Source organism: Rhinatrema bivittatum, chromosome 15 (genome assembly GCF_901001135.1).
Source record: "Rhinatrema bivittatum chromosome 15, aRhiBiv1.1, whole genome shotgun sequence".
NCBI classification, from domain to species: domain Eukaryota; kingdom Metazoa; phylum Chordata; class Amphibia; order Gymnophiona; family Rhinatrematidae; genus Rhinatrema; species Rhinatrema bivittatum.
The window spans coordinates 17,492,660-18,069,375 of NC_042629.1; positions in this window are offsets into that span (position 1 = coordinate 17,492,660).

The following is a 576,716-nucleotide window of genomic DNA, read 5'->3' on the forward strand; positions in this document are numbered from 1 at the left end:
AGCAATACAGAGGCATTATGACATTGTCTGTTTTATTCACCATTCCCTTCTTAATAATTCCTAACATTCTGTTTGCTTTTTTGACTGCTGCAGCACACTGAGTCAATGATTTTAAAGTATTATCTACTATGGGTGGTAGCTCCTAATATGGAACCTAACATTGTGTAACTACAGCAAGGGTTATTTTTCCCTATATGCATCACCTTGTACTTGTCCATATTAAATTTCATCTGCCATTTGGATGCCCAATCTTCCAGTCTTGCAAGGTCTTCTCAATCTTCGATTCCTCAATTTTCCTAAAGATTTTGGAGAGTCACCACTTACTGCATTAAATACATATTTTACAGATATATTGTTGTTTGACTCTGGGAATACTCCTTATCTTAATAAAGCTGTTTTTTTGTCCTCATGTTGAGGGAACGGTCAGAACCCTCAACAGGTTTCCTTTAACATTATAGATAATTTGCCACCATTTCTTGAAATCTCTGGAGTTGAGGGGACTGAGTGTTCAACTTTACTAGTTTCTTTCATTTATGAGCAAGATTTTTTAGGCATCTTTCTTCTCATTTTCTGGGTCAGTTGATCCGTATATTTCCTGATTTTGCAATTCTACCCAGGAATGGTGGAGAGGTTTTATTGCCTTATGTCCTCAAGTTACTTCATTGGATTATTCCTTTGTCTTATGTTATCCCTGTACATGTATTGTTAAGGATCTTAATGATTGTTTTGTATTTGTTGTTCTGGATCAGCTTAGGTCCTTCTTAGAGTCCAGGAGTGTACCACCATCATCTGATGGCTATTGGTAGGAAGTAACATATAGATCTATTAATTAGTGCTGTGCACACGTTATGTCAATTTCCTTTGGATTATTTCCTATATTCTCCCTTGTATTTGGGTTCTCCTCTCTTTTTTCTTAAAGGGTATCTTAGAATAATGTATATGGTTTTCCTTTCTTCTTGTATTGTTAAAGAATTATACATTCTATGTATCTATTTTCCATTTACAATGCTTTGGCTTTGTATATAATTTAAAATTCAATAAATATAAAATAAAATAAAAAAATCCTGCAAAAAATGTACTCAGATCCTATAGAAAAACTGCCATACCATAACATACAACTGCCAGACTCAAAGCAGTAAGTACCTTACCTATGTAAAGACAACACTGCAAATTTTACAATAGGCCCTAAAACACCATTACACTTCGTATTAGAGAAACAGAACAAGTCAAATATGCAAAAACTGAACTGGAAACCACAAGAAGCCAGACTCTGTATGCATTGCAACAATGGATAAACAGAAGCATCTCTGTTCCTCATAAAACATCAAATACAATCAAGAAATATAAAATATCAACAGTAAAACCATACTAACAAAAGGAATATTTCAAAACTGACATCCAATAATTTAAAACATATAAATTATTTTTAAATTTCCCCCCAAAATTAAATATTTCAAAACATTAGGCACATCAAAAAGCCAATAATTAAAACTAATAAGCATTTAATAGTTCCCCATTATCCATATCTGGAAACTTTTGATTTCCAGACAACCTGAGATTGTTGTGGATTAGTAACAGTGGGAAGGAGGGTTCACAAGCTTTCTCCTCACTCATATACACACACACACACATACACATATATAAACTCCCTCCTCTTTCACACATGCTCACACAAACACATGCCATCTCTCTCATTCACATGCTCCCTCTCTCTCACACAAACATGCTCCCTCACACACAAATGCTCCCTCTCTCATACACACATGATCTCTCATTCACACACATGCACACACGTATACAAGCTCTCTCTCATTCACAATAGGTTCTCTCTCTCACACACACACATACACCCTCTCCGCTACCAGGCCTCTCCATATCTTTTTCCTGGAGTCTGCAGAGGGCGAGAGGGTCCTGTGGCCTGCTGCTCACTCAGGCTGCTGGCAGCCCCACAGCCTCCTTTACACTTTGGTGAGATGGGGTGTACCAGTGGCTCTGCTGTCATCTTCATGCTACAGCCACCAGTGAGATGGAGTGCACTTGCAGCCCAGTGGCCTTTTTCAATCTTCAGCTGCAGATAGTATGGAGTGTGCGGTTGGCCTTTCACAGCTGCCATGGGATTGAGTCTGGCGGTGGCCTGTTGGGCCTCTTATTTGTGCAGGCTTTTTTTTTCTTCCTCCTTAGCTTGCAGACCCCTTGTTCTGTTCTGGCAAACCCCAGGTTAGGAACCACTTTAATAGACCAAGTAATAACAGGAATGCCGAGTACCACAACAGTTTGGAAAAAATTTCATTTTAATACACTTCAATTGAAATTTGTTTTATTGGTTCTTACCAAACAAAAAAAAAAGCTGCACAAATAAATAGGCAAGTAATACCAAATTTCACATATTCTCTCATCACTACATATAGGGGTAGATTTTAAAACATACGTACGGTCGTCCATGGGCGCGTGGTTCCTGGCGCACACACATGGATGTGGTGATTTTATAACATGAGTGCACCTGCAAGCACATGTTATAAAATCTGTTGGCCTCTCCCTCTCTCCTCCCCACCCCCTAAGCCTAACCTATCTTACCTCAATTTTTTTATTTTATTACTTGCTGCTCCTCGGGAGCAGAAGTCATTTATGCACGCCGGCTGGCTGCCAGCACGTGCTTCCTTGGGACAGCAGCTAATGGCCACTGTCCGGGCCAGCCTCTGACCCACCCTGCCCTGCCCCTCCCCACCCAGAACATGCCACCTGCCCACCCCTTTCTTAGGACCTGGCACTTGTGCGCATATTGTCACTTATGCGTGTGGCTGGGCTCTTTCGAAAATGTGCGTGGTGCGTGCAGGGCCCAGCCTTGCACATAAGTGGTGATTTTTATGTGTGTGACCATTTTTAAAATGTGGCCAATAATGTCTTCAAGCCACCTCTTGATTTCCTTCCATACTGAAGCCCAATGTAGACACTGGCAGAGGGAATGAGCATCATCTTTGTTATTCAACCATTATCATTGTGGACCCTTCCATCTGCCAAATGGAGTTTGAATAATAATGCTGAATTGTAATCGGATCTTCCAAATACAACCCCCCCCCCCAAAAAAAAAAAACCGTTGGTTGTAGCTGACCAGGGAGCACATTGTGAGCCCTGTTTAAAGATGACAATAGAGTACCTTGATTGGCTTGAGCAGTGGAGGACTGGCTTAGTCACCAAGCATCTACTGAATAAAATAAAATCAGTATATTGCTTGTTTCATGTTTGCCCTTGTTTGAATGTGACTTCAGTGAGAAGAAAAAGAGGCAAGCCAAACACAAAGGCCTAAATTTGGTGGTGTGAGCAGTTGAAAAAAAATAAATAAGAATGACTGAAAAATATGGATATAAAAATGTGAACCAATAATTTAAAAAATATATAAAAATATATAAAATAATGATAATTGTAATAAATAGATTGTTAAACTATCACTTCCCAAAATAATTTTAATGTAAAGATAAAATAAAATACAAAGCAGTGGACAAAAATAAAATGCTAGTATGCATGTAGCAAGGCCATGTTTCAGAAAATTGCCTGCATCAGGGGGTCATAACTAAGTAATTTTACTATATAAATAAAAGTGTGTGTAACAAACATAAAACATACATGTGCAAAAAATATATATAGGGAGTAGAAACATTAACAAAATGTATCAATCCTGAGAGTTTAACGTCCTCAATAAAAGCCTCATGAAATTTTGTCCAAACTGAAGCTGGTTGTTCATGGGAGAGGCAAGTTATTGTCCTCATTTTTTAATGTCAGCATCATGTAGAGGCTTTTTGTCTGCTATTGCAGCTATTCCAGAAGATGTTGGTTGAATATCAGAAAATGGACATCAAACAGAAAATCCCATGGTAATAGCATATAGAGAAATTGCAAATATAAATGTATGTGTATATATATATTATTATATGTATATATATCTAAATTCATAAATATAGAGAACAGCATAAACCTAGAATTTCTGGAAGTTTATCATTGTTATGCTCCTACTGCACTTTTTTGAAATGCAGTCCATGTCGGGGGAGGGACCACTAATCGCTCTTCACTGTTCAGTTGACTCATTACAAACCATTTTTGAACAGCATTAATTGGTGGGCATTAGGATTTGCTCCTTTACTGCTTGTATTCTACGTAGAAAATGTTAAAACATAACTATGTAGCCAAACTGTATTCACAGAAAGGCTCCCATTATTCCTTAAATTGTGATGGATGAGTTCTTAGAAACAAAAAGGGGCAATAGTGTGTATGTCACATAAACAAAATATTTCAAAGGACGAGTATGAGAAGTATATAGTGACCCTTATGAAAATGCAGTCTTAGGACAGCTGGCGATCAAGACCAGAGAGGAGGTCTGAAAGACATTTCTGGTTTTGTGCATTCTTTTATAGTGATCACCATGGGGCATAAAGGGACAGTGTTTCTTGGTTGGCCTTAGATCCCGGGAGGGGGATGATTCACGCAGGATAAGGATGTTATTAGGGCAGGGCTCTGATAAATTCAGATATCTGAAAAGAAAAAGAGTGATCCAGTGTGTCAATAGCAAAGCCAACAAAGAGACAAACAGCATAAAGATAATGTTCTGCCTCGAGACACACGCATGTTATATTCCTGTGTAAAGATGTCATCAAGCCAGATGGTGTGTGGAACACTGATCCACCACCTGCTTTAAGCTATCATTCACCTGCTTATGGATGTGAGAAAAAGTGTCCACTTTTTTAAATTTTTCAATTGCACTAAAAATTCCAACAAGCCTTAAAAGTAGGGAACCCCAACCTAAGCTGATGTTTTGTTGCTAACTGCCTCAGGGAGATAATTCAAGGACTTCTCTGCAGCACCATGTTCAGTCAGGACTAACTACAATCTCAATACGTCTGTGAGAAAAAGGAGCTGACCAGTCAGAACAACCCAAAGTTTAAAACACAAAAACACATCTTTTTCTGTTTCATTTTTCACATCTAAAATACAATATTCCCGTTAAGTCATGGTGTTTTTGTTAACTGCTTTAGAATAGGATTGGAACGGTGTTGCAAAACATGCAGTGCTTCTGATAGGCCCTTGTTGCTACAACCCCCATTTTCTAACTTGCTTTGATTTTGTTCCATTTCTTTTCTTCGGTTTTAAATAATTTCAGATTGCATTGTAAAGCCCTCCAGCGAGCTGCTGTTTGAAGGCTGTGTGTGTTTTATTAGAGAATGCTCTGGAAGTTTACAGAACCTGAATTAGCCGGTGACCTTTCTCTGGTTCCACCTCGTGATCTTTCTGCCGGCGGGTCTTATCTTCCAATTTCCTTTCTAAACACTATTCCCTCGTATTGCTTAGGTTGATGGAGCTCTGTGTTAATGCACTAAAGAGTCCTTGTTTGTCCTTTTTGCTCAGTTGCCAGTTGTTGCTCCTTAAGATGCCCTTTGCCTGAGGGTTTACTTAAGTAATGTATTTCCAATTTCTGTAGTAAAATCTCTGTCTGGCCTTCTTTATATCATCTAGGGTACATTAACAGGGTTTGCGGTATCAATGCAGAAAGCTGAAGGTGACAATTAGCCACAGTGGGGACCGGAAACTTATCAAGTAAAGATAATTTTGCAGTGACAAGTGGCAAAGTAACAAAGGGAAAGAAACAAGTGGATAGTCTTAATCTAAGAAAAGGCTTTTAAAAACAACATCTAATATTTATGCACTGAAGAATCTGAAATGTGTTGCTATGGAGATGACACAAAGAGGATCAGGCATTAATATACTACATGAAAATATTTTTTTTAATGTTATATAACTGTACCAGTTTTTTAAGCTACTAAGGTACGGAATATCAAGTTTCTATAAAACGACGTAATTAGACAGGCACAAAAATTATTGGGAGAAAAAGTGCATTAAAGTATAAATTTAAAAAAAAAACTAAAATTAGTAGTAGTTAACTGTAGATTAATGCATTTTGCAGATGGAATATTTTATCCATTTGAAATGGGTACAAGTGCTGCTCTTCATAGCTAGCACTAGATGATTTGATACACCTGGCAGGATGTTTGCTTCTTGGTTTTCTTTTATTCATGAGAGAAAAAAAAAACATCTCAGTGTATCTGCTAATGGGTGTTATACAGCCATTTGAAATGATAAGAAAAAGGGAGTGATTGAAATGCAGGTTTTTGGTAAAAGCAGTAAGAAAGGAAAGGGCAGTATTCGTTTCTAAAGAGAGCATCCTACAGTTCAAGGAGTTCTGCCGGGAAGATGTAGTGGCACTGATTCAGTGCACATGTAAGAACATTTTTAACAAAGTGTGTGCATGTGTGTGCGCGTATGTGTGTGTGTGTGTGTGCACGCATGCGTGCGTGTGTGCGCATGTGTGTGTGTGTGTGTGTGTGTGGACACAGGCCAGTATATAACAAAATATCCCAGGGCATGGGATAGAGGCACCAGAACGTTCTTCAGTGACCACAGGAATCCAGGTTATGGGACAGGCCGAGCATCCCTGTCTCACCTCATTAGACGCTGGATTGCATGGGAGCAAAACCCCTGACATGGGAGACGGGGGTTGCACACCTGCTAATTCTACCTTAATGAGCTGTCAAGCTATTTGTGATCTATAAAATGGACACTGATTAAACTGTAAAGAAAAGTTCTTGCATCAGTAAGTTAAAAGGCTTTATTTACAAAACAATGTTCGGTGTTCTCCATTTTACTAGTGCATTTTAATAATGTGATACTCCAAAAAATGAAAAGTTTCAAAGAACTGAAGGAAGTGCTGTAGAATAAGTGTGACTCTTACCTTTATTTCTTGAGATTTATCCTGCTTGAGATTTATCCCGGTAAATAGCCTTTCTGTTCCCTAGTCTTTAAGAGTCTGTAACGGACTTTCTGCTTTGTTCTAGCATTTTAAATATGTTCTAACAGGGAAGTGCTCAGTTTTGGCTATATGTCTTCTCACCAGCTGTACAATGGACTGTCATAAGAACATTCCTTGTGCTGCCTACAGCAAGCAGTCAGGTTTCTTTATCATTATTTTATTAGGCTTTTTAATCTGTCTCTTTCAATACTTTTTTGTATTTCCAGTCATTTTATCTTCCTTCCAGTCAGTATCACTTTCCTGATGTTGGGCCAAGAGAGCAGGGCAAACATCCTAATCCAAAACTGCCCCCTTGCTGATCCAAGGAGGAGTTGCAGGAAGTACTGCTGTGAATGCGACCAGCAAGGAGGTCTCCAGAGAGTAAATTAGTATTTATCAGATGCTAGGATGTGTCTAATCTCCAGCTCTCTGTGGGAAGAAGGGTCTTAAGTCAACTCCTCAACCTGAGCCTCCATTGTGACAACCCACAGCTGCCATATGTCTAGCCTGCCTTTACTAAGCAAAAAAAATTCCCTATTTGGTTCAGAATCTGCTTTTTTGTTGCCAGATCTCATATAAAAGGATAAAGAATTTATTTTCCTTGTTGTTTCTTTGCTCTGTTAATTGCTTTAAGCAATTAGACTATTTCCCCTTCTTGGGTGGGTTTTAAAATTGAAAATGTCAGTTTTGGATTTAACTATTTCATGTTACTAATCTCCCTTTCTCGATTGGATTTACTATATGTAACTATACAATGAGTTTCCACTGGTGCTTAGAATCACTCTTTTCTCAACAGCCATCACTAGTCAAGGAACTGATTCAGAATGGAGTAGTGATGAATGTTTATTGATGTATTGCTACATCTAACAGCCATATTGGTCTTGAGGAAAGTTGTATTCTTCAAAAGTTGTTATACATTTTGTTGTACCAACTTGAGCATGCAAATAGGATGTAGATGAGCTTTGAAGATTACTTGGTCAATTCTTCACATGTCACAGAGGCACACATGGTGATCCTGGAAGAAAATGCAGAATGGTTTTTCACATCGCATCGTCTAGTTCCTGGGAAAGCATTTGGAAAGCGGGTCAAAGTTGTGGTTTGTAGTTCGGCTTCAACTGTAATCATGCCTCCATAAGGACTATGAACAAAGATTGCGAGTGTGGTAATTGCCTTGCCAAGGCACCTGAAGCTCACATTCGCTAGGGCCTAAGACATTTCTGTGGCTAGAGACCATAGCGTAAATTCAATACCGATCATAGGACTAAAAATTCAGCTGTCTGAGAGATCAGTTGAGTGAAGAACCCATCTTGAGCTGTATAAGGAAAATGAATGTGTAAACGCATGTTGGACAAACAGTGTGAAAAAAATGAAAGGATATGCTATTTCAAGCACTGAACTGAAGATGTAGGAGAAGTCTTATAGCCCATCTAGGCAATCTGAAGGTTGCAATTTTTTGGCAAGTGTTTTAATTAGCACAATGATACTTCAAAAGTGGGTATATGTATGTAGTAGTGGCAATTAAGTCTTTCATATTACCAGAGTTCTATGGCCAGGAAGGGAATGCCATTATTCAACAGGTTGAAATGTTGATTTAGACAATGGTGCAATTATTGTGCTTGTCATTTCTGTACATCACTAAAGATTAACTCCCAGGCCCTTTATGAATTATACATTTTGAACTGCTATTAGGCCTACAGGAATATTAAGTTAGTACCCCTAGACTCCAGCTTAGACATGGAGTCTGGGAGAAAAATCAATTTGTCTTCTTGTGACTGTTGAACTCATTACTTTAAAAAAAAAAAAAAAAAGCCCAGGCAGAATATTTTATGTTCACATACATTTTCCCCTACCAATACAATTTCATAATTTTTAACTAAACATTGAATCCAATTTTGAATATATTGACTAAGGATATATGCAACTGGGTTTGTTTTCTTTTTTGTTAAACTGAAACTTGGGATCCCCTCACTATGAAAAGAAGGAAGGGGTCAGCCTGACATCAGGAGATTTCTCAGTTCTTTGTAGACTGACCTATTAATATTAGAAGTCATTAAACATACAAATCCTGTATATGATTAAGGAGAGGATTTCTGGTTTCATATTTTCAAAGGATAGTACTCCTGATTACACTAACAGCAGTTGGAAAGTCTTATATGAAATACTACGATCTGAAGGGGAGCTTCCATTCATCTGCACTTGTACACTCCTTTTGGTGGGCAGTCCAGAAGGTTGGGGGGGGGGGGGGGTGCAGCCCTTGCACTGGACTGTAGAAAAACTAATGATGCCAATAACTGGAGCTATATCTGCATATGAATGACCTAGTTAGCTTTGTTGTGAAAAATATCCATGTGTTATTCTTGTTGTAGGTGGTTTACTTCATGTCTGATCAGAAAGAATAACCATCATTCCGTCGTCTTTACATATTGTCTGCTGATCACTCTTCTAAAAATAAAGGGGCGGATTTTAAAACCCCTGTGCGCGTAAATCCGGAAGGGCCCTCGCGCGCCGGCGCGCCTATTTTGCATAGGCCGCCGGCACACGCAGAGCCCCGGGACGCGCGTAAGTCCCGGGGCTTTCTGTTGGGGCATGTCGGGGGGCGTGTCGGGATGACGCGGCGTTTCGGGGGCAGCGATGTGGGTGTGGTTTCGGCCCAGGGGCGTTCCGGGGGCATGGCAGCGGCCTCCGGAACAGCCCCTGGGTAGATCTTGAGGTAGATCTTCAAAAGTACGCGCTCGCTTATCTTTTGAAGATCTACCTCAAAGTGTGAGATCCCGTTCACGCAGTATCTCACATTCCATGAATTTAGCACATTTTGCACCAGATGCAATAAAGAGATTTTTACATTCTATATCTTTGGAAAAAGAGTGCTTAGTACATCTGGGGATTGCTCCGCCCCTCCCCTCAGGGGTGTGGACAGGGGGAAGGGGGAAGGCCCCCAGAGGAAGCATGTTTAACTGGGGGCAGGGTGCTGGTATGGGGTTTGTAAATAAAACAAAAAGTGAACACAATTCCATTCATTTTCTTAGAAAACGAAATTAAACAAGAAATGTCATTGGCATTTCCTATTTTGTTTCCAATGAAATCACATCTCAAAGTGATATCATTCATGCCATTGCAGGAAGAAGTGATTTGGAGTGATGAAACAGCACTGGGATCATTCAGTTTTCTTTTTCCTTCTGCGATGAATCATAAGCCAAACTGCTAAGTCACCAGTGAGTTTAGTAGTCAAGGTGCCAATGAGAATATATTCTTTCCCTGATGATTATTATTCTACTGTACAGAACAATAAAAAATAGTAAACAAGAGGTTTTGGTTTATAGAGTTGCCAGTTAAGTTCCAAAGGACAGGGAGGACAAATTTCAAAAGATTTAACCTGGATGAATAAGCAATTACCTGGGGAAACCCGATATTTGTCCCTTCCCTCTGCAGGTAAAAGCATCAATGCTCTTTCAAGTGCAGATGTGTTTGCTTCTTCCAGAAATGGGGTATGACCAGGGAGAGTAAAGCCAGCTGACAATGGGGCTTTCGGTTTTTAAAATCCCCAAGTGCCATTCATTGGGTGGATTCTGCACTGGGTTACAAAGCAGGTGCAACGTCTGTGGGTACTTATATACCTAGTGTGCCAACCAGCTCTAGATTTTCAAAAGCTTTGCAGGGAGTTTTCACGTGTGCAAAGTACCCATTGACCTGCACGTGCCATCACCGGGTTTAAAGATTGCCCATAAATGGTCTTTACATTCTCTCCCCAACCTTGTATTACACGTTTAAGGGGCAATTTTCAATATCTCTGGTTGCATGCAAAGTCCGCAGACAGTTTTAACTCATGTACATGCGCCAGTTATCAAAGGGGGAACACACTGCTTTGAAAATGAGCAAGTGGAAAGTGCATGTGCTACAAGAGTCTGTATACCCCTGGTGCCTGCTATTTGTGCAGGTGGTCAAGCAGGGGCAAGATAGCTTCCGTATTCTTGGAAATCCCAAGTGCATGCAGTGTTTCCCTCCCCTGACCAGTGCACATCCACTAGAATGGCTCTTTTTACTGTGGCAACAAGTATGCACTATGGAACCCATGCATTACTTGTAGCAACAGTCGAGCACTGCAATTTTCAGTCAGGCCATTTTACCTATGTAAACAGCAGTTTACGCTGATAAATGGCTTTGCAAATTGCCCTCTTCAGGTGTTACATTAATCAGGTTTTGATTGTCCTAATCCAGTCATTGGGGTAGATTTTATAATATGCACGCGTGGCGTACATGTGCGCGCGCTACCCGGCGCACACACATGTACACCCAATATTATAAATTGTGCGCACAGGCGTGCACAAGTTATAAATTCAGGGGTCGGCGCACGCAAGGGGGGGTGCACAATTGTACACCTTGCGTGTGCCGAGCCGTGCTGCCTTCCCCTGTTCCCCCTAACCTGACCTTCCCACCAATTCTCCTAACCTTCCCCCCCCCCCCCAGCCCTACTCTATCCCCCCTCAAGAAATTTGTTTTACCTTTTGCGCCTGCCTCCGGGCAGGTGCAAGTTGTGCGCGCACGCTGGCCGACTGCCGGCACGCGATCCCCAGCACAGCGGCCAATATGGCCGCTGTGCCGGAAGCCTGACCCCAGACCGCCCACGCCCCGGCCCTTTTGGCAAGCCCCGGGACTTACATGCATCCCGGGGCTTCACGCGCACCGCCGGGCCTGTTGAAAATCCAGCCCATTATGTGCAAACAGTGCGGCAGGACTTGCTGCAAGAATGGGCTGCCTTTATGGAATGTGGATTTTCCTGCCTTGCATTGCACTTGTGAAACTCTCTCAGAACGGACTTACACTCTCTGTTTTCTGAGTCTGTCCTGGAGTTATGAAGGGTCATAGCCTTCTGCAGCCGGTTGATGAGGAGGTCCTTCCCAGTATGTGTCTGTGTATGTTGACACTACATGTTAAGTTCTGCCTTTTTCATACGGAGAAGGCACTGAATCGCAATTTCTTATCTTTTTAGCACATTTTGCTGATTGCTCCAAACAATTTTTTGTCCTCTAACATACTCTGCCTTTAGTTTACAAGAGCATGCTGTATAACATGCCTTTCATTTAATTGCTGAGTAAATCAGCTCCTGTTGAAAGTGTGAAACCACATTTTGCAAAGTGTGTTGGAAAAACATGAAAAGAAGTAGCACGTGAATAATAAAAGAAAACATTGTGCAATTAAAGCTTAACTTGGAAATTTTATATTTAGGTGACTGTTGTACACAATATACCACTTCAAGTTTCAGGGATTAATGCAATGATTATAAAACGAATAATGAAAATTTAAACGTAATACAAAATTGCTTTATAATAGCAAAATAAAGGGGTAGATTTTAATAGGCGTGCGCATGTGTCCATGTGCGTGTGCTACCCAGCACGTGCACATGGACGTGCCGTTCGCACATGCGTGCTGGATTTTGTAATCCACGCATGGCGCGCGCAAGGGGGGTACAGTTTTGCAGATGTCGTGTGGCGACGCATCGCGGCCTTCCCCAGTTCCCTCCCAGTCTGCTCCAATTAAGGAGAGGACTGGGAGGGAACTTCCTTACCCCCTACCCTAACCTTCCTTACCCTTCCCTTCTCTCCTCCCCTCCCCCTAAACCCCTTTCCTTACCTTTTTTTGGTCTTATTTTGTTGCTTACTGCTCCAATGGAGCAGTAGCAACTTGCGCGCACCCTCACTCCCTTCCCCTGTACAGTGACAAATGGCCGCTGTACTGTCCACCTCCAGCCCCTCCCTGCTCCCCGGTCCGCCCCTTTTCTTTGGCCCAGCACTTCTGCACGTAAGTGGAGTTATGTGCGCGGCCGGGCCCCCATTTTTTACATGCGCCTGCCATTTAAAATCAGCCCGAAAGTGATTTGCTATTTAATGCTTGACCCAACTAGTGCTGTCTTCAATATCAGCATCTATGGCTTCTCATTTGATTCTTACTATTGACAAAAAATATATTTCTTGCTATTGGGGATCAGAAACTGGAATCGATCAGGAAACTTAAGTACAGCATGCAATAAATACTAGCATATGTGGAACGATAGATTACAGTAGATTTGTAATGTTAGTAATACCCATGCTTCAGGGTCATTAAGCCAGTGGTTCTCGACCCATTCCTTGGGAAACACTCAGTCAGTCCATTTTTTCAAAGTATCCACAATGAATATGTAACAGATCTGCATGCCCTGCCTCCATTGTATGCAAATCTATCTTATGGATATGAATTGTGGATGCCCTGAAAATCAGACTGGGTGTGTCCCAAGGATTGGGTTGAGCACTATTGAATTAAGCATCTATAGCGTGACAAACTCTAACTAGAAAAAAAAAAAAAGAAAAAAGAAAAACAAAATGAGAAACAAAAGGGATGGTGTACACCCCTTAGAAATAAAGATTAAACTTCCTCTCCTAAGGATGTAATTTTTTTTCTTTAAGCAATCCTGGGGTAGGGGAGGAGGTGTAGGGCAGCAGGAGGACACTGGACCAGAGCTGCATTCTGAAACAAAAACCAGAACCAACCAGTTTCATCAAGATCTTATTTTTGTTTTATTGAAATGACATGTCGAAATAAAGGGGTAGATTTTATAACATGTCCGCCCGATTTTATAACATGCGAGCGCAGATACGCGCATGTTATAAAATCTGGGGTCTGCGCGCACTAGGGGGTGCACAATTGTGCCTCCAGGCAGACGCAAGTTTTGTGAGCCGGCAGGCTGCCGGCACGCAATCCCTCGACACAGTGGCAATGGCCGCTGTCTTGCAGGCCTTTGGCTCCTCCCCCACCTCGGACCGCCCTGCCCCTCCCATTTTGTAAAGCCCTGGGACTTACACGCATCTCGGGGCTTTATGCGCGCCGCCGGGCCTTTTTAAAATTGGCCCAGCATGAGTAACCTTTTGAAAATCTGGCCCAAAGTGTTTTGTTTTCATGTCATTTCAAAACAAATGGATATCGCAGGATTTGCATATTCTGGCTTCACCACTATATACAAATACATTTTAGACAAATGCATGGAGGATATCCTAAAAATTCAATTTGCTTCAGGGTCAATAATACAGGATTTGGAAGTCTCAATACAGATATTTTTACTTTGCATTTTCCACCTATATTTTATTCAAAATTGTTTATGGCCTTTGCTTGGAAAAGCCCAGTTTCAATTCATAATTTAGTTTGTCAGTACACAGATCCCTCCAGTACCAAACTCAGAATTCACTTAGGCAGCTTTATTTCCCTGGATATATGACTTGGCTTTTTAGCAAAGTTTACCCGAGCCAAGCCTAAATAGGTTGTATGTTGTCGCACCTGATATTAGAATTTTATATGGCAGGACAACTACTGACTGTCTTAATATTTGTTTTAATCAATTGTATTTATGTTTTATTCATTAAGTTTAATATTAAGTGTTTTAGGATACAAGTTGAGTTATTTTTATGTTTTATGATTTCAGGATCCTATGTATTTTAAGCTAGGAAATATTTTTTGTTATGTTAATATGCAGATCTTAGGCTTTTATAATGTACATTAGCTACTAGGAACACTGTATTTTAAACTGTTGTGAACCGTTACGATGGACCCTGAGTGACGGTATATAAAAAATGTTAAATAAATAAATATAGCCAAGATTAAAATGGGATTAATATTTGCATTTGAAGGTAAAGTATGGTAACCTTTAGGAAACCTCTTTGCAGCTGGGTCTATGGTGACAGCATAGACCAATTTCACAATCCAAGGGAAGAAAAAGACCAAAACAACTTCATTTATTTAAAATACCGCTCCCAGTAGTGTATTCCTTTTCAGTAAGGGTAGTTAAATGCTTTTCTTTTTTCTAGGAGGGGCGAGATGGGAAGAGAGTTTGAAAGACTGATTTATTATGCTCATTCAGGCATCGATAGCTGCAGTGCCTTTCCGTGCCCCATCTCCCAGCGGTTTGCTTTGGCAATAGCAGCCAAGGATGTGATGCAGCTTATTAGGCATGAAATGGCAGGATCAGCAGCATTAATAGGGGCAAAATATTTTGATTCAATTTTTCCCACTCATGTCCATGGAAGCCAAGCAATTTTTCGGTGCATTGCACTGGAAGAAGCTTACTCTTCTCTTTGTGGTGAAGGATGCTGTGCATTGCATTTACTTTCCCATTGGATATGTATAAATGTATATATGCTTGGGTGCCTAGGATGAGGAATGGTCAGCAGAAAAAAAGATGATGATATGGCCCCTGTATAAGTCCCTGGTGAGACCTCATTTTGATTCTTTGTACAATTCTATAGACAGCATGTTCAAAAGGATATAAACCAGATGGAGTAGATCAGTGGTCTTCAATGTAAAGAGTATGGAGACAGGCTTCAATATCTAGACATGTATACACTAGAGGAAAGGTGGGATGCGGAGATGTGAAAGAGATTTAAATACCTTCAACACATCAAGGTATAGGAGGTGTGCTGGATCAAGGGGTCATGGGATGAGGGTTAAAAGGGATAGATTCAGGAGTAATCAGGAAATATTTTCAGAAAGTATGGTGGATGCATTGAACAGCCTTGTGCTGGTAGAGGAAAGAGTAGAGCTGAACAATTGGTGTAGGTAGGCAGAATAAATAGGCTGTATAGCCTTTTTTTTTTTTTTTTTTGCTGTCATGTTTCTATATTTCTGTGTTTCTATAAGGCTAATCTTCATTACCCACCCAGGGGTCAATTTTAAAAACAGTGCGCGGCTGTCCATGCGCGCGCGCACATGGACACGCCAATTTTATAACATGCGCGCGCATGTGCTGTGAATTTTCGCTAACTATGCACGACGATTCACTCGGATGTCCCCCAGTTCCCTACCCCCCTACCTAACCTTGCTTCCCTTTCCCCTTTCCCCTAACCCCTATATAGCTACCCCCAAATTTTTTTATTTTACCACTTACTTCTCTTCCGGAGCAGAAATAGTTTCTGCGTGCCAGCCGGCTGCCTGCAGGTGCTTACCCAGGACAGCGGTTAATGGCTGCTGTCCCGGCTGGCCTCTGTCTTGCTATACCCCTCCCTGCCCCGGCCCTTTTTCAGGGCCTGGCACTTGTGCGCATACTGAGGGTTACGTGCGTGGCTGGGCTCATTATAAAATGCTCACTGTGCCCACAAGGCCCAGCCACGCACTTAAACCCTGGTTTTTACACGCGTAGGCCTTTGAAAATTTGGCCTATAATGCATAAGTTTCCATCACATGGGACACTTTGCTGTAGCTCTTGGCCTGTCGGCTTTTCCAAGTGATGTCTGACATTGAGGATGGTATTACCATGATAGATTTGCCTTAATTCATCTGTCTGCCAACAATCCCAAAGCAGGTTAGGTTATAGATATCTGACATTTGAGTGGCAATATATCATTTACACATCTGTTCTATGGTATATAAAATCCACACAAATAAATAATGTATGCCAGTCTTTGATATAACAATTGCTTTATCCATGCAGAAACAGCGCATACAGAACAGTTAAATTACCTGGATGGAAGGGGGAGTTGCAGGGAAAATGCTGCCTTAATGGAAGAAAGAAAAATGAACAGGAAGTGGTTGTGGGATCATAAAGTCAAAATAAACACAAAGCAGAGGACTGCTGGGAGGTGTAGTTTGAAAAACCTTGGCAGAGAACCAATTAGGAGAAAGGTAATGGCCAAATAAGAGGGTGGTGGCAATTTGGGAGATTGCAACTGCTGCTAATTAGAGCGCTAGCACAAGGAATCAGTGAGAGCTGCTAGAGAGACATGGCAGGGACGCTGGGACAGGGGCTTACTCCTACCTGAGTTCAGAGATCCTTGGAGCCTTGGCTTAGGGGTTAGGAAATGGGAATACACTAAAGTAGAATTTGGTTTTAGGTATACACTATGGTCACGTTGGGTTGGGCTGATCTAGAAGGGAACAACTGCTGTGCATGACTATTATCCTGGTGCTTGGGACAGGAAGTGGAAGCTGTAGAAATGTGAAGTGAATGTTTGAAAATAGAATAGAAAAAGGTGCTGATTGCTGCAAGTGGCCGGCTCTGAGCTGTGTTTTCTTGGTAACAGACATAGATCAGCAGGGGCTCAGAGGGCATCCATCACACAGATATATAACTCCAAAGCTATCTATGGCTAACAGTGTCACCACAATATATCTCTTTATTTTTCAAATCTGGCATGCACTGCATATTAAGCATGGTAAAATGACATGGTTCAATGGTGTCTGTGTCTGAATATGTTTATATCTCATTACTGACATGTCTCAATAATGAACGCAAGGGTGAAAATGTGGAATAGATCCTGGAGACCCCAGTGGAGTTCCCCATCTACCACTTTCTGTGGGACCTTGAACAGGTCACTTGACTTCCTGGTGCTTAAAATGTGTGTTGGAATCTCTGAGATAGGAATACTGCAGCCATGTAAATGATTTTATATCTCACTGGGTACATTGATAGTATTATATAAATACTATTAGTTACTATTGTAAAAATTTGCAGCCCTGGAAGAAAACACCTTGATATAATGGATGAGCATAACTATACAAAAAAATATATTTTTAGATTTTAAAAAGGGAAGAAAGAAACATTCAATTTCTTCTATTTTTCTATCTTAGATCTGTTCTTATGGATGGCTATAAATACAGAAGCTCTTTTAATGCCTTTTTACAATCAATTACCCATTACTTAATTTGAACAAATTATTGCAAAGGTATAGAAAATTCAAATGGAAGAGCTTTAACTACAGCTTAATTCAGGATAGTTTGTAACAAGTACATCTAGATTTTAGATTTGCATAAGAAATAGAAGAGAGACTCTCAGATCTTCCAGCTGTGTTCCTCAGGCCAGGCCCTAGTGCATTGGGTTATACAATACAATGTGTATTTAGCACAGGGCCTTTACCAATAAAGGCGCAAGGCGAGAATATATTGCATTGGGTATTTCATTTTATGTCTGACATTCACATTTTGAAGGTGTCTGTGTCTGAATATGTTTGCCCGTGTGACGGGGTGATGCTGTCTGAGTGACTGAAGAGCAAATTATCTATTTCAACTGTAGAGCACTTTTCCTAATGAGCAGTAAAAAAAAAAAAAAAAGGCCAAAGCGGCTTCAGTTTATTAAAAAAAAACCAAATAAATCAAGGCTTTCTTTTAGACTGGAAGGGCCTATCACAGTGATGGTGAACTCCAGTCCTCGAGGGCCACAAACAGGCCAGGGGTTCAGGATATCCATGATGAATATGCATGAGATAGATTTGCATACGATGGAGGCAGTGCATGCAGACCTTTCTCACTTGCGGTGCAGAAATACACAGTTTATAAAGTACTGTGTGCCCCACAAGTATGTGCGTATGTTTCAGCTCACGCCTATATTTGTAATTCAAGAAAACACAGTCTTTCACCCTCATCCGACTGATAGAGAGAGGGCGCAATCTTAGGAAGTATTTCATTACCAAAATGGTGGTGGATGCATGGAACAGCCTCCTGTGGCGGTGGTAAAGGCCATGGGCAGTATCTGAATTCAAGAAAGGGTGGGATAAGCTCAGGGAATCTCTGAGCGAGTGGTAAAGAAGCTAGGGCCGAGCAGTTGCATGGATGGACAGATCAGATAGACCTTATGGTTTTTATAAACTGTCATGTTTTATGTTTCTTTTGTAGAAAATGACTTGTAGATTTTTTTACATAGGTAATTGAAACATGTGATATACAGGAAGCATTTATGTTGTAAAGCACTTTTCAAGATACTTAATTGTGCATGCGTTTGAAATCACCAGATCACCGATCCTTGCTACCATTTAACACAGCCTTCCCACTCAAAAACATCAGACAAAAGACAAGTACAATTTCACTTCCGTGTCTAAATTAGCAGATATAAAAGTGTCTGGACAAATTGTGTAATATATGTGCATACATTGTTTGCAAAATACTAACCTGGGTGTGTACTTCTGAACCAGAATACCCCGAAATAAGCCCTTTTTCTCCCTCTTAACATTCACATATAATACAGCAAAAAGTCTTAAATGTGCCACATGCTAACTTCATGGAGTGCCCCCTAGTCCTTCTATTATCTGAAAGTGTAAATAACCGATTCACATCTACTTGTTCAAGACCTCTCATGATTTCAAAGACCTCTATCATATCCCTTCTCAACCATCTCTTCTCCAAGCTGAACAGCCCCAACCTCTTCAGCCTTTCCTCATAGGGGAGCTGTTCCATCCCTTTTATCATTTTGGTTGCCCTTCTCTGTACCTTCTCCGCTGAAACTATTTCTTTTTTGAGATGCGGTGACCAGAATTGTAGACAGTATTCAAGTTGTGGTCTCACCAATGAGCGATACAGAGGCATTATGACATTTTCCGTTTTATTAACCATTCCCTTCCTAATAATTCCTAACATTCTGTTTACTTTTTTGACTGCCATAGCACACTGAACTGATGATTTCAATGTATTATGCGCTATGATGCCTAGATCTTTTTCCTGGGTGGTAGCTCCTGGTATGGAACTTAACATCATGTAACTACAGCAAGGGTTATTTTTCCCTATATGCAACAACTTGCACTTGTCCACATTAAATTTCATCTGCCATTTGGAGGCCCAATCTTCCAGTCTCACAAGATCCTTCTGTAATGTATCACAATCCGCTTGCGATTTAACTACTCTGAATAATTTTGTATCATCCGCACATTTGGTAACCTCACTTGTCGTATTCCTTTCCAGATCATTTATAAATATATTGAAAAACACCGGTCTAATTTCAGATCCCTGAGGCACTCCACTGTTTACCCTTTTCCACTGAGAAAACTGACTAATCCTACTTTCTGTTTCCTGTCTTTTAATCAGTTTGTAATCCAATAAAAATATAGTCTCCTATCCCATGACTTTTTAGTTTTCTTAGAAGCCTCTTTGAGGGAATTTGTCAAATGCATTCTGAAAATCCAAATACATTACATCTACTAGTTCAACTTTATCCTCATGTTTATTAACCCCTTCAAAAAAATGAAGCAGATTTGTTAGGCAAGACTTCCCTTGGGTTAATCCATGTTGACTAGCTTCCATTAAACCATGTCTTTCTATATGCTCTACGATTTTGATCTTTAGATAGCTTCTACTGTTTTTCCCGGCCCTGAATTCAGACTCACTGGTGAATAGTTTCCCGGATCACCCCGGAGCCCTTTTTGGGGTGATCCGGGAAACTATACATTGGCTACCCTCCAGTCTTCAGGTAAAATGGATGATTTTAATGATAGGTTACAAATTTTAACTAAAAATCATAAATTTCATTTTTAGTTCCTTCAGTACCCTGATTTGCTACTCTTTAGTTTGTCAAGCTGGCCTACTACATCTCCCAGGTTCACAGTGATTTAGTTCAGTTCATCTGACTTATCACCCTTGAAAACCATCTCGGTAACTGGTATCTCCCCAACATCCTCATTAGTAAACACGGAAGCAAAGAATTCATTTAGTCTTTCTGCAATGGCCTTATCTTCCTTAAGAGCCCCTTTAACCCCTCGGTCATCTAATGGTCCAACCGACTCCCTCACAGGTTTCTTGCTTCGGATATATTTTAAAATGTTTTTTGTGAGTTTTTTCCTTTACAGCTTAATTCATTTCAAATTCTCTCTTCACCTGTCTTATCAATGTTTTACACTTAACTTGACAATGCTTATGTTTTTTCCTATTTTCTTCAGATGGATCTTTCTTCCAATTTTTGAAGGGTTTTTTTTGGCTACAATAGCCTGTTTCACCTAACCTTTTAACCATGCCAGTAATCGTTTTGCCTTCCTTCCACCTTTCTTAATGTGTGCAATACAACTGGACTGCACATTTAGGATTGTATTTTTAAACAACGTCCATGCCTGTTGAACACTTTTAACTTTTGCAGCTGCACCTTTCAGTTTTTTTCTAACTATTTTCCTCATTTTATCAAAGTTTCCCTTTTGAAAATTTTATTGTTAGAGTTGTAGATTTACTTATTGTCCCCCTTCCAGTTATTAATTTAAATTTGATCATGTTATGATCACTATTGCCATGGCCCCACCACCGTTACCTCTCTCACCAAATCCTTCATTTCACTAAAATTTAAATCTAAAATAGCTCCCTCTCTCATTGGTAACTGAACCAATTGCTCCATGAAGGAGTCATTTATTACATCCAGGAACTTTATGTCTCTAGCAAGTCCTAATGTTACATTTACCCAGTCAATACTAGGGAAATTGAAATCTCCCTTTATTACTGTACTGCCAAATTGTTAGCTTCCCTGATTTCTCTTAGCATTTTATCATCTGTCTGACCATTTTGTCCAGGTGGATGGTAGTATTCTCCTCTTACCCAACACAAATGGGATTTCTACCCATATAGATTAGATTCTACTGAGCATTTAGTCTCTTGTATGATCTTTATCCTGTTGGACTCTAAACCCTCCTGAACATAAAGTGCCACACCCAAACCAAGTTGATCCTCCCTATCATTGTGATATAATTTGTACCCTACTGCCCAGGAGGGAAGGGTTAGGTCAGCCGTCATACTTGGTGATTCGATTATTAGGAATGTCGATAGCTGGGTGGCTGGTGGGCGTGAGGATTGCCTAGTAACATGCCTACCTGGTGCAAAGGTGGCGGACCTCACAAGTCACCTAGATAGGATTTTAGATAGTGCTGGAGAGGAGCGGCTGTTGTGATTCATGTGGGCACCAACGACATAGGAAAATGTGGGAGGGAGGTTCTGGAAGCCAAATTTAGGCTCTTAGATAGAAAGCTTAAATCCAGAACCTCCAGAGTAGCATTCTCTGAAATGCTCCCTGTTCCACGCACAGGTCACCAGAAGCAGGCAGAGCTTCGGAAATGCGTGGATGAGACGATGGTGCAAGGAAGAGGGATTCAGTTTTGTTAGGAACTGGGGAACCTTTTGGGGAAGGGGGAGTCTCTTCCGAAGGGATGGGCTCCACCTTAACCAGGGTGGAACCAGAGTGCTGGTGCTAACCTTTAAAAAGGAGATAGAGCAGCTTTTAAACTAGAACAAAGGGGAAAGCCAACAGTCGCTCAGCAGCGCATGGTTCGGAGAGAGGTATCTTCAAAGGATACTAATGATGCATTAGAATTAGGGCATCCCGACAGTGAGGTTCCAATAATTAGAAAAATAGTCCAAGTGCCTGTAACTAAAAACTCACCTGAGCTAAAAAATTCTAACTTATCCCTAACAATTAAAAAGCAGAATGAAAATACAAACAAAAAACAAACTTTGAAATGTTTATATGCTAATGCCAGAAGTCTAAGAAGTAAGATGGGAGAATTAGAATGGATAGCAGTGAATGATGACATAGACTTAATTGGCATCTCAGAGACATGGTGGAAAGAGGATAACCAATGGGACAGTGCTGTACCAGGATACAAATTATATCGCAATGACAGAGAGGAGCACCCGGGAGGAGGCGTGGCGCTTTATGTCAGGGATGGCATAGAGTCCAACAGGATAAACATCCTGCATGAAACTAAATACAAAATTGAATCTTTATGGATAGAAATCCCTTGTGTGTCGGGGAAAACTATAGTGATAGGGGTATACTACCGTCCACCTGGTCAAGATGGTGAGACGGACAGTGAAATGCTAAGAGAAATTAGGGAAGCTAACCAAATTGGTAGTGCAGTAATAATGGGAGACTTCAATTACCTCAATTTTGATTGGGTAAATGTATCATCGGGACACGCTAGAGAGTTAACTTTCCTGGATGAAATAAATGATAGCTTTATGGAGCAATTGGTTCAGGAACCGACGAGAGAGGGAGGAATTTTAGATCGAATTCTCAGTGGAGCACAGGACTTGGTGAGAGAGGTAATGGTGGTGGGGCCGCTTGGCAATAGTGATCATAATAGGGATGTGAATCGTTTTTCAACGATTAAAATTATCGTCCGATAATGTTTATATCGTCTTAAATCGTTATAGAACACGATACAATAGAAATTCTAACGATTTATCGTTAAAAATCGTTAAATCGTGTTAGTGCGCACTAACTCGAGTTAGTGCGCACTAACTCCCCGTTAGTGCGCACTAACTCGATTTAGTGCGCACTAACTGAAAATGATACAAATAAACACTTTCCAGGTCACTGAAGGTCAGTTAGGAATGAATATGTGTTCCTATTGGCTGGCTGCCCTCTTATCTATTGATGTTACCAAGGTTACCACTGAGGTGATGGTTGGGGGGATGGGAAATGGAACTGGAAACTAACGAACACCAACAGAAAATGAAACAAAGTGTTCACACTTCCCAGGTCAGTAAAGGTCACTTAGGAATGAATATGTATGTATGTATTCCTATTGGCTGGCTGTGCTCTTATCTATTGATGTTACCAATATGGTTGGGGGGATGTGAAATGGAAACAGTTGGAAGCTTGACAAAAAAAGTAATGTAATGATCAACACTCACGTGACTAGAACTTGTTTGTTTATTATTTTTGTTAGCAGGCACCTGAAATGCTAGTGCATGTTGAATTTGCCAATCACTGTGCATTTTAGAAAGGTGGTCCTGGCTGGAACTGTACACAGTTCAAATATATGTAATTGATTGTTGGTAAGTGTATTTTTTAAGTAGCCACACTGGCACCAGTATGTTTACTTTTCCTCCTACTTAACTCACTAGCTCAGCTTTGTAAGAAGGGCTTCTCTGCTTGTGTGTTGTTTTTGTTTGGTGTGAGAAGAGCAGAAACATCAGATCTTTATTCAATCTACTACAGTCATCTCTTACAGTGCCCTATCCCTATTAATACCAGGAGTGTTGTGATCTTCCTGCACACAGTGCCCTAACCCTGATACCAGTCTGAGACAGCTCCCTCCCTGCATTACTAGTGAGAGGCTGGCTTCGCAGACAGGGGGGAGCTGCCTGACCCTCACTCCTGACTTCCCCCATGTCCCAGCTAGTGAATGGTGTGTGGGTGAGGGGGGGGGGGAGGATGGTGAAGTCTGAGACAGCTCCCTCCCTGCATTACTAGTGAGAGGCTGGCTTCACAGACAGGGGGGAGCTGCCTGACCCTCACTCCTGACTTCCCCCATGTCCCAGCTAGTGAATGGTGTATGGGTGAGGGGGGGGGGAGGATGGTGAAGTCTGAGACAGCTCCCTCCCTGCATTACTAGTGAGAGGCTGGCTTCACAGACAGGGGGGAGCTGCCTGACCCTCACTCCTGACTTCTCCCATGTCCCAGCTAGTGAATGGTGTGTGGGTGAGGGGGGGGGGGAGGATGGTGAAGTCTGAGACAGCTCCCTCCCTGCATTACTAGTGAGAGGCTGGCTTCGCAGACAGGGGGGAGCTGCCTGACCCTCACTCCTGACTTCCCCCATGTCCCAGCTAGTGAATGGTGTGTGGGTGGGGGGGGGGGGGGGGGAGGATGGTGAAGTCTGAGACAGCTCCCTCCCTGCATTACTAGTGAGAGGCTGGCTTCACAGACAGGGGGGAGCTGCCTGACCCTCACTCCTGACTTCCCCCATGTCCCAGCTAGTGAATGGTGTGTGGGTGAGGGGGGGGGGGAGGATGGTGAAGTCTGAGACAGCTCCCTCCCTGCATTACTAGTGAGAGGCTGGCTTCACAGACAGGGGGGAGCTGCCTGACCCTCACTCCTGACTTCCCCCATGTCCCAGCTAGTGAATGGTGTGTGGGTGAGGGGGGGGGGAGGATGGTGAAGTCTGAGACAGCTCCCTCCCTGCATTACTAGTGAGAGGCTGGCTTCACAGACAGGGGGGAGCTGCCTGACCCTCACTCCTGACTTCCCCCATGTCCCAGCTAGTGAATGGTGTGTGGGTGAGGGGGGGGGGGGGAGGATGGTGAAGTCTGAGACAGCTCCCTCCCTGCATTACTAGTGAGAGGCTGGCTTCACAGACAGGGGGGAGCTGCCTGACCCTCACTCCTGACTTCCCCATGTCCCAGCTAGTGAATGGTGTGTGGGTGAGGGGGGGGGGGGAGGATGGTGAAGTCTGAGACAGCTCCCTCCCTGCATTACTAGTGAGAGGCTGGCTTCACAGACAGGGGGGAGCTGCCTGACCCTCACTCCTGACTTCCCCCATGTCCCAGCTAGTGAATGGTGTGTGGGTGAGGGGGGGGGGGGAGGATGGTGAAGTCTGAGACAGCTCCCTCCCTGCATTACTAGTGAGAGGCTGGCTTCACAGACAGGGGGGAGCTGCCTGACCCTCACTCCTGACTTCCCCCATGTCCCAGCTAGTGAATGGTGTGTGGGTGAGGGGGGGGGGGGGGAGGATGGTGAAGTCTGAGACAGCTCCCTCCCTGCATTACTAGTGAGAGGCTGGCTTCACAGACAGGGGGGAGCTGCCTGACCCTCACTCCTGACTTCTCCCATGTCCCAGCTAGTGAATGGTGTGTGGGTGAGGGGGGGGGGGAGGATGGTGAAGTCTGAGACAGCTCCCTCCCTGCATTACTAGTGAGAGGCTGGCTTCGTAGACAGGGGGGAGCTGCCTGACCCTCACTCCTGACTTCCCCCATGTCCCAGCTAGTGAATGGTATGTGGGTGAGGGGGGGGGGAGGATGGTGAAGTCTGAGACAGCTCCCTCCCTGCATTACTAGTGAGAGGCTGGCTTCACAGACAGGGGGGAGCTGCCTGACCCTCACTCCTGACTTCCCCCATGTCCCAGCTAGTGAATGGTGTGTGGGTGAGGGGGGGGGGGAGGATGGTGAAGTCTGAGACAGCTCCCTCCCTGCATTACTAGTGAGAGGCTGGCTTCACAGACAGGGGGGAGCTGCCTGACCCTCACTCCTGACTTCCCCCATGTCCCAGCTAGTGAATGGTGTGTGGGTGAGGGGGTGGGGAGGATGGTGAAGTCTGAGACAGCTCCCTCCCTGCATTACTAGTGAGAGGCTGGCTTCACAGACAGGGGGGAGCTGCCTGACCCTCACTCCTGACTTCCCCCATGTCCCAGCTAGTGAATGGTGTGTGGGTGAGGGGGGGGGGAGGATGGTTAAGTCTGAGACAGCTCCCTCCCTGCATTACTAGTGAGAGGCTGGCTTCACAGACAGGGGGGAGCTGCCTGACCCTCACTCCTGACTTCCCCCATGTCCCAGCTAGTGAATGGTGTGTGGGTAAGGGGGGGGGGGAGGATGGTGAAGTCTGAGACAGCTCCCTCCCTGCATTACTAGTGAGAGGCTGGCTTCACAGACAGGGGGGAGCTGCCTGACCCTCACTCCTCCGGGGTATTGTGATCTTCCTGCACACAGTGCCCTATCCCTGATACCAGGGGTGTTGTGATCTTCCTGCATGCAGTGCCCTATCCCTATTAATACCAGGAGTGTTGTGATCTTCCTGCATGCAGTGCCCTATCCCTATTAATACCAGGAGTGTTGTGATCTTCCTGCATGCAGTGCCCTATCCCTGATACCGGGATGTGTGCAAGAAGATCACAACACCCCCGGTATCAGGAATAGGGCACTGTGTGCAGGAAGATCACAACACCCCCAGTATCAGGAATAGGGCACTGTGTGCAGGAAGATCACAACACCCCTGGTATTAGGGATAGGGCACTGTGTGCAGGAAGATCACAACACTCCTGGTATTAATAGGGATAGGGCACTGTGTGCAGGAAGATCACAATACCCCTGGTATCAGGGTTAGGGCACAAGTTCTAGTCACATTGACTGATCACATTACTTGTTTTGTCAAGCTACCAACTGTTTCCATTTCCCATCCCCCATATACTGTCAGTAGGAAACTTGGTAACATGAATAAATAAGAGGGCAGCCAATAGGAATACATATTCATTCCTAAACTGACCTTAACTGACCTGAAAAGTGTCAAATTGTATCATTTTCAGTTAGTGCGCACTAACTCCCAGTTAGTGCGCACTAACTCCCGTTAGTGCGCACTAATCGGAAAAAACGATTTTTAACGATTTTTTAAACTAAAAAATCGTGCCTCAGACGATTTTCTTGCCCTGCCACACGATTTCTATCGTTAAGACGATATGGAAAACGATTCACATCCCTAGATCATAATATGATCAAATTTGATTTAATGACTGGAAGAGGAACAGTGTGCAAATCCAAGGCTCTCGTGCTAAACTTTCAAAAGGGAAACTTTGATAAAATGAGAAAGGAGCAGCTACAAAAGTAAAAAATGTCATTGCTAAAAAATACCATTCTAGAAACACAGTCTAGATGTATTCCACACATTAAGAAAGGTGGAAAGAAGGCAAAATGATTACCGGCATGGTTAAAAGGGGAGGTGAAAGAAGCTATTTTATCCAAAAGATCTTCATTCAAAAATTGGAAGAAGGATCCAACAGAAGAAAATAGGATAAAGAATAAACGTTGGCAAGTTAAATGTAAGACATTGATAAGACAGGCTAAGAGAGAATTTGAAAAGAAGTTGGCTGTAGAGGCAAAAACTCACAGAAAAAAATTTTTTTTGAATATATCCGAAGCAGAAAGCCTGTGAGGGAGTCAGTTGGACCATTAGATGATCGAGGGGTTAAAGGGGCACTTAGAGAAGATAAGGCCATCGCGGAAAGATTAAATGATTTCTTTGCTTCGGTGTTTACTGAAGAGGATGTTGGGGAGGTACCCGTAATGGAGAAGGTTTTCATGGGTAATGATTCAGATGGACTAAATCAAATCACGGTGAACCTAGAAGATGTGGTAGGCCTGATTGACAAACTGAAGAGTAGTAAATCACCTGGACCAGATGGTATACATTCCAGAGTTCTGAAGGAACTAAAAAATGAAATTTCAGACCTATTAGTAAAAATTTGTAACCTATCATTAAAATCATCCATTGTACCTGAAGACTGGAGGATAGCAAATGTGACCCCAATATTTAAAAAGGGCTCCAGGGGCGATCCGGGAAACTACAGACCGGTTAACCTGACTTCAGTGCCAGGAAAAATAGTGGAAAGTGTTCTAAACATCAAAATCACAGAACATATAGAAAGACATGGTTTAATGGAACAAAGTCAGCATGGCTTTACCCAGGGCAAGTCTTGCCTCACAAATCTGCTTCACTTTTTTGAAGGAGAATAAACACGTGGATAAAGGTGAACCAGTAGATGTAGTATACTTGGATTTCCAGAAGGCGTTTGACAAAGTTCCTCATGAGAGGCTTCTAGGAAAAGTAAAAAGTCATGGAATAGGTGGCGATGTCCTTTCGTGGATTGCAAACTAGCTAAAAGACAGGAAGAGAGTAGGATTAAATGGACAATTTTCTCAGTGGAAGAGAGTGGACAGTGGAGTGTCTCAGGGTTCTGTATTGGGACCCTTACTTTTCAATATATTTATAAATGATCTGGATTGAAATACGACGAGTGAGATAATCAAATTTGTAGATGACACAAAATTGTTCAGAGTAGTTAAATCACAAGCAGATTGTGATAAATTGCAGAAAGGCCTTGTGAGACTGGAAAATTGGTCATCCAAATGGCAGATGAAATTTAATGTGGATAAGTGCAAGGTGATGCATTTAGGGAAAAATAACCCATGCTATAATTATACAATGTTGGGTTCCATATTAGGTGCTACAACCCAAGAAAGAGATCGTCTGTTCACTGTGCTGTGGCAGTCAAAAAAGCAAACAGAATGTTGGGAATTATTGGAAAGGGAATGATGAATAAAACAGAAAATGTCATAATGCCTCTGTATCGCTCCTTGGTGAGACTGCACCTTGAATACTGTGTACATTTCTGGTCGCCGCATCTCAAAAAAGATATAATTGCGATGGAGAAGGTACAGAGAAGGGCTACCAAAATGATAAGGGGAATGGAACAGCTCCCCTGTGAGGAAAGGGGATGGAACAGCTCCCCTATGAGGAAAGACTAAAGAGGTTAGGACTTTTCAGCTTGGAGAAGAGACGGCTGAGGTGGGATATGATAGAGATGTTTAAAATTATGAGAGAACGGGTAGATGTGAATCGGTTATTTACTCTTTCGGATAGTAGAAAGACTAGGGGGCACTCCATGAAGTTAGCATGGGGCACATTTAAAACTAATCGGAGAAAGTTCTCTTTTACTCAACGCACAATTAAACTCTGGAATTTGTTGCCAGAGGATGTGGTTACTGCAGTTAGTATAGCGGTGTTTAAAAAAGGATTGGATAAGTTCTTGGAGGAGAAGTTTATTACCTGCTATTAAGTTCACTTAGAGAATAGTCACTGTCATTAGCAATGGTATCATGGAATATACTTAGTTTTTGGGTACTTGCCAGGTTCTTATGGCCTGGATTGGCCTCTGCTGGAAACAGGATGCTGGGCTTGATGGACCCTTGGTCTGACCCAGTATGGCATTTTCTTATGTTCTTATAGCACTGTCCCATTGGTTATCCTCCTTTCACCATGTCTCTCTGCTGCCTATTATGTCAATCTCATCATTTACTGCTATACACTCTAACTCTCCCATCTTAGACTTCTGGCACTGACATACAGACATTTCAAAGTGTGTTCTTTGTTTGTATTAACAACCTGCTTTTCAGTTGATAGGGATAATTTGGAAATCTTTAGCTCAGATGATTTTTTACATATAGTTACATGGACTACGTTTACTTTTATTGGAACCTCTCTTTTGGGATGCCCTAACTCTCATGTTTCATTAGTATCTTTTCAAGGACACATTCCTCCGGACCATGCACCGCTGAGTGATTTTCAGCTTTCCACCTTGTTCTAGTTTTAAAAAATTAGTTTAATTAAAATTCAACTTCTCTTAATCTTATCAAAACCATCTCAAAATCTATGAGAACGACACCTATACCATTGAAATGCAACAGACCTTTGATGTACAACAAACATAAATGACACAAAATAAACGGCCTACCCACAAAGGAACATAAAAATTAAGATAAAAGCTGGTATGGCCAAAGTACACTGCTCACTTCGGATTTGAAAAGAAACAGATCAATGCAATGTAAATACAGTTCTAAAAATATTTTGTTGATGAAAGTAAGAACATCCAAAAGCCAATTGCTTCAAGGTCTGATAGCTTCTGTAGGTAACGATCACATCACATAGTTGTACATTATGGGGCAGATTTTCAAAGGGTTACACACGTAACATACGCGTGTAACCTCCGAAAAGTTGCCCCAAGCTGCCCCTGCGCGCGCCGAGCGCTTGTATTTCTCGGGGCTTCGAAAAAGGGGCATTCCATGGGCGGGGCTGTGGGCGGGGTGCCAGCCTGGGGGCATTCCGGGGGCGGAACCGAGGCCTCCGGAACAGCTGCTGTGCCGGGGGATGGCACGCTGGCAGGCAGCCGGTGTGCGCAATTTACGCCTGTCCAGAGGCAGGCGTAACTTTCCCAATAAAGGTAAGGAGGGGGTTTTAGATAGGGATGGGGGCAGGTTAGATAGGGGAAGGAAGGAGGGGGCTGAAGGAAAGTTCCCTCAAAGGCCGTTCCGATTTCGGAGCGGCCTCAGAGGGAATGGAGGAAGACCGCGCAGGTTTAAAGATCTTCCCCTATTGGTGTTCTCACTGTAATAAGACTTAAAATGTCCAAAGATGACAATTTGATGTCCGAAGCTATCAGTTCTGCTTATGATGACAAATATTCTTGGCAAGAAACCTTTTTCATTTGTCAGTCTTTGTAGAAAGTATGGAAATATATCCGATAATGAGAAAAATAAAACAATCTAATCATAAATGATGCCAATATACGTGGAGATCTGCATGGTGGTACAATTGACCTCCCGTTCATCCAAGAGTGGCCCCAAGCCCACAGATCTGGCCAAAAATGCTTTAGACGAACTCAATTTTAATCCATTACATCAATGAATTTAGCGGGCCTCAGCTTAACGAGTCCCAATGCTGCAGTGGTTTGGCACAAAAAAACATGCCTGCATCAGGGGAACTCTCACATATCTCAGTAAACAGTGGAAGGCTCATGACCATCACTTAGGCTTCCAGACAGATTGATGGTTGTGAGCCTTCCAGTGCTTACTGAGATATATGAGTTCCTCTGATGCAGGCATGTTTTCTGTGCTGAAACGCTGCAGTGTCAGGACTCATTGAAGCTGTGATCCACTCTTTGAAGCCCTCTTCTTCGGCGGACGTCAAGGGTAGCGGTAACCTCGGGCCTGCGCGATTGGCGCTGAAAGCCCATCTGGGTAAGGCCTCTCTAACTCGCTCTTACCCCTCACGGGCTGCCCCGCTGACCACGTGGCTGGTCTTCTCGGCCCTCCGCTCCACCGGGCCCTACTCCACCTCACGATCCTTGCCACAGCAACCAATCAAGTCCCAGGCGCCGGTGTGGCATCATCAGCAGGCGTCCTCACTGGGCTTTAAATTACTTCTCTTCCTGTCGTCACGCGCCGGGCGTCGCATGCCAAAGGAGCGCGACTAAGGGGCCTGCCCCTTTGTGTGCCCCTTCGTGCACCCTCCAAAGTGCCCAGCATCATCTAAGTGCATCATCCTTTTCATATCATTGTTTGTCATAGTTTTTCCCTTACCTTCCCTTCCCCTTTTTGGCCCTTCCTATAGAAAAGCTATTACTGGTTCCCACTCTTCCTCCTCGTCTCTCGCCCTCTACCCTTCAACAATGCCACCCTTCATATGTAACTGTCCTATCTCCATCCAGCGAATATACCCCATAAAATTCCCCTCCCTTGTACCCAACCCTCCCACACACCTGCAAAGAAGACTTACTCCTATTCTGATTTCCCCCTTACTCAGTTTCTTGGCCTCTCTCTAATATCACTACTCCTTTTCAACGCCCAGACTCTCCAAAAAAAACCAAAAACATATATACTCCATGACCTCCTAACCGATTCCAACCCTGAAATCTGCGCTATAACCGAAACATGGTTGAAACCCCATGATACTCCCCTTATTAATCAGCTTCTCACTGATATATATGACTTTTTCTCTATACCCCGCAAAAAGAAGAGAGGAGGTGGCCTACTCCTTGCTGCAAAAAAGGATCTTAAACTTATATCCCAAAAATGCAATCTCCCCAACCAATACGAAATTGGCTTCTTTAAATCAAAAGCTCTCCAAATTTGCCTCATCTACACCCCCCCCCCCCCCCCGGTCTTCTAGGGAATGACTCCTCCCCGCTTATCAAATTCTTTGCCGATTCACTCTCTCCAGACCTACCCACTATCCTCCTTGGCGATTTTAACCTACATGCTGATTCTATCCCGCAATCCCCAGCTTGTGAAGCTTTCATTTCCTCTCTCGAAGCAATGGGCTTTACACAAATCATACATTCCCCCACCCATAAGGCCGGCCATACCTTGGACCTCATTTTCACTAACTCCCCCATCAAGACAATCAACTCCCCATCATGTCTTGTTGTACCATGGTCTGACCACTCCATCATTCAAACCACACTCGCACTACAACAGTCTACCCCTTCCCTCTCAACCCAGCCACAATCCTTCAAATACCGCAAAACTTGCACCTTAGATTCCCTCACAACAACATGCTCAGACATTTCTAACTGACTTGACCTCTCATCAGCCGACAATGCCTTCTCCTCCTGGATTGATATCACCTTTAACATAGCAAACAAACTCTGCCCCATTGCATCGAAAACCAATAAACCTGCCCTTCCAAATAAAAAACCATGGTTTTCACCTGAACTTAAGAATCTCAAAACCCTCCTCAGAACCTCAGAAAGGCGCTGGCGCAAACAGCCCTCCCCAGCAACTAAAGCTGCCTACTATCAACTCATGCACGAATACAGGAAAGCCATTCTTCTGACTAAACGAGAATATTATGCTAAAAAGATACATAACTTCCAATACAATCCCAAGGCTCTCTTTACTATGATCACTAGCCTCACCAGCTCCACCCCAACACAACCACAAACACCCACCTCAAAAAATTACTGCAATGAATTAGCACACTTCTTTCAAAACAAAGTCTCCTCTCTCACCGCACAATTCTCTCTAAAGACTAACAACGTGATACTTCCCACCTTCAACCTCTCACCTACTCTCTCATCTTTTGATTCATCCTCCTCCCTGGAAATAGAAAACATCTTAAGAAAGATGAAACCCTCCTCCCACCCCTCTGAAACTATCCCCACCAAACTTCTTCTATCTCTTCCCAAAGCAATTGCTAAACCTCTCTCTAACATTTTCAACCGTTCCTTGGAACAAGGCACAGTCCCCAACATACTAAAACAAGCTGTGGTTAAACGCTGGTAATTCTTATCTTCTTGCCATGTTGGACATTTCAGCAGCTTTCGATACTGTTAATCACATTATCCTTATCAACATCCTCAGCAGTATTGGAATTTCTGGAACTGCACTCTCCTGGATTAAATCTTACCTACAAAATCGTCATTTCACAGTCATCACTGATAACAATGAATCCGACCTGGTAAGTCTTGATCAGGGTGTACCCCAAGGTTCCTCTCTCTCCTCCACGCTATTTTAACATTTACATGGTTTCCCTCACTACTCTCCTCACCAACCTTGGTATCAAACACTTCATCTACGCCGATGATGTTCAAATTCTTTTCCCCTTTACCGACTCCCTCCAAACCGCTCTCCAAAACTGGGAATCATGCCTCACCTCTATCAACCAACTACTCACCGACATGCACCTTGCTCTCAACCCTCAAAAAACCGAACTCCTCATCTCCACCAAACGTCCATCACCCTCTATTCCCCTCTCTTACTCATCCACTACCTTCCCCTCCCACACCCACAGCCTGGGTGTTCTAATTGACAACCAACTCACCCTTAAACCCTTTATTAAATCTATCCTAAGTGACTGCTACTTCAAATTACAAACAATTAAAAAACTCAGACCCCCTATTGTTATGGGAGTTTCTGTTTAGTGGACCCTTGGGCCAACCTGCTGGAGACTGGGAAAGGTGGTCACAGTCTCTAATGAATAGCAGGCCGGGAGGCAGATGTTCAGGCAGGACGTAGATGCTCTTCACCCTGGAAGCTGGTATTCGCCGGGAGGAGCCCGAAGGAGCCCAACCGCTGGGACTTAGGTGGCTTCACCCTAGGAAGCCGAAGCCCCCCTGGGAGGAGCCTGTAGGGGCCTGGCCGCTGGGACTTAGGCAGGTTGTGGATCAGGACAGGTAACTGGAACCAGACTAGGACAGTAGCAATACTGTAAGTGGGCTCGGATTCTGGAACCAGACAGGAACTGTAGCAAGACTCGGGTACTGGAACCAGGCAAGAACTGTAGCAGGATTTGGATACTGGAATCAGGCAGGAGCTGTAGCAGGCAGGCTGGAACCAAGCAGATACTATAGCAGGCAGGCAGGAACCAAGCAGGTACTGTAGCAGGAACGGAGCGACGAAGCAGAACGAGTCACTCCGGGGCACAGCACAACAGGAAACCGGGAGGCTAACCCGTTGCAAGGCAAAGACTGGATGGCCATGGCCGGCTTATCAAGGCTGCGGCGTCTGACGTCAGGAGTTGGGCGGAGTCACCACTGGCGGGAAATAAGAACATAAGAAATTGCCATGCTGGGTCAGACCAAGGGTCCATCAAGCCCAGCATCCTGTTTCCAACAGAGGCCAAACCAGGCCACAAGAACCTGGCAATTACCCAAACACCTAGAAGATCCCATGCTACTGATGCAATTAATAGCAGTGACTATTCCCTAAGTAAACTTGATTAATAGCAGTTAATGGACTTCTCTTCCAAGAACTTATCCAAACCTTTTTTGAACCCAGCTACACTAACTGCACTAACCACATCCTCTGGCAACAAATTCCAGAGATTTATTGTGCGTTGAGTGAAAAAGAATTTTCTCCGATTAGTCTTAAATGTGCTACTTGCTAACTTCATGGAATGCCCCCTAGTCCTTCTATTATTCGAAAGTGTAAATAACCGAGTCACATCTACTCGTTCAAGACCTCTCATGATCTTAAAGACCTCTATGATATCCCCCCTCAGCCGTCTCTTCTCCAAGCTGAACAGCCCTAACCTCTTCAGCCTTTCCTCTTAGGGGAGCTGTTCCATCCCCTTTATCATTTTGGTTGCCCTTCTCTGTACCTTCTCCATTGCAACTATATCTTTTTTGAGATACGGCGACCAGAATTGTACACAGTATTCAAGGTGTGGTCTCACCATGGAGCGATATAGAGGCATTATGACATTTTCCGTTTTATTAACCATTCCCTTCCTAATAATTCCTAACATTTTATTTGCTTTTTTGACTGCTGCAGCACACTGAGCTGACGATTTCAATGTATTATCTACTATGACGCCTAGATCTCTTTCTTGGGTGGTAGCTCCTAATATGGAACCTAACATCGTGTAACTACAGCTAGGGTTATTTTTCCCTATATGCAACACCTTGCACTTGTCCACATTAAATTTCATCTGCCATTTGGATGCCCAATCTTCCAGCCTAGAAAAGCACCCAAATGGCACGTGTGTGCGCGCCTAGGAGCTGGGCATCCATGAGAGACCTCGCAGTGGCACAGCCCCAGCGGGGACGCCACCAAACAGGCCGCAAACCAGGCCTCTGGAAGCGGGAGCAGGTCCGGGAGCCAGGAGGTAAGGGTCTGACCGCAGTGCTCGCGGCCAGAACCGCAACACCTACTATATTTCACCGACTTTCGCACAATTCTACAGTCTATTATTTTCTCCAAAATAGACTTCTGTAATGCTCTCCTCCTTGGCCTCCCTGCTACCTATACTAAACCTTTACAACTCCTACAGAATGCCTCAGCACGTATCCTTACAAATTCTAAAAAAAAGAGATCACATTACACCAACTCTTATTGAGCTACATTGGCTACCAATACAATCGCGAATCTTATTCAAAGCATTATCCCTCATTCATAAAAGCATCATAAATGAAAACTCCCACTGGATCAGCCCTCCTCTCCTTCTGCGCACTTCCACAAGGCCAACTCGTCCCGCCCTTCAAGGAACACTCTGTACTCCCTCAATCAAATCTACTAAACTTATCTCCACAATGAACAGAGCTTTTTCTCTGGCCGGCCCTACCCTTTGGAACTCCATGCCTCCAGACTTACGCACCGAAACATCCACACCTAAATTTTAAAAAAAGCTAAAAACCTGGCTGTTCCTACAGGCCTATCCGTCTAACTCTTTCCACATTTGTGATGAATCCCTGAAATTTGTGTAGTATATTTACCGAATAACTTTGTATAATTTGCTGCAATTTTCTCACATGATCTGACACTCCTCAAGTCATGTATTCTTACTATATATTTTTGAACTCTGTGTAAATATCCCCCTTCCTACTCAGTATTTTAATCAGTGTATTTACTCTATGCCATTGAACTTTGTGATTTGTTAGGCTGTACCTATTTAATAGTTTTTGTTCCTTTTTTCATATAGCTTTTGTTCCATGTAAAGGCTATGCCTAAAAGTTCCAAGTTATTTGTAAACCGATATGATGTGCAAACGGATGCTGGTATAAAAAAAAAAAATTCTAAATAAATAAATAAATAGATAAATTCATTGATGTAATGGATTGAAATTGAGTTCTAAAGCAGTTTTGGATGGATCAGTGCTTGGGGCCACTCTTAGATGAATGGGAGTGTTGTGTTCTGCGGCTGTCCATGGGCGCAGCCCCCTACCTTGTTCCCCGACTGGACCCTCGACTGCGGCGAGGCCAACTGCCCTGCGCTGGGCCTGGCACCCCCCATGGCGCCACAGGTCCCTGGGCTGGCTGCCAGGACCAGAGCCGTCCCTGCTCCTCCCTCGCGGCCGCCACTGCTCTCCTCCATGGCCCGGATCCAAGATGGCCGCCACCATCCTTAGTCACGAGGCTGCGCCTCTTCGCTAGATTTCAAGGAACCTCGTCCCTTTAATTGGCCACAGCTGATTCCTATCTACAGGGTCAGAGGAAGTATAAAGGGAGACTTCCTCCGACCATTCCTTGACTTGGCAACGTCTTCAATCGCTGTCTAGTCTGCTTGCTTCGGTGAGTTCCTTGAGCTTGGCTTCTGGTTCCTGTTTCGTCTTGGTGTTCCTGGTTCCTGACTTCGGATTGGCTTACAGTGATTCTCTGGTTCCTGACTTCGGATTGGCAAGCGGTGATTCTCTGGCGTACGACTTGGACTGGTGAGCGACGACCCTCTGGCACCTGACCTAGGACTTCTTCAAGACTACTGTCTCCAAGGGCCCACCTAAGTCCCAGTGGCCCGGTCCCTACGGGCTCCTCCTGGGGGGACCGCGGGCTTCCAGGGTGAAGCTCCAGTCAGCCCTTGCACTGTCACATGACCTCTCAAAGGTCCATCTATGTCCCAGCAGCCCGGGTTCTTACGGGCTCCTCCCGGGGGGACCGCGGGCTTCCAGGGGTGAAGACACATCTCCTTGATGTCACGACTCTTCGTCCGCCTCCACTGTCACGCCTGTCTACAGTATCGAGGGTCCACCGGTCACATCTTCGGTTCCTGCCTTGCCACCCGACGGGAGAACCTTCGGGTCTCCCCCCAAGGTAGTCCATCCTCCCATCCGCCCAAGGGTCCACAAGCCTGAGCATAACAGGGAGGTCAACTGCATCAACATCACGCAGGTCTCCATGTATATTGGCATCATTGCCGATTGGATTGTTTTATTTTTTTCATTATTGGAGATATTTCCTTACTTTCTACATAAGACTGACAAATGCAAAAGGTTTCTTGTCATGTATATTTGTCATCATAAGAATTATGCAACAGAGTTGATATCTTTGGACATCAAATTTTGTCATCTTTGGACTTTTTAAGTTTTATTACAGTGAAACACCAATAATGTACAACTACGTGGTATGATTGTTACTTATAGAAGCTATCAGACCTTGAAGCAGTTGGCCTTTGGATGTTCTTAATTTCATCAAGGACTGTGTTTACATTAATTCCTTCATTCCTACATTAGTTCGTTCAGTACACTAGGTTGCATACCATCCGGTCCAAGAGTAGCAAATCACCTGGACCAGATGGTATGCATCCTAGGGTACTGAAGGAACTAAAAAATGAAATTTCTGATCTATTAGTTAAAATTTGTAACCTAACATTAAAAGCATATATTGTTTCTGAAGACTGGAGAGTTGACAATGTAACCCCAATATTTTAAAAGGGCTCCAGGGGCGATCCGGGAAACTATAGACCAGTGAGCCTGACTTCAGTGCCAGAAAAAATAGTAGAAAATATTCTAAAGATCAAAATAGTAGAGCATTTAGAAAGACATGGTTTAATGGAACTCAGTCAACATGGATTTATACATAGGAAGTCTTGTCTATCAAATCTGCTTCATTTTTTGAAGGGGTTAATAAATATGTGGCTAAAGGTGAACCAGTAGATGTAGTGTATTTGGATTTTCAGAAGGCGTTTGACAAAGTCCCTCATGAGAGGCTTCTAAGAAAACTAAAAAGTCATGGGATAGGAGACTATATCCTTTATAAGATTACAAACTGATTAAAAGACAGGAAACAGAAAGTAGGATTAGTCAATTTTCTCAGTGGAAAAGGGTAAACTGGAGTGCCTCAGGGATCTGTACTTGGACCGGTGCTTTTCAATATATATATAAATGATCTGGAAAGGAATACAAGGAGTGAGGTTATCAAATTTGCGGATGATACAAAATTATTCAGAGTAGATAAATCACAAGCAGACTGTGATACATTACATGAGGACCTTGCAAGACTGGAAGATTGGGCATCGAAATGACAGATGAAATTTAATATGGACAAGTGCAAGGTGTTGCATACAGGGAAAAATAACCCTTGCTGTAGTTACACGATGTTAGGTTCCATATTAGGAGCTACCACCCAGGAAAAAGATTTAGGCATCATAGTGGATAATACTTTGAAATCAACAGCTCAGTGTGCTGTAGCAGTAAAAAAAGAAAAATAGAATGTTAGGAATTAATAGGAAGGGAATGGTTAATAAAACGGAAAGTGTCATAATGCCTATTTATCGCTTCATGGTGAGATCACACCTTAAATACTGTGTACAATTCTGGTCACCGCATCTAAAAAAAAATATACTTGTCATGGAGAAAGTACAGAGAAGGGCAACCAAAATGATAAAGGGAATGGAACAGCTCCCCTATGAGGAAAGGCTGAAGAAGTTGGGGCTGTTCAGCTTGGAGAAGAGACGGCTGAGGGGGGATATGATAGAGGTGATATGATAGAGGTGTTTAAGATCATGAGTGGTCTTGAACGAGTAGATGTAATCGGTTATTTATTTATGGGGCATTCCATGAAATTAGCAAGTAGCACATTTAAGAATAATCGGAGAAACCTCTTTTTCACTCAATGCACAAATAAGCTCTGGAATTTGTTGCCAGAGGACATGGTTTGTGCAGTTAGTGTAGCTGGGTTCAAAAAAGATTTGGATAAGTTCTTTGAGGAGAAGTCCATTAACTGCTATTAATCAAGTTTACTTAGCTAATAGTCACTGCTATTCATTGCATCAGTAGCATGGGATCTTCTTGGTGTTTGGTTCTTGTTACCTGGTTTGGCCTCTGTTGGAAACAGGCTGCTGGGCTTGATGGACCCTTGGTCTGACCCAGCATGGCAATTTCTTATGTTCTTATGTTCTTAATTGATCTGATATTTTTAAGGTCCGGAGTACCCCAGTGTGCTTTGGCCATGCCGGCCTTTGTCTTAATTTTTATGTTTCTTTATGGGTTGGTCTTTGTTAGGGATGTGAATCGGGCTTCGGACGATTGAAAATATTGGACGATATTTTCAAAATCGTCAGAAATCGGGGGCTCCCCCAAAACGATAGGAAAACCCCACGATATTGATCGTGGGGTTTCTCTTATCATATTGGGGGAGGGTGGGAAAAACGGCACACAAAAATAACCCCTAAACCCACCCCAACCCTTTAAAACTAATACCTTAGCTTCCCCCACCCTCCCGACCCCGCAAAAAACTTTTTACAAGTACCTGGTGGTCCAGTGGGCGTCCCTGGAGTGATCTCCCGCTCCTGGGCCGTCGGCTGCCACTAATAAAAATGGCGCCGATGGCCCTTTGCCCTTACCATGTGACAGAGTATCTGTACCATTGGCCGGTCTCTGTCACATGGTAGGAGCACTGGATGGCCGGCGCCATCTTGTGCTCCTACCATGTGACAGGGGCTGACCAATGGCACTGGTAGCCCCTGTTACATATTAAGGGCAAAGGCTATCGGTGCCATTTTGAATTCTGGCAGCCGACGGTCCGAGTGCAGGAGGTCGCTCCTGGACCCCCGCTGGACTTTTGGCAAGTCTTGTGGGGGTCAGGAGGGTCACCCAAGAGTTGCCAAAAGCCCCTGGTGGTTCAGCGGGGGTCCGGGAGCGATCTCCTGCACTCGGGCCATCGGCTGCCAGTAATTAAACAAAACCGCGATCGGGCCCAATGAAAAAAAACCCACATGTGAATCGGAACTGGAATCCGAACCGATTCCGGTTCCGATTCACATCTCTAGTCTTTGTGTTTTGTTTCATTTATGTTTGTTGTACATCAAAGGTCAATGGTATAGGTGTCATTCTCGTAGTTTTTGAGGTGGTTTTGATATGATTAAGAGACAATGGGGTAGATTTTCAAAGGGTTGCGCGCGTAAGATACGCGTGCAACCCCCGAAAACCTACCCCTGTCTCCCTCTGCGCGCGTCGAGCCTATGCTGCATAGACTCGGTGGTGCGCGCAAGCCCCGGGATGCACATATGTCCCGGGGCTTGCAAAAAGGGGTGGGGTGTGGGTGGTCCAGGGGCGAAGCGAGTCGGGGCCTGAGCTTCCAGGCACAGCGGCCATTTGCCACTGTTCCTGGGATCGCGAGCCAGTCATCTGCCAGCGTGCGTATGTTACACCTGCCCAGAGGCAGGCGTAACTTCTTCAACAAAGGTAAGGGGAGGGGTTCTAGGTAGGGCTGGGGGGAGGTATAGGTAGGGGAATGGAGGGGAAGGTGCGGGGGGGGGGGGGGCGCGAAAGAAAGTTCCCTCCGAGGCCGCTCTGATTTTGGAGCGGCCTCAGAGGGAATGGAGTCAGGCTATGCGGCTCGGCGCGTGCAAGGTGCACAATTGTGCACCCCCATGTGCACGCCAATCCTGGATTTTATAACGTGTGCGGCTGCGCGCACACGTTATAAAATCGGGCGTAGATTTGTTCGCGCCAGGTTGCGCGAACAAATCTGCGCCCGCGCGCAGGTTTTAAAATCTGCCCCCAATGAATTTTTATTAGTCTTGGTGATTGAAAAAATAATAGATTTTGTTTGAAGTTTATTTTTTGATAAAATTAAAAATTGTGTAGCTAAAAAAATTGTTTACTGTTCTAAGAGAGTTTCTTTAGTTTTCCTTTTCTGTATGCTATGTGTTCCAAAATGGGGTAATGGATAATAGCATATCAGAAATGCTGTACACCAAAGCAAAAGAAAAAATTCATACCTTCTCAGTGAAAGAAAAACTGAGAAACACATTAAGACATGAATTACCACTACTACTATTTAACACTTCTATAACGCTACTCGACATACAAATTGCTCTACAAAAAACATAGAAGTGACAGCATGGTAGAGCATACCCTCTAATCAAGAAAAATATATAAGGCAAAAGAGACTTTGGAAATTTCTTTAAGACAATGGTTAAAAATTAAGGCTATAAGCGGGACAATCATGAGTTAAGATGTAAAGGCAGCCTCAAAAACATTGGCTTTTAGATGTAATTTAAATAAGGCAAGAGAAGCAGCAAGATGCAGCAGCTCAAGAAGTCTGTTTCAAGCACATGGTGCAGCCAGATGGAAAAGCACAGAGTTGGGAATTGGCAATAGAGGAGAAGGCATAGATAGGAGTGACTTGCTGATGAGTGGAGTGTATGAGGAAAGTTTTTGTAAGTGAGTAAGAGGAGCTTGAACTGTATGTGGGGATGGAGAGGGAGCCAATGTAATTTGAGACGGTGTAGTGACTTTGTTGAAAGATAAGCCATGCAGCTGAATTTTGGATGGATTGTAGTAGAGAGAGATGACTCACTGGGAGACCTATGAAGAACAGGTTGTAATAGTCTAAACAGGAGGTGATGAAAGAGTAGATAGGGGTTCTGAAAGGATTGCATGGAATTGGAAAAGGAAACCATAGATGAACAAGCAATGTTGCTAAGGCTTCTGAGTAGATTATTGTACCAAGACTAGATTCATACATATAGTACTATGACCACAGAATATGGGAATCTCTATAGAAAAGAAAGCAAAAGTAAGTGATATCCTGGATGTGGTCTGATTTTCTAAGAGAAACATTTGGCTAGTCCTAACCCTTGATCTCCCATCTCATTGCTAGATGGTATTTATAACTGATGATTCTCCCATTTTTAGTTGGAAGCACTGCAGGTACCACCATATACTAAGAGAGAATGTCAAAGTCTGTTTACAAAACTGGGTCATATCACATCCCTGCTATGGAAACGGGTTTACCTGCCTTTACTGGGGTAATGGGGGAGGTAGTTAAATTTGAGGTCTATGCAGTGTGGAATGGAATCTGTACATAATCTGGAGTAGAGTCAAGACATGAAAAACATTTTCAACTTTATCAGGGCTGTAGCACTATTCCTGTCTAAAAAGAGAGAAAATACTTCTTCCCAAAATCAGAATTAAATAGGGATGTGCAGCCAAAAAGTTTTCGTTGCATTCGTGATACGTATTCGTGGGGGGTCAATTCCGTTTCACGCGGAAGTATGGAGAATTCCATAAGTTGTTGATCTGTAAATATGTAACTACGGCGAGTTAAATTAGTGTCCCAGCTAAAATTAAAATTAACTACAACCCCCACCCTCCTGACCCCCCCAAGACTTACCAAAACTCCCTGGTGGTCCAGCGGGGAGTCAGGAAGCCATTCCTGCACTCGTTTGCCGGTTTCATCACGGCGTGTCACAGGGGCTACCGGTGCCATTGGTCAGCCCCTGTCACATGGTCACCGGCGCCATCTTGTGCTCCTACCATGTGACAGGGGCTGACCAATGGCACCGGTAGCCCCTGTGATATAGTATGGGCAAAGGCTATCGGCGCCATTTTAGGTCCTGGCATCGGATGGCAGGTCGCTCCGGGACCCCTGTTGGACCCACATGGACTTTTGGCCAGCTTGGGGGGGGCCTCCTGACCCCCACAAGACTTGCCAAAAGTCCAGTGGGGGTCCGGGAGTGACCTCCTTCACGCCGGCCATCCGATGCCAATACTCAAAATGGCGCCGATCGCCATCATAGTGAGGGCAAAGGCGATTGGCGCCATTTTGAGACTCAAAATCGCCATCCGATGCCAATACTCAAAATGGCGCCAATCGCCTTTGCCCTCACTATGACGGCGATCGGCGCCATTTTGAGTATTGGCATCGGACGGCCGGCTTGAAGGAGGTCGCTCCCGGACCTGCCGTCCGATTCCAGGACTCAAAATGGCGCCGATAGCCTTTGCCCATACTATGTCACAGGGGCTACCGGTGCCATTGGTCAGCCCCTGTCACATGGTAGGAGCACAAGATGGCGCCAGTGACCATGTGACAGGGGCTGACCAATGGCACCGGTAGCCCCTGTGACACAGGCTATCGGCGCCGTGATGAAACCGGCAAACGAGGCTCAGTGCAGCGATGGCTTCTGGACTCTCCGCTGGACCACCAGGGAGTTTTGGTAAGTCTTGGGAGGGTCAGGAGGGTGGGGGGTTTAAATTTTTATTTAGGAGGCTGAATAAAACAGATATCTGTTAAATACGTGGGGAGTCACGATGCGTTTCGCCTCCCCACGTATTTAACAGATAGGACAAAATAAGTTGTGGATTACAAATACGTGGAAAACGGATGCACATCCCTAGAATGAAACCTAAGTCACTAAAGGTTACACAATTCAATACATGGCTATTGTTTTCTGAATTACTTTGTTATAATATATTCTCCTCTGTGTTCATATGGCAAAAAAGCTTCTAGAGGGGAGAAAAAATATTACTGCTATTATTATCCAATTACAGTTGAGTAAACAGAGACAGGTAGATAAGGTAACTTTCCTAAGATCAGAGGGTCAGAAGTCGAGAGAAATTTGCACTTTCATGCCAGAATTTCTGTTGGCTTGTAGTTTTCTAACTACTGGAGCATGCATCTTTTCTAGTTTCTTAATACTGTGGGGCTCAATCTAAACAAATCCAAACCCTGGGCTTATTGAACATTTCAAGAAGCTTAGCACTGTTGATAACATAGTTATTATTCTGAGCAATGCGTGAAACAGCAAGCACAAAAATCAATCTCTGCATGCCTCTCCTTATGCTTGATTTTATGTTTGCTAAGTTAAAAACAAAAGTGGTAAAACATCTGTTTTCTTGTCTTGTGTCATAGAAATAAAAAAAATCCTGGTGTGGACCCATTTTGTTAACCAGGAGAGATTTTCACAAAGGCTGCTAAAATTCCTTATCAGGATGGACATGATACTTATCAAAACTCTTTCATATAGGCATTCATGCTATAACCTGTAGGTACACATACATATGAAGGAAAACCTTTATTCTCTCACATATATCAATGCCAATAAATGCTAAGACAGAACTCAATATTAGGACAATAATTTTATAAATCTATATAATATTACTTTAGCGGATATCTTATCAATATATCTACCCTTTTCAACATTTACATGCTTCCCCTCACCACCCTCCTCACCAACCTTGGTATCAAGCACTTCATCTACGCAGATGATGTGCAAATTCTCTTCCCCTTTTCTGACTCCCTCCAGTCTGCTCTCCAAAACTGGGACTCTTGCCTCTCTGCCATCAACCAACTCCTCACAGGCATGCACCTTGCCCTCAACCCTCAAAAAACCGAACTCCTCATCATTTCCACTAAACTCCCCTCACTCTCTGTCCCTCTCTCCCACTCCTCCACTAATTTCCACTCGCACACCCGAAACCTGGGTGTCCTTCTTGACAACCAACTCACTTTCAAACCCTTCATCAAATCTATCCTAAGTGACTGCTTTTTCAAATTACAAACCATCAAGAAACTCAGACCCCTACTGCATTTTTCAGACTTTCGCACTGTACTTCAGTCTATTATTCTTTCCAAAATCGACTACTGTAATGCTCTCTTCCTTGGCCTCCCCTCCACGCACACCAAACCCTTGCAACTCCTACAAAATGCCGCAGCACGTATACTGACAAACTCTAAGAAAAGAGACCACATCACACCAACTCTCATTGAGCTAAATTGGCTTCCAATACAATCTCGCATCCTCTTCAAAACACTAACCCTCATCCACAAAAGTATTATGAACGAAAACCTCAACTGGCTCTGCCCCCCTTTTCTTCCACACACCTCCACAAGACCCACTCGTCCAGCTCTTCAAGGAACTCTCCGCACCCACTCTATCAAACCCTACAAGCTTATCGCAACTTTGAACAGAGCTTTTTCCCTTGCTGGCCCTACGCTTTGGAACTCTCTCCCCCCAGATCTGCGCACTGAGACATCCACTCCTAAGTTCAAGAAAAAACTAAAAACATGGCTCTTCCTACAGGCCTACTCTCCTCTACCCCCACCATATAATTGTATTCTGGAATCCCCGAATCCCCATTTTTGCCATTGATTAGCTATGTAAGTCTGTAAATAAGCTCTTTCTTAGCGTTTAACTTATGTACTTTTGGTTGTTTTTGTTCTCTCAGTTTTTACCTACTGTTATGTAAAGGCCTAGTCTATAATTTCCAAGTTAATTGTAAACTGATACGATGTGCAAACGGTTATCGGTATATAAAAAATGCCAAATAAATAAATAAAATAAATAAATATCAAAACAACCTATATATATATATATATATATATATGCCAACAATCACACAAGTGAGAGACCTAGGAGTCCTAATTGATAATCGCCTGAATTTCAAAGCCACTATTAATAAAACCACCAAAGACTGTTTCTACCAACTACAAGTGCTGAAAAGAATTAGACCTCTTTTCCATGCCCAAGATTTCAGAACCATTCTGCAAGCAATCATTTTTTCAAAATTAGACTATTGTAACGCCATCCTACTTGGCCTTCCCGCTTCATACACCAAACCGCTTCAGATGGTGCAAAATGCAGCTGCACGAATTCTGACAAATACCAGGAGAAGGGACCACATAACCCCCATTTTAAAGAGCCTCCATTGGTTACCTATACACTTTAGAATTATATACAAAGCCATTCTTACCACATACAAAAACATCCACCAACTGGCTCCTATTGACCTACAGATCCCCCTCCGACTACACAACTCGTCAAGACCAACAAGAGATGCATACAAGGGTTCGCTACAGGTACCACCGCCCAAATCCACCAGACACAGCACACTAAGAGACCGAGCTTTCTCTACAGCCATCCCACCGTTATGGAACTCCATCCCCTCAAATCTCAGAATAGAACCATGCATCTCAACCTTCAAAAAAAGACTAAAGACCTGGATATTCATACAAGCCTTCCCGGACGCTAATTGATCTAACTCTTCCAAGCCACCCCCATTCTCCACCTACACCATGGTTAACCTTATCTTCTATCGTTACTCGTGTGAATAATAACCTGTCCTTTCTCTTCTAAGCCAAGTTCTTAACACCCTGTTATATGTAACTGCCTTTTCAGCACCATTGTTATAGTTATGTTTACTATGCACCCCTGTTCTATGTGAACCAGCATGATGTGACTGCTGTCTCGAATGCCGGTATATAAAAATTTGAAATAAATAAATAAATATATATATATATATATATATATATATATATATATATATATATATATATATATATATATATATATATATAAGTGTGTGTGTGTGTGAACCAAGTGATTACTATGTGCTGTACAGGTTATTTTGATATATTGATATGAGATGCATTAAAGTATTATCAAGATTTATAAAATTGACATCCTGTAGATATTCAGAAGAGTCAAGTAATTCACTTATGAAAATGTGTTGTAGTCTTCATACTCATGGGAAACACCTATGCTAAAGGAAACCTGCTTTGGCTTCTTAGATTCCACAAAGCCAGTATCACTTAGAAACTTTAAATTGGTTGTATTTGCCTACCCTATAAGCAGCAGTGTAATGGCTTGTTGCCAACCTATTTCACTCAAAAGGCACGGTCATCTCTAGTCCTTATTAATTGACTTGTTGAATCAGTATTCTGCTACAGTAGCCATTTGTTACCCTACAGCTATTTACTTGATAGCTGTAGGGTAACACATCCTATTTTTAAGAGGTTGCCTTGTTCATTTTCTTATAAGTAGTTGAGCATAGACTGATATTTGGACATAAATTTCGTTTGCATTTTTGTCATTTTGGGATTACAAAAATGTTAATGGTTATGATGAACTGTATATAGAGGCATCAGTCTAAACAGTATTATTCAAGTTAATCTATGCAGTTAGAATGTCTGTGAACCAAAGCGCTTTCAGATTGACTAGCATAGGAATGTTCAAGGTAATACAGGGATAACTGTGTTGCTGTCCCGACCGCGTCCCTTCTGTTCGGGCCCAAGCCCGCCTACCTCCGCTCCAGGGATCACCGCATTCCGCCCGCTCCGGACCCCGGGGACTTCTCTCACTCCACGTGGCGGCCGCCATTACGTGCCTGCTTCCCTTCAGTCTCACTCGCGAGGACGTCCGTCTTGAGCGCCCAGCTCCCGGAAGCCTGGCCCCGCCCGTGCTGCTGACGTCACGCCCAAGCCCCGATATAACCGGCGCTCAAACTCTCTCTCATCACCTTGCAACGAGGTTCACAACTCCGTAGTTGTTCTTAGTTGCGTTCCTGGTGATCTCCACGTTGCCTGCTTCTGACTCCGGTTTGCTTCTGACTTCCGCTTCAGCCTGCTGCCTGCCTCCGACTCCGGTTTGCCTCTGACTCCGCTTCAGCCTGCTGCCTGCCTTCGACTCCGGTTTGCTCCTGACTCCGCTTCAGCCTACAGCCAGCCTCCGACCCCGGCCTGCTTCCGACTCCGCTTCAGCCTGCTGCCTGCCTCCGACTCCGGTTTGCCTCTGACTCCGCTTCAGCCTGCTGCCTGCCTCCGACTCCGGTTTGCCTCTGACTCCGCTTCAGCCTGCTGCCTGCCTCTGACTCCGGTTTGCTCCTGACTCCGCTTCAGCCTACAGCCAGCCTCCGACCCCGGCCTGCTTCTGACTCCGCTTCAGCCTACAGCCAGCCTCGACTCCGGTTTGCTTCCGACTCCGCTTCAGCCTGCAGCCAGCCTCTGACTCCGGCCTGCTTCCGACTCCGCTTCAGCCTACAGCCTGCTTCAGACTCCGGTTTGCTACAGACTCCGCAGCCGCCCACTGCCCTGCCTTCAGCCGGCCCTCGGCCCTGTGCAGCTGGTCCCCTGCCTTCCGGGTACCTTGGACTTCCTATCCTTTCTGCTTGCTCTGGTCCCGGTCTATGCCTATCTCAGCCTCTGGACTTTCTGTCTCAGTTCCAAGTCCCGAGGACCCGGGGCCCTACGGGCTCCTCCCGGGGGGTCCCTGGTTCCTGGGTGAACTCCTCCAGCTTGTGGCTCCACCTCCCGGCCTACCCTGCCTCCCTAGGTAGGCCGGTCCAAGGGTCCACTATCTCTCCAGCAGTGTCCATCTGCAACAAACTGTACACATATATATTGAAAGACATATATATTGCTCTTACAATACATAAGGTAAACATAACATGCATATCCTCTGAAAGCTCAGCAAATCAATAAATTCAATCAGAGGTCCTAGGCAAATCTACATGCCATACTGTATTTTTATTTTATACAATCTGTGTACAATAATGTTTTCAAAAATACAATTTTTTTACACACATATGGACTACTATACATATGTTACCTAATAGGCTGAAATGTAAATATTGTGCTGTTCAATTTCTCCCCTTCCATCCCAAGTTTATTTTCCTTGTTTTTTGTAACTTTCCCTCTCCCTTTTTCTGATTCACTGTATTTAAAGTTCAAGGTTCTTATTGAAAATATTGTTTTTTACGTTACGTTATGCTTTACACTCCTTGTTATTTGTAAACCGGGTTGATGTGATGCCTATCATGAAACTCGGTATAACAAAAACAATAAATAAATAAATAAAAAATATTATAATACCAGCATATTACCTAAAATACCACATCACATACACCAATAATGCTTTACTCTTCAATCATTCCATACATACCATTCACCCAAAACTTACATAAAACCATATCCATACTAAAACATACTTTGCAAAGTACAACTACAGTTGTTTCAGTATAACCTTAATCAATGTGTAACACAATGTGTTTTGTATACTGTGATACTGGTTTTTTCATAATATTTTAATCATTATATCAGGCAATTCAAGTCTACTTTAAAACATAAATGTCTCCTGGTTATCAAATGCTTATGTCCTATACTACCACTGTTATTGCTATGCTATTGTGTCCCACTGAATACAACCATGATTATAATAGACACTTAAATGGTGGTATCATATCATACTGTCCTCGTATAATCCAGCCGTCCAACGAGAGCCTCGTTTCACCCGACCTCTAGGGCTTCCTCAGGACATCAACCTTTCAAATGCTGAACTGTGCCTTCACTTGTTGCCTTATTTGTTAAAACTAACATACTTATGTTTGTAAATGGTGGTCCAATGTGTCCAAACTATTTTATAGTTTGGACACATTGGACCACTATACATATGAGAAGCATATCCTCAACATGCTTTGTTGAGGATATGCTTCTCATATGTATAGTGGTCCATATGTGTGTAAAAAATTGTAATTTTGAAAGCATTATTGTACACAGATTGTATAAAATAAAAATACAGTATGGCATGTAGATTTGCCTAGGACCTCTGATTGAATTTATTGATTTCCTACAGTACATATACAGTACTGAACAAAGAAGGTCCTCATTAGGAATGTGCATTCATTTGAAATGAATGGGTAAATGCAATAAATGAGTCCATTTTTGTTTCATTTGTGGACCCCCCAAAAAGAATGGAGGGTGTATGAAATTTTTTATCTTAGTAGTTTGTGTTTCCCATTCAAGCCTTTAGTCATTCTGAACAAATAGGTGCAGACAAGTCTAACTGGAAACAGACAGGCAGGGTCTAGCTGCCGCTCTGCCTAGCTGGTATGCTTTAGATATACCACCCCTGTTTTGCTCTAACCTGCAGCCCTCAGCTATCTAATTGCCTAAACCCTTGGCTATCCCCAGCAGCCCCTTTTAAGCCTCCCAAGCACCAATTCAGATCTTTGGGTAGGCATGACTGTGCTCCAAGCTAACAACTTGTCTGAGGTTTCCTTATTTTAAACCATTCTGTTGCCTCATCAGCAAGGCACCATATCCCTTGAGTGATCTGATACTGAAGAAAGACTATATAGGCTGTAGCAAAACCCTCAATCAGAGGGAATAAATGCAGGTACAACAGAAAACATGCACAAGAGAAACTGTTTTCATGTTCTGAATGTGAGAAAGGTTTCAGTAGGAAAAGAGAACTAATTCAACACCAGAAAATCAACAAATGGAAGAGATTGTGTTCAGCTTATCAGGAGTGAGGTCCTTATTGATTCCCTTTTTGACTAATGTGGAATTTCTTCCAGGTCATGAGTGCAGTTCGGTGTTTTGCTTTTGGGCGGAGTGCGGGGTGCTGTTTGCGTTTCATCTGTACGACCCCGACTCCGGTACCTTACTGGACTTTGCAACAATGGCGCGCACCTTCCAGCTGCCCACTAAACATTTCTACGCTTTTCTTCAAGCCTGCCATTATTTGACTGCTTTTGCCTGGACACGCCCTATGGTGGAAGCTGAGAATAAGTTTGCCAATACCATCTTCGAAACTGCCTATTTGAGGAATACCATTACAGGCTGGAAAACACTTGGCCAGAAGCTGGGCGATGCTATTCCTATCAACCGTGAAGCTACCCAGTGGTCGGGAGTTCTGGGTTCCTCCATCACTGAGAGGCAGATGTCGAGCTGGTTTCAGGACCTTTATAAATTGCTGCCTGACCTGGGTCTACGGGAGCTTCAGTTTAAACTTTTACATTGCCTCTACTATGATGTTAGTCGGTTTAAGATGAAGCTGACGACATCTCCCAGTTGTATTAAATGTGGAACCGCAGAGTAGGGATGTGCAGAGCAAAATTTTATGTTCATATTTTTTATGTCCGAAAGGGGGTCCCACTTGCGGCCAATATGGACATAAAAAAAATCCAATGAGTTGGGTATATGTACATATGTGCAAAAAAAAAATTTAAACCCCCTCACCCTCCTTAATCCCCCCCCCAGACTTACCACAACTCCCTGGTGATCGAGCGAGGAGTGAGGACGTCATTTCTGCAATCCTTGGCGAGAAGCATGTGACGTCGGTGGCACGTCGAGTGACGCGGCGTCACGTGATTCCCGGCTCGTTCGCGCCGGACAGCTCGTTCGGCCCAAAAAGAACTTTTGGCCAGCTTGGGGGGGTCTCCTGACCCCCCCAAGCTGGCCAAAAGTTCTTTTTGGGCCGAACGAGCCGTCCGGCGCGAACGAGCCGGGAATCACGTGACGCCGACGTCACGTGATTCCCGGCAAGTTCGCGCCGGACGGCTCGTTCGGCCCAAAAAGAACTTTTGGCCAGCTTGGGGGGGCCTCCTGACCCCCTCAAGCTGGCCAAAAGTTCTTTTTGGGCCGAACGAGCCGTCCGGCGCGAACTTGCCGGGAATCACGTGACGTCGCGTCTGAGTGACGCGGCGCCACGTGATTCCCGGCGAGTTCGCGCCGGACGGCTCGTTCGGCCCAAAAAGAACTTTTGGCCAGCTTGGGGGGGTCAGGAGGCCCCCCCAAGCTGGCCAAAAGTTCTTTTTGGGCCGAACGAGCCGTCCGGCGCGAACGAGCCGGGAATCACGTGACGCCGGCGTCACTCGACGTGCCGCCGACGTCACATGCTTCTCGCCAAGGATTGCAGAAATGGCGTCCTCACTCCTCGCTCCATCACCAGGGAGTTGTGGTAAGTCGGGGGGGGGATTAAGGAGGGTGAGGGGGTTTATATTTTTATTTTGGCTCAACAATCGCGATTTCCCACATATCGAACATATCTATGTTCGATATGTGGGAAATCCGATCGTTTATGTCGAATCAATTTTTTAAGTAAAAAAAAAATATGAGTTGCGTTTTACTAATGCGGTCAATCCGAATGCACACCCCTACCGCAGAGGGCACGCTGCTTCATCGGATGATTGCCTGCCCGTTACTCCAACCCTTTTGGCAGGCAGTGCTGGCAGTGGTTGGAACTTGCATAGGTGTCTCTCTCCGGCTCACTGGGCTGATGTTACTTACTTGTGCCTCGCCTTGCCTTTTGCCAGGCAGTCGTTCTAAGGCTCGATTTGAGCGGGTGGCTGTTTTGATGGCGTGTCGCACCATTCTGGCAGGTTGGACGGAACCACTGACTGTGCCTACAATTGATACTTGGTTCAGCAGAATGGCCTCTCTCGCACAGTTGGAAAAACTGAATTTTTTGGCCGGCAAGAGGCGCCCAGACAAACTACTGTGACTGCTGGGACATTTGTTTCAATTTCTTCCCTAAGTCTTTACAAGATGAATTATGCCTCAATGGTTTTACAATACATTGGTCATCAAAAGAGGGGGGGAAGGGGAGGGGGGTTGTTAGGGTGTGAATGTGAATGTGCAGTGACTGTGGTGATGTGTGGATTGGGGCTACAGTACAGGGAGGGAGGTACTGGGGAGAAAATGGAAAATTAGGGGAGGACGGTATAGCGAGACTCTTGCTCAGCGCTGTTATCAATGCTGTTGAGGTTTTATCTGTGTTGTATGTTTCTTTTGATTGATTGGGAGCTGTTACCGCCCCCCTGTTAATAAAAAGTATTTTGACAAAAAAAAACCAACTTGTCACTAAACTGATACTGATGATAGGTAATTCTCTTGTACTAAATCTGACAAGTGGCAAATGCTTCAACAGGAAGATGGACATTTTCCATGCAGCTCTGCCTTGCTGCTATACCCTTTATCCTACACCTTAGGAGTCTTTTTTCACTCAGCATTGCTGCCATACCCAGACTTTGCTCTTTGAGGGTCTTGCTGTCACTCTGCTTTGCTATCATACCCTAGACTCTACACCTTAAGGTGATCTTGCACTGTAGGGGGCTGCTGTGCACTTATGATGCCTCGGTATGTTGATGCCACTCTTTGTGCTACTTTGTCCCCTTATCGGTACCTTGGGGTTTTTCCTGCCACCTTTTCATGGTGACTTAGGATGTGGATGACATTCTTGGTGCCACTTTGCCTCTCATGCTGCCTTCAAGAGTTCATACCACTCTTATCCTCTTTTGAAGCCTTACACGTGAATTTTTTAAGGAGTTACACATGTAAATCTATCATTAGCATAACAATTTTTAAAAACTATTTACCCACATTAAGTGCACGTAAAACAGATAAAACCTATTGATAATTTAATGTCATATATTGTAGCAACTTTCCAAAGCCCACTTACACTGGTAAGGTACATTTATTTGTAAAATCCAGTTTTAAGCATGTGATTATTTTTGAAAATCAGGCCCTAAACGTATTCTCTCCACTCTTGCTGTTTCTTTGCTCCTTTCACAGTGCCTTGGAGAACTCCTGCCCTTTGCATTAATAATGCCTAAATATATTTATGCCACTTTTGGTGCCATTTGGCCACAGTCTATGCCTTGCTTTTCCCTTTCTGATGTTTTCCCCCAAATTTCTTTAGAATTAATGTGAAAACCTACATTTTGGAACCCAAAATAGGCTACAGTGCTTCCCCCATTGATTTTAATGGTAAACAGATGAATGAATAAAATGAATAAACAAAAAAAATTGTTTGAAACAAACAAATGCAAAGAAGTGACCTACAAAACAAATTAAATAAATTTTGTCTCTGTACAACCCTAGTTTCCATTGTCCATCACTGATAGCAATATGTCCACTTGGTGATCCAATTTCCGATGACATCAGTGATATTCAGTTGTTATTTGATATCTAAAGATAAGAATGCAGAAAACTGTGATGCTGAATTAAATTGTCATAATGTAAATATACCAGAGGACAATAGGCTAAATCTCAAGCCCACCAATTATTTAATTTATTATGTGTACAAAAACATTTATAAATTTATACAATACAGTCATGTGTGAGGCATCTATACATTTAGAATGAATTCTAAAATATGATCAATACAATTTGTTGATCCACACTCATACTCCATACATACCATTCATCCATAAAAACCACAATGCATATATATCATCAATAATATTACATGTCTAAACAAACCTATGTAACATGTATTCAACTGTGCTGAGACCCATTAACAAATGTTCAAATGTTCCTACGAGATTTCTCGTTTCGCCTGCGTAACCAGGCTTCTTCAGGGAACCTCTGGATTTTACAATCACGGGTCAAGTTGTTGTTATTCGCAAAAATGAATTTACAGCAAATCCTTCAATTAAACATGTATAATATATTTTTATTTTCAAGTTTCCACTCCGTATAGTAATCTTCTCATGACGATATTCTGTAACTCTCCCCACTCTAAATGCAGTCCTCACACAGCTCTTGACCGCATTCACAAACTCATAGTTATTAAACAACTGCTCCTTCAACCAGACGCCGATAACCTCCTTGCCTCTTCCGGGCGGAACTGATGTATCATTTACATACACGGAGAATAACACCAACTGGCTTCAACTGGCTTAAACTCAATCTCCACATTTCTATTGCCGGGTATATCTTTGAAATCCATAATTAAACCTCCATAAACTCTCAATCTCGAGGTCATAAACTCACCGCCTTCATTTAACACAAAGTGCTTTCAAACATTGTTACCAACCCGGCCGGATACATTGTTGCTCCCTTCTTTCCAAACGCTAGGGAGCAACAATGTATCCGGCCGGGTTGGTAACAATGTTTGAAAGCACTTTGTGTTAAATGAAGGTGGTGAGTTTATGACCTCGAGATTGAGATTTTATGGAGGTTTAATTTTGGATTTCAAAGATATACCCGGCAATAGAAATGTGGAGATTGAGTTTAAGCCAGTTGAAGCCAGTTGGTGTTATTCTCCGTGTATGTAAATGATACATCAGTTCCGCCCGGAAGAGGCAAGGAGGTTATCGGCGTCTGGTTGAAGGAGCAGTTGTTTAATAACTATGAGTTTGTGAATGCGGTCAAGAGCTGTGTGAGGACTGCATTTAGAGTGGGGAGAGTTACAGAATATCGTCATGAGAAGATTACTATACGGAGTGGAAACTTGAAAATAAAAATATATTATACATGTTTAATTGAAGGATTTGCTGTAAATTCATTTTTGCGAATAATAACATCTTGACCCGTGATTGTAAAATCCAGAGGTTCCCTGAAGAAGCCTGGTTACGCAGGCGAAACGAGAAATCTCGTAGGAACATTTGAACATTTATCAAAACACATATCAGAAACTGTTAAAAAATCATTTTTCAAGATACACATGTTAAAAAAACTAAAACCACTTTTGCTATCATCAGATTTCCGAACTGTAGCACAAGCATTAATATTATCAAATTTGGACTACTGTAACACACTTTACATTGGTCTTCCACTATCATCTTTACACCCACTTCAGCTCATTCAGAATGTGACTGCCAGACTGATCTTCAACCTTCCTAAAAGAGAACATATCTCCCCAGTACTGCAACATTTACACTGGCTTCCCATTACTCACCGTATAAAATACAAAATTCTAACTACTATCCACAACCTACTCTACAATCCCAACTCTGTATGGCTTTGCTCTATTCTACACATATATAAACCAACAAGACAACTCCGATCTACAGACAAATGTCTACTGGAAATTCTGTCAGTTAGATCTACCAGCTTAGCTCTAACAAGAAGAGCCTTTTCAGTTTTCGGTCCATCTTTGTGGAACTCTATACCAGACAATATCCGAATGACACCTAACCGAAATGAATTTAAAAAGATGGTCAAAACCTTTTTATTTAATGATGCATACAATTACAGTACTATCACCTAAACGATTACCCTGATTTATCCATATCTGTTTGATACCTGCTAACCAAGAATTACTTTATTTTGTTTATTTTATTATGTATGTGAATAATGTTTTATGCTTTATATTGTGTATGTAAACCTGTAAACCGCCTAGACGGACACGTAAGTGACCCCACGTGCGGTATATAAAAAACTTTTAAATAAATAAAAATAAATAAACATTTGTTAATGGGTCTTAGCACAGTTGTATACATGTTATATAGGTTTGTTTGGAACATTTGAACATTTGTTAATGGGTCTCAGCACAGTTGTATACATGTTACATAGGTTTGTTTAGACATGTAATATTATTGATGATATATATGCATTGTGGTTTTTATGGATGAATGGTATGTATGGAGTATGAGTGTGGATCAACAAATTGTATTGATCATATTTTAGAATTAATTCTAAATGTATAGATGCCTCACACATGACTGTATTGTATAAATTTATAAATGTTTTTGTACACATAATAAATTAAATAATTGGTGGGCTTGAGATTTAGCCTATTGTCCTCTGGTATATTTACATTATTACATAATAGACAGAGGTATTGCACGTATATTTGTACTGAATTAAATTGTCAGTCAGACCTCTACTTACTTTATTTTGATAGATGTGAATGAAAATATGGCATCATGACTGAAGATTCTGAATACCCTACATTATGCCTGCACCCTAAAGATTTGGTGTAGCTGACAACTTGCAACAGTTTATTCTTAAATTGACAGTGTACTGAATTAGTTTAGAAACGATGTCCAATAGGACTATAAAAACCCATATTTCTACAAAGTAGATTTACTACTTTTGCTGATCTACTGGGCACAGAACTATAATTTCAGAAAACCTTCAAAGGAATTGTGCATGAAAAATACATATAACATACAAAAAGTTCTTATAAGCATTTTACTTGGAAACAACTATTAAATTATATTTATAATGATTCTTATGACATTTGTCCAACATGCCAGATAGAAAAGAATAAATAAACCAGGATTAATGCATTGTAGACTTTACCAACTTATGAAATGAAGATGACAGAGCATGTTTTTAGGCAGCTTCATGCATAACGTGAGAGCCATTCCTTAACCATTAGGTAGTTGGATGCATGGAACCAGCCTCCCAACAGAAATGGTGAGAGCATCAGTAGCAAATCTGTATTAGAAGCTCAAAAGAACATGGTACCAAATACTTAGCATGCTCAAAATAAAGGGTTACAGCAGTTGAAGGATTATCTGTACTTTAGAAATCATGTTGGCTTTTCCATGTGTATCCTGTTAATGATTGAAGGGATGGGCCAGGGTGAAATAGTCATAAAAAATGTCCTGATCAAATACAGATCAGTTGTAGGACTGATGAGCTTTCTGTTTTAATATAATTTGAGTTATGAATAGTAGGGGTGTTAGATGTTTTATGACATTGGCATTGAGGATAGTATCTGTCAACTAATAAGTTGAGACTTCTATGTTAGATTTTAAATGGGTATGTTTCAAAGTGATCTCTATGTTGGATATTTGTTTTAATATATTTTAATATTTATAAATCCCCTTGGGTTTATTTTAGAAAAGGTGACATATATATAAGTTGATGCAAATAATTACATTCAATAAATAAACTGGATGTTTTGTAATCTAACAAGGCAGAGAGCAAAAATGTATCTTGAATGTTGAAAAGATAAAAATGTTACTCCTAATGTATAACAGCCACAGAGCTCTCCAGCTAGTCTAGAATAAAGAACAGCATTGATGCTTCCATTAGTATCTGAATTATAATGATATAAACATGAGAAGCAAGAAAAATAGGAGAGAGACATCAGCAGTTGTGCTGTATCCTGGAATTTTAAGAATACCAAATGCATATCATGAACATTCAAGCAATATTCTTGTCATAAAAAATTACTTTCAGTCATAAACCCAGAGGGAAAGATTACTCATGGTGCACTGAAAGACTTGGCACCGCCTTGTATAGCAAATATCAAAATATTCTCCCTTTCAAAACCTTTGTGGCTTCTTGATTATTCACAAACTGAAATCTTCATAGTGGCAGTCAAGACATTTTTAATAAGATTCTATCAATAAAAAAATGTATTCATATAAAGAAGCTGCCTGGGACAACGTTATGATAACAATGTCATTCTTTTGTACAGTATTGACTATGGATATTTTACCATCCGATCGATATGTTAAACTCATCATATCAGCTTTAATTGTCATCTATGCTGCCTCCCTTTCTTTTCTTTTAATAGAATTGGAGTTGAACACCGTATATCAGAAAAAGATAAATATATACCCATTTTTCACTGATCAGCATTTGCAGGTTATATTAAAGTTCTCAGGTTTCCCACTGCTCAGATTGTAGGTTGGTAATACCCAAATATATCTTAAAGGAGAACTGTTGTATACTCAGATATTATAGTTATAAAATCAAAATATACTTTTCCAATTTTACAATTTCATCTTTAATTTCTTGATTGATAATGATTTTCAGCACATTCCCCTTCCTGTCAGCTCACCAAGCATAGCAATTCTTTTTTTATATTGCTTTCTTTAGAAATATTTAAAAACATTGATCTATAAAGATATTTCTACTGAAGTGAACAATAGATCATCAATGGGATTGCCAGTTAACAATGGATCTCTCCATGCTGACTAGATTATAAATTAAAATGCTACTTGAACTTTTCATTAAATGTGATTGCATTGAGGTATTGCTATGCTCTTCCTCAATCAATACAAGTAAAGCCTGTTTTTCAAAAATATTGGCCAACATTTTGAAAATCATTAACAAAAATATAGATAGAAGCATCTGTCATTCTATTTTAAATGCTAAAAATAAAACCAATTAGCATATATTAATTACTATATATATCCTTTATCTATACAAAAATCTCCTATTGTTGAAAACTGAATAGATATGTTTGTTTTCATCTTATGTCTATTTATTTTCCTAGTAAGCTAATGATACCATCTCATTATTTGTCATTAAACGCCTTCTCAGTGTATGCATTCTATTTCAGCATTTTATTATTACTGTGGATTGATAAGGTAATGTTCTTGTGCAATGCCCATTATATTACTACAGTTATATTCATGGCAGTAGCTGTGTCCTTCTTAACTCCTAAACAGAAGGCATGGAGTAACCTGCACAGTGTTTACAACCCTATACACCTTGCTGGGAAGACTGGATGGGCCATTTTGTTTTTTGTATTCTTTCATTTACTATGTTATTGCAGAGGTGAATGTTTCAGTGTCATAAAAAACCCCATTACAGGAGGACTTTGCAAGTCTGGAAGATTGGGCATCCAAATGGCAAATGAAATTTAATGTGGACAAGTGCAAGGTGTTGCATATAGGGAAAAATAACCCTTGCTGTAGTTACACGATGATAGGTTCCATATTAGGAGCTACCACCCAGGAAAAAGATCTAGGCATCATAGTGGATAATACTTTAAAATCGTTGGCTCAGTGTGCTGCAGCAGTCAAAAAAGCAGAATGTTATGAATTATTAGGAAGGGAATGGTTAATAAAACGGAAAATGTCATAATGCCTCTATATTGCTCCATGGTGAGACCGCACCTTGAATACTGTGTACAATTCTGGTCGCCACATCTCAAAAAAAGATATAGTTGTGATGGAGAAGGTACAGAGAAGGCAAACAAAATGATAAAGGGGATGGAACAGCTCCCCTATGAGGAAAGGCTGAAGAGGTTAGGGCTGTTCAGCTTGAAGAAGAGACAGCTGAGGAGGAATATGATAGAGGTCTTTATGATCATGAGAGGTCTTGAACGAGTATATGTGAATTGGTTATTTATACTTTCGAATAATAGAAGGACTAAGGGACATTCCATGAAGTTAGCAAATAGCTCATTTAAGACTAATCAAAGAAATTTTTTTTTCACTCAACGCACAATAAAGCTCTGGAATTTGTTTCCAGAGGATGTAGTTTGTGCATTTAGTGTAGCTGGGTTCAAAAAAGATTTGGATAAGTTCTTGGAGGAGAAGTCCATTAACTGCTATTAATCAAGTTTACTTAGGGAATAACCACTATTATTACATGCATCAGTAGCAAGGGATCTTCTTGGTGTTTGGGAATTGCCAGGTTCTTGTGGTCTGGTTTGGCATCTGTTGGAAACAAGATGCTGGGCTTGATGGACCCTTGGTCTGACCCAGCATGGCAATTTCTTATGTTCTTATGTTCCAACCCTATAGATATCCAGAAAATTTAGGATAGTTTATTGGCCATGGCAGTAGTAGTACAGTATACTCAAAAACTGTGGCTCTATGAATTAGATTGGAGAGGTAGTAGCCACTCAGAAAATTCCCAAGTTATGGTAATAACTAACACACCACATTTATGCCTCCTTTATTCAGAGAAAATGACCATCATACTGGGTATCGTCATTTTGTGTAGAGACACATTTCAATGTGTAATCATCGGTCATTGTTTTTTGTTTTACTTTTTGTGAATGCATCCATGCTTATTTATAATTCAATAAATGAAGTATTTATTGGTTAAATTTACTTTCTTGGATATGATACAGCTAAGTAGAAGATTGTGGTGAAATTGTGATGAAATTTACTGCACTGGTTAAATATCACATTTACTAAATACTGCATTTATTGAATTATAAATAAGCATGGACGCATTCAGAAAAAGTTAAAAAAAACAAAAACAAAAAAAAACCAATGACCGATGATTAGACATTGGCAGAGTTTGAAATGTGTCTCTACACAAAACGATGATACCCAGTATGATGGTCATTTTCTCTGAATAAGGGAGAAATAAATGTAGTATGTTAGTTATTACCCTTACTTGGGAGTAGTAGTACAGTGCCATGTTGAAGTGAAAGACAGATCTCCTGCCTTCTGCGCTTGCTGTTTCATTTCTAATTCATGAGTATCAATATTATTGTATTTTTTCTTGATGTCTTTTTTTTTGTTTTGTTTACTTGTATTTTAATTTCTGTAAACCGCCAAGATTGTCCACCATATTGATGGCATACAAATAAATAAATAATAATAATAACACACCGCCCCACTCCCCGGAGGAGAGGCCCACCCACTGGCCACATCATTGGTGCCTTGACATGCCCTAAAGGACGGGCGCAGTCCGCACTCACCACTTCGCTCCAGCTCTCCCTGGCCATACCACATGTTCTGTGCAGCCGGCGCTATTCCATCGGGGTACGGAGCCCTGCTGGACCCAGCGCTGCTTTTTTCAAGCCACAGGTAGCCCTCTGACTGGTGCCCCATGCCCTTCCTCCCCTTGGAGGAGAGGCCCACCCACCGTCCATGTCATCAGTGATGTGCCCTAAAGGGCAGGTGCAGGCTGCACTCACTGCCTCACTCTGGCTCTCCCCGGCCGCACCACACGCTCTGCGTGGCCGGCGCTAACCCATCAGGATCCGGAGCCCTGCTGGACCCCACTGCTTTTTTCAAGCCACCGGAAGCCCTCCAACCGGAGACTCACGCCCCTCCTCTTCTCAGAGGAGAGGCTGACCCACTGGCCACTTCATTGGTGCCTCAATGTGCCCTAAAGGGCAGGTGCAGGCTGCAGGTGCTGCGCGCCGGGTGTCAATCACCTAAGGAGCATGACAAAGGGGCCTGCCCCTTGGTGTGTCCCTTTGTGCGGCCCCACCATCTATTGCCCGATCAACCATGCCAGGAAACCAGCACAATCAATTCCAGCTGCACTAACATCCCACCGTCTTCCTCAGCACTCCAGATCCTAGTGTCACCATTTCCTGTAAGTACTCTATTCTTAACTTTACTTTGACCAACATCCTTACTAACTCATAAACCCCAACATGGAATTTGGATACGCAATCCCAACACTAAGGCAGAACAGGAATACTAATAGATGCAGAACAAAACGTATAAACAACCTACAGACTCTCACTCCTATCCCCATCAATCCCAATTCCCATATGATAGCCCTTACTGTCTTAACCCTGTTTCTACTTAATGTGTAGTCTATGACAAAAAAGATACTGATCCTTCACGACCTGCTCTTAGACAACCGCCCTGACTTATTTTGTGTGACTGAATCATGGCTCAAAAGCTCAGATGTGGCCCTAATCAATCAACTTCCCAAAACAATTTACAACATTTACTCCATACCCAAACCAAAAAGAAAAGGAGGCGGTCTATTGTTCATGGCCTTAAAGGAATGTAAATTTAAAATCCACCCCGTCAACCACCACTCCTTGAAATAAGTTTTGTCAAATCAAAAAACTTACAAATTATCTTGCTCTACACTCCACCAGGCCTACTCAAACTCAACCTGACCCCACTAATAGAAGCCATCACAACCAGCATCAACATGGATATCCCCGCAATTGTCCTGGATGATTTCAACCTCCACATTGATAAAATACCTCTTTTATCCACCTACGAACTCCTATTGCACACCATGACGGTGATCGGTTTTAAACAAATAATTAACACCCCCACCCAAAGGTCAGGTCACACACTTGACCTAATATTAATCAATGGGAAAATTTTGTACAATGTCCCACCCACAGCAACCACTATTCCCTGGTCAGATCATAAACTTCTACAAACCAAATTACACCTGGAAATCCCATACACGGAGACAAACAATCCTAATAAATACATTGAATTTACCAAACCGTGCACCGAGGACCTAATTGAAATTCTACCTGATACTTTGAAATCCCTAAACAAGAATGATGCAAACTCCGCTGTAAACTCCTGGATCACCATCAACTCTGAAGTAGCAAGAATTAAATGCCCACTTATCAGAAAAGAAATCAAGCCATCCACCAAATATAAAGCCCCATGGTATACCCCAGAGTTAAAAAATATCAAACACATACTAAGATAAACCAAGAGAAAATGGAGGAGAAACCCAACTCCCTACCTAAAAGACAAATACAGAAATATCCTATACATATACAGATCAGACATCAAGAAAGCCAAGCATGAGTTATACGCCAAGAAGATTCATAACTATCAATTTAATCCCAGATCCCTATTTGCATATGTAACAGACCTTACACAAGCAATTCACAACTCACCCACAAATGATAATCAAATGATAGCTTGCGAAAAACTAGCCCAATTTTTCTGTGACAAAATAACCTCAATCGCAAAAAACCCTTATGTGAACAAGGATACTACAAATCATCAACCAGACCTAATGCCACATGGACACAATTTGAGACCGTTGCATCATCTGAAATTGAAGCAATCATCCAAAAAACAAATCCCGCTGCACATCCCCTCGACCCCATCCCAATAAAAATCCTGAAACAAGTCAGCATCATTGCCAGACCCATAGCTGACATAGTCAACCTATCACTCGAAAAGGGTATCTTCCCAGATAACCTTAAATTTGCCATCATTAAGCCTATTCTTAAACCACAACTCAACAAATCCAACCTAACAAACTTCAGGCCCATCTCCAATCTTCCCTTCCTAGCCAAGATCCTAGAAAAAACTGTCAATCGCCAACTCTCCGAGCATCTGGAAAACAGAACATATTATTTCCAGCTCAACACAGCTTCAGAAAGTTCCTTAGCACTGAAATGGTACTACTCACCCTTGCTGACACTGTACTCAGAGGACTTGACGGTGGCTGCTCCTACCTATTAATTTTACTTGACATCTCTGCTGCATTCAACACCATTAACAATGAAATACTGTTAAATAGATTAAGAAAAATTGGCTTATGAGACACCACAATCAAATGGTTCAACTCTTACCTATCAGGCAGATCCTACAAAGTAAGACTAAACAACAGAATCCAAGCAAATTCCACATGACATCCCGCAAGGATCTTCCCTATCATCCACCCTCTTCAACATTTACATGCTGCCACTCTGTAAATTTATATCTGGACTAGGCCTATCCTTTTACATCTATGTGGATGACATTCAAATTCTGCTCCCCCTTAAAGAGACCCTCGAACACCCTAAAAGTCTGGGAGACCTATCTGTCAGAAATCACTCGGCTTCTCTCACAAATGTCTCTCTCACTCAACCATAGTAAAACTGAAATTTTATGTATAACAAACAAAACCACCACAGCTTTTTCCCACGATTGCACAGCCTCCCATATGAAGAATCAAATGTCTCAACAGTAAAAGACCTATGTGTTGTCCTAGATAGCGAGCTAAGCTTCAAAAAACACATTAACTCTGTGATAAAAGATGGATACTTCAAACTCCAAGTCCTAAAAAAAACTCAAACCGCTTCTTTATACCTGTTGCGACCATCGCTGCCTGACATCTCCACTCTGCCCACCTTACCTCTTTTGTGACTCCCTCTTTGGTTGATGGAAGTTTGGCTGCCGCGGCATCATCTTGCCAACCTCCTCCAGCGTTCCCGGACCGGCTAGATGCTGCCTTCCGCCATGTTCTCCTGAAGCCTAAGGGTGCGCGCACGGCCACGACTCAAGTACCAGCTGTGGTGAGAACCTCAGGGGTGTCCCCCTGAGATGACGTCATCCTCACCAGATATTTAAGGTCTTTGTTTTTGCTAGCTATTCGAGTTAGCAAGAGCTTTCTCCAGGTATCGCTGCGGATGGGATTCGCTATCCGCCTACATTGCTAGTCTGCCTCCTCGGACTTTACCAGGGGTACCCGCTCCTCGGGGGCCTCACTCTCTCTTTTGCTTTTCAGGTCGCAGTCTGGAACCGGTACTCGCTCCTCGAGGGCCCACGTTCCCGGACCTGCTACCGAATACAACTTCTGCCAGGAAGTCACTGCTGCCTACAACACCAGTGAGTTACCATCTCTCTCTCAGAGCTTTCCCTGGAACCAGGTACTCGCTCCTCGAGGGCCTACTTCATAGGGATGTGAATCGTTTTAGGACGATTAAAATTATCGTCCGATAATTTTAATATCGTCTTAAACCGTTATGGAACACAATACAATAGAGATTCTAACGATTTATCGTTATAAATCGTTAGAATCGTGAGCCGGCACACTAAAACCCCCTAAAACCCACCCCTGACCCTTTAAATTAAATCCCCCACCCTCCCGAACCCCCCCCAAATGAGTTAAATAACCTGCGGGTCCAGCGGCGGTCCGGAACGGCAGCGGTCCGGAACGGGCTCCTGCTCCTCAATCTTGTTGTCTTCAGCCGGCGCCATTTTCCAAAATGGCGGCGAAAAATGGCGGCGGCCATAGACGAACACGATTGGACGGCAGGAGGTCCTTCCGGACCCCCGCTGGACTTTTGGCAAGTCTCGTGGGGGTCAGGAGGCCCCCCACAAGCTGGCCAAAAGTTCCTGGAGGTCCAGCGGGGGTCAGGGAGCGATTTCCCGCCGCGAATCGTTTTCGTACGGAAAATGGCGCCGGCAGATCGACTGCAGGAGGTTGTTCAGCGAGGCGCCGGAACCCTCGCTGAACGACCTCCTGCAGTCGATCTCCTGCCGGCGCCATTTTCCGTACGAAAACGATTCGCGGCGGGAAATCGCTCCCTGACCCCCGCTGGACCTCCAGGAACTTTTGGCCAGCTTGTGGGGGGCCTCCTGACCCCCACGAGACTTGCCAAAAGTCCAGCGGGGGTCCGGAAGGACCTCCTGCCGTCCAATCGTGTTCGTCTATGGCCGCCGCCATTTTTCGCCGCCATTTTGGAAAATGGCGCCGGCTGAAGACAACAAGATTGAGGAGCAGGAGCCCGTTCCGGACCGCTGCCATTCCGGACCGCCGCTGGACCCGCAGGTTATTTAAGTCATTTGGGGGGGGTTCGGGAGGGTGGGGGATTTAATTTAAAGGGTCGGGGGTGGGTTTTAGGGGGTTTTAATGTGCCGGTTTTGCGATTTTTCGATTTTTCGATTTTTCACGATTTTTCACGATATTTTACCCCCCCAAACGGCAACAATACGATTCCCTCCCCCTCCCAGCCGAAATCAATCGTTAAGACGATCGAGGACACGATTCACATCCCTACTACTTCATTCCAGCCTCGGGGCTGCTTCAATAGACTATTGTGTGAGTGTTACCATCAAGGTTCTGTTCCTGAACTCTGCATATTCTGCCTACTCACTATATTCAGTTTCTGTACAGCTCAGCCATCCTGGGATTGCTGTTCCAGTGCCTGAGGGACTACAGCCCAGCCGGGCTCTTCCAGCTCACTACTGCCACTTCTGGTAGTTCACTATACAGTTTAATAAAAGATCTAGTGTGTGTCTGTCTCCCAACTCTGATCCTGACCAGTGGCCCCTCTCGGGATCTTCTCCCAGGGGCATGGCCATCTGCCAACGGCCCAAGGATCCACCCACAATTATCACAAATAATAATACTGAAGACTTTCAAACTGTTCTGCAGGAACTCCTTTTCTCAAAACTCTATTACTGCAATGCCCTCTTCCTGGACCTCCTGGCTGCCACCTCAGACCAATGCAGCTGTTACAGAATGCAGCAGCAAGATCGCTCACTAACAGTAAAAGATCGGATCACATTACACCAATCTTCAAAGACCTACAATGGCTACACATCCCATTTAGAATCCAATACAAAGCCCTAACTCTTATCCACAAAACTGTCAACAATGACAGGATTAACTGGCTAAATGCATCCCTACACTTTCACATCCCCCAAAGGAGCCTCCATTCCACTAACACTGGGCTGCTTCCAACCCCCCCTCCGAAAGTGGCGCACCTGAAAATGGTAAGAGAGTGCGCACTATCAGTGGCAGGCCCAGCTAAGAACAGAACCCACATCGCAGACTTTCAAAAAGAACCTGAAGACATGGCTCTTTCAAAAAGCCTTTTCATCAACCTCCTAATGCCAACCAACCTCCGTCACTATGAAAAAAGTAGCTGCCCACCCAAAGAATGCCCTGGAAGACATTCCATTGATACTCACTGATAATGCCCGAAGTAGCATCTTGTTACGTTAATTTCAATTATTGTTTACTCTAAGTTACTCTCTAAGAAAGTACCTGAAAACTAGGTCTTCCCTAGTACCTTTGACTCTCGTTGATTATGTTTATAGTAGCAAACAATGTTAACGTTTCATTAATCCAGTTAATGTTGATTCTAAGTTATACTGTAAGAAATACTAAGAGAGCTATGTCCTCTTAGTTCCAGTTTTACTGTAAACCGATGTGATATGTCAGATCAAATGTCGGTATATAAAAATATTATTTATTTACTTAAAAATTTTTATATACCGCAAACAATAAGACATTTACATGTCCATCTAGGCAGTTAACAAATATACATACATAAGTTAAAATAGTCTAAATAAATAAATAAATAATAATCCTTTCAATTATACGTTCAGAACAAATTTGCATCATCTTCAATGTTTTCAAAATTAGAAAAGCATCCAAATAAATGCATCCTCATCTGTTTACACAGCAGACCTTATATTCAGTGGCATCCGCTGAGCACTTACACAAGGGATACTAGAAATTAAGGTTACCCTCCTGCTAACAGGCATATCACATTTGTACTAAGAAAAATAACCCTAAAATACGAGTCAGTCCATATTCTTTCCAAAGTTATTTCTCAGACACTTCTCATTAGAAAAATGTAATTTTTTTTCCTGTTCTAATCTGCATCTCAGATTGTGTCTTCCTTAGTCTCTTCATTATGTACAACTGAATACAGCAACAACTTTTTTCTGTGTACTCTTTCTACAATACAGGATTTTTTCAGATGCAGCCACCACTAGCTCAGTTTTTGTCCACTCATGTATTTCATGGTAAATCTGATTTACAAAAATGGATATTAAGATTTTTATTGCAGAATATAGGGGGGAGGAGGGGGGGCAAAGTGTAGGGCACTAGCCGCCATCTGATTTGTTACTGATAGGAGAGGTTTACTAGTTCAATCTGGCTGCAGTTGTAATCAGCAATAGAGGAGAAAGATAAAAAATATCCCAAAAAGACTTCATTTTTCTAAAGTATGTTTGAAATATCAACTTTAACACTCTGGAACAGGTGTGTGTGTGTGTGTATGTGTGGTTCCCTCAAGCTTATCAAATTCCCATAGATGATAGTCACTAGCTACACAGGAGATGGCAGTGGTGTTAGTTAATTGGTTTCTGAGGAAGCAAGAGTAACCAGTTAGCTGCTAAGGGGGTCATTTTACAAGCGGATCGCACGTGATAAGGGATGTTTTGCACGCGAAAAGTCCCTTATTGCATGTGATACCAAGATCAGGGCGGTGTCAGCCCCGGAAGAGGAGGAGTCGGGGCGGCACCGGGGCTGATGCCATGAAGGCTTCGCCGACAGCGAAAGGTACGTGTCTTTTTCGCTGCCAGTTTCGTACTGAATAACTACACCCTTTTATGGTGTGTGTGTGTATGTGTGGTGTATGTGTGTATGTGTGGTGTGTGGTGTATGTGTGGTGTAGTTATGGTGTGTGTGTGTGTGTGTATGTGTGGTGTATGTGTGGTGTAGTTATTTGGTGCGATGCCGGCAGTGATCACACCGCGGAGGTGCGATTGCTGCTGGCTATCGCAGGACCGCCCCCGTTGCCACGGGATTCAAAGAGCCCGGCGGTATTAGTAAATCCAGCCCTAAGCAAGTTGATCCAGCTTCCCATTTATTCACTGGATCACTTGGAGAGGCAATGGCAGCAGTATCTGGCCCACAGATGTGGTGAAAAAGAACACACACCTGATGCTGAAAGAATGCTGGGGATCAGATGCAGACTCCAGTGAGAAACGCACATTGGCTAGTGTAAGATGCCCTGTGCAGGTACAGGAGAGAAAAAGCAGAGAAAGAAAAGAATGACAAAGTGCAATGAGTTTATTATATTTTCCTTGTTATACATCTTATATAAAAATGAATGGAAGTTGTGTAAACATTCTTTAAACTAGACCCATTGCTCTTAAGTGAAGAGCTGTGGCTTCTATTACTGCATAATTTAAAAGTAGGTGCCTTTTTCTTTGGTAGAGTACACTGTACTACACTTAAATAATAATCTCCCATGGATAGGTAGCTCCTGAAAGTTCATTCTCTGTCTGAAAGAGCTTAAGGTGAGGCTTTAAGGATTATTTTTTTGTAATATTGTTGAGCAAGAAACAAAAGGTACACATATTCCACAGAGTTTAGTGTGCAGAATGGGATATTTCTAGGGATTAAAGACTCATGTTCCATCTGATCAGATTGCCTGAAATCAAACCAAGCATTCTCCCTTTTCAATATGAAGTAAGCGGAGAGGTGCCGTGCTATAGCTGTAGGATATACTACAATAGGCTTTCACTTCTGGAGTCTGAGGCTGAAATCTGGTTTAGGTCACAAGTAAAAATGAGTTTGGTCATCTCATTCTGGTCTCCAGGGGGATTTATGTCCAATATCACAAAGCCACCTTACAATTTGACACAATTCGAACAATTGTCAGTCTTCTGCTCGGGAAATGCCAGAGTGTCCCTGCAGTTCTCCCTGCTGAGACGACGAGGATTATGCTTTGAAAAAGGTTGAAGCAGAAGCATTGGTTGACAGAATACTGTTAATTCCTGCAAGTGTATTTTATCTCCTGACATTTTGGAAAATTTGATATGAACGCCTTTGTGAAGCCCTCTTGTGCAACTTGCCTGCAACTGAAACACTGATGGCACAGCATCTCCTAGGGACTTTGAGCACTGGAGAAACTGGGTTGAGGTTAAGTAAGTTACCAAGAGACTTTTTTTTTTTTTTTTTTTTACTAGGTGGTTGATTTGGAAGCAAATTTCATGACATAGGAATGCCTGCTACTTTTGTCACCTATGGTAAACTGCAGTGAAAGGAGGGCAGGAAGCTCAACATCGAGCTTTGTGAGCAAAGCCCTTGATACATTCCCTAAATCTGAAATTGCTAAGAATTTCTTTGTGGCTCATGAGATAATTATAGACCCAGCATCCTTTGCTGCTGCCACAATGGAGGTCTAAACCAGGCACAGTTACATTGTAGCACTGTATTTTAATTTAGGCTCAATGCTCTAATTAGTACATTCTAATTTCAATCTTAAAAGAAAGCTGCCAGAAACATATGGCTTATTGCGTTTTCTTGGTAATAGTTAAGCAGTAAGTCTCAATGCTTAACAAAAGAAATTCCTTCTCTTTTTTTGCTCTTGTGTGCTGTGTTTCTTTTTCTGGCAGATAAATAAACCGCAACAAGATGAAATAGGCTACCTAATTTCTTTAGGATTAAGAGGTAGTTTCTGTTTGAGAAGCTGCTTTTCTGAGCATCAAGATGTTTTTCTAAGAGGTCAGTTAGTGTTGCTTGTACACTAATTTCATCTCCTTCTGCAGGATTTAAACCATTGATGTACTGTTGAAGGGAACAAATGTCTCATAACTGAGCAGCAGGATTTTTCATGTTTTTAATGGCCCAGCTTTAATCTTTGGTGGTGTCACGAGTGGCAAACCTGGAAATATCTTTCGCTTCTATAATCAGCCACTCTCTGTACAACTCAGAGAATTGTCACTTAACCTCTGGAAATCTTGCCTTTGAAGTTATTCCCCTACATTCATATATTGAACAACCTTTGACACAGAAATAGTGGAATTTTGCTTATACTACTACTGAAGGGCTCAAATCACCCAAAATTGTTTTGGTCACTGGAGGGTGAAATTGATCAGATTCGTCTGACAAGGGCTACCTCGTAAAAATGATGCTGCCTCTGATATTGTAATCCATTGACTTCCAGAAACTGTACTGTTCTGTTAGCAGCAATTCCATTAATTTGCTTACCACAAAGGTTAGACTAACCAGTCTGAAGTTCCCAGCCCCCTCCTTACTTCTGCTTTTATGAATAGGGACCACACCTGCCCATCTCCAGTCTTCTGGAACCTCTGACTCAAAAGAAGCATTGAAAAAGTCGGTCAGTGGAGTGTAGTTTTAATGGTCCTGCTTGGTGTTCCTTGAAAAAGGGCCAGGAGTAGGACTTTGACTGAAGAGATATCAAAAGATATATTTAGTAGAGACGTGAATCAGAACCGGAATCTGATCGGTTCTGGTTCCAATCCAAATCTTAAAATTTTTATCACCCAGCCCGATTTGAGTTCTGATTATCGGCTGCACCCGATCCGATAATCAAAACACCCTCCCGAACCCCCAAAAAAGGTTTTAAAATTACCTGGTGGTCCAGTGGGAGCGATCAACGGCTCTCAGGCCATCGGCTGCGTTAATAAAAATGGCGCCGATGGCCCTTTGCCCTTACCCTGTGACAGGGCAAAGGTAGCGCCGGCGCCATTTTGAATATTGGCAATACGGCCTGAGTGCAGGAGATCGCTCCCGGACCCCCGCTGGATCCCCAGGGACTTTTGGCCAGCTTGGGGGGGCCTCCTGACCCCCACAAGACTTGCCAAAAGTCCAGCGGGGGTCCGGGAGCGACCTCCTGCACTCGGGCTGTATTGCCAGTATTCCCGGACCCCCGCTGGACTTTTGGCAAGTCTTGTGGGGGTCAGGAGGCCCCCCCAAGCTGACCAAAAGTTCCTGGGGGTCCAGCGGGGTTCCGGGAGCGATCTCCTGCACTCAGGCCGTATTGCCAATATTCAAAATGGCGCCGGCGCTACCTTTGCCCTGTCACAGGGTAAGGGCAAAGGGCCATCGGCGCCATTTTTATTAACGCAGCCGATGGCTTGAGAGCCGTTGATGGCTCCCCGCGCTCCCGCTGGACTACCAGGTAATTTTAAAAGGTTTTGGGGGGGTCAAGGGGGTCATTTTAAAGGGTCAGGTGTTTTTTTTTTTTATCGGGCCATCGGCGCCATTTATATTAGTGGCAGCCAAAATGGCGCCGATGGCCCGAGAGTGGGAGATCACGCCGGGACCCCCCCACTGGACAACCAGGTAATTTAAAACATTTTGGGGGGGTTCGGGAGGGTGGGGGGATTTGTTTTAAAGGGTCGGGGTGGGTTTAGGGGTTGTTTTGGTGTGCCGGTTTTCCTGCCCTCCCCCCTCCCCCCTCCCCCGATTTATGATTTTTCACGATAAATCGGGGGAATTTCTATTGTATCGCGACTCTAACGATTTTTGACGATTTAAAAAATATCTGACAATTTTTTTAAATCGTCAAAAAATGATTCACATCCCTAATATTTAGTACTGCTTCATTGGCAAGTAAGACTTATTCATATTACCTATAGTACTAGATAGGATTACTATATGTATTTATTTTTCAGTCATAAAAGTCAATTAGGCACATGTAATATATCTCATATCCTTCCTTCATACTACATACACAACTGCTGATGATGTATTTGATATCTGTTTTCTCCATCTGCTATATATATATATACCGTGTTTCCCCGATAGTAAGACACCCCTGATAGTAAGACGTAGTGGGAATTTTAGGGGGGTCGGCTAATGTAACACATCCCCTGAAAGTAAGACGTGCCTGTCATTTCAAAAAAAAATTATTTTTAAATACCTGTCGGAGGGCCGCGTGGGTCCAGGCGGCTGGCGGCGGGAGCCGGGTAGTCGCGTGTTAAATCTAGGCCGCGGGCGGGTGGGCGCTTGTTCCAGGCGGCGGCGGCGGCGGGTGGACACGCGTTAGTTCGAGACGGCCGGCGGGCGGCGGGTGGTCGCGTGTTAAATCTAGGCCGGGTCGCACAGGCGCGCATTCATTCACTGCCGGTGGGGGCTGCCGAGGCAGCCCCCACCGGCAGTGAATGAATGCGCGCCTGTGCGACCCCTGCGATTCGGCGCTGGGGGCTGCCGGTGGGGGCTGCCGGTGGGGGCTGCGGCAGTGAATGAATTCATTCATCCAGGCGGAGGAGCCGGCTGCTTTCGCCGCTGCCGGCTGCTTTCAGCTGCCGCTGCCGGCTGCTTTCGGCGCTCAAGGCAGTCACATGCTGTGACGTCACGGCATGTGACTGCCTTGAGCGCCGAAAGCAGCCGGCAGCGGCAGCCAAAAGCAGCCAGCAGCGGCGAAAGCAGCCGGCTCCTCCGCCTGGATGAATGAATTCATTCACTGCCGCAGCCCCCACCGGCAGCCCCCACCGGCAGCCCCCAGCGCCGAATCGCAGGGGTCGCACAGGCGCTGTGGGCCTGTGCGCGCATTCATTCACTGCCGGTGGGGGCTGCCGAGGCAGCCCCCACCGGCAGTGAATGAATGCGCGCCTGTGCGACCCGGCCTAGATTTAACACGCGACCACCCGCCGCCCGCCGGCCGTCTCGAACTAACGCGCGTCCACCCACCCCCCCCCCCCCCCCCCCCCGCCGCCGCCGCCTGGAACAAGCGCCCACCCGCCCGCGGCCTAGATTTAATACGCGACCACCCGGCTCCCGCCGCCAGCCGCCTGGACCCACGCGGCCCTCCGACAGGTATTTAAAAATAATTTTTTTTTGAACACTCAGGTTTTTTTTCCAATATAAGACGTACCCTGAAAGTAAGACATAGTGGGACTTTTGGGGGTAAAAAGAAAGTAAGACGCTGTCTTATATTCGGGGAAACACGGTATATATATATATATATATATATATCAATGTTGTGCCCCTTTATGTGTGCAGTGGAACTTCAGAGTAGGCCAGATTCCCATTGGGAACCACATACGAAGGAGAGCCTGTAGTGCCACAATATTAGAAATGATTGAGGTCATTGAGACTATTACAATATGGGGTATAATATTATTGCTGATGCAAATATAGTAGGGATGAGGAGAAAGTATTTTATAAATTGACTATTAGTGTAATTGTAATCATTATTGGTTGTTTTATTATTTGTTGTTTTAAATATATGGATTGTTGTGAAAGTGAAGATTGTTTACATGCAGACTTGACCTATCTGGGAGCTATTCAGCAAGGCCCCAGATGGCATGAGTAGATGAGACCAGATGGGCAGATGTGGAATATGTGATAAGGAATTTATCAAGCTTCATTCCATAGGCCAAAAGGTCTCTGTCGTGCACTCCTGGAGTGGTAGTTTCAATGAGGTGCAGAAGAATTAAAAAGATCATTGTACAGTGACAGGCATGGGTTGGTATATATCTTCAGTAGCTCATTAGCTGCAACTTCACATCAGATATGAGGGGGAACAATGTTGCTTAGACCTGAAGTTCATGATAGAGGAGTTAGTTGGAGATGCTACACATCACTGAGTTGCAACTGCAAATCATCGAGTTAGATATATGTCAATTGATTCCAGACTAGTGCACAGTTTTCTGCTACAGGCTGCAAGATGGCAAGAACCGACATCTTTAGGGTGTTAGTTGGTATTATGGATGTATGTTAAAATAAGTCCATTTACATTTCTTGGAAATGTGAGGTATTAATTCTTGGCAGGGTTCTGCAGTTGTGACGTGCTATGGCCTGCAGCACTAAACAGGTAGGCAAGCCAGATAAGGAACATCAAGTTTTATTATACTCACTCATTGCTGCCTTCTCTCTCAACAATAAAAATATTTTCTTCTCTTATGCCTGGAGCATTTTATTATGGAGGCATGCATCTACTATTCAGAATGATATAATGTTAAGTACTCTAAACTAATATCAAGAAGTTAGACCAGCAGAGATCCTAAAAGTTTTATTACTTTTTTTTATTTTCTAATAGCCTGCTGTCTAAGATGTTTTGTGCATACTTAAATTGTTTGTTCAGTTAAAACATGACCTAGTAGGTAAACCTTTGAAGCCATCACAGGATAAACGGAGGTGGTAAAACAGAGTTATCTCCTTGTCTTTTCACTGGTTTCACTGCAGTATGTCATTCTTATCCCCCCCCCCCCCCCCAGTGGTTGACTGAGTGTCAATGCACTACTATTCCATGTGAAATCAATACAAAGGCTGGATTAATATAGATAATTCCAGATGTGTAAATGAGCAGTGCCAAACAGTTACAAGCAAAAAGGATTGTGCATGTTCCAAGTAGCCCCTGGATTGCTTTAGTCATTTGCATATCACAGAGCAAGCAACATGATTTGCTACTATACAAGAGTGAAGTGCATTGGCAAAACTGTATTTGGAAACCACGCACTATCCACACCTAAATTATAGGCATGGGGCTAGTTTTCAAATGATGCAGCCCCTAAATTTGAGTGCAATGTGGCTAGATCAGCCCTATTAAAACTGAGCAGGGCTGAGTGGCTACATTTACTTTCACTAGCTGACAATTGTAAATGCTGTAAAAAAAATGGATCAGTCCCAGGGGAGGGGTTAGGTTGGGCAGCACAATTTTCAGCAGCCACGTGTCCAGCTGAAAATTAGCCTTACCCTAGCTAGCCATCCACAAGAGAGCCACCTAAAGTGGGCACACAGCTGCAGCTGAAAATTGATTCCACAGAGGAAAGCATCTAAGAATAGAAGTTGGTGAAATCCAGTCTGCTCCAAAAATGTTGTTGACCAGTTAATAAGATTTCATGTCCTGAGGGGCACATCAGAGCAGAAATCTTTTTTCTAATTGGCTTGATGGCCGTTCGTCAGGCCGTCTGGTGCAAAACCATTGTTGGTCGGATGCACAGTACCTTACTTGCATATCTGGCATTGACTAACCTCAAGATACTTCAGAATGTTTTATAGTCATATAAGTAATTCTAAAATGGGCATTATGCAAATCTGCTGCCTGCCCCAGCTGCTTAAGACAGACTGCTGTTTCTCCTGACTGGTACATGACAGGAAAGCAGCAAATCTGTGAAACCACAGCCTTTTCCTCTTCTGCTCACCAATTGATTACTATTGCGGCAGAGTGGGGGGTCCCAGGTCTGGATTTCTCGGAAAGTCAAAAGTCATTTAGTTTTGCTGCACCATCACCATTTAATATAAAAGAAATAAAGTCTATTCAAAAATATGCTTTAATTAAACAAAGCAGTGCTCATTTCAGCAGCCCATATACTGAAAAAAAAAATATCGGTTCATTTTATTGCTTTATTGCAATGGTTGCTTTTCAAGCACCAGAGCCAAAGATTGCAAGGTGAGTTAGGTATTTTGGAGAAAGCACCCTTACAGTCAGGAGGGGAGGGGAGTGGGGGGGGCGGGGGATGCAAACTGGATACACCATACAGCATGAATAGACTGTGGCAGTACTGACCATTGCAATCCATTCAAACAATATCAGTGATCCCAATTAGACATAAGGCCTAGCACCCATCACCACTCATCATAGATATCTTTTATCAATTGTTAAAAAAACCCCCAGAGTTTAGACATGGCCTGATGCTCTAACACAGCGGTTCTCAACCGGTGTGTCGCGACACACTAGTGTGTCGCCAAGCACCGGCTGCTGTGTCGCATGCTCCCGGCCTCTCCCGCTGCTCTTTCTTCCCTGCTGCCATTGCCGCCGGGCTATCAACACATTCAAGCCCAGTAGGAACGGCAGCAGTGCTAAAAAAAAGCTGTGGCACTTGTGGCTGGGCCTTTTCTTCTTCCCGCACCTGCCCCCCCCCCCCCCCCCGTGACCCGGAACAGGAAGTGATACGCGGTGCGCGGGAAGGAGAAAGAGCCGGCCCGTGCCGCGTGATAAAGTAGCAGCGGCGCTGCAGCATCGGCCCCCGAGCAATTGAAGCAGCCGGTAATCGGGAAAGGAGAGAGCAGCTTGAGCCTCCCGCGGCCGATGGGATTCTTCTTTCTTGGCCTGCGGGGGCTGGAGGAGGAGGAGGCTGCTGCAGCTACCATTTGTGCTCGGGGAGGGGCGGGGAAGAGGAAATGAGTGAGAGAAAGAAGCAGCCAGCCTGCGTGTGATTGAGAGCCTGTGTGTGAGTGAGAGAAACTGGTCAGAGAGCTGATGTGTGTGTATATGTGAGAGACAATGAAAGTGACTGATCAAGGAGATGACTGATGTGTATGTGAGAGTGTGAGACATTAGTCAGGGAGGTGACTGATGTGTGTGTTTGTGTGTGTGTGTGTGTGTGTGTGTGAGAGAGAGAGAAAAAGCATTGAAGTGAGAAATCTGGGTATGTGAGAAAGCATGGGAGTAAGAAGCCTGCTGTTGGGGGGGGGGGGGGTGTGTGTGAAAGAAAGCATGGGAGTGAGAAGCCTGATTATGTGAGAGAGAGAGCATGGGAGTGGGAAGCCTGTGTGTGTGTGCATGCATGAGAGCGAGAGACTGGTTGGTAAGGTGACGGTGTGTATGAGAGAAAGAGACTGGTGTGTGTGAATGTGAGAGAAAGAATGTGATTCAGGGAATGAGAAGCCTGTGCAGTGGAGAGCGAGCATGGAAATGAGAGAGAGAGACTGGTGTGTGTGTGTATGTATGTGTGTGTAACAGAGAGAAAGTGATTATGGGAATGAGAAGCCTGTGCATGTGAAGAGAGTGAGCATGGGAGTGAGAAACCTGGGTGTGTGTGAGACACAGCATGTGAGGGAGAAGCCTGTATATGTAAGACAGAACATGGAAGTGGGAAGCCTGTGTGTGTATGCATGAGAGAGATCAGGTGACTGGTGTGTGTGTGTGTGTGAGAGAGAAAGAAAGTGATTATGGGAATGAGAAGCCTGTGCATGTGAAGAGTGAGCATGGGAGTGAGAAACCTGGGTGTGTGTGAGACACAGCATGGAAGTGAGAAGCCTGTATATCTGAAAGAACATGGGAGTGGGAAGCCTCTGTGTGTGTATGCATGAGAGAGATCAGGTGACTGGTGTGTGTTTGTGTGTGTGAGAGAAAGAAAGTGATTATGGGAATGAGAAGCCTGTGCATGTGAAGAGTGAGCATGGAAGTGAGAAAGCTGGGAGTGTGTGAGATACAGCATGTGAGTGGGAAGCCTGTGTGTGTATGCATGAGAGAGATCAGGTGACTGGTGTGTGTTTGTGTGTGTGAGAGAAAGAAAGTGATTATGGGAATGAGAAGCCTGTGCATGTGAAGAGTGAGCATGGAAGTGAGAAAGCTGGGAGTGTGTGAGATACAGCATGTGAGTGGGAAGCCTGTGTGTGTATGCATGAGAGAGATCAGATGACTGGTGTGTGTGTATATGTGTGTGTGTGACAGAAAGTGATTATGAGAGTGAGAAGCCCGTATATGTAAGTAGAACACGGGAGTGGGAAGCCTGTGTGTGTATATGGCATGAGAGAAATTGTTCAGGAAGGTGACTGGTGTGTGTGTCAAAGACTGTTTGGGAGATGATTGGTGTGTGAGAGACAGAAACTGGTCATGGGGGCATGACTGGTATGGTGTGTGTGTGTGTGAGAGACATGGGCATTAAGGAAGAGGACCATGAGTATAGAGCTTAGCCTCTACTGCTGCTTCTGCTGTGTGCTACGGCCTGCATGGAAGAGGAGTAGGAGAGCTGCTGGAGGGGGTAAGTAAAGGTGGCTTTTTTTTTTTTTTTTTTTAAATCTTTATTTTCAGTTTTCCAATATTAAATACACAATCAAAAATATTAACTTCCAATTTACATTTACAATTTCTGAAATCACATTCGATATACAATTTCTATACGGAAATAACTAATCCATAAATTGTCATAGCTGACATATTTAAACTTAAAATTTTTTGCATATTCAAATATAGAAAGGAAAAAGGACAAAAAAAAAAGTATCCTCTAATCTTTCTCTGTTAGAGGAAAACATTGAGGCTATATGAGGAATCTAAAATAGAGGAGATTAATAAGAAACAAAAAACATTATCGATAGCTATTCATATTTACCAGCTGATTTACTTATTACTCATGCCATTTCACACACTTAATTGTACCCCCAGATTTGGTGTCTCATTGGGCAATGGTGTAGATGCTATAGGCTGTTGTTGAGCTTCAAGAAAACTATGAAAGGTGGCTTTTTAAGTTTATTTTTCTTGATTGACTGCCATTTTATTTATTTAATATTATGTGATGTGTCTGCTTTTTTTGAAATATTTTATTGGTGTTTGGAGAATTTTTAATAGTTTTTATGAGTTTTTAATTGTTGGATGTTATTCTGTTCATAGCTGTTTAGAAACATTTATTCTGCTTATTAGAATAGTTATATAATTATTTCTGTGTGGGGATCTATAGCTGCTTGCTAGTTCTGTTTTCCTAATAAGAGGTGTATTGGTTTTTAGGGCCTGATTTAATATTTATAGTGTTGCCTTTTCATAGATAGGGTTGCTCCTGTTTGAGTGTATTCCATAATACAGGTGTAACTGTGTGCGGATTAGTTTATGTGCATTACTACAGATCTTGGGAGTACGTTAGGTTGGTTCTGTGTCTGTTACCGAGATGAGATATTTTATTAGCATGTAAGCGTTTTATCAGTCTTATTTGTTGTGTTTTCTCAAGAGGACATGCATTGGTGGTAAACTGCTGTCTTTTCATAAGTAGGGCTTTTGAGCCTGGTAGTTGAAGGAGTTTGAGTTGCTGTTACTGAGATGACACCAGAACCAGAATATCTTTTTTGTAGGGTGAGTTGTATGGGGAATGTCATAATTCTGCTTTACATCCATTATTATGGGTCAGGGGGGTTCCCGTGGATGCAAACTGTACTTTTACATCAAACCCCGTGACGATCATGGGTCAGTGTGTCACGCATGTGAGAACCATCTGTCAGGTGTGTCCCGACAGAAAAAAGGTTGAGAACCACTGCTCTAACACACTCGTAAGAGTGGCCAGTGAGATGGTACTTCTCACTGGAGACTGACAAAATGTAATCCAAGACAATGGAACTTGTCTTATAAATTCTGGTGAAACATGCAAGTTCTCGAAAACAGGACCTTAAACCTACACAGGATCGTGTCAAAACAAGGGCATATTTTATTGCCAAAACTGTGCAAACAGCCCTGGTTTTGTGACTTGTCACCCAGGCTTGCTAAGATTTGCTGCCTTCCAGCTCTGCTGACTCTCATTCTGCGAGAGAACCGTCTCTGCCACCCTGTTTTAGGGGGTGGGGGATAGTGAAAGCACCAAAAGTGCATAGGGATGGCAAAATCCGAAATCCATCCCTGTGTACTACTATTTCTTAAACAGATTTAGAATATATAGAGAGAGTAAAATAAATACCACAGATGGTATCTGAGCATTGCCATTTTGGCAGCTGACATTCTTAGCAGCTATTTTAATACTTCACTAATGTGTTTTTTTAACTAATTGATGCTGTAGTTACCATGAATTACTGCACTTTGGATACAGTACAATATAATATAATATATATTTTCACTTAGAAGGCCATTTTTAAATTCATTTGCCCAGGTAAACAGACATGTTTGAAAACAGCCCTCCCTCAATCCAGCTAAAAGTGCTCATAATTTTTCCAAAATACAGGTACTTTTAGCTGCATTTAGGGGAGCTGTTCCTGGGGGCATGTCTTGGGCAGGATGAGAAAACAACACAGGTAGAATGGATTTTGAAACCTGTGCGTGTTATTTTCCATTGGCGTTCTACCTGCTCAGAAAAGCAGGGGAAAACATCTGTGCTCCATCCAATCTGCCTAGCAAGTGGCTTACGGTAGTCACTGCCGCTCCATGTTCACTATCTCCGGGTCTTCTGTGGGTAAACTAAACAGAGCGGCAGTTGCTACCATAAGCCACTTGCTAGGCAGACTGGATGGGGATGGAGCATTTGGTCTTTATCTGTTGTCGTCATTACTATGTTACTATATTCGTAGTGAAATCATGCATGTACTTTCCCTTTGAAAGTTGGAGTAAAGTACATGGCTGAAAATATGCCTGCGGACGCCGTACCAGGAAGGGAAGTCTGAGAATCGCTCGCCTCTAGCTCTGGAATTGCATAAAGCTTTCTATTAATGGATTGGAATTCAGTAATTCCCCCTTGCAGGCTTCTGCTTGTAAATCATTCCATGGACATCAGTGATTGCACTTCTAGTTTAACAGGGAGCTCTCACCTGCTCTGCACTGCTGAGGCCCAAATGCACTCAGCATTCTTGTCACAGACACAGATTGGGAAGGAAAACTCTTTCATAGATCTGGCCCTCATTAAGGGTGCTCTTATTTTCTTAAAATAAATATAATAAAGGATATGTGGGAAGCTCGTGACAATATGGAGCACATACACAGATTTCCCTGTTCTCTTGGAAATGTGCAGAAGAACGGTAGAACACATTTTCTGAATCCAAGGAACTGTATCTTGAAACCTATAAAATCAAATGTAGATCAGAAAATGTTCATAATTTGTTTTACAAACTTGAACTTGAAGCACTCCAACACATAAGTTTGGTACTTTGCCTAGCAGCAATCATATCATATGGGCATTTCTCAGTTCCAGCAATCGGCAGCAAGCAGCTCCACAGATTTGCTGGCGTGCTCCCTGATCACCAACTACGGTGCCACTGATTTCCATGGAGGTGAGCAGAGGTCGTCATGGCAACCCTGGTGATTCCATGTTGGTGCTGCAGAATTTCAAGTTGGCTGGCACCCTAGAATGCCAGACTCCTAACTCCAGTCCTCAGGAGTCACTAACTGATCTCTCTCTCCAAATAATCAAAATATTCAAATTACCCCAGTTCCGAGATTAAATGTATGCAACTTTCGTCTCCTGAATATTCATTGCTCTAGCCTGGAAGCCAGACCTCTTGCTGGATCCTGACTAGAGCTCGGAATCACTATGTTAGAAGTAAAAAAAAAACCCCAGCAGACAGACTGTGCTGGGCTCTCACACACACTGTTGCTATGCTGCCTCTCATTTCAACAGGCAATTGTGTGGTTCCCACAGCCTGGTGCTCCAAATAGAGTAAATTGAAAAAAGATATAGAGAATTTCCAACTATTGGCTTAATGCAAATTTATTTTCATTAGCTCAGTTTATTTTCTATGTGGAGGAGATTCACAGCCAAATGACTAATCAATTGAAGCATTTTGGGACACTTGATTATCCATTAACATTTATCTTAAACTTTGAAAATTTAATGGCAATATATATATATATATATATATACATATATATATATATATATATTGCCATATATTTATTTATTTATTTATTTATTTATTTAATCAATCTATGATTTTTTGTGCTAGATCAGTAGGTGGAAATTCTATGCTTTACTCTCACTGATTCAAACAAAGTATGGCATCGTTTCTCACTTTGCGGACAGGGTTGGCATGTTACAGATATTTAATTCTTACCCAACCTTTATACAGCACACTGTTCATTAGCAAGCTCCAATTAATAGGCACATTATAGTTTGAGCAGTCATTCAATTATCTTGCATGAAGACATTGAATTCAGAGAGCACAGCACTTGTGATTGTTACAGGTAAAAGCGGGAATTGCAGTCATAACTACCGCTGGCTTCATGGTCGTTCTGCATATTATCCAGCATGCTTTGCATATTTTTTTTGTAAAAGGATTATCCTCCATTTATTTTGTGTGCCTCAGAATGCTGTATTCCAAGCAAGGCAGGTTGTTAATCTTGTTTGTGATGTTTTTTGTACAAAAGAAACTTTATTTTTTTTTAATGATTGGTGGCTCCTTTCCTACGCTGTCACACACTTACTTTATTTCCTCAGTCTGTAGAAAGTTGGAGATCTGCCTTAATCCAGTATTAAAAAAGCAATAGCTCCTGTGTTATATGACAGGATTGGGGCTTATTATGGAAAATGTGTGCTGGTGACTGTGAAGTGAACACTTAAAGATGCATTTTTAAGCCTGGTTTCACCTAATCTGGTGCTGACTGGCTGGGAAAGGGCATCTGAATAAATAATTTCTCCTAATGAGAGGTTGTCACATCTTGCAGCACTTTGTTTTACTTGCCACATTGGCAGTGGGGAACTTGTGTGCGACTGAGCGGAGTCTGGTGAGAAGCCATGGCATGCAAAATAGTTAATGGCAAGGATACCCAGACAAGGATAATAGTACAAGTAAGTCTCGCTATAGGCATTCATGACCCCAGGACTGGCTTATTTCTGTAGACTCTTGGGCTCTGTTTCCAGAACTCAGTAACATAATTACTTCAGCAAATGGCTGAGTTGCATACTTATCTCAGTCATTTACATACTTATTAATCAATAAGTGCACAATCTCCAAATTCAAACCAGCATATATATTTATATATATATATATATATATATATATATATATATATATATATTAATAAATCTGCACCCTCAGCCAAATGTAAGTGGGCAAACAGCCAAGATGAGCATGTTTAGCCATCTGCTTGTGCATTTGCTTTGCTTCCTTCTGAAAATAGAGCCCCTTGTACGAAGGTTCTACAGAAGTAAATGTATCATCTGTGCACACCACAAAATATCATGATTCAGCTGCTCAGAATACACTACCTTAACCTCAGAGCTCTAGGAGTTACAATGACTGATAGAGGTCCTGGACTGGGACCTCCATATCCTTTAGAATCCTTAGGAATCTTTAGATTCAACTAGTTGATTAAGGAATACATTTGAATTATGTGGGGATGAGGGCATTTGAGCTGCCATCAGATATTGAAATATATTTCTTCTTTCATGCTGTTTAAAAAGTTTCTTAAAGGCCATTCTATTCAGTTGCTGTTGTAATGCAGTACTGATGACTTCGGTTTTGAGCAATTTACATTGCTTTATAGATACCGAGATTACTGCTATATCCATTGTGTGTTCCACTGATAGTTGTACTCTGTTTTCTATAAGAATACTGGCATGAAATATTTGTACAATTATACATTGTATATGAATTTTCCCTCCCTGCACTTGTTTTTTCAGGTAGATTCAAGGCATTAAAAAATGAAAACAAGAAAATAGGAAAGGTTGTACAGCAAGATAGTCTAAACATTAATTATGCTATTTTATTATCAGTGAAGCAGCAACATTGACAGCATATCTTATGTATTCAACTGTTTTAATTAAGCCTCCCTTCATCCCTCCCACCCAGTCCTAAATATCACAATTCACTTTAGTCAGTCACTTCTATCTTTATCATTTAATCCCAAAGAGCAAAATTGCAAAGAGGAATCAAAATCACTTTAATCCTTATAACTATGTAAGCAGCTTCTTATACACATAACCAAATTTACTCTTCCGTGTGATTGCTGACTAGAAATCAGTCTTCATGCATCCAAACCAGAGTGTATTGCTGACTTTTCTAACCTGCATATAGGATAAGAAAAGTGAGCTTTAAAAAGCACAGAGAAAATACACCTCCATAGTAGTGAAGTCCTAATGAAAGCAAAGTCTTCCTATAATGACAGGGCAGCGAACAATGACTCATTGCTCATCACTGATCTAATAGGTAGAACTTGGCAAGGTAATTTCTGAAAATTGACAGTAGTTTAGGAGAATGGATCTGTCATGAGTAAAGTTACCCTTTGCAATTAAGTTGGGGTTTTTCCAGCAGTGTATACTCTTCCATCTTTCTCAAATTTGGTGATATTGTTCAGAGCTCCCGATAAGATAAGATCAATAAATCTGGATCTTTGAATGCTGATGTTCAGATCCTGCTGCTAAGAATAAGTAGGCTGCACATCCCAACCAATCAAGAAAATGATGGCGGCACTCCAACCCAATGTGGCAAAACAATGGACACTGCCATTTTATTACTAAATATAACCTCCAAAGTAAGTTTAATTTTGTTGGAAATAACATTTTTTATTTTATTGTAATCCATCTAGATATTCATGTGATAAACATGTAACTAAAATATAAATAAATAAATAAATAAATAAATAAATAAATGTACAATGTTCAGGTAATATGATTTAACCAGCTCTTAATTATTAATCCTAATCACATTCCTCTTTATAGATGGTATGGCGATAAACTATAACATAGTGGTTGAGATACTCCAGATATTGTGCTGCATTCAGCAGGAAATTACCCAATATTGAAATGCAGTTGAGAACCTTGTACAAAATTTAGAAGGATTCAGATTACAAACAGTTGGCTTCTTTTTTCTAAAACTGCCAGAGACCATGGAGGATCATCTTATTTTATTACTAACCAAATGTATATATGTTTTAAATACATCAGTTTTATAGCCATTATACAGCTTTATTTTCTACATTTATTATTACTAACCATATATATATATATATATGTGTGTGTGTGTGTGTGTGTGTGTGTGTGTTTTAAATGCATCAGTTTTAAAGCTGTTGATAATCTTCTATTTTCTACATGTCAAAGTTTCAAATCTATTATATTATTTGGTGCAGAAGTTTCCCTCAAAAAAAAAAAGATTAGGATACAGGTAGCATATACTGAAGCAGCAGTTCTCAACCACTGTGTCGCCAAGCACACGCAGGTATGTTGCCCTGCAGGCCCAGCTGCTCCCCCTGCCCCAGCGACTTGCAAACTCTTCCTCTTTTCGGCCTTGAAATGCTGATTGCCCAGGCGGAACGAGGCAAGAGAGTTGGAGCCAGTGGCACTGGTAGCATGCTCTCTTCTTTCTGCCCCTGTGACCCGGAAGAGGAAGTGGTATGCAGCAGCTGCGCATGTGGGAAGAGGACACCATGCTAAGGTACATATGTGTGCAGCATCAGCCACAGGAGAAGAGCAGTGCGGTCCAGAATAACATGAGCCCCCATGGCTGATGGGACTCCTTTCTCGAGGCTGCGAGGGTTGTAAGAAGAGGAAACTGCTGCTGCCACAAGTTGCTCTTCAGTGGGGGTAGAGAGAGTGAGCAAGCACGCGTGTTTGAGACCGTGTGTATGTGTGAGAGACAGCATGTAGGTAAGTGTTTGATTGAGAGCCTGTTTGTGTGAAAGAGAGCAAGTGTGTGACTGTGTGTGATTCAGAGCATGTTTGATTGAGATACTTTGGGCCGGATTTTAATATCTACGCGTGGGCGTAGATTTGCGCGCGCAACCCAGCGCACACAAATCTATGCCCAATTTTATAACATGCGTGCGTATGTTATAAAATCTGGGGTCGACACGCGCAAGGGGGTGCACACTTGAGCACCTTGTGCGGGCCGAGCCCTGGGGAGCCCCAAAGGCTTTTCCCGTTCCATCCGAGGCCGCTCTGAAATCGGAGCGGCCTCAGAGGGAACTTTCCTTCTGTCCCCCCCTGACCTTTGTTTCATATATTGCGCTTGCGCGTCCCGGGGCTTGTGTGTGTTGCCGGGCCTATGCAAAATAGGCTCAGCGCGCGCAGGAGCAGGTTTTCAGGGTTATGCACGTAATCCTTTAAAAATCCACCCCTCTGGGTGTGACAGAGATAGCATATATGTAAGTATGTGACTAAAAACCTGTGGGCCGGATTTTAAAAGGGTTACGCGCATAAGGTACGCACGTAACCCTTTTAAAAAACCCCTGCGCGCGCCGAGCCTATTTTGCATAGGCTCAGCGGCACGCGCAAGCCCCGGGACACACGTAAGTCCCGGGGCTTGCAAAAAGGGGCAGTCGGGGGCGTGGCCAGGGGGCGTGATTTTGGGTCGGGGCGTGTTCGGGGGCGTGTGGGCGGTCCAGGAGGGTGGCCGAGTTCCCCGACACAGCGGCCTGTGTCAGGGCCTGCCGCGCCGGCATGCGTAAGTTACTACTGCCCGGAGGCAGTAGTAACTTTTCAGATAAAGGTAGGGGAAGGGTCTAGATAGGGCCGGGAGGGTGGGTTAGGGAGGGGAAGGTGTGGGGGGGTGGAAGGAAAGGTCCTTCCGAGGCCGCTCCGATTTCGGAGGGAACAAGCAGCGCGCGCAGGGCTCGGCGGGCGTAAGTTGCACAAATGTGCACCCCCTTGCGCGCGCCAACCCCGGATTTTATAAGATACGCCTGATGCGCGAACAAAAGTACGCACGCGCGCTGTCTTTTAAAATGTACCCCTGAATGTGTAAGTGAGAGAGCATGTGTGTATGTGATTGAGAGTCTGTGTGTGTAAGTGAGTGAGAGAGTGCATGTGTGTCTGTGTGCCACTGAGAGCCTATGTAAGTGAGAGAGAAGCCTTGTGTGTGATAGAGAGGAGAAAACTGTCCCCTCTCCCCTTCTCTCCTCCTACTAATTCACAACAATCTCAGGGCACCTGCAAATCCAATGTTCCCAGATCTAGAGAGCAGAGCATTTTTTTAATCCTTATTATTTTTCATTATTGGGTCTTTGTGTCTGCTGTTTTGAAATATTTTATTGGTGTCTATAAATTTTTTCTATAAGTTTTTAACTATTGGGTATTCCATTCATCAGCTGTTTTGAAATCTGTTCTTTATATTATAGTTTTATTGATATTAATTTTATATTTCTTGATTTGTTTTATGAGGACTGGTGATGTTTCTCTTTTTCCTTTGTTGCACTGCATACAGAGTCTCTGGCTTGTTGTGATTTCTAGTTCAGTTTTTGTCTGCATGTTTCTAGTTATGCTTTATTGTCTCTTTATTCTTTGTTAGATGAGGGTCTGCACTGGAGATGTGAATCGGGTGCCGGAATCGGTTCTGGTTTCGGTATCGTGGACCTGCGAGAAATTCCATTTCCCATGGTCCTGAGCCAAAAAAAAAAACCCCACCCCAACCCTTTAAATCTAATTATTTACAATCCCCACACTCCCATCCCCCCAAAAACTTTCCTAAAGTACCTGGAGGTCCAATGGGGGTCCCGGGAGCCATCTCCCGCTCTCTGGCCATCGGTTGCCAGTAAACAAAATGTTGCCGGTGGCCCTTTGCCCTTACCATGTGACAGGGGCTATTGGTGCCATTGGCCGGCCCCTGTCACATGGTAGGAGCAATGGACGGCCGGCGTCCATCCTCCAGCGGGAGGTCAGGAGTCCACCCCAAGACTTGCCAAAAGTTCCTGGTGGTCCAGCAGGGGTCCTGGAGCGATCTCCTGCACTCGGGTCATTGGCTGCCGGTATTCAAAATGGCGCCGATAGCCTTTGCCCTTACTATGTCACAGGGGCTATCGGCGCCATTTTGAATACCGGCAGCCGTTGGCCCGAGTGCAGGAGATCGCTCTAGGACCACCGCTGGACCACCAGGGACTTTTGGCAAGTCTTGGGGGGGTCAGAAGGGTGGGGGTTTATTTGTTAGTGTTACATTGTATTCGTGGGGGTTCGCCATACGTTTCGTAACCCCCACGAATACAACGAATATAGCATATACATTGCAGATTGCTAATACGTTGCAAACGAAGGCACACCCCTACTGGCGTGTACTTTCTGTGTAGGGCTCTATAGTAGCCTGCCTTGTTCTGTTTTCCTAATAGGAGTACTGGAGTTTTAACGCCTGGTGTAATATTTTCAGTGCTGCCTTTTTTTTGTAAAGGTGGTTACTGTTCGAGTGCTGGAATTTGGTGCTGTTCTGATATGGGAGGTTTACTATTTATGTAATTTCTGCTCGGAGAGAGTACTCATCTTTCCTTTATTTCATTCTTAATAATAAAAGTAATAAGGGGGCCTTTTTTTTAAATTTCTGCTGTGGATTGTAATAAGCAGTGTGTCACACGTGAGCATTGTCTGTCAGGTGTGTCACGATGGGAAAAAGGTTGAGAACCAGTATACTGGAGTTTGAATTTCTGATGTGGTAAGACTTTCACAAGGTTTGTTTATTTATTTATTTATTTATTTATTTATTTGGGGTTTTTTATATACCGAAGTATAGCGTTTTGCCTTCACTCCGGTTTACAGGATAACAACGTAATACATACAAATATCTTATAACTATCTTTAACATTCAAAGAGTAGAACCTTATTTAACATATTAAATGGGAAAATTATATACAGGAGATAATCTATACGAAGATATAATATATGATATTCATTAGCTATTATGTGGAACAAATAGCAATCTGAGCAGGGGAGGGATAATGTATGAAATGGGTCTGGGAAGGAGCTCGGGGTATGTTAGGTGGTTTCAGGTAAAGACTTGATAAGGTTGCATGAGGAACGAGGGCGATGAAAGGGGAGGTGAGAGGGGAAGAGGCGGGGTAGGGGGGGAGGGGAGGGGAGAAAGTGTTTAATAGAGGGGATCGTCGAAGGAATGGGAGCGTCAATGTGTAATGGTTCGAAAGGGGGTGGATTTCTTAACCCACGCCATCTCTAAAAGTTTGGCTGAATAACCATGTTTTTAGTTCTTTTTTGAATGCTTTGATGTTATGAATTGAGCTTAAATGTTGTGGAATGTTGTTCCATAAGTTTGGGCCTGCTATGGAGAAAGCTCTGTTCCTGGTGTTGGTGAGTTTGGCTTGAGGAAGTGATGGAATTTCAAGTTGAAGTTTATTGGCAGATCTGGTCATTCTTTGAGGTTTGTGTGTTATGATAAGTTCATTGAGAGCTGTGTTGTCCGTTGAATGTATTGCATTGTGAACTATTGTTAATGCTTTGAATTTGATTCTCTGGTCTATTGGGAGCCAGTGAAGTGATTTAAGAACTGGGGTGATATGGTCAGACTTTTTTTTTCCAGTTAGTATTCTTGCTGCGGCGTTTTGTAATAGTTGCAGAGGTTTTAAGGTGGTTTTTGGTAGTCCAATCAGGAGGGAGTTACAGTAGTCGATGCTGTTGAAGATGAGTGATTGTAGAATTGTTCGGAAATCGTGCTGGTGAAGTAGCGGTTTAAGATGCTTGAGGACGTGCAGTTTGTGGAAACCTTCTTTGGTTTTAAAAGCAATGTTCTGTTTTAGGTTGAGTTTGTTGTCGATCCAGATTCCTAGGTCTCTTGTTGAATTTTTTAGTTGGATGTTGATGTTTTCTATTTGTAGGGAGAGGGAAGTGGAGGATTGTGTAGTGTTGTTTCTTCCTATTAGTATGCATTCTGTTTTTTTCATGTTGAGGTATAACTTTAGGTGGTTCAGCATGTCTCTGATGGTGCTTAGGTGTTTGGCTGCGGTGCTTAATGTTTCTTCTATTGTGGATGTTATTGGGAAGAGGAGTTGGATGTCATCGGCGTACATGTAGAAAGTAACTCCGATGGTTGATAGGAGGTGGCATAGAGGGAGTAGATATATATTAAAGAGGGTCGCCGAGAGTGCTGATCCCTGTGGTACGCCAGTTTCGAGTGGGAGAGGATTTGAAGATTGGTTATTAATGGTAACCTTGAAGAATCTGTCTTTCAGGAATGATTTGAACCAGTTGAGGGTTTTGCCTGTGAGTCCAATGCTGGCTAATCTCGACAGTAGGCATGTGTGGTCTACGGTATCGAAGGCTGCGGATAGATCAAGTAGGATGAGGATGTGGCTTAGGTTGTTGTCGAAGCCCCTGATTATCTTGTTTGTTAGGTTGACGAGGAGAGTTTCTGTGCTGCGGTTTTTCCTGAATCCATGTTGGGCGTCGTGGAGAATGTTGTTGTCCTCAAGGTGTTCGTTGAGTTGTGTGAGAGCTGCTTTCTCGGTCATTTTTGCGATTAGGGGGAGGTTTGAGATTGGTCTGTAGTTGTTTAGGTCTGTGGGATCTAGGTTCTTCTTTTTTAGAATGGGGGTGATAGTTGCGGTTTTTAGTTCTGCTGGTAGTTCTCCTTCTTCAAGGGATTTGTTAATGATGGCGGCGATTGTTGGAGCGATAATGTGTGCTATTTCTTTCATACTTCGTGTTGGGATAGTATCAAGGTCATGGCGAGCAGGGTTGGTTTTTTTTAGCATTTTTTCTGTTTCCAAGTTTGATATGGGCTTGAATTCTGACCACGGGGATATGGCATTTGTTCCGAGTTTGTCTTCTGTGGATGTGATGTTTTGAAAGTTGTTTGTTATTTTGCTTATTTTGTTTTTAAAGAATGTAGCTAGGTCGTGGCTTAGGTTGTTTGAGGAATTTGTGTTGGTGTTGCTGTTTTCTTCAGTGAGGTTTCTGACGATATTGAATAATGCATTAGAGTTATTTGTTGCGTTCTTTATCTTTTGGCTGTAGTAGTCGCGCTTGGTGTTTGATTTTTTGTATATGGCGAGTTGAGTGCGGTATCTTTGAAGGGTCGTTGAGCATTTTGTTTTCTTCCACTCTTTTTCCAGTCTTCTGAGGTTAGATTTCAGCGATTTGAGTTGTGTGTTTAACCAAGGGTTTTTCTTATCTCTGGTTTTTCTTAGTAGTTTTGTTTTTTTGGGGTTTATGTTATTAGCTGTTTGTTCTGTTAGGTGTATCCAGGATTGTATTGCTCTGTTGCTGGTGGAGAGGTCCAGGTTATTGAGTTGTTTTCCTAGCTCTTGTTTTAATAGGTTTAGTTGAAAGGGAGGTCTGTAAGTAAATGAGGTGATATTGTTATCATTTGACGGTGTGTTGTCTTGTATGGTTGTTCTGCATCGTAGTAGGAGGTGGTCTGACCATGGGATTGGGTTGGCTGAGACGGATGTGTCATAAAAGTGGTGACTGGTGAAGATTAGGTCCAAGGTGTGTCCTGCCTTGTGAGTGGGGAAGTTTACTTGTTGCATCATACGAAGGCTGGCAAGCATGTCTATTAGGTTTGCAGGTTTGCAGTTATGTACTGTATACTTGCTCCATATTGACTGCTACACTGCTTGGTGACTTGGGTATCTGTCTCACTGCATTGTTTCTAATGTGGGCATATTCTTGTACTATAAATAGTAACATAATTTTTATTTCTTGGGGGGGCAGGGGAAGAGGACCAAACCAGACATTTTCTGCTCCTAGGAACAGGCAGCATCGTTCAGTGTACATATGTAGTGCCAGCGGGAAAAGAATTGCATCACTGATTTTTTTTTTCATGTAGCCCAGTTGAAAAGCAGGAAGGATTCCATTCCAAACATAGATTCTGAGGTACAGACAAATCCATGCTCAACCACTGAAGAAAGTTAACCAAAAATGGTGGTTGCCAAGGAGCTGAAAGAAGATCATGAAGGCCAATTAATATCCTAGCCACTCTGATCACTTTACTGAAGTTTTTGCAGTGTTTCCTATTATGATGGCTAAAACAACCTTGTACTATGCTGTGACAAATGGGTGAGAAACATCTCAAGCTAACCGGGTAACCCTGCAACCCAAGGAGGAACTCTCAGGGGACAAGGCATGGAGGATAAGAAGCTCATGAGTCATGGAGAAGTGAAGATGGTATGGTCAACTGGCAACCAGCCCAAAGTGCCCAGACATAATCAGCCAAGGCCATTGCCAAAACATCAAGTGAAAAACTTCCCACTGACCTTTGAAACTCACACCAGAATCAGGTGAAATCTTGGAAAGCCATACAGAAGTGGCCATATTTGAGTCAGCCCAATTCAGATGGTGCAGTGAAGTCATAGTCTAAGGGTGAGCTAAAAGACAGGTCAGACACTAGTCTACTTGCTATCTTTTTTTCTGTGTGTTTACTGTTTTATTTCCTTACCAAATCATTTATCAGAGGGCTTCCCAAACCTGTCCTAAAGACCTCACAGTCAGGTTTTTAGGATACCCATATTGATTATGCATGAGATCAATCTACATGTGTTAAGTAGCCAATGTATGCAAATTGATCTCATGCTTATTTATTGTGGGTATCCTGAAACCCTGAATGGCTATGTGGTACCCAGAGCTCTGATTATCATATTGTAACCCTTCTTTATAATCCAGGAGTTATAATAAGGATTAATTGTAATAAAGTTTGATAGCGTTTAGTACTGTATTATGGAGGAACATGTTAATTATACACAAAGCCTGTTTTAAGGGGTGGGGGGCTTCTGCATACTCCAACTGTGTATGATAATTTATTTTCAACATGCTGTCCTTCAACAGTGAACTTTCTCCTTACAAATTTTGGCCTTTCAGAGTATTTTTCCCATTGTATGATAAGCCAAGCAGAAGCAAGACTGGAGTTGTCAAATTCAACTATCCAGTTTGGGCTATGATGTTATATTACATTACCTGAATCTCATGGGGATGTCTGTCAGCAGGTGAACATCTTTCAGGAACATCAAATATTGATAAGAAAAACCATTAGAGGGAACTGGCATTGTTATTTACATGAAGAAGCTTGGGTAAATAATTATAGTATTATGGATCTTCAATATTTTTCAAATGCCAAGCACAGTCCTTTAAAAATCTCTGGATTCAAGTAAAAGACTCAGATAAATTTAAAAAACAGTGTTTCATTTTAAGTTTATTATAAAAAAGATTCACAATTAAGCTCATATCAGTCAAAATGAGACTCCAAAAGAAATTCATCCTAATTAATTGAATAGAATTCCACAGACATTAGGATTTATTTCTGAAGAATCAATGTTTTCAGCATATTTTTCCCTAATGCCCCCTGTGCTATGTGCTTCATAAAAAGCTTGCATGTATGATCTTATTGTGACATTGTAACTGGGTATAGAGAGTTAAAGGTAACTTAGAAGGAAATCTGTTGTGTGGCAAACACTGTGTGCATCCAGTTTGACAACTACTTGCCAGTTTGGCATATGCCATCGGGGTCACCTCTGCAATCATCATAACCATGATCACATCTTTTGGAAACTCAATTTAAATCATACAGCCAGGGGCACAAAAAGCCATTACCAGATTCCTCTTGATTTTTAGTGGTTTGGGGAATGTGTGCATAATCTTTTTTTTAAGGTTGAAGAGGCCAATTTTCTAAATTATTTCCGTTGGTAAAAAGTGATGTGCACACATGACTTGGTTGTCTGAGAGAATTGCCCAGCCTCAATGCACCTAAAAGTCTACTCATTGCTCCATGGCACACAGGCCTTTACCACATTCAAGGAGGCATTCCTAATTCTGGGACATGTTTAGATTAGGAAAGGAAGAGTAGACATTAAGGGCCGGATTTTAAAAAGGTTACGCACGCCGGGCCTATTTTAAAAAGGCCCGGCGACACGTGTAAAGCCCCAGGACGCATGTAAGTCCCGGGACTTTACTAAAGGGGTGGTCTGGGGGCGGGGCCAGAGGCCTCCAACACAGCGGCCATTACTGCTGTGTCAAAGGATCGTGTGCTGGCAGCCTGCCGGCGCGTGCAACTTGCACCTGCCCAGAGGCAGGCTCAAAAGATAAAATAAAAATTTTGGAGGGGGTTAGAGTAGGGGAAGGGGTGGGAAGGTCAGGTTAGGGGGAAGGGAAGTTCTCTTCCAGGCCACTCTAATTTCGGAGCAGCCTGGGAGGGAACGGGGGAAGGCGGCGAGGCTCGGCGTGCGCAAGGTGCACAATTGTACACCCCCTTGCACGCGCCGACCCCTGATTTTATAACTTGCGCGCGCAAGTTATAAAATTGGGTGTACATGTGCACGCGCCGGGTAGCGTGCGCACATGTACGCCCGCGCACACCCTTTTAAAATCTACCCCTAAGTACTTGCATATTTTTCAAGCAAATTATACCCACATTTTGTGCAAATGACAATGTGCTCCTTATACTCAGCAATTTTCAAAGAGTACACAGGCAAAACTTCCTTGGCCAGTATGAGACTTAACCCCAATGAGCTGTCACTTTGAATCTGTAATTATTGGATGCAATTAACTGTATAGTTGACACGTATTTAAATCATTAATCCCATATGCTGGAAACTGAGTATTCTGATCCTGTATTTGATAACAGAAAATGTATATTCCATTCCATTTGCTTGTGTTACAATCTGTATTAGCAAGGTTCTTCCCATTTACATAAACAAACAAAACTTCAAGCATCTTCGCCTTTTGTGTGCTGCATTACATTGGAGATATTCTCCATAGGTATTGAAACTCCCTGATACATTGTTCTGTGCTTATGACTTCCTCACTCAAATCTATTTGAAGATGCGACTTCAGCTGTGCTACTGTTATATTTTTGTCAGCATCTGCCAGGGAATTTGCATTGGTGTAGGTGGATACAGGAGGCATCTGTCTGTACCATTCACATTTTCAAAGGCTTAAAAGAGCATCCACTGCTGATCCTCTCCATGGTGAAAAGCAGGCAAATTTAGGAAAGAATAAAAGGTGACTTGGGGTTCACTGATTCATTGTCTTCCTGACTCCTGCCTTATGCAAAATAGATAAGGCCCAGTAATAGGCAACACACCGGCACATTTCCTTTCTTTAACTTGTGTAATCAACTACCATATTATTTGTAATCATTTCAGTTCATTTAATCTGTAGCTTTTCGCAGTCCTATCTATAGCACTGCTCAATTACAAAAATTGTAATGCCCATGAAGCATTTAGAAGGGACAGTTTCATTGTTGTTAATATTCTACATGTGTTTTGGAATGATGGATCTATGACCTCTGTGCATAAATATTTGAAAAGGGCATTTCTATTTCTCCCCAGCAACAGAACTAACATCTTAAAATTTGACCAATATCTCATATATTTGCATTTAATTGAAATATGAAAGTACAATATAAGGTCAGTATGCACAGTACATCTCCTGCTTAAGCAACGTGCACATTATCCCTCAGTCCACAGCTAGGTCTGGCGTGTGATTGCCCATTTGCTTTTCCATGTATGCTTCATTTTATGGTAAGAATATCACTTGTCTATTCTTGGGCAGAGTTATCTACAATTTGTTCTTCAAAAATTGTTTAGCAGATTTTTAGATGAACTAAATGTTCACAAAATTGATTACTGAAAAGTAGAATCCTGACAAGTCCATTTTGGCTCATTAAAAAAAAAAAATCTTAGGTCTTATTCTATATTGCTCAATTTACTTGCATTAGGATTACAACTGCCAAATTCTGTCTAATGCTGAAAGACTGATGTCAAGTTGGCCATGCTTTGGCATTGCAACAGATTTGGGAAGAGATGCTAATGTGCTTTTTAGAGCGAACATATTGTCGTGCAAATTTTCTGAATTTTACTCAGGTGGGTGGAGGGGAGAGCACTAGAAAGCTTTAAAGTGGAACATTTGAAAATCTGCTTAGGCTTGTTTGTCTTATTACATAAAACAGGATTATCAGATGAACTCACAGTTCTATAGAAATGTTATTTTGGGGTTATCTCTACAAAGAAACTTTTAACAGCCTGTCCCACTCATCAGCGCTGATGACCTTATCAGGTGGTTTGCTGGGGGGAACGGGGGCTGTTTTCAGAATACATCCATGGACAAAAGGAAGGGTCTTAGGCTGAAAGTTGCCCAAGATTCCCAGCCTAGCTGTGTAATGACTAAGCCAGTTGAAGCATTCATCATCTTTTATAATAGGCATGCTTAGAGAGGAAATGAGCAGTCTTAAACAATGGGACATAAGCAGTATAAATCATGCTCTAACATATGATATGATTGATACGGCCCCGCACAAAAAAAAGAATAAATGTGAAACTGGAAAAGAAACCATAACAGATGATTCAAAATTCCTACAAGCACACATATTTGAGGTGCCTCCTGCCTCTTTATAATTAGTTTAACTCCTGCTGCCCAGGCAAATGGATACTGTTTTCTAGCACTATCAAATCTTACTCCTTCCCACCCTCAGGGGCTAGTCAGAGTTCTGTCAATTGTTTTATAAAACATGTTGCAACAAATCCATGATTTGAGCATTAAGATGAAATGTATTTTTTAAGATGTTGTGCCATATATTTCAATTTTTGTACTTAGAACATATTTCCTCATGATAAATCCTCCCTACTTTTTCTGCACGTACTATGGCACAGTCTCACGAAATGACAGAGTCTTTTGACAATACCTTCCTGGCGAAGGAATAGGATAAATTGTGTGTGCTTCTTAGGAAAATACAGCTTCCGATAAACAATAATTAAACAAACAATTTAACATGCACTAAAGGGCAAATACCATTCTATTAAGAAATTAATCCATTGTAATTCACACTGTATGAATGAGCACATTGCCTTCCCTAGCACAACCATGCTCTTCCTATTGTGACTGAGAATTATCTAACTCACCGAAAATAACCCATGTTTGACTCATTGAAGTAATATATTGCCAGTTGATAACCCATGAGAATACCCAGATTATATATTCATTTCTGATAAAAAAAATATATATATACCTACCTCAAGCAATAGTTTGTATAAAAAATATAATTAAATACATCAGTAATTAACTGCAGGGAATATTCTAGAATAGATCAAATTATTCTTTCTGCTGTCAAAACCAACTAGATGAGATCATACTTTAATCCTGCAATTTAAGAAACAACGATGAAAATTGTTTGGAATTGTCAGACTGACGTTTGCACACTTTCCTGTGATTTTTTTTTATACTTGCATCAGCCAAATCTTTATTCTGGATTAGGATAGCAGCATGATAATGAACTCAAAGACAACAATTGCTGGTAATGCTTGGTTTTGTCTCTGAATGGTGCTGTCTGTCCCAGATCGAGTCATTGTCTCAGCAATCCAGAAGGGTCTCATTCCTTTTTTAAAACTTATGGCCAAAGGAAGTGTATCTGCATCTGAAGATATTTCAGAAAGTTTGTCCTTTCTTGTAGAATGACAATTCTGAGTGTACATTTTGAAAGTGTAAGCAGAATATGAAAAGAAAATAATACAAGAAGACTTGAAAATTCAATATATGCATGTTTTCTGATCTCATCTAATGTACGCCTTTAGGAATGCTTCCTCCTTAATGCGGCTGAAAGTTTGTGCATTGTGCACATACTTTTAGCCAATCGAGGGAGGGTGATTTGTAGACAGCTAATTTCACCTAAATAAATCACTGTTTAGCCATGCAAATATCTGGGGATATGGAAGTACCTACAGTACCTGAATGCAATCTGCTTTGAAGGGCCTGAAAGGTGAAATATGAATCATAAATAAAATGTAATAAATGTTTGTGAAAATGTCCCTCCCATTCAGCCTACTTACTTTTCTTCATACCCAATTTTGCTTCCTTCTGCAATTCTCTTCAGGATGACTAACCAGGCAACACAAATACCCTTCTTGGCCAAGGACTAGAGGGAGCATTCTTTTTAAAATCAAACCATTTTTTGGTCAGTAGGAGTCCATCCCTACCTTCTGTGCACAAGTTGGAGCCCTATAACATTTTTTTGCATACTATAGTTTACTTTCTGTATGTTAGTAGTTCTGTTCATTATATCATGTTTTAGCTACCATTTGAAATCTGAATTTAGGATTTCAGTAAAGGAGGTGAAATAGTTAACTTTGAACATAAGAAGTGCCATTGCTGGATCAGACCAAGGTCCATGCAGCCTAGCATCCCATCTCTGACAGTGACCAGTCTGAGACACAAGTACCCAGCAGATACCCAATAGTTGATCTATTTCTTGTATCTCATTTCCAGGGATAAACACTGGCTTTCCCAAGTCTATCTGACTAATAACTGTTTTTGGACTTTTCTTTCAGGAACTTGTACAATCCACTTGAGAACCCCACTATGGGGCTGATGCAATATCAGGCATTCCACTTAGCGAGACGGTAAGTGCACAGTTAATTGCCTTGAGCACGTCCTCTGGCAATTGATTCCATAGCTTGATTGTGCGCTGAGTGATAAAATATTTCCTATGATTTGTTTTAAATTGCCAGTTGCTAGTTTCATAGAGTGTCCCTTAGTCAAAGTATTGTAATAACATGTCCCTATTTACCTGTTCCACCCTAATCATGATTTTATACATTTAAATCCTCTCCCTCTCAGTCATATCTTTTCCAAACTTAAAAATCCTAATCCGTTTAACCTTTCTCCATAAGAGAGTTTTTCCATCTCCTTTATCATTTTTGTCACCCTTCTCTGTACCTCTTCCTTGTTTTTTTATTGTAAGATGGAGTGATCAGAACTGCAAACAATACTCAGGATGTGGTTGCACCATGCATCTATACAAGGTCATAATGATATTCTCAGTTTGGTTCTCTATTCCTTTCCAAATTATTCCTAAATTCTATTTGCCTTTTTGACCACTGCCACAAACTTTCTTTTGACACAGGGGTGGATTTTAAAAGGGTTCCGCACGTAACCGCGAAAACCTGCTCCTGCATGCGCCGAGCCTATTTTGCATAGGCCCGGTGATGCGCGCAAGCCCCGGGACGCGCGTATGTCCTGGGGCTTGAAAAAAGGGGGTGGGGAGTGGGCGGGGCAGTCCAGGGCGGGGCGTGGCCGGAGCCTCAAGGCACAGCGGCCATTTGCGGCTGTGTCCAGGATCGCGGGCCGGCCAGCAGCAGCCGGCGCGCGCAACCTACGCCTGCCCGGAGGCAGGCGCAACTTATAAAATAAAGACGGGGGGGGGGATTTAGGTAGGGCTGGGGGGTGGGTTAGATAGGGGAAGGGAGGGGGGGCCGAAGGTAAGTTCCCTCTGAGGCCGCTCCGAAATCGGAGCGGCCTCGGAGGGAACTCGGCGCATGCAAGGTGCACATGCCAACCCGGATTTTATAACATGCGTGCGGCTGCGCACGCATGTTATAAAATCGTGCGTAGATTTGTGCGCACCGGGTTGCGCGCACAAATCTACGCCCGCGCATAGGTGTTAAAATCTAGCCCACGTGGTATAAAATTCATTCTTTGCAGAGAATGCAGAGAATAAGGTGATATCTCTCTTCTATGCTTTTTTGTAATGCAGCAATGTCTTCCATGGTGCTAATGTATTCATGGTAGGAAACTGAGGCTACATGAAAGGTTATGACTTCTCATCAAAAAACCCCAAAAAGCCTTATTCCAGCCTCTTTGGCTATACTCGGGTCTCCAGAGGTCTGCAGGAAGCTCTCGGCTGGGTTGGCCGCTGGTGGTCTCTCCCCTGGGGAGAGTGATGCTATAAGTTCTGGAATATCTAAGCGCTCCTCTTCTCCTATTCTAGAATATTCCCCTCTGTATCCCTCGAAACACATGCACATCCATTGGATCCACATTAGAGATGGCTTCAGTTACGTCTGAGGTCTGACGTTCTTTAGCCCTTCCCTTACATGCTGAATGTGGCATTTTAAAAGCTTAGTTGGGTGCGCTGTTGGTTAGCACAAACTCCTGGGTCCTTTTAATCAATGGTGGTTTGAAACAGCGGACTCAGTTATCTTAGTAGGGGACTTTTCAACTTGCTCACAAAACTGGGCAAAGCTGCACGCCCCTTTGGCAATGCACTGGTGGCGGTGTCGTGCCGCACTGGGGCTCTTTTTCAAGGCCCCTGTGTGTGCCCCAATGACGTCAGGCGCAGGCTCCCAGGTGGACCGCCATCGAGGCGATTGATCCGCACCTCTGGTAGGCTTCTGGGGCTTCTCTCTTTCACCGCTAGTTCTCCAGGAAGAAACCACGGCTCATCATGACACCTTGGGAGCCGAGCAAGTTTCCATCCGAGCGTGTGATATGGCTCCTGTTGTGAGTAAAGAGGGACTTTTAATATCTCAGTTCAAATCATTAGTGCGACCACAAGACTTTTCTTTAGAATATATATGGGAGGCTATAAATGAAGTAAACAAGAATATGGGTATTCAAATGGTAGTGAAATGTGATAAATGATACAAAAAGGAATGTCAATTTATTAGATCAGGGCAGTAGATATATGAAATCAGAATTGGTTAAGGTGAAAACTGAAGATGGTAAGGTAAATGATATTCAAATTGAAATAATAAAGGAAAATCAATAACTGCAATCTAAAGTTGAAAAATTGGAAAATGTTATAAGATCAAGAAATATACGATGTATCAATTTTCCCAAAATACCAACCTCTACAACAATACAACTATGGAGAAGATATTTAATGGAGGTATTTAATATTTCAGAGGCAACTTTGCCTATAATTTCCAAAATATTTTAGTTACCATGATTGAAAAAATCTTCAGGGGTTAGGGTATATGGGAATTTGCAGATATCAGAATTACAAGATAGGCAACCATTACCAGATAATATAATTAATCTGTCAGAGAATTTGGAGAAATTGGAAGAGAGTTTATCAACACCAACAACATTGATAGTATCATTCATGTTAGAGTTGGATAGAGATTGGATCTTTAAGAAATATTTCCTCAATAGATCTAAAGAAATTTTGGGTTATAGGGTCCAGTTATTTCCAGATCTGGCACCCTCAACCCAGAAGCGGAGGAAACAATTTCTAACATTAAAGACCCAAGTCCAGCAATTAGGAATGTACTTCATTCTAAAATTCCCATGTAAATGTATTTTGAAAAGTGAGGGTAACACTTATGTCTTTACTCAACCTAGTTGACTCAGTTTATTGAAAATAAACTGAAACCTGCTGAGACTTCTACACCAGGAGCCACAAAATAAAGCTCAATAAGATGAGAAATGTACTCTCTCATATAAATAAGAAATCCCTCTTGGTTAGCAAAAGGAAATTCTTGCAATAGTAGATGGTTTTGGAATTTGGTATCCTGTTTCCTCATAGTGGGCTAAAACAGGTTTCTTATGATTCAAAAGTTTTCAATGTCTTATACTTAAAGGCTTAATCGTCTAATGTTTATAAAGAATAGATATGATGTATAGAAATCTAGCTATGTTTAGAGATCTAGATTGGATATTATATGAGCAATGAGTGTTAGGAGAACTTCTGAAAGAGTTAAAAATAAGTGGTAAATAATAACCTGTATAATTTCAAGATGTACATTGCTTGAATTATTATATAAAATTTGAATAAATAAAAAATTTAAAAAACAAACCCCCAAAAGTAGACAAGGGATTGAGTTTCTTGAGCTTTCATCTGACTCTATCCCCTCACCCATCCATCCCACTTCCTGTTTTTCTTATGTAGACTGTAGGCACTGATTCAGATCTTACAGCTTTACCCAATTTGATAAAATAGTCCCTTTCTTCAATTAAACTGCACCTATTAACCCACCTTGTAACGTGTTGTCCCGAAATACTTATTTGTCTTGTCTATCTGTCTGTCTTGGCTAAACTATAAATTGCACAGACCAGGTTCTGTCTCCAATGTCTACCTGTACCGCATTATTGTACACCTTGTAGGGCTTTATAATTTTAAGTAGTAATATTATGATGCACTTATATACGTTCTGAAATGAATCTTTTATTCTCTTATACTAATAAAAGCCAATTACATTTTGCACAGTAAATAGCAATATTTCATTTACTGACATTTGATCTAGGCTATCATATCTCAGATCAAATGTTTACACTCAGGAACAACAGTGGGACTTGAACACTGGTCACCTGGTTTTTAAGCCCACTGCTCTAACCACTAGGCTATTCCTCCTCCCTTAATAGGGAAATGCACAAAAAGGTTTTAGTTTCTTTCATTTGTTTATGCGCAGAAATATTTTGGTTTGGTTCATTCATCTTGGCACTTTTTTTGTTTTTTGTTAATTTCTTTAGGTAGTTTATGCATATAAATACATTTTATGAACATAAAATTTAATTTTATGCATGTAAAAATTTACCCATATATACTATTGAAACAAATGAAAAGGAATTGTACATTTCTAACTTAAACCACATTTGTCACATAGCAGGATTAAAATTTCATTACCTCCCAAGCATAGTCTAAGCAGTGCTGTAATCAAGCCACAAATTAGAAAATTAATTTTTCCATTATAGTATTTTCAACACAACATTAAAGCATTAGCACTTTACTCACCAGTTTCTGGTGTCAGAGTGCAGCAAACATATATGTCATATTAAGTATAAATAGAGGCTTAGTATGAGGGTTCAAACCCTATGCTTGAGTCTGTCCTCACTAATAGTTTTCTCAATGGCCAGGAAATGGACCTGATTGAGACTTGCTTAAGGTCATTAACATATCAATAAACATGTGTCAGGACCTTATATTTATATTTCATTTATCAGGACCTTATTTAATATATCATTTGGGACGCCTTACATGGGCATATTGTTATATCATGGGTCCAATGCTGCTGTATTTGAATGTAAGAAACAATGGAGTGATTTTTCAAAGGAGTTATGTGCATAAAAGTAGCACACATCATAGCAATTTTCAGAAGCCCAATTATGCACATAAAGTCTATTTAGACGTGTAAAACCTTTTGAAAAGTCACTCCTATATACAAAAGTAATAATTTTCAAAAGCCCTTTAATACACATAGGAGTAGATTTTTAAAGGTTGCATGCCCAATTTTATAACATGTACGCAGGCGCGCACATGTTACAAAATCCTGGGTCGGCGCGCGCAAGGGGTGCACAATTGTGTACCTTGCACGTGCCGAGCCGCGCTGCCTTCCCCGTTCCCTCCCCCCCTAACCTGACTTCCCCCCCCCAGCTCTACTCTAACCCCCACCAAAATGTGTATCTTACCTTTTGCACCTGCCTCTGGGCAAGTTGCGAGTGCCGGCAGCCTGCCAGCACGCAATCCTCCGACACAGCAGCAATGGCCGCTCTGTCGGAGGCCTCTGGCACTGCCCCTCCCCTTTAGGAAAGCCCCAGGACTTACGCGCGTCCTGGGGCTTTACGCGCGTCACCGGGCTTTTTTAAAATAGACCCGGCACGCATAAGGCCGGTTACGCGCGTAACCTTTTTAAAATCCAGCCCATACAGTCCATTTAGATGTGTAAAAACATTTGCAGATCACCTCCTATGAGTGATTTCAGATGGGGTTAAGAGGTAGTAGTTCTTTTCCAGTAATCCTCTACTTCCAGGAATACACTGAATTGATTAAAAAAACTAACAGGTAAATTTTCAAAGGAATTACATGTGTAAATGTAATCTACGATTGTAGCAATTTTCAAAAGCCATTTTCCCACTTTAAGTAAATTTAATATGGGTAAAGCTTATTGACAATTCAATAGCATATATTATAGCAATTTTCAAAAGCCCACTTACATAGGTAAAGCATTTACACATGGAAAATCCAGTTTTAAGAATATACATGTTTTTGAAGAGTTAATTTTGGCTGGCACCAGGAAAGTGTACAGAAAAGCAGAAAAAAATGCTTTTCTGTACACCCTCCGACTTAATATATGATAGCGATATTAAGTCGGAGGCCCCCAAAATTAAAAAAATTAAAAATTAAAAAAAAAAAATTAAAAATCTGCCCGCAGCACGCGGATTGGAAGACAGACGCTCAATTTTGCTGGTGTCCATTTTCCGAACCTGTGCCTGTCAGCGGGTTCGATAACCAACACCGGTAAAATTGAGCATCGGCTGTCAAATCCGCTGACAGCCGCCACTTCTGTCAAAAAGGAGGTGCTAAGGACACGCTAGTGTCCCTAGCGCCTCCTTTTACTGCGGGCCCTCATTTGCATATGGGCCGATACTGATTCGCATGCCCAGGAGAGTGGCCTGGGCGCGTGCCGGGAGAGCGGGCGGTCACCGGCTCTCCCGTGGGTTTTTCTGTATCGGCCCGATTATGATGTCAATACAACAACCACATTTCAGCCAGTGCTATCCAGGGAGCTTGCCCTGATGGCCCCCTGCTCTGTCAGAATATATATCATTGAACTGGCAAGAGTAAGTAGGATTTTTAGAACAGACATATATTACTCTCTTCACAACCATGGCAGATAAGGAGTAAGTATGAAGCAGGATGTAAAACACAAGACTAGGAAATATTCCTTCCTAGTGTTATTGATAGAAGCGAATATGCCTTCAATTTGTTACTTAAAAAATAATTTTCAGGCATTTAGCAAGTAAATTGATTTTTAATGAAACCAATTTTAAGAGAAATGATAATTTGGTGGGCTGAAAAGCAAGTATCTCCATCACAAAATATACAATAAGGTGACTGAATCACAGTAAAGTACAAATATGCTACGAATCCATAACAAAGGGGAAAAAATTGAATCGTGTCTGGTTGTGAAATATCATACTGTTTTAATTTTGAGGATAAAATTAGACCACCAAACTCTAATCTAACAAATTGGAGAAGTATATGCTTGTACAACAACACAAAGTATGCATCATTTTGCCTCCTCTAATCCTGCTCTTCCCCTATGTCTTTATTCTTTACCTACCACCGATCCTTTCTATATTCCCTCCTTGCTCAAAATCAAATGTGACTACACTGGCTGGCACTACAGGTATTTTTAAAACTTGTGGGCCAACTGACTCATGATCTCATGATGCACAAGATCAGGGGACACCACCACCACTTTCCTACCCCTACCTGGGACCCAGAGATTTCAAAGGGATCCATGCTATAGGCATATTGGAGGACGCCCATGCCTGATTCTGCAGAACCCAGAACCTTCAAATTGCGGCTTGCAGCAGCACGCCATCACCAGTGCACCTAAGATGTGATACCCCTTATGTCACTTCTTTCCAGTTAAGAATACTATGGGGAAAAAAAAGGAAAGGAAGACATCGGCAACTGATTCTACCCCCACTTCTATCCACAGGCCAATGGACTTGCATATCCATAAGACTAATTCAGCACTGCAAGATTTGAGTACAGAATTAATTGGATCTCTTTATCTCCTGAAGTGCGATCTCCCCCACCTAAACCCTATTCTTCATCAGGTATGTTGCTGGCTGATTCCACAGAATACTTCCCTTAGTCTTCAGAGTGATTTGGGCCCTCAGGACACTCAGGGGGACTTAAGGGTGATGGCTCATCCTGAGATTGAACAAACTTTGAGAGCTGGAGATTTGGCTACACCAGGAACTGAACCTACAGTGTCGAGGACAGTATGGGCTGTCCTATTCTGGATTCTGTGCAATTAAATCTGCCAAAGGAGGGGTTCATGTAGAGTTCTCAGGATGAGTCAGCAGAGATATCTCTTACAGACATATGGAGAGTAATATCTAGACTTGACAATTCCTTGTCAAATGCCTTGAATCACCTTTGTGCATATACTGAAGGAGCATCCTTAAAGTTTACAGAATTGGAAAGGATATCTTCCAAATTGGAATCCAATGTTAAATTGTAGGCTGGCGTTATTGCTAACCTGCAATCAACTTCTGTTGCAGGCATTAAAGATAATTCAATTATTCATCAGAAGTGTGAGATTATGGAGAATAGATTGCACTTGAAAAATTTACGATTATTGAATTTTCCTATAACTCATCTCCTTTCAGAGGTCAAGTTATTCAAGAAATATGTAAACTAGGTTCTACAATTCTCTGTTGATAATAACTTTTTGTTATCTAATTATTACTATCTGTCTTAAGAGGGGTGTAACCTTAGAAGAAGGGACTTTTGATGTCTAATCATCAATATCTAGCCCTAATGTATCATCTTTTCTTGAATCAAATGATCTAACTACAGGAGCTACTTTTGTAGTTAAATTTGTAGTTGACTCAGATAAAGATATCTTCTTCCATCAGTATTTTAAGTATAAGGAGAGACTTTTTTGTGGAAAAAAAATTCACATTTTCCTAGATGTCTCTAAGAAAACCCAGTTAAGAAGGAAGCAATTTCTACAATTGAAATCCTGGGTACTGGCTTTAGGAGCATCACTTTACCTAAAGTTCCCCTGTAAGTGTGATATTGGCTTTCCTAGATCCAACACACTTGGAAGTTTTCTTAGTCAATAAGACTTAAATCTAAGTTAAGGATGGGGTATGGGTTGGAAGTCTTCAAATTTCTTTTAAATTCCGTATGTCTTTATAATTTGTCCCCCCTATAATGTAGGCTTGTTCATGAATATTTCTTCAGGATTATATATGTGATATTTTTGTTGATAATGATGATTGTCATGTTGTGTATCATCTTATGTTATGTTATAAAACTTAACAAAATATAAATTAAAAAACATGATGCACAAGATCAATACACCCAATAAAAGTCAGACTGCACGGTTTTAATATATTTGTGGTGTTCGCTGGCATAGCCAACCTGTCAGCTGGTAGGATGGATTCTGCTGGCTGTCCCAAACAATGGTTCCCCAAATTCTCATCAACCTCCTGCTCTGTCAGGTAATGCTGATGTCTGATCCTCCATCCCATTTCATAGTTCATGGATAACTCTGTTTTTGAGCGGTTTCCTGCCAGTGATTTGGCTGAAATTTGGCAGATGTTCTTCCATGTCAAAATGAGACATGCCTGCAGGCATATTGGTGTACAGAGGGCCCCATTCCATGCATATGGATGGATAGAATAGCGATGATAAGCATCAGTTTGCACAGATAAAACACACCTGAAAATGTAACAGTCATATTGTTTGACAACTTATATGCAAAAGGGGGAAATAAACTATGGAACCCACTTCAAAAAAGGGGACTAAAAAGAACATTGATTTTGCTTTACAAACTGGGGAATTGCTTTTGATATGGCTTCCAGAAGCATAAAAACAATTTCGGGCCAGATTTTATAACATGCACGCAGGCGTAGATTTGTTCGCGCAAACTGGAGCGAACAAATCTACGCCTGATTTTATAACATGCCCGCGCTACCGCACGCATGTTATAAAATCCAGGTCGTGGCACGCAGGTTGCACAATTGTGCACCACCCTGCAGGCGCATGTTATAAAATCCAGGTCGGCGCGCGCAGGGTGGTGCACAATTGTGCAACCTGCGCGCGCCGAGCTGAGCAGCCTGCCTCTGTTTCCTCCAAGGCCGCTCCGAAATTGGAGCGGCCTCGGAGGGAACTTTCCTTCAGCCCCCCCCCCCCCCCCCACACCTTCCCTTCCCTTCCCCTGTCTAACCTGCCCCCCAGCCCTAACTAACCCCCCCCCGACCTTTATTGAAGACGTTACGCCTGCCTCCGGGCAGGCATAACTTGCGCGCGCCGGCTCTCCATCCCCTGGCCCGGTGGCTGTTCCAGAGGCCTCCGTCCCACCCCCGGAACGCCCATTTTTCCAAGCCCCGGGACAATGAACGTCCCGGGGCTTGCGCGTGCCGCCGAGCCTATGCAAGATAGGCAGGGGGAGGCAGGGGTAGGTTTTCGAGGGTTGCGCACGTATCTTACGCACGCAACCCTTTGAAAATCTACCCCTTAATTTCAATACTGGGGACAGGGAAATACATAAAGTGCCTGAATTTAGTCTGCTGTGAAGTACCAAAAAGTGCAATATAAATGATATAATAATGATAATAATGATTCCCATTTTGACTTCTGAATTGAACCCCTCCCTGAAATTCCATTTGCAGACTTACCGAAACATATAGATCCAGATGTATTAAATATTTTTCTTAAGGCACACAATAGGAAAAATGATTTAGTACATCTGATGTTTGGAAAACTAAATGTATTGTACATTTATGATAGCAGAATCTCCTAAAATATTAAGAACTTTCAGAAATAAACCAGAAGAAATGTCATTTTGCAAAGAAAATCTAGTGCAGTATTGCTGATTGAACTGCTAGATAAAAGGATTTAAGAGTTCAAAGTCACGCACACATCAGAGATAACAAAGAAGGATGAGCATGTTAAAACTGTAAAACTGTGGCTATGGAAGGATTCAACTTTTCTGGTAATAACCTGGAAAATTTGAGGGGCATGACATATGGTGGACAGGAATGATCACTGAAGGCATACATGCTGAATGTAGTGAATAACTGCTTCTTGACTCAGTATGTCACAGCCTCTATTAGGCAAGACTCTTGCCAGGATGCAAACTTTATTAATAACCAGGGAAAAGATAGAAAAGTCACTATGATCATTCCCAATAAGGTATTTTCAACTTAATATATGTTAAAAGCAAATTAGAAAATGCACAATACCAGAGAAGATTACTTTGAAGAGCTGAAAACTGCAAGAAGAATATTAGAGGAAGCAAATAAAATGAGCTTACCTGTTAAGCTTTAACAAGTAAGTTTAATGCATATATGTATAAATAGGTCAGGATCCCAAATGGGTTTATTCTGAACAGCTGAGCTGAGTTCTCAAATAGACAAATGGGTACAGTTTCTCATGGTCCAAACTTCCAACAGGTCGGGGGGTCCATAGCAGCACATAAGCTGACATCATTAGAACATTTGGAAGTGTATTAGTAGATCAGCTCTTGATTGGGAAAACTGATGCTTAGTAAGGGTTGAAGTTCCACAGTATTGTAGGTTAAGCTGCCCTCTAGTTGCTGGTACCACTTGCTGTTTCTCGGAATGCGCTCAGTTTTTCTCAGGTGAATCTGTTCCCATAGAACTGTAGTTTTGCAGGTGTGCTTGCAGGATCTGAGAACATCCAAAGCCATCTATTGGCTCAGGAGCTAGGGAAATAACCTGTCTTCTTGCACCCAGTGTTTATGAATACACGTGAGTAGTTTTAAATCTTCAGTAGCATTGAAGTAGCATCCCGGAAGACAGAAGGGAATAGAACAGATGTGGTCTGTCAGACAGTCTGGATAAGGTGCCATCACAGAGTCATTAGGGGTGGCAATTACCACTTCTTCTGGAACAACTAGCCCCATGGAGAAAATGTACCCAGGCTGCAGCATTTGCTAAACAGGGGCTAGAAGAAAGATTCCACTTGTATCCTGTGGTAACTTGGTGACAGCGGCTTAGGAAACAGCCAGAAGGAATAAGGAGGCAGATTCTGGCTGTTTCCTTTATGTGCAATTTATTTACGGTGAAAGAAAAGTCAAATCAACAAATGCAGCTCACCTTAAGTTCAGTTAGCACACAGATATCATAGCAAGTTTTTGCACAGAATGGGCTTCTGTCTGCTCCCCGGGGCCTCTCGAACCCTTTTAGGCCTCGAGTCCTTGTACACTGGTGAGGGACTCCTCCTTTACTCCGGATTCCTTGCAGGTGTGGAACTTTAGGAAGACAAGGCGAGGCAGCTATGCCCGGTCCCTTAAGGTGGTCTGAAGGCATTTCCTATAGACTCTTTCACATAGCTTTATTAAAAAACAAACCTTACTAGAGAAATGTATAGCTATGAAAACAATCATTTATAAAGTTCAAAGCAAGGCTATGCACAAGCCTGACGGATATAGGTCAGAAGTAATTTCTGTGGGTACTGGGAGGGATATCAGAGATGTCATGTTCTTCAGATAGGATAAAATAGAAAGGAACTGAAATATAGGATATATAGGATATCTTTACAGTTGCCATAATCAATTAAAGTTATTTGTGCCATTAGTTTTAGGATTTTACAGACGTAACTGACTTCTGATGATCCATAAAACTATATCATGTGTAATTATGCAATAGTAACTAGGTCACAAGTTTATTCATAGTTGTGCTAGATTGGAAAAGTGCTTTCAGTTTTTGGAATCCAACCTTCCATGTTTGCTTCTGGATATAATATTGTTAGGTTTGATTGTGTTCTCCTGCTCATGCACATATAGAACAATTTCATTTACTGTAGCTGAAGTTGAGTTACATTTAGATACATTTAAGTATTTATTTACTATGCCAATATCTTTTGCTCTAGATTTACTAAAATCACTTCTACTTTTGGCTCTTTCAAAAAGGTTTCATTTTTCTCTTTATCTATGCCAGAGGACTTTTGAAAAGGGTCCCTTTGCCCTATTGGAAATCCTATAGTGAAGGAGGCATAAAGGTTATGCAGAACATGGCTTTCTCCAAAACATTTAACTGATGTGAACTGTGTAAATTGTGTATTTCATGTTTGGAACTGTTTTAATGTACTTTTCTTCTCTGCTTTCAAGCCTCATTGGGAGAAACAAATTACAAATTTGAAAATAGATAAGAGACACCTTAGGATTTATTAGGCAGGATCCATTCTTGTGCTTTGTCTTCTAACATACTGTGTGGTTTTCTTGCATCAAGCGTTTTTTAGTTGGAATAAGAATGTCCTAGGTGATCTCAGATTTTTCATTCTCTACAAAGTCATGATCCCAATGCTTTTTGGTGTAGCGATGTTATATTGTTTACATAATTTTCAGTAGATAAGACTTTTAATAATTTGAAAGTCAATGCACCAGGTTGTTTTACAAAACAATGTAAATACAAATATAGGGGCAGATCTTAAAAGCCCTGCGTGCGTAAATCCAGCCAGATTTACGTGCGCAGGGGACTTGCGCACCGGCGCGCCTATGTTGCATAGGCCGCCGGCGTGCGCAAAGCCCTGGGACACACGTAAGCACCCGGTGCTTTGCTTGGGAGGGGGGCATGTCGGGGGTGGCACGGCATTCGGGGGCATTCTGGGGGCGGGGCCGTGGGTGTGGTGCCGGCCCGGGGGCATTCCTGGGGCATTGCTGAGGCCTCCGAACCAACCCCCGAGCCGGGGAATGGTGCGCCAGCAGCCCGCTGGTACATGCAAGTTACGCCTGCCTCGGGCAGGCGTAACTTTCTTAACAAAAATAGGGGGGGATTTAGTTGGGGCTGGGGGGTGAGTTAAGTAAGGGAAGGGAGGGGAAGGTGGGGGGGGGCCAGAAAAAAATTCCCTCTGAGGCCGCTCCGATTTCGGAACGGCCTCGGAGGGAACGGAGGCAGGCTGCTCGGCTCGGCACGCACAGGTTACAGAATTGTGCAACCCCCTGCGCGCGCCGACCCTGGATTTTATAACATGCGCGCGGCAGCACACACATGTTATAAAGTCGGGCGTAGATTTGTTTGTACCGGGTTGCGCGAACAAATCTACGCCCGCGCTTAACTTTAAAAATCTACCCCATAATGCATACATTTTCAATGCTTAACATATAAATAAAACTCAAAACGAACAAAATATAGAAAATAAAACCGGTAATAAAAAGTAATATATTTCAATAGCATCTCTCTGCTACTGGAGCAGAAACACAATCAACTACTAAATGCAAAATCAAGATTAACTCAAGCTTTTAATTACAAAAATCTTGGGAGAAAACCCATGTTTTAAAGTCCTAAATCTTGAATAGTTTTCTTCTTACCTAAGATCCAAGAGGAGGGAGTTCCATAAAACTGGAGCTGAATAGCTGAAAGTGGAATGCTGAGAAACGTTATGGTAGGAGAATGTAACCTGTACCAGGCTGCACTCACCCCAGAACACCGCCTGCCTGCCCAGATGCCACGCTGCCACTCACCATCCTTCTCCAGCAGCCGGCACAGCTTCCAGGTGCACACACCAGGCTATGTAGGCCCGTGGTGGGGAACTCCTTCTGCAGCGCCTCTTCATGATGTCATGCAATGGGGTAATTATACCCCAGCCACACTTCCCTCTGTGCCTCAGCAATAGAACCTCCTGCCTAGCTGTGCGTTTTGCTACTTGTTCTTGTGTTTATCTTGTCTTGTCTTGCCCCCTCATTGCTCTGCCTAGCTGTAATCTTGTCCTGCCTTATTTATGCCTTGTCCTGCCTCTCTGTTGCCTTGCCCTGTCCACTCTGCCCTGTCTTTATCCTCAGTGTCCTGCCTTGTCTTGCCTTGTTTTGTCTGTTTTGGCCTGATTCCCTGGTTCTGACCTCTGCTTCGGATACTGACTATCTTTCTGGATTGCCGTCTCCCCTGACCCCAGCTTGACCCAGATACTGATTACTCACTGCCTGCCACGACCTTGGCCTTGGACCTTCATACTATGTGCTAGCTGCCTGCCCTGACCTTGGCCTGACCTGGATCCTGTCTCCTTGCTGCTTGCCCTAACTGCTGCCTGAATCTTGTCTTCACATGAGCGCTCCTTACGGGATTTATACCTAAGCCTGGAACCCAGGGATCTACCAGTGGAGAATGGAGCAGGTATAAGTGAAGCTCCAATCCTAATAGAAATGTTGTGTCCGTTGGTGCCCAACGCCCTCTCTCTGCCCTCCTTACCTCTTTGGCGCCTCCCTCTCCATCAGTGGGAAGGTTGGCTGCCGCAGCGTCCATTTGTCGAAGACCCTCTGGCGTTCCCGTACCAGCTCAATGCTGCAACCGCCATGTTTCCTGGAGGCCTAGGGGCGCGCACACAGTGCGGCCCCGATTGAAGTACTGGCATTGGCACGAATCTCGGGGGCGTCCCCCGAAGATGATGTCACCCACGACGGATATTTAAGGTCTTGGAATTTGCTAATGCATCGAGTTACAAGGATTGACAACGGACTCTCTTTGTCTGTCTAAGCTACTCTGCCTCCTCGGACTTACCAGAAGTACCCACTCCTCGGGGGCCTTGCTCTCTCCTTGTTTTTTCAGGTGACAGTCTGAAACTGGTACTCGCTCCTCGAGGGCCCTAATCCCAGTATACTGTCTAATAAAAGAACTAGTGTGTGTTTGTCTCCTAACTTTGAGCCTGACCAGTGGTCCCTCTTGGGATCTGCCCCCGGGGGCGTGGTCATCTGGCCCCGGTCCACCCTCAACTCTCATATATAACTACAGATCTTGAACAGAGTGCTAACTACTATCTGATTGCTCCTCCCATCAGGCATCAGATCAATAACAGATTGCTAACTCCTAGCATCAGATCCTGAACAGAGCATCAGATCAATAACAAGAAGCCAGTTCACCAGTTGTCAGTGTGGACCTAGCGGTTTGCTTGTTAGGCTATACCAACCACGCCACAGCCCAAAGGCTCACATCTGTGACACATAAAAAATCATAATCAAATCAAGTTGAAAAGAGCAAGCGAGCAGATAAGCTTATAGGTCTGCTAAATACTTTGGGTGACCCCCAAACAAGCAATGAAACATCAAAATCTTAAATTTAGCTCTACAAATAACTGGTGACCAATGTAGTCCTGCTAGAAGAGGTTGAGCTTTGCTGTAATTTGCAGTAATTGAATATATTTCCAAGCAGTAGAAGTAATGGCAACTGTAAACTATGACAAAAAGTAATTGACTAAAAAAAAAAAACCAACTTGTTCATTGGCTGATGGATATTAAAACATACATATAGTTAAATGAAGCGTCCTTAGTAGAAATACCACATATACAGTAGCACAAGAATTCATAATGGGTATTCATTAGAAGCAAAGACTTTCCTTACTGGTCGCATTCTTGAGAGGAGATTCCCTGCAAAACTCACGGTTTCACCATCACTAAGTCATTGAAACCAATTGCTCCCATTCATGATTTGTGCAAATAAAACCTCTATATGACTATTTGTGCATCATCATGGCCCATTATATGTGCACTCATATCTTTCAGTGTATCTCCAAAAATGTCAACAACAGAGAGCAGAGGTGTATAGGATAAAATAACATTCTAGTTATTTGCATCCAAAAGAAGCACAGTAGGTTATAACTAAGTGTTAAAAATGCAATTTTCATTTAAATACCACATAAAATGGCACAATTAAAGTCTAAATTACCATGATAATACATTGAAATTCAATTTCTGAATTAATTTTAAGATGTCTAAATGAGTTTCCCAGTCAGGAAAGTGTTGGAGTGTGAACGTATTGAATGTACGTGCTTGTAAGCCAGAGCCTTTGTGCTTTGCTCTAGTTATTTAAAAGTGGCACAGAATTAGATTGCTAATTCCTCCTGTCTTTGCCATTCCTGGCAGTGGCAGTAATTCCCTAACTCTTTGCACAGTAAGTTTCCTTGGCTCTGCCATGTGTTTCTCTAGATTACTCATTAGAGGGGCTACTCCTTCTACTTCTGAATGACTTTCCTCTTTCAATAATTTCTGCTTCATCACCTCCAGTCATCTTATTCAGCCTAAAAACTCGCCCTTTTGCCTCCAAACAAGTCTCCCATCCCTTGCCTACTGATATTCACTTCTTCTGTATTTATCCATGGTTTATCTTTATTTAATTCATGTATAAAATCTTGAATAAAGTAATAATTGCATTTAGGCTTCAGTGCTGAAAGGAATCAGGACCCAGTCAAAAAATGCATGACATGGCCGCACTGGTATGAAATTTCTGATCTATTAGTTAAAATTTGTAACCTATCATTAAAATCATCCATTGTACCTGAAGACTAGAGAGTGGCCAATGTAACCCCAATATTTAAAAAAGGCACCAGGGGTGATCCGGGTAACTATAGACCAGTGAGCCTGACTTCATTGCCGGGAAAAATAGTGTAAACTATTCTCAAGATCAAAATCGTAGAGCATATAGAAAGACATGGTTTAATGGAAAATAGTCAACATGGATTTACCCAAGGGAAGTCTTGCCTAACAAATCAGCTTCATTTTTTTGAAGGGGTTAATAAACATGTGGATAAAGGTGAACCGGTAGATGTAGTGTATTTGGATTTTCAGAAGGCGTTTGACAAAGTCCCTCATGAGAGACTTTTAAGAAAACTAAAAAGTCATGGGATAGGAGGCGATGTCCTTTCATGGATTACAAATTGGTTAATAGACAGGTGTAGTGACCTGCTAGGGAGTTAGCAATCTATTAGGTTTTGCTCCTCCAGAGGGGAGGAGTTAGCAATCTGTGTTAAATCTGCTGCTGGATACTGCTGTTGGGGGAGGAGTCAGCAATCTGTTATGAGTCACCGTGCAGCGTTAGCAATCCGTTAGGGACTGGCTCCCGTGGAAGGAAGAGTTTAGCAATCTGTTGGGCTCAGCTCCTGAAGTGGGAGGAGTTAGCAATATGATATGCTCCGTAGGCGGAACTAGCAATCTTGATACGATATAGACTGCTTAGTTGGCAATCTGTACCAGTGGCGTGCTAGAGAGGGTACTCAGCTGGAAAGCAATGTAAATAGGTGAATCCTTGGGCCGATGGCAGATGACAGTGCCCCCAGGAGGATATCCTGAGAGGGACCACCGGCTAGGCTTGGTATGGAGACAGACACAGATAGTTTTTATTAGACAGGTTAGTAGAACCACCAGAGGTGGCAGTAGTGAGCTGATATGCCTGGCAGGGCTGAAGTCCCTCAGATACTAGAACTGTGATCCCAGGGTTGCTGAGCTGTAGAGAGACTATAGATAGTGAGTAGACAGGGTATGGTGTATTCATAGCCAATAGTAGATGACAATCTCACATAAGGAGGCTCAGTAGCTGGAAAGAGTTAGGCCCACGAGGAGTGAGTACCTGGTTCCAGGGAAAGCTCTGAGAGAGCGGTGGTAACTCACAAATGTCTGTATCTGCGATAGCTTCCAGGCAGTAGAGAATCTTCAGAGTATTTAGGAACATGGACCCTCGAGGAGCGAGTACCGGTTCCTATCTGAAATAGAGAAAAGAGAGCGAGGCCCCCGAGGAGCATGTACCTTTGGTAAGTCCAAGGAGGCAGAGTAGCTTGAACGAATCTGTAGCGAGTCCGAATCGTAGTCCTTGCTAACTCAAATCATAAGCGAAAGTGAAGACCTTTTATGTTGGAAGCGGATGATGTCAATACAGGGGGACGCTCCTGAGGTTCGCGCCCTTGCTGGTACATACTTTGAGCGTGCACCCTACGTTATCAGGAACATGGCAGATCCGCAGCATCGAGCCGGTCCGGAGACGCTGGGTAGAAGCGGCATGGAGACGCCGCGGCAGCAAGCCGTCCAGCAGACCCGGAGGGAGTCACCACAGAAGTAGAAAGGGTGGAGTGAGGGCGTAGAACAGCCATGGATACAACAACAGGAAACAGAGAGTAGGATTAAATGGTCAATTTTCTCAGTGGAAAAGGGTAAACAGTGGAGTGCCTCAGGGATCTGTACTTGGACCAGTGCTTTTCAATATATATATAAATGATCTGGAAAGGAATTCAACAAGTGAGGTTATCAAATTTGCGGATGATATGAAATTATTCAGAGTAGTTAAATCACAAGCAGACTGTGATACATTACAGGAAGACCTTGCAAGACTGGAAGATTGGGGATCCAAATGGCAGATAAAATTTAATGTGGACAAGTGCAAGGTGTTGCATATAGGGAAAAATAACCCTTGCTGTAGTTACACGATGTTAGGTTCCATATTAGGAGCTACCACCCAGGAAAAAGATCTAGGCATCATAGTGGATAATACCTTAAACTCGTCGGCTCAGTGTGCTGCAGCAGTCAAAAAAGCAAACAGAATGTTAGGAATTATTAGGAAGGGAATGGTTAATAAAACAGAAAATGTCATAATGCCTCTATATTGCTCCATGGTGAGACCGCACCTTGAATACTGTGTACAATTCTGGTCACTGCATCTCAAAAAAGATATAGTTGTGATGGAGAAGGTAAAGAGAAGGGCGACCAAAATGATAAAGGGGATGGAACAGCTCCCCTATGAGGAAAGGCTGAAGAGGTTGGGGCTGTTCAGCTTGGAGAAGAGACAACTGAGGGGGGGATATGATAGAGGTCTGTAAGATCATGAGAGGTCTTGAATGAGTAGATGTGAATTGGTTATTTACTAGAGATGTGAATCATGTGCCCGATCGTTTTAACGATCAGGTTCGGATGGAGGGAGAAAAAAATCGGATCGTTAGAGATGTGAATTGGAATTGGTTCCGATTCAAATTCACATCGTTAATTTTTTAGTGAGGCCTTAGCAGATTAAAAAAACCGCACCCCGACCCTTTACAAATGACCCCTTTGCTCTCCCACCCTCCCAACCCCCCCCCCCAAAATGTTAAATTACCTGGTGGTCCAGTGGGGGGGGGGGGGGGTGTCCCGGCGCGATCTCCCGCTCTCGGGCCATCGGCGCCATTTTGGCTACCACTGATAAAAATGGCGCCGATGGCCCGATAAAAAAAAAACCCACCCCGACCCTTCACAAATTACCCCTTTGCTTCTCCCACCCTCCCGACCCCCCAAAAAACCTTTTACATGTACCTGGTGGTCTAGCAGGGGGTCCGGGAGCCATCCCTTCAATCATACCGCCGGTGCTGGACTGGTTTCAAAATGGCGCCGATCGCCTTTGCCCTCACTATGTCACAGGGAGCGACGGTCGCTCCCTGTGACAAAGTGAAGGCAAAGGCAATCGGCGCCATACTGGCAGTCGATCGCCTTTGCCCTCACTTTGTCACAGGGAGCGACGGTCGCTCCCTGTGACATAGTGAGGGCAAAGGCGATCGGCGCCATTTTGAAACCAGTCTTTATCTAGCTCAGCTAAACATGAAACAAAAAGAGTTGCACGATTGTTAATCAGGTCCACTGACTCTTCAAGAAAAGTCGATACACCTGGGGAAGATACTAATTCTATTACATTTTGTCCACCAGAAATTCTAGGTGGCTTTTTAAGCAAATAATACATTTTTGATACTTTAGGGATTTCCTCTTCCTCATATAATAAATTCTCCTTCAAATATTTTTTAAACATCTCCCATGGGGAGAGGAGCCTAGTTATAGGGAAATTAATAATCCTTAAATTTTTTGCTCTATGTAGATTTTCAATATATTCAACTTCCTTTCGAATAGCTAAACTATCCTGAATAAAAGCATTTTCAGAATTTTGGATCATTTGAACTTTAGTTGTAATCGCAAGCATTTCTTTCTCACATTTGTCAACTTTCTTTCCCTGTTCTTCAATCAAACTACTATTCGTTCTTATTAAAGTTAATAGGGATTCATTCATCTTATTCACATTACTATCAAGTTTTAGTATCATATTTCCAAGATCTGACATGGTAACATTATCAGGTAATTTAACAGAACTAATGTTCCTTCCTAAACTAGTTGATATAATTTCTTTTGAATCAACTAAAACTGTTGAAACGGCGTTCGCATTCCAATGAACATTAACCTGTTGATTCAGGTCTAAGTCCCCTTGGGCCGCTCCTACCGGACTTCCAGTTGCGACCATTCCCGTTGGTTGAATTGGAGACTTCGGTCCATCGCCGGGACTCAGGGAGATCAGTGACGATACTCCCAAACTGTCCTCTTGGGGCGTTTCCATCACCTTCACAACTTGATGGTCCATTGGGCCTATGGGTTGTTGATGCAGAGGAGAAGAGGTGGAGATTTTTGCTTTCCTCTTTCTACCCATTAAGAAACAGCTATCAAAAATCCAAAGAAGTCACTCTGGCCTTCTCCGGCCTTCTCCGGCCTAAGCCGGCCAAAGCCGCGCGCGTGGCTTAGGCGGCGCGCCAGCGGCTGCGGGGCGCCACCCTTCCACTGATTTTATAGTCAGTCGGGAGGCATCTCTGCTGACGTCACTAGCCAGCGACTCAGCTCTCTCACCGGGATGTTTTCTCCGATAACCGGACTCAGGTGCAGATAGGGAAAGCGGTAGCCTCCTCCCTTCTCCTTCTCTTGCTCCCCAAGGTATCGCCGCCCTTCCGCTGATTTTATAGTCAGTCGGGAGGCATCTCTGCTGACATCACTAGCCAGCGACTCAGCTCTCTCACCGGGATGTTTTCTCGGATAACCAGACTCAGGTGCATATAGGGAAAGCGGTGGCCTCCTCCCTTCTCCTTCTCTCGCTCCCCCTGAGAAAATGTACTTTACTTGAGTAAGTGGGCTTTTGAAAATTGCTACAATATATGCCATTGAATTTTCCATAGGATTTACTCGTGTAAGTGCATTATACTCGAGTAAATGGCTTTTGAAAATTGCTATGGTAATATTACATTTACGTGCCTAACTCCTTTGAAAATTGACCTAAAATATACATGTGTATATTTTTTAAATAGGTAGGAAAAATGTACATGTTCAGTGCATTAATATACATTCTTTCAGTGCCCACATACTCACATATGTTGCAGAGTAAAGATAGTAAATCCAATAAGACACTGGAGTAATGCTTGCACTCTAATATATTGATATCCACACAAGTGCAAGAAATAAGTGAGTTCCTGGTATAGTTTTAAAGTTCCACGTATAACATTTTATTGCGGCAACTCCTGAATTCAAGACACAGGCTTTAAATACAATACCCCCAACACGGTCCCGTGTTTTGCCACCCGGCTGCTTCGGGGGGGAAGTTAATTTTAACAATGATCTGAAAAGAACACAAAAGTACATTAAAACCAGGAACTGAATCGATACCGTCCAGACTAAATGTCGTGGGGTTGCGCTATTCCTACGGTCTTTAAATTACATTCCAAACTGTTAACATACCTGTATCAATCTGACGGCGTATTTGACAGGAGCGCAACCACGGCGGCTTTAACTAAGGTTTATAAACGCTATCTTTGGGCGCGAAAATCATGACAGAGTAAAGATATCCATATTTTATAAAACATGCATATATCATTTGCGCGGCTTATAAAATACTAGCATAGATCAGCTTACCTCTGTATACACGTACATGCTGCCACACCGCATTTGTTTGAAAGTTATCCTCTTATTGTAACTGTGGAAGAAAATAATGAAATTACATATTAAAATGTATCTGTATTTTGTTATCAGACCACTTTTTTTTTTATTTCCAAATTTAATTTACTTGAGCACTGTTCAATAATGAACTTTTAATAGGTTGATAAATTAAACACCAACTAATGTATTTAGAATGATCAAAACCCATCATTTTGCAGTTGAAGGCAAATTAAAGACAAATTAGAATGTATTTTTCACATACATATTAATTATTTTAAAATAATTCAATTATAATAATTTGTTGACTTTTGAACTACTTTTGCTTAGACATATCACGTTTAATTCTCTTACGAAAAGAGTAGTTAGTGTTCTAGGTACATAAGAAGTTCCATCAAGCCAGTCTCCAACAGGGCCTAATCTGGGTCACAAGTTTCTGGCAGATCCCAAATAATAGCCCCACTTCTTGTTTCTTATTCCCGGGGATTAGTGGTAGCTGCTCCAAGTCCATCTGGCTAATTAAGGTTTTGGCGTCGGGTCGATGTATGGACATGTCAATAACCCAGAGCCGCGCCTGGAGCAAGGGAGGAGAGGATGTGGCAGAGGCGGGCATTTATGATGGGTCTGGAGGAGTTGGAAGGGGGGCAGCGTCATCACGCAATGACCTTGCTGGTGCGATGGTGCCTCTGCCGACATGGGCATGCGCCAGGGCTCATTCGGAGCCACAGAATCTACTGGGAGTAGGGGCGATCCATGGGACGTGAGGGCACACTCAGGGAGGTTCAGGCTGGACAGGGGTCAGGCCGGTCAGCAGGCAGAAATCCCACTGAGGGAATTCAAACTGGGAGGGTAGATCATGGGGCAGAGCCAGCAGAGCAGGGAGGTTAATGCGGGGAACAGCCTCAGTGCCTTTTGCTGCTGCTCCCTGCGCTGCTGACTTGTCCACATCATGTTGCTCAGTAAATCCTCTCTCTTCACCCCCACCAGCTGCTAATTTGGCTAATCGGGACACTTGAAACATTTGGCAAAGGAAGCAGTGCTTCTACTGAATAAAAAGCAAAAGGAAAAAAGAAATTTGAACATAAGCAATGCACAGGAGCCATGCCTCGGAGCTGCAAGGCAAGAGCCCCAGTGTGTCCTTCCATCCCTTGGCAGGGAGCTGCCCAGACAAAACAGCTCCACCCGCTGAGTAATCAGAGAGTGTGCTGCCCCCCCCCCCCCCCCAAGGGTAAAGCAGGCCAGGGCAGGCACAGAGGCCAAGGTGGAGAAGGTGGGGATGAGGCATGGTTCCATGCCGGGGATTCAGCAACAGAGGGGACCAGCCCAAATGTGAGTAGGGCAGCGGGGTGAATGGGACCAGAGCCCAGCGAGTTCTGTAGCCCCAAGGGTGGCACTTGTGACCCCCGGCCCCACCAACAGGCCCTCCAGCCAACTGGATTGGGTGCCTTCATCCGGGGATTTCCTTAACACTCAATCTGGGGTTTAGGGAGTGGGTGGAACCCAGCTGGGGGAGCTCATATTTTGGGTCTTTAGGCCAAGCACCAGTTTTAAGGCCCTCCGAGACCACATCACCAACTGGGCCAGCCTGGGCTTGTTCAAGGTCCCCTTTACCCGGGTTTCCCATCTCAAGGATGGCAAGCCAGGGCAACCCCAGCTTCAGGGTCCTGATCCATGGTAGCAGGCTCAGTACAGGGATCCTGTGGTCCAGGTGAGCCCTCCAGTGTCTGCACCACAGCTCCCCATGGGACCTAGTGCCCATGTTGCATTAAACAATGGGGCGAACATCGCACTTGCTTTACTGTTCCCGCTGGCCCTGCTACTCCTGTGACAAGCGGGGACACCATCACTAAGCCCTTACTGGTCACATCGCTGCATTCAGCAGACACTGGATGCACACCTGGAGGCTCAGTTGGTGCTTCAAGAGCACTGCAGGCCTCAGAGTGTAAGTCCCATGTCTATACAAATGTTTCTGTTAGTAATGGAGCCTCAGGTTTCCCCTGTTGTTGAAAGCATTAAGACTACCCCTGCTCCAATTGAGAGCTTCAAGGTTGCAGGCCGCCTCCTGCCCTCCCGCTGCTCCAATTTGTTGAGCAGTCAGAGTTCTTCCTTGGGGTCATCCTCAGGTTCCTGGGGTTCTTCCATGGCAGAGAGCACGTGGGGTACCACAACCACTAGCGCAGGCTTGTCTGCCCTAAACATAATAAAGCAGTTGTGGCAGGGTGTCCCGTGTTCTGTCCATTTCTGCATCCAATGCCACCAGTATGTGGACATTTTTAACTTGCTGGAAGAGCACAGGAGGGAGGAGAACTCAAGAAAGGGGCTCAGGCTGCAGGAAAGGTCTGTTGGCCAAAGGCAGATACCAAAGAACATCAACAACTAAGTGCATTCCTTTGCTTGACTGGTGTCGATAGTGGGCAGGATGGATCCCTCTCAGTATCTGGCTATGTGGTCTTACTTAGATACAGTTGTCAGTGCACATTCCAACTATGAGGGATTCGCCTGGCTGAACTAAGATGAGTGGTTCAGAGAAAGGATGGAAGACACTCCAAGCATGTCCTGGGGCACTCACAACATAGAGTTGTGGCTCACCCATTTGGCGGCTAGGAGCTCAGACACACCATCAGGCGGCTGCTCCTTTTGGGCCCAAGGTAGCTTATAAGGTCAAGGGCACTCTCCGCACGCCACTGCTAAATCCTGCTGGTGCTTTAATAAATCAGAAAGCTTGGTGCAGGATTGCAAGTACAAACATATTTGCACTACTGAAATCCTTCCTTCAAATGCTCCAAGAAGGCATGAAGGCTTGAGGCTTTATCTGAATTCGTGGGCCACCTTCACTCTGTGGGAAGGAGTCAGGGATGATTTTAGGATTCCATACAAGGGACTTTGACTGCTGCCTGTTGCAAAAATATTGCTTTCACGAACAGTTTGCCAAGACAGTGAGGGAAAAGCTGGCTTTTGAGCTTAGTTTGGGCAGGATATTGGGCTCCTTCTTTCAGTCTTTTTTCTCTTTAAAGGTTCTATTGCCTCAGATGGTCATGCCCAAGAAAATGCCAGGTAAGTTTAGGCTGATACACAACTTCTCTTGTCCAGCTGGTCGGGTGGTCAATGACTTCATCCCACTGGAAGTTTGCACAGTGCATTACACTTCTTTCAACAATGCACTTGACCTCCTCAGGACCTGTAATGCTCTCATGGCCAAGGCCAATATAAAGTCTGCCTTCTGGTTCCTTCCCATGCACCCTGACAGCTTTCCATTGTTTGTTAATCTTAACGGTGCATATTAGTTTGATAAGTGTATGCCAATGGGGTGTTCCATTTCTTGCACTTACTTCAAGGCCTTCAGCACCTTCCTACACAGAGAATGGTCTTGGTGCATGGGTCTAGCGAGTGTAGTACATTACCTTAATGATTTTCTATTCGTTAGCCCTTGAGCTTTGCTTCATGCTAGGACCTATTCTGCGACTTCCAAAAAATGTCACTCAAATTTGGTGCCCCTCTAGCAGCAGATAAACTGGAGCCACAAACCATGGTGCTTACCTTTCTCAGCATTGAGTTGGACTCCACTTAAATGGTGTCCAGTAGGGATGTGAATCGTGTTTTGACGATTTAAAATATCGTCCGATATATTTTAAATCGTCAAAAAATCGTTAGGGCCACGATACAATACCAATTCCCCCGATATATCGTTAAAAAATCGTAAATCAGGGGAAGGGGGAGGGCAGGAAAACCGGCACACTAAAACCCCCTAAAACCCACCCCCGACCCTTTAAATTAAATCCCCCACCCTCCCGAACCCCCCCCATGCTTTAAATTACCTGGGGATCCGGCGGTGGTCCAGAACGGCGGCGGTCCGGAACGGCCCCCTCAATAGAATTGTGTTGTCTTCAGCCGGCGCCATTTTTCAAAATGGCCACCGCAAAATGGCGGAGGCCATAGACAAAAACGATTCGACGGAGGAGGTCGTTCTGGACCCCCGCTGGACTTTTGGCAAGTCTTGTGGGGGTCAGGAGGCCCCCCCAAGCTGGCCAAAAGTTTCCTGGGAGTCCAGCGGGGTTCCGGGAGCGATTTCTTGCCGCGAATCGTTTTCGTACGGAATGAACCCCCGCTGAACGACCTCCTGCAGTCGATCTCCTGCCGGCGCCATTTTCCGTACGAAAACAATTCGCGGCAAGAAATCGCTCCCGGAACCCCGCTGGACTCCCAGGAAACTTTTGGCCAGCTTGGGGGGGCCTCCTGACCCCCACAAGACTTGCCAAAAGTCCAGCGGGGGTCCGGAACGACCTCCTCCGTCGAATCGTTTTTGTCTATGGCCGCCGCCATTTTGCGGCGGCCATTTTGAAAAATGGCGCCGGCTGAAGACAACACGATTCTATTGAGGGGACCGTTCTGGACCGCCGCCGTTCTGGACCACTGCCAGATCCCAAGGTAATTTAAAGCATTTGGGGGGGTTCGGGAGGGTGGGGGATTTAATTTAAAGGGTCGGGGTGGGTTTTAGGGGGGTTTAGTGTGCCGGCTCACGATTTTAACGATTTTTCACGATAGTTTACACACCCAAACGGCAACAATACGATTCCCTCCCCCTCCCAGCCGAAATCGATCGTTAAGACGATCGAGGACACGATTCACATCTCTAGTGTCCAGACTCTGGCCCACAAGGTGCAGAAGCTAGTAGCACTGGTTCATAGCACCCACTTGGCTCACAGGGTGACCCTGGCATCTGCTCAGTCCCTCAGGAGCCTGGCATTTGCCTGAAAGGTGAATCCAAAGGGGAAGGTATTTCTGCGCAGGCTGATCTTAGCACCCATGACAGTCCGTAAGAAGGATCACCATTTGAGGGTCACACACTTACTGTGTGAAGACTTGGGGGTATGGGAAAAATTCCTGGCCACTTTTCAAAGGCATGGCAGGTTGGCTGCCCCCCCCCCCCCCCCGGTATCCAGTTCCAACCTGCAACTCTTCTCCGATACATCAGGGGTGTGGGTTTTGGCCTATATTGCCAGGGATCCTGGTGTGCAGAGGCATGGCCGGATAGCTGAGTGATGGCTAGGATCACATCAAATATTACTTTCTTGGATCTCTTCCCATTAGTTGTGTCACTGCAAATTTGGGGCAAGCACCTCGCTAACCAGAGGGTAATATTCTGGTGAGACAACTTGGCCATCATGCATATCATTAATCGGCAGTCTGCCTAGTGCACACCAGTTTCCGAGTTGCTGAGGATTATGGTCTTGAAATGTTTGCAGGTGAGGCACATTCCTGGGCTGCCAATGAGATTGCTGACTGTCTTTCTCATTATAAGTGGGAAGACTTCCAGAGACTGGCACCAGATGCTGAGGAGTCGGGGACACATGTGCTGGCTCACCTCTGGACCATTGGAGTGAGGATGCACTTGACTTGCTGCTCCAGTCGATCACACCATCCATCTGACAGGACTACCTGAGGGGCTTAAACGAGGTCATGGACTTTCTGGATGCTATAGATCAGCCACAGGGGCCTGACTTATCAAACACAATAGTGCAATGCACAGTGTGATCTAGCAGCGTGGCACATCCTGGGGCACAATGCAGGCCAATTGATGGTTATGCCTTCTTTGCCAAGGCTCAAGGTTGTCAAGGTTGGCCAAAACTGGTTGGGGACTTCACAGTGAAATGGGTCCTAGCGGGGTGGGCCAAGTCAAAGCCCAGCATCCCCGATGGGCACAGGCCAATCCTATACAAACCTCCTGGAGTTGTGGTATGCAGAGGCATTTTGATATTCTCAGTTGTATTCTCCATTCTTTTTAATACTTCCTATTTGCTTTTTTTTTTTTTTTTTTTTACCACCACCACACTGAGCTGAGGATTTTAACATATTTTCCACAGTGACTCCAGGATCTTTTCCCTAATTGGTGACTTACAAAACCTCTTTCAGCAAATGATTTTCAAATCAAATTATTACACTAAAGTAGATGGATGGAATTAATATATGAACAATGTAACAACTCTGTACATAAGATTCTTGCCATAAATATATCCACATTAACATTTGAAATACCTAGACTTAAATGATGACCTCCCAGGCTATGGTACCTAGATAAATACATTTGTGCTAAAATAATTTCCATCTTTCTGATAAAGGGGCGGATTTTAAGAGCCCTGCTCGCCTAAATCCGCCCAAATCTGGGCGGATTTAGGCGAGCAGGGCCCTGCGCGCCGGTGAGCCTATTTTACATAGGCCTACCGGCGCGCGCAGAGCCCCGGGACTTGCGTAAGTCCCGGGGTTTTCGGAGGGGGGCGTGTCGGGGGCGGGACCGAGCGCAGCGGCGTTTTCAGGGCGTGTCGGGAGCGTTCTGGGGGCGGGCTTGAGGGCGTGGCCGCGCCCTCTGGACCCGCCCCCAGGTCGCGTCCCGGCGCGCTAGCGGCCCGCTGGCGCGCGGGGATTTACTTCTCCCTCCGGGAGGCGTAAATCCCCCGACAAAGTTAAGTGAGGGGTTTAGACAGGGCCGGGCGGGTGGGTTAGGTAGGGGAAGGGAGGGGAAGGTGAGGGGAGGGCAAAGGAAAGTTCCCTTTGAGGCCGCTCTGATTTCGGAGCGGCCTCGGAGGGAACGGAGGTAGGCTGCGCGGCTCGGCGCGCGCCGGCTATACGGAATCGATAGCCTTGCGCGCGCCGATCCCGGATTTTAGCGGATACGCACGGCTATACGCGTATCTACTAAAATCCAGCGTACTTTTGTTGGCGCCTGGAGCGCCAACAAAAGTATGCCTATTCGCGGTATTTGAAAATCTACCCCAAAGCATGGATTGATTCTTGGTCTCTTGCTTTCAATTTCTACAATACTCAGTACATGGCTGCTGGGAGAAACTGAGTACAACAGGTAGAAGAGAAAAGGATTAAAAAGATTCTTATGTTTTCAGATGACAGGCTTTTATTCCAGTTTGTTTCATTTATTCCCTTTCCATCTTCGAGTGGGCTACAAAATGTTAAAAGTTCTAGAGCAAAGGTAGGAAACTCTGGTACTTGAGGGCAACAAACCAGTTGGATTTTTAGCATTTTCACAATGAATATGCAGGAGATTCATTTGCATGCAATGGAGGCAGTGCATGCAATTGTATCTTATGATTATGGCATGTGGATAGCTGAATATCCAACCAGTTTGGATTGGATTTTCCTAACCTATTCTAGAGATTTAGAGGTCCAAATTCAGCTGCTGGCTGACTAGGAAAGTTAGCCAGATAAACTAACCTAGCTAACTTACAGGCCGATTCAGAAGAGCGGGCGAGCACAGGCCACTCTCCTGGGCGCACAATTCAGAAGGGTGGCCTATGCAAATTAGGGCCCACGGTAAAAGGAGGCGCTAGGGATACTAGCGTGTCCCTAGTGCCTCCTTTTTGACAGGAGCAGCGGCTGTCAGCGGGTTTGACAGCAGACGCTCAATTTTGCCGGGGTCGGTTCTCAAACCCGCTGACAGCCACGGGTTCGGAAAACAGACGCCGGCATAATTGAGCGTCTGTCTTCTGACCTGCAGACCGCGGGACGATTTTAAATTTTTTTTTTACTTTTGGAGCCTCTGACTTAATATCACCATGATATTTAGTCGGAGGGTGCACAGAAAAGCAGTTTTTTTTTTGAATAAGGGGAAAGCTAGCGCATCGAAAACGCGCGGGTAAACAGTGTGCTGTACTGTATCGCCTGTTACAGGGTCATTCATCAAATCGCATTAGGGCCTTATTGCAGGCATTAGGATCCTAACACCTGCGATAAAGCCATAACACATGTGATAATGCATCGTGAGATGCGTATGAAAATTTTGAAAATGTAGTCGAAAGGGAGGAGTTTGGGTGGAGTTTATGAAAATGAGCGGTGTTTAATGTTGCGTGCGATAGCATAACACATTCTAGCACATGATCTAATGCCAGAAATAACTTCTTTTTTTTCCCGTGGCTTTATGCTGTGCATTATGCCTGAAATGGAATTTGTGATAAAAATCACAAATCCTGGGGTAGATTTTCAAAGGGGTACACGCGTACCCCCCAAAAGCCTACCCCAAACCCCCCCCCCTGTGCGCACCGAGCCTATTTTGTATAGGCTTGGCGCACTGCGCGCAAGCCCCGGGACGCGCGTAAGTCCCGGGGCTTTGCAAAGGGGGCGTGTTGGGAGCGTATCGGGTGGGCGGCATGAATTTCGGGGCAGGGCGGGAGGCGTGTCAGTGTGACGCTGGCCCGGGGGCGTGGTCGAGGCCTCCAGACCAGCCCCTGGGTTGGGTGATGGCGCGCCAGCAGCTCGCTGGCGCGCGCAGATTTACACCTGCTTTTGTCAGGCGTAAATCTGCCAACAAAGGTAGGGGGGGTTTAAATAGGACCAGGGGGGTCGGTTAGGGAGGGGAAGGTGAGGGGAGGTGGAAGGAAAGTTCCCTCCGAGGCTGTTCCGATTTCGGAGCAGCCTCGGAGGGAACAGGCAGCGTGTGCCGGGCTCGGCACGGCCCAAGTTGCACAAATGTGCACCCCCTTGCGTGCGCGCACCAACCCCGGATTTTATAAGATACGCGTGGCTACGTGCGTATCTTATAAAATACAGCGTACTTTTGTTCGCGCCTGGTGCACGAACAAAAGTACGTGCACGCGTACATTTATAAAATCTATCCCCCTGTTTTGAAGGGGGGGAGAGGGAAGGAGAGAGAGAGAGCCTCTGGGGAGGCACACAGTCAACTTTTATACCACTGTTGGAGGGGCAACTAGTAACCTGAGGTATGGTTTTGGTGGTGGCCTAGGATTTGGGGGGCATTTTTAAATGCACAGTCAGAGGTACGAGCAGCACAATGCACATCAGTGAAGATTTGATGTGACTTGGAGTGATGACAGATACGCAAAGATGAGATCTGTACATTGTTCTCTTAACCTAGCTTGATAGCAGCTAGTTAGAGAATGCCCCCAAAACCTAGGCCACCACCAAAACCTCACCTCGAGTTAGTAGCTGCCCCTCTTATGGTGGTATAAATAGTAGGGATGTACTTGGTTTTCAGCCCACTGTGGGAAATTTCGTATTTCCTGCAGTTCGGGCCGGCCCAAATTTAGTTTTAGTGCGCACTAATGGGGTTAGTGTACGCTAACATTTTTCTCATTAGCTCACACTAACGGGGAGTTAGTGCGCACTAACCCTAAAAACAAATTTTGGGAAAACTTCCTTCGGGTTTCGGGTTCCCCGAATTTTCATTGAAATTGCCTAATTGCCTTATAAAGAGTCTCTCTTTCTCTTCTCTCTCTCTCTCTCTCTGTCTTGCGAACAGCAGCCCAAAAAGTGGTAAAAGCCTGTCTGGGCACTTCCCAGCTTGCGATGTGAAAATATCACAGTTGCGATAAATTTAACACGTGTTGCGCTAAAATACCTATGCAATGCGGTAAAATAGCATACATTGTGGTATCTTGAAAATTACGCTAACCATGCCCCCTTTTTTTTTTATCACAGGCACTATTTTTGCTATATTTATAGCAAAATGATGAATTTAGGTCTTTTATCAAATTACATTAGGGAGTTATCACGGGGGTTAGGCATGCGATAAATACACACATTGCAAATTGCATATACAAATTTTTCATTTGTATTCAAGTGGGAGGAATTTGGAGTAAATGGAAGTGATGATCAGTTAGCATGGCCTGTGATAGTAACACAGGAAATAACTGCACTTTTTCCTGTGTGTTGTGCCTGTGTTAGCTGTGTGTTACTGTCCCAAAATGTTTTTATTGCTGTTTCGGGGTAGAGAGAGAGAGAGAGCTTCTGTGGAGGCTCACTTATATCTGAAGGTTTTATATCACTCTGAGGGGGCATTATGAACTTGGGGTGAGGTTTGTGGGCTGAGTTGGGTTTAGGGGGCAGTTTTACATGTACAGTCTTGCATACAAACAGCACAGTTACCATCAGTGAAGATTTAATGTGATTTGGATTGATGGAAGGTGAAAGAAGAGTAGATTTGTTCCATATTCTCTCTACCTGGCTTAATCTACATCTGCATCACCCCGAGTTACTAGTGACCCCTCTTACAGTGGTATAAATAGCTAACTTTTTTGTGAGTCTCTACAAAGGTTCTCTCTCTCTCTCTCTCTTGCCAGCAGCTTAAAACACCAATTGTGATAAAAGCTTGTCTGGTCAGTAATGCAGTGTGCGATGGACTTCTCAGCTTGTGATGTGAAAATAACGGGGGTGCGATAAATTTAACACACATTGCGGTAAAATACCTATGCAGTACCTGAAAAATTAGCCCAGCCATGCCTCTTTTTATCATGGGTGCTATTTTTGCTATATTTATAGCAAAATGATGAATCTAGGCCTTAGCTGGGATACTCAGTAACAGAGGTGTGCTGCTGAATATCTGACTATATGAAATTAGCTAGATAATTTCATTGGGCTAACTTGAGGACAGCTCTTTGGTTGTCAGCTGTAGCCAGATAATGCTGAAAATTGGTGTTCATCTGGTGAACTTAGCTGGATAACCAGCCTCGCCCTGGAATGCCCACCCCACTTACCCAGCTGACTTTTTAAGCAGACAAAATGTTATCCAGGTGCCTCCAAAGTGGTTAGATTGGTAGGATTTTTAAATCACAGTTGTCCAGCTGAGCACCAAACTGACCCGATCATTTATCAAAAAACGTTAATAATGCATGCGTTATCAAAATGGGGTGTGTTTATGGAAATTTGTAAGTTACCACACAGTAATTACTGCCTTGCATAGGTATTATCACATGGCACAGTAAACTTAGCATGCCCTGCAAAGTCCCTGTTTTTCATATCCTGTTCTGAGAGAGAGAGAAAGAGAGCACCTATCTATAAGGCCCTCATAGTAGTTAAGTATTTCTATCTCTATAGGAGGGTCCAAGAAAACAAACCGGTAACCGATCCAAGATGGCTATCAGCAAACAAACAACAAAGGTGGAATTGGTATAAAATTGACTTTATTGAATCTTGCCCAACTCTGGCCGAGATTTGCTCAACGAGCTGCCTCAGGGGCTTAAGAGCCACTTGAATTGGCTCAGATTAGCACGGATATCGCATATATCATAATTGAAGAAGCATTAATCAGCGAACTATTGGACCTGTTTTGAAACAGATACTTTCAACAGCAGACCACTGTAAGAGCAATGATATCACAATTCGCTCAACATGATGCTATGACATATGTGATGTCCGTGCTAATCTGAACCAATTCAAGTGGCTCTTAAGCCCCTGAGGCAGCTCGTTGAGCGAAACACGGCCAGAGTTGGGCAAGATTCAGTAAAGTCCATTTTATACCAATTCCACCTTTGTTGTTTGTTTGCTGATATCTCTATAGGAGGGCCACCTGATAGGTTGAGGTGAGGTGATAGTGGTGGTTTAGGGTTTAGGGGCCAGTTTTGCATGTAGAGTAGAAAGTACGATCAGCACAATACACTTTGGTGAAGATTTGACATCATTTGGAGTGAGGAAATTCTGAGAAAGATGACATTTCTAATATGTTTTCTCACCCTAGCTTGATGGACTCTATAACAGGGTACCATCAAGGTAGGCTGAGAGAACATAGTACATAATGCATTTTGATAAATTATCCTATGAACCAGACAAACATGCTGAATATGGACCTTAGTTTATATAAACGATCTTTGCAAAGTCAACCATATTATTACATAATATCAGAGAAGTTAGAGATTAAAGCTTTCTCCAGTAATATGGTTTTTAATAATTTGATGAAATATAGCTCAGATGTATAAAACATATGCCTGTGGGTCAAAGGTTTAACCTGCAACATGGTTATTGTAATCAGTCATGTAGTTAAAATGAGTCTCAGTTATATATGAATAATAGCAGTTGTTCAATATGGGGCGGATTTTCAGAGCCCTGCTCGCGTAAATCCGCCCAAAACCGGGCGGATTTACGCGAGCAGGGCCCTGCGCGCCGGTGAGCCTATTTTACATAGGCTCACCGGCTCGCGCAGAACCCCGGGACTCGCGTAAGTCCCGGGGTTTTCGGAGTGGGCGTGTCGGGAGGTGTGTCGGGGGCGGGGCCGGAGTGCGCGGCATTGCGGGGGCGTGTCGGCAGCGTTTTGGGGGCGGGTACGGGGGCGTGACTACGGCCCGGGGGCGTGGCCGCGCCCTCCGTACCCGCCCCCAGGTCGCGGCCCGGCGCGCAGGAGGCCCGCTGGCGTGCGGGGATTTACGCCTCCCGGAGGGAGGCGTAAATCCCCCGACAAAGGTAGGATGGGGGTTTAGACAGGGCCGGGCGGGTGGGTTAGGTAGGGGAAGGGAGGGGAAGGTGAGGGGAGGGCAAAGGAAAGTTCCCTTCTAGGCCGTTCCGATTTCGGAGCGGCCTAGGAGGGAATGGGGGTAGGCTGCGCGGCTCGGCGCGCGCAGGCTATACGAAATTGATAGCCTTGCGCGCGCCGATCCAGGATTTTAGCCGATACGCGCGACTACGCGCGTATCTACTAAAATCCAGCGTACTTTTGTTTGCGCCTGGAGCGCAAACAAAAGTAGGCTGTTCGCGCTCGTCTGAAAATCTACCCCTATGTTTTTAAAACATCTGGGAAAAACACACATTCATGCTAATATTGGCCCAAAACATATTCTTCTTAAAAGTTTAGATTAGATAGTCATGATCCACTAAATGAGTTTTATTTATATATATTTTTTGTCTTAATTATCTTCCTTGATATCTTTACTTAAAATTAAGCCAATGTACATCCAAAGCAGTTGGTTTCACAAGTAAATTCCCATTTTCATATTGCTGTAAAACTGTGCTAGCATAATGTACCATCCTTCAGGCTGTATTCACAGAAGAGAAATCCAGTAACCTATACCAGGTGAAAGGATTTAACTGAGTGACCAATAAAAGAACATTAGCTTTGCAGAATTTTGAAGCAATACTAGCTGAATTCTAGAAAATATCTATTTATTTCTTTTTTGTTTTACTGCTTCTGCTTTTGGTTTTATTCTTAGAGATCCAGTCTGTTGTAGGTTTTTTTGTGCTAATTTTAATGTATTGATGCTTTTGCAAAGTTCAGCTGCAAGCTACAGTGGTAAACGGTGGCTCTGTCTGAGGTGCTGAAGTGATTACATCCTGCAGCATTCCTATCCCCAAACACATACAGTACACAGGTTTGAAAGGCAAAGAGCAGACAAAAGACAAAACGATATATTTGCATAGAATTGAACGAAGATCAATATCAGTATAGTACTATGCCAAAATGACTAGTTTTCCAGCAGATGCACACTGTATTTTGTCATGTCCACTTAAAGCCTCTCTCTAAACTGTCTTCTTAAGTCTGTCTTCAATTTTTCCTCCCCCCTCCACGATCTCTTTAGCCAGTTGATCTGCTTTAATTTGAGTCACTCCCTTGATTAAGAAATAATTAAATGTAAGTTTCACTGATAAATATTCAGATCTCACCTTATTTCCTGCTTCACTGATAGAAGCAGTCTGTTGGAACAGCTGCATGAGCAACAGAGCACAGTTTTATATTTAGAGGCTAAACATTTTTAATAGTACTTTTTTTTTTCTCTGGTGGATACTTATCCTAATAAGAACAAATGTATATTGAAATATTCAGATGGTGTACTAAGCTATGCATATTCTGTTCCATATCTTGTCTTTTCCTGGGAAATTTTCTACCCCTTTCTCACAACTCAAAGTGATATATCATGCAGGTTTTTTTTAAGGAAGGATAAAGGCTGTCAAGTAATGAAGCTTTCTATAGTTCTCATAACCCTCAACTTGAGTATCCAAGTACTAATCAAAGTACCTGATTTATTAAGGGTTTTCCCATAGACACAAAATTGGAGAAAAGTCTTAGGGGTAGATTTTAAAAGAAGTGCGCGCGGCCTACATGTGTGCGCACTACCCGGCATGCACACATGTACGCCAAATTTTATAACATGTGCGTGCAGGCGTGCACATGTTATAAAAGCAGGGATCGGCACGTGCAAGGGGGTGCACAATTAGGCACCTTGCTCATACTGAGCTGCACTGCCTTCCCTTGTTCCCTTCCCCCTAACCTGACCTTTCCACCCCTTCCCCTAACCTTTTTCCCCCCTAGCCCTACTCTAAACCCCCCCCCCCCCAAATTTTAAATTTACCTTTTGTGCCTGCCTCCGGCACCTTGTCACCCAACCCAATTAGGGACACAGTGATGTGTCTGGGCAGGTGCAAGTTGCGTGCACCGGCCAACTGCTGGCATGTGATCCCAAGCACTGCAGCAAATGGCCACTGTGCCTGGAGCCTCTGACCCCACCTACGCCCCACTCCCTTCCCGCCCCTTTAGTAAATCCCCGGGGCTTTACGTGCATCGCCAGGCCTTTTGAAAATAGGCCTGGCACGTGTAACCTTTTTAAAATCCGGCCCTTAATGAATCTGGCCCAAAGTTTGCTAAAATCAAATGTCAGAACTGAGCTATGAAAATAGTGGTCCTTTCTTACCCTTTTGAATGGGATTGAGAACCTGAACAATACAGGAGTTTATCACCTTGTCACCCAACCCAATTAGGGACAAGGTGATGTAACACCTATCACCTAATGTGTATATAGATAGAGACAGATATAGATATTAGGGATGTGAATCGTTTTTTGACGATTTAAAATATCGTCCGATATATTTTAAATCGTCAAAAAATCGTTAGGGCCACAATACAATACCAATTCCCCCGATTTATCGTTAAAAAATCGTAAATCGGGGGAAGGGGGAGGGCAGGAAAACCGGCACACTAAAACCCCCTAAAACCCACCCCGACCCTTTAAATTAAATCCCCCACCCTCCCGAACCCCCCCCCCCCCAATGCTTTAAATTACCTGGGGATCTGGCGGTGGTCCAGAATGGCGGCGGTCCGGAACGGCCCCCTCAATAGAATCGTGTTGTCTTCAGCCGGCGCCATTTTTCAAAATGGCCACCGCAAAATGGTGGCAGCCATAGACAAAAACGATTCGACGGAGGAGGTCGTTCCGGACCCCCGCTGGACTTTTGGCAAGTCTTGTGGGGGTCAGGAGGCCCCCCCAAGCTGGCCAAAAGTTTTCTGGGAGTCCAGCGGGGTTCCGGGAGCGATTTCTTGCCGCGAATCGTTTTCGTACGGAAAATGGTGCCGGCAGGAGATCGACTGCAGGAGGTCGTTCAGCGGGGGTTTCGGACTGGCGCTGAATGACCTCCTGCACTCGATCTCCTGCCGGCGCCATTTTCCGTACGGAAACGATTCGCGGCAAGAAATCGCTCCCGGAACCCCGCTGGACTCCCAGGAAACTTTTGGCCAGCTTGGGGGGGCCTCCTGACCCCCACAAGACTTGCCAAAAGTCCAGCGGGGGTCTGGAATGACCTCCTCCGTCGAATCGTTTTTGTCTATGGCCACCGCCATTTTGCGGCGGCCATTTTGAAAAATGGCGCCGGCTGAAGACAACACGATTCTATTGAGGGGGCCGTTCCGGACCGCCGCCGTTCTGGACCACCGCCGGATCCCCAGGTAATTTAAAGCATTGGGGGGGGTTCGGGAGGGTGGGGGATTTAATTTAAAGGGTCGGGGGTGGGTTTTAGGGGGGTTTAGTGTGCCGGCTCACGATTTTAACGATTTTTCACGATAGTTTACACACCCAAACGGCAACAATACGATTCCCTCCCCCTCCCAGCCGAAATCGATCGTTAAGACGATCGAGGACACGATTCACATCTCTAATAGATATACACCTGATAATCCAGTTATCATACATGAATTATGAAAGTTATTTTGGTCCATCAGTATTATATGGGAAGAAACAAGTTATTTTAAGAACATAAGAACATGCCATACTAGGTCAGACCAAGGGTCCTTCAAGCCCAGCATCCTGTGTCCAACAGTGGCCAATCCAGGCCATAAGAACCTGACAAGTACCCAAAAACTAAGTCTATTACATGTTACAGTTGCTAGTAATAGCGGTGGTCATTATCTAAGTCAACTTAATTAATAGCAGGTAATGGACTTCTTCTCCAAGAACGTATTCAATCCTTTTTTAAACACAGCTACACTAACTGCACTAACCACATCTTCTGGCAACAAATTCCAGAGTTTAATTGTGCATTGAGTAAAAAAGAACTTTCTCTGATTAGTTTTAAATGTGCCCCATGCTAACTTCATGGAGTGCCCCCTAGTCTTTCTATTATCTGAAAGAGTAAAAAACCGATTCACATCTACCCGTTCTAGACCTCTCATGATTTTAAACACCTCTATCATATCCCCCCCTCAGCCATCTCTTCTCCAAGCTGAAAAGTCCTAACCTCTTTAGTCTTTCCTCATAGGGGAGCTGTTCCATTCCCTGTATCCTTTTAAGTAATTTCATATTTTATCCATGTGTGAGAGAAAGAGAGAAATTATTTAAAAGATTAAATATTTAGGAACCAATTAAAAAGTATATTTGTGTATTAATTTTTGGCACAAACGTGTTGTAGCAACAGGCAGTAAAATTCAGTCCACCGTTAGTTCACACTTAAGCAGTATCTTTAATGCTAAGAACCACAATCCTGCCCAGATGCAGCCTGTGGGCCTAGCCCTCACCCTTATCCCATTATTCACTCGCTCCATCGCTATTGTCTCTCCCCTCTTAAATTTAGGCTCACAAATCCATGGAAACATAGCCAGAATATGACTTTCTACTTGAGAGCACCCCTAGGACCTTCTTCCAAGCTGCCATGTGATAACATAGCTGAAGGCAAACATGATCACTGCTGCATGGCCTGGTTTATTATAAGATTTTGAAATAGAACATAGACATAAAAGCTGTAGCAATGTCATTCTCCTTAGCTGCAGCTTTTATTTCTATATTATATTTCAAAATCTTATAATAAACTGGGTACATCTGGGCATTTTAATGAAACTTATTAGCATACAAAATTGTTTTTCTGTCAGCTTTTCAAGGTAGGGAGATACCATTCTCTGACCACCAAGGATTGTGAATGTGGTCTGACCTCCCCTTATTTGTTTTTGGTTCTTGCCCAAATATACCAGACACGAGACTCAGAGAAATTTTAGAAATTTAGTAAAATGTTTATTATGGTAAATAAATAATTGGCCAATCACAATATGGGTATCTGGGAAGGAGCAAGAAACACTAAAGGCCGGATTTTAAACAGGTTATTTGCGTAAATGGCCTTATGCGCACCGGGCCTATTTTAAAAATGTCTGGCGACGCACATAAAGCCCTAGGATGTGTGTAAGTCTCAGGGCTTCACAAAAAAAGGCAGGGGCCGGGCTGGGCGGTCTGGGGTGGGGTGGGTCGGGGGAAGGGCAGGAGGCCTTCGACAGAGTGGCCATTGCCGTTGTGTCGGAGGATCGCGTGCTGGTAGCCGGTAGTAGGTGCAAAAGGTAAGACAAAGGACAGGGTGGGGTTAGAGTAGGGCTAGGGGGGGGGGAAGTTTAGGGGAAGAGGTGGGAAGGTCAGGTTAGGGAGAAGGGAAGTTCCCTTCCAGGCTGCTCTAATTTTGGAGCAGCCTGGGAGGGAACGGGGAAGGCAGTGCTGCTTTGCGCACGCAAGTTGCATAATTGTACACCACCTTGCGAGCGCCAACCCTCAATTTTATAACATGCGGGTGAATGTTATAAAATCGGACATACATGTGTGCGCGCCAGGTAGTGCACGCACACATGTAGGCCATGCACACTTCTTTTAAAATCTACCCCTAAATGCCTTCCCTATGTCACAATCCTAAAAGGCTTCTATAGATTTTTCCTGATTTCCTTTGCCAAGTATTGATCTTTTCTAAATTCGTCACTCTGGCCTGGCTTCCTTTCCGTAGACCACCTGCACCCAACATTCATTCTCTTTCTTTCATGTCCAAATGTTCTCCTTCTGTACTATCTTCCCACAGCCTGTAGGAAAACATTGATCATGTCTTACCAATGTCTGCACTTTCCTTTGTAGTTGGTTTCCACACAGACCACACATGTTTCCCATATGGGCCATTCCCATGTCCTTCACTTTCTGCTGACCAGGCCAATATCTTGCAGCTGCATATACTGTCACTTATTGGCACACAAGCTTAGTAGGACACAGTTCAGTAAGCAGCTTTATACATTATTTCATGGCAGTGGCAGCATTTTATTTTCACAGTGTAAAGAGGCTCTATCCAAGCCAAAGAAGAAATGAATTTCAAATTTTTTCTTGTATACATACTAAGGGTAATGTGTACACATATTTTACTTGCTTATTTATGGAGTTCATGGAGGGCCTTCCCTTGTCATACCAACACACAAATGGACTGCCTGTGCCCTATCACCATTATGCATGAAGTTGAACAAAATTCATTGAAATAATGTAAACAGCAATCTAGCTAACCTTTATATTAATTGTATAATATGTTCAGATATGTTCCTTGAATGTGCCACTGGCTCAGAGTTACCCCTTGTTTATTGGAGCCTGCCCTTCCCAAAAACTGACAATATTCTTGTATAACCCTGATGAAAGAGGCTAAGCTGGTCTACACTCATCTTTTAAAACACCCAGCATATCCTGCCCCAGCCCTCCATCCTCCCCACTGTGGTTGCCACAGCCAGCTCAATCTAGGTTGATCCCACATAGAGGACCCTGATCTAAGGACAGAGGTCAGGCCACCATTTTGATTTGCTGGGCCATGCAGCACTTGTCATATTGTGCCTTCAGCCATGTTATCACAAGGCAGCTTTAGAGAAGAGCCTAGGGGTGCTCTCAAGTAGAAGGTCATATTTTAGCCATGTTTCCATGGACTTGTGCACTACTATGTAAGGCATTCTGTTAGTACAAAAATCCCTGACAATCTATTCACCCTAACTCACATAGAAAATGGATGTGCCTGTATTTGTAATTACATTAAAATCTGAAAAAGGAACAGTCTGTATTTTTTTCCAGAACAGTAACTGCATAGTAATTTATGAACACTTAGGCCTAGATTCACTAATACCTCTGGGCTCTTTGAATCGTGCAGTACAGGAGGTGGGGGGGGGGGGGGCGCCGGCTTAGCACCATCATAAAAGGTGGTGCTATTGGGTGCGAAATTGTCCGCGATGTCTTCATGCCGTCCTCCCCAGTGCCACCCCGACTCCTCCTGTTCCGGGCTTGATGCCGCCCCCACTTAGTGACCGCACGTGAAAAGGGACTTTTCGCATGCGATCGCTTTGGAAAATGATCCCCTTAGTCAAGTCTTTGAAATAATTTGCTATCTGAAGACTATCAATACAGTAGGGAAGCATAAACAATCGTTTCTATTGGTACAATTTTCAATGGGAAGACTGAATGGAATCTTATATGTTTATCTGCCTAAGACGATAATGTACTTGTTACATGTATTATCCTCCCGCCATCATGGTGGTGATTTTCCTTAGATTATGAACCACTATAGGATATATAAGCCCTTAAATCAGATTTTTTAAATATACATACAGTTGTGTATTGGCAAGGAGAAAGGCAAGGCTTTATTGCTGAACTTGAGAGCTATTTGCTCAATTGTCGGGATAAGCATACATGAGCTGAGTTAACTAATCGCTGGACTCATGCCATGTTAAACACTGCTAGTGATCCTTTAAATACTAAGATCTATTTGTTTTTGATCAGTGGACAATGTGCATATTTATTTATTGAAGCTGCATGCGGTAGATAAGAGCTTTTCTGCATCAAGCACATATATATTGCATATTACATATTGCTATTATTTACACCTTTATTTACCTTCATATCAGTACAGTTTTTCAAAACAGACAGCGTTCTTTCAGATTTCACAGATTTCATGTTTGTCCATGTGTAAATTCCCCCTGAAGAAGCCATTAGGCAAACCGAGTATCCTTGTCGGGGTTCTTTATGTTTGAATTTCAACATTGGGTTCTGTGATAAAAACCATTGTAATATGATCAGGTATGATAACTTCATTTACTGTCACTGGATCTGTTTAATGGATATACATTAACTTTAATATTGTTGAAGTATGAGTGTGGTATGTGTGCATATTTTATGTAGATGTTTTTTTATTGAATGTATTTAATCTCAATTTTGTACAATATAGAGTAGGACTATTTATAATGTTATAGTTTTTTAGTTAGGCAATATTAAACATTTTTGTTGATAAAATTTTGATTTTACAATAATTTTTTGTAGTGCTTTTTCCCTCAGGGATCTCTATGTGTGTGTGTGTGTGTGTAGATAGATGGAGAGGTAGATTTAAATGAAAGAATGTATAACTATCTCTGTGAAATTATAAAATGGAATTGCAAGAATCAAAAGCATTTTATTAGCCAAACGTTTTTTATTTTATTACCTTGTAACAACAAAGTTTGAACATATTCAACCTTAATAAAAAGGGTGAAAGGTATTTCATTCTTTTTGATTCTCAAGTATGTTATGTGATGCAGTCATTAATCAAACTTGCGCCTTCTACAGCCATGCTGACACTTCAAATACCAATAAAAAACTCTGTGGTGAGTCCACATGTGTTAAAACAAGACCAAAGGGCCTGTTTATGCTGTTATATTTTATTCCTGCTATGGATTCCTAACAGATTGCAATCTGTGCATGGAGACTCAAGAATGTAGCCATCTATGTTGAAACAATCATAATAATATTTACAAAATACAGGAAAAATCCCAATATGAGGAAAATGTTACTGTCTCTTCTGTAAATCAAAAATTATATCCTAGAGATGATGAATGTTTATAGTACTGAATTGCAGAGGTCCATGAAATGCAAAGGATTTATTATGGTATATCTGGATTAGTAACCGACTGGTTTAAATCATTTCTCATTGATCGAAATAAAGAAAAGATAGGATCATCTTTCTCTACATGATTTAACATTAGCTCCAGAGTACTTCAAGGCTTAGCACTTTTGTCCATCTTATTCAATATTTATTTGGCTCTCTTCTGTAGATTGCCCTGTCTTGGAGTTAATTATAACATACAGTATACACAAACAACATCCAATTTTTCATCCCTTATAATAACTCCTGGTCTCATACTCTTGAATTAATCCTACTTGCAATAAACTCAGTAAACGCTTGCAGCTTAATCTCTCCAAGATGATAGTTTTACTACTTTCCTCAATAAAAGATCAAACACATCCGTTTCCAACATCAACAACAGTACAGGATCAGATATTACCGATCATACAGTCTACAAACAAATGTAAGTGTCATATTGGACCAAAATGTACCAATGACATACCACATATCCCATATATTCAAATCTTCTTTCTATAAATGTTGATTCTTACAAAATCTAAAACCTCTGTTAGAACCTCCAGATTTTCAATCTGCCCTGCAGTCTTTAATCCTGACCACAATGGACAATTCCTTGTATTTCAGTCTCCTGCTGGTTTCAATTAGGAGACCACATTACACCCACTCTTATGAAATTACACTTGTTACCTATTGCTCGACGATCACAATACAAAGGGGCAGATCTTAAAATCTACGCCCAATTTTATAACATGCACACGCAGCATGTTATAAAAAGTTTATAGAAAGTTTATAGAAAGAAGTTTATAGAAAGAAGATTTGACTATATGGGATATATAAAATCCAGGGTTGGCGCGCACAAGTGGGTGCACAATTGTGCAACTTGCGCGTGCCAAACTGCGCAGCCTTTCTCCATTCCCTCCACCTCCCCCCACCTTCCCCTCCCTTCCCCTACCTAACCCACCCCCCAGCCCTACCTAACCCCCCCCTTACCTTTGTCGGAGAAGTTGTGCCTGCCTACCGGCAGGCGTAGCTTACGCACACCAGCCGATGGCCAGCCCGTGATCCCGGGCACAGAAGCAAATGGCCACTGTGCCTGGAGGCTCTGGCCCCACTCCCGGACTGGCCAGGACTGCCCACTCCCCATCCCTTTTTGCACGCCCCGGGACATTCGCGCATCCCGGGGCTTGCGTGCACCACCAAGCCTATGCAAGATAGGCTCGACGCGCACAGGGGCAGGTTTTCGGGGTTACGTGCGTAACCCTTTGAAAATCTGCCCCGAAGTGTTTAACTTCATTTACAATCTTTTAAACAACGACTCATCCACATAGCTTCCCTCAACCCGTCATCTATACAAGCCTCCAAGACAGTTACATTCAGCCAATAAAAACGTATAAGCTAGACTAGATATCACTTGAAAAGGAGCCTTCTCAATTTCTGGTCTATGATTGTGGAAATTCTTTGCCCGAGTCTATTCAAACGTCCTCAAGTCTAAGGTCTTTTAAGAAAGAATTAAAAACTCACCTCGTCATTTTAGCATATCAGAATTAATTTGGGACCCTGCCGCTTTTTATATTTTACTTTTGTTGCTATTGTTGTATTTTTGTACATATTATTGCCTATGTATGTAACAAGTGTAAGCCCCCGTGTACTGTACTGGAACATGTGGGTTAGAAATATTAGTAAATAAATAATTATGGAGGTGAAGATAAATGCAAAAATCACAGTTGAAGACCTCCATCCTAAATCCTTCCCTTAATCCAAGGATCTTCCTACAGGTAGGGTTTATCAGATCATAATCTGAGATTTTGATTTAATAAGAACCCTTGAAATTAGGGATTAAATAGCAACATTTATTGTCTCTGTCAATGTATGCTGCTCAATAAATATTATTAATCAGAACAAAAACACCTGTAATAGCTATAGTAAATCAGAAATGCTTGCTAAGGTATACTTAAGTACTGCTGCATAAAAAAATTCCCCTCTAAGTTACTGCTCAGTGGCATTAAGATTATTAAAAAATCTTGATAACACTGAGTTGAGAAGACGATTTAATTGCATTGAATTTGGGAAAATTAATTAAATAGGAACAGCTGACATTTTAAAATGATTCAGCCTTCCATTTTAAATATGAAACTAGAGCACATTACATTTCTCAGTACTGAACATCTAGAAACCAGACTAAGAAATAATTACCTATTGGTTGCTTGTGGCACCTTCATGTGAAGCTGTAATAAAACAACCCTAAAAATTCCTTATTAAAACATAAGGGTCAATATTTAAGTGGTTTGTCCTACTAAGTTTCAGTTTAGTCAAACAAATCATTAGATGTAAAAATCCCACTAATTTGACCACCCCTGACTTATCCAGCTATGTCAAGGGAAATCTGAGCTGTTCCCGGCAGAGAGGAATTATCCGGCTAAAGCCAATTTTCAGCATAATTTGGCTAACTCCGTCACATCATTTTAGGACTGCAGGAGAGCAATCTGGTTAACTTAGATAAGCTTTAGATAGACAGGTATGTTCAGCAGAGGGCCTGCACCACTGAATATCCCAGCTAAGTTAGCCAGATAACTTTGCATGACACTCAGTGGCTGAAAATGGACCCCATAATTTTATTATCTTAGCCTGATTTGTTTGGATTAAACATAATAAGTTAAATAAAGCCTGCAATAAAAATAGAGACAGAAACAAATGGCACCAAACAATCCTGTCTTAGTGGAAACAAGTGATTTTCTGCAGTTTTGAAATTTTAAGAGCTTATTTTCCTTTCTAGAAGCTGGGTGGGGTGTTGATTGAGTCTGTGTTCTGAATTACTTTTCAGACTGCTAATGTTGATTGCATTTGCCTTCTAACCATAAGTCTTTATTAAATAAAAATGTATTTCACCCACTGGGCACACAGTTAGTTAGAGCACAATAGAGCAGGACTTGATTGCTCCATTAACAATAATCATCACGAGATTATGGGACTTAGAATTGAATGACTTTTGTTGCTTTTTTACTGTACCTTTCAGTGTGGCTCATTTAGCAGACTACAGTATCGGATCTGATTGTGAAGCTTACAGATCTGCATTAGCCCAACAGTTCTCGTCCCCATTTATAAAAGCACTTTGTATGGCATCTTATTTAATTTCTGAGCAAAGAAAGTAGCTACTTTGAGACATAATGCTCATTTCACATCACTGAACAGATGGCAGCCAATGATCCAGATTAGTGCAGTATGACCCTTGCCAGCCCCTGTAAGCATAGAAAACCCTACCTGTTCCTGGCTGTGGGCAGATATTCATGCGGCAAATAGAATTTTGACACTTTCCTAACATTACACAAAACCAGCACCAAAATTAAGGATTGCAGCAATAGACAATGATGTGATCCGAACAGCAAGGTTGCTTTTTTGTTTCTAAAAAGGAAAGGAAGGAATAGTTTTTTAAAAATGTATCCATATTTATTTCTCACCTGTCCTTAAACAGCTCAAGGGGAGGTGATAATGTGTCATACCCCCCCCCCCCCCCCCACCACCACCATTACTCTTTGGAGTTAGCTGTGCCAGCACTGGGGAATGGGTAAAAAAGATCCATATTCAATCCAGGTCCCGTTCTTCTTCCTCAAAAGCTTTCCTTGCCAAAAGCTGAAAGGAATTACTTTGCCCCAAAAGAAGCAGGGCCTCTTTACTATGGGTTTGATTTCAACCTGCGCTCTGCAGCTTGCCCTATTTGATAATTATGCATTGCTGACTTCCATAAGATATGCTGGGCATTTTGTGGGCTATGAATACCTTTCATTGGGCCAATGTAAGAATAATCCAAGATTGGCAAGAAGTCTCAAAGTGTAAGAGCTGCAGTATGCCAGGCAGAAATAAGATATAAATATAAAGGTGTAAAATCTGCACACGGCAGCAAGGCTGAGCGGCACAAGGATCTGAAGGTGTAGGATGAGGGGCATGGCATTAAGGCAGAGTGGCATGGGAGATGCCAGTCCTTCCGTTGGAGCACACAGTCAACCCTAGACAGGGAGGATGACTTTTCCTGTCAAAGTATGGTTGCACCTGGATGATTCACCAGTCCAGTAGGATATGTTTGTGTCATGGAGTAAGCCACACACATCATAGCTAGGTAGTAGGTAGAGACTCAAGTGCACAGTACAGAGGAACTGTTAGTGGGCCATGAAATCAGTTATTGTTCATGAAGTGGTGCCACAAGAATGCAAAACAAATGGCAAGAGCAAGAAATGGAAAGAAGGTGAATACCACAGATGAAGACTTCTAGCTCTATTCAACTTTACATTTATACAAGATCTCAGAATCAAATGCTACTTCAAATACCATCCCCCAAATCTACCAGGCTAGTGTTCACTTGTGAAAGATCATTCTCTATCGCAGGCCCCATTATTTGGAACACCCTCCCATCTTATATCCGATGTCAAGGAATTCAGAGAGGCACTAAAGACTCACCTCTTCAAACTTGGATACCCAGAATAACATATTCTTTTTCTAACATTCTCTTTCTAGTTCTATATTCTACCCCTCCCCCTCACTCTCTCCTACCCTTGTTTTAATTCTTGTTATATAATTATTTCATATTTTACTCATTATTTATGTTAATCCTAATTCATTTTTATTTTTATCTTATTTCATTTATCATTTTTATGTATGTATTTTATCGTAAACCGCCCCGAACCTTGGAGGGTGCGGTATAGAAGTACTTTTAAATAAAAAAATAAATGTTATAAAATCCGGGGTCGGCGCGCACTAGGGGGTGCTCACTTGTGCACCTTGCGTGCAACGAGCCCTAGTGGAGCCCCGATGGCTTTCCCCATTCCCTCCGAGGCTGCTCCGATTTCAGAACAGCCTCGGAGGGAACTTTCCTTCCGCCCCCCCCCCCCACCTTCCTCCACCTTCGTCTATCTAACCCACCCCCCAGCCCTATCTAAATCCCCCCCCCCACCTTGTTTTCAATAGTTACGCCTGCCTCTGGCAAGCATAACTTGCGCGTGCCGGCCTGCTGCCAGCGCGCCATCCCCCGGCACAGCCGCTGTGCTAGAGACCTCGGTCCCGCCCCTGGGCTGCCCCCAGTCCGGCACACCGCCCATCCCCTTCCCCCCCTTTTTCAAAGCCCCAGGACATACGCACTTCCCGGGGCTTGCGCGCGTTGCCGAGCCTATGCAAAATACGCTCGGCACGCACAGGAGCAGGTTTTCGGGGTTATGTGCGTAAGTTACACGCGTAACCCTTTGAAAATCTACCCTGGTATGAGTACCTGTAAGTGAGAAGCCTCAGTGGTTAGGGTTAGAAAGTGGCATGCATTAGGTGTGACAGGCCTCATTGATAATGTTTGGAACATGACATGCCATACCTCTAAGTGACAGGCTTCAGTGTTAATGGTTGGAACATGGAATGCTGCATTTGTAGTGCCAGGACTCATTGATAATGGTTGGAACATAGCATACTGTAGCTATAAGTGATAGGCCTCATTGGTTATCGTTGGAAGATGGCATGCCATAGTTGTTAAATGACAAGCCTCATTTATAATGTTTGGAACATGGCATACCATATCTGTAATGGACAGGCCTCAGTGTTAATGACTGGAACATGGCATGCCATATCTGTAATGGACAGGCCTCACTGCTAATGATTAGAACATAATCAAAAAAACACGGGCTTTATAATATAAGCCATCAAGCACACTGTGGCAATATATGATGGTTGCAAGACACATTCATTCATAGAGTTCTATATACAGCTGACTCTGTTTTTTTGATTGATTTCTGATTTTCAAGCTTTGGATTGGGTCATTGTTTTGTGTAATGATTAGAACATGGCATGCTGTAGATTTTAAATGACAGGCCTCATTGGTAATGTTTGGAACATGGCATGCCTTAGCTGCTGTAAGTGACAGGATTTATTTGTAATGTTTGCCACATGGCACCCCTTAGCTGTTGTAAATGACATGTCTCATTGGTAATGGATGGAACATGGCACGCCTTAGCTATAAGTGACAGGCCTCATTGGTAATGAATGGAACATGGCACGCCTTAGCTGTAAGTGACATGTCTCATTGGTAATGGTTGGAACATGGCACGCCTTAGCTGTAAGTGACATGTCTCATTGGTAATGGTTGGAACATGGCACGCCTTAGCTATAAGTGACAGGCCTCATTGGTAATGAATGGAACATGGCACGCCTTAGCTGTAAGTGACATGTCTCTTTGGTAATGGTTGGAACATGGCACGCCTTAGCTGTAAGTGACATGTCTCATTGGTAATGGTTGGAACATGGCACGCCTTAGCTGTAAGTGACATGTCTCATTGGTAATGGTTGGAACATGGCACGCCTTAGCTATAAGTGACAGGCCTCATTGGTAATGAATGGAACATGGCACGCCTTAGCTGTAAGTGACATGTCTCTTTGGTAATGGTTGGAATATGGCACGCCTTAGCTGTAAGTGACAGGCCTCATTGGTAATGAATGGAACATGGCACGCCTTAGCTGTAAGTGACAGGCCTCATTGGTAATGGTTGGAACATGGCATGCCTTAGCTGTAAGTGACAGGCCTCTTTGGTAATGGTTGGAACATGGCATGCCTTAGCTGTAAGTGAAGGCCTCATTGGTAATGGTTGGAACATGGCATGCCACAGCTGTAAATGAAAGGCCTCAGTGGTAATAATTGGAACATGGCATGCCACAGCTGTAAATGAAAGGCCTCAGTGGTAATAATTGGAACATGGCACGCCTTAGCTGTAAGTGACAGGCCTCATTGGTAATGGTTGGAACATGGCATGCCACAGCTGTAAATGAAAGGCCTCAGTGGTAATAATTGGAACATGGCATGCCTTATCTGAAATGGACAGGCCTCATTGGCAATGGTTGGAACATGGCATTCCTTAGCATGTAAATGACAGGCCTCATTTGCACTGGTTGGAACATGGCATGCCTTAGCTGCTATAATTGACAGGCTTCAATATTAATGGTTAGAACATGGCATGCCATAGTTTTTAAATGGCAGGCCTCATTGGTAATATGTGGAACATGGCATACCATAGCAGTAAGTGACAGGCCTCATTGGTAATGTTTGGAACATGGCATGTCGTAATGCCATGTTCCAACCATGTAAATGTTAGGTCTCAGTGATTAGGGTTGGAGGAAGCAAGGATGATAAAGGATAAGTTATTCTTAAGCTGAGCGGAGTCATGCCTCTGAGGTAGCATTTGTTGAAAGGAGGCAGAGGATCTCAGTGGAGTCTTGCTTCTGTGTTAGTGTTTGTTAAAAGGAGGCAGAGGAACCCAGCTGAGTCATGCCTTGGAGGTGGATTCTAGGGAAAAGGATGTAGAAAAATCCAGCAGAGTCATGCCTGCCTCGGAGGTGGATGCTGGGAAAACAGAGGCAGAGGAACCCAACGGAGTCATGCCTTGGAGGTGGAAGTTGGGGAAAAGGAGGCAGAGGAACCCAGTGGTCATGTTTTGGAGGTGGCTTGAGCATGAGGATGAACTCTGTGGAGTCATGATCCTGCAATTGTGCTTGGAAGAAGGCAGATGTGGGTGTATGGTGTGAGGTGTATGCCAGTGTAAGGCTGCTGCTATATGTGACCCCTGTGCTTTTGGTGTAGGTGTACTTCAGTGTAAGGCTGCTGCAGGATCTGCTGCTAGACCCTGTGTTCATGTTGGGGTGTGGAAGTAAAAGGCTGCTACTGGATGTCCTGTCAGACCTCTATAATGTCATGTCCCAGTGTTTTTCTTGGGAATGAGTTAGGAGGATGAAAGCTGAGTCAGGTCCAATTTGTGGAAGGTGACAAGTCAGGAGGCAGCAGGGAGTGACAGGCCCAAGCTTGGTGGATGGGATACGTCTTCATGCAGGTGGAGAGAGTCAGTGTATGTTGGCCCCTGTGATGTTTTTGTTGACACAAAATGACTCAGAATTGTTGTGTTGTGGCCCTTAGTGTGACTTTTCAGGCCATAGAGGCAGAAGTATAGTTGTTATAGTGTGCCCCAACTGGCGGAGTTTGGAACACAGCAGGACACAGCATTCTTGTGTTGTGGCTGTTACGACCATGTCTGCTGCGCAGCCGCCTCACCACCAGAGGTTCCCCGTGAGCATGCTCTCCTGGCTGGTTCTCCTTGTCTTCTCTATATTCCAGACTTCCCTTTATAACCCTGCTTAGCATTTCCATCAATGCTTCGGCATCGAGGTCATCTGGGCTCCCTGCTCTAGCCTCTTCTGCCTTCTGTGTGTGGCCTACGGGCCTTCTGTCCGCTGTGTGTGACCTACGGGCTTTCTGCCTTCTGTGTGTGGCCTACGGGCCTTCTGTCCACTGTGTGTGGCCTATGGGTTCTCTGCCTGCTGTTTGTGGCCTACGGGCACTCTGCCTGCTGTTTGTGGCCTATGGGCTTTCTGTCTGCTGTGTGTGCCCTACGGGCCTTCAGCCTGCTGTGTGTGGTCTACGGGCCTTCTGCCTTCCCTTGCTGTGTGTGTGGCCTTAGGGCCGTCTGCCTTGCCTTGCTGTGTGTGTATGTCCTTCGGGCCTTCTGCCTTCCCTTGATGTGTGTGTGTGGCCTTAGGGCCTTCCTCCTTGTCTGGCTGCCTTCGGGCTTATGTGTTTAATGTTTAGTGTTAGTGCTGTCCTGGTTTGTCTGTCCAGCTCTCTGTCAGTCTTGTTTCCCCAGTTCAGTCACTTATACATCCAGCCATTATCACTCTTACCTGCATGCTTCCTGAATTCATCCTTACCAGCACCAGTTCCAGTTTTCTGTACACCTTTACCTGCATTCACTTTCACACATACCTCCATGCTGTTCCAGTATTCGAGTTCACCCTTACCTCCATGCATCTGGTATCAGATATCTCAGCCAGTGTTAGACTCCATCTGCCTATTCCACCTTCCCACTTGCCCATAGGGTTCACTCATTCCTGCCTGCACCAGCCAGCATTTAGACTCTTCTGCAGCCCTGCCTCTCTCCACCCTGAGACACCCCTGTTAGTGGTGTTCACGACTCCTGACCTGTGCCCATTCGTAACAGTGGCCTTTGGATTGGCTTTTTAGGCCATGTAGGCAGCAGCAGTGTGGTTGTTGAAGTGTGTCTCCTCTGGTGGCATAGGAGGCACAGCTGGACACAACATTGTATCTCTTCCAGCCCTCAATCTTAAATTTCAGGCCTGGACAGGAGCAGCAGTGTGGTAGTTGAAGTGTGGCCCAATTGGCGATGTTGGGGAAACAGCATTCAGCAGAACTAAGCATTGATGTTTTGTGGTCCATGAATTGGCTTTTCGGGCCGTAGAGGCAGCAGAAGTGTAGCTGTTATTGTGTGCCCCAACTGGCGGTGTTTGGGACACAGCAGGACACAGCATTCTTGTGCTGTGGCCTTTGGATTGGCTTTTCAGGCTGTATATGCAGCAGCAGTAGTGTGGATTTTGAAGTATGTCCCATCTGGCGGTGTAGGAGACACAGCAGGACACAACATTGTATCTCTTCCAGCCCTCAATCTTAAATTTCAGGCCTGGACAGGAGCAGCAGTATTGCAGTTGAAGTGTGGCTCAACTGTAGGATTTGTAGGTATGTGGGCCCCTGGGCCGAGGTGAAGGATGGAACCACCCACAGGGAGGAGCCCTGTGAGCCTCACCATAAGGAGGCGAGGTCTCAGTGACGTCAGACACAACTATAGATAGAGTCTTTATTAAGAGATAGGGAGGCACTGCCAGTGGAGTGGGGAGTGCAGGAGAAAGTCTCAGACTCTGTGCAATGGGGTATACCCACAGGAATACCTCTGTAGTGAAAATACAGCAATGGTCCACAGAGCAGGGTACACCGATGAGGTTCCTCAGAAGAGATGATACAGTAGTTGTCTGTGGAGCAGGGTACGCCAGTGAAGGTTCCTCAATAGAGGTGATACAATAGTGGCCGCAGCGTGGGGTACACCGATGAGGGTTCCTCACTAGAGATGGTACGGTAGTGGTCCACAGCGTGGGGTACACCAATGAGGTTCCTCACTAGAGATTGGATGGTAAAGGTCTGCAGAGTGGAGGTACTCACAGTAGCAAAGGTTCCAAGAAAAACCCCGGGGAATGGGGTAGGTAGCAATCCAAGGTGATATGCCCTCCGAGGAGTGGATAGCCAGAGACGAGGAAAGGGCCCCCAAGGAGCGGGTACCCAGAGGCAGGAATGGGAAGTCTGTAGTGAGCGAAGCGGATTCAGCAATGAGGGAACTCGTTGCCGAATCGTCGGTAGGCAGGGCCAGCTGGCTTAAATATCCTGAAGGAGTGACATCATCCGGAGGGGACGCCCCCAAGGTTCCTGCTATGATGTGCTTAAGACTGGCCCATGTGCACTCGCCTAAGGGATTCTGAGACAAGATGGCGGTTGTCAGCGTCTGTGTCATCCAGGGAGGCCTGGGAGTGGTAGGCAGGCCGGCAATAGCTGGTGGAGGCCACAAGTCTACCCAACAGAGTCAATGCAGTAACTAAAGAGGTGAGCAAGAGTGGTCACAGCCGTCTGCGACTGACGGGGGTAAAATCAACTAGCGGTGTTGGGGAAACAGCATTCAGAAGAACTAAGCATTGATGTTTTGTGGTCCTTGGATTGGCTTTTTGGGCTGTGGAGGCAGCAGCAGTGTGGTGGTTGTAGTGTGGCCTGCAGTGTTGGGGACACAGCTGGACGCAGCAAAGTATCTCTTCCAACCCTTGATCTTGTATCTCTTCCAACCCTTTATCTTGCATCTCAGGCCTGGACAGGAGCAGCAGTCCAGTTGTTTTAGTATGCCCCAACTAGTGGTGTTGGGGATATATCAGGGCTCAGCATTGTCAAGCCTTTCCAGTTCTCGATCTGGCAACTAGGACCTGGACAGCAGCATCAATGTGGTTGGTGAAGTGTGGTCCAATTGATTGTTGTTGCGGAGAGAACAGGCAGATGCGATTACTTAATCACAGTCACTGGATTTTGCTGGATGCTGGATGTTGGCCCTATTGCTATTATTGAAGCATGGCATGCAGAAAGTCAGAGCAGCCAGCAGCTACAAGACCTTCACATTCCATTCGTCTTGCCACTTGCATGGCAAATCTGGATAACCAAGCAAAGGCAGATTAATTTTAAAGAACACTAGTTTCTCCATCAAGTATGGTGACAGCCTGGAGCATTGAGGGCTAATGATGCCTCTTGTCATGGAAAACACTCTTTCACTGGGGACACTTGTTGGTGGACAAGAGATATAGTGCTGAGTCTGTCTCACTAGGTCTGGCCAAATGTTAGACTTGTGAGACCAATATGCCAGCACATCTGTCTCCATGTCCTTGATGGTCTCAGTGAGATACCGTGTCACTGAGATTTGAGCTGCCTTCTCCTTTGATGGTACTGAATGTGAATGTCTTCCCAGCTGCTTTAGTGATCACTTGGGACAGAAGAAATGAGGATTGTTTCCATTTTCCTGCAGAGGATGTGCTAAGTGACGATGATGAGGTGCTACTCTGACTTGCATTGCTGTCTGACCTGGACAATGAGGGTCTTTCCTCCTGTGCTACATCCCTCCTCTGCCTCAACCTGTGGTGCTCTAGCTTACAGACCTCCTCTGTCAGCATGCTCTTCATATGAGTCAGATCATCTCCATTGCAAGTCTCCCTTTCACACGTGGATCACATAATATAGCGAGTATGTATGTGGGATTTCTGGTCAGAGACCCTACTCTCTCTGTCTCTTGCTTTTCCAATGACACCAAACAGTGCAGCACTCACCCCTCTTCCTTTTGAAAGCCTTCCAACTTTTCTAACAGGATGCTTACTATTGGGATGACATCTCCCAAGGTGGCACTTGTAGCATTCAGCTCCTCTGTGGCATCCTTAAAGGGCTTCAAAATTTTCACAAGCTGTCTCATGACTGACCAGTTATAATGCCCTAGGGGAACCTGCACGCCTATTTCCATTTCCCAAGACAGATCATGCAGAGATATCTGGTACTCCACTAGCCTCTGCAGCATCATGTAGATTGAATTCTAGCAGGTACCCACATCTATGGTGATACACTTGTGAGGCATCTCTAATTCCTCCTGCTTTTCATGGAGAAGGTCACCCACCTTCACGCTTCGGTGGAAGTATCCAGCTATTTTTCTACACTTCTCTAGTAAGCCATGCAAGTTTGCATGCTCTGGATCCCTGCCCTAGGGCCTCATTCATTTCTAGGTGCAGGGTATGAGTGAAGCATCGTACACCCTGACACCTAGGGTCAGATACTGCCTTGACCATATTAGATATTTGGCTATTTGAATACAGTAGAGACAGGATATTTATTGGCATGGTTTACTGGTACAACTTGAGAAGAGGAACATCTCCTGATGAAAGACTTCTGTCTGAAATGTAACCTCATTGGGAGGGCAGTAAGATTCTTTACTATAATCATTGCATGCTGTGCTTTTGAAAAAATGTTTTGAAAACAAATTTTGTTTGAAAAATATGGACTGTCTTATGGATACCATCTATAGCCTGGATATTTAAATATATTAATAGACATGGATATTTTTAAGAATAAATTGAATATGCACATTTTTTGAGTGCTTAAAATTTTTTTGCAATAAAAAATTTGTTTTTTATAAACATAGTTGGAAGGAGGTTGGCAATTAATGATTAAAAAGACATTGTGGGATTGATTACCAGGTGGTAAGAGTGATTTCATATATGAAACCAACAACCCTTTCCATAAAAAATGTTTTTCAAAAAATATCTAAAAATAATTTAAAAAAAAATTATATATAAAAAGTTAATATTTGTATTAAAAAAATCTTTTTCTGAGTAGGTAGGAGGGTGCGATTTTTTGGTATCAGTTATAGAGGTCACATTTTGTGGTTGATTATTTTGGTACTTGACCATATTAGAACCATTGTCTGTGATAAAGAAACTTATATTTAGTATAAAGCGATCATTTCACTGATGGTCCTTGTCACCACTTTGGATGCTGCCTGCCTCTTTCCCCATGACAGTGCCACTGAACACCACCCCATTTCCTCCATTGTGGGCTGTCACTTCATATCTATAGTTAGGAACTGCTGCTGCTGGCCTGCCACTTGACTGATAGAAGGAGCCAAAGTCTTCGAAGGAGCTTGAAGAACACGCATCCCCTTTTCAAAGACTAGTGTGTTCTGTCTTGCAGAAGGGGCCCCCTGTCAACTACTACTACCATGCCCAGGTGCATATTGAAGGAGATGCTGCTTCTTCAGGTGATGCTCCCTTCCAGCATTGCTTAAGTGGCCTAGTTCCTTCCCTCAGCTAATGTGCTTTGCACAATAATTACAATGCATAAAGTGTGGGTCCTCCCTCATTTGAAAATGGCTCCAGATCACAGATTTCTTTCATGATCCCTTGCCTCTGTCTGCATCCTCTGGGGTGGATGATGCTGCTGGCAGTGAAGTGGGGGTAGTCACAGATGGAGCCTGAGGAGCTATCACAGAGGATTCACTCATCCTGCACTGTCAGTATGGCCTGCTCTCCCTCACTAACATGTCCTCCTGCCTCTCTCTCTTCTATCAGTGAAGTGGAAGATGGAACAGTACTGACTAAACTTCCTAATACAGGGTCTTCAGCTAATGCCTCTCCCATCTCTGCTTCAGGAAATCCTTTGAAGGGAGATTCATCAAGCTCTGAATCAGAAGAGGATGACAAAATTGATCTTATAACCTCTGGTGCACTATAGGTTTGCAGTGCTGGTTTCAGTTTCACCACTTGTACTTGTACTTCTAAACGCACTGGGAGTTGTACTCTGCTGCTGCTACTAGTACTACTAGTGCCTTCCCTTTCCCTCTCCTCTGAAATTGCAGGATCTGGCTGAGTGATGGAGCAACTGGCACACCCTCCCAAAATCTCAACTTCTTGTGGCTTGACATGCCAGTCTCTCCTTCTGATGTTTGGAATTTGAAAAAAAAACTTCTTTATCTTAGTCGGGGGACTCACTTTTTTTTTCTGTCTAGCATATCCCCTGTCAACAACTATAGGCTTCCCATGTCCTTTGCCTGACATGACATTTTTTAATCTGCTGCAGTGCTGGACAAAAGATGTTTACAGTTAATCTTTATTTCTGAAAATTGGGTGGATGGATATGAGACACACCAATGACACTATTGTGACTAACTTCAGTGATCCTTCTGTGAGTAAGGTTGAACAACACACAGAATATACTACAGTAGAACAACTATTTTAGTATTTTGCGTTGCTAATGCTAACTGCAATGCACATAGATGCAGACACAAAGAAAAACCAAAGAATGGTATAATGCTGTACTATGTGTGTGAGTACTGACAGCAGTACACAAGTAGTTGTTAAATATAGTAACAAAATAAATTAATCCACAAATTAAAGTGGCTGTGTACCTGTGATGGTGATTCAGACAGAATACACTTTGTGGATGTAGTAACAGACACAGACACAGAGAGTTAAAACAGCCTCTGTATGTTGGATACTATGTCACAACTCAACTACAGTGCTGGTACTATATTGGTTAGCAACAGATTTCAAATTTAATAAATCACTGCAAAAAGATCCACTGACAACAGGCAGGCAGGCAGGCAGCCTATGCCTTGCCTTCCCCTAAGGGAAAGGCAGATGGATTGGAAAAGACTAACCTTCCTCTAAGTCAGTAGCAGTGACAACAATGAGATGTAAAAAAAAAAAAAATATATATATATATATAAACCTATGCAAATTAACAGTGTAAAACAAATATGTGGAGTAAACAGCACACACATATAAGTAAATGGCAAATGAGAAGATGTGTGGCTCACAAAGTCAATCTCTGTTCAATACATTAAACCCCAAATTGTATTTGATCAGAGACAAAAGAAACATTAAGGCACAAATACATTTAAATATTCATAGTAGCCCCGACATGGTCGTGTTTTGCACCAAAGCTACATCAGGGGGACCAGCGGGCATTCATATTGTTTCCAAAATGTTCAGAAACAGCAAAATCTTCAAACAGGAGAGATGTCAAAAAGACCACACAGAGGGGACTTACTGTTTTGAGGGTGCAAAGTAAGTAATCTTGAGCTGGGGCAAAAATAGACTTACTGGTTTGAATGTTATAAGGATACATTGCCGCTGTCCAAATTTTGTTTGCTGAAGCTCTTGCTATAAAGTATAATTATCTATTCTTGTCCTGGTTCAAGATTACCCTGTGCAGGATCCTTGTCTCTGGTTGGACTATATGAGATGTCTCCTGCTCTACCGGTTGTTTACTGCAAGTGGTCACCAGATGTAAGCCTTTGAATCAATATCTGTTTGCGATACTTTTCCTTTTGCTGGGTCCTTGTTTGCTGACTTTCTTGCTATTAATCAAGAATAATTGCCTACCCTCACACCAGTTGAAGATTTTTTATCCTGTACCATTAAAATAATGCTAAAATAGGACCTTTGTCCTCATTAGGACTATATGAGATGTTCTCCAAATTATCATTTATTCATTGAAAGAATTGTACATTACTTTTCTTTGAATTTATGTCCTTTTGAGATCTCCCCTATTTGAAGATTTTGCCATTTCTGACTCTTTTGGAGACAACATGAATGCCTGTTGGTCCCACTGATGCAGCCTTGGTGCGAAACACGGCCGTGTCAGGGCTCCTATGAACATTTAAATGTATTTGTGCCTTAAATGTTCCTTTTGTTATCTCTGATCAAATAAAATTTGGGATTTAATGTATTGAACAGTGATTGACTTTGTGGGCCACACATCTTCTAGTTTGGCAAATTAAGTGTGACAGTGGATAACAGCTAACAGGATTAGAACAGATGGAATGTTTCTAATCTTCTTGAACCAAAGCACTGTTGATACAGAAGAATGCAGTAATACAGAATTCAAAGACAACAGCAAAGCAGAATGTATCCAACCTCCACAAGTGAGAGATAGAATCCAATTGCAAACAAACAGTCAGGGATTGCAATACAAAGGATGGAAAGTTCAGTGATTCGCTGATTTAGAAAAATGCTTCCCTCTGATAGGTTCCTTTGCTTTGTCAGTCTGGTTTCCTTGACAACAGATTCTGGTTCTCCTCTAACCTCACACATAAGTTATAGGCACAAGGCTGGTTGCTATGGAAACTCCCACATGACTGCCCACCCTCAGAATCTATTGTTTTAATGCAGTCAATGTTTTGCAATGGCGAAACATAAACAAATGAAATGAATGACATATGGTTCATTTATGGGACTTGCTCATATGGTTTTGAGGGAAAACAAATCAGATGACTATGGTATATTCATTAAGGATAGGGCATTCGTTTTAAATGAATGCACATCCCTAGTGGTAGAAGGGCTGTTGCATTGGGAGGCAGCTGTGATGGAGCAATTCAAGCTTTCCAGTGCACATTTGCTGAAATGTGACATCTGCTGGATGGTGACTGATGTGAAGGAAGGCTGAAGGTGATCTACTGGGAAATGCTGCAAGAGCCACCCAGGTACTTCAATGGGGGTAACTATCTGCAAGGAGGTTTGGGCCATAATAAATACAATAAAACCGTGGCCTATTTGTATGCCATTTCATGTGTGCTATCAATATTACAATTGTCAGGAGAGGGTGCATGTAAGGTGAGGCCTGCACGTCCCAGCTGCCCATACTATTAAATTACACTATGAAATACTGAATCATCAAGTCATAGATACATCATTCATTGAAGGAAATGTATTCACTCTTGTTTAGGTACTTACATGTAAAACAATTATTTCATGGCAACAGAATATTCTAAATATTTATGAGGGGGAATCAACCTGTGAATTTCTTCTGTCCTAGAAAAATATATTTATATAGATAGTAGGATTCAACTTCTCTAACTAAGCCCACAAATATATTATAACTCCATATTTAACACCATAGAATAGAGAGCTCTAAATATGTACTATATTGTCCATGTTTCTCATGAATGACATCCTGTCATTTTTTAACTTCTCTTGCAACATTTTAATTCAACTTTTATGAAACAAATGATGAATTTTTAATTATTCACATACCACACACTGGGGTAGACTTTAAAAGAAGTGCACACACATGTACACCCAAATTTATAACATATGCATGCAGGCGCACGCAAGTTATAAAATCTGGGGTTGGCACGTGCAACGGGGTGCACATTTGTGCACCTTGCGTTCACCGAGCAACACTGCCTTCCTCCGTTCTCAAAATCGGAGCAGCCTGGAAGGGAATTTCCCTTCCCCCTAACCTAACCTTCCCACCCCTTCCCCTAACCTTTCCCCCCCTAGCCCCACTCTAACCCCCCTGACTCTTGTCTTACCTTTTGCGCCTGCCTCTGGGAAGGTGCAAGTTGCGTGTGCTGGCAGCCTGATGGCACGCGATCCTCTGACACAGCAGCAATGGCCGCTATGTCGGAGGCCTCTGGCCCCACCCCTGCTCCACCCCAGACCACCCTGCCCTGCCTACACCACACCCCCAGATGGCCCCTTTTGTAAAGGCCCGGGATTTACACGTGTCCCAGGGCTTTACACGCGTCACCGGGCCCTTTTAAAACAGGCCCGGTGAGCGTAAGACAGTTTATGCGCGTAACCTTTTTAAAATCCGGCCCACTGTGTTTTTGGATTGAGCTGTGATTGCAGAGAATGGAGAAAAGTTGAGAAGCAAAGGAGGTTGATTAAAATAATCACATGTTCTATTAAACAGGCTTAAAATTGTAGCCATAACTTATTTAAAAACAAATTGATAAGCTGTGGCACTCGCACTATTTGTTTCATGCTTCCAGATTTTTTATCATACAGTACTATGATTGAAGTGATTTTGTATAATTTTATCATAACCAAGAAGTGAATAAAGTTTAAAAGAATAATTCCACCCCCCCCCCCCCCAAGAGGAAATCGGTGAATACAGAATCTTATGATCAGTGCATGGTAATCAAAACACATATTTTATGTCAAAGACTGCTGTTCCTACTATTGAATTTAGTGCAATTGTTTAACCTCACTACCTAGAAATTTCTTGGATCTATATTGGTCTTAATTTGAATTGGAGTTTTAGTAGGCTGTGATATATTTTAAAGTTCCCAAAAAAGAAAAATGGAATATATGAGCTTTTGAAACCGTACAGGAATTGTGTGGCTTTGAAGGTTAATTTACTATATCATCTTTTTTGTTGGGCCTTTTAATAAAGTGTGACAATCTACTAATACCTCAATATGCCTTATCAATAGAGGGCCCAATATTCAGTGTTGGTTGGGTAAGTAACTTAGCCGGATATGATTTATCCGACCAAGTTACAATAGATATTCAGCAGTGTAGCTTTTCCGCTGAATATCTGCCATGAAGGTGTTACTTAGCTGGATAAGTTAAATCCAGCTAAGTTAGATCAGCTCTATGGCTGATCTAATTTATCCAATTAATTTAACCAGATAGGAATGATATCACTATTTATCTGGTTAAGTTAACTGGATAAGTAGCTCCACCCAGATCCACCCACAAATTGGCATGCTAAAAGATAGCTGGATAAGTCACTTATCCAGCTGTCTAGCCTCCGCTGATTTTCAGCAGACCACTAGATACCTGGATAAATCCTGCTTATCTGGCTATCTAGCATTAAACACTCTTTCAGTATTGGGCTCAGAATGTCAAATTTGTAAATATTTGTTTTAATGATATCTTTGTATGTTTTATTAAATAAACAAATAAATAAATATAGAAATTTGTTTTATTCACCCATTTGGCATAAAATAATAAATTGTTCACAGGTTATCTAACTGGTCTCATATTTATTTATATAGTTTATTTTGCAAAGCATCCTACTGCTATAGGCTGTGATGCCAGACCATAAAGAAAAAGGATACTGAAAGAGGCATGCAATTCCACTTAAACTGAGCAAGGACATATGTTAACGGAAGAGCTGTCATGAAATATTATGGCAGGGTAAATGTGATGTGATGCATTTCAATGTGACCACAGGTCACTGTTCTTTCTGTTGACACAGACTAACATGAGGACTCATGGGACACTGTGCTGCATGTTTTATTAGCTTGGGAGAAACAACAGCCCTATGCTATCCATATGGATAGCTATTGAGCTTCAGATTATACAATGTTCACTTATTATTCTTGTTTAGATATTTAAAAAATATATTTTTTCCCTGCACTTGCTTAGTCAATATAAATAGCTCAGTCTAACCATAGATAAAATAAAGTTTGCCTCTGGCAGGACTAAAATGATTTCAAAGTATAAATGAGAAAAAAAAATCTAGTACAAAAAAGCTTTCAAAGTGCTTCTTGACCTGAAGTACAGCAGCTGAGCTCAAGGACTTGAGGGCTGCCATTTAGAACTCTTGTGGAAGATCCTTCTCCACTTGCACGAATGGGGTTCGATTTCTGTCGTACCTGTAAGATCAGTAACCATGGCGAGCTTCTGCTTAGCTCTAAATATCCTCAGCAAAGGGTCACTTCTTTGAACATTTTCCCCTCTTGAATGATTTGGAATTGTGAGTGTAGAAGAGTGGAAATTGTTTGGAAGACAGAAATGCAGACCACGTTTGCCACATCAATTGATAGCAATGCAAGAAAAAGTGATTGCACGGAGGTCAGAAGTTGTTTTACTGCTACAAAGTACCTGATGCAGATGGCTTACTATGTTTATCCTCTTCTAACTGTTTCACCAGGAAAATCCTAAAGTCCTGGAAGCAGTGGCAATCAATAACTCATCAGATGAGATGTAAAACAAAACCAACATACAATCAATTAGGTAGCAATCAAATAAAAATACCAATTAAAACAATAAATAGTTTATGTAATTAAACTGCAATTTTAAAGCACCTTGGGCTAGAAAGAAACTAGGCTACTTGTGTCGAATAGTTCAATGAGAAATCACATTAAGTGAAAGGGCATTATTGACAAAAGCACTGACTACAGAAATGAAGCTTTCTTTCTCCTTGTAAACTTTGAACACCTTTTCCAGAGGAGGGCACTTTTGGTTGTAACTTCTATAGGGGTTACTTTTGCCATCCTCTGTATTATAGTGATACATATTTTTTTCATCAAAATTGTAAAATGTAGATTCTTTTCCCTTTGAATTATGTGAGATAGAGGAAACCAATTTTTACAATATATTTCATTGTGTCTCTGTGTGTATATGTATATTACAATTAGCCTGCCTTTAATTCATGATGCAGTCTTTATGCATTATTGAATTAATATATAGATAGAGCAGCTTTTAAATTGAGTAATGGAGGAAAGCTGATAGTTACTCAGGAGCACTTGTTTGGGAGTAAAGTATCATCAAAGGATGCTGGGAAGTTAGAATATCCTGAAAGGTTGTGATAGAAGTAGAAATAGCCAAGGTGTATTTAAGTAAAGAGCAAACAGAAAGAGACAAATGATTCTAAATTACCCATTTCAACTTCTAGGCAGGATGTGATATTTTAAATTGTCTGTATGCAAATGCTAGAAGTCTAAAAAAAATAAGGGCTGGATTTTAAAAGGGTTACGCGCATAAGGTACGCGCCGAGCCTATTTTGCATAGGCTTCTGGCGCGCGCAAAGCCCCAGGATGCATGTAAGTCCCGGGGCTTTCTTGGGGGGGGGGGGGAGTCGGGGGCGTGTCGTGATCCGCGCATCATCGGGGGGCGTGTTGGGGGGTGTGACGTGGTCAGCGCGTCATCTGGGGGCGGTGCTGCGGGCGTGGTTTCGGCATAGGTGCGTTCCGGGGGTGTGGCCGCGGCCTCCGGACCAGCCCCCAGACTGGAACATGGCGCATGGCAGCCGGCCCAGTGCGTGCAAAGTTACGCCTGCCTCGAGCAGGCGTAACTTGTGCGACAGAGTTAGGGGGCGTTGAGTTAGGTAGGGGAAGGGAGGGGAAGGTGGGGGGAGGCGGAAGGAAAGTTCCCTCTGAGGCCGCTCTGATTTTGGAGCAGCCTTGGAGGGAACATGCAGCGTGTGCAGGGCTCAGCGCACGCAAGTTGCACAAATGTGCACCCCCTTGCGAGCGCCGACCCCGGATTTTATAAGATACGCGCGTATCTTATAAAATCCGGCGTATTTTTGTTCACGCGCGCGCTCTTTTTTAAAATGTACCCATAAGATTGTAGAGCTGGAATATATGGCACTGATCAAAGCTGCAGACATAATAGGCATCTCAGAGACCTGGTGAAGGAGGATAACCAATGGAACATTATGATACCAGGGTACAAATTATATCAAAGTGATAAGCCATGTCATATTGGTAGAAGAGTGGTTCTCTATGTTATAGATGGGATAGAGTCAACAGGATTAAAGTAATGTGGAATCTCTATAGATAGAAATTCCATGTGTGATGGAGAACAGAATAGCAGTGTGTGTGTGGGGGGGGGGGGGGGGGGGGGGGGGGGGCGGGGGGGGAGTACTAATGTCTACCTGGCCAGGATGAAGAGAGAAAAGTAACAAATTAGGCAACACAGTAATAATGGGTGATTTGAACTACCCTTCTGTGAGGCAGTGCCTCTAGTGTTCCCCTATGTACTTGTACAGGACCAGGCTGGATGTCTGGTCCAACTTAAATGCCGTAAGGAAAGTATGCTCTATAAGCAGGATCCTGCAGGACAGGTGGGGCTCATAACCAGGGACTGGAGAACAAGAGCTGGGATCCAGGTGAGGATAACCAGACTAGGCCGACATCTCCAGGAGGAAGGCCGCTTCTGTAACGTGTCCAAACATTGTCTGAAGGTAAGTCAGTCTACTGTGGTATATATGACTGAAGCTGTGAATAAAGATTATGTTTTAAGAAAGGCTGGAGTCGGAGGAGGAGCGAGGGAGTTGTTCTGTGAGGCTTTTTCTACAAAGGAGAAGGTGAGGAGAGCTACCTCTCTGAAGAAACTAATTTTACCTGCTGCACGCTGAAGTTGGCTTGTTACTTCCGGGATCGCTGTACGCCGACGTCATCAAGGGGCAACTGGCTTGGGCATAAAAGCCAGCCCCCTTCGGCGTACTCTTCGAGGAGGAGTGAGGGAGTTGTTCCGTGAGGCTTTTTCTACAAAGGAGAAGGTGAGGAGAGCTACCTCTCTGAAGAAACTAATTTTACCTGCTGCACGCTGAAGTTGGCTTGTTACTTCCAGGATCGCTGTATGCCGACGTCATCAAGGGGCGACTGGCTTGGACATAAAAGCCAGCCCCCTTCGGCGCATCGTCGCCGTCCGGCGCATCGCTCAAGGGAGCGGGACCATCTTGGAACAGTGCCCGGAAGAACAAACTACTTTGAATGGATTCTAAAAAGCCCTAATTTGAATTCGAACTGTGAGTTGGAACTTTTTTGCATTTCTTATCTCCCTTGCTCTAAAACCTCCAATTTCCACTAGGAGAATAGTAAAACAAATAAGGAAGTGAGGTGTGGAAAGTTTGAGAAACTGTGATATATTATCTGTGAAGTGTATGCCTCATACTAAGAGGAAGGCTAGGATTAGGGAGGTAATAACCTCATCTCCCAATCCTATGCCTATCCAAACACAGATATCATCTTTCTACTCACCAGCATCTGTAAAAGAGCCAGTGGATATGGCCGCTGGGGAAACTGCCAAGGAGCGGGTGGTAAGTCCCCTGGCCGAAACATCTTTAACACCAGGCGCCCCTAAGACTCCTCCTCCTCCACAGATTTTTTTCTTTGAGTAATGATTTACCTGATTCCTTTCTTGAAATAGAAGGAGAAGGAGACATGGCCAAAAAGGGCCAAACTGGATCCATAATCTCTGAGGGTGATCAAGTATTAATAGGAGAAACAGAGGAAATAACAATGAGCTCTATTTGGACAGCCTTAAAATCGCTGGAAGCAGCTATAGTAAATCTGACTAAATCAACTGAGTTAACAAATCAACGCTTTATGAAAATTGAGACTGTGACAACAAGAATTGATGAAAAACAACAAGACATGGAGAGGAGGATAAATGAATTACAGGGTTGCTCTCAAAAAATATCAAAAATAGAAATTGTATATGATAAAAGATTAGAGACAATTGAAAATTAATTGCGCTATTTGAACTTGAGAGTTCTCAATTTCCCAAAACATGACATGATTACACCGAGAGACATGTTTAAAGAATACCTTAGTAATGTATTAAAAATGCCAGAAAATGCTATTCCTCCCATTACAAAAATATACTATGTGGAAAGAAAGCAGAAGGGTGTAAACCCTGAGAATAAGATCATAGAACCACAATTGAATATTTCAGAATTGATTGAGTCATCCCTAGAAACAGAAATTACAACTAGAGCTACTTTGCATATATCCTTTGTATTTCCGGCTGATAGAGATGCAGTACTACGCATATTTATGAGAAATAGGTTAGAGAAATTTCACGGGGCTCCCATATGGATTTACCCAGACTTATCACGTCAAACACAGATAAGAAGGAAGAAATTCCTTGAAATGAAAAATGAGGTGGAACGTATGGGAGGGAAAATGCTCGTTAGGTTCCCGTGTAAATGTGAAGTTATGTGTCAAAATCAGAAATTTATTTTTTATGATATTACCCAATTAAGAGTATATTTGGATTCACGAGCCCAAGATACTTTGGCTATGGGTTTAGAGGCATAAAAGGAAAGTTTAGATGCTACCTTATTTTTTCAATTGTTAAGTTTCCTTAATTCCGCTCAGTTTTCCTCAAATTAAATCTCCTAGTGGATTACAGCTTAAAATTATGTTGATACTAAGTACTTATTTCTTAATGTTATGGAGATTGTTATCTGTATACGATTTATTAATGTATCTTTAATTTGTTTTCTTATTGTTATTGAAATATGGCATAAATAAAAAATTAAAAAAAAAAAAAAGGCTGGAGTCAGATTCCTTCATGTCTCTGCTCATTCCCTCATATGGTTTCATGCGTGGGATTTTTTTCTAAAGCTTTGCACAGAATAAAAAAAACAGCCTCCAAGAAAGTATCTGTTGGGAATACAGAGAGTTGTGAAGAAAATCTGTGGTTCTGAATGGAATAAGGAACACAGGGGTCCTGTGGCTCTAAAGCAAAGTACAGAGTGCAGGGATGCACAGAGCACTTGTGAAAGGGTTGGCTCAAAAGCTGTACTGAAAAAAAAAGTTTAAAAGTTTCAGGTAGAGGAGTGGTCCTGGCTGCAGGGACAGCCAGGAAGTGATAGTTTATACCGGCTAATGGGAGATGCCTGGCTGGAGGTAGATAGGGATTAAAATGTGATTTAGTTATTGCTAGTTATGCAGGCTTTTTTTAGAACCTTTTTTTGTTTAAAAAAAAAAAAAAAGAAGAGTGGAAGGAACACTGGTGTAGCAGGGCTAAGCTAAACAGGATGTAGCCCTTGAAAATCTGCCAGAGTGGTCTGTGATGGCGGTGAATGGAAACAGGGCAGGGCCCTCTTCCCGCAAGCAGGCTATTATGCAGGGAAGGAATACAGCCATGGACGCCTGGCTGGTAGGAGTTCCCAGCTCTCCAGAGCCAGAGGGAAGAGAGAACCTGAGGTTTGAGGTATGGGTGCTTCAGAGGCAAGCCGAGGCTGGGAATCCAGAAAGCCCACTGCCAGGTGCCCTAGCCATGCAGGGAGATGGATGGATGTAGACTGTGGCAGAGATAAAGGTGACTGCAACAGAGATTGACCAAGTGCTCAATGAGCTCTGGCAATGTGCCCTAGGAGAAGAGGCTAAGGTGAGCCCAGAAGGGGGCTGTTGCGACCGTCGCTGCTCGACGTCTTCTCTTCGCCGTCTTTACCTCTGTGGCGACTCCCTCCAGGTCTGATGGAAGGCTGGCTGCCACGGCGTATCCATGCCGTCTCCTTCCAGCGTCCTCAGACCAGCTCGACGCTACAACTCCGCCATCTTGTCCTGATGCCTAGGGCACGCACGGCGTCCCGACTCTTGTACCAACGAGAGCACGAACCTCAGGGGCGTCCCCCTGAGATGATGTCATCTGCTTCCAATATTTAAAGGTCTTTGAAAACGCTAACAAATTGAGTTAGCAAGGAGGGGATTGATTTGGCTACGCTTCCCAAGCTACTCTGCCTTCTCGGACTTACCAGAGGTACCCGCTCCTCGGGGGCCTCGCTCTTTTCTTTATTTTCAGATTACAGATAGGAACCGGTACTCGCTCCTCGAGGGCCCATATTCCTGAACACTCTGAAGATTCTCTACTGCCTGTAAGCTATCACAGATACAGACAATTGTGAGTTACCATCACTCTCTCAGAGCTTTCCCTGGAACCAGGTACTCGCTCCTCAAGGGCCTAAACCTTTCCAGCTCCTGAGCTTACTTGAGACCTTACGTGAGTTTTGTCATCTAGTTCTGTTCATGAACTCTGCCTACTCACTTTCTCTAGTTTCTCAACAGCTCAGCCATCCTGGGATCATTGTTCCAGTACCTGAGGGACTACAGCCCTGCCAGGCATATCAGCTCACCACTGCCACCTCTAGTGGTTTCTAATAACCTGTTTAATAAAAGAACTAATGTGTGTCTGTCTCCATAAGAACATAAGAACATAAGAAAATGCCATACTGGGTCAGACCAAGGGTCCATCAAGCCCAGCATCCTGTTTCCAACAGTGGCCAATCCACTGCTCTGGTAAGTCCGAGAAGGCAGAGTAGCTTGGGAAGCGTAGCCAAATCAATCCCCTCCTTGCTAACTCAATTTGTTAGCATTTTCAAAGACCTTTAAATATTGGAAGCAGATGACATCATCTCAGGGGGACACCCCTGAGGTTCGTGCCCTCGTTGGTACAAGAGTCGGGAGGCCGTACGTGCCCTACGCATCAGGACAAGATGGCGGAGTTGTAGCGTCGATTACATTCACGTACTGTAGATATTTCCCTATCCCCAGAGGGCTACTGTCAGAAACTCAGCCTTTGGTCTGACCCAGTATGGCATTTCTAATATTAATTATGTTTCTTTTTGCAAATGAGGGAAGATCATTGTACCTTCTACTACTACTTCATTTCCAGACTATATTAATTCAGTCCACCTTGGTTTGAAGGAGCTAAGATATGAAGTGGACTGAGCATCTCTAGTTCCAGCATTAGATGGCAGAGAAGAAAGAAAAGCCAAGTGAGGTAAATGCAAGTCTTTTAGGTATGTTCAGGACAGTACAGTCTAACTTGGCACATTTATATTTGTATTACATACAACACAGACACTAAAAAGTTCAATATTTATTAGAGATGTGCTTTGGCTGAACCTTTCAGTTCGGCCTTTGTTATTGACCCGCCGCGGGAAATTTCGGTTTCCCGCGGTTTGGGCCTTTTTTTTTCGGTCGCCCCGAATTTCGGGTTAGTGTGCACTAACCCTGAAAAAAGAATTTTCCTGAAATTTTGGGAAAATTTGCTTTGTTTTTCGGGGTTATCGAAACAAGACGAATGCACATCTCTAATATTTATATGTGTAGCTGTAGGTGACTCCATTTAATGGACAAATATTGGAGGAGATCCTTATATTCAGCCCTCAACTGGAAAAACTCAACCTGCAGCATTTACTCATGGTTGGCACCATACATTCTTAATCTGAAATCAGGGGCCCAGTATTAGATTTAGCCCCATACTACCACCACCACCACCATGGCTGCCCTTATGCATTTGGAAAATCCATTTCTGAAGTTGCAATTGGCCTGGACCAGGCCCCCTGCAGTAACACATCAACCAGTCATTCCCATGCACTGATGCAGCAATCCGTGAGCAATACATGGAAATATGTTTCTGATGAAAGGGCAGCCACCCCAGGGCAGTTGCCTTCTCTGCCTATTGGTTAGTCTGCCCCTGCTAGACCCTAAAGATTACCTAAGGATTATTGTTGCAGACACACACAAAGAAAGCAAGAGTTTCCTGATAAAAGAAAATAGAATAGAGAAACTGAGAAATGCAATAAAGTCATTTACAGTGAAATATATTACTCTTCCTATTTAGAGTTAATTTCCTCAAGCTACTTTTCCATTTGAAGGGTGATTAGAAATTTAACAATAAAATGAAAGACTGATTTGTTTTGAATTCTGACTAATTAAAAGAACTGGTACATTTTTGAAGGTGATCAATTTTTTTTCCTAGGGGGAATAATTATCAAGCAAGCATTACTGGTCTGAGGGTATTTGCCAGTTTGTTTGAACTTTCGACTTTTAAGATACTTTCAAATAAATATAAATATATATATGTTTTTTAATTATAGTAATGATTGCATTTTTATTGTGGTTCTGCTAATTATTTTGTTTCCAAACCATCTGGGTTGGCATCAGTATATATCTCTACTCTATTTCTCTCACAACATTGTACGAAAGAAAGCTCATTAGCATTCAGGCTCACTACAAGTCATTTTTCCTTAACTGCATCATGTTTTCTTCTCAGCCATAAGTGCTAGCAGCAACATGAGCCAGTGGTTTGCCAGACACACAGGAGTGAATTTTCAAAGGAGTTATGCACATAAAAGTAAGCATGTATTGTAGCAATTTTAATAAACCCATTTACGCACCTAAAGTCCATTTACTTGCTTAAAATCTTTTGAAAATTCAGCCCTAGGAGGAGAATTTTCAGAGGAGTTACACACATAAATGTAGCAATTTTTAAAAGCCCATTTAGCATGTAACACCATTTGAAAATTGCCTCCATGGTGTATAATTCTCAAGTATTCCATTGCTGGATTTTCTGGCAAAAGTACTATTCTTATACTGAACTTCTTAACATTCAAAGTTGAATTTGCCATAGTTGTTTGACAAATGTGTTTAGAATGACTTTATTGCCAGTCTGGTTACCTTCTGACCAATTGTTATAAAAAGGGGGAATCTCTTTAATTAAAACTTATATTTTACATTGCCTTATCCTAAAGGTTGAGAAGCTCAAGGCCAAGGGATTGTGGAGGGAAGTTCAAAAGGAATACAAAAAAATTCTTTTTTTTTTTTTTTTTTTTTAATGACAATGTACTAAATACTTGGAATAGTCTTTTTACTGGCAGCAGTAGGGGTCAAAACGGTGGCAGAATTCAAGCATGCATGGGACAGATACAAAAGGATAGTGGCAAGGAAGAGAAGAAGGGTGGAGACCAGATATCTAGCAGGGTCTTTGGCTGAATTGTAGGCAGGTTCTAAGCTGCTAATATACTGTTATATAATGTGTTTGATAAATTAAATAGGGGATGGGGAAGGGGCATTTTGCAGACATAAAATCTAAATATTATAATAATCATGGCATAGATAGTATTCCAGATTGTTTCAATACAATGGAAAGGTTAGCTTTACACCAGATGTATTATGACCATAGGCAAAGAGCGAAATAATATTGAGATATATTGTGTTCTATATGGAAATACTTATGTGAAAGGAGGTAAAATCATCAGTAGCTGAAACCTCGGGAGGCCACTGAGGCATTTATCAAGTAATTAATGTGTATGAGGCAATACTGAAGTAGAATTCAAAGGCCTAATGTCTTATTTAGCCTCCTTCAAGAAAGAATGATGGTAATTCTAATTCTAACGTAATAATCATGTATCCAGTACAATTAATCAAATTGGGGAGATCTGTAATACTGTTTGTTCTTGAATACTGACAGGAAAAAAATATTGAGCAGAAAAAAATCTCTGCAAAGTAAAACTTTTCATTCTTCAGTACAGACAACCTGGCCCTGTATTCTAAACCTATTCTCTAATCCATTGCTCATGAATAAAACCAGGCCTGTGTATATGATGATGACACTAATTTCCAAATCTATTGCAGTTTTGCGTTCATGGCTGCTCTACGCCCTCACTCCACCCTCTCTTCCGTCTTCCCGGATGGTTACCGGAAGAGTTAGTTGTGGGGATGCGTGGGTGCAGCCTAGGAGCGTTTCCCCTCCAGCAACTAGGCTAGTTCATTTCCCGGCTTCTGGGGGTAGGTATTTACCACGTGTCCTCTACCAGCACAGAAAAAACATAATCCCAAACGGCGTCGACGAAGTTTCTCCTCAGACGAGATGTGGGTTCTTCCCAACTGCATGGGTTCGTTAGCTTGTCCCGAGGAAGAGGCCTCTGAGCTGGGTGGAAGAAGAGGATGAGAGAAGGATGGAGCTAAATGAGAGAATCTGCGTGGAGGACGTGTTTCGCGGGTGCATTGCTGAAGATGTCTATCAATTCTCCCTGCAAGATCAATTAGCTCGTCCAATGAATCCGGTAACTCCCTTGCCGCTAATTCGTCTTTGATGCATGGTGACAATCCCTCAAGAAAAATGGCCCGTAAACTGTCTTCATGCCAATTCAGTTCGGACGCTAGAGTACAAAATTCAATAGCGTAGTCTATCAACGGCCTGATACCTTGACGGAGGTGAAGCATATCTGTGCTCAACATAGCTGATCGTCCAGGGTCCTCGAAAGCCTGTTTGAATATTCGTAAAAAAATGTGAATGTCCTGGAGCATGGGATCAGCCCTTTCCCATAAGGGTGATGCCCAATCAAGTGCCTTACCATCCAATAATGAAATAATGAAAGTGGTCTTGATGGTATCAGTGGAGAACTGGATCGGTTGTAGTGAAAAATCCATCAAACATTGATTCGCAAATCCTCGACAAAGTTTTGGATCCCCATTGTACCTGGGTGGTACTGGAAGATGCAGAGGAGCAGGAGCTGCCACCAGAGCTAGAGGTGCCGGTATGGGTTGGGCTGCAGCTGTTAGAGCATCGAGACGTGCGTTGAGACCATCCATGGTGGCTGCCACTACCTCGAGACATTGCTGTTACTGCTGAAGCTTCTGGGCTAACCCAGGGATGGCCCGGAGCCCAGAGAGATCTGCCATGGCCTTGCTATGGCCTTGCAAACTGTTGGCTGTAGCCAGCCCGAATGTGGACCCTATACCGAGGTGAGATGGGGCTATCAGATGATGACCCCACAAACCCTCACCAACGAAAGGCAGAATCAACAGTGAAAAGGAAACCTCCTCACCTGACTGGGTGGAATCCGGGTGTGGACTGCAGTCAGCAAGTGGCAGAAGGAAGAAAGAGTCTAGTGTAGTCCAGCTTAGGGCAGGAAGCAGGCAAATAGGCAAAGTCCAAAAGGAAATCCGAATCAGGGCAGGCAGCAGACAAGCAGGCAAAGTCCAAAAGGCAATCCAAATCAGGACAGGCAGCAGACAAACAAGCAAAGTCAGGCAATCTGGATCAGAGGCAGGCGGCAGACAGGCAGGCAGGCAGAGTCAGGCAGTCCAAATCACAACCAAGGCGGAGACACAGCTAGGCAGGAAGACCTGTTGCAAGGCAAAGACTAGCAAGCAGGACCCAGGCTTTAAAGGAAGCTGACACTGATGTCACTTCCTGGGGCTGGGTCACTTCCTGGTCCCTGATCCCTTTAAGAGGCAGGGCAAGTGTCTGGAGGGTTGCTCTTGCCTGCATTCAGTGATGTCAGAGATTGTGCTGGAGGGAATGTCCCGGATGCCTTGTTGCCCGACTGCAGATCCGCCCATGCTGGTAAGCTGAGCCGGTCGTGCGGCTGCACGGTCGTGCCTTGCAACAACAAGATTGTTAACTCATCCCTCTACAGGAACAGACCATAACAGTTTGCTAAACTCCTCCTTCAATGGGAGTATCCAGCAGCCAGTTCATAACAGATTGCTAACTCCCATCTGCTTGCTCCTCCCATAAGCATAGCAGATTATAACAGATTGCTAACTCCTCCTATCTTGAGGAGTAAAGCCTAACAGATTGCTAACTCCCACCTGCTTGCTCCTCCCATCAGCATAGCAAATTATAACATAACACGCAGAATGGTGAATCCAGCGAAAATGAGGGGTGGGGGGTGAAAGGGGGGGTTGACCTGCGAAAGCTGGCAGCCATTGCACCACCGCGGTGTTATGGCTGACAGCTTTCGAACCCAATAGTGCCACTGTATTGGGCGCGCTACTGGCGACAATAATGTGGCTTACCTTATCACTGCCAGCGAAGACATCATGAAGTCCACCCCGACTCCTCCCCTCGCTGCCATAACTCCGCCCCTAGCAAGCTATTGCACGCGAAAAGGGACTAATTGGCATCTTGAAAGGTTCCTGTCATTAGGGTGCTTTATTTAGACTTCTTCCCGCCTACCAAACCCCATTCTGTGTCTATAGGGAAAAAGCCTAGAAAATCAGGCCCAATGCATCAGATCAAATGTTTCTGCCTATGTATTCACCTTGATCAAACATTAAAACCTAGAGTACACATATCCCTAGAGAGATCCTATTTGACCACACTTGTGAATACCAAAAACCATACCGGTAGATAAAATTTAGAACAAAAGTCTTATTTAAGCATTCTCTGACAAGCGAAAGCAAGAGAAAAGTCTCCATTTTGATTTAGTAATAAAATGGCTTCCTGTAGGCACTGATAAGGATACAACCCATACAAAACAGATACTAGACAATAATTTTTACGCATTATTTATTTTTATGTTCTGTAGGTTTGTTTAAATGCAATATGTGATGATAATTAATCATATTTATGCTACAAAAAATCAGCTAGAGGGGTCAATAGCAGAAGTTAGGAATTTTATATAAAAATATAAACATATATATGAGTAAAGTTGAGTTTTATATTGCTGAGAAGGCTGCTGGGACTGCAGTGGAAGTCCATACCTTTTCAATTGACTTTGATTTATTTTTTTATTTATTTATTTGTGTGCTTTTATATACCGAAGTTTGGAGAAAGCCTTCACTCCGGTTTACATATAAAACAATTTTTTACATTAAAGGTCATAACATTGAAATTAGTGCATTAACAGGTACAATTTGTTAACTTTTAACTTTGCTAATAGTTTGTTTATGTTTAACTTTTCTAGGAGTATCATTGTTAGTAGTATTTATTTTATTACGGTCATTGGGAACATCCCATCAGTTCACATTTGAACACAATATCACAACAGGCTTTACATAGAACAATAACATGAGAAATTGTATGGAGGATTAGGGGAATATAAGGTTCTTATAAGTATTTATAACTTATAATTGTTATAAGTATAACAATTGAATTGATTTTCTTATATTAAAATATAACAATTATAACAATAATATAACAATTATAACAAAAATATAACAATAATTATTTTTTTTATATTTGATTTATAAGTTTGTTTTTCATATATTACATATCATAATGAGAATTAATAGATATCTTCTTATATTACATATCATAAGCATTAATAGATACAGATTGTTAATGATTAACTTTACTAACAGTAGCATGTTACAATGTTTATGTTTTCTGGACTGTGTTTTAGGTGCGTATGGATTCTTATCTTCAAGTGTAAGGATTAACATTGTCAATAGATTTAGGTGTATATGTGTGGTTTAACCTTGTTGACATTCTCTGGTCAGTGGTTTCAGGTGTGTATAGTTAATTTTCTTCAAGTTTAGTGGTGGGGGAATGTAGGGATCTATGGTTGTTTGTAAATTAATTGTATAGGGTGCGAGTTTCAGTGGGTTATTAGCTATGTGGGAATTTCTTTGGGTGGAAGTTTCTTTGGGTGGGAGGTTTTGAGTAGAGTTCTTGATTGTTTGCAAGAATATGCTAACCAATGCCTTCTTTGTAAGTTTGTAGAAATAGCCATGTTTTGAGTTGTTTTTTGAATAGTTTATTGTCAGTTTGTAATCTTAGGTATTCAGGTAATGAGTTCCATAGTTGAGGTCCTGCTATTGAGATTGCTCTTTCTCTGATGGATGTGAGGTTTGCTGTTGTGACTGATGGGATTGTTAGTAGTGCTTTGTTGGCTGATCTTGTGTTACATTTTGGTGTGTGCTTGTGGAAAATGGTGTTTAGACATTTGTTGTTGTTATTTATGTTCTTGTGTATGATGGATAGCAGTTTGTATTCTATGTGTTTCTCTATGGATTTCCTTTAGAACTGGGGTAATGTGTTCAGATTTTTTGTGATTTGTGAGTATTCTCACCTTTGCGTTCTGTAGTAGTTGCAGTGGGCATGTGGTGATCTGGGTAGTCCTAGTAGTAGCAAGTTGCAGTAGTCAAGGCTTGAGAAAATTAGGGATTGAAGTATGGTTCTGAATTCGGGTTGATTTAGAAGAGGTTTTAACCTTTTGAGTATTAAAAGCTTGTAGAATCCTTCTTTGATTTTCATGGCTATATGTTTTTTGAAGTTTAATTCTGGGTTGATCCAAATACCCAAATCTTTTACGTTATCACTTAGATTGATCGAGGTGTTGTCTATTTGAATTGTGTTGGTATGGTGGTTTGGTTGTCTTTTTCTTTCAAGCAGTATACATTCGTTTTTTTGCATGTTAAGGCAGAGTTTCATTTGATTTAGGGTATTTTTTTATGGTGTTGAGGTAGTTGGCTGCTAGTTTAAGAGCATTCTCAATGGTGTTCATTACAGGGATGACAATTTGTATGTCATCTGCATACATATAGTAAGTGATGTTGAGGTTTGTTAGCAATTGGCATAGTGGCAGGATGTAGATTTTAAACAAAGTGGCAGATAGGGCAAAGCCTTGTAGGACTCCTGTATCTAGAGGAATTAGTTCTGAGAGGGATTTATTGATGTCTACCTGAAATGTTCTGTTTAGAAGGAAGGATGTGAACCAGTTTAAGGTTTTTCCCGTTAGACCAATTTCTGATAGTCTGTGGAGTAATGTTTGGTGCGACCATGTCAAAAGCCGCGGATAGGTCCAATAACATTAGAATGTTACAAAATCTGATTGATTTTGTGTCCCTGTGCTTCAGGTTAAAGCCATATATTCATATGTCCTTAAGGCCCAGATTTTAAAAGCCCTATGCCCGGCCATGCATGTAAAACCCCGGGACACGAGTCAGGCCCGAGGCTTCAGAAAAGGGGCGGGGGGGGGGGGGGGGGTTCAGAGACTCTTGGCACAGCGGCCATTTGCTACTATGCTGGCGTATCGCGTGCAACTTGCGCCTGCCCCGAGGCAGGTGCAATAGGTATAACAAACATTTTGGGGGAGTTTAGGTTAGGGCTAAGGAGGGATAGGTTAGGGGAAGGGGAAGGGAGGTTAGTTTAGGGGGTTGGGAAGTTCCCTCCCAGGCAGCTCCAAAATCAGAGCGGCCCGGGAGGGAACAGGGGAAGGCCGCGAGAGTCATTGCGCGCAAGTTGCACCAATGTGCACCCCCTTGTGTGTGCCGACCCCTGATTTTATAACATGCGCATGCATGTTATAAAATCGGACATCCATGTGTGCGCATGCTTGGGTCTGAAAATCTACCTCTATGGGAGTAATTTTCAAAAGGGTTAATGCACGCAAAAATAGTTCATATCAAAGCAATTTTCAAAGGCCAATTTATGCACTTAAATGTGAATTTTAAAAGTACGATGCGCTTACAAACTGGGAGATACGCAAATATGTTCGGCTGGCGTGTGCCAAGCGGATTTAAAAGCTGCCTGAGTATGCATGTATCTCCTGCTGCGTGAACAAATAAAAAGTTCCAAGAAAGGGGTGAGGCATGGGCATTCCTGATCTTCATCTTCAAATTAGCTCGTAAATACTTATGCAGACAGGCATGCACTAGGGTCCCCTGCTACATAACTTTACTTCTGTTTTAAGGATCAGGGCTAATAGGGACAAAGGGAGGCTTTTAAACTAGGGGGTTTGGAAGTTCTATCCCTTATCTGTGTGAACTGGGAAAACTGGTAATGGCATTGGCATGAGTGTTTATTAAAATTCCCTCATTTACTTGGTAGAAGTAGCATTTGCTACATCTTTAAACATGGAGCTCTCTGCAGACGTCAGGAATCTAGGAGCATGGCTTGACAACCAACTTAACCTAAAAAAATTCATAAACACAACCACCAGGGATTGCTTCTTTAAACTACAGGTCCTCAAGAAACTGAAGCCACTCCTTCACTTCAATGACTTTCGCTTCGTCCTTCAATCCATTATTTTTTCGAAACTTGATTACTGCAACTCAATCTTACTTGGCCTCCCCTCCAACAGCATCAAACCCCTACAGATGGTACAAAATGCCGCAGCCAGAATCCTAACCAACACTAATAGAAGAGACCATATTACCCCCATCTTGTGCAACCTCCACTGGCTACCCATCAAACAGAGAATCCTATATAAAGCCTTAACCATCATTCATAAAGCAATTCATAACGTCGCACCTATATCTCTACAAACCCAACTTCGTCCACACTTATCTGCCAGACCCATCAGAAGCGCCTACAAAGGCACATTAGTCGCAGCTCCTGCCAAATCAACACTAAGAAAAAGAGCACTTTCCACGGCGGGACCAAACCATTGGAATGCGCTACCTCCAGACCTACGACTCGAACCCAATCTATCAGAGTTCAAAAAAGGATTAAAAACCTGGCTCTTCAGGCAAGCGTTCCAACTCCCAGATTGTAACTAGGCACCTCCTCCTGACTTTCAGATCCAACCTTTGCAGGGTGTCTCTAACACCTTGTCACTTAATTGCATACCCGTCCTTGCTTACTCGCATGTCTATTTAACATTCAATATTCACCTTTATATTACCGCTTACTGCAGACCATTTACGCTACTAAAGTTCCTTGTAAAAAGGTGAACACACACATACTATTCAATACACGAATAAGTTTATTTGTTATTATGTTATTATGTTTAAATCTGTTAAATTTGTTAAATTTTATTGTTACTTTCAATATTCCCTGAAATAATGTTCAATGGTTGATTAGTTATTGTTCTGTGTTCCATGTAAAAAAAACCCCGGTCTAACCCCAAGACCAGGGCAACCTTTTCGTTACTTGTAAACCGGATTGATTTGTATTGCATACAGGAATTCCGGTATATAAAAGTTAAAAATAAATAAATAAATAGGTGCATGTCCACTTAAAATTGTGCACTCTTTTGCACATTCAGGCTATATTATAACATGCGCATATAAACACATGTATGTTATAAAATGGCAATGTCCCTGGGTGCAGGATGACGAATGCACACACATGTGTCCCTGCATGCCTGTTTAAAAGTTATGGTCTTAAAGTGCACTTAAGAGCATAAAATTCACAATTCAATAGCAATTATCATATCAATTTTCAAAAGTCCACTTATACATGCAAAACCCAGTTTTAAGCACATGAATCTGACGATTACCCACTCTAATTGTAAATTAAATTAAAGTGTTGATCAAATGATAGGCACTCTATAAATACAATTTGTTTTATTTGATATGTTATTGAATGTCAATGAGAAAATGATGGTAGTGTATTCATGTGTACCAAACCTGCAGTATCAGAAAAAAAATACTGTTTAAATTACATAGGTAAGTGAAATATCGAGGTCCCATTTTTTATAACATAGTGCTTAAGGGTGAAGTTTGCAGGTAGCATACATTACATACATACATTTACACCTCCAAGGAAGTTCAAATGTTTAAATTTACATATACGTGTATATCTTCAATTTTATAAAGGACACCTGTAAATGGTTTCCGCTCCCTAACTCCATCACCAAGAATGCTTCTTTCTTGTAATTGCTTCTGCATAATTCCACCACCACCCCCAGGAAATTTTCAAAAGGCCTACATACACATGTATGTAGGTGTTTTATGCACCTGTATGGTTCTGAAAATTCACTCCTCAAAAGTTTGTTATATATTAACAATTTCTTGGCCTGGCAGTTTCGTCCTGCCCCATTGGGTTTTCCGTTTTATCAAAACGAGCCTTTATTTGACTATGTAACTAAGAGCCTTCATTTGCAACTACATGATGCTTTCCCTCTATTTTTATAGTGTTCCCTATCAGCCCAGTCATTGCAGTGGTGATCCTTGGTCAGGGATCATGGACAGTAGCTACCTCTGGTACCTAGCATGTACGCACCCAGAGGGTAACTTTCAAAAGGGCACACAGGCACTCATATACATGTGTATATGGGTATGCAGCCAGATATATGGCAATTCTACATCCTGCATGCATATATGTGTGCATGTTATAGGATAGCCCGGCCGTGTATATGTGTTCCTAATTTTGCAAATGTGTGCACACAGCCACGTATTGACTTTTTGCCGAGTAAGTGAGAGAATTTTATAACAGGTGCGCGTCCATGCCATGACCAGTTTCACCAGTTTGCCTAGTCTATAGATAGGTTCTCCAAACAACTCCCCTTGTTCTTTAGCCCACATTCTCCCTAGTTAACACAGACCCCCAAAAAACCTGTAAATAGTTGTATTGAGACTTAAACCTCCTTCATAGCAGAAGTAACTGTATGCTCGGATATACCTGGGCACGGATAGCTACTTGCTCGCACATCTTTTTGCCCCTTCCTGGAATGCTCATGCCACACCCACATTCTACTCCTTTTTTCCCCAATGCAAGATATTCACACATTGGGACTTCTGCATACATGTGAGCGACTTATAAAATCTGGTGGACACACAAATGACCAGCTTTAAAATTCACCTTTAAGTTCAGCCAGTAGATGTCACCATTGATCAATGATGATGACTCACTCCTCAACCTTTGTAGATGCAAATGCTGCTTCTGCAGTATCCCCCAGTTATGGCCAACCTGAAGATCTAATGCAAACACTCAGGACTGAAACCTGACTCTTCTGCATAGAAGTACTCAGTGATTGCCATTGGTGTGGCCCCCATGATTTTTAATTTTAAAGAGAGATCAGTGCTTAATTTTTTTATGTCTCCTCTTCTTTAGCTACCTATACTATTATGAATCTTCACAAATCTGCTGTGCTAGCACTTCTCGGAACCTTCTGCAGGCATTGTGTGTTGAGTGTGTGTGTGTGTGTGTGTATCCACATACAGTAAATATAGAAGAAAAGGAACACCATAGGTATTGGCACAAAAATAAGAAAAAATCCTGCTCTGACACTTGCTGAAGGTTTCAATGCTGTGACCTTAAAGTAGCTGATTAAAAGCTACTGATACTTTTCCTTTGATAAATTGAAAGATGCTGAGCTAGCATTGCTCAGGCTGTTACAATGCAGCAATGCAGCATGCCTATACAAAGTTTATGACAGCATTTCACCCCACCTGAGGAAGCCAGCATTGGCGAAACATCTGAAGGCCCGTTTGTCGGGATATGTTCAGTGGTGAACTTCCAGTGCATGTGAGAATACGTTACACTCTCTTTAATACGATAATCTATGCAGTGAACAGCTGATTTCACACGGGTTTATAATGGAACAGCTTCTTTAAGCATCATTTGTACTGCATGTATTTTCAAACATCAGTTTCTCCTACAATTTGGAGCAGATCGCTGCCCCCACAGGGTTTATAAAGACTTTGTATCACCAACATCTCTGCATAAAGACATTTTTTGACCTTTATCCTTTTCACAATCTGGTGCTAGCCAATCTTTTTCTATATTGTATTATTTTATATAATTGTGAAAAATTAATAAATTGATTTTTTTAAATTTTTGTGCCAATCCCTAAGGTGTTCTTATTCTTCTATATTTACTGTATGTTCACACATCGGGATCACTAGTAAGTATATTCACTGTCTTATTTTTCTGTTATATATATATATATATATATATATATATATATATATATATATATATATATATATATATATTTATTTATTTAAAGTTTTTCTATACCGGCATTCGCGATGAATATCGCATCATGTCGGTTTACAATTAACATGGAGAGGGAACAAAAACAAATAATAAATAATAATGATAATAATAATAATAATGGTAAACATTAAACAATTGAAGGTTAAGGATTGCAGTTACATTAAAACAAGGGAGTTATACAACTTGGAACAGAGAAAAGAAGTTAGGGTTTTAACAGAGTGAACATATATGTACATAGCAGCATTTGTATCATTAGTGAATTACCTTGTTGGGGTGGAGTTATTAATTACCATATTAAGGCAGAGTCTAAGTGATTAGTTAATGATGACTAGTGGTTCAGTTAAGGTCCGGAAAGGCTTTCATAAATAACCACGTTTTGAGTTTTTTCTTAAATGTAGGAAGGCAGGGTTCTTGTCGCACATATATACACACACACATATCATCAATACAATCCATAGCTGAAAGGTAATTCAGGAAAGGAAATAAAAAAGGGATGCCTATAATAAAATGTACACACGTTTATTTTGTGTATTTTTAAAAAAGAAAAATACTATTAATAACATCCAATGAAGAAGCAAGAGAAGAAAAACAAAAAAATAAGAATTATCACATTAATATGATTACTATAAAGGAGTTTTTATGTCTATATTGAAAGAAATCCATGAATTCGCTTGATATCCATGCAAATGATCCATCTGATATATATATATATATATATTTTTTTTTTTTTTTACCAGGAAACAAGCAAAGAAATCCACTGTAAATGTTGGGCTTAATTTTAAAAAGTTGAGTTAAACTAGGTTAACCCAGACAGCTGCAACCATCTGTTGCTAGGGGAAGACGGGGAGGAAAAAGAGACAGCAGCGCTCACACATGTATACAGAGTACCATAGAGACCAGATGTGGAGTAAATTGGCCGCAGCTTTATTACAACAATAACAATATACAACCACAACTATGGACCCGAGCCATAACATAGGTAAGCTATGAAAGCCCACCCTTTTGGTGCAGGCAGCCCGAGGCCTGCCGCACCAAGCAAGGCCCTGCCCTCTGGAAGGTAATCATTTCCAGGGCGTTCTGGTCACCTGCCTCGTCCAAGCAAGGTGACTGCCCAATCGAAGGCTGGGGGCATCCGGTCTGCCACCGTACCGTCGACCAGCGGGTCCTGGTAACAGACAGCCCCTGTCACATCAAAATAGGGTATACCATGGGCTGTGCACTGCCTCCAACTGGTGGCCCCCCTCTCGGCCTAGGTGCCCCCTCCATAGGGCCCAGATAGCCGCACGGCTTATCTGAAGCCCTCCCCCAACCCAGCTGCTGCCAATGACGAGGAACCCACTGCACCCTGTGGATGGCCTGTTTCAAATTGTTCAAGATGCCCTGCAGAATGTGGAACAACTTCATGCAATCCACACATATCCAGTCGTGATTCCTCATGTGCACGACATCCTGGAGTTTGATAGATTTGCCAATCTGCTTGTTTAATTTCTTCATCCATCGCCCCCAAAGTGGTGAGTTCAGGAACTGGTGGCAGGGGTGATCTCTGACCAAATGACCCTGCTGCAGGACATTAAGGACAGGATGATCACGATGTCATTCCTCATACTGTCCAGGAGCAGGCGTCCAGGCGTGATTCCCAGATCATTGCCTCCAAGGTATATATTAATACTCTCACAGAATGGGGGCGTCCAGTCTGTCACTCACCACACCAGGGCTAGCGGGCCTTGATGACAGACAGCCCCCCAAAATGGTATTTCTCATTGCGTACTGCTCCGCCCAGAACACAAACGAGTGTTCTGTGACCTAAATGACCCGATATATCTCAAAGACTGCCGAAACTGGCACCTGCCCAATAAGGATCCATCCTGGTGAAGCAGGAACCAACTATCCCCCTTTTGGGGCCAAGCATAGAGTCACGGCCACAATCAGATATGTCACCAGACTCCCAACTGCCGTCAAACCAATGACTTGACCACATGCCCCTTGAATAGTCCCAGACCATCTCAATCCTAGGCATAGCACACCGTTCGAGACACCCACATTCCCCATAGAAAGTCCCTTAGCTGTGATGTGCTCCACAATGGCACTGCAAGCTCAACAAAGTGCAAGGATCCAAAGAATGCAAGCACTGAGGCAACCCAGAAGAGTACAGTCTTGAACCCATCTGCTGCCACCATGGGCAGGATGCGCCAAAGCTTTTGCATGCGGTCATGGGTCAGCGGTCTCCATGAGTCATGCCGAGGCCAGGACTCCCTGGCTTCGCACAGCATCAACCCCCCCCCCCCCACACACACACACACACACACTTACAGAAAAATAATGTTCTGAGCAGCCCACCTCCAGTCTCGAGAAGAACCATGTTCCCAGACAGTCCCCGCCACCCAGCTTGTACTATGCCATCAGATCCGCCCGTGGTGCTAGCTTCCTGAACAAGGACCACCGTGAGAGAGAGAGGGAATCCGCCATCTCACCACACTCTCCAGGAACAACATGCCATGCTCATGCCACAATGCCCATGAGCAAGTGGCAGACACTCTCTCAGCAAAGGCTCGTCTATTGACTGGACTACTGCTGCACCATCACACTACATCACTGCCCGTCAGTGACTGAGAGCCTCACCCCAATGTGCACAGTGACTGCAATGAGAAACAGCACAAGAAATACGATGTTCCTGGCCAAGGTGCCCACTGTCCAGTGATCTGGCCGACACACACAGCAAGCTCCCTCAAAACAAGCATCACATCTCCGGATGCATCAGTGGCAGAGCACAGCTGAAGCCCACTGCTGCCGACCATTCTGTGAAGCCATTCTGAAACACTGCCAAAGTCCCGAGGAGCCCAGACCACAAGCTAGTTCTTTCCCAGTTGACCTGGCCCATCCTCTGGCGGTAGTGGTCACAAACCTGACCCACAGTGGACCGGATTAAGAGGTGCAGAAAATTCCTGCCCCTGAGAACAACTCACATGACAAAGACCAGGCTGCCTTCGAAGGGCCCCATGTGCCCCAGCGTGACCCTCCCACAGTACCTGGTGACAGACACCAGATTAACCAGTAACATCAACTCATCACCTGGGAGTCAGAGCTCCACTCAGACGGAACCAAGCTCAATCCCCAGGAAAACAAAAGTCCACTACCATGTCACAAGACTTATCCTCTGGCAAAGGGGGTGCCAAACCTGTACACCAGTTCGCAAAACATGTCAAACAACTGAACAAATTCAGGTGCACCTCCTCCTCCCATAAGCAAGAATTTGAGATAGTAAACCAGCAACATGATGCCCTGAAGCCTCTTTGATTTCCACGTAGGAAGGCGCTGAATACTCCAAAGCATGCACATGAAACCAATCATCCCATCACAATAGAAGGCCCCTCGAAATGGAAACTGAGCGATTGAAAACAGCTTGGGTGCATCAGCAGCAGCCAAGACGTAGACTTGATATCCGCCCTTGCCATGAGAGCGCCCTGCTCACAGGACACTCTCATGGTAAGAACACATCAAAGGACGCAAACTGTAACGAACGGTATTCTGAGGGAACATGGTTATTAACAGAAGCCTCCACATGGTGGGATAGGCTATGTATAAGCCTGTATTTCCTGGACTCCTTTCTTTTAAGTGACTGCTAGTGGGGGAAACACAAAATGCTCCAATGGGGGCTCAGCAAAATGGCTGCAAATCTGCTCCCAGATGAACCTCCTTCTGGAGTTTCCCCCGCCAATAGAAGGACCGTACGTTGGACGTACGGTCGACCTGTGTGGGGGAACAAGAAACCATGTTGGAAACCGCTCAGCAAAGTATTCTCCCCCACCCTATCAGGATAATGTGGCAACTGGGGAAGCATCGCCTGCCACTTTACAGGGTTGGGAAGATAACCTGTCCACACCCCTTATTTGTCCTTCCGCTAGCATCCGTGTTGCACACCAATTACGGACGTTCCTACATCTGCAATCAGCAGCAGAGCAGGATTCTTAGTTGTATCTATAACTGTCATTGCTAGGGACTGGTGTCCACTTGTCTTGCCCACCCCGCACCCACTCACTGTGAAATGATCATGAACTTGCTTTGGAGCTGTCACGCGCATCATTATCTTTGTGAGATGAAACATAGAGGCCCCACTGGCCATTCTCTCATGAAAGGCCTGATCATAATTAGGCCATGCAAACAAGCTGTGTTCTTACAAGTGCCCAGAATATTGTCCAAGAATGTGAACGAGCGCTGTACCACAGTGAGTTCTGCACATGCAAGTAACGAAGTCGTTCGAGTGAATGAGTGCACCAAATTAATAATCTCTCTGTAGTGCCTGTGATGATATGATGTCTAAGAGCTTTGGACACTGATTCCAAATTTCATGGTTTGATCCCGGCAGATCTGGGGTCTGTATGGCATCCTCTAGTCTGATCCACTTGTCAGAGAAGATGGACAAGAACTTCCAGAAGAAGAGGAAGGTGAACTGGATGATCCGCCTCATGAGGAAGATGCAGACCACCTGTGACCCACCCACAAGCACCTATCCCTTCTTCTATGCTTCTTTCAAGAAGCCTTACCTTCGCTTATCGTGCTCTTCAATTGTCCGAGGTACCAGTGCGGGAATCTCTGCTGGTGGACTAGATGGAACACATTCACTGTATGGGATCCTGCCAGGTGCCTGGCTACCATTGGAAACAGAACACCGGGCTCGATGGACCGTCGATCCAACTCAACATGGCAGTTATCATGCTAGGCTGAAGCAAATTGATAGTATGCCCGTCCTCTCTTAGACAGGAAAAGTCAAATGAATCACTGCAGTAGTTGAAGGCCAGATGCTCAGTGCTGCCCAATAGGGATGTGCATCGTTTTTATGACAAAATGAAATATTGTACGATATTTCCTTTTTTGTCATGTATTGGGAGTCCCCGAAAATGATAGGAAAACCCCATGAAATTTCATGTGGTTTTCTTATCATTTTGGGGGGGAAGGGCACACAGAAAAAACCCAACAACAAACCCACCCCAACCCTTCAGATCTAATTATTTACAATCCCTCACTCTCCCGACCCCCCAAAACTGGTCCAGCGGGAGTCCCAGGAGCAATCTCCCGCTCTCTGGCCGTCGGCTGCCAGTAAATAAAATGGCACCAATGGCCCTTTGCCCTTAACATGTGACAGGGGCTATCGGTGCCATTGACTGGCCCCTGTCACATGGTAGGAGCAATGGATGGCCCGCACTAAACCGGAAACAATTTTATACGGAAAAAAATGCTGATCCGCGGGAATACGAACTTTTCCCGTGGCTACACGAAACCGAAATCGGAAGCGATCGGACACCCGATGCACATCTCTACTGCCCAATGCTCCACCTCCTCTGCTGGGACAGAGCAACCATGCTCCAGGGCTTCTGGCACTCAGTAGTCAAAGAAGCTCACCTGCCTCTTGCTCTCCCCCTCACAGCGGCTCCATAGTAGGACCCAGGCTGCAGAGTCCTCCATATTCAGGATGGTGGCAACGATGCAAATGAATGAGAGGCTCAAGGCTCCACATCCAGAATTGTGGGAACTCTAAACCCACCTTACCCCACTGTGCACCACTAACCCTCAGGGGTTTCCAATGGCTGATCTCCAGCTCCAGGAGGGCTCAGGAGCAAACCCATATGAGGAGAGAGGGAGAGAGGTGCTGCCTGCTACCGCTCAGAAAGCAGCATGCCCAGCCCGGTACGCCATGGCAAGTGCTGGCACTAACCCTGCGCACCCGGGCACCAACGCCGGAATTGAGGGGAGTGGAGCTGGACCCCGGCCACAGACACTGAGACACCAACCACACTGACCACCAGTTGGCTGCTGGGGCCTGTAACCTATCTCCCTGAAACGAAGTTGACATCTCTATAGCCCACTTAATACTAAGGGCACAGCAGCATCAATCCAAATCTGATCAGCTGGAGACAAAACAGGGGGTGCAGTTACCTGAGAAAGCCAGCAAGTACCAAGCCAGGCTGGAGGTTGCAGTCCAGTCAGGGTCAAGGTGTACCCCCCCCCCCCCGCCAGCCAGGGGCCCATGAGCTGCGGAGCTGGGAAAGCCCCTCCCATCCTCCTACTCCCAGGGCCCCTCTCAGCTGGCAGAAGCTTTCAGGAATGGAGGAGCAGTTAGAAGAGCCCACGCCCCCCCCCCCCTTACAGAAGCAGGGCAGACCTAAGAGCCCCCGATCATTCTTACCCCTCTGGGTGCAAGCAGCCACGTGAAGAAACCCGGCACCAGGCTAGTAGTCTCCTACCTGCAGCAGGTCACATGGCAGGAGCCGGCTCCTTCATGAAGAGCAGTCCACCATGAGTGCAAGACACAGCGCACTACTTCGAGATGCACCAGCAGCCTTGGCATGACAATCAAGACATGCTGCCCATGCCTCATTGAATCGTGTTGCCTCCTTGCAGTAGAGTGGGGAGCAGAACCATCAAAGGCAGCAGTGCGGGGAGCAGAAACCAAAAGGGGCGGAGCAGGAGCACGCTGTCTAGGTAATTCCCTGTTCTGTTGCCCCCATCTTTCAGGATGGCCCACGGGCTTTAAACGGCCCAAATAAGCCATCTCTGGCCACCCCAAGACTCCTCCATCCCTCTCTTGCCCTTCCCCCCATGGCTCCACGGCACTTACCACGCATGCCCATGCTGATGGGGGAGGCGATGTCGGCACATTGCCAGTGTCATCACGCGGTGCTGATGCCACTCTTAGGGGCAATGTGCTGCGGGTAAGGGCTGCATTCTCCCCTCCCTCTCACCAGATGTGGTGCCCAGTTAATGGCAGTGCTTGTGCACTGACCCAGTGCTGCACTTTTTACTCAAGTAAATGTGCTTTTGAAAATTGCTACAATATATGCCATTGAATTGTCCATAGGATTTACTCACATAAGTGCACTTTACTCAAGTGAATAGCTTTTGAAAATTGCTACAATAGTAGTTACATTTACACACTTAACTCCTTTTGAAAATTACCCTCTTTGTGTAGGACAGGCTGGCAAATTTCCATGGGCATATTGCCAATAGTGGCCGTGTTTCTTTCATAAGAATGATGAGCCAAGGAATTTCTTTGACTTTGTTGAATTGCTTCAAGATCCTATTTAATGAAATTAATTTAATCTTACTGGTTAACCACTCTTACACTGTCCCTTAGCTACATTAGAGTTAAAAAAAACACCCTTATAGACAGGCCGATACAGTAAGGAGCAGTAGGAAGAGCTGCGTTAGTGCCGGGTGCACCCGCGTTTGCCGCACGCACAGTCCGGCTCACCTACCACTCGATACTGTATTAAAATTGCATGCAAATGCAAGCCGCGTCCAAGAAGCGTCTGTGAAGTGTTAGGCCCGTGCAACCCATTTTACTGTATAGGTGCTTTATACAGCACCTATACAGTATCCTGGGTGCGCTGGTACCTGTCATTTAGCGCACCTAAAATCCCCTCCTCCCGAAGCGACTCTTCATGTAAAATATGTAAAACCTAAAAACCTAAAATCCCCAGCGAAGCGCATGATGTCACGGCGTACGCTTCACTGGCTAGAGCGAGCAAAGCGTACGCCGTGACGTCATGCACTTCACTGGCTAGAGCGCCCAAATTGACGGGCGCTCAAGCCATTGAAAGCACATGAATGCGCGTGCGTGACGTTGCGGCGTACGTCACGCATGCCCGTCCATGTGCTTTCATTGGCTTGAGTGCCCGTGCACTATGGGCGTGTGTTCGTCCGTCTTCGCCGGTGGGGGCCGCTGGAAGCCGCTTTCGCCGCCGGCTGCCCCCGCCGGCTGCCCCCTCCGGAGGACAGCAGAGAAGGCTAAAAGGGCTGAAAAAGAAACAAAAAGTAAGTTGGTTACACATTCACATATTTTACATGTCCAGTCGCTTCGGGAGGAGGGGATTTTAGGTTTTTAGGTTTTCTTTTGGGGGAAGGTTTGCTGTCTACCCTTACCCCTGCCTCTAATGCAGGAGTAGGGTTAGGTGGTAAATTAGCAGGTTAAACGCGCAGCTAAACTACAGGTTAAAAAGGCGATAGTCGGGGCGCACATTACTATATGGGAGGGAATAGCTAATCCGATCGTTTACATCTCATATACATGCCGTGGGCGGAAGGGGTTACTCGTTGATTTAAAGAGGCGGTAAGAATGGGTAAAGGGGATAGTGAATCGCGGGTTGGACTAACGCAGCCAAATTGTGAGTAGAAAGCGGGTTAGAAGCAGGGTAACCGCGGCCGGACTTAACTGTATTGACCTGAGAGTAAGAAAGTTGTGTAGCTTTGACTGTCCAAGGTTCAACCAGTTACATTTCTGTCCTAAATTTGTGAAAGCTACACCTCTTGATGAACAAATCAGTAAATTGTATTCTATGCAAAAGAACATATTATACAATCCTTAAGCCTGAGAACATCAGAGAGGGGTTTACTGGCACCTATCTTGTCTAGGGTCTTAAGATTCATGAAACCCTATGCTAGTGATGACAAATATTTTAAAATTCTATTGCTGTACCAGATCTTCAATAAATTTCCACACTGCCCAGACTTTTTGCTTTAGGCCTACATGGCCAATACAATTATTATTATTTTTTTTTAAGGGATTTTATTTTTGTTTGCAGGCAGGAGGTTGCCTGCAGGATACTATTTTACATAATGAAGGAGGCATGGTAATGAACTCATTGCTATTTCATTGGAGATATTGATGAGGAATGTAAAAACTCAGAACAATCTATTTGGTCATTGAAATGAAAATAAGTGCCACAGACAAAGAAAATAATGAAGAGCCTCAAGAGTAGATGGATTCCTTAAGCGCCAGCGGCAAAACCCATCTTAGTCATCATTTTAAGTTATTCACAGAGGGGTAGATTTTCAGACGAGCGTGAACAGCCTACTTTTGTTTGCGCTCCAGGCGCAAACAAAAGTACGCTGGATTTTAGTAGATACGCGCGTATCGGCTAAAATCCTGGATCGGCGCGCGCAAGGCTATCGATTTCGTATAGCCTGCGCGCGCCGAGCCGCGCAGCCTACCCCCGCTCCCTCCTAGGCCGCTCCGAAATCGGAGCGGCCTAGAAGGGAACTTTCCTTTGCCCTCCCCTCACCTTCCCCTCCCTTCCCCTACCTAACCCACCCGCCCGGCCCTGTCTAAACCCCCATCCTACCTTTGTCGGGGGATTTACGCCTCCCGGAGGGAGGCGTAAATCCCCGCGCGCGAGCGGGACTCCTGCGCGCCGGGCCACGACCTGGGGGCAGGTACGGAGGGCGCGGCCACGCCCCCGGACCGCCCCGGGCCGTAGCCACGCCCCCGTACCCGCCCCCAAAACGCTGCCGACACGCCCCTGCAACGCCGCGCGCTCCGGCCCCGCCCCCCGACACGCCTCCCGACACGCCCACTCAGAAAACCCCGGGACTTACGCGAGTCCCGGGGTTCTGCGCGCGCCGGTGAGCCTATGTAAAATAGGCTCACCGGCGCGCAGGGCCCTGCTCGCGTAAATCCGCCCGGTTTTGGGCGGATTTACGCGAGCAGGGCTCTGAAAATCCGCCCCAGAGTAGAGCAAATAAGAAAGTGGAAGAGAATATAAGATGGACCTTCTTGGCAGCAGATGCTGTCTCCACCTGGCGGCGGAAAATACCTTCTTGAAACCTTGTTTTGTTTTTAATAGTAAAGGAATCATGGGAAGTGTAACAATTACAGATGATAATCAGCAATTATAACATGAGCCTAGATTCTGTGCACATAGTATAGAATATAAGTGGAAACATATAAAAACATATAAAAAAATAAATAAAGGAATTGCTTTGTTCCTCCCCCCCCCCCCCCCCCCCCCCCACACACACACACACACAGTCTTCTTTCCTTCCAGAGCCCAGCAGGAAGGGATAAGTTAGGTCCTGATGACCACACAGCACAGAAACTCACATAGGGCCTGGTTTTAAAAAAGCATTTACACACTTAAAACTGGGTTTCACACATGTAAATGCACTTTACCCATGAAAGTGGGCTTTTGAAAATTGCTGCAATATATGCCATTGAATTGTCCATAGGATTTACTCACATAAGTGCACTTTATGTGTGGAAATGGCATTTGAAATTTGCTATGAAAGTATATTACATTTACATGCATAATTCCTTTGAAAATCACCTCCATTCTGTACATCATCCACTTTTGCTGCAACTGTATAAAAAAAAAATCAAAACTACATTTTTCTTTTATAACCATGGCATCCTTCACCCCACTGAGACCTGGGCCCAAGAAGAGACTCTTACACAAAATTGTTCAACCATAATAAATAATAAATTGACACTAACTGCCCACTAGCCCACTGCCACATATTTGGATGTCAGCAAACACACAAAAAGGTGGAATCGGTAAATGGACTTTATTGAATCTTGCCCGACTCTGGCCGAGTTTCACTATACAAGCTGCTTCAGGGGCTTTTGAGTCACTTGATAGACTCAAGTGAACACGGACTCCACATGCACTGTGTCCAAAACAACAATCAGTGAACTGCAGACAGCGATTGTGAGGTGAACGAGCGAGTGCCGTTTCCATTAATGTCAGTTCACTGATTGTTGTTTTGGACACAGTGCATGTGGAGTCCGTGTTCACTTGAGTCTATCAAGTGACTCAAAAGCCCCTGAAGCAGCTTGTATAGCGAAACTCGGCCAGAGTCGGGCAAGATTCAATAAAGTCCATTTACCGAATCCACCTTTTTGTGTGTTTGCTGTCAGCCATCTTGGATCGGTTACCGGTTTGTTTTCTTGGAACATCTTTGGATGTGACAGTGGGCTAGTGGGCAGATGCCACCATTAGTGAAAGGGGAAATAAAATAAAAAAACTAAAAAAATTTGAACAGGAGTTTGTTTCAAAATTATTGATTTATCTCTTGATATAACTCTTTGTTTATGACAGATTTTGAATGTGTTTCTCAACACAGTTCTCAAAGGATTGCATTTATACTGGTCTATACATTAAGTAATGTCGCTACACCATTCTACACATTTAATCAACAAATGTTGAAGGTATTTTTTACATAATATACCATTCCCTATATTCTAAATGTGTTCCTTTCAATATTTTAATTTTTTTAGCCTCTTAATTTTATAAATTTTTTTAGTTTTTTTATTTTATTTCCCCTTTCACTAATTTTATTTCTATTTTTATTTTTTTCTTTCTATTTTAAGTATTTTTCTCTTATTCCTCATAGACTATCACACCAAGTTGCTCAGCCTGGACTGTACATGTTTTTTTGACAGTATATTGATTAATCATAATTGAAGACAATCTACAACAATAGGTATTTGTCATTCTCTGTACCTTATGTATTTTCTGTTTTTTGACCATTTTCCACTATCACTTTCTGGTGTGAATATTGCTTAGTTTTGAGTCCCAGTCACTTGTGCCAAGGTTATACACATACATTTACATTCATTCTTACATTCATACACTCCTTTTAACAACCACACCTTATTTGTATTTATGTATGTCAAGTACATTTTTTATATATGTATTTTGTTAAATATGCATGTATGTTGTTTTTATTATTGACACACCTATTTATGTCACATTTGTATGTGTATCAGATTTTAAATTATATTTTTTGCCATTAATAGCCCCTGAGGCAGCTCCTGTAGGAGCGAAACTCGGCAAGAGTCGGGCTCTTTCCAATAAAGCCTGTTTTACACTGATCACCTTCTGTTTCTTTACTTTATTTATTTAAAAGTTTTTATAAACATTTTAAACCAAATATATTATAATAAGCAGTGTACAACATCCCATATAGCATATAAAAACAAATAAAACAAACAAAATATGAAATAAAACTATTAAAACAATATTACGATATATAAAATAAAAAACATTAAAAACAATTGCATATAAACTTCAGGCCTGTAAATAAATTAGGAAGTAGCATAAGCTTCTTGAAACAAATTCTTCAACTGCTTACAAAACTACTTGACATAATTAATTAGTAATAATCTGGAAAATAATTCCATAAATCTGGTCTAATGATAGAAAACACACATAAACAAGTTTTCCCCATGTCAAATTTGTTTCTGTGAAGGAATAACCAATGCTAAATCATTGACTGATTGTAGAGCACGATAAGGTTGATACAAAGACATGAGATTAGATAAATATAAAGCCCCATCAACTTTAAGCGCTTTATAAACCAGCAATAAAATATTAAATTTTATCCTTTGCTCTGTTGGGAGCCAATGTAAATGAGCAAGGATTGGAGAAATATATTCTCTTCATTTAGTAGGTATGAATAAGCTGGAAGTGGCATTTTGCAGCATTTGTATTGCTCACAACTGATATTTAGGTAGACCAACTAAGGAATTTCCAAAGTCAACTTCAGTTAGAGGGAGGGCTTGGATTAAGGTCCTAAAATCATTTTTTGAAAGGAAATAAATGATGCAACTATAGTAATTTTTATATATATGGGACACAAGTCATTCTTGAATCAAAATATTACCCCAAATTGTGAACTCTGTCCACAAATGGTATGAAGCTATTATCAAATGTTAGGCCTGAACATGTAGTTGTAGATGAAGCAAATGAGATCCACATTACCACATAACCATTTGGTTAGAGGGCATCCAACTCAGATTGTTGTGAACATTGACTAATCATCAGCAAGGTTGATGGTATATCCTTTTGGATAGGATGTCATTTGTGCAAATTTTATAAAATGGTGTATATTTATCTAAAACCTGAGTTAGATGAATCATGTGGCTAAGAGCATAGATGTGAGTTTTCAGACAATTCCATGCGGCCTGCTGTTGTGCTCCCCTATCCTGAAACTGGAGATCTGATAGAAACAAAACAATCTAGTGATAAATCTGACCTCCAGTACTTCTGTTCTTTTGTTTAAAAATAATGTGTGGTTAACCATATCAAATACTGCAGTAATATCTAAAAATGTAGCTATTATATTCTTGCTGACATCAATTTCATGAAACAAAACGTCTGACACTGATATCAAGTGTCTCCATGCTATGTCCTCTTTGTCTGCACTGATGTGAGCCTACAATATTGTGTTCATCTATTTTAAGTTTGCACATTTATTTATTAAAAACATATTTCAATACTGTATGCTCCTATGTTTACAGTGGTTTACAAAAGTCAACATCCATTATAATAAAAACCTTAAACAATACTTAAAACTTGACATAAAATACTGTATGTATACATTGTCCACATCGGTTTTCCTTTGTGGGGAGACACATTTCTGAGGAAGTTCTTGTTTTAATATGCTAACTTATTTGCTTGCACAAAAGTTGGTACAAACTATTTAACTCTGCTTCAGATTCTTAATTATGCTCTAAAGCTATCTGTTGACAAGTGGAGGTCTATAGATGTTTATTCCAAATTCCTGCTGGAAAAGCACATTTTTCAGGCTTTCTTGAATGCTTTAAAATCCTGCATAGTTCTCAGATATTCTGGCATAGTATTCAAGAACAGCAGCCTGGCTGCAGAAAAGGCCCTGTCTCTTATTTCTCCCAGATGAGCTTGGTGGACTGTTGGTACTTCTAAAAAGCCTTTATTTTATGATGGTAAGGTGCACAGTAGAGTATGTACCCTCAAAGCTGTGCCTAGCCAGGGAGCTCTAATAGTATGTATTATTTTAAGTAATGTTATTAAAGTTTCATACTTTATTCTAGCTTGGTTGGGTAACCAATAAAGGAAAGCTAGTACTGGGATAATATGGTCACATTTTCAACGGCCAGTTAAAATGCGAGCAAAATAGTTTTGCAGCAGTTGTAACACCCTGAGAATGCTTTTTTTAATACCTATCAAGAGTGAGTTACAATAATCAAATCCTTAAAAAATTAGTGACTGCAAAACAGATCGAAAATCATCGGGATCTAATAATGGCTTAAGTTGTTTAGCTTACGTGCCTTTGAATAGCCTACACATATTTGAATTTTGATGTGATATTTTATCCAAAGATGTAGATCTAATAGCATGCCAAGGTCATGTACTAACGTGGAAATTGAAACCGTATTACTGCCAAGCTCAAACTTGTAATGCCACCTTTGTATTTAGTTCTAGATAGTAGAATGATTTCTGTCTTGGAAAGATTTAATAAGTAGTTGTGAAACATCCACTTGTTTATTGCATCCAGATACATTTTTTAAAATTCAAGGGTTGCATCCAGACCATTTTTAATAGGGATGAGCAATTGAATGTCATTGGCATAGATATAAAAATCGAACCCAAGCCCACCAATAATTTTCATAGAGGTGTCAAATCATGTTAAAAAGCATCACTGAGAATGCCAAGGCTTGTGGAATCCGAGTCAGGATCTTCTGCCCACATGAGGACCTATCTCCCATGCATATATTTTACATGTTAAATACTTGTCATGTAAGCATTTAATAACTCTCAGTTTATGTGCAGAGACGGGTGTTTGATAAAGCTGTCTGATGTATGCACATAAATACTTGTGTGTATGTCCAAGTACTAATTCATTGAGACCTGCACCAGTTGACCCAGACCTCTACTAGTCACACACATCCTCCACTACTTGCTGTAGACTCCACCCAAACACTGCAGATGAAAGAGATCAGATTTAATATCCACAGCCTGATTAGCAGATGTAAAAGTATGCACATATGTTTGATGAGGTAGTTTATAAAATACATACATAAATATGGACGGCTCTTCAAAATTTGAAATTGTATAATGAGTCATGTGTGACTAGGATCCTGAGGGATTGGTTATTTTCTTCTTGTTATGTTAATATTCATATGGAATCTATTTCACTTACCCTTTTTTCTTTTTTTTTAATTATTTGTTTTATTGATTTTCATTTATTACACAAAAGCAATAATATCATAAAATAAGCAGTCCTGATATTTATTACACAATCGTTTCTTACAGAAATATGTTCATCTCATCCCATTCATTATCATGCCTGCATTTACTTTATATAATCAATAGTAACTAAATATTTGCAATAATAGAAATAATAGAGGCATGAAACCGAAGGGGAGATTACTACATAATTTCACAAAGTATACAGAAAAGGCTTAACATAGCACTGACTGCACTGTAATATTATTTTAGCTAGAAGCTGGGGACTAAGTGACTATTCTTCTTTGCTCTATGAAACGTTTCAGATGTTCGGGCATAAAGAAAACAAAAGTATCCTGTTGTTTTTTAATTAAGCCCAAAGAAATAACATCCTGTCAATAAGTTAAAAACCCTTTTCTCCATAATTGCATAGCTAAAGCAAGATCTACTACTACTACTACCCCTAACCAATTAGGCTTGATACTTCACATTGATGCAGCTCCAGCACTGCTCTCTACATCAATGGCGGGGGTGGAAGGAAATTAGAACATAAAAGTTACCAATAAGGGCCCTGACCTCAGTGGCCAGAGTAACAGATAAGTATGAGAGAAATAAGTATGAAGCTTGCCGGGCAGACTGGATGGACCATTGGTCTTCTTCTGCCGTCAGTTCTATGTTTCTATCTGGGAAAATCTTAACAAGTTTATCATGAAAAGAGATGGGATATTTAGAGAACTATTTTTTCATGACTTTATTTAGGTCTAGAAAATTTACAAAGAAAACTAATAGGGTGCCCAATCTACTTGATTATCAGTATTTTCTAAAAGATTTGTAAAATTCCCCTGAAAAGGTAACTCAGATGTATTTAGATTAGAATTTCTCGTAGGCAGAAAATAAGAGAAACTTATTACAGGCAAATCAGTTTCAGAAAAACCCAGTATTTCCTTAAGAAATTTGGGAGAGTTTCCATCGGTACTTCCCCAGCAACTCTAGGGAAGTTAAGGAAATGTAGGTTTAAGCATTTAGAATTATTCTCAAAAGTCTCAATACGCCTTGATAATAATTCTCTATCTTTCACACTGCCGCATGAAATTCCAAGTTCCTTTTTTCATTTTCTTCCAGGGTTCTAATTCTCTCCTCTGTTTTTAATAGATTTCTGTATTACCAGAATATCCTGTTGGTTTCTTCCACTAATAGAATCCATCTTTTTCTCCAGGCCCTTTATATTAGTAGCCATTACCGCCATTAAGTCCCACAAAAGTTCTAGCGTGACCACTGCAGGTCGACTTTAAGTATCTGGGAGCTCACCACCGAGAGCCTGATCTTCTCCTCCAGTCGTGGAATCCAACAGGGCCAGGTCTCTCTGCTCCTCCACCGGTCCCTGGTCAGCTGTCTCCACTGTAAGCTCTCTCGCGCCATCTGCTTGAGTCGACGTCCCTGATCCAGAAGTGGTAACCTCCACTGTGGTGTTTCCCGGGCGCTCTTTGTTCGCTCTCTGCGATGGTGGCAATCCAAGATTTGGACTCAGCGAAGCCTCCTCTGTGGATCCAGGCCATCCTCCCAAATGGTCCGAGTCATCAGGTTCCTTGGCTCCCGGTAGTTTCAGTGCAGGTGAGGACATGTAATGTACTATCTCTTGCTGTATAGGTGAAGGCAGGGATAGTGAGGGGAAAACCCTGAACTTTCCCTTGCACTTTGGCGGCATTTCGCACAGAAAATAATTCAAAATTCAGAACATACTAAGGGCCTCATTTTCCAGAGGGATTGCACGTGATACCAAAATGGGGGCAGAGTCGGCCCTGGAAGAGGAGGAGTCGGGGCGTCACCGGGGCCGACTCCATGTAGACGCTGCGGATGATGAAAAGGTAAGGCCCTTTTCGTGTCCGAGTTCGCGCCCAATAGCTACACCTTCTATGGTGGCGCTATTAGGTGCGAAACCGGCAGCGATCGCATCGTGACGGTGCGAATGCTGCTGGCTAGCGCAGGCCCATCCCCCGTTTCAGCCCCCCACCCCTCATTCCCTAAAGTATCGCAGGCCTGCGATACTTTAGAAAATGAGGCCCTAAGAGAGCTCCATCCATGACTTGCGTCTATGCCGCCATCTTGCCTCCCTACCCTTTTTCTTTATGCTATCTGTAAATTGACCAGGGATATCAGAATTGGTATTTTAATAGCCTCATTGTGAAGGTTATGGAAAAAGTTGGTAAAAAATTTAGGGTAAAATCCAGAGATTTCTCCTTTCCTACTAATTCAAGGGAATAAGAATTTCCTGGCAGGAGATCAGGTGAAAAGCTTTTCAGTTGGGCCAAATCTGGGGTTACCTAGGTATTTATTTATTTAAAAACTTTTCTATACCATCGTATGATATACCATCACAACGGTTTACAGATAGGCACGTAAATAAGTTTGTTTGTTTATAAATTATCTAGTAGGTACCAATAAACTTTTGGTTACCTGATTCAAATAATATACGCTATATGGAACATGGATTGGAAATTCCATTTATATTATTAATAGAATATCCATATATGAGATATACTGTACGTTTTTAAATTAACACTTAAGTATGAAAAAAAATAATAAAGAAAGCATATATGGTTTTTTTTGTGACTTTTAACTGTGTTTAAAAGTTCTTTTTCTTGTTCATTAGAATTACTTACTCCCCACTCTCACTTTGAAAAGCTTTTTTGAAGAGCCATATTTTTAAACATTTTTTGAAGAGTTTTAAATCTCTCATTAATCTTATTTCGAGTGGCATTGTGTTCCATAATATTGGACTGGCTAAGGATAGTGCTCTCTCTCTCACTTTGGACAGTTTAGCTGTCTTGACAGAGGGTATGGTAGTAGAGCTTTATTGGCCGATCTGAGATTTCTCTGGGGGACATGTAGTCTTAGTGCTGTGTTTAGCTAATCAGTATTTTCCTCATTGATTAGTTTGTGAATTGTGCATAGTGCTTTAAATTGTACTCTTTGTTCAATTGGCTGCCAGTGTAATTCAGCGAGTGTTTGAGTGATGTGATCCCTTCTGCTCTTTCCAGTTAGTATTCTAGCTGCAGAGTTTTGTAAGATTTGTAGTGGCCTTAATGTCGTATACGGTAATCCCAGGAAAAGTGCGTCACAATAGTCCGTGCCAGCGAATATAAGTGCTTGCAGAACAGTTCGAAATTGCGCATGGGTTAATAAGGGTTTTAGCCTTCTAAGGACCATAAGTTTGGCATAGCCTTCTCTAACTTTCAATGATATGTGTTGCTTGAGGTTGAGTTCATTGTCAATTATTACTCCTAGGTTTCGAGTTTTTTCAGTTAATTGCACTATCTGGTCCTTTTTAATTTTGATGGGATTCTGGATTAATTCAGTGGTTTTTCATTCAAGGTGTATGAGTTCTGTTTTATCAATGTTAATTAACAGTTCCATTTGGCTTAATAGTTGTTTAATTATATCTAGGTATAACATTGCTAAGTTTAATGTTTTTTCAATTGTTTCCTCTACTGGTAGAATTAGCTGAATGTCGTCAGCGTATATGTAATGTATGATACTAGTCCTGCCAAGAGGTGGCATAGAGGCAGCAAGTAAATATTAAATAGAGTTGCTGAAAGTGCTGACCCCTGGGGGACCCCAGTCGTTAGCTTGATTTTGTCTGATGTTGTGTTTTTTATCTGTACCTGAAAAAATATTGTTTAGGTAGGATCGGAACCATTCAATTGTTTTGTTTTGTAGTCCTATTTCTTCTAGCCTTTTTAGTAGTATGTTATGGTTTACTGTGTCAATTGCTGCTGGCAGGTCTAGTAATATCATAATGTAGTGTTTTCCGCTGTCAAACCCACTTAGTACGTTATCTGTTAGAGAGATTAGTAATGTTTCAGTGCTACAGTGTTTTCTGAAGCCGTGCTGTGAGGGGTAAAATATGCTGTTGTTGTCTAGATGTTCTGCTAGTTGCTTTTGTACCATTTTTTTCTATTAATTTCGCAAGCATAGGTAGGTTTGAAACAGGTCTACAGTTACTTAAGACATTTGGGTCACTGTTTTTTTTTCTTCAGAATTGGTTTAATTAGTGTACCTTTAAGAGAGTCTGGCATTAGTCCTTCATTAAGTGATAGGTTAATTATTTTTGCTATAGAGTAGGAGGTTATATCAGCTAGTTTTTTTATGTCCATAGTGGGAACGGTGTCAATTTTATGTGGGGCGGGGTTCAAATTTTTTATCATGGATTCTACTTCGATCTAGGATACCTCGTCAAATGTGGACCATGGTGTCACATCTCTTTTGTGCATCTTAATTTCCTGCTTTGTTAAAATCAGAATCTTCACTTTAAGGCTAGTGATTTACCTGAGAAATAGTGTGCTATTTCATTGCATTTATTCTCTTGTGGGGTTTGGGGTGCCTCTGTTTTATCATTAGTCAGATTCTTTACTATGTTGAATAGTGCTCTCAGGTTTTTTGTAAATTTTTCAATTTTTGAGCTAAAGAATTGTTTTTTTGCGTCGAGAATTACTTTTTTATAATAAGCTAGTTGTTTCCTAAATTTGGTTAAGCTTTCCTCTGATTTGTCTTTTTTCCATTTTTTTCTTTTTTTCTCAGATTTTGTTTGACTTCCTTTATCCTTTCATTAAACCATGGGTTTTTTTGCTTAGGCTCATGTATTTGCATTGTTTTTGTGGGGTTAATGTCATCTGCTAATTTACTTGTGCTAGTCAGCCATTCTGTAGTTGCGGTTACACAGTCTTTGTGGTCAAAGTGTATTAATGTATCTTCTAGTTTATTTTTTAATGTTTCTATGTTAAAAGGTGGATGATATTTAAACTCTAATGGTTCATTTTTCGGTATTTCCTTTGGCTTTATACATTTAATATTGGACTGAATTAGGAAATGGTCTGACCATGGAATTTGATTATATTTAGTGTTCCTGTGTTCAAAGAAGCTATGGTTGATGTATGTGAGGTCAAGTGAGTGTCCTGCTTTGTGTGTAGGTCTATCTGTGATTAATGTGAATCCTAGTGCTGTCATCAAATCGTTCAATGTCTGGCATGTATTAGATAATGGATATGTGTCCATGTGAAGGTTGAAATCTCCAAGCACGATGGTTGGTTTGGAGGGGTTTAGGTTTACTGTTAGATATTCAATTAGCGGGGAAATATTTAGCTCAAGTATGCTGGAGGGGGGGCAATAGATAAGGCATATTTGAGAGTGTTCTGTATCAAACATTGCGATTTCATGGTTTCGAGGGGGTGTTGTTGGTATTAGTTTACACTTGAATTTTTTTTCAATAATTAGTACTAAGCCGCCTCCACGTTTATTTATCCTGGGGATTGAGAATACGTCATAATTTCAGTGTGCTATTTGATTTTTTAGGATAATGTCAGACTTTTTTTAACCAAGATTCGGTGATAGCTATGAAACTTGGTTTGATGTCATGCAATAGGTCAGTTACTATTGGGAATTTCTTTGTTATTGATTGAGCATTAACTAGAAGGAATGTTAAAGTTAATAGTTTCTTCAGGTCTAATGTGTTTAGATTTTTAGTCTTTTTTACTGGGGTGAGGTTACTTCGGTTTCGGTTCCTATTCACTACTGAATTGTGTTTGTTATTTGTTTTTCTTAAGTAATTGTTGCTATATTTACCTTTGTTGATGCAGATTTCAATGGGTTATGTTTCTAGTCCATCCCCTCTTCTTACCGATTCCATCATGCTTTGACTTGGTGTGAGCTTCTATGATCCTGTTCTTTAGGTGTACTTTGGGCGTACGAAGGGGCGCACAAAAGGGCATGCCCCTTTGTCATGCCCCTTCGGCACGTGATGCCTCCGGTCTCGGGCTCCTTTTAAATTCCCTCTTGGCACGCTTTTTGACGTCAGCACGTCGTGAGCGTCAGCCAAGGGGGGGGGGGGGGTCTCATTGGTCGGTCCAGGTCTGGGGGCCTTCGGGTGCCTATGGAGAGAGCGAGAGAGAAGAGACAAAACCAATTTAAAAAAACACAGCGATTAGAAGCCTTGGGTTATTTTTCGAGGCAGCAGGTAGTCACCCTGTGCCTCCAGTCTCTGGCTTCCTTTAAACCCCCATGTGCTGGGGTCTGATGGCAAGTTGTTGATAATTCAACAATTTAAGGACCTTTATGCTTTTAGTCAATTTAACTTTTTGCTTATTTACAATTAGGACACTACGTAGGTGCGTTAAAGCAGGCTCAACTTGATTTCAATCTGGTCTGTAAGATAGAAGAAGTTTTGTTGATGGAAGTAATGGAAATGGTTTCCATTTCGAAACTTCAAGTTTTTTCAAAAAGCAGAAATGTCTATCTCTTGTACTGACTTGGCCCCCTTATGGAACCAAGAGTTACCATTTGTAATGCCACTGGCTACTTTGCTGTTTTGTATTAAGAAGATAAAGGGCCTCACAGGAAATGTGAGGAAATCTTTGCATATATTACTCCAGTTAGGGCTATAGGGAACATAAGAACATAAGAAAATGCCATACTGGGTCAGACCAAGGGTCCATCAAGCCCAGCATCCTGTTTCCAACAGTGGCCAATCCAGGCCATAAGAACCTGGCAAGTACCCAAAAACTAAGTGTATTCCATGTTACCATTGCTAATGGCAGTGGCTATTCTCTAGGGATGTGCAGAGCAAAATTTTATGTTCATATTTTTTATGTCCGAAAGGGGGTCCCACTTGCGGCCAATATGGACATAAAAAAAATCCAATGAGTTGGGTATATGTACATATGTGCAAAAAAAAAATTTAAACCCCCTCACCCTCCTTAATCCCCCCCCCAGACTTACCACAACTCCCTGGTGATCGAGCGAGGAGTGAGGACGTCATTTCTGCAATCCTTGGCGAGAAGCATGTGACGTCGGTGGCACGTCGAGTGACGCGGCGTCACGTGATTCCCGGCTCGTTCGCGCCGGACGGCTCGTTCGGCCCAAAAATAACCCGGCGAACGAGCCGGGAATCACGTGACGCCGACGTCACGTGATTCCCGGCAAGTTCGCGCCGGACGGCTCGTTCGGCCCAAAAAGAACTTTTGGCCAGCTTGGGGGGGCCTCCTGACCCCCCCAAGCTGGCCAAAAGTTCTTTTTGGGCCGAACGAGCCGTCCGGCACGAACGAGCCGGGAATCACGTGACGCCGGCGTCACTCGACGTGCCACCGACGTCACATGCTTCTCGCCAAGGATTGCAGAAATGGCGTCCTCACTCCGCTCCATCATCAGGGAGTTGTGGTAAGTCGGGGGGGGGGGGGGTTTAAGGAGGGTGAGGGGGTTTATATTTTTATTTTGGCTCAACAATCGCGATTTCCCACATATCGAACATATCTATGTTCGATATGTGGGAAATCCGATCGTTTATGTCGAATCAAATTTTTAAGTAAAAAAAAAAAATGAGTTGCGTTTCACTAATGCGGTCAATCCGAATGCACACCCCTACTATTCTCTAAGTGAACTTAATAGCAGGTAATGGACTTCTCCTCCATTTGATATACATTTGATATACATTGATCTGTGTCAAAAATGTAGGGTAGCCTGAGATAGGCAAAGGGTAGGGTAGGGGAAGAGAGGTTAGGGTAGGGGGTAGGGAAGTTCCCTCACAGTCCGTTCCTTAATTGGAGCGGACTGGGAGAGAACTGTGGAAGCCCGACAATGCTTCTCTGTCTGAATTCACTAAATTATAACCCCCTTGCGCATGCTGACTGGGATTTTATAACATACGCGCATCAGCGCATGCATGTTAAAAAAAAAATCACGCATCCATTTTTTAAATCTACCTCTTTGTTCTTTTTGATGATTCATCCTTATAGCTACAATTTTATGAAAAAGAAGACAAATATTTGTAAGGAAAGGCCTTTAATTAGGCAAGAATTCAATCTTAACTGTTTGGAAGAATTCAGATAGACCTTCCTTCTGGCACTAACGGAATCAGCTTCACCTTTTGATGCAGCTAGAAAATCAAGCTAGTTGTGTTACATTTGTGTGATGGAGATCATTTCTAAATATTCGGAGCAAATATGTTCAAGGCTTACTACCACATTCTAGAAGTTGGGTTTTAAATGTCTGACAAGAGACAGAGTATTAGAGGTTTAGTCTACCTTGCTGATGGGGGGAGGGGTGATAAGGAAGCAGGAAGGGATGGAATAGCAACGTTCTAGTCTTAGGGACATAAGGAACAAATGCCACCTGTGACTAATTATGTCCAACCTGTCACTTGTGGGTGGGATTGGATGTTGGACATTTAGAAGGTGGGCAGGGAGAATGGAAAGGAGAAGGGAGGGAGATAAATGGGAAACAAGAAAATCTATGCTGGCACTATTGCCTTGTATGTGAAACATAATGCACTTTGTTGAGACAGTTCTTGTAAGTTCTACTTTGTTAATAAAGAGATTAAACATAAGTACATTTTCAAAACCCGGTGTGTGAAAATCCCAGGAGATACGAGTGTGGCCAAGTCGAGCGTGCACTGAGCACATTTTCAAAATGGCCCAGCCACTCACGTATCTCCCTGTATGCGGAAGAACCAGGGTTTTGAAAAGGGGTGGGGGCGGGGGGGGCCGGCCAGGACAGCAACATTTTGTGCTGTCCTGATGAAGGTAAGTTCTAAAAAAAATAAAAAATAGGACAGGTAGGTTGGGTTTAGGGGTCAGGGTGGAGAGGGGAAGAGGGAGGAAGATTAGTTAGTGGGAAAGGGAACTGGGCAAAGGCCCGATTGCTTTGCCGCGCATGTTAAAAAAAATTTGCTCCCCGCGTGAGCAAGTGGGCACCTGCGTACCCATGCGTGTGCTGATACAAAATTGGGCGCACATGTGCCCGCGGATATTGGATTTTATAACCTGTGTGCGGCAATGCGCGCATGTTATAAAATCAGCGCTTCTTTGAAACTTTACCCCAAAATACATAAATGTGTGGTATTTCAATCCCACATCCTGGAATGCTCTTTATATGCATATAATTTTGGGCATGATAGTGTCAGTAGGTGCATAGTCCATCCCTTCTGAAAATATTCTTGCCAAATACAATGGCTACTTACATGTATGTATACCAACATTATGTGCCAACAACTGCATAAGTCTTTAAAAATTCCCCCTTTAATGTCTTGAAAATGATTGCCTCACCGAATAAAACTCATGGGTCAAACGTTCTAACATAGAGAAAAACTTAATGCACTAGGGCACCTTTCTAGTTTTATTTTGCAACTTTTGCCTGCAGCTTTTTGTTAGTTACACAAACCTTGTAGAACTGATGGTGCAAGAAGCTCAAAAGAGCCCATTCAGTCTGTCCAGTAGACATTCTTCCACTTTGGTTAAGCATTAATACCGATTATCCTCCAGGGAGTTCTGGATTGGGGGGGGGGGGGAGGGGGGGTCCTAGCCAATTGGTAATACCAATGAGCAGTGAAAAAAGCATGCAAGGCCCAACAGTCTTTGCAAAAACCAGATTTTTCATTCATTCATTCACTTACCATGAATGAATCTGCCTCATGGAACAAAAGGCAAAAACTATTAAAGTGACCGGGTTATCTCAGCTTCTTAGCATATGAAAAGAAAATGCATAATCTCTGCTTATCACTTAAATTGATTGATTCAAATTTAAAATTAAAATGAAAACTATTTGTTCAATGAGATGGCTAGAGGTGAGGATATATTAAAACAAATTTAATAATTTTTTTTGTTCATTGCAAGAGTAGGCAAGGAAGGTCACTGTTTGAGAAACAGAAAGTTCAGAATAATAAACACATTGTATTAGATACACCGTCGGCTCTGGTGCAGATCTGCAGCAGATGCAGGCAATTCCAGAACAAAGAGAAATGTCACAGCAAGGAAAACAAGTGAATATTAATAGCTTTCTGTTTCAGAGTTTATTAATGAAAGCCCAATATTTTGGATGTATCATGTTTACATGTTTTATTTCTAACTCGCCTTGAGGTTGTGTGACAGAAAGACAAATCAAATATGAGAAATAAATAAAATGGTAAACTATCACATGGATGGATATAGCATGCATAGTTATCTAAGAGATACTTCCTTTCAAAAAAGATTTCATTTCTTTCCACTGCTTATTTTCATTAAAAAAAAAAAAAAGTAAAATTGTAATCTTTCACATTCTCTGTAAATGTGATGGATATTATAAACAAGTCTTGTTGACACCAAATAATCTTAATTTTGTATGAAACTTGCCAATATGCATCTGCATTACTACTTTCTTTGCTGGAAAATGATGCAGCAGAGGTATGTTGGATCTTGACTATGAGCATATCAGCTGTTTTGTAAAACGCATGTAATGCAATTATTTTTGTCATTCCCTGCAGCCGGACATACCTGCCTTCAGATTTTTCCAAGCGGACTCTTTTGGTGTTCTAATGTACCAGAGTGCGGTTTTGTTGCCCTACTTCAGAAATGCTCTACTCTTCTTCAGCCCTTTTCCTAATCTCTGTAGTCAACTCATGCTATATTCTCAGCTTTTTTTCCCCTCTGTAAAAAGCTGGCCCTTTTAAACTTCTGAATATCTAGTGCATGCATTTGGGGCATAGGATTTCAAGGGAGCAGTCCAGAATGGGAGGGCAGGAAATTGATGTGCAACAAAGAAGGAAGAGATGTTGGGTTATATCCAGAAATTCCAATTTATGCACCACTTTTCCAGATTATACTCTGCCCTTCATCAACAATTACAATCCCTCACATATACATTAGTCAGAATTTGAATACATACTAGGGGTGTGCATTCGGATTGACCGCATTAGTGAAACGCAACTCATTTTTTTTTTTTACTTAAAAAATTGATTCGACATAAACGATCGGATTTCCCACATATCGAACATAGATATGTTCGATATGTGGGAAATCGCGATTGTTGAGCCAAAATAAAAATATAAACCCCCCCACCCTCCTTAATCCCCCCCCCCCCCCGACTTACCACAACTCCCTGGTGATGGAGCGGAGTGAGGACGCCATTTCTGCAATCCTTGGCGAGAAGCATGTGACGTCGGTGGCACGTCGAGTGACGCGGCGTCACGTGATTCCCGGCTCGTTCGCCAGCTTGGGGGGGTCAGGAGGCCCCCCCAAGCTGGCCAAAAGTTATTTTTGGGCCGAACGAGCCGTCCGGCGCGAACGAGCCGGGAATCACGTGACGCCGCGTCACTCGACGTGCCACCGACGTCACATGCTTCTCGCCAAGGATTGCAGAAATGACGTCCTCACTCCTCGCTCGATCACCAGGGAGTTGTGGTAAGTCTGGGGGGGGGGGATTAAGGAGGGTGAGGGGGTTTAAATTTTTTTTTTGCACATATGTACATATACCCAACTCATTGGATTTTTTTTATGTCCATATTGGCCGCAAGTGGGACCCCCTTTCGGACATAAAAAATATGAACATAAAATTTTGCTCTGCACATCCCTAATACATACTGCAATCTGAAATTTTATATATAATCAATAACCTAAACTCATCATCTTGTCCCCTTAATCCATGTTCCAAATTTCTTAAACTTGTAGATCATGTTAACATTTGTCATTTACTTCTGGTGACCTTCCATCAATTCTAAAGGAAGCCTCTGATAGAGCCATTTTGAAAAAGCTCTCTGCAGATCCCACTGATTTTCAAAATGTCCGCCTCATTTTATCACTTCCATTCCTAACCAATATTATTGAATCTGCTGTCTTTGATAAAACTTCCATTCTTGATCAATACCAATTTGGATTTAGAAGATTCCATAGCACTGAAACACTACTGTTGTCCAATACTGACTCTATATTGTTATGAAATTCCTCACTTGTGTGACCCAAAGCCAACTTTGCTGTGCATGCACAAGCTATAAATTAGGAGCGCACATGCAAGCAGGCTATAAAATTGCCTCATATGTGACTGAGCACTCATGTATGCACTCTCCTAGAATATCCTATACTTTTTCTAAATAAAGATCTTTCTTTAAGCTGCTGGTATTTAAGTGTTTATTTTACAGCCCACAACACATGCCTTCTTGAATTTTGTTCATTTCTCCTCCATCTGCCACCCTTTCTGTGAATACATTTCCTGATGTGGCTCCTCTCTTGGAGTCTCATACAACAATTTCGTATTCTAGAGCACTACTCTCTGAAAAATACTTTGTTTCTTGCAGATTATTAATACCACAGAAGGTTTTGAATAGTCTGTCATATTCCTCCTGTTTGGTGTAGGTCCTGCACCTTATCTGCAGATTTTATTTTCTAGAATGTTTCTACATGGCTTCCAGACTTGGACACATTATTTCAGGTGATGTCTCACCAAAGTTTTGTACACCTCCTTCCAACTATTAGTTATGGCTCTCCCTATATAACATAGCATCTCTCTGGCTTTGGCCACTGTTATCACCTATAGCTCTAACTACCACGAGGTCTCTCTCCCAGTTACTGCACATCAGTATCTCACGTTCCACTATGTACTCACACCCTCAGATATCTGCACCCCAAACACATGATTCAGCACTTTTTTTACATTGAATATATATTTATTTATATTCTACTTTTCAGCGATAGAGCACAATCTCAGCAATATCTCATGATATATGTGATAACTTGCATAGCCCTGCCCAGGTTCCTTGCCCTATTACAAAGACCGTATTTGCATGCAATTTGCATACATGAATAATGCAAATTCACGCAAAGCTGGTCATTACTAGACAATTTTATGTAAATATTGTATTGCGGCTGACTGAAAAAGCAATCAGCTGCGTTAAAATACTATCACCTCCTAGGGGATCATTTTTTTTTTCCATTTATATTTTATTGAAGGTCAAATGGCAAGTGTACAACAATGAAACCACATGATATAATACAATTGACTTTCAACATTATGATTTATAAAATATGATCTCCCCCTCTCCTCGCAATTTAACATTTCCCATTATAGGGTCCCCTTAAAGGCACAGTTACCTTCAATATATCACAATGAAATAGTCCTGTATTAACAGTAATATAAAAGCATAATATCCCCAAAATTCAGATGTGCAATCTAACACCTTTGCAGCTCTTACAGTAATATTATAATCATTGCCTGTAATGCATATGGATATATCATATCAGACAAACATGGTTTGAATATTTACCCCTTATTTTTCCTATTCAAACAATAACTGCATAAACCGTAAAGATGTGCTTCGGGTAAAACTTTCGTGTCGGGCTTCGTTTCCGGGTACCACCCCACAGGAATTTCGTTTTTCCCGTGGTTCAGGGTTGTTTTTTTTTCAGGGGCCCTGATTTCCGTGTTAGTGCGCACTATCGGGAGTGAGGGGGACTTCATGTGTAATTGTGACAGTTCAGATAATTTAGTTAATGACTAAGGGGCAGATTTTTAAAAAGTATGCGCGTGCGTACTTTTGTTCACCCACCCGGCGCAAACAAGAGTACAATGGATTTTAATAGATACGCGCATAGCCGTGCGTATCTTTTAAAATCCGGGGTCGCCGCGCGCAAGACTGCGCAAAATCGGCAGCCTGCACATGCCGAGCCACGCAGCCTGCCTCCGTTCCCTCCGCCTCCCCCCACCTTCCCCTCCCTTCCCCTACCTAACCCACCCCCCAGCCCTATCTAAACCCCCCCTACCTTTATTATAAAAGTTACGCCTGCCCAAGGCAGACATAACTCAGGCGCGCCGGCCGGCTGCGGGCACGTGATTCCCCGGCCCGCGTTTTCCCACACAAATCCCTATATGGGGATGTAATAAGGGTTTTGTATGCGGGAATAAAGCACGTGGGAGGGAGGTCTGGAAGCTAAATTTAGGCTCTTAGGTAGAAAGCTTAAATCCAGAACCTCCAAGGAGCATTCTCTGAAATGCTCCCTGTTCCACACGCAGGTCACCAGAGGCAGGCAGAGCTCCGGAGTCTCAATGCGTGGATGAGACGATGGTGCAAGGAAGAGGGATTCAGTTTTGTAAGGAACTGGGGAACCTTTTGGGGAAGGGGGAGTCTCTTCTGAAGGGATGGGCTCCACCTTAACCAGGGTGGAACCAGACTGCTGGCGCTAACCTTTAAAAAGGAGATAGAGCAGCTTTCAAACTAGAACAAAGGGGAAAGCCGACAGTCGCTCAGCAGCGCATGATTTGTAGAGAGGTATTGTTGGCGATCTGCTCCCCAGAGGGGAAGAGTTAGCAATCTGATGTAGATCTGCTCCTCCAGAGGTGAGGAGTTGGCAATCGCTTGTAATTCTCCTGCTCGGAGATAGCAATCTGTTATTGAGCTCCTCCAGTAGGGGGAGGAGTAGCAGTCTGTTATGGATCTCCTCCTGGAGAGAGAGGAGTTAATAATCTGTTATCAATCTCTGCTACTAAGAGTGGCAATCTGTTATAAGTCTGCCAGAGGGTTAGCAATCTGTTTGAATCCCCCTGCCAAGGGGAAGAGCTAACAATTGTAATACTCCGTAGGTGGAGTTAATGATCTGTGGTGGATTGGCTTCCCACAGAGTGGCAGTTGTATAATATCGCTCTAGTGGTGTAAAGGATGACACTGAGATGAATTGTGAATCCCTGGGCCGATGGCAGATGACAGCACCCTCAGGAGGATATCCTGAGAGGGGCCACCGGCTAGGCTGGAGTATGGGGATAAACACAGATAGTTCTTTATTAGACAGGAAATAGAACCACCAGAGGTGGCACTAGTGAGCTGATGTGCCCAGCAGGTCTGAAGTCCTTTCGATACTGGAATTGCGGTCTCTAGGTTCAGAGCTGTAGAGAGAGACTATAGATAGTGAGTAGACAGGGTATGCTGGATACATAACCAGTTGAAGATGATACACTACAATTGTAGATATCTGTAATGGCTTCTATGCAACGGAGTCTTCAGTATATTCAGGAACAGGAGCCGTAGGCGAGTGCTGGTTCCAATATGCGGTCTGAAATGAGAACTCACATTATCTTTGTAGGCGATGGCTTGTAGAATAGAAGAGAGTATTTGGAGGGTTTTAGGAACATAGGCCCTCGTGGAGTGAGTACCGGTTCCTATCTGCAATCTAATAGTAATTATCCAGATAAAGGTATAATAACTTCTGATATAGAAGAGAGTTGAGAAGGGATTTAGGAACATGGGCCCTCAAGGAGCGAGTACCGGTTCTTATCTGCAATTTACAATAATGACTCACGATCTCCGTACCTGCAATAACATCTTAGACAGAAGGGAGTCTTCGGAGATTAGGAACACTCGTGGAGCGAGTACCAGTTCCTATCTGTAATAGAACTCACTGTGTTCATGTCTGCGATCGCTTCCAGGTAGTAAGGAGTCTTCTTAGCATTCAGGGACGTAGGCCCTCGTGGAGTGAGTACTGGATTCCGTCCTAACAATCTGAAATCAAGAAGAGAGAGCGGGTCCCCCGAGGAGCGGGTACCCTTGGGTAAGGTGGTGGAGGCAGAGCAGCGGAGAAAAATTCCCCTTGCTAACTCGATCAGAAGTAGCAAGCAAAGACCTTTTAAAGTGGAAGCAGATGACGTAACTAAGGGGAACGCCCCCGAGGTTCGCGTACTTGTCAGTACAAACTCTGGAGCGCGTGCGCGCGCCTTTACGTCATCAGGAACATGGCGGATCCACAGTGTCAGGCCAGCCCAAGGATTCCAGGAAGGACAGCGAGAAGAAGCCGCGGCAGCATCTGTCTGTCAGACCCGAAGGGAGTCGCCACAAAGGTAGAGAGGGTGGAGCAAGGGCGAGAACAGGCAAGAACGCAACAGGTATATTCAAAGGATACTAATGATGCAGTAGAATTTGGGCATCCTGACAGTGAGATTCCAATAATAAGGAAATTAGTCCAAGTGCCTGTAACTAAAAACTCACCTGAGCTAACAAATTCTAACTTATCCCTATCAATTAAAAAGCAGAATGAAAATACAAACAAAAAACAAACTTTGAAATGTTTATATGCTAATGCCAGAAGTCTAAGAAGTAAGATGGGAGAATTAGAATGTATAACAGTGAATGATGACATAGACTTAATTGGCATATCAGAGACATGGTGGAAGGAGGACAACCAATGGCATAGTGCTACACGGGGGTACAAATTATATCGCAATGACAGAGAGGAGCACCCAGGAGGCAGTGTGGCACTTTATGTCTGGGATGGCATAGAGTCCAACAGGATAAACATCCTGCATGAGACTAAATGCACAATTGAATCTTTATGGGTAGAAATCCCTTGTGTGTCGGGGAAGACTATAGTGATAGGAGTATACTACCATCCACCTGGTCAAAATAGTGAGACTGACAGTGAAAAGCTAAGAGAAATTAGGGAAGCTAACCAAATTGGTAGTGCGGGAATAATGGGAGACTTCAATTACTCCAATATTGACTGGGTAAATGTATCATCGGTACATGCTAGAGATATAAAGTTCCTGGATGGTATAAATGCCTTTTTTTGGAGAAATTGGTTCAGAAACTGATAAGAGAGGGAGCAATTTTACATCTAATTCTCAGTGGAGTACAGGATTTGGTGAGAGAGGTAACGGTGGTAGGGCCGCTTGGCAATAGTGATCATAATATGATCAAATTTGAATTAATGACTGGAAGGGGTACAGTAAGCAAATCCAAGGCTCTCGTGCTAAACTTTCAAAAGGGAAACTTTGATAAAATGAGAAAAATTGTTAGAAAAAACGGAAAGGAGCAGCTACAAAGGTAAAAAGTGTGCAAGAGGCATGGTCATTGCTAAAAAATACCATCCTAGAAGCACAGCCAGATGTATTCCACACATTAAAAAAGGTGGAAAGACGGCAAAACGATTACCGGCATGGTTAAAAGGGGAAGTGAAAGAAGCTATTTTAGCCAAAAGATCTTCATTCAAAAATTGGAAGAAGGATCCAACAGAAGAAAATAGGATAATGCATAAGCGTTGGCAAGTTAAATGTAAGACATCGATAAGACAGGCTAAGAGAGAATATGGAAAGAAGTTGGCTGTAGAAGCAAAAACTCACAGTAAAAACTTTAAAAAATATATTCAAAGCAGAAAGCCTATGAGGGAGTCAGTTGGACCGTTAGATGGGGTTAAAGGGGCACTTAGAGAAGATAAAGCCATCGCAGAAAGATTAAATGATTTCATTGCTTCGATGTTTACTGAAGAGGGTGTTGGGGAGGTACCCGTACTGAGAAGGTTTTCATGGGTAATGATTCAGATGGACTGAACCAAATCACGGTGAACCTAGAAGATGTGGTAGGCCTGATTGACAAACTGAAGAGTAGTAAATCATCTGGGCCAGATGGTATACACCCCAGATTTCTGAAGGAACTCAAAAATTAAATTTCAGACCTATTAGTAAAAATTTGTAACCTATCATTAAAATCATCAATTGTTCCTGAAGACTGGAGGATAGCTAATGTAACCCCAATATTTAAAAAAGGCTCCAGGGGCGATCCGCAAAACTACAGACCAGTTAGCCTAACTTCAGTGCCAGGAAAAATAGTGGAAAGTGTTCTAAACATCAAAATCACAGAACATATAGAAAGACATGGTTTAATGGAACAAAGTCAGCATGGCTTTACCCAAGGCAAGTCTTGCCTCACAAATCTGCTTGACTTTTTTGAAGGAGTTAATAAACATGTGGATAAAGGTGAACCAGTAGATGTAGTGTACTTGGATTTTCATAAGGCATTTGACAAAGTTCCTCATGAGAGGCTTCTAGGAAAAGTAAAACGTCATGGGACAGGTGGCGATGTCCTTTCGTGGATTACAAACTGGCTAAAAGACAGGAAACAGAGAGTAGGATTAAATGGACAATTTTCTCAGTGGAAGGGAGTGGGCAGTGGAGTGCCTCAGGGATCTGTATTGGGATGCTTACTTTTCAATATATAAATGATCTGGAAAGAAATACGATGAGTGAGGTAATCAAATTTGTAGATGATACAAAATTGTTCAGAGTAGTTAAATCACATGCAGATTGTGATAAATTGCAGGAAGACCTTGTGAGACTGGAAAATTGGGAACAAAATGGCAGATGAAATCTAATGTGGATAAGCGCAAGGTGGTGCATATAGGGAAAAATAACCCATACTATAGTTACACAATGTTAGGTTCCATATTAGGTGCTACCACCCAAGAAAGAGACCTAGGCATCATAGTGGATAACACATTGAAATCGACAGTTCAGTGTGCTGCGGCATTCAAAAAAGCAAACAGAATGTTGGGAATTATTAGAAAGGAAATGGTGAATAAAACGGAAAATGTCATAATGCCTCTGTATTGCTCCATGGTGAGACCGCACCTTGAATACGGTGTATAATTCTGGTCGCCGCATCTCAAAAAAGATATAGGTGTGATGGAGAAGGTACAGAGAAGGGCGACCAAAATGCTAAGGGGAATGGAACAACTCTCCTATGAGGAAAGACTAAAGAGGTTAAGACTTTTCAGCTTGGAGAAGAGACGGCTGAGGGGGGATATGATAGAGGTGTTTAAAATCATGAGAGGTCTAGAATGGGTAGATGTGAATCGGTTATTTACTCTTTCGGATAATAGAAAGACTAGGGGGCATTCCATGAAGTTAGCATGTGGCACATTTAAAACTAATTGGGAAAAAGTTCTTTTTCACTCAATGCACAATTAAACTCTAGAACTTGTTGCCAGAGGATGTGGTTAGTGCAGTTAGTATAGCTGTGTTTAAAAAAGGATTGGATAAGTGCTTGGAGGAGAAGTCTATTACCTGCTATTTATTACGTTGAATTAGAAAATAGCCACTGGTATTACTAGCAACAGTAACATGGAATAGACTTAGTTTTTGGGTACTTGCCAGGTTCTTATGGCCTGTATTGGCCACTGTTGGAAACAAGATGCTGGGCTTGATGGATCCTTGGTCTGACCCAGTATGGCATGTTCTTATGTTTTTATGTACGAACGCGCTTACAGAGCCGCGGTTTTTCCTGCGCAAATGTATGCTAACGGCATGCAAAGAAGGTGATTAGCTAATCATAGGCAATGCAGGGAGCCACGCTAATGCTAGTGCAGATTTTTTAATGCAGATTTTTTACCGCCATGGTCAGGACATGAGTTAAGTGTCAGCACCAAATCTGGGGACGTATGTTGGCATCATGAAAACCAGCTAGCTGAGCATCTATCTCAGCATTCGACTGGCCAGCTTCCTAGGTGCCTTTCTGGGTGCCCAATCATATAGATTTGCGCCTAGCTGAGCACCTGAGTGGCAAGATTAGCTAGGTGCCTTTCTGGGCACCTGAGCACACTGGAAAGCACCTAGTTGAGTGGCTACCTACACTGGGTGCTCAGCTGCCAGATAGGCACTCATGCATGTGCTTTTCAAAGAACTCGGGTACACTAAAAATAGCCTAGTTAAGCTGGCTAGAAGAAATCCAAGATAGGCGCTCATATAGGCTCATATCTGTGGCACGTGCATTCTAAGCTAACTTACGCAAGGGTGGAACTTCCTGTTTTTCTTAGGTGTGTCACCACAATGCCTCCAATTTTACCACCAGGGGCATCACCCTTTTGGGCACCCCTGGTGGTGGCTAAAGAAGCCAACTTACATAGGCTTGCTGGTGAGAGGCGAAACAGGAAGAGAATGGCCCGAGCATGGGAGGTGCTGCAATCGGGAGCCTCACACCCACGTGGAGTAAGTAGTACCTGGGTTAGAAGTTACAAGGACTTGGGCTGGGACTTAAAGCCTGGGGTGGAATCATTAGGGGTTGAAAGTTAGAATTTTTTGCATGATGTGGATACTTTCTGATGTGACTGAGGCTCTAGGGGCCGATATTTGTGTTATAATGCATGGGATGTGAGTTGGCATCTTGTTCATGGGCCTGTTTCTGCCTCAGCAACACCCCTAAATCTGTTATCTCTGGCATCCCTACTCTCCCGGCCCATTTATTTTAAATGTAAATAGTTTTTCTCCTTAGATGAACCTACTCCCCTTTTTTTTGTTTTTGTATAATATTGTACATAGTTTAAATATTTTTATAAAAATCATATTTTAATAGAAATGATGAGTATTTTCTTCAATTTTAGCTACTTAAAAGAATATTTGGAAGGTTACTACCTTTATTAAGTAAAACAAGGTGCTTTATCTTCAAATGGTTTGTTTAACATTAAAAAAAAAATTGACGATGGTCAAGTAGCATAAGATATATTTAATGTTTGGGTACCTGCCAGGTACTTATAACCTGGATTGGCCACTATTTGAAACAGGATGATGAGCTTGATGGAACCTGGGTCCTGACACAATACAGCACATTTTTATGTGGATGGTGAAGGCCATGCAAATAAACGAAGCGTACATTAATCAGAAGCATCAGCACCAGAAGAACATGAAGGAGCTGAAATTGCCATCCACACGTTAAACAGTGATGAGTGGTGACAATGACATCCACCTGAAAAACGATTAATGAATGAATGAAAACATTTAGAAATTATCCTGACCTAGTCTTGAATAAGAGAAAAGGGGGGGAGGGGGGACCCAAAAGGAGTGTAGATGTAGAGTGATCAGCAAGAGAAAAGGGAGAGATGGAGTAGGAGAGGGGAGAAGGGGTGAAGGGGAAAAGCCAAAAGGAGTGTGGATGTAGAGTGATCAGCAAGAGAAAAGGGAGAGATGGAGTAGGAGAGGGGGGAAGGGGTGAAGGGGAAAAGCCAAAAGGAGTGTGGCTGGGAGAGTGATCAGCAAGAGAAAAGGGAGAGATGAAGTAGGAGAGGGGAGAAGGGGAGAAGGGGTGAAGGGGAAAAGCCAAAAGGAGTGTGGATGGGAGAGTGATCAGCAAGAGAAAAGGGAGGGGTGGAGTAGGAGAGGGGAGAAGGGGGTGAAGGGGAAAAGCCAAATGGAGTGTGGATGGGAGAGTGATCAGCAAGAGAAAAGGGAGAGGTGAAGGGGGAGAGGGGCGAAGGGGAGAAGCCAAAAGGAGCGTGGATGGGAGAGTGACCAGCAAGAGAAAAGGGAGGGGAGGACTAGAAGGGGGAGGGAAGGGGGGACCCAAAAGGAGTGTGGATGGGAGAGTGATCAGCAAGAGAAAAGGGAGAGGTGGAGTAGGAGAGGGGAGAAAGGGGAAAAGCCAAAAGGAGTGTGGATGGGAGAGTGATCAGCAAGAGAAAAGGGAGAGGTGGAGTAGGAGAGGGGAGAAAGGGGGAAGGGGAGAAGCCAAAAGGAGTGTGGATGGGAGAGTGATCGCAAGAGAAAAGGGAGAGGTGGAGGAAGAGAGGGGGATAGGGGTAAGGTAGGAGGAATTGTCCTGAGGTGATACCACAGTCATTTTTAAGGTGACACTACTCATGTGTTTAGAAGAGACAAACCATGTAGGAGAGATTTCCAAGTAAACGAGGATTTAGAAGGATGGAATCATGTAGGAGGAGACATGAATTGCATGTGAGGAAGCATTTGCACCAGCTGGCTGTGCAGTAGCCCAGTGACCAAAACTGTGTACAGCAGTGATTAGCAAAGATAGACCAGAGAAAGGCAGAGGCATGGAGGGAGAGCTGTCAGCAAATAGATAATTCTTGCAGGCGTGAGATCTGTGAACACCGGAAGGAAGTGTAGAAGGTGTTTGCCCCTTTCCATGTACAGCATGGACGAGCGATGAAGTTTATTGTAACCTGCTAGATAAAGATAGGGGGAAGAAAAAAAGGTAAGTTAGGCGTCTTTATGGGCGCCTGATCGCTTAGAGTTTTCTGCCATGAACAGAGCACGAGCTTCCTGATAAGCACCTAGCTGAGCACTTATCTCGGATTCAGAGTGGCTAGCTTAGCGGCGCCCTTGGGCGGACAGATACACAGCCAGAAGAGCGGCAAGATTGTTAATTAAATCACATCCAAACTGAGCACTTATCTCGCTGCTATGCCAGTGTGAATTAGCATCCATGAAAATATTTGCCATGTTTTCTGCAGCAGTTATTTGAAAAATTAAAAATACTTTCCAGGGTCATACTTTCACTTAATAGGGAGACCCGTTCACTCGCTCGCTTTTATGCATGGATTATCGGTGCGGGTTTTGCGTGTGGATGCAGCTGCTTATTACATAGGCCCTTACCGCACTTAGGTATGCACATTTTTTCTGTATGCGCGTGGATTTCTGCGCGCAAATCATTTGTATAATTTATGTTTTTTACATCCTGCGGAAGCGGCAGCTTCAACTGTGCTCAGTGATCAAAACCCGCGCTCATAACTAGCTCCTGTTTTGCCATGGATCTTATTACATCGGCCCCTTAGGGAGGTCCCGGATATTGAAGACAACTCCCTTGCACAATCCTCTGTGGCTTCCTCTTCTTGTCGTTAAATATGACGATTCATCGGGCCTTGGATGGTGGGAGATGCCATAAAAATCTTGGCCTTCCATTTTCTTCCCATAGAAACAAAAGGGAAAAAACAATGATAAGTTTCAGCAGCACGCCAGTGGCTGCGTGCCACTATTGCCGGGAAGAAGTAGGCCGTTGGGCCTTATTTCCCTCTGATGTCTGCATTCAGGTAACAACGGGGGAGGGGACACTCCACCGGCTCCTGACAGATGGGTCCCAGCTCTCCTCTCACTCCCCCCCCCCCCCCCCCCATTATATTTAAAGGGCCATAAAAACCTCTAAAAAAATACTGCAGAAAAAACTAAAAATTGAGCGGAAGTCAGGGCTGAATTCCGGCTCAACCCAGTACCAACACTTGAAGTGGCCCGGACACCTCAAAAGTAAAAAAAAAAAAAAATGTAGTTACACATGGCAATGATGTTCCCCAAACCCTGCATTCAAATAAATCCATTACCCTCAACCACACTGTGACAAAACATCATTGGAGGTAGAGTGCCCTTATCCTTCTCCCCCAAAGGTATGAAATAAAATTATTGGAATTCATTGGGCTCCCTCCGTTTCCCACCTCCACGTTCTCCCCAAAGGTATCAAATAAAATAATTGGGGTTTAGTGGGATCCTCACCTCCTGACCCCTATCCCATACCCCCTGATCTTTAAAATGGCGCTGACCTGACCCTGTCATGTGACTGTCATGTGACTGGGGCAAGGTCGATTCCCGGATCTTGTCCCAGGCTCCATCGTGGGAGCTTCTCTTTTAAAGGTTCTCGGGTGCGGGAGGGGAGTCAGGGGGCTTGGGGATATGGAATGGTCCCACTGAACCCTAATGATTTTATTTCATACCTTTGGGGGTTAGAGAGGGAGGAGGCCCAATGAGCTCCAATGATTTTCCCATTAGTGGGGTTGGGGAGGAGGGAATGGATAGTTCTGAATGCAGGGTTGGGGTGGGGGGTTTATCACTGCACGTATAGGTAGCGGTGGCAGCCCCAGGTCAGCCCTTGCACCTTTGTGGGCACTGTTTTAAGCAACCAGCCCTTTAAGGTGTTGGCAGTCCCTGGAGTTTGGGGCTGCCAGCCGCGTTCTTTTAGCCCACAGTGTTTTGCCGTGAGACAAAAAAATGCACCATAGAGCTGTGATGGATTTTTCCGGGGAAGGGCCCCACTATTGCGGGGACACCCCTCCCATGAAAAAACATAGCAGCTTCGTAACTCTAGGTGTAAGCTTGAACCTGAGGTGATGGAGGGGAAAGTGACTTGCTTCAGGTCACAAGGAGCGGTAATGGGATTTGAAGGTTGGTCTCTCTGGTTTGCAGCCCATTGCTCTAGGCTGTTTCTCCACTCTGATACTGCTGAGTGTGAGCCAACTCCTCAAACTTTCACTTCATTCTGTCCACGCTGGTGCATGTTAATGAGACAAACTTTTCCTTCTGACTGCTCCACATAATGCTCACAGGGGCACTGAACAGAGCAAGCCTTAGAACCAATACCCAAGGCACTCTACTTTCCTCAGAGAAAATTCCATGTCCCTTGACGCTCTGTCACTTAACCAGTATCTAATAGCCCTTTAGGACCCACTGTTGCGGTCTCCACCACTTCCCCTCTATCTGCTCTGCTTTGTGCTCACCTCCAGTGGTGGAAACGCCGCTCCCGCAGTCCCGCTAGGCCTTCAGGGTGTCCGCCATTGCCAGATCATCGCTCTGCTGCCACGCGCGCGCGCAAGGACGCGCAGTATGGACGCACGGCCACCGGATGTCTGGCCCCGCCTGGGTTAATGACGCCACACCCCAAGCCTGATTTAACCGGCGTTCGCCTGCCTTCTCATTGCCTTGCAACGAGGGTCGCTACTGTTAGTAGTTCTTAGTTGCGCTTCGTCTGTTCCACGTTCCGGTTGACCTCAGCTTGTTCCTGACTCCGCTTCTGCCTGCCGCCTGCCATTGACCTCAGCTTGTTCCTGACTCCGCTTCTGCCTGCCGCCTGCCACTGACCTCAGCGGGTGCCCGACTCCGCTTCTGCTTGCCGCCATCCTTTGACTCCAGCTTGTTCCTGATTCCGCTTCTCATCGCCGCCAGCCTCCGACCCTTGCCGGTTCCTGATACTGCTACTGGCTGCCAGCCTGACTGGGGTTCGTCTCCGTTCCTACTCACCATCTGTTCCAGCTCTGTTGCCCGCTACAGACTCCAGTCCTGCTTTCAGCGTGCTACAGTCTACAATACGCTACAGACTCTGCCCCGGTTCTCTCTGCTCTGCTTCACTGCAAACAACAGACCCCGGGCTTGCTCACAGACTGTTTTTATTCACAGCGAGCTAGAGACTCTATCTGGTCTTCTACCGCCCCGCTCACACCGGGCCTTCCAGGTCACCATTACTGGACTCTGTGGTTTACTCCTTGCCCAGGCCTTCTTTCTATAGAGACTGTTACTGTGCTCCTAAGTCCCAAGGTTCTAGGACCCTATGGGCTCCTCCTGGGGAGTTCCTGGTTCCTGGGTGAAGACCTTTGCCTGTGGCTCCGCCTCCTGACCTACTCTGCTTTCAGGGTAGTTCGGCTCAAGGGTTCACACGTGGACTGCAGCTTCCCAGACTGCAACAGTTTGCAAGGCCATGGACTTGGCGGAGTCTCCCAGTCTGCAGGTTATCCCTGGGATGGTGCAGCGCCTTCAACAGCAGCAACATTGCATTGATACTCCCGCTGCCACTGTGGACCAATTGGTCTCCCATCTAGAAACTTCTACTCGTCAAGGGCCTTCTGTACCAGTCCCTGTTCCCAATACACAGTTGCCAGCTCCCAGCAGGTACGCTGGAGACAGTAATTCCTGCAGTGGGTTCCTGAACCAGTGTCAAGTACGGTTCACTCTGCTACCATCCCAGTTCCCCACTGAGGCGGCTAAAGTGGCCTATATTTTTTCCTTATTGGATGGCAAGGCGCTTGAATGGACTTCACCATTGTGGGAACGCTTCGATCCTCTGCTACAGAATCTTCAGGAATTCCTTCTTCAGTTTCGACTAGCCTTCGATGATCCTGCACGCCAGTCCACGGCGGCTTCAGAACTCCTGCACCTCCGACAGGGCACGCGTCCGGTAGCGGAGTACTTTATCAACTTTCGAACCCTGGCCATGGAACTGGATTGGCAGGATGACTGCTTAAAAGGAATCTTTCTTGAAGGCTTGGCTGGTCGGATTAAAGATGAACTGGCAGGACGGGAGATTCCTGAGGACTTGAACGACCTAATGAACATTGCAGGCAAGGTTGACCGCCGTCTTCAGCAGCGGGACAGAGAAACTCGGTCGGCTAATAGGAGTCTGCAGCGCCTGTCCGTCTCCTCCAGGTCTCCTCTGCAGAGGACTTCCCCTGCTGCCAGCCCTGCTTCTGAACCTATGCAGCTGGGCAGGTCACCACTTATTCCGGAAGAGAGGAGCCGTCGGCGCTCCTTAGGCCTCTGCCTATATTGTGGAGGTAAAGGACATTTCCTGTCATCTTGCACTGAGCGTCCGGGAAACGCCCGTGCCTAGGTTATACCGAGGAGCTACACTAGGCGCTACCGGATCTGCTCCTCTCTGCACTCTGCCTGTAACCCTCAAATACCCCGGTGGGGAGATCCAGATTCGGGCCTTTGTCGATTCTGGGGCCGAGGGAAACTTTATTGTGGCCGAGCTGGTCACACAACTGGGCCTGCCTACGGAACCGAGGAATCCTCCTCTATGCATCTCTTCGATCCAAGGGACCTTGCTGCCTGGAATTATCTCTCGCTCCACGAGACCAGTGACTTTGCAGACCGGTCTATTTCACTCCGAGGAGATTTCTTTACTCGTTCTGGAATGAGCAGTGTATCCACTGGTGCTGGGACTTCCGTGGCTTCACCAGCACTCTCCCGTCATTAGATGGGATGACTTCCAGCTTGTCAGCTGGGGTTCTGCCTGCTTTGACCGATGTTTGCATCTTCCTCGTCCTCCCAACTCTCTGCATCTCTGTTCCTCGCATCTCCTGCCTGAGGCCTACCAAAGTTTCCAAGATGTCTTCTCCAAAGAGATGGCGGAGATCCTTCTGGAACACAGACCGTTTGACTGTCCCATTGATCTGGTTCCTGGTACCACACCGCCTCATGGTCGTGTATATCCTCTCTCACTGCCAGAGACTAAGGCAATGTCCCAGTACATCTCCGAGAATTTAGCCAAGGGATTTATTTGTCCATCCCGGTCACCGGCAGGTGCTGGATTCTTTTTCGTGGGCAAAAAGGATGGTTTGCTACGACCGTGTGTTGACTACCGCGGTCTCAACGCCATTACCAAGCGGAACCGCTACCCACTCCCGCTTATCCCGGAACTACTGGATCGTCTCCAAGGGGCTCACATCTTTACTAAATTGGACCTTAGAGGGGCCTATAACCTCGTCCGTATCCGTCCAGGGGACGAGTGGAAGACGGCATTCAGCACGCGTGATGGGCATTACGAGTATCTCGTGATGCCCTTTGGGCTTTGTAATGCCCCCGCCGTCTTCCAGCACCTCATGAATGAGGTGCTTCGAGAGATGCTCCATTCCCACGTAATAGTCTACTTGGATGATGTCCTCATATATTCCAAAGATATAGACTCTCACCGCCAGCATGTTTGCCAGGTTCTTCAGGCCCTCCCGGCTAATCATCTATATGCCAAGCTTGAGAAATGCGTCTTTGAAGCCGAGTCTCTACCTTTCCTGGGATATATTATCTCAGCAGCTGGTTTTTGTATGGACCCAGAGAAGGTAGCCGCCATCACAAAATGGCCCCGGCCAACGGGTCTCAAAGCCTTCTAGCGCTTCCTGGGCTTTGCGAACTTTTATAGACATTTTATTCCACGTTACTCTCACCGTGTAGCTCCTCTAACTGCCTTGACCCATAAAGGAGCAGATGTTAAACACTGGCCAGATGCTGCACTGGCAGCTTTCTCTGATCTCAAGGAGGCCTTCCTCTCAGATGTTTGTCTCCGACACCCGGACCCTTCACGACCATTCATCGTGGAGGTTGATGCCTCCAGTATCACTGTGGGAGCGGTCCTCAGCCAGCACTCGGATGCTGGACAACTTCTTCCCTGCTCGTACTTTTCCCGGAAGTTCTCAGCCGCTGAAAGTAATTACTCCATTGGAGATAAAGAGTTGCTGGCGATAAAACTCGCCTTCGAAGAATGGAGACAGTGGCTCGAAGGCTCCTTACACACCACCACTGTTTACACGGATCATAAAAATTTAGAATTTCTGACCCAGGCTCAACGACTGAACCCCCGCCAAGCCCGCTGGGCCTTGTTCTTCAGTCGATTTGACTTTGTTGTCCAGTACCGTCCTGCTGCTAAGAATCTCCGGGCAGATGCCCTGTCTCGCACCTCCTGTGCCGAGGAAGACATTGAGCCACCTCAATTCATCTTGGACCCCGCTAAGTTTCGTCTCTCGGCAATGACCATCCTCTCGCAAGACAGGACGGTGCTCTCGCGACGGGACCGCTTGACCGCATTGCGTTGGGCCCACGACTCCTTGATCGGAGGACACGCTGGACGAGAAAGGACCCTGGAGCTCGTTAACCGGTATTACTGGTGGCCCAACATCCGGCGTGATGTCGCCTCTTATGTAGCTTCTTGCCCAACCTGTGCTCGCCAGAAACCCAATCCTGGCTCCCCATGCGGTCTCTTGCACCCGCTTCCAGTTCCCACTGAACCATGGACCCATATAGCTACAGACTTCATAGTTGACTTGCCTCCATCCAAGGGACATTCGGTCGTCTGGGTCACAGTTGACCATTTCTCAAAAATGATTCATCTTGTTCCTCTGCCTAAACTTCCCTCTGCACCTGAGTTGGCCCATCTGTTCGCCCAACATGTGTTCAGGCTCCATGGCCTCCCTCAGGATATCGTCTCGGACAGATGTTCGCAGTTTGTGGCCCGCTACTGGAGAGCCCTCTGTAAATGCTTTCGGGTAAAGCTAAGTTTCTCTACAGCCTTCCATCCTCAGAGCAACGGACAGACCGAGAGGATGAACAGGACCCTAAAAGCATATCTCTGGGCCTTCATTAATGAGAGGCAAGACAATTGGTCGGAGCTCTTGCCCTGGGCCGAATTCGCATATAATAGCCAGGTCCATGCGGCTACAGGCAAGTCTCCCTTCCATCTGGTATATGGTAAGCCGTTACGGCCACCGCTCCCGCTAGAGGCTCCCAGTGCCTCACCTGCCGTTCAAGTAACGGCCCAGCAACTCCAAGCTTTGTGGCACATGCCACGAAAACAGCTTCTCCGTGCGGCCGCGAGGGCTAAGCAGACGGCCGATCATCATTGCCGACCAGCTCCCACATTCCAGACTGGGGATAGAGTCTGGCTAAGTACGAAGAATCTGCACCTTCGGCTTCCCTCTCGAAGATTTGCCCCGAAGTTCTGTGGTCTGTTTCGAGTCGCTGAGCGAGTGGGCTTGATATCCTATCGGCTTCGGCTACCCTCTTCCTTCCGAGTACACAACGTGTTCCACGCCTCACTGCTCAAGCCGCTAGTTCTTTCCCGGTATCACCGTACGCCACCGGATCCTGCGGTCGCAACCATTGATGATCCTACATATCAAGTACGAGACGTCCTGGATATCCGATTTCACAACCGCAGATGGGAGTATCTACTGGCCTGGTAGGGCTGTGGTGCCGAAGATAACACCTGGGAGCCCAGCCGTAATATTCTGGACAAGGATCTCTTGCACCAGTTCCACCGAGACCATCCAGAAAAGCCGGGTCCGCTCAAAAGGGGCCGTAAAGGGGGGGTACTGTTGCGGTCTCCACCGCTTCCCCTCTATCTGCTCTGCTTTGTGGTCACCTCCAGTGGTGGAAACGCCGCTCCCGCGGTCCCGCTAGGCCTTCAGGGCATCCGCCATTGCCAGATCATCGCTCTGCTGCCACGCGCGCGCGCAAGGACGCGCAGTATGGACGCACGGCCACCGGATGTCTGGCCCCGCCTGGGTTAACGACGCCACACCCCAAGCCTGATTTAACCGGCATTCGCCTGCCTTCTCATTGCCTTGCAATGAGGGTCGCTACTGTTAGTAGTTCTTAGTTGCGCTTCGTCTGTTCCACGTTCCGGTTGACCTCAGCTTGTTCCTGACTCCGCTTCTGCCTGCCGCCCTCCATTGACCTCAGCTTGTTCCTGACTCCGCTTCTGCCTGCCGCCTGCCACTGACCTCAGCGTGTGCCTGACTCCGCTTCTGCTTGCTGCCAGCCTTTGACTCCAGCTTGTTCCTGATTCCGCTTCTCATCGCCGCCAGCCTCTGACCCTTGCCGGTTCCTGATACTGCTACTGGCTGCCAGCTGACTGGGGTTCATCTCCGTTCCTACTCACCATCCGTTCCAGCTCTGTTGCCCGCTACAGACTCCAGTCCTGCTTTCAGCGTGCTACAGTCTACAATACGCTACAGACTCTGCCCCGGTTCTCTCTGCTCTGCTTCACTGCAAACAACAGACCCCGGGCTTGCTCACAGACTGTTTTTATTCACAGCAAGCTAGAGACTCTATCTAGTCTTCTACCGCCCCGCTCACACCGGGCCTTCCAGCTCACCATTACTGGACTCTGTGGTTTACTCCTTGCCCAGGCCTTCTTTCTATAGAGACTGTTACTGTGCTCCTATGTCCCAAGGTTCTAGGACCCTACGGGCTCCTCCTGGGGGGTTCCTGGTTCCCGGGTGAAGACCTTTGCCTATGGCTCCGCCTCCCGACCTACTCTGCCTTCAGGGTAGTTCGGCTCAAGGATTCACACCTGGACTGCAGCTTCCCAGACTGCAACACCCACCCCTAAGCTGCTCAGTTTATTTAAAATCCACCTGCATGGGACTTACTTTATTTATTTATTTATTTATTTATTTAAAGCTTTTCTATACCGGCATGCATGATACAATCATATCATGCCGGTTTACAAATAACAGGGGATGCGATAACTTTATTCTTTTAACCAGTGCAGAGGAAGTAAAAAAACACTTTCCTGAAATCCAAGAAAACAACATCCAATGCATGTTCTGATCTAATTCTCTGGTTGAGAGGAAGTGAAGGCAAAACTGAAAATGGAGTCAAAGATTTTGTAACAAGAAGGAAAGCTCGGCAGACTAAATGAGTCTTATAGTGCTTTTCTGCCATCATATTCTATGTTCATGCGTTTCTTTGGAACAACTGAGACCTGTTTATGCTTTACCCTGACCACTATTTTACACTAAATTGATAATTTTGAATGAGAAATAAGGATTATTTAATGAAATAAAGCGCCAACACTGTTTTATGCAATAGAAACTTGCAAGACAGACCTAAGCTGAACTCTAAAGAGTATTTTTCTGTACCACAAATCACATTCAACTTCAGTCACAAATAAAAGATAACTTTAAAATGGAAGGAAATCTCCAGGTCAGGACCAAGGTACATCATCAGGGCCGGAGCTAATTCATGCGGTGTCAGATGGTGCTGACATGATCCACACTAAATCATTTCATTGTATAGGTAAATTGAATTTTTTCTGCCTTTACCTTAAAAAAATAATATATTGTTGTGAATTTGTGATTACTGTTATCTCCATGTTCCGGTACATGGAAAGTTCTATTTGACTGACCTTTTTGTTGAATGTGTATTAATGGAGCATTTATTTTTAACATTTTTTGTATTGCTAAGGAGAAATGCCTTTGTTCTCCACTCAATCAGTTAATCAGTACTTTTCTGCACAAAAGATTTTTGACGTACTTACTTTCCTCAAATCTCCTTTAATCTTAATGTCAAGTACAATTTTGGGGTCAGGTTTTATTTAGTATGGTAATAGTGCATTGGCTACAAAAATCTATAATAAGTCTTTTGTAAATAATAAAATTGTTCTGTTGCATTCATAATTCAATTATGCTTGAATAGACCCAATGGTGCAAAAAGCTCTCTGTATGTATGCTTCTGTTAACATGATGTTCCCCCTTTAATAAAAAGAAATATTTCCGAATCAATCAGCATTATACTACTGATGGCAATGTAATTTTAATGTTTCAAAAAAATGTTTCCCTTTCTCACACTAAAAATATTTTAGAACTTATGGGGTCATTTATCAAAATGTGCTAAGGCGATTTTGCATGCGATAGCACCATATCGTATGGTGTGATGCAAATCTGAAAAAGAGGAGGAGTGGGCTGAGTTTACCAGTTTGTGAAGCCCTATTGCATAGACTTAATGCTGATTTTAGCTACACCTTTTTCAGTAGTGTTAAACTGTGAAAAGAGAGAGAGAGAGGGCACCTAGCCATAATGTCCTCTCCCTAGATAGGTATTTGTATCCCTATGGGAGGCCCACCTAGTAACTCGAGGTGAGGTTTAGGTATTAGTGTAGGGGGTTAGGGGCCACTTTGACATTCAACGTGAGACGTACGAACAGAACAGTGGTCTCTTGTGAAGATTTGATGACCTATGGAGAGAGGAAACTCACCCAAAGATGAGATTGGTGCAATGTTCTCTCCACCTAGCTTGATGGACTCTCTACCTGGGTAACATCAAGCTAGGTGGAGAGAAAATTGCACCAGTCTCATCTTTGAGTGAGTTTCCTCACTCCGAAGGTCATCAAATCTTCACAAGAGACCACTGTTCTGTTCGTACATCTCACGTTGAATGTCAAACTGGCCTCTAATCCCCTACACTAATACCTAAACCTCACCTTGAGTTATTATGTGGGCCTCCCATAGGGATACAAATACCTATCTAGGGAGCCCACATTATGGTTTCTCTCTCTCTCTCTCTCTTTTATTGTTGTATGTAGTAGGAAATACAACAGGTCTGGCATGTATCACAAAGTGTGAAAATATTATTGCAATTTGTGCTAACTTAGCTCTTCACATAGGTATTAGCACAAATTGCAGTAAACTATTTGCATAAAACACACCCCTTTTGCTATCACATGCGATACTTATCGCATTTTGATAAATCCAGGCCTTAGGTAGATGTTACTCAGGTACCTTGAATAGTTGACATTGCCACTGCAGTTAGTAACTATGGGAACAATAGAATCAGCATTTTGTGATGTACAAAATATGCTGTAGATTTCTGAGATGTTTTCCCCCTATTTTCAGATGTCAATTTTTAAACAAATTTTAACTTGTACAGCCTTTCCATTCCTGCAATTGTAAATGCTTAAAGAATTTCTCCAAGTAAGATATTGGTCAGCCCAAAAGAGAACATCATTTGGAAAGCATGTTTGATATTTGCAATACCCTTAAGTGAAATAATTTATTTTCTTCAGTTCATTTTTTGAAAGAAATTCTTAGAAAAATGTCAAGGAATATATTTGAGATTAATAAGATTATCATGATAATCTTTACTATTGACTTTAATTGAAAAAGCACAATGTATATAATAAGGGGTAACCGTGTTGGTTTGTACTAGCAAAAACACAAAGGCTGGTAGCATCTTATAGATGGAAGAATGTATGGCACTGAATGAAAATGCAGACATAATAGGCATCAAAGATATCTGGGGGAAAGATAATAACCAATGAGACTCTGTGATACCAGGGTACAAATTATATTGTAATGGTAGATAGCTGGTGCTATTGGAGTGGACTGGGAAGGAACTGGGCAAAGGCCCTATCGCGTTGCATTGCAATTCTTTTAAAACCCCTACCCCACCCACCCCGCGCGCGGAGGAGGCCACCCGCCCACACATGCGCACACGGCCATTAAAATCCGGTGCGCATGTGTGCATGGGAATCGCATTTTATAACATGCGTGCTCTGATGCACGCATGTTATAAAATAGCTGCGTCCATGTGCGCGCACCGGGAATCGCAAGCGCCTTTTAAAATCGACCCCTAAGTTCTCATTTGAATCAGCTATGGTACCTGAGTATTGGAGGATGGCCAATTTAATATCCATTTTTAGAAAATGTTCAAGGGTGATCGGGGAAACTACAGATTGGTGAGCTTGATGTCGGTACTGAGCAAATGGTAGAAGCGATTCTGAAGAGTAAAATTATTGTCCATCTAGACAGACATAGATTGATGGGGCAGAGCCAAGATGGATTTAGCAAAGTGAAGTTTTCTCTTACAGAACTGTTGGAATCTTTTAAGGAATTAATAAATTGGACAAGGGTAAGTCGCTTGATATGGTTTACCTGGATTTTCAAAAAGCATGAGAGACTCATCAGGAAATTAAACTGTTATGGGATAGGAGACAATATCCTATTGTGAATTGGTAACTTATTAAAAGATAGAAAACAGAGATTAGGACTGAATGGTTATGTCTCTCAATGGAAAAAAAGAAATAATTAAATTCCCCAAGGATTTGTGCTGGTCCTGCTGGGGTTTTTTTGGGGTTTTTTTTTTTACTATATTCATAAATGATCTGGAAAAGGGAGTGATTAGTGAGGTTATAACATTTGCAAATGACAAAAAAATCGTTCAAACTAGATAAATAAGCCAATTGTAAGAAACTGCAAGAGGACCATGAAAAACTGGAGAACATGGCATCTAAATGGCAGATGAAATTTAATGTGGACAAGTGAAAAGTGCCTGTCGATTACTTGATGGCAATTAGATGTCTGTATTACAAGAGCTCATTCAAATACAGGTAGATTCAGCTCTGGATTTCTCTCTTTCAAAGGAGCCACATTTTTTAAATTGCAGCATTGATGCCTTTCTTTTTTATATCCTTCCTAAGAATCATAAATGTTTGGGCAATCTTCCTGGTCATCCCATTGTGTCCAGTTGGGATTCCTTGAGGATTATTGTTTTGGCTCCATTGGTGCCCACCAGATATGATACAGCTGTTGTCTATCCTTTACCATGATATGTCAGCTATATGGATGGCTACCTTGAATTTAGAATTGCATTCTTCCTCAGCAAGAAACCATTGAAGTAGCAGTTTCTTTTTTGCAACTTTAGGCCTTGTCCTCTCATCGCATACCTACCAGTCTTTTTGAAATTTATTTTGAAAATTGCTTTGCCGTGGAATTTTTTCACATTCATTTGGCAGATATACCAACAGATATGGGAGATACTATGACACAGAACAGAAGCTGATCAAAGAAATGTCCTGAAAATCCAATGGTACTGATAGATGCTGACACTTCAAACAACTTCTGTGTTCAGTGATTCTAGTGCCCACACAGCGCAAGGTTGTACCTAACTTTAAATGACTCAAGTTGAAATCTGTTTGGTTTTTTTAAATCAGCCTAAGACTGGAGCTGATGCTTTGTTCAGTGCTGAATAATAAAAAAAAATGTGCTAGAGACTGCCCATGTAATCCTGCAGTCTGACAGTATTTATTGTACAATGTAATGTTTAGTTCTCTTTTTATAGTGCAGGTAACTGTGAAACCTTTACCTGGGCCAGCAGAATATTTATCCAAAGATTTTGTAGTATATGAATTCTCAAGAACATATCTTCAGGTGACAAAAATCAAGCTATAAAGATGTGCTATTCAAGTTTACTGATTAAAAATTGCTTTTATATAGTTTTGCATGGGAGGTTATGGAAGGTTAAAAATGCACCATGACTTAGGGTATATATGTATAAATCACAGAAAAAACATTTTGATTGGTTACTCAATGTATTGCATTAATTAGCGTAAACCACCAAGGGAAATGCAAACCAATTCAATTTATTTTAGAATTTCTAAAAAAAATGTGTATATATATCATACATAATTTATTCTACAAACTTCCAAAACCAATTAAGGGGGTCATTTTCTAAGGCTTTCACGGTGGCGCTATTGGGTGCGAAAGCCGGCAGCGAAAACACCGCGGTTGGTGTGAAGGCTGCCGGCTTTCGCAGGCTCGGCCCCCCTTCACCCCCCCGCCCCCTGTTTTCGCTGGATTGACCATTTTGGATAGAATGGTGAATCCAGGCCTAAGGGCCTCATTTTCCACGCCGCTCGCACGCGATAAGGGACCTTTCACACGCGAAAAGTCCCTTATCGTGTGCGATACCAGGATGGGGGCGGAGTTGGCCCCGGAAGAGGAGGAGTCGGGGTGTCACCGGGGCCGACTCTGCGCCAACACCGCGGACAGCGAAAAGGTAAGTGCCTTTTTGCGGCAGCTTTCGCTCCCAATAGCTACACCTCCTATGGTGGCGCTATTGGGTGCGAAACCGGCAGCGATCACACCGCGACGGTGCGATCGCTGCCGGCTAGCGCAGGCCCTACCCCCGTTTCGGCCCCCCGTCCCTCATCTGCTAAAGTATCGCAGGCCTGCGATACTTTAGAAAATGAGGCCCTAAGATTGCAACTAGGTACTTACATTTTCCCACCCCCAACAGGCATAGGTTTCAAACCATTTAATAAAAATGAATCTTCAGGCCAACCTAACCTAGCAGCCGAAAACAATGGCCCACACAACATAACGACACAAGACAATCAACACAAAACAAAAAACTCACAAAAAAGAAAGGAAAGACAATTTAAAACCATTCATTCACCAGACCCAAGAAAATAGATCTTGCAGTCTTTAGACAATGTTATAAATCTACTGATGAAAGTTTATCAAATTCTGAGCTTCCACATCAAGGGGGATTAATGTTTTTCCAAGAAAGCTAACCAAATTCACAAACAAGAGTTTTATAATCACAACGAGAAGCTTGACTACCAGCCTCATTAAGTGGATCATTTACTAAATGTTTTCTCCCATTCTGTCTATGGGAAAAAAATGCTTAGAAAATGACCCCCTAAATGCCTTTGTTCCAAGAGCGTTAATAAAGTACCCAACATGTTTCGCCGATGTCATGGTTTCTTCAGGGGTTCAAACTCCAAAGCAGCAGCTCTTCTCATTATTGTATGGGTCCCTTCAAATTCATTACCAACAGGTAAGTGATACCATCATAGATAATACTTTATTGCATCCCCAAAAAAGATTGGAGTATAGACATCTTGACGCATCCAAGTAATTATACCTATTGGATGCTCTTGGACTAAACGCATTTAATGAGGCTGGTGGACTGTCTAGTTCCCTGCTGTGATTATATAGCTCTCATTTGTTAATTTGGTTAGCTTTCTTGAAAAATATTAATCCCCCTTTATGGGATGAACTGTGCAGTACCTCTTGATACACCATTTGATAAACTTTCATCAATAGAGCTCAGGATTTACAACATTGTCTACAGACTGCAAAATCTGTTTCTTGGATCTCGTGGAATAAGTTTAAAATTGTGTTTTTTCTTTCTTTTTTTGTTTGTGAGTTTTATGTGTCGTGTTGTTTGTCTTATATCATTACATTGTGCGGGCCCTGTTTTTTCTTGATAGGTTAGGTTGGTTTGAAGATTCACTTATATTAAAGGTTTTGAAAGATGCATATTACGGTTTGGAAAATTTAAGAACCTACTTGCAATCTTAATTTGTTTTGGAAGTTTGTAGAATAAATTATGTATGATCTATAATTAAACATGTTTTAGAAATTCTAAAATAAATTGAATTGTTTTGCATTTCCCTTGGTTGTTTACATATATATGTATAAAGGCAATACCAATAGACTGTGCTTTCCTGTTGCCTGGTGGATGCAATTCTCAGAAACACTCACCCAGAGTTTTGTATTCAATTACAGTTATTTTTCAATAGTAATCCAAGTTTTAGAGAAAATTGGGAAGCTACTGGCATGATAACATTGTGATGAGAATTAGATGAGAAGAAATAAGGAGAAGACTTCCAGATGAGTACTTAAAAATGAAAAGAGAAAAATGTGTCTACAAACAAATTTATCCAGCATAAGCCTACACTGCATCTGATTTTAATACTGAAGCTCAGTTATTTAGCTGCATTCAAGTGTCTAATTTCTGGTTGTATTCACTGTAATCCAATTTTATTTGCAGTACTTTTCTTCAATATCTAATGAGAACCCCTTGAGTCCTGAGGGTTTTTCTGACTATGTGGTTTGTGATAATGTACGCTCATAAAAGTATTTGATGGCTTGAATGGAAAAAATCCCATGTTCATTACAATCCTAATTGACAATTTATTTACTATTCATGCCAGTGAATGAAGAATAGGGATTTCTGGAGAGCACCTGCAAGCATGTGCTTTTTAGCGTTGTAAAGGTTTAGTGTATGTCAAATGCTGTGGTTGAGTTGTAGATTGCCCACATTGTTTCCCACTTGAAACCAGGGTGAGAGCGTAATGGCTTCTAGAACAGCCTGGGCAAAGCTGTTGGATATTAATTCAGGCAATTTCTCTTCTAACACTATTTCAGTTTCATGGGAAGTTAAGTATAGAGATTTTTCGCTCTTTTTTTCCCCCCCAATTGGATCCTAACTGTGCTAAAGTAAAATAAATCGCTTTGCAATATCCTTCCTGATCTTGCTCCCTCATTAATAATACTGCCTTTATAGAAAAGTTCCCAAGTGCCACACATTTTACATTTTCATTTTGTCACTTTTATAATCATAGTGCTGCTTCTTTACAATTAACAGGGTGGGGGAGAACAAAGTAATTTGTTATAATGAGCATTTGTTAGCAAAGAATGTGCTTGCTTCAACCAAAATTCTATATCTTATCATGGTGGATAAGTCTTCCATTTGTTAATTTATTAAAAAAATAGACTACTACATATTTTTCTCACTTAACCCCATAATCCTTGTTCAATTTTTTTTGCTATCTTTCTGTTTCAGGCACAATATGGACAATTATTTCTGAAAACATTGAGTAATAAATATTCAAAACCAATGTATGTTTGCAGATGGGACGCAGGCACCTGTACACATTTCCGTTGTTACATAGAACGTAGAATATGTCACAAGACAAGGTCCAATAGACCCAATTGGTCTGTGCAGTTTTGTTTCTGGTGGAAAGTCACAGAACCCAGCTGACCTTTCACTTTGCCCTCACTTTTTCACAACTAGGGATCCTCTGTTTAATCGATCTTGCTGTGGCTTCCAGTTTATCAGTTATAAATGGATTGCCCTGCAAGGCATGAGTGTATGACGTGTTAGATTTTTAAAGGAGCTCTCGAAATGCCATTGGAAATAATGAGCCAGATTTTTTAACTTATGCGCGGCAAAGATTTGTTCGCGCAACCTGGCGCGAACAAATCTATGCCTGATTTTATAACATGCGTGCGCTGCCACACGCATGTTATAAAATCCAGGGTCAGCGCATGCAAGGGGGTGCACACATGTGCACCTTGCGTGCACCGAGCCCGAGGGGAGCCCCGATGGCTTTCCCCATTCCTTCCAAGGCCGCTCCGAAATTGGAGCGGCCTTGGAGGGAACTTTTTCTCTGGCCTCCCCCCACCTTCCCCTCCCTTCCCCTATCTAACCCACCCCCCAGCCCTAACTAAATCCCCCCCACCTTTGTTGAAAAAGTTATGCCTGCCAGCTCGCCATCCCCCGGCACAGGCTGCTGTGCCGGAGGATTCGGCCCTGCCCCCAGACTGCCCCCGAACTGCCGCTATGCCCCCGGCCCCACCCCCGGACTGCCGCTATGCCCCAGCCCCGCCCCCGGGCTGCCCATTTTTGAAAGCCCCCGGGACAATCGCACGTCCCGGGACTTGCGTGTGCTGCCGAGCCTATGCAAGATAGGCTCGGTGCTTGCAGGGGCAGGCAGGGGCAGCTTTTCGGGGGTTACGCGCATATGTTACGTGCATAACCCTTTGAAAATCTGCCCCTATATTCTAATATTTATATGTTGCATGGGCTCTATTATTGCAATAGCAAAATTGGCCTGCATTCATATATATTAGTTATAGGATTATGGGAAAGTATATGCATATTTCTAAGCAAGCTTTGAAGAAAATGTATAATCTCTTCCTCAATCCAACAAAGTTGCTTGTAAATGGCCTGCTGGTATGTAGAGCTCATTCAATTAAATTAAAGCATATTTCCTAGAATTTGGCCTGGACAGTCTCCATTTGATTAATCATTAATAGTGAAATTATGTATATTTTTTGGCATAACACTATTAACTGATAGACTTTAGTTTTATATAAAAAATAAACCCTTGGGGAAACAGTGCTGGTATACTCTGTATCATAAAGAAATGCATACCAATGCCTTATGACCACAGGCAAAATGAAATTGAAACAAATATGAATGGCCTTCTTGATGGGGCATTATACAAGATATTATTAGCAAGTTTTCTTTCTGTTTTAGGTCATTTTATTCCTGTGTATCTACATGTGTTGAGTAAAATCCTATTATTGATATAATATTGCATGAAGAATATAATTTGGATGACTGTGATTCCTTTACACATTGCCCTTTGGTTTTGCTTAGGAGGAGAATTTTGGGGAGAAAAATAATATCCTACTCAATATTAAATTCCTCCCATTGCATGCATCATAAATGTGATTCTTCTTCACTGAGTCATGGAAGATCTATAAATAGGCCAAATAGCAGTTCTCAATTAAGAAAAACACAAGTGAAATGCAGGCATTTAAATTCTTAGAAGACACACAAGTATTATTACAAAATGTGCTATTGGGGGTAGACTTACACGTGTATGGAACAAGGCACAACATAAAATAAAGGTTAGGAGGGGGTTTTAGCTAGGGCTGGGGGGCGGGTTAGATAGGGGAAGGGAGGGGAAGGTGGGGGGGATGGAGGGAACGGAGGGAACGGGGAAAGCCAGCAGGGCTCCCCAAGGGCTCGGTCCGTGCAAGATGCACTATTGTGCACCCCCCTGCGCGCGCCGAACCCAGATTTTATAACATGGGCATATTTTTGTGCGACGGGTGTGCGCACAAATGTATGCCAGGGCATAGGTATTAAAATCCGGCTCTATATTTTTCCACCTTATCAACATAAGAACTAGACAAAGATGCTGTACATGAACTTTGAGACTGTATCGGTTCCTTCCTCAGATATGACCAGCATGTGATCTCAGATGCTCATGAATGATATCACCTTTCGATAATGTTTGGCCCATTCCAAAGGTATCACTATGGAAAGAATCCATCTTTTATCTTGTGTATGTCTAAAACATAGCAAAATATACACAATATCATTTTTATTAAGTACAACCAGATTGGGAAGCACTTTTTATTTTATTTATTTATTTAAAGTCTCTTATATACCGATGTTCGTATGCACATCGCATCGGTTCACAAAGAACAAAAGCTTTTGGGCGGAGCCCTTACATATAACAGCAGAATATAAATAACTTTCGGGCGGGGGCCCTTACATGTAACCATAAGAATACATTAAACAGGGGGGGGGGGTAAAATACTGGTTAGGCGATGCAGTATTCCAAAAATTAAATGGATACAATCAACTATATACAAAAATAGGTGAGTACAAAGTACAAAATCAGCAGGCATTCTTAGTCATACATCGATAAGGCATTCCTGGTCAGTTACTTGACTTGTTACATGCTTGTTGTTGGTGATGTTTCTGCGTGGGATGGGGGGAAAGTGGGTAAGCTTGAAGAAACAGCCAGGTTTTGAGGTTCTTTTTGAATTTAGGAGTAGAGGTCTCAATGCGGAGTTCAGGCGGTAAGGAGTTCCATATAGTGGGGCCAGCTAGGGAAAATGCTCTGCTCATGGTAGAGGAGAGTTTGATAGATTTGATAGATTGTTTACAGAGGGTTCCTTGTAGGGCTGGGCGAGTAGGTCTATTCGATGTGCAGGGGAAGAGAGGGGGGTTGATCCAATTAAGGTTATCATTCAACAGACTTTTATGGATGAGGGAGAGTGCTTTGTAGAGTATTCGGGAGGGTATTGGGAGCCAGTGTAGCTCGATAAGTGTGGGGGTAATGTGGTCTCTTTTTCTAGAGTTAGTCAAAATACGAGCTGCGGCATTTTGCAAAAGTTGTAAAGGTTTAGTATGCGTTGAGGGGATGCCAAGGAGGAGTGTGTTGCAGTAGTCTATTTTAGACAGGATAATAGACTGAAGAACTGTGCGAAAGTCGGAAAAGTGAAGTAATGGTCTAAGTTTTTTTATCGTTTGAAGCTTAAAGTAGCAGTCCTTTATGATAGAGTTAATGAATGGTTTGAAAGTGAGATGATTATCAATGAGTACACCTAGGTTGCGAGTGTGTGCAGAGAAAGATGTAGATGCGTGAGAGGGTGGGATAGCTGGGAGCGGGTGCTTATTAGAGATGATTAGAAGTTCAGTTTTGTTGGGATTTAGTGCCAAGTGCATGTCTGTGAAGAGTTGGTTAATGGCTGAGAGGCATGATTCCCAGTTTTGTAGGGCAGTTTGAAGGGAGTCAGAAAAGGGGAAGAGAATTTGCACATCGTCTGCATAGATGAAGTGCTTGATGTGAAGTTTAGAGAGGAGGGTGGTAAGGGGAAGCATGTAGATATTAAAGAGGGTGGAGGAGAGGGAAGAGCCCTGGGGAACACCTTGGGGGAGACTAATGGGTTCAGATTCATTGTTATCCACTAGGATAGTGAAGAAGCGATTTTGGAGATAGGATTGTATCCAGGATAGTGCAATTCCAGAAATCCCAATGCTCCTGAGGATGTTGAGGAGGATAGAGTGGTTGACAGTGTCAAACGCAGCAGAAATGTTTAGCATGGCAATCATATAGGAGGATCCTGAGTCGGTTCCTCTGATAAGAGTGTCAGAGAGAGAGAGTAGCAGGGTTTCGGTACTTAAATGCTTCCTGAAACCATGTTGGGTAGATGGTAGAATGTTATGTTGTTCAAGGTGGAGAGAGAGGCGAGAGTTAACTAGTTTTTCAAGAATTTTGGCGAGTAGGGGCAGGTTGGAGACTGGTCTGTAGTTGGACAGTGTGGCAGGATCAAGATTAGGTTTTTTGAGGAGCGGTTTTACTACTGCTTGTTTGAGGAAATTAGGAACTGTGCCTTGCTCTAGGGAGCAGTTGAAAATGTTGGATAGGGGTTTGGCAATAACTTTGGGTATAGATAGGAGAAGCTTAGAGGGGATAGTTTCAGAGGGATGAGATGAGGGTTTCATCTTTCTTAGGATTTTCTCAACTTCTAATGAGGAAGTTGAGTCGAAAACGGAGAGATTTGCTGCAGAGCTGATACTGGGTAGAGGAACATTGTTGTCATTGTGTGAGAAGTGTGCCGTGATGGATGCAACTTTATCTCTGAAGAAGTGCGCTAAGTCGTTGCATCGGTTCTTGTGGGTGGTTGCTGGTTGCTGGTAGTGGGCGGGAGTGGTAAGGTCCGCAACCATAGTAAAGAGGGCCTTGGGGTTGTGTTGGAGACCGTGTATTTTTCTAGCATAATAATCGCGTTTAGTATGGAGGATGGCATTTCTGTATTCGTGCATGCGTTGGTAATAGGTGGTCTTGGCTGCAGGGGAGAGGTGTTTGCGCCAGCACCTCTCGGCAGCTCTAAGCTGGGTTTTAAGCATTTTGAGATCATGTGTGTACCATGGTTTTCTGTTTCTACGGTTAGGGTTGAGTGTTTTAGTTGTGATAGGGCAATGCTTGTTTGCAATGTTCTGTGTGATGTTAACCCAAGAGGAGAAGGCGTTATCTGGGGAGGAGAGGTCAATTTGACTGTCTAAGTCAGAGAATGCTTGTGTAATAGTTTCCACATTACAGGTTTTACGGTATCTAAAAGATATGGGCTGGGAAGGTAATGTGGGTGAGGCTTGCGGGAGAGTGAGTTTAGTAAGAATCAAGGAATGGTCAGACCAGGGTACTGCCAGGCATGAGGGAGGATTGCTTATGTTGATAGGTGAGTTGATGAAAATCAGATCTAGGGTGTGGCCAGCTTTGTGTGTAGGGGATTGAACAATTTGGTAGAAACCCATAGCTTCGAGGGAGAAAATGAAGGCTTCACAGGCAGGGGATTGAGGGCGGGCATCCACGTGTAAGTTAAAGTCTCCAAGGAGAATCGTGGGTATGTCATTAGAAAGGGAATTTGCAAAGAATTCAATAAGGGGGGATGAATCTTTCTCTAGTAGTCCAGGGTGGGTGTAAATAAGACAGATTTGAAGTGATTTAGATTTGAAAAGACCTACTTCGTACTGTTTTGGGAGATTGCACTTCTGGGATAGAAGTTGGAGCTCCTTTTTTACAGCTAAGAGTAGGCCACCTCCTTTCTTCTTTTTACGTGGGATTGAGAAAATGTCGTAGTTGTCAGTGGGCAGTTGGTTGATGAGGGGTGTATCATGTTGTTTAAAACAGGTTTCAGTAACAGCACATATTTCTGGCTTTGAGTCGGTGAGAATGTCATGTAGGAGATGGGTTTTCTTCTGAAGGGATTGGGCATTGAGCAAAATGATGGAAATGAGTGAGAGACTGATGGCTTGTTTGCGGGTGAAAGTGGGGATCATGATAAGCCTTCTTTTGTTGTGTGTGATCTTGTGTTGTGTGGTCTGAGAGAAACTTAAGGGCGGATTTTTTGAGTGGTGTCCGATTTGGTAGGATAAAGAGCAGTCACAGATTAAAGGAGGCATTGTTGACTGAAAAAAGGTTGGGCCAAAACTAAACACTTAGAAATTATAGGTTATTCAAAAAGTATGTTATATAGGGTAGATTCAATAGTTAAGCAGCAAGTTGAAAAGTACTGACTAATGACAAAGCAGGTTGTACAGTACCAACTAGGATATAACTTTTCATAGAGACCAGATATGTGATACGAAAAATGCAGATTATAGTATAGTGGGTTATAACACAGCATAGCACAGTACAGTACACAAAAGGTTATAGAATATCATAGCGCAGATGATATAGTTGTATACTAAGTCACAAAATGAGGGTGTCTAGGGATGTTGCTGGTACTGCGTCACTTCAAAGTTGAGGAATGGAGCAAGGGGAAGAAAATCACTGGATGTTAGGCTTGCGCTCATGCACGAGCAAGACGAGAGCAATTACGTGGGATAGGTACCTAGGTCTCAGTTAGGCAGTAAAGCGACACTGCCAGAGGGGCTTGGGATCCAAGCTTAGTTTGGGCGGGTATAGTGGCGTGTACTATAGTTCAGAGAATATTACCTCTTAGGTCAGCTGGAGGCCAGGCGGATCGAAAACTTATGGTAGCATTGTAAAGTGACGCAAGCCAAATTTTTCTGGATTTTCAGGTCTGTTCGAAGGGGCGCTCAAAGGGGCAGGCCCCTTTGTCGCTCTCCTTCGACGCGCGACGCTCGGCGCTCGGCGCGCGGCACCGGGTCAGCTGTAAATTTAAAGGGCCTCTGTGCCCTTTCCGATTGGCTGCAGGTAGGTGCTTGGTAGGCGGGCCTTCTTTCGTCGTTCGTTCCGGTCGGGGCGGCGTTAGGACGGCGCGGTAGGCCGCGTGGTCAGCCTCGGACCCAGCGGGGGCAAGGGAGAAAAAGTAATGGCCTTACCCCGATGGGTCTGTGGCGCCGACTGCGCAGGCCCTCCCTCGCTCCGGATGCCGCGTGGACGAATCGCCTGTGCTGGGGTTGCCTGTCAAAACATTTGAGAGCTTCCCACTGCTACAGATCCTTGGGAACCAGTTCCTTTGGTGCCAGAGAGGGTAACTTTTAAACATGCAGCCCCATATTAGGGGTGTGCATTCGGATTGACCGCATTAGTAAAACGCAACTCATATTTTTTTTTTACTTAAAAAATTGATTCGACATAAACGATCGGATTTCCCACATATCGAACATAGATATGTTCGATATGTGGGAAATCGCGATTGTTGAGCCAAAATAAAAATATAAACCCCCTCACCCTCCTTAATCCCCCCCCCCGACTTACCACAACTCCCTGGTGATGGAGCGAGGAGTGAGGACGCCATTTCTGCAATCCTTGGCGAGAAGCATGTGACGTCGGCGGCACGTCGAGTGACGCCGGCGTCACGTGATTCCCGGCTCGTTTGCGCCGGACGGCTCGTTCGGCCCAAAAAGAACTTTTGGCCAGCTTGGGGGGCCTCCTGACCCCCCCAAGCTGGCCAAAAGTTCTTTTTGGGCCGAACGAGCCGTCCGGCGCGAACTCGCCGGGAATCACGTGGCGCCGCGTCACTCAGACGCGACGTCACGTGATTCCCGGCAAGTTCGCGCCGGACGGCTCGTTCGGCCCAAAAAGAACTTTTGGCCAGCTTGAGGGGGTCAGGAGGCCCCCCCAAGCTGGCCAAAAGTTCTTTTTGGGCCGAACGAGCCGTCCGGCGCGAACTTGCCGGGAATCACGTGACGTCGGCGTCACGTGATTCCCGCGTCACTCGACGTGCCACCGACGTCACATGCTTCTCGCCAAGGATTGCAGAAATGACGTCCTCACTCCTCGCTCGATCACCAGGGAGTTGTGGTAAGTCTGGGGGGGGATTAAGGAGGGTGAGGGGGTTTAAATTTTTTTTTTGCACATATGTACATATACCCAACTCATTGGATTTTTTTTATGTCCATATTGGCCGCAAGTGGGACCCCCTTTCGGACATAAAAAATATGAACATAAAATTTTGCTCTGCACATCCCTACCCCATATATGCAAGTACAGTATATGGCTGCTTGGAGAATTGGTACATTATTTTATAACCTGCACGTAGCAGGTACGCACAGATTATAAAATGCGTGTACATCTACCCATGCGTGAATGCCTGAATGCATTGAAAGAGCTTAGTTTTTCTATCTATTTTAGAAACATAAGCATGTATATTTTATACCTGACAAAATATTAGTTATAGAATTATGGGACAGTAAAACCCTTATTTGCACACAGGTATATTTTAGAACATGCGTGTGTAATTGAAATAATCAGTTTTCTGATTCCTGCACCAGTTCACCCAGACCTCACATCCACCCAATACTTGACATCAATTGCATGAGATAATTAGCAGGTAAAAAATTGTGTGAATAAATTACCACATGAAGGCATGTAAACAGCAGCTTATACACATACCTCTTAGACATGACCTGGAACACTCCTCGACTGCTCCTTTTTTTTTATATGTGTGTGTGTATAGACATGCATGCAAAAGCAAAAATAAGCACATATGTTTGATGCTTATAAAATAGCGTGCATGAGTACAGGCTACTTACATGCTTATGCTAATTTTATGCACCTAACTCCTTTGAAAACTTACCCCTCTGTTTACCACAGCTGTCACATTTTCTCTGACACTCAGAGAAGCAATAATATTGTGTGCTGTCAGAGGAGAATGCAAACAAAAGGCAGAAACAATACTTTATCATCGCAAACTCTTGCCTTTTCCTGTTTCCTTAATAAACAGTTTAAACATAAAAATGATAGCAAGGTAGTTAGTTATTTGATAGAAGTGAAAACAGAAGTGCTGAGAAATACTTTACATTTCTCAACCAAAAAGACTTCTTGCCATTTTATTATATGTCTGGTCTTGTTTTGGTCCAGAAATGTGCCATTTATTTTAAAGATCTGGACATTAAGGGAGAGCTGAATTGGAAATTTTAAACTAATTCTTCCTGTCTTGAAAATGATCTAAAGTCCAGTCTTCACTCTCAGTTTCGTCATGCACTACTTTCATGGGTAGGAAATTATAATAGCTGTTTTATCCCTAAGGTGGCAAGGTACTAAAGAGCGTTAATATCAGCTGTTAATGTGCATTAACGCAGTGTTTAACCTGTCCATTAATGGCTGATGATAATGAGATGCAAATGAGATATGTATTAACACTGACATTAAAGTGTGCACATTAAAATGCATATTTTAATGTAGATATTAATGCAACATTTAACTATACCTCCCTGTGGTATAATTAAGTCTTTTACATTATTGGGTCTGTATTACATTTTGTGCATTTTAAAATGTTTTATTTTTTGCTGTGCTAATAGATGATGAGCTACTTAACATACATTTGCATCTTATTACCTTATTAGGATAGACTTTATCTTAACACTAATGCAAGCTAGTTGACATATAACAGTGCTGTTAGCACGATAAATACTTGTATTAGATAACACAGGTGTTTGATGCACATTAACACAGTTTAGTACATTAGCTCCTAAATTATGTATCATAAATGTTTATTTTAGCTAGAAGTTCAGATAATATTTTAAGAACAGAAACATATTTGGGTTTTCTTCCATTTTTAGCTAATCATTTTTTCTTTTGATCCAGTTTGCTTTGTGTGATGATGTGCCAGTTGCAAATGCTCCAAACTGCTACATCAACAGTTTACAGTTTTACCTATTTTCACACCCGTTTGAAAAAATAGAAAAGATCCTAGCTTTGAGGTAAATGCCAGAAGAAGATAGTTATTTTCTTAAATTATCCAATATTATACATTTTCATGGATTTTATGGCATTTCATGACAAGTTTGTTGTGATGCATTCTAAGTTGTGTTCTGTGTTCGCCTCTAGTTACTGTAGGGTGAATTTTCAAACAGTTATAAGTAAAAATCATCATAAATGCATTTAATAGCTTGTACTAATGTACATGCTATTTTATAAACATTAAATATAAGTATGCATTTTCACTTTCATGTGTACCTCTACATGCGTAAAAAAGAGATGGTCTGTGATAGTCTGAAGTGGGGTCAAGAATTACGCACTGAAAGTTAAATTTTAAGACCCGTGCGTGGGTGTCCATGTGTGAGTGTTTCCCGGTGCACGCACATAGACGCGGCGATTATATAACATATGCACGTCAATGCACACCTTATAAAATCTGCTACCCATGCACACATGCATGCACGATTTTATATTGCCACACGAATGTTCGTGTAAGTGCCGAATTGTGCACATAAGTGGGGAGATTTCATTAGATGCATGTGACGATGTGATGGGCCCTATTCTCTGTTCCTATCCTCTCTACCAAACCTGCCTCCCTTTTCCCCTATTAACCCCGACCCTTAAAACCCTGCTAACTACTAGAGATGTGCGAAGCCCGAACCTTTCAGTTCGGGCTTCGTTTTTGGCCCACCGCAGGAAATTTCGTATTTCCCACGGTTCAGGCCTTTTAAATTCAGGGGGACCCGAATTTCGGATTAGTGCGCACTAACTCCCATTAGTGTGTGCTAACATTTAACGTCGTTAGTGCGCACTAAACCCGAAAATGAAATTTTCCTGAAATTTCAGGAAAAACTCATTCGGGTTTCGGGCTATCAAGACGAATTAGGCAATTTTGTTGAAATTGCCTAATTCATCCTAGATGAATGCACATCCCTACTAACTACCCTAGATATATTTTGTTTTTCTACTTACCTGCTCTCTAGAGTAGCAGCAACCTACATGGGCCGGTCGGCTCCTAGCGCACACTTCAGCGGGACAATGCCTAATAGTGCTGTCCCGGCCTGCCCCGACTCCACCTCTGGCCTGCCCCTTTTTCCCCAAACCCATTCTGCATGTACTGGGAGATAAGTGCGTGGCTGTGGGCCTATGACTATCTGCACAGCATGCACGCAGCTCTGCCACGCATGTATTTCCCAGATTACACATGAATAGTGCTTTTAAAATTAAAAAGGGCCTGATTTTAAAAAGCATTTACATGCTTAAAATTGGGTTTTACATGGGTAAATGCACTTTACCCATGTAAGCAGGCTTTTGAAAATTGCTACAATATTTGCCATTGAATTGTCCATAAGATTTACTTGCATAAGTGCATGTTACTTGAGTAAATGGCTTTTGAAAATTGCTATGATAGATGTTACATTTATGCGCGTACCTCCTTTGAAAATTACCTTAATAAGTTGCTATTTTATAAGATACTTATGTGAGTACATGTGGTAATTTACTTGTGCAATTTTACACCTGCTAATTATCTCACAATTGATATCAGATGGGTCTGTTGTCAATTATTGTTTGGATGTGAGGTCTGGGTGAATTGGGGGGCTGAGGGTCTCGATAACCTCCTAAAGGACTGGGTGAACTGGTGGAAGAATCAGAAAACTGGTAATTTCAATTATGCACACAAGTTTTAAGATTTACTAACTCACATTTTACATGAGCAAGGTATTTTTTTTGCATGCAAAATATACACACATTTTTCTGAAATAGAGAGGAAAAGTTCACACATTCAATGCACTGAAATAAGCATTTTCAATGCATTACAGGCATTCGTGCATAAGTATACATTCATGCATATGTTGGGAGTGTAGACATTTGCATATTATAAAAATACTGTAGTAGACCTCCACACAGCCATATATGCATAGTTTGAAAGTTCTCCTCTAAGCATGATTTTGCACATTAAATGGGCCATAAGAAAACAGGTACTTTCATCTAAAGCAGTGTTGTATGTGAGCTTTCCTGACCATATGTGTTGCTTCTTCAGTTGTGACCAGCATATTGACTACATGAAAGGTATCATAACACCCAAAAAATCTAGCTTTCTTCAGAACCAATATGGATGCAGGATCTGTTTTAAGGTTATTTTTTTTCCTATTTTCTTACGCCACACTCAGTGAGAAATAGGAAAAATAACTAGCTTGTCTTTTATCTACTACACTTCATTTTGTCAAAACACTGCTTACAGTAGACTAGAATTGATTCAGTCCAATTGATTGTGTGACCAGAATAGTTTTTTTTCCTCTCTGAATATGACCTTAAATCAAGCTCCCGAACAGTCATTAATCGAAATAGAGCAAAAGATTTTCAGGTAAAGAGAAATATTTTTAAAATAACTGTTCTCTATTCAAAGTTGTTATTAGTGTACCCTTTTTTAAGATTAAGAAGAATACTATATCTATGTGAATTATTTATAAAAAAAAAAAAAAAGCCTGCAGAGATCTAATTTTTCTACTATAATCTACATTGACCACAGTCATCAAAAGTATTCTAGCACTAGGTGTCTGGATGAGTGACCACAGTACCATTGGTAAAGACAAAAAAAAAGACATGAAATAAGTTCAACCATGAAAAAAAATCAAGACATATTGATCCAATGTCAACATTTGTGGAATGAAAACATCCTTATTTTCCTATCAGCTTTCTATCACAAATGGCTTCTTTATTTTATTTGGAATCGTATAAATACAATATCTAGAGAAGACCTCTGGAATACAGATTACTACTATGGTGACTCAGTTACTGGCATGCTTTACATAGTTATTCACAAAAAAACACTTGGATAATGAATTTTTTAAATTTTAAATTCTGAAGCAAAATGTGTTTCGTTAGTGTGATGGGACCCTCATAACACCAAGTGGTTATTAAGTCAATGTGAAGTTTCTACCACTTTTCTGGTCATATATAATCATCAATCCCAACATTTACTCTTTTTCTCTATTTTTTTGTATATTTTTGTTGCTCATAAAAAATAATAAATACTACCCGTATTGTAGTGCTTAATCATGATTGAATCTATTAGCTAACAGATGTGTATTTATGTAGTTGTATTGTTTTGTTACGGATGTGTTTTTGTGGTGCACATTGAGCAAACTTGTTGGAAGACTGCGGAATATAAGATTTTTGTAAATAAAAAAAAAAGATATGAAAAAAGTCTCAAACAAAAACTTGCATAACTTTCATTCCCTAAGCATTTTTTCCATAGACACAGGGATGGTAACTTTAAAACAGCCGTGTAGGTGTACATGAACGTGCGTTTGCTGACTTACGCCCATGGATGTGGCCATTTTATAAAATGCATGTGTATATATGCACATCTTAAAAAAATCGGCTGGACGCACGTAAATATGTGCACCAATTTATATGGATACGTGCATGTGCCACTTCTACCGCATAAGTTGGGGGTATTTTAATTTACACAAACACTGACACAATTACCAGTTAAACCATTTACAGGATAGGACTTCCTAACCCCGCTAACTAACCTCTCTTTTACCCTACCTGCACTAACTCTTAAAACCCCACTGATTAGCTTTTTTTGTTTTATAAATTACACGTCATTCATAGCAGAAATAAAGTTATGTGGTAGGGGACCTGACATGCACTTTTGTGTGTGAATACTTACATGCTGGTTTCCATTGAAATTCCTGGAATGCCCATGCCCTGCCCAGAAGATGCCCATACCCTACCCCATTTTTGGACTTTTTCTTTTTTGCGCATACCGAGAGATATGTGCATCCTTGGACGCTTCTTAAAATATGCGTGCCATGCACTGGCCTGAGAAACTTGCATATATACCCGATTTGGCACATGTAGGGCTTTTAAAATCTACCCCAAAATGGGTAAAAGCCTTTAGTAAATTGGACCTAAAAATGACAAATTTCAAATTCCCTAGCCCAACCTGACTACATAATTGTTACGATCCCTCCTGTACCTGCACCACAGGAGGCATCTCACCTTCTTCTGGAGGTTGCTCTGAAGCCAGGGCCTCACCTGACCAATTGTCCGGATCCTGCTTCATGGCCTGGGAGGCCTTCGGTGTTGTTCGGGGCCTATTCAAGGCCTGCTCCACTGCAGCCTAGATGCTCTGGTGTGGGCCACACCCTTCTTCTAAGGGGCAGGCCCATGGCTCCTCTCCACTCTTTTAGAGCCAGCGAGGGACGGCCCATCTGGACTCCTCCCAGGGAGTTGCCTGCTCCTGGGGTATAAAAGCTTTGCTCCAGCACTCATGCTTGGCCTTGCATTGGAATTACATGTCTGGATGTCTCCTCTTCCAGCACTCCATCAGGCCTTCATTGTTCCTTTCAGCTTGATGACCTGTGTCTGCTTTGTTCCCTGATGTTCCTGGATATTCCTTGATGTTTGTTCCTGATCCTGATGTTTTAATCTTGCTTTAGACTGCCGGTGTGCAGAACCTACTTCAGACTGCCGGTGTGCAGCCTCCTGCTTCAGACTGCCGGTGTGCAGTGCTTTACCCTGGACTGCTTGTGCAGCGCTTCTCCTTTCCTGTGCTGGTCCCGCTCCTGCGGGTATAGGACAGGGTGATCCGTGACCAGACCAGTGGTACTGGCTGTGTAGGGTGCCCTGAGGGACCGTGCCAACGTCTCAACCTTCCACGTCCCTACTTGTTTCAGAGTCTATGTCTACAGTACATTGCTTTAGAGTCTACGTCTACAGTCTATGGTTCCCGAGTCTTCGTCTATTGCTTTTGAACTTTCATCTGCCCACGCCCTGAGTCCAGCCTGCTGCCTCTTGCCATCCCAGTGGCAGGTCCGAAAGGGCCGGGAACGGTCTGAGGACTGTTCATCACCAACACTCCATTGTTCGATCTGGAGGCATGCAGGTCCGGCTGGGGGTCGGGCTGTCTCTCGCCACCCATGCTACACCTACCCTTGGTGCGGGATCATGCTAGGGGCCCAAGGGCACCCTCCCTCTAAGGGGGACCGCTCTCCCAGTGCTCCCCCGTAACAATAATAGCATGAGGCAATATTTTTGGAATATTGTAGAATAACATTAAAGGCATCACTGCAATTTCTTCAGAATTCTACTACTGGAATCTTATCTGGACAGTCTAGATATGAACATATTACAACCGTTTTATCAAAATTGCATTGTTTACCTACTCCATTCATAATTCACTACAAAGTTCAAATGTTTATCCATAAAATAATTACAAATACCGATGTATTATTGTTGGGAGCGGCTTTACATATGTAAACCATGCAAAGTTTATTGAGATCCACAAACAGAGGCCCTTTGGAGATCCCCACAAATCATCAGGTGTACTTAGGGGAACTTAGAGATCATGCTGTTTCTGTGGCCAGTCCAATGAGTAGGGATCTATCAAAACCTGAGTAATAGTCTAGTCTGGCAGATAAGATATAGTGGTAAAAATGCAGTGTAATGTATTTAGGCTGCAAAAGTCAAGGGAGAGGTTCAATATTGGAGGCAAAATTATTCTAAGCATAAAAGAGGGGCGAGACCTGGGAGTGATTGTATCTGATGATGTTAAGGTGGCCATCAGGTGGATAAAGTGACAGCAAAAGCCAGAAAAATGCTTGGCTGCATAGGGAGAGGAATGGTCAGCAGAAAAAGGGAGGTGATATTGCCCCTGTATAAGTCTCTGGTGAGACCTCACTTGGAATACTGTGTACAATTCTGGAGATAGCACTTTAAAAGGATATAAACAGGTTGATGTAGTGGTCAGTGTTCTTTGTTCTAAAGCATATTGGGATAGACAAATATCTAAAGATGTATACCTAAGACCAAAGGTGAGATAGGAGAGATATAATAGAAACATTTAAATATCTCAAAGGTTTCCATGCACAGGAGCTTTATTTCTTTCAATAGAAAGGATGCTCTAGAACAAGGGGTCATGGAATGAGTATGAAAGGGGATATTCTCAGGAGTAATCTTAGGAAATATTTCTTTATAGAGAGGGTGGTGGATGCAGTGTCTCACTGGAGGGTGGAACAGCCTCCCAGCAAAGTTAATAGAGGCAAAAATGGTATTAGAATTCAAGAAAGCAGGATATAAATGCAGGGTATCTCTCAGGGAATGATGGGAATTGTAAGGGCTAGACAAATTAGACAGATGGGAAGACTAGATAGTCCATATGAGTTTTTTCTGCTATCATAGGGCCTCATTTTCCATTATCGCAGTGGTAACGCATTGTTACCGCGTGCGATAAAAATCGGGGGCGTGGCCCATGCAAATAGGTGGTTTTTCGTGGTTCGCGAATGTTTCGCCGCACGCGCTACTATCGCGTGCGGCGAAGCTGTTTCGCGTGCGGCGAAGCTGTTTCGCGTGCGGCGAAACAAATATCGCAGTACGCGAGGAAAAGGTCAAAATAATATCGCGTACCGCGCCGTTGCCGCGGTACGCGATACAAAATGAAACCAAATACCGCGTCACGCGATAATGTGTCTGGTATAAAACCTGACTTCCTGCCCCTCCTCCTTGAGGGTTTGGAAGGAGTGTTGGATAGTGAAGGTAGGTGTTGGTGGTATAGAGAAGTGGTTTAGAGAATTGAATACTGAGTGCGCTGTCCTGTGTTTCTGTTATACTTTGTTTCCCTTTACCTTGTGTCTTTTGTAATCTGTGTTTGAGTGCAAGTTTGTTAGTCAACTGTTTGTCCATCTGTGTGGAGGAGGGGGAGGAGGAGGAGGAGGAGGAGGAGGAGGGGGAGGAGGAGGAGGAGTGTGGTGGTGGTGGTGGTGGTGGTGGTGAGGAGGAGGAGAGAGAGGAGTGTGTTGGTGGTGGTGGTGGTGAGGTGGAGGAGAGAGGAGTGTGTTGGTGGTGGTGGTGGTGAGGTGGAGGAGAGAGGAGTGTGTTGGTGGTGGTGGTGGTGAGGAGGAGGAGAGAGGAGGATGGAGCGTGAGAGGAGTGGCAGGAGAGGAGAGGAGAGGGGGTGTTGAGAGGAGGGGGAGGGGGAGGGGGATGGGGAGGGGGAGGGAGGAGGGGGAGGAGGAGGGACGTAGGGGACTGAGGAGTAGGAGCAGGGACCGGGACAGGGGTAGTGGGAGAGATAGGCAGGAGGGAAGAGATAGGAGGGAGGGGGAGGGGGATGGGGTAAGGCAGGATAGGATGGCGGGAAGAGGTAGGGCTAGACAGGCAGGGCAGAGGGGAAGGGAGTGGGAAGTGCAGGGTCAGGTGGGGGGGGGGGAGGAAGGGAGTGGGGAACCTGGGGGGGTGGAGAGAGAGGACAGGGAGGAAAACCCTCCGGAAGTGGCACCCCCAACCAGGCAGCCAGGCCAGGGTCAGGCAGCGTGCTGTCAGGTTCAGCCAGGAGGACAATGACATGCTCATCCAGGGGGTCCTGCGCCACTATCCGCGGCTGTTTGGCAATCTGTCAGTGAGGACCAGCAAGGCAGCAAAGGCCGAGATCTGGGCCAGCATAGCTGGCCACATACAGCGGGAGAGCGGCATCCCTCGCACCGGGGAGCAGGTGGCCCACCGCTACCGTGACGTTAAGGCCCAGCTGAAGACCCGCATCGCTGACAGGAACCAGTACCTGAAGGCCACAGGCGGACGGTCCCCATGCCCCATCCGCTTCACACCCATGGAGCAGCAACTGATGGAGCGTCTGGGACCAGATGTCTTCGAGGGATTGCATCCCCACCTGGATACATCCCACCTCGAAGATGGTAAGCTGCCCTCTGGGGCCCTTTCTCCCCCCCTTCCCCCCCCCCCCTGTGAACGGTCGTAACACAATGTTTAGGGCAGGTTTCAGTTTCTGTTACCCATGTGCTCTGCAGAACTGTAGTGGCCCCCCCTCCCCCAGTTAGCAAGGGGCAGGCAGCAGGGTGCAAGACATGCTGGCAACAGGTCACTGTCTCCATGAGGGCCTGGCCTGTGAACAGGCCAGGCCCAAACTGACTCAGTGAGCTGGGCCCAGAAGCCTGGCCTGTGCACAGGCCAGGCTTCTGGGCCCAGCCCCCCTCCCCCAGTCAGCAAGGGGCAGGCAGCAGGGTGCAAGACATGCTGGCAACAGGTCACTGTCTCCATGAGGGCTGGGCCTCAAGCCTCAACCTCACCACCCATGCCATGAGGAATGTCTCAAAGGACCCAACTGTACTGTATATGCAGAATGACATGTTGGTTGTACATTAGCTGCCCCTGTGTGCCATCACAGTACTATGACAGAACAGCTGTGGTACTGATGCAGTGTATCCTCTTTCTCCCCAATCTTCCTACAGAGCCATCTGGTCCCAGGCAGCAGCCCTCTGATGACAGCTGGGAGGGCCCAGGCACAAGCAGGGATCCACCAGGGCTCAGGCGGCCGCCCATGCTGACGAGGCCATTCCACATGGACGCGGAGACACAGTGGTCAGAGGAGGAGGAGCAGGAGGAGGAGGTGGTGCAGGCTACAATGCCACCCCCAGGCAGCCCCTATACCCTGCCTGAGGCCTTTGAGGAGTTTGAGTGGGGCCCCCCCCCACACTCCTCCGCGGGCAGGCATCCTGGGGACCTCACTGGCTACCCCGCCCATCCAACCCACACCGCTAATGTCCCCATGCAGCTCTGCAGCGGGAGCTGCGCCACCAATGGCCATGGGACATCCCCTCGGACCGGAGGAACCGCCAGCAGTGCCACCTGTCCAACTGGAACCAGTGGCTGATGGAGGCTTGGAACGCATAGTGCTGGAGATGCGTGCCCTGAGGCGAGCATGGCGGCAGCAGAGGCGAGACATCCAGGTACTGAGTGCAGCAGTCACGAGTGCAGCCAACAACATCGCGAGTGCAGGCAACAGCATCGCAGGAGTGATAGCCACACAGAACAACATCCTGATGCAGATTCTGCAGCGGCTGCCAGATGTGCAGGCCTCGTCCTCGGCAACCTCAACGCCCCAGCCAAGTCCCTCAGTGTCCCGAGGCCGCAGGGGCCGTCCACCGAAGAAAATGCCACCACCCAGCGGACCATCGGGACGTGGCAAGGGGCCCTGAGGGGACCAACATGGCCCATAAACGGGGTATGGGCAGGTACACCCAATCAACACTGTGATGCACACCCCACAGAGGGGCAGTGCCGTCGAGATGGAAGAGGATGTCCCGCTGGCTGCTCCCTACAGAGGGGCAGTGCCGTCGAGATGGAAGAGGATGTCCCGCTGGCTGCTCCCTACAGAGGGGCAGTGCCGTCGAGATGGAAGAGGATGTCCCGCTGGCTGCTCCCTACAGAGGGGCAGTGCCGTCGAGATGGAAGAGGATGTCCCGCTGGCTGCTCCCTACAGAGGGGCAGTGCCGTCGAGATGGAAGAGGGTGTCCCGCTGGCTGCTCCCTACAGAGGGGCAGTGCCGTCGAGATGGAAGAGGATGTCCCGCTGGCTGCTCCCTACAGAGGGGCAGTGCCGTCGAGATGGAAGAGGGTGTCCCGCTGGCTGCTCCCTACAGAGGGGCAGTGCCGTCGAGATGGAAGAGGATGTCCCGCTGGCTGCTCCCTACAGAGGGGCAGTGCCGTCGAGATGGAAGAGGATGTCCCGCTGGCTGCTCCCTACAGAGGGGCAGTGCCGTCGAGATGGAAGAGGGTGTCCCGCTGGCTGCTCCCTACAGAGGGGCAGTGCCGTCGAGATGGAAGAGGATGTCCCGCTGGCTGCTCCCTACAGAGGGGCAGTGCCGTCGAGATGGAAGAGGGTGTCCCGCTGGCTGCTCCCTACAGAGGGGCAGTGCCGTCGAGATGGAAGAGGGTGTCCCGCTGGCTGCTCCCTACAGAGGGGCAGTGCCGTCGAGATGGAGGTGGAGGCACCATGCAATGCCCCCACCCACCTGCTCACCTGGCTCACCGCCATCCGCTGTGCCACTCTGCTGTCTGCCACCGCCATCCGCTGTGCCACTCTGCTGTCTGCCACCGCCATCCGCTGTGCCACTCTGCTGTCTGCCACCTTCTGTTTCAAGGCCTGCACATTCTGGCGGTGTGCTGTAGGATGACCGGTCTGCTGAAGGCCTGTTAATGCTGGTTGTGTGGTGCGATCTGTGCCTCATGTCTCCAAAAGCCATGTGCTGCTGTGTCCTCCTGGGCCTCCTGCTGCTCCTGGGCCTCCTGCTGCTGTGTCCTCCTGGGCCTCCTGCTGCTGTGTCCTCCTGGGCCTCCTGCTGCTCCTGGGCCTCCTGCTGCTGTGTCCTCCTGGGCCTCCTGCTGCTCCTGGGCCTCCTGCTGCTGTGTCCTCCTGGGCCTCCTGCTGCTCCTGGGCCTCCTGCTGCTGTGTCCTCCTGGGCCTCCTGCTGCTGTGTCCTCCTGGGCCTCCTGCTGCTCCTGGGCCTCCTGCTGCTGTGTCCTCCTGGGCCTCCTGCTGCTCCTGGGCCTCCTGCTGCTGTGTCCTCCTGGGCCTCCTGCTGCTGTGTCCTCCTGGGCCTCCTGCTGCTCCTGGGCCTCCTGCTGCTGTGTCCTCCTGGGCCTCCTGCTGCTCCTGGGCCTCCTGCTGCTGTGTCCTCCTGGGCCTCCTGCTGCTGTCTGGTCCTGACCCTTCACTGCTGTAGCCAGACCCTTCATGTGTTTGCCTGCTGCCGACATGCTGAACCGCTGGGTACCTTGTCTGCTGGCTGGCCTGTCGGGCTGTCCTCTTTCAGTGCACTCTTTCAACTTGGACTGCCTGGGGCCTGGACTTTCACTCTGCTGGCTGGCCTGTCAGGCTGTCCTCTTTCAGTGCACTCTTTCAACTTGGACTGCCTGGGGCCTGGACTTTCACTCTGCTGGCTGGCCTGTCGGGCTGTCCTCTTTCAGTGCACTCTTTCAACTTGGACTGCCTGGGGCCTGGACTTTCACTCTGCTGGCTGGCCTGTCGGGCTGTCCTCTTTCAGTGCACTCTTTCAACTTGGACTGCCTGGGGCCTGGACTTTCACTCTGCTGGCTGGCCTGTCGGGCTGTCCTCTTTCAGTGCACTCTTTCAACTTGGACTGCCTGGGGCCTGGACTTTCACTCTGCTGGCTGGCCTGTCGGGCTGTCCTCTTTCAGTGCACTCTTTCAACTTGGACTGCCTGGGGCCTGGACTTTCACTCTGCTGGCTGGCCTGTCGGGCTGTCCTCTTTCAGTGCACTCTTTCAACTTGGACTGCCTGGGGCCTGGACTTTCACTCTGCTGGCTGGCCTGTCGGGCTGTCCTCTTTCAGTGCACTCTTTCAACTTGGACTGCCTGGGGCCTGGACTTTCACTCTGCTGGCTGGCCTGTCAGGCTGTCCTCTTTCAGTGCACTCTTTCAACTTGGACTGCCTGGGGCCTATGCCTGTCTACTCATTGTATACTGACCAGCGGTAATCAATGTATTACGGTATCTGAGCTATTGGGGTGCCACTTCCTGTTCCTAGGTAATCATGCTTTGCCTGTACTGATAACACCCACTGCCTGCATATGTGTAAATACTGCTGATGGTGGAGTGATGTAGTCCGGAATTGGATCACTTTGGATCCATTAGCTATCTAGTACTTGCAGATCATGAATATCTAGGAACATAAATTGTATGCTGTTCCTGCTGCCGTAATACTTGTCCATACCCTGCTGAATGTTGTCACGAATAAATATCCTGTTTAACCTGCCACCTATTGTGTCCGTGTCATGTTCCTAATGTGCTGTTGGTGTACCCCCGCCACACCTTGCATGTTGTATCCCACATTGCACCAATACTGAGTGTTCAAACTGGCCCCTGCCTGACATTCAGTATTGCTACCTGTGCATCTCTCTGTCACATACCTTACAGAGTTCAACATAGGGCAGTACCAGACATGTCCCTAACAGTAGTAGACGTATTGTTCCTCAGTACAGGGAATGCACAGTAATGGAGTGTGCTGATGTATGGCAGCACTCCTGATCTGTGAGGAAAGGGGAAGGGGTGGCCAGCTGTGGATTGCAATGGGACTGCTCATGTCATGCACTGATGTCGGTGAAGAGTCCAGACATGGATATCTGACCAGGGTGCAGTATTGTACCTATCTCGGCATTACACACACCACGTAAGTAAGGTTAACTGATGATAAGGTACTAGCTGACGATGGCTCCTAGGTAGTCTCTCACCTCTGCAGGTAAGTGGGCGATTGCTTTCACCACTGCTGGGTGACTGACTGGGAGGTTGGCATGCACGACATCCATGATAGTGGTAGCGCAGGCACACTTTCCATTTCCAGGCACCATTGGCATACAATACTGTGTAGGCCTTTCCAGCTGTACTCTGTGCAATCCCATACATCGTTGTACATCCCCACCATGGCAGCATGGTTGTGTTCCAGGAACACCATCGTCTAGGCACGCATGTAGCATTAAGGTTGTGGGCCCCTGACAGGTGTGGCAGGGGAAGGGTAATGTTGCTATCTGCATGCTGTGTATGACAGCAGTTGCACAGACTGTCAGCAGCCAGCTAAGTGGGCTGTCAGTTGTACGGCGAGGGGAACAATGTTAATGCACAATCGCCATAGCTGTGTACAGGGTGCAAGCGGTGTAAGGTATGGTTAACAGCCCTTAAGTGTGTTTAGCGGGTGTCCATGTGCACACTGATGTGGTGACTGCTGTTGTGCAGTCACTGTTGCTCACCCATGTAGGATTTTGTGGCTCTGAAAGGTGCAGGTATCGCAACAAGGGGTCCCCATCCATAGTGGCACACATCCCTCTGGTGCCATCTCCTAGCTGTGGGGTGTGCATGGCTCCTCCCTTACCTGTTCCAATGGTGCCCATGGCCCACCATCTGATGGCCCACACTGTGTGGTCCAGAGTCCTACTGTGTCCTCACATATGTTAGGTCACTACACACACATATGCCAGCCACTCACCAAGGTGGACTGTCCTTGGTGATAGGGCATGTTGATTGGCTAACCAGTACAGGGCAGTCAGAGGTATCGGTCAGTTGTGACAGATATTTGTGAGACATAACTGTCCCTCAACAGTACAACAATCATTCACATGCTGCAGAACCCCAGTGGACTTTCCTTCCTACAGGTGTGCAGTTGCGACAGTTACAGGTATACAATGTTGCTCACACATCATTTTCAGCAGACATTATACACAGACTGTGTGACCTGTGTCACCATCATGTTATGTAGGCACCTCACACCCATTGTGCCACAAACCCTGTTGTGAAGCTCCTGTACCTGCAAGCCTTTTTTGAGGGACATCATGTGGATGGGACGCCTACCCTCCCAACGTACCAATATGGGTGCATCTATGTCACGCGGAGGGACATGTAGGTCCATGTGTGGCCCTTATTCCCTATATGCCTGCACACAGCGCAGTTAGCAGTACTGGTACCACCACTGTGCACCAGCTCCTGTGCACCACATACTTGGGAAGCAAGGTAAAGGGGGTCTCCTACACATATGGCCTGTCAGGCAGTGCCACAGGTCATTCAGCATGTGGAAACAGTAATGTTCTACTGATGATGATGTGTGTGCCACATTGGTTAGCTGTCACCGTCTGCCTGACCAGCACACCTGTAGGGAGGGAGGTACACTGGGGTTCTGCAGCATGTGAATGATTGTTGTCCTGTTCTAATTCAGTAGATTATACTGAAGATCTGTATCACTGGGTCTCACACAGTTCTGTATTCATGGCATTACTAAGGACCCTGTTGGTGCACCCATGGAGGACACAATCCATGAATGATGGTTTTCCACTGTACGTGGACATCAGGAAGCTGTCACCTGTCGAACGCTTGCCATACATGGTGTACGGTGTTGCCTCCATGTCCATGGCACTGTGTGGCCCGTGTATGCACTGAGGCAGAGGCCAAGTGCAACACTGAACACTGTGATGGTATTTGTCAACACCCTTAGGCACATCTTGTGTCACTGACACATTCCACCTCATTAACAACAGGTAGCCATGTCAGAACATACAGCATGTACCGTGCAGCCTGTTTAATGTCTGCATACCCAGCTAGTGGAAACCAGGACCATACAACTGTGGTGCAGCAGGTGGCACAATTGTTACGGATGCACATTTGCTTGGCCAAGTGTGCGGTATATGAACACTGTGACCAGCCATGGCAGGGGGCTGATGGCACCATTGGCCCTCCTTGTATCCCCTTGTGGAAGACATCGCTGGGTGCAGCCAGCTCACGTGCTGCCAGACGGGTGCACCCTCATAAGGTACAGTACCTGTAGGCTCCAGGTGTACATCTGCATGGGCTCATGCTTGAGGGCCAAAGCAAGAGTGGATGGTGGTGAGGGGGGTGTGTGTGTGTAATGCAGAGCCGAGGTACCACCTGTACCCCGAGATGCCATCCTGGTATGGGGTGCTGCAGTGGGCAGCACCATCATTGTCAGATAGTGGCAACACAGCAACCTGTCCCAGTCACACAAGCTGGGGGGGATGGGTTGGCATATCTTGTGGCCAGACTGGGGGGGAGGCGTGGTTATGGTCAGAGCGCAGACCAATCCGCAGCCCAATCGGTCACCTTCCTGCCCTGTGTACCATTATACCGTACAGTATGAGGGCGACAGGCCACTGTACCCTACATACGTTATGAGCCACACATGCTTCCAGTATGAGGAATCCTTTATTTATTGTGCTTATTTATTTCAGTTTGTTAGATCCCAACATTCCTGACAATGGTCCCATCATGCTGGTTCACATGACACAGGAGTGCAAAATAAGCTTACACTTGAACAATAGTGCAGAAAAAGCTGTTACATGTAACAGCGGAATATGGAATTTGGAGTAAGAAGGCAACATATGAAAAGGAAAACACGATAAGTATATATAATCACATTGTAAGGGGTAGCTAATAGTCCTATCTATGGTGAGGTGTGTTGACTGTTAGGTGTTAAATAATAGTGGAGTTCTGGCCAAGCCTGCATGAACAGCCATGTCTGGGGTCCCCATAGATGATAGGGTCAGCCATTGCTTTCTCGCCCTGCCTGACACGCTGTCCTCCCCATCACATGCCAACAGTCAGGCCAGCACCTTTGTAGGCAAGAATGCGTAGGGTGGCTGGGTAGCCCCAGCCCACAGCTCCGTGCAGCCAGCACTGCTGACACTTTCTTCAGGTGAGATGTCATGACGGGAGTATGTCCGGCCTGCATTAAATGGTGGCTGTGTGTCCCAACAGGGGCCATCTATATCATGAGGGGGACTGACAGCATGTGTGTGTGCTGCTTCCAGGAGCATGCATGGCCAGGTAGCTCGTCCTTGCTGCTGGGGTGCACTGTGTTGCTGGGTAACTCCATCAGATAATGTGTGCCATATCTGGAATGACACAGGTGTGTGGTACACCTTGGATGGCAGAGGTGCACTGCACAGCAACCCAGAGTATGTAGCAAGTGCTTAGCCCAATGGCACAGAATAGGTATCACACATACAGCACCTCAGCAGAGGCTTGAGGCAGCGCTTCCCCACCCTATTAAGGCCTCCATCCTCTGTGGCAGGCCAGCACCCCACACAGTTGTTGGGTGGACACACATAGCAGGTGAAGCACGTAGCAGACTGACAGGAGCTCTGCACACTGACCTATTTCCTAACCCATCGGTGGGCAAACAGGCCGTCTGGGGCAGGGGTCTGCCCCATGCCACCCTTAAAAGTGTGTCTGTATAAGGTGTTGCCGAACCTGGCTGCCCCTGAGTGTGTTGTCATGCCGTCGTGCCCGCGCACATGGGGGATCAGGTCTGAGGTCTGGGGCTATAGCCCACAGGTATTCCATGGCGAAGAGCCACATTATGGAACACACAGCAAAGCAGGGTTATTTGAGCAACCTTGTGGGGGGCATACAGTAGCGCTCCACCACTCTTGTCCAAGCATCGGAAGCGGCTCTTCAAAAGGCCGATGGTACGTTCGATGACCATGCGGGTAGCAGTTAAGGACCGATTATAGGCCAGCTGTTGTTCTGTGGCAGGCTGGGGGATCGGGGTCATCAGCCAGGGCCTGCATCCATAGGCTGCGTCTCCTGTAGCAATGACATAGGGAACAGATTACACATACTTATGTTTCTGTCCCATGGATGTATGTGCTCAATACATGCAGTTGAACCGGATGGCACGAGGCAGCCCATTCCTGTTCCCCTACACCTTATGTGTGTGGTGTCAGGATTGCTTTGCCACACAGCTGGTGTGTGGCTATTAGGCGTTATAGCACGTGAAGGGCCCCTAAACAGTGAGATGTATGTCAGCTCTGTGTATGCGGTTGGTGCATTACACCACTGTCCTGACGTCCCTGTGTTGAAATCATATGCAGTATGCACTCCAGTCATTGTGTACTGACATATGTGCTCAGGTACACCTTCTCTGTCGGTATGCCTACCCAACAACATACATGGTGTCAACTGGCTGCCCCTCAATGTGCACAACTGAGTAGAGATGTTCATGCAAGGTCTCAGGAACGTCAGGGGCACACTAACACCTGTGGATGTGAGCTGCTCTCACATGACAGGTCTCAATTCATCTTGCACACTGCCAGTAGCCATGGCTCCACCCAATATGTGTCGGCTGTCCACCTGTGCGGTGAGGTGAGCAAGCCATGCCACATACAGGGCGTACTGCATAGTTTGTGCTTGGCAGCCAATGGTACATAGTTGGGTGCCTGAGCCATTATGCCACTTTCAGTAACACAATGTCCCACTCAGGTCTGTTGTGATGGGGACCTGTGACTCCATCACAACAGGCGTCTACATCACCTTTGTGTGCCATTACAGAGATGACCCTTGCAAACATGTGATATGTATGTTAACGTGGATCTTACCTACAAGCCAACCATCGCCATACAGGCCATCTTCGAATTTGCGATACAGAGCTGATTGCCTGAGTACGAAGGCATCGTGCGCTGACCCCGGGAATCTGGACATCACCGAGAGGATCCGCATTCCAGCATCACACACCACTTGCACGTTGAGGGAGTGGAACTGCTTCCTGTTGCGGTAGGCTGCCTCCGTCTCACGGGGTGGAACGATGGCCACATGGGTGCAGTCAATAGCTCCAATGACATTCGGAAAGTGGGCAACGGCATAGAAAACCACGCTTGAGGTCCATCAGGTCCTGTCTGTTGCGTGGGAATGCTATGTAGCGAGGCATGCGGTCCATAACAGCTGCAATGACCTGGTGCAGACACCGGGAAAAGGTGCTCTGTGACATGCCACCCACGACAGCTACCGTGGATTGGAAGGAGCCACTTGCTGTGAAATGCAGGGCGGCCAAGAGTTTGGTCAGGCCGGGGATGGCACGGCTCCTTCGGGTTCGGGCCTCAAGGGCACCTCGTATGTCTCCATATAGTTCCATGATGGCACGAGTGCTGAGGCGATATCTGCTGATCACTACATCCTCTGGCGTTCCCAGCAATGTGGTTCGTGGCAGGTGGATCCTATGCCTGTAACGATGGCGACGTCGACCAACATCCTGGCGTCTGCGTCTGCGTTGGGCCTGGTCAGCCATGGCTTGCACCTGCCCCATACACTGTGGATGTGTGGAGCAGATTCACCTACTAAGAACAGGCCTTTTTATTGGCCAGCTCTACATTTGTAGGTCTATGGGGATTGGTTTGGCAAATTTTCGTTCAACGCGCTAGTAGCGCGCTGCGCGCTGTGCGCCGCGATAGACTGTATCGCATTTGAAAGGGTTGTAGTTATTGGCCGCGTTAGGAGCCGCGCTAACACCGCCGCGGGGTTCGCGCCACGCGATACGTCCGCGCTAACACCGCCGCGGGTTTCGCGCCACGCGGTACCTCCTGCCTACTTTACATTTGCCCCGCCCCAACTCCGCCCCCTGAATACATTATTCCATATTTGCATTCGCGAACCGCGATATATGCTTGTTATCGCGGTTCGCGAATTTAGCGCAGGCGGTACAGCCGTATCGCGCGCGGTAACTCTTTGGAAAATGAGGCCCATAGTTCTAATAATATGGAATTCCAAGTTTGAACCACTTAAGAGTCATGTCCGATATGAAAGTCTTTAAAAAAGCACTGACAACCTGGTTGTTCCAACAAACAGCCCTTTGGGGTTACAAACTCTTGAGGAAACACATAGGTGATTATAGTGAGGCCTGCAGGATACCTTTGACAAAACTGGGGTCTGTAGTTATGACCTAATGGAAGTGCTTTTGAATTTAATTTATGTCTGCTGATACTGGTCTATTTTATGTGATTTAGTGTTATGTAATTTTTAAATACTATAAACACCACGATCATCAGAATGTGTGATGGATATATAATTTCAAATAAATAAAAATGAAATAAAAAGTACACTTTTGGAGGTGAGAAGAAAGTTTGTGAGGCTTCTATTTTTAAGTTGGGTTTTTTTTTTTTTTTTGCTATAATCAGTTAATCACATACTCTTACTGTCTAAAATAACTTCAGAATTTCTATTCAACTATTCAGTACATCCATAACAGTTACCTCCCCCTAAGAACACTTTGCTCAAGCTGTCACTCAGGAAAAGAACTGCAAGAGCTGTTATATACACCCACCTCATTAATGCAAACTTTTGCAAGTTAAATTTTTAAAAAAAGCTAACTTTCATTTAGTACCAAAAGACAAAGCAAAAATATGAGCAGACCAGGCCAAAATAATTTTCTATTCTAAAGTTCAGTGTCTTTCAATTTATCTCTTGTTTTCTTGATCAAAACCCTGTAATAGTAGTGAAAGTTTAATCAATAGAGCAATTATATATTGCATTAAATAATCTGATCAAAATAGTCTTATCTTAAAGACATATTGTGATAGGTACATATTTCCAACCTCCCTTAATTACCCTCAGTAAAGAGTCAAGCTACAGAGAAGATTAAAAATTCTAGAACCTTCTCAGCAACTTCCGATGATTGCAAGGGGTCACTGGAGAATTAAGCAGATTTTTTTTTTTTTAAACCAGCAATTACAGCTCTACTTCTACATAACCATGAGCTCCATCATCAGCATTCAGTGCACCAATGCAAGAACACTTTCTAGCTCAGATGATACAATAGATGGTTGTAAAAGGAAATTTCAGATCAGAAAAGGTCAAAAGAGTTTAAAATTATGACTGCTTACAACATATTAAATTCCAGCCTGAGTAGAGGCTAGCTGTACGCAGAATTTAAATTTTATGTGCTTTATTTTTTTTTATGAAGCTTACACTCTATATAAAAGTAATGTCGTAGTAAATCTATACACAGATTGTTGCCGCCTGTAATTTCCGGAAACTGCTAAGAAGGAAAAGACTTCAAGGATATCTGATACAAGTATGTTTCCCCTTCATGGAGATGAATTGTTTCTACTAGGGGTGTCGACATTTTATTGCTAGTCATTTCTTACATATCACTATCAGTAAATTATGATTTCCCTGTCCACATGACGACCTTTCACAAGCATTGCTAATACAGCAATATAATACAATGAAAAGTTGTAAAACACATTCTCATATGGTGGAGATTTATTCTAGTCAATAAAATGCCTGTGTTACTTGTTTCTATGTATACGCTTTCTGGTTTGGTATACAGTAAACTGACAGTTTCTTTTCTTGCAAGATGTTACCCTTCCTTTATTGATATCGTTATCTTTTACAATTCATCGTACAGAAAATGGATTTCTACCGCATGTTGGGAGCATTAGTATTTGGCTAATTTGCATCCATTTTGCAGTTTCGGAACCAAGTCAGGTATAGTTTTTAAGATGCTTGCCAGCTTTGCAGATTCAGTGCATTGGCCTGTATAGCAGCAAAGCACTAAAAATGTGCAATCAGAATCAAATTAGTCCACAAGCCTTACTGATAAAATTCTAATGGTAAATTTTTATTTTTTTTTTTAAATTGAGTGTTGCAAGGTACATTGGTGTCCTAATGGTATTACAATTAGCCTTGTATGCTTTCACCCTGGGTACTAGGCTGAAAAAGCAAATTCAGACCACAGATTTTTCAAATTAGCCATGGCTGGAAATGTCAAGGACATAAAACCAGAGGCTGCTGGAGATCAAGCAAGTGGTTTATCTAGCAATTTTTAATGCATGACTACCAAGTTTCAAAGGAACCTTTGCCACCAATTCAGTAGCTAATGTAGGCGGCTGGTGAAAATCATTCTAAAGCATAACATATACTTGGTCATCAGTTTTAATCAGTTGGGAGCACTCAACAATCAAGTTTCAGGTAAATTAATTTTCTATTCATCTAGTTCATAATAGCAATGAGTCCCCCAAGATCTCTGCATTACTTGAGTGATCGTGTCAGCAGCAGACATCATCATGAGATAATTGCAGGCAATTGCCCATGTTGGTAGTTAGATGTCCCGAGCCAAATAATGCCCGCTGCCAAGGGCATTATCATTGTTGGAGAATATAATAAAAAAACATACGTTTGAATGTCTTGTTATGCTTTTCAACATGAGGAATGTTGGAAAGAATTATATCAAATGCATACATGTCTGTCCATGGGCAAAATAAATCTCTAAAGCAGTGTTTCCTTATGAGCCCAAGGCACACCTATATAACCCATTTTTACTAGCTGCAGTGGTACTCTAGTGGCCCCTTGTGGAATTTTTCATATTTTTGCCATATTATATATGAGCATGCTCCAGTGTTATTTGACGTCACTCCATGGAGGCACTGGATCTGGCAACATCTCTTCTTAGCATGCTGCCTAAGTGGAACCCAGCAACCTGTAGAGCATTTGGAGGCTTCAGGGTGGGTAATGACAGCTAAATTTTCTTGGACTTTGCTGCTGAGGCATGGAGAAAATCATCTGTGTGAGAATACCATAGGTTTACATGGGTTCCACTCAATGAATTGCCAAAATTGTGCAGCAAACCCTGATGTGGTATTATTAAATTGCATCAGACACTTATCTACAATGTATTGGTAGCTCTGAAACTTTAGTGAATGCAACATGCTACCTCTGAACTAGAACCTACACTTTGGGGTAGATTTTAAAAACATATGCATGTGCGTCCATGTGCACACGCTAGCCGGCGCATGCACATGTTATAAAATCCGAGGCAGTGCGCAAGAGGGGGTGGACTAGTGCAATATTCATGCAGCTATGAATCGTGGCCTTCCAGTTCCCTCTCAGTCCACTCCAATTAAGCAGCAGACTGGGAGGGAACTTCCCTACCCCCTACCCTCCCTTCCCCTTCCCCTCTCCTATCCATCCCCTATCCCTATCCTAGCTACCCCTATTTTTTATATTTTACCTTTTGCTTCTCCAAAGGAGCAGTAGCAAGTTATGCGCTCTGGCACAGCAGCAAATAGCCACTGTACCAGCCACCTTCAGCCCCGTCCTGCCCCCTGGATCACCCCTTTGCTGAGACCCGGCTCTTGTGCATGTAACAGGGGTTACACGTGCAGCTGGGCCCCTTCTAAAATGCACATGGCGTGAGCAAGGCCCAGCTGTGTGCGTAAACCCCCCCCCCCCAATTTTTATGTGCAGGGTTTTTTAAAAATTCGGCCATTTCTGTGTTACTCATGTGCAAGTAAATAAACGAGATGGTTGGACTCCACATGAGTAAATCCCATGGTTTTATTTGGAGTTGTATGGGAGCATGGAGAATGGAGGGACCAGGAAAGAAAGTACACTCAAAACCTCCCACCCTGGATAAAATCCTTCTAATGTGGACAGACAGAATGATAGCAGATTACACCTACATTAACAAAAATGTTGTGTGGCCCACCATCCTCAGCAGAGCAAGCAGTGGAGTCATGGAGAAGACTTGTATCATGAAAAGAACTGAAAGAAATCTCAACAGTCTCTCTTCCAAATTCAAAAACAAAAGGAGAAAGGGGACAAATACACCCATGAACCCATCACTGTGGACCATTTTCCTCTATAAATACGTGCAGGAGGATCTGGGAGGTGAGAGACTGTGAACTTTGCAAGAGGAACCCCTACTTGTTTTGCTAGGAGTAAATTGGAGTTTGCTTCGACGGAGCCCCAGACACCATTTCCTGACCCCCGCCTCTGATGTCATCAATTGGGGACTATCAGAGGGGTCTAAAAAGCGGCCCTAGAGTGGTGCATGCTGCCGCCGGCGCATTGCCTAAGCTGCACGTGCCAAAGGGGCGTGCGGCTTAGTCTGGGAAATTTAAAAGTTTACCATCAAAAGATTAACATCATTGGAGCGAGATTTAAGAACTATACCTCTAGAAGCAAATTCTATCTCTCGGTAAGATTAAGAGAATTTATTTTGCGACGTGCAAGCAGTGACTGCTCTGTTCCTGGTAAGTTTCTTTGAATTTTTACATATGTGATAAGAAATGCCCTCAAAAAGAAAAGGGAAGTCAGAGTATATCCCTCTACTCCTACGATCCCATCGGGACATCGAACTATTCCGCAGTACACAGTTTGCTACCTCATATGGAAGGGGAAAATTTCCCCGCTACTGAGGTCGGAGAAGGAGCCTCTGCTTCATCTGGGGATGCCATCTTAAGTCCCCCAATCCTGAGAAAAATTTCATCGACAACCTCACAAAATATCCCAGAAATGGTTTTGGCATCCAACGAGCCTGAAGGCTCAATTCGGCTTCCAGAGGGTAAAACCAGGGACTTTGTGAGTTCAACTTCAGCGATGAATGAGGAGAATATGGTCACTGCAGTACAAGTTCTACGTTTCAAATTGAATTGGAGAATGTTTCCTAAACCTACCGTAGTGACACTAAACTCCTTATGGGAGCTTGTGGCTCAGCTTGGGTCTGATGTGAAAAAATGTTGCCAACAAATAGCAGCATGTGTACAAAAGGTGGATAATCTTTCCTTAGAATATAATACCAAATTGGAAGAACAAAAAACTTGAATTCAAGGGTTGGAAGATAGCTCATAAAGGGGTTAGAAGTTCAATCTACAATTATACAAGAACAACAGTTGTTAAATAGGAAACTAGAATATATGGATAATTGCCTAAGATGAATCAGTCTTAGGCTTCTAAACTTCCCCAAAATTATTGAACAGCCCAGAGTCACGTTAAAAAGATATCTAACTGAGGCCTTGAAAATACCTTTAGAAAATTTGCCATCATTTGATAGGGTACATTTCTTGCCATTTCGAAGTGTAAGAGGAAGTAATGAACATCAACATCAGTTGGATTTGCAAAATCTAACACAATTTTTAGAATCCTCTACAATCGAGATAATAGAAAGAGCTACCCTGTTGATCTCTTTTGTTTACGAGCCAGATCTCAGTTTCATAATGCGTTGCTATTTCCAAAATTTAAAGGTTAATTTCCATGGCCAGTTCATTCAGATATTCCCAGATCTAGCCAAATCCACGCAAGAGAGGAGGAAAGGCTTCCTGTCATTACAACAGGAAGCCCAATCATTAGGAGCAACATTCCAACTAAAGTTTCCTTGCAAATGTATATTGAAATTAAATAATGAAGTCTACATATATTTTTTCCCTGAACAGTTAAAGATGTTATTTATTTATTTATTTTTATTTAGCATTTTTATATACCGACGTTCTCGATACAAATATCAAATCAGGTCGGTTTACATAAAACAAAACAAACGCGGTGAGGCGTTACAATAAACGGAGTTTCAGAACATGAGAATAAATATTAAATAAACAACAGTGACTCATCAAATGACGAGAATCTATATAGTAAATAACATGTAATAAAAATAGATAATGGTGTAAATAACTAACTTGAAATAAAATAAATAATAAATAGAATAGTATAAAATATATATGTAAAGACAACAGTAACTCGTTATGATACGTGAAACATGTAGAGAATAACTAAGAATAAATGATGTGTTAATTTGGGATATACAGGTATCAGGGACCAATGATTATGTGCCTGGTTATGAGTAATGCATGGGCTAAAGAATTAATGCAACCACAAGTGGACAATCAAACAGGTGGGCTGTCAAATAACGTGGATTCATGTGGAGATAACTAAAAATAAATGATGAGCTGAACAGTGACCAATGTTTATGTGTTTAGATATCAGTAATGCATGAACTAAAGAATTAGTGCATCCACGCGGGAGGCTTTCCCTACAGGTGTGTTGTAAGTGGGTTGTCCAGATGAGGTGGCTTTCACTACAAGTGGGTTGTAAGTGGGTTGTCCAGATGAGGTGTAATCGGGCCTTGAAGAGGTGTGGGCGGTCGTGGAACTTGAGGTGTGGTCATGGAACTTGTAGTGAACTAATTTTACTCTTTTGCTCTTTGGCCCGTGTCAGAGTGTTCCTGCGATTCTGGAAATGCTTGCCGGAAGAGCCACGTTTTTAAATTTTTCTTAAAAGTTATATGACAAGTTTCTTGGCGTAGATCCGGTGGTAATGAGTTCCAGAGGGTGGGCCCAGCTGAGGAAAGTACTCGTTTAGATCGTGAAGTTTTGATCGGGGGATGTTCTTAGATTCCCACAAATGTTTGCTCCTAGCCTCCTCTCCTCAAGTAAGTCCCATAACTCAGGAGTAAAATACTTAGATGGGTAGCAGTATGTTAAGCTATTTCCATAAGAGACTATTTTCCTTTTTATGCTCCTTATTTTTGTCTCTGAACGCTTACTCCCAGAAAATTGTGGTCTAGGTAAAAATGATAGATTTACTGGTATGTAATAATATTTCTTTTTTGTAATGTTTCTTTTGTTGCTGTACAAAGTATATGTTACTTTGTAAATTTAGAGAAACATTTAATAAATAAATAATTTTTAAAAAAAAGTGCAAGAGATGGGAGAAGTCCATGTTGTGTGGGCAGATGTTTCAGTTCGCTACTTTGACTGCCAAATGTGAAAGCCAGATGTCCACTGCTGCTGCTCCCAGTCACATCATATGCTCAGTATACGCTCCTATCTCACTCAGCCTGGGGATAAGAAAGAGACTGGAAGGACTTAACGGAGGGATGCAGGAATGGGAAGATAAGGAAGTGCATGTGCAAAGTGAGTGCTGCACAAAATGGGGCCCAACTATCTATGCCCTCCCCGCATGCTGCTAATTAATTATCATACCCTGAGGCTCATGCTAGAACTAGGAAGAAAAGGCATGCATCATTACACAGAAAGGCTAAAATAAACAAAATAAAGGCTAAAAGAACAGCGTTCAAGAAATATAAAGGATCTCAAAGAGAGAAGCACAAAGAAGAATACCTGGTGGAACTGAGGGAGACGAAGAAAGTAATCAAGAAGGCAAAAAGTCAAGCAGAAGAAAGGATTGCCAAAGAGGTAAAGCGAGGTGACAAAACATTTTTCAGATACATCAGAGAAAGGAGAAAAGTCCAAAGTGGTATAGTGAAATTGAAAGGTGGAAAAGATCAATGTGTGGAGAGAGACGAAAAAAATGGCAGAAATATTAAACAAATACTTCAGTTCGGTGTTCACTAAAGAGGACCCTGGAGAAGGACCTTCACTAGTTAACAAGAAACCAGAGGGGAGTGGAGTAGATGTAACTCCATTTATAGTAGAGAATGTATGGGAAGAGCTGGGGAAACTGAAAGTGGAAAAAGCCATGGGGCCTGATGAGGTTCATCCCAGGATACTGAAAGAGCTCAGAGATGTGCTGGCAGCTCCGATGAGTGACCTGTTCGATAGATCCCTGGAAACGGGAGTGGTGCCGAGAGATTGGAGAAGAGCAGTGGTGGTCCAATTTCACAAAAGTGGGAGCAGAGAGGAGGCAGGTAACTACAAACCAGTTAACCTCACCTCGGAGGTGGGAAAAGTAATGGAGTCACTGCTGAAAGAAAGAATAGTGAACTATCTACAGTTGGGAGAATTGCTGGACCAGAGGCAGCATGGATTCACCAGGGGAAGATCCTGTCAGACAAATCTGATTGACTTTTTTGACTGGGTGACTAGGGAATTAGATAGAGGAAGACCACTCAATGTCATCTACTTAGATTTCAGCAAAGCTTTTCATATGGTCCCGCACAGGAGGATGGTGAGTAAAATGAGAAGCTTAGGAGTGAGTGCCGAGGTGGTGGCCTGGATTTCAAACTGGTTGATGGACAGAAGACAATGTGTGATGGAAAATGGAACTTACTCTGAAGAGCGAGCGGTGTTAAGCAGAGTGCCACAAGGATCGGTGTTGGGACCGGTCCTGTTCAATATCTATGTGAGCGACATAGCGGACGAGATAGAAAGTAAGGTTTGTCTTTTTGCGGATGACACTAAGATCTGCAACAGAGTGGACACGCTGTAAGGAGTGGAGAGAATGAGTCGGGATTTAAGGAAGCTGGAAGAGTGGTCGAAGATATGGCAGCTGAGATTCAATGCCAAGAAGTGCAGAGTCATGCATATGGGGTGCAGAAATCCAAAAGAACTGTATTCAATGGGGGGGGGGGGGGGGGTGAAGGGCTGATGTGCACGGAGCAGGAGAGAGACCTTGGGGTGATAGTGTCTAACGATCTGAAGTCAGGGAAACAATGTGACAAGGTGATAGCTAAAGCCAGAAGAATGCTGGGCTGCATAGAGAGAGGTATATCAAGTAAGAAAAGGGAAGTGAGTATCCCCTTGTACAGATCCTTGGTGAGGCCTCACCTGGAGTACTGTGCTCAGTTCTGGAGACCGTATCTCCGAAGGGACAGAGACAGGATGAAGGCGGTCCAGAGAAGGGCGACCAAAAAGGTGGAGGGTCTTCATTGAATGACTTATGAGGAGAGATTGAAGAATCTAAATATGTACGCCCTGGAGGAAAGGAGGAACAGAGGTGATATGATACAGACTTTCAGATACTTGAAAGGTTTTAATGATCCAAAGACAATGACAAACCTTTTCTGTTGGGAAAAAAATCAGCAGAACCAGGGCTCATGATTTGAATCTCCAAGGAGGAAGACTTAGAACCAATGTCAGGAAGTATTTCTTCACGGACAGGGTGGTGGATGCCTGGAATGCCCTTTCAGAGGACTGCGTACAGTGGTAGAACACTGGGCACTGTAACTGTCAAAGGGAGGCATGGAGTTGTGGTAATTGGGACCTCATGTGGAAAGCTGCAGCGAGACCCAGTCAAACTGTGGGGAATGGAGCTGGAGCCAAGGTAGTCCAAAACCATGGGTTGAATTGCTTTGTCGATGACATGAAATGCAATCTGCTCAGCGTGTAATGTGCCAACACGCAGGGTTATGGGTACCTTATTAATAGTAATTCTCCCGAGTAACGGGTCTCCATGAATGGAGGAAATTACCAGTGGAAACTTCTTGGAGATGGTCTTTCATAAGGAAGTTCTCACAGATATCGAAGTCCCTGAGGGATAGGAAAGGTCCATCATAGTGATGGTTATGGGAAGCATCAGTTGGGGAGCCAGAGTCATAAAGTCTAGGGTCAGCCTCCCGCTGGTCCCTAGGCATAGAAGTTTCCCGGTCAAGTTGGACACTGTGCTATACAGTAACTGCTCCGCAACATTAGAGACATAATCTGGCCTGATGATGCCAGAGGCACTCCTCTGGTGATAGGCATCAACATCCCAGCTGCCTTGGTTCCTCCATGGGAGGTGTTTAAAATCATGAGAGGTCTAGAATGGATAGATGTGAATCGGTTATTTACTCTTTCGGATAATAGAAAGACTAGGGGGCACTCCATGAAGTTAGCATGTGGCACATTTAAAACTAATTGGAGAAAGTTCTTTTTTACTCAACGCACAATTAAACTCTGGAATTTGTTGCCAGAGGATGTGGTTAGTGCAGTTAGTATAGCTGTTTTAAAAAAGGAGTGGATAAGTTCTTGAAGGAGAAGTCCATTACCTGCTATTAATTAAGTTGACTTAGAAAATAGCCACTGTTATTACTAGCAATGGTAACATGGAATAGACTTATTTTTTGGGTACTTGCCAGGTTCTTATGGCCTGGATTGGCCACTGTTAGAAACAGGATGCTGGGCTTGATGGACCCTTGGTCTGACCTAGTATGGCATGTTCTTATGTTCTTATGTGGTGTGAAGAACTTCAAAGGGGCGTGGGATAAACACTGTGGATCCATAAAGTCTAGAGGATGTGAATGAAGAGAGGGTGGCTTGCGGGAAGGACAGCTAATACCTGGAGGTAATACCCTTATTCAATAGACATACACACGGTTAATGCGACTCTGACAGTGCTCTATGCTTCAACGGCAAGAAGAAATGTGGATAAAAGTATTTGCATTCAAAAAAAGCGGGGAGTAGCTTGCTTGTTATGGTGGTTACTACCCTGAATCAATTAAGCCTGATACTTCACTTTCAATACATATCCAGAGTAGCTCTCTTCTTCAACAGCAGGGGGAATGAAGAAAAGAGGATTTATATTCAGATAACAACCAACAAGGACTGAATTGCACTGGCTGGGTAAACAAATAAGCATGGGAGTAGCTTGCTTATTGCGGTGGTTACTACCCCTAACCAGATACTTCACTTAGAAGCAGTTCCAGCACTGCTTTCTACATTAATGGCGGGGGTGGAAGGGAAATAGAACCAAAAGGTTACATTAATGGCGGGGGTGGATGGAAAATAGAACCAAAAGGTTACTAAATACCAAGAGTAACAGATAAGTATGAGAGACAGAGAGAGAGAGAGAGAGAGAGAGAGAATAAAAAAAAAGTGTGAAAGCTTGCTGGGCAGTCAGGATGGGCCATTTGGTCTTCTTCTGCTGTCATTTCTATGTTTCTGTTTCTATGAAAGGAGTTCCTATATATTTAAGAACCATCACTGGTAATTATTGTTGCTGCGAGTTGTTGAGAGCAGATCTCAGGTGCTGGCCTTGATCTGAGCATCAGGCAGTAGTGACTTTTTCCATGGCACACCTGATCAGTCCTGAAAGCCCACCAGTGTGACCTTGCACGTCGGTTGGGAAGCACTGCTCTAAAGAAGGAAGGGAATGTCAGCAAATTTAGCACACCGGAAGAAAATGGAAATATCTAAGACAGAGTTTAAAATAAAAAATATCAATATTTTTATAGGGAGAAAAACTTAAAAAAAAAGTCCCCTTTTATTTATGTGGGAAGCAAAGGCTGTGAATGTGGGCATCTAATTCATCAGTTGGTCCAAAGCAAGAAAGGCAGAGAAACAGACAGGGGGAAAAAAATGAAGCAACTGGTGAAGAATGGCATACCCATCTCACAACACACATCACAATCAACTCACCCTTTCAAAACATTCCACACACAACCCCACCTCTCACTTTTTCTCTGGGTTAAGCTGCTAGGCTGGGATGAGTTACACATGCCATCTGCAGCAGACCCGTGACATGGCCCCCTCACCTTTCTACAGTGTCTCCAGCTTCTGGTTCCTCCTTATTGGCTGCAGTGGGCCATCAGCTCCGTCCTCGGGCCTCCCCCGGTGCCTCCGGCTCTGCCACAATCCCCGGCATTCCCGGTCCTGCTACCACTTCTCATCGGGCCTCTGCACGTGGCCCATGGAGAGAAGCTGCTACTCGCGCCGTGCCCCTCCCTAGGTGCACTCGCACCATTGATCCTTAAGTACGGACCGCAGCGGGAACCTAGCCGCGGCCCTGGATGATGACGTCAACTTAGCTACAGTATTTAAGCTCAGGCTCCACGCCCTAGCATTGCCTTTGCAACAGGTCTCCTCACTGGTCGAGTACTTGTTGCCTCCTAGAGATTTCTCTCATCCCTGCGTTCCTGTTCCTCGTTGTTTCTGGTTCCTGTCTCCTCATTCTTACCTTGCTTCATACCTTGGATTGACTACACGGACTTTGAATTTGCTTTGCCTGACTTTGCCAATGATTCTTTCCAAGCCCGGACCTCCGCTTCACCTGACTACACTACGGCCTATCTCCAGACCCAGACCCCTGCTTCGCCTGACTACGCTACTGCATATCTCTAGACCCAGACCTCTGCTTCGCCTGACTACGCTACTGCATATCTCCAGACCCAGACCTCTGCTTCGGCCGACTACGCTGATGCCTATTTCCAGACCCAGACCTCCGCTTTACTTGACTTCGCTTTTGTCCATCTCCATGATCAGACCTCTGTCTTGCCTGACTATGCTCTTGTCTATCTCCATGATCAGACCTCAGCCTTGCTTGCCACTGCCTTCGGATTGCCGCCAGCCCTGACTCAAGCCTGCCCTTGGACGCCTCTCCAGCTTACTCCATGGACGTGGTTTCTTCAGGCTTCAGCCTGCTTTTGCTCAAGCGCCCTCTGTCTGCCTCTGTTCCATTAGCGCCCGAGTTTCCAGGACATTACCCAGTCCAGAGTGAGACTGTACCATCTCTCACCTGCTGTCTCTGGGCTGAGCAAACTCTTACTTTGACTACACACAGAGGCCCACCTAAGTCCTGCCAGCCCCAGCACCCAAAGGCTCAACCTGAGGGGAACGAAGGCTGATATAGGTGAAGCTCCAGTGGCCTCTGTCTATCAGCCCACTCGCCTGCCGATGGTGGGGTCCTGTAGGTCCTTACCTACAGGTTGCGTCAATCTCACCTCGGCCCAAGGGTCCACCTCTGATGCAACAGGATGGTTTGGAAAGCAGCACTTGCTAATATTTCACAGCCTCTAACTGCCTTCCATAAGCACCACAATCCCTACCTACACACACACACACACACACACACACAGAACTGTTCCTTTCAAACTAGTAGAAAACAAGAAAACTGAAACATAGCGTGTGCTCAGTATGAAGTACTCCTTTTCCAAATCTATGTTGAAAAGGATTTTTGAAGCCATGTCTCTGCATGCTTTCCCCACTAATTTTTATTTTTATAAATTTGCATCAACAGCATCACAATTCAGTAGCTCTAATGTCAGCTAGCATCCACCAAGCCTGTCCAAGAATCTGCTGGTGCAAAGATTCTACTTTCTAATGGGTTATTGTACTTATTAAATAGTAAAATATATTTGTACTTTGATTTTTTTTTGTATCAATACCTACAATCTAAATCAGATCTTTCTTTTTTGTCCTCCAGAAGTCCATCCTACTTCCTCCTTAAACATCTCCATAGAATTTTCCTGACAACATCTTCTACCCTCAGTGTAAAAGGAAGGGATGTTCATTTATTTTAAATAAATATGGAAAATGCAACGAATGAGGCCATTTTTGGTGCATAACAAGTGGAACAAACCAAATAGCCAATGCCTTCAAATAAAAAAAAATAATAATTTCATGTTTCAGCAATATTTTCACACAGTTTGAAACTTGCGCACTAACATGGGTAATCAGGATTACCGGCCTCCATTAAACCCAACTTTCACCCTCTACCCCTCCAGCCCCCAACCAGAACAAACCAGCGAAGACACTTATAAATGGGTTTAACAAGGCCACAGTTTATTGACATCCATCAAAATCAAACCTAAGCCCAAACACTGCATATCAACATAAAATATATTTAACACTGAAAGCCAACAGCAAGGATTACTGCACCCATTCCACGCACACACACACCTTTAGCGTTGGGGATACCCATGCCACAACCCAGCAAGGCCACCAAAAGCCGGCCTTGGCTTCCAAAGCGGCACTGGAGGACATCCGCCACATCTGGTCACCCTTGCCACAGCTCAGCCGGTAAACCTACCATGTCCACCCCACACCCAACATGTTAACAAGCTCTTAGCTCCATTCTTGTATCAGCAGCTTGTACAATTTGTCACATAGGACTCGGGTTACCAGAACTGTGGCAAAACGTTTCACAGGGAAAACAAGAACCAACAAGAAATAAGGGAGGGAGGGAGAGAACCACAAAATTAACAGGCACGAAGAAGGTGAGCCCTGTCCTTACATAAATAGCCCTCTCACACCTCCTACATGTTCAACCAACCAGGGCTTGACTCGACCCCTGCCTGATTTAAAAATGTTATGAGGTTGCACAGCGGCACAGGCATTGTTTTGCTCCCCATGAAAGCTTGGGATGAGGGGAGAGGGAGGAGTACCATAGCGGGCCCAGAGCCAGGTTATAAGCAGCAGGCAGAACTATGTCCGCCTGCCTTTCCTATATTGATAGTTGGGCATCAAAAATGCCAAAAAAACAAATGAAATAAAATCACTGACATGAGAACTCCCCCATAAAAAAAACCGAAAATGACAATTTTTGACCATGCACATCCCTAGAAATAAACACCTTCCTCTGGAGAAGACAAAATCATGTCCCTCTAGTTATTTTGGCAGTAACAAATTTTGGAACAAACCCACATTTTATATCTTAACGTTCACCAAATGTGTCAATGATGAAAGCACCAATATTCCTTAAGAAGTTTGCAAAATTCAGTGTGCTATAAGGATCATTTCTTTCACTGATGTGAACCAGATAGTGATGGTTGGCAAAATTGCAAACCACTTATATCATTAATAATATTTTATTAGAATCTTTATTCCAAAAAAGTATTCAAGAGCCTTACAATAAAGGAAAAAGGGCCATATTACTTTCAAAACTTGGAGAAAAAGTAGATTGCTTTGGCACATTACTTAATATGCAAGTCATGTGAGCTCATTAGTAGAGCTCCAACATCTGTCAAATTACACCTTTAGTAAACAACCACAGAAATTCTCTCACCTCTCACTCTCTGAAGGAATATCAGAAGGAAGAGGAGCACTATGATTTCAAAAGCTTTATTTTTAATTAGTGAAATAAATAGCAGGGTTGAAATTGCACTGGTTATCATGACACTATTCTTCAGAAAATGCTACAGGTTAGTTTTTATTGTAAATAACTGAAGAGATGTGATGTTCACGTTGACACCCAATGCATCATATTCTATTGTGTTGTACCTGTGTAGTTTGAAAGGTCGTCATAGATTTTAGACAGAAAATAGCTGTAACTTCTTATGGTACAGCCTTCTACTTTCTAGTTTTCATAAATAACATATGCATCAGTATTTTATAAATATGGGTATTTTCTCTGTTCGTACACAGCTGTATTGCATGCTCTGCCTTGCTGGGTAGAAGAATCATTTGATAATAGTAAAATCCCTTACTCAGCCAATGCCACTGCCTAAGATGTGTAAGCCTGCTGACACTGTAAGTGTTTTCAACACTCAAATCTGCTTGTACTAATCTGGTCCAGTTCTAGCATGCTTGCATTGTCTTTGGTTGTGGCACTGGGTTGAAAGTGATCTCTCACTGGCCTTGCCTCCATCTTCTCTTCACTGGCTGGTGGGCTAGGCTCCATCAGTTTTATCTTAGGCTGTGGTGGAATGAGGATAATGTCTCCAAATGGCCTATGTTGCTGCTACTATCTCTACCAGGAATCTGTAGCCTCCCCAACTCTTATACATCATATGATAAATTATCTCTTCTCCTCATTAATTTAGGGATGAATTTTCAATAAGCTGCTTAAAATATGTTCCAATTGAAAATGCTCCTGAACTTACTAATAAGAATGTAGCTGGATAAAGTTATAATATTTATGTTGGTAAAACAACCAGCTGGCAATGAAAATGTGTCTTAGCTGGCCAAGTTTCTCCCCCACCCTAAATATATCCCTGGAACACATATTTTTAAAGTAACTAAATATAACTGTCTGGCAAACTTAGGCCTAGATTTTCTAAGACACCGAGGTGTCGTGAATCACATGGGGTGGGGGAGCGAATCAGGGGGCGGGCCTGCGATAGCCAGCAGCGATCGCACCTCCGCAGTGCGATCGCTGCCAGCTTTCGCACCCAATAGCGCCATCATAAAAGGTGGTGCTATTGGGCGCGAAATTGGAAGCAAAAAGGCTCCTTACCTTTTCGCAGTCCGCGCTGGCTTCCCCGGTGCTGCCCCAACTCCTCCCCTTCCGGTGGTTACTCCTCCCCGATCTAGCTAGTGCACACGAAAAGTCCCTTTTCGCGTCCGCTAGCTTCAGAAAATAACCCTCTTAGGAGCCTATTTATTAAAGATTTTCTCCCACTGTTTATCTACATGAAAAATGCTTAGGGGTACATTTTTAAAGGGCTATGCAGGTGTCCATGTGTGCGTGATTCCCGGCACACACATATGGATGCGCTGATTTTATTAAATACCAAAAAGACTCTCTTATATTTATGTAGTGTGGAGACAGCGAACTATGACTCTTAAGAAAATGTCTGTACAACCACATATAAGATGAACACACATTTAAACACCTCAAGTGAGAAGACAATATAGTCTAATACCAGACCTCATACCACGGCATAATAAGTAATGCTAATTTAGCATATATTGGATCTGCCAGTATATATAATCATAGGTCTTTAACAAGTTAAATTTTTTCTTTTCATTTTCTTGCTTCTGTGCAAACAAACTTGTGAATCTTGTGCATCTTGTGGAAAAAATAATTGCTTAAAAAACTTTTTAGTTCATTTGATCGTATTTTAGATGATTAAGTCATATTTGACCAACACTTAACTTTAGTAATGCTGGTGAAGAAACGCCATATTTTTTCTTCAGAGGCTAGTATGGAAAAGCCCGACACTGGATCCGTGTTTCGGCGTGTGCCTTCCTCGGGGGCCGAAAAGACTGTTAAGATAAGAGAATACATCAAGAAAAATAATACCCAAAATTTCTGAATACTTATCAGTTGTAATGGGGATTCAGCGATACAAACGCGATATAGGAGCGGCTGGAGATGGTGGCTTCTGCCAGTGTTACGTTTCTTCCACCCAGGACCCCCGCTGAACGACCTCCTGCAGTCGATCTCCTACCGGCGCCATTTTCCGTACGGAAAACGATTTGCGGCAGGAAATCGCTCCCGGACCCCCGCTGGACCCCCAGGAACTTTTGGCCAGCTTGGGGGGGCCTCCTGACCCCCACAAGACTTGCCAAAAGTCCAGCGGGGGTCCGGAACGACCTCCTGCGTCGAATCGTTTTGGTCTATGGCCGCCGCCATTTTGCGGCAGCCATTTTACAAAATGGCGCCGGCTGAAGACTACACGATTTAGTGTGCCGCTTTTACTGCTCTCCCCCTTCCCCCGATTTAGCTATGGACCGCCGCTACGGAGGTAATTTAAGGCTACGGACCCCCAGGTAATTTAAGGCATTTGGGGGGGGGGGGGGTGGGGGGGGGGGGGGGATTTAATTTAAAGGGTCGGGGTGGGTTTTAGGGGGTTTTAGTGTGCCGTGTTTTAGTGTGCCGCTGGACCCCCAGGTAATTTAAGGCATTTGGGGGGGGGGTTCGGGAGGGTGGGGGATTTAATTTAAAGGGTCGGGGTTGGTTTTAGGGTGTTTTAGTGTGCCGGTTTTCCTGCCCTCCCCCTTCCCCCGATTTATGATTTTTTGACGATAAATCGGGGGAATTGGTATTGTATCGTGGCCCTAACGATTTTTGACGATTTAAAATATATCGGACGATATTTTAAATCGTCAAAAAACGATTCACATCCCTATTTTTTAGTTCCTTCAGAACTCTGGGGTGTATACCATCTGGTCCAGGTGATTTACTACTCTTCAGTTTGTTAATCAGGTCTACCACATCTTCTAGGTTCACCGTGATTTGGTTCAGTCCATCTGAATCATTACCCATGAAAACCTTCTCCGGTACGGGTACCTCTCCAACATCCTCTTCAGTAAACACTGAAGCAAAAAAATAATTTAATCTTTCTGCGATGGCCTTATCTTCTCTAAGTGCCCCTTTAACTCCTCGATCATCTAATGGTACAACTGACTCCCTCACACGATTTCTGCTTCGGATATATTTAAAAATGTTTTTACTGTGAGTTTTTGCCTCTACGGCCAACTTCTTTTCAAATTCTCTCTTAGCCTGTCTTATCAATGCCTTACATTTAACTTGCCAATGTTTATGCATTATCCTATTTTCTTCTGTTGGATCCTTCTTCCAATTTTTGAATGAAGATCTTTTGGATAAAATAGCTTCTTTCACCTCCCCTTTTAACCATGCCGGTAATCGTTTTGCCTTATTTTCACCTTTTTTAATGTGTGGACTGTGCTTCTAGGATGGTATCTTTTTAACAATTACCATGCCTCTTGCACACTTTTTACTTTTGTAGCTGCTCCTTTCAGTTTTTTTCTAACAATTTTTCTCATTTTATCAAAGCTTCTCTTTTGAAAGTTTAGCACGAGATTTGCTTTTGCTTACTGTCCCCCTTCCAGTCATTAATTCAAATTTGATCATATTATGATCACTATTGCCACACAAACACTGAAATTGTCAACCGTTGTGATAGAAATCTGTTGTGATGATGTTTATCTATCTCATTTCCCGATAACTGTAAACTGTTCTGATGGTGAAACTGAATAACGGTATACAAAACACAATAAATAAATAAATAAACAAATAATGACCTGAAATGAAAACAACACACAAAAAAAAATCAGTGCACATCCCTTATATATGTAGAGAGAAAGAGAGATTTTATTTTTTAAAGCAGTGAAACAACTCTTCCTCTCCTTCCAGGTAAAAAGAACAATTTGCCATTAATGATGTGCATGCTGGGGTAGATTTTATAAATTTCCGCGCGCGCGTACTTTTGTTCGTGCACCAGGTGCGAACAAAAGTACGCTGGATTTTATAAGATACGCGCGTAGCAAGGGGGGCGCGCAAGGGGGCGCGTAGCAAGGGGGGCGCTCTGAAATCAGAGCGGCCTCGGAGGGAACTTTCTTTCCACCCCCCCGCAACTTCCCCTCCCTTCCCCTACCTAACCCACCCCCCCAGCCCTGTCTAACCCCCTACCTTTGTTGGCAGATTTACGCCTGCTGGAAGCAGGTGTAAATCTGCTCGCGCCAGCGGGCTGCTGGCGTGCCATCACCCGACCCGGGGGCTGGTCCGGAGGCCTCGACCATGCCCCTGGGCCGGCACCATGCCCTCGGTCCTACCCCAAACCACCCCCTGACCCCGGACATGCCCCCGGACACGCCCCCTCCCTGCCCCTTTTACGAAGCTCCGGAACTTACGCGCGTCCCGGGGCCCTGCGCGCGTAAATCCGGTCGGATTTACGTGCGCAGGGCTTTTAAAATCCGGCCCTATCTGTTTATAGTAAAGCTCAAGTACATTTTCTTTCTCCAGTCATCAATCTATCTAAATCAGTTTGCAACTTTGCCCCTATCCCGCTACTTAAAAAAAATATTTTGTTGTGTGTGTACCGGGGATGCGCGCCTCTTGGCCATGTGAGTATTCCCCCCTTTGGCATGTGTCAGGCTTTAAAAATTAGCCCTTTAGTTAATAGGACCCTTATTTAACTATAATTTAGTCAATCTGCAGGAAAACGATTTCAGACAGTCAGATCTTGTCACACAACTTCGTAGGTAGACAGCTATAACATTTGGAAAAATGATCTCATATTTCCTATTCGCTACTTTTTTCTAGCCCTACTATGTCTCTGTAAGGATAGGGATTCAGAATTGCACCCATTACACCAGTTGTGGTCTTACAAGGACAGTCCGATCCCTTCATAGATAGCAGCATTCCCCATGCAGATCTATTTTGTTGTGCTTGTCTGCACCTGCCTGCGTTGCTGTAGAGACCATCAGCTTGCTGTTGTGCTAGATATTTGCCATCAGTCCTTCCTGGCTCAAATTTTCTTTCATTTGTCATTGAGCTACAACCATCTGTTCAGCAGAGGATCTGAATCTGAAATATTTTCTGCTAATATCTGTGTTCATAAAAAAAAAACCAAGTTTGGATATGGGTAGGATACTGGCTAGTTGTGTTTGGCTAACACACAGACTACAGGGCAGGTGATCAGAGAGCTTTTGCAGGCAATGTAGTGCCATTGCATTGCATGGAGCTTCCATATGCATGAATATTTCCAAAGCTACTGCCCATGGCTCATAGGTTTCCTCAGAACTCTGCAGCTTTTTATTGATTGCAATGCCCATAGACAAAGAACTGTCAAAGTATTTCAAAATCTTAAGTTTATTTTAAAATAGCCAATGTTAGCATCTTCTATCCTGTAGTGGTAAGAAATCTCCAATAAATGGTATTACATGTGTGTGGGAAAGTGAACACTGGGATCATTTAAGGGTAGATTTTAAAAGGCCCGCAAGCGTGTCCATGTGCGCGCAGCTATTTTATAATATGCATGCGTTGGCTATAAAATAGGATTCCCGTGCGCACATGAGCGCCAGATTTTAATATCCACACCCACATGTGTGGGCAGGTGGCCTCTTCTGTGCACGGGGGGGGGGGGGGGGGGGGGGGGCATTTTTTTAAAATTACATGCGGCGACGAGATTTCTATTTTTCCCAGTCCACTCCAATAAAGAAGAAGACTGGGAGGGAACTTTCCTAAACCTAACCCTATCCTTCCTCCCTTTTCTCCTCTCCTCCACGCTCCCTAAACCTACCCTAACTAGGAGCAGCAAGGTAAATAACAAAAAAAAAATTTAATAGCTAGGAAGGGGTTAGGGGTTGGGGAGGAGAGAAAAAAGGGTAGGAAGGTTAGGTAGGGGTATAGGGAACTAGGGAAGCCCTACTCATGTCACCACGCATAGCCTTTTAAATTCCCCCACACACACACGTGCACGAGTCTCAACCCACCCACTCATGAGCGAGCAGGAGCCGTATTTTATAACATGTACGTGCCAACATGCGCATGTTAAAACACACCAACTTCTATGTTTTAAAATCTACCCCATATTGAGCAATTAATGACAGAGAAGGCGCAAGGAAATGTAATTTGTACCTGAGAACATTTTTGTAATAAAGCATTAGAGGAATTTTCAAATTTGGATGAAAATGGCCTATAATAGGAGGAAAAATAAGCCCCTGTTAAAAATTATGAAAAACAAATCAAGTTATGATTCATAAAGTTTATCTTTTGATTAAAAAAAAACAATCTTAGTCACTGTCGACTGATAAATGTTAAGATTTGGGCATAGTTATAAAATGAGATTTTTTTTTTTACACTAAATATGGTCCTTCTTGACTGTGAATTGCACAATTGATTATTAACTTTCTGTGAATTAAAAATCCTTACCATATATTTGACTACTTAAAAGGAAAATCTCCTAAATCTAAATTTTTGATTCAAAGTTTAATGTGTTTTGCATTCTTTGGGCGATTATAAAACATTTATTAGAAAGCTATATTAAACTGTAGACTCTTTGATGCTATTCAATTATACTAGTATGGAGAGATGATTAAGCAATGTATGACTTCAAAGTAAATTAATCATACTGTAGAAAGAGTAAAAATTTAAAAGAAAGTATTATGTGCTCAGTGTTATTCAAACCTGATCTTGTTTCTTTAAACAAGGGCCACTTTGCTTGCGGTAATTATTCTCATCACCTTAATATTATAATATGTGATCAGTGGACAGTACCGAAATCGGTGTACAAAATAGTTTTACAACATCAGACATCTTGAGTATCATCCTGGGTTATATATGTCCTATTAAGTCCATGTGACTTGTATGTTGGATGCACAAAAAGACTGATTAAACAACATCTACATGAACATCGGAGTTATATTACAACAGGCAAGATATCTGCCCCAATTGTACAACATTATTTGGACAAGAAGCATTTGTTTAATCATTTGCGCTGGTTATTTATTGATTGGATACCTGCTCCTTATCGGGGCAGAGATCATTTTGTGATCTTGAATGAACAGGAACAATATTGGATCTATATCTTGAAGACTGTTTCTCCACTGAGTTTAAATTTAGAGGTTGATTGGTATTCATTGCTTTGATTGCTTGAAGATTACTTGTTATCCCCTATTATAAATGAACTGGGTTTTATAAATGACGTTAGACGCCGTGGTAACTCAGTAAGCATCAGGTATTGATGATGAGAGGCATAGAATTAATATGGGGCTTGACAAAAAATTTGTTTGAAAAAATATCAAGTTTATAGAAGGAGAAGTCAACATAAAAAGAAGGAAGAGGTTGTTCCCTGATGTAGGAAGTATTGACTTCTGAAACATGGACCGCATTGGTTTAATCCTCTTCTTTGAAGAATGGAGATTTCTGAAGATTGCAATACTCACCATTTAAGATAAGTTTTCATGAACACAATTCACTTTTCACATAAAAGATTAAAATTCTTAAGGTGGTTGATGGCATAAACTTGATGATTATAAGATAAATATAGGCAGTTGAAATTTGCTGTACAAAAGTGCAACATTTAGCCTATTTGAATGAGAATTATGCCCTTTCCAAAAAAAATTTTTTTTTTAAGTCACAATACCTAGTTCATAAATTTAAATATATGTTTTTTGTGGGATGGGTTTATTTGTCTTGTGAAAGATTAAAATTATCACCATGTTTTCAGATTGTTGTAATAGTGGTTCTGAAATCTGATCTTCTTTTCTAGGGTAACCAAAACATGCTAATTAGCCCCTTTATGGGCATATGAATTTTATACTTTTTGCAATCAAACTTTAAAACAATAAATCTTTCAAATCAAAATATTCTCTTGTTATGTGTAACTATGCAAACTATAAGGGAAGTCACTATTCAGTAAGCCGACGAATGACAAAAATGTCTGGGGAAAATGTCCCTGGATATTCAGCAGGACTTCCATGCACAAATCTGCTGCTACATCTACTCAGATAAGGTTCCACATATGACATTATCCAGGGAAAGTTAGGATAACTATATTTTCAACCAGACTTGTGCCTGTAACTTTACCCAGACTTTGCTAATATGCATACTCATTTAATAAAGCTAAGTTCCACCCCTGAAAGATCTCCTTTGATGCCCTTTTTATGTGGGTAAATTTTGTGTGAACAAACAAATTACATGTACAACATGTATGTATTCAGTTCAGTAGGGGAAAATATTCCAAGCTTTTTTTTTTGTGCTCGAAACAAAAATGAGCACAAATGCTTTGAATATCGAGCTCATAATTTTTAGAGCCACAAGCACTTTTCATTCATATGGATAATTTGTCTATTTTCCTATAGCTCCTCTAATTTGAGCAAATGTGTAGAATTAACTGTTTTTTTGAGGATTATGGGTAACATCAAATTATGAAAGAACAATAACTCTTTTGTGAAACCCATGTTTTATTCAATTTCAGAAAATATAATTTGCGGCAAGACTAATTAATTACTAGATTCTTTAAGTTTTTTTTTCATGTCTGCTAAGTATCAATACTGCCTCACTATGGGATCCACAAAAGCTCCTTCAGAAATTAATTGGCCACCTGTCATTGTATAATGCCTACTTCAGTTTTACTTATTAACTTATCTTTCTAAATATAAGCAATAGTTTTATTATTAGTAAAACACATCATTAATTCTAGACTTAATAGAAACATTACTTCCCTTTTTCATATAAATTAAACAGGTTTATTATAAATTGAAAAATCAACTAATTTTACTTCAGTTTTAAAAGAAATCATACGAAGTATTTTTTTCACTCAGCTCACAATCAAGCTATGGAATCTGTTGCTGAAGGATGTTCAAGGCAACTAACTTAATGGCATTCAAAAGAGGATTAGACAAGTTCCTGGAGGAAAACAAAATCCGTAAATAGTTATTAAACAGGTGGACTTGGTAAAGTCTGCGCTTATCTCTGGGATCGAGTGACAAGAAATAGATCAACCACTGGGGATGTGCTGGGTACTTGTGTCCCGGACTGGCCACTGTCAGAGACAAAATGCTGGGCTGGATGGACCTTGGTTTTACCCACGATGGCACTTCTTATGTGGTTATGTTTTGTTGTTCTTATGACTTTGGTGTTTCTGTTATTAAATAGAAAATTTAAGCAATCATTTTAATATATTGCAAAAAAAAAATAAAAATTCAGTATTTAGTTAACTTTTTGGAAACATTCCTTGATCAGTGGCATACATTATAATGAAAGGTACCCATTTTCCATTAACTAGAGAAGTTTCGTTTCTATGCGAGATCAGAATCTAACCAGCAAAGGTCAAGAAAAATTTCAAGTGAACAGTACGTATTTATCATATGATTTATTTATTACTTGATCTATGGTTTTCACTGCTGCAGAATTTAAATATCTTAAGTTACTTTACCTATTAGCCCAAGCATGCCACAATTATACATGCCCTACTATTCTTTCCACAGCTGAAAGGTCAACTCAGCAACCCCTGTAATCGCTCATAATTTTGTAATGTCAACGCATTGATTGTACTTTTTAGAACTTGTGCTCCTATTAAAGTGTTCTATCATGGTAGAGAAAATGAATAGTAACTACAAATCTACTTGCCTTTCTGTTAAAATGTTAAGAGGTATGAGATATGACTGTACAGTAGGACAGTGAGAGGAACAAACATTTTTTGTAAAAATCGGTATAAATAACAGTATTGTAAGCCTATTTGGAATTTTATATCTTTAGCAAAATGCATAATGATTATCCATTAAAGAGAGACTTAATAAAACTACTTATTGGTAAAAAAAAAAAAAAATTCCTTTAGAAAACCAAATATCTTATCTCATCTGCTGATGGGGGAGAGGGGAGGCACAGTAATTAAACCCTGCAGGTATAAAGTACTTGGGGGGCCTGCAAGCTAATTTTCAAATAGAAACTTCCTACCTCGTGCATATTTTGCTGTTTAACCCCCTCCCCGTTCCTCAGGGCCGCCCACTTTCAGCAAGTGTTAAAGCCCGTTTACTGTGCATGCATACTTTTATCTACATTCAGGGAGCACAATAATCAAAGCCCATTTTTATATGGGTAAATGCAAAGCTATCCATGTAAAAATCTTTTGATTATTGCCCCCTCCCAGGCCTGGCGTGACCGGGTGTGCAAACCGTGCATTTGCAAGGAGTGGCACATCCAGGGAGGAAGGTGGGCCGGTGACAGCAAGAGAGGCCCACCAGCCGGCGGCTGAAGAGAGCGCCAGCGGCGGAAGGAGATGCCCAATTTCTGGGTATGCGCATGCGTGTGCACACGCCCACGCACAGCTTCTGCTCCCCCCCCAAGCAGGAATCTCAGTGGGCCGTATGGCCTGAAGATAGCTGGAGGCCTGTGGGATCGTAGGGGAGCTCATCCCACCATGGCCTGATGATAAATGGAGACCATGTGTGAATGAGTGAAAGCCTGTGTGTGTCTGAGAGTCTATTTGTGTGTGCATGTATGTGTATGTCTGTGTGACTGTATAAGAGCCTATGGGTATGTCTGTGTGAGAATGTGTGTGCTTGTGAATGTGTCTGTGTGAGAACTTGAGTGTTAAATTGTGAGCCTGTGAGAGCCTTTGTGGCACCTATAGGCTCTCACAGGCACGAACACACATACACAATGTATCTGTGAGGATGAGGGAGAGGCAGCCTGTATATGTAGAGAGAGGGAGTATATGAGAGAATGAATGTGTTAATTGTGCATGTGTGTGAGACAGAAGATAAAATTTGTGCAGTCCTACCTCCCCCAATCCACGACAATCTCAAGGTGACTGGAAATCAGATTCCAGGTATGGAGAGCAGATTTTTAATTCTTATTAGTTTTAATTATTGGGTGTAATTTCATGATTCTGCTCTTTTGAAATATTTATTTTTTTGGGAGAGGAAGAGAACCTTTTTTAATTGGACTTTTTATTCATCAGATTTTTTAAATTTACTTTTGGAGTTTGGGAAATTTTTGATATTCTATTCACTAACTGGTTTGAAATATTATTTTTATGATTATGACTTTACTATTATGATTAATGATTTTATTTAATGTTTTCTGAAGAGTGGCAATGTTTCTATTTTTCCATTTTTGCTCTGCATATAGAGACTGGCTTGTTATGGGTTTCAGTTCAGTTCTTCTCAGCACTTTTCTGTTTATACTTTCTGATCTCTTTATTCTGTATTTTGTCAGGGTAATATGTACTAGTGATGTGCAATCATTTAAGATGAATTAGGCAAGGCTGTAGGGATTGCCTAGGGCACCTAATAGGGATGTGCATTTGTTTGCAACGAAATAGGAAATAAAGATGATATTCCTATTTTGCTGCATTTCGGAGGCCTGACAAAACGAAAGGAAAATCCACGGAATTTTGTGTGGTTTTCCTACCTTTTGTTATTTTTTTTTTTTTGGGGGGGGGGGAGAAAGGGCACACTTAAAGAAAAAAAGCCCAAACCTACCCCAACCCTTCAAATTAAATTAATTACAAACCCCCACCCTTTCAACCCTCTAAGACTTCCCAAAAGTCCCTAGTAGTCAAGCGGGGGTCCCGAGAGCCAAGATGGCACAGGCCATCCATTGCTCCTACCATGTGACAGGGGCCGACCAATGACACCAGTAGCCCCTGTCACATGGTAAGGGCAAAGGGCCACTGGCACCATTTTGATTAGTGGCAGCCGTCGGCCCGAGAGAGGGAGATTGCTCCCAGGACCACCACTGGACCACCAGGGACTTTTGGTAAGTCTTGGGGGGGTTGGAAGGGTGGGGGGATTTTAGGGATATGCGAAGCGGATTTTTATGAAATTTCAGGAAAATTCGTTTCAGGATGGCCGAAAATAAATCAGCCCGAACCGCAGGAAAATGAAATTTCCCACAGCGGGCTGATAATGAAGGCCAAACCACATCTCTAGTACCTAATATACTTCCTTATCCATGGGTTCTGGGCGGGAGGGTTGTCCGTTTTTAAAAATACAGATTGTAGGATGGAGCTGGGCTTTACTTGATGGGCCCAGGACAGGCACTGAATGAATCGGGGGGCAGCACAGTAATTTTTCGCACAGGGCAGCAAAAAAGCCAGCACAGGCCCTGCCCCCTGAGCACCATTCTTGAATTTGTTTTGTTCTGATCATACATAATATAGATTCCATAGGACAGAGTTGCAATATCAGCACAGTATTTCAATGGAATGGGTTGGGATCTGCCATCATATCTTTAATTGAATATCATCAAATGCATAGGGCATCTCAAACATGAATATTTCACTCCATGATTACTAGCCTACCTGCCAACCTCCCAAGTATCATTCTGTACTTCATCTGGATGTTTGTGACTCATTTTATAATTCAAAAATTGTGATTTATTTTGAGCATTTTTGTATGAATAATTTTCAAAGCAGCAGGCCTTTTTTTACTTCTTTAATGCAGAACAATATAGAGCACAAGGCAGTGGGCTGGAATTTAGCTCATTCAGAAGAAACTGTGACCCACAGTTATTTTTGCCATTTTTACCCACAAACCTTGAGGTAGATTTTCAAAGGGTTATGCGCGTAACCCTTAAAAAAAACCCTGTGCGCGCCGAGCCTATTTTGCATAGGTTTGGCGGCGCACGCAAACCCCGAGATGCGTGTATGTCCCGGGGCTTGCAAAAAGTAGTGGGGCGTGGGCAGTCCGGGGGTGTGGCAGGGGTGTGGCGGAGCCTACAGGCACAGCGGCCATTTGTCGCTGTGCCCGGGATTGCGGACCGGCTGTTGGCCGGCGCATGTAAACTACGCATGCCGGGAGGCAGGTGCAACTTACCCGACAAAGGTAAGGGGGGTTCTAGGTAGGGTTGGGGAGCGGGTTAGGGAGGGGAAGGTGGGGGGAGGCGGAGCAAACGGAGGACGGCTGCGTGGCTCGGCACGCGCAAGTTGCACATTTGTGCACCCTCTTGCACGCGCTGACCCTAGATTTTATAAAATCAGGCATAGATTTGTTCATGCTGGGTTGCACAAACAAATCTACGCCTGCGCGCACCTTTTAAAATGTGGCCCTTTAGGCGTTGAATGGTAGAACAACATGGATAGCACCATAGAACAAAATGGATAAAATGCTGAATGAAATCCAGAGCAGAAGACATCTTCCAAATTTTAGGAAGATATAATATTTGAGCATATGTATTCTATCGGCCGGATTTTCAAAGCTTACGTGCGCCAGGCCAATTTTCAAAGAGCCCGGCCACGCGAGTAAACCCCCAGGACATGTGTAAGTCCCAGGGCTAACCATTGGGTAGGTCCGGGGGACGGGGCAGAGCGGGGATAGAGGTGCCCGGCATTTGCTGCTGTGCCGGCACGCCAAACCTTTTCCTCCTCAGAAGCAGGAACAAAGGGTAAGATAAGGAATTTGCATATCTGTTCTCCCCCTTGCGTGTGCTGACCTGGCATTTTATAACATGCGCGCCAGCGTGCCCATGTTATAAAATTGCGTGTCCATGTGTGCGCACCGGGTAGCGCTCACACATGGATTGGCATGCATAACATTTTAAAATCTACCCCTAAGCATTTTCATTAAAATCATCTATCTTCTAACACAAATATATTATGGAAGGAATAAACATTTTGCAATGTAAATACCGACCACATGTACCTGCAGTTTATTCAATAAAAAGAAATGATCTAATATTTAACTATACATATGTATTCTTTCTGCTGTCCTTATTGATAGTCAATTGGGTTTTCAGGATATTCCTAACAAGCATGCATGAAATATATTTGAAGGCAACTCTGCTAATTTTTGCAAAGTTATCTCATGCATATTCATTAGAGGTATCCTGAAAATCTGGTAGCTAGGGGTCCTAAGGGCCAGTTTGAGTACCAACTGGCTGGCAATAAAGGCAACAGAGTGAGTAAACTGGGAGCTGGGGATGCTAGGATTGCAGTGCTTATCACATAGACAGCCTGAGATAGAATACGCAAATTACACTGCATATGGACCTTTATCCTTCTCCTACTATTTAATTTCAGCAATTGCATTTGGCCTCTGACCAATTTCCATGTAGACACCATCTCAGTATTTGTTCTATTAAACCAGCAGTAGCCAACTCTAGTCCTCAAGAGCCACAAACAGATCTGTTTTTCTGGACAGCCACAATTAATATGCCTGAAATAGATCTGTATGCATCGCCTCCATTGCATGCAAAGCTATCTCATGCATATTTGTTATGGATATCCTACAAGCCACATCAGTCTAGGCTTGGAGGTTTGTTTTTTTAAGAAAACTAATTAAGAAAATGGTAGTATACATCTCAAGAGAAGAAATCTATCTTGATTGACTATCCCTTACCAGCAAGAGTTTGGTGCAGCAAAAATAATTAAATAAAAGACCTTAGAATGAGTATTGAGAAAAAAACAAAACAGCTAGATGAAAATGTATAAAATAAAGATAAAACAAAATGAGACTAACTCTGTTGTTAACTTGTTTCATCCATTTGCTGTTCACTTTTACTGTAGTCCCCTCTAAGCTCTCAGCTGCTCTTTTTCTCTTCCCTCTGCATGAAGACTCCTTCAGTGTATTTATTTAGATTTTATGCACAGGGATAACTCCTTGAGACAGACACTTTCCTTTTCTGGGGCACCCCACAGATAGCAGCAATTACACCAGAATGCAAAAGGTTCTCATCCAAGCAAATAATTTGTTTTCCAGTGAAGAATAAGAGATCTCACCTCTGAAGGAAGACCCTTTTCTTTTTTACTGTTTGATGCTTCCTTTCATAAGTGAATGACCTGTGTGAGCCATATGTCAGCGGCAAAAATGAAAGAGCTCCCTTCAAAGGTAAAATAAGACTTATTCTTTGAAAAAACAATTTTGTGCATTAATAAAAAGAAAAGTGTTTTGGCTTCCCTCTGAAATTTTTCTGTTTTTGAAATGTTATTCTGCCTTCCCCAAACAACATATGCTACAACTTGAGCAGGATGTTGGAAAATGTGTCTGTTGTGGTTGAGCAAATATGAAACAACACAACTACCCCATTAAAATCAGGTAAAAATGTACAGTATAGCTGCTATATTAATTCACAAGACAAGCATTTCCTTCTTGGGTGAAATTAGAATGTATTTAATTTCTGGAGAGCTTGCATTCATTTGATGGGTGGACTTGCATAGCTTAACGTTCTTTGTGAAAACTGCAAATGTGAAGAAAAGCTCAGAATCTGAATGGAAAATAACCAGACAATTGCCATAAGAACATAAGAAATTGCCATGCTGGGTCAGACCAAGGGTCCATCAAGCCCAGCAGCCTGTTTCCAACAGAGGCCAAAACCAGGCCACAAGAACCTGGCAATTACCCAAACACTAAGAAGATCCCATGCTACTGATGCAATTAATAGCAGTGGCTATTCCCTAAGTAAACTTGATTAATAGCCATTAATGGACTTCTCCTCCAAGAACTTATCCAAACCTTTTTTGAACCCAGCTACACTAACTGCACTAACCACATCCTCTGGCAACAAATTCCAGAGCTTTATTGTGCGTTGAGTGAAAAAGAATTTTCTCCGATTAGTCTTAAATGTGCTACTTGCTAACTTCATGGAATGCCCCCTAGTCCTTCTATTATTCAAAAGTGTAAATAACCGATTCACATCTACTCGTTCAAGACCTCTCATGATCTTAAAGACCTTTATCATATCCCCCCTCAGCCATCTCTTCTCCAAGCTGAACAGCTCCAACCTCTTCAGCCTTTTGGTTGCCCTTCTCTGTACCTTCTCCATCGCAACTATATCTTTTTTGAGATGTGGCGACCAGAATTGTACACAGTATTCAAGGTGTGGTCTCACCATGGAGCAATATAGAGGCATTATGGCATTTTCCGTTTTATTAACCATTCCCTTCCTAATAATTTCTAACATTCTGTTTGCTTTTTTGACTGCGGCAGCACACTGAGCCGATGATTTTATCCACTATGATGCCTAGTAGAGATGTGTATCATGTGATCGATCGTCTTAACGATCGATTTCGGCTGGGGGTGGGGGAGGGAATCGGATCGTCGCGGTTTTGTTTTAATAAATATCGTGTAAATCGTAAATTGGGGGAGGGCGGGAAAACTGGCACTCCACCGTTTACCCTTTTCCACTGAGAAAATTGACCATTTAATCCTACTCTCTGTTTCCTGTCTTTTAACCAGTTTGTAATCCACTAAAGGACATCGCCTCCTATTCCATGACTTTTTAGTTTTCATAGAAGCCTCTCATGAGGGACTTTGTCAAATGCCTTCTGAAAATCCAAATACACTACATCTACCGGTTCACCTTTATCCACATGTTTATTAACCCCTTCAAAAAAATGAAGCAGATTTGTTAGGCAAGACTTCCCTTGGGTAAATCTGTGTTGACTGTGCTCCATTAAATCATGTCTTTCTATATGCTCTACGATTTTGATCTTGAGAATAGTTTCCACTATTTTTCCCGGCACTGAAGTTAGGCTCACTGGTCTATAGTTACCCGGATCGCCCTTGGAGCCTTTTTTAAATATTGGGGTTACATTGGCCACCCTCCAGTCTTCAGGTACAAAGAATGATTTTAATGATAGGTTACAAATTTTAACTAATAGATCAGAAATGTAATTTTTATGTTCCTTCTGTACCCTAGGATGCATACCATCCGGTCCAGGTGATTTGCTACTCTTTAGTTTGTCAATCTGGCCTACTACATTTTCCAGGTTCACAGTGATTTTGTTCAGTTCGTCTGACTCATCACCCCTGAAAACCATCTCCAGAACTGGTATCTCCCCAACATCCTCATTATTAAACATGGAAGCAAAGAATTCATTTAGTTTTTCTGCAATGGCCGTATCTTCCCTAAGAGCCCCTTTAACCGCTTAGTCATCTAATGGTCCAACCAACTCCCTCACAGATTTCTTGCTTTGGATATATTTTAAAAAGTTTTTATTATGAGTTTTTGCCTCTATGGCCAACTTCATTTCAAATTCTCTCTTCGCTTGTCTTATCAATGTTTTACACTTAACTTGACAATGCTTATGCTTTATCCTATTTTCTTCAGATGGATCCTTTTTCCAATTTTTGAAGGATTTTTTTTTGGCTAAAAAAGCCTCTTTCACCTCACCTTTTAACCATGACGGCCAGGGAAATGTATTGTTTGCACTAGTGATAAACCTAGTGCTAGAAGAAATTTTCCTTTGGGGGGAGGGGGGAGAGAGAGAAGGAAGTTTTATTGTTAAAAAAAAAAAAAATATATATATATATATATATATGAGATGTAGAAATGAAGATTGGAGAGCATTATATTATAGCTATTCCTGCATATACCCTATGTCAGTCCAGACAATTGGGTTTTGCAACCCTCCCAGCAGATGGAGGCAGAGAAAAACCTTTTAGACACTGCTACACAACAGAGTGCCACCTGCAGTCCTTCAGTATTTCTGTCTCCAGCAGATGGTAGAGGTGTAATCCTGCAGTCTGGACTTCAATACAATAAAAAAAGGGAAAGGAAAGGAGTATAAATAGGTACAGAAGGAAGAAGATTGTGCTCCCTTAGGTGCTAGGTTCCTTCGTGGGTCATCCCTTGGGGAGAGCTGGGCGAGCGGGGAGTTGGATATCCCTGGCTGTCTCGGCCTGAATTTCCCAGAGGACTGAATAGCCAGGGATCCTTGTCCCCTCAGTCACACTGAAGCTCACTCACCTGTTCCTGGCCATGGGTTACAGGGAAGTAGCCCTTCTTTTCTGCCCTTTATTTTTTTAAAGTCTCTGTTTCTTTAAGTTTAAAGAAAGTATTTGGAGGCTGTCATTAAGGGCTGAGAGTAGCACAGTGAGCGTGTTGGCACTTTGGTCCCGACGACTCTGCAGGGTGTCAGGGAAGCCACATTTGGCACCTGAGGTCTGGGAGAGCTTGGCAAGGTGGTGTGGTTACTTTGGTGGTGCAGCATGTGGGAGCATGGCACCAGCTGCTGACTACGGAAAATCCTGTCAGGCCTGTGGGGTAAGATGTTTGCATCTTAATTCTGCTGCATTGTGTCCCAGAGCAAAGAAGGCTCACGCGATCTTCTAGTGCTGGCAAGGAGGCTTTGCAGGAGGCTTTGCAGGGTGCTGAACCAGCGGTGACCATTTTGTCGCCTCATGCTGCGAGGCGGTTTGCTACTGAGGTTCAGGGTGTTATTGTTGTGATAGTTGTGGGTGGATCCTTGGGCCGGTGTCAGATGACCACGTCCACGGGAGAAGATCCCGAGAGGGACCGCCGGTCCGGCTCAGAGTTGGGAGGCAGACACACACAAGTTCTTTTATTAAACCACTTTTGAGAACCACCAGAGCTGGCAGTAGTGAGCTAGAATAGCCTGGCTGGGCTGTAGTCCCTCAAGCACTGGAACAGCGATCCCAGGAAGGCTGAGCTGTAGAGAAACTGAGATAGTGAGTAGGCAGAGTATTTATTTATTTATTTACTTAACAGTTTTATATACCGACCTTCATAGTAAATAACCATATCAGATCGGTTTACATTTAACAAGGGTATAACTGGAGTAGCAATTCAAGAGAACGAAGATAACAATAGTTAGGAATAAGTCAAAGTTACAATCAACAGGGGAAGAGAACTTGGAAGCTTGCAACAAGCTGGAAGGAAGATAATGCAAGAAAAAATTATAAAGAATTACAATGTATTACCAAGAGTATGCAGAGTTCAGGAACAGAACCTTGATGGTAACATTCACACTGTTGTCTCTTAGAACAGCCCAGGAGCTGGAATGAAGTAGGCCCTCAAGGAGCGAGTACCTGGTTCCAGGGAAAGCTCTGAGAGAGAGATGGTAACTCACTGGTGTTGTAGGCAGCGGTGACTTCCTGGCAGAAGTTATATTCAGTTGCAGGTCCGGGAACGTGGGCCCTTGAGGAGCAATTACCAGTTCCAGACTGCAACCTGAAAAGTAAAAGCGAGAGCGAGGCCCCCGAGGAGCGGGTACCCTTGGTAAAGTCCGAGGAGGCAGGGTAGCAAGGTATGTGGAGAGCGAATCCGATCCGCAGCGATACCTGGAGGCAGCTAGGTAGGAAGCCCTTTGCTAACTCAATTAGTTAGAGAAATGAAAGACCTTTAAATATCCGAAGATGATGACGTCATCTCAGGGGGACGCCCCTGAGGTTTTCACCACTGCTGGTACTTGAGTCGGGGCCGTGCCGCATGCGTGCCCTTAGGCCTCAGGAGAACATGGCGGAAGGCAGCGTCTAGCCAGTCCGGGAACGTCAGAGGAGGTCAGCAAGATGACGCCGCGGCAGCCAAACTTCCATCAACCCAGGAGGGAGTCGCCAAAGAGGTAAGGAGGGCAGAGTGGAGACATCGGGCAGCGACGGTCGCAACACAGGGTGCCTCTGAAGATCAGGGGACTGTGCAGGAACCAGCTGAGAAGGAGATGGCTGGTGATTCCAGTGATTCTGAGGCCTTCTCTGCAGATTTTGTTCTCCTGCATAAAGCATATTTTTACAGAAGGGGAGTAGGAGGAAAGCAGCCACTGGTCCAAAAGCCTACGTGCCCAGTGAAGGTCTGTAGGGTTCAGTCCATAGGAAATTCAGGTGGACTACTCTGCTATCTGGACCTCGGAGGGCCTTCAGGTGAGAGTGAAGGGTCCTGTTTGGATTCTGATGCACTGGAGGATCATCAGGTGGGTCTTGGAGAGGACCCCAGGGAAAGACCCAGAAACCATCAGAAGGACGATGTTTCTCAGGCAGACAAGAGACTCCCGTAGCAGAAGGGGATGACCCTAGAGTAGTTCGCTTGTTCTGAAAGGAGGAATTACGACCTATCATCCTCCAGATTCTGAATGAACTAGGAATCAAGGTCCCACAAGAGAAATCTGATAGTGAAGGGCTGGACCCAGTTCTGGATGGGCTGCGGGTTCCCCTTAAGATATTTCCTTTACCTAAGAAGGTGAAGAAAATTTTCATCCGGGAGTGGAATACTCCAGAGACCGGTCATAAATTTAGCAGGGACATAGCAAAGTTATATCCTTTGATGGAGGAGACCTCGGAGCTCCTAATGCTGCTGAAGGTAGATGCTTCAGTCTCGGCGGTGAACAAAAAGATGACCATTTCGGTAGTGGGATCATAGCTGCCTTGAAGGATGCACATGATTGGAAGTTGGAGATCCAGTTAAAGAGGATGTTCGTGGTGTCAGCCTTGAGCCTTTGAGTGGCTGTTTGTAGCAGCCTTATGCAATGAGCTTGCTTACGCTGGTTACAGAAGGCACAGGACAATGATTCCTGTTTGGTGGCAGAGGCCAAGCGTGCAGCTTGGTTGGAGGCTAGAGCGGCCTATGTGGCTGAATTGCTGTATGATTTGGTTTGGACATCAGCCGAAATATGGCCTCGATGGTAGCAGCTCGTTGTCTCCTATGGTTGCATAATTGGTCGGCGGATGTGTGGTCTAAGTTGCAGCTGTGTAATTTCCCTTTTAAAGGGTCACTTTTGTTCAGAGAAGACCTAGAGCAGTTGATAAAGTATTTGGGGGGAGTCAAAGGGAAAAAAAGTTGCCATAGGATAAGAAGTTTGGCAAGAAGAATTTTCCACCTCGGTCTTGTTTTCAGGAGGCGGTTTTGGGTATGGGGAGGCAGCAGTTCTTTAAAGGTACGCATAGGCCTGCCTATGATAATTCCGCTCAAGGGGCCAGAGGAAGTAAGGTCTCACAATGAGGCCAGCTCTGTCTACTCCTCTTAGGATGCCGTCAGGGGGAGATTGACCCTCTTTTATGAGGAATGGATCAACATCACTGCAGATCAATGGATTCTGGACGTGATAAAAGATGGCTACAAATTAGAATTTTCTCACCCAATCAGAGAGGCCTACATGGAGTCTCGTGTGTCCCACTTCAAAAGAGAAGAGATGAGGGAGACATTGCATCGCCTGTAACATCTAGAATCAATAGTGTAAGTTCTCCACAAGAATGGGACCAGGAAAGGTACTTCCTTTACTTTGTGGTCTGAAGAAGGAAGGCACCTCACAGCTTATTCTAAATCTGCAGAAGGTCCAGCAGTGCTACAGGTGCCATTTTTTCACATGGAAACCTTGCAGTGATAGCTGCCATTCGCAAAGGGGAGTATCTGGTGTCATTGAATCTGATGGAAGCTTATGTGCATATCCCTATTCACTCAGACCATCAGAGGTTTCTACAGTTTGTGGTGCTAGGATAGCACTTTCGGTTTCCTTTTGTGTTGGCAACTGCACCAGGGATTTTCATGAAGGTCATGCTGGTGGTTGCATTGGTGCTAAGAAGGAAGGAGCTCTTGCACACCCGTACTTGGATGATTGGCTCATCCAGGCAAAGTCAGAGTCGGCGTGCAGTCACTTGATGCAGCAGGTTCTGAGTACGTTATGCTCTCTGGGTTGGGTAGTGAATCTAGCAAAGAACAGTTTGGTTCTCTCCTAGTCCTTGGAATACCTGGGAGGGTGATTTGATACCCGCTTGGGGAAGGTTTTCCTTACCTCGGAGAGAGTGAGCAAATTACAGTCTCAGGTGCGGTGGCTACTTCGACTGGTGGTGCCCAGTCTGGGATTATTTTCAGGTCCTGGGGTCTATGGCTTCTATGCTGGAATTATTTCCATGTAAGTTTGCTCACATGGGGCCTTTACCTGCCTTTACCTCTTCAGGCAGGTGCCAGGTCCAGTCTCTCGTGGTGGCTGTCTCAGCAGAACCTGGAAAGAGGGGTGGATCTCGAACTCCAGAATTGGATGGTAGTGTCCTCAGATACCAGCCTCAAGGGTTGGGGGGGGGGGGGGCGTGTACCTATGGCAAATGGCTCAATGTCTGTGGTCAGCAAGGGAAGCTGCCTGGTCTATCAACCGTTTGGAAATGAGAGTGGTTTGCAGAGTGTTGGCTTCCTTTCTTCCATAGATCCGAGGTTGGACAGTGTGGGTATTCTCAGATAATATGATGACGGTGGCATATATCAAACATCAGGGTGGGACGAAGAGTCATTGGGTGGCTAAAGAAGCCCGGTAGCTTTTTGTATGAGCAGAATAGCATCTGACAGAGTTGGCAGCATCCCACATGGTTGGAGTAGACAACATGCATATGGATTATCTCAGCAGACAACAGTTGGATCTAGGGGAATGGGAGTTATCCTCAGAAGCCATGGATCTCATCCAGGGCAGGTTGGGCATACCTTGGTAGATTTGATAGCTTCGTGCCTCAATGCCAAGATGGAGTGCTTTTTCAGCTGCAGGGGCGAGTTTGGATCCAAGGGAGTTGATGCTCTGGTCCTCCCATGGTCCATAAGAACATAAGAAATTGCCATACTGGGTCAGACCAAGGGTCTATCAAGCCCAGCATTCTGTTTCCAATAGTGGCCAATCCAAGCTACAAGTACTTGGCAAGTACCCAAACACTAATTAGATTCCATGCTACTGATGCCAGTAATAGCAGTGGCTATTCCCTAAGTCAACTTGATTAATAGCAGTTAATGGACATCTCCTCCAAGAACGTATCCAAACCTTTTTTAAACCCAGCTACACTAACTGCATTTACCATATCCTCTGGCAACAAATTCAAGAGCTTAATTGTGATTGAGTGAAAAAAGAATTTTTTTCTGATTAGTTTTAAGTGTGCTACTTGCTAACTTCATGGAGTGTTCCCTAGTCCTTCTATTATTTAAAAGAGTAAATAACCTATTCACCTTTACCTGTTATCATATCCCCCCTCAACCATCTCTTCTCCAAGCTGAAAAACCCTAACCTCTTTAACCTTTCCTCATAGGGGAGCTGTTCCATTTGCTGTATGTGTGTCCTCTGTGGCCTCTTTAGGGTAGAGTCTTGTGCCAAATAGAGCGGCACCCAGGAAGAGTGGTTCTCATCTCTCTGGAATGGGCTTGCCACCCATGGTTTGCAGATCTAGATGGACAGGCCCATCCGATTTGGTCATCTGCTTCTTTGTCAAGGGCCCATATTTTCGGATTGGGCACTTCGATTTTGTCTCACGGCTTGGATTTTGAAAGGAGGCGATTGTGTCTGAAGGGCTATTCAGAGGCAGTGATTGCTATGTTGTTTCAGGCAGGAAGACCTTCTATCTGACTTATGTTTGAGAATGGAAGGTATTCGAGGTTTCGTGTGGTGAGGTTCCTCACATCTTGGCTTTTTTGCAGAATAGTTTGACCAAGGAATTGGTTTACATTCTGCTTCATGTTCAGATGGCAGCCTTGGGTTGTCTTTGAGGTAAACTTTGGGGAAGACAGCTGGCCTCAAACCTGAATGTCATTTGTTTCATGGAGGGGGTGAAACATTTGAGATTGCCAGTCCGCAGGTCATGTCCGGTGTGGAATCTTAATTTAGTTCTGCAGGGGCTGTGTGGCTCTCTCATTGAACCTTTACATTAGGCATCTTTGAAGGATCTTAGATTAAAAACAGTCTTCCTGCTGGCTATTTGTTCAGCCAGATGGATTTCAGAGTTTCAGGCTTTGCCGAGTAGGGATGCGCTTCTGCGGATTACAGTTGATGGAGTTTCATTGCATATGGTCCCTTCCTTTTTACTGAAGGTTGTCTCTTCCTTTCACTTCATTCAAGTGATAGAGCTTCCCGCTTTTCAATATTTGTGGGCGGAGAAGCCACATGCGAGGGAGCTGCACTTATTCGATGCTCTTTGGACTCTGTTGTGTTATCTTAAGGTCACAAACAGTTTTTGGTGATCGGATCATCTTTTTGTCTTGTTTAGTGGGGCAAAGAAGGGTGAAAAGGCCTCTAAGGCTTTGGTAGTGCGTTGGGTGAAAGAGGCTATCTGCTCGGCTTATATCTGTAATGGTAGGGCAATTTCAAATGATCTGCAAGTGCATTCTACCAGGGCACAAGCTATTTCCTGGGCAAAGTGTCAGTTATTGTCTCTACAGGAAATCTTTTATGTGGCGACATGGTCATCGCTTCATACTTTTACCAAGCATTACCGTATGGATATTTGAATTCTGGAAGAGGCTTCTTTTGGTGAAGGTGTGTTGCCAGCCATTCTTTCAGGATCCTACCCAGAGTAGGAGGGCTTGGGTACATCTCACTTGTCTGGACTGATCTGGGGTATGTACAGGAAAGGAAAATTGGTTCTTACTTGCTAATTTTCTTTCCTGAAATACCAGAGATCAGTCCAGAGGCCCATCCCTGTTTTTAATTTCAAAAGACCTGGATTGCTGTGGTTGTAAATAGGGCAGAAGAATTTGAGAGGGGTTTCAGGTTCCGTTGTTGGAGGTGAGGGCTCCAGTTCAGAAGTTCCATGCTTTGTTTGCCCTGCTCACTTTGGAAGGGGAATTAGTTTACAGTTGACAGTTAAAGTTGGCAGGGTTAGTTTTAGCTTGAGTACTGATCAATACTGAAGGACTGCAGGTGGCACTCTCAGTTATGTAGCAGTGTCTGAAAAGTTTTTCTCTACCGCCATCTGCTGGTAGGGATGCAAAACCCACTTGTCTAGTCTGAACTGTGGTATTTCAGCTACAAACATTAGCAGGTAAGATCCAATTTTCCTTTGTGCCCCCACAGCTTCTAAAGCAGATGGCTATCATGAAAGTTTGTGCCACGAAAAAGTTTGTGGTCTGACAATTTTATTAATCCAAGATGTGTAGAGAGTAATAATGGAGATTCAAAATGTAATCAAAAGACATTATAATGCTCCTCTGTTCCATGACAATTCCTGTGTGGTTATAATGAAAGTTTGCCACCTGTAAGGGATTCTTTTCCTTTGTCATGCCTGATGATCCTTGAGTAAATATCAAGGAAGGGACAATACTCCGAAGGTTAATTCTTTTGTTCTCTTACTGTTTTATCTTATGGACTTTGTGGAGGGTTGAGTTGGCAAGTGAAAGAGGAAAGTAAAACATTGCATAGAAAACATTTGTCTACTGTAGATGCTTCTCAACCCAGACAGGTTTTTAGTATATCCAGAATGCATATTCATTCTGGATATCCTGAAAACCTGACTAGCTAGGTGTGCCCCCAGGACTAGGATGAGAAGCAGGTTTTTAGTATATCCAGAATGCATATGCATTCTGGATATCCTGAAAACCTGACTAGCTAGGTGTGCCCCCAGGACTAGGATGAGAAGCAGGTTTTTAGTATATCCAGAATGCATATTCATTCTGGATATCCTGAAATGTGACTAGCTAGGTGTGTCCCCAGGACTAGGTTGAGAAGCAGGTTTTTAGTATATCCAGAATGCATATTCATTCTGGATATCTTGAAAACCTGACTAGCTAGGTGTGTCCCCAGGACTAGGTTGAAAAGCACTGGTCTATTGCAGGGGGCAGGCAAGTTTGGTCCTCAAGGACAGCCAACTGGTTTTCAGGATATCCACAATGAATATGCATGAGAGAAAATTTGCATGCACTGCCTCCATAACATGCAAATTTTCTCTCATGCATATTCATTGTAGATATCCTGAAAACCCGACTGGCTGGGGGGGGGGTCCCCAGGACAGGGTTGAGAACCACTGCCCTAGAGAAAGAGGTTGTATAAAGATTGTGCTCCTGCTGAAGAGGTAAAAACATTTGTATTTTCATTTCCTTTGCTTTATAATTAGGATAAGTTTTAGTTAAATATATGTTGAAGGGCATACTTTTTTCAGAGCTTATTTCATTTATTTAAACTTTAATTTGATTTGTTTTAGGGAACGGCAGTTCCTCTGCCTTCTCCTGTTTACTGACTGCAGCCTCTCTTCTCTTTCCCCCTTTGGTTTCCTTACTGCTGTATTTCTGATCTCACACACTCACACACACACACACACTGGGGCGGATTTTAAGAGCCCTGCTCGCCTAAATCCACCCAAATCCGGGCGGATTTAGGCGAGCAGAGCCCTGCGCACCGGTGAGCCTATTTTACATAGGCTCACCGGCGCGCGCAGACCCCGGGACTCGCGTAAGCCCCGGGGTTCTCCGAGGGGGGCATGTCGGGGGCGTGTTGGGGGCGGGCCCGGTCATCGCTGCATTTAGGGGGCGTGCCGGGAGCGTTTCGGGGGCGGGCCTGGGGGCGTGGTTATGGCCCGGGGCGGCCCGGGGGCGTGGCCACACCCTCCGGACCCGCCCCCAGGTCGCGTCCCGGCGCGCTAGCGGCCCGCTGGCACGCGGGGATTTACGCCTCCCGGAGGGAGGCGTAAATCCTCCGACAAAGGTAAAGGGGGGGCTTAGACAGGGCCGGGTGGGTGGGTTAGGTAGGGGAAGGGAGGGGAAGGTGAGGGGAGGGCAAAAGGAAGTTCCCTCCGAGGCCGCTCCGATTTCGGAGCGGCCTCGGAGGGAACGGGGGTAGGCTGCGCGGCTCGGCGCGCGCCGGCTATACAGAATTCATAGCCTTGCACGCGCCGATCCCGGATTTTAGCGGATACGCGCAGCTCCGCACGTATCTACTAAAATCCAGCGTACTTTTGCTTGCGCCTGATGCGCCAGCAAAAGTAGACCAAATCGCGCGGTTTGAAAATCTACCCCACTCTCTCTCTCTCTTACTAGTTTTTAGGGTGAATTATTTATACAGGGACAAGATTTGAGAGCTTTAGTTTTAGGATAAGTTTTATTTTAGGCAGGGTTGATTTAGGGCACATTGCCTCTATCATTTGTTTGAATTGCACACTTTTGTGCTCTGCTTTTCAGTCTTCCATAGGAGCTGAAGGGCATGGTTCTCTCTCTCTACTGTTTTGTTCGATTTAGGCCTGGATTCGACCTTAGAGAATCCGGCGGTAACGGGGGGCAGGGGGGGCGGTCCTGCGATAGCTGGCAGTGATCGCACCTCTGTGGTGCGATCGCTGCAGTTTTTGCACCAAATAACTACACCATAAAAGGTGTATTCGGCGCGAAACTGGCGGCGATAAGGAATCTTGCCTTTCACCGCCAGCGATTTGTCCACAGCGTCGGCCCCTGGTGCCGTCCCGACTCCTCTTCTTCCGGAGCCGACTCCACCCCAAGCTAGCTATCACACGCAAAAAGGGACTTTTTGCGTGTGATAGCATTAGAGATTGACCCCCTTAGTTATTTAATTTTAAATCCTTTCCTCCTAATTGCCTTTTTTTAAATTGTATTTTAGCTCTTTTAATTTAAAAAAGCAACAAGCTCTTAACCTTATTTATTTATTTATTTATTTTGTTTGAGTACTGGAGCTCCAGGAGGAGAGATTACTCATCCAAAATACAAGCTCTGAAGCCCGACTGAGCTCTAATCAGGCACCTGCTGCAGCACTTCCAGGAGCAACCAAGGAGCCAAAGTATTGTGAGTGAGTTTTACTATTCAGTATTCACTCCCTGTGCACTGACTTCTGTTTATTATTTCAGAGCACAGGTTATTATTTACATTTTCCACCAATATTTTATTTACTATTTTAGTGAAGCATAACCTCACTTCTGCTGCTGCAAGGCATACAACAAAGCCTGCTCAAGTACTGTCAAATGCTGAGGCATAGACTCTCCTTTCAAAGGAATCATCAGTGGCTGGAACCACTTTTGACAGTCACCGTGGCCATCTGCCCTGCCTCAGCTCCATCCATTGCTGAGGCAGCTACTCTGGCTGGCAAGATCCCTCCTTCCAATTTGGCAATAATGTGGCAGCTTCCGCCAGTGTGCCAAAGAAAGCCACAAAGAAAACAAACAGGGCATACCAGAGTGACGGTGAGGGTACAGTTTATCTGCTTACCTCCTCAACGAGAATTGCCCATCACCCCAGGACCGCTGAGGCAGCTACCCCTGCAAATACCTCCTTACGGGTGGCTGCCTTGAATGAGAATGTGGCAGCCATACCAGTGATGATATCAACTGCCCCCACCTCAATTTCAGCAGAAGGGGCAGGAATAGCTCTATGATAACTCACCCACTACTGAGGAGAAAAGGGAGCAGGAAATGAATGACTAACCAGCTCCCCGACACTGCCCACACTCCTGCTAATACTCATGGAAACATCGGCCCCATCCTCATTTCTGCTCCTCCCTCAACCGATAAGGGGGAGGGAGAAATAAAACATAAGAAGAGGGAAAAGGGATGTGTGGAGAGCACAGAGAGGAGTAAAAACCTATTCCCATGGTCAGGAGGATGCTGGTCCCATATGGGACAGAGGACTCAGGATCGGACTCAAAAGATCCAAGCCCAATTACCAACAATGGCCTGGATCAAAGGGCACATTAAAAAAAAAACAAGAAACAAACCCACCCCAGCCCTTCAAATTTAATTATTTACAAACCCCCACCATCCAGACCCCCCCAGACTTCCCTGACCCCCCCCCCCAAGACTTGCCAAAAGTCCCTGGTGGTCCAGCAGGGGTCCCAGGAGTGATCTCCCCCTATCGGGCCGTCGGCTGCCAGTAATCAAAATGGTGCTGGTGGCCCTTTGCCCTTATTATGTGCCAGGGGCTACCGATGCCATTGATCGGCCCCTGTCACATGATAGGAGCAATGGATGGCCCATGCCATTTTTTAAGATGGCACGGGCCATCCATTGCTCCTACCATGTAACAGGGGCCGACCAATGTCACGGGTAGCCCTTGTCACATGGTAAGGACAAAGGGCCACCAGTGCCATTTTGATTGCTGGCAGCCGACTGCCCGAGAGGGGGAGATCACTCCTGGGACCCCGCTGGACCACCAGGGACTTTTGGTAAGTCTTGGAGGGGTCAGGAGGGTGGGGGAATTATAGTTAAATAATTTGAAGGATTGTGGAGGGGTTTTTTGTTTTTTGGGGCTTTCCTGAAATAGAAATGAAAAAAGTTTTCGGGTTCGGGGAGTGGACCGAAGTGACCCACCCTGAACCCGAAAATGAAACACCAATGGAAAAAAAAAATGTGTGCACATCTCTCTCTCTCTCTCTCTCTCTATATATATATAGAGAGAGAGAGAGAGAGAGATTGATATAGATATAGATATATATAGTGAGCATACAAAATATAAATTAAAGTGTTCCAGAAGAATTAAAACAAGAATCGCTCCATATATAAAGGAATACTAATGAAAAACTCTATTAAAGAATTTTTTATTTGAAATACAAACTAAATACATACAGCCAAACTATTTTAACAAAAAAACAAAATTTACAAAACATTGTGAATATACAACTTATAAATCATATATGAAAACTCACTCAACAAATTAACAATACAAAAAAACCTAAAACATTGTCAACCAGATGTTGCATCAAACATGTTGCAGTGACAGAAATTGCACAGAGCTGTTGTCAAAGCACTTAATGCACGAGTTCTTTCAGTGCCGTAGCCCAGCAACCTTGTATGTCGTTTGTAGAAGAAATCAAACAATAGTTAAGCCTCGTTTGTGGTTCCCGCATTTTTGACAGTGGTAGGAAGGCTCAGATATAAATGCTTTTTTCGAACCTATTGGTAAACCGGTTGTGGTTTTTTTTAGCGACCTACATAATGGGGTAGATTTTAAAAGAAGCGCGATCAGCCTACTTTTGCTTGCGCATCAGACTCAAGCAAAAGTACGCTGGATTTTAGTAGATACGCGCGGAGCCGCGCGTATCCACTAAAATCCTGGATCGGCGCGCGCAAGGCTATCGATTTTGTATAGCCTGCGCGCGCCGAGCCGCGCTGCCTCCCCCCGTTCCCTCCAAGGCCGCTCCGAAATCGGAGCGGCCTCGGAGGGAACTTTCCTTTGCCCTCCCCTCACCTTACCCTCCCTTCCCCTACCTAACCCACCCACCCGGCCCTGTCTACACCCCCCCCTTACCTTTGTCGGGGGATTTACGCCTCCCGGAGGGAGACGTAAATCCCCGCGCGCCAGCGGGCCTGCTGCGCGCCGGGCCGCGACCTGGGGGCGGTACGGAGGGCGCGGCCACGCCCCCGGGTCGTAGCCACGCCCCCGCACCCGCCCCCAAAACGCTGCCGACACGCCCCCCGAACGCCGCGACGACCGGGCCCGCCCCCCGACACGCCCCCGACACGCCCCCCTCCGAGAACCCCGGGACTTACGCGAGTCCCGGGGCTCTGCGCGCGCCGGGAGGCCTATGTAAAATAGGCTTCCCGGCGCGCAGGGCCCTGCTCGCCTAAATCCGCCCGGTTTTGGGTGGATTTAGGCGAGCAGGGCTCTGAAAATCTACCCCAATTTGTATAAAACCTTTTGGGTAGATTTTAAAAGGAGCGCACACACACATCCATGTGCGTATGGTTCCCAGCGCATGCACATGGACGTGCATGCGCGACCTGGGGAGGAATGTTCAAATTATGTGAGGCAACGCAATCGGCCTTTTTTCCAGTTCCTTCCCAGTCCACTCCAATTAAGGAGCGGACTGGGCGGGAACTTCCCTAACCCCCTTCCTAACTTTCCTCCCCTTTCCCCTCTCCTGCCCGACCTCTATCCCCTACCTACATATCCTATTGTTTTTTGTTCAGTAACTTACCTGCTCTTAAGTTACGCATGCTGACCTGCTGCTGGCATGCTCGTCCTCTGGACAGTGTTGAATGGTGCTGTCTCGGCCTGTCCCCCCCCCACCGCCTCGCCCCTCCCTGACCAGACCCTGCCCTGGACCGCCTTTTTGGAGAGGCACAGCACTTTGGCGCATAAGGGGGGTATGCACATGGCCGGGCCCTTCCCAAAATGCGCACACAAGTCCCGGCCACGCACATAACCCCCATGCTTCTCTGTTGGCTAATCTTGGCCCAGCTAGCAAAGTTTGGGGATCTCCTGGACTGTGATATACGTGGATGGGTGTCCCCCAGAGACTCTAGCCCATCTCATGTCACCTGTCATGCGAGACTATTCAGATACAGGGAGTGCAATTTTTACATAATTTATAGTATTATTATTATTATTATTTATAGATTTTTTATATTTTTATTATTTATATATTTTTTTATATTTTATATATATATTATATATATATTTTATATATATATTATATATATATAAAATATTTTTTTATATTTTTATTATTTATAGTACAACTGTAATGTGTATAAAAGCAGACTAATATATAAAAGGAGTCTTAGAACGGTGACAAAAGAGATGTCCTTCTCTTTGGCATTGCTTTTGACACTCAGTCTTCTATCTGCAGGCTATTTCCAGAGTTTGGTCTCCCACCAGTGGCTGTGTAATTGCACTTTGCTTTAGAGGGCTAGGATGTACAATTCTTTTATTAAGGCCTCGCCTGTCTTTCTGGTGGACATAGTTAGTCCTCTTTCTATTTAGTAACCTTTGGTTCTGCATTAGGTTAGCATCTGAGCCATTAGTTTTTTGGTTTTTAGCCCTGGGCCAGCTGTTTCTGACCTTTCTGTCTTGCATGAGTGACACATTGTCTTTTCTAGTCTACAGCAATCATGTAGTAGTGACCTTCTAAGCTTATTCTTCCCGTCTCTGCAGAGCTCAGAAGCATCAGCCAGCATTGGCTCCTCACTGTACATCTTTAGTCTTTCAGTGGACAGGGATTCGGCTTCAGCAAGCACTGATCCATTTCAATTGATAGCTGCTAATGCCTGATAATGAACACTTCCTATGTAATCCATCATTATTTGCTGATTGATACATATGAATGTCATTTTTGTAAACCGTTGTGATCTTGATATAGAATGATGGTAAATAAAATATCTAAATAAAATAAATAAATAAATAAATAATATTGTATTAGAGCCAAAATTACTGAAATCATTCTCTCTATAAAGCAATTGACCAGATATATTGTTCATCCTGTTCCGATTCAGAGGTGTTATGCTGGCAGCTACCCTAACAGTTGTGTGTGTGTGTGTGTGTGTGTAGGGGGGAGGGGGGAGAGTTGGAAGACCCTTAGTTATGACCTCCCTCCATTGTTGTCCTTATGGTGACCAGAGTTTGATCTGATTTTCTTATTTTTATAACAAAGGTTTCCTAGCACTTTTTTTGCAGTTCCAACTCAATTGCAACCACGAGCCTTCATTTGCCCCCTATTTCTACATCCTCCCAACTTAGTATAACTATCACAGTCACAGTTCTTGGCCAGGGCCCACAAACTGTAGCTGTCTCAGAAACTTAGCCAACGTGAATATAAAGTTTGACCCTGATGCCTCAGTGCCATGTACCATTCATTGCCACTTGGGAGACCTAGGATGGATTCCTGGGGGCCCAGCCTCTGTTATGTTACTAAGACCCAAAGATGTCATCATTGTGCAATGTGTGAGACATTGTTCTCCCCCCATCGCACCCTACCCCAGGGGCTGTGAACTCTGCTGCCCCGGCTTGCTTGGTAAGCAGAGGCTAGGCCGGAGAATCTAACGCATATCACCCAAATGGCAGTGCACCGTACTTACTTATTTATTTATTTATTTATTATTTTTATATCAATCCGGTTTACATAGAACGGCAAACTGCCCTGGTCCTAGGAGCCCAACCGGGGCTTTTTACATGGAACAATAAACAGTGGGTTTCTGTAATCTATACAAATAATGAGTTAAACAGTGAGTATGAATATAGCAAACTGATAATAAATACAGATTGAAAGAAAATAACAAATGAACAACAATTAATAAATTCAAATTAACAGTGGCTTGCAGGGTGGAATTAACATGAAACAGATGAACAGGGTGGGGGGGGGCGAGGATAAGGATGAGGGCATAGAATGGATAGAGTGCTGGAATGCATTCTCAGAGGGGGGAGCAAGAGGGGAGGCGATGAAGGATGGAAGGGGGAAAGGAACGTGTTATGCGAGAAGGGGTGGGGGGACTTGAAATTAAGGGAACAGATCACGATGACCTAGTTACATTCTGTAAAAGGGAAAGCTTGCCTGAAGAGCCAGGTTTTTAGCTTTTTTTTGAACTCTGGTAGGCTGGGTTCGAGGCGTAGGTCTGGGGGGAGAGCATTCCATTGGTGAGGTCCTGCAGTTGAAAGTGCTCTCTTCCTTAATATCATTTTTGCTGGGGGGGGGGGCAAATAATGTGCCTTTGTAAGCGCTTCTGATGGGTCTAGAAGATGTATGTGGTCGGAGTTGTGTCTTTAGCGTGATAGGTGCAATGTTGTGTATCGCTTTATGAATAATAGTGAGAGTCTTGAATAGGATCCTGTGTTTGATGGGTAGCCAGTGTAGGTTGCTGAGAATGGGGGTGATATGATCTCTTTTATTGGTGTTTGTGAGGATTCTTGCGGCGGCATTTTGTACCATCTGTAGAGGTTTGATACTGTTGGTGGGGAGTCCGAGTAGGATAGAGTTGCAGTAGTCGAGTTTTGATAAGATGATAGATTGTAAAACTAGTCGAAAGTTGTTGAAGTGTAGGAGCGGTTTTCACTTTTTTAGGACATGTAATTTGTAAACGCAGTCCTTAGTGGTGATATTTATAATTTTTTTTAAGTTTAGTTGGTTGTCCAGCCATGTTCCTAGGTCCCTGACGTCCGGGGCGAGCTCCATGTTTAAGGTGGTGGATTGCGATGGGCTTGATAAGTTGATGCACGGGTCGAGTGACATAAGTAGCATCTCTGATTTGTTGTCATTTAAGACCAAATTAAGGTTGGAAAGTAGTTGCCAGGGTGATCCCATCATTAATCTTTTATGGGTATTTGATACATGCATAGGTAGTAGAACAATACTTTCTCTTTAATCAATATATTAACTATATTCTTTTTTTATGTAATTAAAAGGTAGATTTTAAAAAGGCCATTCATACACACATTTATGGGTGCATGAATCTCGCAGCACACAAAAATACGCACTATTTTATAGTGCCTACATGTGTAGGTTATAAAATACTCTTCACATGTGCATGTCACAACTCTCTGTTAGGTGCAGGAGTTCAGTGAACATTGGGGGGAGGAGGGGGGGGGGGAGACTCTTTAGCGGCTCAGTCTGATTATATATGGACCATTGTAAGAGCACAGTTTGATTCGGGGTGAGTTTGGGGTTAGGGGGGTGTTGTTACAGACACATTCAGAGGTATCCATTGGAAAATTGACATCATTAAAGAATTTTTGTCCTTATAAGTTATAAAAAATTCTAACAAGGAGTTGATTTGGACACTGCATTCTCTGCTAGCTGCATTGTACAAATCAGCTCCTTTTCATCACTTATAAGGACTAAAATTCTTTACTGATGTCAATTTTACAATGAATACCTCTGAATGTTTCTGTAACACAACTCCCCTAACCCCAAACCACCTCCCGAAAACTCACCCCAAATCAAAATGCCCCCTTTAAATTTCATATCTAATGAGCCTGGAAACCTATTGCCAATCCTGCCAATGTACTGAAGGTCTGTCAACAAACAACAGTTTGAAGCGCTTTATATGTCTAAAATTATTTAAAATTGCTCCTGGACCAGAGATTTCTGAACTCACTAAAAATGAAATTGGTGAAGATGGGACAGAAAAGTAGTGCAGTACTTGGGTTTTAGGTACCGGGAGGGGAGGAGTGACTTCACTGTACAGTATTAGTTTTTGCAAGTGACTTCATTAAAAAAAAAGAGGTTAAGTAATTCATATTTCCAAAACCTGTGAGGAAAATGGTATTTCCATTTAACACTTGAGTCTAAGTAACAAATTCTTTTTAAACAACCCCATGGGATAATGTTGCCATGGAAATAAAAAAAAAATCAATTCATTTTTATTCATGGGGTGCTATAAGGAAATACACTGGTCTAATTAAGGCTTCTTCAACCCCATTTCTCTACTTTATTTTTCACTCACAGAGCTTGCTTCAAGTGGAATTTGTATGACAGAACCATGTACATTATTCCATGTAATGCAAATAGTCATTCTCTCCTTATATCACATATCAGCACAAAACAACTTCTTAAGCAGTTAATATGCAGAAATGGCATTTTTCAAAAGCATTTGCTCAGATAAATGAATTGATAAAGGGAGCTTTTGAAAGCTAATCGCAGATATATTGAGTTAGTCCAATAAAATATTCTCACCTACAATGGATTTCTTGCCCCATATTACTAGAAACTATAAAGGTTGCATTATCAGTATATCTTGTATGGTTGTTGAGTTTGCCGATATAGTCCCTCCTGACGCAGCCTACAGGTGAATCACAGTGTCCGTGTCAGGGGTCATACTCACACTGGAGTTTAGGAGCTTCTTCTCAAAAAAGATTACATGACTATTTTGAAGTGAACTTCTCAGTTTATTTCAAGAGGACAATTAAATTTACCATGCTCTTCCATTTCTTCTATTTATATTGTTTGTGTGTGGTTTGCAACTCCCCTCTATTTTTGGCCTTTGCCCCATATTACTACATCTTCAAGTGGACTAATATGGCAACCAGAAAACTCAAGAAAGTTGATATTTAGTGGGTAAACTGTTGCGCGTCCCAGCCGCACTAGGGCTGCGACCGGCCCTGCTCACCTTCCAGACCCAGCCTCGACTGCTCCCCTGGTCTCTCCCGCGGTCGCAGCTAGCCGTCTGCGCCCTAGGGCTCCCAGCTTCTCAGCCTCCTCAGCTCCAGACCCAGTTCCCTCCTGCTCTGGTGCTCTGCGTCCCTCGCAGCTTGGAGAGGCCCGCACCACGCCTTCCTGCAGTCGGCCCTTAGGTGCGCGTGCATGCACAGGGCCGACCTTTAAAGGCGCCATGGCGGGAAACCGCTCTGCTGTGCCCAGCGATGACGTCACCTGAGACCTGCATAAAAGGCAGGGTTCAGCCCTCCATTCCTCGTCTTGGCAAATGGGTCGTCACACTTGTGTGAGCTAGTTGCCATTCTTGTTCCTGCGTTCCTGTGCTTGTTCCAGTGTTCCCGCGTCTGTTCCTGTGTTCCTGTTCTCGTTCCAGTGTTCCTGCTTTTGCTCCTGTGTTCCAGCGGTCCTTCCTGTGTTCCAGCGCCTGTTCCTGTGTTCTTTCGTTCCTGAGTTCTGCTCCATGTTCTGCAACCCAGGTTTTACCTTCTCGGGCTGATACCCGATACTGCTCTCGGCTTGTCTCTGACCATGCTTGGACTGATACCTGGTACTGATCTCTGCTTGCCTCTGACTACTCTTGGACCAATACCTGGAACTGACCTCAGCTTGCCTCTGACCATGCTTGGACTGATACCTGGTACTGACCTCTGCTTGCCTCTGACCACGCTTGGACCGATACCTGGAACTGACCCTTGCTTTGGCTGACCATCCTCGGATGGATACCCTGGCTTTGACCCTTGCACTCCATTCGGACACTCTCTTTGCTTCTCCTGAGACCACCAGGCCCACCTGCATTGACGCTGTCTGTGACCTTCCTCAAGCTAGACCACTAGGCACTGCCTACTCTGCCCGGAGGACCTTCAGTTCCTGCCTCGTACCCATGGTCTCCAGTACTCTCTGTTCCGGCCTAGCTCGTCTGTTTACAGTCAGCCGTGCACCTCTACTCTATGTGGGCACACCTCTCTACCATCTCTCTGGGAGACCCCCAGAGGCCCACCTAAACCCAGGCAGCCCAGGAATTCAAGGGATCAACCCGCCGAGCCCCCGGGCTGTTATTAGTGAAGCTCCAGCTTGCCTCTGTCTCCTTGTGTACTCCGCCTCCTGGTGGCAGGCGCCTTCTGGGATCCCTCAGAGGGCCGTACCAATCCGGTGCCAGGCCAAAGGTCCACCTCCAGCACAACAGGTTGCCAAGGCCATGGATTCGGCAGAGTCCTCTGCCTTGCAAGCTATTCCGGGCCTGGCTACATGTGTCCAGGAGCAGGAGCGATTCCTCGAGGCATTGGCCACCTCGGTTGAGAAACTATGGACACAACTCGAAGAGTCCGCCGTGGCCAACCCTGGGACTCTTGCTAAAAGTGCTTCCTCTGGTTCATCACTCTCATGGGAACTGTTGGCCCTCCCAGCTCCTCCCCAATTCAATGGGGACCCTTGTCTCTGCCGAGGCTTCATTAACCAGTGTTACATGCAGTTTGCGCTACAACCTTCTCTGTTTCCAGACGAAGTGACCAAGATCACTTTTATCCTCTCACATTTGGAGGGGAAGGCCCTGGCATGGGCCTCCCCCTTTGGGAGCATTCTGATTCCTTACTACAGCAGCACCCTTACTTCATTTCTACATTCCGACGCACCTTTGATGACCCGGGCCGACAGGCGGTCGCCGGGCACCATCTCCTCCACCTCCGCCAGGGATCCCATTCCCTCACAGAATGCACCGTGGAGTTCTGAACCCTGGCAATGGAATTGGGATGGCAGGAGGACTGCCTGCAGGCACTCTATCTTGAAGGACTGTCATCCACTCTAAAAGATGAACAGGCAGCCCAAGAGATTCCTGCGTCGTTGGAGGACCTCATCTCCTTGGTCGGGCGGATTGACCACCGCCTCCAGGAACAGTAACGGCAATAAGGGCCATATGACGAGCGGCCCCGGAACCACCTCGGTCCACTAGCCCCAGATCAAGGGCACCATCGGCAGTTTCCCCATCAGAGGAAGAACCGATGCAGATCAACCACAGTTGCCTTACTCCTGAGGGATGCCTTCGAAGGCAGAAGTCTGGTCTATGCCTCTACTTTGGGGGTTCAGGCCACCATATCCAGACCTGTCCGGTGCATCCAAAAAACTCCAAAGCCTAAGCCCGGCAGGGATCCCAAGCTTGGGCATTACAGTTACTGGCCATCAACTACTGCTCCCTGTCTCCCTCTTCAGGGAGGCACATTAATTTTTACCACTGCCCTCGTGGATACAGGGGCTGGTGGGAATTTTATTCTTGAAGAGTTAATTACATTATTTCGGATTCCTACTCAACCCTTTGAGGTTCTGATGTGAATAACCTCCATCCATGGAGCACCCTTACCTGATTGCATCACCCATCGCACCCTAGCCATCCGACTGACCAAAGGGACTCTCCACGATGAAGAGATTCCTCTCTTGGTCCTGAAATGGTCAGTATACCCCATTGTCCTCGGGCTATCCTGGCTACAACTACACTCCCCACACTTCGACTGGGAGTTGCTCCAGCTCATTGAGAGGTTTGCTTTGTGCCAGACACATTGCTTATGGCAGATGTCCCCATCTGTACCTGTGTTAACATCCACAACCCTTCCTGGGTTCCTGGGCTACCTACGCCCTACGCCGACTACCAAGATGTCTTCCCAAAGCAACAAGCCGATATCATACCACTTCTTCGGAAGTTTAACTGCCCAATTGAGCTGTTACTCGGTACCATGCCTCCCAAGGGGAGAACATACCCACTCTCACTTCCAGAGACCCAGGCCATGTCAGCTTATATTAAAGTAAACCTGGCCAAAGGATTCATCAGGCACTCTACGTCCCCTGCGGGTGCCGTATTCTTTTTCATAAAGAAGAAGGATGGTACCTTAAGGCTGTGTATTGACTACCATGGCCTGAAGGTCATCACCCGCAAAGACCGGTACCCACTTCCGCTCATCAGTGAGCTATTCGATCAGCTCCAGGGGGCTCAGAGTTTTACCAAGTTGGAACTGCATGGGGCCTATAATTTGGTCTGAATTCAACCCGAAGACATCTGGAAGACGGCGTTCAATACATGAGATGGACACCACGAGTACATAGTGATATCCTTTGGGCTATGTAATGCCCCTGCCATCTTCCAGAGAATGATGAATGAAATCTTCCAAGACCTCTTATACTCCATCGTAGTCTATTTGGATGACATCTTGATCTTTTCTAAAGACTTGGAATCCCATCGCTCTCATGTCCAGACTGTCCTCCAGTGGCTTAGGGACCACCATCTCTACGCCAAACTTGAGAAATGCCTTTTTGAACAGTTCAGTCTCCCATTCCTGGGCTACATCATCTCCAACCAGGGATTCACCATGGACCCAGACAAACTCCAAGGTATTTGCAACTGACCCCAGCCTGTTGGTCTGTGGGTCCTACAAAGGTTCTTGGGATTCACGAACTATTATCATCTCTTTATCACAGACTACTCCATGCTAGCCGCTCCACTCACTGCCATGACTAGGAAAGGATGTAACCTCTGGGAGTGGAGTCCCAAAGCCCAGTCTGCATTCCAGGCCTTCTGTACTGGCCCCTGTCTCGGCCATCCAGACCCCAACCGCCCCTTCATCGTAGAGGTTGATGCATCTGCTATTGGTGCGGGGGCAGTCCTCAGCCAGTACTCCACGAAGGGAGCCCTGGTAACATGCTCCTTTTATTCCCACAAGTTCTCACCCGCAGAACACAACTATACAATTGGGGCCCATAAATTCCTGGCCGTGAAGCTGGCCCTCCAGGAGTGGTGCCCCTGGCTTGATGGGGCTCAGCACAAGTTTGCCACCTACACAGACCACAAGAACCTAGAAAACCTTAAAGAAGCCAAGCTACTGAACGCATGGTAGGCCCGCTGGGCCCTCTTCTGTGCATGGTTCAACTTTGAGTTGCGCTACCGCCCAGCTGCAAAGAATCTCCATGTCGATGCACTCTCACGCTCAGTAGATCCAGAGGAAACCCCTGAAGGTCTGACCCACATCATAGATCCCACATGCATCTCCCTTGCAGCTACTACCATCATGCCACCCAGCAAGACGGTGGTGCCTTGCTGCCTCCGAGTACTACACTGGGCCTATGATTCTCAACTAGCTGGTCACCCCAGTTGGACTCGGACCCTGGAGATGCTCCACAGACATTACTGGTGGCCCAGCATGGTGAAGGATTCCCGAGATTACGTAGATTCTTGTCACATCTGTGCCCAGTAGAAGATGCCTACTGAACGCCCTTGGGGGTCTTCTCCAGCCTCTTCTGGCACCTACAGAACCATGGACAAACCTCGCCGCTGACTTCATTGTGGAATTGCCCCCTTCCAAAGGAAACACTGTGATTTGGGTTGTCATAGACCGTTTCTCTAAGATGGCCCATTTCATACCTCTGCCTAACCTGCCTTACGCTCCCGAAGTGGGGCGCCTCTTCTTCACCCAAGTCTTTCACCTTCATGGACTCCCAAAGGAGATCGTGTCAGACCAAGGCCCACAATTCGCTGCGAAATATTGGAGGTCCTTATGCCGCAAGTTTAACATTAACCTAAACTTAACCTCTGCTTATCATCCTCAGGCGAACGGCCAGGCCAAGTGAACAAACCGTTTCCTAAAACCCTTTCTTCGGTCCTAGGTAAACAACCAGCAGGACAACTGGGTTGATCTCCTCCCATTGGCAGAATTTGTGCATAACACCCACGTTGCAGCCGCCACAGGGAGCTCTCCGTTCCATGTCGTATATGGCCGACAGTCCCATCTGCCGTTTCCAGTCCCTCTGAATGTGCCATCTCTGGCAGCTCAGGCAACAGCCTAGTCAATTCAACATTTCTGGGAGCAAGTCACACAGAGACTGGGTCAAGGTGCCGAGCGGGCAAGGAAGATTGCTGATGCCCATCGCTGCATTCCCCCAACGTTCCTTCCTGGCCAGAAGGTATGGCTTAGCACCAAACATATCCAACTTCGTCTACCTTCCCAGAACTTGGTTCCGAAATATGTGGGTTTTTTCCCAGTTTTGCGGTGAGTGGGGTCCATCACATATCAGCTTCGCCTACCCGCCAGCTTAGGCATCCACAACACATTCCACGTCTCGCTTCTGAAGCCTCTTGTCATGACTTGGCCCTCACAACGACCTCCACCTCCGACCCAAGTCTCCGTGAAACCAGAAGCTTGCCTCCAAGTAAAGGAAGTTTTAGATGTCCATCGAAGGAGGAGGCGCTAGGAGTATCTCCAGTCATGGGAGGGGTTCGGACCTGAAGAAAACTCATGGGAACCCTCTCACAACATTCTGGACAAAGATCTTCTGCAGACCTTCCATCAAGCACACCCTGAGAAGCCTAGGCCAACGAGGGGGAGGCCTAGGGGCGGGGGGTACTGTTGCACATCCCGGCTGTGCTAGGGCCACGACTGCTCCCCCAGTCTCTCCTGCAGTTGCAGCTATCTGTCTGTGCCCTCTGGCCTCCAGCTCCTCGGCCTCCTCAACTCCGGACCCGGTTCTCTCCTGCTCCGGTGCTCCGTGTCCCTCATGGTGTGGAGAGGCTCATGCCACACCTTCTTGCAGTCGGCCTCTATGTGCGCACAGGGCCAACCTTTAAAGGCACCTCAGCAGGAAACTGCTCCGTGGCGCCCAGCGATGATGTCACCTGAGCCCTTCATAAAAGGCAGGCCTCAGCCCTCCATTCCTCGCCTTGGCAAATGGGTTGTCACACTTGTGTGAGCTAGTTGCTGTCCTCATTCATTCTTTTGCTTGTTCCAGTGTTCCACAGTTCCTGTGCTTGTTCCAGTGTTCCCGCATATGTTCCTGTGTTCCTGTTCTCGTTCTAGTGTTCCTGCGTTTGCTCCTGTGTTCCCGTGGTCCTTCCTTTGTTCCAGCACCTGTTCCTGTGTTTCTGTTCCTGAGTTCTGCTCCACATTCTGCCACCCAGGTTGTACCTTCTCGGACTGATACCCGGTACTGACCTTGGCTTGCTTCTGACTATACTTGGACTGATACCCGGAACTGACCTCTGCTTGCCTTTGACCACGCTTGGACTGATACCTAGAACTGACCCTTGCTTTGGCTGACCATCCTCAGATGGATACCCTGGCTTTGACCCTTGCACTCCATTCAAACACTTTCTTTGCTTCTCCTGAGACCACCAGACCCACCTGCCTTGACACTGTCTGCGGCCTTCCTCGAGCTAGGTGCTGCCTACCCTGCCTGGAGGACCTTCAGTTTCTGCCTTGTACCCATGGTCTCCGGTACTCTCTGTTCCAGTCTAGCACATCTGTTCACCGTCAGTCATGCACCTCTACTCTTTGTGGGCACACTTCTCCACCATCTCTCCGGGAGACCCCCCAGAGGCTCACCTAAGCCCAGGCAGCCCGGGAATCCAAGGGCTCAATCCACGGAGCCCCCGGGCCGTTATTGGTGAAGCTCTAGCTTGCCTCTGTCTCCTTCTGTGCTCCACCTCCTGGCAGCAGGTGCCCTCTGGGATCCCTCAGAGGGCCGTACCAATCCGGCGCCAGGACAAGGGTCCACCTCCAGCGCAACATAAATTAGCCTGACTGAAATTGCCTTTTTCAAATGTGGCTAAAAGTGTGCATTGTGGATAAAAAAGAGAGTTCCTACTTTTAGTAACATTACAGATCATAGGTGTGTTTAAGTTGAATGTGGAAAACAATGTGAACATTAGACATGCAAATTCTGCACCCCCTTCTGCAGCTCCCAGAAATTATTTGCTGTGCTGCTAATTAGCACTGGCTAATTTTCAAACAGTAACAATGCAGGTAGCTGCATTCTGCAGATATGCATACTAAAAATCACCCATGTAGTTTGCAACGTTTCAGTGTGTTTAACAATTGTCCTCATTGACACTATTTTTTTATTCACTGTCAGGTCATTTGCATGCTCTTCAGTGACAAAATTGTGCAACAACATATTGAATATATTGGTGCTCCTCCCCTTTCCCGCATTACTAAAAACTCCCGGTGAGGGGACAACTACATTTGGGGAAATTTTCCTAATTCATGATGTCCACCACCAGTAGCTACATTGGGTAGCTTGTTGTGCCTATGGGTGTCTCCCACATAGACAAGGAGAGGCATCACTGGCAGGCAAGGATCAGAGCTGGTGGCAAGTAGAAGTTGTGGCAAGCAGTGTAGACTCTGGACACAGGAGAGTCTGTAGTGTAATCGTTCAAAGCAAGGGTCAGGACATGGAGAAGGCAGGTGTAGTCAATCAAAGCAATGGTCAGAGAGCAGAGAAGGCAGGCATGATCAATCAAAGCAGTGGTTAGGGCACGGAGAAGGCAGGCATGATCAGGCGTAGCAGAGGTCTGGGGCTGGAGAGAAGCTGAAGAGTAGTCAGCCATAGTGGAGGTCCGGGACTGGAGAGAAGCTGAAGAGAAGTCAGGCTTAGTGGAGGTCCAGGGCTGGAGAGAAGCTGAAGAGTAGTCAGGCATAGTAGAGGTCGGGGGCTGGAGAGAAGCTGAAGAGTAGTCAGGCGTTGCAGAGGTCTGGGGCTGGAGAGAAGCTGAGGAGTAGTCAGGCGTTGCAGAGGTCTGGGGCTGGAGAGAAGCTGAGGAGTAGTCAGGCGAGGTGGAGGTCCGGGGCTGGAGAGAAGCTGAAGAGTAGTCAGGCGTAGCAGAGGTCCAGGGCTGGAGAGAAGCTGAAGAGTAGTCAGGCATGGCGGAGGTCTGGGGCTGGAGAGAAGCTTAAGAGTAGACAGGCGTGGCGGAGGTCTGGGGCTGGAGAGAAGGTGAAGAGTAGTCAGGCGTTGCGGAGGTCCGAGGCTGGAGAGAAGCTGAAGAGTAGTCAGGCGTAGCAGTGGTCAAATCCAAAAGCCAGTCCAACACAAAGGCGAACAGGAACCGGGAACCACAGGAAACAGGAACACCACGAAGACACAGTTCTGGGATCAGCTACGAGTACTAGGAATACGAGGAGACCTATTGCAAAGGCCACGCTATGGAGCAAGGCCTGAGCTTTTATACACTGAAGAGTCTGACATCAGCATCCGGGTCCGCGGCCAGGTTCCCGCCACGGGCCCTTTAAAAGAACTAGAGATGCGCGCACGTGCACCTAGGAAGGGGCACGGGACTGATAGCGGCTTCTCTCCGCAGGCCACGTGGAGAGGCCTGATGAGCAGGGACATCTTGGCTGGCAACACTGGGTGGCGAGGCAGAACCTGGAGGCACTGGAGGGAACCCGAGGTCAGAGCTGGCAGCCCACCATCGCCAGAGAAGAGGAGCCAGGAACTGGAGTCCGTATGAGAAGGTGAGAGGGCCACGCTGTGGGGCTGCTGCGGGTAGTGAGCGTAACATTAAATAGTTACCTTGCAGCTTAAGCTGGTTATAGGAACATTTTCAATGCATTGAGCAGTAAATCAGTCCATGCTGGGAAAAAAGGAGGAAAGTCTCTACAAAAACAAATTAAAGCAGCCAAAGTACTTCTTGTTCTGTCACGAAAATATGAGCTTGTTATCTTTGACTTTCTACTCCTTGTGTTTCTCTCGTTCTTTGGACTGTTTTGCTTTTTTGTCCAAAACTGTGTGACATTTTGTATTTTGAAATAAAAGGCATATGCTCTTTATCAGAACCTCGATCCTTGCTTTGCAGAATCCCCTTTCCTAAAATTGGTCTCTTCATCTTTACCATTTTCATGCTTTGAATATATCAGGGTGGCAGAGGATTAGCACAGTCAATATGATAAAGCTTTAAATTGCAACAGACAGGACAGCTGAGGTGCAAGAGAGAGAGAGCTTTCAATGACCTCAAACAGTAAAGTAAAAGGTAAAGGCATGTTGATGTTTATGGAGTTATTATAAAGGAGGCTTATTTTTCAAGGGTTTTATTCTGTTCCGTGCCTTTAAGGAACATATTTGCTAACTTAAGCCCACTGACGGTAGTGTAATATTATCAAGAATCTTTCCATTACAATGTATTGCTATTTGTATAAAAGGAATGCTGAAAAAGTTCTAGTATGGCCCTGCCTTATTTCAGCTTGAAACACCAACACAGAAATGTTGTTTCTAGGCAGATTTTCTGTAAAAATATTTCCTTTTTGTAGGACGTTGACTGTTGGGATTTTTTTTTCCCGGTAACTTCAATCTAATTTGCAAGAATGAATTGGTGCTTTAATTTTGTCATTACTGTTAATGCTCTACTATTAATGAAGTTGAAAAGTACAATGGCCTTGTTATGAATATTGTTTAAAGTCGTAATATAATGGAAGAGAGTGCTTAGTGCAGAAGTGATCCATAGGTAATTAGATCTGGAAAAAATAAAACACTTCAGAGACTTGTGTGAATCTGTACCTGCCGTTTTTAATTTTTAAAAGGAAATCTGTATGAATAATGATCATTCCATTTGAAAGCATAACACCCATCTAGCTATCAAGTTTTCATCATCTAAATAATTGCATTCTTTTAGTATATTCTCAGCCCTGGATTTGTCACTAGGCACCCATTATGTTTGTGACTAGGGTAGAAAACTTTTAGGGGGCAGCAGGCTGGCTAAGATTTGCTGCCTTCCACCTCTGCTGAATCTCATCAGAAGAGAATAGTCCTCGGCTGAAAGCAGCACCAAATGTTCCTAGGGGCAGCAAAATCTGAAATCCATCCCTGTATATTCTCTTTTTACCTGGGGGATCCAGATGTACTTCTACTGAGAATATATTTGGAAGAGCTCAGTTTGGTATAGCACATCCATGAGAGAGTCTGGAGAAGAAAAGGATGCACAATGTAGTTAAGTATGTTGTACTCCACTCTGACCAATCCATTTTTGAAAGGTAGAGTATTAAAAAATGAGACATATCAAACAGGAAAGGTTCAGACAATGTATTTCTTAAGCAAGGACTGTGCTGCACGTCTTGGCCTTAAAGCTACCCATGAGTAGGTGAAGTAGAGTCACACTCAATAACAAAAGATTGTATTTATTTATTTATTTCCAAACATTTGATATTTTGCTTTTTGCCAGGTTTGATCTCAAACGGGCCGATGCAGTAAAGTGGGCTCAGGCCGAGCGCACCGTTAGCCCCCATTTGGACGCTCGTTTTTGACCGCTTTTACCCCTTATACAGTAAGGGGTAAAAGCGGGTGGAAAACACGCGTCCAACCCCCCCTCCCCCGAAACTAATAGCGCCAAAGGCAGGAGTTAATTTCGGCTGGCACCGGAAAAGTGTACAGAAAAGCAGAAAAAACTGCTTTTCTGTACACCCTCTGACTTAATATCATAGCGATATTAAGTCGGAGGCCCCAAAGATAAAAAAAAAAATAAAAAATCTAAAAAAAAAAAAATCTGTCCGTGAGTTGGAAGACAGACGCTCAATTTTGCCGGCGTCCGTTTTCTGAACCCATGGCTGTCAGCGGGTTCGACAACCGACACCAGTAAAATTAAGCGTCGGCTGTCAAACTCGCTGACAGCCGCCGCTTCTGTCAAAAAGGAGGTGCTAAGGACGCGCTAGTGTCCCTAGCGCCTCCTTTTTACCGCAGGCCCTAATTTGCATACCTGGGCTTCCTGAATCACGCGCCCAGGAGAGTGGCCTGGGCACGTGCCGGGAGAGCGGGCGCTCGCCGGTTCTCCCGTGAAGTTTTCTGTATCGGCCCGAAAGTGAATTACAGAAATTAAGACATACATTAGAAAGGTATAATGGGGTAGATTTTCAGACAAGCGCGAACAGCCTACTTTTGTTTGCGCTCCAGGCGCAAACAAAAGTACGCTGGATTTTAGTAGATACGCGCGTAGTCGCGCGTAGTCGCGCGTATCGGCTAAAATCCTGGATCGGCGCGCGCAAGGCTATCGATTTTGTATAGCCTGCGCGCGCCGAGCCGTGCTGCCTCCCCCCGTTCCCTCCAAGGCCGCTCCGAAATCGGAGCGGCCTCGGAGGGAACTTTCCTTTGCCCTCCCCTCACCTTACCCTCCCTTCCCCTACCTAACCCACCCACCCGGCCCTGTCTACACCCCCCCCTTACCTTTGTCGGGGGATTTACGCCTCCCGGAGGGAGACGTAAATCCCCGCGCGCCAGCGGGCCTGCTGCGCGCCGGGCCGCGACCTGGGGGCGGGTACGGAGGGCGCGGCCACGCCCCCGGGCCGTAGCCACGCCCCGTACCCGCCCCCAAAACGCTGCCGACACGCCCCCGGAACGCCGCGACGACCGGGCCCGCCCCCCGACACGCCCCCGACACGCCCCCCTCCGAGAACCCCGGGACTTACGCGAGTCCCGGGGCTCTGCGCGCGCCGGGAGGCCTATGTAAAATAGGCTTCCCGGCGCGCAGGGCCCTGCTCGCGTAAATCCGCCCGGTTTTGGGCGGATTTACGCGAGCAGGGCTCTGAAAATCCGCCCCAATATGCTTACCACTGAGTGTCCATGACTAAACATGGGAAAAACATTTATATTCCTAATGAGCTGGATAGGGAAAGGCCTGGTTGAATATCCATGCCTTAGCTTTTTTCCGAAAAGCGAGGTAGTTTAGCTCTGGGTGGATGAGTAAAGGGACCTCAGTGCAGATCTTGGGAGCACAGCGGCTGATGGTTCTTAGTCTCGTGCAGTTCAATATGGCAGAGTTCAGGAGTGAGGAGGGAAGAAGGGCCTTTTGTCAGGATCAGAGCTCTCTAGCCAGGGTAGAGTAGGGTACCATACTCCAGGGCCTGTTTGTTCACACATCTGAAGACGAAGCAGAGGATTATGAATTTAATCCTGGTTTCAATTGGTATCCAGTGTAGTCTGTAGAAGATGAGTGTTATGTCTGGCCCCTTTCAGGATTCTGGCTGCTCTGTTCTGCACGAGTTGTAGTCATTTCAAGCAAGTCTGGGAGATACCGTACAGTGCTCTGAACGACTAGTGATTAGTGTCTGGATAAACAAATAATAAGGAAGCAGTTCAAGTGACCATAGAGTCACAAGAATCCCCCTGTTACTGTTCTTGTGTTTAGGCTGGCCTCCCCCCAGTTGAGTGCAGCTCATTTAAATTGCTTTCAATATAATTTTACTAATATTAGAATCCATTCTGAACAGCATTATGAAGTTAGTGGAAAACAAAATTTATAAATAAAAAAACCATAAAATATATAGAAAAATATAGACAATGAATGTCTGAACGTGCAGTGAGGCGGAACTCTCTTGGCTATAAAACTACTTTACCATGCAGGATGGACAGCTGACACAGTTCAGTGGAAGACACACAGTGCAGTCTTAAAGTGGAAAGCCTGCAGTCTGCTGACCTGAGACATATTCTTTTCAGTCAGCACGTTCAATGTGTCTGCTGGAAGCTGGCAGGGGAGAAGGGAAAGATGATATAAAGTTACAGTGCATGAGGCTCTCCTCGTTTCAAATCATATCATGAGAGACTTGAGCACAGATCAGTATAAAAGGCAGTAAGGCAGAATAAAAATGCTTGCAAAAGCCATGGATTGATCATTTTGGCTTTCAAGATGGTGAGTTAAATTAATAGAGGGCAGAGAAAGCAAGGCACATTTCAAAGGAAAAAGGAGCACCTGAGTAATGAAGAAAAGGCAAGGGGAAAGCAAACAATAAAGGCCACAGAAAGAGTGAAATGGGGGAGGGGAAGGAGAAAGTGGTGATGGATGATCAGGTTGGGTGTGAATGACCAGGAAACGTCCATGGAGCCTGACGGCAGATAAGGACCCTGAGGCTCATGGAGTCTGCCCCATGTGCTTCCTTTCGGCTAGACCACAGAGCTGCCATTGATCTCTGGCTTTCCCCTCACTTCTTGGCAATAATCCATATTGCTGGAGGCAGCACAATCAGATTACCATATTGTTCCATTTTATAGCAACTATGTTAAAAAAAAAACACAATTATATTAATTTCATTGTTCAATCCACATAAATGAAGATAACGCCTTTTTTTTTTGTAATTATATTTACCTGCCTTCTCATAGCCGAAGGATTACCCAAAGAGGCTTTCCCTTTTGTGCACACTTTAGTGAGCCTGAGCGGATCAATCCTCTTATGTTCAATTTGAAATAATCTCTTGCGCCCCCCTCCCCCCCATTTTACTGTTTCTGTTGCCTTTGCATTTTCCTCATTTCTCAGTCCTTCCACCGTCTTAGCATACAGAATGACAATGGGCAAAAAATGTTATGAAAAGGGTTCAGATCTTGCAGATATTCTTGTGTTAAGCTCATCATTGAAGCAGCCCAATCCTTCCCTGCAGAAAATGTAGTGCATGAGCAAATGATCATAGGTTCTTCTTGTGAACGTAACTCATGAAATAGAATAAGGCCTTCCTTTAATACCATGTTAAGAGAAAGGGGTCCCTATTAACTTATAAGCATTCATCCTGGTCCCGGGGGGGGAAACCACGGCTCCCAGTACACACAGGGCATACATTTATGCTGCAGAATTCAGGAAAGACTTCCTGGAAATGAAATCATGATTTGCTATGGCATAACAGGAACTTATCCTCTATACATTATTCCCTAAGGAATTCTGGCAGCTGTATTGATAGGGATGTGAATCGTTTTTGAACGATTAAAATTATCGTCAGATAATTTTAAAATCGTCCAAAATCGTTAGAGTGCACGATACAATACAAATGCCCACGATTTATCGTCAGGGGCATTTGTATTGAATCGTGAAATAGGGGGTGGGAAAACCAGCACACCAAAAAAACCCTAACACCCACCCCGAACCTTTAAAACAAACCCCCACCCTCCCGAACCCCCCCCAAAATGTTTTAAATGACCTGGGGTCCCGGTGCGATGATCCCGGCGCGATGTCCCGCTCTCTGCCCACGGCTGCTGTGAAGAGAAATGGCGCCGGTGGCCCTTTGCCCTTATCATGTGACAGGGCAAAGGTAGCGCCGGCGCCATTTTGTTTTTTGTCCCCCGACGTCAGGAGCGTAGGAGATCGCTCCCGGACCCCCGCTGGACCCCCAGGGACTTTTGGAAAGCTTGGGGGGGCCTCCTGATCCCCACAAGACTTGCCAAAAGTCCAGCAGGGGTCCGGGAATGACCTCCTAAACTCGAATCGTTTTGCCATACAGCAAAATGGCGCCGACCGTACGGCATGGTCGGCGCCATTTTGCTGTACGGCAAAATGATTCGAGTTTAGGAGGTCATTCCCGGACCCCCGCTGGACTTTTGGTAAGTCTTGTGGGGGTCAGGAGGCCCCCCAAGCTGGCCAAAAGTCCCTGGGGGCCCAGCGGGGGTCCGGGAGCGATCTCCTATGCTCCTGACGTCGGGGGACAAAAAACAAAATGGCGCCGGCGCTACCTTTGCCCTGCTGTCATATGACAGGGCAAAGGTAGCGCCGGCACCATTTCTACAACGCACCGGAGGTCCGAGAGTAAAAGATCACACCGGGACCCTCCCTCTGGACCCCAGGTAATTTAAGGCATTTTGGGGGGGGTTCGGGAGGGTGGGGGATTTATTTTAAAGGGTCGGGGTGGGTTTTAGGGATGTTGTAGTGTGCCGGTTTTCCCGCCCTCCCCCGATTTACGATTTACACGATATTTTAAAAAACAAAACCGCGACGATAAGATTCCCTCCCCCCCCAGCCGAAATTGATCGTTAAGACGATCGATCACACGATTCACATCTCTATTGATATATTTTAAAAGCTGTGATACCTCATACAGTCAACTTCTTGAAGGAAAAGAAGGCTTATGAGATCGCTGTGTGTGTGCTTGTTTTAACAATAATTTTGATCTGCATGATGAATTTTATTGCTTTTCTGTTTATGGTATGTAACTCCTAGGCAGGACAGATCCTGTGACTGGCACCCAGGGGCACATAGAAAAGAGAGATGATAGACCCTGTATGCACACAGCTCTTCGTAACTCTCTCTATCTCTCACTCGTTCCACTGAGTTCTAGGATTTCAAGTTGTGAAAGAACAATAGTTCAAATGCCTCTTTTTTTTGCAACACTAGTCCCTCTCCATCCTCTGTACATAGCACTAATATTTATTATAGTCTTTCCAGCCACGAAACACATTAAGATGCAGGGTGGTTTTCAACTTCCTCGCCGCGGAACCCCCAGAGGAGGGCCATGACTCCGGCCTCGCTCCTGGCACGGCCCTCGGTGTAGGATGCAGCAGGGGGAGCCGGTCCTGCTCCCTCCTCGTGGCATTCTACAGCGTCTCTCCTCCGGGGCAAATCCAAGATGGCTGCCGACATCCTTAGGCACGAGGCCGCGCCTCCTCCATGGATTTAAAGGGACCTGATCCCTTTAACAAGCTTTACCTGTTCCTCAGCAGCCTAAGTAGGGGAAGTATAAAGGGAGACTTCCTCTGCTCATCCAGTGACTTGGCAACGTCCTCTAGCGCTGTCTAGTCTGCTTGCTTCGGTGAGTTCCTTGAGCTTGGATTGCTGTCCCTCTTCGTCTTGGTGTTCCTGGTTCCTGACTGGATTGGCTTACGGTGATTCTCTGGTGTGCGACTTTGGATTGGCTTACGGTGATTCTCTGGTGTATGACTTCGGACTGGCAAGTGGTGATCCCTTGGTGTACGACTTCGGACTGGTGAGTGACGACCCTCTGGCACTTGACCTAGGACTCCTTCAAGACTCCGTCTCCAAGGGCCCACCTAAGTCCCAGTGGTCCGGGTCCCTATGGGCTCCTCCCAGGGGGACCACGGGCTTCCAGGGCGAAGCTCCAGTCAGCCCTTGCACCTATACCTTGACCTCTCAAAGGTCCATCTAAGTCCCAGCGGTCTGGGTCCCTACGGGCTCCTCCTGGGGGGATCACAGACTTTCAGTGGTGAAGACACAGCCCCTCTTCTTGTCTTTTCATGTGCCTCTGCAGTCGCCTCAGTCTCCAGTGACGTGGGTCAGCTGGCCCCGTCCTCTGTTCTGCTTCGTCACCCGACGAGAGAACCTACGGATCTTCCGCAAGGTATACCATCCTCCCGTCTGCCCAAGGGTCCACAAGCCTGTGCATAACACTTCTTTTACTGGTTGTTGCTTAGAAGACAGAAGAATATTTACAGCTTCATTTCTTGTTCAAATAAAGTCAATAGATAATCAGACAGTAAAAAGATTAATAAACCTGTGATCTTACTTCTTTGGCAAAGTCTCAATTTCTTGGAAGCACACTTCATAACACTTGAAATCTTTCTTTCCCACCATATAGCTCAAATTAGTTAATCTTCCCAGATTGAAGACAATTCAATCCTCCTTTATGGTCTTAAATTTATCCCACCTTCATCCCAATATATTATTAGGACTTATGAGAATTAGTTCCCATAACTTTCCTGAAGACTTCTGTAGCACTTTAGTTCTCTGGTACCTTTCACTTCAATCACAGCAGAGTTTTTATTATCTTCACCTCCTTTTGTTTCCTGCAATGGGCAGAACTCACTCTCATGATTATTCCTCCAATCTGCAGTCCTTACAGACTGAAAGACAACCCTTTCCCAATGGTTTGCTTACTGAGTCGGGTACCAAGAGCCATCACTTCCAAGTGGAACAAAAATAGTTTTTGAACCCAAAGGGCAAAAATCAAACAAGACAGGAAGGGTGGAATAAAATTCATGGCCTCCAAACAGAGGAGATGGTCCAAAAAGACAGCTAATTTATAGTTGAAACTCCTCTGCATTGGGTCACTGAAGAAGAGATAGCACACCACAGGTCTTCTGTGATCCAGCCTTGACAATCCATTGTAACAAGGGGGGCCAGGCTCTCAGAGGGAATCCTTCAAAATAGATTAAAAGAGGAAAACAACCTGAACCAGGTCGGAAGGGAGGCTGACTCCACAAGGGAAAATTCCCTATCACCTTCTCAATAAAGAAATACAAATAAAGGGGCAGGAGACAGCAAGCTCCTGTCCTCTTTACAGTGAAAAAAATGTCCACACTCTGCTACAAAATCTGAACTAAAAATCCACAAGGATATATGGTGCTTGAGGATGATAAACAGCAAGGATACACCTTCTGTAGCTCCCACATGGGGGAGCAAAGCCCAAACCTCGTTTTACTAAATCTGTACTGAACCTCCCCAGCAAGTTAGTGAGGGAAGCCAAAGGTCCCCTACATGTATTTGTTGGCCTTATCTATATGTATATTTTGTGAATGTTAGGTAATCTGTATTGAAAATTGATTGGAAATTTGTAGAATTTAAGAATATGTAACTAAATAAATACATAATAACTGTTTGGTGTTCTAGCTACACCAAATTTGCAGGAAATGTCAGGCATGAGGATTCTGATAGGGGTTAATTTCTTTTGGCTCCTCACATATGTTCAGACCATGGATGCGCATACGTCTCGGAAAATACTTTCCTTTAACATAGCTAGAACTTCTTATCAAGCCAATGTAATAATTATCCAGAGAGGCAATAGGACATAAGCTTCTTCAGGAGATACCTATGTTGTCTTAGAACATATTACAACATCTTTTAGACTATTCTTGTGTTTCCCCTAATAAAATGTATTTATTTATATTTAAAAATTCTTATATTCCACAAAATCCAAAAAAAGGTTCAGTGTGGATTAAAACCATATTTACAATCAGAGACAACAAAGAGTCCATAAGAAATAAAACCCTTAATAGAACTAATGAGCCTATAGAGATGTTCTCAAACTATAATCTATTTAAAAGTAGAGCATTTGGTCTAAGGTGGTGGCTCACAAACTTGTGCAGATGACCCTCACAGTTAGGGTGTTAGGATATTCACAATGAATATGCATGGTGTGCATTTCCCCTTGTTGCATGCAGCCTGTCTGGTGCATGTGGATTCGTTTTATGCCTATTCAGTGTGGATACCCTGAAACCAACATGCTGCAAGGACCTAACGAAAAGTTTAGAAACCAGTGGCCCTTGAACAATAACAGAGCAACAAACAAGGGCGGCTCCAGAAACCCTGAAACTTTACCAGATGTATAAGAGATGGGAGCCATAAGCAAGGGACAATGCCATTCATGCTCAAATCAGGAGGACTGGTGCATTTTTATTATTTGTAGAACAACATTTATTGTATAAAATGTTATTGGAAGGAGGTATAAAATATTTTATTCAATGAGTGTCTTTATAATGCAATCCAGAAATGTTCAGCGTTCTATTAGCCATATCAGTCCTGGGGAGAACTATACCTTGTAAAGGCCCGACTAAAGAGTTTGCTGAAAAAACAAACTCATGGATTACATTCTCTGTGGTTGGTTCTTTAAAAGGTATTGCAGTTTACAGACTAGAATACCAGTGCATTTCTGATTATTTTGAAGCTCTTCTAATATTCATTTTTAAGTCCTTTCAAGTTTTCCGAAGGCTTTTCTTGAGAAAGATGGTATAGGAGAGCTGCTCATACTATGTCTGAGGCTCCTGAGTCTCTGTCATAATGAGTTCAATCAATGTTTGAATATAATTATAAAAAACAAAAACAGTGACTGACTGTTGTAAACATACTTAGCTGCATACAAGGTTAGACTCCGGCCTAACAAGAACCAGGATCAGATCTCAAGTAAACTGCAGATGGGATGAACTGTAGGAGAAATTATGTCTGCAAAACAGATGAAATCAATTTCATGCACAATTTATTAGAGCTGTCATGGATGGCCTGCTCTGAAACAGCACAGAGTATAGGTGAATAGAGTTGTTTACCTATAAAATAGCACCAAGTGGCATTTCACAGTCCAAAAAGAAAAAAAAAAGAAAATGTAAATCTGCACTTGCAATGGTATAACTCAAATCTCTCAGCAAAATGCATGCATTTTAATGGAAAAAGCTTAATTGGCAAACTACAAAAATGAAAAAAATATAGAGTAAGTAAATGATCATGTTTTTATAGTGCATTGCATGATTTCAGCCTGGGAGCTATGAATAATGTTACCAGTACATGGTCCACATGCCCTACATCTACAGAACACTTTCTCAGGGAAACCAAGAAAAAAAACTGCTTTTGGTCAATGCTTTGGGCAACATGCCTCCAGTATTCACATGGCCTCCACTTTCCATACCTACAAGAGATGGACCCTGATTCTTAGAGCTTACAATCTAGTCAAGGCAGAAATAAGCAAATAAGAGTCTTTGAGTTCAGGAAGGCTATAACTGGGGGAAAAAACTAAACTGAGTGGATTATAGACGAGAATAATTGAGGAAGGGATGTGAATAGAGTAAAGCTGTTAGGAATTAGGCCACTTAACATACTGTATAGGACAAGGTTTATCAAGGTCCTTATTAATTAACAGCTTATACTTTAGGGCATATATATGTCTGTTTGAACTAAAGTTTTGGTTTTGGCATTGCTATTTTATTTTAATGTCATTTGTTTTAAAGTGATGTACTTTATATAACTATGAATTTGACATGTGTTCACCTAGGAATGGTAGGCAATTTATACCTCTTGTAAATAAAATATGTAGCCCACTTTTCTCGGGGGCCATCTTTGGGGTCTGCAGAAGTTGTGAGTGACACTGCTACAGCCCCAGGATCAGTCTCAATCTACCAGGGATCGCCAAGTGGGGATCAAAAATCTTCTGGGAGGCCCAAGGGGAGATTTACCAAATGATCTCAATGTCCAAACAGGTTTGTTGGTTCCAAAAGAACAGAATTTATTTTAAATTCTCAAGAAAATGCACCTAGCAATATATGGATTCAGTCCAAGCTGCCAAAGGAAAACAGTTCAGCCAACAGGGTTCTTCTTAATTAGGAAGGCAGAAATCAGGCTTTAACCCAAGGTCTTTAGGATAATATTTCCATAGGAAAAAAAATCCTCAAAATATCTTCACCTTGGGCTTCCCCAGCAAGGACAATCCCCTTGGATCTTAGGGTGAACAATTCAGTAATCTCAGTCTGGGCACTAACACACTTCAACCCCTTCCTCTGTCTCTCTCCTCTGATCTTTCTCACAAGTACCTTTGTAAGCACCACTTATATCTTCTCCTTCACCCATCCCCTTTGGGGGAATGACATCTTCTGCCATCATTCACACTTCCAAACCCCCTCCTAAACAGGAAGGATCTCGCACATTGCAGAGCTCTGCAGTAACAGAGCTCGCTGTTCTCTTGTTAAACTCTTAGAGATCAAGAACCCTCTAGAAATCCTTCTTTAGTAATCCTAGCCAGGGTTACAAATAAATAAAAGGTGTACTTGGTAGATGTGATTCTACATCTTTAAGAAGAAGGTTGAGTAATATATCCAGAGACCTCAGACTCCAACAGTGATTAAAATTTAAATCAAACTTTTGCAATTCTGAATAATTTACTAGAGACAAGAGAACAAAAGATAAGATATAAGATCTCAAATATGAATTAGTAGGCAAGGTTAAGTTGATGTCAGGACCACTTATATCACAGGTTGTACTTCCCTCACATGTCCAAAACTTCAGATCAGGCATGGCTATGTATACTAGGGGTGTGCATTCGGATTGACCGCATTAGTAAAACGCAACTCATATTTTTTTTTTTACTTAAAAAATTGATTCGACATAAACGATCAGATTTCCCACATATCGAACATAGATATGTTCGATATGTGGGAAATCGCGATTGTTGAGCCAAAATAAAAATATAAACCCCCTCACCCTCCTTAATCCCCCCCCCCCCCCCCGACTTACCACAACTCCCTGGTGATGGAGCGAGGAGTGAGGACGCCATTTCTGCAATCCTTGGCGAGAAGCATGTGACGTCGGTCAGGAGGCCCCCCCAAGCTGGCCAAAAGTTCTTTTTGGGCCGAACGAGCCGTCCGGCGCGAACGAGCCGGGAATCACGTGACGCCGCGTCACTCGACGTGCCACCGACGTCACATGCTTCTCGCCAAGGATTGCAGAAATGACGTCCTCACTCCTCGCTCGATCACCAGGGAGTTGTGGTAAGTCTGGGGGGGGGGGATTAAGGAGGGTGAGGGGGTTTAATTTTTTTTTTTGCACATATGTACATATACCCAACTCATTGGATTTTTTTTATGTCCATATTGGCCGCAAGTGGGACCCCCTTTCGGACATAAAAAATATGAACATAAAATTTTGCTCTGCACATCCCTAATGTATACTCCTTCCTGGGTCTATCAAAGTATATATTCCTTCCAACTTGTTGATAAATCTCATGGTATTTTAACTACTTCACAGTCTATCAACATTTGTTATAAATGAACACATAGGGAAGCAGTCATGAAATCCAACTAATTAGATTCTTAATACATCATTAAGCATCTGGAAAGCAAAGAATCCTAAAAAAGTAATCAAGTAGCCCTTTTCCCTAACATAATACAACAGAAAGCATGCTTAACCATGTAGTAAAAAGATGAAAGCTGAGGAGTGAATTTTCAAAAGATAACTTAGGGGCCTATTTATTAAACTGTACTGACACCCATAGTCCCACATTTAAATACCTTCAAAGTATAAATATATAGGAAGTGGGCCTCTTCCAATTAAAAGAAGGCTCTGGAATAAGGTATCATGAGATGAGGGTGAAAGGGGGTTGACTCAAGAATAATCTAACCCCCTCTTCAGCTGTACCGGAATATAGGGTCCACAAAATGTCCTCAGGACCAAATTCACTGTCCTAGACCTCAGAGTTTTCTCTCTATTCACGCACTGATAGCTACTGGGGTGCAGAGTTCGACAGGCGCAGAGGAGAACAAGTCCTCAGGGCGTTAAGCTTTTGGGGGTAGGTACTCTATACAGTCTCTTGCTTCTTCCAATTACTCCTTTTAATGATACTCACTTGTTTGGATATGAGAAGGTAGGGATGTGCAGAAGGAAAACATTTGTTTCAATTTGTTTTTCATTTCGCTGGGACCCAAATTCGTTGCATTAGTTTCATAGGGGGAAAAACCAATTTGTTGATTAGTTTTATTCGTTTTTTGTTTCCCCATTAAAGTCAATGGGGGGGGGGGGAGGAGTATTTCCAGCCTATTTTTGGCTGCAGAATTGGGGCTTTCTTATCAATTCTGATGAAACTTCTGGGGAACAATCATCAGAACCCCAAGGTACTTAGACTGTGGCAAAGTGGCACCAAAGTGGCATGAATAGCCTAAGGCACTGTAAAGGGGCAAAGGGATACCAGGAGTGGCAAGAGTACTTTAACAGAGGTGCAAAGCAGCAGCAAGAGTGTCAAAAACACACCACAGCTTCAAAAGCGAGCACCAATAACAGTTGCATGAATCCTCAATGACAGCACATCAGGCAAAGTGGCAAGACAAGTGGCATCAACATCCTACAGCACAATGAAGGAGGAACATAGCAAGCAGAAAGAGTGTCAGAAAAATACACAAGGCACCGATAAAGGGACAAAGAAACAGAAAGACTTGCACCAACACACTGAGGAACCATGACAGTGGCCAGAACTAGGGATGTGAATCGTTTTAGGACGATTAAAATTATCGTCCGATAATTTTAATATCGTCTTAAACCGTTATGGAACACAATACAATACAGATTCTAACGATTTATCGTTATAAATCGTTAGAATCGTGAGCCGGCACACTAAAACCCCCTAAAACCCACCCCCGACCCTTTAAATTAAATCCCCCACCCTCCCGAACCCCCCCCCAAATAACTTAAATAACCTGCGGGTCCAGCGGCGGTCCGGAACGGCAGCGGTCCGGAACGGGCTCCTGCTCTGAATCTTGTCGTCTTCAGCCGGCGCCATTTTCCAAAATGGCGCCGAAAAATGGCGGCGGCCATAGACGAAAAAGATTGGACGGCAGGAGGTCCTTCCGGACCCCCGCTGGACTTTTGGCAAGTCTCGTGGGGGTCAGGAGGCCCCCCACAAGCTGGCCAAAAGTTCCTGGAGGTCCAGCGGGGGTCAGGGAGCGATTTCCCGCCGCGAATCGTTTTCGTACGGAAAATGGCGCCGGCAGGAGATCGACTGCAGGAGGTCGTTCAGCGAGGCGCCGGAACCCTCGCTGAACGGCGGGATAAGCGGCGATTCCGGGGCCGACCCGGAATCGCAACAATAAGGGCTGGACGGGCAGGCACAGCGTTTGAGATCAGGATCTTGTAGTGACGTAAGGGCTGGACATGGACAGACAGGCACAGCAGTTGAGGTCAGGTACATGTGCTGATATTATCTGGAATATATGAGGCAGTTGGAGCTGCTGCAAGGCTTTAAATTGCTTTTATTCATCTTGCCATTCACAGGGAAAATTTGGAAATCCAAGCAAAGGCATGTTTATTTTCAAAAACACTAGCATTTTACCTCTAAAACTACAGGGTCAGAAACAGGTGGTGGCAGTGCATCATCTTTAAATTTCAGTTTTTTCCAAATGGAACTGCCTGCCCCTCCAGAGATTTTAGATTGGAACAGCTCCCTTTGTAACTTTCTTGGGGACTGACACTGCCTTTTGAAGTGCTTCCTCTGCCAGTCTCAATCACTCGACCATGTCTACCTTTCCCTGACATCATGGATTTAATGTCACTGCCTACTGGGGATTTCAATTAAAAGAATTATTTCTTTTTTGGTGAATGAACACCTCTGTCCCAATATATGTGAGTCTAGAAAACTGCCCACAGGCACACGGTGCAGTGACTTGATGTACACTACAACTGAGACTGCTATATATGCACACACCAAACTTGTAACTACAAAAGAGGCCTACTGGGGATTTGGCTTAAAAGAGCACTGCTGTCCCAATATATGTGAGTCTGGAAAACTGCCCACAGATGCAGTGCCGTGCCGTGATGTACACTACAACTGAGACTACTCTGTGTGCACAAAAGAATGAAACAGCAGAGAAAAGACTTAACTGGATGCCTGAGCAAGCACAATTCCTAGTGATGCTTCTTCTTGTTTGAAAATCCCAACTCACACTATCTCCCACCCACACCCTGCCTGGGCCTGCACCTGCACCATCCTACCCCAGGGGGTAAGATGAGCAGCAAAATGCCACTGCTGGCAGGTTGTCTCAGTGGGAGATACAGAGAGACCGTCTGAGTTCAATACAAAAAAAGTGTGGACAAAAAAAACCTGGCTGGCACTGCAGCAAAAACGAACAAATATCTTTTTCAATGAAAACTTCTATCAAAGTAGCTAGCAATTGAATACAGATTTGAGACACTCAGACTAGCTCTGAGTAAAGCCACCTCCCTGGACAACCCCTGCAAAGAAAGAGCATGGCACGCCGTGTGCTTAAGTTATAAATAGTACAGCATCATCAGGAACAGCATCACAGAGCACTGAGTGAGAGCGGCGAATCGCTGCATTAGAAAAATGCTTAGCTCTGATAGGTTGCATTCTCGTCTCCTTGCCAACCTGTCTGACCCACTCTATGACAGGGCTGTGAGGTCACTTATGACTCACAGGAAAGGGCTGTTTTTTGCTATGAATACTCCCACATGGCCTTCTCCTATTTCAAACGGCTGCTAAGAAATCACTGTGAACCAAAAGAATGAAACTAATATGATATGTTTTATTCGTGGGGGATCGCCATGAGTTTCGCGAACCCACAAATCAAACGAACAGGGACTTATGTGTTGCGGATTGCACATCCGTTGAAAATGAATGCACATCCCTATCAGAAGCCAAGATCTTATTTTTGGAAGAATAGGCCAAGATTTAAAGTAGCTTTCAACTAAAAATTTACTGCAACTTAAAAATTCAGTACAAGCCAAAATGGCAAAAATCATAAGGATACAAAGCAAAATAAAAATGCCAAGTGCCACAAACTCCTCCTCTATTTTCAACCTCTAAGGCATTTTCCCTTCACCTGGATGGGAAAATAGGAAATATCCTTTCCACAGTGTGGGGGTTGGGTGTTTGGCTTCCCTGACTGATGGCACGCCACCTCAGAAGGTCAACATCTGTCCCATGTCTAAAACCTACTCGTAGCGTAAAGAAACTGTTTTTCTGAATAAATTTGGGAAATCTGACTGGGCTGTGTCACAGGTTCTGGCATGGGAAGCTGAGGATACAGGGAAGTTGTTGCTTCTGAAGTAGTTTGCAAGTATGGTGGGGGAAGAGTATATGGATCAGGGGTATTGATAGGTAGCCTGTCTATCTTTTCATCATCTGTTTTTAAGGACTCATGAGCTGAAGATGGTGTTTTAAGATTTTTGGTCCCTATGTGTTCCAGAGCCTCTGTACATTTTTGCCACAGTAACAATTGCCTTATGGGAGCTCTCGGAGACATATGAAGTCTATTCCCTATGTTAATCCAGTCCTGAATATCCAGAGTTCCAGCCTCCGGATACCAAGGACAACGGGAAACTATTTCTCCTAGCAATTGTCCTACGTCTTTCAATTTAACTTGTACTACTTCTCCCTTGGTGACAAAATAATAATTCCTTATTAGTTTTGTTAGTTCTTCCGCATGACCTTGATGCTGAACTGAACTTTTCCCTCCCATACTCACGAATGTTTGAAAACAGACCCACTGAGAAAAACGTAAAAATACTTACACCTGTGGGAATAGGTCTGCTGATTTACGGTGCGCACCTAGGCTTTCTGTCCAGCCGGATGAGCAGGGAGTTGTCACGTCCCGGGTCCCTCCTTGGAACAAGACTTAGATCACGTCGGGCTCACCACATGTCGCAATGAAAACACCTCAGACGGTCTTCAGGGTGAAGCGTGCTCTCAGCATTTTGGGCAGCCCCCTTTTTATTGTAAAATCATTACATAGCATTGCATCGGATACATACGTCACATATTTACTGCTACAATATTTCCACAGAAATGTTTATGCTGACCTTTTACTACGTGGGTGCAAAGAGGTGCAAGCGGTCAATCTTCAGGCAGGGAGGGGGGAGGTCATTAGCTGGTCATGAGGCAATGGTACTGAGCTATCTAGGTGTGAAAAACCACATACATGCTAGTAGGTCATAAACTAAGCTGGTGCTGCAAAGCTTTTGCTGCAAAGCTTTTGCCCTAGATATGTTCCTTGCAGACTTCCTGTTAGCTATAGACAGGAAGTATGTTTGCTTGCTAAAACTTGCTGCGGTCGGAGCAAAACAGTTTCTTTACGCTACGAGTAGGTTTTAGACATGGGACAGATGTTGACCTTCTGAGGTGGCGTGCCATCAGTCAGGGAAGCCAAACACCCAACCCCCACACCACAGTAAGTAGGGAGGTGATGGTGGGAAAAAAATATTCCCTTCTTTCCATTATAAAGAAATTGCTTCTCTATAACACAGTTCTTAATCCACAGGAACTACAGTGCCACTTTTACTGGACACAGGGAAAAGCTATCTCTTCCTGGTTCCTTAGAAAGGGATGTTTACCCTCTTGAGCTGGGCACAACTCAAAAAACAGCCAACTCTCAAACAAACATTTCTCTCTCTCCTCTTCTCTTGTCACCAAAGCAGCAACCTCCAGGTCTGTGAAGGCTCTAGTAGAGCTTCTGTTCTTGTCTTCCCAATTATGGAAGCTTTGGGCCTACTGGAATCCATCAACAACACTCCTACTCCCCAAAAAATGTACATCCAATTACCACTGTTTATGCTCAGCCAAGGATTTCATAGCCTGAGCTGGACTAAGCCCAGTACCCAGTGTGGAAAAAGAATATCTTAGGGATGGTGTTAGGATCCTCTAGGATTAACCAAAAATAATTTATTAAGGGAAAATGAGTAACCCTTATATCATAGAAACATAGATGGACCAAATGGTCCATCCAGTCTGCCCAGCAAGCTTGTGGTGGCACTAGCCACATCATACAGGTCTCCCCCATAAAGGTATCATCAGCGGGTGGCAACTGCCATGCCGTATAAGTTACCCTCATACTTAGTTTCCCAAACCATTAAAGTCAGGACCCTTGTTGGTTGCTCTCTGTCTGAGTCCAATTCCCCTTTATCTCTTGCATTGAAGCAGAGAGCAATGTTGGAGTTACATCGCAAGTATAAAGCTTATTGACTTAACAGCTGCATCAGCAAGTTACCCCCATGCTTGTTTTTCCAGACCATAAAATTCATGTCGTTGTTGGTTGCTGTCTGAAACTAATTCCCCCTTGCCTCTTTTCCCCCTACCATTAAAGCAGAGAGCAATAATGAGTTGCATCAACAGTATGAAGGCTTGTTGGTTAAGGATAATAACTACCACACCAGCAAGTTACTTCCGTGTGCTCTTTTCCTCTTTTCCATACTGTAGCCTTTAGGGATCCACAGTGTTTATCCCATGCCCCTTTGAAATCCTTCACTATTTTTGTCTTCATCACCTCCTCTGGAAGGGCATTCCAGGCATTCACCACCCTCTCCATGAAGAAATATTTCTGAGTTCTGAGTCATCCTCCCTGGAGTTTCATTTCATGACTCCTAGTTCTACTGATTTCTTTCATGAAATATGTCTTTACAGAGAGGGTGGTGGGTGCATGGATCAGTCTCCCTGTGGAGGTGGTAGAGACAAGAACAGTAACAATTCAAGAAAGCATGGGATAAGCATGAGGAATCTGATGGAGTGGTAAAGATTGTAGAGCAGACAAAATAGTATGGATGTGAATCGTTTTTTGACGATTTAAAATATCGTCCGATATATTTTAAATCGTCAAAAATCGTTAGAGCCGTGATACAATAACAATTCCCCCGATTTATCGTTAAAAAATCGTAAATCGGGGGAAGGGGGAGGGGAAGGGGGAGGGCGGGAAAACCGGAACACTAAAACAACCCTAAAACCCACCCCGACCCTTTAAAATAAATCCCCCACCCTCCCGAACCCCCCCAAATGCCTTAAATTACCTGGGGTCCAGAGGAAGGGTCCCTTTGTGATCTTTTACTCTCGGTCCTCCGTGCGTTGTAGAAATGGCGCCGGCGCTACCTTTGACCTGTCATATGACAGGTCAAAGGTAGCGCCGGCGCCATTTTGTTTTTTTGTCCCCCGACGTCAGGAGCGTAGGAGATCGCTCCCGGACCCCCGCTGCACCCCCAGGGACTTTTGGCCAGCTTGGGGGGGGCCTCCTGACCCCCACAAGACTTGCCAAAAGTCCAGCAGGGGTCCGGAACAATCTCCTACTGCGAATCATTTTTTCCGTACGGAAAAACGATTCGACTGCAGGAGGTCCTTCCGGACCCCTGGTGGACCCCCAGGGACTTTTGGCCAGCTTGGGGGGGCCTCCTGACCCCCACAAGACTTGCCAAAAGTCCAGCGGGGGTCCGGAACGACCTCCTGCAGTCGAATCGTGTTGCCATATGGCCGGCGCCATTTTGCGCAAAAGACTTGGGGGGTCAGGAGGCCCCCCCAAGCTGGCCAAAAGTCCCTGGGGGTCCGGGAGCGATCTCCTACGCTCCTGACGTCGGGGGACAAAAAAACAAAATGGCGCCGGCGCTACCTTTGACCTGTCATATGACAGGTCAAAGGTAGCGCCGGCGCCATTTCTACAATGCACGGAGGACCGAGAGTAAAAGATCACACCGGGACCCTTCCTCTGGACCCCAGGTAATTTAAGGCATTTTGGGGGGGGTTTGGGAGGGTGGGGGATTTATTTAAAGGGTCGGGGTGGGTTTTAGGGTTGTTTTAGTGTGCCGGTTTTCCCACCCTCCCCCTTCCCCTCCCCCCCCCACTGGACCCCAGGTAATTTAAGGCATTTTGGGGGGGTTCTGGAGGGTGGGGGATTTATTTTAAATTGTCGGGGTGGGTTTTAGGGATGTTTTAGTGTGCCGGTTTTCGATTTACACGATTTACACGATATTTTAAAAATCCAAACTGCGACGATCCGATTCCCTCCCCCTCCCAGCCGAAATCGATCGTTAAGACGATCGATCACACGATTCACATCTCTACAAAATAGGCCATATGTTCTCTTTCTACCATCTCATTTCTATTTATTTCTATGTAAATCAATAGAGTCCATTAAGATTAATGGAGGTTTATTGACTTAAACATATTAACACAATTTCTTAAATAGGCCCCTTAAGGAGTTAGGTGCCTAAATTGACTCCTTTGAAAACTCAACTAGGATTGAGCACCTAAATTTATGACTAAATTAAGGAACCTAAAAGGGTAGCTTATGGGGGAATAAGTTAGGTTCCTAGCACTGATTTTCAGACCTAGGCACAAACATCTAGGCAAATTTAAGGCATTTACAGCAAAAAAATTAGGTATGTAAATTCATATGAAAATCTCTATAAATTTAAGCCCAGATTCTCCATGTCCTGCGTGTAAAATCCAGCCTTTATGCGCATGTCTGGGCCTTGCGCGCATCAAGCCTGCACAAATGCGTGCAATTTTCGAAGAGGCCCAGCCACACACGTAACTTACTTCAGCTCAGGAGCTGAAGTAAGTTGTCAAAGGAAAAAAAAGAAAAAACGCAAGATTTAGGGGGTGGGGATGAGAGGGGAAGACTGAGAGAATTTAGGTACAGGGGAGGGAACTGGGAAAGGCCAGAATGCGTCGCCGCATGGAAATTGCACAAGTAGATGCGTGCACTGCCTGCACAAATGCGTGCGGATTACAAAGTCCGGCGGGCATGTGTATGCAGCCCATGGATTTTCCACCATGCGCGTGCAGGTGCACGCAAGGTAGAAAATTGTTGCGTCCATGTGCGTGCACTGGGAAGTGTGCACACATGGACATGGTGTGCACAAGTGGAAAATCTACCCCTTAGGTTTCTAAAAGTTAGGAAATTAAATTAAATGGTTCAGCTGTTGGAAGTTCAGAGGGAATGCCTGAGACATGTATTTCTCTATTTATTTATTTATTTAAGCATTTTATATACCATCGTTCCTAAAGAAGATCACAATTGTTTACAAAAGCGACATTCATATTATGAGTCAACAAAACACTTAAAACATTAAAATTGTCTTAGAACACACATCACTCATTTTTTCTCTATTACTGTCCTCAGAGAATCATGTTGCAATGGTCTTACAGGTGTCCATTTACTAAAGTATGGTATATGGCAACATGTGGTATTGTGCATTATTAGTGAATACAGTCCTTTAGAAATAACAGGTACTGCAGTAAATAATGCATGTTAATGTGCCAAATCAGTAAATAGGACCCACAATGATTGCCTCTGCACGTATAGGCATGAATAGATTTACTCGTGTGTATGCTTTTTCCTCTCTTTAAATCTAATCTCATTATAATACACATATTTGGGAACTCAGGATTTCACCTTGAGACTCAGGGAATTTGTATCAATTGCAGGGTCTCAGGGGAAACACGAGAAAAGTCAGGGCCTCTCTGTATACAGCTCAGCCACTCCCCTTCCTCAATAAGCCTGCAGAGAACAGGTGAAGTGGGGCGAGCCTGCAGTAGACATTGCATGCAGGCAGCATGTAGGGAGAAACTGGAGAGGCAGGGGTGGTTCTATAATGAGGCAGGGTGAGGCGGCTGCTTCAGGCAGCAGAATTTTGAAGTGGCAAAAAGTTCCCCTTCAAAATTCTGCAGCCCCCGTCACATCTGTCGGTTGCCACTAACCAAAATGGTGTTATGGCCTTTAGCCCTTACCATGTGACAGGGGCTACCAGTGCCATTGGCCAGCCCCTGACACATGGCAGGGGCAATGGATGACCGGTGCCATGGTACCGGTAACCCCTGTCACATGGTAAGGGCTAAAGGCCATTGGCGCCATTTTGGTTAGTGGCAGCTGACTGCCCGGGAGTGGCAGATCGCTTCTGGGCCCTCCTGCTGGACCACCAGTGGCTTTGGTGTGTCTTGGGGGGGCCAGTGCAGGAGGGGGTAATGTGGTCCCCACTTCACATTGCCCTGAGCCGCCCCTGTGGAGAGGGGTTGCAATTCACACAAAACTCAGTGTGCAACTATGATTCCAGGCCTTGGGAGAACCACTCAGCTAAAGATGGAATGAGGATGTGCAAGTCATGGAGCTGAGACATATAAGGGGAGGGAGCAAAGAGAGTGTTGGGGTGAGGGAGAGACAAAGAAGGAAGTATGCTGGTTCATTTTGAGAGGAGGCAGGTGATGCTGATGGATGGGAGAAAAAGAAAGATTAGTTGGATTAGTTGCAGGGGGGGGGGGAACAGAGTAAGAGAGAAAGCTGATACATATTATTCAATTCCTTCCCCCCCCACCCACCCTCTGCTAATCAACAGGTGCCCTCAACTCAAAAGTTCCCAGGTATAATAATACAAGACTTCAACAGGTCCAGGCTTTGAGCCTCAGTCACTGGACTAGCCAGCAACTTACAGCTGAAGCAGGAGACGAAAAGGCTGGAGCGGGAGGTTTTGTGACCACCCACCCTTAGAGCACCGGGATTGGCTGGGGCTCAGTTAAAAGGGATTGCTGGGAAACAGGAAGCCATTCCCAGCATGCAGTCTTGGGTGCAGGGAGTCTCCTGCTCTGCCTCAGTTTGGCTTCCAGTTTCTGAAAGCTGGCTCCTGCTTTGTAAACCAGTTCCTTCAAATGTGCTTACTGCTTTTGAGGGTTATCTGGCTACTTCTTTGCCTAGTCTTCCAAAATTGTTGGCCACGGTCTCATCTCCTGCCACCCAGTGCCACGTTTGAACTGTGAACAGGGAACCTGAACCACTCAAGTTATTGTTGCTAAAGGATTTCATTTTTTACCCTCTGCTTTCTTTTCATAGCGAGAATTCTTACCAAATTTATTTTTAGCATCTCTTTACAGTGACAGATTTTAAACTGTTAATCGTGCATGAACACTGTATGGCAAAATAACTCTGCTGAATGCACTGCATTTAAGGGAACGAAACATACAGATGTGACAGGAGTTTAGATTGTATTGTCTTCCTCATTAAATAAATGTAAGAAACGTGCCATTTATAGAGAAAATCCATCTTATATAAGAAAACAAATATTTATATAATAAAATAGGTATTCTTGTGAAAGACAGTTGTTTCTGTGAAGGGAAGAAGTCTGTGGCTTTTCATATATTTAGTCATTGTGTTTCCAGTCTGTTACTAAGACAGCAGTGGAAAAAGACCTCCCACATTCATAGTACCTGAAAAAGGTTTGTATAACTCATGCTGTATGCATTTACTATTGTTGAAATCATGAAAGCATGATCTGCTTCTTAAATATCAGATTAACACTAACAAAATGTCAAGAAGGGCTAAATGGAGCCATCCTGCCTCTACACATATACACTCCATTGGACTTGTCCTCCTAACTCATTCTAATAAGTCTAAGAATAACAATCCCAGGAATATATCAATGGACAGGAAAGGAAGCAAAATTATTTTAAGTAGTTTCCAGATCACACACAAGGCTTCATTAATGTTGTTATAAAATATACTTTGCAGAGCACAGTAAAGGTTTGTGGGTGGGGATTCTCTGAAGTCCAGTTAATAAAAATATGAATAAAATATGATAGCTTGAGATTGCCCGCCAGAGGCTGGGCATAGAGGGATGGCAAGGTCAATTTCAATGAAAAAACATCAAAGTGAGTAATTAATATTTGCACTTATTCACTGACATCTCTTACTCAAAAATGCCTGTTTAACACAAGTTTAAAAGGACTTTCATACCACCCATGGCTACTCAATTACAAAGAATAATTACTTACCTTAATGTTTTTTCATTGACTTACTTGGTGCATTGATACAATTTTGAACTATTGGTGGATGTGATAAGGTCAATGTCAATCCATCCTCTCATCCTCTTTCACCTTTCTCATTTACTCTCCTGAAGGCCATCAAAGATAACATAGCCCTACGTATTGCTAACATTGTTAATTCTTCTCTCTCTTCTGGTTTCTTACCAGACTCTTTAAAAATTGCTGCTGTTCTTAAGAAAGCAACTAACGAGCCAGACTTCTGTGACTTTCGCCCGATTTCATCGCTATCATTCCTAGCCAAAATAACCAAATCTGTTGTATTAAAACAACTTACAACTTTTTTAGATGATCGTTCACTCTGAGACCAATATCAATTTGGCTTTAAATCGAATCATAGTACGGAAATGCTCCTGACTTCGAGTACCAACATTATTCATCACGGCAATGACTCTGGAACTTCATATATCTGTATTTTTTTAGACCTATCTGCTGCATTTGATACAATAAATTAAGAAATCCTACTTTCTCGACTCTCCAGCATAGGTATAACCAGGACAGTCTATTCTTGGTTTCAATCATATCTTACAAATAGATTTCAATAAATCTTTATAAACCATGCAAACTCCGCTCAATTCCCTCTAAAACTCTGTCAACAGCCTTATTTAATATCTATCTTGTGTCCATTTGTCAACCGCTGTCAACTCTAGGTGTTTCTTACCATTTGTATGCCAACGACATACAATTCTACTTCCCAACCAAGCATAACTGGAATTTCACTTTAAATTTCTTGAACTTTGCCTATCTACAGTCAAAAAATGGCTATTCCACAATAAACTCAGCTTAAATCTTGCAAAAATTGAAATAATATTCTTAGGACACTCACAATTTGAAAACATTCCTAACTCCATTATGGTTGATAACATATCCATTAACATTTCCAATCAGGTCTGCAATCTCGGAATTATCTTAAACCCAAAACTAAATCTGTTTAACCATATTAAATCCACCACCAAATCTTCATTTTAAAATCTTCGATTACTCAAACACAACTTGACCCAACTCTTTTTCGTACAGTACTTCAATTCCTGATTCTAACTGGGTTAGACTACAGCAAGTCTCTCTACATAGGTCTATCTCAATCTGCTATACGCCAACTCCAACTCATACAAAATGCTGCAGTATGGCTTCTTTCTAATTGCAAACTATATGATCACATATCCCCAGTCCTCTTTCAATTACACTGGCTGCCAATTAAATGGCACATTCGATATAAAACCCTAACAATAATACACAACCTTATCCATAGCAACAATAACTGATGGCTATCTGCTACTCTACATCTATACACTTCCTGCAGAACCCTTAGGTCAAAAAAATCAACTCCTAGAAGTCCTATCCCCTAAATCAACAAGACTGAGTATGACACGGTGTTGGGAACCCTGCCCGTGGGTCCCCCCACGAGCAGGCATCTTACCCTGCTACTGCTGCTTGCTTCCCGCCGAAGTCTGGCCTTTCTTGCGGCCAGAGCCGCGGACTTTCCTTCCCTTTTGCAGCCCGGAGGCCACCCTTTCTGCTCCTCTTCACTGTGGCTGGAGCTGCAGACTTTTTGCCATCTTCCCGGCACGGAGCCGCTTCCGACATCGCCGTCCTCTTCACGGCTGGAAGCCGCAAGCCCCGGCCTGGATTGGCGGCTGGAGCCGCCCCCGGGGCCTCCTGCAGCGGCTGGAACCGCTGCCGTCATCGGGGCCTGTCTCCAGGCCCAGCCATGCTGCTTCTGATGCTGACGTTGGTACAGGACTGCTGTCCACGGTCCTGCACAGCTTCCTTCCTGCTCCTAGGCGTGCAGCCGCACCCCTCTTCTATATTTAAAGGGCCCACGGCCGGATATGCCCTGGGCCCCACCTAGTGACTGTTTCCTGTTGCAGCCCTATAAAAGGGCTGGTCTTGCAATTGCTCTTCGCCTTGCATCGGAGTGTCTTCAGTCCTGGAGGTACCTGCCTGCCAGAGCTTCGTCAGGTCTTCTGTTTTCTTCGTGGAGCTCCTCGTCTCATCTTGTCGTCTATTCATGCCATGTCTTCATTGCCTGAGGTCCCCGTCCAGGTGTCCTGGTGTCTCATCTCCTGATGTCTTGCTTCCTGGTGTTCTAGCCCTCCTTGGTGTTCGTTCTTGCTCCGGAGCCCTCTGTTCTGCCGGCCGTGGATCTCTGAGTGACGGGTCGCCATCATGGGAGATGCCGGCAGTGGACTGGTGTCCTGTGCTCCTGAGCTGTCTTGTCCTGCCAGCCTTTGTGGTGCTTCGGATGACATCAGCTTTGTCGTCTGAGTCCCACCTCGACTGGATCCTCTCCTGCGCTTGTCCCGCTCTCCGTGTGGTCCGTGACCAGCCTTCTCGGGCTGTGTAGGGTGCGCAGTGGGACCAGCCCATTGGGTCTGCCCGTGAAGGTGGGCTGAGTAGGGCGCCCTGAGAGACAGTGCCAATGTCTACCTGCCCAGCTTCTCATCTCGTCTGGACTTCGTCAAGTTCCTTGTTTTGTCTCTGATGCCGTTGCATCAACCTTGGTGTCATGTCTTCAACAGCCCTGGTGTCATGTCTTCAACAGCCTTGGTGTTATGTCTTTGCTTCAACCCTTGTCTGTGATGCCGTCGCATCAACCTTGGTGTCATGTCTTCATGTCAAGGCCTCCGTCTGCCCTCATCCTCAGGCCGGCCTGCTGCTAATGCCGATCCAAGCAGCAGGTCTGAATAGGCTCGGAACGGTCGGAGGACCATTCACCTACCTACATTATCTTGTTGTTGGCGCTGGGAGCTTGCAGGCCCAGCAGAGGGTAAGACCGTGTCTCTGCCATCCTGGGACACGTTGCCAACCCTCAGTTCAGTCCTGGATTTGTCTAGGGTCGGGCTGAGGCCCAAGGGCACACTAAAAACCCGTTACAACGCACGAGAATGTGCTTTCTCAATCACAGGCCCAATCTTATGGAACACTCTAGCCCCTGATCTCAGATTACTCTCCACCACTAAAGACTTCAAAAAAGCACTAAAATCGCATCCAAATGGCAGATGAAATTTAATGTGGACAAATGCAAGGTGTTGCTTATAGGGAAAAATAATCCTTGCTGTAGTTACATGATGTTAGGTTCCATATTAGGAGTTAGGGATGTGCAGAGGGACGCCATATGTTGCATTAGTGATTCGGATTCGTCGGGCAGCAGATATGTTGCTTTCGGCCGTATGGCGCCCTGATGCATTAATACGGCGATTTCTATTTGTGTCCCAGCTAAAATTAAAATTAACTACAACCCCCCACCCTCCTGACCCCCCCAAGACTTACCAAAACTCCCTGGTGGTCCAGCGGGGAGTCCGGGAACCATCCCCTGCACTCTCCCACCCTTGGTGCCGGTTTCATCATGGCGCCGATAGCCTTTGTCACAGGGGCTACCGGTGCCATTGGTCAGCCCCTGTCACATGGTCATTGGCACCATCTTGTGCTCCTACCATGTGACAGGGGCTGACCAATGGCATTGGTAGCTCCTGTGACATAGTATGGGCAAAGGCTATTGGCGCCATTTTGAGTACTGGCATCGGACGGCCGGAGTGCAGGAGGTCGCTCCGGGACCCCCGTTGGACCCCCAGGGACTTTTGGCCAGTTTGGGGGGGGGGCCTCCTGACCCCCACAAGACTTGCCAAAACTCCAGAGGGGTCCAGGAGCGACCTCCTGCATGCCAGCAGTCCAATGCCAGTACTCAAAATGGCGCTGATCACCTTTGCCCTCACTATGTCACAGGGGCCAACCGTCGGTACCTGTGACATAGTGAGGGCAAAGGTGATCGGCGCCATTTTGAGTACTGGCATCGGATGGCCAGCCTGCAGGAGGTCGCTCCCGGACCCCCGCTGGACTTTTGGCAAGTCTTGTGGGGGTCAGGAGGCCATCCCAAGCTGGCCAAAAATCCCTGGGGGTCCAACGAGGGTCCCAGAGCGACCTCCTGCACTCCGGCCGTCCGATGCCAGTACTCAAAATGGCGCCGATAGCCTTTGCCCATACAATGTCACAGGGGTTACCAGTGCCATTGGTCAGCCCCTGTCACATGGTAGGAGCACAAGATGGCACCAATGGCCATGTGACAGGGGCTGACCAATGGCACTGGTAGCCCCTGTGACAAAGGCTATCGGCGCCATGATGAAACCGGCACCGAGGGTGTGAGTGCAGGGGATGGTTCCCGGACCCCCCGCTGGACCACCAGGGAGTTTTAGTAAGTCTTGGGGGGGTTCAGGAGGGTGGGGGGGTTGTTTAAATTTTTATTTAGGTGGCCGTATAATTCGGTGAAGATTCGTGTATTCGTGGGGAATCGCGATACGTTTCGCTTCCCCACGAATACTACGAATTGCGCAATATACGTTGCAGATCGCCAATATGGCGAAAATGAATGCACACCCCTATTAGGAGTACCACCCAGGAAAAAGATCTAGGCATCATAGTAGATAATACTTTAAAATCGTCGGCTCAGTGTGCTGCAGCAGTCAAAAAAGCAAACAGAATGTTAGGAATTATTAGGAAGGGAATGGTTCATAAAACGGAAAATGTCATAATGCCTCTATATCGCTCCATGGTGAGACCGCACCTTGAGTACTGTGTACAATTCTGGTTGCCGCATCTAAAAAAAGATATAGTTGAGATGGAGAAGGTACAGAGAAGGGCAACCAAAATGATAAAGGGGGTGGAACAGCTCCTCTATGAGGAAAGGCTGAAGAGGTTAGGGCTGTTCAGCTTGGAGAAGAGATGACTGAGGGGGGATATGATAGAGGTCTTTAAGATCATGAGAGGTCTTGAACGAGTAGATGTGAATCGATTATTTACACTTTCGAATAATAGAAGGACTAGGGGGCATTCCATGAAGTTAGCAAGTAGCACATTTAAGACTAATCGGAGAAAATTCTTTTTCACTCAATGCACAATTAGGCTCTGGAATTTGTTGCCAGATGATGTGGTTAGTGCAGTTAGTGTAGCTGGGTTCAAAAAAAGGTTTGGATAAGTTCTTGGAGGAGAAGTCCATTAACGGCTATTAATCAAGTTTACTTAGGGAATTGCCAGGTACTTGTGGCCTGGTTTGGCTTCTGTTGGAAACAGGATGCTGGGCTTGATAGACCCTTGGTCTGACCCAGCATGGTAATTTCTTATGTTCTTATGTTCTTACCTTTTCAGACTAGCTTTCCCAGAGCTATGTGATATGTCTGTTTCTTAAACATAATTTTATCCATCTTATATTTTTAATTATGCTTAGTTTATGTTGCATTGTATTTATTTCTGTTTTTATAATTTATTTTACCTCCTTTTATCAATTTTGTATGTCTTTTTGTAATCCTCCCCGAACATTGGAGGGTATGGGAAATAAATACTTTCAAATAAATAAATAAACAAAACTCATCTGGCCCATTAGAAGGAAAGTTAAGCGAAGCTGTACTGCAATTTCAATGAATGAAATATCAGTAGTAGGGATGTGAATCATTTTTTGACAATTTAAAATATCGTCCGATATATTTTAAATCGTCAAAAATCGTTAGGGCCACGATACAATACCAATTCCCCCGATTTATTGTCAAAAAGTCCAGCGGGGGTCCAGAACGACCTCCTGCAGTCGAATCGTGTTGGTCTATGGCCGCCGCCATTTTGCGCCGCCATTTTGCAAAATGGCGGCGGCTGAAGACAACACGATTCAATTGCAGGAGACCGTTCCGGACCACCGCTGGACCCCCAGGTAATTTAAGGCATTTGGGGGGGGGTTCGGGAGGGTGGGGGATTTAATTTAAAGGGTCGGGGGTGGGTTTTAGGGTGTTTTAGTGTGCCGGTTTTCCTGCCCTCCCCCTTCCCCCGATTTAGCTACGGACCGACGCTGGACCCCCAGGTAATTTAAGGCATTTGGGGGAGGGGGTTCGGGAGGGTGGGGAATTTAATTTAAAGGGTCGGGGGTGGGTTTTAGGGGGTTTTAGTGTGCCGGTTCACAATTTTAACGATTTTCACGATACTATAAACACCCAAACGGTGACGATACGATTCCCTCCCCCTCCCAGCCGAAATCGATCGTTAAGACGATCGAGGACACGATTCACATCTCTAATCAGTAGTGTGTGATACAATGGTGTATATCATGGGCTATCACTATATCTACAATATGTTTTACTACATTGGTTACTTAACCTAGAATATTTAATATAGAACCCATTTGAAAATAAATCTTTAAAAAATAGCAGATACTTGTTATGCCCGTCGGTCAAAGACGGCAGCGACCGTTGCTGCTCACCTCATGCCTTCCTGCATCGACTCCTCTGGGGAGACAGGCAGCCTGCACACCCTAGTTCTCAGGCCTTCCCGCATGGCATGAACGCTGCCGACCACCATCTTGCCTTGGGAGTTCCTTAGGCATGCTCGCGCACCCTTGGGCCAGTCTTATTCATGTCATGGCGGGAACCTCGGGGGCGTCCCCCACCCCGGATGATGTCATTTCTCTTGGATATTTAAGCCGGCTGGCCCTTCCTGCCTACGACTTGGCAACGAGTTCCCTCATTGCTGAATCCGCTCCCTTCGGACCTGCATTCCAGTTCTTGCTTCCTTGACGAGAGACGCTCCGGGTACCCACTCCTCAGGGGCCCTATCCTGCTCTGGCTATCCACTCCTCAGAGGGCCTTGCATCTTGGACAGCTACTTTCCCCGTTCCTGGGGCTTCATCTGGAATCTTCTCTCTGCTACAGTGAGTATCCCGCTCTGTGGATCTACGCCATACCAACCTTTCTGAGGAACCTCATCGGTGTACCCCGCTCTGCAGACTTTGCCATGCCGACGCTACTGAGGACCCCTCTTCGAGGGTACCCCGCTCTGCAGACCATTGCCGAACCAACACGACTGAGGAACCTTCACCGGTGTGCCTGCTCTATGGACCATCACAGTTCATCTCTACAGAGGACTCTTCCATGGGTATACCCCACTGCACAGACCCGTAGTACCTCAGTGTCTGTGTGACTTTCTGTTTCACTCCCTACTCTGTGGGCAGTGTCAATCTGCTTCTTTAATAAAGACTCAAGGACATTCTGGCTAGTACTGGCGTCAGCTTCCCGTGCTGACGCTCCATGGCTCCACCCCCTGGGGGTCACCATCTCTAGCTCTTCTGCCCTCTCTTCTTAACTCTCTCTCTCCAGCACCTGTTGCTCTGCGCACACCCTAGCTGAGACCTCTCCTCCCAACAGTGAGGCTCATGGGGCTTTTCCCCATGGGCGGTACCATCTCTCACCTCGGCCCAGGGCCCACATACTCACAAACCCTAACAATACTAAATATATCTATTTAAAATAATGTTTTTAAATATTTATAAAATGTTGTTTGTGGGGAAGGAAAAAACAAGAATTGAAGGTAGTGGGTTCCCTCTGGGGAAGAAAAGTGGCACAGATGCTCTAAGTAGAAATAGAAATAATGTATGACTGGCTCTTGTAAATGATGTTTAATATCAAGTTACTTTTAGATGAGTTGTGTTTGAGGTCATTTGTTCAGCTATGATATCTAGAAACAGTGGCTCTTCCTGGTATGTTCATAAAAGCCCTGCTGGGCTCGAACATGATCTCAGCTCCTTCACCAGAGAACAAGCTGCTGGTCTTGAATGTCCATTTTCATATGACGAGGCATTCTTTTCTCTGGCTTATGGGAACCTAGGAGAATTAGACTTGTACCTTTGGGAGGAGGTTGGGGTAAGGGAAGATACTGAGCAGCTGATGATAGAACCTAATGGCAGCATCCAAAGAAGTGTCTGGCTCCAGAGTCCTTTTCTTCCCTTTGTCACATCTCATATTGCAGTTAAATCACCTGTCCTGTGTACTCTTTGATATTCCTGTCTGTGCGGGGGGGGGGGGGGGGGGGATTAAGAGAGCAATCTTCTCCTCAGGGGGGACAAGGTTGTTTTAGAAAGAAGTGTTTGTGAATACTTTGATGTGTGCACAGAGTGGAAGCCATATGCCTCCCATACACAGAAAGAAGTAAGACCTCTGGTGCTGTGCCACAGGTAGGATGATGTGTGGCCAAGATGAAAGTCATGCAATTAATGCTAATTACCTCCAAATGCCTTCCGCCACCCACGCTTTAGCAGACTTCCTTTTTCAGTGTCTAAAAATGTCTACACTTTCTGAAACCAAGTGGGAAAAGCAAATAGCACCCTGAAACTGGTATATTTTGCTATTTATTTCCTCACACTTTAATTGATTGTTTTTTTCAAGAATAAATTGCCTGCTGTTTTAAATGCCATTTATATGCTATATATGTTAAGCTTAAATAAATTAAAATGAGCTTACTAGTACTATACTGTGTGTGGAGTTAGAGTAGTTGTGATATCATCTTACATGATAAGAAGATTACTGACAGTAAGATAAATCAGCCCAGAGAGCAGAATGGACACTTGCAAGTGTAAAGGGGTGCCTGGTTGAAATTTATGGTTTGCTAGAACTCTAGCAGAATATCAGATACAATTTATCAGGTAAGCAGCCTGTTAACCTGCTTTAAGATTCCTGCAACTTGTCCAAATGTACAGTGTACAAGCAGAACTAAAATACAGGGAAGCGACTTCCTTGGATCCCTGCCATAAAGCACACAAGCTGCCATCCTGGCTGCCTCCCCCAAAATGGTTCTTGTTAAATCAGGCTGCTGGAATGCAACTTATGAGAGTGTGTTAAAAAGAAAAAAAAAAAAAGGCCTCATGACTGTAGTGCAAATCCTGAACATATGGGGCTCGAAGTACAACTGTATTAAGTGGCATGGCTGAATCACTACTTAGCAGGATACTATGGCTGGTCTAAGTTATCCAATTAACTTAACAAGATATGAGCAAATATCGCTACTTACTTATCCGCTTAAGTTAACCGGATAAGTAGCCCCGCCTTGATCTGCCTACTTTTTATGTGTCTGAAAGATAGCTGCTTAAGTGACTTATCCGACTATCTAGTGGCCGCTGAATATACCCAACTATCAAGCACTGATCGAGCTTTGAATATGCCCCAATCCTTGCTTTTATTTGTATCAGATTGGTATCTTCGAAAGGCCAGCATGCAGAAGTATCAGGTGGTGGCTGGAGACTTAGTGTCACTTATTGCCTGCCCCTTCTTGTTGGACTCCTCCATGGGTGAAAATTAACAATTAGGTTTAGAAACTAGGACCACCTAGAAAGATCAGAGTTCTTCCACTTGGGATCACTTCAGGAATATTCAATAAAAAGGACACCTAGATTTACTGATGTGTGCAGGAATGCCATTAGAATATATTGAAACAGTGATCATTTTTAGTCAGAAACCAAATAACATGTATGCTGGGAGGCTCTACTTTATGAGGCGGTGATGAAAGATATGGGGTTTTATTTTAGCAAGGTAAAAGATGACTATTTTCAAGGTGCTATTCCACAGGAAATTGTTTTTCAAGGTGCTATTCCACAGGAAATTGTATCTGCCTTGATAAACATATTTATAAGTGGCTGACCCAGATCACATCAAAAAATAAGTATATATAACACATCCTACTTTATTCATATATTCCTTAATATACTGAATGTGTTTAAAAAAATAAATAAATAAAAAGATATCCCCAAATTAAGAGGCAAAAAAGAAAATGTGTATTTAAAGGGATTAATTATACATGGCCCTGATTAATTTATATGTTATAAATTTTACATCAAAGAGATGCAGTGATAGGAGCATAAGATGCAGACAGATTCAGCATGCAAAACAACAAAACATAGATCACACAACAGAATGTATGCCTGAAAGAGGTAAAATTGTTTCTTAATATGGGAGCTGACCCAAGGACCATTAATAGGTAGAATGGAAGACACTGCTTGCAAGAGCGATGGTTTTGGTGACAGAAGTGACATGTATAGCAAAGATTTTATTTCATGCTGCTTTCATGAAGGGGCTACAGCTCTCCAAAGGAAGTGAAGAAGCTTGTCAGTCTTATAAAAAGTTATCGCCTTACATATTTTGCAAATGTATTGACCTTTATTTCTGCATATTCAAGTGGACTTGCATGGCGACCACACGACTTGTACTGGATGTCAGAAATAGCACAAAACACATTGTGCATGACTTCAAATGAATATGTCCCTGCGTTGTGGAAGCTCAACTAAATGAGTGTTATTTCTATAGATTTTCTTGTGAAAACATGGATATTAGTGCCTGAATGCATCTTGACAATCTTGCATCACTGATATTTCAACAGCAATAAGGAAACATATGGCCAACACAGATGAAAGTTAGCCATCAAATATAAATTTTTCAGCCCATTTCATTACATGCGTAGTAGGGATGTGAATCGTTTTTGAACAATTAAAATTATCGTCAGATAATTTTAAAATCGTCCAAAATCGTTAGAGTGCAGATACAATACAAATGCCCCCGATTTTATCGTCAGGGGCATTTGTATTGTATCGTTAAATAGGGCGTGAGAAAACCGGCACACCAAAAAAACCCTAAAACCCACCCCGAACCTTTAAAAGAAATACCCCACCCTCCCGAACCCCCCCAAAATGTTTTAAATTACCTGGGGTCCAGTGTGGGGGGCCCGACGCTATCTCCCTCTCTCTCTCTCTCTCTGGCCACGGCTGCGTTGAGAAATGGCGCCGGTGGCCCTTTGCCTTTACCATGTGACAGGGCAAAGGTAGCGCCGGCGCCATTTTGTTTCCTGGCTCCCGACGTCACGCCTGCTGGAGATCGCCCCCGGACCCCCAGGGACTTTTGGCCAGCTTGGGGGGGGCCTCCTGACCCCCACAAGACTTGCCAAAAGTCCAGCGGGGGTCCGGGAGTGACCTCCTGCACGCGGGCCGTATTGCCAATCTTCAAAATGGCGCCGGCGCTACCTTTGCCCTCACTATGTCATACGGGCGACGGTCGCCTGTATGACATAGTGAGGGCAAAGGTAGCGCCGGCGCCATTTTGAAGATTGGCAATACGGCCCGCGTGCAGGAGGTCACTCCCGGACCCCCGCTGGACTTTTGGCAAGTCTTGTGGGGGTCAGGAGGCCCCCCCCAAGCTGGCCAAAAGTCCCTGGGGGTCCAGCGGGGGTCCGGGGGTGATCTCCAGCAGGCGTGACGTCGGGAGCCAGGAAACAAAATGGCGCCGGCGCTACCTTTGCCCTGTCACATGGTAAAGGCAAAGGGCCACCGGCGCCATTTCTCAACGCAGCCGTGGCCAGAGAGAGAGAGGGAGATCGCGTCGGGAACCTCCAATGGACCCCAGGTAATTTAAAACATTTTGGGGGGGTTCGGGAGGGTGGGGGATTTCTTTTAAAGGTTCGGGGTGGGTTTTAGGGGTTTTTTGGTGTTCCGGTTTTCCCGCCCTGCCCCGATTTACGATTTTTAACGATTTTTTAAAACAAAAAATCCCGACGATAAGATTTCCCTCCTCCCCCCCAGCCAAAATCGATCGTTAAGACGATCGATCACACGATTCACACCTCTATTGCGTAGTAACATTTGACAATTAAATATTCCAACATGCTTTAGATACATTCAGCCTTTTGCTACCCAGTGAATGAGTGTAGGGAGAGTTATTTTCAAAGGGACTTCCTTGGATAAAGCAGTGCTTTGCCTGCAGAAATAGCTCTGTTAGAAAATTGCTTCTCTGATACACACATAATTTTATGTACATTAACATGGTCATGCTATGTGCATACTTTTACATGTATAGGTGAGAGGCATTCTGGAGGTTGTCTAGGTAGGATTGGGATGTCAGTGAATATTTTATTTAAAAAGTTCTTTTGACAAAACTATATGCACCAAATAGCAGGTGTAATTGAGTGCACATAATTTTGTCAATTTTCAACTGGGCTTGGACAATTTTCAACTTGGATTTATGCCCGCAAGTCTGCTGTGAAATTTGGTGTGGCTTATGTACATATTTGACAGTTAACTTAAACATGATGTTGCAAAACCTTATTGGTCACATATTCAGGGATGATCCTTCTCTACATTCCAGGACATTTAACAATTTACTTCTTAGTGATAATGAACCCAACCAGGAAACATTTTAATGCAATATTCTTGTTAATATTTACTAGGGATAAGCAGTTATTTTGAACTGAATGGTAAAATGTGATGAATGAGTCTATTTTTGGTTCCATTTGGGGCAATCAAGCTGAATAAGTATGTCTGCCCCCTAAAAAAATCCAAATCCATTTTAGTTTATTTAGTTCCATTAAGGTTTATGGGCGAGGCAAAGCAATACAATGTTTGTACTTGGAAGCCAAACAGAAGAGCTCATTTGGTGATAAGACAAGGAAGGAGCTGGCCCAGCCATGTTTCAGCACTTTTTCAATCTTCCTGTTCCAGCAGGCAGCTGCATGTCATGAATTCATCAAATTTTTGTATTTGAAAATGAGAATATAAACATTTTGGGACAAATTTTAAAAGTGTTGCTCACGCTAAAAGCCCATATATGCAAGTAAATGTAGGCTGCATGTGAGTGATGCAGATTTTAAAAGCCGCTAATTATGCGCTTATATGTACATGCATGAGCAAAAAAAGGAGCGGGGCATGGACATTCTGGGGTGAGGCCAATAGTTACATGCATAAATCCATACTTACAACCAGAAACCACAGCACATGGTGGCTTGTTAGCCACATATATTTACTGCTAATCCTGATGATCCTGATGTACTCCTGTCTACTCACATTTTTATTGCCCTGCTTTCCACTCCGGGCCTGCTCACGACAGGGGCTAACCTCTACCGCCACGTAGCTCATGGTTCCTCATGGCGGCCGGGATGTCGCCGCCGCCACCCACTCCGACTCCGGGCCTTCCTAGGCATGTGCGCGTGCCACCGGGCCCTCTTTTGAAGTTCCTACGGCGGGAACTTCAGGGGCGTACCTGATTGATGACATCATTTGCTCAGGATTCTTAAGCACCGCCTTCGCCCCCTGCTAGCAGACTTGGCAATGAGTTCCATCGCTATTCTACTAGCTCCTGTGTCCTCGGACCTGTGGTGACTCTCCTGGACCTTTCTGGATCAGGTACCTGCTCCTCGGGGGCCTGCATGCACTGTCTCCGGAGACCTGGTCTCCTGCCTTCCCCCGCTCCTTGGGCTAGCCCTGCGCCTTCCAGGAGTCCTACCTGCCAGCTTTCCCGCTCCTCGGGGTTGCCTCTGGGAATGCTCTCACCACTTGGGAAACCTATCTCCATGCTCCCCCACTCCTTGGGGTAGTGCCTACATTCTACAACAGAGACCGTCTGTGCTTCCCACTCCTTGGGGTAGTACTTACGTTCTACACCAGAGACTGTGCTTCCCCACTCCTCGGGGCAGTGCCTATGTTCAAGCACTGATGATTGCCGTTACTTCCTTGCTTCTCGGGGTTGTCTACGTCATTACCTAGAGACCCGACTCGGGCTTCCCCACTCCGCAGGTTAGCCTACATCATCACCTCAGTACCTTCCTCACTACACAGCTCCGCCCCTTGAGGTTGTCTCAGCAATGCACCTCCTATGCTTCCTGCCTCACACTTTCCATTCCTCGGGCCTGCCTAGTGCCACCCTCTCGGAGGTCTCTGCCCAGGTACTGCTCTCCAGCCCAGCCTGCTTACTGTGGGGTTCCTCATTGTTGTGACTCTCACCCCGCTTCTTGGGACCTCCCCACAGATTCTCTTCCAGAGCTCCTGCTGTACCTGACCTCGCTTCCCGATGGTGTGGACCGGTGGGGCTCCTCCCCACAGGTGGTAACAACTCTCACCTTGGACCAAGGGTCCACAAAACCCACAAACCATAACAGATTGCCAATTCCATGGACCCTGCAGAGGTCTCGGCCATCCAGGCTATTCCTGGCCTGGTACAAAGAATCAGCAAACAGAAAAAATTCCTGGAGTTTCTGGCAGCTGCCATTGACAACCTGACCACTGGTTTAGATGTCTATCAAGCTCAATATCTCCACCTCTACACCGATTCCTCGGCCTACCATGCCCTTGCCATCACCTCCATGCTTTTCAGGGAACCCTCTGATGTGCAGGGGTTTTTCGAATCAATGCAATATGCACTTCTGTCTGCAACCAGCTTCCCAGTTGTGATCATCAAGACTACCTACATCCTTTCCCTTTTGGATGGTAAGGCCTTGGACTGGGCATCACCTCTCTGGGAGCATGGTGACCCGGTCCTTCGAGATCTCCCGGGGTTTCCGTCCCTATTCCATTTTGTCTTCGAAGATCCAGACCATAGAGCTGTTTCCAGGTCATCACTTCTCCATCTCCAACAAGGCTCTCGCTCATTAATGGACTATGTTATTGAGTTCAGAACCCTTTCTTCGGAACTTCACTGGGACTGTTTACGTTCCATCTTCCTCGAAGGTTTGAGCCCTTGGATTAAAGATGAGTTGGCTGCTCACGAATTGCCTGCATTGTTGGACTTATTGATAGACCTTATTGGACGTATCGACCACCATCTGCAAGAAAGCTCTCAAGAGTCCAGCACATCCTGGAAGGCTAATCCTGTACTCGACGTTCATCTTCACCCAGAATGAACACAACTCATAAGAACATAAGAACATAAGAAATTGCCATGCTGGTTCAGACCAAGGGTCCATCAAGCCCAGCATCCTGTTTCCAATAGTGGCTAATCCAGGCCATAAGAACGTGGCAAGTACCCAAAAACTACTGCCAAGGAGGGAAAGGTTAGGTCAGCTCTCATAGTTGGTGATTCGATTATTAAGAATGTAGACAGCTGGGTGGCTGGTGGGCATGAGGATCACCTGGTAACATGCTTACCTGGTACAAAGGTTGCGGACCTCATGCATCACCTAGATAGGATTTTAAACAGTGCTGGGGAGGAGCCGGCTGTCATGGTACATGTGGGCACCAACAACATAGTAAAATGTGGGAGGGAGGCTCTGTAAGACAAATTTAGGCTCTTAGGTAGAAAGCTGAAATTCAGAACCTCCAGGGTAACATTCTCTGAAATGCTTCCTGTTCCACGTGCAGATCCCCAGAGGCAGGCAGAGCTCTGGAGTCTCAATGTGTGGATGAGACTATGGTGCAAGGAAGAGGGATTTAGTTTTGTAACTGGGGAACCTTTTGTGGAAGGGGGAGTCTTTTCCGAAAGGATGGGCTCCACTTTAACCAGGCTGCTGGCGCTAATCTTTAAAAAGGAGAAAGAGCAGCTTTTAAACTAAATCAAAGGAAAAAGCCAACAGTCACTCATAAGTGCATGGTTTGGAGGGAGATATCTTTGAAGTATACTAATTGAAGCACTAGTTAGGGCATCCTAACAGAGAGGTTCCAATAATAAGAAGCGTAGTCCAAGTGTCTATAATTAAAGACTTACCTGAGCTAAAAGATTCCAATTTATCCCTGTCAACTGAGAAGCAGAATGTTAATATAAACAAAAAACACATGTTGAAATGTTTGTATGCTAATGCCAGAAGTCTAAGAAGTAAGATGGGAGAGTTAGTGTATAGCAGTGAATGATGATATATACTTAATTGTCATCTCAGAGACATAGTAGAACGAGGATAACAAATGGGATAGTGCTGTACCAGGGAACAAATTATATCGCAATGATCGAGAGGAGCAACTTGGTGACGGGGTAGCGCTTTATGTCCAGCATGGCATAGAGTCCAACAGGATAAAGATCCTGCAAGAGACTAAATGCACATTTGAATCTTTATGGGTAGAAATCCCTTGTGTGTTGGGGAAGAGTATAGTGATAGGAGTATACTACCATCCACCTGGCCAAAATGATGAGACAGACAGTGAAATGAAGGAGATATTAGGGAAGCTAACCAAATTGGTAGTGCAGTAATAATGGGAGATTTCAATTACCCCAATATTGGCTGGGTAAGTGAAACATCAGGACATGCTAGAAAGATAAAGTTACTGGATAGAATAAATGACAGTGTTATGGAGCAATTGGTTCAGGAACCAACAAGAGAGGGAGCAATTTTAGATCTAATTCTCAGTGGAGCACAGGATTTGGTGAGAGAGGTAAGGGTGGTAGGACCACTTGGCATTAGTGATCATAATATGATCAAATTTGAATTAATGACTGAAAGGGGGACAGTAAGTAAATCCATGGCTTTATCTCTATACATTCAAAAGGGAAACTTTGAAAAAATGAGAAAAACTGTTAAAAAACAAAACAAAACACCTGAAAGGTATAGCTACAAAGGTTAAGGGTGTGCAACAGGTGTGGACATTATTAAAACATTCCATCTTAGAAGCACAGTCCAGATGTATTCCATGCATTAAGAAAGGTGGAAGGAAGGTCAAACAATTGCTGGCATGGCTAAAAAGTGAGGTGAAAGAGGCAATTTTAGCCAAAAGATCATCATTCAAAAATTCAAAAATTGAAAGAAAAATCCATCAGAAGAAAATAGGACAAAGCAAAAGGATTGGTAAGTTAAATGAAGGGCATTGATAAGAGAGGCTGGATTTTAAGAGAAGTAGGCCACAGAGGCAAAAATTCATAATAAAAACTTTTTTTAAAATATCTGAAGGAGAAAGTCTGTTGGGAATTATTAGGAAGGGAATGGTGATTAAAACGGAAAATGTCATAATGCCTCTGTATGGCTCCATGGTGAGACTGCACCTCGTGTACTGTGTATAGTTCTGGTCACCGCATCTCAAAAACAATATAGTTGCACTGGAGAAGGTACAGAGAAGGGCGATCAAAATGATAAAGGGAATGCAGCAGCTCCTCTATGAGGAAAGGCTGAAGCGGTTAGGGCTGTTTAGCATGAAGAAGAGATGGCTGAGGGGGGATATGATAGAGGTGTTTAAAATCATGAGAGGTTTAGAATGGGTAGATGTAAATCAGTTATTACACTTTCAGATAATAGAAGAATTAGGGGGCACTCCATGAAGTTAGCAAGTAGCACATTTAAAACTAATCAGAGAAAATTCTTTTTCACTCAATGTACAATTAAGCTCTGGGATTTGTTGCCAGAGGATGTGGTTAGTGCAGTTATTGTAGCTGGGTTTAAAAAAGGTTTGGATAAGTTCTTGGAGGAGAAATCCATTACCTGCTATTAATCAAGTTGACTTAGGGACTAGCCACTGCTATTACTAGCATCAGTAGCATGGGATCCTCCTGAAAGACTAAACAAATTCTTTACTTTGGTGTTTATTGAAGAGGATGTTGGGGAGATACCCATTATGGAGATGGTTTTCAAGGGTGAAGATTCAGATAAACTGAACCAAATCATGGTGAACCTGGAAGGTGTGGTAGCCCAGATTGACAAACTGAAGAGTAGTAAATAACCTGGTCTGGATGGTTATACACCCCAGGGTTCTGAAGGAACTAAAAAATGAAATTTCATACATATTAAAATCAACCAGTGTACCTGGAAGGTGGCCAGTATAACCCCGATATTCAAAAAGGGCTCCAGGGTTGATCCGGGAAACTATAGACCAGTGAGCCTGACTTCAGTGTCAGGAAGACTTTTGGAAACTGTTATAAAAAATAAACTCACAAAGCATTTAGACAGACCTGGTTTAATGGGACACAGCCAGCATGGATTTACCCACAGTGGAAAAAGGTGAACAGTAGAGTGCCTCAGGGATCTGTACTTGGACCAGTGCTTTTAAATATTTTATAAATTATCTGGAAAGGGGTGCGACAAGTGAGGTGATCACATGACACAAAATTATGCAGAGTAGTTAAATCTCAAGCAGATTGTGATAAATTGCAGGCGGACCTTGTGAGACTGGAAGATTGGGCTTCCAAATGGCAGATGAAATTTAATGTGGAAAAGTGCAAGGTGATGCATATAGGGAAAAATAACCCTTGCTATAGTTACACAATGTTAGGTTCTATCTTAGGAGTTACCACCCATTACAGAGATCTGAGTGTTATACTGGATAATACATTGAAATCGCCAGCTCAATGTGCTATGGTAGTCAAAAAAGCAAACAAAATCTTAAGAATTATTAGGAAGGGAATGGCAAATAAAATAATGTGTGCAGTTCTGGTTGCTATATCTCAAAAAAGATATAGTTGCACTGGAAAACCTGCAGAGAAGAGCCACCAAAATGATAAGGGGCATCAAACCTCTCCCCTATGAGGAAAGGCTACAGAAGTTAGGACTGTTCAATTTGGAGAAGAGACAACACAGGGGAAAAATTATTGAAGTCTACAAAATCATGAAAGAACTTGAACAGGTTAATGTAAATCAGTTATTTACTCTCTCAGAAAATAGACTAGGGAACATTCTATGAAGTTAGCAAGTAGCTCATTTAAAACAAATAAAACAAATTCTCTCTCACTCAGCGCATAGTTCATTTTTTAAACTGGGTTTAAAAATGTTTTGGATAAGTTCCTAGAGGAAAAAATCCATAAACTGCTCTTAATTAATAAGAAATAGTAGCTTATTTTATTTATTTATTTAAAGTTTTTGTATACCGACATTCGTTTGGCAAACATCACATCGGTTTCCATGTAACATAAAACTGGCCAACAGGGCTTTACAATGAAACTGATAAGAGAACTGGGTGGTGGTAAGGGGGGGGGGGGGGTACTCTAACATTAAATAGCTTGAGATCTATTTAATGTTAGAGTACTTGCCAGGTACTTGTGACCTGGACTGGCCACTGTTGGGCTTGATGGACCCTTGGTCTGAACCAGTATGACATAATTTATGTTCTTATGTAAACAGGAAAGTGACCCGGGGAAAAAAATCTATGCACACTCCTATTGTTGACACAGTATGCCAAGTATATATAAGAAAATAAGAACATGCCATACTGGGTCAGACCAAGGGTCCATCAAGCCCAGCATCCTGTTTCCAACAGTGGCTAATCCAGGCCATACGAACGTGGCAAGTACCCAAAAACTAAGTCTATTCCACACTACTGTTGCTAGTAATAGCAGTGGCTATTTTCTAAGTCAACTTAATTAATAGCAGAATGTATCCGATCCTCCAAGAACGTATCCGATCCTTTTTTAAACACAGCTACACTAACTGCACTAACCACATCCTCTGGCAACAAATTCCAGAGTTTAATTGTGCATTGAGTAAAAAAGAACTTTCTCCGATTAGTTTTAAATGTGCCACATGCTAAGTTCATGGAGTGCCCCCTAGTCTTTCTATTATCTGAAAGAGTAAACTGATTCACATCAACCTGTTCTAGACCTCTCATGATTTTAAACACCTCTATCATATCCCCCTTCAGCCATCTCTTCTCCAAGCTGAAAAGTCCTAACCTCTTTAGTCTTTCCTCATGGGGGGGCTGTTCCATCCCCTTTATCATTTTGGTCGCCCTTCTCTGTACCTTCTCTATTGCAACTATATCTTTTTTGGGATGTGGTGACCAGAATTGTACACAGTATTCAAGGTGCGGTCTCACCATGGAGCCATACAGTGGCATTATGACATTTTCCGTTTTATTCACCATTCCCTTTCTAATAATTCCCAACATTCTGTTTATGGTGCTACATAGCATTAATTATTTGATTGAAAGCTGTTTGCCTCAAAGATCTCTTAGTCTTAGTCTGAGCACAGAAGGCCCAACACTGAATGGTAAATCAAATCGGGGGCTCCAAGATTTGCAGTTTTGTGTAACAATAAAAATAGCATGATGCTGAACCTTCCTACCTCAGAGTCACCTCACCATGGTTCATACACAGAGTGGATTATAATCACAGTGCTGAAATAAATTCTACAGGCGTTGGAATAAGCAAACATATATCACAATTCCTAATACAGTGTGTTATGCTCCCAAGGCCCCTGGTGATGGTAACTGTGGAAAATCAAGACCTGCAGAAAGCGTGTCTACCCTTCTTTGTTATGCAGCTCCTGACTGCTGAATATCTTACTATTCAGAAGCACAGATGCAATCACTCCCTAGTGGGATTTTCAACTTCATCTTCCCTGTAAAATCTTGATCAAGCAACAAGACACAGTCACACAAGTACCAGTGATTTATATTATTATTTTGTGCCAAACAGATCTGCAGGGATGCAGCCTTTGAATCTTGGGCTACCTAGTGTTCTGTGAGGTAGTTACCACCCTCTATGTAAGACAGTAATTTCATGCTCGGTAAGTTTGCTCTTTGCAGGATAGATTAGAAAGTGAATGTTCTACTATACTGCAGTGCGTGCTTCTCTCCAGCCTCAGGCCCTCTTTCCCCTTAAAGGAGGAATGAGATGATTCTAAGTGCTTTCAGGGCACCACATTTCTTCTAACATTATTTAAAATGATTTATCTCCCTCTTGCTCCTGATGGGTCAAGCTGTTTATATCTTGCTGGTGGGCATGATAATTGGAGTAGAGTCTCCTATATAGCACCATGAGGCAGGTATAGTGCCAGCTATCAACTGAATTCATTTTTCAAAATAGGTTGATCCCATGGTTTTTTTCCTATAAAATTTCACATGCACTAACAAATATCACCAGAGCCAATGATACTTAACCCTTCTGCCCCTGCCAAAAACCCCCCACCTCCCGCTTATTCTTTGCATGTATATCCGTGATTACTCAACAAAATCACACATTGCAATTCTGCACAGATTGTCCATTGTTTATACCAAAAAATATAATCCACGTCTTTAGGTTTAACTGGTGCTGCCTCAGCCAATATGCAGCTGCAAATCTTAGCTTTGTTTGTCAGGAAAGGTCATTTCAACCAGGCTGACCCCTACAATCTTTTCTGGTAAAGTTTGGATATACAACTATTCATCAGACATGCAAATAGTTTGACGCATCTCCATTGTGTTTTGGGGTTAAAGAAAACATTACTGTTCTGTGGTGGTAAAATATGCTTCTATAGCAACTGTTTTTCTGTCAAGTATTGGAGCCCTTTTTCTACAGAAGCATTCAAGTTAGCTATTAGGTACTGCTGCACCAACAATAAATCTAGCCACTGTCAATGAAGAGACATGGCAAAGGGTTTCTTTTGCTATCTGTATGCATGTTCACTTCTCTCTCTCTCTCTCTCTCTCTCTCTCTCTCTCTCTCATATCCTTGTACTCTTTCTATATTGCATTGTATTCTTTTTCTGAAATATTTATATTATTTCAATAGGTCTAAAGTTTCAAACACTATATTACTGAGAAGTGACTATTTTTGATAGCATGGGATGAAGTAAATGTGGGCAAAACACACACACAGATTCTTCCTTTGGCAGACTGTCATCATCTGTGGGATGAGAGAGGGGTGAGACTAGTCACATAGATCAAAGCATACCAGGCAGTAATACTGCCCATACTATTGTACAGATATGAATTCTGAAAACTATACCAATGACTACTCAGGCAACTTGAGTAATTCCATCAACACTGAGATCCATCTGCAATATAAGGCGGCAAGACAAAATCTCCAATAGAGTCCTTGAAAGGTGCCAAATGTCTAGTATGGAGAGAATGGTGGTGAAGAGCCTCAGTGGGCAAGCCATGTCATAAAAATGGAGTATACTAGAATTCCCAAACTTTTGTTCTCTGGCCAACTGAAAAGTGGGCACGGATCACATGAACACCTCACTTCAGATTCAAACACCCTCAATTACAAACTTAAAATCTGCAAGGTTGACCTCAAAAGTTGGAAAGACGTGGCCTTGGATAGGGATACATGGAGGCAGTTCAGTCTTCTAGCTATCCGTAACTTGGAAAAGAAGTAAATGTAAGCACAACAGGAAAAGGGGTGGAATATGTCGAAGCTGATGAGGAAAAAGCAAAATTGCTTAACAAATATTTCTGTTTGGTGTTCACTGTGGAAGGGCCTGGAGCAGGACTACATAAAACAAACACAAATAAGATTGGAAGTGAGGTAAACCCCAATCAATTTTCAGAACAGTGTGTTCATGTGGAGCAAACTAAACTAAAATAGAGAAGGCAATGGGGCCGGATGGGATATGTCCGAAGATACTAAGGGAACTTAGAGATGTCCTGGCAGCTCCATTGGCTGACCTTTTCAATATTTTAGAGTCTGGAATAGTTCCAGAGGACTGGAAATGGGTGGATGTGATTCCTATTCATAAAAGTGGAAGTAAGGAGGAGACTGGGAACTACAGATGGTGAGCAAAATAGTAGAATCACTGCTAAAGCAGAAGAGAGTGCAATTTTTGGAATCTAATGGATTGCAAGATCTGAGGCAGCATGGATTTACCAGAAGTAAATCTAGTCAGACAAATCTGATCAATTTATTTGATCAGGTGGCCAAAGAGTTGGATTAAGGGATAGCGCTAGATGTAGTGTACTTGGATTTCAGCAAGGCCTTTGACTTCTTTCCACACAGAAGACTTATAAATAAATAGTGTACCATTGGTATGGATTTTAGAGGGTTTGAAATTGGCTGAGTGGGAGGCAACATAGGGTAGTGGTAAATGTAGTTTTCTCTGAGGAGGAAAATTGTTACTAGCCGTGTGCCTCAGGGATTGGTCCTTAAACTGGTTCTTTTCAACATTTTTGTGAGCAACATAATGGAAGGGTTATCAGGCAAGGTTTGTCTTTCTGCCAATCTGTAACAGAGTGGATAGCCAGGAAGAAATGTAAAACATGAGGAGGGATTTAGCAAAGTTTGAGGAATGATCTAAGTTCTGGTAGCTATGATTTATTGCTAAAAAAAAAAAAAATCTAGAATAATGCATTTAGGAAGAAAAAACCCAAGAGCAAAGTATAGTACTGGAGATGAATTTCTTCTGAGCACAAAAGAAGAGTAGGATCTGGGGGTAATTGTATCTTAAGGTGACAAAATAGGCGGATAAAGTGACAGTAAAAGCCAGTAAAATGCTTGGCTGCATAGGGAGAGGAATGATCAGCAGAGAAAAGGAGGTGATATTGCCCCTGTATAGATCCCTGGTGAGCCCTCACTTAAAATACTGTGTATAATTAATTCTGAGACCGTACCTGAAAAAGGATGGAGTCGGGCCAGAGGGTGGCTACTAAAACGATCACTGATCTTTGTTCTAAAGCAGATAGGGAAAGATCTAAAGATTGAAACATGTATACCCTAGAGATAAGGCAAGATAGGGGAGATATGTCAGAGATATTTAAATACCTCCAAAGTTTCCGTGCACACGAGGTGAGCCTTTTTCAGTGGAAAGGAGGCTCATGGGATGAGGTTGAAAGGGGTAGACTCAAAAGCAATCTTAAGAAATATTTCTTTAAAGAGAGGATGGTGAATGTGTTGAACAGCCTCCCAGTGGAAGTGGTGGAAACAAAAACAAGAAAGCTTGGGATAAATACAGGAAGTGATGAGAATTATAAAACTAAATTAATTGGACGGATGGGCAGACTGGATGGGCCATACGATCTTTTTCCTCCATCATGTTTCTGTGTTTCTATGTTTCTAAAAGAATGAGAGAAAAAAAGACCAACTCTGTGACTTCATCAACTGCAGGTTTCACCTGCTTCACCTGTGGTCTCATTTGTGGGTCAAGGATTGGTCTTGTATCACAGCAAAGGACACAAATGTAGTAAAAGGGAATTGTTGATAACTCATACGTTGTCATTGACAGGAGTCTCCAACAGCAGCAATTGTGGGCAACATGGATCCCAATGTAGGTGTAAGTATATGTGTGTGTGTATGTTTATTTATCACGCTACGTGCATTTTATATTTATATGAGTGAATGTGTCTATGTTATGACAAGCAGGTAGGTCAGCTAGAGGTTGAAGAAAGCTATGTTCCCAGGACTAGAAGGAAGGATATGAAAGCCAAACCAGGAAACAGCAAAGAAAGGGTAACCAAGTCATTGGAAAGGGGAAGTATTAACACAGCCCACGGAGGAAATCAGGTAGTTGGAAGGGTCCCGCCGATGGGAATACTGAGAAGTGGGTGGCCGAGAAGGATGCCACAGCATGTGCTCATAGGTGGCTCACATAATGAAAGAAGTATAAAAACAGCTTCAAGCAGAGCAAGGCTTGTGGGAGCTGGGAGGCAAGCTGCTTATGAATTCAGCAAGGCTGGGGAAGGCCTGACTAAGTCAGAATGCTCTTTGGAGGGTTAGGACTTTGTTTTCATTTTATGCGGTTAATAATTTAGCACTGTTATGGAGGACAAACTTCTATTATGTACGCACCCACACAAACCTAGTCACATTATTTGCATGAGAAAAGAGCCTGGAAACCTGCAGAGAGGACAGTCCAGATATAGGTATGCCCACCTGGAGCCGAATGTTAGATCGGCAGTATAATAATAAATTTAAATTGGAAATAAATTAACTGATTTTCTACACTCACACATTTATTTATTTAAAATGTTATGTAATGCTCAAATCAACCAAAGCTACCATAGTAGTTTACAATGAAAGAATTTGTAAAATTACATACAAGTATCACACAATGACCGTGACTTTTTACCTCATATCAACAGTCACAATCCACATCCATTTAGTATGACAGTCATCATATTCTACCATTTCCATGACCCAAGAGACCGTACCAATTACCATAACCCATCACATCAGAACCCAGGGACCATATTAAGCCCCCGTCCCCCAAAGTATATATCGCACTGCAGCAAAGCCAGCTCTGACTGGTGCTCTACTGGTTAAAATCTGTTTTATAAAGGTAACTAAAAAAAAGGATGCTTATGCATAGAGGAAGCTCATCACAACTTTCAAGCTTTTCAGCTTGTAAAAATTGCAAAGCAAAGGCGCTATTTTGCTATGTCTCTCGCATCAGGATGTATCAGTCAAAGCAGTGGATGACTAATAAAGATCTGGTGCTCCTGCAAGAGCGAGGGAAGAAGGTTCCAGGGTCCACAGGATTCATGGGCTGGCAAACGCCCAAAGTTTGCTAGCACTTACATTTATTTTCAGCATTTTTCATTTTGCAGTTAATGTAAAAAGGTGAAACAAAGCAGACTTTAGAAAAATCCGTGTTCAGACAAATGGAAGAGCTTTTTTACCTGATCTGTCTTTTGTCTGACATCCTGTGTTTTGCTAAACTGCATTTGCCTCTGAATTACAGTATGTACGATAGTGTAATGACAAATTCCTACAATCATAAGCAGTGCAAGGGAGGGGGACTGTCAGAAATGCCCATGGAGCCTAATTCCAGCAATAGAAACCCAGTATTTTTATACCAAGCAGTTGTTTGTTATTTTGCAAAAGCAAACACACGGCAGAATGGTGAAATGATTGCCTGGCGATTATTTGTCTCTTCAGAGTGAGTAGATGAATGTGCATAGATCTTTTCCTTTTCAGTGGGAGCCACATTACAGATTCATTAACTCATCCCATCCCGTAAGAGGAATAGGTGGAGAAGCCAGTATACTGTACTTTATCACTAACTAGAAATAGCACAATTTTACGATGGTCATTTTTTTGCCACTCTTGTTTCACCTGAATACATTCATGGACCCATACATGTGCTTTTCTTGGATAAATCAAAGACACAAATGTGTCCATGCATTGGGGTAAAACTAGGCTCAGACCACTCTAGAGAAAATTGTCAGTAGGCAAAGGCAGACAATTGTTATCCACAAAGGTTCAGTGCAGAGGATGGCTTTTCTGGATCATAGTCTGGGGTCACATTTCAGCCATTCAAGTAACTAGGGCAGAAATGAATTTCTTGACCAGATCAAGACCAAGCACTTTGCTGATCTTTTAGCCTGATAAGAATCGGGCTAAAAATAGCTACAATCCAAATCCAGGTCGTTCTCCAAAAATCAGTCTCATGGAAAATGCCAGCTATAGTTATCTTCTTTTCCAAAGGGAAGTAGGTTATGAGATTGCCATGCGTGAGTCTCTTTGGTAGCTTTCAAATAGCATGCAGGCGCACATCTGCACATGCCCAGCTACACAGCTATTTTCTAACTTCTACACATAGATGACTACATACACAAGTGCCTGATTTTAAGCAGGGACAGGGCTATGCGCATAAATCCCGCTTCTACCATATAAGCCAGGGAATTTTAAGAGGAGCACGCATCCACGCCATTGCCAGTTTCACCAGTTCATCCTCCAGTCCTCCGAGTTAACAGCTAGGTCCTCCAAACCCTCCAGGTTTGATCGTCTGCACTCCCCTGTTACCTCAGTCCCTTTAAAGCCCTGAGAAATGGCTCTGTTGATTTTTAAACTTTACACCTCCTCCATAGCAGAAGTAAACTTATGCGGCAGGGGATCTGGACGGGTGCCCAGGGGCGTAAGCATTTATGTGCACATCTCTTGGCCACATCTCGAAATGCCGTTGTCCTGCCCAGACCACGCCCACTTTTGAGATGTGCATGCAGCAGGAGATTTGTGCGCATCTGGGTAGCTTTTAAAATTAGGTGGGCTTATCCTCTAATTGATGTGCTTGCCTCTGTGTTTTCAGGACAGATCAGCGGGAGGATCCAAGAGGATTCTAATGTGTGTGTGTGTGGTGGGGGACTTTTGAATGAGCAGATGCATGCATCCCCACGAAGAAGACTGCTTTGGTTCACATGGATATGTTTTAAATAAATCTCTTTCCCTTTAGCTCATCTGGATTAAAAAAGGCATTCCAGGGTGGAGCAAAGTTATCCAGCTTACTTAAGCCAATATTCAGCTGTATCCAGATGACACAATAACTCTAGAACTACTAAGTTTTAGCCAAATAACTTTAGATGAGTATATTCAGCGGGACATTTATTCCATTGAGTATCTGGGATAAATTATCTGGCTAACGTTAGTCAGATACCTTGTCCACTTTCCGGTTCATTGAATATTGGCCTTGTAGAATTTAGAAACTAACATGCAGAAAGGTAGTCAATGATTTTTCTGCCTAATGATTCTGTAAGGATTCCCACCCTACTATTCTAGCCACATCCCTTAAGGTGGAGAATATTTATCTGGAGACTTAGAGATCCTGGTGCACATATTTATTTCTGTTGCTTCAAGAGGTAAAAAAAAAAATCCCTCCACTTTTCTCATCTACAATTGTAAAACCTAATAGTAAAGCCATGGGGACTGCACCTGAGCTGCAGGTGTGACCTTGCCCTGGTAAGTGTTCCTGTAAATAACTACAGAGTTCATTCCCAGTGAAATTGCTGACAGCTGGTTCAGCACAATATGGTCTCTGGTGTGGAGAGCAGGGAGAGGAGATTGCAGCTGAATCCTACATCATCCTTATGATTTTGTTTCCAGAAAGCTACTTCACATAATTGGCCTCAATTGCGTTTATATCCAAACTGAGCTGCAAAGCAGCCTCTGATATCATGCATCTGCATACGAGCAGGAAATGATTGCTGGAGACATCTCAGAGCATAATCTTTGATGTGCACATGGAGGGGAGGGTCTTTTTCGAAAAGCTCGCATAGGCGAGTCTGTGGGCAGTGTGCACCACAATTGTTAAAACTGATATATGCGCATAATTCCGCTTTGGAAATTTGCAGGGGTGTGCATGGAACGTAAAATGACATCCACGCACACCTTTGAAAAATCCACAGAATGAGTGTAAATCCCAGTCCTGCCCGCAGCTTAGCTCCCCAGAATGTCTATTTAGCACGCACGTAAAAGAACGCACAAAGCCATGTCCTGCCTGCAGTTTTCTGCGAATACCCCCTATTTATGTGTTAAAAACGGGTTTTATGCACCTAAGTGGCTTTGAAAATTACCCACAGTAACTAAAATAAAATAAATTGTGCATTTTAAAATAAAATGGCTAAATGTACTGTTCTGAACAGTTCAGTCGAGACATGAAATATGAAATCAGCCAGTTCAATTATTCTGTTGGTAATATACCTGGAGTGGGAGTGTTATGCCAATGAAAACATCCAGCAGGGTGTGTATTAAGGGACTTTGACACACATGCCAGGGGCATTGGAAGGCACAGGGCTTTCTCTAATTCTGTCCACACGTTAAAATCCGTCCGTGTATTCCCACTCCTCCCCACCTCCGCGTGTGTTACTACACTTTCAAAATATCTGGAGCTGCTTTTAAAAATAAAACCGTGGGGGTTTTTTTTACATTTCAAGCCTCATTTTTCATTGGTTAAACTCTCCAGCGAGAAATAGAAGTGAGGTGGCACCGTACTGTGACGTCAACAAACAATGGCACTGTTGCTGCCTTGCCCACCTCACCCAGCTTGGTCTAAAGAGGTTGACCCCCCAGTCCTGTCATTGACCCCCCATTGTGTGGCATTGTAGTCCCAATTTCTCCATGCATGCAACAGGGACCTCCCTCTTTGGGTTGACATGGGTGAAGGGGTAACCTTCCTTGCCATTGCTCATCAGTTAACAAGGGTGTGCATGCAAAAAAAAAAAAAAAGTATTGCTTCTTTTTTATTTGATTTGCTTCAGGTCATTTTAAATCTTGTTTTGTTTCACATTATCGCTTTTAGCGTATACTATAGGGAAATAGTGTGCACTAAATAACATGCGTAAGCTGACACACGACAAAACAAAAATTGCTAATTATTTTCTGTCATTTCTTTAGGAAAGTGATTGCACATCCCTATTGATTAGTGCCGAGGGTTCCAGTGCCTGAGCACATCATAATACTGCCACACAAATCCCAATACCAGATTTAAGTTATAATCCATCTATAGGGTAATTAAAGTAATTGTTTTATGGTCACATCCCTCAAATGAATGTGTGCAATGAGAAGTTTGGATGAAAGCTCACCCCTCCCTAGGACTGTTTTTAGTTGAGAGTCAAACTTAATCTGAACGCCTATATTGATTGCTTAGCTGGCTCCTAATTATAGAATCAGTGACCCTAAGTGTGAGATGTTTTAAATGATTCACAGCATGAGCTCAGTCTGCTCTTCCAGTCTATGCTCCTCTGATGAAGGCATTTGCCGCCACATCAGCTGGTGTTGGGATCTCGATAGGGGAGTTTGAAATTGCTGCTTTGCTTGGTGCATTAATAAAGTATATGTGAGAAGAATAGATGGACTCTGAGTTAACTTCTTTTTGAGCTATATTTGGGACTCTTTGTACACAATTGGACAAGACATTGAAGGAGTTATAAATTGGTTTTCTGAACAGTTTTGCCCTAAAGAATTCTTTCAGAGGGGATAAAAGATAGATCTGACTGGGCATTACAGGCTGTGATTTAGCCAAGTCTATAATGGCTCTGATACTGCCACTTACATATAACCCTGTGATCTTCTTCCAATGGGTGCCATTATCTATTTTATTATGTTTTAAATTGTACAATTCTTGTCATACTACTTTTTGATGATTGTTTTTGATTATGTAGAACAGGGGAGAAACTCTTGCTTTTTCAGCACCTCCATTTGACTGGTTTTCACAATGAGAAAACTTCCATAGACTTGGTTACTGGAAAGGAAAAACCAGAACAGATTCACTTGTGCTCTCTCACTTGGGGCTGAGACTCAGCAGAAAGTGATTCTGATTTAAAAGATGAAAGGGTGCCCCCAGATCATGCAAAGTTGGCCATGTGGGAAATCTGAGCAAGACCTAAGGCAAGTCGCCAGTGGCTCATCTACCCCTGATTCCAAGTACTGCATCCTGCCACGTTCATACTGTGCTTTATTTCTTAAAGAGAACACACACACTATTTCAATATATCTATTTTTTTTTTAATTTCTTCATTACATAAGGAATTCCATTTCTTTTTCTGGCCCAGTAACTTCCTCCTGTTCCTTGATTTCCAGCTCATTTGGGACCAGTGGTGGGATCTGGCAGCATGGCCCTTCAGTTTGCAACCGCCCCAGACATTTTCACCTATAGATCCTCTTCCACTTAGCCCAGACTTTGCAGAGTTGGTCCAATCACAGAATCCTGGCTGGAGAAATTAGCCCGGCTCTTCTGCAGGGCATTGCACTGGCACAGTACTGCCCCTAAACAATTGAGTTGGCCCTCAATCCAATGTTTTTAATTTTTTTAAGGAAAAATCACCCCCATCAAAGCCCTGTTATTTAGTTACACTGTGCAAACCTAATAGGAATAATGTTAGCTGTGCTTAATTTCAGTTTTCTCTATATCCCGGAGTAAAGTCTATATGCACTTGGAATAAAGAAGTGTGTATGTGTGGGTGTATATAAATTCTGCTCAGACTTTCAAAGCAATTGAGTGAGCTTGGCTACAGCAAGTCATTTTTCCCCCCTTTTATTGAATAGTCTGCAAAGCTAGAAAAGAATCGTATAATAAAATAAAGCATTAATAAAGCATTACACATATAAAGTGTAGAGCTCATCACACCACACATGTCGTCCTGAACTACACATTACTCAACATAATGGGAAAAGACCGGAGGAGTATAAAACAGAAGAGGTAAAATTGGAAAAACAAGTGGCAGCCGCAGCTGAGCGAGAGGCAGCTTTCGATGGGAAGCGCCTAGCCAGTGTCATTTCAAACTGAGCGGCAGGGTTACCATGGCACAAAGTCAATTGTCATGACTAAAAGAAAAGTGCTTCCAGTTAGCAGGGGCAGAGGGCCTAGTTAAGATGAATTTCCTTGTTCCTTTCTTTCCAAAACAGCCAGCAAGGTTCCACAAGCAATCTCCTGGCCTGTGAGGCACGGTTTCTGCACCGTGCTCATGGCTGCCTTGTCTTGCGGAATTACAGATGGATGAGGTTTTACGAAAGGGCAGCTCAAGCATCAGAGTCGTGTGGCTGGTGACAAGGTGTCTGTCCTGTGCAGCGGTGGGAGGCGCCTAATCAATATCCTGGAAGGAAAGCGACCTGCCATTCCGATAAGGAGTCGGTTCTGTTACTCAGCAGCCGGCTAAAGCTTAAGCAGGGGCTACCAACCAGCCCCATGGCATGAATGGTGCACTCGTTTAGTCCGGCTTTTTTTTTTTTTCAGTGCTCTTCCTACTTTCATTATGAGAAGCAGTGAAATACAGACTCTTAAGTCTCCCCAGTTTTAAAGGAAATATTAAGCTCCTAGGGTTTGTCTGTATGTAAAAAATGGTTTCTCCATTTCTCTGTTAATAAGACCCTTGTGTTCACACCATAAGCATAGTGTACAAGGCTCCTGCAGAGAAATGTGCAGAATTGCTATATATGTCATTATTTATCCTTGCATTTTTCACGTTTCAAAGGTGTAAAAATTGAACTTGACATTTCTCAGTCCCAGGCTAGTGGTAATGAAAGCAACTAATATTGTCCTCCAGCCCAGCTGATGACTGTGTGACTGGGAGTTCTGCCAAATGGGGTTTCTTTGTCTTGCATCTCCTCCTACACTCAAATCGCTCAGTTATATATCCAAGCAAAATCAATTAGGTATGGACCAGTAGTGCATAATTAATTATTGTGAGTTGCACAGGTATCCTTACAGCTACAATTTTCAATAAAAGAACATCTCAGGCTGGATTTTTGGATATGATACCCCTTTTTTCTTACAGATCATCACACAGGTTTTTTTATTTTATTTTACAGGCTATTATCTAAATATTCACATATAAATTTGTTGAAACTATTTATTTAAAATCTTTTTTATACCGTCGTTAAGTTATATACCATCACAACGGTTTACATATAGGCACGTATAGTAATGTAAAAAATTGCATTGGGTAATACTTCTAACAGAGTGCCGGTAAAGGTCCTGATCAACTTGGGAGAAAAATATATTCAATATTTAATATGCCTCTCAGCATAACTTAACTGGGGGACGAGTTTGCAGGGCAGATTGCGAATCAGCTCTTCAGAGCTCGGGCTCCTAAGCTCCTCTCCTATCTGTCTCCCTCAGTAGCTGCAAAGATGTGACGTGACATCGGCACGAAAGAATGGAAAAATGACTCTGGAACCTTTAGGGGAGAAAGAGCTACCTAGAAGCAATGAGAGGAAAACAACCAGGAAGCAGTAGACAAAAGAATCAGAGCAGTGAACACTTCGGATCACCGAGCAGACAAATCCCTAGATGTTTTAATAATGGATTTCCCCATTACATTGAGCTGTCTCCTTTTCATTTTAGAGTGTCCAGGCAGGACTTCCAGTCCTAACTGGGACCACCCAGTCAGGTTTTTAGAATATCCACAATGAAAATGCATGTGATAAATGTGCACAAACTGGCTTGCCATTGTCCAAGGGCAGAAGAAACCAATGGTATTTTGAAAGTTTCCACTTGGTTTTGCCATATCACTAAGTGGGTTCTTCTAGGTTATTGTTAATAAATACTAGGGATGTGAATCGTTTTTCAACGATTAAAATTATCGTCCGATAATGTTTATATCGTCTTAAATCGTTATAGAACACGATACAATAGAAATTCTAACGATTTATCGTTAAAATCGTTAAATCGTGTTAGTGCGCACTAACTCGAGTTAGTGCGCACTAACTCCCCGTTAGTGCGCACTAACTCGATTTAGTGCGCACTAACTGAAAATGATACAAATAAACACTTTCCAGGTCACTGAAGGTCAGTTAGGAATGAATATGTGTTCCTATTGGCTGGCTGCCCTCTTATCTATTGATATTACCAAGGTTACCACTGAGGTGATGGTTGGGGGGATGGGAAATGGAACTGGAAACTAACGAACACCAACAGAAAATGAAACAAAGTGTTCACACTTCCCAGGTCAGTAAAGGTCACTTAGGAATGAATATGTATGTATGTATTCCTATTGGCTGGCTGTGCTCTTATCTATTGATGTTACCAATATGGTTGGGGGGATGTGAAATGGAAATAGTTGGAAGCTTGACAAAAAAAGTAATGTAATGATCAGCACTCACGTGACTAGAACTTGTTTGTTTATTATTTTTGTTAGCAGGCACCTGAAATGCTAGTGCATGTTGAATTTGCCAATCACTGTGCATTTTAGAAAGGTGGTCCTGGCTTGAACTGTACACAGTTCAAATATATGTAATTGATTGTTGGTAAGTGTATTTTTTAAGTAGCCACACTGGCACCAGTATGTTTACTTTTCCTCCTACTTAACTCACTAGCTCAGCTTTGTAAGAAGGGCTTCTCTGCTTGTGTGTTGTTTTTGTTTGGTGTGAGGAGAGCAGAAACATCAGATCTTTATTCAATCTACTACAGTCATCTCTTACAGTGCCCTATCCCTATTAATACCAGGAGTGTTGTGATCTTCCTGCACACAGTGCCCTAACCCTGATACCAGTCTGAGACAGCTCCCTCCCTGCATTACTAGTGAGAGGCTGGCTTCACAGACAGGGGGGAGCTGCCTGACCCTCACTCCTGACTTCCCCCATGTCCCAGCTAGTGAATGGTGTGTGGGTGAGGGGGGGGGGGGGAGGATGGTGAAGTCTGAGACAGCTCCCTCCCTGCATTACTAGTGAGAGGCTGGCTTCACAGACAGGGGGGAGCTGCCTGACCCTCACTCCTGACTTCCCCCATGTCCCAGCTAGTGAATGGTGTGTGGGTGAGGGGGGGGGGGGGAGGATGGTGAAGTCTGAGACAGCTCCCTCCCTGCATTACTAGTGAGAGGCTGGCTTCGCAGACAGGGGGGAGCTGCCTGACCCTCACTCCTGACTTCCCCCATGTCCCAGCTAGTGAATGGTGTGTGGGTGAGGGGGGGGGGGGGAGGATGGTGAAGTCTGAGACAGCTCCCTCCCTGCATTACTAGTGAGAGGCTGGCTTCACAGACAGGGGGGAGCTGCCTGACCCTCAACTCCTGACTTCCCCCATGTCCCAGCTAGTGAATGGTGTGTGGGTGAGGGGGGGGGGGAGGATGGTGAAGTCTGAGACAGCTCCCTCCCTGCATTACTAGTGAGAGGCTGGCTTCACAGACAGGGGGGAGCTGCCTGACCCTCACTCCTGACTTCCCCCATGTCCCAGCTAGTGAATGGTGTGTGGGTGAGGGGGGGGGGGAGGATGGTGAAGTCTGAGACAGCTCCCTCCCTGCATTACTAGTGAGAGGCTGGCTTCACAGACAGGGGGGAGCTGCCTGACCCTCACTCCTGACTTCCCCCATGTCCCAGCTAGTGAATGGTGTGTGGGTGAGGGGGGGGGGGGAGGATGGTGAAGTCTGAGACAGCTCCCTCCCTGCATTACTAGTGAGAGGCTGGCTTCACAGACAGGGGGGAGCTGCCTGACCCTCACTCCTGACTTCCCCCATGTCCCAGCTAGTGAATGGTGTGTGGGTGAGGGGGGGGGGGGAGGATGGTGAAGTCTGAGACAGCTCCCTCCCTGCATTACTAGTGAGAGGCTGGCTTCACAGACAGGGGGAAGCTGCCTGTCCCTCACTCCTGACTTCCCCCATGTCCCAGCTAGTGAATGGTGTGTGGGTGAGGGGGGGGGGTGGATGGTGAAGTCTGAGACAGCTCCCTCCCTGCATTACTAGTGAGAGGCTGGCTTCACAGACAGGGGGGAGCTGCCTGACCCTCACTCCTGACTTCCCCCATGTCCCAGCTAGTGAATGGTGTGTGGGTGAGGGGGGGGGGGGGAGGATGGTGAAGTCTGAGACAGCTCCCTCCCTGCATTACTAGTGAGAGGCTGGCTTCGCAGACAGGGGGGAGCTGCCTGACCCTCACTCCTGACTTCCCCCATGTCCCAGCTAGTGAATGGTGTGTGGGTGAGGGGGGGGGGGAGGATGGTGAAGTCTGAGACAGCTCCCTCCCTGCATTACTAGTGAGAGGCTGGCTTCACAGACAGGGGGGAGCTGCCTGTCCCTCACTCCTGACTTCCCCCATGTCCCAGCTAGTGAATGGTGTGTGGGTGAGGGGGGGGGGGTGGATGGTGAAGTCTGAGACAGCTCCCTCCCTGCATTACTAGTGAGAGGCTGGCTTCACAGACAGGGGGGAGCTGCCTGACCCTCACTCCTGACTTCCCCCATGTCCCAGCTAGTGAATGGTGTGTGGGTGAGGGGGGGGGGGAGGATGGTGAAGTCTGAGACAGCTCCCTCCCTGCATTACTAGTGAGAGGCTGGCTTCACAGACAGGGGGGAGCTGCCTGACCCTCACTCCTCCGGGGTATTGTGATCTTCCTGCACACAGTGCCCTATCCCTGATACCAGGGGTGTTGTGATCTTCCTGCATGCAGTGCCCTATCCCTATTAATACCAGGAGTGTTGTGATCTTCCTGCATGCAGTGCCCTATCCCTGATATCGGGATGTGTGCAAGAAGATCACAACACCCCCGGTATCAGGAATAGGGCACTGTGTGCAGGAAGATCACAACACCCCCAGTATCAGGAATAGGGCACTGTGTGCAGGAAGATCACAACACCCCTGGTATTAGGGATAGGGCACTGTGTGCAGGAAGATCACAACACTCCTGGTATTAATAGGGATAGGGCACTGTGTGCAGGAAGATCACAATACCCCTGGTATCAGGGTTAGGGCACAAGTTCTAGTCACATTGACTGATCACATTACTTGTTTTGTCAAGCTACCAACTGTTTCCATTTCCCATCCCCCATATACTGTCAGTAGGAAACTTGGTAACATGAATAAATAAGAGGGCAGCCAATAGGAATACATATTCATTCCTAAACTGACCTTAACTGACCTGAAAAGTGTCAAATTGTATCATTTTCAGTTAGTGCGCACTAACTCCCAGTTAGTGCGCACTAACTCCCGTTAGTGCGCACTAACTCGAGTTAGTGCGCACTAATCGGAAAAAACGATTTTTAACGATTTTTTAACTAAAAAATCGTGCCTAAGACGATTTTCTTGCCCTGCCACACGATTTCTATCGTTAAGACGATATGGAAAACGATTCACATCCCTAATAAATACGAGCCAGAAAATTCAGACACAATAGATGTTCAGCTATCTGTATAGATAACAGAGCTAGTAATATGTTGCAAAAATGAACCATGACATATGTTTTAGAAATGGTGGCAGCTGACAGTTAATTAGTGAGATACAGTAATGTAAATAAAGAAGCTTTAGAGATCTTTTTCTCTCTTTTAAGGTCTAAGAGTGCAGTGCACCCCATAAGCCACCGTCTCAATCTTTGTAGTCTTGAGGGAAGACACTTCATTCTTGCAAAAGAAACAGAAACAGTAATTAATTACTGCAGAAAATAACGTTGATGTCCCTGAGTTCTAGTGCAACTACTCATCTCATTTTAAAGGGATCTGTCACAGACAGACTGCTCCAGGTTTAGTACTGTGCCAGAACCACATCAATTAACAAGTGATTACCTTTTCTACATGGTTCTTGTTGGTTCATTAATTACTTGAGAAATGTTTGGGCAAGGCAATATCTCTTTCCATTTGTTACTGTTATAAAAATAGTCAATTAACATTTAAATCACTCATTAGAACTAATTTGATGTTATCAACCTGGGATTGTATTAAAGTTGCTTGTTAAAGTGTTTTTAATTTAGGAGTTGAAATCTACATGAGCACCCTCCAAACTAGTCTGGTCTGACACAGCGGCAGTGGCTTCATCTAATTAGCATGCATTGTAAAAAAAAAAATGAGCTCTTCCTTCTTCATTTCCCATTTAAAGGGCTATTTTATTTAATAATTAAAGAATGTGCTTATATGTAGGCAGCATTAACGTAATAGATAAGGGCAAGAGATTGGTATGGAGTCAGCCAGACAAGCTAGTAATAGTTTGATGTTCTCTGTGTTTGATTAGGTTTATAATTACCAGTCTAGTACTGTGATATTAGAAGTGAGATGGAGAGAGGATTTTTGATCAGTTAAAAATTGTATTTATCTTTGCAGGGGAAGTTATAAAAACTTCTAGAAACTAAGCTCAGATGTTTTCTTAGAAGTTAGAAAGAAAAAAAAAAACCTCCATTATCTTTTGAAAATAAAATGGCAAGTCTGGTGAGCCAATTAGATGTAGCTCTCATTGTTTGGAAGTTTTGCATATGCCAGCCTCTAAAACGTAAATGAATAAACAAGATATTACCTCTATTAAACTAATTATGCCCTGTTATTATTTAAAAAATATTTTAATGAGAGAAATCTCTCCGAATTGTTAAATGACTTTTAATCTCTCACAATTGAGAGCAGTTTTTCTCACAAGATAATCTTTTACCACAAAAACAATTTTGTAGGAAAGAAGAGGAAGGTTTTATACAATCTCCTTATATCACCGCATCCAGCAGTGTATAGTAGTTTAATCATAAACCGACCTCCTCCAACCTGTGAATTGCTTTTTTGTATATTTTTTTTGTGTTGATGTCATGACTCTAAAACCTTGGTATGTTCTCTATTATATTTTACATAACCAAACGTCGAATTTTTCTCAAAAAAATGCCGACATATAATATTCTCACATATTAAACATTGTTATATGGAGAAAATTCCCTTTGAACTTATATGCGTATATCTTCATAATTTAAGTCCAAATCAATATTCTGTCCACTTGAATGTCCCAACAGGGCCTTGTTTTGAATATTTAATTCTTCATCAGGGGACAGGACGTGTTGGTCCGATGATTGATATTGTTCGATGTTTTCTCTGCTCTTAACCCGCCAGTGATCTGGTCGCAATCTTGGTTTAAATGTCCCGGTGAACATGATGCTTTTATCCGTACCTCATACTTACAATCTAACCAATCCTAATCAGCGTCAAATAACGTCATGACGCACTATTTCTGGGATGTGTTTACATGGCTTTGTTCTTGCCTAATATGTGAACCCCCCTTAACAGAGCTGTAGTCTCATATGCAGTAACTAGATGATAGTATTCCACTCTAGTTCCTCATTTAAACCCCTAGGGGATTGCTTGCCCAATGTAAAAATCCAATAAGCTTCCCTTAAATTCAACAGACGTGTGTGATCCCCTCTGCGTGAGTTGGACAACACTTGGTCAATGATAGTCCATTTAAGTTGTGTGAAAGAATGTCCATATTGAACACAATGGGTTACTATTGGAGCCGTTAAAGTCTGGGTATGTAACCAAGATTTATGCTCATTCAATCTTGTTCTCATATTTCGGGTTGTTATTCCAATATACACCTTAGGACAATCACAAGATAAAGCATATATCACATAATTGGAGTTACAGGTGGTATGCGATTTCCGTGTTACTCTATAACCCGATATTGGATCTTGCCAGACATCTGCATTGACCATATTTAAAATGGCCAATATTATCCTGTTCTTTATGTTCACGTGCTTGTGCGTGTACTAAATGGTCTCTGATATTACTTCCCCTCGAAGTCACAATTAAAGGGAGTTCTTGAAAAATTTCATGAATGCCCAATATGTGCCAATGTCTTCGAATGGCTTTAGAAAACACTGAAAATGCTGTGGTATGTTTCAACACACAGATTAACCCAGGTTCCTGCTTTTTGGGTTTGTATGTCAATAAGGCTTGCCGGTCGGAGTATGTAGCTCGTTTATACACCCGTTTTATAACTTTGCGCGGATAGTTCAAAGGGAATTTTCTCCATATAACAATGTTTAATATGTGAGAATATTATATGTCAGCATTTTTTTGAGAAAAATTTGGCGTTTGGTTATGTAAAATATAATAGAGAATATACCAAGTTTTTAGAGTCACAACATCAACACAAAAAAAATATACAAAAAAGCAATTCACAGGTTGGAGGAGGTCGGTTTATGATTAAACTACTATACACTGCTGGATGCAGTGATATAAGGAAATTGTATGAAACCTTCCTCTTCTTTCCTAAAAAAAATTTTCTGGAAAAAGATTGTCTTGTGAGAAAAACTGCTCTCATCTGTGAGAGATTAAAAGTCACTTAACAATTCGGAGAGATTTCTCTCATTAAAATATTTTTGAAATAACAGGGCATAATTAGTTTAATAGAGGCATAATTAGTTTAATAGAGGAGATATCTTGTTTATTCATTTATGGTATTTATATCCCTCAAAAAAAACAATAGTGCATCGTTTTTGTAGTCTCTAAAACATGGCAGAAAGTGGTGGCAAGCTTTGCATTTGCAGAGGTAAGAAGAGAAGCCCACTGGAATGGAGGATAGTGAGGGAGGAGAGAAGGGCAGAGGCATTTGGGGGACTCTATAGCAAGTGTACAGCTGCTATGAGCTTTTGTCCTTTTTTAGTGAATGACACTGTAATAACAGATGCAGCCAGAACTTCACTCCACCTTCTTTCACTGCCCTTTTACAATATATTCAACAAAAGATAAGACAGTCTGGATAGGGAATCAACAGGCCTCACCTTTATTAACAAAACAAAACTAGCCCAAGCCCTTATACAACATCAAACATCAGTTATCTGTCACCAGCCAGCAAGATAACCAACCGCAGGCTACCTGGCCTAGGCCTAGTTAGACAGCCCCCACCACCTAAACTCCAGCCCCCACCACCGGCCAGCAAGGAGCTAAGCCCAGAGGAACCAATCACCCGATGGGTATCGCTCCAGCCAGTAGATGCCCTAAGCTGGCTACCCGTCGAGCCACCTGACACTAATGAGGCTCGGACAAACCGCCAACCAAAGCTGCGACAGCAACCAACCATCTTATTACAAAACCAAGCACAGCACAAGGGCTGGAGGGAGGGTCACCGCTTAGCCAGGAACCCAGGGAGGAAGTTAGCCATCGCTGGTAAACCCACCACCTTAAATACGTTTCTTAGCTCCCGATACTCCCTGTGGTGCCCACAACGAGACAGTGTTGCAAGGGAGTATTTGAAATCAAATAATTTCCTGAGCCCCCTGACCCCCCCCCCCCCCCTGACCCCCCCCCCCAACCCACCCCTTCTGGCGTTAAGCTGCCAGAGCTCATCTGGCGTGACCGTTAGTGTCGGGCGACCCCGCACTTCGACCGAACTGCCCTTTTAGAAGTTAAGAAAAACCTCCAGGATACTGGTAACTTTAGCTATGATTATAATTCTTATATGTTACTATTTGTTCCTTTTCTATCTCAGAGAATTTATTGAACTGGAGGAGATGTAGGTTTACCTTATGTCTAATCATGAGAAAACACATTACATGCAAAAAAATACAATAAATATAACACCTAATCCAATATTTTATTATTTGATTCCACTCAATTCTTGAAAAAGAATTGTGCTGCTCTTACTGCGAGAATGCTCACTTTTTTTTATTTTTTTAAATAAAACATCTTGGTACCAGGTTACATGTGAATGCATAGTCTGATGCACTAACAAATCAGCTCTTTTGGGAGTGAAAAAGAGGTCCAGAGGCAGAACCTGGGCTATGAATGAGGAAGGTAATGCTATGGGAGGTAGAAGGTGTTTTTTTTATTCTTTTGAAGCTATATAAAGCAATCTAGATCCTCCTTAGTGAGAGTCAGGATGGGGTATGATAGTAATTATTTTATGATTTTGTATTTTATTTATATTATTGATGTATTTAATTTTCATCTTCTATTTTGCCTTTCATGTATTTTATATTATTGCAGTTTCTACTGTATATGAAATTTTTATCTGCTGTAAATCACCTTGCGACTACCACTGAGAAAAGTGGTAAATGAGTACAATAGAACAGAAAAAAATTAATTTAAAGAATGCATTCTCAAACTTAGCAGATTACATTTTTGAAGAGAGGAATGAAGGCAGCAGCTTGGTATGCATAGGTCCATAATGACTGAGGTTTTTATCATGACCTAGTCCTAGACATAGACAGTAACTGTCAAACCTGCACGTGTGCATCGGCACGCACCTAGATACGCGGCCATTTTATAACTCATGTGCACTTTATTAAATAGCCTGGCTGTACACTTAGGGGTAGATTTTAAAAGCTATGCGCTAATTTTATAACATGCGCATGCTAGTGTGCGCATGTTATAAAATCCGGGGGCCGCACGCAAGGGGGGGATGATTTATGCTAACTTCATGTGACGATGCATCCCGGCCTTCCTCAGTTCCCTCCTCTTCTACCTAACCTCCCTTACCCTTCCCCTCTCCTCCCCACCCCCTAAACCCTTTCTCCTACCTTTTTTTTTCCTTTATATTGTTGCTTACTGCTCCATTGGAGCAGTAGCAACTTACGCCCGCCATCAGTCCCTTCCCCTGTACAGCAGCAAATGGCCACTGTACCGGCCGCCTCCAGCCTCGCTCCTTCCCGCCCCCGGACCACCCCTTTTCTTTGGTCCGGCACTTCTGTGCGTAACGGGAGTTACGGTGTGGCTAAGCTCCTTTGAAAATGTGCGTGGTGTGCTAGGCCCGGCCACACACATAACCTCCGCTTTTCATGCACACATGCACACGTTAGACATGCAAATCCCAATTCTATCGTACGATGGGCGCATGTCCATGCCATTGCACCAATTCATCCTCTAGTTTGCTCAGTTAACAGCTAGCTCCTCCATACCCCTTGGTTTGATAGCCTGCACTCCCCTCAATTACCCTAGACCCTTTAAACCCAGCAGAAAAAGATAATTTCTTTTATTTTTTTAAGTTACACCTCCTCCATAGCAGAAGTAAACACGTGGAAGTGGACCTGGTTGCGCACCAGGGCATGTATGTATTTACTCGTACATCTCATGGCCACACTCCTAAATACCCATGACCCACCCAGACCATGACCACAGCTGGCCCCTTCTTGAAATCAAGTCAAATGTGTGCACAGCGGGAGATAAGCACACATCTGCGTGGCTTTTAAACTTTGGTGGGTGCACGCAAGCTTGACTCGTGCATGAATCTCTCAATTTTGCTGCACACCGGGCTTTTAAAATCACCTTATAGGGCCTATTGTCCAGAAGAGTTTTTCCCATTTTCTGTTTATAGGGAAAAATGCATAGTACATATGCCTCATACATACAAGGAAACATACAAAAAAACTTATATGTAACCTCTTTCTCTCTCATTTTTTCTTTATCCATTCTACGTATCTGTAATGATCCAGTTAATAATCATTAGCTAAAAAAAAACCTATTTTTGCTTTGATCATGACTGGAGTTGCTTTGATATTCCAGTTTGGTGCCAAATCACAAACCACCATAGTTGTATTGGCCCATCTCAACATCATGGAGTTCATACCAGAAAGAATGCTGAAAGCAAAAGACATCTGGGCCAGGTGGGCAGTCTATGCATTTTTTATTTATAATGGAATGGCAGCTGAGACTGGTCCTTGGCTTCCAAGTATAATATGAGCTCCTGGGCAGGAAATGCTCAACAGGGGATATGCCTTCCTTCTTGTTTCCCTCCTCCCCATTCTCCCATGGAATCATTGTGGTTCAGAGCTGGTGAGGGGAGGAGGAGCATGGTCAAATTGGGCCTTGTGTTTTCAAATCATGCAGAGGAGGCCTGTTGGCTGGAGAGGTTTGGGTCATAGGGCGGGAACTAAAAGAAGGGTTGGGGGAAGAGCTTCATGGTGCTTTGCTTCTATGGATTTTTCTACTACCTTCCCAATTATTCAGATGTTGTAGACAGTCTCTTTTTGTTACTTATAATGTTCTACGTTTTGTTGCAGTAGGGGGTCGAGGTACCTAAGCTTGTCAGATGTGGTAATGGGCTTAGTTTGATTCATAAATGTTGTGCATTCTGAGCAGGACTGGGTGCAGCTCCCTTAACTCAGGGCTCCTTGCTGGCTGCAATGAGATCCTTATGCTTTCGTGGGCCTTCAGATTAGAGTAGCTAGGGTAGGATATCTTGCTGGTCATGTGGCTGATAAGGGGGTGGTTGTAGAAGAGAGTTTATGAAACATTGTCTTAGTTATTATCATTTATTAACTCTGAGGCCGTTGACTTCCAAGGTTTTGTTATTGTATGAATGGCTCAATAGTTTGGATGCGGTGGGAAATGGATGGTGCTGGATGCCTTCAAATTAATATATTACAATAACATAGTAATTATTTTGAACAGAAACATTATATTACAGAAATGAAATGTAATTTTAAATTCAGATGGCTGTTATAGTTAGTTTGCAGAAGGTATGCTGAGTTTCATGTCTATGAAAAAGAGAAGGGAAGATAAATTTGTGAGGCTAGTTTACGCTAGGCAGATAATAATCTCATGTTTCACTAAATTGCCCATGATCCAAATGGACCCCATGATCTTTCAACTAGGTTTTATTGTCTACTAAGCCATGATATAAATGACAATAATATCATGGAACTAGAGTGTATATTAAATTTAATTTCTCAAACAAAACAAAACAGCACTTTTGCATATATATCTCAAGCTTGGCTAATTCTGTTTCTACAGTTAAATATTTAAATTGAATGGACCTGTGATGTGTGAAATCTATCTTGTGTGTTATTTGAGAATGTTCAGTCTTTAGTGTGAAATACAAGACTTTTTGCTGAATTCTTACTATAAGCATTGCTGTTTACCTCCTGGCATCCAAACAAAATTAACATCGTAAGTCTTCCAGGCTACTTCAGTGACTAGATATGTTCCAATGCCTTGAACTGGTGTTAGACAATATGAGTGTCAATAGTTCACAAATGTTATCTGTGGTTTGGTCTAATATCTTATTCAGAGGTAGTCTGAAAGGAATGATGGGTGATAAAGTGAGGCTTGTTGTTTATTAACCAACTATAAATTACTAATACAACCTATGTAATCATAAAAAGTACTTTAAAGATCCACTTGAAATAAAGCATCCCAATAATATTATACACAAGAATTGCCATACTGGGTCAGACTGAGGTATCCTGTTTCTTAATCCAGGATACAAGTACCTGGCAAGAATTCTTTTCAAGTCCATTGTTCCCTATTGAAGCAATGTTTGATAGAGAAAAAAATGTCTCATTTTTTGCACCATGCCTAATATTGTTATTAATTTTGCCTCTGATTTTGCAAAATGATATAAAACCAGGTTTTGCATACTTTAAAGCACATTGGACAAATAGGACCAAGAATAAGTGATTTATAGTATTTCTTTATGGACCTTTTAATGGAATAATTGCACTGCAGAAAACCTACCTGGCAATTTCTAAACCATAGAGCAAAACAGCATTATGATTCATATACATTTGGTCATTGCTAGAAATCATTTCTCAAAGGCTATCAAATCAAATATAGTGCCAGTCTGTCAAGATTTAATCTGAAAGTGTAAAAATATATACTTCTGATTTATGTACAGACTTTGTTTGTATTTTAATTGAGCAAGGTGACCTGTATGTAATAACTCAGGCTAAATCATCTTAGAATGAAAAATCAGTACAAATGATAACATGTTCTAATCTGCAAATCTTTGATTCTTAACATTTTCACGGTAGACTTAAAAAAGAACAATTCAGCTTTTACAATTCACTGGTATTATGCTGCAGGAAGTACTAGAGGATCTATTTTACTTCCTCAAAGGGATTTTTTAAAATTATTTTTTAAGGTGGCAGGTCTTTTTTCAATTGTAAATAGAATCTGGGAAGGGAAAATGTAGTTTTGTTCTTTAAAAGTCATTCAGACCATTTTAGCCCTTCTATATGTCTGAATGGAAATTGAAAGTCAAATTCCACATTAAGATAGTCATGATGCTTGTTTCTTATTCCTAAGAGAACAATACATCACAGATCTACTGATGCTAAAAATAAGCTTAATATAAAATGAAATTATACTCTGTAAAAGTCTGATTCCATCTGAAAGTCAAAAAGGTTTCAAAGTAAAAAATTCCATATTTAAGATCAAATGCATTGGTAGAAGTGGAGGGAAATCTTGACTTAGGAGTACATCCCTGATTGAACTCCTAACATTCAGATTTTGTATAGATGTGTTGGGTCCTAGTTTTAAGAGTTTCTCATGTGCCCCTTTCTCCCTGTCCCCCAGCTTCAGGGTCCCTCCTAATCCTGATCCTCAACCTCCCTACCCAGAATCCCCAGAACCTCGAAAAACAATGCTGGATGCCTCCAGGAGTGGAATGATTTTTCTGCGCTCCTGGTAGCCTTCGTGATTTTGAGGAGAGGGGGCTTCTAGGTGGGGCAGAAGGGTATCGATAAATCTTGCAGGTGGGGGTTAGGAGGAACATTGGAGTTGGCCTGGGTTTTAGAAATTGGGGGAGGGAACCTGAGGCTACTAAGATCCACAACTTATTCACATTTATTTAAAGATTTATATTCCGCTTTTTTCAATAATATTGTATATTCTTTTTTTTTTTTTTTTTGGGGGGGGGGTTAATCAGGCACTATAACCTTGACTTTATTGTTATTTATTTTGGAGGGTGAGAGAATGGGCCTTTTAGCCCTAAAGGGTTCCTTTTGTTTTGGCTATATGTTGAATATAGTTGGTAAGCGATAAACTTATCCAGATAAACATACCCAGAAAACTTTAATTGAGGATATTCAGTAAGAGACTTGTCCCCCCAAATATCCATGACAAGTTATCTGGCTAACTTTGGCTGAATAGCTTGTCCACTCACTTGCTTACTGAATATGCCCCCCCCCCCCCCTATGTTTTAAATTTATAAAAAAAAAAAAAATTAACTAATGAGAAAATGAAAGCAAATAAAGAAATCTGTAAAATAATTGAAATGGGAAATGTTAACAAAAAACGTCAAGTAACTGACCTGATAAAAATTGGCAGTAAAGGAGCTTGTGTACTCTCTGACTCGAGGTCTTCACCCAATGTCCCTGCCGTGGGCCTTCCTTGAAACCCAGCTGGGAGATTCTGTAGCAGAGTTAAAAGAATTTATGCATGACCCTTGCCCGCAGTACTTGACACTGCAGCTTGTCTCCGGATCCCGCTCCCTGTGAGCAAGATGAAGCGACTTTGGATAAATTTCTCCTTGCATCCATAGGGGTTTTAGAAGAACTTGTTTCTCTTTATCATCCTGTCAGTTGGTATTTACCAGAATGCCCTCGACTTTATGGGCCCAGAGTGCTGCAAATAAATGCAAAGGTGCCCCTTACTTTCCATAACTGTCACGGGCAAATGAACCCGTGGCGCTTTAAAGTTATTGCACCACGTATGTTGGCCATAATGACAACAGACACAGCCTAGAGTTGTTTCCATGGTTCCATAACCAGCAGATAAAACCTGAATATCTTGGCTGCTTTACTAGCTGACAGTTGTCACAATTCATGAAAAATAATTAAACTTTCTCCTAGGCAGTTTTCTTCTATATGAATCCCTATCGTGCTCAGATCTTCAGAAGAAAAAATAAATGAGGTAACACTTTAAATTAGTTCCCTGGAGTGTTTTTGAGATTTCAAAATGTGCAAACATTTTATTCATAGTTTTTATTGATATAGTTAATTGCAAAAAAATTGATGCACCTACCACTCGGAGATAAATAGTATTTGCTAAACTTCATAATATGTGCTTCGACACCCTAAGTTCATTATAGCATGAGAGCTGCCTAGTAACTAGAAGATGGCAGAAAATGACCAATGCAAAAAAGGAGAGTGAAGCCAAAGAGTACAACATCCAAAGGTTGGCGTGGAAATTATAACTGCTTTATTCAGAGCAAGAGATACATCTTCAATAATGAAAGTGCCAGAGGAGGTCAACTGGATGGATTTCCGCCCTGACACAAGCCGTGTTTCGCAGCAAATCTGTCTCAAGGGGGCAACTCTGGCAAAAAACAGACAAGTTAAATGTAAGGACGTTGATTTTAAAAGGCATCCGCGTGCGTCCATGTGTGCACGGTTCCCAGCGCACGCACATGGACGCAACGATTTTATAATTTGCGCGCGCAAGTTATGAAATACAGTTCCCGTGCGGGCGCGTTGGGACTCATGCACACGGGGGGAGGGGGTTGTAATCTACGTGCGGCGATGCAATCAGGCCTTTGCCCAGTTTCCTCCCAGTCCGCTCCAATTAAGGCATTTTTTTTTTAACTTACCTGCCAGTGTGTGCTTACCCAGGACAGGGCCTAATGGCTGCTGTTCCGCCTGGCCCCTGCCCCACCCCTCCCTGCCAGGACCAGATCATTAAAGCATGCAAAGCAAATTTAAAAAGACAGAAAAGGTGCCAAAGTGGTGACAGATTTAAGGCAGCCAATCAGAGACTCAGGAAAGGGAACTAATCAGGAAAGGGAAATAGAAACTCCTACAGAAATATACAAGGCAGAAAAAAAATAGCAACAATGGGGAGTAAGAACTTATATATGGCCACCACTTTTTTTCTGAATTTAGACCAGAAGGGTACATTGTATGAAGGGAAAAGATCCATTCTCTTTCTTGGCAAAGGACAGCCAATGAGAAATTACCACCATGGGATTAGGGGAAACATTTTTCTAAGACAAAGAACCACAAATCAGAAACTGAATGAATGGACCAATGCCATGGCCACTGTAATCTGCCATCAGAATTCCAAATCACATTTAAGTTTGGTTTCTAAACTAAATTTCTAAATTCTCTCTTTTAAAACACACAAAAAAATGGACTTCCATTAGAATGGTAATATTACCTTAGAAACTGTACTATAAATATTTCAGTCATTCTTGTGTGTAGTCCTCTCACAAAACTTTGGTATGAAAGCACAAACATTGTTTTTTACACTCCCTTCCTCTCCTCGGAGATCTTCTCTGATTGTCCCATGCTTTCTTGAACTCTGACTGTCCCTTTCTCCAGTAGCTCCATGTATCCATCTGTCACGATGTGGGGTAGTGAGCCCTTATGCTGCTTTTAAGATTGCACAACCTATTTTGTGCAGGCACAAGATAGTTTTTAACAGGCGGCGGCTGAAACCATGAGAGCTGGTCTCCTGCTTAGCCAACCACCATCCCAATGGGTTGAGCTCACAGGTTCTGGTGGCCTGCGGGACTTTCCAGACTAGATCCAAAGGAAGTGACCGAGCAGAGTGGTCAAGATCCAGTCTGGGGTCAAGGCAGGTGGAAGGCAAGATGAAGTCCAGGTCTAATCCATGGTCAGGGAGCAGAGGAGACTAACCAGGGACAGACAGGGACAGTGGAGAGAGAAACAGAACAAGACAAAACTCACAAGGGACATCAGAAGCAAGGCAGGAACAGAAACAAACAGGAATGCCAAAAAGGATCAGGAACATGCTAGGCAACTAGCACTGCCAAAGAAGCAGGAGACCCGTTGCAAATGTGCCTGCTGGCTGCAGAGTCAAGGTTTAAATCCCCCAACAGGAATGACAGCAGGTGGCGCCACGAGAAACTTCCCATCACGGGACCTACAATGTTCTGAAGTGTGCACGCCTAGAACTGGCATCGGAGATGCAGCATGGCAGCAGCAGCTTGGGATGAGTGAGGCTGCAATGCGGGATGAGAGAGGCCGGCTGAGGCATGGCTGCTGTGGGTGACCAAGCATAACGTAACACCACTATACTTTCATTCTTGTACCAACATCCCCCTCCCCCCTTCCTTCCTATTTTGATCACATTCGATCACGGTTCTCTGTGTAGCGCATCTTCATGACTGCCACTATATCCAAGCGAGCCTCCTCCGTGGCCGTCTCCAGATGTGGGACTTTTCTATCTTTGGTTTATTTATTTTTTTCAATTACACTCAAGAAACCAAAACTTGGGTTACATGTTACAGACAGATAGAAGAAAAAAAATAATGAAATAGCTAACAGAAGAAAACTGAAGGAGAGGAGTATGAAATTAATAAGGAAAGAAAAAGGAAAATGAATTAAAAGGAAACTGGAGCCAAGTGTGGACTAAACCCCTCTAAATCAATGCTGGATCAAAATTACATGACCCTGGGTCATTCCTAATTGTTATTGGTGTCAAACTTGGGCATTTCATAGCATCTAATTAAAATCTTAATCCTCAAGAAAGAAGAAAATATAATCAACCAAGTTATATTTTACCAAGCATTTACATGGATAATGTAATATAAAATAAGCAGCGAGAGATCTAGTCTCCTGGTGCATACCTAGAAATTTTACCTTCTTGGATAAATCTAGACCCTCTGCCTGACAAATAAAGTAGTAGCTTTGCAGAAATACAGTTGCATTATTTAATTTAAATCTGTTCAAACATTCAGGAAACAAAGACAGCATATCCTGACTTTCCAAAACAGACTAAAGAAACCAGTTGTTCAGTAAATCCTCAGAAGTTTGTATAACACCTTGAGATTTTGGATCTTGCCTCTAGGGATGTGCAGACAAAAAGTTTATGTTCATAAGTCCATAAGTCGAAAAGGGGGGTCAATTTCGGTCAATATGGACATATGGAGAATTCCATAAGTTGAGTCTATGTCCATACGTGCACCGGTTCCCTAAATAAAAATTTAAACCTCTCACCCTCCTTAATCCCCCCCCCCCCCAAGACTTACCAAAATTCCCTGGTGGTCCAGCAGGGAGTCAGGAAGCCATTCCTCTATTCCTTTGCGAGGAGCACGTGACGTCCGCGTCACGTCGGAGTGACGCGGCCGTCACGTGGTCCACCGTGGTTCCGCTCCCGGACCCCTCGTTGGACACAAATGGAACTTTTGGCCAGCTTGGGGGGGCCTCCTGACCTACCCAAGCTGGCCAAAAGTTCCGTTTGTGTCCAACGAGGGGTCCGGGAGCGGAACCGCGGTGGACCACGTGACGGCCGCGTCACTCCGACGTGACGCGGACATCACGTGCTCCTCGCAAAGGAATAGAGGAATGGCTTCCTTCCTCCCCGCTGGACCACCAGGGAGTTTTGGTAAGTCTTGGGGGGGATTAAGGAGGGTGAGGGGTTTAAATTTTTATTTAGGATCAACGATCGCGATTTCCAACGTATTCAACATAGCTATGTTGAATAAGTTGGAAATCCGATCGTTTTGCCTCATCACTTTTTTAAGTTAAAAAAAAAAAAAAGTAGCGTTTTACATATAAGTTCAAAACGAATGCACACCCCTACTTGCCTCTAAGGAAGAAAATAAGTTCTATTATCCAGTGGGACTACATCTGATGATATTTGTAATACTTCAGTCAAATACTTTTTAAACAAATCTCTAGGCAGAATCAGCACTTTCTAAATATTTAAAATCCTAAGATTTAAATGTCTAATCTGATTTTTGAAGATTTCTAATTTATGATGTATTGACAATTTGTCTTGCATTGAAAGACATTCTTTTCTGGTTGTTCTATTCAACCTTTTTGCTCCCGAACAGAAGATTCACATCCTTCAGAGCGTAATTCTACCTTGCAAGCCAGCACACCCATCTCAGAGGTATATTTGGAAAGTGATATCTCTATTCAATCCAGGACAATCCACAAGAATTTCAGGGTTACCACAGTAGGTTTCACAGTAATACTGGAAGACTCACTAGGGCTTGAAAAGAACACCAATATCCATCTTAGGCATTATTTTAGCCAAAAGATCTTCATTCAAAAATTGCAAGAAGGATCCAACAGAAGAAAATAGGATAATGCATAAACGTTGGCAAGTTAAATGTAAGACATTGATAAGACAGGCTAAGAGAGAATTTGAAAAGAAGTTGGCCGTAGAGGCAAAAACTCACAGTAAAAACTTTTAAAAATATATCCGAAACAGAAAGCCTGTGCGGGAGTCAGTTGGATCGTTAGATGATCGAGGAGTTAAAGGGGCACTTAGAGAAGATAAGGCCATTGTGGAAAGATTAAATGATTTCTTTGCTTTGTTTACTGAAGAGGATGTTGGGGAGGTACCCGTACTGGAGAAGGTTTTCATGGGTAATGATTCAGATGGACTGAACCAAATCACGGTGAACCTAGAAGATGTGGTAGACCTGATTGACAAACTGAAGAGTAGTAAATCACCTGGACTGGATGGTATACACCCCAGAGTTCTGAAGGAAATAAAAAATGAAATTTCAGGCCTATTAGTAAAAATTTGTAACCTATCATTAAAATCATCCATTGTACCTGAAGACTGGAGGATAGCTAACGTAACCCCAATATTTAAAAAGGGCTCCAGTGGCAATCCGGGAAACTACAGACCGGTTAGCCTGACTTCAGTGCCAGGAAAAATAGTGGAAAGTGTTCTAAACATCAAAATCACAGAACATATAGAAAGACATGGTTTAATGGAACAAAGTCAGCATGGCTTTACCCAAGGCAAGTCTTGCCTCACAAATCTGCTTCACCTTTTTTGAAGGAGTTAATAAACATGTGGATAAAGGTGAACCGGTAGATGTAGTGTACTTGGATTTTCAGAAGGCGTTTGTACTTTTCCTAGAAGCCTCTCATGAGGAACTTTGTCAAAGTCATGGGATAGGTGGCGATGTCCTTTCGTGGATTACAAACTGGCGAAAAGACAGGAAACAGAGAGTAGGATTAAATGGACAATTTTCTCAGTGGAAGGGAGTGGGCAGTGGAGTGCCTCAGGGATCTGTATTGGGACCCTTACTTTTCAATATATTTATAAATGATCTGGAAAGAAATATGATGAGTGAGATAATCAAATTTGCAGATGATACAAAATTGTTCAGAGTAGTTAAATCACAAGCAGATTGTGATAAATTGCAGGAAGACCTTGTGAGACTGGAAAATTGGGAATCAAAATGGCAGATGAAATTTAATGTGGATAAGCGCAAGGTGATGCATGCTATAGTTACACAATGTTAGGTTCCATATTAGGTGCTACAACCCAAGAAAGAGATCTAGGTGTCATAGTGGATAACACATTGAAATCGTCGGTTCAGTATGCTGCGGCAGTCAAAAAAGAAAACAGAATGTTGGGAATTATTAGAAAGGGAATGGTGAATAAAACGGAAAATGTCATAATGCCTCTGTATTGCTCCATTGGTGAGACCGCACCTTGAATACTGTGTACAATTCTGGTCGCCAAATCTCAAAAAATATATAATTGCGATGGAGAAGGTACAGAGAAGGGCTACCAAAATGATAAGGGGAATGGAACAGCTTCCCTATGCGGAAAGACTAAAGAGGTTAGGACTTTTCAGCTTGGAGAAGAGACGGCTGAGGGGGGATATGATAGAGGTGTTTAAAATCATGAGAGGTCTAGAACGGGTAAATGTGAATCGGTTATTTACTCTTTCGGATAATAGAAAGACTAGGGGGCACTCCATGAAGTTAGCATGTGGCACATTTAAAACTAATCAGAGAAAGTTCTTTTTTACTCAACGCACAATTAAACCCTGGAATTTGTTGCCAGAGGATGTGGTTAGTGCCGTTAGTATAGCTGTGTTTAAAAAAGGATTGGATAAGTTCTTGGAGGAGAAGTCCATTACCTGCTATTAATTGATTTGACTTAGAAAATAGCCACTGCTATTACTAGCAACGGTAACATGGAATAGACTTAGTTTTTGGGTACTTGCCAGGTTCTTATGGCCTGGATTGGCCACTGTTGGAAACAGGATGCTGGGCTTGATGGCATGTTCTTATGTTCCCACAACCTCCGATATCTCCACTCCACTGGATTGACTTGGTTCTAACTCCTCCTGGGCCACAGCACTTAAGTGCAAGGTTCTTGGAGCTGCCAAAGATAATTCAGTATGAAGTGCAAACTTCCTCACTAGTCCACACCATTGGTGCCGTTGCATTCTGAGCTTCCCTCATTTGACAGCAATCTGAAATTCAACAGGCTCAGGAAGATCTCATTCCCAGGTGAAGATGAAACTCATTCACTGGCATTCTTAACAGCTTTTCAGAAGATGACTGTTTCCATTTCTCTGCAGATGTTAAATGTTTTTCTTATTCAAGGTGTTATATTTACCTGAGAATTGTGTCCACCCATCCCTGATGTTCCTATTTTAAAGCCCTGTTTGGTAGGTTTGCCATCTGGTTTGGAAGATATTTTGCCCCTTCAACAAGTGGATCCTATCTGTGCTCAACAGGTGTTCAAATATCAGCCCATAGACACAAATGGTAGCAGATACTCCATAGAAGTTAGAGACAATGTGTTGTAAACCAAAAAGATATAGGGTTAGATTTTCAAAGGGTTACGCGCGTAAGAAAACACGTGTAACCCCCAAAAACCTACCCCTGCTTGCGCCAAGCCTATTTTGCATAGGCTCGGCGGCGCACGCAAGCCCCGGTACGCACGTATGTCCCAGGGCTTCGAAAAAGGGGTGGTCTGGGGGCAGGGCCAAGTGCTCAGGCGTAACTCGACGAAATAAGGTAGGGGGGATTTAGGTAGGGCTGGGGGGTGGGTTAGATAGGGAAAGGTGGGGGTGACCAAAAATAAAGTTCCCTCCAAGGCCGCTCCGATTTCAATTTCGGAGCGGCCTTGGAGGGAACAGGGAAAGCCATCGGGCCTCCCCTAGGGCTCAGTGCACTCAAGGTGCACAAATGTGCACCCCCCCTGTGCGCGCCGACCCCAGATTTTATAACATGCGCGCAAAATGTACCCCATGCGCGTAACTTTTAAAATCGGCTCCGTATTGCAAGTCTCTGGACCCTAGACTCGGTGTCTTTATCAAAGTTATAAAATATGGGGGAACAAAGCCAACTTTCTAGTTCTGTTTGTGGTACCTTTATATTCAAAATACAGGGATTTTTGGCTTCATATTTTAATCAATGTCCTTCTGCAAAGAAGTAGTTCATTATTGCTATTCAGCTATTCACAGAGAATTTGTAATAATTTCAGTTACAGTGTAGATTCAGGAGGTTTTTTTTAATTCAACCTTAAGCAGCAGATTTTATTTAAGTAAAGTTCTCTTTCTTCCATTCATTTGCTCTAAATGTATTGAGAAATTGTATAAAACTGGATCCTAGATGAAAAGATGTGCCAATGCTTTCTTTTCAAATAATTCAAGTAGCATCTAACAGTGTGCTAGCTCTGCCATGTCACCGTGGATATGAAGTGCTACTTGTGTCATTGTTATTTCTAAACAATTTATGCAATTGCCTGAAAAGCTGCTGGGTAGCTTTCTGTGAGTGACTCTTTTTGTCTTTTCATTCAGATAAGGCCTGTAATAGCCATTTAAAACATGTTTTTAGAGACATTCATCAATCATTTGCATAGCATAGTCAAAACTGAGCCAACGGTTTTCTTGGTAGATGCCATAATTCTGCACTTCAGGTTGACCTAGATTCCTGGAGGATTGCAATGTCTTCTAAAGTGATGCCTTCAGATTGTTCTTCAATGTCAACACTATCAACTGGACTATTGAACCTGCTGTCATTTAGAGACTTAATGACTTGAATAGCAAATTGCCTGAGTTAAGTTTATATTTAAAAAAATTGAGGAGTCTTTTATATCTTTTGCCTAAATCAGCTCAGCAGTATATCCTGCAGTCTTTGATTGAACCGAGCTAAAACTGTAATGGATCTGCTTTCTTGCCCATGGCAGTATGGCAGATTTATTTCCCGAAAAATCCGGAGTAGGTGTTTTTCGAAGAGTGAGGTAATTGATTGAAGTATAAAGGTAATCCTACATTCATTCTGGAAGTAAAAGTAATAATTTAGTAGTGGCATGAGACTTTTAGGTTGTCTTCTGGAATAACCTGCAACAGAAAATCTGCAGTTTATGAAGAGTGAGATACTCAGAGCTCCAAACAGATAGATGGGCAGATAGAAAGTTAGATGCTAACAGTCCTGATAAATAAGTGGCCATTGGTTTAAATTAGAATTGCAAGCTGAAGGAGAAAGCTCTTACTTTAAGAAAAGAGCAATTATTGCCACTATCATCAAGTATCTAGTGGAACATTACTCTTACCTTTTCTGTTTCTTTCCACACTATTCTTACAAATGCCATTTCTTTCTCTTCTGAGGTTTCTTTATTCAGTTTGTAGCTTCCCTTCTGGGTTTACCTCTATGCTGAGGGACACATTCGACATCAAGACTTAGTCCTGACTCAGTCCTGCAAACCCTGGCATAGATGCTTTGATAGGGGGAGAGGATTACATTCTAGGCCTAAGATATTTAGCTGGTTAAGCACCAAGGAGACATTTGACAGCAATATACTGGTGTTCCAAATTAAAGTCTTTGTGGAACATTTCATTGAAGGAAAAGTTGCATTGATACAGTCTTTCGGTACTGAAAATCTTCCAACAACAGATATAGAGATAACATAAAGAGTTTCTAATTCTGCTATGATCTTCTGGGAATCCCTCACTCCGTTTCTTGGTGTTAAAGGCCCTTGGATAAATGCTGAGCTCCCTGACTTCCAAGGACCTTTTTGGTGCCGAACTCTAGTCTCCAATACTTGAATCTTTCTCCTGCACACTTTTCTCCTCCTCTACTCTGGATTCATTTGGACTCCTTGTTCTGGATTGGCAGTTCTAGCCTTCTTCTTTCCACACTTTTGGATACCCCTGAACAAAGATCTGACATTCAGTTCTGGCTCCTCTTGCACATATCTTTGTTCACACTTCAAACTCAGATCAATGTCATCTTCCCCCAGAGAAAGACAGAACCAGGGTTACAGGTTTACTCTCTCAGATCAGGGAGACTCTTCACCCTCCTGCTGGATTCCTCCGGCACAGCTATTCTAGAGCAGTATCAGAACACCAACACAGGGAATGCTCTGTCCGGCCCTCTACTGGGGACAGAATGCAGGCTTTCCCCCTTCCTCAAACTCCTGCAGAGAAATAAGACTGGATTTCTCTCACTCAGCTTCAAACCCAGTGAAGTCCAAAATATTCTTGGACTTCACTGACCAACTCTTACCCTGGAGTGTGCTATTATGGTCAGGCCTAGAGGGGACCACTCTAGCAAATGGTTCAGTCCACTTACTGTCCTGACAACCACAATATGTCATGGGGTGAAAGTTGCAGGGACCACAGGTGATTTTACAACTTCAAGTGTTTTGCAGAATGCTCAGATCTGCAGTTCTGCTCCAAGGTAAGACAATGTAACTCTCAAAAACCAGTCACTTATGTTGATCTAAAAGTATTGCCTTCAATCCATTTTTTTGACTTTTCTTTCTGTATACGAGAGAGTTTGAAAGTGGTGCTGGGGTTTGAATAGATCTTTTTTTTTTCTTTTCGAGCTGCAGGGGAAGCCGTTTGTAAACAACAAGAACAAAAACTTTAACAAATCTTTTTTTTTTTTTTTCCCCCATTCAGACTTGCTCATATCTCCATTGTTATTTCTTTCTTAGCCTATTTGAAGCTGTTGTCATTTTGGCAGCCTCTGTTGTGCTAGCAAGACAAGCAAGAGAGGCTTTCTCTGCTGCTGTCACTATTGTAGCTGTATGGGTCAGTGCACAGATTGGGAAGAGGGGTGCTGTTAAAATAAAAAAACGAGAGCTGAGCAATTGACACCCTGTCTCCGAGACTGCAAACAGGCCAGAGAATTGCACATCTAATGATGCGACAGTGCACAGCCCCTTCCTTCCTTCCTTGCATGATGGAATGCATAAACTGGTGCTTGCCTAACCCAGAAGTACTTACGTTAAGAAGTGAAGCACAACGTCTCAGTTTTTCTATGTTAGTTTCTTATTTTAAATGTGGATCTGATTTTCAAATGAGAAAAGTAAACTAAACATCTCTCCTACCAAAAGAGAAAAAATGACTAGTGCTTCAAACTATTTTTCCATATATTCTGATGGAAAAAAAAACCCCTTTCAACAAAAGTACATACTGGGTCAGATATTCGTACCTACACGCAGGCGTAGATTTGTGCGCGCAACCCGGCGCGCACAAATCTACACCCGATTTTATAACGTGCACGCAGCTGCGCGCATGTTATAAAATCCGGGGTCGGCGCATGCAAGGGAGTGCACACTTGTGCACCTTGCGCACGCCAAGCCCTAGGGGAGCCCCGATGGCTTTCCCCATTCCCTCCAAAGCCGCTCCGAAATTGGAGCAGCCTTGGAGGTAACTTTCCTTCCACTCCCCCATCTTCCCCTCTCTTCCCCTATCTAACCCGCCCTCCAGCCCTACCTAAATCCCCCCACCTTTATTTTTTTATTTATGCCTGCCTCTGGGCAGGCGTAGGTTGTGCGCGCCGGCCGAGTGGCAGAGGAGAGGCCTCTGGCCACACCCATACCTGCCTCAGACCGCCATGCCCACACCACGCCCATTTTTCAAGCCCCAGGACTTACACGCATCCCGGGGCTTGCGTGTGTCGCCGTGCCTATGCAAAATAGGCTCGGCGCACGCAGGAGCGGTTTTTCGGGGTTATACATGTAATATACGCGCGTAACCCTTTTAAAATCTGCCCCACTCTATTTAGATAGGATAGCAAACAGTTGTTTGCATTAATGTGCTCTAAAGACTGAAATGATCTGTATATTTGGTTACTCTGATGACCTCAAGTACCAGGGTTGGAAACCCCTGTTAAAGAGTCAGAGATAGACAGATACAAATGTACTTCACATAGCAGAGATGAGGAGAGGCTGAACAGTTTCCACCTGCTCTATCTGCAGCAAATCCTTTATATATTCTGGATGGATAAAACCCCCAAACTCCTGGAGTAGGCTTATATTTTTGCCATGTTCACCCTGCCTAAATATTTCAGGGGCACAACCACATTGGCAATGGAAGAATTCCGAAAGACATCCTATATAGAGAGCTCGCCTCCAGCAAAAGGCCTGCATCCATTTTCTTCTGCAGTCATTGCAAGGGAGGCTGCCATTCACTTGCAGATCTTTATCACCACAGATGGCGCTGTCTGACAAGACCATAAAGGAGCCCGAGAATAGAGAATACTAGGGATGTGAATCGTTTTTTGACGATTTAAAATATCATCCGATATTTTTTAAATCATCAAAAATCGTTAAAGAGTGCGATACGATAGAAATTCCCCCGATTTATCGTGAAAACTCGTTAATCGGGTTTGTGTCCACTAACGGAAGTTATTTGGGGGGAGGGCGGGAAAACCGGCACACCAAAACAACCCCTAAACCCACCCCGACCCTTTAAAACTAATCCCTTACCTTCCCCCACCCTCCCAAACTCCCCCAAAACGTTTTAAAATCACCTGGTGGTCCAGTGAAAGCCCCGGGACCGATCGCCCACTCTCGGGCCGTTGGCTGCCACTAATAAAAATGGCGCCGATGGCCTGATAAAAAAAAAACCACCCCGACCCTTTAAAACTGACCCCTTAGCCTCCCCCACCCTCTCTAGAGAATACCATTGTTGCCATAATAATACTATTATTCATATACCTTGTTTCTAATCCTGGTACTTGCCTGCAGGTGGAGCTTATTGGATAACAACTGACAATCGCCAAGATATAAATGATGTAGGAAGGGTGGCGAAATGACAGTCACCAAATAAGAAAATATTGACCAAACTGAATTCAATACAGAGTTTGGATGTTGGTCAATACTCATGATTACTTGACACATCTCTATTAACCTACTAAAAGCATTCTAAGTTATTGTACTGGTATGGACTCTCCTTTTGACTACATAGTATATGTATGGTTGAATGTTATTTTTCAGTGTAGTGTGATTAACAAACTTTTAAATAAAGAAATAGTGAATGTAATAATATACCCCCCACATTTCATTATTGCTCTATATTTTCTATGTGTAAATCATATTATAATGCAAAGGCACTAAGATTATGGTTCACCTTAAAAGCCCCATACATGCCAAAGCCAGGAGATATGTGCACAAGTTGGGCCGGCGTGTACCGAGCAGATTTGTAACCTGCCCATGTACACAAAATCTCCCACTATGCACACAAATCCAAAGTTTAGAAAAATGGGCTGGGCATGGTCTGGGAGAGATGTGGGCATGTCAGTGGAAGACCAAGAGATATACATGTAAATACTTAGTCTCATTAGCACACACTGGGGCCCCTTACCATGTAACTTTACTTCTGCTATGGATGGCGTGTAAGTAATAAAATAAAAAAGAAACTAGGCGGAGACCACGTGACCCGGTGAGCAGCACAGATCGCTTGCTTCTGGTGCTGTACCCCAGCAAAACCTCTTAAAACCTTCGTTTTGCCTCGGAAATGGTAACAAAGCGGACCAGTGGCTTCCCAGACCTCCATCGAGGGATATTTGCTTTGCGATGCAGGCGATATGGCAGCAAAACCGCTGAGGGAAAAGAAAGCACCAGGCAAGTTGGGGGAAAGCAAGATGGCCAACTGCTCTCCAAGCCCACGCTCTGCTGCAACAAGCACACACCATGGGGGCTGGTGGAGGAGGTCACAGGAGCAGTGGTGCAGGCCCTAGATGGCAGATTCTTGGAACTTTCGCAACAAAATGCATCGGATAATGAAAGTCTGCAACTATAAAACAGGTGGAGGAGGTACAGAAGAGGGTATGTGATATAGAATATACTGCACAGGCCCAGCAGGGAAAACAAACCATGTTGAAAAGGCAAATACAAACCCTGGAACAAAAGTAGATGATCTAGAAAATAGATCACGGCGCAACAACCTACGCTTTGTGGGGGGTTTGCAGAATCATATTCCGACAGGGCGATTCAAGCTGCATTGGAAGGCTGGCTCTTGCAGGAACTGGGGCTTACCCAGCTACAAGGCAGTGTTGCGACTGTCGCTGCCCGAAGTCTCCACTCCGCCCTCCTTACTTCTCTGGCGACTCCTCCTGCAGTTGACGGACTTTTGGCTGCCGTGGCGTCTGCCTGCCGTCCTCTCCGGCGTCCCCGGACCGGCTTGGGTGCTGCCTCCCGCCATGCTGTCCAGTTGCCTTAGGGCGTGCGCGCCGCATGGCCCTGCTTCAAGTACCTTCAGTGGCGCGAACCTCAGGGGCGTCCCCCTGTGATGACATCATGCATCTAGGATACAAATAGCCTACACGATTGCTAGCCTACGAGTTAGCAAGGTGAAGGTTTCCTAACGGATGGGATTTGCTCTCCGTACCTAGCTACTCTGCCTCCATTCTGGACTTACTCTATTTGGGGTACCCGCTCCTCGGGGGCCTCTCTCTCTCTTCTTTTTCAGGTCGCTGTCTTGAACCGGTACTCGCTCCTCGAGGGCCCATGTTCCTGGATTTGCTATCTGGACTTCACTTCTGCCTGGAAGACACTGCTGCCTATACCATCTGTGAGTTACCATCTATATCTCTCAAAGCTGTTCCCTGGAACCAGGTACTCGCTCCTCGAGGGCCTGCCTTTACTTCAGCTCCTGTGCTCCATACTGAGAGACCGCTGCGTGAGTACAATACCAACGAGGCTCTATTCCTGAACCCTGCATATATTGCTTCTACTCACGATCTCAGCTTCTCTCCACTGCAGCACAGCCATTGTGGGATCGCTGTTCCAGAGCCTGAGGGACTACAAGCCCAGCCGGGCTATACTCCAGCTCACTATTGCCACCTCTGGTGGCTCACCAATACTGTCTAATAAAAGATCTAACTGTGTGTGTGTCCTAAAGCTGAGCCTGACCTGTGGCCCCTCACGAGACTTCCCCCGTGGGCATGGTCATCAGCCACAGAGTCCAGGGGTCCACCCAAAACCCTTACAAACAATAACAGGCAGTTGCAAAATGGAACGTGCGCATCGCCTAGGCCTGAGAAATCCTGATGCTGCAAGACCGCGGGTCTTGCAGCATCAGGAGGGTCTTGTACCCTGAGGAAAAATATTTCACCCATATAGTGTGGGCCCACGAGTCAATATCATGGATTGATTATATCCTGGCTAGTACAAAATACTTTCATTTATACCACTTTGCATAAAGCCACAATATTACAAACATACAGGAAGAAATCCATTCTTCTCCATTAAGGCAAAAGGATCCTGATTTTTCAGGCTTATTCCACTCTTATGCCCCAAAGGAGGAGGGAATTCTCCCAAATATGTGGGGACCTTCATAACAGACAAATTAAATTTAATCTGCAATACCCAGCTTGACTAAGGGTGGAGCACAATGGAGCATGGAAAAACTTTGAGACTGCAGCAAGTGCCAAGGTGTTTGTAGACACCCTAACAAACACATGAGAAAGCTGGAGGGGCAGATGATTCAATTGCAGGTAGAAAAGACTCATGGAATAGCATGGAATGTTCCTTGGAACTTCCGATTTGAAATGACTCAATTGGAGGGTTATGTATGAAGACAAAGTTGGTTTCACGGGTTCTTATGTTTTAAAAAGTTGACTGGTTTGTTAAAATGAAAGTTGATGCAATCTGGGGGGCAGCACTGATATGGGATTTAGTGGCTCTCACGTCTCCAGTCTGGAAACCCGATGGAGTAGAAAGGTGCAAATCGGTAAGGGGAGATGGGGGAGGGGGGAGGGTGGGTTAGCAGTCCCAAGGGAAAGTCAAATAGGAGGCAACAGAGTGAAATATAATCTGTATGGAACATGTGCGGGCGGCGAGCTGGTGAGTGGCTTGGGTCCCCTAGGCTGGGGGGGGAGGGACCTGGGAAAAGAAAAGGAGAAAGAAGAAACAATGGTTTACTCTAAGGGTAACTTTTGGACAATATGGCTGATGTCCTGCAAATATTGTCATGGAATATAGCAGGGCTGAAGTCCCCGGTAAAAAGGGTGAAATTGCTGTCCTCACTTAAAAGGCACAAAGCCCAGATATCGTGTCTGCAAGACACGCATTTGGATACCACAGAGTACCTAATTCTGGTCAAAAGCTGGGCAGATAAAATATTTTTCTCCCCGGCAGACAACCGAAAAGCGGGCGTAGCCATATTAATGAGCAAAGATATAGTATTTGAACATATGGATACCGTGACCGATGACAAAGGTCGATATGTCATCATGAGGGAAACTGTTTGGCAAACTGGTGACTATTGGAAATGTATACGCACCAAACAATTATTCGCATCAATTCTTTACGGACATAACTCAGCTATTGTCCACCTTTGCCCTGGGATCTGTATTCTTGTTGGGGGGATTTTAATTGTGTTGTGGACCCTGCCCTTGACCGTCAAACCAAAGCCCCCACAGTGAATTTGGGGAAGAGGAAGGGTATACCATATCTTTGTAAGCAGTTACAATTATCAGCTGTATGGAGGGTCTTGCACCCCGAGGAAAAAGATTTCACCCATATAGTGTGGGCCCATGAGTCAATGTCACAGATTGATTATATCCTGGCTAGTACAAAATACTTTAATTTGTACCGAAAAGCTGAGATAGGTCCTACAGAATTCTCAGACCATGCCATGTTGTGAGTAGATGTGCAATGGGGGATGAAGGGGACTAAGAGAAGGCGCTGGAGATTTTCCACGCACCTCATGCAGGACATAGAGTTTCAAACATATCTCAAAACAAAATGGAAAGAATATGAGGAGAGCAATGGCGATCACAAGTCTAACCCCATTTTATACTGGGAAGCAGGGAAAGCGGTAATGCAGGGAGATATCACGGCATATGTAATTAGGAGAAATTGACTCCTTAATAAATAGATTATTGATCAAGAGAAAGACTTTCAGAAAGCAAAGCCCGCTTAATAGCTGACCCATGTGGGATACATAAAAGACAATACAGAGACTCCCTTTATCAGTTAAATTGCCTATTACATCAAAAAACTAAGAATGCTTTGTTATAAACCTCCCATAGACTGTACCGCTTTGGAAATAAGAATGTCAAGTTATTGGCCAACTTAGTCAGGGCAAAAAGGGGTCATAATTATACAGAGTCATTACAAGGCCCAGATGGGTCTACAGAGGATATTTGTCGAGTTCTACGGAGCTTTTATATCAAGCTATATACTGAAGAATCCCCACAAAATGCAAAGGACCTGGAAGAAAACGTTTTTCAGAGGTTAGATCTCCCCCAAATGACCACGGCCAAGCTTGAGGCATTGAACAAACCCTTTACCATCTTGGAAGTCTTAGAGGGAATCAAACCAGTCCACTACACAAATCCCCGGGACCTGACGGGTTTAATGCAAATTTTTATAAAATACTGAAAGGGGAACTTAGTCCAATCCTAAAGGATTTTTTGTAGTAGTATCGCAGGAAGGAGGATTCCCCAGGGATGCAAAATAAGCCTATATTGCAGTGCTATCCAAGGGTGGCAAGGACCCCACGCAGCCTTCCTCTTACAGACCCATATCGCTTCTGAACTTTGATCTAAAGTTATTTGCAAAAATATTGGCAAATCGGTTGAAGGGGGTTTTGCCCATGCTGATCTCCTCCAACCAGGCAGGCTTTGTACCGGGTAGATCAGCCGGAAAACATATAATACAACTGTGGCAGGCTATGTGGCATTCCAAATTACACTCCACCCCCACTTTAGCAGTGGGATTTGATGGAGAGAAAGCGTTTGACAGGGTGGTTTGGTGGTATTTATTTTCAGTACTGGATAGATATGGCATGTCGGGGGCTATTGTAAAAAACATATCCCTTCTGTACCAGGAGCCCTGTTCAACAATATTGGCAAATGGGGACATGTCCCAAGAATTTCAATTGCAGAGGGGGTCGAGACAGGGCTGCCCTATTTCTCCATTGCTATATATACTTACCTTGGACCCGCTGCTGCGGAAAATAGAGACAACGCCTCAGGTATTGGGATTTGAAAAGAGGGGGGAGACTTTCAAAATAGCGGTATTCGCAGATGATGTGTTGGTGTTTCTGACTAACCCAGTATCTTCCCTAAGGCAGGTTATGGCACTACAGAGCCATTTTGGGCAATTCTCTGGCTTAAAAATAAATACGGATAAATTAGAGGCATTAAATGTAACGAGGCAATTAAAAACGAGCTGGCAGGGCCCTTTTCCATTAAGATGGGTAGAGAAAGAGATAAGATAATTAGGCGTGAACTCCCAGTGGAGATAGAGGGATTATATGACAGCAACATACTTCCTTTACTAAAATGAACCAAGGAGAGAATGCAGAACTGGCAAGGCTTGCCTCTCTCACTGGGAGGGCAGATACAATTATTCAAAATGATAGAACTACCCAGATGGATATACCTCTTTCAAATGGTACCCATTAGACTAAAGAGAACATATTTGCTAGAACTGGACAGAGCATATGCGGATTTTTGTGAAGAAACAAACGGGTGCGACTGGCCTTACCAAAACTACAAATGTCCTACATAGCAGGCGGTTTGAACTGCCCCAATTTGCATCTGTATAATATAGCCTATTTGCTACACCACATCTATGACTGGGTATGGGGTACAGAACTTCCCCCCCCCCCCCCCCACTCCCTTTTGCAGGCATGGAGTGCTCCGATACAGCTGGGAAATGTTCTACAGGTGTCAGTCCGCTCCCTCCCCAAAGAGCTTCAAAGTAATCCCATGGTGGACGCATGCCGACAGGCATGGAAATTCCTTTGTGCAAAACTACAGGTGTCCTGGACTGGGACACCGGTGCTTACAGTCTGGGGGAACCCTAGTTTTCCCCCACTTATGAATATGGGGCTATACAGACAATGGGAAAAAAAGGGCTTAATACATGTGTATCAGTTTATACAAGCTGATACAGGGAAAGTATGTAGCTTTCAGGATTTACAAACCACATATGTGCTTCTGAGAACTGAGTTCTTTGCCTATTTACAAGTCCGGCATTTCATAATGACAGACCTTCAAAAATCCTTCAAACTTTGGAACTATACTAAAATAGTGAATTTCTTCCAGGTCCCGTCGGGGAAGAAGCTGTCAGGGTCACTGATAGTAAGGGCCTTGAGGGAGGTAGTTGGGGGGGGTGGGGGAGAACATACAAGCCCTGGCTTGGAGATGGAATCAGGAAATGGCAGGAGGGGTGACGCCAGGCTTGCTGGTAACTGGCGTCACCATGGTAACTGAAAATGTGATGCTCAGGGAGGTGCAGTTCAAATTTCTATGGCGTATGTATATTTCACAAACCTGGGCGTACAAAATAAAACTGACTGATACGGATAGATGTCTCAAATGTAACATAGCCTCGGGCACATTGTTTCATTGCTTTAGGGAGTGTCCAAAGGTGGTTCTTTTTTGGGGGAAGCTTTTGCGTTACTTGGGACAATTGCTATGCTGTACTCTGCCAGCCTCGGCATTATTGTGCTTGTTTGATTCTCCAGAAGAACTCACAGAGGATAGGTCGGACTGTAAAGGTATGTTTCTGAAGAAGGCATTTTCTTCTGACTAAGAAGTCAATACTGATTAGGGGTGTGCATTCGGATTGACCGCATTAGTAAAACGCAACTCATATTTTTTTTTTACTTAAAAAATTGATTCGACATAAACGATCGGATTTCCCACATATCGAACATAGATATGTTCGATATGTGGGAAATCGCGATTGTTGAGCCAAAATAAAAATATAAACCCCCTCACCCTCCTTAATCCCCCCCCCGACTTACCACAACTCCCTGGTGATGGAGCGAGGAGTGAGGACGCCATTTCTGCAATCCTTGGCGAGAAGCATGTGACGTCGGCGGCACGTCGAGTGACGCAGGCGTCACGTGATTCCCGGCTCGTTCGCGCCGGACGGCTCGTTCGGCCCAAAAAGAACTTTTGGCCAGCTTGAGGGGGTCAGGAGGCCCCCCCAAGCTGGCCAAAAGTTCTTTTTGGGCCGAACGAGCCGTCCGGCGCGAACTTGCCAGGAATCACGTGACGTCGCGTCTGAGTGACGCGGCGCCACGTGATTCCCGGCTCGTTCGCGCCGGACGGCTCGTTCGGCCCAAAAAGAACTTTTGGCCAGCTTGGGGGGGTCAGGAGGCCCCCCCAAGCTGGCCAAAAGTTCTTTTTGGGCCGAACGAGCCATCCGGCGCGAACGAGCCGGGAATCACGTGACGCCGCGTCACTCGACGTGCCACCGACGTCACATGCTTCTCGCCAAGGATTGCAGAAATGACATCCTCACTCCTCGCTCGATCACCAGGGAGTTGTGGTAAGTCTGGGGGGGGGATTAAGGAGGGTGAGGGGGTTTAAATTTTTTTTTTGCACATATGTACATATACCCAACTCATTGGATTTTTTTTTATGTTCATATTGGCCGCAAGTGGGACCCCCTTTCGGACATAAAAAATATGAACATAAAATTTTGCTCTGCACATCCCTAATACTGATGCATTGGTTGGACACTAGGGCACCATCCCTTACATATTGGAGGATAGAACTTCACCAAATGATGGTCTTCGAATACCTGTCGGCGCGTAGGTTATCTTCAAAGTGATATGCGGTGTTCATGGATATCTGGTGGGAGTACATAACATCTCTAACTCCCAAAGCATGAAATAACTTATTTATACTGAAATAAAGAAATACAAGCCTTATCGATACAACTGAATGGTATTTGATATCAAGGAAACGTGGGGCAGCAGGGCTTTGTCATTCTTCACCAACACCCATGGGACTATTGAAGGCGGTGATGGAGTAATGATGGACTGGGGTGGAAACTGGACTGCTGGAGGTTCCCGTACAAAGAGAACTTGCCGCTTATGTTGCCTATCCTTGGGCAGGGGAGGGGTGCGGGTTGAAAATATTATCATTACTGAATTTTGAGACATTGGCTGTATGGTATGTATAAGTGCCCACATGGTATTAGTAAGTCTTATGATCTAATTTGTAGTGTTGGGTATAATCTTACACCATTTATGTGTTCAAGGAAAATGTTAAATAAAGAAGGAAAAGAAAAAAAACAAACTAGGCATGTCAAGGCATGTAAGGGTCAGAGCAAACAGGGGAGAAGGGAGGCTATTTCACTAGTGGGGTTAGGAAGGCCTATCCTTTACCTGGATTAACTGGGAACAAAATGGGAAAATGACCAATTGCATTGGCACGTGTGGTTTTAAATTCCCCCCACTTACTTGATACAAGCGGCATTTGCGTACATATGCATGTGCCCACTTAAAGTTGTATGTACGTGTGCACATAGCCTATTTTACACCATGAGTACATATACGCATGTATATGTTATAAAATGGTGAGTCCCAGGGCGCGAGCCAGCAAACACGTGCACATGTGTGCCCACACAGCTGTTTCAAAGTTACCGTCACTGTTTCTATTTTATTACAAAGGCCTTTTGAACATCTGCAGCTTCTCTCAGCACTTCTGGGTCGGTGTAGGCCATAAACCTTGTTGACAAGGATATTGGAAGAACGTACTAAGTATGCGTGGCATAAGGCTGTTTTCCTTAGACTGACGCTGCACATGCGATCCCTGAATCTCAGCAGTGCAACGGTGCACAACTGAAGAATCGCATAGTAATTAACAACTGCTCAGCTCCTATGGTATTCGGCTACTTCCAAGCGCACCACATCGAACACGTGCTGCTCTAAAAGATTGGCGGCACTTACGTGCAAAACAGGACTCCTGAAATGAGTGTCATTAAAGCCCTTTATGATTGCCTCTAAACAATAACTACTGATCATTTCCCTGCATAAACAGCTGCAGAGCAAACATGCTCCCCCCAAAACTAGGGTGGATTTATATATATTTTTTAAATTTCATCAACTTGGGTAAAATCCTTTTCTTTTTTCTAAATTTCTTACCATACAAATTAATAGAGCAGGGCTAGCCTGCTTTTAGCTTTTAAAGAAGGCATTATGTCTGTAGCTGCGAAAATGGTTATGCCTCTGTGAGCTGCAGCATATCTCTGCTGTAAAAATGGAAAAAGTCTAAATTACAGTCATCCTGTAAGAGAGTATTGCTGTCAGCTGCATTCATTCAGGCCCATGGACCAGAAGAGATTGAGCAGGGAGCAGTCAAGCATACATACCCGGTCTAGTAACAAGAAGACTGCTTAACCCTTTCATGTTTATTTTTTCCTTGGCATTAAGGCTCTTTCTAGGATGCACAGCATTGGTTACTTAGGAAGGAACAAAAGTGAGATTGGATTTCAGTGCATGTGTGTGTTCCTTTCCTAACCAAGCAAAGACTAAAGGTTACTTTACAATGAAAAACTGAATAGAATATAATTTTGCTTAGAAATTATGCACGTGTACCAAATGCCTTTTTTCTTCTTAACATATTCATATCTTTCTTTTTTTTTTTTTACAGTTTGCATTGTTTGGGCACCTAAATAGCAAACGAAACTTAATATGGACAAGTATACACTAATGCACAAAGGGAAAAATAATCCTAATTATGGGAACATGATCCTGGGGTCCGTATTAGGAGTCACCACCCAGGAAAACGACCTTGGTATTATTGTGGACCAAGCAATGAAATCCTCAGCTCAGTGTGCTGCGGCAGTTAAAAAAGAAAACAGTATGTTAGGAACTATTTGGAAAGGAGCAGAGAATAAAACTGAGACTGTCATAATGCCTTTATATAGATCCATGGTGCCATCGTGCCTTGAGTATTTCATTTAATTCTGGTCACCCCATCTCAAGAAAGATTTAGTGGAACTAGAAAAGATGATAAAAGGGTAAAACAATAACAAAAACCAATAAAGAGGATGGAACAGCTCCCTTACACAAAAAGGCTAAACAGGTTAGGTATGTTGTGCTTACAGAAGAGACAACTAAGAAGGTGTTATGGAAGTTTATAACATCATAAGTGGGATGGAATAACTAATAGGGAATGCTATTTACCTTTTCAAATACTAGGGCTAGGGGATGGTAGCCAATTTAAAACAGAGAGTATTTTTTCACTCAATTAGGCTGTAGAATTTGTTGCTGGAGGATGTGGTCAAGGCATCTAACAGCTGGGTTTAAAAGGGATTTGGACATATTCCTCAAGTCTATAACTTACTTGCCAGGTAGATTTGGGAAAAACCTCTGATCAAACCTGAGAGTGAGCAACAAGAAGTGGATCTACTCTTTGGGATCTGCTGGCTATTGCTAATGACTCAGATTGGCTAGTGACCACCGTCAGAGACAAAATGCAAGGCTTGATGTGCTGGCTACTGCTAGTGAGTCAGATTGGCCCGTGGCCACCATCAGACACAGGATGCAGGGCTTGATGGACTTTTGGATTGACCTAGTATGGCACATCTTATGTTCATATGAGCTAATTAATAGGGATGTGAATCGTTTTCCATATCGTCTTAACGATAGAAATCGTGTGGCAGGGCAAGAAAATCGTCTTAGGCACGATTTTTTAGTTAAAAAATCGTTAAAAATCGTTTTTTCCGATTAGTGCGCACTAACTGGGAGTTAGTGCGCACTAACTGAAAATGATACAATTTGACACTTTTCAGGTCAGTTAAGGTCAGTTTAGGAATGAATATGTATTCCTATTGGCTGCCCTCTTATTTATTCATGTTACCAAGTTTCCTACTGACAGTATATGGGGGATGGGAAATGGAAACAGTTGGTAGCTTGACAAAACAAGTAATGTGATCAGTCAATGTGACTAGAACTTGTGCCCTAACCCTGATACCAGGGGTATTGTGATCTTCCTGCACACAGTGCCCTATCCCTATTAATACCAGGAGTGTTGTGATCTTCCTGCACACAGTGCCCTATCCCTAATACCAGGGGTGTTGTGATCTTCCTGCACACAGTGCCCTATTCCTGATACCGGGGGTGTTGTGATCTTCTTGCACACATCCCGATATCAGGGATAGGGCACTGCATGCAGGAAGATCACAACACTCCTGGTATTAATAGGGATAGGGCACTGCATGCAGGAAGATCACAACCCTCCTGGTATTAATAGGGATAGGGCACTGCATGCAGGAAGATCACAACACCCTGGTATCAGGGATAGGGCACTGTGTGCAGGAAGATCACAATACCCCGGAGGAGTGAGGGTCAGGCAGCTCCCCCCTGTCTGTGAAGCCAGCCTCTCACTAGTAATGCAGGGAGGGAGCTGTCTCAGACTTCACCATCCTCCCCCCCCCCTTACCCACACACCATTCACTAGCTGGGACATGGGGGAAGTCAGGAGTGAGGGTCAGGCAGCTCCCCCCTGTCTGTGAAGCCAGCCTCTCACTAGTAATGCAGGGAGGGAGCTGTCTCAGACTTCACCATCCACCCCCCCCCCCTCACCCACACACCATTCACTAGCTGGGACATGGGGGAAGTCAGGAGTGAGGGACAGGCAGCTCCCCCCTGTCTGTGAAGCCAGCCTCTCACTAGTAATGCAGGGAGGGAGCTGTCTCAGACTTCACCATCCTCCCCCCCCCCCCTCACCCACACACCATTCACTAGCTGGGACATGGGGGAAGTCAGGAGTGAGGGTCAGGCAGCTCCCCCCTGTCTGTGAAGCCAGCCTCTCACTAGTAATGCAGGGAGGGAGCTGTCTCAGACTTCACCATCCTCCCCCCCCCCCTCACCCACACACCATTCACTAGCTGGGACATGGGGGAAGTCAGGAGTGAGGGTCAGGCAGCTCCCCCCTGTCTGCGAAGCCAGCCTCTCACTAGTAATGCAGGGAGGGAGCTGTCTCAGACTTCACCATCCTCCCCCCCCCCCCCTCACCCACACACCATTCACTAGCTGGGACATGGGGGAAGTCAGGAGTGAGGGTCAGGCAGCTCCCCCCTGTCTGTGAAGCCAGCCTCTCACTAGTAATGCAGGGAGGGAGCTGTCTCAGACTTCACCATCCACCCCCCCCCCCCCACCCACACACCATTCACTAGCTGGGACATGGGGGAAGTCAGGAGTGAGGGACAGGCAGCTCCCCCCCTGTCTGTGAAGCCAGCCTCTCACTAGTAATGCAGGGAGGGAGCTGTCTCAGACTTCACCATCCTCCCCCCCCCCTCACCCACACACCATTCACTAGCTGGGACATGGGGGAAGTCAGGAGTGAGGGTCAGGCAGCTCCCCCCTGTCTGTGAAGCCAGCCTCTCACTAGTAATGCAGGGAGGGAGCTGTCTCAGACTTCACCATCCTCCCCCCCCCCCCCCTCACCCACACACCATTCACTAGCTGGGACATGGGGGAAGTCAGGAGTGAGGGTCAGGCAGCTCCCCCCTGTCTGCGAAGCCAGCCTCTCACTAGTAATGCAGGGAGGGAGCTGTCTCAGACTTCACCATCCTCCCCCCCCCTCACCCACACACCATTCACTAGCTGGGACATGGGGGAAGTCAGGAGTGAGGGACAGGCAGCTCCCCCCTGTCTGTGAAGCCAGCCTCTCACTAGTAATGCAGGGAGGGAGCTGTCTCAGACTTCACCATCCTCCCCCCCCCCCTCACCCACACACCATTCACTAGCTGGGACATGGGGGAAGTCAGGAGTGAGGGTCAGGCAGCTCCCCCCTGTCTGTGAAGCCAGCCTCTCACTAGTAATGCAGGGAGGGAGCTGTCTCAGACTTCACCATCCTCCCCCCCCCCCTCACCCACACACCATTCACTAGCTGGGACATGGGGGAAGTCAGGAGTGAGGGTCAGGCAGCTCCCCCCTGTCTGTGAAGCCAGCCTCTCACTAGTAATGCAGGGAGGGAGCTGTCTCAGACTTCACCATCCTCCCCCCCCCCCCCCTCACCCACACACCATTCACTAGCTGGGACATGGGGGAAGTCAGGAGTGAGGGTCAGGCAGCTCCCCCCTGTCTGTGAAGCCAGCCTCTCACTAGTAATGCAGGGAGGGAGCTGTCTCAGACTTCACCATCCTCCCCCCCCCCCCTCCCTCACCCACACACCATTCACTAGCTGGGACATGGGGGAAGTCAGGAGTGAGGGTCAGGCAGCTCCCCCCTGTCTGTGAAGCCAGCCTCTCACTAGTAATGCAGGGAGGGAGCTGTCTCAGACTTCACCATCCTCCCCCCCCCCTCACCCACACACCATTCACTAGCTGGGACATGGGGGAAGTCAGGAGTGAGGGTCAGGCAGCTCCCCCCTGTCTGTGAAGCCAGCCTCTCACTAGTAATGCAGGGAGGGAGCTGTCTCAGACTTCACCATCCTCCCCCCCCCCCCTCACCCACACACCATTCACTAGCTGGGACATGGGGGAAGTCAGGAGTGAGGGTCAGGCAGCTCCCCCCTGTCTGTGAAGCCAGCCTCTCACTAGTAATGCAGGGAGGGAGCTGTCTCAGACTGGTATCAGGGTTAGGGCACTGTGTGCAGGAAGATCACAACACTCCTGGTATTAATAGGGATAGGGCACTGTAAGAGATGACTGTAGTAGATTGAATAAAGATCTGATGTTTCTGCTCTCCTCACACCAAACAAAAACAACACACAAGCAGAGAAGCCCTTCTTACAAAGCTGAGCTAGTGAGTTAAGTAGGAGGAAAAGTAAACATACTGGTGCCAGTGTGGCTACTTAAAAAATACACTTACCAACAATCAATTACATATATTTGAACTGTGTACAGTTCCAGCCAGGACCACCTTTCTAAAATGCACAGTGATTGGCAAATTCAACATGCACTAGCATTTCAGGTGCCTGCTAACAAAAATAATAAACAAACAAGTTCTAGTCACGTGAGTGCTGATCATTACATTACTTTTTTGTCAAGCTTCCAACTGTTTCCATTTCACATCCCCCCAACCATATTGGTAACATCAATAGATAAGAGCACAGCCAGCCAATAGGAATACATACATACATATTCATTCCTAAGTGACCTTTACTGACCTGGGAAGTGTGAACACTTTGTTTCATTTTCTGTTGGTGTTCGTTAGTTTCCAGTTCCATTTCCCATCCCCCCAACCATCACCTCAGTGGTAACCTTGGTAATATCAATAGATAAGAGGGCAGCCAGCCAATAGGAACACATATTCATTCCTAACTGACCTTCAGTGACCTGGAAAGTGTTTATTTGTATCATTTTCAGTTAGTGCGCACTAAATCGAGTTAGTGCGCACTAACGGGGAGTTAGTGCGCACTAACTCGAGTTAGTGCGCACTAACACGATTTAACGATTTTTAACGATAAATCGTTAGAATTTCTATTGTATCGTGTTCTATAACGATTTAAGACGATATAAACATTATCGGACGATAATTTTAATCGTTGAAAAACGATTCACATCCCTACTAATTAATATTTCTGCAATTGGACTGAATCACTTAGTCTGACTGTACATTATTTTGCTCTATTCTGTTTCTCAAAGTAATTTGGATAATATACTAGGGGTGTGCATTCGGATTGACCGCATTAGTAAAACGCAACTCATATTTTTTTTTTACTTAAAAAATTGATTCGACATAAACGATCGGATTTCCCACATATCGAACATAGATATGTTCGATATGTGGGAAATCGCGATTGTTGAGCCAAAATAAAAATATAAACCCCCTCACCCTCCTTAATCCCCCCCCCGACTTACCACAACTCCCTGGTGATGGAGCGAGGAGTGAGGACGCCATTTCTGCAATCCTTGGCGAGAAGCATGTGACGTCGGCGGCACGTCGAGTGACGCCGGCGTCACGTGATTCCCGGCTCGTTCGCGCCGGACGGCTCGTTCGGCCCAAAAAGAACTTTTGGCCAGCTTGGGGGGGCCTCCTGACCCCCCCAAGCTGGCCAAAAGTTTTTTTTGGGCCGAACGAGCCGTCCGGCGCGAACTCGCCGGGAATCACGTGGCGCCGCGTCACTCAGACGCGACGTCACGTGATTACCGGCGAGTTCGCGCCGGACGGCTCGTTCGGCCCAAAAAGAACTTTTGGCCAGCTTGAGGGGGTCAGGAGGCCCCCCCAAGCTGGCCAAAAGTTCTTTTTGGGCCGAACGAGCCGTCCGGCGCGAACTTGCCGGGAATCACGTGACGCCGCGTCACTCGACGTGCCACCGACGTCACATGCTTCTCGCCAAGGATTGCAGAAATGACGTCCTCACTCCTCGCTCGATCACCAGGGAGTTGTGGTAAGTCTGGGGGGGGGGATTAAGGAGGGTGAGGGGGTTTAAATTTTTTTTTTGCACATATGTACATATACCCAACTCATTGGATTTTTTTTATGTCCATATTGGCCGCAAGTGGGACCCCCTTTCGGACATAAAAAATATGAACATAAAATTTTGCTCTGCACATCCCTATAATATACATTATAAACAAGCAAATCTAGCAACCATTCAAGTTTTGCTTATTAGATGGAGAATACCAATTATAAGTGCTCACATGGTGATTCATTTACCATTCTGTGAATTCTGCTACATATCTTGTCACCGGTTTGTGACAACATTTAGTTTATTAGAATTTGATTGATCACCTTTCTTGCATATACCGTATCGTTTGCTCCATAAGACGCATCTGACCATAAGACGCACCTAGGATTCAGAGGGGGAAAATTAAAAAAAAAAAATGTGTGCTAAACCAGCTCTGTTCCCGGGCGTCTGTGCGTCTTATGGAGCAAATTAGGGGTGTGCATACAATTTTTTTTTTAACCCGTTTCGTTTTCAGGTCTGGGGAGGGCCATTTCGGTCCACTCTCTGGATCAGAAAACTTTTATCGTTCTCTTTCGTGGAAAAAAAAAACAAAAACAAAACCCCACCCCAACCCTTCAAATTTAATTAACTACAACCCCCCACCCTCCTGACCCCCCCAAGACTTGCCAAAAGTCCCTGGAGGTCCAGCGGGGATCCCAGGAGCTGGCCTTCCATTGCTCCTACCATGTGACAGGGGCCGACCAATGGCACCAGTAGTCACATAGTAAGGGTAAAGGGCCACCGGCGCCATTTTGATTACTGGCAGCCGACTGCCAAAGAGCAGCAGATCGCTTCCAGGACCCCCGCTGGACCACCAGGAACTTTTGGCAAGTCTTGGGGAGGGTCAGGAGGGTGGGATATTGTAATTATTATTATTATTTTTTATATTCGCTCCACAAGATGCCCAGACATTTTCCCCCCACTTTTGGGGAAAAAAGTGCATCTTATGGAGTGAAAAATACGGTAATTAGAAAAGTAAAAATTGAAAAACGACACTTAAATAAAACAGGATAAAATAAGATAGTAGAAAACTAAAATATAAACAAGTACATTTTAAAAGGAGCACGCGTGCGCCCATAAACGTGAGTTTTGAGCACGCGAGCAAAAATGTACTCGATTTTATATTGTGCATGCAGGTACACACATACCATTTTTAAATATCCCTACCACACATATATTTTGGAGCCTTTACACACATACTCACAAGTGACCGGGGGACGGGGGGTGAGAGAAACAGACAGACAGACTCTTTCAAAGGGTCAGTCTGACACTCTATATATCTCCCATTGTAAGAGGGGCACTTCTAACTCAGGATGGGTTTTAGGGGGACAGTGTTACAAGGGTCTACAGAACCTTGCATCCTAGGCAAACCAATGTAACACCGCCCCCCCCCCCCCCCCCCAAATCCACCCCGAGTTGAAAGTGCCCTTCTTATGGTGGTAGATATATAACATGTCAGTTTGGTCCTTTAAAAGAGTCTCTCTCTCTCTCTCTCCCTCTCCCCCACTCCCTCAGTGTTTAGGATCCTCCTGGCCCAAAATCTCCAGACTTGCACCTCATCAAGACCAGCAGAAAAATTATGTAGGCAACACAGCATGCGTTGCCATGGTCAGCCTTGCAAAATTCAGGGGTTATATACATACATCATGACCCCACCCCAGAATGCCCATTCCTTGCCATTTTTCTGCCTCCTTATTCTTGACATGCGCACAGGTATCTATGCGCGTACTTCCTGGCTTCTTAAAATTTGTGTTGCGTGTGGCAAGTAAAACATACAGAATATAACATTTAGAAATGACAAAACAAGAATAAAGACACAAGGAAAGATCATTTTCAATATATTATTAGTTTTCATTCCATCAGGTTTTGTATTAATATTACATGTTTGATTGCACTTGAAGTGTCTGTCCATTGAGCAAACTTGACATGGATATTAGAAGTATGCAGGGGAAAATGTTGCTAGTATGCATTTCGGTGATTTAGCATGCATTAAATATGCTATTACTACTACTTATCACTTCCATAGTGATACTCTGTATTTGCAGAGCTGTAGAAAAACACATAAGAGACTGAGTCTGTTCAATAGTTTTTACGATCTAATCATGACAAACATATAGGGCAAAAGAGACTTTGGGAATTTCATTTATTAAGTAAATGGTTAAAATCAATAAGGCCATGAAGCAGGATAATTGGGGTTTAAGATTAAAAAGCAGTCTAAATCATGCTCCCTCTTTCCTTTGAATAAAGAGAGAAAGAGAGCATGACCATCATCTCAAAGACTGTTCCAATCGTGCTACTGCCAGGTGGGTAGCAGGAAGATGGGAGTTGTCAATAGAGAAGGGCATAGATAGGAGTGACTTGCCTGATGAGTGGAGTTCTCAAGGAGACAATAGAGGAGAGGTAGTGAGCTGGAGACTGAAGGCTCTTGTAGGCGAGTAAAAGGAGTTTGAACAGTATGTGGAAACGGACAGGAAGGCAACATAGAAACTTGGAAAAAGGGGCTATATGGGTGCAGTGTTTTAATATGCACTGAAACAAAACAAAATGAAAGTATTTCCTTCATGGACAGTGGTCATGAAGGCTTCCCCTACTGGTAAATCAATGGGCCTGAGCTCAGATTTAGGAAGAGCATTTCAACATGACAAAAGGAGGATTTACTTTCCTTTTAATCCTCTCCTGCAGTGGCACTTCATATACAGCCAGATGCAGTAAAGGATTTTTCTCATTTTACGTTTATGAAGAAAGAAAGCTCAGTTCATCTGCCTCTTAGTAAGCGCATAAAACAAACACCTGATGCTTCAAAGAAACCTGCTGTATGACTGAAGGGTAACATTTGCTCATGAATCTTTTTTTGGCACAGTTGGACCGAGGTATTTATTATACGGAGATAAGTACAAACAGGGAAAAGAAGATGAACATGCATGAAGAATGTACACACACTTGTCTTTGAGTTTCTCCTGCCTACAAAAACCCTGGAGACCCCAAACCCTACGTTCTGATTGTTTGTCTAAACCATCTTACTCTATAGTACCTCCCCATGTCCCATCTGTGCCCCTTGCTAATATGAAGTTATCCATTTTTTCTTCCAAAAATATTAATTGTTGAAAAGAGTCAAATAGTTGCACATTTACCCAATAGTAGGCGCTCTCAATGGGACTGAGAAGGAAAGCTCAAATAGAAATTAAATGAAATGGGAGAAGGAAAATTCTTTACAGATTTAACTATTGTGTAAATAATGCATCCAATCTGATTTGTTTCAGTAAAAATAATCATTAAGCATATGTCCAACCATCTGCTGCCAGCATAACTGGTAAATAAAATTATGTAAACTAAATATTTAAATTAAGAATAATGCATGTTCAGGTTATTATTCATTGTAAATGGTTCAAGAACAATATTATGTGCACCGTTTTTCTTCATTTCCTCTTGCAACTACCAGATGCAGAATGCTGGGCTAGATGGACTTTTTGGTGTGACCCAGTTTGGCAGTTTTTGTTTTTTATAATAACCATAATATCCTTGTCTATACCAAGTTTGAGTAGCTTCTTGTCCTCGAGGACCACAAACCATGAAACAATGAATTGGTGGAAAATACATTTGCATTATATGTAATTCTGATATCTATTCAGTAGGAATTGTTGTGCGTCCTGGCCGTGTGGGTGACGCGACTGGGCCTGCTCACCTGGCGTTACCTTTCACAAGCACAGGCTTGCCTGCTGTTGGGAATCTTCGACGTCCCTTTCGCTCACTGCAGCCACCCTCGGCGTCTCCGTCCCTGTAGGCCTCACAGTGGAGCTCCCATTGAGGCTCTGAGTCTTCGGCCAGCTCGGCCACGCCCCTAGGCACGCACGTGGCCGACCTCTCCATGCTTAAAGGGAGCAGTGCGGGAAAACCCCGGCAGGCGCACACTGATGACATCACTGAGGCTCTATATATAAGGCAGGGCTCAAATCCCTGATCCCTGCCTTGGCAATTGGGTCTACATCATTGGTGTGATAGTTTGCCTCTGTTCTAAGTGTCTCCTGTTCCAGCGTCTCCTGTTCCTGTGTCCTTACCAGGTAGTACCTATCCAGATTGACTTCTTGGTACTGACCTCTGCCTGCATGACCATTCTCTTGCCTGCTGCCTGGAACTGACCACTGCCTGCCTGACTATTCTCTTGCCTGCCACCTGGAACCGACCACTGCCTGCCTGACCATTCTCTTGCCTGCTGCCTGGAATTGACCACTGCCTGCCTGACCACTCTACTGTTTGCTGCCTGGAACCGACCCTCGTTTGTTACGACTACTCACGGACTGATTCTGGTATTGACCCCTGCTTTGCCTGACCTTTCTTGGACTGATACTCTGGCACGGACCCTTGCTCTTCACTTGGATACTCTCTTCTGGCCCCCGGTGACCATTGGATCAACGGACAACAACCGCGGCCTCCATGTGGCTAGAACTACAGGCACTGCCTGTCTCATCTGGTGGACCTCTGTGAATTGTTGCCTTCCCGAGGTCTCCGGAACTTCTGGTTCAGGTCTAGGTCACCCACTCTGCATCAGCCGTGCACCCTTGCTTGTGGTGGGCACACCTCTCCGATACCTTGTAGGGCGTGGAGGCCCACTGGTTGTGGCCAATCTCGAATACCCTGGAGTTTATCAGGGTCCATGGTGAAGCCACAGTTGGAAATGATGTATAAAAATGGAAGACTGGGTTGTTCAAAGATTCCTTGTGTTTACAAACTACTATCGAAAATTTATCGCTAATTACTCCTCACTAGCCGCTCCATTTACCACCATGACTAGAAAGGGATGTGATCTCCGAGTGAGGAGTCCCAAAGCCACCCCTGATCCCTGCCTTGGCAATCGGGTCAACACCGTTGGTGTGATAGTTTGCCTCTGTTCTAAGTGTCTCCTGTTCCAGTGTCTCCTGTTCCTGTGTCCTTCCCAGGTAGTACCTAACCGGACTGACATCTTGGTACTGACCTCTGCCTGCCTGACCATTCTACTGTCTGCCACCTGGAACTGACCCTTGCTTGTTACGACTATGCACGGACTGATTCTGGTATTGACCCCCTGCTTTGGCTGACTTTTCTTGGATTGATACTCTGGCTCTGACCCTTGCGCTTCACCCTTACACTCTCTTCTGGCCCCCGGTGAACATTGGGCCAATGTACTTAGATAACAATTGCGGCCTCCACGTGGCTAGACCTACAGGCGCTGCCTATCTCATCCGGAGGACCTCTCTGAACTGTTGCCTTGCCAAGGTCTCCAGAGCTTCTGGTTCAGATCTAGGTCACCCACTCTGCATCAGCCATGCACCCTTGCTCGTGGTGGGTACACCGATACCTCTCCAGGAGACCACGGGAAGCCCACCTAAATCCTTGCAGTCCGGGTACCCAAGGGCTCAACCTGTGGAAACCCTGGACTGTTATTGGTGAAGCTCCAGCCTCTGTCTCCTCGTGTGCTCCACCTCCTGGTGGCAGGCGCTTTCTGGGTCCGACCAGAGGGCCGTACCAATCCTGCACCAGGCCAAGGGTCCACCTCCAGCGCAACAGGAGTATTCTGAAAACCCGACTGGTTTGTGTCTGTCATGTACTGAAAGGTCTCCACTCCATTCTATACTATAGCATCACACTGAAACCGATATCCTAACAAGCATAACAAATTTGCAAAGCGCTTATGGTATGCTAAAAGGCGAAATAGTATGCATTGTTTGTAATATTGTGTAGTGTTTCAGCTTGTGGTCCATAAACAGATGTTTTACATTTTTTTCATTTTTTCAGCTAGTGAAAATTTGCACATAATCCACGTGCAAATTTTAATTTAAATTCAAAATTAATGAACTGCTGCAAGACGATGTCATGTGAAGCAACTCCATTATGAATTTAGAGAAAACTGGCATGCAAAAATGGCTTCCCAAAAAAAAAAAAACTTGCAAAATTTACAAGATATTTTGTGCACAATTTTTCTCCCAGTCTCATTTGCACAAGTAGAATTGCTCCCATAATTGCCAGTATTGCACGAAAAAGGAGTACAGGTTAGTACTATATAGCCCTTGTAATCATATTGGGCCTAGAGAAAATTGGTTTCTTTGCAGGTGGTTGTATAAGTTATTGGGTCAATATAAGAATAATCCATGGATATTCTAATACATGAGTTTTCCACATGATATAGGTTCCTTTTTCAGAACTTCTCCGTGAATGTACATGTATTGTCTGGAATAGTGTTCAGCAGTCATTGGATGCACAAAATATAGAATATTAAAAAAAAAAAAAAAAGCTTATTGCTTGAAAGAAATCTGTAAGCTAACGTCATCTCATGTAAGCTCTACCAATCACATTGTACAATGCATAAACATTAAAAAGGTTTGATTATATGGTTATCCCACTCAAAGGTGCTAATGTTTTATGCTGGAACTCTGTTTTCAGAAGCTATCATTTTGTTATTGTCTGAGCTCTGGTTACTACTTGGCAAGCTGTGCATGCTACTGCCAAATGCACCGTATCAGGCCACATTAAGTGTGCAGTAATGATCCGGCATATGGCATTAAAAGGAGACTTCTGGTGCAGTAGAGATGTGTTGCACAATTTTAGGGACAGGTTAAAGTTTGGAGCATGAGTCTCGCAGTGCTTCCTGTGAGGAAGCTTTTGCTTGTACCTTTTTTTTTTTCTATTTTAATATTGCCATAATGTTCTGTGCACCTGCAGGATTTATGTGGTGCTCAGGGCTTACATTTTTCATAGAGGTTTAAATTTCTCCAGCAATAATTCACAGTTGTGTTTGGGGCAGAAAATGGTCCATTTTCGATAAGACCCTTAACAGGAAGGGTCATTTTATAAGTATGCAGGTAGGAGTAAAGTCTGCATGTAACTTTTATACGTGAGATTTTTGCCTCACATTTTCAAAGTGAGCTTAGATGCATAAATTCACTTTTGATAAATTCCCACATAAGTGCCCTGGTATGCACACAAATTCACCCCTGCTCTATTGAAGGAACAGCTTGTGCAGGTTAACTTATGTGCTTATTTTTTAAAATTAGAGCAAGCATGCACACAAGTCTCAACTCTGCTTCAGCTTTGCTTCTTCCCCAAGGTGCATAATTGACACTATTGGGTGAGAAGCATGAGCAGCAGGCTACTTTATAACAGACATTTACATACATAAAAGGGTTTCAAAATTCACCCCTGAATGTCGATGTCTACTTATGTCACTAGATTCAGATAACAATGAGGCTTCGGCATCCGCTTTGGGCTGAACAGGGGAGTGAACAACATAGTGTAAGAACATCTCACTGGAGCTCGACGGTAAGCTTCTGATTAATTATACCTTTGGAGTTAGGTTTATTTACTTGCCTTTCCAAAATTGTGCTCACAGTGAGTTATACCGCAAAATGTGCTTAGTCTAAAAGGCGAATTTTCAAAGTCACACAAGTAAAAATGAGCAGGTACATGTGTAAAATAGCGCATGCTCAAGTCTATGCTCTATAAACCCCCCCATCATACATGAGTAAGCAAGCATATGTAAACACACGTGTGTAAAAAAAAAAGTAAAAAGGATGGGCCGGGGCATTCCCAGGCAGGGACAAACGTTACATGTACAACTCACTATGGGGGCCATTTATCAAAGTGCTATATGGCGTTTTCGCATGCAAAAAACGCCTTTAATGCATGTGAAAATATTGATGCTTGCAAAAGCACCATCACGTTTGGTGTGATGCAAATGAGAAAAAGGGGAGGATAGTGGGGTGGGAATTTTGGCCAAGTGGGCTGGGCTCACAGTTTTGTGAAGCTGTATTGCATGGCTTTGATGCAAATTTTAACTACACCTTTTTTGTTTGCATGAAGCTGTGTGATAGGGTTTTATTACAGTTGTGATGTTTTTTGCACATGCTGTTTTAAGCTCCTGAATAGCCAGCTAAGCTATCAGAGAGAGAGAGTGAGAGAGAGAGAATGCCTAGCCCTAATACCCTCACACTAGATAGGTATTTATATCTCTATGGGAGGCCCACCTAGTCACTCGAGGTGAGGGTTAGGCATTAGTGTAGGGGTTAGGGGCCACTTTGACATTCAAAGTGTGACGTACGAACAGAACAGTGCTCTCTTCTGAAGATTTGATGACCTTCGGAGTGAGGAAACTCTCCCAAAGATGAGATCTGTGCAATGTTCTCTTAACCAAGCTTGATGTTACCCAGGTAGAGAATCCATCAAGCTAAGTTGAGAGAACATTGCATAAATCTCATCTCTGGGTGAGTTTCCTCAGTCCAAAGGTCATCAAATCTTCACAAGAGAGCACTGTTCTGTTCGTACGTCTCACTTTGAATGTCAAAGTGGCCCCTAACCCCTCCTGATACCTAATACCTAAACCTCACCTCGAGTGACTAGGTGGGCCTCCCATAGAGAGATATAAATACCTATCTTTTGTGAGGGCATTATGGCTAGGCATTCTCTCTCTCTCTCTCACTCACTCATATTCATGTGGGAGATACAACAATTTTGGCACTTATCACAAAGTGCAAAACAGTTATTTGCACTTCACATAGGTATTAGCATAAAATACACCCCTTTTCCTATCGCATGTGATATTTAGTGCATTTTGATAAATCCAGGCCTATATTAGATCTTTCAAAAGCAATGCGCATAATTCTGTTACTTGCACATATGGACACCTGCTAATTATCTGATTTAAGTGAGAATAAAAGCCTTTATTGTCAAATATGGATTGGGTGAGGGGAGTGAGGTTTGTACAATGTCCTCTTGCCCTAGCTTGATGGTATAGAGTCCATCAAGCTAGGGCGAGAAGACACTGTACAAATCGCTTCTTTGTGAGACTTTCCTCACTCTAAATGATGTCAAAACGTCACTGAGGTGTACTGTATAGTTTGTATGTCTCATTCTGCATGTAAATCTGGCCCCAAAACCCTAAATCACCACCGAACCGAACCTCAAGTTATTAGCTGGCCCTCCTATAGTGATATAAATAGTTGACTACTGTGAAGACCTACCCACAGGTGCTCACTCTCCCTCTCTCTCTACAATCTTTATTGCAAATTGTGTTTTGGGCATATTGCTCATACTGCAACTATCGTGGGCATTAACACATTTTGATAAATGACCCTGTGCCAAGTAGGATTTCAGCAGCGATCTAGCTATCTGACCTCTCCGGCTAGAGATTTGAAAAATTATCTGGTTAACTTTAAAAAGCACTTCGCATAAATAGCGCCAGTGTAAAAGGTGGTGCTATTCGCTGTGCTACTGCCAGTGATAATGTCCCTCACATTATCACCGGCAGCGGTGCTGCGTCTGACTCCTCCCCCTCCCCACCCCGACTCCTCCTCTCCATCTTATTTGCATCCTATCACACGTGTAAAGGTCCTTTTCGCGTGCGATAAATGTTTAGAAAATAACCCCCTTAGCTGGATAAGTAAAAAGGTATCCCAATTTCTTGAAAATTCTTGCTGTGTATCTTTTAGATATGCAAGCATGTTGTAGGGTAGATTTATTTATTTATTTAAAGATGCTTATTATCCACCCTTCCTACATTCAGAATGGGGTACAATGTGGAACATATACAGACAATAGAGGAAAGGTAATGTAGAATCTTAAGGGGGGGGGAGGAGGATTGGCATCAAGGGATTGAGTTCAAATGTGACATGGTGTCATCGGAGAGGGGAGTAGAAGGCTAGGTAGCATCCCCTGGCTGGGGACAGGTTGAGGGTAGTCCATTGTCTTCTTGGTTCAATAATGCTCTCAAGAAGAGCAAAGCTTTTAGGGCTTTTTTGAAGAGTGTTCTTTCTCAGACACATCTTGTCATCTTTGGTAGGCTGTTCCATAGGTGTGGTCCAGCAGAGAAAAAAGCATGTTCCCTGGTTTCCACCAGGTGTGTGAGTTTTGTGGGTGGAGCATCCAGTAGCATCTGGTTAGATTATCTTAGCTTTCTGGTGGGGGTGTGAATTTTTATTGTTGAGGAGAGCCATGGGGAGTTTAAATTGTGGATTGAGGAGTGGATGATCATTGCCAGCTTATATTATATTTGGAAAAAGATAGGGAGATTGAGATAGAAGAAAAAGATAGAGATTGTAAAATAGGAGAGATGTACTCTCATATGTGAGTGCTGGTAGAGTCATGCTGCGGTGTTTTGAATGAACTTGCATATATAATTGCACACACGTATGGCAGAGGGCCCTATAGAAACACTCAGACATCTTAATAGACCTGTCCCAGCAGTCTGGGCCCAGTCCACCTTAACTCTGGGCTTTCTGGTTCGAGAGTGTCTCCTCTGAGCAGGAATAAAGCATAGGCTCAAAGGAGAGTAAGGCAGCTCCTTCTAAAAACTGCTTGGTTGTGGTGATTGGTAAGAAGTATTGCTGAGGTAAGCAACTTTTGTATACATTCTTGGCCAGATTTTAACCCCCCTCCCGTGCGTAAAAAACGGGGGTTACGCATACATTTTAGAAGAGGCCCGGCTGCGCGCATAACCCCCGTTATGCGCACAAAAGCCAGGTCTCTGTGAAGGGGTGGGCCCAGGGGCGGGGAGGGATGAGCCGGGGGGTGGAGCGGGGCAGGCCGGTTCAGACGCCATTCCTTGCTATCCTGGAGCCTCGCATGCCGGCAGGCTGCCGGCGTGCACAAGTTACTTCAGGTCGGGCCCTGAAGTAACTTGCAAAATAAAAGGTTAAAAAAAAAAAAAGGGTTTTAGAGGATGTGTCGCCATGCGAAAGTTGCCGAATTCAACCTCCCTTTGCGCGCACTGCCCCTGATTTTATAACACGCGTGTGCAGTCGCAAGCATGTTATAAAATTGCACGTCCATGTGCGCGTGCGTTTGTATTTTTTAAAAATCTGCACCTCTGATTGTGCTGAAAAAAGATGCGCAAGAGAATACTGGAGTCCAGACTGTAACCGCTTGTGCCTTGTGACAGCACAATATAATATACACCTGTATGCTTGCACGTGCTAATGGAGGGAAAAGTGGCTCACCCAAGGGCACAAGCAACTGCAGTGGGAAAAACAGGATTTGAACCCTGCCTTCCTGGGTCCCACACTGATGCTCCAACCACTAAGTTACTCCTCACCTTAGTTTTAGGAATAGAGTAGGAATGGGAACTCATAGTCTATGTTGGCAGAAAAAAAACATACAGCATGATTTCTCTCCTTATGCAAGTCAGTTGTTGCCGTCTTTCTCCTTTGTACTGCTCCCTCTTGGATAGATTAGCATACAAGGGGGCCGATGCAATAAAATTTGCGGAAAACGGGCGCCATGCAATAAACAAATTAGGGGCAAGGAGGCGCTAGGGTCGCTAGCGTGACCTTAGTGCCTCCTTGCTAACGTGACCCCGAGGTTACCTGCGGTCTGCCGGTTATGAAAAGCGACACCGACTTTATCGGCTTCAGTTTTCATTACTGCAGCAGGCCGATTATGAAAATCGACGCTGAGCATATCGGCGTTGGTCTTCAAAGCGGCCGGCAGAGGGTTTTTTTTCTTTTTTTTTTTAACTTTAAACAAAGTACAGAAAAAGCAGTTTTTTCTGCTTTTCTGTACCTTTTTTTCAGTGTGCTCAGCTATTAACGCCTTCTCCAGCAGGTTAAACAGTGCGCTCGGCTGAGCGCACTGTATTGCATCGGCCCCAAGATCCCTTATCTAATACACTGTGCCGGGGTCACTATGCTAGACTAGATAGGAAGAATAAAGCTAGGAACCAAAGGTAAAAGGGAAGAGGGGGAAGGAAAATACAGCAACACCAGGCAAGAGACGTCCCTTGGTTCCTTCCCCCGGATGTTACAAGGACAGAAGAACCACAGTTGTGGGAGGTTATGGTGGGACTTCCCTGGAGCCAATCAGCTGGCAAAGGAGGAGGAGTTTCCACAGGATAAAAAGGACTCCCTAGTAGAGCAGTCTCAGTCTCCTGCAGGGGACCGAGGAGGAAGGATTGGATTTCCTGGCTGCTCTGGGAGACTTCGAGGCTGGACATTCCCCGACCGCGTGAAGGACTGCCACAACTATCACAGAGAAGGTGAGCGTGGGGTCTGCTGTTGTTGGATGAAAGACAAGGATACTTTGCCTGGAAAACTGCCAGTGGGTGGCTGTACCTCTGGGGAAGGGTTGAGGTCCCAGAGGTACGGAGGGAGGCGGCAGTTAGGCCCAGTGGGGGCCGGATTTTTGAACTATGGACTTTGAGAGGGATTTCTGAAGCCAGTGGGTGGAAAGTGATTTGCTGGCTCAGTGGGGAAGGCATCTGCTTTCCATCCAGGTGGTGAGGGTTCAAATCCCACCTGGGGACTTTTAAGATAAATACATTTAAACTGCTATTTTCCAAGGGACCACGGAAGCTCGGTCAAGGTTTGGACCTGGGAACAGATGCAAGCAGAGGGTGAATGGACCAGGGAAAGCGTCACATACACACTCAGCAATCCTCCCTTACCATGTCTAACCACAAGGATCTGTGATAATCTAAGTAGTCGCTAATGTGGCTGTTGCTCAAACATGGGGCCTCTCACATCCCTGAAGACATTTGAGATGCTGGTCTCTTGCTACCACCAACCTCCTGCACAAAGCATTCAACACATGGTACGTGTGCCTGCCACCAGACAGACCCGGCTATGTGAGCACCCTGCATTTTCGCTAGGATTTCTAGTCATTACTGTATGAACAGTTATGAAGTATGGTTTGTGCTGTGCTAAGCAAATGAAAAACACATTGCCATCTAAACAGTAGCTCTCTGCTCAGCAGGCCTCATATTGTCGAAGAAATAATCATTGTCTCATGGTATGGATTTCTTGTCAAACTGCTTGACATAGTGCTCAAATAACTACTGTATTCAATGAAAGCATTTCCAATTTGGTAATTTATGATTTGCAGCACAGTGCATCAAGTAGCTGAATTCCATCCATATATATAGGATACAGAGAAAACGAGCATATGAATTTGTAATGAGATGGGATAGAAAGCTTTTACTTTCATAATCTGTAGATGCCAATGATATGTCTGAGTCAGTAATGAGCTCAGTAGGCTTAACTAAAATGGCAAAGAACGGAACAGACCTTGGGGTGCTCAACTTGCTGGTTCAGCTCGGGGAGTCCCCAGCACTGTGGGGGGGAAGGATCAGCAGTGTATATTTAAGGGGCAACTTTGAATAGCCATTATTTGCAATGTGCGCTGCTGCCAATGGTGAAACGGAAAACCCTTTGAAAATGAGGAGCTGCAAAGCATGGGTGCTAAAATCATTGATAGAAGATTTGCGTCATGGGGCGAGATCGGGGGGGGGGGGGGGGGGGGGGGGGCGTCTGGGAGCAGTGTTTGAAAATTCCATGTCATGGGTGTTACTTTATTCCCTGAACCTGAACATGCCCACGGGAATGCCAAAATCTGGCTGAATGCGCACATGCCGGGAAAGCTTTACGGCAGGAAGAGGGGAGCAATTATCAAGGCAGGCAATTTTTAGCCTGGGGACATTCCTATTTGTTACCCATTGTTTACTGTTGGTGCCATAGAATATCACAGATGTCAGGAGGGATGATGATTATCAAAATCAGGGAGAGATTAGGTTTAAGATTCCAATAGCAGGCCTCAGAACATTGGGATTTTAAGATGAGAATTGATAATGACCACAGACACGCCTGTTTAGGAAGGATATTCCAGGTACATGGTACAGTGAGGTGGAAAATGCAACTAGGCATTTTAGGGACCCCCAGAATTGTATTGACATCCCCACCCCATCTGCAATCCCTGCTCTTCTCTTCCTCCATCCCTTCCACTCTGATTCCCAGGTCCCCTCTCTCTCTCTCTCTCTCTCTCCCCCCTTCCTTGCTTGCCATTCACAGCCAAGCCATGCTTGGATTGTAGTCGTTCCCCCCTCCCCCAAGAGACTTTGCAGCTAATCATTTTACTCACCCGGCTAGGTACAGAGCCCTGAAGTGCAGAGCTTAAGTTGATGATTGAAGAGAAGGGGGACAGATGAAAGGTGAACGGTAGTCATAAGGAGGGAGTGAAGGGGAAAAAAGAGAGGAGAAGTAATGAGCAACTGCAGAGCGAAGGGACTGGTAGGTAAGCAGGAGTTCTGAACTGTATGCAGAAACAGATGGGGACCAATATAAATTACTGAAAGAATTCATACTTTGAAAAACCTCTAAGTATGAAGGGAGCTAATGAAAATGTAAACGTGAAGTAGTCATTGGATGGTGGTTCTTGCCTAACATCTGCTTGCCTGCAACTTTTATATATAAAATGAGCTTTAATCTGCAAACCATTTCTATTTTTATTTAAATGAAGGTCATTTCCTTTGCTTCCTGGCAGTTGGGTCTGTGAGCTTTAAATATCTTACTTATTTTCTTTTTATAAACACTGCCTGCACCCTGATATTATACAATGCTTTTTGTAAACTTTAATTTATTTTAATAGGCAGGTCGTGCCTCCTCTGATTTGCCCCCGCACCGGTGTGTGGCAGCTGAGGAGCTGCCTGCCAGTTTCTTTCTCCACTGAGTGGGGAGCTGCGGTACACGGCAGCCTTTAGCACTGCACAAAGAGACAAAGGCAAGACTCGGGATCCCTTTTTTCTGTATCCCAGTGGGTATCCAAACTCTCAGTCACACAGTAAAGACCAGTGCTGCCAACATAATTCATATTCTGGGTATTTAATGCTTTTACTGCTTGATCCCTTATAAATATGCAAAAAAAATATGAATTGTTTAGCTTTTAGTGCATGGTGTTTCAAGGTTAACATCAAGTTTAAAAGCTGCAAGTATCAATATGCTATAATCCTATTTATCTGAAGGTAATAAAAATTGTGACCCAATTCTGTTTGAAACCTTATGGATAGATTTAGTGGCAGGAAGATACTGGACCATGAAATAGGAAGTAATAGCTCTTCCTGCCTTGTTGCATCCTTCACCGGTCTACCCATGCCCTCTTTGCCCGTTTGTCTTTGCCTTGGTTCGTTTGGCTAGCTATGCCTCATGTCACAGAAGGGAGCTCCTGAAGGAAGCCTAGATCATTCAGAGAGTGCGTTCTAATCTCCTACTAGTGCGATCACAGTGAGGATGCGAGCATTATGAATCTGGCTCCCGGTATAGGCATTAAGGGTGCAATGTTGGCCTGACAATGGTGGAGGTTTCTGAGGAGAGAGGTGACCGTGGTGGAAGAGGCGAAATGAGTATCATGACAAGTTGTGGTAGTTCTGTCCCTCTGGTCAACAGGAAATATGGTGACAGATGCCACATTTCTGGTCACTGATTGTTCCCTGCAATGCAATTTTTTCCATCAGTGGTTCACCAGCTGATCTCATTTGCTCACGTAAGTAATGCATTTAATTCAATTAATATCTGTACATGGAGAATTCCTGCAAAATAACCATTTACCCCTTGAGAATATGTATTTTAATTATGGCATAGAATACTATTTGTTTAGGAAATGTATCCCCAGTTGAAAAATGATTAATTCTAATGTAAAGCACTACATAAATATATGTTCATATCACCAGTGCATTTAGCATTCCAAGGAGATGGATTAGCACACGTGCCCCACATGGACCAGTATAAAAAATACTTCCCTACAGCTGGTAAGGCTGCTACAAGCTTTATATGGTATAGGATAAATATGCCTTATTTCTCTTGAAATGGTAAATAGTTATGGAAATCTTGATGGATGGTTATTTCAGCACTCTGCTGGTTAAAACTCTTGTTTATGAGTCTTTATATTCACTATTTTAAAATGGATCTATGACAGTGTGGATGGATGAGTGGCATAATAGCTTTTTTATTTTTTTGGTTTAACTGTAGGCTTCCATTTATAGAATCATTCTGCTGGGGATGTGAACATTAATTTTTTTTCTCCATTTTGAGAGAGATTTTAAAAAGCTTGCGCATGGCAAAGCTGGGAGATGTGAGTGACTCGGAAGCGCGCATGCCGCGCGGGTTTAAAAAGGCCACTCGTGTATCTCCCGGTATGGGGATAAAAAAGGTTTGATGAAAAAGGAGCGGGAGGTGGCGTGGTTTTGGCGAGGCATGGGTGAGCTGGGACTGCACCATGAAGTCACTTACATGCACTAGCGCGCGCTGGGATCCCACAACCACGGGACTTACTTCTGCGATGGACTGCGTGTAAGTAATGAGATTTTTAAAAAAGGGTCGGGCCAAGTTGGGTGAAAGAGAGGAATGTTAGGTAGAGGGTTTACTCGCTTTTACTGGGGCAAACTGGGAGGGAACTGGGAAATAGGCCAAATGCGTTGCTATGCGTACTTACTAAACTCCCCCCACTTACGCACTCAAGATGGCACTCTCACGCACTTGCATGTGTCAATATAAAATTGTGCTCACATGTATGCCTACGTAGTTGATTTATAACATGCACGCATAAACATGCCCCAGCAAATGTGTGCACACATCGCTACCACGTCGCCACACGTATGTCATAAAATACGATTCCTGTGCACATATGTGTGCCTGATTTTAATAACAGTGCGCTCATGTGCAGGCAGGTGGCATCTCACTTGTGCAAGGGGGGATTTTAAAAAATAATGCGCGTTGACGTGATTGAGCCTACACCAGTTCCCTTCCAGTCTGCTCCAACTAAGGAGCAGACCAGGAGGGAAATTTCCTATCCCTCTACCTAGACTTCCTCCCTTTTCCCCTCTCCTCCCCAACCCCTAAACCTACCCTATCGTAATTTTTTTTTTGTTTTAGAACTTACCCACTCCTCTGAACAGGAGACAGTTCCAAGGGCGCGCTGTACCAGTTGGCCCCTGCCCCACCCAGACCCCTCTCCTTTCAAGGAGCTCGGCACTTCGGCACATAGCAGGAGATACGCGCATGGCCAGGCCATTTCTAAAATGCACTTGGCGCGCACACACAGCTCGACTGCATGCATATCTCCCGTTTTTTGCATGCGCTGGGCTTTGAAAATTTGGGCTTTTGTTTTTAAATCTTTTGGAGAATTTTGTTTTTTTGTGTTCAGGTTTTTTTATTTTTCTTCTTTTTTTGGAAATAATATGGCCTATTTGCCAACAGTGTGCACTACTTTCCGAAAATGAAAAATTGATTATTTTGGGGTTTATTTGAAACAAAACAAAAATGGGCTCATTTGTTTGTTTTACATTCATTTCTGATTAATGCATGTGTTGCGTCGGAGGTGGACCCTTGGGCCGAGGTGGGGTTGATGCAACCTGTAGGTAGGGACCTGTGGGTCCCCACCGTTGGAAGGTGGAGTGGGCTGAAGATAGAGGCCGCTGGAGCTTCACCTATACCAGCCCTCGTTCCCCGCAGGTTGAGCCTTTGGGTGCTGGGGCCAGCAGGACTTAGGTGGGCCTTGAGGTTGGTTCGTCAAGTAAGGCGGTTCAGCCCAGAGTCGATAGGTGGCGTAGTCCTACCCTGGACAGGGTTCGGTACAGGAACTCAGGCACTAATGGAACAGAAGGTAACTGGAGGCACCTAAGCAAAGAAAGGCCAAAGCCTTGTAAGTCCACGTCCAGGAGATAGACTAGAGGAGGCGTCACTGAAAGGCTGGAATCTTGAATTTTCATTATCCGAAGAGAACTACCCAACATATTTGTACTTGCTGATTATGGGCATTTTCAGACCCCAGCCAGGGAATGCCTCTTGTTTCTTGTAGATGCAGAGAGGCAATATGGGGTAGATTTTATAAATGTGCACACACTCGTACTTTTGTTCGCGCACCAGGCGCGAACAAGAGTACACGGAATTTCAATAGATATGCGCGTAGCCACGCATATCCATTAAAATCCGGGGTCGGCACGCGCAAGGCTGCCCAAAATTGGCAGCCTGCACATGCAGAGACATGCAGCCTGCCTCCGTTCCCTCCGAGGCCGCTCCGAAATCGGAGCGGCCTCGGAGGGAACTTTCGTTCGGCCTCCCTCTCCCTTTCCCTATCTAACCCCCCCCCCCCCCTACCTTTGTTGTAAAAGTTATGTCTGCTCGAAGCAGGCGTAACTTGGCTGCGTTGGGCCGGCCGCCAGCACATCAGGGTCCAGAGGCCACGTCCATGCCCCCGATGATGCGCCAGCTGCGACACACGCCCCCCAGGAAAGCCCCAGGACTTGCGCGCATCCCGGGGCTTGCGCGCACCACCGAGCCTACTCAACATAGGCTCGGCACGCAGGGGGAGTTTGGGCCAGGTTTTCGGGGGGTATGCGCGTAAGATCTGGCCCAATATATGCTTAGAGGGCAGGCAGATTTCTAAAATCCTATTAACCCAGGTAAAGCACTATTTTACCAATAGAAATGGCTTTGAAAATTACCCTTTATATGCTCTACTTTCAGACAGAGCATCAGACTCAGTTTGAGGTGGAGTATAAAGAATCTTACCAATCTGAAATTTCTAGTGATAAGATGAACTACAGTATAGAAAGATTCTAGAGCAGCAAGTGCTAAGACACCATCTCCTTCTGGCTGATCACTGGAATTGCTATGTTTAGGCTTGATGCCAATTGGAGATGGGGTATGTCAATGAGAATATATCCCATTTACCTATGGAAAAACTGCATTCTTAATTATGCTTCAGACTAAATATATTCCCATGTATGTAGCCCAGAATGCCTTACTTGTCTGCCAATCTGTGGATAGTTTTAGCAAACTGGAAACTGGGCATAGATGATGGGAAAGACCACATTTTAGATTCAACAACATCCTCGAGCACAACCTTAGACCTCTGCAGCTGGAGGACATAGCCTGGGACAAGGTCAAATGTTGGCAGCTTTTTCATTTGTCTATTCAAAGCTTGGAAACTGAACGAATACAAACAAAAAAGCAAAAAGAATGAGAAGAAAGACCAACTCCAAATTACATCAACTCAAGGTTTTACCTGTGGTCTCATTTGTGGGTCAAATTGTATATGACATCAGAGGACACATATATAAACTTAGTCAATGGGAGTTGCTGACAATTCATCAATATCAATGAGAAATTCCATTCATCCATCCATATATATAGTATACATTGCCTTACTTGTCTGCCAATCTGTACCATCCCATGCATAGTCATAGGTACAACAATCTAGTTTCATTAAATTCAACAATTCTGCCATGGGATGCTGGAAAATGAACGTGGAAAGTGATTTTAGCATTACTTTAAAATTTTTTTAAAAAGAACAGTAGTATTCATATAAGGACATGCTCTCTGATCACATCTAATTGGAGAGGGATGTGGAGTTAACTTGTGATGTCACTCTTCTTGAATACTAGAAATTCCTCCATCCTCACACCGATCCACCTTATCAAGGATAGTAAAACTTTGGTTTGATCATGGTCATTCAATTTTGTCCAAGTTTTCTTTAAATATATCCTAGCATCCTCATGCGGCAAGACCTGGAACAGAAGCGATATTTTTCACCATTACAGAATCTTGTTTTGTACTAATTTTTGGCACAGTGGAAGGTTTGCACAGGTGCACGCGAACAGCTTTTATGAATGCAGCGTATAACATTTTGACAGTCTGAACAATGTAAGCTGTCCATATGGCTCTGTGTTCACACGCACAGGTTTATTTTATGAAAAATTCATCCAACTAATCATGTCTAACCTTTCATTAAGGATGCAGAAGTAAAATGGTAATTATAGTGCATATAGAACACATAAATTACACCTGCTGTAAAATCCCAACTATTAGGTACTAAAATACATAACAAGTGCAGACCATTGCAGCCTGTATTTTTGTTGAATGTAGCATATGCCCAGGAGTTTAAGTGTTTCTCTTCTATGTGGCAAACAAGCTGCTCTTCCACCTTGTACTCACTCTGTTAATGTGAGGATTTCATTCTCTATTTGGAAGCCATCATTGGCACAAGTAGAAATGGCTTCCTGCAAAGCTCTCAAGCCTTTAAGGCGCACAATAGCACATGCTCATGATAGGATATGATGCCATGTACCTATGGCTGAAGCACTGCAGGTGGCTAACCCTTTAGCATAAGGAATAGTCTGTATAACTGTCGTACCCATGGCAGATCATTTTGCTTATGTCACATACTGGAAATCCATAGTGATGTTTATGTTAGACATAGCAACTCATTGCTGCTAGCTAGCAGCTATCTTATAATGACTTATGGGGAGTAATGGGTTCCCCCAAAGGGAATTTATGTTTAAACTCACTCAGTATTATACTTTTTTCTGGGAGGCTATACATAAACCAAGACTAAAACTTTACCTGCCTTCCAGTATGAATATTTATCTCCGGTTTGGCAGGGAGTGGAAAATGGTAATATTTAAAGCTTTATATCATCACCTTAAAAAAGAAAAAAACTGAAATGCCCACCCACCCCCTCCCCCAGGAGACTAACAGTGCCTAATTAAATGTGACAAAAGCAAAGGCATTCAGAGTTAAGACTGTCACTTCATCATTAAGTCATCGTATTCTGCCTGGTTGCTGTAGCATTCATAATGTATAATGCAGTCACCCGCAGTTCTGAGCCCCTTACATAAACCAGGAGCAACTGGCTGAGTACATGAGGCAGCAACAGCCCTAACGATGATGTTTATTGCATTTGTCAAATTAAGTTAAATTCCTGGGGTGGGGTGAGGGGGGGGGTGATTTTGAATAGCCCACGCTGTATCACAATGGTCGCAACACTTTTAGCCCATGCTTTCCCTGCAGTCAGATTTAGAAGGGAAACCACTTGTGTCATTTGCTTCTCTAAAATTAGCAGCTGCCAAAGTATGCTGTGCCGAAAGCACCTATGTGAGTTTGCACCTGTGCATTGTACGAGACAGCTGAGCGGCGGCAAAATGCTACACCTGTGATTGAGAATCAGAGCGATCCGATCGTTCTACCTGGGTAATCTCCATTGTGGTCATTTAACAAATTGCATTAGGGCCTTATTGTGCGCAATAAATACTGCATTGTGAAATGCATATGCAAATTAAAAATTAGTATTCGAGTGGGAGGAGTTTGGGCAGAGTAAATGAAAATGAGGGTCTGCTAGCACGGCATGTGATGGTGTGCATTACTCCATTGTGGGATTTAACACCGGAAATAACTACACCTTTTGATTTGCGGTACAGTGTAAAAAATATATATTGTGGCCAATATCACAGATCATGGGTATTATCGTAGCAATTATCACACATGATAAAAAGGGGAATGATAGTGGACACATCTACTAGGCCTTCCTGGCCCAATAGAAACATCTATTCTTACCTGGTTTAGCTTCCTAAAGCCATAATGTTTGTGGCATGTTTATTTGTTGGGGGATACTGGATGTTATGGGAGGCTTGCCACAGCCAACAACAACAACCTCCATGAACATCCTTGCTGGGCATGCCAGAGGACTTTGTGGTTTGCAGGTATCGCCTCAGCTCTCGGGCTATCCTGGAATTATATGAAGAAATCAGAGGGGATCTGGATCCGGTCACAAAAAGGTCCCACGCAGGGCCTGGCCTCACCAAACTGTTGGCCACCCTGCATTTCATGGCAACCGGCTTCTTCCAAACGATAGTAGGGGTTGTGGGGGGAATGTCCCAAACCACTTTTTCATGCTGTCTGGACCAGGTCACCACAGCAGTCTCTGACGGCATTAATCACTTCATAGCATTTCCTCAGGATAGGCAGGACTTGATCCACTTGAAGAGAGTTTTCGGGGGGTTTTTTTTGTTTTTTTTTTTTTTTTAATTTATTGAAATTATAGAATTTATACAAAGCATCCACTTTGTTTAAGAAACATGATACATGCTAATTACAAAAAAGAAAAGAGATATAAAGGTAACAATTTTTCAAAGAATAATTCACGGTATCCATTACACCACAATAATAGGAGGAGGTCAGCCTCATATGGAGATATAAAAGAAAACAATACTAGAAGAAATGACATTGCTTACAACAGCACACTGAAAAAAAAATATATTGCATGTCCCTAAACTTCATTTCTTCCAGTTAATAACATATTCCTGGAGTCAAAAACGGTCTTAAATTGCTCAGGTGAAAAAAAAAAAATAAAGCTGTCCCTATTGTATTTGACTATACACTTACACGGATATCTCAGAAAGAAGGTTGCCCCTATGGCTAGGGTATCCTGGCGCAAGGCCAGGAACCCCTTTTCTTTCTTGCATAGCTTTGGCTAAGTCTGGAAATATCCTTACTATTTGACCCATAAATGATACAATACATTTCCCAAAATACTTTTTCATAATAGAGCTTAAATCACTATCAGAAAAAAAGGAAACCAATAGTGTAGCTCATTCTAATACTTCATACTTAGATGATTCAAGATACTCAGTCAAATTAGCCATGTCAACAGCAGGAGATTGAATTTGAGAGACTGGACTTGATGGTAAAAAATAAACTTTATCCAAGGGGGGAGTTGCATCTGGGGAAAATTCAAAATTTCAAGGAAATACCTCTTCAAAGTCATCCGCAGTAAGTCTCCCACAATCCTTGGAAAATTCAACAATCATAGATTTAAATGTCTCAGTCTGTTCTCAATAAATTCTTCTATTTAATGAATCACTATCTTGAATTAAGGAAGTCTATACTCCCTTAATGTGGATTTCTTTTTCAACTTGTTTGAATTTTTCAAGAAATTCCTATTGTTGGGATACATTATTCCTATATGATGTACCCACGAATGTCGATATATAAAAGCAAATAAATAAATAAGAACCAAGGGTTTTTTTCAGTGTGCTGTTGTAAGCAATGTCATTTCTTCTAGTATTGTTTTCTTTTATATCTCCATATGAGGCTGACCTCCTCCTATTATTGTGGTGTAATGGATACCGTGAATTATTCTTTGAAAAATTGTTACCTTTATATCTCTTTTCTTTTTTGTAATTAGCATGTATCATGTTTCTTAAACAAAGTGGATGCTTTGTATAAATTCTATAATTTCAATAAATTAAAAAAAAAAAAAAACAAAAAAAAACCCCGAAAACTCTCTTCAAGTGGATCAAGTCCTGCCTATCCTGAGGAAATGCTATGAAGTGATTAATGCCGTCAGAGACTGCTGTGGTGACCTGGTCCAGACAGCATGAAAAAGTGGTTTGGGACATTCCCCCCACAACCCCTACTATCGTTTGGAAGAAGCCGGTTGCCATGAAATGCAGGGTGGCCAACAGTTTGGTGAGGCCAGGCCCTGCGTGGGACCTTTTTGTGACCGGATCCAGATCCCCTCTGATTTCTTCATATAATTCCAGGATAGCCCGAGAGCTGAGGCGATACCTGCAAACCACAAAGTCCTCTGGCATGCCCAGCAAGGATGTTCATGGAGGTTGTTGTTGTTGGCTGTGGCAAGCCTCCCATAACATCCAGTATCCCCCAACAAATAAACATGCCACAAACATTATGGCTTTAGGAAGCTAAACCAGGTAAGAATAGATGTTTCTATTGGGCCAGGAAGGCCTAGTAGATGTGTCCACTATCATTCCCCTTTTTATCATGTGTGATAATTGCTACGATAATACCCATGATCTGTGATATTGGCCACAATATATATTTTTTACACTGTACCGCAAATCAAAAGGTGTAGTTATTTCCGGTGTTAAATCCCACAATGGAGTAATGCACACCATCACATGCCGTGCTAGCAGACCCTCATTTTCATTTACTCTGCCCAAACTCCTCCCACTCGAATACTAATTTTTAATTTGCATATGCATTTCACAATGCAGTATTTATTGCGCACAATAAGGCCCTAATGCAATTTGTTAAATGACCACAATGGAGATTACCCAGGTAGAACGATCGGATCGCTCTGATTCTCAATCACAGGTGTAGCATTTTGCCGCCGCTCAGCTGTCTCGTACAATGCACAGGTGCAAACTCACATAGGTGCTTTCGGCACAGCATACTTCGGCAGCTGCTAATTTTAGAGAAGCAAATGACACAAGTGGTTTCCCTTCTAAATCTGACTGCAGGGAAAGCATGGGCTAAAAGTGTTGCGACCATGGGTCAGACCAAGGGTTCATCAAGCCCAGCATCCTGTTTCCAAAAGTGGTCCTTCCAGGCCATAAGAACCTGGCAAGTACCCAAAACATAAGTCTCTTCCATGTTACCATTGCTAGTAATAGCTGTGGTTATTATCTAAGTCAACTTAATTAATAGCAGGTAATGGATTTCTCATCCAAGAATTTATCCAATCCTTTTTTAAACACAGCAATAACCACATCCTCTGGCAACAAATTCCAGAGTTTAATTGTGCGATGAGTGAAAAAGAACTTTCTCCGATTAGTTTTAAATGTGCCACAGGCTAACTTTATGGCGTTCCCCCTAGTCTTTCTATTATCCGAAAGAGTAAAAAACCGATTCACATCTACCCGTTCTAGACCTCTCATGATTTTAAACACCTCTATGATATCCCCCCTCAGCCATCTCTTCTCCAAGCTGAAAAGTCCTAATCTCTTTAGTCTTTCCTCATAGGGGAGCTGTTCCATTCCCTTTATCATTTTGGTAGCCCTTCTCTGTACCTTCTCCATCGCAATTATATCTTTTTTGAGATGCAGCGACCAGAATTGTATACAATATTCAAGGTGCGGTCTCACCATGGAGCGATACAGAGGCATTATGACATTTTCTGTTTATTCATCATTCCCTTTCTAATAATTCCCAACATTCTGTTTGCTTTTTTGACTGCTGCAGCACACTGAACCGATGATTTCAATGTGTCATCCACTATGACGCCTAGATCTCTTTCTTGGGTAGTAGTACTTAATATGGAACCTAACATTGTGTAACTATAGCATGGGTTATTTTTCCCTATATGCATCACCTTGCACTTGTCCACATTAAATTTCATCTGCCATTTAGATGCCCAATTTTCCAGCCTCACAAGGTCTTCCTGCAATTTATCACAATCTGCTTGTGATTTTACTCTGAACAATTTTGTATCATCTGCAAATTTGATTACCTCACTCGTCGTATTTCTTTGTATTTCTTTCCAGATCATTTATAAATATATTGAAAAGTAAGGGTCCCAGTACAGATCCCTGAGGCACTCCACTGCCCACTCCCTTCCACTGAGAAAATTGTCCATTTAATCCTACTCTCTGTTTCCTGTCTTTTAGCCAGTTTGTAATCCACGAAAGGACATCGCCACTTATCCCATTACTTTTTACTTTTCCTAGAAGCCTCTCATGAGGAACTTTGTCAAATGCCTTCTGAAAGTCCAAGTACATTACATCTACTGGTTCACCTTTATCCACATGTTTATTAACTCCTTCAAAAAAGTGAAGCAGATTTGTGAGAAAGCCATGCTGACTTTGTTCCATTAAACCATGTCTTTCTTTATGTTCTGTGATTTTGATGTTTAGAACACTTTCCACTATTTTTCCTGGCACTGAAGTCAGGCTAACCGGTCTGTAATTTCCTGGATCTCCCCTGGAGCCCTTTTTAAATATGGGGGTTACATTAGCTATCCTCCAGTTTTCAGGTACAATGGATGATTTTAATGATAGGTTACAAATTTCTACTAATAGGTCTGAAATTTCATTTTTTAGTTCCTTCAGAACTCTGGGGTGTATACCATCCGAGCCAGGTGATTTACTACTCTTCAGTTTATCAATCAGGTCTACCACATCTTCTAGGTTAACCGTGATTTGGTTCAGTCCATCTGAATCATTACTCATGAAAACCTTCTCCAGTAAATAAAGAGTGTCGACCTGCTGAGACCCAGCATTGATTTTTAAAGAACATTCCAAGAAAGCATTGCCCAGTGTAGAAACAAGATCCCACAATGATTCCAATGATTCTGTTTAAAGCATTAAGGCTAGAGAAATTGTTGTCAGCTGACTTCATGAGCCTATAAGCTGCCTCCAAAGTACACAGCACACGCTGCGCACAGAGGTCTTATGTGGTTGTCACGATGGCCTTTCTGTGTTGGTCTCATTCCAGACATGCATTTAGTGCTATCTAAGCCCTTGAGAGGCCCATGTCAGTACCTCAGACAAACTAGGTGTCAAATATGCCTCTGACAGACTGAGTCCTTCCATTGCACAGATTATCTCATTATCAGTTAGGGACAAGCAGCCACAGACATCAATGTTGTTTGATGACAAACATTCCAGGAATATACACTTTGCTCATGTGTAGGTGCAGATAGTCTGTACTCAAAAGATAAGTGGTCAGAGTGCAACTCGATGAGTGATGTGCTGTGTTACCCTCTTTCAATCTCTGTCTCTGGGGGTGCTGTTTCACTCGGACGTCTCTCCCTTACCACAGCAATCCATACCCCAGAGCAGGCAGTGTGTGTGCATTATTTTTGCGCACACTGCTTTTGGACAGCAGTGATCTAGTGCTTATACTCTTGAGAAGGAGTGCCTCTGACAGTTGAGCATATGGGCTGCAGTGTGAATAGCCTCATGCCTAGTACACTCAGTTTTTATCTAGGGTAGAGAGAGGGGAGGAGGTGTGAAAGTTGACAGCGTGACAAGTCAAATATGCAGTCTGACATTTACTTATTAGTTGACATTTGCCTGTCATGCACACCGTTCCCCCCCCCCCCCCCCAAAAAAAAAAAAAAGGAAACTTTTCCACCTAGTATTTGGAGTGTGCAGGCTACCCAGAGCTTAAGCTGTCACTGAGGCTTGCAACTTTAGAGAGGGAGGTAGTGAGTGTTAAGAAGCTGTCCTCTGAATGTGGGTATCAGAGATGTGAATCGGAACTGGAATCGGTTCGGTTACGGTTCCGATTCAAATCTTATAATTTTTATCATCCGGCCCGATTGGTTTTTTGTTTATCAGCTGCGCCCGATCCGATAAACAAAAAAACCACCCTGACCCTTTAAAACTGACCCCTTAGCCTCCCCCACCCAAAAATGTGTTAAAATTACCTGGTGGTCCAGTGGGGGCGCGGGGAGCAATATCCTGCTCTCGGGCCATCGGCTGCGCTAATAAAAATGGCGCTGATGGCCCTTTGCCCTTAACATGTGACAGGGTATCCGTGCCATTGGCCGGCCCCTGTCACATGGTAGGAGCACTAGATGGCCGGCGCCATCTTTAAAAATGATCTTTCCTGTGCATACATAGTTTGTGCACCTATATGTGCTGTAGAATATAGACGACAAGGTTTGCTAGCATTTTAGGCACTTCACTTGTTCACTAACCTACCTTGACCCTTCCACACCGCTTTGTACTTGCTGACTGTTGGAACAGAGTATGGGCTGCTGTGTGACAACTAGGGAGGAGGAGTGAGGGAGTATTATCGTACCCAGAATGTCCACAGGCCAATAGCAGAGGCCTAGAGGGCTGCTGCTGCTGCTGCTTAGGACCAAATGTTATTGCTGTATTCTATAATTTGTATGTTTTTCTCAAATTGTCTGTAACCATTTAATTATTATTATTTCAAACTTTTTTTTCCAAAAGCTATGCTTCAAATGAGACCGCTGTTGTTTCTCTTTCAATGCCCGAAAGCCTCCTCCCAATGCTGATCTGATGGTTGGGAGGAGGCTTGTGGGCATTGAAACAGAAATAACAGTGGTCTCGTTTGAAGCAAAGCTTTTGGAAAAAAGTTTGAAAGAAATAATTCCTGAGGAAGGCATTTTGCCAAAACTTGTACAAGTTGAAATCGCTACCAATCAACAACTTGGACTCTCAGAATATTTTCAGGAGGAAACAACTGAATAAGCTAAGTACAAAATAAAATAAAAAACGTTTAGTAAGCATGTTTTACTGATGGCGATAATAATTAGGAGGTGAGTGTGCACTAATAAAAAAAAAAAAAAAGGAAAAAAAACTAGTTAGTAGTATCGAACAAATTTTATTGCAATATTCTTTAATAAAATACATTTGGTTAGTAAATGGAGGTAGGAGGGTGTGTTAATGATTAAAGAATTGAATTGCTAAGAGGCAACATGGAAAGTGCCTGAATAGTAAAATATGAAACCACCGTCCTCCCTCATAATAATTAAATGGTTACAGACAATTTGAGAAAAACATACAAATTATAGAATACGGCAATAACATTTGATTAAGGAAATAGATACATACACCAGGTGAAGTTTTGGGGTAATTCGATTGAGTAACACCTTGGCGAGTGATATTTAATTTAGATAATAGCTGCTTAGGACCAGGCAGACTTCCACAGTCTGGCTGGCACTCCTGTATTGGCATGGCTTGGGGATATGTATAATACTTGTAAGATAAGGATGATCTTATAGATAGCATCCAGTTCCCGAGGGCAGCCCACTACAGGGATGGCAGTCAGTCTGTGGAAGTCTGCTTGGTCCCAAGCAGCAGCAGCAACAGTCATCTAGACCCTCTGCTCTTCACCTGTGGATGTTCTGGACAAGACACTACTCCCTCACTCCTCCTCCCTAGTTGTCACACTACAGCTGACACTCTGTTCCAAGAGTCAACAAGTAGACATCACATTTGGTTTAGTGTGAACAAATGGTTGGTTACAGATAGTCTGAGTCTTGACACAAGTAAGGGGTCCAAAGATCAAGTCTTGTGTGATGAGGACTCTAACTTCCACTTAACCCACACAAGCTCTACATGTACTGTGTTGGGCAGCTAGGTACTGTCCATCTCACATACAGGCCCATGTATGCAGGAGTTAGCTAAGAGTATACAGTGTGAAGAAGGCAACAAGAGGCAATACTCAAGGTACCCAGTAATGAGCATCTTCTTTAGCTGTCTTCCTTAGGAGCATACACTGAGTGTTCAGTTGTATGGTCTAGGCCATATGGTCTTGCCTGCTAGATAAGTGGCAAGTAGGAATGTACAAGGACATTCTAGCTTGCAAGGTCTTGTGGAAGGCAAACCTTGTTCCTGGTCTACTGTTAACATAAAAATCACACAATGAAAGGGTCAACCAGGAAGTGTTTTTCAAACCAGTGATCACTTTTTTAGTGAAGACATGTAGTCCACTGTTTGAAATAAATTTAATGTCTTAGGTAATCACATTCTACAAGGACAAGATAGCAAATACAAATAGTACAAAACATTATAAGTATGATGAACAGCATATTCTGTGTAGACCTGTACATACATTGAAATGGCATAATTACATATAGAGGCTTAGCATATTATCCTTTTGGCACAACCATGATTACAATTAAGAAAGCGGAAGTGGCACCCCCCAATAGCTACAGTACACCTTTAATGTTGTACCTGATAGCAGCTTTGCTATGTGATGGCTAGAAGGAGGCTCCAGACAGTCCATGTTGAAAGAGTACTCTCAAGAGGACAGCCTATGGGGCAAGGCAGCAGAGTTCAGCAAGAAAGCAGTAGGAACAAGACCAAAGAGCACAGCAAGGAGGCAGGAGGCCCAAGAGGAGACCCAGCAGCATGGAGGCAGCAGCAGCAGGAGCAGAGATGAGATTGGACTCCAGCCGCATGGAGGCAGCAAGAGCTGATATGAGATGAGACACCAGCATCCAGAGTAGGAGATGAAACAGAGACAGCAGCTGGATCATGACTGGAAGCCGCTTCAAAGAGGGTGGAATACGGACAGAGCATAAAGGAGGGCTTTAGAGTTAGGCTGCTGGACCACAATGGCTGACAGTACACCATCCTTTCTGCATGCTGGCACAGCAACTCTAGTGAGGATGGCCCAGCAAGATTATTCTATCTATACGATACACCAATTCTGTAGAGGAGCCTGCCCAGGATTGTTGGTACAACTCTTCTTATTTGACATTCGATGGCACAACGTTTAGTCCTTTATGGCCTTGCCACGTCGTGGCTTGCCACTTGTGGGGGACATGGATTTTGGGGGCTTACCCCTTTGGCTGTCTGTCATCCCAGGGACTCCTGCAGAGTGTGGATTCCAGTGATGCTGGGGAAGACTCTGATGGTTGCTTGGGCATTCTTTGCAGGATCTGTGTCAGCACATTTGTCATGCTGTTGACTACTGCGGCCAGCATTGTCACATTCTCTGTGTTTGCAACTGTTTGATCTCACAGGATCTGGTTCTGCCTGTTGACAGCCCTCCTGAAGCTCACTAGCTTTGCCCGTATGTATCAGAGATGTACCCTATGCCTCCTTTCCAGCTGGTCCAGCTGCTTGTGCATGGACTCCTCTGTTGGAGGCGGGGATGTTGGTGCTGGTGCCGGCCCTGGTGCCAGTGCTGCTCAGGGTGGTGGTGGTGGTACGGAGTGCTGGAATTTGGGCCTCCAAATATGGCATGATGGGGCTTATGGTCTGCTCCTGCTGAGGGTGTGGTGCTTCGGGCTGGTGCTGTGGTGTGCTTGCTTGAGATAGTGTAGGATCTGGAGGTTCCCATTCAAGGCTCTGTTCCTCCATGAAGCCAGACAGGTTGAGGGACACATTGAGTGGGCTGGATGAATCCAGAGGTTGCAGCATCATCAATGGATGGCTCCTGAGCCTATACCTGCTGCTGCTCATCCTCCTCCTCCCTGACCTGGTCCTGGGCATCCATGAGGAAGGGCATGCGTAAAGATGGTGGTGCGCTGCTGGTTGCTGAGGCTTCTGACTGGTCCCTGGGGCTTCCTGGCTGGGACCGGCAGCTTTGTGGGTGAGAGCTGTGGAAACAAAACATAAGACATAAGTACCAATACTAGCTAGTATCCTTTTTTCATTTGACATCAGAGGTGCATTTTGCTTCTTAGCATTGTGAACATCTTATGCCAAAGGATGTGTAAACCTGCTGCTGCCCACCCATTTACAGGTGAGGTGAACTTACTGGCTGTGGCTCACATGATATCCATTTATGGTAATGATATCAGAGAGTACATTCCATTCCCTATACTTCTTAATGCATCACAATTCACATAGGGGAGTATCAATCTACTCATATCTATTAACCACAGTATATCAAGAACATCATGTTTTATTAGTCATATACATGTATTAATACAAAATATAGCATCAACTATTTTGTGCATTCACAGCTACTATTTATGGACACATTACAAACATAAATATTACTTAGGCATCCTAATAACGATACCCATGGCATATCCCCTTATAAAACCTCACAACATACTTACTCACCATTCATCCATCACACCATCCATCCTTCATACACATCTAAAGACATTCTCTAAGATATCAACCAATTACCCCTTCCCACCAATCAACTGTTAACTTTAAATGTTCCCTTTTAATGTTCCCAACAAAGACCCTTGTTTTGCCCGTCCAGGCTTCATCAGGGGTTATAATCATATGTCGTCTTGTTCTCCCAAATCACTGCTTCAATATCTTCTATACCACCAACTTCCACTGCTGCCAACTCCCCTGTTCATATGTGTCCAGATATACACTTTACACCTACAACATTAGTAATATCAACTCCAAAGCATCTTATATTATCAAAATTCTTAAACTGAACCACTGACTGATATTTCCTCCCGTCATAACCATCCATACCGCTCTTCTCTTTTCATAGCTACCCACTTGGTTTTTCCTCACGACATCACTATAAAAACAATATCAATCTCATCAAACCCACACTTAATCCCCCTCTTACCCTCATTCCTCCAAAGCACTATCTGCTACTTAATAAATGCCACACCTTCATCAAAATGGCAATTCCATCGTTCACAAATACTTCCATTGACTTTAAGAAAACTCAAGATCTCTCACTATGGCACCTCCCTCCAACTTTATTTATTTTCTGCATACAAGCACAAAATATATTATACTCTAGCTGCAAATTCAGCTCAATATACCCACAAAATACGAAGCTATATTACCTGATTTTAGTTTTTTCTGCAACAACAAACCTCTCCAACATGAGGTGCCATCCTTCTGGACACCACCGCCCCAGTGCATCACCATACCCACCGTCGTCAATAAACGCTCACACCACCCAATGAGAACACAGCAACCCATTCTAATCAACCAATCACAACCTCATCTAAACCAATCATATACTCTACTTCAATAGATTGTTTTGTATCCTTGAGAAGCTTTGTAAAGTAAATAATCAGTATATTGGCCTTTCTTGGTGTCTTGGACAACCTGATTCCATTGTCTGTCCTTGTAAATTAGATCTGATGGAAGTAAGTTGTGTTTGGCGGTATGTAGGTCTCCCCCGCAAACTGCTGCACTCACCTCCAACCTTGAGCCTCCATCGGTGACCCCCAACAAAGGCAGGCCACCATGACTGAACAGGCCCAATGTGACGCAAGACAGGACGCCGCCGGCTTCCACTATGGTTGCTCCTAGGTGTTCACACATCCGATGCGCACTGATTTACAGGACCCACAGCGGGAAATCTCCTGTGGCATCCTCAGATGAAATCAGAAGCCCATGCTTTTAAAAAGTCTGTTCTCCCTGCAGTCTTTGCCTTGGCAAAAGGTCTCCTACAGCCTTGTAGTGTGAGTTTCCTCAGCATTAATGTATGCACTAATGTGCTTTCACTTCTTATACCAGCAAAAAATATGAAGACACAAACCTATGATCAGGGCTGACCTTAGGTGGGTGAAGGTCTCAAGGTGAAATTGTGTTGAGCGATATGGGACCTAGAGCAGTTTTCCCAGTTTGTCCAATTTCTGTATGATTCCAAATCATATATACACATGAGGGCCCTAAAATTGGTTCTGCTATTCTTGTAAGTAAAATACCTTTTTCTGACCACTGTTTTGTAAGCAGGATATTTAATCCTCCAGCTTTGGCCATGGCCATTACATCATCGGATCAGGTACCAGGGCATTACCCTTCATAAACAACAGCTTTTCAATCTGAGCCAAGAAGGAGATGTCCTTGGTTCATAGCTGAAACCCTGGTTTTGATTCTACCCTTGATCTCGGCCAAAAGGACAAAAAGTTTTTTCTCTTTCTCTCTCTGTTAAGCCTCATCTGATTGTACTGCTTCAGTCTGGACTTTGGTTTGAAACACAGAGCCAATACCAAGCAGAGTCCCTGGAGAAATCTGATCATAGAAAATGACTACAACAGACAAATATATAGCTATATCGAGATCAATTTATATAGCATGCTCACATATGCATTGCAACTATATATATTTATATATAACAAACTCTTCCCCCTCAGTTAAATAATAAAGGATAAAAGATTCTGCATCACTGGCTAGCAATTGCATAATTCTCATTCTTTGCCTTGTTTGTTGACTGATAACACTGTGCTGAATACACATGAAAGAGAACCTGCTTTATCTCACTTCAGTCCCTGCAGCTGTCAGCTCTGCCTGCCCTCCTCTTTTGACTCACCTTTGTGGCTGTCTCACTTTTCAACTAAATTTTTCAAGGACTGTGCTGTGTTCTGTTTCTAAAGCTCCCTTTGGAACCTCATTTACTCCAAACATATGCTCATAGGAGGAGTACTGCAGGCTTCAAAAAATATCTTTCAAATAATCGGGGGCAGTTTAGATTTGTTCCTCTGGAAGCTAAAGCGTGGGTAAGCATGTATTTAAAGGCTGTTTTGTGCAGAACTTTTATAGTGATTTTCTTTACATATTTTTAAAATCCATTCATGATTCTGACATGGTATTCTATAGTGCAATATTTGCAATTTTCTTTTTTTTTTTTTGTGGAGTGCTACACTGTATCCTCTGGGCAATTATTACACTTCCAAGATTTGCTGCACCTTGCAAGTGTTTAATCTGCACTCAATATCGCTGTTGGGCAGACTAGGTGGGCCTTTCTGATCTTTACCTGCCGCCATTTACTATGTTACTATAGTCAACAGATCCAGACTGCTGTAGATGCTCAGATTTTATACATAAAACAGTTTCCAAATTGTACACCAATATTTAAGATAGTTCTGTTGCTAGCATGAAAGCAAGGATGAAAATGAGCTAGCCTTCTGGTGTTTCTTGTCTCTCTGTACCTGGGATTTTGCATGGCTCCTTTTCCTGCAGCATCTCCTGTCAAGGCTGTAATGCATTGTTGTAATGCCTCCTCCTGAAAATCTGTCAGCCTGGTCACTAAGAAATGAGTGAATGCACCCCAGAGGGATATTATCTAATGCAGGTGATACTATATTATATTGGAAGCATGCCTGCAACAAACTACTGTGCAGTGTCTTGCACTGCACTGTAGTCACTATTAGCCTTCCCTAGATTGCCAAGCCTCTAAGTGTTCTGATTTCAGAGGCTTCTCGCTCATTCGTTGTCTGTGGTAAAAGTATGGTGATTGGCACCATGGGAGGCTAGGATACTCTACCCAAGAATGTTAATTATCTTCTGAAATAATATAATTTTCCGACCTTTATTAGATTACATGCAGCTGAGGCACAAACTTCCCAAGCTGAAAGAGATTACTGTTGGTTGGGGGTCTGGTTCTGACTCTCTGGGTCACAGATGCCCTACATGGGAGTTATTGGACATAGTATAGCGGCATAAAAGGTTTAAAAAGCACATACATCAATGGCCTGTTCTTCCCCTTGAGGAGGTGTTGTTGTGCTCCGCGGCCGTGGCGCCCCACGACCGCGGCCCCCCTACCTGTTTTCGCGGCACCACGGGAACCCCGGGGGAGGGCTCCGACTCGGGCCATCGCGCCCACGCGGCCTCCGGCGCTGCCCGTTGCAGGGGAAGCCGTCCTGCTCCCCCCAGTGGTGTCTCCCCTCCACGGGAGAAATCCAAAATGGCTGCCGCCATGCTTCAGCTCGAGGCCACGCCCCCTCCACAGAATTAAAGGGACCCATCCCTCTAAATGGTCTCACCTGTTCTCTATCAGCCAGGGCAGAGGAAGTATAAAAGGCAACTTCCTCTGCTCATCCAGTGACTTGGCAACGTCCTTCCTCGCTGTCTAGTCTGCTTGCTTCGGTGAGTTCCCTGCGCTTGGACTCCGGTTCCTGTTCCGTCTTGGTTCCTGACTTCGACTTGGCTTTGGTGATTCTCTGGTTCCTGACTTCGGATTGGCTTACGGTGATTCTCTGGTTCCTGACTTTGGATTGGCAAGCGGTGATTCTCTGGTGCACGACTTCGGACTGGTGAGCGACGACCCTCTGGCACTCGATCTAGGACTCCTTCAAGACTCTGTCTCCAAGGGCCCACCTAAGTCCCAGCGGCCCGGGTCCCTACGGGCTTCTCCTGGGGGGACCGCGGGCTTCCAGGGCGAAGGTCCAGTTGGCCTTTGCACCATTGCTCTGACCTCCCTATGGCCACCTAAGTCCCAGCGGTCGGGTCCCTATGGGCTCCTCCCGGGGGGACCGCAGACCACCAGTGGTAAAGACACAGCGCCTTGTCTCTTCATCGCCTCTGTGTTTGCCTCAGTCTCCAGAGCCAAGAGTCAGCTGGTCCTGCCTTCTGTTCTGCCTTGCCACCCGACAAGAGAACCTACGGACCCCCCGAAAGGTATACCATCCTCTCACCGGCCAAGGGTCCACAAGCCTGAACATAACAGGTGTGAATAGTTTTAATCTGTTTTGCACTTTATAAAATATCCACATCTTGTTTCATAAGAGAGCCCAAGACTTGTAAAACTAACATTAAGACTCTTCTCATGTGGGAAGGAGACATTTGTGATTATATCACAATGTCATTTACCTTCAGGTACAGGGTGAAGATAATATTTTAACATCTTTCTAGAGCCACTGGGACTCATTAATAGAAGATAAAGCCTACTCAAATGAATTTCATTACAATTATTTTTTTCAAAAGCTTTAATTCTTGCTTTACTAATTACTATAAAGAATTTTATCTGTGCAATCTACCAATGTCTTTCAGTTTGATAATGCCTGTTTGGATGCCAAGACTATTGTATACGTCTGATCTTACACTGCTCTTGTTCTGAGATGGGGGAGAGGCAGTAGAAGAGACAGTTCTAGCAGGGACGGTAACTAAAATGGGCATGTGGGTGCACATATACATGTGTATATGGACATGTGGCCAGATATAAGGCAATTTTATATCATATCTGCACATATACGTGCGTGTTATAAAATAGCCCTGGTGTGCATGTGTGCCTAGTTTTAAGCTTGTGTGCACACACACGCATAATCTAGCTTTGGGAGATGCAAGTAAGAGAAATTTAAAACAGACACACGTCTAAGCCCATGACCAATTTCACCAGTTCATCCACCAGTTTGCCCAGTCTAGAGCTAGGTCCTCCAAACCCCCTGATTCTTTAGCCTCTGACCCCTCAAATATTGCAGATGCCTGGAAATAGGTTTATTAAGACTTACACCTCATTCACAGCAACAACTTTGCACTGAAATATACCTTGGTGTGTGCCCAGGCACACAGCTACTTGCACACATATCTCTTCACCAGACCCCAGAACACTCATGCCCTGCCCACATCCCCCCCCCCTTTATTTCCTGATGTGAGATATTCCTGCAGCGATACTTGGGCGTGGATGTGGGCAGCTTATAAAATCATGTGCTAGATGCGTGAACATCTCCCGATTTTGGCACATGCCCAGCTTTTAAAATTCACCATCAATTGTCTGCTCCAGTGTGTGATCACAATTTCTGCGCTCATTTTTCTGCAGTCGTTGGTACAGAGGTTACCTGTTTAATTGGGATATTTCCAGATGCTGTATATGCCACAAAAAAAACAAAACAAAAAACTAACACTGGAAGGAAGCTGATTTTGGAAGATCTTGTGAAACTATTCTTTTATTTAGCTGAAAAAGTTATGTACTAGCAAAGGAAAACTATATGTACAATGCAGAATAATTTTGCATTTGATGGCATAGCATGTACTGTACTAATGTGATTGAAAGGATATAGATTTTTAGGAAAGTTTTTTTTTTATTTGCAAAACTACTCGTTGCTGATTATTTTATATGGTGCCTTATGCAGGTAGCCTTACAAGAGAAGCGGAGAAGGAAGTGAAGACTATGATTCTGTTTGCGTGTTTAGTGTTTTCCAACATTGACTCCATTAAAATGACCTTAGTTTAATGGGACCAAGGTCATTTTCAGTAGGGTAAGTATTAGGCCAATGGTTCACCTCTCTCTCCCACTTTTGAATATGATTACTGAAATTTTTTTGAAGTTATCCTGCTTCTGAACAAATAGAAGATGTTGAGGGTTGTTCTCTTAGGCTGTCCATTGGCTACAGCCTGCCTCAATACACTGCTGTCCTGCTGTAAAGGTTGGATTTTAATTACCCACAGACTCTGACATCACTTCTGGTGATGGTGGCAGAGGAATCTGGATAATGGAGTCCTGCAGTCTGGATCTGAGAGGCCATGCAACTCAGCCAGATAAGAAGTGGTCAGAAGAGGAGAAAGTGTGATGTAGAAGTAAGGGAAGAGTCTCAAACTGCTACAGCTATTCCCTCCCCTTCCATTGCCCAAGTTTATTGGAGCTTAAAAAATTGACTGTCTCAAATGATTCTCTAAATATAGAGTTACAACTGCATGAATACATAAAAAATACAAAAACATTGCTCTGGGAGGGCATCACAACCAAATTATAATCTGTATTACAAGTTACTGTGATCACATAGTACAATATAATTTGAAAAGCACAGCTATACTTATAGTTGAATTCAGATTACAAATACACAGGGTAGATCTTGTTTCAAGAAATGTACTTATTACTGTCATTAAAATGTCACTTCCCTTAGAGTAGGGATGGAGAACTTCTGCTCCTCTAGGACCACACACTGTTCGGGTTTTCAGGATATACCTAAGGAATATGTGTAAGATAGATTTGCCTTAAGTTTAAGTTTAATTCAGAATCCAGTTACCTATCTCCTTTCCAGGAAAAAAATATTCTTGGCTTTTTAATCAAGCTATTAGTCAGTATGTTTGAGAATATTTGTATGAGAGTGGGTTAGGGTTTTATGATTAGACCTGCTTTTTATAGAATCCACTTTCAGCTATATATGTAGAATATAATATAGATTTGTTTGGTTTTTTTTACTTTTAGCCCAGTATAATAAAAAATTACACATATTCAGTGTTTAGTTACAAATAAATACAAATCTTAAGTGGGGTTCCAACTAGCCTACAAATTTCCATCCATGCAATTAGTTTGGAGCTAAATGACAGTTCTTTACTTTAGTCGACATTCATACTGTATGGTATTGTAACGCAAGTTTCCTTTCACACGCTGTGAGTTTCTGTTCTAACTTCAGGACTTTGAACAGCTCCCTGCTCCTTTTCCAATGTACCACTTTATTTAAAGCAAATCTAATACAGTGCAAGGGCCTGCAAGAGGACTGAAACAGGATTCAACCCTGACACCCAGGAATCTAAAATATGTGTTTACTCGTTATCCATTTTTTCTGAGCAATATTAACAACAGTAGGAACTCTTGTTTAGTAAGCTGCCACTGGTTTAGTACACAGATTTTCTAAATTCCAGCCTTTTCTATATTTTTATTATGTGTTGAAGACAAACACTGCCAAATCTGTCAAGACTAAAGGCAGGGTAGGAATGAGAACTTTCTGAACCTTGTTGATGAAGGGGTCTTAGCTGCGTGAAATAAACCTTCATCAGTAAGTCTGGCTATTGAATGGGACACATGGTGTGCCAACGTTCTCTGGTGCCCGGGGGCCAATGCATGTGTGTGCCTCTCCAGACACCCCCCCCCCCCCCCATCCTTCTTGTACTAATGCTTAAGGTCACAGAAAATCAATGACGTCTCTAGACAGAAGAATTTGGAGGAGGGCAAGCCAAAATAACATTTACACATATCACACCCACCTCATAGCATGGCACCCTGCTTTAAAATTGGCTATAAAAAAAGGTCTAAAGGGTCTTCTGCATAATTTAAAAAAGCTGGCTAGTTTCACACTTGTAGAAAACAACTATTAAAATTATTTGATAGCCTCATTCAGCTAATTCTATATGGCTATGAGAGTGAAGTGAATGTCAAAATAAACCCTGCACCTTCAATTCTGTAACACACTGCACATCCACAGAAATTCCCCCAACAACGAAGCTTGAATATTTCCCATACAGCTCATCATAAAAAAATATTTTCAAATCCTGGTATCATCTCACAGTAACAGCAGCACAAACACCTTCCACTGCCAGACATGTTGTGAACTAACACAAAACCCTGCAAAAGCTATACAGCAAACCTATCAGAACATAGCAGTAGTAACACCAAGGACTCAAACAACAAGAACCCTACCTGTGAAAAAGCACAGGTAAATATTTTTTTACTTTTAGCCCAGAATACCAATACACCACCTACTGGGGAAACAAAACAAATCAGATTGCTATAGATCTCTACACAGACAGTACACACTAGCAGAATCTCTCATCTTGGTCACGCACACAGAGAAGAGACAGACTCTCACCAAATACAGAATAAATAATCACAAATTAGAACCAACAATATATAGACAAAACCTGAAAAGGAAACCCCCAAGAAAAACAGAATCACCATTCCTCATAAAACAAATACAATCAATAAGCATAAATCATCAATAAAAATGTTAAAAATACTGACAAATAGAATAACTTCTATTAATTAAAATCATATACATTTTTTTAAATTTCCCAAGCACCAATAAAATATTTCAAAACAGCACACATCAAATAACAGCCAATAATAAAAAATGATTAAACAAAAGTAGGGATGTGAATCGTGTGCCCGATCGTCTTAATGATCAGGTTCGGCTACAGGGGGAAAAAAATCTGATCGGTGGTGATGTGAATCGGTTCTGATTCACATAGTAGTTTTTTGTTTTTTTTAGTGAGGCCCGACCCTTTAAAATTGACCCCCTTACCTTCCCCCACCCTCCCGAACCCCCCCCAAAACATTTTACGATTACCTGGGGGTCCAATCTCCCGCTCTCGGGCCATCGGCACCGATGGCCCGATAAAAAAAAAAAAACAAAAACAAAAACCCATCTGACCCATTAAAAATGACCCCTTAGCTTCCTCCACCCTCCCGAGCCCCCCTAAACATTTTAGAATTACCTGGTGGTCTAGTGGTGGTCCCGGGAGCGATCTCTCGTTCTCAGGCCGTCGGCTGCCACTCATAAAGATGGCGCCGACGGCCCTTTGCCCTTACCATGTGACAGGGTATCCGTGCCATTGGCCGGCTCCTGTCACATAGTAGGGGCACTGGATGGCCGGCGCCATCTTTAAAGATGGCGGCCATCTTTACGACGGCAGCGGCCAGCCAGTGCTCCTACCATGTGACAGGGGCCGGCCAATGGCACGGATACCCTGTCACATGGTAAGGGCAAAGGGGCATCGGCGCCATTTTTTTTAGAACAGGTGATGCCTGGGAACGGGAAATCTCTCCCCGAGGCCCCCCTGGACCACCAGGTAAATTTTAAAAGGTTTTGGGGGGGTCGGGAGGATGGGGTCCATTTATGGTCGGGTGGTTTTTTTTTTTTAGCGGCGCGGGCCTCCCTAAAACAAAAATTAGCGATGTGAATTGGAATCGGAAACGATTCCAATTCACATATCTTAACGATCAGATTCCCCCCCCCCCCCCACCCCACCAGCCGAATCTGATCATTAAGACGATCTGGCACACGATTCACATCTCTACTGATTGGTGCCATGAGGTTGGTCAGCCCCATTATAGGAACTGAAAACAAAACCTTTTTTTTTTTTTTACCCTTGAAATATTTCTGAATATCATTTGTCAATCCAGAATGAGATTGCTGGAAAGTGAAATTCCTTTTAAAAAAAAAAATTACCTTCTGGGAAATTAGTGGGGTACAGAACTTACCTCATTGCTTTAACATATGGACTCTGTAGAGATTTGGCAGAAATATTTCATTATGTAATCACTCACTCAGGCATTGGAGGCTCTTAGGTTCACTAATAAATGGGAGCTGTAAACTTGTGTTACCGAGTGCAAAAACTATACAACCACTTCTACCCTAGACACACACATTCCATCTCCAATATTTTACTCTGTTTTAGAATACTTACTTAAGGGTTATTTTTCATTTTTAAATGAAATGATAAATGTAACAAAAAGCACTCATGCTTCTTTCTATAAACAAAACCGCTGATATTTTTTCCATTGATTTTGTTTGAGAAAATTATAATTAAAAAAAAAAAGCGGGGTAGAGGTATTTGGATTTTGTACACCCATTGCACAGAGTCTATGTGTTGCACTCCTGCTCGCGGGCCTAGCCATGAGCAGGCACTTACCTTCGCGGCTCGGAGCTGCCGATGTTCCTTCTTCGTTCTGCGGCCAGGAGACCGCAGTCACTGCTCCCAAGCAGTACGGAGGCCACGATGCCACTCCCATCTCTGCAGCAGTGGCTGCTGATATCATCTTCATGTCCTCTGCAGCAGGGCGCCACCCTTGGTCCTCTGTATGCGGCAGGGAAGCCACCTCTCAAGTTGGGGCCTGCCCTGAGGCCCAGCTCCTGCACATAGCGTCAGGCATGCCACTGTCCAGGGTCCTGTTTCCTGTTCCTGCTCCTCCTAAGGCGCGAGGCTGCAACACTCTTTGCTACTTAAAGGGCCAGTGCAGGTGTGGTCCTCCTCTGACTACTCCCTGGACATTCTCCTCTTCAGCCCTACAAAAGGGCTCTGTGGTCATTCATGCTTTGCCTTCGCAAGGAGCAAGTTCTCTCCAGGACTCCTTGTCTTCTGCTCTTGCTCGGCTTCCTCTTGTTCTCCATAGGATCCTTCATCGATGTCTTGTTCCTGACCTTGCTGACATCTCTCCCCTTCCTGATGTTCAATTGTTCCTGCTTGTCCACTGTGTCTTCCGTCTTGGATGTTCAGATGTTTCCTGATGTCTCCATTCCCAGATGTGGTTACTGGTCATCACCTTCAGTTGTCTCTCCCTTCAGCAGGGACCTTCATCTAGCTTCAGGTTCCAGCCTCGGTTCTAGTCTGTCTCTGAATCTGCTCTGAGTTCTGCACGTCGATCCTTGGAGGCTGGAGTTCTGCTCTGGATTCTGATCTTGTCTGGGTCTTCAATGTCCTTGTGTCTGCTTCTGTTATGCCTGAGATCTGGCCTGGACTTGTCCCGTCCCTGTGTGGTTCGAAACCAGCCCGGCAGGGTTGTGTAGGGCACGCAGTGGCCCAGTGTTCCGCGACCATCCCGGCTGGGGTGTGTAGGGCGCTCGGTGGGATGGTTTCATCTGTCTTTGCAAAGGATCTCCACTTCTCCTCACCATGTCCATGATGCCTGTTGTCCAGATATCTGTTGTCTGTGTTCCTGATCTCCTCTGATGCCGTGGACTCTGGCTTTTCCTAGCCTCCGGCGGATGTCGGTGCACCATCTGCCAGAGGGATGTTCTGGCCACTGGAGCCTCCTCTCCAGCGGTGTGTGTTAGAGCTCAGTCCGGATTCCACTCCATCCCAAGTTTTAACCTTGTTGCTTCTTTGCCTTCCTGTCCTGGATCCCTGAGGTATGGCAGTCTGTCCTGTGCTCTGTGTTGCTCTTCATTGGGTGTCCGTGAGCAGCAGGAGTTCCGTGCTCGTCTGGAGATTCCAAACTTTTACTTCTCTGATTTTAACCTTGTCTTGTCTTCACCTCCAGTGTTTTTGTTGACATCAGCTCCTGTGTTGTCCAGTACCAGTGACCTTCCTCCACCTTGCTTCCCAGAGGCAGGTCCAAAAGGGCTTGGAGTGGTCGGAGGACTATTCAAGAACCAACCTTGTGTGGTTGGTCTCACTGAGGCTGCGCAGGTCTCCACTTCTCCCAGACAAGGCTCCATCTCACCGCAAGGGCACAAACCACTCATTCAGCAATGGGGAGCTCCCCCTAGCGCTCCATCGCATCACAGTGCAACACTGTGATGAAGAAATTAACCTTTTCATGGAGCTGTCTGTTATAGATTCCCAGTTGCTCCTTCCATGTCGGTTCCTGGGTCCTGGCCACAAAACCAAATGTCTCTGGCATCAGTCACGGCCACCACCAGAAGCAATCTGGGATCACTTCAGCCTCTTTCTACTTTGGAAACCCCTGCTGGAGGGGTAAGAATGGTTCATGGTGGTGGCGGGGGGGGGGGGGGGGAAGTCGAGAGCAAAGTCCTGGCGACTCCACAATGAGATAAATTTCCACAATATGGAAACCTAGTATACACAAATTTATTTCATGAAATTTCACTGTGAACAGACTGAAAACTTGACTGCCTTGGGAAGCCTTGGAGTAGCTATTGCATTCAAAAAGAAAGAGCAGCAAAGTAATAGAAGGTTTAAGAACCTAAAAGATAGATGTACAACTGCTCGCACTTGTAAATCCTGGCATTTATGCGTGTGGCCGGGCCTGGTGCGTGGCGGGCAAATTTTCTAAGAGGCCCAGCCACGCGCATAAATACCGATATGCAAATAAGTACTGGGCCTTTTTGAAGGGGCGGGCCATGGGGTGTGTTCTGGGTGGGGAGGTGTGGGATTGGGCCGGGACAGCCCCATTGTTTATGGTCCCAAAGACCCGGCTGCCAGTGTTTGCAACTTACTTCAGCTCGGGAGGTGAAGTAAGTTGTGAAACAATGGAAAAAAAAAAAAAGGTAGGAGGTAGGGGGTGGGGAGGAGAGGGGAAGGGGAAGGGAGGTTATGTAGGGGTATAGGAATATTTCCTCCCAATCCACTCCTTAATTGGAGTGGACTGGGAGGGAACTGGGGAAGGCCGGAATGCGTCACCATGCGAAATATGCAGAAGTCGCCCCTCTTGTGCACGCCGCCCGCACATACACATGTACACTATAAAATCTGGCACACATATGCGTGTGGCCCACAGATTTGCTGGCGTGCATGGTAGAAAATCGGCGCATCCATTTGTGCATGCCAGGAAGTGCACGCACATGGCCGCGTGCGCACAAAGTGGAAAATCTACCTAAAGTGCCAGTACATAGCTGAGAATGATCAGCATGTCAGCACAGTGGGCAGGTTTTAAATGGGAAATAGTTACATATTAGGAAATCCAATGACCAGAGAAGAACAGAACAACTGTAAGAGACTCATTTAAATGTCCTTCAATCTACTTGGCAAATAATAGAAATGATTTTTGAACTTGGCAAATGAATGAAACTGTTGGTGTTTATTACTGCTTGTGGCCCATTGTGAGGCAAGAGGTGGTGGATGTATAACCAGCTACACCTGTTTTTTCTGATGCTGTGTTTGTTTTAAAATTGCTAAAAATTTCTATTTTTGAACACATATAAGGTTTTTATAAAGAGAAGCAGGACAAATGTACAACTGTGCCAACTTCCAAGACAAACATCCTGATATAAGCACTATGTTGCATCAAAATCCCAGTGACTACTAAGTCTTTAAGGCTCTTTGAAAGCTTTTGGGCAGCACTTATAATGCAATGGTTGAGCAAACTGGTGCACCAGCTGGTGAAACTGATCATGGTGTGGATGTGCACTTGTTATAAAATTCCTTCACTTGCATGGCTCAAACCCGACTTTATGCAGCTGTGTGCGCCCACATGCAAAATTAGGTGCACTCCTACGCGTACCTAGGCTATTTTATAACACACGTGCATTTGTGCACTCATGCTATCAAATGCACGTCTGAGCATGTTGACGGACACTTGTACACATGCGCCCACACGTTCATTTGAAAGTCACCATCCTTAAGTGCATTTGCATATATAAAACCTATTGACAATTCAATGGCATATATTGTAACAATTTTTAAAAGCCCACTTACATGGCTAAAGTGCATTTACACGTGTAAAACTCATTTTTAACATGTACATGCTTTTCAAAATTACCTCCAAAGTGTATGTGCGAAATATAAATATCTTAAAATAAAATAGATAAATTATAAACTACAATATGTTTTAAGCTTTTAAAACTATGTATTTAGCAAATAAACTAAATATTTCAAAGAATGAGGGAAATGGCATTGCTAGATAAAAGGCAATTACCTTGCCACCAATCAGATAGCTAAAAATTATATTGCAAACATGAAATTTGGAACTGTAATTTTTACCATAATTGTCTGGGATCTTATAAATGCAATCATAATCCAATAAATCCTGTCTAGAGTGTATACCTTGATTATTGGTGCATTTTGCCTTCCCAGATTGTGCATGTTAATCCCATCTTTAACATCGTTTTTTGTTTTTTTTTTAAGTACCACGGGTTATGACAGTGTGCATTCTGCTACAGTACACACTTTACTATTTAGGGCACATGCAAAAGATCAAGCTTATGATATGCATCTGGATAGATACAGCTGGGACCACTTTTCATAATTTTATGCTATAAAAAGATTTGGATAATTCATGCTACCTAAGAGCTAGCTGCAACTGAAAAGCCACGGTTAAAGCACGCTTCCAGGATGTGATCCACCAGATGACAGAACTGCCCTGCAGAATAAGTACCTGGGGAGGGAGCTGGGAGAGGTAGGGGGGAAAGAACCCACGGAAAAATGTCGTAAGGCACATTTAAAATAGTGTCCTCAGAATAGGCCACCTCAGCAGAATTGTCCTCCAGGAAAGCCTTGCAGTGGTGGCATTGCAGCAGGCCCTCACCCGGGCTATAGAATGCAGAAATCTTAATACAGTATTTAAGAGGAGGCTTTGGCAGAAAAGAACAAAGTGCAATGGAAATGTTTGATTTAGTAAGATTCTATTTATAGAGTTGAAATGCAGAGTGCTCTTCTTCTGTAACTCGGGGTAGGGATGGATTAGATCGGTAAGTAAATTATTATCCCATCAATCAATACAGGGAAAGTTCTTTTGGGAGTTCAGTGCCTGCAAGAACATCTCTATTCATTCGTGCTGTATAGTACCATGTCATTGTACACTTAAGGGTGGATTTTAAATGGCCCACGCGCATAAATCCCGGGGTTCATGCGCGTGGCCAGGGCTTGAGCGCACCGGTGGAATTTTCTAAGGGGCTCAGTCACGCGCGTAAACCCCGGTCCGCGCCCCCTCTTTGAAGGGGCGGGCTGCGGTTGGGGGGGGGGGGGGGCAGGCGAGGACAGCGCCATCGATCGCTGTCCCGAAGACTCGTGTGCCGGCAGCCGGTCAATGCACGCAACTTACTTCAGCTCGGGAGCTGAAGTAAGTTATGAAACAAAAAAAATAAAATAATGATAAGGTAGGGTTTCGGGGGTGGGGAGGAGAGAAGAGGGAGGGAGGGAGTATAGGTAGGGGGTAGGGAAGTTACCTCCCAGTCTGCTCCTTAATTGGAGCGGACTGGACCTGGGGAAGGCCGGAATGCATCACTGCACGGAAATTGCAGAAGTCCCCCCCCACCTTGCGAGCGCTGCCCGCACATAGATGCGCTGATTATAAAATCCGGCCTCCATGTTACGAAATTGGCGCGTCCATATGGTGTTCCAGTGCGGAGCCACGAGACGTGCAGTGCCATGTGACTTTACTTCTGCTACGTAAGAGGTGCAAGTGTGAAAAACAAAAGGAAAAAAAAGCCATTCCTGAGGGGTTTAAAGGGTCTGGAGGAAGTGCAAGCTGTTAAACCAGGGGTGGTTGGAGGACCTAGCTCTCTACTGAGCAAACAGATGGAATAAGTGGATTTACGCCAGTTATAAAATTCCTTGACTTACGTGGCCAAAATGCAGTTTGCGTGGTTGGGCACGTCTGCTTGCAAAATTAGGCACACGCATACACTCAACAAGGCTATTTTATATTTTATAGCATACGCATGTATGTTCTACAATCGTCGTGTCTCTGGTTGCGTGCCACACACATGTCGACACAAGTTGCCGTCTGAGAGGGTAATGTTTAAACAAGCCTGTTTCACAGGGAATTACTACAGTATATGATAACCTGTGCATAGGAAGTACATGCAGATTACAAAACACATGTCTGCCTATCCACACATGAATACCTGCAGTGCACATATTTCAGTGCATTGAATGCATAGATTTTTTCCTACCTATTTTATAAAATATGCATGCATATTTTACATGCACATATAACCCAGATTTAAGGGCCAGATTTTAAAAGCCCTACGTGCATAAATCAGGTTTTGCGCACCGGGCCTATTTTACAAAGGCCCGGCGATGCCTGTAAAGCCACAAGACCCATCTAAGTCCTGGGGCTTCAAAAAGGGGTGGGGCAGGCCCGGGTCAGAGGCCTCTGGCACAGCAGCCATTTGCCACTGTGTCGGAGGATTGCGTGCCGGCAGGCTGCCGGTCCTTGCAACTTGCCCGGAGGCAGGCGCAAGAGGTAAAATAAAGGTCGGGGGCGGGGGGGGGGGGGGGGGGGGGTGTTAGGATAGGGCTAAGGGGTAGGAGGGGAAGGGGAAGGGAGGTTAGGTTAGGGGGTTAGGAAGTTCCCTCCCAGGTTCCTCTGAAATCGGAGGGGACCTGGGAGGGAATGGGTGAAGGCCGTGGGTGTCTGCGCGCAAAGGGTGCACAATTGTGCACCCCTTTGCGCGCTGACCCCCAATTATATAACATGCGCACACCTGCGTGTGCATGTTATAAAATCGGCGTCCTTGTGTGCACGCCAAGTAGCGAGCGCACATGGATGCCCACGCGCAATTTCTTAAAATCTACTCCTAAATACGTAATAAGGTATATTTAAATCGTGTGCTTAATTGAAAGCACCAGTTTTTCACCTGTTCACCAGTCCTTCTCCAGGTCATCAAGACCCTCCTAGTTTTCAGCCTAAACTCCTCCCCAGTTGACCCAGACCTCCTACCTAGATGAGTGAAATCAATTGCGCAAGATAATTAGCAGGTATAACGTTGTGCGAATAAGTTACTATGTATGCATATACGTTCATACCTCTGGAACAACCCTAAATCGCCCCATTTTTATGTGTAGATGTGTGCACGAAAGCAAAATTACATGCAAATGTTTTATGTTTATAAAATACAGAGTTCATGAGTAAAGGTTACATGCTCATGTAAATGCTAACTTTACGCATGCAATTCCTTTGAAAATTCACCCCAAAGATTGTAATGTGTCCGATGGTTGCTTAGCATGTTGATTCACAGAACAGTTGGATCAACAATAAAACATTTTATTCCTATTCCAATCAGCATATAGCACAAAAAAAAACCCCCTGAGCTTTCCAGAATGATGTTTCAATAAGATCCCAGTGCCTTGATTTCTTAATCTGAAAGCAATCTGGCTTTAAAAAAAAAATGTACTGAGTGCTAGATGCAATACTTGAAAATAATTTAAGAAGTTGTCTGCTACCAAGACATTTCTAATGCCAGACAAAAGGCAGGCTTGCCTCCTAATTTCTGCCTTAAAGTTTCCCGTACTCCTAGACCCCAGTTTCACACTGGACTAAATGAATGTATGGTACATACCATGGGATTTGACCTTCAGTCTTCGCTCATAAAGGATAGCCATTTCCTGACTGCACTTGACACATAATTCTGCCTATCACTGAGATCATGTGCTCAGTGGTAACCGTGAGACAGTATGGATTTAATGGTGTACTATAGCATGCAAAAAAAGAAAAGAAGTAAATTGAGCCAACTGGATAGGTCCTATAGTCCTTGTCTATCTCTGTAATACGGTTGATCACATCCTGAAATATGAAGCGTGACTTGTATTCCATAGGTATTCCACTACTAAACCCTGCAGTACTTAAAGTGCACTCAGCAGACAAGAAAACCTTTTGCTCCTTCCCATGGCTACAATAGTAAAGAAATACATGAAGCAGTTTCCAAAATTTAAAAACTTGACAGAAAGGACCTCAGCCATTTCCTGTCTAAGGGGCCAATATACTGCAGCACCAAAATCTGTGCTAGTGAGCTAATGAGATACAAAATAACTGGTTTCCTATGAGCACAGTAAAAATGTCTGCATGTCAAAATGCTCAATGTGTTAACACAGGTGCATTAACACCAAAAATGTAATCTTATCTCAGTGACGTATACTTGTCTTTACCATTGGCATGAACACATATACTTTGTCATCTGGAATAATGCATGCCTCATGTGTATATAATTATTATAGGTCATGTTTGTAGCTGATGTTACAAGCATAGTACATTGACCCCAAATAATGAAATGAATAAAAAACGTTTTCAGTATATATCCTTAATAAATAGATAACCATTTAAAAAAGAAATACATTTTCTTGTCTTACTTCCCCAGTAGAAGCTGTCTTACAGCGCAGGTGCTAAGACTGTCCTGCCTAGCCATGTACTAGGGATGTGAATCATTTTTTGACGATTTAAAATATCGCCCGATATATTTTAAATTGTCAAAAAATCGTTAGGGCCACGATACAATACCAATTCCCCCGATTTATCGTTAAAAAATCGTAAATCGGGGGAAGGGGGAGGGCAGGAAAACCGGCACACTAAAACCCCCTAAAACCCACCCCCGACCCTTTAAATTAAATCCCCCACCCTCCCGAACCCCCCCCCCATGCTTTAAATTACCTGGGGATCCGGCGGTGGTCCAGAACGGCGGCGGTCCGGAACGGCCCCCTCAATAGAATCGTGTTGTCTTCAGCCGGCGCCATTTTTCAAAATGGCGGCGGCCATAGACAAAAACGATTCAACGGAGGAGGTCGTTCCGGACCCCCGCTGGACTTTTGGCAAGTCTTGTGGGGGTCAGGAGGCCCCCCCAAGCTGGCCAAAAGTTTCCTGGGAGTCCAGCGGGGTTCCGGGAGCGATTTCTTGCCGCGAATCGTTTTCATACGGAAAATGGCGCCGGCAGGAGATCGAGTGCAGGAGGTCGTTCAGCGGCGGTCCGGAACCCCCGCTGAACGACCTCCTGCAGTCGATCTGCCGGCGCCATTTTCCGTACGAAAACGTTTCGCGGCAAGAAATCGCTCCCGGAACCCCGCTGGACTCCCAGGAAACTTTTGGCCAGCTTGGGGGGGGGGGGGCCTCCTGACCCCCACAAGACTTGCCAAAAGTCCAGCGGGGGTCCGGAACGACCTCCTTCGTCGAATCGTTTTTGTCTATGGCTGCCGCCATTTTGCGGCGGCCATTTTGAAAAATGGCGCCGGCTGAAGACAACACGATTCTATTGAGGGGACCGTTCTGGACCGCTGCCGTTCTGGACCACCGCCGGATCCCCAGGTAATTTAAAGCATTTGGGGGGGTTCGGGAGGGTGGGGGATTTAATTTAAAGGGTCGGGGTGGGTTTTAGGGGGGTTTAGTGTGCCGGCTCATGATTTTAACGATTTTTCACGATAGTTTACACATCCAAACGGCAACAATACGATTCCCTCCCCCTCCCAGCCGAAATCGATCGTTAAGACGATCGAGGACACGATTCACATCTCTACCATGTACTCAACTAGAGACAAAATTGCGGTGCTCAGATACTGTCACTGCACGCATCCTCAGTATGCTTCAGATTGAGCACTTTGCTTTCATTGCAGTCGGTGTGACACTACCTCATGTATCACATCAAAGACAGCAAGCATCCTAAATCCTAGTTCATAATAATTTCTTAAAATTGTTTCCGGTTGGGCTGGCAGCTCAGCCATGAAGAGAGTCTGGGTTCTGTTCTCAGACGAGCTGTAAATGCTGCGGAGGCAATACTCACAACCCCTTGGGGGCAGAGGGGAGAGGAACACCTTGATCTTTGTTTTGATAATGTAATTGTATTGCGACTGATGCGTGTGCTCTACTCAACTACCGACATTTCCACCAACATGACGACATCTGCCATGTTATGTTTTTTTTTTTTTTTACTGATGTTTTTATTTATTTTATTTAAAGAATCTGAACCTATTAAACTTCAATATAGAGTCCCGCAAGGATCCTCCCTCTCCTCTACCCTTTTTAACATCTATATGCTTCCGCTATGCAGAATTCTATCTGGTTTCGGTCTAACGTATTTATCTACGCTGACGATGTTCAAATTTTAATTCCAATCGAAAAATCCATAGACCTAATTCTTAAACTCTGGGATATTTATCAATCTGCCATTAAAGTGCTAGCCCAAATGAATCTCTCCTTTAATAAAAACAAAACAGAAATTCTATACATTTCACCTAAAATAAGCAAAGCAAAAGAAATTGAAATACAAGAAGCCACCAAAAATTATCCCATCTCCCTGGAAGTACGAGATCTAGAGATCATTTTAGACTGCGAATTCACACTGAAACTGGATTTAAAAAATCATTAATGATGGTTACTTCAAATTACATATCCTTAAAAGATTAAAACCTCTCCTCTTCCCTATAGAACAGTTTTACAGGCACTGGTTTTATCTAAACTCGACTACTGCAACTCTTTATTCTTAGGTCTCCCATCAAATTCAACAAGACCATTGCAACTCCTGCAAAACTCAGCAGCTAGACTTCTAACAGGATCCAAACGATCAGATCATATAACCCCAATATTAAAAGACCTCCACTGGCTGCCTATTAAGTACAGGGCCCAACATAAAACTCTTACCCTAATTCATAAAACGCTATACAATGATAAAATTGAATGGCTGACATCCTCCCTTCATTTCCATACTCCCTCAAGAAATACTAGATCAACAGGCACAGGAATGTTACCCATTCCTTTCCCTAAAATTGCTCATCTAAATGGTGTCAGAGATAAAGCCATTTCTATTGCTGGGCCCCAACTATGGAACTCTATACCAAAAGAACTACGATTGGAACCTGACATCAAATTATTTACAAAGGGCATCAAAACCTGGCTTTTCAAACAAGCCTTCCAGGAACTATTAAACTGATGTTTCAAGAATACTTGACATATATTAAGGTAATGTATACTTTTACATTTATCTCTGCACTCGCTATCCTGCCTCTCTAATAAACTGTATTAACAATTAGTTTACTATGCTAATTAGTTAATATTTTAATCTATTTAATTATATTATAAAACCATGTATTTATTTCCTTTTCTGTTTTGGAAATGCAAATATTAAATTAATATTTGTTACCTACTGTAAACCAGTTTGATATGTTCGTATGAAAAATTTGGTATATAAAGAATTTTAAATATAATAAATTATATTATATTATATTGTTCAATTATATTGTTCAATGTAACTTTCTTGCTCTCTTTCTGATTATAACTTATTGTTCCGTTTTTTGTTACAAGTTTCTATCCCTCGTTCGATGTAAACCGATCTGATATGGTATTCAACCATGAAGCTCGGTATAGAAAAATGTGAAATAAATAAATAAGTACAAAATTTATTTATGTGGGAAACTGTGTTTATGCATGTACTGATGTAAACCACCATGTACTGTTATGGAACCTTATAAATTTTAATAAATAAAATTGGAGTGCTGTCCCTAGCCTAAAGTGTAAAGTGCAACAAGGTTTACTTTTCTGGCATATTTGGTGGAATCTTTATTCTGCAGGATGCCAGGGATTCTCTGGCAACACCCAGAAAATGGCTCACACAAGATTTGCAAGAGAGTCATTACATGGAGTATCATTTTAAGCATTATCATGGAGATAGATGGAAGTAAATGTGAAAACTGCCAGCTCTGCATCTGCTTCAACTATACATCTCGGATAAGATTTGCCATACTGGGTCCATCAATCCCAGTATCCTGTTTCCAACAGTGGCCATGCCAATTCAGGTCACAAGTACCTGGCAGGATCCCAAGGGGTAGATACATTCCAAGCTGCTTATCCCAAGAATAAGCAGTGGATTATTGCAAATCTACCTTAATAACTGTTAATGGACTTTTCTCCTAGGAACTTGTCCAAACCTTTTTTAAATGCAACTATACTAATGGCTTTCACCACATCCTCTGGCAATGAATTCCAAAAATTAAATTATGCATTGAGTAAAAAATTATCTTATTAGCTTTAAATATATCACCTAGTAACTTTACTGTGTGTCCCCTCGTCTTTGAATTCTTTGAAATTGTAAACAACCAATTAGCAGTTCTCATTCCAGAGTTTTGCTCTCTCACTATGCACTGTGTTTGCAATAATTGTGTTTTATGCTTGAAGAGGAGGAAATTCCAGTCATTTTCAAACAAATATTAAATAAAGTGTGACCTAAACAAAAAGAAGGTTATGACTTGCACATTTATAATACTGGAATAGCAAAACAAGGCATTGAACTTTGAACTTAAAATCATTATACTAAGGTTAAGAAATCAATGATAACTGTAAATTATTTCATAAAAGCAAATTCATATATCTCAGTAAGCTATGGCTTTTTTTTTAAACTTATTTTGAGTGGACAATTCCAAATGCGCAAATCTGTTATGGTTTTGCTTGGATTTTCCATCAATTGACTTTACACACTGTGGTGGAGGGTTCCATGTGCAATTTTTGAATGTTTTCAAGTTCACTGGGGAATGTTTCCTGTGCTGAATCATTGCAGGAGGCAGATTCTGTGTTTCTAGGAGATCCCTGTAACCAAATTAATCAATTTGTATTCTAATGCAGAATCTGAGCAAAGTGGAGGGGAAATACACTTTCCGAGGGCATTTGTTTATGTCTTAGGAGTCTCCAGAGCAATGCCGTCTTAACTCCCCATATGGCAAAGCAATTTTTCATCAGCTGGATAGGGACTGCTTTTCTTCTTGCAGCATTCTCAGGAGGGGCAGGGTGGCAGCAGCAGATAATGTTCCAGCAGGGAGAAGGAAGCCCTAAGCACTAGATTTCCATTCTAAGCCTAACAGTGTTTCTGGAAAGATGATTGGTTCTTTTCAGGATATAAAAAAGGGTAATTGGGATCCTGTGTTATGGATTTCCAGGGAAAAAAATGAATGAAATCAGACCAAATATGACCTGCCTCATAGTGATGTTTCCTCCCCAGTGTTTGGGTGTTTGCACCTTCTGCCTCCCTCAGCTGACTTTAGATTGACAGAAGAAAAGGTGACAATGCGATGTCCAAATGACAGACTGGTAAGACATAATCCTTTCCTTTTTTTTTTTCATTTTATGCCAGAATCCTATGCCACACCAGACCTCTGTGTATGAAACCGCCATTTCATTTGCATTGTCTTCTCGCTGCTCTCTCCAGTCTCTTGGGTCCAAGGTGTTTCCAGGTTCATTAGCTTGCTTTTAAAGCGTCATGGTGATTTGTACATTGTAATGCATCTTGAGAGAGAAGAAAATGCAGCAGTCAGTTCCTTAAAACCAGAGAGACATGAAGACTGATAAATTGTAATCAAGTCTTCTTTGAGCATTTTACTTTTGACCTTTTGCTGCCTTCTGTACTCAGTGATTTTCTGTCTTGTCTGGACTTGAAAGGCCCATCCCTGGGGGTGTTAGCTTCATGTTGCCATTTAACTTTCAACTTCCATTTTCAAGATTGAAAGATAAGTGACTAATTGTCACTGAGGCGCCCAAAGGGGGTACTTTTTTTAAATGATTTACGCGCTTAAAGCTGGGCTTTTGAAAAGGGCTATGAAAGCAGGAAGGACAACTTTCAAGCAGTTCCACATGGCTCCCATCTATGCGCTTATATAGATGTGTGGAGATCTACCACAGTCCTTTATAACCTGTGCGTATCAGGTACTTGCAGATTATAAAATCCACCTGTGTCTGGTTGCATGACAATACCTGCCATGGAGAGACAGCGTGTTCTTTTCCTACTTGTGCGTATATACTTTACACACAAAATAAAGTAACATGCTCATGTAAAACTCTGATTTATATGTGGAACTTGGCATATTTTAAAACCTGCACATAATTTAAACCACCAATTTGTCAATACTTCCATAGGTTCAGCCAGTCCTTCTCCTGCTCATGCAGTCCCTCCCAGTTGTTCACTCTGAACTGCCCCCGTTAATCCAGATTTCCCACCCACAAGTCTAATGCCAATTGTGCAAGATGATTAGGTGTAAAATTATGTGAATTGTCTAATGTATTGTGTCACTTACATGCGTAACTCTTAGCCCCGCCCTGAAACACTCCTAAACTGCCCCTTTTCTGTATGTGTAAATGTGTGTTTGAAAATAAAAATACGCCCATATTTATGTTTGTAAAAAATAGTAACTGACAAACAAGCTGACATGCATATATGCTAATTTTCCACATGTAACTTCTATGAAAATTAATTCCTAATTTATACTTGCGGCAATGGAGGGTGAATCAGCAGGATTTGAAGTCTGGCTTCCCTAGTTCTCAGCCTGTTCTTCTAACCACCACCACCAGGTTGCTTCTCCACTGTTTTACTCTGAGGCCATTTTGCAAGCTGATTTAGTAAAATCTGAGATGAATGGAGGGGATGAGTGGGTCATAATAAATATTAGATGAAGCTGCTAAAGTACTCTTTATAATTTGTTTATAATCAATTTTATAGTAATATTGTAATATTTTATTTATATTGTAAATTTCCTCCGCATATAGGTTTCTAAGTTGCATTTGGTTGTTCTGTAAATGCGATGCATAAAACGAACATAAGAACTTAAAATATGACATATTGGGTCAGACCAAGAGTCCATCAAGCCAGTAGGGATGTGAATCGTGTCCTCGATCGTCTTAACGATCAATTTCGGCTGGGAGGGGGAGGGAATCGTATTGTTGCCGTTTGGGGGGGTAAAATATCGTGAAAAATCGTGAAAAATCGTTAAAAAATCGAAAAATCGAAAAACCGGCACATTAAAACCCCCTAAAACCCACCCCCGACCCTTTAAATTAAATCCCCCACCCTCCCGAACCCCCCCCAAATAACTTAAATAACCTGCGGGTCCAGCAGCGGTCCGGAACGGGCTCCTGCTCCTGCATCTTGTCGTCTTCGGCCGGCGCCATTTTCCAAAATGGCGCCGAAAAATGGCGGCGGCCATAGACGAAAAAGATTGGACGGCAGGAGGTCCTTCCGGACCCCCGCTGGACTTTTGGCAAGTCTCGTGGGGGTCAGGAGGCCCCCCACAAGCTGGCCAAAAGTTCCTGGAGGTCCAGCGGGGGTCAGGGAGCGATTTCCCGCCGCGAATCGTTTCGTACGGAAAATGGCGCCGGCAGGAGATCGACTGCAGGAGGTCGTTCAGCGAGGCGCCGGAACCCTCGCTGAACGACCTCCTGCAGTCGATCTCCTGCCGGCGCCATTTTCCGTACGAAAACGATTCGCGGCGGGAAATCGCTCCCTGACCCCCGCTGGACCTCCAGGAACTTTTGGCCAGCTTGTGGGGGGCCTCCTGACCCCCACGAGACTTGCCAAAAGTCCAGCGGGGGTCCGGAAGGACCTCCTGCCGTCCAATCTTTTTCGTCTATGGCCGCCGCCATTTTTCGGCGCCATTTTGGAAAATGGCGCCGGCCGAAGACGACAAGATGCAGGAGCAGGAGCCCGTTCCGGACTGCTGCCGTTCCGGACCGCCGCTGGACCCGCAGGTTATTTAAGTTATTTGGGGGGGGTTCGGGAGGGTGGGGGATTTAATTTAAAGGGTCGGGGGTGGGTTTTAGGGGGTTTTAGTGTGCCGGCTCACGATTCTAACGATTTATAACGATAAATCGTTAGAATCTGTATTGTATTGTGTTCCATAACGGTTTAAGACGATATTAAAATTATCGGACGATAATTTTAATCGTCCTAAAACGATTCACATCCCTACAAGCCAGTATCCTGTTTCCAATCCAAGTCACAAGTACCTGGCAAGTACCCTGTTCTGGGTTCAGACCATGCACACTGGCATTCTGCCCAGGGGCTCTGGCCAGGGGGGGCTAATCTCACTGTGGTCTATACTGGGGGCTACCTGAGGGGCTTAATGCCTGCATGCACACAGGACTGCCTCGGGGGCTTACCCAATATAAACACACAATTACTGGGATTATACCTGGGGGCTTGAACTCAGGAGCTTATTCCCTACACAAATAGCCACACACACAAACTTTGATTCAGTACATCACAGTTCCAGGTACTTAGAAATAGGAGTACAGAACAAATAAAATCAGATCATAAAGAAGTACCGGTAATGGCAGATAATAACCATTGCTACATATATATAAAAAGCTTACATGTTTCCAAAAGATCAGCCTGTGCTATCATTTGCAGAAGTGCACCCCCCCCCCCTCGCTGTTATTACTCCTTATACAATAATTGCTTGGGAAAAGCAGTGATGTCCCTCCCTCTGAGTTCTTATTAATTTCAGGCACAGCTGTGTGGCCTTCACCCTCTCTCAGGCTTTAGTATAAGTTAATTACTTGCTTTCTCATCATAGACCTACTGGAATAACTGAAATAAACAGACTCTTGCCTATTCATAAGCATTTCACAGTGCAAAACAGTAAATATGAGTTCACTCAGAGGTTGGTCTGTGGCCTTCAAACTAGTTTGTGTCTGGCTGAGACATACCCAAACATTAAACAGATCTCAAGCTGCTATTGCTTATTAATTAATAGCAGTTTATGGATTTTTCCTCTAGGAACTTATCCAAACCTTTTTTAAACCCAGTTATACTGCCGTAACCACATCTTCTGGCAATGAATTCCAGAGCTTAACTGTGCTCTGACAAAAGAATTTCCTTTGATTTGTTTTAAATGAGCTACTTGCCCCCTAGTCCTTCTATTATCTGAGAGATTAAATAACTGATTTACATTAAACTGTTCAAGTGCTTTCATGATTTTGTAGACTTCTATCATATCCCCCCTCAGCCGTCTCTTCTCCAAGCTGAACAGCCCTAACCTCTTTAGTCTTTCCTCATAGGGGAGCTGTTATAAGCCCCTTATCAGTTTGGCCGCCCTTTTCTGCACTTTTCCAGTGCAACTATATCTTTTTTGAGATGCGGCGACCAGAATTGCACACAGTATTCAAGGTGCGGTCTCACCATGAAGTGATACAGAGGCATTATGACATCCACTGTTTTGTTTGCCATTCCGTTCCTAATAATTCCTAACACTGTTTGCTTTCTTGACTGACACAGCACACTGAACTGATGATTTCAATGTATTATCCACTATGACACCCAGATCTCATTCCTGGGGGGTAACGCTCAAGACAGAACCTAACATTGTGTAACTACAGCAAGGGTTATTTTTCCCTATATGCATCATCTTGCGCTTGCCCACTTTAAATTTCATCTGCCATTTGGATACCCAATCTTCAGTCTCACAAGTTCCTCCTGCAATTTATCACAATCTGCTTGTGATTTAACTACTCTGCATAATTTTGTGTCATCTGCTAATCTGATTACCTCAATTGTCATACCCCTTTCCAGATCATTTATATATATGTTAAAAAGCACCGGTCCAAGTACAGCTCCCTGAGGCACTCCATTGTTTACCTTTTTCCACTGTGAAAACAGATCATTTAATCCTATTCTCTGTTTCCTGCCTTTTAACCAGTTTGCAATCTGCAAAACGACATCACCTCCTATCCCATGACTTTTTAGTTTTCTTAGAAGCCTCTCATGAGGGACTTTGTTGAACGTCGTCTGAAAATCCAAATACACCACATCTACTGGTTCACCTTTGTCCACCAATAAATAATAATAAATGGTTTTCCATAAATGGGTCCAGCATACGTAAAAATGTAAGACTTGTCAAATTGGTTAGATAACAGACACATTGAGCCCAGCAGTACGTCGTCTTCAGTAGGAAGTAACAGGTTGGTAGAGCAGGGGCTCTCAAACCTGTCCTATTGATCCTGCAGTCAGTCTGGATTTCAGGACATCCACAATGAATTGGAATATTTATATAATATGGAGACTCAGTATAAGCAAATTTATTTCAAGCATATTCTGACTGCCAGTGAGATCATGAGAGTAGGATTTGGATACCAGTGTCTTAAAGGAAATCTTACTCTGTAGAAATAAGACACACACATACAGTAAGTAGAAAGTAAGATTTATTTTTTATGTGATGCTAACTACAATGGATATAATAATGTAGCATGGGTACACGGTTTTCTGAAAAATGCAATCATAAAAGTAGATATATGATGATTACTTATGAGAATGACCCAGAGACAAGAAATAGAAACAAGGCAATGCAAAGTATTTACAAGGATACTTCTTTGGTGATTGCTTGGCTAAGCTATCTGATGGGCTCTGGTCCTTATCAGTCAGGTGCAGGGTAGTAGGGATGTGAATCGTTTTTTGACGATTTAAAACAATCGTCAGATATATTTTAAATCTAAAATCATTAAGAGTTGCGATACAATAGAAATTCCCCCGAATTATTGTGAAAAATCGTAAATCGGGGGGGAGGGCGGGGTAAACCGGCACACCAAAAAAACCCCTAAACCCACCCCGACCCTATAAAACGAATCCCTTACCTTCCCCCACCCTCCCGAACCCCCCCAAAACTTTTTACGAGTACCTGGTGGTCCAGTGGGGGCGCGGGGACCGATCTCCCGCTCTCGGTCCCCGCGCCCCCATTTTGGCTGCCACTCAAAAATGGCGCTGATGGCCCGATAAAAAAAAAAACCACCCCACCCTCCCGATCCCCCCAAAACATACCTGGTGGTCTAGTGGTGGTCCCGGGAGCGATCTCCTGTTATTAGGCCGTCGGCTGCCACTCATAAAGATGGCGCCAATGGCCCTTTGCCCTTACCATATGACAGAGTATCCGTGCCATTGGCCGGCCCCTGTCACATGGTAGGAGCACTGGCTGGCCGGTACCATCTTTAAAGATGGCCGCCGTTGTAAAGATGGCCACTGCCATCGTAAAGATGGCCGCCGCCATCTTTAAAGATGGTGCCAGCCATCCAGTGCTCCTACTATGTGACATGAGCCGGCCAATGGCATGGATACCCTGTCATATGGTAAGGGCAAAGGGCCATCGGTGCCATCTTTATGAATGGCAGTCGACGGCCTGAGAACGGGAGATCGCTCCCGGGACCACCACTAGACCACCAGGTATGTTTTGGGGGGATCGGGAGGGTGGGGGAAGCTAAGGGGTCGTTTTTAAAGGGTTGGGTGGGTTTTTTTTTATCGGGCCATCAGCGCCATTTTTGAGTTTCAGCCAAAATGGCACCGATGGACCGAGAGCGGGAGATTGGTCCCCGCGCCCCCACTAGACCACCAGGTACTCGTAAAAAGTTTTGGGGAGGTTCGGGAGCATGGGGGAAGGTAAGGCGTTAATTTTAAAGGGTCGGGCCTCACTACAAAAAAAATAACGATGTGAATCGGAACCAATTCCGATTCACATCACCCACGATCAGATTTTTTTCCCCCCTCTAGCCGAACCCAATCGTTAAGATGATCGGGCACACGATTCACATCTCTACAGGGTAGCTCTGGTGTTTCCCACTGAGAATAGGGTGTAACCTTTCCTGGGTATAAAGACAACAGTGCTGGGGTTCTGATCAGTTCAGTTTCTCTCCCATCTGCTCCAAAGTTGAGTTGCAGCTCACTTCTTTCTCTACTTTCTAAAATGGATCTGGCCTGTGCAGATGCAGTCCTATTTTCTTTGTTCTTACAGCTCAATTAATATCCCAACAAGGAAATACAGCATTCAAGCAACTATATGTTAAAGTGACAAAAAGAGTAATTTATTTTCCCTTAAATTATAATGTCTTTTCAAATGTATTTAAGCAATGCAGTTTCATATCTATAAACTGTAATATTCCTTCATAGTATTCCACTTTTTGGGGACCTAACTGTCCCTACATGTGCATAGAGAGGTCTTCTGATCTATTGTTGCCTAAATCTAATACACATAGTAATATAGTAGATAGTGGCAGAAAAAAACCCCCAATCTGCCCAGTTATCCCTGTCCAAACTGCCATGGATTTATCCCAGCTATCAGCTATAGAACGTGTCCATTTTTAAGATATTACTCCTTATCCAAGCAGGTTTTGTTGTCTTCCTTTTTTTTGTACTCTGTGCTCCTGGGCAGATGAGCATACAAAATCCCCAATCCAATCAACACCCTGTACCCCTCACCTTCCCATGACTAATCACAAGGCTCTGCAAAACCCATAAAGTTACCAACAGCAGCAAGGCCATTGTCTGATCATTCAGCCTCTTAGATCCCTGTGGCCTTGCCAGATGGTACTCCCATCACCACCAACCTGCCGCACTGATCAGGTCAACACAAGGAGTGCATATCCTGTCAGAAAAAAATAAACAGCTAGGTAACCTCCTGCATTTCTGCTAGGACTTCTAGTTACTACTGTAGAAGTATAATAGGGCATGTGAAATGTTGATCGTTGGCTCTCAGCTTTCTTTAGTGTTCAACAACAAAGAAAAGAAATAAAAAAATGTAAGCAAGTCTCCAATTGTTTTTCTTATCGCTCCATCTCCCCTTCTCCAGCATACATGTACCCCAGCCTCAACTCCAACTGTTGTCTCTCTGCATGACTGATCTGTGCTCTCTATCATGATCTAGAGAGAGAATCTTGGATGAAAAGTCCATTAACCATTATTAAGGGAGAGTTGCAGAAATCCACTGCTTATTCTTTGGATAAGCAGTTTGAAATCTATTATCCCTTGGTATTCTGCCAGGTACTGTGACCTGGCTTAGTCACTATTGGATACAAGATACTGGGCTTGATGGACCCTTGGGACTGAACCAGCATGGCAAGTCTTATGTTTCCATGTGAAGTTGTGAACTGTATGACATGGTAGAATAAGCAGAATTGCTTACTTATTTTTATTTCACATTTCTTTATGTCTTGTATCAGAAGACATAAGGGGCATAGATCAGAGATTATTGATATTAAACACATTACCTTCCATCCTTGAACTTACTAGTTGTATGAAAGAGAACTTGTGGGCTCTTAATCTGTGTGCACAGTAAGGATGATGGTGCACATATTTACAGTAAACATCAGGAGTTTTTTTTATTATTAGATTTGGATTTATTCAGTCTTTTTGGATCACATTGAACTCTTCAATATATACTGGAACAAGGGCTGCTTGTTAGAAAATCTTTCAAAAGGGGAGAGCCTGGATATATTTTAGGGAAGGAAGAATAAACCAAGCATATGGTGGACATGTGACGCTCTGAAGCACTGACTGCCCTTGAGTTACATTTCTAGACTTTATTGAAGAGCAACTGATAAATTGTTAACATTTAGATCAATAAACAATTATTGTTCTTTGGGAGATGCTGAAAGGGGATTTTGAGCGTTTACAGGTAAAAGGCATAATTTAACCATTACTGTCAAACTATCAACTGCAGTACATTTAAGGGTTTGTTTGTTTTTTAATTTATTTTAGTAGAGAATCACATCTCATTGTGCAACAAAACAGAAATGGGCCAGCAGGTTTTCTCATACCTCATCATGGTAGAAAGTGTAACATCAGCAGAGAAGGAGAAACCTTCCTGTTAGGATCAGGGGAAATGCTCCGATAACACTTCTTTATCATAAGCAGGCATTACTGCATTTCTGCAGACAAAAACCGGCTCTCTTTTTCCCTTTATTCCCCATAATTAAAGATTATCAGTGGAGCCAGTTGGTAGAAGGTGGCCAATGAAATTGCCATGTTGCCCCCAAGCAATACAGGAATTGGGAGAAGAAAAAGTCAATCAGCTCAAAATAGCAGAAAAGATGACTAAGAAGAGCAGCAACCCTAGGGAGACGAGTTGGAAAGCTATGACCACAAATGCTCGTAGTCTGGGCAATAAAATAACAGACCTGCAGGCCTTCATGGTGGAAGTGGATTTGGACATAGTTGCTGTTACAGAGACCTGGTTCACTGAGTCATGATTGGGATATGGCCATACCAGGCTATAACTTGTTAAGGAAGGACAGAGAGGACAGAAAAGGGAGAGGACAATATTCAAGCAACTGAACTGCAAGGAATGTGGGGTAGAGAAGAAGCATTATGGGCTATCCTAAAAAAGGATGATGGTTCATCCATTTTTATTGGAGTGGTTTACAGGTCTCTGACTTAAACGGAAGAACTAGACAGAGATCTGGTCGGACATCCAAAAGGTGGGAAAGAAGAGAGAAGTGTTGATTGTTGGAGATTTTAATCTGCCAGACATAGACTGGAGAATCCCTTCTACGGAATCTATAAGAAGTAGACAAGTAGACAAATAGTAATGGAATCCATGAGAGAGGTATACTCCACCTAGTGCTCACTAATGGAGATAATGTCTCTAATGTCTGGGTGGATGCCCACCTGAGTACCAGCGATCATCAAATGGTATGGTTTGACATTGCAAATTGGATACAGAGTTCACACAAAGACCTGAGTTTTGAATTCCAAAAATATGGACTTTGTTGAAATGGGGACGTACTTGGAGGTAGAACTCGAAGACTGGGAGAAAATGAGAGAGGTGGAACAACAGTGGACCAAACTAAAAGTAGCTATTACAAAAGCTGATATGTTAGAAAACTGATATGTTAGAAAAGTAAACAAAAGTAAGAGAATAAGAACCCAATATGGTTCTCAAAGGATATGGCTGATTAAACAAAGGCAAAAAAAAAAAAAAATCAGCGTTTAAGAAAAATAAATGATCCCAAAAAGAGGAACACAGGGAAGAATATCTGTTGAAACTGTGGGAAATGGTGAAAGAAATTACAAAAGCAAAATGTCAGGCAGAAGAAAGGATTGCCAAAGAGGTAAAGTGAGATTTCAAAATATTTTTCAGATATATCAGAGAAAGGAGAATGGTCTGAAGTGATATAGTGAAATTGAAAGATCAATGTGAGGAGAGAGACAAAGAAATGGTTGAAATATTAAGCACATATTTCAGTTTTGTGTTCACTAAAGAACTCTGGAGAAGGACCATCGCTAGTTGACAAGACTGGGATGGTGGTAGAGTAGATGAAAGTCCATTTACAGGAAAGAATGTATGGGAAGAGCTAAGAAAACTGAAACTGGGCAAGGCCATGGGGCCGGATGAGGTACATCTCAGGATACTGAGGAAGCTCAGAGATGTGCTGGTGGGTGTGCTAAAGAACCTGTTAAATAGATCCCTGGAATCGGGTGCCGGAAGGTTGGAGAAGAGCAGTGGTGCCCCCACGTCAGTCCCGCTTCACAAGAATGGGAGCAGAGAGGAGGCTAGAAATTAAAGGCTGGTTAGCCTCATGTCGGTGGTGGGAAAATTAAAGGAGACTTGGCTGAAGGAAAGGATAGTGAGCTATCTACAATCCAGTGGGTTGCTCGACCCGAGGCAGAATGGTTTCACCAGGGGAAAGTCCTGTCAGACAAATCTGATTTTTTTTTAGGTGGTGCAAGGGGGTTATGATACAGAACTTCAGATACCTGAAATGTTTTAATGATGATCAATCATCAAACCTTTTCTGTTGGAAAGAAATCAATAGAACTAGAGGTCATGAAATGAAACTCCAGGGGGACAACTCAGAACCAATGACAGGAAATATTTCTTCATGAGAGGGTGGTGAATGCCTGGAATGCCCTTCCAGAGGAGGTGGTAAAGATGAAAACTGTTGCAGCGCCTGGCCATGGCAGCCCTCGGCCAGGTCCTCCTACTTCCGATGGCCTTTCGGCACGGCACCCCCCGCCGTGGCAGGCCTCGCACGGTCCTCTGCGCGGCTCCCCCGGTGTCTCTCCAGCCAGCATTGGGGCCTCCCTCGACGCATGCAGAGGCCCCGCCTCTTAAAGGGGCCATTTCGTGAAAACCAGCTCGGCCCCAGAAGATGACGTCATCATCCAAGGATATTTAAACCCTACTGTGGAACCTGGGAATTGCCTTGCAAAAGGGTTCTTCTGTTGCTTCCTGGCTGTTCCTGCCTCATCTGGTAGTCCTTGTCTTGTCTCCTGGTTTGACCTCAGATCATCCCTTGTTTGCTTGTTTGCTGCCTGTCCTGACCTTGGCTTGTTCTTCGTCTCTGAATCTTCGCTGCCTGCCCCGGATCTTTTGCCTGAACTTCATCTCTGCATCTTCGCTGCCTGCCCTGGATCTTCTGCCTGAACTTAGTCTCTGCATCTTCGCTGCCTACTCCAGATATTCTGCCTGGACTTCATCTCATCTTGGTACCAGTTCTAGTGGGTGAACGCCTTGAGTTCCCGCTCCTCAGGGGCTCGCCGGGGTTCATAGCCTATCTGCTCCTCGGAGGGCCATACTGTTTGATCCGTGGACCCTATTCCAGGTAGTGCCGCTCTCCTATACCACCTTCCGGAGACGAGTCCATCGGGGTTGTTCCTCGTTGGTTATCTTCTCTCACTCCAGACTAAGGGTGCACAATCGTAACAAAAACAGTGAAGAAATTCAAAGGGGCATGGAATAAACACTGTGGATCTCTAAAGGCTAGAGTATGGAAATAAAGAAAAGAGTGCATGTGGGTAACTGGGGGTAACTTGCTAATATGGTAGTTGTTATCCTTAGCAAACAAGCCTTGATTCTGTTAATGCAAGTCCATCATTGCTCTCTGCTTCAACAACAACTAACAAGGGCCCCAACATTTTATGTTTGGGGAATAAATAATCCTGGGGGTAACTTGCTGATGTGGCTTTTACTATCCTTAATCACTAAGCCTGATACCTTTGATACAGCTTCATCATTGTTCTCTGCTTCCACTGCAAGGTTTAAGAGAAATTAGATTCAAACAGCATCCAAGGGTCCTGACTTTTATGGTCTGGGAAACTGATAAGCATGGGGGTAACCTGCACACTGTAGCAGATACTGGCATAAGCATAAGCTTGCTGGGCAGACTGGTTGAAAAGTTTGGTCCTTTTCTGCCATCATTTCTTTGTTTCTATAAAAAAAAAAAAGTCACCAGAAGTGTCCTATTGATTTTGGGAGTTCAAAATTTGATTCATTTTTGGCTCTGCTTATCTCATTTTTAAATGTTAGCTTTGTCACTTCTGAAGTATTCTTTGACAATGTAACAAAACAAATCTATGTAATGATAAAAAATATTTCCATTTCTTTCCCAGGGTATTTTTATTTAAACCTTTTTATATTTATATGAGCGGACTAGATAGGCAATATGGTCTTTTCCTGCCATCACGTTTCTCTGTTTCCTTAGATAGGGCTCCTGGTTTTAGGATATCTATTTGGGACCCATCTTGTATAGCTCTTTTTTAGGGCTTAATGTTTTATATTACTTTAACCTTGATAACCTGGACAAAATAAACCTGAATGTTATGTATTTCCTAGTATTTAACTGAATTCCAACTCCTACCCTCACATAAGTCACAAGTTATTATCATGTAGGCTGTACATTTCCAGTGTCCTCCTGTTTCCTTTTCAGGACAATTTGCCACCAATGAAAGTGATAGTTTCTTCCTGCTCCTTTAAGGCTTCCAGTTCAGTCAGAACCTACTAAGGATGTGCAGGGGATAAATACAGGGGATCTCTAAAGAATTGATGGGAATTATAATGCTAAATTAATTGGACAAATGGGGCAGACTGGATGGACCTTATGGTCTATTTCTGCCTTCATGCTTCTATTTACATGCTTCTATTTACATGATCCAAATGGCCAAACATGAAGAATGAGTCGAGAATGTTTTGAAAATCTTAAAATACACACATCCCTAGAATCTCTCTCTTATTAGACTATGATGTCATGATGCTTCATTTGCAGCTGTCCAGGAGTTTTCTCCCTATTTTGTAACTTTCAAAACAGCCCAGCCATTTCTGTGACTGTCCTGAGGTGGGTCCACAGATAATGACTTCCTCCTAAACCAATATATCCTATATCTGATCAGTAGGTGGCTCCATCAAACAGTGTCTGAATATTGTTTCGCATCATCAAAGCCAGGCCTGGGAATTTATTTATTTTTATATACCAACATTCGATTTGACATATCACATTGGTTTACATTCAGGTACTGTAGGTATTTCTCTATCCCCAGAGGGCTTACAATCTAAGTTTGTACCTGAGGCAATGGAGGGTAAAGTGACTTGCCCAAGGTCACAAGGAGTGATGCGGGACTCAAACCCTGGTCTCCTGGTTTGTAGCCCACTGCTCTAACTGGATTCTTCCACATGGCAGTGCCTAACCCTGCTGCTGAGCCACCATGCTGACTTAGGATGTAAAGTTTCTTGACAAGCAAACTGCAATTTACTATGGTCTTAACTTCCTTTTCGAGACAGAAAAATGGTCAAGATCAGCAAATAAAGCATTTTAGTTACAGCCTTTAGAGTGTGAATGAGGTAAAGAGAAGAATGGGGTCCAGGAAGAGTAGAGGAAATTTATCAGTGTCTTGGCAAGTATGTTATTTTTCTCTCTACACACACAATGCTTCTTTTTGCAGTACTCACATGTTCTCCCTTCATTCTTCCCTCATAGCTCAGAACATAATTTAGCTCATGTGATATTAGCTGGTAAGCAGAAACTTTAACATTAAACAAAATGCCAGAAAGAATGTACAAGAGTTGTCAGATATTCTTTTTGCCTATAAAAGATAAGTATTATAATCATTAGTGTGGAAGAAATATTAGGTTTCCATTAACTATTTAAAACAGGAATTTTTTTGTATAAGAAGGGTCTTCTGAAAGTTCCATAAAAGCCTCTGCCTAAATGATAAATAAATCAGTTTAGGATGAGATGTCTGGGAACAGGGTAATGGATATATTAGTCATGTTTCGCTCGGGCTGTGTTCTGGTGTTGTGAACACTACCCAGAAGGGTGGCTCCAGGTGGAGAGCGGCAGGGATGGCTGGAAACAGTGCCTGGGTCCAGGCTGGGTCAGGGCAGGCAGCAGATAACAGTGTCAGAGTCCAGGCTGGGTCAGGGTACCTAGTAGTAAGACAAAGAGCCCGAAGGCCACACACACACACGTACTGCAGAGCAGAGAGCCCGAAGGCCACACACACACGGCAGGGCAGAGGGCCCGTAGGCCACACACGGACACAGGGCAGAGGGCCTGAAGGCCACACATGGCAGAGCAGAGGGCCCGTAGGCCACATACAGACACAGGGCAGAGGGCCTGAAGGCCTCACACACACACACACACGGCAGAGCAGAGGGCCCGAAGGCCTCACTCACACGGCAGGGCAGAGGGCCCGAGGACCGCACGTGCAGTAAGCAAGGCAAGGCAGGGCGGAAGGCCCGAAGACCATACACAGTACAAGGTAAGGCAAAGCAGGGTAGAAGGCCCAAAGGCACACACAGCGCAAGACAAGGCAAAACAGGGTAGAAGGCCCGAAGGCACACACAGCGCAAGACAAGGCAAAGCAGGGTAGAAGGCCCGAAGGCACACACAGCGCAAGACAAGGCAAAGCAGGGTAGAAGGCCCGAAGGCACACACAGCGCAAGGCAAGGCAAAGCAAGGTAGAAGGCCCGAAGGCCGCACAAGGCAAGGCAAGGCAAGGAAGAAGAACCGAAGGCCGCGCAAGGCAAGGAAGAAGAAGGCCCGAAGGCCGCGCAAGGCAAGGCAAGGAAGAAGGCCCGAAGGCCGCACAAGGCAAGGCTAGGCAAAGCAGAGTCCAAGGACCACACGCACAGCAAGCAAGGAAGGCTAGAGCAGGGAGCCCAGGTGAGCTCGATGCCGAAGCCCCGAGGGAACTGTCAGGCAGGGTTATAAAGGGAAGACCAGAACATAGAGTGAACAAGGGAGATGGACTGGGCCTGTCAGGAGAGCCAGCCCTAGAGGGACCCTTGGTGGTGAGGTGGTTGCACAGCAGCCATAGCCGTAACACATCAGACATCATAGGATTAAAAAAAGAATCTTTATCAATCCATGCCGGGGGCAAAAATCCTTTATAGGTAGAGCCCTCGATAATTAGCTAGATATGCAGGCAACTTGCAAATTACTTATTTTAGCATTGTTTTATGTATTTTTTTTGTTTTGACTTTTTATTTGTGATTTTAGAGAATTACAAATAACAACACTTTGCACAGAGAGTTTAAAAAAAGAAACAAAATAACATAGTAAGGAAATACATCATAGAACGTGCTTCAATAAGGCAAAATACTCTCTTAATTTAGGCCTTCCAACTATAAAAAGTGTGTGGGGGGGGGGGGGGGGAGGAGAGCAACACAGAAGACACAAATATAAAAGGAAAAGAGAAACCAATGGAAATTGACTTGCCATCAAACATTATGGTTCGATATAGCGAATAGGACACAGAAAAGTCACAGAAAGACCTGAGTTTTGAATTTCACAAATACGGACTTTGTCAAAATGGGGATGTACCTAGAGGAAGAACTGGAAGACTGGGAGAAAATGGATGAGGTAAAACAACAGTGGGCCCAATTAAAACAAATTTATATGATAGGAAAGTATAGAAGAGTAAGAGGGAAAAAGAAACCAATCTGGATCTCTAAGGAACTGGCTGAATAAATTAAGGCAAAAAGAACAGCATTCTAGAAGTATAAAGGATCTCAAAAAAAGGAATGAAGATCTGTTAAAAATGAGGGAAACACAGAAAGAAATTGGAAAAGCAAAAAGTCAAGTGGAAGAAAGAATTGCCAAAGAGGTAAAGAGAGGAGACAAAACATTTTTCAGATATATCAGAGAAAGAAGGGAGGCCCGAAGTGGTGTAGTGAAATTGAAAGGTGACAAGAAACATTTTGTGTGGAAAGAGATGAAGAAATGGCAGAAATATTAAACAAATATTTCAGTTCGGTATTCACTAAAGAAGACCCTGGAGAAGGACCATTGCTGGTTGACAAGACCATAAATGGAGATGGGATAGATGAAACTCCGTTTATAGAAGAGAATGTATGGGAAGAGATGGAAAGCTGAAAGTGGACAAGGCCATGGGACTGCATGAGGCTCATCCTAGGATACTGAGGGAGGTCAGAGACGTGCTGGAGGGTCCACTGTGTGACCTGTTCAATAGATCCCTGGAAATGGAAATGGTGCTGAGTGATCGGAGAAGAGCAGTGGTGGTCCCGCTCCACAAGAGTGGTAGCAGAGAGGAAGCTGGAAACTTCAGGCCAGTTAGCTTCACCTTGGTGGTGGGAAAATTAATAGAGATTATGTTGAAGGAAAGGATAGTGAACTATCTACAGTCAGGAGGATTGCTGGACCCAAGATAACATGGATTCAGTAGGGGGAGGTCTTGTCAAACAAATCTGATTGATGTTTTTGATTGGGTGACTAAAGAATTTGATCAAGGAAGTGTACTTGATGTCATCTACTTGGATTTCAGCAACACTTTTGATATGGTCTTGCATAGGAAGCTTGTGAATAAAATGAGAATTTTGGGAGTGAGTGCCAAGGTTGGTGGCATGGGATTACAAACTGACCTGATGGATCAAAGACAGCATGGAATGGTAAATGGACCTTCTCTGAAGAGAGAAACGGTGTTAAGTGAAGTGCCACAAGTATTGGTGTTGGGGACCAGCTCTGATCAATATCTGTTGAACGACATTGCAGAACGGATAGAAGGTAAAGTTTATCTGTTTGTGGATGAAACTAAGATCTGCATCAGAGTGGACACGCTGGAAGGAGTAGAGAGAATGAGATGTGATTTAAGGAAGCTTGAACAGTGGTCAAAGATATGGCAGCTGTGATTCAATGCCAAGAAGTGCAGAGTCATGCATCTGGGGTGCGGTAATCCAAAAGAGCTGTATGTGATGTGGGGTGAAGGGCTATTGTGCACAGGGCTGTAGGGGTGATAGTGTCTAGCGATCTAAAGATGGTGAAGCTATGTGACAAGCTAAAGCCAGAAGAATGCTGGGCTGCATAGAGAGAAGAATAACCAGTAAGAAAAAGGAGGTGATGATCCCCTTGTACAAGTCCTTGGTGAGGCCCCACCTAGAGTACTGTGTTCAGTTCTGGAGACCGTATCTCAAAAGGGACAGAGACAGGATGGAGGTGGTCCAGAGAAGGGTGACCAAAATGGTGGTTGGTCTCCCTCAAATGACTTATGAGAAGAGCTTGAAAGACCTTAATATATATATCCTGGAGGAGAAGAGGTGCAAGGGAGATATGATACAGATCTTCAGATACCCAAAAGGTTTTAATGATGCACAAGCAACAACAAACCTTTTCTGTTAGAAAGAAATCAGTAGAACTAGGAGTCACGAAATGAAACTCCAAGGAGGACAAATCAGAACCAACATCAGGAAATATTTCTCCATGGAGAGGGTAATGGATGCCTGGAATGCTCTTCTGGAAGATGTGGTGAAAACAATAACAGTGAAAGAATTGAAAGGGCATGGGGTAAAAAAACTGTGGATCCCTAAAGGCTAGAGGTTGGAAATGAAGAAAAGAGTGCATGGGGGTAACATACCGGTATGGCAGTTACTATCATTAACCAATAAGTCTTCACACTGTTGATGCAACTCCATTATTGCTCTCTGCTTCAATAACAGGGAGAAAAGAGGAAATGGGGAATTAGATTCAGGCAGCAACCAACAAGGACACTGACTTTTATGGTCTCGGAAAACATATAAGCATGGGGGTAACTTGCTGATGTGGCAGTTAAAACCTTTAACCAATAATCCTGAAGCTTTTGATGCAACTCCAACATTGCTTTCTACTTCAAAGGCAAGAGGTGATGGGGAATTAGACTCAAACAGCAACCAACAACGGCCCTGACTTTGATGGTCTGGGAAACTGATAAGTGTGGGGGTGACTTTTATGACATGGCAAATACTACATTAGCTTGCTGGGTGTTGTATTTGTGGCATTGTGGACCCTTGGTTGCAATGGAGATGACTCCGCCCATGGGGAGGAGCCCCGTGGGGAACCACTGTGATAGGCTGACACAGATAGTAGACACAGTATGGATAGAGTATTTATTGTACTGCTGTAGATAGATGGTGAAAGCAGGAAGGTAAGGCACTGACCCACAAAGTGCCAGTACATTAAACAGGCTCAGAAGTATAGTCTCACCCAGATGTTCACAATAGGTGGGAGCCCGCAGTGAGGGTAATGCCGTGGCTGGTGGGTGGAGTTGGAGTGCCAGATCGTAGAAGTACTCACATGATGAAGGCTTCCTCCTGGTGGTAGAATGGTGGGACCGAAGGTCCGTGGTGCAGGATATAAAGGAAGATAGGCCCTCGAGGAGTAAGTACCCAATGGTCCAATATCCTGAAATGTAGAATAGAGAGAAAGACTCCTGAGGAGTGGTTGTCTTAGTTAGTGAGGAACCCCGAAGGGAAGTTGGAAGCGAGAGACCCCCGAGGGGCAGGTGTCTAGAGCTTCTTACTGGAGCGAGGCCCTTAGAGTGAAAGTGGCGTCTAAGCGTGCAGCATAGAGCAGTCAGAATAGCGAAGTGAAGTCTTTGCTAACTCAAGGTGGTAGCGGAGGTTAGATATACCTGGAGGTACTGACGTCATGCGGTAGGGCCGCCCCCAAGGTTCCCGCCATGACGTGTATTTGAGCGAAGGAGATGTGCACGTTCGCGCCCTAGGAGGCCATGGGAGTGAACATGGTGGATGGGGATGCCCATGCTGGTTTGGAAACGCCGAGGCCCTCAGGACTCGGCACTGGAAGCAACGATCTTGCCCAAAGAGAGTGAAAGGGGAGAAAAAGTAAGGCAGAGCAGTCGCAGCTGTCTGCGACCGATGAACACAACAGTACCCCCCTTCAAAGAGCCCCCTCCAAGACCTCTTCCAGGTGGTCTGGGCTTGCATGGGTGTGCCAGGTGGAACTGACATACCATCTTCTTGTCTGTAATATTGGCCAGTGGTTCCTAGGAGTTTTCCTCTGGGCCATAATTCCCCCAAGAGATGAGGTACTCCCATGTCTTGCCTCTTTTACGTACATCAAGGATGTCATCTAAGGCATATTCAATGTCATCTTCTGTATCCAGGCTGGTAGGCTCTGGTTTTTTCCTGGAGAACTCAGAGTATCACTGGCTTTAGTAGAGATACATGAAATGAATTGTGTATCTTCATTGATGGAGGCAGTTTTAGACTGTATGTTACATTTCCTAATCGCCGAAGAATGGCAAAAGATCCCACAAAGTGAGGACCAAATCTTGCAGAAGGAAGCTTAAGTCGGAGGTACTTGGTGCTTAACCAAACCTTGTCTCCAGGCTGAAACTGGGTGCCTTTTGATGATGAGCATCTTAGGTTCTCTTTGTCTTTTGTCCTGCTTTAAGGAGGAGCTCCTTCGTTTGTCTCCAAAGTTGGGATAATTCTGCTGCGGTAGCCTGGGCAGCAGGAGAGGCTACTGACAATGGAATTGGCAGTGCAGGTAATGGCTGTCTCCCGTAGACAAGCTGGAAAGGGGAAGACCATGTTGAAGAAGCAGGATGTGAATTGATGGCAAATTCAGCCCAGTCATTCTGTCTAGAGTTGACATAAGATTTCAGAAATGTTTTCAGCGTCCTATTCATCCTCTCAGTCTGACCGTTAGACAGAGGATAGTAGGCAGAGGTTAAGTCCAAGACGATAACAAATTTTTGACATAATTCTCTCCAAAACTTTGCAGTAAATTGCACTCCTCTGTCGGATAGGATATGTTTAGGCATCCCATGAAGACGGAAGTTGTATTTAATGAAGTTTTGCTAACTCAGTAGCAGAGGGTAATCCTGGTAATGCTACAAAGTGTGCCATTTTAGAGAAACGGTCGACCGTAACCCATATGGTGTTATTGCCGTTGGAAGATGGCAGGTCCACTACGAAATCGGTAGTGATATGGGTCCATGGTTCATCTGGTGATGGTAGAGGCTGTAATAGGCCCCAAGGATGCCTGGGTGGTGGCTTTTGCTTGGCACAGACAGCGCAGGAACCCACATGCACTTGTACATCCTTCTTCATGGTTGGCCACCAATAGTATCTTTGCAACATTGCTAAGGTACAACTCTGTCCTGGATGGTCTGCCAGACGGGAATTGTGTGCCCATTTCAACAGTCTTTTTCTTAAACTTCTGGCCAGCACCGTCTTCCCGGCAGGTACCATGTAGATGGCTGCGAGAACCACTCTTTTGGGATCGAGGATATGATGGGGTTCATCCGGCACATCCTGAGGTGAGAAGGAGCGTGATAGGGCATCAGCCCGGGTGTTCTTCTCTCCTGGACAGTATTTCAGAAGGAAGTCGAATCTGTTGAAAAACAGAGACCATCTTGCTTGACAGTGGTTGAGTCATTGAGCATGTCGAAGGTACTCTAGATTCTTGTGATCGGTGTATACTACTTGGTGTTGTGCGCCTTCTAGCCAGGGACACCACTCTTCAAAAGCCAGCTTGATCGTGAGAAGCTCCTTGTCTCCTATCCCATAGTTTCTCTCAGCAGGCGAAAATCACCTAGAAAAGAAGGAGCACATTAGATTGCCTAGAAAAGATGGAGCACATTGGATTCACTGTACTGACTTAGAACCTCCCCCACACCAACGTCGGATGCATCGACCTCCACGATAAAAGGATGTTGTGGGTCAGGGTGGCGGAGACATGGCTTCTTTTGAAAAGTCTCTGAGCATCAGGAAGGCTGAGATGGCTTCTGGAGACCAATTGGAGGGTTGGCTCCCTTCTTGGTCATAGCAATTAGAGGGACTGTCAATGATGAATAGTTTTTAATAAAGGATCGGTAGTAATTGGTGAATCCCAAGAAGCGACACAATGCCTTCAGTCCTGTGGGTTAAGGCCAGGCCCGGATACTCTCAAGTTTCTTGGGGTCCATTTGAAAACCATTCTTAGAAACAATGTATCCCAGGAAGGATACAGCTTCTTTGTGAAATTCGCACTTCTCAAGCTTTGCGTAAAGGTGGTACTCACGCAGGCATCTTAGGACTTTCTTAACATCCTCCTGATGACTCCTGAGAAAATATCAGTATATCATTGAGACATACTACTATGCATTGATAGAGTAAGTCCCGTAAGATGTCGTTCATCATAATTTGAAAGACTGCAGGTGCGTTACTTAAACCGAAGGGCATGATGAGTTATTCAAAGTGTCCATCACGGGTGTTAAAAGCAGTCTTCAATTCGTCTCCTTCTTGAATACGCACTAAATTGTAAGCTCCTTTTAGGTCCAATTTGGAGAATATTTTGGCCCCTTTGAGTCTATCAAACAGTTCAGATATTAAGGGCCCTTGATGATAATCTCATTCAGACCCCTGTAGTCGATGCAGGGGCGTAAGGTGCCATCCTTCTTCCCTACAAAAAAGAAGCCTGCACCAGCAAGAGATTTGGAAGGTCTGATAAATCCCTTTTGTAGATTTTCTTGTATGTAGGTAGACATAGCTTTGGTCTCAGCTACTGAAAGACGGTAAACTCTTCCTTTGGGAGGTTCTGAATTTGACTTCAGATTTATGGCACAATCGAACTCTCTGTGTGGCAGAAGAACATCAGCTGCATGCTTAGAGAAAACATCCTGGAAGGAGGCATATTGTGGAGGTAAGCCAGGTATTGATGAGGTAGTGGGCATGCAGATGAGCAGTGAAACTTCAGCAAGACACCGACCATGACAGTCTTGTCCCCACCGGGATAATTCCAAGGTAGCCCAATTAAATTGTGGCATATGGTCTTGAAGCCACGGCAGACCCAATACCACCGGATGCATGGCTTTATCCAACACTAGAAAAGAAATTGATTCTGAGTGTAGAGCTCCAGTGCGTAGGCTGATGGCCTGTGTGGTTAATGAAACTTCTCCAGGAAGTGGTTCTCCATGGATGGATGACAATAGCAGAGGCTTAGCTATTGGTGTGGTAGGAATCCGTAGATGTTCAACCAAGTGCTTCACAATAAAATTACCTCCGGCACCGGAGTCAATGAGAAACGAGAGTCTGAAATTCGAGACCTCCGCAAACCAGAGATATTGGTATTGATAATAAAGGAGTAGGAGAGGTGAGGCCCAGGAGAAGTCCTCCTGCAGATCCCAGGCCCATCAGTTTCCCAGACAAATGTCACAGGTTTGGACTGCATGACCCGATTGGCCACAGTACATGTACAACCCCATGCGCTTGCAATAACGTCTCTCCTTAGAGATCAAATGGCTTTGGCCTAGTTGCATAGGCTCGTCCTCCTCTAGGGGTGCAGACAGTAAGCTAGGAGCAATAGGCACAGGTTTAGGATGGTTAGCCCCCACTGTACACTTTCATGGACTCTTAGCCTCTTGAGTACAATCGCGGATACAGCGGTCAATTCTCCCTGCTAGTTCCATCAGGGATTCAAGGGAATCAGGCAAATCACAAGCCACTAATTCATCCTTTATGCGAGAGTTGAGACCCTCCATGAATATGGCACGTAAGCATCCAGTGTCCCAATATAGTTCGGATGCTAGAGTCTTAAATTCAATAGCAAAGTCTGTAAGTGGCTTGTTACCTTGCTAAAGGTTGAACAAGGCAGATCCAGCAATGGTCTGGCGAGCCGGGTCATCAAACATAGACTTAAAAAGTTGTAGAAATCCTGGTAGGTCATTCAGGATAGGATCTTCACGTTCCCATAATGGTGAAGCCCAGGCCAGGGCTCATCCTTCAAGGAACGACAGGATGTAGGTGGTCTTTGAAGCTTCAGTGGGAAAGAGGGTAGGCTGTAATGAAAAATGCATGCTGCATTGATTAACGAACCCTCTGCACATTTTGGAGTAGATTTTAAAAGGAGCACGCGGGAGTAGATTTGTTCATGCAACCCGGCGCGAACAAATCTACTCCCGATTTTATAACATGCGTGCGCTGCCGCGCACATGTTATAAAATACAAGGTTGGCGCGCACTCCCTCCGAAATCGGCCTTGGAGGGAGCGTAAACCCTTTGAAAATCTGCCCCTTTGGCTTCACCCGTAAAGCAGGTTAGGTATGGATAAAGGACAGTGGTCTTAAGGGTTACCACTGCTGACAGCAATTCCTTCACAGGAGGAGCTGAAGAGTTCAGTTGGAGCGTTTAACTGATTGAAAGGCAGTAGCTAGGCTCTTTTCTTTCATCATTTCTATGTTTCTATGTTTACAAATGTTGAGTGTAGATGTGTATGGATTTGCATGTACATTTTAGCAGGGAAAAAAGGGGCAGTTAAGGAGCATTCCAGGGCAGGGTTCCTTAGTCACACAGTAGTTGCTATTTTGTAAGAGATATTATGCACCTACTAAATTTGTTTATTTTTATACCTGCTATATGACTCATCCAAGAGAAAATCGGACTTTTCTACAATTTTTGGGTGGAAGGTCTGATTGAACTGGTGGAGGTTCAGGGTGAAATACTAGAGGGTCTAGCTGAACTGGAAAAGTCCTGGGTTAACTGATGGCGGTATCAGCAAATTGGTATGTGCAATAAGTATTTTCAAAATGGTATAGATGCATACTTTAAAAAAATACCTGCTTCTCTGTTTAATTCTGGGCATTATTCATGCAGTGTCACATATTTTGCATGTAAATATACAATGTGAATATTTATAAAATGGACAGAGAATATGTTTCTTGCATTGTAAATATTCACATGTACTTTGAGGTAGAAATAACCAGTATTACATGAGGTGTGCAGCAACCACCACTAAGATTATAAAATACATGCATAAGTCTAACTGTATCCATTTACACATGCAAATTATGAACCATGGATATGTTTAAATGTTGGGCTCATAATTAGTTTTGCACTGAAGTATAAAGGTGGCAACCACTTTGAGCTGTAATTATGCAAGATGTTATACAGACTGTTAACCAGATCAAGTGTCTAATTCATGAAAAGCATAATTTTTTCCATTTGGCCAGATTGGAAAAAATAGCCCTTTGACAAATTAGAACCAATATTTTAATGTTTAATTATTTAAATAATATTCCTAAATAACATTCCTATATATTTTCTTTCCATGGCTTCAGTGGTGCATATTCTGAATCGATGGAGGGTGGTGCACTTTAAAAATAAAATAAAAAAGAAACCTTACAAGTCTATGTTTAAAAGATAGCTGGCTAGGGAAGTTAGCCAGTTAAACATATCCAGCAGCACAGATAATTCCCGACCCACCCATCATTTAGCCGGCCAACTACTTATCCGGCTAAGTGGTGAATATCAGGCCTTTAATCTATGTGTCAAACACATTAGCACTAGCATAAGTGTTAACAAGCGATGAACTTGCCTAACACATGTTGAATGCATTTAATGCATGTTAAAACAGTGTTAATGAGTTTTTCTGAACAATAGCGCAGATTAACATATTGAAATTTTAAACAAGCTAATAAAATGCCAAAATGTACAAAACTCATTAAAATGTAGTACAATTTGCATTGGCTGACACATGCATGCTAGCTCAGACTGCCTTAGATACTATAAAGTGCTTCACAGAAACCCATACAAAGTGCTTCACAGAAACCCCTTCACAGAAACCCCTGCTTTAAGCACATAAATAGTGCTTTGAAAATCAACCCCTGGCATTTTGTGTGTAAAAGTATTGGTTTAGGAGAATAAGGATCATGTCACTCAAGCCATATTACATTCACCCCACTGATATATATATATACACACAGGGGTAGATTTTAAAAGGTGCATGCAGGCGTACATGTGTGTGTGCTACGTGGCGCATGCACATGTACATCCAATTTTATAACTTGTGTGCGCAAGTTATAAAATCAGGGGTCGGCGCATTCAAGGGGATGCACAATTGTGTACCTTGCGTGCGCCGAGCCGTGCTGCCTTCTCCCGTTCCCTCCCCCCTAACCTGACCTTCCCACCCCTTCCCCTAACCTTTCCTCCCCCTAGCCCTACTCTAACCCACCCAAAATTGTTATTTTACCTTTTGCGCCAGCAGGCTACCGGCATGCGATCCTTCGACACAGCGGCAATGGCTGCTGTGTTGCAAGCCTCTGGCCCTGCCCCCACCCTGCTCCGGACAGCCCCATCCCGCCCCGCCCCTTGACCACCCCTTTAGTAAAGCCCCGGGACTTACACATGTCCCGGGGCTTTACGCATGTCGCAGGGCCTTTTTAAAATAGGGCCGCCACGTGTAAGACCGGTTACGCGCGTAAATCCTGAGGATTTACACGTGTAACCTTTTAAAAATCCGGCCCATATTATCTTTATGTTAATCCTCAGTTATTTTTCTGAGCTACTGTCACTTATTCAATTTATCTCCCATTGGCTCAGGGATCCACTTAGATTGTAAGATCTTTTAGGCAGAGACTTGTATCTTAATACCACTGTGCAGCACTGCATATGTCTACTCGCACTATAGAAATGATAAGTATTAGTAAAAATAATACTGCATACATCATACATGTAGATATGTTCCATATCTAGTGTCAACTAATGGTTCTGTGATCCTGAATCCTTCCTACCTCTTTCCTCATAGTGCGGTGCATTAGGTGATGGGATTCCAAGGTCGAGACGACACACAAGCCTGTGGTCTTCGGGGGTAGCATATTCTTCTGTGAGCCTGTACTGTATGATGCGAGCCTTTTCACTGATGAAACTATCATCCAATCCATTTCCCTTTGATGAAACCCACCTTTTACCAATCGTTCATAAGTCTGAGATGCATTAGTAGGGATGTGCAGAGGGACACCATACGTTGCATTCGGGATACGTATTCGTCGGGGGGCAGATACGTTGCATACGTCCATATGGCATCCCGATACGGTTATACGTCTAATCCTATTCGTTACCCGGCTAAAATTAAAATTTACTACAACCCCCCACCCTCCTGACCACCCCCCCCCAAAGCCTTACCAAAACTCCCTGGTGGTCCAGCGGGGGGTCCAGGACCCATCCCCTGCACTCTCACACCCTCGATACCACTTCAAAATGGCGCCAGATAGCCTTTGACCTACTATGTCACAGGGGCTATCGGTGCCATTGGTCAGCCCCTGTCACATGGCCATCGGCACCATCTTGTGCTCCTACCATGTGACAGGGACTGACCAATGGCACCGGTAGCCCCTGTGACATAGTAAGGACAAGGCTATCGGCGCCATTTTGATTCCTGGCACCCGATGGCACGAGTGCAGGAGATCGCTCCCGGAACCCCGCTGAACCCACAGGGACTTTTGGCCAGCTTGGGGGGGGCCTCCTGACCCCCACAAGACTTGCCAAAAGTCCAGCGGGAGTCCGGGAGCGATCTCCTCCGATCGGGCCATTTTGCCAGTATTCAAAATGGTGCCGGCGCTACCTTTGACCTCACTATGTCACAGGGGCCGATGGTCGGTGACATAGTGAGGGCAAGGCTAGCTGCTGCCCAGTACTCAAAATTGGTTGCCGGCGCTAGCCTTTGCCCTCACTATGTCACAGGGGCCGACCGTCGGCCCCTGTGACATAGTGAGGGCAAAGGTAGCACGGCACCATTTTGAATACTGGCAAACGGCCCGATTGCAGGAGGTTCGCTCCCGGACCCCCGCTGGACTTTTGTCAAGTCTTGTGGGGGTCAGGAGGCCCCCCCAAGCTGGCCAAAAGTCCCTGGGGGTCCAGCGGGGGTCCGGGAGCGATCTCCTGCACTCGTGCTGTCGGGTGCCAGGAATCAAAATGGCGTTAGGCATTTTTTTCTTTTCTCCCTTTTGTCTTCTTTGGGTGAATTTATATCTAGTATGACATCTTTTGATCATTTTGAAGAACAGGATAGCTAGTAAACGTTGGACTCTATCTGGAAATCATGTAATGATTAAAACTGAAAGAAGAATGCATGAAAATTGTTCTTTCCCCTACCGTATATTATCACTCTCTTTATGCAATTTTAGATAGAGGAGCACTTTCTTCTCAAACTCTGTTCTTATGCTGGCAGGGGTTGCTGCTGCCACTCTTAACAACATTTAACCTACCCTCTCATCTAGGGTTCAAGTTATCACTTACATGATGCATTCAAGACCTGCTGGCCACTTTGGACAGGACAATAAACATTAACATAGTTACATAGTATTATCAGCAGAAAAAGATCAATGGTTCATATCCAGTCTGCCCAGACAGTTTCTTATGGTAGTAATTGCCGCTCTGTGTAGGTTACCCTTATGTTAATGATAATAATATTTACAATCAAAACCAAGCAACCATCTAACCCATAACAAATTACTGCTAAGAACATTTTTCATGGTAAGTAGCCTTCCTGATAATTCTGACAATGCTGCTTGAACATACCTTGGACTTGGCCATAGAAGCACGCAGTCCTGTACTTTATCCCCACTGTCAGCGTATCAGTACCCCAGAATGTAAAAGACTGGGCCCAGTGTTGACTGTCTTCAGAATCTAATACCCCCTCCCCCACCCCCCCCCATGGTCAAAGTGGAAAGTGATGTTTCAGTTGCATCAAAAGCATCAAGGCTAATTGGTTAAGGGTCGTAATCCCCCATGCCTTCTGCTAAGGGTAGTAACTGCCTCTCTGTGCAGATTACCCTCATGTACTTTTTCTTCATTAGCAACCTCATGCCTTTAAAGATCCACAGTATTTATCCCATGCCCTCATGGATTGTATTGTTTTCATTCTCGCTGCCCTTTCCTGAAAGAGCATCCAGGCATGTTCCACACCCTCTGCATAAAGAAATATTCCTGATGTTGGTTCTGAGTCTTCCTCCTTGGAGTTTCATTTGTGACCCAGAATTGACTGGTTTTTTTTATTCCAAAGGAAAAAGTTCAAAATTCATACATCATTAAAACCTTTCAGGTATCTGAATGCCTGTATCATATCTCCTCTGTTCCTCTCTTAAAGGGTAAACATATTCAGATCTTCCAGCCTCTCCTCAATAAGTCTTCCGATACAGACCCCACACCATTTGGTTGCCCTTCTCTGGACTGTCTTCATCCAATCTCTATCCTTTTTGAGATATGGATTCCAGTACTGAACACAGTACTCCAGGTGAGGCCTCACCAAGGACCTGTACAGGGGAATCACCACCTTTTCTTACTGGTTGTTTCTCTCTCTATGCAGTCCAACATTCTTCTAGCTTTAGCCAGAACATAAGAACACAAGAAATGCCATACTGGAAACAGATAGGGTCCTTCAAACCCAGCATCCATTCTCTGGGTCAAAAATTACCTAGTAAGGATCCCAAAGAAGAGGTTCAATTCTTGCTCATAACTAGAATAAGTAGTGGCTTTCCTAGTCTCATGGCTAATAGGGCTTATGGATGTTTTCTTCTGGAACATTTTAAACTACTTTCACCACATCCTCTGGCAACGTATTTCAAAGTTTAATTGTATGCTGAGTGAAAAAATACTTTTCCAGTTTGTTTTAAAAGATCTACCAATTACTTCATGGGATGTCCCCTAGTCTCTGTACTGTTGGAATAGGTAAATAATTTTATCTTTTCCATCCCACTCATGATTTGGTAGATCTCTATCATAGCTGTCTCTTCTCTAGGCTGAAGAGCTTAGTCTTTTTTCATAGGGGAGCTGTTCCATCCTCTTATTTTAGTTGCTTTTCTCTGTATATATTTCCACTATTTTTTTGAGATGGGGCAATTAGAACTGCACACAGTAAAGCTGTAGTTGCTCCATGGATTGACAGAAGCATTATGATCTCTTCTGTTTTATAGAAACATAGAAATGACGGCAGAAGAAGACCAAATGGCCCATCCAGTCTGCCCAGCAAGCCATGCACTCTTTTTTTCTTATACTTGTTAAGCCTGGCTTTTAGTAACCCCTTAGTTCCATTTCCCCTCCACCCCACCACCAATGTAGAGAGCAGTGCCGGAACCACAGTCCAAGTGAATAATCTAGCTTAATTAGGGGTAGTAACCGCAGCAATAAGCAGGCTACACCCATGCCTTTGTCCACCCAGACTATGTAATTCAGACCTTGTTGGTTGTTGTCCATATACAGATCCTCTTTTCCACATTCCCCCTGCCATTGAAGCAGAAAGTTATGCGTTGAAAGTGAAGTATTAGACTTTCTCCCCTGCCGTTGAAGCAGAGAGCTATGCTGGATATGTATTGAAAGTAAAGTATCGGCTTATTTGGTTTTGGGGAAGTAACCACCGTAACAAGCAAGCTACACCTCGCTTTTTTGTGAATGCAAATCCTTTTTTTTTCTTCCACATTTCCTCTTGCTGTTGAAGCCTAGAGCAATGATGGAGTCTCATTAACTGTGTGTATGTACATTGAACAAGGGTATTATCTCCAGGTAGTAGCGCTCATTCTCGCGAGCCACATTAACAATCAACAAATATTGAACAAGCCTAATAATTGGCAATACCTATAGCCTTTGTCCTCACCGGTAATTTTACATACTCTTACCCACCTCTCTGCTTTTTTTTTTTGGAGATGGCAGCCCTCCATCCTTCCGCTCCTTTCTTTATAATACCTATTTGATTTTATGACCACTGCAATGTATTGGCCATGGTGATGCCACGATCCTTTTCTTGGATGGTGACACCTAATATGGAACCCAGCATTGTGTAACTGTCATTTGGCTTATTATGTCCTCTAAGCGTCATACTAATGTCCATATTAAATATAATCTTCCTTTCAGATGCCCAATGCTCCAGTCTCTCAAAGTCCTCTTGCAAATCCTTACAAAAGGTTTATAATTTAATTACTTTGATTAATTCTCTGTCATCTGCAAATTTTTTAATTCTTTTTATATTCTGCTTTTTGCACTTTTTTCAGCACTTCAAAGCAGAGGTATTTCCCTATCCCCAGAGCGCTTCCAGTCTAACAGGGTCATTTTCTCATTTATCAAATTGTGTTATGGTGTTTTTGCATGTGAAAAATGCCTTCATGCACGTGATGAGCACCATAACGCATGGTGCGAGTAAAGTTTTAAAAGGGAAATTTTGAAATTTGTGACCCAGAATTGACAAATTTTCGGAAAAAATTCATTTTTGAGTTAGCGCGCGCTAACTCCTAATAGTGCGCTCTAACTCTGCCAGGTTAGCGTGCACTAACTCCCATTAGTGCGCACTAACCCGAAAATCATGGCCCTCAAAAAAAAACACCCCGAACCATGTGAAAAATGAAATTCCCACGGGGGGGCCCAAAATGAAGCCCGACATGAAATTTTTACCTGAAGCACATCTCAAATAGCTATATCTCTATAAGAGGCCCACCTAGCAACTCGAGATGAAGTTTAGGTAGTAGTGTCCGGGTTAGTGGCCACTTTTACATGCAGAGTGAGTTGTACGAACAGAACAGTACACTCTTGTGAAAATGTGATGTTCTTCAGAGTGAGGAAAGTCACACAAAGATGAGATTTGTACAATGTTCTCTCAACCTAGTTTGATGTTACCTAGGTAGAGAGTCTATCTAATCTCATCTTTGTGTGACTTTCCTCACTCTGAAGAACATCACATTTTCACAAGAGTGTACTGTTCTGTTCGTACATCTCACTCTGCATGTAAAAATGGCCCCTAACCCCTACACCAATACCTAAACCTCACTCGAGTTACTAGGTGGGCCTCCTATAGAGATATAAATAGCTAACTACTAGAAGTACTTTGTAGATAGTCTCTCTCTCTCTCTCTCCAATTATGTAGGTATAAATGCACTTTGCAGTAATACCTATGCAAATATTGTGATAATTACCATGGATATTCCACTTTGATAACATCATTCCCTTTTCCAGAACATTTGTAAATATATTTACATGCAGCCCTGTAGTTTAAATCGGTGGTTCTGAACCAAGCCCTCCGGACACATCCAGCTAAGTTGGGTTTTCATGATATGCAAGTGACAGATGTGCTTTCACTGACTCCATTGTATGCAAATCTATGTCATACATATTCATTGTGGATATACTGAAAATCAGGTTGGCTGGGTGTGTCCTGAGGACTAGTTTGAGAATCACTGGCCTAAAGCCATAGGATAGTCTCAGGACAAGGTATAGTTGAATGTTTTTTTTTTCAAATGCTGCAGTTTGTCTGAAATTTTTATAAACTTGTTACAGTAGAGGATTGTCAGTTAATGTGAAAAAATGATGACAAGACTAAACCAGCAGACAATTATGTCTGCAGGATTTTTTTTCCCATTTTGTTAAGTTATGGAGTTATTCATTCTCTAGTTGATGGACTGATTGGACTCATTTTGTGTCTAAGCTTTTTTGCATGCGTGCATGTCTCTTCTTGGATAGTTTTCATCTTGACACATGGGACTTGACTAGAACTGGATGTCTTCAAGATCTTCTGACCCATATTAAGCTTCAAGATACGCGTAGCCAGTTATTATTCCTGCTTTCTAGATGCAAACAATGCTGGGTTCTGTGCAGATATGCACTCCACCCTCATTACAGAACTATTTTCAAAAGCCAGGGATATTGAATGTTATAACAGTAATGTGAACTCTCATGATTAAATCATGAGGCACATGAGTTTTTCATTTAAATTTGATGTTCTCATGATCTCAATATTTTCATGCAAATCTTGTTATTTCTGCATCCTTTCACACTCCAGTTTAAATTGCTTGTCAATTGTGCTGCTTCTTCTTGAGTGTTATGCCTCTAAAATTCACCAACAATATTTTATACATCTATTTATAACTATTATTACAGTATTTTGTTTTTATGTGGAGGGATGTAGAGGAGAGAATGCTCATCATTACTAGAAATCCTTTATTCCTGCGGACCTTGGATTTGGAGACCACTGTTGCACTTTTAATTTTAATTGTCTGGCTGAGGGAAGTCATTTAATTTCCGCTAAAGCACAGTTATAAAACTAGAATGCTTGCCTTTCATAGCAATGTGATTATCAAAGGTTTAGGACAAACATTTGCAAGAATATTGAGGTTAAATGCAATATAAATAGACCTTATAGCAATGGCATGATACTTTATGAATATTTTAGTATACCATCCAGCAAGCCTATCTCTGGGGTTTAAATTAGTGATACATGTTTCTCAGTGTGCAATCATTTTATAAACCATTTTTTGGTGTATGACCATCAGTTGATATCTTTCCAAATACCATGAATGATTTTGATCTCTTAAAATTTGTGGCTGTAGTATCCAGACTACTCATGAATTGATAATAAACACAAGTGTCCACATGGATTTTCACTAGCACTGTAAAAACAGATACACACTTGTACCTCTGGCTTGGGACTCTTGAGCAAGATCAAACTAACATGACCTAGGAAATATAGAGGGTATTCTTCTGCAAATATGGGATGATCTACTGATGGCAGGACTGCCTGCTGTAAAGCATGAAATAGGTAAATAAAGTTGAACTATTAAAAAATACCTGCAATACTGTAATTTAAATTTAACTTATTTTTATTTATACTTCTTGGTAAGTAAACAGCAATGAAAATGATATATCAATTAAATCATCAAGAAAAATGTATGAAAGAAAAAAAAGCAATTATTCAATGCATAAATAGTCAAGTATGTTTGTGCTTGTTTTCGATGAGGGAAGGTTGGTGGTAATAGAAGTTTTTTCATTTAACTTCGAGAAAAACCTTGATGCCAACATGCAACAAATGGATTATTCATGCTTGTCCGTTTGGACTATAAAGTTCTTTTTGGAATTCATTGTATCTTTGGTGCAGCACTGATAGCTGGAAGTCATAGTACTGTAGGAAGAATAATTATTGAGCCCTGCTTACTGTTTACAATATTCAGTATGATTGCTCAATACTATTTTATGCAGACATACAGCTACCCTGGCTGTTCCCTTCTTGCTGCCTTTTGATAGTTCTTGGGATCCTCTGGTGACAGAACATTTTCAATCATTGCTTCTCTGTGTTGGAATCAATTACCATCTGATGGATTCCCTTTCTAGGTTTAAAATTGCATTTAAAAGCTAATCTGTTTTCTAAATTCTAATTGGCAGTACATGAACTGTTAGATTCCTTCATGCACTTGCCTTTTTTTGTGTTTGACATGTTTTATAATGTGCTATATAGTATATTATATGTATATTATCTCTGTTTAAATAGAAAGTCTGTTGCATCAAGGTGTACATTCTATCCATAGACGTGAAAGGCAGTTTGGCCAAGCTCTGTGTGTGTTTTTGTATGTTTTATGCAGATGAAGTATCATACATGTGCAGGGAAGCAACACTGGAGCCATCTTGAATTTTGTGGCCAATGGAAAAGGAGCAACTGCCTCTGAAGGTATCATTGGGGTTAGGAAAAATCAACAGATGAGCACAGTGGGTGGGGTAGAAAATGGTTGCTAAACATACAGTAGCTGCCTTTGCTTCTTTTTTGTTTACCAATGTATAGGAAACATGACTATCACTATAGTTCCATTGTATTCAATTCTGATCATGAATTCTGGGCAAGTCATTTAAAAAAAATGAAAAATAAAACAAGACAGGAATTTATTAAACAAGCCTAGCAAAGTTATTTTAAAAAATCAGGTGACAAAAACAATAAAAGCAAATATAAAATAAAATTGATGTTGAATTCCCTACATACAATAATTCTATTTTATGAATATGTTGCCTATAGATTTTAAATCAGCTCTGATTATATTTTCCTCTCCCTTCATAAGTATCCATAAAAACAAACTGAGTGTTCATTAAAAACTATACAAAGGAAAGGCTTGGAAATTTCAGTGGGGCTGCAGACAGCCCTCCAATATAAGCATATAATTGGCATATTCCAACAGCTCAATTATGTTTTAGTTCTACTGTAGCGTATAAGCCCCAGGTGCCTGTAGGGGGAGCTGTTTATATGTAGTATATTCCTGGGAGGACTTCTCTGGAGGTAGCTCTCACCATTAGTTCAGCAGCAGCAGCAGCGGTGGGGCAGGGAAAGAGATGAGAACAGATGGAGACCTGCAGGGTAATAGATATGAAGTGCCAAATACAGCGAAGCACACTTTACTACTTTATACATATTCCAATATCTGCCAATTCTTTCAAACCACGTCAGACAGCAGACTGCAAGAGACATTACCCACAGAGAAGAAAGCAAAAAGAGCCAGGTAGGCATTTTTTGTGCTCCACGAACTGGAGCCATCCCTCTTTATAATAAATCCTTTTCTAACCTTGTTATTATAAATCACTCTTGCCCAACAAAGTGAATCTTGTATAATGCTTGTTATAGCACTTAAATTCTACTAAAACAAATCTTCTTTATAACAAACACATTTGTTAGCTCCCAGCTGCTTTCCTGTAAAGGACGATTGCTCTACCAAAAGAGCTCTTGCTTGGGAATTGTGGGTCTGTGAGCTACACAGTATTTTCCCCTCCGTCTTCTGCAGCAAATATTAACTGCAATAAGTTATCTTGCCTATGTGCATCAAAAGTAAAGCAGCAGGTCCCATTTTCCAAAGCATATTCTCATGGATTGCAAATGGCAGAAATCACTTTTTCAAAGTCAGGTTCATTGAATATGGGGGCAGGCAGAGGGATGAACATTTCTGCAGGAAAAACAACTTACTGGCACAGAACAAAAAAAGGAGCACATAAGGACATAGTGGAGGAAAAAGCCGAAACAAACTAGATAACCATATCATAAAATGCTTGATATGTTACTTTGTTCTTCATCTGCCAGTTGTCACCACACTAAGGTGCCAGCCTCTGAGGAGGGACAGGAAGTGTGCATGGAGGCGAGGGGTGGATTATCCCAGGGCTGAGAGCCTCCAGTGCAGCTTGTGCCCGAGAAGACCCAATCAGAGATCTCACTTTTGCAGGTTTTCTTTCCTGGTTTTCTTTCTGACCCTCTTCGGATTTTTCTAATAACTTTTGTAGAGAAGCTTTTTTTTTTAAAAAAAGGGAAGGGGGGTTGGTTGATAGGATTCAAAAAGTTTAAGTCAATAATAAATGCACATAAAATGTTCATCAAATCTTTTTTTCTTTGTCAATACTAGGGAGTTATTTTATTTAGAGATGATGAGAATACAACTCAGTGCTAACAGAAAATGTCAGGTACACATATGGACAGATTTGAAATCACTTGCGAGCGTAAAAAACAGGGGTTTTGCGCATGGCTGGGCCTTGCGCGCATTTTTCAAAGGGACCCAGCCATGTGCGTAACCCCCGTTATGTGCCGAAGTGCCAGGCCCAGATAAAGGGATGGTACGGTGGGGGTGGGGCTGGAGGCGCTGGTACTGTGGCCATTTGCCGCTGGGCCAGGGAAGCGCTCGCTGGCAGCCTGCCGGCACACACAAGTTACTACTGCTCCGGAGGAGCAGCAACTTAAAAAAATGTAAAAAAATAGGTAAGGTAGGGTAGGTTTAGGGGGTGGGGAGGAGAGGGGAAGGAAGGTTAGGTAGGCGGGTAAGGACGTTCTCTCCCAGTCCGCTCTTTAATTGGAGTGGACTGGGAGGGAACTGGAGAAGGCCGGAATGCGTCGCCACATGGAAATTGTAGAAGTTTTCCCCCTTGCGTGTGCCGCCCTCACCAGCGTGTGCATGTTGTAAAATCGGTGCGGCCATGTGTGCACGCCAAGAACCGCATGCACATGGACGCACGCGCGCTTCTTTTAAAATCTACCCCATAACGTATGGAAGTTAGGAGTCAAAGCACCTAATATGCAGAGCTCAATCTAAAAAGTCTTGTTCTTGGAGAAAGTCAGAAAGCAAGAATGCTTTTGCTTTTCACTCAGTGCGTTCTCCATGCTTTTAGAAACATTTTATAGTATGATGGTAATATTAATGAAGAGAATTTGATTTTTTGTTGTGCATTGATATGCTTTTTATTTTCTCACATTATTCTTTCTTGCTTTATCGATTGAGTTTTTCTTTTGGTTACTACTTTTTATGGATCTGCGAGCTGAAAAATGTGGTTTATAAATCAGTACATTAAATTAAATTCTGCATACACCAGAGGCTGCCGGTGAGAGGAATTACAATTTTTTCTGGTACAGAAAATTCAGTTTTACCTGCCAAATTTCGTCCCTGAGCGCCAGCCCTGTCGTCAGTGGGAGCGCCGGAAGAACGCAATAAAGGGCGACTTCCTGCGGCGCTGCTGCGGGGCGCGCACAACTTTGTCCTGCTTAGTCCAAATTGTCCGAATTGGCCAGGTTATTAACTTATAATTTTTCAATTCCATCTCACTGTTTAAAGGATCTGCGTCATATAGTCAAAAGTTGATAACATCGTTGAAATGCCTGCAAAGAGGAAGGGAAAGATTAGGGTGTTTCCCTCAGTGCCCACATCTTCTACCCTGACTCAGCTTGAGATCAACACATTTTTGACACAGCTGGAAAATCGAGGAGCTGAGGACTCCGTTGGAGTCACCCATAATGGAGATATGAGTGGCTCCTAGGAAGAAGCGTCCCTCAGTCCAGACAGCCGTTTACCCCCTGTACAACGTAGTATGGACGATGGAGTGGTTTTGTTGTCACCCAAAGAAGGGGTAGTTGCAACAGAACTGGAGGGTCCATCTGTTCATAAAGCTGGAGAACTATCATTACAGCAACCTCCTTTGGTGAGACAGGTAACACTGGAAAAGATATTGGATGTGGTTAATAGTTTAAGTTTGGTAGTGGCTAGGTTGGAAGGGAAAATCGACAATGTGACATCTGGTTTTCAAGGACAATTATCAAATGTTCAAACTGAGAATAATCAGATTATACAAAGAACGAATGAAAATGAAAGGAATATATTGTCTTTACAGAAAGTCAATGTCTCTCTAATTAAAGATCAAATTGCTAGCTCTAATGTCTTGAATTATTGGAGAATCGTGTGCGACACCTAAACATAAGGATGGTAAATTTTCCTCAGGTTCTGGGCGAGATTCCATATATTTCTCTAAAAAGATATTTTAGAGAAGTATTATTATATAAGGAAGAAGATATTCCTTCAATTAATTCTTGTTATTTCCTTACTCAAAAGTCCCAAGTCCTTGTGAATCTAACAAACATTTTAGAAGATTCAAGTTTAGATGTACATCGAAATACACTAATTGTATCTTTTATAACAACTCAAGATATCAATAGTGTAATGAAGAAATATTTTTAAAAATTCCCTACAATGTTCTATGGGCAAGTGGTAAAATTATATCCAGACTTAGCTCCGATTACCAGAACATGGCGGAGGGAATTTTTGGCTATGCGTCAACAAATTGTATCCTTAGGTTTTTCTTTTTTCTTAAGGTATCCCTGCAGATGTGAACTTAGGAAGGGTGAAAACATTTATGTTTTCTATCAAATTGAGCAGATGAAACAGTTTGTTGATGCCCAGCAACCTAATGCTTTGCCAGAATTGCCGATAGCGGAGTCTTCTCCTTCAAATGTGCTACCAAGCGGGGAACAGCTGTAGATGGGCATATAAAAGTTAAGCCAGCTGTAATATGTACTACGCTTACATGGTTTATATTACTTATTAATTTCTCCAATTTTGTGTTTAGGTTCCTTAATAATTTAGCCTCAATTTTCCATTATAATATTATCATTATTTTTTCATACCTAGATATGTAAATGTTATGGTATAAGAGTGTCCTTTTAAGGTTTCTTATTAGGATTATTCTTTTTTTATATTCTGTTCTTTGGTTATTATTCATATGATGTACATAGATGGAAGTATTACTGGAATGAAATGGAAATTGTTCTTTTTCCTTTAATGTTATATGAAAATATCAATAGATAAAGAATAAAAAAAAAAAATTCTGCATACACAAATAGGCTGGGATTGCTAAGATCCATTTTTCTTGAGACATTTTTTATGACATCCATTGAGTGGTTTAAATTCTAAACAGATTTTATTTTAAAGCAAATTGACTATACAGTAGGACTGGTAAAACACTACAAAAATTACATTGTCCTTAAAAAAAAAAAAAACCAAAACCTTTCTAATCAAAGCTGAAGCCCTGAGCCATTCACTTCTGAGTGAAGTGGGCCTAGTTTGGATCAAATAAAAATAAATACATTGCTGAAGTTGAACAGCCTGTTCTTCAAACCTTTTTTTTTTTTTATGTTGACTGAATAGAGGGACGCAGTGTGTTCTCTAAAGTTGGTTTCCATTAAAGAGAGGAGGTGACCACATCATTCACTTGACTTTGCGGTTACATACCCTGAAAATGATATTCCAAGTGCTTTCTTATCTTCTCAACAAAAGTACATCAGTCAATAAAGAAATACCAACACTGAGATCACTAAGAAAATGCACTGTTATTATGAATCACAAAAGAGACTAAAACTAGAGATAGTAGACAATACATAATTACCACTAACACAAGTAAGACTGACAAGAAAAAAGGAAAGGAACTATAACAAGATTCCAGTTTGAAAGACAGTGTAACACTGACAAAATGAAGCATTTATCAATCAGCACTCTGGGACTGGACACTATTTTTAATACATTTTGTTGACAAAAGACTGAAAGGAGAAAAACAATTCTAAATGAGTTCCAGATTTATATTCTATGGGGTAAATTTTTAATGCGGTGCATGGGCATCCATGTGCATGCGGTTCCCGACGTGCACACATGAACGCGCAGATTTTATAACATGCATGCAGTGACACGCACATGTTATAAAATCAGCTACCTGTGCGCACATGTGCGCCCGATTTTATATCGGCGCGTGTAAGGAGGGGATTTTGTAAAAAACGCATGGCAATGCAATTGGGCCTTTGCCAAGATCCCTCCCAGTCTGCTCCAGTAAAAAGGAGTGGACTGGGAAGGAAATTCCCTAACCCCCTACCTATCCTTCCTCCCTTTTCCCCTCTCCTCAACCCACCCTAAATCTGCTAAATTATTTTTTGTGAACTTACCTGCTCTAAGGAGCAGAAGTAAGTTCCACGTGCCAGCCAGATTTCAGCACGCTCTGTCCTAGTCGGCAACTTATGTGCACATATGCTAATTTAAAATGCTTGTAACATTTTGAAAATTCACCTTCAAGAAGGTACCTGAGGCAATGGGAGATAATCTTTGTAACCATAGGCAAATAACTTACGAGTGGAAGCTCAATTAGGCTCTTTCTTTCTCTGGTTCACAGGTCAAGGCTCTAACCATTAGGCTGTGCCTTCTTTTCTTTGTCATCTTATCAGAATCATTTTTATGTTGGTCCTATGCATGGCATCATGACATGCAAAGAATTATTTTTATTTTTTTAAAACCAATATAGCTGCTAGAACTGTCCTAACCAGTTTACTACACTACAGAGTGAATGTTCAAAGAGATTTCATATGTAAAACTAGCAAAACTTGCACAAGTGAAATCAGACTCATCTGCTGCCTGCAGATTTGGGTGACAGTCCTGGGAGAGCTGGTGGGAATTCAGGGTGAAATGCTAGAAGGTCTGGATGAACTGCTATTTTCAAGTACTCGAATATTTTATAAAATGCTCGCCTCTGCACTGTCAATTATTTTGCATGTAAAAATATGCCCACATATGTTTCTAAAATGGATAAAGAAGGTATCCATTTTCTTTCATTGAAAACATGTGTGTATTTTCAGAGCATACATGCGAGGTATTTTATAAACTGTGCAGCTCCCGCCACACTGTTCATAAAATACTAGTAATCTGTGCGCATCCTCTTACTCTTGCAAATGTTGTACTGCAGACTGGTTGCTGAGAATACGTCTTATCAGTAGATCTGAATAGTGAATAGATATTTAGGAGTTATCGAGTCAACTCTTTGCAAGAAACCTCACAAAGACAATTGTGCAAACATCATTTGACAAACTCCATATGCTCTGTCATCTCTGACCTCTCCTTAATCCGAATGACTTTTGGACTCTCCTACAATTTCTCATTTTCTCCAGTTTAGACTACTGTAATGTCCTCTACATCGGTCTCCCACAAGCCACAAAAACCTATGATTATATACCAATTCTTCAATTTATGCACTGGTTACTGGTCCACATTCCGTATACACTTACAATCATAATTCATAATGTGAACAGCCCCTGAATTAATGCAACTTTCAAAAACCACACTCAGGCACATTCTATTCAGTCATCCAATTAGAACCTCTTAGATGTCCCTTTACCTCACACGCCCATTTCTCAGAGACCTGAGAAAGCATCTTTTCAGCAGCACACCCACCTTCTGTATCTCCTTACTGCACGATTTACGAAAACCCAAAAAAGCACTAAAAACATACCTATTCAAAAAAGTCTTTGATTGCTAACCTTTGCTTATCTCTCCATCCGCAGTATGATAACGATTATTTATGTATCAATGTTTTATTACGTCTTTGCTGATTATTATGTTTGAATTGTCCATGTATTTTTGTTCATCTGAAATATTGGAGAGTGTGGGTTATAAATAATTTTAAATAAAATCAAAATATTTATATTTCTGTCTAAATAATAACTGGCATATGATTAAAATTTTTTTATTGAGGAGTTCCCCCATCAAAGAAAAGACTGAATAAGCAATGAAGGATATAAATTCATCTATATGCTTGCTCATAAACAGGCCGATACAGTACAGTGTGCTCCGGCAGTACAGTAAGGGGTAATAGTGCGTCGAAAACGCGTGGCCAACCGCCCCAAAACTAATAGCGCCTGCAACATGCAAATGCATGTTGATGGGCCTATTAGTTATTCCTGTGCCATCCAGAAAGTAACGGCTGCCCAAAGGCTGGCATTAATTTCTGCCGGCACTGGAAAAGTGTACAGAAAAGCAGAAAAAACTGCTTTTCTGTACACCCTGTGACTTAATATCATAGTGATATTAAGTCGGAGGCCCCAAAATTTAAAAAAAAATTAAAAATCAGCCTGTGGGTTGGAAGATGGACGCTCAATTATGCCGGCATCCGTTTTCCGAACCCATGGCTGTCAGGGGGGTTTGAGAACCGATGCCGGCAAAATTGAGCGTCGGCTGTCAAAACCCACTGACAGCCGCCGCTTCTGTCAAAAAGGAGGCACTAGGGACACGCTGTCCCTAGCATCTCTTTTTACCATGGGCCCTCATTTGCATACTGGATCTTGCGCCCAGGAGAGTGGCCTGGGCGCACGTTGGGAAAGCGGGCGCTCGCCTCGGTGTGCCAGCTCTCCCGCCAATTTTACTGTATCGGCCTTAAAGTAATATGTCAAAGAAAGAGACATAAAATACATAATTGATGTTTTATTCAATTGCTAATTCCAATATGGAGAAGAACATGATAATTACCATTAGTAAATTCCACATCACAGGAGTTGAGACTAATCGAGAAATGTATCAAATTAGTTTAACAATATTTTGTTTGGTACATTCAAGTGAAGTAACATGGGAACTACTGTGTCTAACCCCTATATGCATCATAATGCTTACAGTAAGAAAAAGGGGTGTGTTTATGATAATTTTAGAATTACTAGAGAGAGAACCATTTTATAAGGCCTTCATAATAGTCAGCTATTTATAGGAGGGCCAGCTAATAACTCGAGGCGAGGTTCAATGGTGGTTTAAACTTTGGGGGCCAGTATTATATACAGAGTGAGATGTACAAACAGCACAGTACATCTTGGTGAAGATTAGATGTCATTTGGAGTAAGGAAAGTCTCACAAAGTTGTTATTTTTACAGTGTTCTCTCGCCCTAACTTGATGGAGTCTATAACATAGTACTAGCAAGTTAGGGTGAAAGAAAATAGTAGAAATCTCAACTTTATGAGCCTTTCCTCACTCCAAATGACATCAAATCTTCACCAAGGTGTACTGTGCTGTTCATACATCTCACTCTGCATCTAAAACTCACCACCGAACCTTGCCTCGAGTTATTAGCTGGCCCTCCTATAGTAATATAAATAGCTGACTACAATGAAGGTGTTATAAAAAGGTGCTCTCTCTCTCTCACTCTTGCTCTCTCTCTGCAGTAATTCTAAAATTACCATAAACACACCTCTTTTTCTTACTATAGGCATAGCATTTTGATGCATCTAGGGGTTAGAGACAGAGGAATTGCCATGTTGTTTGAACAACATGGACTCTATAACAGGGTACTAGCAAGCTAGGGTGAGAGAACATAGTAGAAATCTCAACTTTGTGAACCTTTCTTCACTCCACATGATGTCAGATCTTCATCAGGGTGTACTGTGCTGTTCGTACTTCTCACTCTGTATGTAAAACTGGTCCCTAAACCCTAAACCACCACCAACAGCTCACCTCAAGCTATTAGCTGGCCCTCCTATAGAGATATAAATAGTTAAAAACTGTGAAAGCTTCCCTAGAGGCTGGCTCAATCTCCCTCTTTCTCTCTCTCCCTCTCTCCCAGAAATGGCCAAAATGCTATTTGCAATCTTTAGCACAAATTGTGTTATGGCCATTTTGGGCATATTGCACAGCTTAATGACAGGGAAAAAGGTATAGTTATTTCTGGCATTAAAACCATGCAATAACATGTGTTATGCTATTGCACGATGTGATATTGCCCCTCATTTTAATTAATCCTGCCCAAACCCCTCCCTATGTGTTAACACTCTATAAGTTAGAGGTATTACAGAAAGTATACGTAAGATTGTAAAATAGTGAAAGAGATTAGGATGAGAGAGGCAATGTGAATATGATAATTTAGATGTGAGGATAGGTCAAAGTGGATAATTACCAGGTGTAAGATCTGTCACCCCTGGTAAGCAAAGTAGCTCTGGCTTTCTAAAAGTGTTTTGTTTTGTATGGAAAACTTTAAAACATTTGGAAAGCTTTGTAAAATATTTGTTGGTGTTATCCTAGAGTGAAAGCAGAGGGTTTATTCCAGTTCTTTCCTATTTTTCAAAAAGTAAGAGAAAAAAATTGTTGACTCTGTCATAAGAACATAAGAAATTGCCATGCTGGGTCAGACCAAGGGTCAGATCCATACCCTTAGATATGTGACAGTGGGGGTTACTCCTTTCTGAGGAAATGGCTCAAATTTCTGATGTAAAACAAACAAACTGGGAAAACAGAAACAAATGAAAAAAATGTTTTCCATGCATATCCCCTAGGTGTATCTGAATGCAAGATCTTTGTGGGCATGTCTGGAGAAGAACTAAAAGGCATGAATAATGTACAGTTGTGCTTTATTAGTCAACCTCTAAAATTCCTTCCCTGTGGCCAGCTAAGAATGATGGTTCAGGAGTTTCTTTTCACATTTCTTGACTATTGAAATAATTTTGATAGCTGATAGAACATTTAGAAAATCAAGGTTTAATAGGACACAGCCAGTATGGATTTACCCAAGGAAAATCTTGCCTCACAAATCTCCTACATTTTTATTAAGGGGTGAATAAACATGTGGACAAAGGTGAACCAGTAGATGTGGTGTATTTGGATTTTCAGAAGGCGTTCGACAAAGTTCTCATGAGGTTCCTTTTCTGCCATCATTTCTATGTTTTATGTTTCTATGTGAAGCTTCTAAGAAAACTAAAAAGTCATGGGATAGAAGGTGATGTCCTTTCATGGATTGCAAGCTGGTTAAAAGACAGGAAACAGAGTAGTATTAAGTGGTCTGTTTTCACAGTAGAAAAAGGAAATCGGTGGAGTGCCTCAGGGATCTGTACTAGGATCAGTGCTTTTTAATATATTTATAAATGATCTGGAAAGGGGCACGACCAGAGAGGTGATTAAATTTGCGGATGAAACAAAATTATGCAGAGTAGTTAAATCTCAGCGGATTGTGATATTTTGCAGGAGGCCTTTGTGATACTGGAGATTGGGCATTCAAATGGCAGATGAAATTTAATGTAGACAGGTGCAAGGTGATTCATATAGAGAAAAATAACCCAGCTGAGGTTACACAATGTTAGGTTCCGCATTAGGAGTTACCACCCAGAAAAGAGATCTAGGTGTCATAGTGGATAACACATTGAAATCGTCAGTTCAGTGTGCTGCGGCAGTCAAAAAAAGTAAACAGAATGTTAGGAATTATTAGAAAGGGAATGGTGAATAAAACGGAAAATGTCATAATGCCTCTGTATCGCTCCATGGTGAGACCGCACCTTGAATACTGTGTGCAGTTCTGGTCATCGCATCTCAAAAAAGATATAGTTGCACTGGATGAAGTACAAAGAAGGCCAACCATATCGATAAAGGGGATGGAATGGCTCCCATATGAGGAAAGTCTAAAGAAGTTAGTACTGTTCAGCTTGGAGAAGAAATGGCTGAGAGGGGATATGAAAGGTCTACAAAATCATGAAAGGACTTGGATGGGTAAATGTGAATTGGTTATTTACTATTTCAGATATTACAAAGACTAGGGGGCCCTCCATGAAGTCAGCAAGTAACTCATTTAAAACGAAGACAATTCTTTTTCACTTAATGCATAATTAAGCCAAAGGATGTGGTTATGACAGTTAGTGTAACTGGGTTTAAAAAAGGTTTGGAAACATTCCTAGAGCAGAAATCCGTAAACTATTAATCAAAAAGGATTAGTACTTGGGAGCTAGTCATTTAAAGGTAGATTTAAACATATGGCGCTGCGCAAGGAGCATGTATTTTGAAATGCTTGTTCATATGCGCGTGTTTTGACCGTGAGTTGCACACGTCCCTTGTGCGCAGCACATGGCCTTGCGTACGCCCCTGTGCGTGTTGAGCAATGGTGCATGTATGTTTGTGCATGGAAACACAAGGGCGGGGCTTCTTGTTCCTCTTTACTGCATGCATGTAAGATGGCCTTGAGGGGGAGACAACCGAATTTCACCACCTGGGACATTGCTCTTCTGGCATCCCTGGTGGTGGCAGATGAGCACCACCTGTTCCTCATTCGAGGCAGAAGGACCCATTATCATGTCCTGTGGAGGGCCTGTGGAGCATAAATTCAATGAATGAGCTTCCCACCATCATGGTGTAAGTTGAATGTCTTTATAGTTATGTAAGCTACCACATATGGGGGCACTGCGGGGGGTGAAGGATGGGGTGTGGCCACCATAGATTTTTATATTGTATGGTTATGTATGTATACAGTACTGTTAACCCCTAGGATTATTGTAATGGATGATCATAGTTACAATGATGTTATGATAGGTAACAAAGACAACAGGCCACATTTACATGGTATGGTTGAAGCCTTAATGCTCTAAGTATTGTAAATGCTGTAAGGAAAAGATGGTACTTTCTCAAGGAATATAAAATGGTTTCCTGCTGTTATGTCCATCAATACTCCTCAGGATTGGCTTGCACTTAGGTAGTCAGCTTTTCAGGGTAGGCACAATTACTGTGCATGCCCAGCTGACTATATCCCTTATTAGCATACATGCTCCTAGATGATAACAAGAAAAACTGCATGCATTGGTTTTGGCCAGACATTAGGAGAGCTATTAATGAACAATGGATAGAGAAGGGATAAATGAGGGGCAGTTGCAGGACTGATGGTAATGCAGCAGGATATTCCCACAGCTACATGACTAGTGAAGCTAAATATCATGGTTCTTATAGTTATAGCAATCATTGTCTCATACCAGTATGGAGGACCCATCAGCACCTACAGAGGAGAGTAGTCTTCCCATTTCTTTCCTATAAGAGGACCTGAAGAAGAAGGCCCCGGTGGCTCAAGAAGAGGAGGTAGCTAGAGCGACTACGTTCTGACTGGGCTGTGCCTGGTTGTCAGTGAATCTTCCATGCTAATGAGCAAAATTCTTATATGGAATACAGGTTTTTCCACATTTATGTACACTTTCCCTACTTTTGTTTTAACATGCTCCAGAACCTGAAGAAGATGATGAAGGACCAGGCCCAGCTTCCACACCAGCAGCAGCCTCCGCGCGCGCGCAGGGGGGAGCTGGATTCTCTCCCCTCCTCAGCCATAGAATATCTTTAAATGGAGCCACCTCCTGCTGAAGAGACACATCCTGGGCCTCATCCTATTCCTCCAGAAGTAGGGCCTCCTCCCTGTTTTGCCCAGGGAGTTATGAACATGGGGACACAAACAGGCCAGCCTTTGCTGGCCCAGTCAGGCATACATGGCCCTCTCATTCCTAGTTTAGAGAGACCTGCAGTGGCAACCTAAACATAAGGGAGACTAAAGTAAGCAGGGAAACGGGGATGTGGTGGGTGCCTTACTACCGAGAAGCCATCCCCCAGTGATGTGTCCTTACTGAAAGTGGTCATGAATTCTTGATTGTGCTAGAATGTAGGCATGGTGAGTGGATCCTGGAAACTGGGGCACCACATTCATGATGGTGCCCTTGGCATTGCAGACCACTTACATGTTTAGAGTGTGGAAGCCCTTGCGGTTGCAGTACGTGGCCTCATCTCCTCCTGGTGTCCTTATGGGGACATGAGTGCAATCTGTAGCTCCCAAGACCGAGGGGAAGCATACATTTGATAGAAATCAGTCATATTTTGGTGGTGTTCCTGTCTTCTACAAGAGAAGGATATAAAGTGTTGTGTTTTCCTGAGCAAGGCATCCAGGACCTGCTCTAGACACCTAGAGGTGGCAGACTGAGTGATTCCAGATGTGAACCCTAGAGGGGTTTGGAAGGTGCCAGGGTTGTGGTGACCTTGACATGTACTGGCAAGGCATGTCCCCTTTGTGTGGTAGGTGTAGTTCTGGCTCTAACAGTTGGCAGAGGTACTGTATTGTTTCCTTGCTAAATCTGAACCTGTGTATTACTTCCTGCTTGGACATATCCAGAAACTGTGTCCATGTCCTGTAAACTCTGTGTAAGTGGTACCTCCTCCTCGGCATTCTTCTTATCCTCCTTTTTTTTTTTCTTCTGAGCCATATTGATCTTGAGTACCCATGCAGCTATTGTAAGCATAATGTTGAAAAGATACAACACTGCTTTCTTGCCTCCTGTTTCTGTCTCGTCCCTATGTTATACCTAAAGCACCAGGGCATATATGAAAATTTTATTCCCTGCCTTAAACCTGCTAGCCATGTGTTATTACCTGCCACTTTCCCAGTTTGCACCAGTAAATCCCAGAAACAATCCCTCCTGCTCCTGCATGGATTGACCCAGAGCAAGGAGGCAAACCAACAGAAAACACCTGAGCAAATCTGAAAGTTAGCAATGGCTTGCGTATACATGCAGTAGCAAATATACACGCGTGCATTTCCCTAAACACGCCAACTCATAAGCACGCAGTCCTTATAAAATACATCAAACGTGCGTATGTCTAGTGTCCGCACCTTTTTGATGCGTGCATGTTTGTGTGCACGAGGATACATATGCATACACCTACCAGCTATGCAAAATAAAATGTGTGTGCACTGGCATTACAAACATGTGTAACCCAGCGATTTTGCACATGCAGTGCTATGAAAATTTGGGCTTTAATGTTTGGGTACTTGCCAGGTACTTGTGACTTAGTTGGCCACTTTTGAATGCAGGATACTGGGCTTGTTGGACCCTTGGTCTGACCCAGTATGGCATATCTTATGTTCTAAGGTATTCCTTCTCCCTTCAGCTGGTTCAGAATGCAGCGGCCCTCGTGTCATATACTATTCTGAGAAAATGATCCCCAATATTAAAATTGCTGCATTGGCTCCCTGTGAATTATTGGGTACAATTTTTTAAATCCTGTGTTTAGTACATGAACGGGTAGATTTTAAAAGGGTCGTGTGTGCACCCATAAACGCATATCTCGCTGTGTGCAAAGGTACCCGTAGGTTTTAAAACACTCTTCATGCATGTCTGCAGCCTTTACATGGAAGGGGAGAGAGAGAAAAAGAGAGACTCTTTATAGGGCTAGCCTGACATTCAATATATGACCATTTTAAGGGGACACTTTGATTTGGGGTGAGTTTTCGGGAGGTGGTTTGGGGTTAGGGGAGTGGTGTTACAGAAACATTCAGAGGTATTCATTGTAAAATTGACATCATTAAAGAATTTTAGTCCTTATAAGTAATGAAAAGGAGTTGATTTATACAATGCAGATAGCTGAGACTGCAGCTTAGAAATCAACTCCTCTTGTTAGAATTTTCATCACTTATAAGGTCTCAAATTCTTTAATGATGTCAGTTTTACAATGAATACCTCTGAATATTTCTGTAACACCACTCCCCTAACCCCAAACCACCTCCCGAAAACTCACCCCAAACCAAAGTACCCCTTTATAGGGATGTGAATCATTTTTTAACTATTTAAATTATCGTCCGATATTTTTAATATCGTCATTAATCGTTAAAGAGTGCGATACAATAGAAATTCCCCCGATTTATCGTAAAAAAAATCGTTAATCGGGTTAGTGCACACTAACGGGAGTTAGTGCGCATTAACAGGAAGTTAGTGCGCACTAACAGAAAATGATACAATTTGACATTTTTCAGGTCAGTTAGGAATGAATATGTATTCCTATTGGCTGCGCTCTTATTTATTGATTTTACCAAGGTTCCCACTGAGGTGATGGTTTAATATATGGGGGATGGGAAATAGAAACGGTTGGTAGCTTGACAAAGGGAAGGGAAGGGGGAGGTGAAGAGCCAAGCAGTCCCACTCCCTGGTCTCTGAAGAACAGATCTATGTGGTTAGTGCAGTTAGTATAGCTGTATTTAAAAAAGGATTGGATAAGTTCTTGGAGGAGAAGTCCATTACCTGCTATTAAGTTCACTTACGGGTGGATTTTAAAAGCCCTGCTCGCGTAAATCTGCCCAGATTTATGCGAGCAGGGCCTTGCACGCCGGCGCGCCTATTTTCCATAGGCCGCCGGCGCACGCAGAGCCCCGGAACGCGCGTAGGTCCCGGGGTTTGTCGAAGGGGGCGTGTCGGGGGCGGGACCCGATGACGCTGCGTTTCGGGGGCGGGACGTGGCGTTTCGGGGGCGTGGTCCAGGCCTCTGGACCAGCCCCCGGGTCGGAGGACGGTGCACCAGCAGACTGCTGGCGCGCGTAGATTTACGACTGCTTCTCGCAGGCGTAAATCTAGGAACAAAGGTAAAGGGGGGGGGGGTTTAGATAGGGCCGGGGGAGTGGGTTAGGGAGGGGAAGGGAGGGGAAGGTGAGGGGAGGGCGAAAGGATGTTCCCTCCGAGGCCGCTCCGATTTCGGAGCGGCCTCGGAGGGAACGGAGGCAGGCTGCGCGGCTCGGCGAGCGCAGGCTGCCCAAAATCGGCAGCCTTGCGCGCGCCGATCCAGGATTTTAGAGGATACACACGGCTATGCGCGTATCTTATAAAATCCAGCGTACTTTTGTTTGCGCCTGCTGCGCAAACAAAAGTACGCGATCGCGCTTTTTTAAAAAATCTACCCCTTAGAGAATAGCCACTGCCATTAGCAATGGTAACATGGAATAGACTTAGCTTTAGAGTACTTGCCAGGTTCTTATGGCCTGGATTGGCCACTGTTGGAAACAGGATGCTGGGCTTGTTGGACCCTTGGTCTGACCCAGTATGGCATTTTCTTAAGTTCTTATCTCTTCAGAAAATCAGAGCTGCTGAATGCAGGGGTTGTCTCCCCCTTCACATCCCTCTTCCCCCCCCCCCCCTGCTGGTATATGGGAGAGAGAAGGGGAAGGGAAGGGAAATGGGGAGGTGAAGGGCCAGGCAGTCCCACTTCCTGGTCTCTGAAGGACTGATCCCTTCAGAAAATCAGAGCTGCTGAATGCAGGGGCTGTCTCCCCCTTCACATCCCCCTTCTCCCCCTCCCCAATTCACTGTGCTCAAGTTTGCAGTTCCTGTGTTAAACTCAACTTCTTTTTTTTCACTAGAGTAGAATAAAATAAAATGAAGTACTTTGTGTATTAAACTAAAGAAACTTTACATAACATGAAATTAAGTACTTCTCTAATTCTACTTTAGTGAAACAAAACATTTAATAAAGAAACTTGCAACCTGAGTTTCAAAACATTAATATACTATAGAAAAACTAAACAAAAAAACTGTATTATTAATTTATTATATTTTCAGTGGTTAAATTTAAAGAGCAGGCTGAGGCTAGACTGGCTACTGGCTAGTGGCTACTGCTGGCACTGTCACTGCTGCAGCCTGCTGACACTTTTTTTCTCTTTCTGGCTAGTGCGTGCTATATCTGGTAGCAAAATGGCCACGGGGGACAGCACCAAGCATACGCAGCTTAGTGTGCACCTCTAACTAATGAACATTTCCTCAAATGTTACTTTTAAACCATTAAGTAACAATTTTTTGATAGTGCTCACTAACTCGAGTTAGTGTGCACTATTCAGAAAAATGATTTTTTTGCAAAAAAATCATGCCGATCAGATATTTTTTTCCCCCAAGCCGATCCAGATTGTCAAAACAGTCGGGCACATGATTCACATCCCTACCCCTTTACAATGGTGCATATATTGTTAGGCTGAGCTTTATAGAGAGTCTCTCCCTGACACCTACGCCTACTGAGGAGCTGTAGCAAAGTTACACCCACAACATACACATGCAGGAAAATTAGGGGTTACTCACATCAGTGCTGGCGCTGCCTCTGCAACACCTATGCCCCACCCCTTTTCCACCTACTTTTTCTGGTCATGCCACATTAATGTACGCGCATCCTTCCCAGCTGTTGAAACTTCACGTAGCTCCTGCATGGCCCACTTACATGTGCATGTGGCCATTTTTGCCGAAGGCTTTTAAAATCGACCTCAGTGTTATTAATGGCCTTAGGGGTAGATTTTATAAATTTGCGCACACACGTACTTTTGTTCGCACACCAGGCGCGAACAAGAGTATGCGGGATTTCAATAGATATGCGCAGCTACGCAAGGCTGCCCAAAATCGGCAGCCTGCGTGCGCCGAGCCGCACAGCCTGCCTCTGTTCCCTCCGAGGCCGCTCCAAAATTGGAGCGGCCTCAGAGGGAACTTTCTTTCGGACTCCCCCCCACTTTCCTCTCCCTTCCCCTATATAACCCACCCCCATGGTCCTATCTACACCCCCCTACCTTTGTTGAACAAGTTATGCCTGCTCGAGGCAGGCGTAACTTTGCGCGCACTGGGCCGGCTGCCGCGCGCCATGTTCCGGTCCGGGGGCTGGTCCGGAGGCCGCAGCCATGCCTCCGGAACGCTCACGGATGACACACTGGCCGTGTCATGCCCCCCCCCCGACACGCCCCCGATGATGCGCCGGTCGCGACACGCCCTCCCCGAATGCCCCCCACAGGAAAGCCCCGGGACTTATGCGCGTCCCGGGGCTTTGCGCGCACCGGAAACCTATGCAAGATAGGCTTGGCACGCGCAGGGGGGGTTTGGGGTAGGTTTTCGGGGGTTACGCATGTAACGTACGCACGTAACCCTCTGAAAATCTACCCCTTATTGTAGATTATCAGCAAACTTGTATTTCTATACATTGCCCAACTTAGTCACTGCATTCCTTGCAGAGTTTTCTTCTCAGCAATCCGCCATTAAAAGAGGTTTGTTTGAAAGCAACATGGGTTAGATCCTTTACTTGCATTGGCCCCTCCCTCTGGAATTATTTGCCGCTGCTGCTGCTGCTGCTACTTGAATACTTGACCTTCCATATAGTCCTGTAGATGCAGTGTTTTCTATTGCTGTAGTCCTCTATTTTTAAAATGGCTTTCGAAGGCAATGAGGAGATGATAGTTTGGCTTTAACTGTGTCTTCCTGCTTTGACTTGTATAGAGGTTCCAATAGTTTCAGGCAGAGTTTTATATTGTGATTATTTTTAATACTATTTGTATTTTCCTGTTTGTTTGTATTTTCAAATGTCTTTATTTTTAAATGATTGTACATATTGATGATAACTGTCAAACTGGTGCACAGATGCACTTTGGGACGTGTATGCCAGTGCGCACCCAGATATGCAGCATTTTATAACTTGTGCACAGATATGTGCACAAGTTATAAAATAGATTGGCCACTATTTTAAGTGTGTGCACATCCAGGCACATAAATTGGGTTTCTACCGCGAAAGTCAAGGTATTGTGAAACCAGCGCGCATCCACGCCTTGACCAGTTTCACCAGTTCATCCACCAGTTCTCCCAGGGTTGAGCTAGATCCTCCAACCCCCCCCCCCCCCCTGGTTTAATATACTGAACTCCCCCATTACCCCAGATGCTTTAAACCCCTAATAAATGGCTGGGTTTTTTGTTTACTGTTATACCTCCTCCATGGCATTAGTTGCACGGCAGAGGGCCTGGGCGCACACCAGGGTGCATAAGTATTTACGCACTCAGCTCTTGGCCACGTCCCAAAATGCCCATACTCCATCCAGACCACACCCAGACCATGCCCCTTTTTTAAATTGAGATGTGTGCGTAGTGGGAGATAGGAATGCATCTGGGTAGTTTTTAAAATTCAGTTGGCACGCACAAGCCCAACTTGTGCCCAATTGATGTGTATGCCTGGCTTTTAAAATCTACCTCATTGGGAGTAATTTTCAAAAGGATTTACATGCATAAAAGTAGCATAGATCTCAACAATTTTCAAAAGCCCACATACATGCATAAAGTGAATGCATGAAATAAAACCTAGTTTTAATCATGTAAATCTTTTTTAAAAATACCACCAAAGTGTTTGGTATCATGCTGGGAGTATTTAGGTGATCCAAATTGATAAAACTCGAAGTAAATAAATAGTAGAACATGTACAGTAGTTTCATCTCAAATCTTTTAACTCCATTGTGAATATGTTTACTGGATGATGAGCCTTCTTGAAAATTCCGACAGTGCTGCTTGACGTGCTTTGCTTATGGACTTGACTGCAGCAGCAGTGCTGTGCTTTTTCCCTTATGTCTGTTTATCAGTACGTCAGACCATAAAAGTCAGGGCCTGTGTTGGTTGCCTGAATCAAATACTTCTTTCCACCCCACCCCTGCTGTCAAAGTGGAGAGTAATGTTGCAGTAGTGTTAAGGGAACCGAGGGTTATTGGTTAAGAGTGGTAATCCCATGCCTTATATTAAAGATAGCAACTGCTACTCCATGCAGATTATCCCCATGCTTATCAGTTCCCCAGACCATAAACGTTGGGGCCCTTGTAGATTTTTGTCTAAATCCAAATCCCTTTTCCCCCTGCCATTGAAGCAGAGAGCAATGGTGCAGTTGCATCAAGGCTTATTGGTTAAGGCTAGTTATCCCCATACCTTCTATTAAGGGTAGTAACCGCTGCTCCAGGAAGTTACCCCCATGCACTCTTTTCTAGGGATGTGAATCGTTTTTTGACGATTTAAAACAATCGTCAGATATATTTTAAATCATCAAAAATTGTTAGAGCTGCGATACAATAACAATTCCCCCGATTTATCGTCAAAAAATCGTAAATCGGGGGAGGGGGAGGGCGGGAAAACCGGCACACCAAAACAACCCTAAAACCCACCACGACCCTTTAAAACAAATCCCCCACCCTCCTGAACCCCCCCCCAAAATGTTTTAAATTACCTGGGGTCCAGTGGGGGGGGGTCCCGGCGTGATCTCCCGTGATCTCCCACTCTCGGGCCACGGCTGCGTTAATAGAAATGGTGCCGGTGACCCTTTGCCCTTACCATATGACAGGGCAAAGGTAGCACCGGCGCCATTTTGGTTCCTGTCACCTGACGTCACGAGTGCAGGAAATCACTCCCGGACCCCCGCTGGATCCCCAGGGACTTTTGGCCAGCTGACCCCCACAAGACTTGCCAAAAGTCCAGCGGGGTCCGGGAGCGACCTCCTGTACTCGCGCCGTATTGCCAATATTCAAAATGGTGCCGGCGCTACTTTTGCCCTCACTATGTGCCGGTTTTCCCGCCATCCCCCGATTTACGATTTTTTACGATTTAAAAAAAACAAAAAAAACATGACTATCAGATTTCCCTCCCCCCCCCCCCCAGCCAAAATCGATCATTAAGACGATCAATCACACAATTCACATCCCTACTCTTTTCTTCATTTCCATCCTCTAGCTTTTAGGGTTTCACAGAGTTTATCCCATGCTTCTTTGAATTATTTGACTGTTCATCTTCACCATCTCCTCTGGAAGGGCATTCCAGGCATCAACCACCCTCTCCATGAAGAAATATTTCCTAACATTGGTTCTGAGTTATTCCCCCTGGAGTTTCATTTCATAACCCTTAGTTTTACTGATTTCTTTCCAATGGAAAAGGTTCAAAGTTCATGCCTTATTAAAACCTATCTGAAAGTCTGTATCATATCTCCCCTGCACTTCCTCTCTTCCAAGTTATACATATTTAGATTCTTCAGCCTATGTCCTCCAATACTAACCTCATATCATTTTGGTCACCCTTCTCTGCACCGCCTCCATCCTGTCTCTGTCCTTTTTGAGATAGAGGTTCCAGAAGTGAACACAATACCCCAAGAGAGGCCATACCAAAGACCTGTAAAAGGGCACTATCATCTCCTTTTTCCTGCTGGTTATTCCTCTCTCTATGCAGCCTAGCATTCTTCTGGCTTTAGCTATTGCCTTGTCACATTGATTCACCATCTTCAGATCCCCAGACATTATTACCCCAAGATCCCTCTTTTGGTCCATACACATCACTTTCACACCCCATCATATACAGCTCTTTGGATTACTGCATCCCAGATGCATGGCTCTGCACTTCTTGACATTGAATACCAGCTGCCAAGTCTTTGATAACTCTTCAGACTTTCTTAAATCATTTTTTATTCTCTCTACTCCATCAGACATGTCCACTCTAATCCACGTCACCACCTTTGCACTCACTCTCAAGCTTCTCATTTTATTCAGAAGCCTCCTATATAAGACTGTATCCAAGGCTTTACTGAAATCCAAGTAGACCACATTGAATGCTGTTTCTAGATCATATTCTCTAGTCACCCAATCAAAAAAGAAAATATTAGATTTGTCTGACAGGACCCTCCCCTGGTGAATCCATGCTGCCACGAGTCCACTATCCTTTCCTTCAGCAGCGTCTCCATTACTTTTCCCACCACTGAGGTGAGGTTAGCCAGCCTGTAGTTTCCAGACTCCTCTCTTCTCCCACTCTTGTGAAGCGGAACCACAACCGTTCGTCTCCATTCTCATGGCACCACTCCTGTTTTTCAGGGATCTATTGAACAGGTCCTTTTAGTGGACCCGCCAGCATCTCTCTAATGTCTAATGAATGTCTGTTTTTGTGACACTTGCTGATCAGGAAAGCCTTTCACACTCTTCTCTATTCAAAAAAACTATTTGGGTGAATTGAGCCTGAATGAAAAATGTAACAGATATTTGACCTGTAAAACAAGCAGATCCGAGCTGTAAATTAGAAATTAACCTGACACAAGACTGTACAAAGGTATCATTTTCACATCATCTTCCCTTGTCCCACGTCAAGCTAAATATTCTTTTAAAGTACCCTTCCCTCTTCACAAACCCGTGTTTCTTCAAAGAATATCACTTACCCTTAAGATCAGCTTCCTTGGAGCCCTCCATTGCTTTATGGGGTGTGCTTGAAAAATCTCATTTATTGTTTTACTAATGTTTTCTTTTTTTCCATTTTGTTTTTGTATCTTACTTAGTTGCAATGGAAACCGGAGTGATAATTAACTCTGTTATTTGAACTTCGGTATAGAAAAGTTATAAATAAATAAATAAATAAATACAATTAAGTCATTTAGCTTATGCTAAAACTCCAAAAACAAATGTTTTTTTTTTCTTGTGACAGCTCATATTTAAAAAAATTACATGAAATGAAATAGCACATGTTGGTGTTTTCGGTGTTCAAGTGCATGTCCCTAGTGCTTGATAAAGCATTTTGGACCAGATGTATTAAGTATTTTCCCCACAGAAATGAGAAGGGGACAGAAATCCCTTTAATCCATTTGTTCTGCTCTTTTACATCCACTAGTAGAGAAAAATTACTAGTTGTGTTGGTAACCAGACTGGAAATGATTTATGCTGGGCATTTGCTTTGCATATAATTTACAATCCAAAAATACACCTCACAGGGGGCCATCGAGGTGATAAGTAGAGCTGAAAAATAAGGAAGGTTGTAGGATTATTGTTTTAAAATCTTTGGTCTGGCATAGTAATCTTTTTTTTTTTTTTTTTTTAATATCTTCTTATTACATTTTCTAAGGCAAAAGATCAATGTACAATAATATCTATGACAATACCAGATAAAATTTAAAATCGCACAGCTGAAGACCTCGCTGTGGTAGAAGAACCTTATTAAAAGAAGATAGAACATTAAGGGAAAAAAAAGAGGAAAGCAGTTAGATACCTCCGTGTAAATAATAAAGACTCATTCCTGATTGTGAAATTAAGTCTAGGGTGGAGGGTTTACACCAAAGTAGAGTCATACAAAAGGTTTTTACAAATGTAAAACTGACTGCAGTTTTCTATTCGATGAAAGGCATTTCTTGAAGAAAAGTATTCAACTTGCCTGAAATAAATGGCAAACAACAGATTTTGGTGACCTGTTCATTTCACCAAACAAAATAGATTAATATTTCTATCAGTGAAGAGCAGGTGATGTAAAGGCTGCAAATCCCACATATCTAAGGAAAGAGATATCCCTCCATATGCTGTGCAGTGCTTCGGACCTTTAGATGTTCATTATCTGCTAATAACAGGTTATCGAAACATCCTCGTGTTCTGACTGACAGTTCACAACTTTTGGGAGCCCATTATCACTATTAGTTATTCTATTTTTATATAACACTGACAGAAAACTACCAAATAGTATACATGCTAAGTCAGGGAGAGCAAGTGACTCATAGAAGTGCAATAGAAAGGGAGGTTTCCTTCCTATAGACCAGTGGTTCCTAAATCTGTCCTGGATGGGGGGTCCCCCAGGACAGGTTTGGGCATCTCTGCAATAGACTATTAAATAGGGATGTGAATCGTGTGATCGATCGTCTTAACGATCGATTTTGGCTGGGGGGGAGGGAAATCTGATCATCATGGGTTTTTTTGTTAAAAAATCGTAAATCGGGGGAGGGCGGGAAAACCGGCACACCAAAACAACCCTAAAACCCACCCCGACCCTTTAAAACAAATCCCCCACCCTCCCGAACCCCCCCCCCCCCCAAATGTTTTAAATTACCTGGGGTCCAGTTGGGGGGGGGGGCCTGGCGCGATCTCCCGCTCTCGGGCCGGTGGCCCTTTGCCCTTACCATATGACAGGGCAAAGGTAGCGCCGGCGCCATTTTGAATATTGGCAATGCGGCCCGAGTGCAGGAGATCGCTCCCGGACCCCCACTGGACCCCCAGGGACTTTTGGCCAGCTTGGGGGGGCCTCCTGACCCCCACAAGACTTGCCAAAAATCCTGCGGGGGTCTGGGAGCGATCTCCTGCACTCGGGCCGCATTGCCAATATTCAAAATGGCGCCGGCGCTACCTTTGCCCTCACTATGGGGGGGTTCGGGAGGGTGGGGGATTTGTTTTAAAGGGTCGGGGTGGGTTTTAGGGTGCCGGTTTTCCCGCCCTCCCCCCTTCCCCGATTTACGATTTTTTGACGATAAATCGGGGGAATTGCTATTGTATCGCGGCTCTAATGATTTTTGACAATTTAAAATATATCTGACGATTGTTTTAAATCGTCAAAAAATGATTCACATCCCTACTAATAAATATGTGTGATAAAGGGTAACCTATAAGAGATGAGATATATATAGGTCATGTGGGGAGGGGGTGAAGGACAAAGGGGATTGGATCTGGGTAAGAGTCAGATGGCAGTCTCATTGCCTCTCTGAAGAAGATAGGACCAAAAGAGACAGAACAAGAAGGCCTAATGTGTTGGCAGATTTAAGAGGTTGTTTTTATTGCTTTGCTTTAGCTTAGTTAAGTTTATACAAATTAACAACAGGCTACTGGCCCCTGCTATAATACCTATTGTGCTATTTACTAGCATGCCCTGCGCTAATAAAGCAGAAAACCTCTTTACAGCATGAACATACCTTCCATGATACATGCTTCTTCATGCAATTATAGTTTTCATTTTTCGCCTTTCAAATGCAGATGAAGGAATTCTGCCAGCACAAATGCTTCCCTGTCAAACAGGTCACTGATTCTGAGTCTGAAACAGACAGCTTAAGAGCTTTCTTTTCTGCCACCGTTGCTTTAGGACTGTCTCCTTGGCTTTTTGGAAGTTGGGTAATGCCCATTAAAGCAAGCAACATACCTACCCTGACGCATGTTAGCTATGGACACAATAAAAAAAAAAATTGGCCATTTTCCAAGCTCAGAAAAGGATGTCTGAAGTGACCATGAAATGTGAAAGACGGAAGCTTGGAACAATAATTTGTTTCATATCTATTGCACATGCTCGTGTGGTTATGCACTGCTATCTGTTGTTAAAGGGGTTGCTCAAGCATTTAATTAGCACAGCTCTAGTGAAATGGAACTTTTTGGTTCAAGAAACAGTAAGTTGAATTATTTTCATGCAACAGTTCAGCCACTTTTATTTTTTTCTTTAAGCTTTGATGGTTCAAAAAGTAGCCACAGATTTTACATGCCACCCTTGATGAGCATGCCCAGGCAAGCATGTAAAGCATGTTACATCTGGATAGCCTCTCTATGATCTTAGATAGGCTGATGTAGAAGGGATAGATATAAGATTATTGATGAAGCACTATAATATTAGTACTTACACAATAGCACATTACTAAAGGAAATATTTCCCTTTAGTTTAAAAGATATAGAAGAATTGTAAAGAACATGTGCTTTTAATAAGGTAAATTGCTTAGCATGCTGATAGAAATATAGATCTCTCAGTCAGTAAAGTTCTTTGTTATTTTATCTGTGTTAAGTCACATATCATTAAGATATCAGAATGCAGTTATATAAATAAAAAACATTTAGGGACTATACAATAAATCTTGCACTAAAGATTTTTACTTGCATGCTAAAACGTCATTTAATGTGTGATGCACTGAATTCTTTTTGTATATTATCCTCATTGTCTGCACACATACACACAGTTAACATGATGCTAACTGAAAAGTATAGGGTCTTCATACTGTATTAACTTGTTTATTTAATCATGTGTAGATGCTACACAACTTAGCGGATACATGCTAAATTTGGCACGTATAGTCCTCACTTCCTAATGAATTTGTCACCCTTTTTTTGGAGAAATGCTGCTCATAAGGGCACACAACTAATTTATGACTTCAGGACTGCTCTGGCTAACCATTCTATCTCACGCTGACTCTTAAACCCTGAGAGGGGACCTTTTTTATGGGGAGAAGCTCTCACTTATGGCTCAGACAAAGAGGAAAGATCACCAGTGCGTGTGTAGTCATTTGGTGCTCCCATGGGGTAAGAGGTTATAATAACTCAGAAAGGACTAGGTCTGGCTGTTAAAGTTTGCTGATTGGTAATGAAAAAGTAAGGTCCATTATCCAAAGATGTGAGTTTATATCTGAATGGTGGTACATTACTGTTCTTCCTGTGTAGGTAGGTGTCCTTAATCCAGACCCCTGGCTAGAGGCCATGGTAATTTTAAATGTGCATAACTCTCCCAGTGACTTTGCGGGAATCCTATTGAAGGTGTCCCCGACTTTACTGAAAAAGCCTATCTTTAGACATCTTCACCCTGGACACCCAGCCTATCCTAGTCCTTTGGGTGGAAATCTGGATGGGATCTCCTGATCTTGTTCTTCCTTCCTTTAGCTTGGTTGTTCTTTCATCCTTTAATCTCTCATCTTTCTGGAGGACTTCTCTTAAGTAAAAGAAAGTGGGATCAGGCTATTACTCCTATACTGAAATCCCAGTGGGGAGGGGTGATCCAAAAACCTCTCCACTCTTCTTGTCCTTATAATACTTTAAAGCTTAAACTGGATATACCTTCGGTCCTCAATGTCTCTTAAAGGAAGATCCACCACTGGTGCTTGCCTACCTAGGGTTTCGAGTAGGCTCATAGCTCTTTGGTCCCTTGAGGAGATCCCTTTTGCCTTTAAAGGGTATCAGGTTTAAAAGTCTATCTCTCTGTAAATTATAAGAAGGACCCTCTAGCAGGAAGTGCACTGAGAGGTGTCACTACTAAATTAAACTCCTTTGGGTGAAGCTGTGAGGCCCCACTAAAGTATAGAAAAAACACATCTTTACTCTCTGACTGCTTCCTCAAACTGAGCCCTTTTGTGTATTAACATGGCTGGGCTAAATAGTCTTCAGGCATCTCATATGGAACCTCCAGGTGGAAGGGGCTGAGGAGTATGGATAACTTCTTATAAAGTATTCTCTAATGCAGGGACAGTGACATCTTATTGGCAGTCCAGGAGGGTCTGCCACAAATTGATCCTCTTGCTTCAAAGTATATAAACATAGGTCTGACAGTATGGACATGGTTAACAACACTGACAGATTCATTTTCAAAAGAAAACGTAAATTAACATACTGTTTTAGCAGTTTTCAAAATCCCATATACTCAAGTTAAGTGCACTTACTACGGGCAAGACCAATAGCATTTATTGTAGCAATTTTCAAAGGGGCCATATAGGGACATTCCGGGGCAGGGTTACATTTGCATGCATAAGTTGCTATTTAAAAAAAACCGTATGCACGTACATATGCCAACCTACTTGTGTATTTTTGCACCTGCTAATTATTTGGCATATTACAATATGATTGTTTACTACTAACTGGGTGGGAGGTCTAGGTGAACTGGGGGAAGTTGAGGCTGAAGGTCTCAATGACCTGAAGGAGGATTGGGTGGATTGGTGGACTAATGGATAAACTGATTAATCTCATTTACATGCAAATGTTTTAAAATTGGCCAACTTACATAAGTAATTCCTATTGTACTTTTGCACATAAAATATAGCCACATATATATTTTAAAGTAGGTAGGAAAAGTATGCATGTTCAATGCATTTACATATAAGTATAATGCAGGGGAAAAATATATGTGCATATATAATACATCTGGGATATAAAATATTACTGATAAAACTATGGCCATATACGCATGTATATGCCATGTATAGTTGAAAGTTATACTTTTCTGTATTGTGTTGCTGAGATGTGGTGTCTATGGATTCCAGTAGTCATCTATTCTGATCCAGTCCTCTCCTGAGTACCTGCTACTGTATCTTAACTACAAGAAACACAAGATAATCTATTTCCCTTTCACCAAAAATCTTCCACAAGACTATGTATTTCCCTAGTGTTCTTGAGTACCTAGATGTACTGGTTCTCTAGCAATGACAAAAATAAAATAATTTAAATTTCCCTTTCTAAATTTCTCTGATGAGAACAGCCACCTTTCAAATCACAACCACACTTAAAAAATTTAATGTATTTCACCATGGAAATTTGGTTTTAAGGTTTCCATTGTCTGAGAATTTTCAACAAAAATTCCTCTCATATATTGCTTCCTTTAATTTTGGCTGCAACATCTCTCCTAGCTATGTGCAGTTAGATCAACTTTCTTTTGGATGGATAACTTTGGTCTGAAACAGCAAAAACCCCTTCTATCACTCTCTCTCTCTCTCTCTGTTTAAGGTTCTCGCAGACTTCTTGAGGTAATTTTCTTTGAAAGTGCTAAGGCACAGAGCACTTTACACTTTCAGGAGATGTCTGAATAATTGTAATAGCAACCCTTCTGTGGACACTATAACAGATTCTTTTCCAAAACTGCACCAAACAGCTTTGATGTTTCTAATTTTCGTTATTTAATTTCTCTTTTTTTCCTTCCTATGCATGAGAATCAATCTGCAGATAAAAGTTTTTATTTAAAGATTTATATCTCTGTTCAAAGAATTTTGTTTAGCAAAAGGATTGTTATCTCTTTTTTTAAAAAATCCTTCTTACTTCCACTTTATTCATCAATCATTCCTTCCATGACCTGGACAAAATTTCACAAATCTCTGTTCAAACATTAGTTTTAAATCTCCTGTCTCTTACCTTTCCTCAGAGAATCAGGAAACTTTCTAATCTCTCTCACTTACACAGCTCACACACAACTTGATAAATTTATTTGAAAAGTACTGTTCCCACATTTTCCTCACTATTTTGGTACTGTTTTTAACTCTTCTCCAGATGAATTACACAGAACAGGTTTTCCTCTACTTCTGTCTCTTTCATTCATCAACCATCATACTCATCACATAGACAGCTAACAGGACTGTGTGGAGTTAGGGGGTAGAGTGATGTCTTCACAAAAAATAGACCTTTTCCAAAGCTGTGGACATACCTAAACTGTTCTCACAATTTGCTTCAATTAATATTTCCTTCAAAGAGTGAAATTAATCCAAAATCCTTAAGACAGTCAAATTATTCCTCAAGGGTCCATCTGCCACTTTTTTTTTTAATTTTATTTTTAACTACATTTCAATTTATAAACTCAAAAAAATACATAGCATAATGTTAACCACATATCATCTTTTCACAAAGAAAATATTCAATTTGATATTATCTATATAGTATCATTATCCTATAACCAGGAAATCTATAAGTAAAACTAGAGAACAATTTACCACTAAGACAAAAGTTTAGGAGCGAATCACAAGAAAAATTACAATAGTCAAGTATTGCCAATCCACATTACAAACTTTCTCCCCCCCCCCCCCCCCCTTAACATATACATAGGCGATCAGGGATGAGTATCCAAATATACTCTAAGCTGAGTTGGATCGTTGAAGACATATCTAACCTCTCTATGCTTAATATGGCACCTGCAAGGATACTTTAGAATAAATTGGGCACCTCTCTCTAACACTTCACTTCGCATCTCTATAAACCTTTTCCTTCGTATCTGAGTTGTACGCACAATATCAGGGAAAATTCTTATGGGAAAACCATAAAAATCTTCATTTTGATGTTTAAAATGTGATCTTAATATCATATCTCTCTCAACAGGAGATAGAAATTGAACTAGTAATGTAGCTCTGGTATTAATTTTTGACTCAAAAGATCTTTCAATGAAATCTGTCAAATTTAAATTTTCTTTACTTTCCAATTTCTCCCCTTCTTGTATTTGTTGAAGGTAATAACTTTTTGAGATGGTAGGCAGAGAGTTTTCCGAATACTTTAAAACATTTTTTAAATAACTATTCAGTAAATCAAAAGGTGTTATAAGATGAGTTTTCGGAAAATTCAAAAACCTAAGGTTCATCCTCCTATTTTGATTTTCGAGGGCTTCAATCTTCCCTTGATATTCTTCTACAGACTTTATTAGATTTACTTGTACTTCCTGTACATCCCCCAGTTTTTTTTCAAACACATTTACATTTTTCTCCAAATTTACAATTTTTTCCTGTGTATTTATATCTTTTTTCAAAGCATCTTGTACTGATGCCATAAGATTATTAATAGATTTTTGCATTTTTAACATCATTAAGCCAAGTTCTTCAATGGCAAATTTTTGGGGGACAATAAGCGAGATGTCTCCAGCTCCAAATGCTTGATCCAACGCCTTATGTTGGTTAAAGGGCCCATCATCACCTGTTGCCAATACAGGGGTGTGCAGTTTTTGATTTTCAAAACTTAGTGCTTCTGCACTTAAAGATTTAGACTCATTCACTGCCATTCCCAGATTAGCAGTAAGATCTTTCACAGGCGAACTTCCAGCTAACATCGCTGGAGGAGGGACGGGCTTCTCTGGGGCCCCGGGGATTAAAGATGTTTCAATGGCCAAATGGTTCAGGTCTCGCTCCTGACCTGAGCCATTAGCGGCTCCCTCCGGAGTGGATATGGATATTTTCTGAAAACATTCCACTATACTGGGCTGTGCTAATTTATTTGGAGTAGATGTAGAGGAAACTTCTCTTATCTTTGCTTTCCTCTTAGTATGAGGCATAGCAAAGAAAATTCCCAGTCAGGGATGTAACAGATAGGCAAAACAATATTTCACTTAGCTTTAGTTGTTCTCTAGGGCCGCTGGAATCAGATAATCCCCGTTCGAATCCGTTCTAATCCAGGCTAAGCTGGGACAAGCCACGCGCCCCTTGGCCGCACGTGGCTTAGCCGTCGTGCCGGCGGCGTCGCACCGGCGTAGGCTGAGTTTTAAGCCTACCCAGCTCCTCCTCCCGACGTCACCAGCAAGCCCTGGATGCAGGAAGCAGTCGCAATCTGCAGATCTTTCTCCCAAACGAGGTAAGTAAAGGAAGAGAAAAATGGGCCATGATGCTGTAGACCCTCACAGGAATTGACCAGGCAGCCCCATCTGCCACTTTTAATGTAATCTGTAATTAGCAGGGTAATTCTTTATTATGCGATGGGCCATTATCGCATGCTTTAGGCCCTGTATGACAACATAACCTATGTTCCTGCTTACCAGACTTCATTCTCTGTGCTGCTTGCAAATGAGCACCACAGGGGATTGAAACAGCAGACGAAGCTGTTGTGCCCCCTGCATTTGTTTCCTGTGGGATTTCTTTTATTGTACACCCCCATGGTCCAATTTTATCCAGGCCTCCTGTAGCCCACTCATTTAGAGATATATTGGTAGTGGATGTTGGCAGTGCCATCTGATATCACTGATTCTGCCTGGAACTTGCAGCAGCTGGAGCTTCCCCAAAACTCTCACCAGTCTTCTCAACCCACTTCTTGGGAGCGACTATGATTGCGATTGGGAGCCTCTCTTATGCTCCCACTACTCGTCTGGCCTGATGCTACTTTCGTATAGCAGAAGGCAGTCAGCAACAATCTCTCCACTGTTTTCCCCACTGCCAGCACTGCCTCTTACTTTGTAGGCTCTATTTCCCTTACATCAAGAGGCATTTGGCAGACCGTCCAATGCTGCTTCCAGTTTCCTTTAGCTGTGGCTGCAACAAGTAAAAATAAAAGCCCAAAAATATATTGGGGCAATGAGCTGGAACAGTGTAACCCTCTTCTTCTACACTGAGTACAATCCCCTCAAAATCACCAGGCCAGCCCTGTAGCAGCCAACTCAACTGCCTCTTCTCTAACCTTACTCATTAGCATGGGTATCATCAGGGACATTAAAAAGGCATTAGCCAGGCAAGGCCATTTTAATTCTTATTTACCTCTTTACAAACACATTAGTAATTATTTTTGTTGTCCTTCTCTGTAATTATCTTTTTTAAGGCACAGCAACTAGAATTGCTTCAATTCTCAAAAGTGTATCTGCACCATAGATCTATACAAAGGCCTATTTTATTCCAAATTTTGCTTTCTATTCCTTTTTGAATAATTCCTCATATTCTATTTGCTTTTTTTGTCTTCTACTACTGAGTTGAAGGTGTTAACATACTGTTCACAATGACCCCAAAGGGTTTTTTCCTGGGTGATGACTTCTAATATTGTGCACATATTCATTTATCCTTTCAGAAGGCACGTGCTAAGTCCCCCATGAGTGACTCCTCAGGAAGCTACAAAGTCATGGGATAGGAGGCAGTGTCCTATTGTGGACTGGTAAATCAAATGCCTTCTGAAAGGATAAATGCATATGTGTAAAAGGATTTGTGTCCATATGGATCAGTGTGGAGTTGAGGGATGTGCATTTGTTTTTTGATGAATAAGGAAATTATACGATATTTCCTAGTTCATCATGTACCGGTAAAACTGATAAACGATCACATTTTCCACAAATTTTCGGGAAAAATCATTTTTGTTTTAGTGCGCATTAACAGTTTTATGTTAGCGCACACTAACAGGAGCTAGCGCGCACTAACGGGAAACGATTCAACACGAAAAAAAAATACCGAACCGCGGGAGATACAAAATTTCCCATGGTTTTATGAAACCGAAAGCAGAAATGATCGCTGATATGATACACATCTCTAATTTCATATGAGTGTGTGAAGGAAGAGTAAAAACTCTTAATGTGACTAGAATAAGAGGGATAGCATGAATGTCTTATAAGATGGTGTAAGCATTAAGATAGGGTAAAATATTTTTAAAAGGTCAGCACCATAATTATTGGAGGGCATATCCTGTTTATTAACCCTTGTAATTAATGCTAATTGGTACTTTGTTTATATGCAGTCAGGGCAGGGAGAGCCAAAACAATTTACAGGTAAAGAAAACCAAATGACTTTATTGCTCTAAAAAATATTCTCTTCCGAAAAAGATGGCTGTGCATTGATGAGGCAGTGTAGGAGTGGTTGCTATCTTTATACTGTTCTTGTGCTTTACTTTACTTAGTGAATGGACTTGTTTGAGTCCTTAATTAAAATTAAGACAAAAAATTACTTTGTGAGCTTTTCCTGCCTACTTTGGCACATTCCCTAAACCCTAAAACCTTTGTTATATGACGCTTGTTAGTAGCAGTCAGAAGCCTACAAACACCTGCTACCCATTTTAAAATGGATTTATTATACATTGATTTGCAAGAGGCACATCTGGTCTCAGTCAGACAGAACAAAGACTGATCACAAATCTTTTTCAAAATGTTCAACGATAATAGCAGTAACTATTTTATCATTTTTATGGTGTCAATAGGGTACAATACAATGGACAATAAAATTCACATAATTGCATACCTCTGCAAAATGAGCCCACAACACAAAAATTTGAGCATGGGGCATGTTAAAATTTTCAAGATCATACCACAGTGAATGATATATGAGAGAGTTGGATTGTGAGGGTCAAAATAAGTGCCCTTTTCCATATAATTAACTATGTAAGTAGGTTACAGGAATCTGCAGTAGACTTTGTTCAAGGGAGTCAAAATATTCATACATAGCTTTTCTTTAAACCTAATCACTTTTTACCTCAGCTCAAAAATGGCACTCTATGGAAAAAGATTGGACTCCCATTAATTAGTTGTTGACACTAGGTAACTTTTGGAAATGTTGCTATAAAAAAAACAGCAAAAGTTTGCATGGCATAATGGTATTGTACTTTAGAGTTTACAGAAGGATTCTGCATGTGAAGAAGCAGTTGCTATGGCATCCTCATTTTTTATTGATTAGCAGAGTAAATAATCTTGTGAATCTTGCATAATTGTTGAAAAGCTGAGGTTTCTCCCATGCAACCTTAACTTCCCATCCTCCTGTTTGCCTTTCATCAAGGTTATGCGTTAATGGCATTGTTTATTTTATATGTCAAAGACAGGCGATTCAGGTTTTGTGCTGCAAATGTTGGTCATTTATACTCAGGAAACGTAGGGATCAACAAAGCATAAACCCATCAACTTTAGTCAGAAAAATCTATTGTATAGCCTCATTATAAAGATTTGGTTTGGTAGGGGGGAATATAATATCATCCCAGCAAGCATATTCATTTTATACAGCTATGACACTGGAGAAAAAGGAATGATATAAAAACATTAAAACGACTGAGGCAGTGGAATTTAGATAAAGAAAACCATCACAGCCTCTTGAATTACAAGACAGTTTGGAAAATTGTTCAAAAACATCTTGTTTTTGAGAAGTCTCTTGCTTCTACTTTCTTATTTTTAGGGGTAAAAAACCTCCAAATTAAGGTTGCTTGAAGTTGTGCGTCCAGTACTGCCCAGGAAAGTGAGTTTAAAACTATAGCTGCAGGGGACTACAGATCCCCCTGCGATAGGTTCTCTGCACTATGCTATGCAGGTGGGATTAGCTCTACCAGATTGATTGAAGGCAAAAGTGTTTACAGGTCGCACAACTATAATTTTGCCCAGTTCAAAGGGCTGTACGGATCAGTTTCTTGCAGAAAAACAAACCTTGACAGATGAAGTCTCGCTGCTTGTTGTTTTATTATGTGCCAACACCAGTCACCCATACCTGATTATAAAAATAAAACATGAGTTTTAGGAGGGCTATAATTTAATGTCAAGATGTTAAGCTTTTTCCTGCACTATTTCCTCCTTTGTAATGTTCTGAGTGTATAGTCCTTAAGCAACTAAGGCAACTCCTCATGTTGTGGCTGCAATTGCCTAGAATAAAATTCATATTTCTCATAAAGATTACATTCATTTTACCCATTTGAAAAGCTTCTTGAACTTTAGAAATACCCTTAGCTTTCCAAAGTAGATGGCTTGTTTCCCCTCTTTATATACCTTTCATTTCAGAGCTTCAAAGCTACAATTAACTTTTTTTTTATGGCCATTGAGAAACAAATAGCAACATATTTTGCACAATTTCTGCACCAGGTTTCCCATCTGTGCAAATCACAAAGCAAGCTCACCTTGGAATCTGATAATGTATTATGTGATTTTGCACACAAAGTGGCCTATACCCCTCCCAAAACTGAGTTTGTTTTCCAGAGGTACAAACAGGCCGATGCAATATTGACACATGTAAAACCGCTCTCATGATTGAGCACCGCTCTCCTAACTCGTGCCGATCCATCTCTCCCGTGCACCCGATTTGATATTTAAATTGGCTACTGCATTAAAAAGGAGGTGCTAGGGGAAACTGTGTGCCCCTAAGCGCCTCCTCGGCATCAGGCGCCCAGGCAAGGTGGCTGGCAGTGCAGGTTAGGAAACGGACGCTAAATATGAGCGACCATTTTCTTCTGCTACCGGCACAATATACATCCACAGTATTCACGGCCCGGACCATGTATATTGTGGGTATATATTGGAAGGTCAGAATTTGTTTTTCCTGAATTTTATTTTTTCATGATTCTGCTTTTGGAATCATGAAAAAAAAAAAATCCCTCCTGCTAGTATCACCACCATACTAGTAGGAGGGATCACAGAAACCTGGAATTTTGTTTTTTTTACAATGAGCCCTGGGCTGGCGTAAAATTTGCTGCGTTTCCAGGGCACATTGGCCACATGGGAAATGTTTTATATTGCAGGGATTAGCTAATAGCCTCATCTACATGAACTTTACATGTGATGAGCACTGTTAGCTAAGTGCTTGATTGGACATGCATTTTGGACATGCTAATCCCCATTTTGCATCGGGGGTTATGGATGTGCATCCAATCACGTGCTGAGCCATGCACTGGCCTCAACGCACGGTATTGTGTTGGCCCCAAAGAGCCTCTGTTCAGTGTGTGGCGAGGGTGGAGGAGAAGGGTGGCAAGTTTGTGATTATTTTTATTTACCAAACAATGCATCTGCATATATTGGACACATGGAAACAGACAAACAGGGGCTGAATCAGCACTGGTTTGAAACTTGTGAGTAGTAGCGCCAAAACTGAAGCTTTGACAATTTAAGGATGTGCTTTTGTTTCATCCAAAATAGGGAATGTCAATGACATTTCTTATTTCATTTTGTAAACAAAGAAAAATAAATGAGTCATGAAGTACAAAGGTGTCAGGAGCCATACCATAAAATTCAAATCTAGCTGCAGCAACAATGGACCAGCCCCAGGGCAGTGATAGGTTGGAGGAGGGAAAATATGCACATAGATTTGATTTTCAGGATCTCGGCCCATGTTTGGAAGCGTATAGCTCGCCTGCAGACATAGCAGGTGACAACAGACCGTAGGCTTGCATGGGTCATTCAAAATTGCCCTGTTAATATGAATTCCGCAGAGCAAAATGAATTATTCTTGGTTTCTTCATAATTTATTTTGGTTAGTCACGTACTACGCCAGTCACTACTGAGGCACAATCCCTTTCCTAGATTTATGTGCTCAAAGTTTTTGTAAAAAGATGCAACAGGAACAGTTCAGTAGCCAGAATTTACAATTAGCAAGTGACTTCTTTTGCTGTTGTAGTGATACCTTTCACGAATATTAAACCTAGTTGAAGCAGAGGCTGAGGGCATTATTTCAAAGGCTGGATCTATCACTCATATACAAATAAATATGATTTTTTTTTCATGGAGCAGCGAAGGCATAAAAAAAAAAGTGTGGGGAAAGTAATTGTCTACCATATTCTTCGCTTTTCTAACCGTGTTGCACCTGCCGAAAGAACACTCAGGCTCATTAAAGTAAGTGTTAACAAATTGTTTTCCAGGTCAAAGATATTCAATTCAGCTCAGCTGAACTGTCTTTGCCAGACACCACTGGAAAAGAGGCTGTCATTTCCTTGTGATACACTGTATTATAAGATAATAGGAAAATGTTAGCCACTTAGATCATGCAATTTATTAGCATTCTATGCCTACAATTTTGCTGCGATATGGCGGCTGGTGAGTTATGTAGTTGGAGTCATTCTAAGTTTAAAAATAAATAAAAACCCTTGCACTGTTGCAGTTTGGAATGCAGTATTAAATCCTAAAAAAAAAATAAAAAAAGAGAAATATTTTTTTTCTTTACGTTGCATAGGTGAGAGGGATGTGCTCTCGTTTCATCTACGATCTGCCTCCCTACCCCTACAAATGAAATCCATGCACAAACCTTTACAAAACTCTCCCCAGCCCTGGCCTCTCACTTTTCTCCTCCCCTTCCCTTGAACTCTCTCCTTATTCTTACTTGATCTTCAGGGTCCAAATGGGGCAGGACAATACATAAACGCTCCCACCAAAATGGCCCCCAGCCTTTCCCTTGGCAGGAGGAAAGGAGCTTTTCTGCTACCAGTTTGCCTATTGCTTTCAAAATGTCCAAAAGAGGTTAATGTACTGCCCCAGTCAATGCAGAGTTGGCACTCTGATCTTTATCCCAGTGGTGTTGTCTTTCTCACAACTAATAGCCAGTAGAAACTTAACACATTTTTGTGCATGGGGGTGAAAAAACACTCATTCTCCTCTTCATTTAAATAATCAACGTGAACTTAGGCCTGGATTCATCATTCTTCGCAGTGGTGAGCCAGCTGCCGGCTTTCGCACCGAATAGCGCCACCGTGAAAGGTGGTGCTATTCGGCGTGCTACTGCCATCGATAATGTTAATAACATTATCGCCGGCAGCGAAATCACTGCTGACTCCACCCCCAATCTAATTTACATGCTGTCACACGCAAAAAGGGACTTTTTGCATGCGATAAGCCTTTGGAAAATAACCCCCTTAGGGCCTTATTTTCTAAACGGATCGCACGCGATAAGGGTCGCTTCGCACGCGAAATGTCCCTTATCGCGTGCGATACCAAAATGGGGGCAGAGTCAGCCCCGGAAGAGGAGGAGTCGGGGTGTCACCGGGGCCGACTCCGCGAAGACGCCGTGGACGACAAAAAGCTAAGGGCCTTTTCGCATCCAAGTTCGCGCCCAATAGCTACACCTTCTATGGTGGCGCGAAACCGGCAGCGATCGCAGGCCCACCCCCCGCCCCTCATTCCCTAAAGTATCGCAGGCCTGCGATACTTTAGAAAATGAGGCCCTTAGTTTGTTTTGCAGTCACATGGCAGCAGCACATTTTCTGGTTCACCACCAACTAATTACTGCAGAGAAAAAGAATTTAGTTTCATTTTCCATTTATTTTCTTTTCCAAAGTCTATCATTTTATGCATTTTGAGTTTAGCATGTGCTGTCGTTTACATTGTGCACTAGCTTGATTTTTTAAAACGCATGTACTTTTCCAACTAGCATGCACTGAAACACGAACGAAGGAGAAACCATATTTTGTTCAGATGGGAAATGACACAAAACTGTATTAGTTGATGTCCATGCTGTAAAGCAACGGCACATCCCTACCGCTCATAATTTCTGAAGCACTTCTGGGTGTAGCCTAGTATTTCCTTACACCAGAAGACATCAGCAACAATTACCTATTAATGTGCATTTCAGCACCGTGACTTCTAATGAGGTATTTGAAAAATAACAAAAATAAATTAGGTCATTCGGAAAGAAATAAGTGTTCTGAAAATGAAATGCAAGAAGCAGCAAAATATAATAAAGACATTTTCACAAATGTTGTGGACATCTCTAGCAGTTCTAGCTGCTTTAATTCACACTTTGACAAGGATTCTGTAAATGTCAGCTTAACATTCTGGTAGGGAATGATTTCTGCATATCTTCTTTAAAGGTTTCCAAGAATATTTTATGCAGATTGCTCAATAGCCTATTACCTGCTGTTGGGTGCCTTGGGCATTTCCGGCTGCCCTCTCGTGGGAGGAGCTATTGACCCTCTGGGGTGGGGGAGTCTGGCAGCTCGGCTGCTCTTGTCTGTCATGTGTAGCCTCTGTTCAGATTACTTCGTCATCGGCTCAGGTTGGCTGGAATATTTATTCCCTGCCTCTGGCTGTGCTCCAGGCTGGTTCATTGATGGTGACTACGACTAGTCCTGCTCCCTGTGAATTTGACCCTTTGCTCCAGCCTCGGGTGTTCCTGAATTCCCTGTATTCCTCTCTTTGCCCGAATCTGCACTTGCTTCAGACTAGCACATTTGTCACTGGAGGTGCCGCATCATAATAACTGAGCACTGTGGTGGCCTCGAGACAGCGGCAAGCTTAAGGGGCTCCCATTCACGTCCCAGCCCGGCAGCCCTTACACCTGCCAACTGCTCTCTTAAATAGAAATATTCATTTACATGTGTCTTCATTTGTGCACGTTCTCATAATATCCATGGAGCACTCTTTCCAAGCTAAAAAAAAAAGCACAAAGTTATTGTACTATTTCTTTTGTTTCTTTATTTAGGAGCGGAGAGAAAAACATTGAAATCTTTGCTGGAGGTGGGCAGGGATATTGCGGCATGCCGTACTACCAGGTCTTTCCCTGGGACATAATATTCTGCCACTTTTTTTTTGTAGTCGTGCAACTGTATTCCATGAATCCCATGCTGTGCAGGTGTTGCCTGAGAAGAAAGCAGGACTCATTACAGATGACAGACCAGACCACAGGGCTCCCCTCCCCCCCGTGCAGGCTTGCCTGCCAAGCACAGGAGGAGTCAGCCAGCACCCGGGTAAACAGTGCGTGGAATAATCCCTAGAAAGAATGAGTGATGTAACGGTCTAAAAAAAACCCCAAACATCAAAAGAGCAAAACAAAAAACAAAAATAAAGACAGCTAACCAAAATTGAAAAATTGAACACTTCAGACACACACGTGCTATGACGCTGTGAGAGGAGTCAGCAAGGCAGACGGTGTGTGCAATGCTCACCCAGCGCCAGGTCTAATCTGTCATTCTCCTTATTGTACGTAGAGTGCTAAAACATGGAAAAAAAAAATGTAAAAAGTGCAACAACAACCCACACAGAAAGCAATGAAACTGAAAAAAATATCCTAAACAGGTGTCAAACAGTATCATCAACTCACCACTTCTTCAACAGCGTATAGAGACTCACAAATCTTTATCATCCACCTTTTTTTTTTTATTAGAGTCCAAAATAGTTTTATTCCCCCCCCCACACACATTTTTAATTAATGCTTTTTGATTTATGTAAAAATATTTGAAGCCCAAAGTTGTTGTGCGAAAGACGATCCAACAGATTTTCAACTGCTTAAAAAGTCACAAAGCCAAAAGAAAAAAAAAAAAAAGATGCACTGAGCTGGTTTTAGAAAGTCCGAGACTCCAAGCAGCAGGAGATCCTCAAGGATGTTCTTAGAGATAAACGAAATCCACAGTACTGCAGACTTAGGGCCTCGTTTTCTAAAGTATCGCAGGCCTGCGGTAATGAGGGGCGGGGGGCCGAAATGGGGGAGGGGGCGGTCCTGCGCTAGCCGGCAGCGATCGCACCTCCGCGGTGCGATCGCTGCCGGCATCGCGCCCAATAACTCCACCATAGAAGGTGCAGTTATTGGGCATGAAAAAGGCAGCGTAAAGGCCCTTACCTTTTCGCTGTCTGCACCGTCGTCACAGAGTCGGCCCCGGTGACGCCCCGACTCCTCCTCTTCCGGGGCCGACTCCGCCCCGATGTAGGTAGCGCAGGTGTGAGCTACCTTCGCTAGCTATCGCAGGCTGTGATAGCCTTAGAAAATAAGGTCTTTAGTCTTCAGTAATCCAAACTTGATGAATAAGTGTCTCTCTCCACACAGAGTCCCAATCCCCTCAATGATTGCCTGCCTCAGGGGCATGTTAACATACATTTTCACAAATATCCTTGAATTTGGACATCACATGACAATGGCGTGTAGCTTGAAAGAGCAAGCCTTGCTTCCCTCTTGTACAAACAGAAATGTAAAGGGCAAACTAAAAGGGAGTGATGTCATATCAAAAGCATAAATGAAAATCTGACAAAATGTATAAAAAATAGAAAAAATCAGGAGTGTAGGTGCACATGTGCACGCGTTCATTGACCCGTGCCCAGGGATGCAGCCATTTTATAACATATGCACGCATGCCTGAACACATGCATAAACGTGCCCAATTTTAAGTGGACGCATGCCTATATGTCAAATTCCGCTTCTACTGTGTAAGTGGGAGGATTTTAATAAACATGCTTACCAATGCCATTACCAGTTTCTCCAGATAAGAACATAAGAACATAAGAAAATGCCATACTGGGTCAGACCAAGGGTCCATCAAGCCCAGCATCCTGTTTCCAACAGTGGCCAATCCAGGCAATAAGAACCTGGCAAGTTCCCAAAATCTAAGGGCCAGATTTTCAAAGGGGTACGCGTGTAAGATATGCGCGTACCCCCCCCCCCCCCCCGAAAACCTGGCCCAAACTCCCCCTGCGCGCGCCGAGCCTATGTTGAGTAGGCTCGGCGGCACGCGCAAGCCCCGGGACCGCGTAAGTCCCGGGGCTTTCCTGGGGGGGGGGGGGGGGTGTAGGGGGCGTGTTGGGGGTGTGTGTTGTGGCCGTGGCCTCCGGACCAGCCCCCGGACCGGACCATACACACCGGCGGCCGGCCCAACACGCGCAATTTACGCCTGCTTTGAGCAGGCGTAACTTGTACAACATAGCTGGGGGGGGGGGTTAGATAGGGCCGGGGGGGTGGGTTAGGTAGGGGAAGGGAGGGGAAGGTGGAGGGAGGCTGAAGGAAAGTTCCCTCCGAGGGTTTTAATGGATACGCGCGGCTATGCGCATATTTATTGAAATCGCGCGAACAAAAGTACGCATGTGCGCAAATTTATAAAATCTACCCCATGCTACTGATACTGGTAATAGCAGTGGCTATTTTCTAAGTCAATTAATAGCAGGTAATGGACTTCTCCATCATTCCCAGTTCACCCAGGTAAGGGATAGGACTTTCAAACCCCCATAGTTTAATAGCCTCCCTACTTCCCTGTTAGCCCTTACATTTAAAAGCCTGCTGGTCTGCCTGTATCTTTTTGTTTTAATACTTGTACACCATCCATCCATAGCTGAAGGAAAGTTATGCAGCAGAGGACCCCAGAACATGTGCAAATTTCAAAGTGAAAACCAGGAACACTCAAGGCCCCACCCTGACCACACGTACATGGGCAACTTTTAAAATCCACTCAGTGTGCACTGGCACTAATTGTGTGTGCACATTATGCTTTTGGTGCATGCCGGGCTTTTAAAAATTCACCTTTTAATGTATGGGAAAATGTATATACTGGGCACTAGTTACAAAGGCTTATTAAAGGAACATCAAAATATCTAGTTCATTATTTAAACCCCCAGGGCAGTGGTCTGTAACTGATAAATCCAATGTTGCTCATGTTTATTTATTTAAAAACTTTTCTATACCGTCGTTTAGTAATACACCCTCACAACGGTTTACAAATAGGCACGTAAATATTTTGGTTTGGTTTGAAAATTATCTAGAAGGTGCCAATACATTTTTCGGTTACATTCTCAATAGTATAGACTATATGGAAAGTGAATTGATATTTCCAATTATGTGATTAATAGGATAATCATATACATTTTATACTGTCCTTCCCTTAAATTAATACTTAATTATGAGAAAAGGTAATATTAACAGGTGTACTTAGATACCTGTTAATATTACCCCCATGGATAAACATAGGGGCTACTTCAATTGCAGAAATCAAGTCAGAATCCACATTAGTCTAATGAAGAATGAACACCGAACAAACTATGTCTGCAGGCACTTAGAAACATTATAGCCCCTCTTTGAGAATGGGGATATATATTTCAGATAAGCTAGAGCAAGATTTTGCCAATGTGGATTATGCAGTGCCAGGATTAGAGACTGTGTCTTTAGAATTATCAAAATACTCCGGAGATTCAGCACATCACCACTCTGCTGCTATTTTGAACATTCAGTCACCATGGGATTCACAACATTTGCATCTTGCTGTTTTCAAGAACACCATCTTACTCCTTCAGATAAGTGATTTTACTTGCATATTTATATGCAAAAAAAAAAAAAATCATTCAAAAAATTTATAGATTCACATGATCTATGATTATACCCATTGCCACTAAAAAAAAAAAAAGACTTAAGACATGAATCTGATGTGCAGTCTGCTACCTAGAGATATGATGGTCATATCTGAGATATTTTGATCCATATCAATATTAATACTTTGGGAGCTTAAACTACTTTGAGTGAACCTGTTTTGTGGATCAATATAGAGACGCCATACCAGAATCTGTGACTTGAATGGAGATGTAGCTATCCAGACCTTCTCAAAATTGGTGATATATATAAATTTAGTACATCGGGAGCCATTCTGGCACCCATGGTAGTTCTCTTAATCTGCAAATAGTATTTTCCATCAAACAGAAACTAGTTTTTCTTTATGCTAAAGTTGTTAGATTAATTAGGACAGAAATAGGGATACATTCTTCATTACTCCGAAGGATTAAGGTTGCTGCAATGATCTGAAGAACTGTATCTTGTGGAACATTATTGTACAATGCTTCAATATCTGCACTGACAGGCAGGGACACTGTCAAATCCATTTCCAAATTCTGCAAAAATACCCATTTGTCAGCCGAATCTCTCACATAAGAGGGGACCAGTGGCACAAATATTCAGCAGCACGCATCCTCACCAATGCCCATCGGGATGAGCACATCACACCAGTCCTCAAACACCTACACTGGCTGCCCATCAGCGCCCGGATCTTATACAAATCCCTCACTATCATGCACAAAACTATCTACAACCCTGACATGCCCTGGTTCAAAGAACATCTTCAAATCCGTACCTCTAACAGACCTGCCAGAGCACAACACTGTGCAATGCTACATACTCCTTCCCCTAAAACCGCAAAGCTGAAGTCTACCAAAGAACGTGCTCTATCCCTAGCTGGTCCCTCCCTCTGGAACAAGATGCCCCCACCTCCGCCTGGAGCCTTGCCCAAAAAGATTTAAACAATATTTGAAGACCTGGTTCTTTAAAGACACCTACACCTAATCCTCCTCAGCCCTCTGCCTCCTCCCCGCCCCCCTGAAAATTGGTAATCTATTGTTAATTTCTTGTATATATTTGTAAATCTCTTGTATATACTTGCACATGTTGCCCCTTTCACCCAGTTCACCCCCCTTGTCCTGTTCATTGTTAATTCTGTTGACAACTGTTCCCTGTGAAGCTTTTTGCTATGTTGAGTTATCTGTAAACCGATTTGATGTTCCCAATGTATCTCGGTATATAAAAAAATGCTTAAAATAAATAAATAAATAGATACAGAAATTTATCAAAATGAAAAGAGGATCTAACAAAGAGCCTTTAGAAAAAATTATAAGGTGACCTAGAAGATCAACTACTGTTTTGTGGATCTTTGGTAATAGATAAAAACCAGGCATCTATGGATGGTCCACTTTCAAAAAAGAAACCTTTTTTTAGTAGTTAAGAACCCATCATTAAAGACTCTCTCTAAAATCAAGTCAACCTCTTTTTTAATATCAGATGTTGGATCATGGGTTAATTTTAAATAAAAGTCTGAATTAGATATTTGTCACTGTGGCTTGGCTCTATAATCCTGACTGTTCATGTCTGATATCTCAAGGGGATGAAAGCTCCTCTTAGCGGAAAGGCTAAAAAGGTTAGGGTTGTTCAGCTTGGAGAAGAGACGGCTGAGTGGGGATATGATAGAGGTCTATAAAATCATGAGAGGTCTAGAACAGGTAAATGTTGGTTATTTACCCTTTCGGATAATAGAAGGTCTAGGGGGTACTCCATGAAGTTAGCAAGTAGCACTTTTAAAACAAATCAGAGAAAATTCTTTTTCACTCAATGCACAATTAAGCTCTGGAATTCATTGCCAGAGGATGTGATTAGAATAGTTAGTGCAGCTGAGTTTAAAAAAAGGTTTGGTTAAGGTCCTGGAGAAGTCCATACAGTGCTATTAAACAACTTGGGGAACAGACACTGTTATTACTGACATTAATAGCATGGGATCTGTTTAATGTTTGGGTATTTGCCAGGTGATTGTAACTTGGAAACAGGATGCTGGGCTTAATGGACCCCTGGTCTGACCCAGTATGGCAATTCCTTATGTCTTAAGCAGTGCACATAGATACCGGAGACACTGAACAAGTTTCAAAGGTTGTTTATCCGGCTGACTATGCAGGCCCAGTGGGGATTTTCCAAGCCTCTTTTCTGTGGAAGTCTGAAGGAACCAGTAAATTACTCAAATTTGTGCAGCAGGTATACGCAATATGCAGATGCTTCCTAAAAATGGCGTGTAGCTGCAAAACATGCCAATATCTCATCATCATGGTGCACAGTTGCGGGACCCCTGCAGAGAATGGCAACATGCAAATAAATCTATTGTTCCTGATCATGCTGATGTTTTAAATACAAAATACTTGAAATCCAGTAAAGGCTGGAAAATAATAAATAGCAAAAAATATGAAATCCAGCTATAAATAATATGATAGGGTAACTAATAATTTTTTACTTTGTAGTGATCTCATATAGTGCCACTAGGGGCTACAAGCTTATTTGAATGAAGCTCTAGAAGGCACTAGGGCTTTTCTAATCATTGGTCACGGTAAGTCAGTGATTCTTCAGTAATAAGTTATCGTGCACATATCCATAGATTAGGCTTAAGTCCACCTTTTGGTCAAGTATCTAATAGGGCTTTATGTTACCAGTCTGTGTGTAGTCCACAATCAGGTCGTGCCGGGCTTTTTTTGATAAGATGTCTTGTTCTGTCTGACACTGCAATGTTTCGGAGGACACTCCTTCAGGGAAACAGAAAATGCTTAATGCCGGCTAGTGACGACTGGTGAACAACTTGATCTATGTGAAACGGTCAATGGGTTATTAACCGAGACTTCATTACCAATGCAGTGAAACGATCTACCTGCTGCATCTGATGAGTCCGGACTATATGAGGTCGCCTCAAAGTAAAAAATTAGTAGTTATTATTTATAGCTGGATTTCATATTTTTGGATGTTTTAAACACAGCAGGCTGTACTTGGCTTGTACATAGGCTTTCCATACCGTAGCCTCTTGCAAGAAAAGAATCATGTTAAGCTGTTGCTTGAAAACAAAAATCAGACAGTGTAGTACACAAGCATCATAGTCTGAAGAGCTAGCTTATGGGCAAGCTTGCTTTTAATGCCCTAGGATGTCCACTGTCAAAACTATTACTGTCAGTAGATTTTTGAAAGAGGGAAGGGGTATCTCTTTTTCCCTTTTTTCAAGGACTCACTGTTTTTTCCTAGTGCAATTAAAAAATGCAATGGACAATGTTATGTTTTAGCACTCGAAATACAATAAGGTGAATGATAGATTACACCAGGTGGTGGATGAGCGCTCCACACACCATCTGGCTTTCTGACTCCAATTGTAGTGTCACAGCACGCGTACCTGAGGTGTTCAACTTCTTTTTATTTTGGTTCGTCCCAAACTAGAGAGAGTCTGCAGGAGCCCACTGACACCCTTCAGCACTGTTCCCAGTTGATTCTGTGTCTGGAGCTGGGCTCCTGGTTGCCCAGTTCGGTTTATGGACATGCCTCCCCTTTTTCACGTTCACCTCGTACGTGTCTAATTTTGTTAAAGAACGTACTGGCATTTGCTGCTTACAATATTAACCAGATGTACCTTTCACATTTATATCTCTTCAAATGTTTAGTGAATTATTTCTTATGCCTTCTTGTACGGAAATGATGGGATGAGAGAGCGTTTAAGCTATGCTGGCAATCCAGAACATCCGCTTTGCTTTACAGTCCTGGTAGAGAAATCACACAGCACGTCTATGATATGCAATAAAATGCACCTCTCACAGCACTTAGTAATGGTTGCAGCCATTCTTTTGACTCATCTGCATTGGCTTTTCAGAAGCCTGTAATTTGCTATCAATACACTGATGTCCTGTGTGGGTGGGAAGTGAGCAAAGGGTGGAACAGGGTGGTCTACATATGGCAAGTACAAAAAGCAGCTCTGCGTCCCTTTGTTGGTGTTGATTTGATGTCTAATGTAAAAGGGGAGCGAGAACAATGTGAAATGAGACCCTGCTGGACCATGGCCAAAGTCAACTCAACTATCTGCAGTTAATGCTTTACAAGGAGTAAAAAGATATAAATGAGCTCCTGTTAGCAGAAAACATTTACCTCCTGTCTACGCCAGCAAATGGTCCAAGAGACACTTTCCTGAATGCTACCTACTTTTTTTATTTATAAGAATTACAGGTAAGAAATGTATTGCCTGTTATTTTAGTTGTTATATTTTGCTTTCTGTACATTATTGTATACTATAGACCTGATTTTCAAAAGCATTTACTCACTTAAACCTGGGTTTCATGTATAAATGCATTTTCGAAAATTGCTACGCTGTCACTAGGTTTTACCCACGTAAAGTGCACTTAATGTAAGAAAATGACTTTTGAAAATAGCTACAAAAGTTTGTTACATTTAGGGGCAGATTTTCAAAGGGTTACGCGCATAACACCCGAAAAGCTGCCCCTTCCACCCCCTGTGCTCGCCGAGCCTATCTTGTATAGGCTCGGCGGCGCGCGCAAGCCCCGGGGCTTTCCTGGGGGGGGGGGAGTGTCGGGGGCATTTCGGGGGCGTGTCGCGGCCGGCATATCATCAGGGGCGTTCTGGGGGTGGGGCCACGGGTGTGGTTCCAGCCCAGGGGCGTTCCTGGGGTATGGCTGCGGCCTCCGGACCAGCCCCCAGACCGGAACATGGCGTGCCGGCAGCCGGCCAGCAGGCGTAACTTGTAAAATAAAGGTAAGGGGGGGAATTAGTTATGGCTGGGGGATGGGTTAGATAGTGGAGAGGAGGGGAAGGTGAGGGGGAGGCCGGAAGGAAAGTTCCCTCCGAGGCCGCTTCGATTTCGGAGCGGCCTCAGAGGGAACAGAGGATGGCTGTGTGGCTCGGCGTGTGCAGGCTGCAGATTTTGCGCAGTCTTGCGCGCGCCGACCCTGTATTTTATAACATGAGAGTGGCAGCATGCGCATGTTATAAAATCAGGAGTAGATTTGTTCGCACCGGGTTGCGCGAACAAATCTACTCCCGCACGCACCTTTTAAAATCTACCCCTTACTGCATAACTCCTTTGAAAATTCAGCTGAATATTATTATATATAGACAAAATATCCTGCCAGACCAACATTTTGGTAGATCCCCTCCTGGTTTACTTAGTAGCTCAGTTTAGTGAGCAGATAACTGAGTCATCTTTACACTGTTTTTCCATTCACTGCTGCAGCAACTCTTGGCTTCCACAGCTTGGTTAATGGGATGTCAAGGGGAGGGAGATCACGTTCAGTTTCCAACATTTTTGTAAATTTAGACTTATCCATCTATTTATTTGTGCAGGAGGAATAGCTGAGGTCTGCTTCCTGCCATAAGTATGTTACTATTTATTGAACTATGGCTCTGCAGGATGATTTCCAACATTCATTGATTCATTGAAGCTTTGCATCACTTGGACTCTCTTATTTTTTTTTTTTTTAAAGGGACAAGGTGTGTCCCCTGGTGTTGCATTTTGCCCTCAATAAAGCATATTCATTGAAAATGTAGGCAAACACACTCCTAAATGCCCCCCAGCTATGTATAGACTATGGGGTCTTTTCAATAAAACTCATGTAAAACAAATTATAAAACTGTCCAGCCATGCTCGGGCATGCCTCGCAAAACATTTAATAGACTTGTCAAAAGGCCACTAAAATGACTATTTACTAAACTGTGGTAACTTTTGCAGGTTAGTGAATCAGCCCCACCAAAAATAATGGGACTATGGAAATCTCCACATAAGCTAAAGCATGTTAATGTTAGCATGGAATACCACATTTTAGTGAATAGCCCAGAGAACTAAGCACAAATTATCAGAAATATTGTGGTCAGACTATTGTCATGCACAAAAGACAGTCCAGGTGAGGAGGGCAAACGAGAGAAGAGAGTTATATGAAAGCGGAAAACTGACATAGAAACAGTCTACAAGGTCTTTTTCTCTTGTAACATTTCTTTCCAGTCTGCCCATCCACATAACTGCTCGGCTCTACAATCCCAACCACTCCTATGCTTCTCTCATGCTTTCTTGAATTCAGATACCGACCTGGTCTTCACCACCTCTGCTGGGAAGCTATTCCATGCATTTTTAGAACCATCTGCCTTATGTGTCAGTAAGGATCTTCAAAGTGCAGTGTCAGAAAATATGATTGGAGATAGAAAGGGGTACAGGGAGGAATATGATTGTCCTGACTCAGAAGAGCATTGGTATCTGGCCATTCTCCATCTCTACATCTTCATAGCAAGTGTTGGTGAGGGCAAGGGATAAGAACAGAGAAGATTTGTTAGCTAAAAAGTAAAGAGAGTGGAGAAGAATCAGCAGCTGGGTCTATCTGTCAGGCTGAACTTTCCTTCTCCTCTTTCTCTCTGCTTTCTACCTCCTTGGCAGACATCTGAGGCATTTATGCCGCACTTGTGCATGGAGGGGGCTGAAGATGAAAAGTGCTACTGGGCCCAGGCATGTGCTACCTTCCAAAGGTTGTAGTACGAGAATTTCCGGTCATTTAGTAATTGTATCCTATATGTTAACTTGGGAGTATGGATGATTCTACTACTATGGGTTTTATACAAAAACTGTGGGAAAAGATATATATAGAGAAAGAGAGAGAGAGAATTACGCCCCTTATTTATATTGTATTTGTCATTAGCACTTGTGAACATGAAGATCGATATTCAAAACTAAACATTTAAAGGCATAACTTGGAGTTACATGGATAACTTATGAGTTATCCATCTAAATAGTTTTAAATATTCACCTCAATATGTCTTCGGCTTTGAATATTTAGAAATGGAATCATATCTGGGAAGTAAATCCACCTATTAATAGAAGTGAACAACCGCAAATAATGAATTTTAGAGAAGAACAGAAAGGGCCAGATTTTAGTACCTACGTGCGGGTGTAGATTTGTGCGTGCAACCCGGTGCGCACAAATCTACACCTGATTTTATAACATGTGCACGTAGCCATGCGCATGTTATAAAATCCAGGGTTGGCGCGCGCAAGGGGGTGCACACTTGTGCACCTTGCACGCACTGAGCCCTAGGGGAGCCCCGATGGCCCTAGGGGAGCCCCGATGGCTTTCCACCTTCCCCTCTCTTCCCCTCCCTAACCCGCCCCCCAGCCCTACCTAATCCACTTAAAAAATTCACCTCCGCCAGGCCTATCAGGGAACACTACAAAGAGTCACTCCAAATTCCAAAGGCCAAAACCTACCAACATAAATCCTTGAGTCTCAGAGCCTTCTCATCAGCAGGTCCAGCTCTCTGGAACTCGATCCCACCTGATTTGAGACAAGAGCCATGCTCTTTAACATTTAGGAAAAGACTAAAAACTTGGCTTTTCAAAAAAGCATTTCCAAGCCTTGAATAAAACCTCCTCTCACTAGCACTAACTTGTATGCAATAATGGAATGTAAACACGAATCAACCAACCTCAAACCCTCTCTCACTAATTCCTGCTGAATATTTATCATACTATTACCATTCACAACTGTGTCATATTTATTCATTTGATTACCTATGTACCGTTTCATAGTCTTATTTTTTCACTTGCTATTCTAATGTATCAATAGGCTGAAATGTAAATATTGTGCTGTTCAATTTCTCCCCTTCCATCCCAAGTTTATTTTCCTTGTTTTTTGTAACTTTCCCTCTCCCTTTTTCTGATTCACTGTATTTAAAGTTCAAGGTTCTTATTGAAAATATTGTTTTTTACATTACGTTATGCTTTACACTCCTTGTTATTTGTAAACCGGGTTGACGTGATGCCTATCATGAAACTCGGTATAACAAAAACAATAAATAAATAAATAAATAAATAATCCCCCCATACCTTTGTTATGCATGTTGTGCCTGCCTCCAGGCAGGTGTATGTTGCACGTACCAGCCAAGTGCCGGTGTGCGATCCCCCAGCCTAGAGGCCCTATGGAGGCCTCTGGCCCCACCCCTGCCCTGGACCGCCCCTGCCCCGGACCGCCCCTGCCCTGCCCCTTTTTTCAAGCCCCGGAACATACGCACATCCCAGGGCTTGCGCACATCGCCGGGCCTATGGAAAATAGGCTCGGCACGTGTAGGGCTTTTAAAATCTGCCCCAAAGTGCTAAATGACATTATTCCAAAATGCCAGATTCTTTCAGGACTTGATGTTGATGACTGTATTTTTGCAGATGATATTCAGTTTGATATACCCATAAAAAATTCTCTGAAGGAGGCTCTTGACAAAATTTCTGATTGCTTGGTCACCTTGAATTAGATGACTAATAATAAATTATCCTTAAATATGAGCATGACTGAGATCTTATATTTGGCTAGATTCCCCTCAAAGAATGCCCAAAACAATTTCAATTGAGGGTGTCGATAAGAACATAAGAACATACCATACTGGGTCAGACCAAGAGTCCATCAAGCCCAGCACCCTGTTTCCAACAGTGGCCAATCCAGGCCATAAGAACCTGGCAAGTACCCAAAAACTAAGTCTATTCCATGTTACCGTTGCTAGTAATAGCAGTGGCTATTTTCTAAGTCAACTTAATTAATAGCAGGTAATGGACTTCTCCTCCAAAAACTTATCCAATCCTTTTTTAAACACAGCTATACTAACTGCACTAACCACATCCTCTGGCAACAAATTCCAGAGTTTAATTGTGCGTTGAGTAAAAAAGAACTTTCTCTGATTAGTTTTAAATGTGCCCCATGCTAACTTCATGGAGTGCCCCCGAGTCTTTCTATTATCCGAAAGAGTAAATAACCGATTCACATCTACCCGTTCTAGACCTCTCATGATTTTAAACATCTCTATCATATCCCCCCTCAGCCGTCTCTTCTCCAAGCTGAAAAGTCCTAACCTCTTTAGCCTTTCCTCATAGGGGAGCTGTTCCATTCCCCTTATCATTTTGGTAGCCCTTCTCTGTACCTTCTCTATCGCAATTATATCTTTTTTGAGATGCGGCTACCAGAATTGTACACAGTATTCAAGGTGCGGTCTTACCATGGAGCGATACAGAGGCATTATGACATTTTCCGTTTTATTCACCATTCCCTTTCTAATAATTCCCAACATTCTGTTTGCTTTTTTGACTGCCGCAGCACACTGAACCAACGATTTCAATGTGTTATCCACTATGATGCCTAGATCTCTTTCTTCGGTTGTAGCACCTAATATGGAACCTAACATTGTGTAACTATAGCATGGGTTATTTTTCCCTATATGCATCACCTTGCACTTATCCACATTAAATTTCATCTGCCATTTTGATGCCCAATTTTCCAGTCTCACAAGGTCTTCCTGTAATTTATCACAATCTCTTGTGATTTAACTACTCTGAACAATTTTGTATCATCTACAAATTTGATTATCTCACTCGTCGTATTTCTTTCCAGATCATTTATAATTATATTGAAAAGTAAGGGTCCCAATACGGATCCCTGAGGCACTCCACTGCCCACTCCCTTCCACTGAGAAAATTGTCTATTTAATCCTTCTCTCTGTTTCCTGTCTTTTAGCCAGTTTGCAATCCACGAAATGACATCGCCACCTATCTCATGATTTTTTACTTTTCCTAGAAGCCTCTCATGAGGAACTTTGACAAACGCCTTCTGAAAATCCAAGTATACTACATCTACCGGTTCACCTTTATCCACATGTTTATTAACTCCTTCAAAAAAGTGAAGCAGGTTTGTGAGGCAAGACTTGCCTTGGGTAAAGCCATGCTGACTAAGCCATGCTGACTTTGTATACTAAACCATGTCTTTCTATATGTTCTGTGATTTTGATGTTTAGAACACTTTCCACTATTTTTCCTGGCACTGAAGTCAAGCTAACTGGTCTGTAGTTTCCCAGATCGCCCCTGGAGCCCTTTTTAAATATTACGGTTACATTAGCTATCCTCCAGTCTTCAGGTAAAATGGATGATTTTAATGATAGGTTACAAATGTTTACTAATAGGTCTGAAATTTCATTTTTTAGTTCCTTCAGAACTCTGGGGTGTATACCATACGGTCCAGGTGATTTACTAATCTTCAGTTCGTCAGTCAGGTCTACCACATCTTCTAGGTTCACCATGATTTGATTCAGTCCATTTGAATCATTACCCATGAAAATCTTCTCCAGTATGGGTACCTCCCCAACATCCTCTTCAGTAAACACCGAAGCAAAGAAATCATTTAATCTTTCCACGATGGCCTTATCTGTTCTAACTGCCCCTTTAACCCCTCGATCATCTAATGGTCCAACTGACTCCCTCACAGGCTTTCTGCTTTGGATATATTTTAAAAAGTTTTTACCAGGCTCATAACCTGAAAGTAATAATGGACTATACTTTATTTCTTCATCCGCCTGTTAATCAAATAGTTAAAGGTGCTTTTTTCAAACTTCCTGTGATGCATAGACTTTAGCCATATCTGAACACTCACTCACTAGTAGTATCATCTCTTGACTATTGTAATGCCTTATACCTAGGTTTGCCTTAAACTGCCCTGCGTGCATTACAATATGTTCAAAACTGCATGGATAGTATCAGGGATACCCATCTGACAGCATTTCATCTCAGTCCCAGCCCAATATCACTGGTTACCTATAGCCTGGCATGTAAAATGTAAAAAAATTCTTATATTAGTTTTTAAAGGTTTTAATTGCTTAATTCCTTCTAGTTTTAATGCTGCCTTGAAATTATACCAGCCAACTTATCCTTTAAGATTCACCTCCCAGAGACTACTCAATGTCCCTTCATTTAATTATATTAGACTTGATAAATAATTTGGTCACCTCTTTTGCATATGCAATACCCTACCATTGGGGCTCAAGGGTCGTGTTCTTTGCTCAGGTTCAAGATGATGATAAAATCTCCACTTTTAAGCAAGCTTTTCCTGAGATTAGTAGCTCCCAATGCCTGATGAGATGTATTGGAAGCTGGTCTTGGATTCCATCATAATGAGTGAGGTGACAGAAATGTGAGGCCTCTTTTACATCTATCATTCGGTGTCTCTGCAGGGTCCTATGTAGCATTCTATGTTTTATTTTATGTCTGAAATATTTTACGATTTTATGTAAAGGGTTTGTTTTGTATATGTTCTATTTTATATTTTATATTTTGTTTTATTTATGTATTGATGAATGTTTTTAAGTGTAAACCGCCTAGGAATGTTGATAGGCGGTTTAGAAATTTTAAATAAATTGCAACTGAAGAAGTCAAGTACACTCAGTTGTGGAATACATTCATACTATCCATGACTAAGTTTTAAACCAGAAGAATCCATGCATTGCATGGATTTTATCCTTTTCCTGGATGGAGGGTTTGTTTCAACTCAAGACTAGCTTTTAGTCTTTGGAATAGTTTAAAATGTAGGTCAGAAGCTAACAAAGTTCATTATAGAAGAGCCAGTTATTCTTCCTGATTGTTTATGGCTGATGACATCATTCTTAATAGCAAAGGTAAAAATGTATAGCACTGCAGTTTACTTCTCCAATATAACATAAAATTTGCATATTAAATGTTCAAGAATATATAATTAGGGGGATCAGTAGTTCTAGGGTACTGCCATGCAGAGAACTTGGGTTCAATTCAAGGGTCAGGTTTTCCATTCTCAGGCGGAGGAAGTCCCAACAGCCCCAAACTGTGGGGGTTCCAGGAAGAATCCTGGGGATTGTCTTCCAGCCAAGGACTTTCGCTGTAATGAGTGGGCTATGAGTTGAGAGAAGTATGATAAACAAGAGGAAAAAAAACCCCTGGATAACTGAGAAAGAAGATTCATGCTGCCATAGCCCAATAGAGAACTGCTCTGATTGAGATGGAATTCTAAAGGACACATATTTATTTAATTTTTTTATTTATTATAAACATTTGATATTTGGCTGTTTGCCTGGTTTGGTCTCAATGCACATTACAGAAATGAAGACTTAAATAGGTATAACACAGTTAAATATAGTTTAGCACTGAGTGCCATTGTTTGGCATAAAGACAAAGTGTGGGGGGCAAAAAATCAAATATTCGTAATGAGCCTGCCGGGGAAAGGCCAGGTTAAATAGCCATGCCTTGACTTTTCTCTGGAAATGTTATATTGCCATAAGTGCAGGGTAAGCAACATGCATTCAGTTTCTTTAAGAGGCCACCCTTTCTGTAGCTATAAATCTGGAACATCTGCATCTGGAAATGTCCTGGAATTCATCTTAAGGCATACCAATGTGAATCAGTCGGCAGGTGACTGCTTTCATGAGAAACAGGTTTTTGCCAGGCTCAGTAAATTATATTGTAGAAGGGAAATATAAAGGTAGAGTATGGATATGCACATTTGGGTAACTGGAAGTAAAGGGAGAGGTGAATAAGCCAAAGATTTTATATTGATACATTTTGTAAGGGCCTTTAACATAGTACAACATGACTGATTATCAAAGTAGTGAAACTGGACATAGCCAGAGCTGAACGGAAATTTGGTCTGATGGATAGAAAATAGAAATAAACAAAGTGATTTATAGTGGAGTGCCAGAGGGATCTGTATCAGACTCTGTATGCTTACAGTTTTTGGTTACATTAATAAGTTGTTTCACATAAACTAATTCAGAATGGTACCAAAACTTTGCAGTGTACTTTCAGAAAGTTTCACTAGGAGACATTCATTCTTCCTATTTTCCCAAGATAAAAGGGTTTTCATAGCTAATTGTGGTATTCACAAGTTATAGAAATGTCTCCACTTACTCCTGTTCAGAAAGAATACAAGTAGAGTCATTATGTATTCTCTGAATATATGCATACCACTTCCAATCTGTTTGCACAATAGCTGAGAAAATCAACCAGTAAATGACCTTCACTGGAACGACTACTAAGAATTTGACATCCTGCATCTAAATTTGCTTTCTATGTAAGTTTGTTAGGAAATTAGTTCCTGGTCAGAGAGTTTCTATTGCCTCTCTCCCCAGGTGTGCTGGTAGATTCTCACTCATTCCTTCTATTCATCAGAACAATTGTCAATGCTTAAGGATGGAGACAGATTTGGTCAGATTCGTGCATCAGCACTATTTGCGTATATGGATCTGTCGGCACCATTAGGTATGCTTGGAGACCTGTAAAAGCTATTCCATGTTTGTATTCTATTTCTATAAGACCTATACTGCCTTCAGTTTTAGGGATGTACCATTACAGTATACACGATTCTTATATATTATTTACTGAGTTTTCTTCTTGTTAGAGATCTCTGTCGGCCCAGTCTACAATTCCAAAACTGTATGAGAGTTCAAGGATTGCATGTTGATTGATAGCTTGCTGTTAAAGTGCATTTCAATAAGAATTTCAGTGTCATTCTTTGCTGATTTTTTCCAAGTAACATGTTCTGTATTGTTGCACCTTCTTTACCCCTAGATATTATATATACCTTCCTGTTCAAAATCTCTTCAGTCAGAGAGTTTTCAGGCTTGCTTAATTTTCCTTTAAGGAAGATCACCATTGCACATTTCCCCAAGCCAACCCTTATTCTGCTGCCTGATGCTAGGGCTTGTCCCAGTTGCTCCTCTAATAGCCATGTGCTCTTATTTGCTGATCAAAGGGCTGTGGTCAGATGTCATAGGGGCTGTGGTCAGCCCCTATGACATCTGACCACAGATGTTTCAATTTGTTTTATTGTTTTAAATTGGCTATTCACATTAGGGATGTGAATCGTTTTAGGACGATTAAAATTATCGTCCGATAATTTTAATATCGTCTTAAACCGTTATGGAACACAATACAATACAGATTCTAACGATTTATCGTTATAAATCGTTAGAATCGTGAGCCGGCACACTAAAACCCCCTAAAACCCACCCCCGACCCTTTAAATTAAATCCCCCACCCTCCCAAACCCCCCCCCAAATAACTTAAATAACCTGCGGGTCCAGCGGCGGTCCGGAACGGCAGCGGTCCGGAACGGGCTCCTGCTCCTGCATCTTGTCGTCTTCGGCCGGCGCCATTTTCCAAAATGGCGCCGAAAAATGGCGGCAGCCATAGACGAAAAAGATTGGACGGCAGGAGGTCCTTCCGGACCCCCGCTGGACTTTTGGCAAGTCTCGTGGGGGTCAGGAGGCCCCCCACAAGCTGGCCAAAAGTTCCTGGAGGTCCAGCGGGGGTCAGGGAGCGATTTCCCGCCGCGAATCGTTTTCGTACGGAAAATGGCGCCGGCCATACGCGTATGGCCGGCGCCATTTTCCGTACGGAAAATGGCGCCGGCAGGAGATCGACTGCAGGAGGTCGTTCAGCGAGGGTTCCGGCGCCTCGCTGAACGACCTCCTGCAGTCGATCTCCTGCCGGCGCCATTTTCCATACGGAAAATGGCGCCGGCCATACGCGTATGGCCGGCGCCATTTTCCGTACGAAAATGATTCGCGGCGGGAAATCGCTCCCTGACCCCCGCTGGACCTCCAGGAACTTTTGGCCAGCTTGTGGGGGGCCTCCTGACCCCCACGAGACTTGCCAAAAGTCCAGCGCGGGTCCGGAAGGACCTCCTGCCGTCCAATCTTTTTGTCTATGGCCGCCGCCATTTTTCGGCGCCATTTTGGAAAATGGCGCCGGCCGAAGACGACAAGATGCAGGAGCAGGAGCCCGTTCCGGACCGCCGCTGGACCCGCAGGTTATTTAAGTTATTTGGGGGGGTTCGGGAGGGTGGGGGATTTAATTTAAAGGGTCGGGGGTGGGTTTTAGGGGGTTTTAATGTGCCGGTTTTTCGATTTTTCGATTTTTCGATTTTTTAACGATTTTTCACGATATTTTACCCCCCCAAACGGCAACAATACGATTCCCTCCCCCTCCCAGCCGAAATCGATCGTTAAGACGATCGAGGACACGATTCACATCCCTAATGCACATTGCTTTGAAGCTTTTATTGTAAAAACTGGAAGGCGATTAATAAGAAGTAAAATTTAAGACCTGCATGTGTACACACATGCGTGTGCGTTTCCGGCAAGTGCACATTGATGTGCCGATTTTATAACACACGCATATATGAGTAAATATGCATGCGTGTAATAAAATCAGCTATCAGCACGTACGTGCATGCACAATTTTATATTCACGAATGCAAGTACACGTGAATGCCATCTCAAGCGAATAAATGGGGGGAATTTTAGTAGGTACGCGCGGAGACACAATAGGCCTTTATCCCAGTTTGCTCGAGTAAAAGAGAGGACTTCCTAAACTCCCTAGCTAACTTGCCTCCCTTTAACCCTGTAAGTCCCGAGCCTTAAAACCCCACTGACTAACTTTGTTTTGTTTGTTAGGCGACTTACACGCCGTCCATAGCAGAAGTAAAGTTGCATGGTAGGGGACCCCAGTGCACACTTGTGCTTGTAACTAATGCGCTGACTTAATGGTACAGTCCTGGCCTGCCGATGTTCTACCCATGCCCTGCCCCTTTTGTGGAGAAAAATGTTATGCACGTACCAGGAGACATGCACATACCTGCGTGGGTTTTAAAATCCACGCGATGCGCGCCAGGCCGAGTCACACGTCTATCTCCTGGCTTTGGTGCACGTAGGGCTTTTAAAATCAACAGTAAGTTTTTATAAATAAGTAAAGCTCTGCCAAATAAAAGGCCCTTTACTTTCATAAAGAGTTTTAACAAGGCATGCATGATCCTTTCAGTACATAAGAGAGCCTGAATAGCTTTAAGTGCTGCTTTTCTGAAGCATATTTAAGTTTATGTAAATGTACTGCAGAATCTCCAGAATGGAACTGCAGAATTCTCAAATTATTGCCACAGAATCTAACATTGCACTTCTACAAGAAACCAGGGCCTTTGTATAAAAGTGACAGTGTTGATTGACCTACAATAACCATTGTTTTCAAGCTGCATCCATGTCAATCTCTTGTACCTCAGGGAGCAGCCACATAGCTCAGAATGGTTTTGATTGGAACAATGTTTGTGATAATTACATATGACAATATAATTGAAATAAAAATGTTGTTTTTTCCTATTTTGGATTAAAAAAAATACAGAAAACAAACCTCTGTGTTTCCCCCCATCATTGCACATGATTCCAGATGCCTCATGGATCGCTTACCCTAGAGATCAGACTTAAGGATATCTACTATAATGTAGTTAACCTAAATGTGTGCTCTCTCTATATATACTATTTCTAGGCAATACTTTTTCTTGCTGGCTAATGCTTCGTGTGGAATAGTTCAAATGTTTGCATATAATCCAGCACACATAAAACTATGCAGAGCTGTGTCTGGCATGATTTAGTCCTACAATTGTCCTAGCTTTGCTACAGAACTGAGTTATGATTGCATCTAACCACAAGTTTATTGGTTATTATATTTATAACATACACAATAATTTCTGCAAAGTTATTGTATAAATAACTACTGTTGCAAGTAATTGACATGCCAAGTAGTAAAGTTGAAACAGCTCTTTCAATTTTCACCATAGTGCTCCACTGTCAACGGGTGTTGCATGCCAAAAGGATGAACTAGGCACAATTAAAAAATTAGACAGACGGGGGGGCGCTCTTGAGCAGCGACCAAGATGGCCGCCTAGCCTTTGAGCTCCGTCAGGTCGCTTACTAATATTGGGAACCAGCAGTCCTTTTTGATCATAAATCGCCGCTCCTCGATACATTATCTCTGAGTCACGATGGCTACAACCAAACCAGGGAAAATTGAGGCGGCTTTCGCGGCAATTTCTGGCTCTAAACAAGCGAAACAAGATCCACTCTCGCCGGACAAAACAGCAGCTCCTAAAAACATGGCGTCAGCGGACTTAGTTCTACTAGAACTTAAACAGCAAAAAGACATGCTACAAATCAATATTGACACCAATACTGCAATCCGGGGTGAGCTGCAGACAGCAACCAAACAATTAGCGGCATTTCAAATACGCCTGGATGATGTCGAAGCACAGGCCTCCTCCTTACTAGTTACCACAGCGGTCTTGCCCCATTTGAGCTCCGAAATCGAGCAACTACAGAAGGACGTCGAAGACTTATCCAACCGTAATCGCCGAAATAATCTCAGAGTGCTCGGTATACCGGAAGGAGCAGAAGGTACAGACCCTGTTGCTTTTATATCTACCTTCATTCCGTCTTTCTTTAAAATTAAATTCGACCAGCCTTTTGAAGTCGAAAGGGCTCACCGGATCCCAGCCAAACCGATTAGGGGCTCCAAATATCCAAGACCCATTATTTTCAAAATACTACGCTATCCTCAAGTGCGCCTTATTTTGGCGGCTGCCAAAAGCTCAGCCCCACTTCAATATCAAAGGAACAATCTTATGATAGTCCCGGATTTTGCTAAAACTACAGCAGCACGGCGCAAACAATTTCTTGCTCTGCGTCCGCAGCTGCAATCTCTCGGAGCGCAATATGGCCTCTTGTATCCATCACAGATGAGGGTTACCCTAAATAATCGCACGAGAATCTTTCAACAACCGGCGGCTCTGGAAGAATTTCTACAATCACAAAGCACTTCGGAGATGATTACTTGAAGTTTATTTGTTAGCTCTCACCGAGCTCTGTTTACTCTTATAATATAACAATCGGAGGTAGTCCGTTGCACACTGTCCAAGTGTTTTTTTTTCTACATTGTTTAGGCAGCTGCACGACTCTTTTTTTTTCTCAGCCTTTTTTTCTCTGAAGACTGCCTGCTTGTAATATTGTGGTCCCATAAACCATATCATTGAAAGTCTTTTTTTTATCAGTGACCTGGCTGATGCGCTAGGTTAGATGCAACCTCTAGCGTATTAGGAGGCCCAACTTGATATAAATAGCCTCATGGCTTTCCAAATATTTCCATGTTGGTACTGTGTTCTGTTTCTTTTTTTTGCTTCTATCCCTCTTTGGACTGTGACATTCTAAAATGCATATGGTTTTCTTCTCTCTGCGACTTCCACTACACAGCAGATCATGCAATGCTTATCACCCACATCATCTACCATGATTTTTCAACAATATCTCATGGCATCTGCTATTTCAAATATTAACATTATCTCTCTAAACGTCAACGGCTTCTCACACCAAATCAAACGGAAGAAGATATTGACTTACCTGCAATCCCTACATGCTTTCATAGCATTTCTCCAAGAAACCCATCTTTCCCCAAGTGAGTCCCTTAAGCTCAAGCAACAATGGGTCGGATCGGTCCTGTTCAGCCCAGCCGTTCATAAAAAAAAGAGGGGTTGCAATCCTTCTTCATAAAAAGCTAGACGCTGAAGTCCTTCATCAAGCTGCGGACACAGATGGCAGATGGCTCCTTGTTCAAATAAAAATTGCTGGACACTCCTACTCCCTTCTCAACATTTACGCCCCCAACTCTGATAACCCAGAATTTTTTCACTCTGTCTTCGCTAACTTGCTGACATTGGGAGATGGTCCTACGATTGTAAGGGGCGATTTCAACCAACCCCTAGACCCATTTTTGGACAAATCAACTACCCTTCGACCTCAGATTCCCAAGGCCTGTACAGCCATACAACATCTTATGGACTCTTTTGGTCTTACAGACCCATTACGGAACTGGAAATAGCGTCGGCGATCTCATCTTTACCCGCTGGAAAAGCACCTGGCCCCGACGGTTTCAACTCAGACTTTTATCTTGCTTTCAAGAATGATATAGTGCCCAGATTACATGATTATTTTTCTTCTTTTACCTCTCACTCTGATGCACTCTCTAACTTCACTGAAGCATGCATTGTAGTTTTGCCGAAGCCAGGCAGAGACCCTACCCTTATCTCCAATTATTGGCCAATATCTCTTCTTAATGCAGATTATAAAATCTTTACTAAAGTACTTGCTACTAGACTCTCGCTTGTTTTATGTTCTGTAATACACCCAGATCAATCTGGATTTGTTAAAGGAAGGCTTATTGCAAACAACACTCGTCTTTTCTTTCATGCCTTGCACCATGCTCCTTCTCTCACAGTCCCTGCTGTGGCTATTTCACTGGACGCTGAAAAGGCATTCGACAGGGTCGAATGGCCTTTTCTTCTAGCCACATTACATTGGTTTGGCATTGGACCTACCTTTCTTTCTTGGGTGAAGAGCTTATACTCCTCTCCCTCTGCTTGTCTGTATATTAGCAATCGTACCTCCCAACCCTTTCATTTACATCGTGGCACACGTCAAGGTTGCCCTCTATCTCCCCTTCTTTTTAATCTGGCTCTAGAACCACTATTATTGGCTATCCGCCAATCTGAAAATATTACAGGATTCACTATGGGAAACGAAGTGTACAAACTCTCTGCATATGCAGATGATGTACTCCTTTTTCTCACTGAACCTGACCAATCTCTTCCAGCGCTGTTCCATCTCATCTCTACCTACTCCCTAGCCTCTGGATATAAAATAAACTGGCATAAAACTGAGCTGCTTCCCCTTAATATCCTGGGATCGGTGGTAAATCTCTCTCAGTTTCCTTTACAGAAAGTTACCAATGGCCTTAAGTATCTGGGTGTTCGGTTTCATATCAACATCCCTACAACCCTTGGATATTGTGAATCCTCCAGATGATTAGGGAAACAACATACAAGTGGTCCCCTTTACACCTCTCGTGGTGGGGGCGACTTGATACTATTAAAATGGTGCTCGCACCTAGAATCACCTATTTTTTAGCTATGATCCCTGTGTTTTTCTCGACAGACTTCTACAAGCATGTAGAAAGCTTGCTAATCAGATTTCTTTGGGAAAACAAAGTTCCACGAATAGCTTTGCATAAATTAAAATGCACTACCCAACAAGGGGGAGTGAATTTCCCAGATTTTTATTTATACCATTTGGCGTTTCTTTTACAACATGGGCACCATTATTTTGATTCTGATCCCCTCCCCTTGGAACATCCCAGATGGCTACCAATAGAAAAACAAATAATTTCGCCTACACCGCTGACATACTTTCCGGGTGTTCCTCTTTCTTCTAGCGCAGCTTCTAATCCAATTATAGCTGCTATGCACAAAGCACTGAAAGTGTTTGACATGCACCGCCCCAAGCACCTGCCAGCTTGGGCTAAGTCTATTATGGCTCCAATTTGGAGTAATCCTAAAATTCGGGTAGATGGGCACCCTTTAAATTGGCCAATCTGGAAAAAATCAGGTATATGGTTTATTACTTCTGTGATGCACCAAAACTCTTTATTACCCTTTGACCAATTACAGGCTCACTACGATCTCCCGAAGACTCAGTTTTATGCGTGGTTACAACTTCGCAATTCCATATCTGCTACCGCCTTGCATGAGCTATACTCAGCGGAATACCCCTTTGCCCTCTCATTTTATCAATCGTATGGCACATTTGGCCATCTAGCCTCAAGACTCTATAAAACCCTAAAAGCATCTCGTCCCTCTACGCCTATTCTCAGCCTTCAATCCCTTTGGTCCCATGATACTGGGAATTCCCCACTCTCTGTCAATTGGGCCAGAGTATGGAAAACCTCGATACACATATCACTCTCTTCCAGTCTTACCCAGACCACTTTTTTCATCCTCCACAGAGCGGTTTGGACCCCCTGGACAATGCATCACGCTGGCCTTCTTCAGTCTCATAATTGCTGGTCCTGTAACGAGGCTAAAGGAACATTGTCCCATGTTCTATATCACTGCCCCTATGTTTCTCGTTTCTGGAATCGAATTTGGGATGTTATCTCTACCATATTAAACTTCTCCCTGCCTCTTATGTATTCTATAGTCATTCTACGGGGCTCTGACCCATCCTTTAACCCCCTTCCCATCCCTGCCCAAAAATTACTAGACTTCTTAATACTAGTTGCCCTCCACAATATTATGGCAAACTGGAAGAGAAGTGATATGCTATCGGAACATTTATGGTGGAATTCTGTTTGTCTGTACAATAAGTATGAAAAGGCAATGGCGATAAAATTTCACAGGCTATCCTCTTTGTCCCAGGTGTGGAAGCTGCTTGACGATTATTTAGCTTTGACTGCTACTTGATGTGGGGGATATCAACTCCTTATTATTTTCATCCTTTTTTCTCTTAGACATTGCATTTTCTCTCCAGTATTTTACATAACGGGGTTGTCACACTTCCTATCTTTTCTTCTCTTGGCTACTTTTTCCTACTCCTCTTTTCCTCTTTCTTATCTTCTTTTGTTTTTTCCTCTCCCTTCTCTTCTTTCTCATCCTCTCTCTCTTATTCTTTCTTCTTCCTCTTTTTTCCTCTCTCTCCCTTCTCTTTTCTCATTTCACCTTCCAGTCACTTACAGATCTAATGTTGCATTGTTCTATTGCTGCTTGCTTGTTGGTATTATGGAATTCCTGATATAGATAACTGGAATGTTTTAAATGCTGCTGTTTTTCATTTGTAAGTGATTTTCTCTAAAAAGCTAATAAAAACTATTCAAACTAAAAAAAAAATTAGACAGACAAGATCTGGAAACATAGGTAAAGAGGAAAGCAGAGTGTAAACCAGGGCTTCCCAAACTTTGCTCAGTGACTCCCATGGCCAGTCAGATTCTCAGGATATCTACAATGAATATGCATGGTATAGAGTTACATTGATATCCTGAGAGGTATACTGGGATGTGTTTGAGAAGCCCTGCATTGAAAAAACAAAAAACTGGCACAGCATTGTTGCTAAGCTTTGAAAAACTGAACTTATAAAAATACTTCTTTCCTGCCCATCTTCAACTCTAAGCTGGTCAGAAGCTAAACATCTATAAATATAAAGACCGAAATGATGATGATTATGAGGGTATATTGATATCGACCCCCTGGATTGCAGGTTCTTGCTGCAGCAGTTACAAGTCTTTAAATGGTTTCAGACTTATCTTTCAGGTAGAAACCAAAAAATGTTGCTTTGGGAGACTTGTGTTAGAATTTTTGGCCTTTGGATTTCCACAAGGGGTGTATACTAACTCCATTATTTCTTAATATCTGTGTAAGACTCCTAGGGAAACCAATTGCAGACCCTTCCTAGCTGTTATAATTTTTATTGTTATTTACCTTGCTGCTCCTTTGGAGTAGCAGTAGACTCTGTGCGCCAGCTGGCCCCACCCCTCCCCACCCAGACCATATCCCCCGGCCTGCCCCTTTCAGACAGGCCAGCACTTTGGCGCGTATCTGGGATATGCGCGTGGCCAGGCCCATTGTAAAATTCACGTGGCGCATGTAAGGCCTGGCCATGTGCGTAACCTTCAAAATTTAGGGGCATGGCCTTTATAAAATCGGGGCAATATATTCCATTTCGCGCATACATTTTACCAGTGGAATAAAGGGGTGAGCTAGGAATGTTCTGGGTTGAGACTCATACACATACGCATATATAGTAAAAACACTATCAAAATATTGCACACCCTCAATTTAGTTTTTAAGAAATCAAAATGTTTTTATAAATCTCATACAAATATGTTGCACATGCTATTGGACCATCGCCCATGCTAAAAAAAACATTCACACCACATTCTTATTAATCCTACTATACCCAGCATTAAAAGTCAAGATACCCACACCCTATAGTTACATCAATATTATTACAGTAAACTATCCTTAACAATTGTTAAAATTGTGCAATTATCAGAGCTCAACAGCAATACAGATTTTCCTCGTAAATACTTAGGGCCGGATTTTAAAAGGGTTACGCGCATAAGGTACGCCCGTAACCCTTCTAAAACGGCCCTGCGCGCGCCAAGCCTATATTGCATAGGCTTCCGGTGCACGCAAAGCCCTGGGACGCGCGTAAGTCCCGGGGCTTTCTTGGAGTGGGGGGCGTGGGGCGTGACGCGGTCTGTGCGTCATACGGGGGCGGTGCCGTGGGCGTGATTTTGGCCTGGGGGCGTTCCAGGGGCATGGACACGGCCTCCGGACCAGCCCCCAGACCTGAACATGGCGCGCAGCAGCTGCCCCGGCGCGCGCAAAGTTACGCCTGCTTCGAGCAGGCATAACTTCTGTGACAAAGGTAGGGGGGGGGAGTTTAGATAGGGCCGGGGGGTGGGTTAGGTAGGGGAAGGGGGGGGAAGGTGGGGGGAGGCGGAAGGAAAGTTCCCTCCGAGGCCGCTCCGATTTTGGAGCGGCCTTGGAGGAAACGGGCAGTGCGTGCAGGGCTCGGCCCGCGCAAGTTGCACAAATGTGCACCCCCTTGCGTGCGTCAACCCCGGATTTTGTAAGATACGCGTGGCTACGCGCGTATCTTTTAAAATCCGGTGTACTTTTGTTTGTGCCTGGTGAGCGAACAAAAGTATGTGCGTGTGCTATGTTTTAAAATGTACCCCTTAGTCAAGAAGGACTATATATACATATGCGTGTTATTTATTTATTTATTTGTTCAGTTTTATATACCGTCATTCAGTGCAGCCATCATAACAGTTTACAAAAATCAAACAGAGAATAAACCACTAAAAACATTGATGCATAAATTAATAGTGGGAAATAAGAAGGGATCAGGGAGAGGTTGGTGAAGAAAAAGGGAGCATAAAGAAAAGAAGGGAAAAGGATTATGGTAACAGTATTGGTATTTAAACATCTTCGGGATGGTCTTCTAGTGTTGTTAATTATAAATTCATATTGCTATTATAATGGTCTTTGCCAGACGATATTTCATTATCTCTTTTGCATGAGTATGGTTATGTTTTGAGCTCCTAAAATATACACTTGAATGTTAATAAAATAGAGACAAGATGGTTATGTTCAAACTGGCACATATCTCAGCTTCATCCCCCTCCCCCCCCGAAACACCCAGACCCTTCCCAGACCAAACCCTCGCCCCTTTTTGTAAACTTACAGGATGCGTGCACTGCAGCATTTATGCGAATATCCTGGCAGCCTTTAAAATCCACTTGGCACACATGAGCCCGACATATTCGCACATCCCCTAATTAATGCACGCATCGGGCTTTTAAAATTCAGCTGTTTTTTTACAATATAAATATTCACATATACTGAAATGCAAGCTCAATACTTTCAGAGCAAACCTACATGATATTTTATAAAATACCAGAATAAATATCTGCACATCCACTTACATATGCAAATGCTGTACCATGAATAGGTTTGAAAGTTAGGCCCCTTATTCCTGTGTGCTATCTTTATTCTGCAAATGAGCATTTGTTTCCAGATTGGCTACCACAACGCAAGAGGCCTTTTCAGTAATTGGCCTGACTTTTTGGAACCAGATCCCCAGGGTTATGCCTTTACATAATTCCTTTTTGCCTTTTAGGAAAGATGTCAAAATATAGCTCTTTTAATTTGCATGTGATATGGGTGGTTTTTCTTTTTAGTAATTGTGTTTTTAGTATGATTTATATATTTGTTAGGATATGATTTTTTAGATGTTTTTAACCAGTTTTGTTTATTTTGGTAGTCTAGTAGAGTATTTATAATTGTTATATAGTGTTGAATATTCATCTTTTTTATTGGCATGGGGGTTTCTATATTGCATTTTTATTGTAATTTTTGTATTTATTTATTTATTGTTATACCGAGTTTCATGATAGGCATCACATCAACCCGGTTTACAAATAACAAGGAGTGTAAAGCATAACGTAACGTAAAAAACAATATTTTCAATAAGAACCTTGAACTTTAAATACAGTGAATCAGAAAAAGGGAGAGGGAAAGTTACCAAAAAACAAGGAAAATAAACTTGGGATGGAAGGGGAGAAATTGAACAGCACAATATTTACATTTCAGCCTATTGATACATTAGCCTATTGATACATTTATTTGCTTAACTGGAATATGGAAAGGCATTAGAAGGAATATAAATAAACTGAAGATAATAATAAAGATGGAATAATACCTCAAACTTAATCAATTGGTACTTAAAGTTAGAGATGTGCAGCGGTAAAAGGATTCGGTTTAGGATTCATTTTTGGCCCGCTGCGGGAAATTTCATTTTTCCCGTGGTTCTGGCTTTTTTTTTTCGGGGACCCCGATTTTTGGGTTAGTGCGCGCTAACTCCCGTGATTGTGCGCCAACATTTTAAAGTTAGCGCGCACTAACCTGAAAACCAAATTTTTCCGAAATTTCAGAAAAATTGCTTTCATTTTTCGGTTCTCCTGAACCAGGACGAATTAGACAATTTCATTGAAATTGTCTAATTCGTGAAAAACGTATGCACAACCCTACTTAAAATTGTAAGCAAGAGTAAGGACAATAAGTCTACCACTAGTCATAAGGGATTTGTATTACATATATGTACATATAGATGCGGCGCCGCAGCGTGTGCGAATGCCACCGATAACTCAGCGTCGCTTGCACTGCAAGCGCCAGGGAGGGGGTGGGGGGATGTGGCCTCTCCTGCTGCACAGGGCATGGGCCAATGACATGGCCAGCATGCCAACATTGCTCCCCCCATCACTGATGCAAGCATGCCTGGTCCCAGCCATGGGACCTGCAGACTACAAGCAGGGAGGAGTGGAGGAGGTCCCCCATCTAGGCACAGTCAGAGGGGGGTGCGCAAGAATATGGAACAGCTCATTGGGCAATTCTAACCCTGTGCCATCCCATGGGGTGGAGTCAGCCACATGGGGGGAGGCATTTGGCTGCAGCACAGTGTCCCGGTCCCTTTTTGCTTCCTGTCCTCCGCGCGGCTGCTTTGCTAGCGAAAAAGCTGCAGTGCTTCTGCTTAGGCAATTTGACCAATTTGGAGTTTTATTTTGTTTTTTTAAAAAAGGGGGGAAACGCGCAGGGGCAGCACATTACCCTAGCATGCAGAGGGAGACTCTGCTGGCCACAAGTTGAGGGTATAAGTAGCTGACCAGAGAGCACTCCTTGCGATCTGGGTTCTCCAGTCACAGAGGCCTCAACTGGAGTAGTGGAGGAGATCCAGCTATCCTGTGACCAGACCTTTGACAAGGTAGGTCCCTTGGGGACAGCAGGTTGGTGGGTCTGTATTGGCTCTTCCCAGGGTGCTTTAAGGGTCAGTACCTTAACTTAGCCATGGCACACGGTCACAGGGCTAGAGCTCCAATTCGCCATCTGGTCCCACGGGGGAACCCGGAGAGTCCAGTACCACCTGCGGAGGAATCTCCAGTTGTTCCGCCAGCTGTTAACCCCCCGTGGGGGGGGGGGGGGGGCGCAGGATCAGGGAGATGCAGGACATCCCAGGGAAGAGCCAGACAGAGACTTCAGCCCACCCCAGGGACCCGTCAGCAAACCCCAGTGATTCAGCTAATGGCAGTGCAGCGCAGGGGACAGGAGTCAGGCAACCTGAGGGTAGTTTCCCCTGCTGGGATTGGTAGCATCCCCCTGCCCTCTGCACCGGCTCTCCAGCTGGCAGGTTGGGGAGTGGGACAAGCGGCCAGTTATCCAGGCAGTTTCACCCTCTTGGGAACAGCGTGGTTTGCATCTGGGGGAGCCCGGCCACATAACTTCCCTGTGTTCCTGTACAGTACACAAGCACCAGGATGGAAGGCTGTGGAGGTGGTCCCTCTGCCATGGCCCCCCAGGCCATACTCAGGGCCTCTGAATTTTTAGCAGTGGGCCCAACTGCATTGGCCATCAGGTATCCCTCCTGGTAGCAACCAATGGAACTCTGGCTATTTTATGTGCCTGCAGCTCATGGGCACAAGCATGCTGGAACCGTAAGAGCCCCTGACGTTGGTTCCCCCACTCCCTGCCCTAGTCTATGCTGTACTCAAGAATACTAGTACCCCGAACCGGCTGCACCTGCAGAGTGCCACAGATGAGAGTCTGAATCATGCCCCCAGGATACAAACTGTGGTGCCGGTAACTGCTGAAGGTGAGTCCGGTGGGGTCAGCTCAGAGCTCGGGACCATGAAACCCTCTCATCAACCACCAGAAGTGGAAGGTGTTCTGCTCTGAGGGTGCTTACTACTTTGATAAGTGCATGCCCGTGGGGTGCTCAGTTTTGTGTGTGCACTTTGAGACATTCAGCACCTTCCTACATTGGGAGCTGTCCCGGCGCATGGGCTTGACAGGAATCTTACTCTATTTGGACGATTTTCCGTTCTTGGGACATCATGGCTCAGAGGTGTGGTGTGATCTATTTGATGGCTTTCAGAGTATGGCCAAAGATTTTGGCATTCCACTGGCAGTAGACAAGCTAGAACCACCATCTGAGGTGCTTACATTCCTCGGCATTAAGTTCGACACCCTTCAAATGATGTCCAGGCTCCCAGCCAAAACAAAACAACACAAAAAGCTGTACAAATTGATCTGAGGCTCTCTTCTGGCTCACAAGGTGACCTTGGTCACCATGCAATCCCTAATAAGGACCCTGGCCTTTGCCTGCAGAGTCATCCCAATGGCGCGAGCATTCCTACGCCGATTGATTAATGCTTCCTTGACAGTAATGAAGAAGTACCATCTGCTTATGAGTTACCTGCACCTTACGTGAGGATCTTGCAGTATGGGAGAAATTCTTGGTCAAATTCAATTGCTCAGTAATGTGGTTACCCTCACCTGTATCCAGTTCTGACTTGCAGCTGTTCTCAGATGCCTCTGGAAGCATTGACTTGGGCCTTTACTTTCAAGGAAGCTGGTGCACTGAGACATGGCCTACCGATTTCCTGGATTCAGGGACCACAGCTAATATCAGCTTCCTAGAACTCTTCACGATAGTGGTAGTGCTCCATCTTTGGCAAGAGCAACTAGCGAACAGAAAGGTGATATTTTGGTGTGACAACCAAGCGGTCATACATGTAATCAACCGGCAGTCCTCTAGGTGTACACCTGTTGTGGAGCTCCTTAGGCTGATGGTTTTGAAGTGCTTACAGTTAAACCTGTTGGTGCAGGTGAGACAAATCCCCGGCCCTTGCAATGAGATTGCTATCTGTCTTTCTCATTCTAAATGGGAAGACTTCTGGAGCAGGTGATGCTGATTCCCGCACACCTATGGAGCATAGGGACCAGGATGCAATCAACCTGCTGCGGCAGTCAATCACACCATCCACTTGGCAAGCATATCTGAGGGGATACAATGACGTCGTGGAATTCCTGGAAACCACTTCCCTTCCCGAGAACCTTGGTCTTTTGCACAAACTGGTGGGATACATCATTCAGGCCAAGTGGCGTGGTGCGTCCCGAGGCACAATTCAAGCCACCTTGGTGAGTTACACCTTTTTCGTTAAGACACAAGGTTTGCCCAACCTGGCAAGGGGCTTTGCTGTCAGGCATGTCCTTGTGGGCTGGGCCAAACGTAATCCACGAGTTCTGGATGCGCACCTTCCTATTCTCCATGATCATTTGCTTGTTCTATGGTGCTGTTTACCTTTGGTCGTTATGGACCACTTTGAACTGGTTCTCTTCTGAGCTGCCTTCTACACTGCATTCTTCACCACGTGTCGCATGAGTGAGCTGATTGCTGCAGCCAGTGCCCAACACGATCGCTCCAGTCTATGAGCCTGCGACGTTTCCATCGCAAATCAAAAGCTCAATTTCAGGATTCGGAGATCAAAGACTGATCAACTTGGCAGGGGGCAATCGGTCACATTAGCCCGCCTATGGGCCCGGTGGCCAACTCTGTGCAATATAAGGCAGTCAGACCCTCTAGGGGGGCACAATTTCTTGTGCATGCTCACTCCTGCTAAGCAAGTACCAATTTAACGCCATCTTCAAGTGCACCCTGGAAGTGGCCAGTCTGAAGCCGTAGCAGTTCGAGACTCACTCCTTCCGAATCAGGGTGGCCTCGAGTGCAATGGCATCTGGTTTTCCAGGTACTGCCATTCAGCATGTTGGCAGATGGCACTCCCCGGCATACCTATCCTACATTAGGCAGGCGAATGAATTCCTGCATCCCATGGCACCGTAGACGCTGGCGGTGACCCACTGATTACACCAGTGTCCTCTCCTTTATCCCCCTGTGACATTGCTGCTAATGCCTTATGTCTTTCAGGCACTCGCCAGCAGCATCGAGTAATATAGATCATGGTACACTCTTGTATTTTTGGCAGAGCAGCGGGTGAAGAGAAATACCCTTGGCCACAGCTGGGCATTATGCCGAGGCTGGGTCACAGGGACATGTATTGGGATCAGCTGATTTCCCTGATCGCAGCAATTGGCAAAATGTGCCCCTCCAGAGGTAATAATCATACACCTTGGAGGCAATGATTTGGGAGTCATGCCCGGATACCTGCTCCTAGATAATATGAGGAGAGACATTGCTGTTATCCTGTCTTGATGCCCAGCACCATGCTCATCTGGTCAGAGATCATTCCTCACCGCCAGCTCTTCGACTCACCACTCTACATGCATTGGATGAAGAAATTAAACAAACAAATTGGTACTTTTGTCAAGCGCCGGGGTGGCATGCACATAAAACATCACGTCTGGATGTGCATGGATTGCTCCGTACTGTTTCGTAACGACGGGGTACACCTTTCAGATATGGGACAAGACCTGTTCTTGGCCAACTTGAAATGTGCCATACACAGAGTCCTGACTGGTTCCTAACTCTTGCCTGATAGGTCCCTAACCATTGGCCGCAGCTAGGCGGGGAGGTCCATGATAAACCCTCTGGCTATACAGGCCCTATAGTGGGTGTACCCGAGTGGGGGGAATTCAGCTAGAGACAGTGCACAGCACATGATAAACAACATCAATGTGAGGGGGCTGTCTGTTGCCAGGGCCCGCTGGCCCCAGTGCGACAGCAGACCGGATGCCCACACCCTTCGATGGGGCAGTTACCTTGCTTGGACATGGCGGCAGTTACCTTGCTTGGATGGGGCAGTTACCTTGCTTGGACATTGCTTGGACATGGCGGGTAACCAGAAACGCCCTGTGATTTCCTCCTGGGTAGCGAAGGGTCTTGCTTGGTTTCAGCAGGCCTGGGCAGAAGTAATGTGCTGCCTGCACAGTAGAGGACCCTCGGATAGCTTACCTATGTTATGGCTCAGGTACAAAGCTCTTTAATACTGTTTATTGTAATAAAGCTGTGGTCAATTTCATTCTACATCTGGTTTACAGAGTATTTTGTATATCTGAGTGTGCATTACCACGTCCTCCCCACCCCCTTCTCCTCAGCGACAGATAGTTGCGCCTGCCAGGATTAATTATTTATTTTAATTAAACTTAGGCCATTTAATTCATGAAAGGGAAGTAGAAATAACATTAAACAAGATATTTCTATATGAAATAGGTCAATTAAGCAACAAGACATTCCTAGTTTTTATGAAGAGTTGATTATGCATGCATTATATTTTCTGATTTCCATAAGTGGTCTTGGCTCTTACAGTGCTTTCATTGTTCTAAGAGACCAAGTGAACAGGAAGCCTCAAATTTCAATAGAATCCATGCCTGTGGAAGGAGGTGATAATGTTTAATCATAACACTGGTCAAAGAAACATGCTACTGCAGAGTGACTAATTAACAAAGTAGGAAAGTTCAGTGCAAGTGTCTTAGCATTACCTAGTTATGCCTGAATTTTGTTTTGAGACAGCAGTAATTCATTTGTAGTATAAATAATAGTTTAAGGCATGGAACTGTTTTTAAAATCCTAATCTTCCAAAAAAAAATAGAACTTATATCCTAGAATATTTATTTTTAACATATTTTCTAATATGCTGAAAACAACTGTGTATGTAAACATATAATTTGCAGAGGGTAATATTCAGCCAAGTTAGCCACACCATTGAATATACCCAACTATCTTCAAGGCGAAAGGGGAGAAGAACCAAAACTCAGGCACCCATCCAGTACCTTCAGTGGCAGGGCAGCCATATGCAGCAACACCACATCACTAATCACTATTCTTGCTAGCACTAGTTTAAGGGCTGAAGGGATAATTAATGGTGGTTGCTGAGCAGGGTTGCCCCTGTATGTAAGAACAAATCAGAGGACCGGCATCCAATTCCATTTACGCTGCAGCCAGACCCTGCTCCCCCCACCTTTCTGCATGATTTTCTCTTTCCCACTCAACTCACTCACATGAAAACAGAGCAGGCCGGGTTGGAGGAGAGGTCCGTTCATAATCACGGCATAGCTGTCGGGGGAATGGCCACACCCAGAGGAGGTGCATAGCAAGCAATATGCTAATTCATGTTGGGCAGGGACTACAAGATAATTTTCCTACCCCTTTTGTTGTAAATGAGAATGTAAGAACCGTGGCTGGCCAAGTGTTGGCTTTTAAGGCCAGTATGGGTATACTCTTTACCCCAGGTTGGTCCACATTGCTCTTTTACTGATTGGGCAGGTGACTCATGGAATAGATACTTTACTGGCAATCAAGGCTCTGATTACTAAACATTATTTGGAATGGGGCGGGAGATGAGGCTTTGGGGGAAAGTTGTCCCACTCTGTATGTGTATAAGGGGGATACGATTTTTATGGTCTTCAGATCTTGTGTATGATTGTAGAAAAATAGGTCTTGAGCTATGTGACCAGAATGGGGTGTAATCAACACATCAAAAATAAGTTAGACAAATTCTGTAGATGATAACAGTAAATCCTTGGTTTAATAATTGCTTAATATAGGTTTCTGTATGCTATGGACATTAACAACCACATATAAAGTAATTGTATTGAATTCTCAGTGTCTGCCTGAATTCATTTGGGAAAAGGGGTGGGTGGCAGAGCCATGTTTTAATAGGGTGGGCAGTGCGTTCTGCCTGAATTGGGGGTTATCTGGCTAAACCTTAAAAGGAAAGTGGCTGAAATATTCAAATAACTTACAAGTTATCCAGCTAAATGTCATTGAATATGGACCCCATAATTTTCAGTTGCTGACTGTTATAGTTAGTGAGGTTTGGGTGGACCCTTGGACACTGTGGCAGCTGACCATGCCCATGGGGGAAGTCCCGTGAGGGGCCACAGGTCAGGCTCAGCTCTGGACACACAAACACGGATAGTTCTTTATTTAGAAAGTTTGAGAAACCACCAGAGGTGGCAGTAGTGAGTAGAAGATGTAGCCCGGCTGGGCTGGTATTCCCCAGGGCGCTGGAACAGCGGTTCCTCTGGTAGCAGTGCTGTAGTGGAGAGAACTGAGAACGTGAGTACAATAGAACATTCACAGAGTCCCAAATTTGAAGAAGGCCCGAGATAGGGAGAGCTGGCCCTCGAGGAGCGCGTACCAGAACCCTGGAAGCAGAGACTTGTTGGCAAAGTACTCACACAGCGGTTCCACTTAGGAGAATGCACTGGCAGTGGAACGGAGGCAGGCCCTCAAGGAGTGAGTACCTTGTTCCAGGGAGACAGCTCTGAGGAGTGGATGGTAGTAGTACTCACAGATGGTGTCTGTAGTGAATTCTTCCAAGTAGAAGAGGAGATAGATACAGGCAGCGAGTCAGGGAACATGGGCCCTCGAGGAGCGAGTACCGGTTACCTGATAGTGACCTGAAAGAAGCAAAGAGGCCCCCGAGGAGCAGGTACCTCGTTAGCAGAAAGAGTCCAATGGACGTTGGAAGGCAGAGTAGCTGGGTATGGAGAGCGAATCCCATCCGTAAGGAAATCCCTTGCTAACTCAATGGCTAGCAATAAACAGTAGGCTTAAATATCCAGAATGCGTGATGTCATCACAGGGGGACACCCCTGAGGAACACACCAATGAGGAAATAAGAATGAAGGCCGCTCGGCGCGTGCGCCCTAAGGTACCTGGAGAACATGGCGGGAGGTAGCGCCCAAGCCGGTCCGGGGACGCTGGAGAGGACGGCAGGCGGATGCTGCGACAGCCAGGCGTCCATGAGGAGCAGGAGGAGTCACAAGAAAGGAAAGGGAGGCGGAGAGAAGCTGTTGGGCAGCGACGGTCGCAACACTGACCTGTTTTTCATTTCTGATTATTTTTAGCCTTATTTAACTTTGTTATGCTTATTTCTTCTGTCCTGTAATGCTTGCACATTTGTGGTTTAAGTATCAATACTTTGTTTCTAATACCCTTGAATATCTCTTCAGAGGTGCATTGCTTCGGAAGATAAAAGTTATGTTCAGCCTGATTTGGACAGCTCCAAGGGACAGAAAAGCTACTAAAGAGAGACATTTTCAATGACTTTCTCGCAAGCGTCACTAGATCTGTCCTTGGGTTTTCCACATCTCATAGGGGTCTATTCTGTTGTAGATTTTGATATTATCCACAAAAAAGGTAATGTGTGTGCTATGATTTATCCTGATGGATCACAAAGCTAAGTAATAAGCAATTAAGATTTAAAAAATTAATCTAGGTGGTTTATCCAGTTCAACCTAATTTAATTTCCGTGATGTACTGGCCTGTTAAGACTGGAGTTTAGTTCCACAATCTTCATGCTTTTTACAAGGGCATTCCTGTTCTGTTTTACTTAAGTTGAACTGAAATACATGAGGGTATGGTTTAAGAATACAAAATGCAGTGGATTGAAAATGTAACAAAGATTCTGACAAATTTCTGGAGGCTACAGTGACATCATTTCAACAGTGCAAAATCTGTGCTTAAGGGTATAAAAAAAAAAAAGAACAATCTTCCGTGCTTTAAACTCTGTGCCTCCACTCTGTATCCCCTGGTGAGGTCTAACACGGGCTACAGGACTTCAAAATCTTTTAAGTAGACGGAGTCTTTCAACAGCAAACCATTTATTTTATTTCATATGTCCTTTTAGGAGCTAAATGAGTAGTTTGAAAATAAGTGATAATGGGTAAATTCTTCTGTAAATGACCTCTGTTGACCTTGTGGCAGCTGTCACAGGAGAATTATTGCAAAGTTAAGACTGACTTTCGACAATAGTTTGAGACTGTGAATTGAAAAAATAAAAGGAGTTTATTTTTCAGGTTTTCAAACAGAAAATGAATGAGTATTTCAATTATGAAAATACAATATCATTGATCCCATAGACCTGATGTTGAACTAATGTAAATACAAGGATGGTAACTTTCAAAAGAATGGTGCATGATCCCATATATGCATGTATATAGCTACGTGGAGATGTACTACAATATTTTATATACTGCGCATCTCAGGTATGCATGGATTATATAATATGCGTATGTCTGGTAATGCAGGAATATGTGCAAAGCATTAAAAGTGCATATTCTAGACTTATTTTGTAAAAAATACATGCATAGATTTTACGTGTGAAAAAAATATAACTTGCTCATGTAAACCCCTGATTTAACACAGAAGTCAGGATATTATAGAACTTCACCCTGTACTCTCCCCAGTACACCCAGACTTCCTACCCAACAATATCAGACAGACAAGTACATTATTATCGTTAGAGAATTAGCAGGCTTAAAATTGCACAACTAGGTTGTTGAATGCATTTGCGTAAATCTCTTATAATCATGCATGTTCCTCTTGGCCCCACTCCAGAATGCGCCTTTCATGCGCAGGCAAATGTGCACGTGAAACCAACAGTACATGGATAATTTATATTTATAAAATAGCATGTGCACAAGCATAAGCTACTTATGGACTTATATGCAAATTTTATGCCTATAACGTTTTGGAAAATGTATCCAGATTCAATACTGGCCTCTGCAACATTAATACTGGAAGGTGTTCAGGTTGGGTTGAATAGCTGGGATCTTAAAGAAATTAGTCGTGATTGGTATTATTTATAGTTTTCTGTTCCTTGGGCCGGCCGGGACTGGGGATGCTGAAGAGAGGGGGCAGCATTCCCAGGTCGGGGGGGGGGGGGGGGGAAGCAGGGAAAGTGGAGATATTCATAATTACACTTGTATCTCCTAGTGGCTGGATTTAGAGTCCATGATTGGTGGGTGGCCCCTGGCTGAGGACTGTCGCTACAATGAGTGGACTAAATGAGAAGGGGATAGAAAAAAATAGGAGGAAAAGAAATCCCTGGGCAGTTGCGCATGAAGGCTCCTTGTCCCGGATCCCGATCCTGGCTCAGACTGAACTGAAAATCCAAAGGGGCAGGAGGAAACTGCTGGGCCCACCCCCCCTCCCCAAAAAAAAGGCTACTCAATAAAAACTGGCACTAAAGAAGGTGACCAGAACACACACATTAAAATCTCTTGCTCTTGAAATTGTTTTACTGTTGTGATATGCATTTGAAATTACTTTTGTGTTATATAGTTGGATGTATCAGAAATGCAGGTCTACACTCTTAGAATTTTAATATACAGTAACCATGTGGGATCAGTAAGAAGAGTCATTCCTCTAGCAATTGCTTAACCCTTCCACTGCTAAGAAAGTGATATGCCAATGAAAATTGTGTAAAATTTTATAAAAAAAAAAATGCAATAGAAGGGTTAAACACAACAGTTAATTATTGCCCACAACTTTACTCAGATAATATAACATAGTAAGGATGGCAGAAAAAGACCATAATGGTCCATCCAGTCTGCCCAGCAAGTTGCTTATGGTATTTACTGTTCTGTGGAGGTTACCCCATGTGTCTGTTAAGGGCAGTAACTGCCGCTCTGTGCAGATTACCCCCATACCTTATGTTAAGGACAGCAATACAATTAAAAGTAAGCAACTGTCAAACCCATAACAAAATTACTGCTAGCAACATTTTTACATGGTGAGCAGCCTTCTTGATAATTCAGACAATGCTACTGCTTGAACGTGCTTTGCTTTTGGAATTGGGAATAGAAGCAGTCCTGTGCTGTTTGGCTGATGTCTGCATATCAGTATCCCAGACCGTAAAAGGCAAGGCCCAGCTTTGGCTATCATCTAAATTCTCCCTTTTGCCATTTGCCGGCTACATGCAGTATTACTTCTCAGATAATTTCTTTGATTCTTCACCTGCAGTTTTCTCCCAGTTTCCTCACGCAGTTGGCCAGTAGACCCAGAGGCAGAAAATATATTAGCACACTGCTGGTGACAACTGTGCAACTTTTCTTCTTGCCAGATGGTTCCTAGGCATTA